At 42.8% G+C, this 461,949-nt stretch overlaps 1 protein-coding gene and 2 long non-coding RNA genes across 36 annotated transcripts; 1 reads left to right on the forward strand and 2 right to left on the reverse strand.

Moving 5' to 3' along the window:
• Positions 1 to 46,433: 46,433 nt before the first annotated feature.
• On the reverse strand, positions 46,434 to 55,058 carry LOC109676317 (uncharacterized). Of its 2 annotated transcripts, none has more exons than XR_012441806.1 (3): positions 54,924 to 55,058; positions 51,676 to 51,893; positions 46,434 to 46,559 (listed from the first exon to the last, which is right to left on the reverse strand). It is a non-coding gene; the product is annotated as an uncharacterized lncRNA (long non-coding RNA). The 2 variants fall into 2 exon arrangements; XR_002211535.2 differs by having other exon boundaries at positions 51,676 to 51,854; positions 54,924 to 55,048.
• Positions 55,059 to 137,882: 82,824 nt separating this feature from the next.
• On the forward strand, positions 137,883 to 359,094 carry Svil (supervillin). 31 transcript variants are annotated; one of them, XM_074056174.1, is made up of 43 exons: positions 137,883 to 138,222; positions 173,148 to 173,241; positions 195,734 to 195,900; positions 200,701 to 200,801; positions 261,939 to 261,996; positions 264,622 to 264,713; positions 272,220 to 272,277; positions 272,394 to 272,545; positions 274,983 to 275,649; positions 287,667 to 287,747; positions 290,119 to 290,955; positions 291,298 to 291,468; positions 292,110 to 292,144; positions 292,897 to 292,958; positions 293,662 to 293,801; positions 295,358 to 295,453; positions 297,690 to 297,933; positions 298,340 to 298,913; positions 300,192 to 300,417; positions 308,914 to 309,043; positions 313,450 to 313,497; positions 314,503 to 314,580; positions 319,123 to 319,270; positions 322,770 to 322,859; positions 322,947 to 323,033; positions 324,439 to 324,616; positions 326,677 to 326,849; positions 329,691 to 329,846; positions 331,022 to 331,158; positions 332,293 to 332,440; positions 332,552 to 332,697; positions 334,153 to 334,328; positions 337,020 to 337,164; positions 337,568 to 337,844; positions 343,667 to 343,818; positions 345,697 to 345,802; positions 346,521 to 346,728; positions 348,766 to 348,899; positions 352,421 to 352,576; positions 354,350 to 354,493; positions 355,713 to 355,837; positions 357,889 to 358,044; positions 358,138 to 359,094. In XM_074056174.1, the coding sequence occupies exons 7-43, from the start codon at positions 272,270 to 272,272 to the stop codon at positions 358,222 to 358,224; spliced, it is 6,678 nt and encodes a 2,225-aa protein (XP_073912275.1). In that variant the 5' UTR covers positions 137,883 to 138,222; positions 173,148 to 173,241; positions 195,734 to 195,900; positions 200,701 to 200,801; positions 261,939 to 261,996; positions 264,622 to 264,713; positions 272,220 to 272,269; the 3' UTR covers positions 358,225 to 359,094. The 31 variants fall into 31 exon arrangements, with proteins under 31 accessions (XP_073912275.1, XP_073912273.1, XP_073912271.1 ...); XM_074056172.1 differs by lacking the exon at positions 195,734 to 195,900 and adding an exon at positions 262,752 to 262,840; XM_074056175.1 differs by lacking the exon at positions 137,883 to 138,222 and adding an exon at positions 138,942 to 139,174.
• A 7,319-nt stretch (positions 359,095 to 366,413) lies between these two features.
• On the reverse strand, positions 366,414 to 385,892 carry LOC141417455 (uncharacterized). Of its 3 annotated transcripts, none has more exons than XR_012442017.1 (5): positions 385,765 to 385,892; positions 385,478 to 385,619; positions 374,558 to 383,578; positions 372,301 to 372,397; positions 366,414 to 370,959 (listed from the first exon to the last, which is right to left on the reverse strand). It is a non-coding gene; the product is annotated as an uncharacterized lncRNA (long non-coding RNA). The 3 variants fall into 3 exon arrangements; XR_012442018.1 differs by having other exon boundaries at positions 374,558 to 383,433; positions 383,579 to 385,619; XR_012442016.1 differs by having other exon boundaries at positions 374,558 to 385,619.
• Positions 385,893 to 461,949: the final 76,057 nt, after the last annotated feature.

Here is a 461,949-nt window from a genome sequence, read left to right on the forward strand (position 1 = left end):
CTCTTTGCTCCCTACCTAATCGAATCCTGCTGGCTTGTTAGTGAATCAAAGCTTCCCATCGCACTTCTCTGTGTCGAGAATCCCCAGGGCACCATGACCTAGCTGGACGCTGCCCCAGCCAGCACTAATGACATGCTGTGTTCTTTGTGTTTTGCTATTCCAAGTATGTCCAGGAACCACTGCGTCAGCACCCCCGGGGAGCTTGTTAAAAATGCTGAATCCCAGCCACATCCTCAAATCTGTACTTTTTTTGGGAGGTGGGGAGTGTTACTACAGATTGAATTCAGGGTCTCATGCCTGCCAAGCAAATGCTCTACTCCTTGAGCCATGTCCCCGCCCTTTGGCTTTTTAGTTTGCTTTTCAGACAGGGTCTCACACTTTTTCCTGGGCTTTCCTCAAACCTTGATTATTTTACCCCAGCCTCCTGCATAGCTAGGAGCACAGGGCAGGAACCACCACATCCAGCCCCCCAATCTGCACTTTCAACAAGATCCTCAGGAGACTGGTGTCAAAGTTGTATAAACGTTCCTCATATTTCTCCAGTTGGTTAAAGAGTTAGACTTGTTCTGAGCCACTATACTTCATTCTCACTGCCATGTAGTTGGTTTTAGCTGCTCTGCAGCTCTAATCATTCAGTTTTGTGAATGGATTTTTAAATAAACTGCACTTAGTTTTGCTAAAAAAAAAATAATAAAAAAAATAAAGAGTTAGACTTGTTTCCCTTAACAAGAAGCTAAACATCCTCACAAAATGATTCTTCACATTAGGCACATAGTGGGTACTCAAACTCCCGAGTATTTGGATGGCACTAGAGAACCTGGCTGTGCATGGGATAGTAATTACACTGTCCTCTTTCTTCTCTCAGTTTCTATACCAGTTTCCCTTTTTGGTCTGATTATAGTTGGCCTCTTCTGATCTCCTCTCCTTGAGCTCATCTCATAGCTCTTGTAGGAGTCAACAGACCAGAAAAGAATCCAGGCACACAAAGCCAGGCAGCAGTACTATGGTAACAGGTGAAGGAGAGTGTAGACATGTGTCATTCTTCCTAGCAACTTTTTGTATCTGAGCCCCTTCTCACATGAGGTGGGAAGACCAACAATTCCAGATTCACACTTTCCTTCATGGTCCCTCCTTTGAGTAGTAAGACTGTAGTGAACAGCATGTCTATAACCAAACCTTTGGTGGATGCAAAGTCAATAAACATACCAGGAGATAAAGAATAAGAGAGGTTTATTACATGTACAACCAAAGAGAGTGCTGGGGACAACTCCCAAAGCAGTGTCTGTCCCCAAACAGGGAGGCAAGAGAATTTTATCAGGGAAGATTAGCATATTCATATTGGAAAGACTGGGCATCACAAGTAGAGGCAGACTCATTCCTGAGCAAGGTCAGTTTGATATCATGCTTCTTAAGACATCACTTGTTCAAAAATTGTGGAGAGGAACATCTCCTGGGTGAAGTTAGCATTAAAATGAAATCGTGATGACAAAAATTCACTCTAGAGAGTGACTCAGCCACTTTGACTGATTCCTTGTGTTTTCTCTGGAGGGCCCCATCTGAAACAAAACAACAACTTAAAGGAATGTTAACAGTAATTTAAATGGGCAGCAACCTTTTTCTGTACAAATATGGGAGTTGATGCTAAAAGATCCTGCCTCACAACTGACGTGTCCTCAAGTATAACTCAGTGTGGGCATTGACCTTGTCTTCACCCTTCAGAGGTCAAGCTGAGTTTTGAAAACAGAGTTGATTGTGTAGAGAGTCAGGAGCCTAGCCAACCATTTTTGCTGGTGGTGGGCACAGGTGAGCAGGAACCCAGAAGCAGAGGGCAGCAATGCTAGCATGGTGGGCACAGGAAGGTGTAGACTTCACACCAGCAAGAGAAGGTGACCCCTCCCTGGGCTAGTCCATGACAAATTGCTTTTATGTGACAATAACTTCTTTGAGTCTGGTTCTCAGGTTTCCCAATTCCAGCAAATTCCATTCATGCTTCAGTGGCTTCTTTAAGAACACTGACTTATAGAAGGATGTAGGTGTCCATGTGTGAAGACAAGGACTTTCCTTTCTAGACAAAGAGCACTACGGATATCAGGAAGACAGTGTTCAAGAATCTAACTGAAGACATTATGTTTTCTAGATTTCTACCATATTTTCTAAGTGTGGACCAACCCAAGCTTTGATTGAACTGGAAGATCCTCAGACAAGTCTCCAGGACCTATAGAATAATGTACACATTGTACTTTTTAACACAGACAAAGAAAAGAGCCACAATGTTTTTTCACTTTGGAAACTAATCTGGCACAATAGGATCAGTCAATACATCAAAAATGATTCATTGAACATCTACCATATGTAGACTAGACTTGGCTAAAACTTTGTCCAGTCTGCTTGGTGGAGAACATCCAAGTCTAGACTCACTTCACCCCACAACTGGAATCCATTAGAGATTGATTTGTAGTCTGCTTTAGAAAATTTTGAAAAATTAAATGTCTTAGAACACCTTCCATTCACCCTGCAGTTCTTTTTCTTTTCTGTTGGGTGATGTTGGGGAAGAGAAAGAAGGAAATAGTGTCTACCAAAAGGCTTATTCATTGTGAGAAGAGCTTCATTGTTCAAAACAAAACAAAAGCACAAAGAGAGAGAAAAGAAACAATCTTCTCTTATCCCGGAATCTGCTGGTTAGCTTTTTTCCAGTGAAAACCTGACTCTCCTGGCTAGAAACATCACAGTTGTAAAATCCACAATAGAAGGAATTCCCTCTGGGGTAAGGAGGCGACGGCGATGGAGTTGTTCCTGGGTTTGGCTGTTCCAGTCTTGAGCCCACTAGGAAAATCTCATAGAAAGAGAAATCGCTAGTCCATGGAACAGATTCCGTAGTGGAGATGTAGCAAGGGTCTGTGCCTAGTGTTTGCTCCATAGCAGAGCCAAAGGACAGCTGGACATGTGACAGCAAGATGTGCCTGCTTTGTTCATTTTAGTTCATCTTAGTGGTCCATTTCTGACTCCAATCTCTACATCCAGTTGAAGGCAGCCATAAACAAAATAAGTAACAAGTCTCTGTCTTTTCACACCAGGAGTTGGCAGTTCAAGGGGTTTATGTCTTGGTGTACTGAGATACTAGTTACTGATAGGATGATAAAATTTGGTCTATTAAAAACAGGTTTAAAAAAAACTATTAGAAATAAGGCAAACTAGAATTAGGGAAAGATCAGGACTCATAGAAAATATATGACTTAATATTGTATTTCAGATTGAACATTCCTCTTTTTCTGAGCCTTCTATTCAGTTGCAAATATGTGTGTAGCTTGCCCATGCCCTGGCTCAGGGACAGCTCAGACGTCCTCTTCTGGCCCAAGGACCACCTGTACCCCTCCCCACTCATTGATTATTGGCTGGGAATCACCAGATTCTTCCCTTCCTTTCAGCATAAGTTTTAAAAGCACCTGGAAAAAAGAAGGCCACTCTCCCTGCTTCCTGGCTTCCACCTGGCCCCACTATGCCCTCTTTGTATTTCTCTTCCCTAACATTTGATAAACTCCATTTACACTCACATGTCCTTCCATGGATTCTTCCACATGGGACACAAAGAATTTGGAAATCTGATCAGAGGCTGCACTATTGCCATTAATAGAAAGACAGAAGCAATGAATAATTTGAAAAGATTTATTCAATTTTAAATTTAGCTATTGTTGAATAGCATCCAATACTTTTTTGTAATAACCCTTGAAATACTATCAATTCGGTGTTTTTTCTGCTTCTTGTGTGGAGATGTTGCTGTAATGACTGCAGCTCTAGCAGCCATCTTATGCCCCTGAGGAAAGGAACAATGTGCCAAGGATCGTGGAGCACAAAGGCAGGGGATGGTGTCCCTGGTGACATCGCAGAGCTGTCCACATCTGGAGCTTCTTTACAGAAGAGAATACTTAAATCCTATGTGTTTAAATCCCTATAACCAAGGCATTATTTAAGTGCAATTCTTAAAATGATGGTTGTTCATGATAGCATCATGGTTCAGAAAGGACAAAAGAGAAGCTGCTTAAATATTCAGCAATAAAGGACTGATAAAATAAATGGTAGGAATTCTGCTTACTTATCCATTCTACCTGCTAGTCTACAGAGTTGACTTGCAGGTGGCTTTTTCCTCAACAGTCACTCATTCATGTGTAAGTTCTTACTAAGTTCCTACTGTGTGCCTGGCCAGGCTAGTCTTTAGGGATACAGTGGCCAACAAGCAAATATGGTCCCTGCCCTTGGGGAGCTGTGGGATGTGTGATGCACAGAAAGATGTCCTGCATAGGCCATGATCATGTCAGATTGCACTTCCAAGGCTGGTCCTTCTGATGGGACAATGGGAATGGCCAACCCAGACCACCCATCATAGCGATGTCCAGTATTACGCCTCCTGCATCTTTTCTGAATCTCATTAAAATTCAGCTTTGATGACATCCCACAGCACCTGTGGAAGTACAGCCAGTGCCATGTCTCTTCAAGCATGCCTGTTATGGATGAGCCTCACACTAGTTGAGCTGCCTGAACACTGTACCCTTCTAGAACAGCTTTGTTGCTTCCATTGGTGGTTTTGTGTGTGTGTGTGCGTGTGTGTGTGTGTGTGTGTGTGTGTGTATGTGTGTTTTTGGTGGTACTGGGGTTTGAACTCAGGACTTCATGCTTGCTAGGTAGGTGCTTTACCACTCTACCTCTTGAATGACACCTCCGGTCCTTTTTTCACTGTAGCTACTTTGCAAATATAGTCTCATGCTTTTGTCCATGGCCAGCCTCAGACCACAATCCTGCTACTTACATCTCCCAGATAGTTAGGATTATAGTCATACAGCACCATGCTCAACTGGTTTGTTGAAATAGGGTCTCACTAACCCTTTGCCCAGGTTGGCTTTGAACCACAATCCTCCCAATCTCTGCCTCCCAAGTAACTGTGATTACAGCTGTGACCCACTGCCCCTGGCTCCATTGGTGTTTAGAATTATAAAGAGAGGCCAGGTGCCAGTGGCTCATGCCTGAAATCCTAGAAACTCAGGAGGTGGAGAGTGGGAGGATCACAGTTTAAGGTCAGCCCAGACAAAAAGTTTGAGAGACCTTCATCTCAACAGAAAAAGCTGAGCAGGGTGGCATGCACCTGTCATCCCAGCTACTGCAGGAAGAATAAATAGGAGGATTGTGGTCCAGGCTGGCCAGGACAAAAAGCAAGACCCCATCTCCAAAACAACCAGAGCAAAAAGGGCTGAAGGCATGACTTGAGCAGTAGGGCTCCTGCCTAGCAAGTGCCAAGCTCTGAGTTAAAACCCCAGTATCACCAAAAAAAAAATTATAAGGGGAAGAGAGGCTAAAAGGAAGTAAATAAAAATATTAATAATTATTATGGATTCTACAGTTCAGATGATCTTCATGTTTCCCCATTTAGTCCCCACTTATTTATATCTTCTAAGATTCATAACTGGGCATTCCCTCTTAAAATTTCATGGCAGCATAACATACAGGCATTTGTCACAGACATACAGCATACTGAGCTTTCACATCGGTAAACAGAGCAGTAACAATTCCCAGAGACCCTTGCACTTGTTCCTAGTCACTCCCCACTCCCAGGGAAATTCCTGTCCCCACTTCTATCAGGCAAATACTAATTTTGCCATTTTTTGCACTTTACATAATAGAGCCATATTATCTTTTGTCTGGTCTTTTTTGTTCAATATTGGTGAGTGAGATTTGCTGGTGCTGTTGAATGGCTTTCCAGATCACTCATAGTCATTTAATCACTATTGGGTGATTAAATCACAACTTACAAATCCACTCTTTCCCCTCAGGCTATTACAGATAGGGTTGCTGAGAGCACTCTTAGCATGTCTTTTAGTGAGCATATCTATGAGTGGTATCCTGTTGGGCATACCACTAGGAATGAAATAGCTACACCATAGGACAAACAGACATTCAGCTTCATTCAGTAGGACTAACAGCTTCCCAAAAAGCAGTTGTAACAGGTATTACTTCTGAAATAAGAAAAAAACAATGTAAGAAGCATCCTGGCTTTGAGTGTAATGACACACACCTGAAATTCTAGCACACAGGAGGTGTAGACAAGAGGATGATGAGGTCGAGGCCAGTATGGGCTACATAGTGAGTTCATGGACAGCCTGGGCTACATAGAGAGATCCTGTCACAAACAAAAGAAAAGCAAAAAAGAACATCACAACACAATGTTCACAATGAACTCTATTTACAAGTCTTCCCTCCACCCCCAATGAATCATTATTGCAATCCAATTTCTTGGTCACTATAGAAGGGAAAATACACTCCATATAGAGTTCTAACCATCCAAGAGCTACCAATCTAGTAGGGAGAAGTGAGACTGCAGGCAATGATTCCTATGTCCAGCATGACAGGTGTGCTGGCTGTCTTCTCACAACTGTAACAAAGATCTGAGATGATCCACTTATAAAGAGAAAAGGTTGATTTTTGACTCACAATATGAGAGGTTTCAATCCAGAATCAATTGGCCTTATTGCTTTGGGCCTGTGGCAAGGCAGAGCATCATGGTGGGAGCATGTAAAAGAGAAGCAAAGGAAGGAGTTGGGGTTCTACTATCATGAGAATGCCCTCCTAAAGTTTCCACCACCTCCCAATAGTGCTAAATGGGAGACCAAACCTCTAGCACATGACCTTTAGAGGACACAAGCTCTAAACCATAGTACTAGGTGACCCACTTGAGGAACAAAGAGTGATGCAAGGGGACAGAAGGGGAGAAATGACTAATGTGGGTCAGAAGAAATCAAGAAAGTCTTCATTAAGTAATGATGTTTGATGTAAGCACTAGGGGGTAAGGTTTTGACTGGAGAGGCAAAAGGTTAGGGAAAGTAGAGGCATGGAGGTAGAGAGTCTCAGAGAATGTGACCAGTCCAATTCAGTTCAAGTATAGAGTGTATTATACTCTGGCTGGGCGAGCAGTCAGGAAAGACAGATTAGGATCAAAGGTCCTTCAATACTGTGTTAAAGGGTTTGAATTTGAGTCTCAGGCTGATGCAGTATCTCTAAAGCCTGTGGGAGACTGTGTATCAGTCAGGATGAGCCAAGCTATGCTGCTATAATAAACAACCACAAAATGCCAATGGCCTAAAACCACAAGCTTCACTAGAAGTATATGTGACACTCACAGCTCAGCTGCAGGATGTACTTTATTATATCCTCACTCAGGACTCAGGGTGATGGGACTACCACCATCTGGTGCATACTGGTCCCTAAGGAAGAAAGAAAATTGAGAGTTCTGGAAAGTCTTGTCCCAGCAATGAAGTGTCTGGTCCAGAAGTGACAGACACAGGACACTTCTGACAATTTCAACAGCCAGAAGGGTTACTTGTCCATGTCACTAAAAGACTGGAGTGCTTTGGGAATGGCACTCAAAGTCTCTGAGGGTGAAGAAGGACCAGTGCTGGAGAGCTGAATGGTGTCTGTGCCACAGCGTGTAGGATGGAATGGATCTGAAGGGCAATAGGGATCCAGCTCCCATCTAGAAGGATACTGAAATCATGGAGGTGAAAAATCATTACCTGATACAGTGGAAGTGGGAATGAAGAGAGGGGGACAAATATACCAAATGTTACAGAAAAGGGATCTGGAGAGTAAGTAGGCGGTAAGATAAAGAGGGATTTAAAGAAAGCTCCAGAACTCCAGCCTAAGGACTCAGGGGATGGTGGGTGCCAGGAGTTGGAACAGGAGATGGGCAGGGTGGAGCATTTCTGTAGGATGAAAGTGAATTATGGTGGAGCAAGAAAGGTTCTTTCACATTTTTTGTTGTACAAAGCAAATCCCAACAAAAATGGATTCAGCTGGCAAGCTCCTCTGAGCCTATGAGCACCTGCTCTGAGCTCAGTGTGGTGCATCCTATAACTTCATTATCAAACACTGCAGGGAAGAAAGTTTTCTCCACTCCCTCTCCACAAGCCACAGGTCTGGGGGTTTTCATAGAGAAGCTTGGCTCATTTTAATGATTTTGGATGGAAATTTTCCAAGCTGTATTTTAGCCTACCTAACATGGTGCAACTCTGTTTAAAACAAGTGTTGTGCTCATCTGCATAAGCCTGCCTCTTTCATACTGCTTTGAATATGGAAGGTGCTCAGGCAGAATGGAGGAATTTCACCTTTTTTGTACCAACTCAGGGCCACTCTGTGCACATCTGCTGGGTGCCTGTGCTTTCAGACGTGGTCACGTGCACACAGTCTACTTAGACAGGCATCTGCTTTATCAGGACCCTCACAGTCATTTATGATCTCTGGAGACCTCCTGGGATAAAACCCAAATCTCTACTTTGGGATGACAGAGCCAAACAAGCAAAGTGATTAAAAAGCTCCTATTATACTGAGTCAGTAGACTCAGTAGGAAAATAAGCAGTTGTCTTTTGAGGAAAGCTTCATACTTCAGAGATGGTGACTTCTTTTGTGGGCCAGGCCAGCACTGAGTGTCCGCACAAGGCACTTGGCATCCCATAGGGTCCCTGCTATGATGCTGTCTTTGCACAAGAGGAAATGGGGGTTCAGTGAGATGCCATAGTTAATGAGTGACAGATCAAAAGTCAAACCTAGGTGAAGTCCAAAGGGCATCCTTTGTAATAGAGTTACAATGACTTGCAAAGGCCCTATTGCTCTACCTCTTTTCTGTGCCCTACACCACTTCTTATTTGGACACTTAGTTCTATTCCAAAGATGAAGGTCAGCATAAACCCAACCTTTGGGTAAGTTATTTTTGTGTTTTTATGTTTACCCTCATGGAGTTAAAACTTTTGTTGAGAACTTGGGCATGAGATGCAGTGTGAGAACAATAGATGATAATTTATCATCAGTGATAAACTGGATTTGGTGATGCGTTCCACCACCACCTGCTTTTGTTCTCCTGGACCATCTCTTTCCATGGTCTCTCAGTTCCCATGCTTGCTCTGTTCTCTCCCACAGTGCCCTTCCCTCCCCACTCTACCTCTCCTGAACTACATTTAGTCTTCCAAACACATTTGACCTGGAAAACAATATGGAGGTTCTTCAAAAATTAAAAATAGGACTGCCAACTGATCCAGCAATCCCACTACTGGGATAATCCAAAAGAAAGGAAATAAGTATCTCAAAGAGAGGTCTGCACACCCATGTCCACTATAGCGCTATTCACAATAGCCACGCTGGAAATCAAATTGTCAGTTGAGGAATAAATGGATAAACAGAATGTGATGCTGAGTGGGGGGTGCTGGCCTGTCCTCCTAGCATCCACACTCGGGAGGCCAAGGTAGGAGGATTATGAGTTTGAAGCTAGCCTGTCTCACCCCTTCCCCCCTCACCCCCAAGAATAAAAAGGAAAGAAAATGTAGCACATGTGCACACACACACACGAGTATTATTTAGCCATTAAAAAAGAAGGAAATCCTTATTTACAACAATATGGATGAAACTGGAGGACATTATGGTAAATGAAATAAGACAGAGAAAGACAAATACTGAATGATTTCACAGATACCTGGAAAAAACAAACAAGCAAAAAACAAGAACAAAAGTGGTCAAATTCATAAAAGCAGAGTGTAGAACAATGGTTGATAGGGACTGGGGGTGAAAGGAATGGAGAGATACTAGTCAAAATGAACAAACTTTCAGTTATAAGATGAGTAAGTTCTGATGGTCTAATATACAGCATGGTACACATAGTTAGTAATATATTGTCCAATTGAAATTTTCTAAAGACACTACCATGTTAAGTATGAGAGAGAGAGAGAGAGAGAGAGAGAGAGAGAGAGAGAGAGAGAGAGAGAGAGATGAAGAAATAAAGAGAAAGAAAAAGAGATAGGGAAAGAGAAAGGAAAAGACAGGAGAAAGACAGAGGAAGAGAGGAGGAGAAAGGAACTGTGTAAGGTGATGGATGTGTTAATGAAGTTGATTGTGGTAGTCATTTCACAAGTTTACACATATGGAAGCACCACATTGAACATCTTAATTGTACAATTTTATTCATCAATTACACTCAAAAAAGCTGGAACAAAAAAGACACAATTTGGGTGTCTTTCTCCATGACACTTTCCCCGTGGGGCCTTCTGAAGGTCCAGCTTCACTTAGCAGCATCCTTCTCTGTGCTACTTGTCTACTCGATTGGGACTCTCCAGAGAGACTTTTTCCTGGTCCTCTTCTTTAGAGTTTATGATGCGGTTTCTTTCCTGCTCTGTCATGTATGCGTGGAGGAACAAGTTCCTAAGCCTTTGTTGAGTCCTTTACTCCAGTGCTCCAGTTGCTGTCTGGTGGCTGAAATTTTTCAGATAGGAAGAGACTATGTCTCTTGGAAAAATTATGCATTATATCCAACACCAATGATGTAGCATCAGGGACTCTGAACTGACAATGTTACTACCAGGAGAAAAAGGCTTCTAATCCCATAAATGTTGGCCTAACAGGTACTTAAGATGCTTTTGCTGAAAAGCACTGACTCCTTACTTAAGCCCATGAATTAACTGAAAGGGAGATTAAAGCTAGGTATTCCAGCCTCCATTTTATATCTGTGTCTTTGCTCTGAGCCATTCTCTCCTACAGTCACTTTACAGTCATCTTGGAGTCCAGGAAGGACAGGACTGCAGACAAAGACCACCTGGCAGGCAGTGATGACTCCCACTTGACCAAATCCTGAGACAGACCACCCATGACCACCTCTGGCCATCAGAGCACATCTGAGACTGGACCATTTAATAACTGTACATCCCTTTCCTGCCCCCAAGTCTTCTTCCTATTTAAACATAAAGCAAACCTTTCCTCTTCCTGCAGCGGCTGTCATAACCACACAATAAACCTCCTTTCTCTGCCCTTCACTATTCCTTGTCTTTTTTTATGTGATGTGTTGGGGCAAGTGATTTGAGCTGACCTCTGAAACTCAGGAGCTTGGGCCCAGGGACTGAAACACCCAGTTGGGATGTGCTAAGTTAAATTGATTATTTTTGTGTTTTCCATGCTAAAACATGGTGTGACATTTTGATTTTCTCAATAGGCTCAAGAGATCTTAAAATTTAAATTAATAAGCCTTCAAACATCATTTTACATGGACTTTATTAAGTGTGCCTGAATCTAATAAAATAGTCAATGTAAATGATTTTTAGCTTATGCTCTTGGGAACACAGTCTGCACCAAAAATTATAAGAAAGGTCAGCAAGATAAATCAGTGGTTGTCCTTAAACACTTGTGGGACACTGACCACAGTAATGGTGACAATATTCTTATGGCTGCCCAATCAGTATAATAAAGGTCAATGTGTGTATCTTACATAATTTGCACTGAAAGTAATCATCATTTATTCCCTTTCACAAATAACTAGGTCCTATTCAATAATATGGACTGAAAACATATGTCAATAAAAACTTTCAAAAGTTTGGTGGGTGCTATTTATTTAACCAATTTGAAAAATATTTATTGTGTGCCTACCATGTGCTGGATATAATTCTATGCACTTGAAGTATAGTAGTGTATAAAATAGACACAAATTCCTGCCCTTGGGAAACCATGCTAGTTATGGTCACATTCCTATGAGATACATTTTATTGTCCTCATTATTGGTGAGAAACTAAAGCTCAGAAAGAACAGGCAACTTGATCAGAACCAAACAGTTCTCTGGTTGCAAGTCTTGCTCTATAATCCTGCATCTCCCAAACTCATGCTCTGTGAATACTTTTCTGGAAGGTAGATGTTTCATGATATGTAATATTCCATAACCCCATATGTCTGGGAACTACTCTCTCACAGGTTGAGTTTTTCTAGAAGCAGATACAGGGTGTTGCTTTGCACAGATTATTGGACCATGCTGTTGAGACTGAGATCTGGGAAAGGGAGGAGAAGGAAGTGGGATGAGAAAGAGAACTTAAGCTGAAATGTAGTGTTAGGGGAAGCCTCAGCTGTGGGGTTTCTGAAATGGGTGGAGTGACCCTTCCAAACTGCTCTGAGTTGGAGCAAGATGGCCCTCTTTATATTCTCATGTCAATTGGTTGTTGGATATGGTCCATCTCTAGAAAGGAGCATGACCTTGGGCAAGGTAGCTCTATTCAGCTGAACCAATACCCAAAGGGGATTGAAAGCTGAGGGGTGCTCTCAGGGCCACTGCCAGTAGCCAGTCCTAAAGTGGTGTTGGGGGTACCTTCCAGACTCTACCAGACAACTACCAGTCTGTTTACAGTATTTGTAAGTGCTAGACTAAATGAAATGAAACTGGTTTCTCTACTGTTACCGACTTAGAGCTTTTCACGGACAACTGCATGCTGTGAATTTTCCAGAGAGGAATTTAGTCTGCAGACTTTCACAAATTAATTAAGTGCTTTTTTTTGGTGTGTGTGAAGGGGTTCCACTATTTATTAGAATCCTCTGAAAAAATATCCTTAGGGATTCATGTGAGCTAGAAATCATAGCACAATTGGACAAGTGCAAAAAGAAGGAGATGCAAAAACCCAGAACTCAAAATGGACCACCACCCTAAAGCTATCAAACTCTTAGAAGAAAGCATAGGTGTAAGTCTTTGTGATCTTAGATTAGGCAATGGTTTCTTAGGTTTAACACAAGGAACACACATGACAAAAGAAAAACAGGTAAGTATGATATCAGCAAAATTAAAAACTCTCATGCTTCCAGGAACACAACTTAAAAAGTTTAGTTTTTTAAAATCCTTCAAAATAGGAAAACAAATGAAAAGTATAAATCTGATAAGAGATATACACTATAACTCTAAAGTAAAAAGACAACTCAACTAAAAGACAGGAAATAATTAAAATTGAAGGCAGGCACTGGTGTCTCTCACTGTAATCCTAGCTACTCTGGAAGCAGAGATCAGGAGAATCATGGTTAAAAGTCAGCCTGGGCAAACATTTTGGAGACCCTATCTTGAAAATACCCAACACAAAACAGTGCTAGCAAAGTGGCTCACTTGTGAGAGTGCCTGCATAGCAAGCAGGAGGCCCTAAGTTCAAACTCCAGTACCACAAAAAAAAAAAAAAAAAAAAAAGAATTGAAATTAAAATTTCTCCAAAATGGACTTACATATGACCAATAAGCATAAGTGATATGTAAAAGAAACCCACAGTGAGGTTCCACTTCACATCACTAGGATGGCTTAATAAGAAAAAAGGCAGATAATAACAAGTGTTGACAAGGATGTGGAAAAATTGGGACCTTGGTATATTACTGGAAAGGTAATATACTTTGAAAGCCACTTTGGAAAGGAGTCGGGAAGTTCCTCAAAAGGTTGAACAATTATCATGTGACCTATCAATTCCACTCCTATAATGCCAAAGAGAACTGAAAACATAGGTCGACACAAAAACTTGTACACAAATATTCTTAGCAGCAATATTCAAAATAGCCTGAAAGTAGAAACAACCAAATGTCCACCAACTGACAGAAAACAAATGTGGAATAATATTTGACCTTAAAAAGTATTGATAAAATGATTCCTAGAACTTGGGCGAATGTTAAAAACATCAGCTAAATGAAAGAAACCAGGCACGCAAAGACCACACATACGATTCCACTTGAGTGGAATATCCAGAATGGGCAAATCCATGGAAGCCTACAGGTTAGTAGTTAGCAGGGGAGGTAATGAGGAATGACTGCTATCAAGTTGCTTTGGGGGAGCGATGGGGAGCGATGAGAATGTTCTAACATTGGATGACTGTAATTTCATGCATGCACTAGAAACCAGTGCCTCACACGTAGAAGGGGGAGTAGATGGCAAATCAATAAGGTCTCAATAAGCGATGGAGCATAATAATAGGGCCACCAGTTTTGCCTCGGAACACTAGGGAAGCTCGCCCGAGATCTGCTTCTTACAAGTGGAGAAAATTTTTAGCGAGTGGAAGGAGGATTTATTGGCTAACATAACTGGGTAATTAAGAGGTACAGTTTATTTCTGGCTTTCACTAGAGGAGACAAAATGGCACCCAGCAATCACAGACTCCCCCCTTCGTGCTTAGCAAATCCAGCTGCTAAGAATGATTAAAGGGAAGAATGTGATTGGGACACAGACACCTTCCTGAATGATCACTGGGTACAAGAAGACTGGGGAATTCTAATAGACTGTCCTAGTCCGTGTGCCCATCTCTGTGAGAACAGCATTCGAAAGAAACCTTAATAATTTAAAGTTTCCCAAAGCATCTAGGATGCAAGCTGGATCTAAAGCTAAGAAGGAGTTTGCATGTGAAAAGAAAGTAGAAAAAAATGCCAAGAAATGGAATTGGTAGAAGGATTACAGCCTCTCTTCCTTCCCTGTGATTTTCAATGTCACCTCCTCCTACCATCAGGGCTCCTTTGTAGGGGATTAATAGCAAAGAACTGGTACTACTCTAACAGTGCCACAGTAGTTTTATGTTCCCCAGTGAAGATTTAGCAATTATTTCCTAACAGGCTGCTGTTGGTAAAAAAAATGATAATAGACTCCAGTTTAGACTTAAACCTTACCCAGAATTCCCTCCTTTCTGGATATTTTGGTTCAACTAGCCTGCTCACTCCACACAAGATCTTTCTGCTACCTTGATTCACCTAGCCCCACTCTTTGACCATCAAAGAAAAGGGCACCTTGACCCTACAAATCTACTTTTCCTTGTTTCGGAGGATAGAATTAAATTTCTCCAAATTGCCTGAGCCAAGAAGTTGAAATCACCTTTAATTTCCCCCTGTATCTCCAACCTCAACATCTGATGTATTTATCAATTCCTAGAAATTTTTCCTTTTGGTTTTCTTGAACACTGATCTGTCTTGTCCATTCTCAATGTCAAGGCAATATTTCACTTCTTCTTGGTTTCTTGGTCGGATTACTGTAAATCTCTTATGGCCTCCAACCTCCATCCTTTTAATCTATACTCACACTAGCCACAGTGAACTTGGAGAATTTAAATGGTGCATTCACCATCGGGAATGGTGGCTTCATGCAGACTTAAAGTTCTTCCCTCTAGATATAACACAGTATCAATCTCCTTGGGAATATGTTTCCAAATCTTCTGGATTAATGACCTTTGGAATATAAATAAAAATGTCTCAAGCCCTCATCACACAGTGATGGAAAGCCAGTGTCTCAAAGTTTAGGTCATGAAGGAGGGTTATGTTACTGGAAGCAATTGACTTCAGACTAGATTTGAAGCATGTCTGCACCTGCAACTCTTCCATTCCCACTATTGGGAGCCAGGTTTTCCCTACTTGTCTCTCCTTGGCCCCCAGCTTCTCACCATTTTATTGCAACTCTTTCCCTTTCCACTAGCATATGGCTTCCAATAACAAAATCACTGTGTGTCTTGTGTGTCATCCCCTTCCTGCAATACTTTAGGCCTAGCTTTAGGCCTAACACATTTAGAATGCCGTCGCTGACTTCAAGACTCCACCTTTTACTGGCACAGGACACTGAGAGGAGGCTTGAAATTAACAGCCTTTCCCATATGTGGATCAAGTTCTTAGACACAATCCTCCCTCTACCACAAACATTTTATCTGCTGCCCTGTAGGAGATGTGTGACCCCAACAGAAGTGGCAGTCATTGGGTCTTTCCTTATAGTTGGTGTGAATAGCAATTTTTTCTTCCCTAGTAAAATATAAAGCACACGTGGCTTGTAGACTCTTTCTCCAAGATGCTGGCCCTTCTCGGTCCCCACATACTTTCTGTGTGCTGGTCACTCAATCCTGTGTGCCTCCCTGAACATGTGATGTTCTTTCCAGGATGTTAATAGCTGTTTGGTTGCTTTTGTGTTTTGTATGTTTGTTTGTGAATCTCATTTCTTCTTTCTGGAAGTTTCTTTACTTGAGTAAGGATTCCTTCCTTTCTGCACCAGGCTAAGGAATGCTTATATGTTATGACTCAGCTTTCTTCAAAGAATTCCCTTTCGATCCATGTGATGAGTTTGGACATCACTGTAACCAGCATGCTTTTGTAATCCACAGTCTTCCTGCCTGGCTCTTCCAGTTCTTCTAGCAGCTGGAGAAAAGTTGGAGGTTTTAGTCACCTGTGGACTCAGACATTCCTCTGGATGAAATATGGATGGATGTTTCAATGAGTGGATTGCCTTGTGGGTTGCATTGTTCACGTGGAGCAGCTTCTCAGAAAATAATCTCCCTTCTCCCTTGGTGCCTTTCAGCCTACACCTCTAGATTTTCCAAAGGGTTCCAACAAGCTCTGATTTTTAACTCCAGACATCTTTCTCCTTGTTTCCTTCTGTACACCTCCCATTCTTCTCATTTCTCTTATTCATCTTAGAAACATGAATCAAACCTGGAGTCAATCTTTCATTACTTTATCTTTGTTCTATTTGGTTCAAATGCCTTCAGCCTGATTGTACAGCATGTTAAATTGGAACTTTTAAGGGAAGTGCCAAGATACAAATAAATACTTTCCAAGTGAAATAAACAATTTTTAGGACTTGCAAAAAATAATTAAACAAGCTGACTACAGGACTCGTAAGTCTCTTTGTCACATTGAGGCCATAAAATAAGTAAGAAACAATGGATTTAAAGAGAAAAAAATTGTGAGAACAATTCTTTAGCAGAAACCTATAGGTTTCACACTGTAGGATTCACACTCTCCAAAACAAGGAAGGTGGGGGATATGTCTCCCAGACCTCAGGTTAAAAAAAAAAAAGTGGTCCTAGGCAATGCTGAGGTACTTTCATATATGTCCTTGAATTTGGGGGTGCTGGACACAGTAAACTAGACTAGTATCTGACTCTACCTGGAAATTTCACTGGGACTGGCTGGCTGGCTATTGCTGGCAGATCAGAACAGAGGCAGAGTGTCTTGGGTTGACCTGAATGTTTAAAGCTTGTTGGGACCAATGAAATGGGGGAATTTGTGTGGACATGAGTGACCATGAGCCATTCATGTCTTCTAGGACTGGTTAGTATGGCAGCCTAGAGAGGGGATGCAGAAGGAGTAAATGATCAGTTAAAGAGGAAATAAACATTTGGCCAGGCAAGAAACTTCTGGAACGGAGAGAGTAGAAATGAGGAGTCCAAATTCTGAAGCCAGAAAGCCATATTAGAACAGTGTGAGCTCAGTAACAACTTTCTTATTCCTGTGACCTGTTCTCTACACTTCCACCCTAACCCTACACACTAGCCCCACAGTGACAAAAACCAGAGTTAGCAAGTCTGGGGTAAAAAGACAGAAGAAACCGTTCCTTAAAAGTCAGGCAATCAGCAGGTCCTACCTTGGGGGAAGAAAGTCACAACTCTTAGCTGTAACTTTGGATAAAGTTAGAAGGTTTTTATAATTTCCTGGAGTGGGACATCTAGATTAAAGATCATATTTTACAATGTAGGAATTTTGTGATTTAAGAATAATTTTTAAAATGTCATGGGAGAGTTCAAGTTTAATCTACCAATAGGATAACATCTTCCCAAACTGAATAAATCTTCAAATTGTATAGTGGTAGGGATGGGGGGTGGGGCTCAGTGGTAGAGTACTCGCCTAGCATATGTGAGGCCATGGGTTCCACCCCACCATTGCAAAAAGATAATTATTTTCATAGGACCCGTCAGCATCTCCTGTGTCCTGTGGGATTAATAAATGTTTTTCTGCTGAAGATCAAAGAGGAAATATTTTGAGCTTTTAATCATATAATCTCTGTTGCAATGGTTCAAGTCTGCTGTTTTAGTACCAATATAGCCATAGATAGTACTTCAACAAATGGTATAGCTGTGTTCTAATAAAACTTTATTTACAAAAGCAGGTAGAAGACTGGCTTCCACACACAGGCCACAGCTTGTGGATTCCTGCCCTAGATTGCAAGCTTCTTGTTTGGCTTATCATTGATCTGAGATGCTCCAGACACTGTTGATAAAAATAATGGGATGAAATAGAGCAACTTCCCTGTCACCAGTCTGGCAGATTCACTTGATCTCAATGAATCCCTTTTTTTCTTGGTTTTTCATAAAGTGCCAACAGAAAAGAGCTGATATCCTTAGGGGCAAGAGCAGAAACCAAGAGACAGATTGCAATTCTAAGTGGGGGAGCCATGGGGCAGAGGTAGCAGTTCATACCACATAAGGACATATTCAAGCACATTAAATTCTGTGCCCATGCTTTGTGTCTAGGTCATTAAAATGTGACCTTCAATTTGATATGGCTTCCCTTTTTTATCTGTGTGTGTGTCTGAGTGCACGAGTGTGCATGTGAGTCTCACTACACACCCTAGACTGTCCTCCAACTCATGGTACTCCTGCCTCTGCCTCCCCAGTGCTGGGATTACAGATGTGTTACCACCATTCCCAGTCCTTCTTTATCTTCTTAAGATTGACCTGGCATGATATCCGGGAATAAAGAAATATTTTCTAGATAAAGGAAGGGTGATTCTTTTCAGAAGACAGCCAAAAGGATACTCAAACATGCACATGTGATCAAAGACATATCTTCCTCAGAAGGCTCAGTTAATTAGAAGGCATGGTAGGGGAACAAGGAGTACAGACGTTGGGATGACCTAGTAGAAGGATGATACCTGTGGCCCATGAAGCCATTTTATCATCTGAAGTTTTATAGTCTGTTTATTTTAGTCCCGATGTGACAGTGTGACCTTTTGTAAATGATGTGCTTTCTGTTGAGTTTGTTGACTGACTAAGTTACTTGCACAGATATGACTGGCATTGAACTAAGGCTTCAGGCTTATACAGAAATGCTAAGTTTATGCTTGAAGTGTTTGGCTCCCAAGAAAACTAACTGAATGCCTACTATGTGCCAAACATCATGTCAAATGCTTTCACATGCATTATCTGGGCAGGGAATACATCACAGTGACTCAGAACACAAGTCACTGAAACCACACTGTCCAGAAGTGACCCATAGCTCCATCGCTTTTCTGTGAGACCTTGAGCCAGTAACTCAACTGCTCTTTGCCTCAGTCACCTTATCCATTAGATGGTGAAGAAATAGAGTTCCTGCCTCAGAGGTTGTCATGAGAACAAAATAATAAAATACGTGTTAAGTCCTCAACACAACGAGAGCCTGGTTAATGTCAAGCTCTCTAAAAATATTAGCTATATTGTCATTCTATTTAGTTTGGCACAACTTCATCTTATCAGTGAGGAAGCTGAAGGAGAAGGGGTAACTTTCCAGGGTCACCCAGGAGCCAAGCCCCAGTCCTTAGCCAGGCCTCAGACTCCTGGAGTCTTCCTCCTCAGGCTGGGGGCAGGAGGCCTTCCTACATACAATCCATCTTAGGCTCCAAATTCGCTTTAGAAAACAATCCAATCCTTACATTTACCATGCCCACCTTCCTCCAGAAGTTAAAATTATTCTCATGAGAACCTTCAAGTAGAGTTTGCATAAAAGTATTACATTTTTTTCCATTATTTTTCAAAAATAACTTTGCTTTGTTAGGAAGTATAATAATAGTTGTCTTTTTTTGTGTTGTGTCCCTGGCTACTTTTCAAAATCCAAGCCCACTATCCTTTCATTGTTTTTGTTTTTGTTTTGTTTTTAATCAGGAAAGACCTAAATGTTGGCTCTGAAAATTTCCTTAATTTGTAAGACGAAATAATCCCCTGGAAATCCAGTCGTTATGGCCAGGGAAAAACAAGAAGTAACTTGAAATGACTAGCATTGAAAGCACGGGGTTTTCAGAATTAGATGGTTACATCTTTTCCTGGCCATTCTCTAGATCTAGCTGCCAAAATGAACAAAAATTGTTGCTGCAGGCAAAGATCTTCATAGGTAGTGACACTGATGGATACCTCCACTTGCAGAGCCTGGGGGAAGCATCTGGCCAGAGCTTGAAGGCAGGGTTGTAATGACTTAATGCCCCAGGGAGGGAGATTTCTTTAAAGCCATTTGAGGCAGAAGAATAGTCACCTGCTGACCTCTGAACAGCTTTCCCTGGCAATTTCCAAGATATTTGCTTCCAGAAACATTTCTTTCTTTGTTTCATTCCCATCAAGAGACAACTCATAGCACAGTGATCCACCTGCAGCCACATTAAAGACGCAGGGGAAAACCATACCTGTGGTGTCTATAGCCTTGGAAATTCATAAGTTAAGATGCAGGCATGTTAGAAAGATACATAGGCAGAAAGATGCATTACAGGCAGACAGTAAGTTACAATGTTTCTATCATGTTGATCTGACCACTGATCTCTGTCAGCCTCAGTTTCCTCTTTATAACTGAAAGGAGAGGGGAGTCCAGGAAGTGACAATGTTCTGTGAGTTGAAGATGAGTGATTTGGAAATGGTACAAACCACAGAGATGGAAAGTTCTCTGTCCAGGTAAATAAAGGAAATCTTTACCATCCCTGGCTTCCAGAAGAGATAATTTTGTCCACACTGGCACCAGGGTGGGAGGAGAGATGGCTTAAATTTTTCAAAATTTTAAAACAGAAACCTATCGCAGCTTTAGTTAGCACATAAATTAGGAAACCAACATGACAATAAAAGCTAGTTCAGAGACTACTTGAGAAGTAGTATTTACAGAATGAAAGGAAGAATTTTGGAATAAAATGATTAATTTAGGTTCAAAAAAATGGTCATGGCAAATTATGACATGCGGCCTGGCGCCCATGGCTCCTGCCTATAATCCTAGCTACTTGGGAGGCTGAAATCAGGAAGGCAGCAGCAGTTCAAGGCCAGCCAAGCCAAATACTTCACAAGACTCCATCCCCAAAATAACCAGAGCAAAATGGACTGGAGGCATGAGAGCACCTGCCTTGTAAGCAAGAAGCCCTGAGTTTAAACCCCAGTCTCACCAAAAAGCTAAAAATTATGATATCTGAGCTTATTTTTTCAACCACACAGAAATAACTTACATTTCTATCTGGCAAAAATCAATCGGTTAACAAGTGACTTCAGAGAGTTTGGTTCCATATCAGTAGTAAATAACCCAATGCAGGGGATCCCATAGGAAATGAAATAATCTTTGAGTGGTATTAGCCTATTTGGGATGTTATAACAAATGCTATGGGGTAGGTGACATATAACAATAGAATATTATTTCTCACTGCTCTGGAGGTTGGGAAGTTCAAGTTAAGTTGCCAGCAGATTCAGTGTCTGGTGAGGGCTGCTTCCTGAAGTACAGACAGGCTCCTCACGGTGTCATCACCTGGTGGAAGAGGCAAGGAGTGCCACAGAACCTGTTTTATGAAGCCACTAACCTGTCATGACTAAGCCAACCCCTAAAGCCCCCACCTCCTCATGCCATCACTTTCGGATGAGGTTTCAGGACCTGAACTCTGAGGGGATCTAAAAATTCCGTATGCTACGGGTGGTCCTGATAGACCTACTCCAAGAAGCATGTGTAGTCCTTCTTTGCCTGTTCTCAGGTTTTACATAGAGCTGGTGTCACAGGATAATTTTTGATCATGCATAAAAAGGGAAACTTCTCCCTCTGTGTTTTGGCTTGGTTAATTTACATAAAACTTGTGAAGAGAAGTCAGCAAATCAACTTATGTCTGAAAACTCTACAATGAGGCCAGGATTGCATTTTGAATAGTTTCTGTTACTCCAAAGATTTGATTTTTGTTTTTGTTGTTGTTGTTCCTACAGGCTCCTCTATTACAAGTCAGGAAACCAAACACAAGTTCATTCCCACGAGTTCACATGCAATACCTAGACATTTGGGTAAATTCCTCTTACTTTAGACACCCAAGTCTACTAAGATTCCTGACTGCCAGGAAACAGAAAGTAAGTTTCATATCCTTTTTCCTTTATTTTTTTATTCTTGAGACAGAATCTCTCTATGTAGTCCAGGCTGGCCTCAAATTCTCAGTGCTCTTGCTTCCACCTTCATGGTTCTGACATTGCAGTAGGGCACCGTCCCAGTTGGAAATGATTTCTTTATAAGTAAGGATCGTGCAAGCTATGGAGCAGATACCAGACACACTCATGTCTAGAAAGGTTTTGTGGGCATTAGTCTCACATAGGAAACATAACTCTATTTTTTAATGTTGAGTTTGATGTACCTGACTAAATAAAATTTATTTTTAAAGATGACATTCTAGAAACAATCTTAATTGTATAGTTATTTTGTCTAATTATGTCCAGTAAAAACAGATGTCAGATTTCTTATTGAACCAAAGAAGACAACTTCATTATTATGAAAAAAAAAGGTGCAGCTGGGAGTGAGTGGTGGTGAATATCTATAATCCCAGCACTCTGGGGGCTAAGGCAGGAGGTTCACAAGATCCAGGCCAGGCGGGCCCATGTAGTGATGTCAGCACAAGGCATAAAAGGTTATTCTTAAGAGATGGTATCTCTGTTACTTGGGAAAATTCTGAGGTAAAGGGAAATCTACGACTGCTTGCTAATTATTAGTACACTAAATATCCTATAGCTAATAGTCTCTTGACAGAAAGGAAATCAAATTCAACTTTTATATCAATGTTACCAAAAAAGGAATAACAAAGATTTTATTAAAATTATTTCAGTAAACCTTTAGAACCAAGTAAATTTAACATAGTTTCTCAACTTTTTGGAATTCACTATTTCTAGGTATTATGATCCGCAATTTCCCCTCCCCACCTGCCACAGCGTGCTACTCCTACCCAAGACGTGTTCTTCAGCCAACTCTGTCGGACTCTAGGCTCACCTGACATCGTGGTATAAAACCATTCTCTTTATTTTTCTTAGAAAACAAAACATATTTCACTACCTTGCATATAGTTTATTTGCTATTATTATTCCTGATTCAGTCTTATATTAATATATTAGATTGATCACATATTTATGCAAATTATGAATTTTACTAGACAGAGAGAAAATTTAAGGCTCAGTAATCGAAAGCTTTGTAATATACAAATATTTTAGTAAATTAACAAATCATGTAAACATAAGTAATAACTTCCCCTACATCTACATACATTTCTTCTACACTTTTGTAAGTATTAGAAAATTATCATGTCTGATAACAAAATCCAAAAGGAGCAGCTTTTCTCTAATGTCAATAATAAGTAAAGTTATGTACACACACGTGTGCATACATGTGTGTTTATTCATGTACACACATGCACACATACACATATAGATCCAGCTTGATAATTTGCAGGGGTTGATAAAAAATGAAAATGTGAGCTCCTTGCTTAAAAATTACATATCTGATTAAATAAAATTTATTTGTATGATTATTTTATTTTTTGTAATTATAGCCTGGTAAAGAGGAGCTCACATATTGGTTAGAACAATGTTTCTACAGTCTATTTTATCTAACCTTTTCAGTGTCCCAAAATTGCCCATTAATTACTGTGATTTTGTTTGAGTATAAGGTTTTAAGTTAACTAATGATTTTGGTTATCATATTTAGGCTGGTACACTGGAGAATATTATTACTATTGATGTAAAAAATGATCAGGACTATAATTCAAACTAATGGAACAACACAACTTTACATCTTCTTAATTTTAACACTGCATAGAAGTAATGTCATTTTATTTCATTGGTAAGCCAACAAAAAAAGGCTTAGAATATTTACATTGAGTCTCTTCAAGAGAAAACAAATCCAAATGTTCAAATACAGTAAAATGTATGCTTGTATTACATTCCAAACTTATGAAATCAGGACAGAGACTTGTAGCTGTTTTTAACCACAATTACTAAGCAGGCTTGATTGGTGAAAAATTTTCCTTGCCTATGTGAACTTGAATTTTTAATTAAAAGACTTGTGAACTAGCAGTTTCTATGAGAAGTCCTTTTATGTCTTCTTAAAGGACAAGCACATTTAAAGTACTGAAAGTTCAGTGGCCTTATTTTTTAGAGTTTCAGGGAATAGTAGTATACACATTTTTCAATCCTATAAATTCATCAGAATAGAACTTCTTTTAGAGAATTTACAATCTAATTTATTAAATCTTTCAGAAGTTGGACTATATTTCACATGGGCACAGGAGAGAAAAAAGCTGATCTCAATTATAGACTCACAGAACCACCCAAACTTAAAGTTGTAATCTGCAGTCTGGGCTGCAGGTCAAAAGCAAACACATAAATGATAAAGTTCACCCAACCAGATTTCAAAGAGCTGTCTTCCTTCTAGTGGGCAGGAAATATTTTCTTAATCGGTTTGACTTCAAATAGACAAACAACAAAAAAGTCAACAAAACCAGGTACCCCCACATCCACTCAACCTAACACACACCACGTGTTTACACCATAAAGCCAGGGGTATTCATCCGCCTGCTGGACACACCCAGACCCCCACAGACATAAGGTGCTTTGACTTGTGCAGCTGAGGTCAGCGTCACTGCACACTTGTTAGTCCTGAACATAGTTGGCCCAACCAGGAGGTCCTGATGCACAGAGTAGATCTCACCTTCCAGTCAAGACTGGCTGTGATCTAAGTTAAGAAACACATCCTCCAGTCCTCCAAACCAGCTGTGAAAAGCTACTGCAAGTTAGACAGACTAATGAACTTGGCCAAGAACCAGAAACAAAAGCAAAAACCATAGAATCAGAATTTGAAACAAACCAAATCAGAATTTCTCAACAAAGCCGCAGAGAAAGTCAGGAAGGAGAGCATTCTGTTGCTTTGGAGATTTATTTGGGGAAGGAAAGGGTAAGTGTGGCCGTGTCCAGCTCATGAACATCTTTCTCTGGAACATAGTTTAATTGGCTCCCAGAAGTGAGCACATTGAGAACTTTTTGTGGGACAATTTCCAAAACCATCAATTTTTCAAAATTTCAAAAACATGAATGCATAAAAAACAGATTAAATGTCTATCGAAATTTATTTATCATTAATGAAGGAACAGTAGAAAAAGCTGGTAGCATGAGTATTTGCATCCATTGAAAAAAAAAATTTGGAAGAGGGTAGCCACTAGGTTCTAAGTTAAAAACTGGCTGATGCTTACCATCACCATATTTTTGGAGTTACTTCTCTCAGACAGAAATAATTTACCCCATTATCCATCCTGCACAAATTTGCAGTAGCTTCAGTGAGTCTAGGTTCTGATCAATAGTAAATAGTGAGCCAAACAGAGGCACTGCATTATATCCACTAATCCCTTTTTGGGGCCTTTTAGGTCAATCTCCAGCATGACACTGAAAAGATACATTTCTTTTCACCTTATTTTCATGTTTTGGGTAATTTTTCTTAGCAAGACAGGCAGTTGACCTTGTTATAAGAAGCAAGATGGAACAGAGTTCACACTGAGAAGGGAAGTTGCAAGGTCAAGGGCAATAGGGGTTTCTTGACAGGGAGTTGATCAGTCAGGAGTTGATGAAGACAGGGTTGTCAGTGACAGGCACGGAGTTCCTCAGTCCTAGTACCCTGAACTGCTTGTGGAGTTTTCTACTCCAACCTCTTCTTTGGCACAAGCATTTGGCACAGGTCTGTGGCAAATAGACTATATCTGTGATCTTGTCAAAGTGTTCACAACATGTCACTCCATCACTCATGGTGAAGGGAATCCAAACCCTCGTCCACTTGGTGATGATCCCATAAGCCTCCCTGTCCTGACAAGTCCTAACCCCACAACTCCACCGTGGCTTACTGAGCTCACATCCTGATTCCTTTCTATGTCTCTACCTTCATCACAGTACCCAGCACCATACTAGGTTACTATGCTCTGTAGTTCAAAATCATCAGTACTGTGCCCAAGAGGCAGCTCCCCTCTGCCCACCCACCCCAGCTCAGATCCCCCCGCCATGCCATCTGCCTACTTATCTAATACTGACTGTCTTGTCTCAGTTCACAGCTCCTTGCTCTGTTGGTCCCTTTCTGACAATGTTAGTCCATTTCTTCCTCTTTAGATCAAAGTCAGTTGCATCCCCTCCCCATGCGCCAGTCATCTCTTGGCTATTGATACCTCCTTTTCTAGTTAGCTCCCTACTCGGTGTAACCCACCTCATCTCTTCTTAGTGACACACCCTCTGTCCTGAAGACTGATTCCTGCCTGTGTTCCAAGTCTTCCTTGGCTCTAAGCCTCAAGGCCTGTCACTCTACTGCTTTGTGACCATTATCCACTTGCTGAGAGCATCCACACACCGACCACGTGGCCTGAGAATTAGACCTGCTGTTCTCTGGGGCGATCCAGAACTTTGGACCAAATCCAAACCATCTTTACAGCTATAGCTTCCCCAGACTGGCTTGGAGATCTTCCCATGACCCGAGGCTGCAGTGGGGTCAGTTGTAGAATATTCCCTCTGTCTCCTTCAGCACCTCGGGGCCTGGGGAAGATCCCTGGAATCAGCTTTCTCCCAGAGATCTTAGACTCCCAGCACAACCTGACAGGAACCACATAACAGCTTTAAGATGGTCCAGATTTCTTCAATTTACCTTTCCCGTTTTTGGAAGAGCCTGTGATATAATTAGAGGTTATCAGAGGAATGTTGGGCTGTGCCTATCCTGCGCATCTTTAGAGAAATCCATACAGGCCAGAACTCTCTTGGCTGCTTCTACTGGGCTAGCAAAAGCCAGAGGTAAATTTGTAAGATGATGCCCTCTGGTGCCTTCCCTCTCACCCTTCCAGCCACGCCAGCTCTGAGGGCCTCTAGGAGAACCCGCTCAGGATATGAAATCTCACCAGCCATGTTTTCTCAGGCTTTAGGCAGCATGGTAGGCCCAAGATCTCATTAATAGCCCATTGCCTTTCCTCTTATCCTTACCTAAAGCATCCTGAGATCCTGACTCTCTCCTTCTAGTCTTTGTCAAAGAAGGGAGCCATAGAGCTACAAACCCTTCCAGGGTTTGAGTCTTGAGTCCCTTCCCCGCTAGTGGTACAAATTTGAGCAAGTCACTCTTGTTATCTCACCCGGAGTGTGAATAATGAATTGGCCATCTGTCTCACAAAGATGGAAAGAGATCTAAACACTGTCACAACAGAACATCAGATGAACATGAGGATCCATTCACAATAATAGCATGGTGAACAGTAATGGTAAAATTTTCGGTGTATCATTAATTCACCTAATCATGATAATATGGTCATAATACACTATCATGATAACATGACTGACTTTTCCTAACCTCACAGAGCAGGCCATTATGTTTCATGCTTCCTTTGTCCAAGAAAGATGTACATTTCTATCAGGATTTTTCCTCTCCCTCCCCATCTCCTCACATCTCCTCCACAGACTCCTGCCTTGATCTGCAGGGCAGTCACGTACACCAGAGGCCCACTTCCTCCTTGCCCCCTCTTTCCATCCAGTAAGAGAGTATACTAAGTCATCCTCCAGCTCAGGAAGTTCCTTCCTATTCCAGCTGAGCACTGACTATCCCACATCCCCTGTGATGTATCCGGTGAGACACAGAACATGGCTCTGTGACCAAGTACCTTTGGGATATGCAGGGCAAAGTTAAAATTATCTTGGTTTGCTTTTTCAAGAGTGAGCCTTTTCAGACTTTGGTGTTTCAGACTTTGAAACACCAGGGTACATTATGGTACATCCCTCCAGGGTACATCTTTCCAAGCGAAGGATGTAGCATGTTGTTTTCCAAATCTACTTGGCTGTGGAACCCTTTCTTCCTGCACAGTATCTCCTTAGGTCAGTGTCTTGTTGGAACACATGGTCTTTATCTGGCATTTGGAATCATCACATAAAGGTTCCCTTCAAGGTGTCCCAGACCCCGGTGTAAGAAATTAACCCTTCTAGAAGCTTCTATTGTTGACAGTTACTTCACTGCTATCTTAATGTTTCTCCCCCTCTGTCAAAACCCTTTCTCTTCTATCAGACAAAATTTCATCTGAGAGAGAGATTTTCTTCCACACACCCACCTCCTGGGCCCTAGTGTTCTACACTAAGTCATGGTCCCTCCTCTCTCTATTCCTCCATGGAAAATAAGAGTGAAGAATCAGCAGAGAGAGGTCCCCTTGACCAGTCTCAGCAAAAAACCCAAGGTAATATGACTTACATTCATCAAATGAATGTAAGCAGGATTAAGTCTATAAGTACTTTCAATACCAATGTCTCTGCAAAGAAAGAGTCCAGTGTGTAGAAGTCCAGGCTGAGGGTCTGGCAGTGGCCCTGGAGAATGCACCGGGGAGCCCCTATCCATTGACAAATAAGGACAGGCATACCACTGCAATACAGGCCATACAAGAATTTACCGGTCTCCTAGGTGTGAGAAGGGAATTCTCCCCTTGGTTTTGAGCCAGTTTGAGACTATCAGATTCCCCTAGGAATCTGTTCCTTGTTGCTGTTGTTGTTTTTCAATTTAATTCTACACTTCGGCATGCATTCAACCACTTACTGGCTGTGTGCCAACATCTCTGCTAGAACCTGGGGGAGACAAGAATAAATGTCCCCTGGGTTGGGGGACCGAGTGCATGTTGTTGGTGATATGGGACACACGCCTTCTTTGTTTTGCCCTCTGTAGGTGTTAGGAGAACTAACGCTTTCTCAGGCGACCAAGAGCCAATGTTCCTGCCTGAAGTGGGCTGTGCTCCTGTTCCCAAAGGATAAGCTTGCTGGGAATAGCCTGGCTGCCTTCTCCTGCTAACCCGCAGTGGGACGGAATCACTTACCCTAGTGAAGTTAGCAGAGCATGAGTTTCAGAGACTCTGTCCGGAAGGTGCCTCCTAACACTCTGTCCTTGACTTCGAATTTGTAATTCAGTATTCTTTTCCTGATTCCCAAACTGACTAAGCTGCGGGCTCACAAATCTTTGATCCACCTTTGGTGGGTGAGGAGCACATGCCTCTGTGATTAGATCACATTCCGTAGAAATTTACTGAACCAAAATTTGTCCTGAATTGGAGGTACCATGATAGAAATCCCTGTGACCAGCTTGTAACTTTGATGCATTTGAGAGAAAATGGCTCCCTGGAGAGGCGCTGGAGTTTATGTCACTGAATCACTCAATGCCCTTGGACAGCTGCTGCCCTGGCTTGACAGTGCTCAGAGCCCACCTGGGCAGTGGGCCAAGCCAGGGGGCTCCTACCTACTCTAATTTTCAGGAAAAGCTTCATTTGTTAAAATCGGTGTTAATTTCTATCTCACCCCTGCATACACACACACACGTGCACACACTTTATTAATTTTTTTCTGAAAATTACTGCTGTTCATGATGGAGTTATCCCATTATGGCAAGCAGCACATGAAGATGTTAATAATGACCAGTAATCCCGATGACAGGAGATGCCAAGCAATTACAATTGTGTCTGACCAGCTTAAAGGCTCAGACATTCCTATCAGAAGACTCTGATGGGAATCTGACCTCTTTGTGTTCTGAAACTTCAAAGCAAAAGGCTTCTTTTTCATCAGAAAGTCAGAACTCAGGACTCCTTTTAATGTTCCCTAAAATCCTGTTCCCCAACTTATTGATTCAAAGATGAAAAAAAGAGCACTTCATCCTTTTACTTGCAAAGCATGTTGAACAAGAAAGTCCGACTGAAGACTTCATGGCTGTGATTTATTTGTACCTTTCCCACTCCCTTGGGACCAACAGCAAATACAGCTTCTGCAAGAGGGAGATGTGCTTATGAAACTATACCCAGGAGACAGACTGCTCACAGATAAGCTATGCTAGCCCTCTATAAAGTAGGGGGGAGCCCCAATAAAAAAGTGGGCTTGGAGAAGAAACCCTGAGGCCAACCCTGTGTGGTGGGAAACAGATGTGCCTGTGACCACAAGAGATTTGTGGGTCTGTCTCTGCCCTGGCAGGCCTGAGCACCAGGCTGGCCACTCACACCAGGAACCCAGCGTGGAGGAGCCAGACTGCTGTGGGCTTGAGTTGATCATTTCAGTATTTAGTCATTGCTGGGTTGATTGGAAATTTCCTGCTCTGTGACACTAATAAAAATTCTCCCAGTTAAAACAAAACAAAACAAAAAAACTAAACAGGGAACACGGAAGGGTCCACAGATGCAGTAATTTAAAGAAACATTTAGGTTGAAGTGTCTAAAAGTGTCCTTTGAATCAACTGCGCTAACACTTGACAGTGCCTTGCAAAGACCTACACACTATATACTCCTCTTGCTTTCTTGCCTCCATATTGGGAAGTCACTGCACTACAAGAGAAGCCTCTCTCCACTCTGAAGACCTGCTGGGTGAGTCTGGGCCTCCACTTGTAGCCTGGGGAGGGGCAAATTCTTGCCCTGCCAGAGATAGACCAATGACTTTATGAAAAATCCATCCTGTGATTTTACAGTATAAGCATTAAAAGCCCATAAATCCTTGAAAAATATAAACTAAATATGTCCTTTGGAAGAAAAGGAGTTGATAACTTTCTCTTGGCCCATTCAAGTCCCTAGAATAGTCAGAGGGTCTTATGTAGAACTTCTTCCCACACTGATGTGTCTCCTGTCTGTGCTATAACTAAACAGTGGGTCACACTTGTCCCTTATCTCATCCATACAGCTGAGAGATATAGGGTACTTACTAGTCCAGTAGGCTGGAGGCCACTGCACATGCTTGCCAGTGTTTGTCACTCCTTACAGTTGTATCCACACTGGAAAAGCATAATGATGGTTCATGGTGTCTTTATGACAGGTTATATTTCGGTAAGGATGTTGTCATTCTCTTGATTATCTCCTAGTATTTCGTTGCTGAGGTGGAAGGTGGGTTCCCATCCTATCCACCCCCCCCCCAGTCTACTAGACAACTAGCTGTATGCTGATTCCATTGAAGCTTGACTGCTATGTAGTTCTGGTTAGTCCAGCTCAACTTCTCTTTTTTCCCTTATCTACGTTGACCTTTCTTGTTCTCTAGATTAATCTATGTGAGTGTTCACACTGAGCTAGTCACTATATTAAGGATTTCAAGTGCATTGAAATGTTCACCTCCACCAGGAAAGGAGGCTCTCTTAGTTCAGAGAAGGTCCAGTCTGGCTGCTAACCCAAGTTTTTCCCAAGCCAGAGGCAAAGCAGGAGGCACTCTGCAGTTACTCAGAGAATCCCCCTCCTCCAAGCACCCAGAAGGGAAAGGAGTTTTCTGGGGAGTATCATGAAGTGTGAGTTCTGGATAAGACCACAGACTCTTCACTTGAGGAAGTGTCCAATTGGCTAGTCCATGGTCAGCCAAATCACTAACTGAAGACAGGAAAATAATGTGGAAATCAGGCATTGGTACAATTTCCTGATGGTTCTGTGCAAAGATTTTATGAGGAAAATGTTGGAAAGCTTGACTGAATTTTGGGGCAGGAAAGAATATATGGATGGAAGATTTTCATGCTTCCTTGTTACAAAATGGTAGAAAACTGGACAGATGACTAAGTGAGAGCACTCACTGATTACAGAGGGAATAATCATGGAGTGAGGGTAAAGAGCAAAGTGTCCTGCAGTGAAGGCGAGTGGGAGATCTTCCTGGATTGAAAGAGAGTGGAGGCATGTTTTGTGTGGTGATTGTGAGTATGGGGGTGGGGGGGATGGCTGCTATCTTAGCCCAGTGCCTTTTCCATGTTTTCTTCTTTGGCTCTCCATATGTAGGTGACAGTAGTCCCTTTTCACCTTGAGGTTCATGTGCTTGCTCATAATATCTGACCTCCTCATGGATGTCTTTGTTAACCCAGACCATGAATAAGTATGGCCACAGATGAAAAGTATATAGTAGGCCAAGATGAGCCTGAATCCTTTCTGTGCATCTTTAGTGGCATCCTCTGATGGGGCACCCATGTCTCCATTGTGCGCTCCTACAGTGAAGTGCCACTCTCTCTGCTCCCAGAAGAAGCACGTGGAGTCACCGTGGTAAGCCTGTGTGTGGTGCCTGGGTGTGAGTCCAGCCTCCTCTCCTCTTGGCTGGCCTGGGGCAGATTGTTCCTCCAGATCTAGCTCATAGCCTTCCCATCAGCCCTGTTGGCCCCTTGCTGATAAGCCAGCCAGTTCACATTGACCAGATCTGCCCTCCCACCTCCTCTGACACTTTCCCCATGGGTTGCTCTGGCCTTTAGACTGAGCTAGCTGAGGACATTATCTGCTACTAATTGCTTTATTTTATTTTTTGCAGCTTCCATCTAAATTTGGAGCTCCCTGAGGACCTGGGCCAGGCACACCTAATACCTGGCAAGCCATATACCTGGCTTAGCTGAGAAATATCCTGGGGACAATTTGTGGATGACAAAAAGCAATCCGTGCCATGGTTCCAGTGTGTTGAAAGAGGAAGCCAGTGAAACAGGTTTATAAAGTATCTATCTGTCATGAGGACATTGGTGCTTGCTGAGCAAAGAAAGGTTTTGACAGGTAATGTGGCATCAGTGCAAAGTGCCATGCCTTGATGACTGTGCTGTTTGGGAGCTGGTGAGTTAGGGGCAGAGTGAAGTGAGGAACAGGGAGCCCTTTTATTTCTACTTTAACTGCAGGTTGTAAGATGACTGTTGTCACTCTTGCCCCTGGTTAGAAGTGCATTTATAGACTTCAGGGCCTGTTCCTAACGGCCTCCAGTAGAATGATTTTCTCTGTTCTTCTGAGAAATCAAGCTTACTGCTCAAGTCTATGGGGGAAGGGCTTTTGTTCCTTTCCAAAACAGTGCAGTGAATCTCAATCCTGCTGACATTTGTGAAGAAGATATTTCATAAAAAGTCTTACTTGAGAAGAAATGTTAGCTGGATGGAAGCCACTTCTGCACAAAACCTCTGTGTGCTCCCATCCTGTGACCTAAAAAGATGTCACCAGGCTAGGCTGAGGATGGTGAGGCCAAAAAGTGGGCAGCTCTCAGGTGGCTTCTAGCCTTGGAGTCTGGAAGTGACAGAATTTGGGCTGTTCTAAGTGTACTAGATGAAAATTATTTGGGCTTATAGTGTGCATTGAGCCCAGCACTATGTTAGGTGACACTTGCAACTATAAAAACACTGCCTGGATGAGGATTTAAGTGATACGTCTCTTTGAAGCATTCACGTGGGGAGAGACAGAACCAAACATGGGCACAAAAGCCAGGGTGGCAGAGACTCTGTGAATTCTATTAGGGTTTTTAGCTAGTGCAGTGGGAGGAAGGCAGGACACCCAGGGCCAGGCGTGGTATGAAATGCACAGGAGGAAACATGCACTATGTTTAGGAACTTGAGCCCTGTATGAAGGCCTTGCTGTCTGTGGCAGATGTGATATGATAGCAGATAGGATTAGAAAGTTTGTCATTCTGTAGAGCCTTGAATTTCATGTGCCAAGCAAATGAATTTTGTTTTATCTGATAACCAAGAGAGAACAAGAAGACTCTTTGGCTTGTGGAATGGAATAGCAAGACTAGAATTTTGGAGAGCTGGCCCTAATGGAGGACGGGACAGAGTCTAAAGACAGAGAGTTAGATGGCTGCCACCTTGGTTCAGGAAGAATGTCAGGAGTGACAAGCCATGCTGATAGCTGAGAGAATTCTCTGCAGGGGACAAAGTAGGTAGAATCAGCCACATATTGGCCCAGAGTTTTTCAGTGCTGGTGATTGAGAGATGAGATGCTAGTGCCATTGGGAGAAAAGTCAGGAGAGGGAGTGGACTTGGAAGATGGAGGTTTAGAAGATGACTTTGGCAGGTGATCTGCTGAGCTTCAGGTGCCAAAGGGAGGCAAATCAACAAACAAAACAGTTCAGAAGATGATGGAAATACTGGCTAGGAGATCAGAGAGGTAGTTGTGGTAGATGGAGACTTGAGAGTTACATAAACAATGTTGACAGCAGAAGATAGGAGAATAAGCCAAGATTAATATGGAGACAATGAAATCTATAGACAAGAGCCAAGCCTTGGAGAACACTCCAGAGGATGGACACCTCTTGTGAAAAGAGGCAGCCAACAGGGATTGAAGACAAGGTTGAAGGAAATGAGAGGTGCTAGCAGTGCCAGAAATCTCAGGAGGGCCACAGAAAAGAACACTGGAGAAGTTTAATCAGTAAATCTACAGGAAGTTGCTGTGATTTCAAAGAACACAGTTTCAATGGAGGGGTGAAGATAAATAACAGATTATAGGAGACTTAGGAAGCCTCACATTGAAATTTGGCACAAAAAGATAGTAGTTAATGGGATAAAATACTAAACAAAATCAGTTTTAGTGATTATGTGCCCTGGCCCAAATATAAATACATCTAACTATGACAGTCCTTGATTTAAAATAGAACTATTTAAAGCTAAGCCAACAAAAATGGGGCCTGTGGAGTTGATCTACCAGAGTCCCAAATGCTGGGGGTCTCTGCTTTCTACTTCCTGTTTGACTTAGTTTAGTTCAGCAGATTCTTTCTTCTTTTTATAACCAAAAATTTTTAAATGAAAGAAACAATCTTAGCTAATCCCCTAAATGTATTTTTCCTTGGGGAAACATTTACATTCTTATGACCCCAAATGCTAAGCCAATAAAAGCAGCAGCAGAAACCATAATTCATTGTTATCAGAAAAAAAAAAAAAAAAGCCAGAGAGAGTGAAAGCCGCAAAGAATTTTGACATTTTGGGGGTAGAAAAATAACTTTTTTTGTCTTTGTATTTTAATTCTCTCTGCCACCATAATTTAGGTAGACAGAGAAAAGTCCTGGCAATCAGACTAGAATCCATAATGCCAAATAGCTGATTTCCCAGAAGGCTTGAAGGGAGACCATCCAGGGTGTCTTTGCAAAAGTGGGACAGGGAAGATTAAGTGGGAAGTGGAGATCAAAAGGCTGGGTGTTATTTGCTGAAAGAAATTGCTAAATTCAACACCAGAATGTGTTAATTTAGGACTAACAAAGATACAGGCTTCCTAGAATACGCATTGCATACTGACTCTTACTCCAATTCAAGCCCAGACACTAAAATAGAGAGCAAATCGGAAAGAGTGAAATAGAGAAAGGTTCAAGGCATAACCTCTCTAAGGAGAAGTTCTGCCCACTGAGGTCATTTTGGTTTGAAAAAGAAGAAACAGAGAAACAGTAAAGAACACATGAGTGACTATTGACTCTGTTAAGAACAAAACAAGAAGAAATGGTTTAAACTCACACACAAAGACTTTAGTTTGAGAATAGGGCAGAATTTCAGACCAACTGGTTTGTAAAACCTGGGTCCTGACCTGCTACTTGGATCTTGACCTAACTCCCCATCCTGCTTCAGGACATTTCCCCAGTAGATTTTCCCTTCCCTGAGCCAGATGGTGACCAGTTTCTGGAGCTATTTCCTTCAAAGCATTCACTATTCCTACTTCTCAGTTACTCCAAGGACCGTGGGTTATGGACCTAGGGTGCTGGGGTGTCAGGCAGAAATAAAAATCATACTTGCCCACAAGTGTATTATGATCTTCGTTGATCAGATAAATAAGTAAATACAGTCTTTTCAACATTCTTTGGGTGATTTTGGTCATTGATTTACAACTAAAGCAAGCACAAACAAAAACACCCACTATTGGAACTCAACTCTTATACAAAAATTAAACCCAAATCATTTAAACCTCTGAAAATTATCTCACTTCATATCTCTACCCTGGTTCTCCTCTTCCACTTTCTGTGAAAAAGAAACAAACAACCAGAACAACTCCTGATTTATGTATCCTATACTATACTCATCTTTTCTGTGCCTAAATGGTTTCATCAATAAATAAAAATATAATAATAATAATAGCAACCATTTGTTATGTTATGTGCCAAGGACTGTTTTAAGCACTTTATATTAATTCATTTTTACCTTCACAATAATATTGTGAAGTACATGCCATCATGCTCTGCAATTTACAGATGAAGACTGAGGACTTAGCTTAGTGGTAGCATACTTGCTGGTAAGGCCTTTGGTGCAGTCCCCACCCAAACAAAATTTAAAAGGACAGGGCACAGAGGATTTGAATAATTTTCCCAAGGCTATGCAGCTGGTAAGTGAAAGGGCTAGTGTTTAATCCATTATGGACTGAAGGTATACACTTACCTGTTAACTCAATGCTGGCTGGCTGACTTGATGGTGTTGGATGAATGGATGGTGAATGGGTAGATGATACGTGGATAGATAGATGGATGAATGGGTGAATAGATGGGTACTAGATGGTTGATAGATGGATGGGTGGTGTATGGACGGTTGATGAATGAGTGATGGATGGTCAGATGAAGAGCACTGATTCCAGCAATTGCTCAGATAACTCTCTGGGGTGTACATGGCCCTAACATTTAAAGTTCATGCTCTTGACATGAATTGTGGTTCTTGAGGTTCTTCAAAATGAAGCAGAAGACTTTTTCATTAGGAGGATAACAGACTCTGAACCTCTGACACTCATTTAAATCTTTGTAAAATGGAAGCAAGGAACTTATGCCTCTCTAAAATGAATTAATCTAAGAAGAATTCTTTGAGAATGTTGGATAAAAATTCCTCTTTTAGAGCCAAAAGTAACACATATCTTACCTAAAAGTAAAAAGAATGTTTCTAACTGCCATCAAAGAAATAGATTGCTGTATCCAATCAATAAGAGCTTATCTTAAACTCCAAAGAATTAGATGAATTCTCCTTAAACTTTACCCTTTAATAATGAGGCCAGTTTGAGATCAGCCAGATCTGTGGCTTTGACGTAGAGTCACATACCCCTGCAAAGGCCTGTTTTGTATCTCTACAATATTAACCTTTGGCCACCAAACATCTTCTTTGATAAAAGCATTTTTGTTCCTTACTCTTAGCAGATACCTAAAGGCTCCTTAGATAAGAAAGGAGGTAAACCCCATGCATGTAGAAAATTTGGCATGACTGAGAGCTTACTCTAAGACAAATGGCTCACATATTACCACAGGGGACCATTTATCAGTTAAGAACTAACCCTTGGTAAGATTTTCATATAGACCTGTGGGGTTTTTTTTTTTCTGATTTGTTTAGAAGACAAGTTTTATTTTCTTTTTAATTATCTAATTGATAGATATAATTAATGACATTAGTATTTTCCATTTGGTCTGGAGTTCAAATGTGTTGATGTGAGTTTAATTCTCATGCCTCTGTGTGGCCTAGTTCAATTTCTGAAGAATTATGCAAGGTGAACAGCACTGAACCAAAGATTGATGTGTTATTTGGGTTCTACTATTCTGAATCATGGAACCCTACGCAAGACATTGAACTCTTGGGGATAATCTGCTCTGTATTCATTTAGCATGGCAACGAATACATGTTACTGAAGCTAATAGCAAGGCATGGCATCAACATAACTGAGTTAAAAAGAAGAAAAGGTATCATTTTAAGTGAAAAAAACATGATAAAGTAGTATCTGTGTTATTATATTAATGCAGATTTGAAACTCCAAAGTCAGTTTGTAATCAAGTTTCAGGTACTTAACTCTTCTGAACACATCAGTGAGATAAAAAAGCAAACAATTTACCATCATATAAAATTAATATTAAATCTGAGTTTCTATTACTGGTACTCTTTGGTAGCCTTCTTGCCATGCACTTGGGTCTTTGAGGTTGAATATTAAAACACTAAGCCCTTATTCTTATAGATGGCATGTGTCAAGGCACCATGGTAATATTTGAAGGACTGAATGACTCTTGGTGCCATTAGTGGGCTTTTCTCAATTTGAGTTCTTTACAAAATGTTGGGGAAAAGAAATTGAGGTGAAGGGAGTAGGAATTGTGGTTGTTGTCTCCATGAGAATTTAGAGTGTCATAGTAACTTTATCCATCCTTTCTGTAAATCATATTCTTCTCAGAGATGACTGCGTGAGCTGCCAGGGGACAAGTATGCTCTTAGAGTGATTAGATTTGTTTCCTGGGTACTTTTTTAGACATGGTAGGCTGGCCTCTTAAAGACTAACCTGAGTGTCCGAAGCTCTATTTAGGGGCTCAAATACCAGCCAGATTATCCCTGACCCCCGAGACCTCTTAGACTCTAAAGACTCTTTGTCAGCATCCTAATGGTCAAAGGAGCTACCCCAACCCCTCCTTCACAGGCTCTTGTCACTTAAGTGTGTGTTTATTGATAGTAGCTCTCCCAGTAAGCCCCAAGCGCCTCCAGCCCGTTAATTTCCACTTTTTCTTGCTCCAGCTAAGATAGTGAAGGGTTTAAATATCACACACATACACGTGAGAGAAGGCAAGAAAGTCTAGTGGGGGCAAGATTTCTGATTTCAGAGACAAGGGCATTCTTATAAAAGACAAACTAGGTTTATTATTCATGATTTATTATTAGCAATTAGATTAGTATTCATGAAATCAAAGAACATCACTGAAATCGAAGATTGGAAGTTATGTTGGAGGGAGATTCCTGACTGAGTATTGGGAAAAATGGTCTGTTATAGAACCAGAATTGTCTGCCTTTGTGAGGGTGAAAATTCCGCAGCACTCAAAGTGTGCCAACAGAGGTGCCCTGACCACTTATAAAGCAGAGATCTTGCTTTGGATAAAGGGTTGGTCTGAGAGGTGCACTCAAAGAACTTGGAGGCCCTTTCTGATGGGGACACAAGGATTCCAGTTCATTAATAAGTTTTCTCAGTTCTGGAGATTTTCTGTCATTTCTCAGGACCACAACCCTTTGGTTTTTGCAGAAAGCCTGAAGTAAAAATGTTTCACATTCCCTAGATATCATTCTCCCTATCCAGTTGAAAAGGTGAACATGACAGATCTCAACCAGAGAAACTAGATTCTTTCTGCTGCCCTTCAGGGAAAAAGTATATAAAGCCAGAAAAGCCTGAGTTCACATTCCTTTGTTTTCTCAGAAGCCACCATTCTTACACAGCCTCCTTTCATCTCTTAGCCATGTCACGGTACCTCACTGTTGGCTTGTTCTGAGGGTGAGATTTTATAATGAGTGTAATGCAGAGTGTCTGCTTCATATGTAGAGCTTAATAAGTGCTAGCTCTCTTTATTGCTGTGATTAGAATGTTTAATAATTATAATTAGCTTGAACATTGTGATCTGAGAGATGCTGAAAATTTGAATAGGACTTCTGTCTCATTCCTCCTTATATTACATTGCAACATATCATATCATCTGGGATGCACTTCTTTCTTTTTACCTATCATGTCACAAAATGCCACATCATATAATGTCAACTGGGATCAGCAAACCATTGCATGCTGACTTTAAGGAAGGAAAACCAAGTCTTCTGTTGGCAAAGGAAAACATTTTCTTGCTTCAGAGAGTTAAGTTCCTGACCATTGGGGAATAGTACTCATTGCTTTGGCAATTATAGAATCCCCTGTGAAATTATAGATGCTGGAATTCCAGAGGTAAATGAGTCTGGGGCATCAAAGGGGTCCACAGAATAGTGAGAAAATCTTATACTGTTGTCCCACAGCATCAGTAGAGGATTGCTTTCTCGACTCCCATCAGCACCAAAAATCAACAGCTGTTCCAGTCCCCTATGTATAGTGGCCTAGTGTTTGCATCGAACCCACACACTCCTCTTGTGTACTTTAGCCATCTCTAGATTGTTTATAACACCAAATATAATGTGAATGCTGTTTAAATAGTTATTATTCTATATTGTTTAGGGAATAATGACAGGAAAAATTATTTTTTGTAGATGTAATTTTTTTCTCAATATTTCCTACCCATCTGTTGAATCCACAGACGCAGAGTGCTGACGGTGTGGTGATCACTTACTAGAAAATGTCATAAAAGAATGAGGCCATGATTTAAGTTTGTAAAAGTACTTCCCAGTGGTTGAGAGACTTTGTAAACACATACTGTTTAAAATCTTGTCAGTTTAAGCTGTACATCCATCAATCACTCCAGATGGGGCTGTCCCCCTGCAATTTTCTCCCTTCTAGTCAGAGCTGCTATGGACGCCATTTCTGTCCAACCCTGAGTGAGGAGGAAGGTAGGAACATGGGAAAGACAGGTGACTTCCCCAATGAGAAATCTGCATTTTTGAGTCTGTGCTAATGTTTTTCCTTTGTCTTTATGGATCTAGCAAAGAGCCTTTTCTCTGTTGTGCAGTGAAACTCTGAAAGTTCTCTGCTAGGTGGGTGGCCAAGGGAATAATTAAAGATAGTGCAGGGCCAAATGATTTTATATCATTTTATTTAAAAAATACAAAGACTCAAAGATATTCTGTTAACTTCCAGTAGCCACAAATGATTCAGTTGCTAAGTGGAAGGACAGGCCTATTATCCAAGCGCTAATTACCATGAAACCAAGTGCCCTGGTGAGTCAAACTCTAAAATTACCCAGTCAAACTAATGAATATAAGCACAGATGAAAACCCTTGGTGAAAGCTGCAGGACAATGTCAGTGCCTTGTTAGTAAGCTATAAATCAAGCCCCTTAAAAATAGACAAAAACAAAAAACAAAAAAACCAGGCAAACACCTTTCTAAGGTGACCGACTCCACCCATCTCCTGTATCATCACTAGGTGATAATCTTACCCTACATCACAGTAGTCCTTTCCTTATGACTTCAAGATGGCACACTGACAGCAGAGAGCAGAAAAGGCTTCTAGAAAAGTACGCCGTGTTCTTCTTATTCTTCAAATAGAGAAAATTGGAAGTCTGAATATAAGTAATTTACTTCTTTTCAGACCCTGTTACATAATTAAAGCCACATCCCAGGTAAATCCTGCAGTCACCTTTTGTGAAGAACAAGTAGTCACAACATATGGTTTTTTAGAAAATGGAAGTTGTCTTTTTTTAATCTGAAGTTTCCAGAGTGCTTCTCAAAATAACTGCTTCCATGTTCACCACCACCACCATCGACATGAATGGGAGCATTTAATCTAAATTCTATGGCAGAGTCCATTGCCATTGTTAAAACTGGACATTGCATTTTATATGTGAGTTCAGTGACTGGTTATCATCAAAATCACATAAGAGAAAATTCTAACAGCTATCTAATAAGTAATTGTTAATTAAAATGACCCTTAGGCTAAACTCTTATTTGGGATTTGTTTGATGACTAATGGTCACTACCACCAATTTGGAGACACTACAGCAAAACATTGCTGCTGACAAAAATATTAACTATAATGGATGAAGAATTTTCAGCTGGGACCAGAGGAACATCTGGAGGCCATTAAACTGGAGAATTTTCCCTCTAAATCCTTATTGCCAAAGTTTGAATCAACCACCCAGAAACTGTGGCCCTCATGCAAACTCAATATTTATGTTTCATTCAAAATGATCCCAAGGATTTACATCTCATTCTATATGGCCCGGTTCCCATGCTTACGACATTTAATCTTGCTGGGCATGTCCTGGAGTGCAGGAATATAGCTTGCTCACCTCTCAAATTTAAAAAAAGGGGATCTTGAAGAATAATTCCAGGTTCCTTTTTCATTTCTACAGCCTCATCAAGAATCTGTAGGCCATGCCATCCTGACAGAAATGAAGAGAAGAAAACTAAGACATAAGATTCAACAGTAAAAATATTAAAATTAAAATACTGTGTTAGCATTTGCTTTTGAATATCTAATAAATCACTACTTCATGAAAATGACTAGTTGAAAGTTATATAATTTTGGCATGTATTAGCTTCCTATTTCTAACATAAAGAATCATTACAAACTTATGGGGTTAAAATAACACAAGTTTATTATACATCGTTCTGTAAGTTAGATGTGCACCATGGGCTAAAATCAAGGTGTCAATAGAGCTGCCTTCATTTATGTGGAACCTTAGAAAAGGACATTTCTTCTACCCTGGGAACTGTGGATTTGTTCATGGTTTTTCACATCCAGGAGGTCATCTCAGAATCCTGTTCAAAATGGGATATGCATATTATAAGCACTTTTGTAAATGCCACAATCTAACCCCAGCCCAACTGACTGATAAGTCAGTATCCAGATATGGCTTGATGGCTCCCTTTCTCTCTTTCAGGATGTGACAGGAACATGTCTTATTTCCTTGTGTTTTCCAGCTTCTAAAAGCTGCCCACATTCCTTGGTTTATGGTCTCTTCCTCCATTTCAACGCCACCAAGGACACACCACTCTGACTCTTCCATAGTCACATCTCCCTAGCCACAGCTGGGTCTCTTATTTGAAAGACCCATGTGATTCGTTTGGGCCCACGTAGATAATCCATCTGTGTGGATATCTCTCCATCTCAAGATCCTTAACAACATCTGTAAAGAGCCTTATTTGGACAACACAGTTCCATATAAAGGATTCAAGGCATATTGAGTACTTTGGATTCAGGTATTCATGGGCTCAGGGCATAGAGACATGGTTATTGCTGGGGGGAGAAGCATATTCTGCCTATCACAAGCTGTTTCCAGAATCCAAGTAATAAAGATCTTTGAAACTCAAAAGGTCGTTGATTGCTTCTCTCATTATCTTTCCTTTTAGCATTGAATTTTGCCTGCAGAAATAAGAGAAGTTTTCAATACATAAAGTTGCAAACATGGGACAATGTCACAATTTCCCCAAATCTAGCATGAATGTCTTGGATGAATTTTTTTTAATTTCAATGCCATTGGTAAACATGAAATCTATCCAGCTTTACTGCTGTGTATTTATATGAGACATTAAACAATGGGTCTTTTGAAATAGCAAAATGTTCATGGAAAGCACAAACTGTCATTTTCCAGGATGTGTAGAAGGGTAGAAGGGTAGAAGTGGCTGGTATTACGTGTTCCTAAACCCAGCTTTCCCCCGAGTTCGCTCATGATGTGTGTTTATATGCACTGCAGGGCAGAGAGCAGCCTTGGCCGGGGCCGGGCAGGCTTTCACAAGTGTGCAATTGATTTCTGAAGACAGCAGTGCCTACCCATGCCTGGCAAATCCTTTAGCTGAAGTCGGAAGTCAAAGATGCGTAAGTGCTTACTGCTGCTTTCCAAAACTCACCACAATTTGGGCTGATCCTCAGCAAAGGACATGTCCTCTACCCCGGGAACTGTGGATTTGTTCATGTGGTTTTTACAACCTGGAGCCCAACTCGAGTTACAATCTGGATCCCTATTCAAAATGGACTACAATATCAGTTGGTGTTCAGAAATGTCTTGGTGGCTCTTTTTCTGTCTTATTGGCAGGAATATGCTTCATTGGGCATATTTCTCTTCAAGCCAATGACTCTTTCAAGAGGTACATACAGTATCAAGGGCTACTCTGTGACATGCCAATTTTTACCATGGGATGACTTAACAAAGAACCAGAGTTTATTGAGTTTATCTACACTCCAAGCCTGTGCTAAGAGTTTAAGGGCATTATCTTATTTAACTTTAGAAAACCCTATAAAACAGACTCCATTAGTCACTCTGCTTATAGATGATAGAGGCAAAACTTAAAGAGACTTGCCCAACCATACAAAGCTGGTAAGTGACTGGGCTGTGCTAAGTTGCAACTGGGCACGGCCAGTGAGCACTCAACCTGGATACAAAATGTGTAAGGGAGCCAATGTTTTTAAAAATCAAAATTAATGAAAAAACTCCATAATGCACTATATATCTCAATTTTAAATAAAGACAGGCTCTGGCTTGTACTTGTAGGACTCAGGCTCATGAATCTGACCCTAAGCCCTGCCCTGCTGTATCCTATGCCTGCCGCGACTGGGATTTGAACTCAAGTTTGTCTGAGACCAGAGCCCATGTGCTTACCCATTTCTCGGTGGTACTCAGTTGCCTATTCTGTTAGCAGCACCTGAATGTACTTCAGTGATGTTTCAACAGTGCTGACTAACGGAGCTGATTCGCCACTCTTCTTATCGTTGTGAATAGCATACCCCTGCTGGATGGAGAGGGACAGCTGTGGTGGTGAGAAATCACGTAAAGTGGCCTCTGAACTTTGCCATTGGCCAAAGAAACTCTTGATAGAGGGCATCCTGGCCTGAGCAAATCAAGCAGATTTGCTTTAGTGGAAATGCAGCAACTCAGTGCAGATGAACCACAGGTCCCCCAGCAGCTGACCTATTCCTAGATGATTTAGTGGTGCCCTTCCCTGCCAGCCCCACCTCTACAAGTGGCACTGTGGACTAAGGGCCTTTGCTTCTCTGGAAATAGAAATTCCCTCACATAGGGCATTGGAAAGCCAGCCTCCTCCTTAACTTCCTGTCTTCTGCAGTTGAAGCAGCTGTCCTATAACGTCCACAGTTCCTTCCAGCCTGGCCCTGGTTGCTGCCCACATGGCTAGGACAGGCAAACAGCTTCTATGGCTACAAATGGGACACATGAGTCTCATTTCTGCCATGGAGGGTATCATGAACATACTCCATGAGATGGTCGTTCCTCCTGTCTCCTTTTCCTTTCCCAGCCAAACATAAGCTGGGAAAGGAAATCAATTCTTAAAGCATCTCCTTGTAAACTTTAGGCTGTCACTCCAGTAGCAAAGCTTTTTTGAATACCATCATGAACCTTCAGGATACTTTGCTGTGATATGGAGCTGCCCTTTTCCTGGAATCTAGTGGTGTGTGTCCACCCTCTGGCACTCAATGAATTATAGCCAAAATATGGCACTTTTTAAGGCTGGAAAATGAATTAACAGGTAGTCATACTGTCAAGGCCCCTGTTTGTAAAGGGAGATGATTGTCAGAGGCAAGAAGTGTGCACTTACTGTACTCAACATTTTAACACTCAATATGTGTAGTTTAGTAACACCATGTATCAAATGTGAAGCCCATGTCACCCACCCAGCCGGCCTTTCCTAAACCAAAGAGGCTGTCAGTTCAGTGAAGAACCTCCTTAGGGGCTAAGAATTTGATATCTGGAAGAAACTGCCAAAGACTACCTTTTTATCCAAACTTTGTTGTTTTGGATCAGAATCACCATAAAACTTTATTGCAATAGACAAGTACAGTGTGTTCCATAAAGCACAAGTGTATGTGTGTGTGTGTGGTGTGTTTAAATACAAAAGAATATAATATTTCTGGGAATATAAATATAAAATAGTTGAGTTAATCCTAGGAAGAAAATGATCAACTCAACATGGTACTTTTCAAATTTACTGCATCTTGTAAAATAGTTTTTGGATCAAATTTTTTAGGAAGTCATCAAAAGACAGAAACTCCAGATGACCATCCTTGTCAATAATTAAATGTAAATGATTGTTTGCTTCTAGTCGTGGTGTTAAGTGAGGAGGAATCTTGTCCTAATGACTTGGAGAAGACCCTAGATGGGGATACAGGAAGGGTGGGGTGGGTTCCCTTTCTCTGGCCTCAAACTCTCAAACTTTTCATTTTCTTGGTAAAGCTGTGGTATCTTTCTTCAAATGAAATGGAACAATGAGCTCAATAGATAAAAAGCAAAAGAGGGAAACTCACCTTGGAAACAGGATGACAATTCTGTTCCCCCATCCTCTTCTTCTATAGGGACACATAGGTGGGTGCCCCTTATATCCTGTGTTCTGGTCTCTACATCACCTCTTAATCCCTGAGAACCTGTGGAGTCCAGTTTTAAAAGCCTAGTTATCAAGCACTGCACATAAATACAAATTGCAGGCTTAAAGGAATCTCATGGTACTGCTATAGTTTGGATCTTAAGTGTCCCCAAAGATCCCTATGTTAAGACTTGGTCTCCAGTGTCATTCCATTGGGAGGCAAAGAAACATGTAACAGATGGGGCACAGTGAGAGGTCTTTAAGACATTGGGGGTGTTCCTTCAACCCCCTTTCTCCTCCTCTCATTTTGCTTCCTTGCCATGAAGTAAGCAGTTTTGTTCCACCACAAACTCCCACCACAATATGTTGCCTTTGCAGACTCAAAGCAATGGGCCAATTGATCATAGATTGGGACTTTCACAATAAGCCTTTTCTCCTCATCAGTTGATTCTCTCAGGTATTTGCTGTTGTGACAGAAAGCTGACTAACATAAGTACAAACTTACAGTCACAGGCATGTGGAGTGAGATTTTTACAAAAACTTATTTAAAATTGCGAATGATCAAAGACTAGAGAGGCACCATCTCATAGAACTTTTTGCAATGCTCTATTTCTGTGTTGCCCAATACATTACAACTAGCCACGCTGGCTAATAGGACTAGAAACTGAATTATGAATTTTACAGAATCTGAATTAATTTGAATGTAAATTTACCAAAATGTGTCCATTGGTTACTATATGAGGCAGTGAAGTTCTAGAACATTTCATTTGCTTTGCTTTGTTTTGTTTTGTCTTTATTATTATTGTACTGTAAGTACGTTGTGACATTTACAAAAGTTCTTACAATATATCATACTTGAATTTACTTCCTCCATTACTCTCCTTTTTCCCCTTGCTCCCATTTCTGGAATGGTTTCAACAGGTCTCATTTTTCCATCTTCATACATGAGTCCATAATATCTCCACCATGTTCACCCTCCTACACTCTCTTATGTCCTCGCCCTCGCACTCTCACTAACCCCCCCATACAGTATCTGTTTTGCCTTCCTGTTCTCCATTTTTGTAAAAATATGACATTTTTGTTTGTTTAAGATAGCTATACAGGGTGTTTCATTGTGACATTTCCATGTATATTGTATTTTAACCTGAATTGGTTCATCTTCCCTATTTTTCTCCTTTCTACCTTAGTCCCTTTCTTATCATGATTTCAACAGGTTTAAAAATTCTATATTCATTCTTGTATAGGAAGTATATCAACCACATATTCACCCTTAGCATGACCTTTTTTTCATAACATTGTTTGTATTTGTATTGGGTCTATATTCCACATTAGAACATTTCCTTTCTGCAAATAAAAAACACAAGTATGGAACCTTCAACAAACTACATGTTCACCTGTGTTATCCAGCTTTCCATTATTATAAGAAAAACACCAGAGATAATCAACTTATGAACAGAAAAGATTTATTTGGGATTATGTTCTCTGATTTTTACTCCATGGTCCATTGGCCTTCTTGCCCCAAGGGGCCAATGGTGAATTAGTACATCAAAATGGAAGCATGTGGTAGAAGAAGTTGCTCACCTCCTGGTAGCTGGGAAGCAAAAGAGAGAGAGAGCTGGGGTCCCAATATCTTCTTCAAGAGCACACCTCCAATGACCTAACTTCCTTCCACTAGTCCCCACCTCCAGAAAGTTCCACCCCCTCCCAACACCACCACTCTAGGCATCAAGCCTTTAACATATGGGCCTTTGGGGGACACCTGAACTATAGCATCACACTCCTTGTGGAAACAGCTAAGGAAGAAGCTTATCTTCTCTCCTACTCTTCCCCCTGTTCCACCAAAATGGAGTTTCAAATAAGAACACCTTTTTATGAGTTTCCTGTTGTTGTAATAACAAATTACCACAGACTTCATGGCTTAACACGATGCAAATGTACTTCGTTATATTTCTGTTGCTCAAATGTCCAGAATAGGTCATTTGGGCTGTGTTCTTTCTTCAGACTCTATGGGGAGAATCTGTTTTCTTGGGTTTTTCAACTTTTAGATGTTGACTGCACTCCTTTGTTCATGGTTCCTTTTTTCATTTTAAAAATCATTAGTGTAACATCATCTTCAAACTTCTATCTACTTGCACCATGACATACCTTTTTTGATTATTTCTCTCTCTCTCTCTCTCTCTCTCTTACAAGGAGCCCTGTGAGTTCATTGGTCCTATAAATCCAAAATAACCTCCAGCTCAAGATCCTTACCTTAATCCCATCTACAAAACTTTTTTGCATGTAACGTGACATATTCATGGTTTCAGGGATTAGGACATGGCCATCTTTAGTAGGCCATTATTCTGTCTACTGCACCTTTGCTGTGGATTAACTTAAAGTAAGGTCATTCCTTTAAATAGATTCATTAAAACTCAGCTTCTACAAGGTAGCCCTGGTTGGTGAGCCTTTGTATCTGTACTTACAAGTAGGTTGAGGTTTTCTCAGTGATTTCTAGTCTAAAGTGTTGGTTCTCCAGCCTTAGCCATCATCAAAACTATCTCAGGGTCATGTGAAAACAGGTCAATGGAATCAAACTCAAAGTATCTGATTCAGGATGTCTGCAGTAGGGCCCAAAGGTTTGTATGTCTTGACTAGATGTAATATTTTAAAAATATATTCACAAATTCTTTGACATTCCATCCTTCCAAAGGTAAAGGCTTATTATCCTCTCCTTGCCTGTGGGCTACATTTAGTGACTCATTTCTAACTATAGCTAATGGAAGTGATAGCATGTGACTTCAAGACAAGGAGCTAAAAGGCATGGAAATTCCTGTGCTCTATTCCTTAGTTCATGTTCTTTGGGGAAGGCCATCCATCATATCTAGGGAAAATGAGGCTTCCTGCCAACTCCCAGCACAAATTTGACAGCTTGAGGATGAGCTACCCTGGAAGATGATCTTCCAACCCCAGTTGAGCCTTCAGATTACTATAACCCTTGGTGACATCTTGACTGCAGCCTTATGAGTCCTTAGTCATGATCTCCAAGTTAAGTTGTTCTCACATTCCTGACTCATAGAAACTGTGAAAAATGATGAATGTTGGTTGATATCTGAAGTCACTGAGTTGGGGGTAACTTGTTACACAGCAATAATAACTAAAGCACTAATACTAATGCCTTTGAGAACTGCTGCTCTGCCCGCACACTGTAGAAGATCCAGAATTTCTGCCTGCCTTCTTGATCTAGAGAACTAGAGCGGGGTGAGGTGGCTGTTCTCAGGCTTATGTGTACTCCATATTCATTTTCTCTTTTCTACAGACGTATTCAGTTACTGCCAGTTGCTCTTTGGTGAAAGTGTTTTTACTGGGAAGAATAACGACAATATGTCAAATAATAGCTGGACTCCAGAAGCCTGTTCCTGTCAAGTCAGTAATAAAAAATATTCTGCACATGGATGAAGAACCAGACAGGTTCAGGGAGGAAAGGAAATGATTAAGAGATGAGTCTGTCATTCTCTCTCACACTCTTTTAAATCTGGAGGTGAACAAGATGAAGAAAGAAAGCAAAACTTTTGGCAAGAAGGGGCAAGAATAGCACTGTGGGGTGGGGCAAGAGAACGTGAGGATGTCCAGCTGTGAGATAATGAGAACCTGAAGCTGCCCTCATTGTGTCAGAGAGGCCAGTCCTGAGCCAGCTGGAGAGGAAATGGGGAGTTTACATTCTCTGGGATGTCAGTACGAACCAAATGGACACACTTCCTGTCTGGTTCTCCCCAAAGATTAGCAGACTCCTTGGCAAAGATGCTTTTCCAGGGGTTCCAATTTTTGCTCAGCTTCCCAACTGGCAGATGTATGCCAAGAAAGGAAATAGAACTCCAAGAGTGGGAGAAGGAAAATGGTAGTGAAAACAGAATGCCACAAAGAGAGCGTGAGATCATGAGAAATGGAGTATCAAGACGCTGAGTCTGCAAGATGGGCTGTCTTCAATCTGGACAGTGCCAAGAAAAGCTGGCCAAGCAAACCTATACTCGTGATCCCCATTCTGGTGGATGGGGTTTCTCTGGCTTTTCCATTTATTTTATAGAAACTGAAAATATGACACATGACTCCATTTATATGAAATTCTCAAATACACAAAGCTAATCTAGAGAGACAGAACAGAAAAGTAGTGGCCTCAGGCCAGTACTGTTGGCAGAGGTGACTGCAGAGACATGGGGGAATTCAGAGATGATGGAACTATTCCATATTTTGATTGTGACAATGGTTATATGTATATGTGCATTTGAACCATACATTCAGAATGGGTACCTTTCATTGTATATAAGTTATACCTTAATACTTTTGATCTTAAAATAATATAACATCTGAGAAGCACTCAGGGTTTCAGTGTCGGTCTGGCAAAAATAAGAGTTATCTAATAGAAGAGAGATTGAATTTATTTATTACAGCACAAGGAATAAACTAGAATAAATGCATACACACTGTAGGAAGCAGATATACTTTACATATTTTTTATGAACAGAGTCCTCTGTCTGGAGTCTGTTTTAGAACTGTTATCTGAGTTGTTTTTCCTGCTCTCTTGGTAACTTCTCAAATGTGCAAACCTTGGCCTGATAGGAGCAAAAGCTCTGGGTCCATCTGAGCCCTAAACAGGTGAACTATAAAATCTCAAATTGTTGGAAGAGGAAAATGATCTCACTCTGACAGTTTACCAATGAGGAGTCAAAGGTTAAAAGGTTGACAGTTTAAGTCTTCTCAAAGGGTAGATGCAGCATATCAGATATCAGATGCTTTAGGTCAGAAGTAGAGGACATTCTAACTCAAAAATAGCTTAGAAAATAAAAGGAGTATATCAGATCTTATAAATAAAAGTACAAAGGGAAAAAGTGTTTCAAGTCTGGACTGATCTGTGTTATGGCTCTATTTTTATGCAATTTGCTGATTGGCTTAGCCCTTAGACTTCTGACTTAGGAATGATTGCAATTAATGTAGGCCTCTTATCAATGCACTTGTCACACCACACAGAAGGATAACTTTTTTTCCCCTTATTCAAGCCATGCTTTTTACCCTGAGCCAATTTGTAAGATTATTCTTACTGGCTTTAGATCAATAAGGCCCATTTTGGAGCATAGATGGGGTCAATCCATTAAAAAAAATGTGACTCTACCCAGCAAATGAACATTTGCCAAAGTGGGTAGAGCATCCAACATTCCTACTATCTCTCAACAGAAGGAGTCAATGCTCCTTCTAGATGGATATTTCTTCCTCTAAGTGTTCATGAATATTTTTACTATTGTAAGGATGTTTACATGAAAATCTCATACTCACACAGTATTTATTATTGTGATTAAAAAAAAACTACCAATCCAGCTGGGCACTGGTAGCTCACACCTGTAATCCTAGCTACTCAGGAGGCAGAGATCAGGAGGTTTATGGCTCAAAGCCAGCCCAGGAAAATAATTCTTAAGACCCTATCTCAAAAAAATGCATCACTAAAAAAGGGCTGGTGGAATGGCTCAAGGTGCAGGTCCTGAGTTCAAACCCCAGTACCAAAAAAGAAATTTCCTGATCCAATAGCTTGTGATCCTTTACAGATTAATTTCCTCTCGTGTATGGTACAGAACAATGGAGACCAAGGTCTTTGGGTTGTTTATGATTATGTTTTTTAGTGACTTTAAATTTTTCCCCTAAGAATAAACATCTTGCTGAAGTTGTCCTTAAGAAGAAATAATAGCTGTAGGTAACAAAATTAAACCAGTGGAGAAACTGAAGCTCAAAAAAATGAACAGATTCACTGATGATGTTAGTAGAAGTAATTGCATCAAAATTGAAGTCTCTTTATTTCCCATCCTGGTCCTCTTTTCAGAAAGCACATATTACCCTTTTGGCAAAATCATAGAAACCTGTTTTATGATGCTGTGATACTTAACATAAGGTGTCATTTGGCAGAGCCATGGTACACTCTTCTGAATGTTTCCGTGAGGACTTTTTTTTCTGTGGCACTGGGATATGAACTCAGAGCCTCATGCTGCTAGGCAGGCACTCTACCACTTGAGCTACTCCACCAGCTCTGTTTTGTGATGGTTTTTTTGAGATGGGGGTCTATTTGTCCAGAGCTAGATTTGAACCATGATCTTCCTGATCTCTGCCTCCTGAGTAGCTAGGATTATAGGCACTTGGCTCTGTGATGGTGTTTTGGATGACAGTCACATTTAAGTCAGTGGATTTGGGTAAAGCAGATTGCCTTACACAATGTGGCTGGGCTTCATCCAATCCACTGATTGCCTGAATAAAACAAAAAGTTGACCTTCCCTAACCAAGAATTTCCCAGTGGACTGCCTTCAGAGTTCATCTGCAACATTGGCTCTTTCTGATTGGCTAGCAGACCACCCTTGGACTTAACTTCAACTCTCCTGAGTGTCAAACCTGCTGACCTCCCCCATCAAATTTTGAACTCAAAAGCTTTCCACAATCATATAAGCCAATTAAATAAAATTTGTCTGTCTGTGTAACCTATTGTTTCTTTTTCTCTGTAGATTCTGACTAAAACAATGGTGGTTCACTCAAGAGTCCCTTTAAAAGATGAAGGCCAGTCCTTACAACTGGGCTGTCTCATAGTGAGCTACACCAAGGTTTATGACTTGAAACAACAGTTCTGTTGTTATTTCTCATGATTCATCAGCCAGGGTTGGGCTCAGTGGAATAGTTCTGCTGATCCTTCTAGAGCTCACCTGTGTGGGTGCTTTCAGCTGGACCATCCATTGGTGCTGGGCTCAATTGGCAAGGTAGGATGGTTGGAGTTCTCTTTCTCTGTGTAGTCTCAGAGTCTCTTCTTTCCATATGACCTTCCTTTACCTCTAATTGACTCTCTATGTGGTCTTGGTGGGTAGTCCAACTTCTTTCAGAGAATCTGGAGTACCCAAAAGTGCAAGCACAGCAGCTGAAAGGCCTTTGTAAAGCAGAGAATTGGAACAGGGTAATTCCAAAATCATAGTTTATTGATTAAAACAAATGAAGATCAGATCCAAGTAGAAGGAACTTAAATACTGGAAGTCCTGTTTTATTGAAGACTGACCTTATTTCATCAACACCATAGCTGAATGTGCCATTATGCAAATGTATCCTTCAATTCTATCACCACAGAAGAGAAGCTGAGGTTCACCGATTTAAAAACAATGACAGATCGTGGCTAATTAAAAAAAAAAACGTGATGAGATGGATTTCCTTTCTGGTTCACAGACTGAGTCTTATTAGATCCTAGTGGCATTTGTTCTCTCTATTTTCTCATTAGCCTTCATTAGCTTCTATCATCTCTAAACTTATCATTGTACTCTTGCTGCCCAGATTAATCTGGTGACTCTTATTGCATGATTGATTATAGCCAGATCACTATAAATAGGGAATGGAAAAGTAATTAGCCTGACCCTTCAGACAGGCCATTTCCTATATTAGGTATTAACGCTTTCATTTTGTCACTCCAGCAATCAGATGGAAGCTGGAGCTTTGGACAGTTTATCCTAAGATAGCCTTACCTCTCTGGTTGGCTTTTTACCCAGGCTCCCCTACCTGGTGCTGTCAGTAGAGCCCTGTGCAGTGTGCAATTCTCAAGTAAGCCATCTGATGATGTAAAAACAAACCTCCCCTGTGGAAGGTCATCAGGAGCCTCTGGGGGTTGCCGATGGCCGAGAGAACACAGGAAAGATTGGCTGGGGAGTGCATAGTGTAGAGGATTATGAATCAGCCTACAGGATCATGTGGGGCCAACACTCCAGGTAGCCAGAATGGCAGAGCAAGCAATGTAAGCAACCAGAACGCTCTCAGGTCTCTGCACCAAAAGCTGCCCCTGACTTAGTTACTGGGCTGGACCTTTGAGGGGTCAAGAAAGAAAGTCAAGCATTGAGGAATAAAAGACAGAAATAGCCCATTATCCAAGGCGGAGGTGCTCCAAGATTCCCAAGTTCCTGCCTAAGATTGAAAGTGCTACCAAATTCTATACTTTCTGGAGCAGCACATTGCTGTTAATTGGAACATGTTCTCTTTCTTTCTTTCTTTCTTTCTTTCTCTTGTTCTTTCTTTCTTCTTTTCATGGTACTGGGGTTTGAACTCAGGGCCTCACACTGGCTAGGCAGGTGCTCTATAACTTGACCCACACTGCAAGCCAATTCCCAGAACACGTTTCCTTTTCATGTCTTCCATCCACAAATGTGATGCCTTTTCCATCTTGCTTCCTTGCAGTACTAAGTATCAAACCCAGGGACTTGTGCATGCTAGGCAAGTGCTCTGCCACTAAGTCGCATCCTCAGCCCTTGCCTTTCCATCTTAACTAAGTACTTATCAAGCACCACATCTGTAACTTTTTCAGTGTGAGGTGAGACAGCAAAACTGGTAAGATTTTTTTTCCTTCTTCACAATTATCATAGCTCTTAGCAACCTCTTCATATGATATTTTTCTTTCCTTAATGATTCCTTTTTAAACAGTTTTTACCTTTTCACTTAAAGGGAACACAGTTTGGTTTCTTTTTAGCATATCTGAATTACAGCATCACTGCCTTGCACTTTGGAGTCATTACAAAGTAAAATAAGAGTTACCTGAATGCCATGGGATACTGCAATGGTTAGCCTAATAGTCAAGGCAACTGCCAAGTGAGTCACAGGCAGGTAGCATATACAGTGTGTATACTATAGACAAAGGGAAGATTCACCTGCTGGCTGTGCTGGGACGGGACTCAGAACAGCATGGACTTTAAAACTTATGTACTCTTAACTCCTGGAATTTTCTATTTAATGTTTTCAAACGGTGGTTGACCAAGGACAACTGAAACCTTGGAAAGCAAAACCACAGATAAGAGGGGACTACTGTGTATTTCAAACTTATTTCATGGCTCCTAGCAGAAAGAAAGTCTAGGTTTTGATCTCTGAGCCACAGGGAATAACACTTTACATGACATGAAGTGAGCGGCCTTCAACTCCTGGCCTTCACCCACATGGGAACAAACACATATGAGTTCTTCTTACCTGCTGAGCTCCATGGAGAGTAAAGGAGAGGTGACAACAAAGAATCAAGTGGGCCCTGCCCTGAGAATCTTTCAGACCAAGAGCTGTGGATGCTTCATACACTACCAGTGTTCAGCCTATCTTTGAGACTCAGTGTGCTAACTCATCATGCTGGGATGAAGTCTAGAAGATGATACTGAAAGAGGTGAGAGTTAGGCTATGTCTGAATGTTTGCGTACCCCCAGATTCACACACTGAAATCTAATCCATGACATGATAGTATTAGGCGGGAACATTGGTCGCTATTGGGTTTTGAGGGTAGAGTCCTCATTGAATGAGATTAGTGTCCTTATAAAAGAGCCCCCAAACAGCTCCCTTACCCCTTCTACCATGTGAGGACACAGCAAGAAAACACTGTCTGTGAGCCTAGAAACACCTCTCATGACATCAAATCCTCCAGCACCTTGATCTTGGATTTTTCTGCCTCCAGAATGATGAGAAATAAATTCCTGCTTTTTATAAACTACCTAGTTTATGGCATTTTGTTATAGCAGCCCAAATGGACTAAGTTGGATAGGATCAGATGTGTTTGGCAGATAAAAATTTGGTTAGATTACAGCCAGGCTATGTGGCTTGAATGAGGGAACCAAGTGCTATGCCTTATATTTACATATTCCTCCGCCTTCCTTGCCTCACCCAACCCTCACAGCATCCCTCAGCAATGAGCATTGTTATCTCCATTATACTGATGAAGAATCTGAGACGCAGAGAAGTTAAGCCATCAGCCCTGGGTCACACATCAATCAGGCTGCAAAGAGCCTGAAACAGAGGGAGCCTAGGAGGGAGGGTGCAGCATGAGTCTTTTCACCCAGAACAGTCTTCCAGCCACGTCCAAAAAGCAAAAGGGCCCTGAGTGGGTCCACCTGAAGAGGAAGACAGCTCCTTGAGAAAGTAGCCAAGAATGGCCAAGACCTTCACCACTGACCTGGGGGCAGCTGGCCATTTCCTTCCCCAAAGGGTGGCATCTGCTCAGCAGGGCAGCAGGCGAAGGAAGTGCAAATATCTCACAGCACCACATCCTAGGAAGGCGATCACAAGCACAGCTCCATGGCAACCAAACAGAGGACAAACTGCACCACTGCAGGACAAAGGCAGAGAACTAACAGCACAGGGCTGCCCACTTGCTGTGGCAGGCACGGCACTAAGTGCTCCAGTGTGACCTCCGTCAACCCTCCAGATACCAGGAGGGGTACTATTACTGTCCCCTTTAACAAAGGGAAAATGGACATGGGTGAGGTGAAAGAACTGCCTATGGAGAGAGGTGAAGGCTCTGGCACAGGATCTCACACCCATGCCTGAGTTACGACCTCCACACTGTAACTTCCCAAATGCTCATGCAACACACCCCTCAGGACAGCAGGGACCCTGAGCAAGGGACAAGCATACTGTACCACAGAATATAAGCTCCCCCAAGGCAGTCATTTTCATCTGTGCTGCTCACTGATGTAACTCAAGCTTCAAAAATAGTACCAGGCACATGGTGGACATGTAATAAATATTTGTTGAGTGAAGTAAAGAACCATAAAGCCACCATGAGATGAAAATGAGGAGCTGGCTAAGTAACTTGCTCCCACACTTTGGTCTTGTTGTCTAAAATTCAGTTTTCTTTACTAAAGTTTTCTAGTACAGTCTCTCAATAATGTCATTTTAAGTATAATGTGATTGGCTAAGAAGCCCCATCTTGGCCTTGTCTGTTTCACACAGAAGGTGAGGAAAAATGACATATTTATTGGTCCTAGAAAGCTGCTGAGAGAGAGCCTGAGAGAGACTTAGTCCAGCTGGCTGGTCTCTGTACCTTTCCTTCAACCAGCTGCATAGGCTCACCCTGGTCATCTCACTTAACCTCCAACAATGCAGCCTTTCCTTTCATGAGGGTGGATTCTTACTTACATCATGGTGGGATTTCCATCTCACCATATGTCACAGACCTTGTTTCCTGGTAAAGTTTAATATAAATATTGCATCCATTGAGGACAAAGTCCAGTGACTCTCAGTTGCTTTCTGGGACCCTGCTCACCACCCTATAGGTCAGCTCTGGTCTCACCTTGTCTCATGGTCCCAGTGAACATGCAGATAGAATCAACTTGGAATAATAAATATCCATGGGCAGTAGGGAGGGGTCCTCCCACCTCCGTGATCTGCCAAGCAAGTTTGTTTTGCTCTCAAGATAAATGAGGAGCCATGGGGTGTTTTTCTAACTGTGAATTCTTGACATTTTTCTTTAGGTGCCTAAATAAGCAAAGCTAACATTGCCTGTCTTCTCTGGCACTGCCCAGGACTGTTTAATGAATAATAGAATCACAGATCATAGTGCTAAGATGGGCCTCAGAAGTTACCTGAGGCATGTGTTTTCAAATTTTTTAGACAGTTGGGACCCTTCTTTCCTATATGAGCTTACCCTGGAGTCCACCATATTACAGTGTGGTTATCTTAATTATAGTTCAGTAGAGTACTCAACATATTCTATGAGAAAAGCTGTCCATACTGTGAATGAAGCCAGGTGGCAACCGGGCCCCTTCCTCTGCACCCTTCTTTACTTTCCTTCCACTGTGGGCCCAGACTTCACTGGGATATCTTGGGCCCCAACCAGCAGAGTTCCACAAACCCTTTTCTAGCCAGCCCACTCATTGCACTGATTGTAAGCAAAAGCCCTGGGAGGGAAAGGAACTTACCAAGGTCACAGAATGAGTTAGTGACCAAGCTGAGGCCCTCATCATCCTGACTCAGGGGTCCCATTCTCTGTCATCCACCACCAGCCCCCACCACAGTGCTAAAAAAATTACACCTGCCAGGGACAAGCATGTGGAAAGAATGCTCCTCTCTGGCTTTTTTAAAGAATGCTTCTCCCTTGACTCAGAGGGCTCCAGGCAGGTATTAGGCAAGTGTATACATGCTAATGAGCACACCTGTGTTACTAACTAAAGACAACTTTAATATAAAGTTTCAACTCCAGGATTGGGTATTGGGGTCCTAGCTTAGACACAAGACGTGATAACCAACAAAGCTGTTACTACCTTTACCTCCCACCTCTCAAGGAACCTTTAGTCTTCAAAATATGCTCTTCAATACCACAGAAAAAAATTAAACAAAAAAGCCCTTCTGTTTCAGTCTTCAATTTAGAGGAAACGGATTAGCAACACAGTTCAAAAATGACACCCTAGAAGTCAAGCTTCGACAGGCCAGAGGTCTGGGTTCACCCTGCAAGCTACTTTTCCAGGCCCCAACCACCTCAGCTGTAAAGAAGAATGTGTGTGCAATGAGCTAGAAGCTTCCTTCTAGCTCCAGCATGCCAAAAGCCTAAAAGAAAACAGTGTCCCTTCACCCTATTACCTCTGAAGAGGCAGGGAAAGAAGTGTGAACCATGCCCTGCGGTCAGTCCATCAGCCCCTGCAAAAATAAATGCTTTCACAATACAAAAACACTATAGAAATGCCTCTGATACCCAAATATCCTCACTTCAGTTGTCTTTTATTTTTCTCTACCTTCTCAGTTACCTTTCTCCTTTGCTTTAACTGCTTTAGAAATGCTGGCCATATAAAGCTGGAGCCCAAACAATTTTTCTTATTACTTCCCCACCCCCCTCCGTCTGCCTTGTTTCAGCTGGCTGATAGGCTGGTGCCAGAGACTGAAATGGGAAACTCATTCCCTGCACCACCCTCCTTCTCCTTCCTCCTCCTTGTATCCTCTTCTCCCCTTTCCCCCTCCCTCTCCTTCCCTGGCCCTCCCTCTTCACCCTCTCCCAACAGACACCTCTCCCCCCATGCTCAAAGGAAGGTCACATGGAGCCTTTGGCTGGAACACTCAGCTGTGCTCAGAAATCCTAAACACTTGTGGGCTCTGCAGCACTTGCCAGGCAGAACAGGGAGTCCTCTCTCAGGCCAGGCTCCGAGCAGGCAAGATGGAAGATGCCTTATTAGGTCATCCAGCCTGAGAAGCGGGTCAGCCTCTTTTTTCAGCTCACTGGCCCCTGAGAATGAGACTCCTGATCTGACTGTCTTCATCGCCTTTAGCTCCTAACTCTCCCCTTGTCCCCTTAAAGTAGCCAGGGTACCTCATTCCCCTCCAAACCTGGAGAGGTAGCCCAGGGAGCAACTTCTCCCCCAGCTGAATCTATTTGTCTCCATCTTCTTGATCTCCTGACCCTTGCTTTTTCCCATTGTTTCAACATTCTGTATGTTTTCCGTGTTTGTTGGGTTCCTTGTTTGTCTGGGTCCTGCACTAAAACGCAAACTCTTGTGGGAAGGCATTGAATGCATTTGGCCCATGTACATATCTCAAGTGCAGTTTCAATAAATATTTAGCAAATGACCTCCTTACACGCTAAGATACCCCTGGAGTCCATGAGCTTACTCTATGTCTCACGCTTCTTCTTTCTAGCCAGTTCTACAGATAGAGCAACTTCTACTTATGCAGAGAGGAAGAGAGGCAGCCTTGTCATTTCCTTAGCCCAGTCTACCTGTCAGGCAGTAATCTCACCACCATCTTGGGACAAGTGGACTGTTTGGAGTAAATCCTTCACTCAACTTCCTCCTGCTATGAGAAGGCAGGTTTCCAAAGTCTATGAATGATTGTCACAACTAAAGCACACTCAGAACACATCAGCAAGCCAGCCATAAACACTAGAGCCCAACTCTGAAAACCCCCATTGCAGCCTGGCCTTGGCCTACCAGCTCTGCACCAGCTTCTTCTAACTCTCACCTCTCACCTGCTAAAATCGTTCCCTAAGAGGAATCTTACAAACTCTGCCAAGCTAAGGCACAAAGGCTTAATAAGGCTTGACATATTTCCTTTCCAGGAGCAGTTATATTTTCAACAAGCAAGGTCAAGTCCAAGGCATGGATACCTGTTGGTAAATGCTCACATCTATAAGGGGGTTGGGTACTGACCAGCCAGACAGCCTGGATGCTTAATCTGAGAATCCACAGGACTCTAGCACTAGACCTTCTTTTTCAAAATATTAATTTATGTTTTCCTATAGAAATAATACATGTGTGCAAAAGTGTTATTATGAAATTACATTTTAAAAATCAAAGCATATAAAGAATCTGCCACTGTCCTCTACACATTGTATAAATTTTCTTTTTCTCTCTTTGGCATAATCATTATCATTTTTCTTACTTTCTCCTTTAGGAAAAAAATTTCAGCCCATTTTTTCCATTGAGGTAGCTCAGAGCTAATTCCTGAGTTCCTACAGAAGCATGAAAGAGCTTGTTTAGATGTAAGATCATGAGTTCCTGAGAACAGGGTCTGTGTGTGACTTTCCATGGCACAGAATAGACACTAATCAGTGCTGTGCACTGAGCGTACTTCAAGGCCTGGTTATGTCAAATGCAGCACCATAGCCAGCTATGTGTGATTTCAGGGTTCCAAAAAGGACAGTCTTTTTGAATCAGAACTCCTCCTCCATCCTTTAGCTAATACCTACTATCCCATTGTAGGACTATAGTCTTGAGTCCAAACTCTATCTACAGGTAAAAGGGCTGAAATTTCAGAAAGATCAAGTGACTACGCAATGTGTGCAGGGGCATTTAGAAGGGAAGTACTCGGCATCACAAGCAATAACTGCCCACCAATTACAATTCCTGGGAGTGACTAAAGAGCACCAGGAAGGGGAGGATTTCGAAGCACAGAGTAGGATACAAGTGGGGACTAATCAAGGAAGTAAATAAGGAAGAGAGACACCAAAAACTAACTTCATGGTTTTTTCTTCCTGGATTATTTGTATAGGTTAAGCATTCCTAATCTGAAACCCCAAATTCTCCAAAACCTGAAACTTTTTGAGAGCTGACATGATGTCACAGTGGAAAATTCCACACCTGACCTCATGTGATGGAGTGCAGCCAAAATTCAGGTACACTAAAATATTGGACAAAGTTACCTTTGGACTACATGTATAAGGTATATATGAAACTTAAGTGAATTTGATCTTGATGTTTGGGTCCATTCCAGAGATAGCTCATTATATATATGCAAATATTCAAATTCCAGCCAAAAGTGTCTTCAATTTGAAATACTTCTGGTCCCAGGCATTTTGGGTAAGCTATACTTGAGCTGTATTTAAAAAGAACATATCTAAGGATTCCACCTCAAATTCTGGTCCTTGTTAGCTGAGTGAGCAGACTAGACTGGGTTCAGTGGTCTTTGATCTTAACTTACATCATAATTACCAGTGTAGCTTAGAGAATATAGATGTGTGGAACTTACCTCCATAAATTCATATTTTAGTGGTCTTGTTAACAGCCCAGGCAATGGTAGGATTTTTTGTTTTTTAGGTTTTTTCAATGGTCCCCAACAGATTTCAGCTTGCAGCAAGATTATTTGAGTCTCTTTTTTGGTTCTAAGTTCAGACTTCACATAATTTGGGAGCCAAGAAGCTTTGTATTTGGCCAACGTTTACTCCTAGGATAGCTGCCCAGTCCACCTGCACATACCTCTGGCTTTCAGAGATACACACGTACACGCACACATCTGCATATGCCTAAGCTGTGCTCACAGAGAGCTGGATATTTCTATGATGCCATGTCATAGCTTCCAATGGTATTGCAATGTCATCATTGTTCTCTCTGTCCTTCACCTAAGAGTTTAACGAAAACATTGGGAGCAAAGATGTCCATCATGGGATAGATTTTTGACTGACCTTTTGAGAAGATGGAGTACATTTTCTGATTAGGCCCCACCAACAGCTCATCCATTAGGTAAAACTCTATGCATGTTACCGGTGAGATTGTTTTCTCCTCAGACTACTAGGGATTGTTCAAACATTGAAAAATCATTTTAAATTCAGTAAAAAGAGTGGGGGAGGTAAAAGTAAATGCAATCATAATTTCTCAGAGTGCAAAGTACTATAAGCTTCATTTTGATGAACTACTAACAGCTACAAAGACAGCAGGAATTGTTGTCTTCTGAGGCTGGAAAAGAATCAGCAGGAGCATCCTCTACTGCCTTTTCTGATCACCTCTGAGAATCTGCTACCGAACGTGTCCACCTGAGCCATGTTGGCACAAAAATATACACAGGGAAAATGAGTCACATTCCCAGAAAAGCCAGCTTTGTATTTGGGGATTGTTTTTATCCATCCCTGCAGGCCCCAAAATGCTCAAGCACTTTCTTAAGTTTATGCAAATTTAAAAATTCTCATGTTGCTCCAGAAAGTGTCCATTTCACAATATTTAGTGAAGACATGTGCTTGTATTGTGATTCTCCCATTCTTTAAGTACAAAACCATTGGCACACCACCATATATGACCTCAAAGTCCATCTGATTCTCATCAAATGTACTCTTTATAGTGAAGGGAAAAGCCAAGGCAAACTTTTACAAGGTCAGCACAGATATATCTTTGCAGGTGTCACATTGTGCTTATGAAAAATAATAGAGGTACGATTTCTAGAAAATAGCCAGTTTTTAAAGCTGCTGTGAGTTTTATGGAGGAATGAGTATAAGAAGTCAGCCCCTAGGCTATCTCAACATCTCAGCTATAACTAGGGGGCCTTGAACAGTGCAGATGTTTGAAACATACGAAGAATCACAATCCAAGAAAAGTGAATAAGGACATGGTCTGTCTCCTCACCTGGCCATATGGAAAGTGAGTTCATTTTATTCCAATTGCATTACAGTCAAATGAGAGCCTGTTGTTGCCAATGTGAAGTGCCAGAGCCTCAGTCCAGACATCAACAAAGCTATTGATTTATTACAGACCTTCAAAGCTAAAGGGAGAAGTAATCTGAGCCTGGGACTAGAGCCATCCCTTAGTTACTGTCTGGGCAGTAGACAGCTGCCTTCATGATTTAATTTGATGAGTATTGCAGCCTGACATGGTGCCTAAAATTTCCACCATTAGGGATCCCCCATTGTATTCAGATATTGTATCCCTATGGATTCTAAAAACTTTCTCTACAATATCCTTGAGTGATCATTTCTGGAGATTAGAAGCTACCTACTATATGAGGCATTCGTTTTGGAAAATTCTGCCCTGCACTAGGTTGAAGCCCTTCCTGTAATTTCCACTTGCCCCACCATGGAGTACTCTAAAATAAATTCCTCATAATGGCCTCCACATTGTAGACAACAGCTGGCAAGTCTCCTCTAAGCCACTTTTCAGACTTAAGACCTTCCCGAGCGTCTTCAGCCAACCCAAAATGACACAATTTCCAGAGTCCTCATCATTGATGGGTCTGATGGTTAAAATACAAAGGTGAACAGTCCTCCAGAAGTGGTCTTTCCAGCAAGGAAGAACTTGCTTACTTGGATGTGGTTTGTCCTGCAAAGGAACATGTGTTGGAAACTTACTCCCCAGTGCAATGATAATGAAATGTGGTGGGACCTTTAAGAGGTGAAGCCTAGAGAGAAGCGGTTAGGTCACAACTTTCCTTATGATTTCCCAGAATGGGTTATGCCTCACAGGAGTGGATTAGTCCTCATGAACTGGGCTGGCAGCTCACTCCTACAATCCTAGCTACTTGAGAGGTTTGAGATGGGGGGGCAGGGAGAATCTTTGCTTGATGCTAACCCAGGCAAATAGTTCATAAGACCCCATTTCCAAAATAACCAGATCAAAATGGACTGGAGGTGTGGCTCAAGCAGTAGAAAGCCTGATTTGCAAGCACACAGTACTGAGTTCAGTCCTCAGTCTGAGGGAGGGAGAGAGAGAGAGAGAGAGAACGGAGCCTCCCCACTTTCTCTTGCATTCCAGGCAAATCCTTAACAAATCCTTCACCATTGTATTTGTACTTTAAAGCTACCACAATTTTTCCATTACCTAGCAGCAGGCATTCTGTAACAGCAGTGCAAAACAGAGAAAAGTACAACTGCTACTGTCTTCATGGACTTATTCATTTTACTTTTCTCAGTGTATCCAAAGTCCGTTGACTTTATGATATCCTACAGACCTTACAATTAATTAACTAAAAGCCCCTGAGTTTTCATCATACAAATTCCTAATGAGCCAGGTCTCTCCTCTCCATCTACACTATTCCATCAGAGGTGGCTTTGGGGTGGAGAGCAATCCATTTTGAGCACAGAGATTATAACTAAATATGAATCTTCCTGCTGACCCTCATCTGGGCACCATTTCCCTGTATTATTCCCAAAAGATAAGATGGATTTTTTTTCTTCAAATTCTAATGGGCTGCAAATATTGGACCTTCCCTCCATTACTAGCTTCTTGCCTCTTTGGGTGTAATCTTCTTATAGTTTTGTTGCTTCTCTAGCTGGATGCGTGACTAGATTCCCTTCCTTCAGAGAACTTTCTGGAATGGGAGAGCTTATCTGCCACATCATACCTTTGCTTTTTGCCTTTTTGTTTAGACCATGACTAATGAGGCCACCTGGGCTGGCAGTTTTCACAAGCCTCAGCTCATCCTAGACTATTCCAATGGCCCATTTTTTGCATGACTTCTTGGACTGGGCAGCTCCTTCCATCTTCTTCACCATTTTACATGCAAGCTTCTTAGAGAGATAACTATGAGTCATATCTCTCTCTTTGCTGCATTGTTCCTTCTGGGACTATGCTACTCATTGAGATAATTTCTGACCAGTCCTACCCTAGATTTAGGCAGGAAGGACCCAATTGCAGGCCACTGGGTACTCAAGAATTAGCCCTACTTAAGGAGAGGCATGGCCTTTTCCCTGGGCCCCTGGGAGGTGATCTCTAGGCCTAATAAGAGGGTGTCTATTTGCCTGGGAGCTTTAGCCACTACACGGTCTAACAATGTGATTTATGATGAGGGCTGTAGGACATAGCACATCAGTTCTAACCTTCAGAGATCCCATCTCACATCTTTACAAGAGGCTAGAGGCTTAAGTTATCTGCAATAAGGACAATTCTGTGGGACTGTTCCCTGACTTTGCAGTTTGCCCAACTGCACTGCAGGCCCATAGTTTAGAGGGATAAATGTTGGTCCTTGCCCAGTTTTATCTCATCTGAAGCAGGAAATTCCCAGAGCTTAAGGTGATATGCCTGCCTCTCTACTAGATGGCACTCCTGTGGGGCGGGTGAGTGGAACTTGGTGTGTGTTCTAGGATGTCCCCACGAGTATGACTGAGGCCCTCCAGCAGTGTGCAATGACAAATGGGCAAGCTATGGAACAAAGGCCAGCATCCAGGGCCAGCTCTGTCAACATCACCTTATTCCAGCATGGAATTCCAAAGGGCTGAGAATTCTATATTTGAACCTGGCGTTTAAGGCCATAATGAAGGTATACTTTTTTCAAACCAGAAAGATAGAACATATTTTATTTTATTTAAAAGTCATTAGATTAATTTATAGTCTGTAAGAATCTAGACTTATGGTGTGTGTGTCTGTACTTGTACCCTTGGCTCAAGGCCCCAAAATGTCAGGTGTCTGTCCATTGCCTATTGTAAGTATTTGTTTTAGAGGCTTCTGCCTAGTGATGGTATCTTTCAAGACAGTCTGCCAAGGGTTAACAAAGCACCTTATCTACATGTTCTCAGAATAGCATAAAATGAGTGTAGTTGGATGTTAAAATGGGATTGCATTTGTCTTACTTTCTGCTGAGGTTCCAAAAGGCTAAGAGTAAGAGTACAAGTTTGTTAACTGTTCTCATATTCTAAATTCAACTGTTAGACCACAGTTTCAGGTTACCCTCAGCTGCACAATAAGACAGTCTAAAATTTAGCAGCAGAAAACGTTCTTTGGCTTAGATATTGGTGTAGAGTACAGAGGAAATGGCTTGTTTCCAACACTGATGTCTGGTTCTTCTTTTTGTGCCCTTTTCACGTAGCTAGCTTGGGCTTCCTCACAGTATGGTGGTCTGGGTTGTCAGTCTTTCTACATGACTGAGAGAGAGGTACAAATGCCAGAGTGTTTGAGGTTGAGGTCTGGTTCCACCGTGTCTGCTTGGTCAAGGTGAACCACAGGGCCAGTGTAGTTTCAATGAGCCAGGGCTGGAATAGCCCTCACTTCTCCATGAGTGGAGCAAGAGGCATTTTCAGGGAGAGAAGGAAATAATGGTGACTACCTCTGGAAATGACTGACAACTACCTGTTCAGAATTTGCACTGATGGAAGACTTTTGCAACCCATAATTCTAAACCAACAAAAGATTTAAGAGGTGTTATGCTAGAAATAAGAGTCTTTGGAAAAAGTTGTCAGAGTGCTGAGGCCCTTCTTCCATGCTTCTCTTTCACCTGAAGCCTCCTAAGAGGGGCTTTGAGGAGGCATCATGATTTGGTCCATTTTCTCAGCTTTGACTTTGACACTCCTCTAAAACATAGCTTGTGGCATTTGTCCCCAGCTGCACACACCAGGCCTAAGAAAAGCCACCTTTTGAACACCCATGTTCACAGCTGTACTACTCACAATAACTAAAGAGTGAAAGCAACCCAAGTGTCCATTGATGGATGAATGGGTAAACAAGATGTGATGAGCTGAGTGCAGAGAGTTACCCACCCAATCGGAGGAATCAGAGCTGTGTGCTTGGAGCCTTCAGTACTATGGTGCAACATAAATTTTCTGCAGGGCTTCAGTTCTATATCCGTGTTTTTATTTCTTGTTGCACAATTGGGCCTATGGGAAATGCCAGAGCAATAGGCCAAGCCATGCCTTTCATGAGAATCCAGCTCATCCTCTGAAGGAAGTTGCAAAGAGCCAGGAGTTGACTCTAGGGACAGTCATGGACTGACAGCACCCTATGCTCTCCAGAAGGGAGAAAGCCCTGAGAGATGGCCAGTTCTATTTGGCTTCAAGGGATCCTTCTGCAAGGGGTTGGGGTGAACATGCAGTGACTATATGCTTCTCTGTGTTCTGTGGAGCCTTCTTTGGTGACAGTAATCTGTCCCACTTTTTAACCCAACCAACTCTCTGGAATTTCATTCTTGGGAGAAGAGGTTTTAGTTATTATTATTATTTATGTAGTGGGGTTTGAATTCAGGGCTTTGCACTTGCTGGGCAGGCGCTCTACCACTTCAGCCACAAACCCAGCCCAACGATCTTTTTAAAGCTGGAATTAACCATCTCTTCCCACAATTTTCAATACTCTTTACTTTTCTGTTTAAAGTGACATGTGAACATGACCCCAATGGTCAGGCAAGATGGAAGTGCAGTCACAGTGGACACTTAGTGCTTAGTGCTGGGATGCTCCTGCATGTGAACAGGCTCTCCTGCATGCCCACAGGTTCCTGCACACGACAGGTTCCTAAATACAGAGAGGCAGCAGTAGTCGTGTCCCTGCTCAGTGCCTGCCCTTCCAGATGGAAGACTATGCACCACCAAACCCCACTCACAAGAGCACACTCATTCAGGGACTGCTTAGCCAATGACAGGATGTATATTAAGGCTGTACACATTGAGTGACAGGGACTGCAGGCTACCAAGGCAGTAAAATCAGTAGCCTGGAGGACACTGGGATTCCAAGTTCCAGGCTGCTTCTGTGAGAACACCATGCGATCAGAGTCAGACAGCAATGAGGAGTGGGGGAGATCAAGGATAAAGCCAATGAAGGCTGGCCTTTCCCAGTCTTGGCCTGGGCCCACCCCCATCTGCCTCCCTCACTACAGAGGCTCTCTTCAGCATTGGAAAGCACAGGCTGGCATCCGTTGTGGGGTCTTGTGATCCTTATCAAGTTGGGCAAGCTATGGCTGACCAGACAGTTGCATTCTGCCATGACAGGCCAAGGATTCTTATTTGGAAGGCAATATTTGGAGCGCAGATGAGGGTACCTTCCCCTTCTGGAGCTGCCAGGAGATGAAAGAGATGGAGAACAATGGCTTCCTTCTACATAATAGTGGATTTAATAATAGATCACAGAATAGTGGATCATAGAGAAGCATTCTGTATGTGAATGCTTATAATGACCAAATTCCAACTTCTTTAAGATTTTCCTCCTGCCTTCACCCATAATTCTCCCAGAAACTTATTCACTATGGAGATTTTAAATGAGACCCCAAATTCCTTGATACTGCTCCTTTGAGATGGGGACTTCATCCTTCTTTTTGATCTGGGCCAACGCGTGATTATGCTTGCCAAAAACGTATAGTGGAAGTGAGACAAGGTGCCTGTAGCCCCAGATTCTGAAACGCTGGTGCTCTTTCCAGCTGACAGTCAAGTGTGGCCCTCCAGCTTTCCCTGCACTTGCTAGACATACAATAATCAACTGTGTGTAAAAATGAGCCATCCTGGACAGCATCCTCCTGCTCCAGATGTTTCAGCCCCAGCCCTTGGAGTTACCCACCACTGTGGAGCAGGAACAAGTCACCCATGGCCAGCCCAAGTTCCCCTCTAACCACCCCAGGTCATAAGATGGCAGGGCCATTTCCAGGTTCTTCTATACACAGAGTCAAAAACTAGGACACTTCCTCAAATTAGAATTAATACCGAGTGTTTCTTTGGTTAAATAAGTGGTAAGGGACAGGAGAAAGCGCTTGCCTTAGCCAAGAGCCAAGTACATCAGAGGGGCTGGAGGGAGGCGCTGCAGCTCCAGGCTGGATGAAGCCCAGTTCCAAGGTAGCCTCTCACTTCCCTAGTCTGCACAGAGCTTCCCGGAAGGCAGCCTGGCCCTGGAAAACCTCCCGAGCCAGACTCAGAAGCAGGCAGTGGCATCAGATTCCCTTTCTTTGTGTTGCATCTTGGATCTCCCTGGAGATGAAAGAGATGGGGAACAAGGGCCTTCCCGCTACTAAAATGGACCACAGCATGTGTTTTCTCAGAGGCATGGGGAAGGGCAGGGAAGGAGAGCCACATATGAGGAAGTTTACAGGGCAACCTAGGGGTTCCCTCAGAATTCCTCCATAGGAAGGAGGGACAATATTACTACTGATTGCTTGTTTTTTTTCCAATGGGAGGCAGAATATACACAACATAGGAGCTGGTGGTGGCAGCCAGCATTCATTTTGCAGTTGGCTTTGATTCTATGTGCAATATACATCTTTGAGGAGATTTGGGAATGGTGTGAAGTATGGAAACTCCATCAGGGTCTTTCCAGATTGGGGGTTTCACATTTGTCAGTTTATGTGATGGACTCCATAGAACAGTTGTGGTAGATGTGTTATAATTATGGTTGAGTTGTTCAAGACCACACAGTTATGTAGCAGTCCCAGGGTTTAGACTTCAAGTTCCTTGATGGCAAGCAATACACACAGATTCTAGTTCTGTTATTGAGAAAGTCAGTTAACCATAAAGGGAATTCATGGGCAGAGTTTGCAGGAACACATGGAATTTAAAACTAGGCTTATAGAGGACAGGAAGAGAGAACTTTCTTGGGGGTTTTAGAGCTTGCTGCTAGGCTTATCCAAGTACCACCACTTGAATGAAATGAATAAACTCCTGCATCTGTCTTTTCCTCACTCACTTCCTTGTCTCCCCACACACAAGGAGAGATTGTGATTCAAATGCAGAAAGGAGCCTGGATTAGGAAGAGCTCACAAAGGGTGGCTTAGTAAAATGGATATCCCTTAGTTAGAAAGAGGTGTGGTACTTAGACTAACAGTCTCATAGACAGGAGCTATTCCACCCTTTTTCCTTCAAATCAGAATACTATTACCCAAGAAAGTAGGATGGCTCCTGGAAGCACGCGAACAACAAATGGTCACTTTATCAGCACTACTCAATGCCAAGATCAGATCCTTCCTTCTGCCTTAGCTCCACAGGGGACGCTAGGTGTCAACGTGATTTGTCCCCCAAAGGCTCATGTGTTGGACATTTGGCCCCCAGTGTGATAATGTTAGGAGAAGGTGGGACATTTGCCAGATGCTGGTGGCTCAAGCCTATAATCCTAGCTACTCAGGAGGCAGAAATCAAGAGGATCACAGCTCAAAGCCAGTCCTGGACAAACAGTTTGCGAGACCATATCTCAAAAATACCCCACACAAAAAAGGACTGGTGGAATGGCTCAAACGGTAGAGCACCTGCCTAGCAAGCATAAGGTTCTAAGTTCAAAACCCCAGTACTGACAAAAAAAGGTGTGTGGGAGGGAGATGGCAAGACATTTACGAGGGGGCCTAGTGGTAAGTATGCAGGTCAATGTCAGAGCCTCCCTCAGAAGGAATTGATATAGTTTGCATAGGACTTTGCAAGAGGGTTTCTATAAAAAGAGCTGTCCCCTTCCCTCTCTTTGGTTTCCTTTCTCACCATGTGATCTCTCCCATGCTCCCACCTTTGTGATTTTATCCACCATGAGGTCTTCACCAGAGCCAAGTAGAAGCCAGCACCATGCTCTTGAACCTTCAGGACTGTGAACTGCATAAACCTCTTTTTTTTTATAAAGTATCCAGCCTCAGATACTTCATCATAGCAACGGAAAGCAAACTAACATAAGGGACTTCATACTCCTTCAATGCTCTGTGTCTATGACAATATTACCACTCTTCATGGTAGATGTTTCTACCAACAGGGAAGAATTTCTAAGGAATTCCACAGGGGACTTCTCCTCTGAGCCAGGAGTGGCCACAGATGGAAAAAACATCAAGCCCAAAGCAGATTGGAATTTCATGTTATTTACTACCTTCTGCATTGCTCTCTGTAAGACATTTTTGCCAAAGCCAGAGGCTTGATAACGAATGCAATAAATGTAGGGCAAAGACTGATTTAATGTAACAATGTGGGATGATGATGTAATGTATGCAGTAAACAAGAGAAACTATTGAATTATAAATAATCTTTTTATGGCAATCTTGAATAGGTCTGATACCAGATGTATAGTAAACACACTTAATGGAAATTCCTTTCCTTTGAAAAGCTGGGAAGTGATCTATAATATAGTTACATGTGTGCTGCTCATGTGGGCTTTATGTGACTTATTTAACTCTTCTTTGGTCACCTAAATAGAATAGACCTAGTTAAGCCTTCTCTGGTTCAGTGCTACAGAAAATTTGAATCACTTCGCTACATGGAGTTCAGAGATTGGCCGACTGTTCTGTGAATCTAAATTTCACTGACACAGAATGAAGCATCACAACCAAAGAAGTACAGAGTCCTTTCTTCAATCTGTGATTTTGAAGAAATCTAGAAATTTCCCTCACTTGGGAGATAAGTCTTTTGGAGAGAACTTCAGAGAATTTGGAGGGCAAAATTTTTAATAGACTGGTTCATGACACCTTCTAAAAAGGCCAACCTAGACTACTTTCTCTGTCTCTGTGATCCAACCTTATCCCATTTCCTTACCTTTCCCACATAAGGTAACCACCATCCTGGAGCTCATGTTCAACATTTTCTTGCTTTCTTTTTTATACATTATCTCATCCATATGTCTCCTAGGAAAATATTTTTATGTTTATATTTATCATTTCAACCTCTGTCAGCCATCTTACCTGAGATAATCAACTTATAAAGAGAAAAGTTTTCTTCTGACTTAGTTTTGGAGATTCCAGTCCATGGTTAGCTGGTTCCACTGCTTTGAGAATGTGGAGAGGCAGTACACCTTGGCAGGAATGTGTGGCAAAGAGAAACTTCTTACCTCATAGCCAAGGAGCAGTAGAGAGCAGAAAGAAGGGGCAAGAGTCCCATAATGTTCTTTAAGGACAAATGCCCAATAACATAAAGACCTCCCACACAAGGTTCCACCTGCTGCAGCCTCCAACGACACTAGTACCACCTCCTAACAGCACCCCTCTGGGTGCGGACCAAGCCTTTAACACATGGACCTTTGGGAGATATTCAAGATCCAAACCACAGCAAGCCAAAATTAAACTAGCTCACAGGTAGAGGGGCATATTCATTATATTATGATTTATTCATTCTTGAGTGTCTTAAATCGTTGATACGTTTTTAAGATGATGAAGTTGGATTTTCAGGTTTCTGAAAAATTATTTCTAAAAATTTCTCTGAACATTTTTATAAACTGTGGAAGAGGAATGGTGGTTTTAAAAATTAATGTTCAGGCATATCTGTAAACAGATGTTTTTCAAAATAACATCATGTGGGAAAAATTTGGCTCCTTAAACTGCGATTTCTACAGAGTTCATTTTAAAAATCTTTACAAAATAAGGAGCTAGATGTGGTGGTACACACTCGTCATCCCTGCTGCAATAGGAGGCAGAGGAAGGTAGGAGGATCACGATCCAAGGCTGGCCTTGGGCAAACTGCAAGACCCTATCTGAAAAATAACCATATCTGAAAAATAACTAAAGCAATAAAGGACATATGGTATGACTCAAGTGGTAGAGCACCTACCTAGCAAGCATGAGGCCCTGAGTTCAAATCGCAGTTCTGACAAATATATTTGTCTTTGTATACACATTTATACATTTGTATATGTATATATGTATTTGTATTTATAAATACACATATATACATATATATTTATACATATACACATGCCAATGTGGGAAGAGATTCCACTATAAAAGCATCAGGCTTATCATCCAACAAACAAAAGTTTTAAACTCAGAGAGAGAGCCCATGCCAGTATTTTAATGCTTGTCCTCCCTCTCTGCTTGCTTTCTCTTCCTCCCTGCCCCCCCCCCTCCCCCACTCAGGCTTCTCCAGAAGCCAAATCACTTCTAGAGTCCAGAAAAGCACGTCCCAAACATGCATCCATTCTGTGGTGCTGTATGCTCAGCTTGCTGCTCCTCCAGGGAGAACTCACCCTTCTGAAAAAGACTTGTTCCCATCGTGGAGGATAGTGCTAGCTGCCATAATTTTCAAAGACCTGGAAGGGGAAGGGAGGGAATCAGACATGATTACCTGAGTTGAGAAATCTGGGAAGTTGAGAGGATACAGTTAAGTAGGTTTCTGTTTTAAAAGTCATTGTGATAAAATTCAGGTGTTTATCCCCAGCCACCCCTTCCTCTCTTGTACATCTCTATGGAGAACGTCAATAAAGAGAACTCATCTTTTCTGGGACCAACAGTACGGCAGGCACAAAATTAGGTATTGTATGATGTTTTCTTATTTAGACCACAAACTTTTACAGTAGGCAAGATGTTACACTATGGATGTGGAGAGTCCCCAAAATCCCATGTGTTGAAGACTTGGCCACCAGTCTATGGTGTTTTCCGGAAGTGGTGGAACCTTTAGGAGATTGGGTTTAGTGGGAGGAAGTTAGGTCATTGGGGGGTGCTCTTAAAGGGGATATTGGGACTTTGGCTACTTCTCTCTCTCTTTCCCCTCCCAGGTCCCATGAAGTTAAAAGGCCTCTTTCCACCAGGTGCTCCCACCATGATGTGCTCTATCACTACAGGCCCGAAGCCACAAGTGACCATAGGCTGAAACAACTGAAAGAATGAGCCAAACTAAACCTTTATTCCTTTTAAGTTGATTCTGTCAGGTATTTTTCTCACAGTAATGGAAAGCTGTCTAGCCTACATAGTTATTCCCATTTTACAGTTAAAGAAGCAGAGACTTGAAAAGAACATCTTCCATGCAAGATCTCACAGTTTGTCATTTCGGAGTTAGAATGCTCACTCATCTGTCTCTGACTCCCATGTCTCTCCCTGAACACTTGCTTTCCTGAAAGAGTTACCTCTTTCTCTTTGCCCAGAGAAGATAAGGAAAACACTTTGCTTCCTGATTTCTAAAGTAAAGAGAAAGAATACTTACTGCTTCTGACCAGAATTGCCTTCTCAACAGTGAGGGGCAGAATAACCTTGGCTTTGCTCCTTAGAGAGCTACTGAATTCAGTTTTCCCCAAGTATCAAGGCTCTACCAGAAGACAAGCGAATGACAAACCACAAACTGCATTACTAGTAACTCACTTCGATAGCTACTGGGCCTCATGGGTCCATCTTGGTTCGGACTGGACTGATGTTCGTAGGACCCTCTGTTGAACAAAGCAACTAGAATTTGCATATGATATATACAATGTACTTCTGAACCTCCAGGAACTTTTCCCATGCTGCAATAGGATTTTACCTCTTTATCATATTCCAACTTTATCCCACAACCTTGGATAGGATTAAAATGGGATTCTATTATCTGTTATTCCAGACAGACTGGAGCAGTCTATCAGTCAATTCCATATGGTGGGAAGACTGTCTTTTTGGAGCCTTATCCTGACAGCACTGTCTATCCCAGTCACTAAGTTTTGCTGCAGCTAGACAGAATACTCAGCTGTGTTTCAGACTAAAGAGTGAGAGGGTGATAGGAGAAGAGGGGTGAGCTGGAGGAGGAGAGACAAAGGTGAACTGAACTACTTCCAGAGTTCCTCAACTGACAATGACAGTGTTCCTGTGGTTCATTGTGGACCTGTCCTTTAGCCAGAGCAGCTGGGGTGCTGCCCCAAGCAAACGCTGCCCTGGCCCCTGCTAGGAGGGTTGGGAGTCCTGGTTCAGAATTATCTTAGGACAGCATGTATCAATGCTCTGCTAGAAACAGCAAGAGGCTCACAACCATGAGTCCAGCTTGGAATCAAGACCTGTTTTCCATTCCTGCCTGCCAGGGCCCCTCAGTCATAATCCTGGACAGCCCTGCAGAGGCCGCCCTGGCCCATCCATGAAGAGCTGGCTTGTGGGGGCCGAACTCATGAGGCTTTAGTAGCTTGGGCCAGCAGGGAGGACAGCCAGACTGCAGCCTTTTTTGTCCCTGGCAGCTGAACTAGGCTCTGAGCTACTTCCCAGATGGACACCTCCTCTCCCCTCCCCCAGGTGGCTTCTATGGCCACCCAGCCTTGCTTCAGGCTCAAGCTGTGGATGGAGAACAGCCAGCAGGCTGAACTTACCCAAAAGAGGACTTCTTGCCTTACTCCTGACCATGCAAAATTTTTTTTAATCCCTCTGAAAAATCTCTCCTGGCAAAAGTGTGCAGATGTCCAGGGCCTCCTCTCTGGTCCATTCTCAAGCAACACCTTGAAAAGCATTAAACCCAGATGGTACACAGACAAACAACAAAAAACTAGGGAGTCAAATACTTTCTTTCCTTGTGAAGCATGTCTTTCAGATTTTAACGCACGTAGGAGTGACAGTGGTCCTGTGCCAATGCAGATCTGACTCTGCATTTCTGGTGAGCTCCCAGTAATGTCCAGGCTGCTTCTGGACCACACCTTAGGTAGCAAGGGTCTAATCCATGACAGTTTTCAATGTAGGCTGTTTCACCAACCACAAATATCTTGTAAGCTATATTGACGTTTATTCCTTTGTTCATTTACTTATCATTCCAAGATGTGTTGACAATGTACTGTGTGGCTTCTGTGCTCAGCCCCAGGCACTTGGACACCCCAGCTACAGACCTGAAGTGCCCAGCTTTCTCCTATGAGTCCTTCAACAAACCTCCCTCCTGCAGTGAGCTGTCTACCCAAGTGAGGCAGGCACAGAACAAGTAGTTTTAATCAGAGCATGTATCTTCAGTTTAAAATAATTCAGATCATGACACATAGAAAATAAAGAGAAAGCGTCCCAAATTCCATACACCAACAAACAGTAGCAGTTTTGTGTATGTTATCCTATACTTTTATAATACTCAAGCCTGTCTATGTGTTCATATTATGAAGATAAATCTATTACGGTCTACCTACTGAATAAACTTCCTTTAAATAAAATACAGACATATTATAGATAATTTTGCATTAATTTCTTTCTATCTTAGTATGTTTGTGCTGCTATAACAAAATACCCAAGCTGGGTAATTTGTAAATGATAAAAATTTATTTCTTGTAGATCTGGATCCTGTTAAGTGTTCCTTTTTCTTATTGATTCTTAGGAGCTTTTACTATTCAATCTACATTCAACCTTTCAAAATTGACAAATGTATTGTAAATGACTCTTTCTGATTAGAGGAAGCAGTATAACTTACTTTAAAAGATGAGCTTTCTATATCAATAACATGGTACCACTGGGAGAATGAAAATAATACACATAAAATTTTTATTACAGGACCTGGACTTAGTGCTTTTAAAAGTTACTTCTAGTAAGAGTCTGCTTGCAATAGCCTTTACAATACTTTCTGGGGTGAAATACTATGTGAGAGTATTTAGTTAAATAGTCATCTTGATACTTTGTCATGTTGGGATTGAGCTAATAAAGGTCATATTTGCAAAAAGGTTATCATTATATTTTTGATTATCATCATACTCTCCTATGCTTACTGGATCTCTCTCTTTTCCTCCCTCTCTCTCTCTTCACATTCTCCTCCCCCTCCCAAGCTCTCCTGTGGCCTCTGTGATAATCATGATCCTCCATAGCCCCTCCAGTTCCCGCCTTCTCTCCCTAGTGCAGCCCTCTACCTGCTCCACCCCGCCACTCACACAGCCGCAAGCGGTCCCCTCACACTACAAACTCCCTCCCTAATCTTAACTTACAACCTGGCTCTGCAGGTGGCCAGCCATGAAGAGCCCACGTGTCAGTGTCTATGCACCTGCTATGAACATGCTGCACTCATGATTTGGATGACACGCACCACTTCTCTCCTCCCAGGCTTCTCGCACCTGTGATTCCCCTTTGTCCTGAGGGGTCAACCGCTCCCTCACTCCCGCAACATTCCCATATAAAGAATGCAGTGTCTTTAAAGATTACCTGTTTGTAAAGAACCCACATAGACCTACCTCTCCTTTCCTCTATCCTTCTTGCTATGAAAATTCCTCAAATGGGTTCTCCTGTTTTCCTTCTCTCTCCCTAGCCACTCTGCTCAACCTTCCTCTCCCTTGCCAGTATCCTGCACCCCAGTACCTCCATCAAGTTTGCATCACTCTGGCTCTCAGTGACAGCAACAATCCATTTCTACCGTGTAGAAAATGTGCTTCCTTTCCAGGTTACCTTCCTATCTTCCCAACAGCTCTTTCTGGGTCTCTGTTGCAGTTTGCTCCTTTTCCTAGCTGCTAAGTCATGAGGCATCCCAAGATGAAGTCCCTTTGCCTTCTTCACCCACAGGTCCTAAGGCCTCCATCCAAACGCCTGCTTTGAAATACTGTACCTTAGTAACTCTTATAAGCCTAGCTCTCATCCTAATTTTTCTCTGAAGTTCACACCCACTTATTCAGTTCTCTGATTAACATCTCCACTTGGGTTGCCTAACGAGTATCTCAGATTTAATGTGGCCCAGAGCAGGGTCACTGTATACTGTTGTCCAAATGTGCACTGCCTAAAGGCAGCTGGCCAATGGGACAAGCGGGACTGAAATCCACCCCGTGTTAGTTTAGCCAAGCCATGAGCTCTGGGGTGGGGCTTCATCCACCCTTCATCGTGGAAATAGCACCTTTTTCTATAGGGAGTGTCTTTTCCTAATTTTCATAAAATGTGGTCATAGGTCTGCTGTGGCCCTGGCAAAAATACAATATTGATTTTTCCTTACCCTAAAGCTACTACTGTCAGTATATGGCACCATTCATTTGAAAAGGAAGAGGACAAAGATGAAGAGGAGTATGAGGAAAGGCAAGTGGGGGTAGAAGGGAAGAAGGAAGGAAGGAGGGAAGAGAGGAAAGGAAAGAGAAAGAAGGGAGAAGTCTAGTTTTCTTGTCTCTTTGTCTTATCCAACGTAATTCCCAAGTGCATCCTGAATCTGTCCACTTATCTCCTTCTGCTACACTGAGCCCCTATCACCTCTGGTCCCCTGCAAAGCCTCCAACTCATCTCCTGAGTGTCTCTCCTACCCTCTGCTCTGCTTCCTCCACTGCACACACAGGTGCTTTTTAAGACACATAATATCTCACTACTCACCTACATAAGATCTTCCAAATTCTTCCAACTCAACCAGAATCACATCCAAACTTTTGCCTACAGATTAGAACTTTTCTTATTTATTTTCTACCACTATTCACTAAGTTTGCTGAACTCCAGTCACACTGGCCTCCTTCCTGTCTCAGGACCTTTGCACTTGCCATACCTTCTAAATCTTTGAACAGCCACTTCCTTCCCAACAGTCAAGTCTAGTATATATGTTACTTTTTCAGAAAAAAATCTGGTCAAAACCATATCACTTTCTGTCTCATTTCTCCATTTTATTTTCTTTATTGCCCCCTAAACTTCCTGATAAACTATCTATGCTTCCTTATTGGCAATCTGTCCCAACATCTCACCCCATCAGTTCTGGAGGTCTCAGATCTCTTTGCCCTGTTCATGTTCTGTCCCCCAAGGTCAGTGGCAGTGCCTGGTACAAGGCAGGTGCTCGGTGAGTTGACTAATCAAGTGGCCTGGAAAGTAAAGGCTGAAAAGATTGCAGGTAGACAGAGGAATGGAGAAAATATCAAGAATCAAGAGAAGGAGAAACCAAGGAGGCAGGAAATGAACACAGAAGCTCCTGGGTTGGGGGGGGATAGACCCCACAGAAGAAATAAATTTGGAACTGGGCACCACAGGGCACCATCCTCTGAGTGCAGACCCTGCCTTCCACATTACCAGGCTTGGTGTTCTCAGCCCCACCATGAGGAGCTACAGATTTGCAGCTGTGGGATGAAAGTCATCAGATGGACTGATGCCTGCTGGTTCTTACTCTGCTCCTGCCCATATGAGGGACCACAAGATCAGTGAGGTTAGAAGAAAACAAGGCATTAAGAGCTACATTCATGCCAGGCTCCGTGTCCTTCTCACCCAACACTCCAGGTGTCTGCTTCTTTACACGTGCTGAGTAGGACGAGGAGCTTTGAAAAGAGAGTTCAGTGCTGTTCGGTCATTTGCAATGAAGCCAAATGGGGGCCTCCTGCAGTTAGACAAAGAAAGGCCAAGACCTCTAGCCCTGGATGAGTCCTAACAGCTGTTCTCTTACTACTTTTTCCTTGCTTTCTCTCAGTTGAGGAGTATAGCTCTTTGACCAGCTGCATGTACATATTTTGCTTTTACCAGAAAGATCCAGTATCTTCGAAAGTAACATATACCTGATGAGATAGAAGAGGTGACAGGACTCCTTCCCTACAGAGATCCCACCAAACAGGAGACCTGTGTTGGCAGCAGTTGCTACTTCAACCTTGCTATTCAGCCAATAAGTGACCTACTCCATATCATCAATGATCAAATGTGAGGATTATTGAGATGGGAGGAAGGACCAAGAAGGGAAGAAGAGAGATAGATACAGGTGGTAGAAACAAAAATATTTCAAATTCATCACCCTTTTACCCACTGATAAATCAGCTCACTCTGAACATGCTTATCTCAAAAGCCATCTGAGACCTGTTTCTGTGCCCTCAGGAGATAGATTGTTGTGGCAGGCATAAGCTGACATCACCAGGCCAGAGGGGCTCTTTGCCAACTTCCTGTCTGCTTGATTTATCAGGGTTTTGCCTGAGCACGGGTCTTGGGAGCAAAGTATGTTGTAAAGCACACCTGCATAAACTCTCACAGAAAACCTGGAGAATCTGCCCTGCCCCCGTCAGGATTTTCCATATCAAGCATAGGTTTTATTTCTTCACATTTCTTTCCTAGGTTTCCTTCGAATTGCGTGTGAAATCTTGCAGGGCTGAATTAGTTGAACCTTGCAAAGAAGTCGACACAAACCCTAACCTTGTATGGTCTTAAGCAAGGGAAATGACTTGCAGAACACGGAACAGTGACTGCCCAGATAAAAAATTATTTGGATGGCAGGGACTTAAACAGACTGTGCTGCAGACCACATGGTTTACAAAGGAGAGACTTGCTAATTGAACAGCATTGCTCAGCGATGGACCAGAGCCCAGGGAATAAATTTAGCTAGAATCTTAGTCCTTACCCTGTGCTAATACCTAGCACACAAGACAGGGCTCTTTCTATCCCAGTGCAAAGGTGAAATGCAGAAAAGATCAATGTTGCATTTCTCTGAAATGCACACTTGGCACCTGTGCCAAGTGAAGGCCTGAAGGCTAAAAATCAAACCTTTGTCTTGTCTTACCCATTGTTACGGATCAAGTCAGAAATTCCCCCCCTCCCCAAAAGCACATTTATTAGAAGGCATGGTGGCCAACTAATAGGGCTTTTGGGAAGTGATTGGATCACAGAGCGCTAGCTCATCAGCGGATTAATACAGTGACAATAATCTGATAGTGTTATTGGGGCCTAGTTGGAGGAAGTAAGACATCGAGGGTGTGCCTTTGAAGGGTGTGTCTTCTCCCTCTCTCTCTCTCTCTCTCACTTTCCCAGCTGCCGTGAGGTGAACATCTCTGCTCCATCGGCCTCCACAACACCCTCATCACTGTGATGCTCTGCCCCATCAAAAGCCCATGCAACAGGACCAGCCAACTCTGGAATGAGATGTTTTAAACTATGAGCCGAAATTAGACTTTCCTCCTTTAAATTGTTTTTCTCAGTATTTTGTCACAACAACAACAGCAATAAAAAAAGTATGTGCCCAGTATTTCAAGAACTCAATCGGCAATCAATTTACTAATATTTATAACTTGCACAAATTTCCCCTTGCACAAGTTCAAGGGAACTTGGCATGAACATTTCCTTGCTCATTCACCAAACCAGCTCATGTGTCATTCCAAAATGTATGACTCTCCGAGTTACAGACATGAGGGAATCTGTGCTGGCTGTCCCCTCACTGATAGTTTGGGTGTCCTCAGCTGATCTTAGGCATCCCCTTCCTCACTCTCTGCTGCCTAAGAATATTTCTTGAAGCTGTGTTCTTCTCTCAAGAGCCGACATTCTCAGGAAAAGGGGACAGCCCTTCAGGGTGACATGTGTTCAGGGCTGGAACAACTGCCACCATATTTTGATCTCACTGCCCCCCTCATCTCAGCTCCCTGTCACTTGTGCTCTCACATCACTTGGCTTACATCTCACTGTGTCTAGCACTTCTCAGAGTCGCAGAATAAATTCATTTACACATTTGGAATGCAGGAAGCTTTTAAGGAGCCCACAGCACATCATATATTCCAGGACTTTCTAATACACACAGCCACTATGTGGGAGGCTTTGGGGGTGGGGCACTCAAATAGATGTTGTCTTTCCTATCCAGGTTGATGGACATAAAAAGACATGTATTTTTGTGCTTTAAAGTCAAATCTGTAGACCCTGGATGGAAGCATGGATATCTAGAGAAATTGCTATTTTCAAGTCTAGGGCAGGAAATCAAAAGAGGTTCTGAGACACTCCAAAGCAAGGAAGCCATCAAAGACTAAGGATCATGTGAAAAAGACACTGGATCCAACATGAAAGGACTTCCACAGGTCCAAAATGGAACCAGGGAAGCATAAAAAGGATCAGTTGAGTGCAATTGAAACACATTGCCTATATTAAAACTTGAAAGTTCATCACTGCCACCATCACTTCAGAGTCTTTTTCTCCACCAAAAAACAAACACTTGAATCTAAATCAAATCAAGCCTCTCTATCTAAGCACACAAGAAGGATGGGGCCTAAAACAAGAAGGTGAATGATGCCATGAGGAAGGAGACAGACCAATCCAGAAAGTGCGACGTTTTTCAAGATAAGTTATCCAGTCTCAGACATCAATCAGAGGCATAAGGGAGCAACAAAGGCATCTCTAGTTTAAAAGAGAATTAAGAGACACAACAACCTGAAGCAAATTGTAGACCGTATTTTGCTTCTACTTCGAACAATCCAACTTCAAACAGATGTTTAACAGTTGAGCCAATTTCATCAAACTGGGTTTAAGATGATAACAGGTCCAAAAATATATATTTTTGAAAGCAACAATCACAGAGCTGGGCACTGGTGACTCATGCCTATAATCCTAGCTACTTGGGAGTCAGAGATCTGCAGGATCACAGTTTGAGGCCAGCTTGGACAAAAAATTTCACTAGACTCCAAATCAACAGAAAAAGCTGGGCGTGGAAGTATGCACTTGTCATGCCAGCTACTTCAGGAAACACAAATAGAAGGATTGCTGTCCAGACAGGTCTTGGCAAAAAGTGAGACCCTATCTCAAAACCGACCAAAGTAAAAAGGGTTGGAGGCATGGCTCAGACTGTACAGCACCTACTAAGCGAATAAGAAGCCCTGAGTTCAAACCCCAGTACCACCAAATAACAACACCACAATCACACAGCTAGTTAGTGACAGAGCTGGGATTCCAACCCAGGCAGTCTGAGTTTGAACCTCAGCTTTGACCTCTGCTACCTTCTTTCTCCTCTTGGCTGGAAAAAAAAAAAAAAAAAACCCAAGAAGAATAATAGTAGTTACATAACAGGGCTGCTGTAAGGACTAAATCGTTGTTATTGGTCCCCTGGGATAGAGAGATCATTTTCTGACCAATGAACCAGTGAAGAGAGTAAATTTTGCAAATTAAGTTCCAGGCATGACTCTCAAACTGGAACAACCATTTGCATTTATTTAAATAAATCCAAAGTGAGGTAGCACAGCACCATTGTAAAGCATTTCTCAGGAAGAAGCTCTCTTAATGTGTTTATATTCAATGGAAGCCAAGAAGGGCCACTCTGACTTCATTTCCACAACTGATATCTAAGTAGTGTCTAAAGGTTCCTAGCAAAGCTTCCTGAGTCCTAGGAGCTTACAAAATAGGCTTATGTACTTGAAAGAGTGTGCACCCTGCTCCAAACGCCCTTTGCCCTACTTGAGTGTTAGCAAACAGAGCCTTGTGGCTATTTGTCCACTAAGGCATGCTGACCCCTCAAAGGCATGAGCTATTTCAACTCTGTAGGCTCCATACTGAGAGATCTAGTAGAATCCATTGTCTGCAGTGAGGGTGTCTTTAAAACAACATCAAGAAAATTGAAGCTGCTGGAATTGCTGCAGTGGGGTTCTGATATCTCGTATTATAGAAATTGATGCTGCTCAAATAAATGTTACATTGAAAAAAGATGATGAATTTTTTGACAGTACTGGAGAGTGAAACCCAGGGCCTCGTGCATGCTGGCCAGGTGTTCTACCACTGAGCTACATCCTTAGTCCCTGATGGCAAGAATCATTAAGTGTGACAAAGTCCTCGTGGTTAAGTAAGAAAATGTCTCTGTTTTTTAGAAATACATACAAGAGAATGCAGTGATGAAATGATACCAAGTCTTCATATCAAGGGGTTTCACTACATCATCATTTCTTCTTTTACGTATGTTTAACATTTTCATAATATCAGAAATGCATAAACTGATGAGGCGAGGTGATACACACCTATAATCCCAGCTACTCAGGAGGTGGAGAATGGTGGATGGAGGACCGAGGCCAGCCCAGGCAACAGTGTGAGATCCTATCTGAAAAAAAAACTAAAACTAAAAAGACTGGGAGTATGACTCAAGTGGTAGAGCACGTGCCTAGCAAGTGTGAAGCTCTGGGTTCCAAGCCCAGTATCTTAAAAAAGAAATTTAAAAACTGAAAGCATTTAAGATGAATCTTTCCAGAATTAAAAATGATAGTGAGAACTAATTATTATAGTACCTAACTTTGCATTTTGCTTTAAATGTTAAGTTAGAAATTGTTGGCCAAGGCCAAGAATAGTGGTGAACAGCTGTAATCCCAGGTAGTAGGGAGAGAGAGGTAGGAGAATCATGGTTCAAGGTCAGACCTGAAAAGATGCAAAACCCTACTTGAAAAACAAACTAAAAGCAATAAAAGAGCTTGAGGCGTGGTCCAAAATGTAGAGCACTTGCCTAGCAAGCACAAGACCCTGAGTTCAAATCCCAGTACCACCCCCAAAAAACGTTGGTCAAGTTCATTCTTTCTCTTTTATGAGTTCTAATAGGGAAGGTCACATAGCAGTCAGAAGTATAGTAAAGCTGTGTGCCAGTGGCTCACACCTGTAATCCTAGGTACTAAGGAGACAAAGATCAGGAGGATTTCAGTTCAAAGCCAGCCTGGGCAAATAGTTCGTGAGACCCTATCTTGAAAATACCCATTACAAAAAGGGCTGGAGGAGCGGGTCAAGAGGAAGGCCCTGAGTTCAAGCTCCAGTAACTGCAAAAAAACAAACAAACAAAACAAAAAGAAGCACAGTAAAAATATAGAATTCATGAATGTCATTACATGCACCACCCATTAAGCAGACTATAGAGCCATTTTTAATGTTTTGTAGTCACTGGTGACTATTGGAAAGTTCTTGCAGGGTCCTGAAGCCGCCGGGCAAGACAGGAAATAAGAGCCCCCAGAGAGAATCATTTGTAGAGACTATGCCTTCTAAAGGGGCAGACTCATGTCTGAGTGGCAAAAATTTCTGGGAGAGCCCCAAAGGGAAATGGGGACGTAATTCTGGGACTGTGCCAGTTACTGCTATGACCCAAGAATTTCAAACTCCTGAAGATTCACACAGCCACGTGCCTAATCCTGTCTGGGGAAACAGGAACCAACATGTTGCCCTGATGTGTTTCTCCATCTCCCATTCCTTCTCCTGGTATGCAGCTCCAAGAGAGAACCCTGCCCACCCATCAGTGTGTACTAAGACATGGAGAATAGGGGAAAATCAATCAATCCATCAATCTCGCTTTCTCATAAGCCACTGAGATTTAGAGGGTTTTGTTACTGCAGCATAGGCTACCTGATAACTTACTAACACAATGTTCAAATGGTGTGAGCATTACATTTATGGGGTTTTTTCTTTTCATTTCTTACATTTGTTTTACTTGGTAGTCTCTCTCTCTCTCTCTCTCTCTCTCTCACTATATATATATATATATATATATATATATAATAACTATAATAATAACACTATAATAACATTATTTCTTAATGATGATTTAATGACTTTATACATGTTTTCCCAGTCAAATCTTAGAACAAGCTATGAGATTCTATTATGATGATCTCTACTTCCTATTTGAGAGTTTTCATAGCTCAGTCAAGATCACACAGCTGGTATAAGGCATGCAAGGACCAGAACCCAAGTGGATGGACCCTAGCTGTGCTATCTTTTTACTAAATGAGACTCACTTCTTATGTTTGTAAGGGCTCTGTTCCCACTCCAATTGATTTATTGAATATTGTTTAAAAATAAAATTTGCTCTAGAGAGACATTTCATAAAACAGTAATTTTGAGGCTAAGCCCGCAAGGTTTGCAAATTGGACTCCTCGATCCAGGACGTGTGTCCTTGCTCGCTTCTCTGTAGCATCCTTAACAGCATTGTTTGCCCCAAAATAAAACCTCTTCACAAATTGCTCTGTTCCTGAGAGCAAAACTTGTCTAGGGATCACTTCTAATTGGATAAACAGTCACACCAGAGCTTCAGAGAGGTCCTCGAGCAGTTTCTGTTTGAAGCTTAATGCCTGAGCAGCTCTTGGAACACAGCCAGCTCCATGTGTGAGAGGAGCTGGTCACAACTTCTTCCTGCTTGTCTCCTTCACAGAACCACATCTCCTGCTCATGCTGCTATCCAGGTGCTTTTCTAAGATATTCACATGTGTGTCATTTCTGATGGGAGCCTTATGAAATAAGTACTTATTTAACAGATGAGGAAACAGAGGCACAGGGCAGATAAATAGCTTTCTTCTCCCTAGGCTGAATCTGGGATTCCTGAGGAAGTTTCCCAGCATGAGGAACTCAGAGTAGAGGTAGGCTGCAGAGGTTTCAGATGCTACACTGGATGTCTGCAGGTCAGGCAGCAACCAGAGAGGATGTTCCTCAGATGATACCTTGGGAGAGACATCTCAGGGCTCACCCAGCACACATCTCAGGCTATGACCCTTCCTGAGAGTTCCCACACATTTCTTTGTCATTATGGTCACTTTATGGTCAGAATTGAGAAGGGCTGTGGTAAACTCTGCTTTTCTGAATGTCTTTATCCAGCAAGGCCCTTCTAAGGGAGGGTGATCCAAGGCCTGTGGCTATTGACAGCAGAGTGATTTTTTTCTTGCTCCTCAAATACTAGTACACCGTGGAACTCTGATTAAACTTAACATCAAGGACAATCTTGATGGAAAAAGTATGTTATTAAAAGCCAGCCTTGGGACGGTGAGGTGGTTGATGTGACTTGCCTTCTAGATCCCCCATGTTGCTCCACTGCTGTGGTGCTGGTGGCCAAGCACCAGCTCTTTGTCCCCCTAGTGATCACCTCAGCTAAATAAAGCAGCATCACCCCAACTTGCACCCTACCCTCAGAGGCAGTCCATATCCAATGGCTGACCCATGAGGGGTTACATCCTGCTCAGTTTTTTGTTTATTTGTTTGGTTAGTTGGTTGGTTGGTTGGTTGGTTTTAAGGTGCTGGGGTTGTTGCTATACCCTCAGCCCCAGCCTGACCCCATTTGGTCCAACTCTGGAGGCCCGTTTTCACTCCAGAGCTTCAGAGTCCTTGAGGTTGGCCAAGGCTGTTACTGTACTTCACCCAACTTGACTCCCACTCTTCCCTTTCCTGTTTCCTCCCTTCCCTACCACAAGGTTGAAGTCAAATGCACTCCTCATAAACCTTCTCCACACAGAGCTCTATCTGTGACAGGTGTGACAGGTAGGAACATGCGAAGCAAGTGAGCCAAGGTGCTCGCTGTGTGTGGCTTGTACAAGGACACTCAGCTGGAGGAAGCGGCAGTCCAGGGCCCACTGTTCAAGTGCTAAACCCTGCGTGGCAGCCACACTGCTCCTTACTATCATGAGTGGACCTGTATGGCATGTTTTGGAAGAGCCCCTTCCATCTTGCTTTGGACAAAGTGGTTAGAAGTTTAGTGGAGTGGATTTCCCCAGATCTCTGTATCTCCCTTTCTTTTTTTTTTTAAATTGCAAATATTTTATTTTTATTTTTGTAATTAACATGAACATACAGAAGACTTTATTATTGTTATTAACTTTTAAGGAAATTTTCATACCTATTTTTGAATCTAATAATCCTTACCTACATAAACCATTTATAAACCAATTAAAATGTGAAACAAAATTTACAGCACTTAACGAAAGATTTTGTGATATTTTCTCTCTCTTTCCCTCTTTTGTGGGTCTTTTAAGCCCCAATCCCATGGAGCTAAATTGTTATGCCCCATGAGTCACAGAATTCAAGCAGGATTTTCCCACTGGCAATAAGGACAGTTATGGACAAACATTGAGCACCATGGTGTATATCACATGGAGCTTCCTGCATCTTCCTTTGAATTCAGGTCATTCCTAACCTTTTGTGTGTCCATGAAGTTATTCTAGGCACCAACCAGAGGCCCTGAAAGCCTGTTTCAGTCATCACTAATGAGTACAGAGGAGGGTTAAGTGCAGAGCATCATGAGGTTCTTTCTGTAATTATGTATGTAGACCTAACTTCTGTTTCCATTGGTAAGAAATTCTCACCAGCCGCTGCCACAGTAATAGGGAAGAAATTATGCATTTCCTTTGTCAACAAAAACTTCCTGTGTTCACCCAGTCTATTGTGACATCTGGCAATCTCTCCCACCAGACCCCAAGAAGCAGTTGACTGGAGAGAAACTCCATGAGTCTGAAACTGGGTTTCCATATGTCCAGGTGAGATGCATCATACCTCATAGATAGATGCCTGACTCCTTTGATGACCATGTAGAGCCTCCATATCAGCCCTGACTTGCCTACTTCCAGATTACCGTTAGTGGGTAAAAATAAATCTTGGGATTGCTTAAATCACTGATGCTTGAGATCGTCCATTATGTGTAGCCATGTCTAATTCTAAATTTTTATATTTCAAATCTTTGTCTATAACTGTACTCTTATTAGCTACCTATTTGACATTTCTACTTTAATGTTGAATAGGCATCTTAAACTGAACAAGACCCAAACAGAGCTCTTGATCTTTTTCTTGCCCTCCTTCCCCTAACTTGGTCCTTCTAGAGTCTTCTTTGTCTTAAGGAAATGGTACCATCACATGACTTCTCAGGATGAGTAACCAAGAAATCATCATTCTCGATTTCTGTTTTACCTCCCTACTCCAAATTAGCAAGTCTAGTGAGTTTTACCTCCACAGCATACCTGATGGTTATCTACTTTCTGTACCACCACCTCCTGGATCTGGCTATGAAAGTGACAATTATCTTTCACCTGGAGAATCATAGCATCTCCCAACTGCCGGATTCCACTCTTTTCCCTGTAGTCCATCCTCCCAGAAGAGTGACCTTTAGATTATGTCACTCATTTGTTTAGATCATCCAGTAGCTTCTGCTGAGTAGAGAATAAAACCCAAACCCTGTGCTACAGCCAACAGAACTCTGAGTGATCCGGTCCCCACCTACCTGTTGCTCCACTTTTTCCATGAGCTAGACTTTTTGTCCCTCTTGCCTTTCCCATCCTGACATCCTTAATCCCTTCAGCTAACACTCTGGGCAACGTTTCCTGGTAACTTCAGCAGATTGTGCCCAGTGGAAAAGTAGTGACGTTGTAATCTTTGACATTCAAGGGCCATATGCAGAAGCTATGGTCCAAGTGTAAACTTTCTCGTATTTTATAATTTCAAGGGAAGTTTTCATTTGGCTTTATAATATGTCAAAATACCATAATATTGAACCATGAAGATCTAGTTCCGCATACCTGTAGCACATTGCTGTGTGTTGTCACATCACACAGTCATGATGCACATGCCAGAGGATCCTCTCCTGCTTTATTCTGACATCTAGCATGTTTACCAAGTTCATTACTTCCTTATACCTGAAATATGCAGAAATCTCTCTTGGGGGTCAACTCCAAGAATCATTGCTTGGCAAGGAAATGTAAAATGCTTCCACAGCCTTACAGGAAAAAACAGATGTTTATGGCTATTAAAAATGTGATAGAAGAGTCAAAAGTAAATTAAGTTAGGTAAGTAAAGGAAATTTTTGAGTATTTTGTAGCTGTATAGAAGCTATAAAGATAGAAAGCTATAAAGACAGAAAGGTGTAATAAAAAGAATGATTTGCAGGCTGGTGCTTGTGACTCACCCTGTAATCCTAATTACTTGGGAGGCTGAGATTGAGAGGAATGTGGTTAGCAGCTGGCCCGGCAAAAGGTTGTGAGACCCCCCCATCTCCAAAAAATAGAGCAAAATGGACTAGAGGTGTGGCTCAAGTGGTAGAGTTCCTGCTTTTCAAGCACAAAGGCCTGAATTCAAACCCTAGTCTCATCAAAAAATAACAACCTGCAGTCTGGTAGGGGACAGGTACTTCCTATGCACACGTGTGCTCTTCAGACTGCTCCAGCAATGTGTCCACTCTGACCTTCTGCGGCTGGCCCTGCTCCTAGCACCTTCTTCTCTCTCCTTTGGGTCCTGTACCCAAGGACTGTACTTGGGAGTTTTTGCCATTGTTGTTTTGTTTTGGTGTGGCTGGGGTTTGAACTCAGGGCTCCACACATGCAAAGCAGGTGCTCTACTACTTAAGCCATACCTCCAGTCCACTTTGTTCTGGTTATTTTGGAGATGGAGTCTTGCAAACTATTTGCCCAAACTGATTACAGGTGTGAACCACTGGTGCCCTGCTTATTCTTGAGTTCTGATGAAAAGAAAGGATTACCAAACTACTAGTCATTCAAATTATGATTCTCTCTCTCTCGCTCTCTCTCTCTCTCTCTCTCTCTCGCTCTCTCTCTCTCTCTCTCTCTCGCTCTCTCTCTCTCTCTCTCTCTGGAACTCAGGGCCTCATGCATGCTAGATAAGCTAAGTTCTCTACTCCAGCTCTGATTCTCTTGTTTAGTTAATTTTTTAAATGAAAAAAATACATATGATGAATTAAAAAATTCAGATAGTTTAACAGACTGTCCAATGAAAAGTGAATAAAAGTAAACTCTACAGTATAATGATCAACAACATAGACAAAAGTCAAAGTACTTAGGTTTAAACTCATCCTAGTGAGCATAAGCAAGTCATTTAAACTCTATTTGCCAAAATGTTTTTGCCTGTAAAGTGGAGAGCATAATATCTGCCTTAGAGAATTATTGTGGGGGGTGAAATTTGTTAATTTCAATAAAGGAGAGACTAATGCCAGTACACATAATCTCACTAGAAATATTAGATGATACTATTATCATCATCATTATTTCCTTCCACCATAGACGCTGAGGTTCCCAGAGATAACAGAGACAATAATGTCTGGGAATTATTTACGCATGCAAAGGGTGTCCCTATGTTTTCCATGCGAGGTAACATATTGTGTACACTCTTCTGATGAGGGACTCGCGCTATTTCCACCTCGTTTTTTTCACACAAATATTCTTTATTTTACCACTCGCCTATAGTTAGGCATTTAGGCTATTTCCACTATTTTGTAATTACAAATAATACAGCAATACATCCTTATGCAGGTTGAGAATCCTTTATTCAAAATACTTGGTGATCAAAAGTGTTTTAGATTTCAGATTATGGAATATTTGCCTTTGCATAATAAGGTCTCTTAGGAATGGGAACCAAATTTAAAAATGAAATTCCAGCTGGGGCTGTAGCTCAGTGGAAGAGTTCTTGCCTAGCATGCACAAGGCCCTGAATTCAATCCCCAGTACCAAAAAATATATAAAATTCATTTATGTTTTAAATAAACCTTAAACACATAGCCTTCAGAGAATTTTATACAATATTTTAAATAATTTTATACATGAAACAAAGGTTATGGTGTGGAAATTTACACTGGTGGGTTCATATCAGTATGCAAAAAGTTTTGGATTTTGGAACACGTTAGACTTTTGATTTTCAGAGTAGGTCTGTTCATCCAGTAGGCATGTGGATTTAGTGCATACTTGTGAATATATCTGTTGAATAAACACTTTGGAATTGAAGCGTTGCATGGAGGCTGTGTGCATTGTACACTTTGATAAATATGATTGCAACACTCTACAGTGCATTTTCCACTGGGTCACCCCCAGGACAGCTGAGATGGGTCACCTAGTGACACAGACAAGGACTTTCCATGCAGGAGATTGTTCAGCCCTTATCAAGCAGCTACATCAGAGAGTCCCAAATGTAACACGCCTGGTACATGAAGCTTCTCATCTCTGCCTTATCCTGCCTTCAGCAGATGTCTTACCTTTTTCATCCAGTTGTGAATTAGTAATTTCTAAACCTTTTATCTCTTATATTGGCATGAAAGATTTAAACCTATCCTATCAGATCTAGTACAAACATTCATTATGTAATTTATGACTATTTCCAAATTTCTATCATTCCCTACTGACTTCGTGATGTATTTCTTTGGTCAGATTTGTATGAATTATTAGACTAGGAGAGCCTATCATGTTTTTATTGATGGGTAGCTTTTCTCTCTTTTTTAAAAATATGGCTTGAGTTAATGTATTAGTCAACTTTGGGTTACTATAACAAAATACCTGGAATAATGGATGTGTAGAGAGAAAGGGGTGATTTTGGCTTACAGTTGAGGCTTACAGTCCAGGATTTGGTGGCTCGTGGCCTTGGGTTTCTGGTGAGGGTAAGACATCATAGTGGGAGCACATGGCAGAGCAAAACTATTTACTTCATGAGCCAGGAAGCCAGGGAAGGTAAAGGGAAGCTGGGTGTGATGGCACATACCTGTAATTCCAGCATGTGGGAGGCTAAGGCAGGAGGTTCATGAGTTTGAGGCCATCCTGGTCTACATAGCAAGACCCTGTCTCATAAACCAAAACAAAAAAGAGAAGAAGACCATCTTCCTTGAGGGAACACCTCCAATGACTTGAAGACCTTCCCCAAAAGACTCCTCCTCCTAAAGGTTCCACCACCTTCCAGTAGCACCACACTGGGCACCAAGCCATTGATACATGTAGGACATTCATACAAACCATAGCATTTAGTGTTCCAAAAAGTCCCTGTAGAGGTCAGGTGCAGTGCTTCATGCTTATAATCCCAGCCACTCAGCAGGCAAAGATCAGGAGGATGGCAGTTCCAGGCAATCAGGGCAAAAAGTGAGCAAGATCCCCTCTTAGTCAATAAGCTTGGGGCAGTGGTGTGTGCCTGTGATCTACCTATAAGGAAGGCATAGGCAGAAGGATCACAGTCCAGGCTGGCTACAGGCAAAAATGCGAGGCCCTATCTGAAAAATAACTAAACCAAAAAGGGCTGGAGGCGTGGCTCAAGTAGTAGAGTGCCTGCTTAGCCAGCACAAGGCCCTGAGTTCAAGACCCAGTACCAAAAAAAAAAAAAAGCCCCTGTAAAAGTCCTTTCAACTCGAGTACTTTCCATTACTGGCCTCACTTCTGCACCATTCACCCTCCATTTCCTGCATTGAACAGGGCACACTCTTGTAAAGTTAGGATTATTTTTTTTTATATGAGATCTTTTTTTTTAAACAAAGAATGCTCCCTAGGGGTTTTCCTAAATCAGCAATTTCCTTCAGAGTCAAGTTTAATAAGCAGTGCTTTTGTGCCGTGCAGGGATTGTACACAGGCCCACTGGACTGGGCATCGGGAAGCTTGGATTGGGGTGTCACTCAGCGTCTGGGAGCTCCTCCCAAAGGTCCTTAAAAGGCCTATTTTCTTCATCTGAAAAAGTCGAACCAGGCCATCAACCGCTGTCAGGACTAAACTTCTGTCATTTTTATACATGTTTCCAGATGGCCTCTGTCTGCCAATAATGTTTGTGACTTTTCCTTCTCAAAAAATGTCCCTCTCTTCAGAAAGACATACAGAAACAATTAAGAAAATGGTTAAAACACACACTGGATTTGCTCATCTACACCTCTCAGCATTGTGTCTTCTGAAGTAAATGGGAGAAAACAGCAACAGCAAGCCCCACCCAAATTTTGACACCATTTTCAGGGGGTGAGGTGTCTTTTAAGGAGGGGTGAGATTAAGTTGAAGCTTATGTAAGAAAATTTCACTCTCAGCCTTTTTTTTTTTTTGGTGGTGGCACTGGGATTTGAACTCGGGGCCTCATGCTTGCTAGGCAGACACTCTACTACTTGAACTACTGTGCCAGCCCTTATCAACTCCTCCTTTAAATGACATAATGACATTAAGTAGGATATTTTAAGTTCTTTTTTAAGAGAGAGACAGAGAGCAAGAGAAGGGGTTCCGTCATTGTTTAAATATTTCCTATGTGGTTTGTCCTAACTTTCCAAGATGCATATCTGTAGATTGTGAAAATTTCTTTCTCATAGTCAGAAATCTCCTCACCTTTCATTCAGCAGAATTCCAAAGCTCTTTGCAAATTGCCTGCAGACAAAGAGAAAATAAAGAAATAACAAACAAAATGAGTTTGTCTTTTGGGACTGTTGGAACCAGTCTCTTTCTTGGCATGTGGTAGAAAAATTAGTCAAGGCACTAATGCATTAAAGTGGTTTTATTTTCTGGTTAACAGTACAACCTCAAGAGGAAAATGAATTTTGGAGACAGATTTTCATTGAACAAAATATCAGCTAATTCTATATTGACAAGACCTCTCTTTTTCTTTTTTAATTTTATTTTTATTAGCATAAGTTGGTTGTACAAAGGGATTTCATCATGATATTTAAACAAACATACAAACATATCATGTTCTAATCTAAAGAGCTACACTCCTTACTCAACAATTTGTTTTGTTTTGTTTGGTGGTACTGGGCTTTGAACTCAGAGCTCTATGTTTACCAGACAGATGCTCTACAGCCTGAGCCACACCTCCTGCCCTTTTTGCTCTGGTTATTTTAGAAATAGGCTCTCACTTTTTACCCAGGCCAGTCTGGACCCTGATCCTTCTATTTTACACCTCCTTCCATAGTTGGGATGACAGGCATGTACAACCATGCCCAACTTTTCTCCTGGTTGAGATGGGTTTTGCAAACTTTTTTTTTTTAATCTGGGCTGATCTAGAGCCCAAACCTCCCGATCTCAGCCTCCTGTATCACTGGTTGAGATGGGGGTCATGTGAACTTTTACTGGAACTGGCCTCCTGATCAGTCTCCCAAGTAGCTATGATTACAGGTGTGAGCCTCTGGTACCAGCTCTTAGTTGACTTTTGAGTTGCTGCTCTTCATGTCTGAAATGTCTTCATTTCTTACTGCCTACCATTTCATCTTCATTGGTTATCTCTGTGAATACTTGTGTTAGTCAGTTTTCCAATTATTGTAACAAATACCTGAGATAATCAATTTTAAAAAAGGAAAGATTTATTTGACTTACAGTTTTGGAAAGTTTCAGTCCATGGTCAGCTAACCACATTGCTTTTGGACTTGTGTCAGAGCAGTACATCATGGCAGGAGCACGTGGTAGAGCAAGCTGCTTACCCCAGGGAGCCAGGAAGTGAAAGAGACAGAGCAAGAGACCAGAGTGCCACAATCCCTTTCCAGGGCATGCCCCTGATGACCTAAGACCTCACTTTAGGAAATTTCACCTCTTAAAGGTTCATCACTTCCCAGTAGCATCAAGGGCTGAAGACAAAACCTTTGGGGGACATTCTGCATCAAAGCTGTAACACTTCCCACAAAGTTGAATGTTTTTTCTGACCACTGGATCAAGATTTCATTTTAATAGATTTCATGTCAAAGCTTTCTCAGACAATACTTGTTCATTTATGTAATCAGCTAAGAAATACTTATCTCCAACCACACTCCCAATGCTTGGACATTTGCTACAGAGGGGAGGTCATTTTTGTCTCCTAATCATTTCTGATCTAAACTTTGCCCTGAGAAAAAAATGTGTAAGTCCAAAATTAAGTAGTAACATAATTTAATCCAGCAGACATTTATTGAACACTCACTATGTGTGCTCAATGGGAATACAAAAATAAGTTACAGTGGAACCACTGGCCCAGAGGGGAAATAGACATGAAAAATAGGCAGTTCTGCCCCTATGAACTCAGACCCATGGTAGAGAAATAGCCAAGTTGCTGAGAGAATGTGGAGGAACGTGGAAGGACAGACATGCTTCATTCTGCCTAGAGGAGTCAGAAAGTCTACCTGGTGCAGTCTACCCTATGCCAGACTTGAAGACTGAGAAGGAACTTTCCAGATGTATATACATGGAGACCAGGCAGGGAAGATGGTCTAATCGCAGAAAACAGATGACTCCTTACATCCGAAAATGCAGTTTGACAGTGGAGCAAAGTGATACCAGCCAGGGGGTCAGGGACAGATCCAATAGGGCTGGATGCTCTTTGCCCAGGGAATTGGTTTTCTTTTTTGACATACAGCCATTTAAGCAGTTGAAACAAGGGATCATATAAGACAATAAAAGGTAATAAAAGATTATAATATACAATGTAGTATATAGGAGGTGGAGAAGGAACAGTATTGACAGCAATTGCCTATTGGGATTCAAATTGCAGCCTTATGGCTTCCTAGCTACGATACCGTCCAACCCAAGTGACCCAAGCGTTTTGTGCTTTGACTTCCTCATCTGCAAAAGTAAAGACAAAGGTTGTAGAGGATAAGTGAGTTAACACATGTGCAGTGCTTAGAAAGGGCTTCAGCACACACTAGGTGTTCAGTAAGTATACTTAGTAGTAGAAGTAATATCATCATCATTGTAGTTTAGTAATGTCACTCCAAGGTGACATAATAATGCAAGTGGGATTGGAGCAGGAGCTCATACCATGAAAGACAAGCCTGTCTTTTTCATCTGGGCTTGTAGGCAGCAGTCAAGTCTAAAGTCAAGTGGAGCCTTGAGCTCTGACAGAATCCACTGGTTTTTGTCATGTTTCAAGACTCTGCTTTTCCCTAATTTAACAGCAGCCAGATGTGGACGTTGAGCAGCATTCTCAGAGGAGCAGCACCTTTCTTTTGCGGTGCTGGGTCTTCACCACGAACAGACTCCTAAGTGTGGGTCTAAAAACGACCCTAGACATTGCTGAATACAACTCCCTCTTTTTACAGGTGGGAAAACAAGAGCCTCAGAGTCCTCAAAGGACTTCTGTGGTCACACCACCAGTTTATCCCAAATGTGCAAGTGGAGCTCAGGGGTCTTGATGCTCATGTCAGGTTTCTTTGTACCACTTGGGCTGACCAGATCACAGAGCTATTTCATCTTGATTCGTGTTTGTTTCCTTCTGGGTGATCTCCCACCTGGACTAGTGGATGGATGCTTTTTTTCTGACTTGGAATTTGAAAAGGATTTTTTCCCCAAAGTCCTCCTAAATCATTTGTCTCTTTAATGGAGAAGAAAACCAAGCTAGTTCTTGACCAGAAATTTTGGCAGGCTGGGGGCAAGGTTGAAGTGGTTGAATGACCTGCCTCGCAAGTACAAACCTCATGATACAAAAAAAAAAAATTTACACTGATAGAGTCTCTGTCAAATGCTTCCAGGAGCTTCTGAGGAAGGCATTCCCTACCATCCCCTGTCTGCAGGAGATCCTTCCTAGGACATATCTCTTTGCTCTTTCTCTTTCTGTCCCTGACCATGTCTTACCTCTCTTGCTCAACTGAGATCACCCTGAGATTTGTTCCTTGAGAGTTTGTCAAAGTCCATCACCAGAGTTCTGCCTCTGCTAGGAGAGCACAAGCCTGGAGCGTCTATTCCATTCCCGTTGACTTGGTGAACCCCTTACGACTGGATGCTGGAAGGGAAGGGATGGATCTGTGCTCTTGCACAACCCCAGGTTTTCACATGTGTCAACAATGACTTGGGACTTTTCTTTCCCCTCTGGAAAGATCTTTGACGGCAGCACTCCTATATATTGCCAGCAGGCTCGGCCCTAGTTTTATTGTCAAGCTGGGCTGTTTGTATGAGAGTGCATTCCATTCTCAATTTAGTTTGGGACAAACCAGAGTGGGAATGCACCTCAAACATAATAAAATCCCATTCTACAAAGAAAAGAGGCTTGGTTCCAGGCCTCTGGCCAAATTAAACCCTTTCTCCTGCTACTGCCACCTTCAGATTATGCCTCACTCATTAACTATTTATCTTTTGCTTGAAAATGGCCCAAATTGGCCAACAATGAAAGTGCCCTGTGACTTTAGACAACATTTTCAATGACTGTTGAGTTCACTGTGTTTGGCTGGGAAAGATTTGAGCCAGAACTGTTACCACAAGCCTAACCTTTTTTGTACAATGGTTAGAAAGAGAAATGAATGATTAAATAGTAGGTAAACATCATTATCACTAAACATATAAATAGATGTTTGTCTTGCTGTCAGGCATTCCATGCTTGGAGAACTGGAATTGCAGTGTGTGGGGAATTCTGTCTGAGAATGTGGACGGCCTTATTAGGAAAAGGTAGTAGAAGGACAATTTCAAAGGAACAAAGGACTCTCTCTCTCTCTTTCTCTCTCTCTCTCTCTCTCATACACACACACACACAGCAAAAAGGATATTGTTTAGTGAACTGTTTCTTACACACAGTGTGGGAGTTCAGGACACCATCTATTCTGTAATTTCTACACTGGGCCCTTGGTTTGAAATAAGAGAATCTGCAGATTATTTCAGAACAAGCTGATGACTTCCACAGTGGTACACTGTTTTCCTGTCTGCCTGCTCAGTTAAAATGCTGAGTCCATCCTTTGAAGACAGTGCCTCTGGCTTAGAGCAGCACTGTGCTACCTCTGATAGGGATCCATTTGTAAAGTAGACTCTTTCCCAGGCCAGGTGGGCCCAGGGGGTGGGCATGGACACAGCTCTTTTCATGCTGTCTAATGGATAAACAGTACTTTTAAATATTAAAATCTGAAGTAATATCAAATGTACAGAAAAGTCACAAGTACAATGCAATGACTCAATACCCTGCCACCCCTGAACAAGGACAAGGACATTTGCCTACGAACTACTCTACAATGATCCAAATCAGGAAATCAATAGTGGCTCACTACTACCGCTAATCCATAGACCCATTAAAATGTCACTAGTCATCTCGATTTTTTTTTAATATACGAAAACCAGTTCAGAATCTCACATGGCTTTTGTACCAAGTCTATTATCCTTCGGTCTGGAATGTTTCTCAGTCTTTCCTTTCTTAGTGACCTTGACATCTATGAAGATGTCAGGCCAGGCAGTCTATAGAACCCCTCAGGCTGGGTTTTTTCGATGTTCTTTTGTGATTAAATTATGGTATGCATCTTTGTAAGGACTGTCACAGAAGTGATGCTGGGTTCTTTTCATAGCTTCTGACAGCGGCCCATAATTTCCATTTGTCCCTTTACTTTTTCTTAGTATGATCATTTGCTAAAGGTGATACCTGTCAAATGATCAGGAAGTTTTTATAAGGGCAGTTACTTTGAAATTAAACACATACTGGCTTTATACATAACAAAAAATTTGTATTTTAATCAGGCCAATACTTTGGAGATTCAAGTTCCAGATATGGTGAAAAAAAAAAAAAAAGAAGCAAAATAATCTCCCAACAGCACAGTCCCAATGAAGAAGAACTGGAAGAAGCACTTGAGTGGTATGTCACCAAGAAGCTCCTAAAAGTGGCAAATTGTTATGTCTCTTCATGTACAGAGTTCAAGGTTTTTGTAGAGGGATGGAATCATTGAAAACCTCATTGTCATTTTTGCATCTTTATTTTCCACCTGGACTTCTGACAGAAGATGTGAAACTTTGTGACATCATAGTATGACTTTTTGTTATGACTCACCTTGCTCTGAACTCACAGTTGCCTTCCAGAAGTCAGATTGAACTTGAAGAACTTCAAGGATGTATGTCTGAAACTACAGGGATAAAAAATTTGAGTTTCTTAGCTAAGAATGACAGAAATGAGCCTTGTGGGGGACAGTGGTTTACTAGATGTTGGCTAAAGTAGAATATCCTGACATGAAAGCAAGAGGTACAGTTTTCAATGCCTTACCTTATCTGAAATCTGATATTGATAATGTCATTTTCAATTCAGAAATAACGTCCATGGATGTTGACTGAATAGCTGTCAGCCATAGAGACAAAGCCTGAGGTCATGTTTCCTGACTTCCAGAGCTTCACCCACCACACCTCCACCTCCTCTGGATGGAACACCCCCTTGGTGCCCACCGGCACTCTCTGAAGTCACTCCCATGTCCACAATTTCCATAATCCCCTGGAAGTAGAATTTCCTACCTTATTACTAAATATGTCATATATAATGTTACTAAGTCCCATGAATGACCTTTAGAAAAATATGTTGTCTAGGGCCAAAAAAATTTCTTAAATACTAAGCCATTTTCTTTAATAAAATGCATTTAGAAACCAGAACTTGATTCCCTATAATTTATTTTGAGGATTTGGTTAGTTATTCTCCCATATGAACACCTTTTGCCTTGAATATCAATATATGTATGTCTAAAATATCCCAAGGGATCTAGAAAGATACCAACAACATCTGATACAGGTTGTAATGTCCATACAACCAAACATTCATGGGAAACCATGATTTCAAGGATCACACTTTCTTGCCAAATCCAGTTTTCCCCTCCATATAAGAAGAATGAAGTACACATGTGATTCCCCTTGTGATGGAGTGCTCCATTAGAAGAAGAATTACAAAGAAAACTAGGAGAAGCAGGGACCAATGGACAAGATTGTCAGCCATGAAGAAATGATATAGTGGCTGACAAGCCAAAACAGGAAAGATGAGGAATGTGGGGTCATGTGGTATGGAGAAGGAAGGTGTCCTCAGAAATAGTCCAGTTCAGAAACAGGTGCCAGAAAATCAAAGCTAGGAAGGCTGAAGTTGCAAAGAGAATAACAATAGTCAGCCAAGGAGTCCACATGGAATTCAGCAGGACCCCTATCAGATAGTTTTGTTGACTTTTATTTACTCTCCCCTGTTTTTCTGTCACCTTGCCTCACTATCTCTCTCTCTCTCTCTCTCTCACACACACACACACACACACACACACATGCACACACACACACACTTTAAAAACATATTTTCAAAAATAAAGCAACCTGGGTATAGGACAAGAGGAGAATAGCGTGTTTCTTTTAGACTAAGCAATAAGAACAACCAAACTACAGTCTCAAGAGAGATAAAAACCACAGAGCCATTTCAGAGTTGTGGGCAATTATCTCTCTGAACAGCCATCATTCTGAAAGGGGGTGAATCATGGGAATTACACAGTTCAAGCAAAGTGGAAGAAACTGGTCATAGTCAGCTCCTCAGTCAAAAGCACATCTGTTTTATAGCCTGAGTGCAGTTGTTACTAAAGGCGATCAAGTTCAGCTATGAGAGAGGGGGACATTAGGATGTGTCTGCTAGAACGGTACAGCTCCTCTTTAGCAGCTTTCGAGAAGCATAATGCCATCAGCCTTGCCTAAAGCCTGTGGAGGGAGCATGAGTTTCCTTAGTTCAGGTTAATAACCACTTTTTAAGCAGACCACCTATTAAACACTAGGCATTGTCTTTTTATTTTTTTTATTCATATGTGCATACAATGTTTGGGTCATTTCTTCCTCCTTCCCCCTGCCCTCTCCCTTTCCCCCGCCCCCTCCCTCTCCCTCCCCACCCCCTGGCAACCAGGCAGAAACTATTTTGCCCTTGTCTCTAATTTTGTTGAAGAAAGAGTATAAGCTGTAATAGGAAGGACCAAGGGGCTTTGCTAGTTGAGATAAGGATAGCTATACAGGAAGTTGACTTGCATTGCTTTCCTGTACATGTGTGTTACCTTCTAAATTAACTCTTCTCGAGCTAGGCATTGTCTTGAGTGAATGGATCCTTAAACTTGATCATGCATCAGAATCACCTGGAGGGCAAGAACTGCCATGTCAAGAATCCCAATTCTGTAGGCCAGGGTAGAAAAATATCAATGTGTCTTCACCTGACGCTAAAGCTGTGGTCTGGGGAATCTCCCAATCTCTACTTCCAGGACTGTTAACATGTGGAAGTGTGGGTTAGACCACTGGATGTCAGCCATGGCTGCATGTCAGAGTCATGTGAGAGGCTTTTAAGATGGCACTGGTGGGGAATAAGTCAAAACATGCACATGGAAGCAATCAGGCAAGTTCTATAAACAAATGACCTGATTTCTTCCACAAATGAATGGAAAAGTAAAATGAAGAACTGTTACAGATGAAAAGAGTCTTAAGAGGGCTTTTTCTCAAGTACAATGTGTTCATCTTGTTTGGGTACTTATTCAAAACCAATCAGTTCATCAATCCAATTGCAAAGAGACATTTCCTGAACTTGTCAGGAACATTTGAAAATGCAGTTGAATAATTACTTAATATGTTGATTTTGCTGGTGTAATAACAGAATGGCATGTGTGTATATACACATAAGCATAGTATGTTGAATATGTCAGAAATACATACTAAAGTGCTTGTCAAAATTATATCCTGCGTGGGAGGGACTTGCTTCAAAATATTACTAACACTAACAACCAGAAAAGGTGGAAGTGGCAATAAATGTAACAGGTTTGGGGAAATTATAATTAGTGAGCTTGAATGACAGCTACAGGGAGGCTCATTACACATTTCTCTACTAATGCGTATTTTTGAAATTTGATTTGAAATGATCTCCAATATACAGATACCTGAGCTCCACAGCATAGTAAATAAATTAATATTGTCACTGTGGGACTTCTGGGTGTGGATTGTGACCTGCTAAATTTTTACATGATATCTTTGATTCTACCATAATAATTAATAAATGATAAATATGGTGTCCATATATCTTCTCCTGGACATTGAAAAGGATTACCTGCCTATAGAAGGGAACAGACCATTTGAACCACCTCCCAACTTCCCATGAGGTTTTCCTCTTGAAAAAAATATAGGAAATTTGTTATTTTGATATGATTTTAGATCCTCAGAGAGATTTGCCATAATCTTTGCCCAGTTCCCCCAATGGTAGTATCTTGCCAAACCACAATACAATATTGTGATACTGGCCAATATTGACAGAACATTTTCATCATCACAAGAAAACCTCATGTCCACCTCCACAGCCATTTCCCTTCCCCTGCTGCCCCCTCATTAACCTCTGGCAATCACTAATGTGTTCTTTAGCTCTATCATTTTGTGATGTTTCAGGAATATTATATAAATGGAATGATAAAAGGATGTAACCTTTTGAGACTTTTTTTATGGTACTGAGGTTTGAACTCAGGGTCTACACCTTGAGACATTCCATCAGCCCTTTTTTGTGTGATGGGATTTTTTAAGATAGAGTCTCTTGAACTATTTGCCCAGGCTGGCCTCAAACCATGATCTTCCTGATCTCTGCCTCCTGAGTACCTAGGGTCACAGGCATGAGACACCAGCACCAAGCTTGAGACTTATTTTTTTTTCCATTACCTATTGATGTACAGATGCTTATTTTGGGTTTTTTTTTTTTGCTAGTTTCTTAACATAGGAGCATAGATTATTGCTTTGAGACACTTCTTTTTAAGATCAAGTTTAGTTCTAAAATGCTTTCTTTCAATGCTTGCTTTAGTGTGTCTCAAACATTTTGACATGTTGTACTTTCATTTTCATCCAGTTGAAGTCTTTAAATTTTTCCTTCAGATTTCCTCTTCAACCCATGCATTATTTGGAAGTATGTTATTTGAATTCCAAATTTTTTGAGATTTTCCTGTTATCTTTCAGTTATTGATTTCAAGTTTCATTCCATTGGAGTTAAAGAACACTCTGAATGACTTCGTCCTTTTAATTTATTAAGGTTTATTTTATGGCCCAGGATATGGCCTTTCTTTGAATATGTTCCATGGTCACCTGAAAAGAACATATATTGTGGTTCTGTTGGGTGAAGAAGTCTGTTAGATACTATTGGTGGTGTTGAGTTCTCCCTGGTTGATTTTCCTCCAGTTGTTCAGTCAATTGTTTAGGAAGGGTATTGAAACTCCCAACTGTTATTATGGATTTGTGCATGTTCATTTCAGTTCTATCAGATCTTGTTCACATTTTTTGCAGCTGTTTTGTCTTGCATCTACAGGTAGGATTGCTATGTCCTCTTTGCTTAGAAGTCACTTCTGATATTAATATAATCACTTCTCCTTCTCCTTCATCTCTCTCTCTCTCTCTCTCTCTCTCTCTGCCACCCCCCCTCTGGTCTTGCTATGTAGTCTGGGATTACTTTGAACTCTTGATTCTCCTGCTTCAGCCTCTGGAGTGCTGGGATTATATTATGTGCACCATCAAGCCTGTTTCTGCTTTCTCTTAAGTTGATTTAATTAATTTTTAAACTTTAATTTAATATATCTTTTTGAATTTGTCTATATCATTATATTTGAACTGAGTTTCTTATAGATAGTATAAAGTCAGATCATGCTTTTTAATTCACTCTGCCAATCTCTGATTTTAAATTATGGTATTTAAAACAATTAGCATTTAATGAATTATTGACATATTAAATTCTGCAATTTTATTTTTTGCTGTTTGCTTTTCCTGTTTTTTCTTTTCATCCTATGCGTACTTTAACATTTTTAAGAATTCTGTTTTGGTTTTTATTTATGCATAATGTTTTTAGGTATATCCCTTTCTATACCTTTCTTAGTAGTTCCTCTAGGTATCACATTATACTATATTTATATTTACATAAAATAAATTATCAGTCTATTCAAGTCATCATTTTACCAGCTCCACCAGTTTGAGTGAAACAGAGGAACTTCATTTCTCTTACTCTCCTCATTTATAACAGTCTTAAGTATTTCCTCTCTGTACATTTAGACCCACCTCAGTGAAATCTCCTATAATGGTAAATATACAATAGTGAGTTAGTGAGCTTCTTCTGGTCAATGAGCACTAAGTTACAGTTGACAGGAGTAAGAAGTTCTAGTGTGCTGTTGCAAGGTACAGTAACTACACATAACAATACATTTCCATATATTTAAAAGGGCTAGAAGAAAGGAGTTTGGATAGTTTCATCATAAAGAAATATTAAATTTTGTTTGTACATTTTTGGCTTTTTGAGATAGAATCTCACTATATAACCCAGGCTGGCCTTGAAGTCAAGAACCTCCCAAGTTCTAAGATTACAGGTATGCACCACCACACCCAGCACAAATGATAAATGTTTAAGGAGCTAAGTATGCTTAACCTCATCCAAACATTACACAATGTGCACATGTATCAGAACATCAAATGGTATGATATTAATATGCAAATGTTTATGTATTAGTTAAAAAATAAATTTAAGTTAAAAGACAGCAGTGAGTTGGATTTTTTTTTCCTAGGGAAAAGCATACTACTCAATCTTAAACTAACCCTCATCAGCTGACAATTTAGTTTGGTCTCCTGGGACTCTGAAGTGTCCTTGCCAGTGACATGTCTGAATCTTGACCCCATGACCTAGTTAGCACCATGCAGTTGTTTGTTGTTATTTAAAAGCCACCTTTCCTCTGTAGTGGTGTTTCCTGCCTTGCTGCCACACATCAACATTGTCGACATCAGGAGGGATACAGCCTTGCAGCTGGAAGTCTGCAGGGTTGATGACTCAGGACACCTAAAATAAACCCCTCAGAGCAGGCTATTCTGACCCACTGTCCCCTATCCTGAGCTTGCCTTCCTTTTGTCCTTTTCTGGAAGCTTCCACACTCTTGTGTAGTGTGATATATCTCCTGCCTCATTTTCTGCTGTTTTAATGAACATCAGCTGACTGAGAGAAGCCTCCTCACAGCTGTCTTGCTCAAAGAGAGCCAGGTACACAGAGGAAGGAGCACACAAACAGACCAGGGGACAGCATCTGATAATTCATTGAAGCAGTTCCTTGGGGGATCTTCTCTAGAAGGGCTATGAGAAGCCCATGGATCTTCTTTCTCCTCTTCTAGACATTCTCCCCTTCCCTTAGTAGAGGTCCACCAGGCTTCTGGGAAGAGAAGGTACACAGGATATGGACTTCCCACTATTATTAACCAGCCAAGAGTCTCTGATGTCTAGAGAACATTACATGTAGCCATTCCCTGTCTCACAGGCCCTGTTGGCCTGGTCCATCCCTCTGAGGACCTCACGGTGCTCCAGCATGCAGCTGGCCTGAGAGAGGCTGAGCAGCAGGGCCTGTGTCTTCTGTCTACAACACACTACTTGAGTTGATTCTGGGAACAGATCTGAATGAGGCTGACAAAGAACAAAGTGTTGCAGCTGCAATATCCTACCTGCTGAGAAGCACACCAGCTGGCTGCTGCCTCTGAGGCTCGGTGACTTTATACCCTACTTGTCTTTCTCCAGCAGCATCAGTGGGAATCACACTGGGCTTTGTGTGCACCGATCCCAACTCTGGGGCAGTGCCTGCCCTTACAGCCATGTGACCTTGAGCACACCACTTTTGTCTTTGAGCCTCAGTTTTCTTGTGGGTTAAAAAACTGGAGTAATGATATCCAGTGCACTATTAAATGAGTGGAGTGTTGTTGGGTGTGGCAATGGGATCGTGGAAGTCACATGCCATTTGGGATTTGCTCTAGAATGTTCTAGCAAAGAGGAAAACAGGAAAGGAGAGAGAGAAGACAAGTGACGCAGGATTGGTACGATGGTGGTATCAGATAGAGGAGATGCGGGGCTTGGGTATCTATTAGAGACATTTTCTACTTGTTTTTTGTATGTGTTTGAAATTTTCCTTAATTAAAAAAAAAAAAGGACTAGGGATGGTGCTCAATATGCTGGAGAGCTTGGCTAGCACCCACAAGGACCTGGGTCCCATCCCAGTGATGCCCATTTTATGTTCCAATAGGATCAGTAAGGTAATGGACTGAAACACCTTGGAAAACTGTCTTTTTTACTGGAGATTATTGCCACAGTGGTCCCATAATTAAATGTGCCAGGCTGCACGTCATTCCCTGATTGAACTTGGCCATTGGACCCAGGCCAACCCATGGAGAAACCTACCCTCATGGCCCATCACCAGATCACCAAGTGGGGAGAAAATTAGGAGTCACTCATGGGCCAGAAGATGGAGTTTTGTGACTGCCCCAACAAGTTAATTGTCTGCCCTTCTTTCTTGTGTAGCAATTTCTCTGCCACATGTTCATGGCTGCCTCCACTTCCTCTGGGTTCCCTTGCTTCCTCTGCCTGCAGAATTTCCAATTTCTTCCTCTCCTGGATTCTCTTCGCTTTTTTCCTCAGACTGTCAGCCTCAAGAGAGAGAGTGAAGGTAGATGAGAAAGAGACTAGGACACAAAGAGCTGAGTCTGGCCAAAGGCTAAGGTGAAGGTCACCTATCTGTGCAGGGATGAGGCCCCTGGGCTGCTACTGACTGTTGTTGAACTGTCAGAGGGCACCTTGCTGAGTGCTGGTTTTGCAAAGATGACATAGACATCCCCTGTCTCAAGGAACCTCATGTCCTGTGGTCAAGAAAGACAAACAGACAGTTATGAAATAAAAAATTTCCAGGGAAAGAAAGACATATGTAGAGAAAATTAACAGGATCTCAGGACCTAACCTTGCCTCTGGGTATTTAAACAGTGGAAGGAGGGGTGCTGTGCAATGGTCAGAGAGAGTGGGTCCTAAACTCATTGTTCAAAGAGTAGGTGGCATGAAATCAGAATTGCAACAAGCCTATGTCACCATACAGACAGATGGGGGGGTGGCTGACAGGCCACTCTTCTTCCTCTTCTCTTTATAGCTCTCTTCTTGGGAGATAATCAAGTCACAAATCCCCAGTTGGACAGCAACAGAACTAACTTGCTTCCCCAGACAAAACTACTTTTTAAACTAGTGTATATTAATTACACAAAACAATGGGTTTCATTGTGACATTCTCATACATTCATATCACATGTTTTGATCATATTCATTCCCCTCATTTCCCTCTCTTGCCCACAGACCTCTCTTACTGGTCCCTTTCCTCTTCCCAAATAGTCCTAGGAAACATTTAACTGGAGATTGTTAACAAGTGACAAATCATTGTAGAACTGATACTGAGCAGGGATTTGGTGGCTAACCTACATGGAAGTCAATATTATGGCACCAGTTTTTGCAAAAAGAAAGAACTTTGTTGTAGGTAGACCATAAGGTGAAAGGAGAGAAACACAACTCTGTCTCCCCAGTGGGCCAGTAGGAAAGGGATTTAAGAGACCTAGGCACAGAGAAATACAGGGCTGAACCAGAAGTTCTCTTGGAACAGTAGGAGTCCTGTACACAGGTTCAACTATGGATATTTTGTCATTGGGAAGTGTCTCCATTATTCTCGTTCCTCCTGCAAGTGTTGACAGCACCCCTATTTGTAATCTAGGCCCTCCAGAACCTATTCTTCTTCATGTTCCACTCCTCATGGTACACTTTGTTTCCACCAAAGTCAAAGTCATTGTAGTCTAGTTTCAGGAAAACTATTTCTTGAAAAACACTTTTTAGAAGTGATGAAGTCGCCATTTTATGGCCTTGTTCAAAACCACCAAAGGACTCAGGTAGGTTTACAGAAAGAGGAAACAATGAATTTTTCCCACACTGATCAGCAAAGAATCCAAAATGCCCTCAGATGGTATCCTGGCAATCATCCAGGTTGAAGGATGTTTTCAAATGTTTAGAAGTTCTGTTTTTCATTCTCTTTCACTAACAGGAAACCCTGCTTGTTTCCTAGGTCCAATTTAGTGTCCATCACCCTGTTTCCTGTGCTTATTTTGAATGGCTGAGGCTCATTTTTCCCTTAAAGTGATCTATTTTGTACTGTGGAGTCTATTTTGTCCACATTAGTGATGTTGGCTTATCTTGTACACACTTTATAAAAGACAAAGAGTACAAACTCATTACAAGTATTAACATTTAATATCCAAAGAGAGCCCCTCTTTAAAGAATCATAGGCATTTCGAGCTAGCTTTTTATCATGCAGAAGAACACAATGTGCTCATGCTAGATGTCTTCACTTCCTGTTCCCCAGAGGTCTACCCTTGGGCTTCCCTTCTTCTGTCTAGGCTCCACCAGGGTGGTCTCATACCCTCTTCTGTCTTCATGTTTTTGGTATCTCTCAATGACAGTCCTCAGCTTTTACCTCTCTTCTGAGCAGATGTAATTTAACAATTGGTATTGGATATCTCCCTTGCAATATTCTCTGAAATTCCAAACCTACATTTGCCATCTCCAACTTGCTCCATTTCTTATATTTTCCAGAACCAGGTACCCAGTCCACATATAAGATGCCTTACAACTTCATCAATCCACCAGACTGCTTCTTGGCAACTTCTCTTTTTCCCTCTCCCAATCAGCTTTCCATCACTATGACAAATACCTTAGATAGATTAACTTAAAAGGAGGAAAGGGTTTGTTCTGGTTCACAGTTTTAATCCATGGTCTTTTGGTCCTGTTGCTTTGGCCTGTGGTGAGGCAGAAAATTATGGCAGGGAGTAGACGCTGGATGAAGCTGCTTACATCATGATGGCCAGGAAAGAGAGAGAGAGAGAGAGAGAGAGAAAGGGGCAAAGGGCTGGAGTCCCAATAGTCCCTTCAAGGCATGATCCCAATGTTCTAATTTTCATCTACTGGGTCCCATATCCTGAAAGTTCCACATATCCAAGTATTGTCATAGACTTGGGACCAAGCCTTCAACACATGGGTCTTTGCCCAGTAGCACAGTCCCCCACCAGTGCAATTCATGGGTTTCAGAGTTGAGTGGCTTTCCCTTGAGCTCTTGTCTCTCACTTGTCTTTCTGCTACTTGTCTCTTACCTCTTGAATCAATTACTGCTGCTGTTTTTAAACTATTCCTTTACAATTTTGCATCATTTCTTTAAACTCATTGGCTTTTCACCAGTTTGAGATAAACCCAAATTAATTACCAATCTTCAAAGTCTGTTATGCTTGGATTCCAGTCCATTTCCCGGCTCATACCCCTGTTTCCCTTTGGGCCATAATCCAAGCAGCTCTGGGATTTCTGACTCTGCTTCTACACAGCTTTATTTATTTATGTTTATTTATTTTGGTTGGACTCAGGTTTAAACTCAGGGCTTCATGCCTGCAAAGCAGGTGCTGTATCACTTGAGCCACACCTCCAGTCCGTTTTCATTTGGTTTTTTGGAGATGGGGTCTTTCGAACTATTTGCCCAAGCTGACCTTGAATAGCAGTCCTCCCAGTCTCAGCTTCCCACGTAACTAGGATTACAGGCATGAGCCACCAGGGTCAGACTTGCACATCTCTATTTATTCCTAACCCTGGCACACCTTTATCCTTCCTCTCAGTTTTGTCCCTTATAAAAAGAAAAATTATATTAGACAATCACCATAACTTTTTACTGTTTTATTTTTTTTTTCATTTGCTCCTGAATTTAGCAGTTATTTACCAAGCATCTATTACATGCTAGGCATCATTCCAGGCAGCAGAGATAATCCTTCACCAGGACAAAATCCCTGTCCTCATGGGGCTTACATTCTAATGGAGGGAGAGACAACAGGTGAAAATTAATGTGTTCTGTTGCGATGATGATGAGTGCTAGATAGAAAAATAAAGCAGTGTCAAGGGGAAGGAACTGAGCAATTTTCCCCTTTCCAAACAGTGGGAACAGATTGCATTTTCAGCTCTGTGTTCATTTTCCTGGGGTTGCCAGAACAAAATGCCACAAATTGGGTGGCTTTAAAAAACAGAAATTCATTCTCTTACAGTTCTGGAAGGTCGAAGTCCCAAATCAAGAAGTCATCATGACCATGTTCCCTCTGAAGTCTCCAAGGAAAGTTCTTTGCTTGCTAATTCCAGTTTCTGATGGCTGCAGTTGTCCCTCCACTTGTTGCTTCCATCTTGACATCACCTCCTTCTTTCTGTAACTCTCTTTGTCCTCTCTTCTTCTTATAAGGGTACCAGGGATGGTCCTGAATCCAGGATAATTTCATCTCAGGATCCTCAATCAATTATAGCTGTAAGGACTTTCTTTCCAAATTAGGGCACATTGTGAGGTTCCACGTGAACACAAACCTGGGTGGCACAATTCAACCCACAATACTGTCTCAGCTACAAGCAGATAGTGGCTCGCTCTTACCGCTACAAGTGACATGTTAATTTTAAAACTCTATAAAGTAAAACTCTCTCTGTCTCTGTAGACTTTTTTCTTTTGGTTCATGTTATGGTTAGGATATGAAGTGTCCTCCCCAAAATGCTCAGGTGTTGGAGGCTTGACTCCAGGCTGATGGATCCAAGCATTGAAAGGTAGTTAAGTCAGGAGAGCTCTGACCTATCCAATGGATCAATCCACTGATGGATTCATAGTCTGATGATATTATTGGGAGGAGGTGGAAAATAGGAGGCAGGGCCTAGTTGAAGGAAGGAGGTCACTGGAGGTGTCTTCAAAAGATGTGCCTTTTCCCTGGTCCCCTTTCTGTCACTGTCTCTGCTTCCTGGCAATAGTGAGATGAGTAATGATGCTCCTTCTTGCACTCCCACCGTGATGTTCTACTTTACCAGGGCACAGAAACAATGAAGCCAGACAGCCATGGATAGAAAACCCCTGGAACTGTAAACCAAAGTAAGTCTTTTCTCCTTTAAGTTGATTTTCTAGGTATTTGTCACAGTGACAAACAGTCTGTCTAACACAGTTCCTAAGTATCTCCATCAGCCATCATTGCAGAGCTCTGGGGCTGTCCAAGATCATCCAGTCAGATGCTCCATCTCCAGAGAAGGGGCTGGTTACTCTTTCCTCAGCTATTTTTTTTTTTTTTACATCTAGAAGGCAAAGGAGAAAAGTGAATCAGCCCAAAACAAGAGTGGCTGTGTCACATCTGCACATGGCTCTGGAAAGGCTTTGAGCTCTCCAGTTCCTTGGGTATCACCAGAACAGTCACACCATCTGTTACAACGTTAGCCCAAGCAGAGCAGTTAGAGGGGTGTAGTGTCAGCAGGTTTTTTTTTATTCCAAATAGGAATAAAAGTATGACAATAGGTAATAGATTGAGCCCAATAATTGACTAAGTACTAAGTGTTCACATGCAGCATATTAATGAATCCTCAGTTTGTCCTGAGGTAATTAATAGGTAAATACTATTAATATTCCTGCTTTGTGATGGAAAAAATACTGAAGCTCAAATAAGATTCCATGTGATCATTCTCACCAGTGAATGAAAGCACAAGCATCCAGAGACCATGGTGGCCATTAATTTACAGGCCCAAAACATATGCGTAGTGATTTTTGTGCGGAATTGCATACATTTCAAGGCATTTATTTACTTCATCTTCTTAATATTGAGCTCAGAATTCCTACAAAACCTATTTTCAATCAAATAAGGCTCATAAACATGTTTGTAAGCATTGTACTTGTTTCTGGGCACTTATTTGCTTACTTGGCAACTTTTACACAGTTTTTGAGCATTTGCTTGCTTAAAAATTTGAAAGCATTTTTATAAATATAACCATGATTAAGTGATGTGTGAGACTCTGAAGAACAGTATAGGAAACACCCATGAACTAGTAGAGAAGCACCAAATAGAGAGCCAAACCAACAGAGGACACTGAAGAATGAAAAGACAGATCAGTAATGAAACAAGAAAAACCAAATGATGTGAAAGTTGTCACCAAGCTCCAGTCAAGAGCAACCAATAAGCATTCATCAGTCAGGATGAATATGACTTCTGAGGATGAGAGCATATGCGATACAGTAAGAACAGGACTTATGTATGGGGCAGACACTCACCAGGGGCTGTCCTGATGGAAGGGCTTATCTAACCCCAGCTTGAGAAACCCATGAGAATTTTCTAAGCACCAAGCCACCAAACCACAGCAGTATGCTGGTGAGTCTACTAGTACTGGCTGTTAAATTAACATCAGGTACCACACTTTTGGTCCCTGAATTCTTTCAGTATTTTATTTAGAAAAATATGAGTTTTTGGTGCTTGCAATAAAACAAATGAAGGGGCATTGATACTTTATTAATACATGCTTGACTGTCCTATGTGAATGCAATGTGGCTAAGAGTTTCCGCCCACCCTTGACCGGGATGCTCTAAAATTTTGGGTAACAATCCTCTGCCACCGTGCCTATTTTTTGTAAGACTGTGAAGTCTATTATCTTTCTTGGTTAAGTTTAGTCAGGCCTGACTGAGTAATTGCCTGCCTCCACAATTCAAATAACTGAGAAGATTTAGTTAACTCCTGAAAGTATTTCAGTTTTTTGTAGAAATGTCCTGTTACAGGAACAAAAAAAAATTCACAAATCTTCCACTATCAGAGTATTCGGCTCTCAGCTACCTTCACACTAATCTATTTTTTTAGTTTAACTTTGCAAAGAGGAAAGCAACCTACTTGATAGGATGTATTAAGAGGCAGCCAAAGGATTCTAAAATAAAGCATCTACTAACTTCACAAAGATAGGACCACTGGACCAGGCACAGTGGCTCCCACCTGTGATCCTAGCTACTCAGGAGGCAGAGATTAGGAGGATCTTGGGTTCAAGGCCATTCTAGGCAAAAGGTTCATGAGACCACATCTCAACCACTGGCTGGACACAGTGGCATATGCCAGCTATGCAGGGAAGCACAAATAGGAGTATTGCAGTCCAGGTTGGCCTGAGCATAAAGTGAAACCCTATCCTAAAATTAACCAACACAAAAAAGGCTGGTGGAGTGGCTCAGGCAATAGAACACGAGCTTAGCAAGTGCAAGGCCCTGAGTTCAAGTCCCAACACTACAAGAAAGGAAGGAAGGAGGAAAGGAAGGAAGGAAGGAAGGAAGGAAGGAGGGAAGGAAGGAAGGAGGGAAGGAAGGAAGGAAGGAAGGAAGGAAGGAAGGAAGGAAGGAAGGAAGGAAGGAAGGAAGGAAGGAAGACTGGGATAGCTGTATCAAATGTTCTGCAAAATTTTAAGCCACTATACTATCTGAGGGAGGCTTCTGGATCAGCTCATCCTGAAGGGAGATATGGCAAGACAAGGTGCACGTGGTCTGCCATGTCATTGTCCTGCCCCACCTCTGATTACCACCCTCTGCATCTCTTTTCTGACAGCCTTCCTGAACCCACAAAGCAGGATGGACGTTCTGAAGCCTTTATAATCCCTGATGCCAGGTCTCAACCAGCCACCACCAGGAACTGGGGTAAAAGTACCCCAGCTCTCTACCCCTTGCCTGCAATTACTCAGAAGTGTGTCTCACCCTGGCTCCCAGGGTCTGTCTACAGCAGTATTTTGTCCATCCAGCAGCTCACAGAGATAACTCGCCCAGTGACACACCCATTCTCACCTTCTCCCACTCCTCATCTCTTTTGATCTCTTCTCCTCAAACATAAAATACCTATGCTCAAGTCCTTGTCTTACGGTCTGCTTCTGGAGGAACCTAAACCATGACAAGATAACGGTTGATGACGATTTGTACTTAAGCTTGAACATGAACATTTCTAGTTTTTATGGATGTGGACTGCAAACTGAACATATTTCCAGTATCTTTGATCTTTGGTAAAATACTTTACTTGGTCACTCCCACTCTTATTGAAATTCAACTGTACTTGTGACAGGCTTACACTTCTCCATGTTCTCTACTGACTAGCTCTTCAGTAAGTGTCTTCTGCACTCCACATTAGCATCGCCTTTCCAGACCTCCTCACTAGTGTAGTGCCAATCAACAGGATAAAAACCCACTCTGATTATCAGAAAATGGCTTAGAGTTACCAGGAAGCAATCACCCCTGTTCTTCCAGGGAGCCCCTGGTGCCCAGTGAACTGCTCCCAAGCCACCTGCCATGTCCTGAGAGCTTGTTGCAAGTCAGTTGCACCATGCATCACGTCCCTTTACCCTGGATCTTTCCTATGCTTTTGTCCTCCTTAAGTATGTGTGAAAATCCTCACCTTACCGCCAGGTCTGCCTTCTCCAGGATTTAAATGCTGGGATGATGACCCAATCCCTTAGCACAATGTTTTCCACATCTTTTTAAGGCATGTTTTTCTCCAGAATTAACTCACACTGTGCCCACTTTTTGCTTCTGGAATATTTTATTTGTAACCTTTCTTTATTTGGTTAGAAAGAATTTTAGACACTTTAGACACTTGGAGAAGGTTTGTAGCAGTGCTGGTTTTTAAGGTCTGGATTCCTTTGATCTGGTGTCACCAAGGAGGCTCAGATCTGGGCAATTTGCTAGATGAATCTACTGACAAATGTTGAGATTTTTGCTGATTCAACAGAACTCAACTGAGAGCTTCAGTTTCCAGGGTGAAGTGAGAAATAAGATAATCAAATTTACTATGACAACCTCATTTTTGCACTTGAAAGTAGTTTATTGGACTAGGGCTGAAGCTCAGTGGTAGACCACTTGCCTAGTGAGTAAAAGGCTCTGGGTTCAATGCCCAGCATTAAACCAAAAAGAAAGAAAGTTATTAAAGAACACCTTTAAAAGCAAAAAGTGATTCATATACTCACACAGGGTTGCTATTAACTGTGTGAAATATGTGCGCAATTCCTTTCTATTGTAGAGTAAATCTTTAATATTTTATTATTAAGTCTTCAGCAACCTAAGAAGATGCCAGAAAAGTTGGTACCAGTAGCTAATCTTCCCCTTTGGTCCCTTACACTCATTTTTATCCTGCTCTTTTGATACCATTCTAATTGCAAGACTAATACTTAATTCCTTGGGCACACCTAGGCACCCTATGGTCTAGTGCCCTTTGTCTGTTGGCCCAGGCATTTCTGTATTTCTGTACCCATTCATGTCCTTATTATTTGTTTGGAGTTAAAGTGTGCTTTATTTCGTGAGATGGTAATAATTGCACATGGTAAGCTTTCTCTCTCTCTCTCTCTCTCTTTCATATGTATTAAAAGCTACCAATCCTACTCAGTCTTCCCTTTTCTCCCCCTTTAAAAAATTATGCCTTACATGCACATCCATGTTTATTGCAGCACTATTCACAATATTCACAATAGCCAAGTTATGGAAACAGCCAAGATGTCCCACCACTGACGAATGGATCAAGAAAATGTGGTATATTTATACACAGTGGAATCTTATGCAGCCATGAAGAAGAACAAAATGTTATCATTCGCAAGTAAATGGATGGAACTGGAGATCATCATTCTGAGTGAGGTTAGCCTGACCCAAAAGACCAAAAATCATTTGTTCTCCCTCATATGTGGACATTAGATCAAGGGCAAACACAATAAGGGTATTGGACTTCGATCACATGATAAAGCGAGAGCACACTTGGGAGGTATGAGGATAGGTAAGACCCAAAAAACTAGATAGCGTTTGTTGCCCGCAACACAGAGAAACTAAAGCAGATACTTTAAAGCAACTGAGGCCAATAGGAGAAGGGACCCAAGAACTAGAGAAAAGGTTAGATCAAGAAGAATTAACCTAGAAGGTAACACACACGCACAGGAAATCAATGTGAGTCAATGGAGTGATGTCATGATTTTCTATACAATGTGGAATAAAGTCAAGTAACCCTCCATCACCTCCCACATTTGACATCTTCTGTGATGAGAGCCTCTGAGATCCACCCTCCAGCAAGACTGAAGCATGCACTACTAAATTATTAGCTATATTTACTATGCTGTGCACAAGATCTCAAGACCTTTAACTGGGGCTCTGTAACCTTTGATTGTTAAAACTCCCCCTCCATGTACACTCTAGTTACCATGCTCTGCTTAGGAGGTAGATTGTTTTCGACTCAACAGCAAGCGAGTATTTGTCGCTCTATGCCTGGCTTACTTCACTTAGCACAGTGTCCTCCAATTCCCTCCACCTCACAAATGACAGATTTTCTTCCTTTTTAAAGTCTGAATAATATTCCATTATATACACATACCACTTTTTAAACGTTCTTTTATCTCAGAGGCCTTTCCCTTCCTAGGGAAGAAACTTGTTCATGCTTAAGGTGTCTTGTCACACAAGAGCCACTAAAGATTTGAACCCTATTCCTGAATCCACAAACTCTCCTTTTCCCTACTTTTTATTTTGTTAAATTTAAAACTTAAAATATGAAAAAAAAGTACTGTGATGAACATGTATCCTTTATCTTGACTCAACTCAGATTAATTTTGATACATTCTCTCTCTTTCTCTCTCTCTCCTTCCCTCTCTCTCTCTCTCTTTCTTTGTCTCTCTCTCTCTCAGAAAATTAAAAATCACACAACACAAGGCTTTACTTCTAATTACTTGAGCAGACATCCCATGGTGGGGGGAGGGAGCAAACACTCTCCTGGTTCCACACTGGCATTACCATGCCTCAAAAGTCAACGATAATTCTTAAACTGGCTTGGTGGTGCATGTCTATAATGCTGGCACTCAGGAGGCTGAGGCAGGAGGATCTCAAGTCCCAGACCAGTGTGGGCTACATAGCGAGATCCTGTCTCAAAGCTGAGACCCTATCCTGAAAATACCCAACACAAAAACAGGGCTGGTGGAATGACTCAAGCAGTAGAGGCCCTGAGTTCAAACTCCAGTACCACCAAAAAAAAATATGTAACAATGGTTCCCTTGCCTCACCTAGGAATCAGTCTATATTTCACTATTTTCAGTTGTCCCCAAGTGTCCTTTGTGGCTGTGTCTCCTTCACCCTTTGAACAAGGATCTGGCCCAAGTTCACACCTTGCTCTTGGGTGTCTTTCCATCTAGGATAGTCTTCCATTTGCTCCTGTTCGAGGAACCCACACTTGTTCTTTTGCAGAACAGTTCACCTCCAGGAGCTATGGTGTGAATTTAATCTCTGGGTCATTTAACTTCTCCATGCACTCTGCTTCCTGTCAACTGTGGCATGCGCTCTCCTTAACCTTCAATGGTATTGAACTTGCTCTCTCTGTAGCCCAGTCTCCTGCAGTCACATTCCCAGATTACATAACTCTTTTGAATTTATGGCTTGTTACTTAACCAGCATGTGCATTGCCTTTGTCCTGGTCTGCTTGGGGAGTGGATTAATGGCACCGGATGGAAGGCATCTCGTTAGACATAAACTTTCCCGCTGAGGAATACAGTGGGAATCATTGGAATGTATTGTTGATCTCTGCCTCTGAGACAAAGAGGAATATTAGATCCCAAAGAAGAATCTCCCTGACTCTTTCTCTCTTTTAGTCCGATTCTACCCACATTCAGTTCTCACATCTAAACACCAGCAACTCTAGGCTCCTCCATGAGTGCAGCTATCCTGAGTCCCCAGCCACAGGTGGTGGGTGATTTAGGAGAACCAGAGCAGTGTGTGTATTGGACAGCTTTACAGTACTGCTACCCTGAGCCTGAGTGTCTTCCCTGCTAAATCCTGCTAAAAAGGGGTGGGTCTTCATGTGAATTACAAGTGAGGGAATAAACCAGATAAAGTAGGTCAAGCAAGGTTAAAAAAAGGATTCTTTTTTTTTTTCTTTTTAGCAATAATAGGGATTGAATTTAGGGCCTTGCACTTGCACTTGCACTAGTCAAGTGCTCTACCACTTGAACCACACCACAGTCTTTTTGCTTTTATTGTATTTTTCAGGTGGGGTCACCCATGTTGCCTAGGATTGGTCTTAGACTACAATCTTCAAACCTCCACCTCCCAAGTAGCTGGGATACATGAGCCGTCACTCCCAGTCTTAAAGAAAGAAGATTCTGATAATTCCTGGAGCTACTAGGTCACAGTCACTCAGCTCTGAAAATGGAAAATGGATTTTCCATATCAGGATAGCTAGGTTCTCACATATACCAGTTGTAATAATGTCAGCCAGCATTTGAGGCACAGAAAGATTATGCAGTTTCTGTAGACACGCAGAAATTAGACAGGCTGAGATTCAAACCCCAGTAGCAGACGCATGAGCCTGAACTCAGCCACCGACATGTTACACAACTTTTCCATGAGGCCCACGTGGAGCCATCAGGGAGGAGTGAGGCTGCCACACACAGAGCTGCTCTGGGTCCAGGACCTGTGCAGGAAACCCAGTATGCCTGTGGTTTGGTGGCCTGATGGTCTTTGACCCCCACCTTTAAGCTTCCCAGATAGAGCTGGAGGCAAGGGAGTGAGCCAGTCAGTTGCCTGCTTTATGAGCCTCTAACAGCTGTGAGCCTCACCAGCCCAACAAAGTGAAAGCCAAAGGCTGCCATAAGAGTATATGCATGGCAGAGGTGAGGACTGGCTTTGCTCAGGTCCTGGTGTCAGGTCTTTGAGGGGACCATGGTGCTCCTGTTGCCTGCAGCATCTGAGCAATCCATACCCTGGAGGATGGGGTGAGCAAGAGTGGCAGAGTCTGACTGGTGCCTGGACATTGACATCAGAGTCAAGGACTCTCATTTATACAAGAACCATCTCTTACTCTACCTTGTTGGATTTGCTCCAAAGCCACCTTGTTCATGAAATGATTAGGTCAAGGGACACTTTGATGTACAAAGTATGGCTAAGCCAAGCCCTCTTTCTGCAGTTTCAGGTAACGCTGTACAATGTGTTTGTTTTTTTTTTTTTTCTAAATATTTGGGAAAAAGGAACACTTCTAGAAGGAAAGCAAATTGAAACAAACAAAAAAAAAAACCATTTGTTTTAAGTCCCAATTGGCAAGACTGAAAAATTGGCTAAAAATCAGGATGAAGATATGGGGAAATGAAGAGTACCTTTCATAGTTTGTTAGTCAAATGTAAGAGCCCTACAGAAAGCATTTGGTAATATCCGTATAATTTTTTAATGCACACCTTTTGACTTGGCGACTCCACTTCTAGGAATTAATACTATAGCTATATTTGCACAAGTGTGCAAAAATATATGAATAAATAAATTCCACTGAAATGCTGTAATTTTAAAAAAATCTGAATATAAATTGAATGTCTATCAAGAAAGCAATGATACTTAAAGTACATTGGTGCAATGAATACTATGCAGCTGTGAAATGAAACATGCAAGATATATAATATTATCAAATTTGTAATGATAAGCATTAAAAGTAAGTTTAAGAATGGTGTTCAACATATATAAAATATGCTAAAATATGTATTTTCAATGTTTGTAAGCATGGAAAATTCTAGAAGGATGCGTGAGAAACTTCATAATAGTTATCTTTTGGTAGTGGAGTAGCATAAGGAAAAAATTTATTTTTCATCTTGTATATTTTCTCTTTCATTTGAACTTTTCGAGAGGGCATGTATCACACTTATAATTTATTTTTTGAGATGGAGTTTCACTAAGGAGCCCAGGCTGGTCTCAAACTCATGAGCTTCCTGCCTCAGCCTCCTGAGTTACTGATATTCCATGTGTGTACCACCATGCCCAGTTTACATCTGTAATTTTTAAAACTGACTTCAATATTTTTAGAAACAGTAACTCTGAAAATTCCTCAGAATTCCCACACTCCTCTTTTCTACAGAATGCACAAACCACAAAGGCCTCCCACGGCTGAAGAAACCAGTTGCAAAAACAAGAGACAAACATCAAACACGTTATCCACAAAGGCCTGACTTCCTGCTATCTTTTCTATTCATTGCAGAGTTTTATATGCATTTATCATTGCTGGGTTTCCTTGGAATTCTTCACACATCAAGGGCATCTGACCTTGAGTTCAGTGGGGCAATGACCTTAGCTGGGCTCCAGACAACAGCAGTAACTGGTGGTGGAGGCCCATGCTGCTGGTCTCCCCACATTTTTCCTTTTGAAAGGTTGAGGGACTCCGGCACTCAGGAAAGAAGGCTTGCGAGTCTCCAAGTGGCCCACCTGGCTCCCTGGAGTCCTGTTTGCAGTGGGGCAGAGGAAAACAAGTTCATAGCCGAATTTATGTGAGCACAGTAGCGAGTGGTGTGGCACGCTGGAACGTCTCTCTTGGTTTTCTCTTTGTGAGTTAGTCATCACCAGTTGCGTGACCAGGATGCCACAGCTTTGTTCAGAATGTGACTGTGGGGCTGTGACCTCATCTAAAACAACTCCAGCAGGAGAAAACATCTTTACATTAACTTTTGACTTTCAAGAATGTTCTTGGTTGTCAATGAGATTATTATACTTCTGAGAGAAATATAATGTTATATTTAATGTAATAATATTTGAGCACTTAATATTTGCCTTTTCATAGGACTTAAAATGATACACTATGATAAGAGGTACTACCTAGTACTATAAGTAATGAATGACCTAGACATTTTCCAGTTTAAGAGAAGGACCAGCAGGGTAAATTGAGAGTGAGCCCAGTGATCCTCAACTAGGAAAATGGAACCTAGTGTTCTTTGATCCCAGGTCCAGCACCATTCTTCTTACCTACTTCCCCTTCTCACTTGCTCACACATTCACCCATGGTGAGTTGGTAGGGGGGCATCAGAACTCAGGTGGGTGGGAGAGGTGAGTTTTAAAAGCTCTTTAGATCATTATCCAGGAATTCCTTCTCCTCCAGAGCCCTCAGCCCTCAGAGGAAAACCACCAACATAAAGGAAGCCAACACCAGTCCCCATGGGGGTCCTTATGTTGGTGGTTTCCTCTGAGATATAGTCTGGGCTCTCTGTGTCTGGGGGAAAGGGCTCCCTATCTCCCTCTCTCTCCATTCTTCACTTGGTTTACAACATACATATCCCTAGCCCTGTCCTCACCCTAGAAATCCAGGCTCCTATAGCCAACCATCTACTCTACAATCCCACTTGGGAATCTAGAAAACATCCCACATATGCACACACACACCACAACCACAAAATCCAGCCTTCTGCATCTCAGAAGGCTCCTCCATCCATTTTAATGTTCCAGCCCAAAATCTAGATTCTTTCTGCTGCAGGGAGAATATTCTATTTCACCAAATTCTAGTTCATTGTTCAATTTGTGGACATAAGACTAGGTTATATTTTCTAGCCTCCACTGAGATCAAGTAGGGGTCATGTCATATGGTGGAACCTGCATTCAATGCCCTGCTTCTCTTGCCCTGGCTCAGAGGTTACAGGGACAGTATGTCTCCATGGTATGGCTACAAGATGGAGTGCTACCTACCTGGGTCCTTCAGTGTGTGGAGTGTCCCTCCACCACTTACCAACCAAGATTTGGAGACATGACATGAGCTAGAAATAAATTTGTCCTGTGATAAACCACAGAGATTTGGGGGTGTTACCACATGCTAACCCAGCATTAGTCATCCTAATGTATTGCTTTTTTCTTACCACAAATTTCCAATTAAAGCAGCTCTAAACATAGCCTGAGTTTTCCCAACCTCTTTGAGACCCACTATCACCACCACACCATGCCAGGGGCTCTCTGTGCTCCATCCACCAACAATGATAGTGTCATTATTGTGTCTCATTGTCCTAGCTGGTGAGATACCTATTTCCAAAATCCCATTTTTTTTTCTTTTTCTTTTCTTATTCATATGTGCATACAAGGCTTGGTTCATTTCTCCCCCCTGCCCCCACCCCCTCCCTTACCACCCACTCCGCCCTCTCCCTCTCCCCCCCCCAATACCCAGCAGAAACTATTTTGCCCTTATTTCTAATTTTGTTGTAGAGCGAGTATAAGCAATAACAGGAAGGAACAGGGTTTTTGCTGGTTGAGATAAGGATGGCTATACAGGGCATTGACTCACATTGATTTCTTATGCGTGGGTGTTACCTTCTAGGTTAATTCTTCTTGATCTAACCTTTTCTCTAGTTCCTGGTCCCCTTTTCCTATTGGCTTCAGTTGCTTTTAAGGTATCTGCTTTAGTTTCTCTGCGTTAAGGGCAACAAATGCTAGCTAGTTTTTTAGGTGTCTTACCTATCCTCACCCCTCCCTTGTGTGCTCTCGCTTTTATCATGTGCTCATAGTCTAATCCCATTGTTGTGTTTGCCCTTGATCTAATGTCCGCATATGAGGGAGAACATACGATTTTTGGTCTTTTGGGCCAGGCTAACCTCACTCAGAATGATGTTCTCCAATTCCATCCATTTACCAGCGAATGATAACATTTCGTTCTTCTTCATGGCTGCATAAAATTCCATTGTGTATAGATACCACATTTTCTGAATCCATTCATCAGTGGTGGGGCATCTTGGCTGTTTCCATAGCTTGGCTATTGTGAATAGTGCCGCAATAAACATGGGTGTGCAGGTGCCTCTGGAGTAACCTGTGTCACAGTCTTTTGGGTATATTCCCAAGAGTGGTATTGCTGGATCAAATGGTAGATCAATGTCTAGCTTTTTAAGTAGCCTCCAAATTTTTTTCCAGAGTGGTTGTACTAGTCTACATTCCCACCAACAGTGTAAGAGGGTTCCTTTTTCCCCGCATCTTCGCCAACACCTGTTGTTGGTGGTGTTGCTGATGATGGCTATCCTAACACAAAATCCTATTTTTTTAAGTCTGTTTTCTGGAACACCTCTGGTACTAATATTCAGAAACCAAACTCCTTGGGAAGCAAACTATAAGGTGGAAGCAAGCAGCCAGAAAGTTTACTGGGGAGTATCTGCTATAAGAAGATATACTGGGTAGTTTATAAAGAACACAAATTTATTTCTTCACTGAGAATTCCAAGATCAAGGCACCAGCAGGCTCAGTGTGTAGTGAGGACCCATCAGCCCTGCTTCCAAGATGGCGCCTCTGACTGCATCCTCCTGAGGGGATAGACCTTATGTCCTCACATGTGGGTAAACAAAGGGGCCTAAGCTAGCTCTCTTTTACCAGGCACTGAGCCAACAGAGCCTTATCACATAATCACTTCCCAAGAGGCTCATCTCTTACCACCACTACAGTGGGGATGAAATTTCAACACATGAATTTGGGAACCAATCACACCAGAGCAGGGAGTAACCTCGGTCTCATACTTGGGCATGAAGAGGATGAGGCAGGACTGTGCTCTAAGGTAGTAGCAGTGTTGTTTAAGCCCAGTGATGAGTATGAGGGTGTTAATATTAATAGTCTCTAGTCTCGGCATTTACTTTGCACACACTATTTTAAATAAATGATGTAGCTCACAATTTTTAGAAGGTTTTTAGTCTTAAGAGTGGTGGATCATAGCAGTAGTCTGAAAAAATCTGAATTCCTGGTAAATTACTTTGGCTAATGCTGTAAGCGCCACCTACCAATTTCTTCATATATAAAATGGGAATTTTAATATCAACTTCATATAGTTGTGGTAGTATTGAACGAGATTATGCAAGCATAGTAGGTCAAGCAGTGTCCTCCCAAAATCCGTGTCCTTGGAGCCTCAGAATATTTCCTTACTTAGGACTATAGACTTGGCAGATAAAATCAATTAAAATTTGGTCATACTAAATTGGGGTGTGCCCTAAGCTCGGTGACTGGTGTTCTTTTAGAAGAGGAGAGCACAGCCAGAGGTAAAACCCAAAATAAAAGAGCATGTCGTGAAGTTGGCAGAGTGGCACAGCTACAAGTCAAAGAATGTCAAGGACGGAGGACAGCCACCAGAAGCTGGAATAGACAAGGACAGATTCTTCCCTGAGGCTTCAACACTCTGATTTTGGGGTTCTGGCCTCTGGAACCGTGAGAGAACAATTTTCAGCTATTGTAAGGCAACCAATTTGTGTTACATTGTTACAGCAGCCACAAGAATTTAATACAGCAGGTAAGTGCTTAGTCTGGTTCTTAGCATAAAGAAAATATTCACTAATCATTAGCAATTATTGTTAAGTAAATTCAAACTTCTGCACCAAGTTTTCTAACTTGAAGCTTTCTTCCTTGCTATCCTGGTCGTGCCCAACATTGAATCCAGCAACCTATAGTCCATTTTACCTTGCACTACAGTTTATGCAAATGCTTAGCTCCCCTCTTACCTGTAAAATAAAAACTAAGCTCTATTCAGTGTCTGTGGCAGCCCTGAGCACCATAACAATAGATAGTTGAGTGCTTACAAGGGGTTGGGAGCAGCGCTAGACCTGGGGGTTATAAATGTTGACTCTGATGCTGTCGGCGTCTTGTTTGAGGGGAAGGAGGCAGACAGAAGAGTCACTGTGGGCCTCCCTGGTAGGTGCTGTAACTGAGCTGGGAAGGAGAGCCAGCTCACCCTCACATGGGAGCTCAGGACAGACTTTGCCCAGGAGGTCACCTTTTAGCTGACGCTAAAGCAGAGTTCCTGGGAGGGGACAATTAGAGGCGAGGTTTGCAGACACATGCAAAGACCAGATTGTACCCAGTACTTGAGAGGCTAAGGCAGAAGGATCTTGAGTTTGAGACCAGTCTGGATTACATAGAAAGATCCTGTCACAAAACATCAAAAAAGAAAAAAAGACCAAATTATAATGATCTTGTGAACAAGGCTAAAGAATTTGAACTGTATTCTGTAGAAATAAGAAGAAACCAAAAGTGAAATCATGTTTAGATAGGTTATTTCAGGGCACAAGGCCACCTGTCATTTCCTGAAGGAAGCTTCTACTGAAAAGCCTCAATACCCAGGCATTGCCCTGGTGGCTGCAGGCTGGTTTGACTTGTCCCATCTTTCCTGAGTCACTAGGCTATTTGAAATCAAAGGGAAACTCCCAAGTTTTCTCAGTGCTATGCTACAGTGATGTAGGAATGTAGGATCAGGGGATGGGTGCTAAGAACTGAGTGAGCAAAAGAGTTCTAGGAAAGTCCAGCAGAAATGGGACTTGATTTTGGGACCTGGACAAAAAGAGCAAAGAGGAGAAGAGAAAGAGGGCAAAAGAATATGAAAGTAGTTATGTTTCCTTTCTCTGGGAACTTTGAAAAGTCTCAGGCTTTGGGTGAAATGTTGGCTGGGCAAGCACAAGCTCCTCCACACCCTGGCCATGCCAGGAAGGTGAGGGGAGAAGAAACGAGACGGCAGCCTAAGAAATTTGGCAGCTGGACCAGAGCTGAGAAGAGGAGGGGAAAGTCCCTCAACCAAGAGCAGCACAGAATTTGTAACTCGTCCCATGACTCAGCACAAACAATTGAGCCTCGAGATGTCAAAAAGAAATGGCACCAAGTCCTTGCTAAGTCCTTGGGCAACTCCAAAGACTCAAGTTCACTGTACAGGTTTGCATGTCATGAGGACTGAGGTTTCCCTGAAACTGTTACACCCTCTGTGTAGTCTACTCACAACTTGATATTTTTATAGTATACTATTTTCTACTCATTTAGTTTTTAAAACACAACTTCGAATATGATTTGAATTAATAAAATGCCCCTATTTAAAAATGTACATTGTGATGAGTTCTGACAAGTCCATACACTCAACTAAGCCACCACTGTAATCAAGATTCAGAACATTCCCTTCACCCCAGAAAATTCCCTTGGGTTTCTTCCCAGTCAACCATCCTCCCACTCCTGCCAGCTCCAAGCAGCCACTGATCTGCTTTCTGTCAATATAGATTAGCTGCGTCTTTTCTGCAGTTTCATATAAGTGAAATCATACAGTACATACTCTTTGGTGTGTCCGGCTTCTTTTATTCAGCATAATGCTTTTGGGATCCACCCATGCCATTGTGAATATCAGTAGTTCATCTTGTTTTTATGGTTGAGGAGGAATTCATTGTATGAACATACCTCAATTTGTTTTTTCACCTGTTAGCAGGATTAGGATTGGTTTCACATTTGGGCTATTGTGAATCAAGTTTCTTTGAACATATGCCTGCATGTCTTTCTGAGAACATATGTTTTCATTTCTCTTGAATAAATATTAAGAGTAGGATTTTTGGGTGTATCCTTTAAAATGTATCCTTAAGTCTATAAGAGACCATCAAATCATTTTCCACAGTGGTTGTACAATTTTTCTTTTCCATCAGCTATGGATAAAAGGCCCATTGCTTTACATTCTTGCCAATACTGGCTTTGACTTCAGTGTGTCTTTTTAATTTTGGACATTCTAATGAGTGTGTAGTGGTTTCTCTCAAGCTTTTAATTTGCATTTTCTTAATAACTAGTAATATTGAACTTCTTTTCATGTGCTAGTCAGATAGTCATATAACATTTTTTCTCTTTTTTATTTTTGTACTAGAAATAAGTACATTATGACATTTAAATTTTACACAAGTTCTTACAGTATATCATAGTTGAATTCACCCCCTCCATCATTCTTCTTTATCCCTCCCCCCCATTCCCTCATAGAACATTTTGGATTTTGCTCAATTTTTTAGATGGTTTCCTACTATCAGATTTTAAGGGTGCTTAAGTATTCTGGACACAAGTACTTTGTCATCTTTATTGTGAATACCTCTATCTGGTCAATGTCATAAAAAGACTAGCATTGTTTTGGATTACTTTGGCATCTTTATCAAATTCAATTGTCTATAGATGTGTGTTTTATTTTTGGACTCTTGTTTCTTTGATATGTGCATCTACTTATCCACTAATATCACAAGTCTTGGTGTCTATAACTTTATTGTAAGTCTTGAAATTAGATGTTAGGGCATATAAATCCTTCACCTTTGCTCTTTTCCCCCAATGTAATTTTGTAGTTTTCATTGTTCAGGTATTGCACTTATTAAATTTGGCCCTAAGTATTTTGCTTTCCATGCTATGGTAAATCGTACTACTTATTGTCATTTCAGTTGCCAAGTTCTTATTAAGAGTTCATCGAATCTTTTAACATGACTTTGTCCTATTTCATTAGTCATTAACAAAATTGCTGAGCAAAGAATATGTATTACCCAAAACTTCTCTTGAAACTTCCTGGAGAAACTCAGAAAAAATAGTAGATGGAAATGATACCTAAGAAATGGCTTCCCCTAGGAGGAAATCCTAACAGATCTTGGCCAAGATCAGAAGAAACCCAGGAAGAAAATTTCATTGAGTTTAGAGACCCAAATTCAGTTAGTCTAGATCTGTAGGCAGAGGAGTTAAGGGTCTTTGAAGAATTGTTCTTAAAGTTAGGGAGAGAGGGAAGAAAGAAGTCTTGCCTTTAAGCCTCTCAAAATCCTTTAGGCACCCCATTCCTGCTTTAATAGCAAGTCTGATCTAGAGCCAATCTATTGATGGGAAGACAGAGTGTCTCCCAGCCTGTGGGGTGGAAGACAGTTCTGAATGACACGGAGTCACTTGGACGAAGGCCCTTGAAGAAATGTCCTGCCACAAAGGTACTCTTCTATAATCTGAACTGGTTAGGGCAGGAATACTTTAATCTCTCACAAAAATTGAACATAGTGGAATCTACAGTTATGCCTAGGGGTGGTACCTTAAATGTTATAAGTTACTTAATGTTAGCCAACCAGAAATATTTGGGGAACCTTAGAAACAGTCTCTAGTGCCCTATGGATATGGTTTGGGGACTTTTGATGGGAGAGGCTGTGAAGAAGAGGAGAATGAAGTAAACTCTGGATTATTTGTACACCAATGATCAAGTTCAGAAAACACCCAATAAGGGAAAGAAGTAAAGCAAAACCAGCTAGAGAACTGAAAACATTCTGCTTCCTTTCCACTCTTGGTTATGTTCATGCTAGTCTAGGATGACTCAGAGCCCAGAGGGTTAGTTAAGAGCCACTACTACCTCTGAGCTGGACCTGTAGGGCTGGATCTGCCTATCAACTAATGAAACACAGGAAAAGCCATGCAGATAGTCCCCACCCATGTAACTGACTCTTGTCCATCCTTCTGTGCTCATCTCAAATAGCACTTCCTCTGTGGGACCCATTCTCAGTCACCAATGTTCATAGCTACTCCACCCTGCTTACATGGAACTTTATTCATATCTTAATTTTTTCGTACTTTCTAGGCTAAACCATAACCATTTTGTTTACATGTTCCCCTGTCACCCCCTATTCTATGGGCAATTTTCTTCAATTACCTGTTTTCCTGTCTACCTCCTACTTTGCCTCTGAACTTCATTCTCCTAAAGTCCACCTGCATTTTCTGACATTATTGCTTGCACCTATCAAAAGGACCTCAAATTCAAACTATCCAATGCTGAGTTCAGAACATCACTTCCTTCTCAGTGTCTACTATTTCTATCTCAGTGAATAGATTTTCTGTTTCTCTAGTTGGACAAGCCAGAAATGTACAGTCATCCTTTACACCCACATCCCTGTCATTTTCCACACCCACATCATCCAATGACTTCACTTCTTAAATATCTGTGGGCTCCACCATGTTCATCCATTTTTACTATCATCCTTGTGGACCAAGCTTGTAGCACCTTGTCTCCTCCAGGCTTGTGATACCCCTCTCTGACCTCTCCATATGCATTCTAACTTGTACCTAATCTGCCTCCCACCCACACTGCAGCCAGCAGGGGCCTGGCCTGCCCAGAATCCTTTTGTCTTCCTTTACTCTTTGAACAAAGACCTAAATTCCTTAAGTCCTCTCAAGCATCTTTGCGGTCTCAAGCTGCCCACCTCACTCTTCCCCTCATTTTTTACAATCCAGCTCTACCATCCTCTTTTCTTTTTCCCTCCTTTTCAAAACTTTGTATTTTGAAATAATTTTAGATATACCAAAAAGTTGCACAAATAGTGCAAAGATTTCCTGTATACCCTTCACCCAACTTCCCCAAATGTGAACATTATACATAACCATAGGGCGATGATCAAATTCAGGAAGTTGACATTAATATGCAATACTATTAATTAACCTACACTCCTCTTTGAATCTTGCTCGTTGTCTCGGGATCCAGTGATGGCTCCTTATTGCATGTGACCGTCATGATCCTTTGTCTTCTCCATGTACTGTTCATGACCTTGACAATCTTGGTGAACACGGGAAGTTGTCTAGCAACATGGTTTGTCTGACGTTTTCTCATGTCGAAATTCAGGTTATATGTGTTTTGGCAATAATATCACAGAAGTTCTAGTGCCTCCTATCAGGACACACATGATTTTAACGTGTTCTTTACTGGTGATATTAACCTTGAACCCTTAGCTGAGATGGTGCCTTTAATGTTCTTCCCTGTAAAGTCATTCTTTTTTGGTGGGAGAGAGAAAGTCTGAATCTGGATTATTCTATTTCTCATCATATTTTTATGCGCTAATTTTATTATCAATTCATTCTCATATGCAGTAATTACTACTGTGATACTGGCCAAATGTTGGTTTTTCTGTTTCTATTGGTTGGAACTCTACTGCAGTGAATAACTTTTCTATTTCTATCATTGCATATTTTGTTGCTCTATTTGTCTAAAATTTTGGTCTTGCCCTTATTCATTATCCTAAAATCAATCTGCACAAGGCTTTTGAGCATGCTGTTCTCTGAGCCTGGAATAATTTTTTAACATCACCTCCTCTTTGTTCCATCCCCAACTTCTTTGTGCAATGAATCCCTTTACAGCTTTGAGATTTCAGCTCCAATGTGAAATCTTCAGGGAAGAGCTCAGCCTCCCAGAAATGGTTATGGCATCTATTGTAAGTATTATTTGTCCTTTCTACATAGCACTGAACATATTTTGAAATTAAACCTTCCTTAAACCATTTTTAAGAGAAGGGGCTGTATCTGTTGTAGACTAGCACTTCAGTAAGAACTTAATAAGTTACTCAGATTGGATTAATGAATAAATGAACTCTACATCTAAAAGAAGATCAGTGGCAGTCTTTGCAGACCAATACTGTACTGCTTGCTGACGAATTTTTCTCATTCAGCCTATCTCACGGATTCAAATAAGTTATAGTTGACAGACAATTTAACATGGTGAAGATTCATTTTAAAAAATTCATTGAGTTCTCATTCAGTGGCTTGGACTAGTCTAACAGTTATTTCCAGATGGCCTCAATTCCACATGGGTCATATAGTTTGGGCTTTGATTCTTGTAAACCATGTCTGTATTTGTATCCACATCTCATATGTAACCTCTCATGACTCCATAGTGTCATATAAGAAAGAGTCAAACTTTTTTCTTCTGGTGGTGCCAGAGTTTGAACTCGGGACCTTATACTTGCTAAGCAGCTTCTGTACCACTTAAGTCACACCCCAAGTTTGGAAGAGTTAATTTTTTTTTTTTTTGGTCATACTAGGGCTTGAACTCAGGTCCTTACACGTGCTAGGCAGGTGCTCTATAACTGGAGCAGTCTGGGTACAAAGAGTTCCACAAACTCCATTGTCCTCTGAGTCCTGATTGCAAATGTTTTCTTTACTCAGAATACCACGAGTGACATATTTAGAAGTGAAAGTTTATACTCAACCCTTAGAATCAACTACATACTCTGTTCAAATAGGATTCTTGCTGAGTAGATTTCATTTTCAATTTGGAAACTTTGAGTGCCAAGGTTTTCTAATATTGGAAGACAGAAAGCAGAGACAAACCTCCCTTCAGGTAGCTTGAAAATGATGCTCTTGCATAGCATTCTGGTTATCTTCTCAAGCCAGTGACTCAAATTTTTGGGTGGATGTGAATATCCCAGAGAATATTCTTATAGGTGAGATCAACTGAGCATCCCAGCACAGAGGCCATGTTTAATCTTGGGGTTTTCATTCATCTGAATGGGGAGTAGTTAAGTAAGAGATATAAGGAATATTAATTGAACAAAGAAGGATTTCTCTTGGCAAAGGTCTAAGATAAGCAAGCATGCTCTCTCTCTCCCTCTCTCTCTCTCTCTCTCTCCCTCTCAACAGTACTGAGATTTGAACTCAGGGTCTTGTGCTTCTGGGCACTCTACCACTTGAGCCATGCCTCCAGCCCTTTTTGCTCTGATTATTTTGGACCGGCAGTCCTATTTTTACACTTCCCTCCTGTAGTTGGGATGACAGGCCTACAACACCAAACCCAGCTTTTTTCAGTTGAGATGTGGTCTTGCAAACTTTTTTTTCCCCGTGTTGGCCTGGAACTACCTTCCTCCCAACCTCAACCTCCCAAGTAGCGAGAATTACAGTTAGGAGCCACCAACACATAGCTGTCTTTAAATTTTACTTGGAATGTTACCTGTCCATAAATAGCCACATGTGTCAGAAGTTATGAAGAGTCTGAAATTTTACTCTACTTGCAAGCCCAAGTGAGCCCACTGCAGGTGATGAGAGTTACACGCCAGGAGGTTGCATTACCAGAGAGGAATGCTGTGCTTAATTCGGAACCCCAATCTTTTCCAAAGGGCACTAAGCTGCCTGCTCTGCTCTGGAAGAGGACATTATGTTTGTCATGCTGACTGTCTTTGTGTCAGAGAGAGATATTCCCACCTTCCAAAGTGGTAGGCACACCTGCTGTATTGTTTGGAGACACTTTCATCCTCCAAGCCTAATCTGCTATGTAAATACCTTGAAAAAGACAGCCTATAATAAAATGAAGTTGGTGAATTGATCACAAGGTATGCAGAAACACAAGAGAACCACGGGAAACTGTACTACTGCAGGTCATTCTCCCTTTCTTTCCTTATCAAAGTCCCACTGTGTTTACCTGAAAGTTCCTTATCACTTTCTGATACACACAAACACACAGCAAAAAACTCATTTGGCCTGTATTCAAAACCCATGGAACATTTATCTGTTGTGCAAGGGCAATTTGCACTAAGTACATCCTTAGGCAAGGCCAATTGGTACAAATGCCTAGGATGAGGTCACTGGGGGCTGTGGGTAAATGGGTGGAGCCTCCACTGCTTCTGATTTCTCATTCTCCTAGGGACTAGCAATCAGGTGTTACCGCATACCTGGAACACAGTGAGCACTTCAATAGATAGGAACTATGGTGTGGTCAAAATATACCAGCCTTTTGCTACAGTAACAAATTATCTCTAGTGTTTTTGTTTTTTCTTTGCCCTGCTGCTTGCCCATTGCAAGCTGCCTGGAGGCTCTATTCTGCACTGTGGTCCCTTCAAGGCCCTGGCCGGCAAGGCAGACATCATCTGGTGCGTTGCTGGACCTTGTGTTAGAGGAAGAGAACTCTGCAGAAGCTCATACAAGCAATTAAGTGTTCCAGAAGTCAAACACATCACTTCTCCTCACTGTCCATTGGCCACATCCAGTGACATGGCCCCTCAAGGGAGTCAAGAAGTACCATGTTACCGTGTGTGCCCAGTAGGTGGAGAGACAGAAGATGTGGAGAACGGCATAATGACTACCATAGCTTTTATTATGATTATTAAAAATTATCATAAAAGCGTCTCCTGTAGCAGGGGCCATCACATTTCTTCCTCTGCATCCTTTCTTTGTCCTGTCCTCCTCTTTTCTCTTCTTATTTTGGCCACAGAACCTCAACTGTGTTCAGTTCCTTCCCTTTCTCACACAGTCATGCATCCTGGGGACATGCCCATTACTCTTAGATCCTTGGGTGGGCCTGATTGATTGGTCCAGGGGCCCCGCCAGCTCTCACTGGTGACTGAGTTAGGGATACGCACATGTAATTCAGGTCAGTGGCACTCATAAAAGGTGCTTCAAGTTCCTGGGGCATTAAGGGAAATTTGTCTGTCTCCCTAAAAGGCTTGCAGAAATGACTTTTTCTTTCTTCTTGTGGATCTTGTCCAGTACAGACATGAGGCCTACAACCAGACACAGTGTTCTTGCCACTTGAGAAAAGCACTCTCAGGGGATTGGACATAGAGCCACTAGACCAAGGAAATCTTAAAACTCTCTGGGTGTCTCTTTGTGCACCCTCATAGTTTGAACTCAGGGCCTTGGCATTTGCTAAGCATGCACTCTACCACTTGAGCTATACCCCCAGAACTTTTTGTTTTAATTACTTTTTTTTGAATAGGGTCTTGCACGTATGCCTGGGGGGTCTGGACCATGCTTTCCACATAGCTAGGATAACAGTTGTGCACCACTTCTCCCTGCTTCCCTACTGGTTGAGATGGGGTTTCATGAATGTTTTGCCCAGGCTGATTCTGAACTGTGATCCTCCTGATCTTTGCCTCCCCAATATCTAGGATTACAGGCATGAGCCATAGCTCCTGACTGACCCTCACTCTTAAAGTCAGAATGAAGAGGATTGTTACTTTTAGCTAAAAGCAACCTAACTAATACTACTATCTTCTTGTTGACTTTGGAAAAGGAGGGCAGTGTGGAGTATGGGAAGGACAGTAGGGTTCGGGACAACTGTGTCCTGACAAGAACCCAGCAGTCAAGACAATCAGCAAGTGCAGGAAGCCTAAAGTCCATCATCAAATCTGTCTACCACTCCCGGAAAACTGAGTCTCAATGCCCACCCATAACGTGGGCATTTTGCTGGCCTGCTCTAGTGCTGCAACCTAATCGCTTAGAAAGAGCTACTGCACTGTCTGGAAGAAAGTACTTTCTTAAGACCTATGATTAACCCCAGGTTTTGATCTTCAGCACAGATTTCCTGCTGGTTCTGTTTGAGTCCTCTGGAGGATATGCCTGCAGGGTTTAACTGCAATGTCAAGGACAAGGTCACGAGGTTTTCCTGTAACTTTACTGCAAACTCCCTGCCCACAGGCCAAGTCCACAAACACGACAGGTGAGTTCTTGTGATGTCTACAGCCTCCAGCCAGTTGACCCCAGGGATGCATTCTGATATATCCTGACTAAGGAAGCCTGCTGGCTTTAACTGGCTGGAGTTGGGTTTATTTAATTGTTTTTTTACACCATCTACTGCAAGGCCTATCAGGTGAGCATCAGAAGGAGAGTCTTAGATCAGTATCCCAGTGTGAGAAAGTTCGACAGACCTCTATGTGTACCTCCTGGGTTGTTCTAGTTTATACCAAAAGGACAATCTCTCCTGCTGTAAACCTGCCACATTAAATAAAATCCTGGCTTATAGTTAGGGGAGTTTTTCTAACAGCTAAAAGGGCTGTTTTTAATAAGCAACGTGGACTGATAAGAAAAGTTTTCTGTCTGCTGAACCTCAGGGATTCAAAAAAGGCACAAAGACCTTCAGCCACGGGAAGGATTATTACCACAAACAGCTGTCTACTGTCTTGCCTGGGAATAGAATGGGAGGAAACAGGCTTCAATTGGGACATCTGGGCTTTGGCTTAGATTTGGCTTCAAAGACGTTCAGGAAACTTCTAAAGCAGCGTGGATTGTTGTCTGCTCACAGCGAGTGCCTCCGTGGGGGAGCGGACTCCGCAGGGCTCACCAGGAGGAGGTAAGACTGGCTGCCTTCTGTTCTGGGCAAGCAGGAATAGTCCTACCAGGCCATGCCATCACAAGTAGGGGTGTCATTGTCATGATCACTTGGGCACATTTAAGCTGACATAAAAATGAACATCTATGTTCTGAAGTAAATAACTAATGGACCAAGACTCTTGAAGTACCAGAAGAATCTCTTCCAGGGAATGTTCTTTCTGCCTTTCTACCCTTCTTTACTGACTAACTCACTTGTGACACTAGAGCCCTTGTAGGTGCTCCCTGTGTGAGCGCTGGCTTGAGGTTATGGAGATCGGCTCTGAGGGGCACCCCTGACGGCAGGTGGCAGAATTCAAGCTAAGCAATTTGGGGATTCTGAGCATTGATTAGAAAGAAAGCCCAAGGCAGAGGGCTAATGGTCTCTTGGGAAAGCTACATATACCTATGGTGCAGACTTCCTCAGACTCCACCTGTTACTACACATAATGTCTCTTTCCGGCCTCCATCTCACAAGGGCCTTAGGAGTTCAGTAAGAACTTATTTATTACAGCCTAGAAGAAGTGAAGTACATAGGGTGACACATGACAGACAAGGCCATCCCAGAATCTACACATTGGTGATGGCATTGGAAAGAAACCTCAAGTGGCTTTTTAGGTGATTTATTAAGGGAATGATGGCTGAAGTTTTAATTTATAGTGACTAAGAATATAGCTAATATTTAGTATCAACTTGCTGTGTTTGAGGTAGAGCCTGTGCTGAAGTAGTATCCTTACTAAGTTCTTTATAACTCCCTTGAGAGAAGGGTACTATTAGAACAGAGAGGTTGTATAACTGGAGGAACTCAACCCAGCTTAGAATACAAGGAAGCTGGTTTTGCAACCTTCAGAAGATGGTGAAGCAGATAAACTATGGTGCTGAATAAACAGAGGCTCAGTCAACGGGAGACTGGAAGGAGAAAGTGACAGGAGAGACGGAAGGTAGGTAAGACACTGGTATGGCACCCAGGAAGGCCACTTGTTGATGAAGCCTCTACATGGTTGGGCTCACTGCCAAATCCTTTATCAGAGGCTCTTTGGCCATTTCTCATGACCAGGACTTAAAGAGCCTTTTGTGACCTGTGGTATGCTTTTTACAGCCCCTTTGACCAAAACTGGCATGCTTCCATAATTCAGTAGGCTTTGGTCCACATTCTACCATTTTCCTCAGAGGACAAAGGCATTCTACCAATTTAAATAGCCAGATGAAATTTGGCAGCAACCAAAGAGGCAGCTGCATATAAGCAATAGCTCCACGGGCTCCTGTGAGGAGGATGAGCTTCTGCTAAGTATATTCTGCCACCTACATCTTCAACTTCCATTAAAGCCTTTGGTTAAATCCAAGCACAGTGGCATCAACCTGTAATCGCAGCTACTCTGGAAGCAGAGGCAAGAGTATAAGGCCAACCTGTGCCGCATAGCAAGAAATTCTCTTTTAAAGCAAACAATAAAAAATTGGTTATATATTCCTCTTAATATACTACTTTTAATTATTCATCCTACTAATTTTCAAAGTATGAAAGAAGGGTTTATTAATAATAAGGTTAGATTGAACAAGGGGTGGATGTAGACGATAAAATATAATGAAGAATCTTTGTATTTAGGGGAAAAATTCAATAGACACCCATTTATCTAGCTTAGTTTCAGTGGTTGAGACATGGCTAGTGTTATAAATCATATAAAAAAATGTTTCAGTTCCCAGGAATTTTTCAAAAGTACATTTCTCTCTTTCTCTCTCTCTCTCTCTTTCTACCCAACCCATCTTGACATCCCACCCCCCAAGAAAAAGAATAATGTGGAACCAATTTTTATGTTTTATTAAACTCATATGTAGGGCTGGTGGAGTGGCTCAAGTGGTAGATTGCCTGACGAGCAAGCACGAAGCCCTGAGTTCAAATCCCAGTGCTGACAAAAACAAAGCAAAACAAAACTCATGCTTGCCCCACCTTGATTTCTTTCAGATTCTGCTCATTTTCCAAATGCCAAATGTAATTCTGCAATAATATCCACATCCAAGTGTATTTCTTTTTAGAATTAGGAGAATAAAGAAATTGTCTTTTAAAATCTTTTTCATTATAATTTTAACTGTTTCTGGTCCACCCTATTTTGTCTTCCTTTAAAAAATCTCATCCATGTTCTCTGGGCCCTAAATTCCAATTCTTCTGACCTGTTCAAACAAAAATAATTAAATCAATGAAAAAAAATAGCCATAATGTGTTTCCTTCATTTACATGGTAACCTTCTTTATCAGAGTCTAAACCTTAGGCCAGGGAGAGAGCATTGGCTTCTGAATGTTTGGGGGCTGGGTCTTGGCTCCTTACATAAAGGTACGCAATGTAGCTGGAAATACTTGACATAACTGTCAAGGTTAAAGTTTCCTAAGGGCCACTTGCTGCTCTCTCTTGTACAATCCTGTCTCATTTCTGCCCCTATCAATGGCTTTCCTGCCTTGTGCTCCATCAGGGCTCAGAAACTGAACACAGTGCTTGAACGCTGCAGATGGCTCTGGGTTTCTCACCTCTCCAACTCCAACACAGAGCAAGTGCTGATTTTAGTTCAGCAAAGCCTAACTCAATAGTTCTTTTAGCCCGGAAACATTCACAATGGAAAAGGGGTGAGGAAGTCCCATGTCACTGGACCTCTTGCTCGTGTTTGGGAACCTCAGGGAACACCAGCTCTGCCTGGCAGCAAACCAGGCCTCCTTCCCCTTCTCTTACCACTGATCTTATCTCTTCTCACTCCCTGACAAGCTCTGGGCAAAAGGACTCCCCATGTCCATCTTGCACACTTTCGCCCATCGCCAGTCCTTAGAAGCATTTACAAGGCACCGACTGTTTGCACAGGGAGCACTGTATTTTACCTTCTGACTGCCAATTTCTTGATTAAAAGACTGGTTTCCAGAAGATCTCTTTCCTGAAATGCTCTTTGCTTAACTGCACCCCTCTTCTGTCTGCAAATCTGTGCTCTCTGGTGAGCACAGCTCTGCCTCCCTAAGGCAGTATCACTCTGGCTTTTTAACCATGACCTTCAGGAAGCAATACATTTGACAACAGAACCCTGCATGAGTGTGTTACACACACTCACACACACACTCACAAATATAGAGAATTATACTTCAAAAACAATACTCTTACTACACAGAGTCTGTATATAGACTTTTTGTTTCTAATTCTATTTCATCAAAAAAGATTTAACCAGGACCAGCAGTTTGAAAAACTGCCTAAGGAACATGGCATATTTAGGAGGCAATAGAAGATAATTAGGAATTCTAAAAGATTCATCCAGGAGGTGACTAAGGGGAGAATATTTACAAGATACTATCAGAGACATTGATTGCTACAAAGAAGGTATTTTCAAGCAAACAGTAAGTTTGAACAAATCCTCTGAATTTCTAAGATTCATTCATTCCTTAAGGCAAGTGTATGTGTATGTGTGTATATAATACTAGAAATGTTTTGGATATCAAGTCCAATCTAGACTTTAGGCTTACAAAAATAGATGAGGTCCTTGTTCTCCTGGAGTTCACAATGTACTGGAAGACACAGAAAAGTGACCAGTGACTACAGCTGATGTTCTAAGAGCTATGACAAAGCTGCAGGAGCTGGGCCCAGGCTTTTATTCCAAAAAGGGATGCACAGGCCTTCTGGAGCTAGTAACTCCTGGAGGAGGCTGCAAGTGGCTGATCCTTTTTCTCAAGACCAAGAAAGTTGCAAGTATGCCTGCTGTAAGCATGCTTGCTTCAGTGCCTGGGGGCATGGATCCCTTGGAGCTGCAGGGCATCATGTGTGAGGGATCTCTGTGGCTGGAAAGAAGGGCACAGACAGGACAACAGCCAGATAGGCTAGAGAGCTGCATATTCTCCTGAAACACCAAAGGGATCCACTGGGATGTTTTGAGAAGGGCAGAAGGATCACCAGGTGTCTGTAACATCACCAAAGATATTAATGTAGGATGCTTGCTGGCTGATAAGCCAGACTGGAGTGGAAAACCAGAGGATAAACAGCACAAAGGGCTTGGCTCCAGGCAATGGTGGTGGGAGCAGAGAAAAGAGGCTTCTGAGAGGCATCCAGTATGAGGTGCAGGTGGATGGAAGCTAGTGGAATGCCAAGGGAGAAGTGGAAGGTCATGCCTGGGATGACTTCCAGGCTCCCAGCAGGCAATATTAGGATGAGTTTGTGCCTCCACTCAGCTGGGGGAAGAGTTCAACTGGGAACATACTGAGTCTGGGGTACCCATTAGATCCACCAGCCCTTTGATGTAGAGTTTGGGAGAGGCCTTGTTTGCTCTTTGAGGAAGTCAAGAGTTGGATGAAGTCACAAAGAAGATATGAAGTGGGACCAGGAGAGTATAGGGCAGAGGGCCTTGGGAAGGCCTCAAATTAAGGGAAATTACTGATTTGCTGAAGATCAGTCTTTCAGTTGCCTTTCATTGGCATGACATGGGCACACACAGCTATGTCCTCCTGTCCTTCCTGCCTAACCAGATGTAAATGCCTGCAGAACCCTCACCGATCACAGGAGGCATGAAGTCTTTACTGGACTTAACATAGCCCCTCCTTTCAGAGCCTGCAGGAGATGGCTCTGCCAGACAGAGGGCCCAGCTGCAGCAAAGGTAAGGGGTGACTCTGGACATAGCCACTAACAAAGTGAAAAAGGTCAGTTCTGAAATGTTTGTTGGGTAGGCAGCCCAGATTCCTGAGAGATTCCCAAGTTCTTCTCACACAAGGACCACAAGCTGAGTCAGCCTACTTAGAGGGGACAAGGATGGGCAAATGCTCCATGTCTGCTCTAGCGTCTTAGGAACTGTAAGGCTCACAGCCACTGGCTGAAATGTGTCCCTTCTTCCCCATGTGTTGAGGCACTAACCCTCAGTACCTAAGAATGTGACAGTATTAGGAGACAGGGTCTTTAAAGAGGTAATTAAGTAAGAATGAGGTCACTTGGTTACACCCTGATTCAATATGACTGGTGTCCCTTTAAGAAGGGGATATTGGATATTGACAGATGCAAAGGAAAACCAGAGTGAGAAGAACCAGCAAGAAGATTGGCCATCTACAGGCCAAGGAGCAAGGTCTAAGGAGAAACTAACCCTGCCCACACCTTGATCTTGGACTTCCAGCCCCCAGAACTGTAAGAAGATGAATTTTTATGGAGGTCACTCAGTCTGTGTTTTCTTGCTTATAGCAGTCCTAGAAAACGAATACATTCACTTTTCTTTTTTCTGATGCAGGGCTGCTCTGCAAATGCTTGGTGCATACTCAGGAGGAAAAAATAAGACAGTCTAACACTTGGAGGAAATGAAGCAGAGGTTGGAGGGAAATTAAATTCGAACACTATCTGCTGAAACAGAAAAGTAACATATTTTCCATGTTTAAATTTATCCACCGCTTTGCCGATCACCAAGCATTTTCACAAACCTTAACACCTGGGAACTTGTGAGAAATGCAAATTCCCTGGCCCCAGGAAGACTTGGAGAGCCAGACTGCAATCTTGTGTTAGCCAATTTGGGAACATTTTGATATAGCTAAGTGCAAGAACCACTGAGGTGGGGTATGACCACCCTGGAGACAGGAGGTGACTTTTCACAATCTTGAGTGGCCCAGCAAGGATCATCTCCTTGGTAACTAACTGGCCAGGAGCGCTGCAGGCTGCAACATTCGCTCATGTTGCTAGCCAGGTCCTACCCCTAGATCGGCTGGAAGCAGAGTATCCGCTCTGAGTTTCTAAGGTGAGCGGCTCCCATCTGGCCTCCGGGGCAGCCGAGGAGCCCGGGAGACGCCGGGCGCGTGCTCGGGGCGCGTCCCCGGGCCGGGCAAGGACGGGAGCGCGCCCAGGGGGTGGGTCGCGCCGGCCCCGCCGGCCTGGCGCGCCATCCGAGCCACTCAGAGCGCCCGGCGGCCGACACTCGGGGGCCCTACAATTAATACCCGGCGCCCGCCCGCCGAGCCGGGACTTGCGCGCCGGCTCTCGGGGAAGGAGGCGCCAGGTTAGCCCTGAGCAGCTCGAAGCTAGCTGTGCTAGGGCAGCTGCGACGACTGGGTGGGGGGACGTATTTACTCTCCTGAGCCGATCCCAGAGGTTGGAGCCGGGGGTCGTGTCGCCACCACCGAGGGCACGCGCGAGTGTGCGCCCCCGGCCAGCGGGGAACTTGGGCCAGCAGGTGGACCAGGGCGGCCCGGCTGGGAAGAAGAGTGAGAAGGTGAGTTGGGGGAAGTTGGGGGCCCAGGAAGACCCGGGTCCTTGCGCCCGGGTCCTGTCCTTGTCCATCCGGTCCCCCTCCAAAGTTTTATTAGGGTCTACGAGAAGCTGAGAGGCGAACCTGTTGGAAGTGTGTTTACTCCCGCGAAAGAGCGACTCACTTGCCCCCCCCCCCCAACTCGGTGAGCGACAGACTGCCTGGTCTTCAGTCCCCACATGCGACAGAGAGCACCTGCAGCCCCGGGGCTGCTGCCGCACCTGGAGCTCGCCCCCAAGTCTCTTCCTAGCTAGCCCTAGGACCCAGGGGCGTGACAAGCCATCGCTCTCCCCTCCATCCCTTTAATTCTGGTAGGGACAGGTACCGAGACGCAGGGAACAAGCTTCACAGTAAACACTGCCTCTCCAGTGCTTTAAAATAGAACGTGCATAAGCCGATTCCACGCGGTTTCCTCAGAACACCTCGCGGGGACAGGGCTGGACCAGCTCACCCTGGAGGGGGGCTACTCTGGGTGTGCTTTCGTGTCCTGGGGCTCGGGCCCAGTTTTGGTCCCCTCCGCCCGGAAAGTCTGCCCCAGGACTGTCTCTGATCACTGGCCTCTGCTTGGGAAGGGGTGACCCGCGGTGGGGAGGCACGGGTGTCCCTGCGCTCGGCCCTGCTTCACAGTCTCCACCTTCACTGGTTGGCCCTTTATTGCGTCCCGAGGGACACCGCCTGGTGGCCCGGCAGAGGGCGCTAGCTCCTGATCGCTGTGCGGGCCGGCAGAGGGGAGGGGACTTGTGTGAGTCTCCAGGTAAGGAGTGAAGTGAATCATCCCGAGGGGGGACCCGATCGTTGCTCGGCAGAGAAGAGGCGCAGAGTGGCTGTAGCGCTGTAAGCAGTCGGGGCTGTTGAGTTTCCGTCCTGCGGGAAGCGGCGATTCTGCCATCTGAAGGTGTGGGCAACGCTCAGGAAGGTGAGGAATGTCCCTCCGCGCCATGGCCTAGGGGTAAGAAAGGCAGCATGGGGCTAAGGGCGGCGGACACTAGGACGCGCCGCTGTGCGACCCTCTCGAGGCCTGAGGTGGGTCAGTTTTACGGGGGCTGCTGGCGGTCACGTTGTGGGTGGAGGCGGGAACCTGGATGGCGCTGGCAAGAGGGGTGGAGTGGGGATCCCCGGATAGCAGCCAAAGGGTGCTGCCGGCGGCCCACGGGGTCCCCGAGTTATAACAAAGGCGCCGCGCGGCCGTCCTTCCACCCACTTCCGTCCCCGGCGCGCCCGGGCGCGCGCAGCGGGGAGAGCGGGCCGGGTTAGGATTGCTCTCCGCAGAGTTTCGGGAAGTTCGCGCAGCTGCCCGTTAGGCAGGGAGGAGGGGCGCGGAAGAGGGAGGCCCGGGGAGTGGCGCGCGGGTGTTTAGAAGTGCGACATAGACATAGCCTGTTTCCTCTCTGTTACGGGTGAGCACTGCAGCGAGACCCGAGCTCCCTCACTGTGTCCCGGGCCCGCGCCACCGCAGGACCTGCGCGATTTGAACTAGGCGCTCGGCGCACCCTGCCGCCGCGCCCACCTCGTCCCTCCCCGCGGTGTCTGCGCGTGTGCCGGCTCCCCGAAGGGAGTGGTTTAGTACCCAGGTGACAGCCAGCAGCCCAGGCACCTTGAGTGGAGCTCCAGAAGGCGGTAATTGCATTACTGTGAGTGAGAGGCGGGGAGGCTCCAGTGCTGGCTGCAAACTGGGTCAGGTGCGGGGTTAAGCGCCTGGGGCGTAGGCATTACAGATCTGTTGAAGTCTGACAGTTTATGCAGTGGCAAGTTCGCGGAAGGGGAGGGCCCAGCTGGGGAAATTAAAGGAGCTCCTTGTCCACCACCCCACCTCCATCCCCAGGCGATGATCACTTTATGCACACCCTAGTACACAAGCACAAATATTGTCATGGAAATACCAGAGGTAGCATCTCTCCTGGCTCCAGACGTTTCTCAGGACATGGACAAGACAGGAAGAAAGGCCGCCGAAGAGAAAGACAGGTTCTCTGTGCTGGTGTGAGTCCAAAGCCCCCAGAAGTCAAAGCATAAAATTCACCTTTTCGTATCTTACCTGCCTCTCCCACTTCTTCCCTTGTGAAGAAAGGGCAGAACTGGCTTTGATGGCGCCAGCGATGCAGGAGGGAATTTTACGCACTGTGCAAGGGTCCTCACGTTCCTCCTCTCAACCTCACAGCCTACTCCCTGGTCGACGTTTCTGTTTTACAGTTAAGAAAGGGGAGGCCTAAAGAGGTTAGCAGGTCAATGAGATGGTTCTGCTCCAAAGGGAACTGTTTACTTGCCTCTGTTTCTTCCGCAGAAGCTGTTACTGAAGAGGTGTGTTTTGTTTGTGTGTATGTGTGTGTGTTTTAATGCATTTTAGGGTGTCTGCTGTAACCCCACTTTTGATTATGCTAGGCATTTGGGTTTGATGGACTGGCCACGTGTTGCTGGCTTCTGGTAGTGTCAGCACTTCATCTAACTCTTATTTAAAGATTAAGGCATGTGAAAAGAACCAAGCCTTCTTCTAAAAACCTTTAGAGTTACAGGACAATTTCGAAGAGGGCCAGGAATAGCTGCCTCCTGCTTTATGTCTCATTAGGCAGGTGGGTTGGCATCGGAAATTCTACACAGAGCTCTGCCTTCTTTGTGGCAAGGAGCCACAGTTCTTACCCTGTTTAAGCTGTGTGTGGCATGGCCACTGTACTGAATGTGTGGGTAAAGTTAAGGGTGGTCTGCTTTTGGAAAGAACAGCTAACTTTCTTAAAGTAAATTATCTCCTCCCCCCAACTTCTCATAGGAACCTAAGAATATGGCTTTATGCACATAGTTCTATGCAACACTGAGCTCTAATTTGAAATGTGAGACTTTTGGTATTATCCTGAGTGCTACTTAAAATCTATTGCCTTAAAGAAGAAGGTTTGAAAGGCTGGACTGACAGTCTGGGACTCAGAATGTCCTACTGCCCTGCCAGGCGTGACGAATAAGGACAAACCTCTGAAGTCAGAATGGCTGGGTTCACGCGCCTCCTCCTCCACTTATTGCTGGGTAACCTTAGACAATTGCTCAACCTCTCTGAGCTTCATTTTCTTTCTGTAAAACAGGAATGATAGTAGTGCCTCTTGATTTCAAGCTGTGAGGATAAAATTAGATAATCCACATAAGGTGCTTAACAGAGTGCCTAGCACATAGTAGACACTCAGCAAATGTTGACTAGTGACAAAGGTGTTTAAGAACAGCACCTGCTTTCTCCCCTTCTACCCCACATCTAGAGAAGTAAAATAATTGATAGCTTTGTTAGCTCACTGTTCTTCATCAATACTGTAATGTTGAGCACTTACAGATTTCCCCCTCTCGGCCCCCCCCCCACCCCCCAGCAATTTGAGGGTAGGGGAAAGTTAGTAGTGAAGGAAAACGTCCAGTTGCCCAGGGAGTTTACAAGGGACTCTAGAGCTGTAGTGCTTTCTTCCTGGTTTTGCCACTGTATAATTTTGTGGCTGGCCCTTCTGCCATTTCTCTTTCCTTTAAATTTAAAGCCAGCATCCAAACTGCCAAGATGACAAGACTAGAAAAAAAGCCAACTCAAAACCAAACAAACTGAAGAAAAGGAGCATCTATTCTCTTTTCTGATTCATTGGCCATCTATAGTGCTAAAGAAAAAAAAATTAAAGATCTGCTCCTGTGAACATTGTACTGGCCCAATCGAAAAAAAAGGACCATTTCCTTGGAAAACAGAATGTTTCCTGAGACTGTTTAAAGGTGAGCCACCAAGTTGACAGAGAAGGAAGGAAAGTTTAACACCTAACATTTCAAAAGTATTTGTTCAAATATGGTAAACTGTATACAAAAATTGCTAACTTAACTTTTAGAAGGTGAAAGAGGGAGGCACAGGTCAGTTAAGCTGAACATCTAGGATAGCTATTTCATACGTGAAAACACTTGAAAGTGTCTCAATTTAGCAAATCCAAGTGGAGGAATAGTTTTCTTTTTTTGGCTATTTTCTAGTCCTGGATTTGGGGCTTTTAATCTGTAACAGGCTAGAGCTCTAGAAGCTGTATGATGTCATGGAGTAGTTTTGGTAAGCTGTCTTTCTATATACAGTGTAGATTGGAGTAAGAGAGTGTTTGTTATCATGTAGTTTTACATTTGAATATGAAATGCAGGTTTCTTCCACCCTGGAAAATGAGCTGCATATGTGACCAACTGACAGCACATAAAGAGTAAGGAGCCAGATCCCCCCTCTTGTGCATCTCACTCCATTTGTAGCCACTTGTTGCATTCCCACTGCAAGACAGAAGCAGCTGCTGGGCATGCGCCAGACCTGCGCTGGGCTGTCGCTGTCTTTGTCGGGAAGATGAACGGGCCACATTATTTTGGATCACATAGCAGCAGCTTGTTCAAAAGCATCTTGCATTTCCCAGCTGTTCCCCAACTTCTTTGCACATGGAAGAGAACTTGCCAGCTGCTGGGGGCAACTGTATTTCCATTTGCTGCTTTTGTTCAGCAGCTAAGGAAGGTAAAAATCTAGGAGCCTTTGTTAAACTGTAGCCATTGTAAATAGTCTTGTTTGTTTCTGTTAAGTCAGTGTTACTCCAGATAGACTCTTGTCAGGAAATGGTCAGAATTAACATTTTTTCAAATGATTTTTTTTTTAAAGAATAACCAGCATGTCCAGTTTTTCCATATTTAAAACTCAGGCTGCTTCTATATCTCATTCGTTAACAAAGAAATGGATCTATTATTAAAATTAAGAGTCTTTCTTTAAAGTTGCTATATGAATATTACATTGTCTTATTGCATGGAGTACATAAAAGTTGTGGTGTGTCTCTAGACGATGCTGTTATATTTCCAGAACATTTTGCACTCGTTATTTGTATTGTATTGTTTGTTACTTGTATTTCCAGAATATTTTGCATTTGTTAGAGCTGCAAAGCACTTTGGCCACACTTCTTTCTCTCTCTCTTTCTCTTTTTTAAATAAGAAAGTTGAATATTCAAGAAGTTGTTACTTATCTAAGATGATTTGGCTATTTGGTTTAATTCAGTGAGGCTAGTGTTGAGTGTTCACAAGGTGACAGGCCAGGGGACCTGAAAGGATGAACAAGGTTTGGGCCCCGCCCCTGTGGACTCACAGTTCAGGAAAAGCATGCATAAACACATCCAGGCACTGTGAAGGCTGGAGCAGATGCAGCACCTTGCCATTATTGCACTGCTTTGTTTGCAGGGCGCTATTGTAATCATGTTAGCTCAATTAACGCTGAGTATCTCAAGTTCAAAATCAAGGAGGAGAGTCTTGGTACTGCAAGATAAAAGCACCATTATGTAGTTTATCAAAATTTGGGAAAACCTGTACTTATAAGAGGAGGTCTTGTGTTCGGGGAGAGACACCTGCCTCCCCTCTTCCGCGCACACACACTGCATTTGCCTGCCTCATTAGGGCCCTCTAGTTGCTGCAGCATAAATCACAGCCCTTTGCTGGGATTCAGTCAACCTCAATTGCCTTTGTTCTGCAAGAGGTTATAAAATAAATGCAATCGCTTGGACGTGTGTAAAACCCTCCAACTCAGAATTGCATCTAACTCTTGGAGTTCCATGTTCTGTTGCCTCCAGCCTCCCCAGTGACTCACTTCTAAGCCCTTTCATCCATTCTTGGATCCTTTTCACATTCATGTATCTTGTACTTCATCCCACTTGCACAATAAGGATAGATTTTCACAGTGCTTCCATTTTCAGATGGTTTTACTACCATTTCCATTTCGGACTTTTAAGGACCCTGCTAGATCCTTAGGGCCAATGATCAGGCTGAAGAAACTAAGGTTCCAAACTTCAGTTGAGTGAGGACTCAAGATTCAACATTCTTCCTGTATGGGACTTGGAAGGACCAAAGTGTACAAAAGAAGACTGTCATAGGTCACTGGCTCTGAGGTTTCTTGTGGTTGTCCCTCTACAGCTGGTCCTTCCTGGTCTTCCTCTGGGCACTTTCCCTGTGATCAGTCTGTCTTATTACACTGCTCTGCACATAATAGTTGTTCTCTTTCTCACCCTCTCCCACTCACTCTCTCTCTCTGGCAGCACTGGGGATGAACTCAGGGCCTCGTTGCTTGCAAGTGCTCTCCTACTGGAGCCATTCCCTTAGCCCTTTTGCTTTTAGTTTGTTTTGGGCCAGGCTGACCTGGTACCCCGAACCTCCTGCCTTCATCTCCTGAGCAGCTAGGATTAGAGACTCATGACATCACACCCAACTTGGGTTTTGTTGTTTGTTGTTGTTGTAACTGGGGTGATTCTCAGGTGCCACTTGAGCACATGTCCACCCCTCTTTGCTTTAGTTATTTTTCAGAGAGGATCTCAAGTTTTTGTCCTGGGCCGGCCTCAGGCTGCAATCCTCCCACTTCTGCCTCCCTAATTGCTAGGATAACAGAAGCGCGCCTCCATACCCAGCTTATTGATTGGGATTGCCTGGGCCAGTCTTAAACCTTGATCCTTTAGTCTCTAGCACCTGAGAAACTGGGGTTAAGAATCATTTCCTTAGCATGTTATGTTTCTAAGTCTTGTCAAATGCACAATCACCATCTTTCTAACACATGCATGTTTCGTTTTGTTATGCACACTCGTGCTCACACCCACATACACACAGAGAGCCAGTGTGGCTGTTGGATCCATTAATTATCCTTTCTCAACTAGCGCAGTGCTTTTCAGAGATGATGTCATATTTACAGCGTCAAACAGTTTACTTCTATTTTGTGGTTTGGGCTGTTACATAATTCCTGATAGTGTCAGATATAGATGGAAAGTCAAGGTTACCCTGTCTCATCCTTTCTACAGAAGGATGGTGGGAAAATGAGCCCTTTCCCCCTTGAGGGTGCCATGTTGTCCTCTCAGCATCATACTTCTTAGAGGTTAGACACAACAGCCCTTATTGCCTGCAGGAAGAAGCCAGTGTTGGGTTTTGGGGGTGCAACCAGAGAGCCCCCCTCAGGATTTCCCTAGTATTCCTTGTGCAGCCCTGGTCTCACTCCCTGCACACAGCTTTCTCCTTACCCTAGGACCTTTGTGCTCTCCTTGACATTCTGCCCCTCCTGCTCCTGGTCCCATGCTGCTGCCTGGCCACCTCCTGCAGCCCAGGGTTTCAAGTGTCTTAGGGACTCATTGCCTTGGATGCCCTTATCTCCATCTGTCATTGGTGTTTAATTGCTTCACCCCACTATCCAGCCTGCTCTTGACTTGGGGTAAGTTGCTGTCCTTTCTGCTACTCTGCCAGCTTTTCCTCAGGCTGCTTCGGCTGTCCAGTTTTTCTCTCCACATGCTAGCTGACCCTTTGTGTTTACAGTTTGCCAGGGTTTCCAATGCTTGGCTTCATTTATTTCCAGGCTGTTCTGCTTGCTTTCATCCTTCCCCTGTTTGACAGTGCTTCTTAATAGGTATGTTCTTTTCTCTTTATTTTTTCAACAATTTGTAAACCCCTCTGCCATTATCCTGAGTCATTTCTACTTGGCTGTCACCTTGGTTTAGTATAATAATGACATTAAATTCTCCATCAAAGTTTTTCATTTCGAGGGAACTTTTGCTTTTAAAAATAGTTCGTTGGAATTGAACTTGGAAACACCAGTTTTGAAATTGGTCAGGTGAGATCATTTAAAGGCCTGAACTTTAGGGAAGATTGTTTGACATTTATTTTGGCTTTCCTTTCTCATGGCAGTACCTGAAAGTAACTGAATTGTAAGCTTATTTTGGATAACTTTTCCTTCTCAAATGGAAATTTTACATGCACAGGGAAGAATTAATGTTTGCTGTTTTTTTTTTTCCCCTTCTTCAAATTATATTTCTGAATCATATTGGAAAGGAGTTTGTACCTTGTGACCACCCTGGGTATGCATAAATCATGAACGATTGGTCATAGTAAGACTGAACTGGGTTCTTTGTCGGGGTATTTCCTAACTGTAGTCCTGTGTCCATGATCATATTCTGGAGAGTAAGTCTTAGGAACTCCTTGTCACATCAACCCTGATTATGGAACCTATGTTTTCCCCCATACTGTGAACAGAGAGGGTGAACCAGGATCAGGAATGGAGTCTCTCTGGCTGGTGGCTGTTCTCACCATGCCCTGTGGCAAAAGCCACAGGGAAGAGGGCAGTGGTGGCTGAGGGCTTGTCCAGGGTCCTGTGTTCTGGAGCCATCCCACCTGGTACTAACTCACTGCTCCTGAACTGCTCTTTCTGATATTTTGTGCATGCCTGTACACACACACACACACACACACACAATTGAATTTGTGTTTATCTTTGTTGTACTATTTTTCAAGTCCCCAAAAAAGTGAAAGGACTTACCTATGCTCAAATTGGGTGTGATTCCACAATTACTCCATTCAAATGGAGCACAGTGTCCTTGCCCTAGAAGTGGGACACTGTTTATGACTCTGGGACAGGAGCTAATGTTTTCACATAAGCTGCAACACGCCCAGATGAAGAAATCTTTGTTTCAGGAGTGCTCTTTAATTGGTGTTGCTGGACACTGAATCTTTAGTTTTTTTGGCGGTACTGGGGATTGAATTTACAGCTTTTGCTTGCTAGACAGGCACTCTACCACTTGCATGCCCACAGCCCTTTTTTGCTTTAGTTATTTTTCAAATAGGGTTTTTCTTTATGCCTGGATCCTCTTATTTGTGTGTCCTCATGTAGCTGGGGTAACAGCTTTTTCTGTTGAGATGGGGGCTTGTAAACTTTTCGCCTGGGGTGGCCTTGAACTGCAGTTCTCTGGCCTGTTGAAGAGCTGAGATTACAGGCTAGAGACGCCATGTCTAGCCAGACATGGAATCTTGATGTGGCCATCAGGTTCAGTTAACCCAGTCACATTACCTCTCTGTCACAGCATCTGGAGAGGAATTCATAAAATTGGAATTACAGAGAAGCAAGAATTAAAGGCCTTGAAGCCTTTAATTCTTTAATTCTTTAATGAGACTGTTCACTCATTCATTTATTTCAGCTAACACTTGTCAGCCACACCATACATATGTGTGTGTATGTGTGCCTGTGCACCTGCATGCATTCTGGGCATTGAGAACACAGCATAGATGGAATCCTCCCTCACAGAGCTTACAGGTGGAGGACATATTTGTAGACGAACCAGCATAGTTGCTGCAAGAGAAGCACATTCCAGATGTGATGGAGGTGCTAGAGGGTGCTGTGGTGGGGGTGCTGCTGTGGCAGCCACACCGGTGCCGAGGTCTTGGCACACTGTACCTCTTCATTAGCACTGTCTTCCGGGCAGAACTCTTGATAGGTTAAGTGCCTCAGAAGAGGCCTACTTTTGAACTCAAGTCCAAGGTCATGAACCCTTGGCAATAAATTGCAGAATGTGTCATTGTATTCCTGGGTGGTCTTGTCTGTCTCCGACCATCCCTCTGGCTGTATGTGATGAAGGAAGAAGGAAGTCCGGGGCCATTTTTTATGAATTAGGTACTGTCGCAGTGTGCAAGGTCTATATCATGGAGATCTGCTCTAAACAGTTCCTGGGTCTGCAGCTAAGCAGTTCCTGAGTTCTGTGTTCGGTATTCTGCCAACTGTGTTTCTAAAGAGACTTTATTTTCCCTCTGTTGAGCAGTCCAGAAATTGGCTTCCAGCCTGATTGTCACCCAGCACAGACCATAGCCCACAGCTCTCTGCCTTTTTTCTGGGTGCTGTGCATCACAGCTTAGAGCCTCTAGTTTGAGTCCTCCACTGAGCCAGGTAAGGAGGGTGGTTCCACCAGGCGGGTTGAAGGGCAGAGTAGCTTCCTCATTAGGGTCTGCTCTTCATGCAGGTCCTTCGCTAGACAGAAGCATGCCTCAGGACACATCCATGCATACTAGGGCAGGCTCTTGGCCATCTCATCCTCGCCTTGCAGGATGGCCAGGCTGTGTTGTGGATAACACCCAGTGACGCTGTAAAGAACATTGGGCAGGCAGCTTGGAGGAAACCTATCTCTCTTTGGAGCAAAGCTGCATTCTGCCTTCTCATAGAAAGACCCATGAGGACATGGGCCACTTCTCCAGGATGAGTCACGCTGGGGCTCTTGAAGAAACTGCAAAGCAAGTGTCTGACCCATTTCAGATTGGCTCTTGATAGGCATGCAGGGAGAACAAGACACCTCTGTCCCTGATCTTTTTGTCCTAATTAGGAAATTCCACAGTTGAAAGTTGAAGTGAACATGCTTTTATTTAAAGACCACATTTTTTTTTTCTCTTAGTCCATTAGATTTTGAGTCCCAAAGCTCTGAGAATAAGTCTATGAGCTTACATTCCTGGAAAAAGTGATGGACCACAAGTTCAAGTTTAGAAAGAACTTCTGAGACTGTTTCTATCAAATTCCTAAAAATGAATTTGATATAATTCTCTTAAATTGAATATATACACACACACACACACTATATATATATATATATAGTGTGTGTGTGTGTGTGTGTGTGTGTATATTTCATTCTGGCCCCATAATTATTTAATTATATTTTGAAAAATAGTCACCACAATATACTAATGAATTTGATATAATTCTCTTAAATTGAATATATACACACACACTATATATATATTTCATTCTGGCCCCATAATTATTTAATTATAGTTTGAAAAATAGTGACCACAATATACTTATGACATTGAATTTCCAGGAAAAAGTAAAGTATATTATAGACTTGACAAGAAAATTGTATGGTTGCAAAATGTTTTGACTGATTAGTTATGTAAACCCAACATCTTTGTGTTAAGAAAAATAACAAAACTTCCTCATCATTTAAAAAAAAAACTAAAAGCTTTCTTCATGTGGCATGTTTTTCTATACTTAGTTCTCACAGCATTGGCAGAAAACGCAAGTTATTAACAGTGATAAGAGCACTTCATTTTTTTTTTCCATGTGACAATTGGTTCCATTTTTTGTATCTAGGATTCTAAAAGTGAAAACAAACCCCCTTCCCAGGAAGAACCTTAAAGAAAACTGCAAATTTACTAAGGGAAACATCTCCCTTTTGCTTTGAGCACAGATCCTGGCCTTAGGTAAGGAGATGCATCCTGCATCTGATGGAGAGATTCCACCATGTGTAATGCACCCAGACTTCTCTCCTGCACACGCATGGCCTCCAGGACCCTGTGGCTTCCCCACTCCAATCTCAGCACAAGTGCCTTGGCCCAGTTAAGTGCTGTGTTTGCATAATCTTCACCCAAGGCCTTTCTTTTCCAAATTTTTTATCCTCTATGGTTGCCAAATTTACTTATAGTTTATCCAACAATAGCTTTTCTGCTTCATCTTTTCATATTTTTCAAATGGTTTTCCCATTGTTTTGGATTCTAAGGAGGACTGGGAAGAGTTAATGAGCCATGGAAATAGGCACAGTGTCTCCATTATGTTTAGGGCTGCCCAATTTGTTACCATCGCCAAAGATAGGTGAATATGAAGATGTGTATGGATTTAGTAGTTTTGAATTTGAGCAAAGATAAGAGAATCAAGACAATTTAAAAGATGAAAAGAGGCTGGTAGAGTGCCTGCATAGCAAATGTGAGGTCCTGAGTTCAAACCCCAGTACACACTTTAGAGATTCTTATTCAACTCTATGAATATTTATTGGCCACTTTTGTGCAGGGCACTCTGTAGGCACTTTCACATATCTAATGGCATTTATTCACAATTACCACATGGGATAGGGGTGGTATTCCCATTTCACAGATGAGCAATATCAAGGCCCACAGAGGTAACATGTCTGGTCACAATCGTGTATGCAGTGGGTGACAGGGTAGAGAGTTGAATCTAGGTCTTTCTACTTTAAGGTCACCTTCACCTCTCAGTACATTAAGCCAACGAATAAATGATAGTGACATGACCTTCATGCTTTTAGTGACTAAGTTGAGTTCGAAGGCTGCTATTCAAGTTATCTGCCTGCCTTTAGCTAAAGACATTTGTTGTCCTAGATTGGAGTCTAATTCATAGTAAAAACATGTATGTTTGTGTGTGTTTTGATGTGTACATTCTCCAAAGGATTCTAGTTTATAAAGCCTGGAAAATGATCACTATCCTTCCTTCCCCTCCTTCCCTGCCTTTTTCTTCCTTCCCCCTCCTTCCTCCCTCCCTCCCTACCTCTCTCCTTATAGAGCATAATATTGTCACATTTTTCTTAACCTTCTAGCTAGGTGGGTTTTTTTTTTAATGGTGGTACTGGGGTTTGAACTCAGGGCCTAGACCTTGAGCCACTCCACCAGCCCTTTTTTTGGTGATTTTTTTTTTTCAAGATAGGGTCTTGCAAATTACCTGCCCAAGCTGGCTTCAAACCATGATCCTCCCAGTCTCTGTTGAACTCTAGCTAAGCTTTTGGGGAAAGTTTGGGTCAGTGTTAACCCACAATTTCTGAACTTCCAGGGTTCTGTGAAATGATCTTGGACAAATCACTCAAACTTCTTGATGCTACACTTCTTCATAACTTGCAGAAAACCCTTTTAGGTAGTAATTTGGGAAGTCTTTACATTTTAAAAACTGGTGTTTGCTGACACAGTATGGAGTGAATAAATCTAAAACGGAACGTTAACTCAACAATTTAAATTCCCTCCAACAACCTCTGATATTCTACATTAATATGAGGAGCCAATGACCGTAGTCACTCTGAATAATACTACCTTGCTCTTAAGTGTGCCTTATGGTTTCCCGTACATCTCATTTTGCTTTTTTCATGTCTTGTAAGATGAACACTGCATGCCTGCTTATCTTTTATGGATGAAGGAATTAAAGCTCACAAAGGAAAGTGCTCTATTCAAGATTATCATTCAAGCAGGTGCCAGAAGCCAGCCTGCACCCCAGGTCTTTTGACTCCAAGTCCTGCTTTGCCCACTCTTGACCTGATTGAGCCAATAGTAAGTGATAGACACTTTCCAGTGTGCTTAAAACAACACCTTAAAATAGTTGTCGTTATTTTTGATACTCTATTTACTGCCATTTAAAACTCTACTGGAAAGCTGGCCAGCTTCTTCTCTGTGTTAATCCCTTGTGAAGGACAAGGCAACAGCTGCTGGAAGAGTTTAAGTTGCCACCATAAATAGAGTAAAACTCTTCATTGAGGCTAGAGGGAGACTTCCAGCTCAGTTGCAAGGTGCCTCAGGACTCCCAGTGGTCAGGTGGGGAGACTGGTGTGCTTTGTCACTGAGGGTGTTGACCTCCTTCGTCCTTACTGGGATATTCAAGCAGGAGTGCTGGAGGGCTGACCTGTGCTTCAGCAATGTTACTAAACTGGATACCCTGTAGGAGGGGAACTGACGTTTACTGATGTGCTATGTTATGGTCTAGGCCTGTCTATGCTTTATTTTAGGATAGGCTCAGATGAGTGCATTAAATATGAAGTAGTTTTATTCTAAGCGGTGAGGTTAGTCTTTCTTCCAGGTCTGTAAGAATAAGTCCAAGTTCTTTCAAACTAACTGCCATCTCTATGTTCTATACTTTTAAAAAGTTATTTAAAAATAATCCTAGCTACTCAGGAGGCAGAGATCAGGAGGATCGTGGTTCAAAGCCTCCGGCACAAATAGTTCAGGAGACCCTATCTCAAAAAACCCTTCACAAAAATAGAGCTGGTGGGAGTAGCTCAAGGTGCAGGCCCTGAGTTCAAGCCCCTGAGGACTGAAATCAGGCTTCAGTGCTGACACTGTGACTTGAGCCATGCCCCAGTCATTTTGCTTGTAGTTTGTTTTGTTTTGTTTTGTTTCATGTTCCCAGATAGGGTCTCATGCTTTTGCTCAGGCTGGCCTTGGATGGTGATCTTCCTACTTCTATCTCCCTGATATCTGGGCTTGTAGCCGTTTACCACTACATCTGGCACCCCGTGACTTACTTTTCAAGACTGGCTTTCTTAAAAATAACTCTCTGGTAACTCTAGGTTAGCCTAGGAACCAGATAAAAACCACTAATTAAGATGATACCAGTAAGATGCCAAAAGAAAAATCTGCCAGAAGATGAGCTGGATGTAGATTGTGCAGCTGTTGTTGCCAGGGTAGAACAGGGCTTCTCAGCCTTTAATGAGCATGCCAGTCACCCAGGATCTTGTTTACATCATGCGCATGTGTGTGTGTGTGCGTGTGTGGTATATATATGCTAATTATGTCTGCCTGTTCTACATGTCGAGAAAAGAGTATGGGTGTAGAAGAAATACGGGACAAATTGTGAATTTGTCTCTTTCTCCTTGCAGTTCTATCAAGTTTTGCTTCACATTCAGACATTCCCTAACTTATGATGGTTCAACTTAGGTTTTTTTTGGTTTTTTTTGACTGCAGGATGGTGCTCAAGCTGTGTATGTTCAGTATAAGCCACACTTCAGACTTTGAATTTTGATCTTTTGCCTGGCTAGCAATATACTTCCAATCCCTCTGATAATGCTGGACAGCACAGCATTCGCCGGGGGAAACAAAGAAAACACTACAGTGTATTGTGTTGCCAGGGTTTCTGGAGGTTGTGTATTGTGAGTTCACAACCCATCCTACCCCATCCATTCTACCCCATCCCTTCCCATCCCATCCCATCTCATCCCACCCACCCCACCCCACCCCACCCCACCCCACCCCACCCCATCCCACCCCATCCCACCCCACCCCATCCCACCCCATCCCACCCCACCCCACCCCACCTCACCCCACCCCACCCCACCCCACCCCACCCCACCCCACCCCACCCCACCCCATCCCACCCCATCCCACCCCACCCCATCCCATCCCACCCACCTCACCCCACCCCACCTCACCCCACCCCACCCCACCCCATCCCACACCACCCCACCCCACCCCATCCCATCTCATCCCACCCATCCCACCCAATCCCATCCCATCCCATCATGTCTACGAAAACCTCTATCTCTGTGTGTGCATTAGCTGTCAAACACTTTTGATTAAAGTAGGCTTTGTGTTTGATAATTTTAAGTAAGGCTAAGCTAAACCTTAAAGTTTTGTAGGAAAGATGTATTAAGTGCATTCTTACTTTTGTTATTTTCAGCTTATGATAGGTTTATCAGGATGTAACCCATCGAAAGTGGAGGAGTATCTGTATTTTGGTGCATAGTTATTAAGGTGAATTAGTATTTAGTATTTTTATGTCCTCCTGATGAACTGGCTAGTTTGTCATTATGAAACTGCCTTCTTTTTATCAGTTGCTATTCTTTGTTCTAAAACCTACTTTGATACTAATAAAGACACTTCAACTCTCTTTGAATTAGTGTCAGCATGACATTTCTTTTTCCATCCTTTTAATTTTAACCTATTTGTGCTTTATATTAAAGTTTATTTCTTGCAGGCAGTATACATTTGGATCTTTTCCCCTCACTGTGAAAAACCAGTCTTTTAATTAGAGTTTTTAGACTACTTACATTTAATGAAATTCAATTGCTATACTTAATTTTGGGTCTATTGTTTTGCTATTTGTTTTCTTTATATCCTATTCTTTATTCCCTTTTCCTGTCTTCTGCCTTCTCTTGGATTATCTGAGTATTTTTTAGGATTTCTTCCCTTTTTTTCCTCCTTTGTTGGCTTATTATTTGTATCTCTTTGTGTGGCTATTTTAGTTAGTGCTTTAGAAATTAAATATACATCTTTAACTTATAATCATGATCTAGCATTAAAAGGTATTATAGCATTTAATGGTTGTAAGAACCTTAAAATAGGATGCTTTCATTTTTGTCATCTATATAACTCACCTTTACATATGTGATAAGCTCCTCTTAAGTTATTTTTTGGGTTTCAGAAGTTGCTTCTCTTTTAAAATGATTTAAATAATAAGGAAACACTTTCTATATTTCCTCAGGCAGTTGCTATGCCCAGTGTCCTATATCGCTTTGTGTATATCTGTATTTTTACCTGATATAATGTCTGATAAAAAAGTCTTCTTTTTCTTGTAGGACTATGGATGATGAGTTCTTTTAACTTTTATATGTCTGATAAGGTCCTTACTTTGCTTTTATTTTCAAATGATATTTTTGCTAGATATATAAATTGTGGATTGTTCTTTTCCCTCTGATTGCTTTATTCTTATTTATTTATTTATTTTTGCTTATCTGATTTTCTGCAATTTTTAATGTGCCTTAATGCATTTTTTTGCACTTGGAGTTATTTGATAGTCTTGCATCTGTGAATTTATTCTTTACTAGGCTAGGAATATTTTCAGCTGTTACTCCTCCAAGTGTTCTGTTCTGTCCCTCCCTCCCTTGGCAAACACTCCAGCTGCACACAGAGAGGGTTGCTTGAAGTTGTTTCTACAGCTCATTCATATTCTGTTCATTTAAAAAAGCTTTTTTCTGATTTTCATTTTCAGTGCTTCTATTGCTGTCTTCGAGTTCACTAATATAGCCTCTCATACATTCTAGATTTCCTTTCTAAAAAATTAATTTTTGTTTTTATCTGTTCATATTTGCTACCTAAAATTTTGGCTCTCTATCCTTGTCTGCTAATTTAATATCTGTTTTAATTCCTGGCCAGTTTCAGATGATTGACATTTGTCTTCATTGTGTGTTACAGTTTTTCCTGCATCTTTGTATGCCTGCTAATTTTTTTGAGCAGAAGGAGGTTGTGTGTTAGGCATCAGAGCCTCCCATGTGCTGGAAAAGTGCTCTACCACTGAGCTACACCTCCAGCCCAACTTGGTAATTTTTGATTGGACACTAAACATTGTGATGGAAATACTCTTTAGTGTTGTTTTGGGACATTTCTTGGAGAAAGTTGATTCTTTGGTGTCCTGTTTTTAACATTTGTTAGGAGACTTTTGCAATAAAATGTAGAGCTAGTTACTCTCTACCCACGGGGGCAACATTTTTCTGAGTGTCCTGTAGACGAGAATTGTTTTTCTAGTCTGTCTGGCGGAAACAGGCACCGTTTTCAGCCCTGCATAGACACCAGTCAGGGTCATCACTCATCTTTCCTGGTGTTTTCCCCCAAGCCACAGGAAGTTAGCTCACACACCTGTGCTGAATGCTCAAGGACCCAGAGCTCTAGAGTTTTCTTTCTGTGCATTTCACTCCTTTCTGGTGCCTGGTCCTGCAAGTTCTACCTGCCTTGTCTCCAGAAATTCTCAGCTCAGTGTCCTCAGCTCAGGGTGGCTGCTGGCTCTTCCCTTGCTCTCCATCCCTCTGTTGCTACCAAGAAATCTCTCGAGGGGACGAGCTGGCGCAATCTTAGGCTCCCTGCATCTGCTTCCTGATGCTAGGTATCCTATAAACCTTTATGTCATAGGAATTTCTGGTCTCTTCCTTACGCCTCCTCCTAATTGTCTCAGGCAAAGAGCTAAATGTGTTTCCTGTCATTTCATCTTGACCAAACCTGGGATTTTTGTTAAAATTCAGATTCTATTAGTGGTTTTTAGCTTGGGCTTGAGATTCTACATTTCTAAGAAACTTTCAGAAAAGACTACTTTGAGTAGCCAGAATCTCCAACTATTCAACAAATATGTAATGTAAGACATGTATGTATGTATGTATGTTATTTAAATTTGTCTAGTTGCCACATTTTAAAAATTGAAAAATAAGCAAAATTCATTTCAATAACATTTTTTACCTAAAATGTTATCATTACACAAATTTGCGATCAAGTTAATATTATGTTTCATTCAGAAAACTAAATAAAAATTAATTTCAAATCAGATGTAGTGGTGGTGCACTCCTGTAATTCCAGCACTTAGGAGGCTGAGTCAGGAGGATGGGGAAGACTAGCCTGGGCTATATACTGAGACCCTGTCTCAGAAAAAGAAAGTTAATGTCATATGGTAGAACAAAACTAGTCTCGTGTTAAAAACTTGATTCAGTCTGATTTATGTTTTTTTTTTAATAGTACTGGGGCTTGAACTCAGGGCCAGTCACTCTTATCACTTGAGCCATTCCACCAGCACTGTTTTCTGTTGGGTATTTTTGAGATAGGGTCTCGTGAACTATTTGCCCAGACTTGCTGCAAACCGTGATCCTCCTGATGCCTGCTTCCTGAGTTGCTGGGATTACAGGCATGAGCCACCGGTACCCTACAAGTCTGGATATTTGACCCCATATTGCTGAGTGCACTTTGACATGATAGAAGCTTTTTGTTTACGAATCTCACCAAAACTCTTCTTAACAGATGCAAAAGATTCAAAAGTATGCGTACCATGAATTTAGTTTTTTTTTTTAAAGACTGTGAGTTGACAACATTTCTTCATAAGTTTGAAGTCTTTTGAGATAAAAACATACCCAAAGTATTGAGCAGTGTCTTTTATATTAGAAAACTCATTTAAAGCTAAAGAAAATTACTTGTGGTTTTAACAAACATGGAATCAATCTTCCACATTATCAGAAATGTCTTTTATTCTGTGGGCGGTCATTTAGCTACTTAATTAAAAATCCTTCGCTTTTTGTACTGTATCTTTTTTATCATCTCACAAATTTTCTGACAAAATTTCCATAACCAAATAGTCATTTTCCAACCTTGTCCCTATCAAAAATGATTTTCCTTTCTTTTATTTATTTATTTTTTTGCTGTACTGGGGCTTTCGCCTTGAGCCACTTCACCAGCCTCCCTACTTTTTTTTGGTGAAGGTTTTTTTTGAGTTGGGTCTTGTGAACTATTTGCCTGGGCTGGCTTTGAACCACAATCCTCCTCCTACTGATCTCTGCCTCTGGAGTAGCTAGGATTACAAGGGTGATTTTCCTTTTTGTTCAAGGATCTAAGATGTTTTATAGTTGACCAAAGTTAGAAGATCAGAGGTTAAAAATCATGAAAGCTTTTTATGGCTGTTCAATTCTGATTTCATGTGACTAATTTTATTGATCTTTTGGGGAAACAGCCTCACACTCACTGTGTCTTTTGTTATAATACTGCCTGCTTTATTATCTTTGAAGTTTTTTTTTTTTTTGATGCAGCAATAGCTTTTTCATTTTGCTCTACCACAGCTATTCATAACTGCCATTGTGGGTGTGTTTTTTACATAACTTCTTCCATCTCGTTACTGTTCTGATTGTGCCATCAGCTTCTGTATCTCAATTTGATTTTTTTTTTTTTTTGGTGGTATTGGGGTTTGAACTCAGAACCTCATGTTAAATAAGCTTGTTGGACAGGTACACTACCACTTGAGCCACTCCACCAGTCCCTCCATTTGATTTTGTATCAGCACTGTGACTTTGTTTTAAGTTTGAAAATACGGCCATATAGAGAAATGATTTCATTATATTTTATTTTAAACAGTTTTTCTCATTTAATTACTAATTATGCTTTACATAATTACCACTGTAACTTGTGTTGCCTGTGTAAAATTCAGACGAACCCATTGCTGTATAACAACATTGTATAGAAACAAATCATTTCCACCAAGCCCCTCACCTGCATCCAACCCTCACACACTGCTCTACACCAGTAATATCTTAAGCAGTGTAGCATTTAAAGTAAAATGCAGTCCCACCAAACCAGTGCATTTGTATTTAATAGAAAAACATGTTCCACTGCTTACATTTTAATTTTAAATAAAATCAATTACAATTAATTAAAAGTTAACATTCAGTGCCATGTTTCAACTGTGATGACCCTGTGTGGTCCTCAGTTATTGTTCTGGATTGATCAGGCCAAGAGCTATTTGCATTTAAACAGAGGGAGCTCCTGTCAGTCCCAGCTGGTTGGTCCCTGCCCTTGGTCTGCAGCTGTGATTTCATTATGTAGTCCTACAGCATTCAGGAATTTGGGGAGTGTGTCAAGGGAAGTGAGTGCTCCCTGGAGGATCTCATGGTCATGTCTCAAGGCTTGGATAACTTCCCACTGTGCTAGACCATTAGGACAAGTCTCAGGGCAGGAGTTCTGACCTCAGGGACAGTCTGTGGGTTCTAATATGGGTTAGGGTGGAACAAGGCCACAGCAGGATTTGTAGGTCAACTGCAGCTGCTCTTGCTCTTCCTATGGGCTGCCGTGGATGACCTCTAGAGCAGTGTAACTGGGACTTAGATGGAATTCTGTCAGTAGGGGAAGCATTTCTTTTGTCCAGAGCAAAGCAGCTTCTGTTTTCATGAAGGTGTGAGGTGAAAGCTATCCCTTAGCTAAATTGACTATGGGTGTGTTCAAAATTTCACCTCTATTGTAAAATTTTATAGACTAGGAAAATGCACTTAAAGAGTGGAGGAAATGGAATGGCTGATTTGTGTGCTAAAAAGAAAGTGAATAAAAGCTAGAATTAAGAAACCTCCTTATCCTCCAGCCTATGATTTCCAGCATGGGTATACCTGATTCTGCTTACTCCCATCTGGCCTGGACCTGGGTTAAACCTGCATTTCCCCTACCCCTCTCCCTTTCTAAAACATTCAGGTCATATCCTGACCGTTTCTGTAGTATCTTCTGAGAAATTGGGGATGTCGACTTAGCTCTTAGATTTCTCCAAGCCCTTTCTTTTGTCCCTGATCCTCTTCGACATTCTTTTGTCTCCCAAATACGTGCTCTGATTTGTACGTTGCTCTATGTTCATCTCAGCCGAACATCAGTAGCTCTCTTTACCTATCTAGTAGCACTGAAGGATATGCTCTAGAATCCTGGAAAAGTTGAGAAGAGATTTTTTTTCTTCCCTTTAGTTTCTATTTTTCTATTCCCCTATTCCTGAATTAGGAAGCAGACTCACATCAAATGTGTACAATCAACTCACCTCACCTCACAAAGAAAATACAACCAAAACCCCACAGACTTAACTTTTTTTGAAGTTTAATACAGCTTCACCCATGTAGTTACATCATTTTGAAGTGTGTCTTGTGTGTGCCACTCATCACAGTGGTGACTCAGGATAGTTTTGCACTGGTTGGTTACAAGGGCTAAATGGGCAACCCTCTGAAATGCAGCAAGAATGAGGGGCTGTCTGGCTTCTAGTTCCACTTCCGATACCATCTGGCTGAGTAGCCTTGGATGACTAACTTACCTCTCTCTGAAGCTTATTTATTTGTCAAGGTAGGAATAACACTGTTTGTTTCTAATCTGTTCCATTGAACACTAGTGGTGCTTGAAATGTGACTAAGTGTGGTTCTGCAGTGCATTCAAGCAAACTGGAGAACAGTTCCTACTTCTCCAATGGATACTCAAAAGCTTGTAAGCATATTAGAGACCCAAGAGGCTAAGAAGTACAGAAATCTGCTCAGCACTGTTAAGTCTAGCTTTTTCTAAACTCTTTGTATATGAAGCTCTCTCTCTTTTAGAGAAAGCCCTTAAATATATTGGAATATCCTGTAGAGCCTAGTCTGGGAATTGCTGGACTAGGCCAAGGGTCAGCAGATGACAGCAGGGAAAATCCAGCTTGCCACCAGTTTGTGTAAATAAAGTTTTATTAGAACATGGCCACAGCCACTGATTTATGAATTGTCTGTTGAGGCTACAGTGGCAGAGCTGTAAAGCCACCGCAGAAACCCATATGGCCTCTAGTGTCTGAAATACTTACCATCTGGCTACTTGCAAAGTGTGTTGACCCCCAAGTTAGATGGCCATTTTTTAATGTGATTCGTGAACACAACTGAAAAAAAAATCAGATGGCAGAGAAGTGCTGATTGTGAGAAGCAATAACCTAATTCCATTTTTAATATATTCTTTTAGTGATTTTCCTCCTATAACCCAAGCAATATTCTTACTCAACCACATGCCTGTGGTCCCAGCTACTTGGCAGGCAGAGGTAGGAGGATTGCAGCCCAAGGCCAGCCACAGGCAAAAGTGCAAGACCCTAACTGAAAAAACAAACTAAAAATAATAAGGATTGGGATGTGGCTCAAATGGTAGAGCACTTGCTAGGCCCTGAGTTCAATCCCCTAGTGCTGTAGGAAAAAAGCCAAAAAAATACAGTCTTAACTACTATGATTTATAAATATGCTACTTTATCTTCAACTGATCATAATCCATTTAACTATTATTAAAACAACACTTCTAATAGTAAAATGCTGTTCCTGTAGTTTCTTTTACTTCTACTATGCTGCTGTCATTATTATTACCACCCCTGCCACAGATAACTCAAGCAAGAAGATGTAGGAACTAGCAGAAGTTTAGTTTAAGGGAAAACTAATAGCATGAAATCTAGGGACATTAAATTTTTCCCCCTTGGATTTTTTCTTGCAACTTTTGAAATTTTGAAAATATTTAAAGCTACAGAAAAGTGGGATGACCAGTCCATAGACAGTCTCCCTTTGCCTCCCTCCGTAAGGACACTGGTGACCACTTTGGGCCCATCATGACAATCCAGGGTCATTTTCCCTTCACAGGTCCCCATCACCTTATCTCATATGCAAAGTATTTGCCAATAGGTAGCATCCACGACTTCAGTGATGGGGTGTGGCTTTCTCCGGGGGTCTGATATTGGGCCATCTATGTGTACCTTTTCCTTTTGACTGAATATTTATGCAGCCTACCTTAATTTTGACTGTACTAAATTTTTTCTTGGGAAAGGTGCAAATTGAAGGGAAAAAAAAGTCCCCTTAAATTTTGCCTTTATTTACCAATATCCAAGGATAGAGAATTTCTAATAGTTTATGGTTAAGGGTATATGTACTCAAAAAATTACAAAGTTCACATTCCTGGGCTCACCATATTTCAATAATATTTTAAAAGTTGGTACCAAATTTTCATGGTTTAAACAGATCCATTGCAAGCATCTCAATCCAGTGCTTATACAGGGGTTATTTTTTGAAAACTCCTTTTCAAATGTATTGAAAATCATCGTAGCCCCTCTCCTTCCCAGGACTCCTCAGAGGTATGTGTGCTTGACTTTTGGATTGAGAGGTTAAACCTTGAGATCCCCCAGCTTATCCTTGCTGATGGAAGGAGAAACAGTAGAGCAGTGAAACTAGACAGGTCGCTAAATGTCAGGCACAGGGTTAAGTGTGGCCGTAACCCGGTGGTTCCTTGTCAGCTGCACAGGAGCCTGCAGTTCAGCTCGTGTCGTCCCTCACTCCTTTCCACCTGCCTCTCCCTGACCAGGTCCCACCACCACTCTCATTGGAGGCTCACACTGTGCTCAGTTAGATTGTGCTCAATTTTATAGTGTGTGTGTGTGTGTGTGTATGTGAGAGAGAGAGAGAGAGAGAGAAGCTGGCAGCCTAGGAAGAGAAGCAGAAGTGGCAGAGCGGCAGGCCTTGCTCTGCACTGGGTACTGGTCCTGGTGCCGGGTGCTCCGACAACAACCCTGTACCCATTTCTGAAAGTAAAATCAGGAAGAAGAGTGAGCCACTCAGGTGTGGCCCTCTGGCCCTGTGGGAGAGGGCCTCTGCTCCATGAATTTCCTCTGTGGTTTAGCACAGCTTTTCTGACCTTCTCCACCTTTGGCCATGGCAGTGGGCTTGGCCGTGCTGGCATTTGTGCTCTCAGGGTGTTTCTTTGCTCATGCACACAGTCCTCTGGGAAGGCACTGTACAAGGTACTGGGGATGCAAAGATCATACTTGCTGCTCTCATGGAGCTTGTAGTCTAGGAAAGGAGACAGAAATGAATGAGGAACCAAGAAACATGGTGACAAATGCTTTGTGTGCTCTGAAGAGTGCTTTGTGCAGTAGTGGTCATGAGGTCAATTGGGTGGTTAGGAAGGGCTTCTTAGAGGAGGTGTCATGAATTTGAAGTCTGAAGTTTGAGGAGAACTGGGCCTATCAGCAGCATCACCAGCAGGCAGCACCAGCGGTATGTGCAAGCACCCATGGGTGTCTACATTCACAGCAGCCCACACCTGAATTCCACGCACCTTCCCTCTGCTTCCTGCAGCTTCTTCAGGGGTTTGTGAACAAATAATCAAAGCCTCATGGTAATGTTATTAAGTTTTTGCATTTGTGATCAAGATCTTCTTATTAAAGAGATTATGTCTTGTCATGAACCTTTTCCTATCTTTCCTCAAATAAAAGGCAACAATATTTAATATACCGTTTTACCAGTGATTTTTTTGGGTGGCGGATGAAGAGAGAAATTGGAGGAAAGGGTCAGTAAGTTGACAAATTAAATTTTAAGTGGACTGGTGAAAAATACTTGAGACTTGCTCCCTGAGGACATATGGTAGATGCTTAGGGAAGAGACACGGCTGGGCTGTACTTTGGTGACAGAGCACTTGCCTGACATGCATGAGACCTGGCTTCTGTCCCCAGCACAGCAAAAATGAGTTAATATTAGTGTGAGAAAACAATCTCTCCTGACAAGGAACATGGCACAAACGTTTCAGAAGTACTATAAAACAGCATCTTTTATTAAAAATATTTTTAATAATGGACGTGTAATAACCACGTGTATTTGTGGTGATATTCCAGTACATATCTACAAGGTGCAATCAGCCAGTCAGGACAATGGGCATATCTGTCACCATAAGTACTTGTCATTTATGAAAATGGCGTATTTTATGTCATAATTGCTTGGCTACTGGTGAACACAGATACACATACACACCTCTATAACATGGTGTGGGATTAGGGGATGCCACAAGCCCTACAAACTTGGGAAAACCCTAATGGGAAATCACAGGTTTGGCTGAGAGAGGCAGGGCTGCCATTACGAGTGTGGCAGGCTGGGAGCTTGGCCCACAGGAACAGGAATTGCAATAAACTTCAACTTCAATAAACAGGAGGATCAGGAGCTCCCGACAGCTGCCTCAGGGGACAGTCTTTGCTTTTACTCCTGACTTTACACTGGGCCATTTCTCACAGCCACTGAGGACTCAGGATCGGATGGGAACACCCATGGCCAGGGTAGGGGTAGCTATGGCCGACCCAGGGATTGGTTCCCCAGTGAATCTTCCTTCCTCCTCTTTGAGGCCACTAAGGCCTGGACCCTTCCCATAGCAGAGGTCACCCACTGCCCCATGTTGAGCTCTCTGGGCAGGGCCGGGAGCCCCTGTGGCTGCTGAAGTGTGTGTGAAGGGCAACAGAGAGGCCTGTGTTCTCCCTCCGCCTTCTCCCTGCCTCTCTTGTCATCAGTGACCAGAACATGAGTGGAGAGGATGAATGCACTTGGGGTGAAAGATGCAGTTTTCAAGAGGTGGTTGTCATGGCCAGACGGCTGCCATCTCCCCAAGGGCACAGCCAGCCTGGTGAGGGGGACATCTATGTGCCCAGGATCTGGCATTTGACCCCGAGATGTCCCAAGGTAGCCTCAAATACAGCAATAAGAGAGAGGGAACATTAAATAACAGAACACAGAGAATTTTATAAATACCAACAAGAACTGTAAAAATGGGGGATTAATCTTTAATGTTTCAAAGTAAGATTTTTTTTTTTTTACATTTTTAAGCAAAAAGTAGGCTTTCTCTTTTTCTTGTATAAAAAAATAAATACTTAGATTGTTTCACATCTACTTAGGCCTAATAATAAGACCCCTTCATGTTTTTGAAGTGTCTTCATTGAGATCCAAGTTTTTTTTTTAAAACAATAAAGTGAAAAGAAACAAGATTTATGAATATTTGTCGGGCTACTATCAAGTTCCATTAAAAGCTAGGCCAGGTAGTGAAATCTGCCCCTCCTCTGAACGTTGAAGTCTGTGTGCACGAGGCCTCAGGGGTGACCCTGTGTTGGATCTGTACCGGGAACAGAAGCCTCTCAGAGAACAGCACCATGGGGAGCGACTATCCACAGATGCAGCCAGGTCATCCAAGGTCAAAAGCTAGATGCTGTTTGCTTAGGGTTTCCTTTTCAGTGTCACCATAAGAAGTTTTGAAGTGATGGCTGGCAGGGTTGCCAGCAAACAAAACTTGGCCTTAGTTCTGAAAGGGCGTTATCCACAGCAAAGCTGGTGGGAGACTAATGACACACCACTCGGCTTCGTGACCTCCAAAATTAGAGACTCCCAAAGTCAACGAAAAGCAAGAGACAACTAAAAGCAGTTGAAGCTGGAGGATTTACACAGTTTTTTTCCCTTGGTTTCACTTTGACCAAATAAAGAAAGGAGAGAGACCCTCTTCGTTCTACTGCTGGGAAGTAGAGTCACTTTGGCCTGCATTATGTGCCTGCTCCTGGGGCAGACAAGAGGAGTGCCACGCATGGCTCACCCCTGCAGCAAAGGGTGGTGGGGCATGGTGTTGGGGAGAGAAGGAAGAATTCCCAAATGAAAAGGCACAAAAGCAGTCAAAACCCACATGTGCCCTGTGGCACACAAATGTGGTGCACACATCCAAGTGTACTCCAGCCCCGCATCTGGCATCCGGGCAAATGGGAGGCTGCAGGGCTGGTGGGAAGAGAAGGGGAAGGGCCAAGCCAGCACTGTATTGTCTCTTTCTTCCTGCTAGCGATCTGGTGAGACTTGAACCTGTAGTTCTGCTTCTCAGACTTTAAAGAATGAACTTGCAATTTGGGGTGGGAGGACGATCAGCTAAATCCTGTCACATGTAAAGAAGGGAATAAGTAAGAATGTCTTCATTGCTTTTTGAGTTGTGGGGGGTGGAATTCACTGAGGGGGATATAGAATTCTTCCTGGGACTTCCTGAGTGGATTTTGCAAGTGAATTTTCTTGGTGAGATGAGATTCCTTGGTAGCTTAGAGGGTGTGCACAGACACACAGCCATGTTCCACATCACAACAGTCCACATAGCTGATGGGGGTCCCATGAGATTGTGTCACCCAGAGATGCTGTAGCCATCCTAGTTTGCCTAAGCACTCTGTGATACTCGTACAAGGACAAAATTGCCCAATGTCACATTTCTTAGAGTAAATTCCATCACTGAACAGCAGGACTGTTCTTATCGTAGAGCTTTTTAGGGGTGGGTGTGGTAGCTCACATCTGTAATCCCACTACTGAGAAAGTGGAGACGGGAGGATTAAGGTTTGAAGCCAGCCCAGATAAAAAGTTATTGAGGCCCCCATTTCAAAATAAGCTAGGTGTGTTGGAGTGTCTGTAATACTTGCTATTGGGGAAGATCTCTGCTTGAGGTCGGTCCCAGGCAAAAGTTTAAAACCGTATCTGAAAAACAAGCTATAGCTGGAAAAAAAAAAAAAGACTAGGGGCATGACTCAAGTGGTAGAGCACATGAGTTAATCTTGATTTTTTTTCCAGCAAATCTTGCTTAAAAAAAAAGAATCTGTTTCCAGTAAGTTTGGCTGTAGCACATCCTAAGCTATCATTAAAAGTACAAGTGACCTGCTCAGCAAGTCATTCATTTATTAAAACCCATTCTTTCACTCAGCTTTAGATAAAGAAAAGGCTGGGTCAGATCAGCTAGTTCATGCGTTCGAAACACATTGAAGTACGTACATTTTCATGTCAATTGATGCTAGTGCTTTTTCAGCGGGCCTGTCTCATTCTTACCCAAAACAGGTGCAGCCACAGAGCGTCACTGTGTTGTCACCTGCTATGGCAGTTTTTCTGAAAAGTCCCTTGAAGGAAAGTTAAAGCAATTTTCAATTTGTTGGTGTAAGTGTCATTTCCCATTGTGTATACCTAACCACCTAGACTTCTTTTCAAATAGAAAATGAGATTTTTGTTTTGTTTTGTTTTAATTTGCCTTTCCTTTATTTCTTTTAGAGGAAGATGATTTGTGTCACAGTTTTCACATAGAGACATTAAGGATAGTCAGCCTTCAGTCAGTTCTTAATAAGCAGTTTGTTGTTTTGAGACAGGACCTTGAAATGACTTTGTAGCCCAGGCTGGTCTTGAACTCAAGATCTTCCTACCTCCACCTCCCAAATATTGGGTTTACAGGCATTCACCATCATGCCTGGCCCCATTGTCTATGTCTTAGTGTGGCTGTTGCCTCAGGTTGCTGAAGCCCTAATTTGCAGAGCCATATCTTCACTCCTAGTGTGTCGTCATTGCTGTTGTTCCCAGGAGGTCTCTCTTGACCTTTAACAAAAATTGTCCACCAGAGAATCCTAACTTCTGCTCTCACCAGTGCCCTGAGTTGTAGTGCGTGAGGAGAGGCTGACTCTGCAAGGTGCCTCAGTGCTCTCCCTCACCAGAGCCATGTGATCTCTGGAATTCACAGCGGGTTCTTTATAATTCTGTCCATAATTTGCTTGGTTCCAATTTGTTAGAGACTGGGTATCAATCTCTCACCCCAAGCTTTCCCACTGGCTTCAAATCACCCTTACCTCTCCTTTTCCCCTTGGGTTATTACAAAACATGAAGTTGTGCTTGGGCACTGTTCAGGAAGCATCGGTGCTCACAGTACCAATGTCAAGTTTTGGTATTCCCATCTTTGCTTAAATCTTCTTATTGGGTGGTCATCACCCATCATGATTCTGAGAGGTCTGTCTGTGGCACAGGAGGACAGGCACTGTGGTCTTCCAGGAACCTCACTGGACTTCTTAGTCCTCATAGCTTCTAGAAGCTGAAATTTTTGTATGTATGTATATTTTCATGTTCTCTCTCTCTCCCTCTCAACCCACCCATCCTCCCATCTATTCAGCTTCCCTACCTTTCTATCTATCTATCTATCTATCTATCTATCTATCTATCTATCTATCGATCTATCTATCTATCCTCCCATCTGCCCATTTACCCATCCATCTATCTTTCCTTCCTTTCTTCCATCCATCCATCCATCCATCCATCCATCTATCCATCTCAGTTGCTCTGGCTTGGCACAGAGCACCCCATCTCTTAGGCTTGCCTCTAAAACGGAGATCCTTATGTACTGATAAATGAAAATTTGGTTAATGGTGAGAGAAGACTTTTGTAGGCCACACACATGTATTTCCACCATGTCTTAGTAGTGCCACCTGTATCCCACCCAGTAGCTCATACACTGCACAGCGTCAATATTAGGAATGCTTTAGGGAGTGGGAAAGGGCTAGGATTCACAGGTATCTCGTGTTTGTGAAGTTGTGATCCACACAGTGGCTTGGCTCTGGATTGCAGCCGAGTGTGACCCAACACCTTGAGACAGCAACAGCTCAGCCAGCTTCATCTCCTTGCTTCTGTGTGATCCTACTCTCCTATTTCTCCAGGTATCTCTATGAATGTACTGCCCTTTAAGTAAGAAATGTAAAATTTATATTTGAATAATCAGACAATAAGAAAATACTTGGTGACTGTGTTAGCTTTCCATCACTATGACAAAATACCTGAGCTAAACAACTTTTAAAGAGGAAAGGTTTATTTTGGCTTAGGGTTTCAAAGATCTCAGTCCATGGTTGGTTGGGCACACTTTGGGGCTGTGATAGCATCTCGGTGGGAGCCTGTGGTGGAGGAGGCTGTTCACCTCATCGTTGCCAGGAAACAAAAAGAGAGAATGGAGAGGATGGGGTCCCAATATGCCCTTTACAGTTATGCTCCCAATGACCTAATTTCCTCCCACTAGGCCCCACCTCCTAAAGATTTCACCCACCCCTAATAGTGCCACAGGTGGGGAACCAAGCCTTTAACAAAAGGACCTTTGGGGGTCACTTAAGATCAAATGATAGCAGTGATGTGTTCACAACTGAACTATTGTTTGCTGTGTGTGCGCTGGGGAGGGGTAGCTCTCTGAGACTATTTTTAACTTCTTTACCTTTCTTCCTCTCCCCATCGCCCACATAAATAAATAAATACCCAGAACAGAGGCCCCATGGTGTCATTCTTGCGAGTACAGACTCTGGAACCACCCTGCCTGGCTTGAGTCCTGGCTTGGATTTGATACCCTGGCAAGGTGCTTAACTATCCATGCCTCTGCTTCCAGATCTGAAAAATGGGCCTGAAGACCATTCCTGCATTATAGGCCTTAGAGGATTATGAAGAGGGTTCCAGGAGTTTTCCTACAGCAAGCACTTGGAGTGCTGGGCACATCGTGAGCTCCTCCTAGTGATCATAGAACCCAACCTGTATGCCTCACTTCCATTCTGTGTGCTTGTGAGGGAAAAGATGTTAGGTATGGCATTCTGGAGTATATATATTACCACATTTTTCTCTATTTTCATAGTAATACAAATGAATTCTAATTTGAAGGAACATCTACTGTCCCTTCCTCAAGGTTCAGGCTCCTTATAATGGTGAGAACCTCCTGAACGTTGGCCGTCTCATCTCAGGCTATTAAGAATCTTAGGAATTTGTTCCTACCCCCATTTTGCAGAAGGGTAGTGGGGTTTGGAGAGGTCTGGGAAGTCGTTCCAAGAAGGAAGAGGCTGAAGGCATCCTGTGGCTTCCTGAGCGTGTTGCTAATATGCTGTGGCCTGCTCTGCTTCCCTCATGGCTCGCAGCCTCTGCCGCACAGAACTGGGGAGTTAGCCTGCTTCGTCAAGGTATAACATCGCCTGTGGTTGTCTCTCTCCCTTCTCACTGTCTCTGTCTCTTTCTCTCTCTTTCTCTAGCTGTATTAGGGTTTGAACTCAGACCCTCACACTTGCTGGGCAGGCATTCTACTACTTGAGCCACACCTCCAGTCCTTTCTCCTGTAGTAATTTTTCAGATGGGGTCTTGCACTTTCTTTTTTGCCTCGCTCAACATTGAACCGTGATCCTCTTACCTATGTCTCCCATATGACTGGGATTGCAGGCACGTACTGCCATGCCTGGTTTGTTTCTTGAGATGGGATCTCACTAACTTTTTGCCTGGACTGACCTCAAATTGAGGTTCTTCTGATCTCTGCCTCTTGAGTATCAGGGATAGTAATATTGTCAAATGTCTACTTGTAATTTGGTTTGCCAAAATCAGGAGCCAAATTCATGATTTTTTTCTGTTTCCTATGGTTTATGAAGCTATCTGGGCTGGAACCTTTTATACTTGTAAAACAACTGAGGTTTTTTGTTTGTTCATTTGTTTATTTGATTGTTTGTCACAGAGACTTGCTATACAGGCCAGGCTGGCTTGAAACTGGCGATCCTTCTGCCTCAGCTTCCTGGATGCAGGGATTACAGGCATGCACCAGACACTCACTTCTAACTGGGCTTTTTAACTGAGTTTGCTGGTGACTTAAGTGAGTGAGCCAAGCAGGACACAGTGGTCCTCTAGTTTCCAGTTGCTTATTGACTGACATCTTGCCTGCTTCTTGCTAATTTGTTTCCAGAAAGGGGAGCAGAGAAGACCAGCTCACCTGTGCTGCTTACCATAAATCTCAAGGATTTGCAGGGGTGGCTTTGAGCTAATTTTTTACATGTTCTTAGACGGCAGTCCTGAGATAATTGAAGTATGAACCTACAATCAAGCATGGCAGATATCCCAGAATCTTTGCTCTCCACCTCTGCCGGCCCTGGGGAGATGGGAGCTCTGTGGCCCTTGGAAACCTGCGAGGAGTTACCAGTCATGTCTTAATCCTGAGCTGTAAATTTATACTCAGTTGAGAGATAAGCAAGTTTGACAGAAAGACTGAGTCATTAAGATTAAGATTGGTCTTGACCTCTGAGACAGAATTAGTAAACAAATTGGTTATAAATTGTTTATTATTTTGGTCACAGGAGCTGGAGAGTCTATGTCAAATAGATCTTTAAAAATTTTTGTTATCTCACAATATTTTAAACTGTTTGTCTTTGATTATTTAGGGTCCTAATATTGCTGCAGATCAAAAAGTAAAAGGAAATATCTTTCTGTTCCGTGTTGTTGAAATTTTCTTTTAGCTTTCTAGAAGAAAATGTTCTACTGAATAATTGATGTTTCTAAAACAAAGCCTTACATTTTTGTTACTAGAAGAGCTTTCACTGTCTTAAGGGAATTCAAGATAGCCCCAAATATTAACTATTTCCAGATAATGAACATTTTGAGTGTGGAAAACTCAGCCTACTTGATTGTTCTCAGGTGAAGTTTAGATCTGTAGAAACCACAGATAACGCACATAATATGAGACTAATCACAAGATGCAAATCGGCAGCTACTTTTACACTCTTTAAAAGAACTGAGACAAATAGTCATTTGTGGTGTTGTAGACTTCACTTTTGTTTTTATAAACTAACATATAAAATGCGCTATTTTTATGACAGAGGGACAGAATAAAACAGGGCATTCTCTGGTACTTATTGCAGATTCTGGGTCAGAAGTTCCTGCTTCTAAGATGTGTGCTTGGCTCAAAATGACTTAAATATGCTCCATATCACTGATTTATACTTGGAAAAATTCTTTCCAGAAATCCTACAGCAGTCCTTGTTATCTGAGGGCAATTAGACCCAGAAACAGCCTGCTTAAAGTGATTGAGATCCACTCAGATGGAGACTAAGATTTCACAGTATCATGGAAAAAAAAAAAAAGCCTTGGAACATTATCTTGAAAAAAGTAAAACTGAAAACCGAGAAAATAGGTTTATTTAGCTTATATTGAATAAAATTTAGGTTATCACTGTGACCATCGCTTACAATGAACCGTGCAAATATCAAGTATTGATTAGTTTGAGAGGAGTGAACTTTTTTGAACGTCAATGGATAGAGAATATAAAGAAATGGGTTTGAATTCACCATAGGAGAATTTCTGAAACATTGTCAAAAATTTTATATATACAAATATATATATGTATATACCCCCAATTTTGTTAAGAAAGATCAAAATGAGTTTAATTATGGTTTCCTTTGACTATAAACCCAATCATTACATTGTAGTACTTTTTATACCACATTTGACATTTCTGTCACATCATAATGATGGCTGGGGTGACAAAAATATTCAAGGTCTTAGTCATTTTTCTTTGGAGCCTTTTAGATTCTTTAATATTAAAATTATTCATTAAAAAAGAGGTGCACAAATGGGGAAACCCCAGGTCTAGTCTTACTTCTACCAGTTAGTCTCTGCTCTGATCACAGATGAGTCACTTACTTTCTTTCGGCATGTATTTACTTATCTGTAAATTGAAAAATTTCAAGTCACAATGTTCTGTGATTCTAAATTGTTGGATGGCTCAAGCCCGTCAGGAGCTACATCATTCTGTTTTCATAGAGTCCTAGCAGACATGAACCAACTCCTTTTTTTAGTTTATTTGCATACGGTTACATGTATTTTGTAATTTCAGCAGCTTCATCCGTGTGTGATCATGATTTGGCAAGTTGTAATCAGTACTTCCGTACAATTTAAACTTGGCTCTTCACTGATGCTATCTCTCAGGTGTTTGCACATACATATATGCAGTCTCGATATCTTTGGCTTCATACTTAACTTTCCTAATGGCCCATTGGGTGGATGTATTTTAATATTTTTAATTTAAATATATATTGCCCATTAGCCAACCGGGCATCTTAAACTTTTAAGGGTTTTTTTTAAATGGGGTCAGGGGTAGGGGGCGTTGACCACATTTCCATAGACATCTTTGTTGATAGACAATTATTTAAAAAAAGAGCTTCTCAGGCCGGGTGTGGTGGTTCAAGCCTGTAATCATAGCTACTCAGGGGACTGAGATCGGGAGGATCATAGTTCGAGGCCTGCCTGGACAAAATGTTTGCAAGCTCCCACAGCAGCCAAGGCCGGGCATGGTGGCATGTGCCTGTCGTTACCAGCTACACAGGGAAGCACAGATACCCCTATCGTGGTCCAGGCTAGGTGGGGTATGAAGTGAGACTCTGTCTCACAGGTAACCAACACAGAGAGGGCTGGCGTAGCGACGTGGAAGGCCAGACATGCAGCGGAGTCCTGGCTCATTTCAGTACTTAAATGCCTTGTGTTGCTGCTGTAAACAGGAAGAAACAAACGAAGGCAAGCCCTGGCTAAGTGAAGCAAAGGGAGGAACAAAGGAAAATTGCAAGAGCATTGCCTTGTGATGCTGCCAAGCAGAGCAAATTGAGGTCCTGGGGAGTTGAGAAGGGTCCAGAACAATCCAGAAACCCAGGCGGGCTCGGAATGGCATCATCAGGCTGCCACTGCCACACTCCACCTAGCAAACCTGGGTCCCACCTAGGGAGGTTGGAATCCTCAGCTCCTGCAATTGCACCGTTCCGAGCAGCAGCCCTGTCCAGAGAACAAAGCAATCTGTCATCCTGAGCGGGGAGAAGTCCCCGGGAGCAGATGGGCTCACAGTGATAAAGCAACCACAAACTGAATTAGCTCATGCTACATTATTAAAAAATGCAGCACTTTTCATTTTTATTCGAGATCTTGGAAATTTTCAGTGCACCCTTGAGGGACAGTAGTTTGTTCATCTGTTCTAATTAGGTGACTCTTTCTTGTCTGGCTAAAGGAAGGGTGATTGACACTTTGCCTTCTTACTGGGTTGTAATACCCATTTTGGTGACTGCTGGCACTGTCCCATCTGCATGTGTGGATGACCGGTATGCAACGCTTGTTGCACACAGCTTGCCACAATACTGAGGTGGATATGGGGCAAGAGAGGGAAATATGCATTGCACAAATTGAGGGTGACTTGGCTGTTTGCAGGAGCTGATTACAAATGTTTCAAGGGAAGTCAGATGAAAGTGGAGTCAACCCAGACAATTGTAGTCATGAGTTAAAATACAGAGTAGGGGCTGATGGGTGGGGTAGCTTGGTGATAGAACACTAAGCACTCCAGGTCCCAGTTTCAATTTCCAGCACCAAAAGCTCAAAAAAAGATACAAATTATCAAATAGGGGGAAAAAGCTAAAGAATTCTAGAACTTGTATGTCAATTTCAAATTCCAGTGTTCTGGGTCAAAGGCCAATAAGGGGCATTGATAGAGTAGGAGGTGGTCCATTATTTTCAGAGGTTAACTGAAGCTTACACCTATTCATGCCATATCACAAGTGTGTGTATTTCAGCTTCTTTGGAAGTTACATCCTATATATTTTTTTTTTGACAGTACTTTGGGGTTTGAACTCAGGCTTTGTACATTTGAGGCAGGCATTCTACTGCTGGAGTTACACCTCCAGCCATTTTTGCTCTGCTTATTTTGGACATAAGGTCTTGTGGGTTTTTTGCCCAGGCTGGCCTGGACTGCAGCCCTCCTATTTTAGGCTTCCTGCCTAGCTGGAATGACAGGCGTGTGCCACTATATCCAGTTTTCTTCCATCGGTATGGGGTCTCACAAGACTTTTTGCCCAGGCTGGCCTGGATCCATGGGCCTCCTGATCTCAGCCTCCCACCCAGCTTGGGATGACAGGTGAACAGCACTGGTGCCTGGCTACATCTTATAATTTTTAACCACCACCTCCTTTTTTTTCCCCTCTCTAGATTCTAGCTATACTGAAGACTGGTTGTTTTCTAAAATTAGAGAAGCCCACGAAGATTCGGTGAATTCTCTGACTTTCAACTAACAGGATAAAAGGTAATTATTGATGATTTCAGAATGTGTTTGCAATACTTTGGAGAGGACAACCGTAATTGAGTAGCAATTACACATAAGACAGAAGGTTCTGGACATTGTCTTTCACAGAAATTAACTGGTACTGTTGTGATTTAGCTATGTACCTGAGGACTAAGGTGATCCCTATCTAAGCAGTTGAATCCTTTTCTTTCTTCCATTTTTCTGGTGCTGGGGGATGGAACCCAGGGCACTGACCACTGACCTCCACCACCAGCCCCTAGCTCCTTTTCTTATACCACATCCCTGAGCCTGTCTCCCCTGCCTGATCTGTGTGTCACCCCACATTAGGGAGAGGGTGGGAGAATGCCTAGTTATAGAATGACAAAGTGTTAGGGACCCATTTTAATCACAACTAATTTTTTTCTTTCTCCCCTTCATTTTTCTTTCTCACGGTTCTAGGATGGAACCCAGGGCCCTGGACACACTAGGCAGACACTCTACCACTGAGCTACATTGGCGACCCTTACCTTCACACAGATTTGACAGAACTTAACAGCCAGCCACTCTCCTCCTGCCCCCAGTCCCAGCTCATTTAAGTCCCAAGACAGCTGTTGGTGTCACCTTCACATGACCAGTTCTTTCTCTTTCTGGGCTCTCGGAGCTTTTGCCACCTGCCCCCTCCCCTCAGGACACACCCCCCTGCCCAGCCACCTACAAAGGTCGATGTCCTTTCCAGGCCACAGTTCTGCACCTGGACACCCTCAGGTCCTGTGCTTTCCAGAACTCCTATCCGAGGGCTGAAGGTCTCACCATTGGCTCGCTTCTTGTGGCCCTAGGTTGTCTTTTCAGTTGGTTCATAATATTCCATTCTTAGGGACTCTCACAGTTCCTACTCTCCGGTTCTCAGAGTATCAGTTATTTACCCCCTCTTCTTCCAATGGCTCTGCCTAATTACTTACACAGGTTTCTACTAAAGAAACGCATATTTAAATTCATGTTGGTCCTAAGGTTGAGGATGTAAAGAGACATTTGAATTCAGCATATAGAGAATTTTTTATGAAGCATCGGACAGTGGAATGAACAGGTTGCCTGGCTGGGAGGAAGAGCCGCGTGGATGGGGGTGTTTCTGTCTGACAACCATGCTGCAGCAGAGGGGCCTGGGTGAATTGGGAGATAGTCAAACTAAATGTTTTCTTAGTTCGTTCCAACCAAAAAGGAATTCTACAGTTTCTTAATTGGTAACCCAAAGAAAGCAATTTTTTGTTGTTTTCACATATTTACAAAATTACACAAAAAAGTTCAACTCAACTATTGCACTTGTAATGTCCAGTGTCTCATGCTTTGGGATTGGCTCTTCTTTTATGCCATAACTGAGATTTGAACTTGGATCATCGTGCTTGCTGGGCAGATACTGTACTACTTGTGCTATGAACCCAGCCCTTTTTGCTTTAGTAATTTTTCGGATGGGTCTCTCACTTTTTTGCCCAGGCCGGCCTCAGACCTCAGTCCTCCTGTCTTTGCCTCCTGTGTAGCATGCCACCACACCCAGCTTGCTTGTTGAGATGGGGTCTTGCTAACCTTTTCCTGGGCTGGTCTCAAATTTGATCCTCCTCATCTCTGCCTTTGAAGTGCTTGGGATTACAGGTGTGAGCCACTGCGCCCAGTCTAGCGACAACTTTCTTTAAATCTTCCTTCTCAGGCATCTTTTCTGAATGGTTCTCTTTTAGCCCTCAGGAAGACAGAGGATGGCTCTGTGCACCTGCAGTCCCTACATTGTAGAGTGTACCTCAGAGAGTTCCTAGGACTATCACCATTTCTGTTCTTCAGTCCTTTTCCTGGCAGCAGGGGCCTGGTGTGCCTGGAGAGCTGGGGCCTGTCACAGGGGAAGAGATGTTGTGTTTGGCTCCCAGGGAAGGCCTTAGTGTGGGTGAACCAGGGTGGGATTCTGAGAGTAGAAAGAGATGCATGTCTGTCTGAAGTGAGCGTGCATTTGCTAGCGTGGGACACTTCTAGTGTGAGTTGATCATAAACCTGTTAGGTGGATCATAACATGACCTTTGACCCTCACCCTGCTACCCTTGAACCTTGGTGTCTGCCTCTCATGGTCAAGCCTGCCGCATACCATTCTGTGGGGATGGCAGAATAGTTATTAAACCTGAGATGATGTCTGAGTGTGGTGTTTTGTCATTGGTTTGGTTCCTTTGAGACCCAGAAGTTTATCTCCTCGTGGCTCTGGCATCTAAGTTCCAGGAGACAAAGGTTCCTTCTGTTTCGTTTGTACCTTATTTCAGGCACTAGAACAGTGTCTGGTACCAGGCTGAGGCAGGTGCTCAGTAAACATTTACTTAATGAGCTAATTAAGGCAGTTCACTAACCAAACCGCAAGTTGCCTGGGGACAGGGCCAGTCGTGACTCCCTCCTTGTGCTGAGACAGCAGCTGTTCTTTCCACTGGCCACAGTCTATGGGGTGTGACACCTACATGGGGCTCCTCTTGGAAGAGCCTAAGAGGGGCCTTGTGTTGTCACTGTTGGTGACTGCATAAGAGATTCTTCCCAGGTTCTCAAAGGTCAGCTGTGGAAGGGAAGCAGAAGTTGAGAGCCAGCACTTGGGTCCATGTCCCTTTCTACAGGCTGTGCTGTGCTATGCTCACCAGCCCCTCCCAGGAAAAGGTCTGCTGGGCTGCCATGGGGGAGGGGTGTGCACAGGAAGGGCGTGCTCTGGTGTCACTCAGCCTTTGCCCAGGGTCAGGTCTGAGCTGAAGTGTGTGCTGAGTCACGTGGATGCATAGGATCCTTCGTAGGATGTCTGTCCTGAAAGAGGGCCAAGGCTGCTCTCCGCTTCTGTAAGAAGCCTGTCTAAGAAGCCAGCCATGCCTCTGACGCAATGCAGGACAGAGACGGGACCCACAGCTTTACTGCAGTGTGCGTGATGTGATTTGTGACGGACAGAAGTCTGGCTGATGGAGGAGACCCGTCTAATTCTTATGATCTAATGACATCTGAGCAGGTGCCCTGAGGGGGGAAGCTTCAGTTTCTTGCTTCCCTTCCCAGGTGACTGGAAGGAGGGAGGAGGCAGGCAAACTTTTGTCTAACCTCCGTGAAGTCTATCTGGAATGGAAATATTAGGTAGAATACTTGAACTTCAGGGCGTGTTAATAGTTAGTTGCCTTCTTGTAGGCTGGTCAATAATTTTGAGACAGGAGGATTAGTTGAACTATGAACTTCTGCTCCTTGCCTGCCCCTCTTCCTTATCTTCCTCCTCCTTTTTTTCTCTCTCTCTTCCCTCGCTCTGTTTCTCTCTCTCTCTCTCTCTCTCTCTCTCACACACACACACACACACACACACACACACACACACACACCACTCCATCTTTAGAAGCTGCCAGACTTTGCATGCTATTACTTTGTCTGAAGGACTTCAGGTCCCTCACCGTCACTCTCATCCTGTGTCACACAATGGCGCCGGCCTCTCTTCCCTTCTCTGCTGCACATTTCTGAGCCTTACTTTTCAGCCCCTTGTCCTCTTTTGCTCACGGTAGTCCTCCATCTTAATCCCCCTTCCCAGTCTTACCAACTTCAATCTCTGTCCCTGTGATGCCAGCTGCAAGGGCAGCATCAGGACAGCTCTCCTGCCTCTTCAAGGGGAGGCCCAGGGCTCCCTCCCCTGCAGTGTGCTGTGCTTCTCACAGCCTCACCTTCTATCACTGTGAGGCCAGCCTGACAGGTAGTGCCCATGCATGCTGGCCATCTCGCAGTTCCTCTACCATTTGCCACTCCCCTAGCCCTCTTTGCTTTAGATATTATTCAGGCAGAGTCTCTTGTTTTTGCCTGGACTGGCATGGACTACTACTTACACCTCTGGCCTAGCTGGGATCACAGGCACATACCATCACACCCAGCTTGTTGGTTGAAATGAGGTCTCACAAACTCTTTGCCTGGGCTGGCTTCAAACCGTGAATCTCCCAGTCTCCTCCTCCTGAGTAGCTGGGATTGCAGACTTGGGACACCGCACCTGGCCTTCCTGGCTATTCTTGCACTGAACTCCATCACCCTTCTTAATGTATGGTGCACTTTTTGCACTGTAAATTTTTGTGTCTAGCCCTGGCTTTCCTCTTGCAGGCTATCTTCCCCTACTGCCCCTGGTGCCATGTTCTAGACATGTGTGAGTATACCAGCTTTCTGAAAATACCAGGTTCAGTCTCAACCTTATGGCCTCCAGTCTGCTCTCTACTACCTGGAATACCTTTCCCTGCCCTTAATCCAGCTGATCACTAACAGTGTCATTCAAGTACCTCTTCCAGGAAGCCAGTTGGATCACCTACACTTGCAGCAGAGGTGGGGAGGGTGGACAAAACTCCTGTCAGAGCACTATGCTAGATGTTTTAGATGCTGGTGTCAGCCAAAGGGATCCCCTTTGTAAAAGTGGCACTGGATACCAGCCTCAAGCATCACAACCCAGTGCATGGGTATGGAGAAACTGGGTGGCTTTCTCATCATTCATCTTTAGATCTTTCAATCTGTGCTCAATGCTTTTTTGTTTTAGGTTATTGTCTTGCTAACACAATATTAAATAAAGAAATTGTATCTGCTGTAGAGGGGAATTGAGCCTGCAGATGGAAGCTACCACTGTTTCTTAAACCATGGCTTCCATGGCGATATCAGTTTCTGCTTCTATGCTCATAAGAAGATGGCCTCATACTTCCTACCATCTTGGAGAATTTTTGAGGTTAGTGGAGCAGGTTGCTTACAAACAGCTCTAAACCCATGTGTTTTAAATTTTACATATGAACTGCCACAGGCTGCTAGGAAGTGGCCATTTAATCAGCCTAGATCATGCTAGAACGAGGAGAGCCCTAGTAGAGGCAAAGCACTGGGGTTTCAACATCTCTAGGTCTCTCTAGGCTTCTGCTGCATTTTGTTACTTCTTTTTGTACAGATAGTTTTTCTTTATGCTCAAGATTAGTTTCTATATCCTGTAGATTGTCCAGGGGACAATCTCTAGACTTCAACAAACAGTGTCATTCACAGACTCAGGGCTTTAGAGGGATTTTAGACCCTTGGTTCTGCAGACGAGGCAGTCCCTATCCTCTCTGTGGGCATCTGTCTCAGGAAGGGGGTAAATGACTTCCTTGTGGTGTCAACCTTTTACACAGGTGTGTCTTCACCTTAGATTGATGGCACCTGGGCAGAATGAGCTCAGGATGCTTGAGCATTTTGAGTTCTCTGAGCTAAAGGTAGAGCACGTGGTGACTGTGGAGGGGGCACCAAATATGAGAGAGCATCGATGTACTTTGCTGATCATGCGAATCACAGGATTCCCCCGGAAAAGACCCTGCCATCCCTCTCCCTCTTTTCCTGTACAGCTGGGAGGCTGGCGATGAGTGACTGATGAAACTATCCCAGGTGTCACTCTGAGTGGTACTGGCACGCATTCAGGGCTGGGCCAGCCCTGAATTTATTCTTTGGCTTTATATTGCTAATGCCTGACAGAAAGGAAGGAGCAGAGAAATGGAAGTCTTTGGCATGTGTCACCTCTTCTGCCTGGAAGCATCACCTTGGGTAAAAAATGGATGGCCCATCTTTGTGGCATCTGAGTTCCAAGGTGGGAGTGGCAGCCAAGCTGAGGACCACCCTGAAGAAGGAGAATGTGTGGGAAATCATTGAGCATTTGGGATTCCCACATGGGGAGAAATTCAATGTGATTAAGCCCTGTACTTGTTTTACTTTCCTTAAGCTTGCATTTTTATGGGCCAGGCATGGTGGTGGGTACCTGTAAGCCCAGCTACATGGGAGGTGGAGGTAGGAGGATTATGGTCTGAGGCTGGTCTTGGGCTAAAACACAAGAAACTATCTGAAAAATAACTAAAAGTAAAAAGGTCCAGGGCATGGCTCAAGGGGAAGAATGCCTGCCTAGCTAGTGTGAGGCCCCGGGTCAAACCCCAGTATTGCAAAAAGAAAAAAAAGAATACATTAAAAAGTTTACCTCTTTCTAATTTGAAATTCTAATATGAACACAGTTAAAAGGCATCAGACACTCAAGTGATCAAGGTACTTTGTTCACCACTGAGATGTTCCTAAGGTGAATGATCTCTGGTCTGGTGGACAGCAGGGTTCCAGTGACATGGGAGGAACTCTTGTGTTGCTGAGCCTAGCAGTCAAGCCCAAGGGTTGCACAAGTGTGTGCCAGTAGGATCAAAGAGCTGGAAAATCCTCTGCATATGGCCAAATGGGCATTATATCCTAGGCCAGTGCCAGCTGAAACACCACCCGCTGTGTGGCCAAAGGCTGTTGTCAAAAACAGAAGAGCTGGCTGTAATTGCCTCCAAAGGAAAGTCCAGCTCAATACTCTAAGAACTAGCTGATCATGCCCACTTGCTAAGGTGATATCTCAGGTCCAGCGTGACCTCCACTGCCCCTCCAGGGCCAGCCCTGTGGTTCTCCCCACTTACCTTTGACCAGAGGAAACCTCTTTAAACTCTGTGTCCAGTCCCAGTGACATTCCTTGCTTTATATAACATCACGGTGGAAGACTGCTTCTTGAGCTTGCCACATTGGGGACAAGATGACTGGCAGTTACCACATATCTGTGTTGAGCATGTTAAATCGTTTTTGTTCTCAGGCCTTGGGTTACATCCCAGCACCAAAAGGAAATAATCTTTACTCTCGAGTTTATGTTTCTTTCACACAAGTGTGTGCATATGGATGGGTGTGTGTGTAGTCCCCAGCCTTTGAACTTAAAATGGAAGAATGAACAGACATGTATATGTTCATGTAACACAGAGGTAACAACAGGACATAGATGAAAGCATATCTACTATAATTAAAAAATCTTTCTTGTGTAACAGTTGGATAAGGGGGCTCTGTCCCTCACTAGAATAAGAGAATGGAGGAAAAGGACTAAGTTTTCCACTTGGAAGGTAATGTCCTTACAACTTAGGACAGTAGAGTGGGTGGGATAACATGACCTGATGAGCAGGAATTGATGACTTGTTCTTTTGGGACTGGAGGATAAGCAAAGTCATGTGTCCCATGAGGTGCTGGGGGACTACTGTGGATATGAGCAACGACCAGCAGATGGGAGCACTGCTGTCTGGGGATTCCAGTGTTCCAAGTTTTGCACAGGGGTCATACTTTTGACCTGGGCTCATTGACCTTATTGCTCCAAATAGTGGTGTGATTGGGAGAATCACTCCTCCCATTCCCAAAATGTCCATCTACTAATCCACAAAACCTGAATATGTTAGGTTACATAAAAAGTAGGAATTAGGGTTTGCTAATCAGTTGTCCTTGAGAAAGGACAGAGCGCCCTGCATCTTCCACATGGGACTGACATCATCACAAGACTCCTCTGGAGTGAAGAAAGGAGTCAAGGGAGCCAGTGTGATGCCCTGTGTTGGTCTCTGTGGTGACTGCTGTCTAGAAGAAAGGCGGAGGAATGCAGAGGCCTCTGGAAACTGGAAAAGTCAAGGAAGTGGTTCTTCTCCTAGAGATCCGAGAGGAATATGGCCTTGCCAACATCTTCCTTTTTAGCCCAGTGAGACCCATTTCAGACTTCTAATTACTAGAAGTATAAAATCAGAAATATGTGTTGCTTTAAGCCAACAATTGTGTAGTAATTTGTTACAGAAAGCCATAATAAACAATTCAGTATGGCAGCCTGTCTCTATTTTGGAAACATGAAACCTTCTTAGTTATTTATATAATATGGAAAATTTATGTAATATAAATAACTCAAGGAAGAATCTTGTCAAAATTAATTCTAAGAAGTTTTTTAAGCTAATTTACTTTCCTAGAGTTGGGACATAGACTTTGTCTCTTTCCTCTTGCATCCTCACTGCCTAGATTAGTGCCTGACTTACTCATTTTAGAATGAGTGAGTCTCTTAATGAAATCCACAAAAAACAAAAGTAACTGTCTTTTCAACAAAATTGTTTTATACTAAAGTGATTCAGTGTTATTAGAAATGTTGAATTCAGGCACTCATTGTAGAATAAGAATATCACACTTTGCATTTCTATACAAAGATGAAAAGACTCAAGTGAGGTTGAAGCAAAAGCCATTATTACAGATTGAGCAACCCAAATCTAAAAACTAAGATTCCTGGAGCTCCAAAATCTGAAGCTTTTATAATGCCAATATGTGATCACAAGTCAAAAATTACCCACCTGACCTTATATGACATGTCATAGTCAAGACACAGGCATACTAAAAAATATTGTGTCAAACTCCCTTCAGGCCTTGTGGGTAAATATGGAACATAAATGAATTTTGTGTTTAGATTTCTGGGTCCTGCTTCCAATATTTATCATTGTGTATATGCAAACATTCCAAAATCCAAAAGAATCCCAAATCTAAAATAATTCCAAGCATTTTAGATAAGGGATATCAATGTGTACTTCCGTATGGTCTAAGAACTTCTCATAGCCACACATAGTTGAAGTGAGAATCTGACCATTGTCTGCTGTACTAGAAAGACAAGTATAGTAAGCGTAGTAAGTTAGAACCTTAAATCAATTACACAAACACAAAAAAGTATTCATCACTTGTGAAACTCAATTTGGAAAAGCCCTGACATTATTTACCAATATATTATTAACGATTGCATGGTATCTTTTAGAGATAAGACTGTTTCTAGTGTTAGTTTGTTTCTCCACTCCCTCATTCACTGAAGCAGGCCCTGTGGAGACAAAGGGAAAGGTGTGGCACTTACCTGAGAGAAGCCCACATTCCAGATGGGAAGACAGACAGAGAGCAGTAACGAGATGTGGAACGGCCAGTGTTAGAAAAGTCTCAGGTGCCAAGAGGAGGAACTGCCAACTCTGCAGGAAAAATGCAGGGGAGAAGAGGGGAGATTTGCCCCAAGTATTTAAGGATCAAGGGAGGCCGATGAATAGAAAAAGGGGACCAGTATTAACCACCTACTGAATATCAAGCACTGAGCCAAGCGTTTTTGTGAATAATTTTTTTATTTAAGTTTTACCCTGTGGATATTCTAGTTAAGTAACTTTCCATAGCTCCACAGGGTGGAATTTATAATCCTGTCTTAGATGTCATTTTTAGAGCTCTAGAGCAGAAGTTGGCCAACTTTTTCCATAAAGGGCCAGATAGTAAATGTTTCAGACTTTGGAGGCTGTAAAGGCTCTGTCACCCTTATTCAGCTCTGCCATGGCAGCGTGAAAATAGCCTTAAATAATATGGAAATAAGTGAGCATGGCTGTATTCCAATAAAACTTTATTGACAAAGTCAGCAGTGAGTTGGATGTGGTTGTTGGGTGGCAGCTGGCTGACTTTTTGCTATTCTAGAGTAGCAATTACAGGTACCATTTTTTTTTAAGAAATTTTCTCACCAGGGGCCTCTCAGTTTCACTAGCTGCTCAAATGACCCAGCAACTGCTGAGAACTTCGGTCAGTGACAGTTTCAGAACTTTACAGAGAAATGACAGCAGGCCAGGTTAATAATGGAGATTCCTACTGACTCCATTTCCCATCATGGTTAATATTTAACAGACCTCTAAGAACTTAGATATAATACATCTTCAGGTTATTTTAGTGGAGTCCAAACAGAAAACCACACTAATCCAGAATTGGCAGAGGTACTGTTCAAGGGTATGTGTTTTAACTCTGAGGTTTTTGAAAAATAGGAGTAGAGATGATTTGTCTGCAGCCATTGGGAAGAAATAAGCTAAACATTTGAACAGATGACCTAGGACAAGTCTGGAGTGTAAAACTTGGATCCTGCTGTCTTCTGGAAAAGCTAGGAATGGCTGGTTAGTGTAAAGATGAAAGGAAGTCCGGAGTGTAGATCAGAAAAAGAAATATATCTTGACATCTTAAAGCAACAAGCCAGGGAAAATCTGTCTTTAATCGCTGATACTGTGGGAAAACTCACTAAATTCAGAGATTTGAGTAAGGAATTATTTAGAGCAAAACAGTACATTTTTAAAAGACAGATCATTTCAAGAGAATATCCTAAGAGATACAGTGTGGTAGGAAAACTAGAAAACCATTAACAGATTTCAAAAATGTCACTAAAAAGAAGCACTGGGAAGCCACTCCAGTCACCTATGCTGGCCTTGTGTGACTAAAAGGAGATTTCGCTCTTGTCTGAAAATGGAGATGAGAATGAATGAGATTGGTTTGGAAAACTAATTTTTTTTTCTTGAGTAAAACTTTTCAAACATGAAAGGCAGTTTGTAAGATGTTTTCAAGTTTGGATGGTCCTGACTGAATTGTCTGCACCATAAACACATGCAAAGTGATCTGGGGTCTGGTGTCCCTGTGCCTGGTGTTGTAAAGTGTATTTTGATCCAGTTCCCTATCAGACTCTGTGCTGTTGCTCTTAGGGTTGAACTGAGGGAAAGGAGGAGGGAGAGATGGAAAATGTGGGAGTTGAGAGCTGTCTGGAAGAAGTCCACATTAGCAGGCCACAGTTAGTTATTCCAGTCCAAACAACTTAAACTTTTCCTTGTGTTTTGAATCTGGGCACAGATCTGGGTGTGGATCTTGTCTTGGATGCAACAGATGTGACTTTGGGATGTGCCCAGCATCTCATCATGTGGAAGCTGAGCCTGGCTGGCTCCTGCCACTGCACCTCACTCTTAGAGAAATTAGACTTGGTCACTTGTGCTTTTGTATATTGTTTCTGGCCTCTTTCTAGGTTAGCTACAGCTTCACCAATCTTGGAATGAGCTCTCTCAATGTCTAAATCTTGGGCCTCCTGAAGAAAAGAATCTGTAAAGCAGATAAATGCTTTGACATTTATATCAAAGAGTGTTTTCCTAAAAGACAGTAACATATAAAACAATGAAAGATTCTTATAATTTGGCTTGCTTTTCCACTGGACAAAGCTTCTTTATGATGGAAATATAGTAAGAACATCTATACTCTTCTATCTTGTTGATATTATTTTCTTTCAGCAAGAGTTAAATAAAGTGGATCTTCAGCACATTCAGCACTCATTGTTGATGTGTTTTACAAAGCCTTGCTGCTTTTATGAACTTTGATGGAAATCTTTGTTTTCTGAAAAGTTCACTAATGGAGTGTATCAGTCAGCTTTGCATTACTATAACACATACATGAGATAACTCACTTATATAGAGAAAAGGTTTATTTGGGCTGACAGTTTTGGAAGTTTCAGTCCATAAGTAGTTAGTCTTGGTGCTTTGGGTGTTGGAGGCACATCATGGTGGGAGCACATGGTGGAGTAAAACCACTTACTTCATGGGCAGAAGCAAAAGAGAGGAAGAGAATGAAGACCCAAGTTCCCTTTGAGGGCATGCCCTAATGACCTGAAGAATCCCACAAGGCTCCACCTCTTAAAGGTTTCATGATCTTCTAGTAGCAGCATAGGCAGGGAACCAAGCTTCTAACACACATACCTTTCGGGGGCACTTATCCGTACTGTGGAGCACATAGTTTCTCCTAGGAATGTGTTTCTTAGCTATATATAGTCAAGGATCTAGTCAGTGAGGATGCTGTTACAGGACTAAGTTAATATCTAAAAAGATCTTCCCATTTTAAAACTTTTAAAGTCTTCAGCATAATGTCATTTGAGTCATTTTAAAGTCTTCAGTGTAATGTCATCTGAGTCAAATTAACCTGTTCTTTATCTTAAATCATTAACTCCTTGATAGGAATGTAGTTTGGATGATGCTAAATATATAACTAACCTGCTGTTCCCGCATCTTCCAGCTCAGTCATTAGCACCCTCACTCACCACTTCTCACCACCACCATCACCACCCATTCAGGGGCCCTTGTTTCCACCAGAGTGGCGATGGCACTGTCAAGCTCCGTGCTTCCTTTTACCCACTTCTCTCCTTTCCCACCCCCACCCCAAAATCTATGCTCCTCAGAACAACTAGAGTTTTTAAAACTAAATCAAGACTATGTCCTTCCTAGCTTCCATCCATTTTTAGCATAAAATCCAGTCCTTCTCTGGCCCACAGCCCATGTTATCTGCACTCAGCTGCCTCTGGTCAGCTGGTTCCGCTGGCTTCCGGGCTTCCTTCCATCCTCTCAATCTGCTCCAGCCAGACTGGCCACCATGCTAGTCCCTGGGACACTCCTGTCACACTTCCATCTCAAGAGCTGAGAGTCAGCCCGTGTTCTTTCCCTTACCTGAATGTGCTTCCTGTAGCTGAGCATCAGTGTCCTCTAAAGAGGACAGGTCTCGGTTGCAGGGGTGCCCCCTCAGAGCCGCCTGAGCACTTTACCTGAAATAGATACTCCCCCCCCTCAATTCTCTTAATCTGTTTTTCCCCCTTCATTCTTACTTGCTGGAATTCCCTACTCACTGACATGCAGGCTGTCTTGTATCAACCAGTTCATTTGTCCACTGACTTCTTTATAGTTGGCAGTTACTCCCAGGAGAATGTGAGCTATATAACATACAGTGTGGGTAGATCCTTGTATCTTTGGTGCCTGGACCATTACTCAACACACGTAGGCCACCAGGACTGCTGGGCATTGAATCAAGGAAAGAGCCAGAATTGTCTACACTGTTTTTGATTTGGCCTGCACATCACAACACACTGCAGTTTTCTAATAATAACTGATTTTAAAATGTTTTCCACTCCACTAAAGGTTTACCATTCAATAGTCAAGATTTTTCTTGGGTTTACTCCTTGCCTAAAGGTTTGGTTTATTGGCAACGTAGTTCACCATTTGGATGGCAATATCTGAATGTGCCAGTGACTTAGTAATTTTTAAATGATGGCCTTTGCAAACAGACAATACTATTGGATCTTGTTTGCCTCCACTCATTGGTTAACAGCATATGTGTAGCATGAGGATAAAGAGCTACATACTCTTCTATTTTTAATACAGTGGTCCTACCTTGTCTGTGGGGGATATGTCCTAAGACCCCTAGTAGACTCCTGAAACTTTGAATATCACCAAACCCTGCATAACACTGTATTTTTTCCTATATATACATACCTATGATAAAGTTTAATTTATAGATTAGGTGGTAAGAGATTCAAAACTATTACAATAACACAGACCAACTATTATAGTACATTATTATTTGAATATGGTCCTTACAGACAATATCTTTCTGTATTTTTGTCTTTTCATTTTAAGGAAGCACTGTATAACTTCACTTTGACATTTCCAAATTTTCAGCATAGCTACTCTTGTGCTTTGGGTCCATTATTAAGTAAAACAAGGATTGCTGGAACACAAGCACTGTGCTACCTCAACAGTTGATCTAATAACTGAGGTGGTTACCTGGTGACTAACATGTGGGTAGTGTATACAGCACAGTTACAAGAGATGATTTGCATCCCTTGCAGGAGTGAGCTGGGTGATGTGAGCTTTCATCACTACACAGAATGGTGTGTAAAACTTACAAATTATTTATTTTTAGAATTATGCATTTATTATTTTCAGAAAGTGTAACTGCAGATAAGAGAAGGGTCAAAGTACAAGAGAGTTCTCATAACTAAACAGTGAGGGCACTTTAAATGACTAAAGGAGGTTTTTTTGTGTGTATGTGGTATTGGAGTTTGAACTCAGGGCCTATACCTTGAGCCACTCCCAAGCCCTTTTTTGTGATGGGTATTTTCAAGATAGAGTCTCATGAACTATTTGCCTAGGCTTACTTCAAACCATGATCCTCTTGATCTCTGCCTCCTGAGGAGCTACAGGTTTGAGCCACCAGCGCTGCACCTTAAAGGAGATTTTATTCCCTACAAAGAAGCAACCAAATGTGTGTAAAGAAAATGAGAGTGGGACTGAAGTAAAGGAAGTTAGTTCTACAGTTTATAGACTCTTATAGAAGATAACAATAGCTCTGTCCTAGGAGATAATTTAGTTTACATGGTTACTGAATTGCTTTTAAAAAGTCACAACACAGTGGTAGTGAGAAATTTAACATCCCTCTGTCACCAGTTGATAGGTCATCCAAACAAAAAATCAATAGAGAAATCCTAGAACTAAATGACACTATAGATCAAATGGACCTAACTGATGTTTACAGAATATTTCATCCAACAACAGCACAAGATACATTCTTCTCAGCAGCCCATGGAACTTTCTCCAAAATAGATCATACCTTATGGCACAAAGCAAGCCTCAGCAATTATAAGAAAATAGAAATAACTCCCTGCATTCTATCTGGTCACAATGCAATACAACTAGAACTCGATAACAAAAACAACCACAGAGAGCACGCAAGTAATTGGAGGTTGAATAGCACATTGCTCAATGATCAGTGGGTCATAGAAGAAATAAGAGGAAATCAAAATGTTCCTAGAAGTTAATGAAAATGAAAACACCACCTTCCAGAACCTAGGGGACACAGCAAAGGCAGTCCTAAGAGGAAAGTTTATAGCTATGAATGCATATATTAAAAGGACAGAAAGATCTTAAATAAATGACCTAATGCTACATCTCAAACCCCTAGGAAAACAAGAACAAGCAAAACCCAAAAACAAGCAGAAAGAGAGAAATAATAAAAATAAGGGCTGAAATTGTCCAAAAAAAAAAAAAAAAAAAAAAAACATGTGAAACAAAAAGCTGATTCTTTGGAAAATAAACAAGATTGACAAGCCCTTGGCAAAGCTGACTAAAATGAGGAGGGAAAAGACCCAAATTAGTAAAATCAATACTGAAAAATGAGAGATAACAACAAACACCAAGGAAATCCAGGGAGAGACTACTTTGGGAACCTATATTCCAATAAATTGCAAAATCTTGAAGAAATGGACAAATTTCTAGATAATTATGAAATGGACAAATTTCTAGATAATTATGACCATCCAAAACTGAACCAAGAGGATATTGTTCACCAAAACAGATCTATTACATGTAATGAAATTGAAGCAGCAATAAAGACTCTCCCAAAAAACAAAAATACAGGACCTGATGAATTCTCAGCTGAATTCTACCAGACCTTCAAAGAAGAACTAATATCAACACTCCTTAAACTTTTTCATGAACAGAAAAGGGAAGGAACACTTCCTCACCCATTCAATGAAGCCAGTATTATACTCATCCCAAAACCAGACAAGGACACATCCAAAAAGGAGAACTACAGGTCAGTCTCCTTAATGAACATTGAGGCAAAAATCCTCAATAAGTTAATGGCAAACTGAATCCAACAACATATCAGAAAAATAATTCACCATGACCAAGTCGGCTTCATCCCAGGGATGCAGGGGTGGTTCATAAATATAATATAGCACATTAATAGAAGCGAAGACAAAAAACCACTTGATCATCTCAATAAACGCAGAAAAAGCCTTTGATAAGATTCAACACCACTTCATGATAAAAGCTCTAAGAAAACTAAGAATATAAGGAATGTACCTCAACATTATAAAGGCTATATATTACAAACCTATGGCCAACATCATACTTAATGGGAAAAAACTAAAACCATTTCCCCTAAAGTCAGGAATGTAAAAAGGGTGCTCACTCTTCCCACTCCTAATCAACATAGTCCTGGAATTCCTAGCCAGAGCCATAAGGCAAGAAGAAGAAATAGAAGGAATACAAATAGGTAAAAAAGTAGTCAAAGTATGATCCTGTAGCTAAAAGACCCAAAAAAAAAAAAAAAAACCTCCATCCCAAAAGTCCTAGACACCATAAATAGCTTTAGCAGTGTAGCAGGATACAAAATCAACTTACAAAAATCAGTACCTTTACTATATACAAACAATGAACAAATTGAGAAAGAATGCAGGAAAACAATTCCATTTACAATAGCCTCAAAAAAAAAAATCAAATACCTAGGAGTAAATTTAACAAAGAATGTAAATGACCTCTACAAAGAGAACTACAAACCACTGAAAAAAAACAGATCAAGGAAGACAGAAAGATCTCCCATGCTCATGGATTAGCAGAATCAACTTAGTAAGAATGACTATACTCCCAAAAGTAATCTACATGTTCAATGCAATTCACATCAAAATCCCAATGACATTCACCACAGAGATTGAAAAATCTACCCTAAAGTTCATTTGGAAACACAAAAGACCACAGATAGCCAAGGCAATACTGAGCAAAAAGAACAATGCTGGAGGTATCACAATACATGACTTCAAACTCTACTACAGAGCCATAGCAATAAAAACAGCATGGTACTGGCACAAAAAACAGACATGAAGACCAGTGGAACAGAATAGGGGACTCAGATATGAATCCACACAGTTATGCCCACCTAATTTTTGATAAAGGCACCCAAAAAATGCAATGAAGAAAAGACAGCCTCTTCAACAAATGTTGCTGGGAAAAGTGGTTATCTGCCTGCAGAAAACTGAAGCTAGATCCATGTCTGTCACCCTGTACTAGTATCAAACTCAAAGTGGATTAAAGACCTTAACATCAGACCCAAAACCCTGCAGTTAGCACACCAAAGACCAGGGAATACTCTGGAAGCAATACATATAGGCAAGGACTTCCTCAGTAGAACTCCAGCAGCCCAGCAACTAAGAGAAAGGATGGACAAATGGGACCATATGAAATTAAAAAGCTTCTGCACAACAAAAGAAATGGTTTCTAAACTGAAGAGACCACCCACAGAATGGGAGAAAATACTTCCTAGCCATACATCAGACAAAGGACTGATAACCAGAATATATAGGGAGCTCAAAAACCTAAACTCTTCCAAAATCAATGAACCAATAAAGAAGTGGGCAACTGAACTAAATAGAACTTTTTCAAAGGAAGAAATCCAAATGGCCAAGAAACACATGAAAAAATGGTCACCTATCCCTGGTCATAAAGGAAATGCAAATCAAAACCACACTAAGATTCCACCTCACTCCTGTTAGAATAGCTATCATCAAGAACACCACCACCAACAAATGTTGACGAAGATGCAGGGAAAAAGGAACCCTCGTACACTGCTGGTGGGAATGTAAAGTAGTGCAACCACTTTGGAAAACAGTATGGAGGGTTCGTAAAAACCTAAATATAGATCTGCCATATAATCCAGCAATACAATTCATAGGGGTATTACCGAAGGAATGTGACCAAGGTTATTGCAAAGGCACCTACACGTCCATGTTTATAGCAGCACTATTTACAATAGCTAAGGTATGAAAACAGCCAAGATACCCTGCTACTGATGAATGGATTAAGAAAATGTGGTATTTATAAACAATGGAACTTCCCTCAGCCACAAAGAAGAATGAAATTTTGTCATTTGCAAGTAAATGGATGGAACTGGAGAACATCATCTTAAGCAAAGTTAGCCAGACTCAGAAGGCCAAAAATCTCATGCTCTCCCTCATATGCGGCTTATAGAGCTAAAACAAATGCAGTAATATTATTGGACTTGAGTCACACACTAAGGGGAGAACATGCACTGGAGGAATAGGAAAATAGAAGGAAATCTAAAACTTGAATGTGGTTGATGTGCTCACTGTAGAGGAGCGAATATAGTAATCTTAAACTGGCAGAGGCCACTATGGGAAGAGGATTAGGAAGTATTAAAGAGGTCTGGCAGAGATGAACCAATGTGGGTTAATACACATATGCATGAAAGCAATGCTAGGAATCTCTCTGTATGGCTATCTTTACCTCAAACTTCCAAAAATGCTGGGTCTTTCTTATTATCTCCTATGTTTTCTCATCAACAAAATTGGAGAACAAGAAGGCAGTATGGTTCTGCCTAGCAGGAGGAGAGGTGGCCCAAACAATGTATACATAAGTAAGTAAATGTAAAAATGATAAAATAAAAGAAAGAAAAAAAAGTCAGACTTATTGATGCATGGTTTACATATAGCAATACTCAGCCTTTTAAATTTTAGCTACATTTGATAAATGTATACAATTGTGTAACCATCACCAAAACCCAGATATGAATGTCTGTCTCTCTTAAAGGTCTTTGCGTCCCTAGTAACCAGTCCCAGCAGTCAGTCCAACTCCTGGCAACCACTGCCCTGTTCTCTACCTTCTGGTTTTGCCTTTTCCAGGATGTTATATAAATGGAACCATACAGTATGCAGCTTTTTTAGTTTGGCTTCTCTCACTTAGTATGGTGCATGTGAGGTTCATCTGTTTGGTTTTGTGTTAATATGTTCATTCCTCTCATCATGTGTAGTGTTCTGTTGTATGGATGTAGAGGTTGTATGTCTATTCACCCCATAAAGGGCTTTTGGGATGCTTCTGGTTTTTTTGTGATTATAAATAAAAGAGAATACTTATGCATAGTTTTTTTAAAATTTTTGTTTTGCAGTGTAGGGGACCTCACACATGCCCCATTTCTAGGCAAGTACTCTACAACTGAGCTACCATCCTCCACCACTTATGTGAAGTTTTTTTTATGGAAACATAAGTTTTTCATTTTTTTCTTTGGTGAATTTCTAGGAGTGAGATATGAAAAGTATATGCTTAACTTTATTTAAAAAAAAAAACTGCCAAACTGTTTTTCAAAGTGGCAGTACTATGTTGCATTTCAACCAGAGTGTGAGGGTTGTGTGAGCTGCATTTTGATCCTCAAGTTCTAATGCCCAGTGTGGTTTTCCTTCTGGAAGAAAAACCTCAGAGTAAGTCATCTTCTTTTCTCAGTTTTGTGTTTCTATCTCTTGTACTTGCATCTTTGAATTAGTTTTATTTAAAAGACTTGCATCCTTCACTGTTTCCTGAATTTCTTTCCCCTTCTCTGCACAGAATGCAGTGCCTTGTTCTCAGTAGATGCTAAGTGCACATTTGTTTGACTTGAATTTAGTAAATTAAATTAAACTGAGCTCAAGGCTAACAACTGGACTTAGTGGGTCTTTGAGACGAGTGCACGAGGCTCACAGACCATGTGCACACTGTTATGAAGCCATACCCCAAATATCTATATCTATATCTATATCTATATCTATATCTATCTATCTATATCAGTACTAGGATTTGAACTCAGAGCTTTGAGCTTGCTAGGCAAGTGCTCTATCACTTGAGCCATTCTGCCAACCCTTTTTTGTGTTAGGTATTTTCAAGATAAGGTCTCGAGAACTATTTGTCCAGGCCAGCTTCAAACCGTGATCCTCCTGATCTCTGCCTCTTGAGTAATTTGAATTATAGGCCTGAGCCACTGGTGCCTAACAGGGGAGATTCTTATTACTTCTCCCCAGTCAGAAAGGTACCACCAGTTGTGGAAATAAAGCATGTTTGGACTTTTACAAAGGGTCCAATTTATTCCAGGAACAGAGGCAGAAACAAAGTGCTGTGGTTATTAAAGATAAATAGGCTCATCTTGTTGATCCTATGAAGTACGTAGATTTTTTAAAATCTCTTTTAAGGCTTTTACTAATTTTTGGTAGGGGGAGTGATGAGGATTGAAGCAGGGCCTCATACATGTTAGGCAAGCACTCTACCACTGAGCTACACTCCCAGTTCCTTTTGTTGCTTTTTGCTTTTTTTTTTTTCTGGCAGCACTGGGGTTTGAACTCAGGGCCTCACACTTGCTAGGCAGGTGCTGTTACCCCCTGTGCCACTCTGCCAACCCTTTCATTGTTTTTAACCACTAAGGAAGCATAGCATTGTGGTTGAGAATAAGAATTCTGGAACCAAATTCTGCTACTAATCACCTGTTAGTCCTTTGGCAACTTTTTAATGCCTTAGTTCCCTCTTCTGTAGAGTGGGGTAACAATTGTAGCTAGTGATGATGGGAAGCTGTTCATGTGTAGAGCGTGCTCTGAACAGTGCCTGGCAAACGTTACATACTACATGAGCATTTCTTGCTGCAATTATTCTTATTAACTCAGTTTTATCCACAATATTTCCAAAATTTGTTTTTCATGAGTTTGTCACACTCTCACAGCTTCCATGTACTAGAAACCTATTCAAGAAGAATGATTCAAATCAAGTTGACAGTGAGAGCCGGTTTTATGACAGTACCTAGATTAATGTCCAGAACTGGCTATCCTCAGAAGAATCCACTTGTATCCCCAGGTGTTGTCTCAGGTCACATGCTTTTCAGTGACGTTAGGGCTCTAGTGTAGGGTGCTTATTTTTTTGGCTTGTGGAGGTTGTGATTTCTGAGGTACACCATCTTCCTCCCTCAGTTCTCTTTCCTTCCTTAGTCAGGTTGATGCCACCATAGTTTGGTAACTACATCATGGCTGGAGATTTTGGCATGAGGTTTTCCATCTATCTGTCTGTCTCTTTTCGTCGCTGCACACACACCTCCCCCCACTTTCTGCCACCCTCCCTTTCTGAATTTCTTTGTTGCTATTTCCATCCAAACATTGTTTCTTTTAGCACTGCTTGTCAACTTTTTTTCTGGCATTTTTTCAAAAAGCAGTCCCCTCTGGTTCACAGTTTTGCTTTCCATGGTTTCAGTTATGCACAGCCAAGGAGGTCAAAAAATATGAAATAGAAATTTCCAGAAATAAAAACTCATGCTTTAAATTGCATGCCACACTGAGGTACAAAAGTCTCACACCATCCTGCTGCATCCTACACAGGTCATGAATCACCCTTTTGTCCACCATATCCACATTGTATATGTTACCCTCCTATTAGTCACTTCATAGACATCTAGGCTATCTGATATATAGAGTTTGGTACTATCTGCAATTTTGAGCATCCACTGGGGATCCTGGAATGTATCCCCTGTGGATAAGGAGGGACTCATGCAGTGGCCATTTGTCAAGGAAAAGACTTGGCTTTGTCTGTGGGAGTTCAATCAAGATTTAGAGCCTTTGCCTCAGGTCTTGTGCTCAGGGTTCTAGGGAGCAGTGAGCATGCACACAGCTAACAAGCAAGGTCTGTCTGTGCCCACTCCAGGACAGGAGAAGGCTGGCCCTGCTGCACCGAGTCTGCCTGTGTGTGCACACTGGTTTCATGTAGCCTGGCATCACTCCTGCATTTCACGGTTAGGATTTGCATTGTTCTAAGTATTGTGCACAGGCTAAATAATGTCTCACAAATGCACAGTTACTTTGAATGTCTTAAATACTCTTTCTTATCAAATGTAAACTTGTGAGATGTATTACTGAATTCATGGTATGAATTCACATCATGAACGTCTTTAATAAAAGTGCAGCTCCTGGCATGGGGGGGTGGGGGTGTCTAAGAAAGTTTTCACATAAAATAGGCTCATATTTCATGCTCTTGAGGTCCACCTTGGTAACATGTACCCAGAAGAAGTTACTTAAATGATGAGAGAAGGGAGGTGAAGGTCATCAGGAATCAGTCTGGACCCACCACCTTCTTACCTCTTAGGAAAATTGATGGACAGAATATATGTAAGAATGAACTTGAGTACACTTTTTGTATTAAACTTAGTTTACATAGCAACAAGCTTTTAAAGTTGGTATTTGGTGTCCATTTAGACAAAAAAAAGAACAAAGACATGGCATAATAAACATGCACACATGAAGCCATTAGAGAAGAGAAAATACTTGCTCACCAGTGCTGAGTTGCATAAATTCACTGTAAGGGTCTCTGGAGTTCAAAGAGGGGTGAAGATGATTTCAGACCCTGTGGGGGTTGCTTCAAGCCCATTGTGATCCTCTGGGGAGACTACCATTTGCCTTCTGATGGTTTTCTTTTAGCCATGGTTTGAAGCCCCTGGGATTGTCTGTAAAAACCTAGTCACATGGTTTATAGACGTTCTTGGGTTTGAGGACCCTGGGAGAAGTCATGAAGTTCTTAGAGCAGACTGTGAAATGTTGAAATGTTATATTGTGTTTATCAACTTAGCACATTATATGTACAGTGTGTGTGTTTAATTCTAGGTATAAAGTATACTTATGATTATTAATTATTACAGTCACAATTATTAAATTACAAAAATAAAGTTGTTCTCACCTACATTGTGATGTAATAGATAGTAAAAAATCACATCATAAGCACATGCATCTATCACACAGCAAGCTAAATTATTTTTCCATGTTTGCTACTTTTTCATTGATTTTGTTGTTGCTTTGAGGCAAGTAGTTGGAGCCACCAAAGTTTTTTTTGTTTGTGCATTTGCAGTGCTGAGGATTGAATCCAGGACCTTGTGAGTGGTAGGCAAATACTCTACCATTTAGCTATACCTCCAGCCCTCACCAAAGATTTTGAGAAAAAAAACTCACTCTCTCTCTCTCTCCCTGTCTACCTTCCTACCTGCTCACCTACCCACCCATCCATCCATCTACCTACCTATCCATCCATACATCTGTACATCCATACATCCATCAATATGTACATAAGAGAACTTAAAATTGAAAGTTCTGCACATTGTTAGATTTTCCACTGTGATTTTGGATGATACCCATATCCTTTAACTGTGGAATCATAGCCTCTCCCAGGGTTTTGCAGAAGTGCATTTACAAATATCTGAAACTTGCCATTTCCTTTATGAACCTGTGCTGTCATAGGTTATATGGGAAAGCCACCCATTAGCAGCAGAAAACCCACAAAGTGAGGAACATGTCCCTGTAGGAAGCTATCCCAAGGACAGAGGGGTAGGGGAGTTCCTGGGTCTCACCAGAGGCCTGTGGAGGACTGTGGTGCTATTTTAGCTCCCTCTCCTTCACATGTCCTCTGCGTCAGTTGCTATTTTGACTGTGAGCATCTTCTTGCAGCTCGTGGCATGCTGGGGCTGGAAGCCTCATAGGGAGGATGAGCTGCCCACTGGTTCCTGGTAGTGTCTATTGAGCACTGGACTCGTGCCTGTGAAGCACTAAATCATACAATATGGAGAAGACACTGCTTATAAAACCACCAGTTGAATACTCATATGATTAGAGAGGTAATGTGCATAAAAGAGGTGGGTAGACAGTCAGATTGAATGTATCTTTCTTAGTAAAATCAGTGGACTTAGTGAACAATCCAATGTGTAGGAAAACATTGACTGTTCTGATAAATGACATGGGCCAGTGGTTAGTACTCTTCAAATAGTCTATTATTCAAATAGTCTCTCTCTCTCTCTCTCTCTCTCTCACACACCCCTCATTAAGATGAAGCCCAGTACCCCCATGTGTCATTGAGAACTTTCCTCACTTTCCAAAGGCATCACACTGGGCCTGATGATGTTTGACAGTTAGATGGTATTCTTTCCTCTCCATGTCCCTGCTGCCTCTCTTCCAATGGCACCTTTCTACTGTTGTCATTGCTCCTTGCTTCTGACCTTAACTCTTTCATGTGACAATCCAGTCACTTACTAATGGTTTTTCTGTCAACTGATTTGGCACTAGAACTAATGCTAGCAGGACAACAAAGCTGAAACATCAATATAGTAAGTATATATGTGAGGAGTGATAAGGTGGGGTGTCCCCACTTTGTTATGCAATGTGTGTTAGGTGATGTCCACAGGGCATTAGGTGGTTCCAAGCAATGCAGAGCTTCTAATAGGTACATGGTTTTGCTAATTTGGAGACAAATTGTTTATCGTTTACAAATGCTCAAATGATAACGAGTATGCTGTTCCTGCTGTTGTTATTGCTGTGCTAATCCAACCCAGGAGGGCTGAGAATAGCAGTCAGCCCCCTGAATCCGTGGGTTCCACATCCTTGAATTGAACCACCTGCAGATTGAAAATATTCAGAAAAAAGAAATTTTTGTCTGTATTGAGCATGTAGAGACTTTTTTCTTGTCATTTTTCTGCAAATAACTCTTTATATAGTACTTACCTTGTATTAGGTATTGTAAGTAATCCAGAGGCAATTCAAAGTGTTCAGCAGGATGTATGTAGGTTATATACAAAGATTCTGCTATTTTATATTGGAACTTGAGCTCCACAGATTTCAGTATCCATGGGGGAACCTAGAACCTATCACCTGAAGACAAGGGCCAACTGCAACAGTAGTGTTCTTTTCTAGTCAGGTATTTGGCATGAATTCAGGAGTGAGAGTAAGAGGCAAGACTGTCACAGGAGGTCTCCAGGAAACTGGAGACATCTGAGTGTCATCCTGAAAGCCTTCTTGAGATTTGCAGGAGAACAGGGAGGATGTGCCCAGAACTCTGCGAAAGATATCTGAAGGATGTTTTATTTTCTTACTCTGGGCATCTAGGAAGAGGATGGAAATAGCTAGAGTAGAAGTCAGGTCTCTCAGCAGCGTCATCCCTGAACTCTATAAATGGGGGACCATGACACCTCTGGTTGAGGCTCTGCTCAATGCTCCACACTACAGTAGTTCAATAGTAATGAATAAAACTCACTAGAGGCATCCATCCACTGTGGACAACTCCAGTGGCGCCTTCTGTCAGCCTCTAAAAGTCTTTTGAAGTGTTAACCTCAAAGTATGTTTTCTCCAGCAGGGTTCCCCTCCAGAAGCACTTGGTCTAGGCTTGCTCACTAAGTCTTAGCAGAGCTTTTGCTTGGTGATTGAGAATCATGTGAAAGTTTGTTTTGCTAGGAGGAAATACCTTGGGAAGGAAGGAAGGAAAGAAGGAAGAAAGGAAGGAAAGGAGGGAGGGAGGAAGTGAGGGAGGGAGGGAGAGAGGGAGGGAGGGAGGGAGGGAGGGAGGGAGAGCGAGCGGGCGAGCTCCAGAGGGGGCAAGACGGAACCTTTCCTCTGGCCTTTCACTTCCTTCACCTCTTCTTTTGCATTCACCACATTGGTCACTCATTCCCCAATGCCTCATTTTCCTCTGGATTTTTTTTTTTCTGTTTTTATACTTATTTAATTCATTTATTCAGTTTCAACATGTCAGTAAATTTGAACTCTTTCCTGATTGTATTCTTCTTCTTCCCAAATTATTCTGATTGCATTAAAGCTGATTCATTGTTCTTTTCTTGTCCATGTACTGTTCTCTGAAGTTTTATTATCTAGTGACCTGTCCCATCCCCTTGCCTTTCCCCCACCCTCTGCCCCATGGTGCTTGGAGGTTGAACTCAGGGCCTCACTTTTGCTAGGCAGGAGTTCTACCATTTTAGTCACCCCACCCTACACCAGCCCTTTTTTGCTTTAGTTATTTTTCAGATAGGGTCTGATGCTTTTGCCTGGGTCTGACCTCAGATAGTGATCTTCTTGATCTCTGCCTCCTAAATAGCTTTAATTACAGGTGTGTGCCACCACATCCGGTCATTCCTTTGTCTTTGAGCAAACCAAATTCCTACAAATAAAGTGTTTCATGTCCAGCTTCAAAACTTCTTTCTGGTCCATGAGCTCATGGTCTCCACTGTGGAATTTCTTCTCTCTCAATCTGCAGTTGTAGAGACCCAAGGTGACTCTTCTGCTCTGGGGACTCTGGAGGGATATGGGGCAGACTCAGAAGTGACATCTGGGTAGAGAGTGGCACCCTTTAAGAAGAGGAAAGGATGAGAACTCCTCTTCTGCCTGTGGCCCCTCTCTTCCCCCTTTCTCTTGGCTTCTTGTGGTTCTCTTGGCGTTTTCCCTCTATGAATAATTTCATTTTGCTTTCCTTTGTGGCTGGCACAGTAAGAGGGTCTCCTCTCCAAAGTAGGCAAATTCCTTGCTCACTTAGAAAACTGAGGCGCCCCAGGGGAAAGGACAGGCTTAAATTGGTCTAGCCCCATTCCAAAAGCTCTAAAGCTTTTTAGTAATAAACAAACTTCTGAGGAAAAAGAAAAAAAATGAGTTTTTATTTTTGGCATAAAGAATAGTCTACTTAAACCCAATAGTCTGTCTGTGTGTAGTGCAACCATCTTTGTGGCTTCAAGTATTGAGTTAATGGCTGTCTGAATTTCACCATGTGGTGGTGATAAGTTTTTGCCTTGTGGGAACTTCCCAAGGACCACCCTTTTGCCTGCCACAAGATGACTCCTTTTTACATTGCTTCTGGGCCTCATTCTGGAGATATGCCCTGATCTCTTGATACAAGAGATAGTAGGCTTTTCACAACAAGCCTCTTGTGCATTTGTTTCTTTCGTTCTTTTTTTTTTTTTTTTGACAGTACTAGGCTTTGAACTCAGGGCTTCACAATTGCTAGGCAGGAGCTCTATCATGTAAGCCATACCTCCAGCCCTTTTCACTCAGTCATGTTAGAGATAGTGTCTCACTTTTTGCCCAGGCTGTCCCGGACCCCAATCCTATTTTATGCTTCCCACTGTAACTGGCATGATTAGTGCACACCACCACACTCAGTTTTTTTCCCTTGAGAGAGAGTCTCAATGGCCTGGAATTGCACTCCTCTTGATCTCCAATCTCAGCATCTGTGTAGCTTGAGCTGACATGTGCATGTCACCGTGTTCAGCTACTGACTGAGGTGAGGTGTAGCAAACTTTTTGCCTAGGCTGGCCTCAAACCACTGTCCTCCTGATCTCAGCCTCCCAAGTAGCTAGGATTACAGAGCTGCTGGTGCCCAGCTACTCTCATGTATTTGTAGAAACAGAACCAAGCTGTGCCAGCCCTGTTCCTTCATCCTGCTGCTGTGTCTATGGCACTGTCCTCTGCAGGGCCTTCTGTACTTACGTGTATTCTTTTCTGGCTTTTCTAAAGGTGATATAAGGAAATGCTGGAGAGACATGGGGAGGACATAGTAGGAAGTATCTCTGAAGCTGAGAACAAAAGATGTTCTGACAGCCACCACTGTCTAAACTCCCAGCCACTGAATGAACCCAGGGTCTTTCCCCTTTTAGTCTGGTGCTTGGGACTGAGCTTTTGCTATGTTCAGTAACTCTCCCTGCTGAGTTATCAAAATGCCACACAGGCAAGTAGCCATTTTGAATGTGAAGAATGATTGTTTTTCCACTTCTTTCTTTCTTTCTTTTTTGGCCCTGGGGTTTGAATTCAGGGCCTCATGCTTGCTGGGCAGGCACTTTATTGAGGCACTGCATCAGTACCAAAGAATGACTGTTGCCAGGCAAGTCATCTTCATACCACTGACACTTCATGAGGCAAATCACAAGGGTTGGGGAGGGGGGCATGTTGGCATTCATTCTACCCTGATACATTCTAGTAGAGGTGTGATTTTTTCCCTTACTTACAAGCCTTTGAGCAAAATAAATGTTGAAGATATCCTCTGCCTGGAACCAATGGCACAGACCAACTTCTAGCCAAATTGCTCACTCTGAATGCTTAGAGGGGTAACTTCAGTCTCCTTACTTCTGTCCAGCATCTCTCTGGATTCAAAACAATTGAACCTTTATTAGTTTCCTCTGGTTGTGCACATCCAACTCCCAGATGAGTTCCAACCCATTTTTTCTTTTCAGTCTCCATATGTTCCAAGGCTCCTCCCAAGGCCTCTTATTTTATCTGATATAAATTTGAATTTAGAAAGTATTCATATTTACTGAAGATAATTCTTTCCTTACAATCAGATACATAAAATTTCAGTTAACACAGAAAAAGAAGAGCTTTGGAGAACCATTCTATAGAAATGTCTTTATTCACCAAGTTTAAGGTGAAGGGAGGAAAATAATTCTTTTTTTAAGCATTTTGTACACCAGGTTTACAAAAATACTCCTCCCATTGCCTATAATTTGTAGTTACTGAGGTGGTGAATAATTTGTAGAGAACCGGCTCTTTGGAAGCAGCAAATGGATCAGCTCCGAACATCCTGAATGCACACATGTGGTTGTCTTACATTGTTTCCAGTTTTCTTTCTTGGATTTCAAAGTAGGGATTTTTCTTTCTCTTTTTTTTAGAGTTCAAGTAGATAAGCTTGAAGATGCAGAAATCTGAGATGAGATAGTTCTGAAGTTAACCCACATCTGAAGCCATGATTTAAAAAAACATCAGCATTGAGGTATGTCTTTGGGAAGGAAATAAGAGTTTTGTGGTTTACACATTGTTGCTTTTGCCTGCATTCTGAGGACAGGTTAAGGCACATCATGAAGGGTGACTCTGTCAGAATCACATTCAATGAACCAGAACTCTAGGAAAGTTTAAGTTCTATGATGGGCCATGTGCCCACAAACATACCAGGAGTGGAGCCATTATGATAATTAGAAAACTCTTCATATTTCTTCAGTGGTCCTGTGTCTTGATGGACCCATTAGGAACTCTGGGAAAGAAAAGGAAAACTTAAAAATGTGAGTTTTCTTTTTGAACTGAGCTATGGCCCTGAAAATGCTTCCAGGAACTCAAAGTTAGACTTTTCAGTGCAGAATGGGGGCAGAAGTGTACTTCCGGGACAGAGCTGTTTGACCTACCTTAATGGGTCAGTATCACAGCTTTCTAGGCCATTAATGCAGTGGGGGCAGGTGGTGGAAGATGGGTTTATACCCAAGTGAATTTGGGAAACAAGTCTTTCTCAAAACTAATGAGCTATGGGACTCTCCATGGATGTGTGTTCAGTAGTGCTCACCATAGTCCTATGGAACTCTTTTCTTTTTGTTCATTAGTTTTTGTATACCAGCTGTGAATTGTTAGATGCTAGGAATACAACATAAATGAGATTAGCAGTGCTTGTGTATACAGAACAATATGTTAACAGTAAATAAAAATAGTTATTGAGAGGCTTGGTGGCAAGTGCTTAAGAGAATGGTCTCTGGAGCAGTGTGGCCTGGTTTTAATCCTGGGTCTGACATAAACTTCATGGCCAAGGGCAAGACACAAAGTCTCTCTATCTTCAGTCTTACCTCTGAAACACTGATAATAGTATCTCCTTTTTAGACACTGCTGTTGTAAGTGCTGGCAAATACTAGATTGTATACAAGTGTCATCAGAATTTGTGCAATAATGCTCACATATGGTCATATAATGATCTCATTCATACTATAATGAAGACTACATGATTGACTCACTGGGGAGGATATGGTGATGGGAGGGGATGTCTGAACAAGACAATCCAGGAATGCACTGAAGGAGACCTTGTAAAAGTGAAAAATGGAAAGCTCTACAGATGGTATGAGAAAAGCACCCAGAGGAAAAAGCAAGTGCAGAGGAAGCATGTGACAAACTCCAGCACCTATCATGTTTGGAAAAAGAAAATACGCTAAACAAACTAGGGCTAGAAGCAGACTTCTTCACCCTGAAAAGGACACTATGAAAAAACTACAACTGTGTCATACTGAATAGTAGAAGGCTAAAAGCTTTTCTGCTACAATCGTGGACAAGACAAGGGTGGCCACTCACATCACTGATATTCAATATTTGCAATGGTTAATTTTAGAAGTCAGCTTGACTAGATTAAGGATACCTGAATACCTGGTAAAACATTACTTCTGGAGGGTTTTTCTTGAGGAGATTGGCCTCTGAGTCAGTGGACTGTGTAGGGAAGATCTGCCCTTTTTTGGGTGGCACTAGTCAATCAACTGGGGACTCTGATAGAACAAATGGGCAGAGGAACGACTAATTTCTTCTGTACTAGAGCTGGGACAACCTTATTTTTCTGTCTTTGGACATTAAAATTTCAGGTTCTCTGGCCTTTGGACTCTAGGACTTGTATCAGTGATCCCTGAGTTCTCAGACCTTTTTGCCTAACTTGGACTGAGAATTATACCACTCCTTCCCTGGTTTTGAGGCCCCTGGATTTGGACTGAACCATGCTACAGGCATCCCTGGATTTCTGGCTTGCAGATGGCCTGTTGTGTAACTTAACCCCATTATCAGTATCATGAGAACCAATGCCTCTGATAAATCACCTTTCATCTATCTATCTATCTATCTATCTATCTATCTATCTAGCCAGCCATCCACCCTCCCACCCATCATATCATCCATCTTACTGGTTCCACTCTCTGGAGTGCTCCTCAAAATTAATGAGATTAGAAAAGTAATACAGTATTATTCTGGAAGTTCTAGCTAGAGTAGTTATGTAAGAAAATGAAATAAGAGGCTTCCAGATTAGAAAGGAAAAATGTAAAATTTTTTCAGATGGCATTATCTTGTGTATAGAATGCCTTTAGGGATCCACTAACCTATCAGAATTGATAAGCAAGTTCAGCAGGGTTTCAGGATATAAAATCAATAAGCAAAAATCAACTATTGCTATATACTTGTAATAATGTAAAATTAGATTAAGAAAATTATTTTTATGGTAGCATAAAAAATACTTAGGGATAAATTTTTGAAAAGGAAGCAAGTATAAAATGAGTATTTTTAAAAACTATAAAATATTGTTGAAAATTAGAAAAAAATCCCATAACATCAAAAGCACAAGCAACAAAAGAAATACAGATAAATCGAACTTCATCAAAATTTAAAACCTTTGTTCACCAAAGAACAGCATCAAGAAAGTGAAAGGAAAACCCACAAATCATATATGTGATAAGAGGCTATATCCAGAACACATAAGGAGTTAGTATGACTTAATAATAAGAAGACATCCCAATTCAGAAGGATCTGCACAGTGTTTCTCCAGAGAAGATGCTAATGACCGTTAAGTACACGAGGAGATTTTCAGCACTGGTAGCCATGAGGAAGATGCAGCACACCACAGTCGGATACCGTTTTATAATTTTATACCCCTGTGGATGGATGATGACAAGTAATGCTGAGGATGCGGAGAAACTGAAACTCTTTTATACTGCAGATGGGAATGAAGAGTATTTTCAGAGTGATTGTTTTGGAAAACTGAGTGGTATTTCCTCAAATAGTTAAGCATAGAGTTAACTTTTGTTTTGTTGCAATGCTGGGGATTGAAACCATGATCTGATGCATGCTAGTCAAGTGCTCTACCACTGAGCTACATCCCCAGCCCACATAGGATAGCCTTCATAAGCTAGCATATGCATTCCAAGATATATACTCGAGAAAATAAAAGCATATGTTTATACAAAAATACTAATATTTGTGGTGTACTATGATTTATAATACCCAAAGAATGGACATAACCCAAAATGTCAACTGGGGAAAAGACAAATAAAATATCAAATATCCATACAGTAAAACATTTGGCTATGAATAGGAATGGAGCACTAATGTGTACTACCATGGGCAAACCTCGAAAATATGAAGTGAAAGAAGCTAGTCAGAAAAGAACATGTAGTCTATGATTCTGTTTATATGAAATTTCCAGGACATGCAAGTCTTATACAGGCAGAAAGTAGATAAACGGGTGCCTACAAGTAGGGTATATGGTTGGAAATTAGGAGGATCTGTGATTTCTTCTTGAAATGATGAAAATGTTTAAAATTGATTTAGCAATTGTCATACAACTCTGAGTACTCTAGAAACCATTGCATCATATACTTTAAATCAACGAATATATATGTGAATTATCTATCAATGAAATTATTATATTGATATATGTCTTAGAGATTTAATCATCAGTATTTGGTGATAGATTAGATTTAGTAAGTAGGGACAAAGTAGGAATTAAGAATGAAATCAAAATCATGCTCTTGGGCAACTTCTGAGAATGAGAGGAAAAGGGATTTGTTTGTTTCATTTTGTTTTGTGGCAAGGTGAGCTTTGAGAATCTGTTTAGATATATATTAAGCTTGAAGTGCCTGTTAAATATTCAAACAGAGACATTAGACAGACAGGTAAAGGTGAGTCTGGAACTCTGAGGAGCAATCAAGACTGGAGGTACAATTTAGATTACAGGTAAATCCATTGGAAAAGATGAACACACACACACACACACACACACACACACACACACCATATGCACACACAGGCACACAGTGTATGCTTTCCAGAAACCTCAGAAGTATACTGACCACCTACATTAGTGCATTCTTTCCTCAGGATTCTTTACTAATTTAGATGGTGTGAAAACAATTTTTTAAGATAAACATTCCTTCAAGTAGCATCCTAATTTTTCCATTCTCTTGTGAAAATACTACTTGGGAAAGGACAACTCAGTAAGCTATAAAGCCCATTTGAAATGTTTTGAGCAAACCTTGTGGTTTGAGCATGTGACCAAAGACTACTACTCATTCTGGATGAGTCTAAGCAGTGTTTGTTTCTTCTGTTACAAGATGTGTGCTCATACACACACACACACACACACACACACACATATATTTTGGTGAGTCAGATGTTAAAGTTAGAGCTGACTGTTGTTAACTAAAATTTCTCTTACATGGGATATTGATATCTATCATAAAACAATATTTTTTTAAATCCTTTCTTTTCTCTGATTGGTCTGGCATGAAAATAAGGAATGTCCTTATTTCGCTAACTTTGGTTAAAGGCTTCATGGTATAAGAGGGTTTTTTTGTGTGTGTGAGTGTGTGTGTTTAAATGTATGAACTTACAGTTGTTTGGTTATGTTTTATTATATATGTTGGAGGCATATGTTGGGGGTTTTGAGAAAAAAATTTTCAATATTACTTTCTCTAAAACATTCTTTTTGTGGAATAAGCATCTTTATTTGTTCTAGAATCCAGATCCACAGGGTTCCATAGGGTTCCATAGGGTTTAAACCTTTATTATTGTAAGAAAGTGATTTTAGTAGTGTGGATTACTTGATTGGAGGTTAGATTATCACCCATGAAGAAAACACTCTTTCAAAAAAAGCCTGATTTTTTTAGAATCCTTCTTTTTTTAGTTGTCCTGTGCCCAAGGTTTAGGACCTAAGCTAACCTCTTGCAACTTCCAGTCACAGGAGAATAAGAGTGGTTATCTGGGAAGAATCATTTGAACTTCAACCTGTTATCTTTGCTGCAGGGCTATACTAAAGGGCACTTTTGACTGCTTTATTTTAGAAGAGTAAGTTGCAAAGGGAAAGGGCTCAGGAGGCTCTGCTCAGGACTCATGGCTACTGGAGAGCAGCCTACAACCGGCCTTGTCATGGCGGGAGTCTGGTCAGGTCAGTTTGCTTGTCTTCTAATTGTTTTCAGAACCGGACTCGATGAAGCAGGTGCTCCTGACAACACTACAGGTCATTTAATAGAGAAGTACTAGTTCTACTCTTCCTGCTAAGGGTGGATCGGTGCAAATTGCTTTGTTTCTCAAAACATCTTATTTGTCTTGGGCAGTAGCCAGGCCTGTAATGTGGGTGGTGTGTGCTGTGTCGCAAACCTCAGGCCCCAAAGCTTGAGCGTTACTTTGTTTGACAGATCAAATGAGTGTGTACAAAACAGGCGGAAAGCCTTCGGGAGACTACAGGGGGCAAACATCAAGGGATGTGTGTGAGCCTGTGTAGACAGCCCCAGGCAGATGTCTGAGGTGCCAGCAATGGTGCCATGAAGAGAACCAAGTGGGAAGGTAAGGGACTTGGGATTTTCTAAAGTAGCTCCATTTGGTTGCATTTTGGAAACCAGTTAGTATTTAATGGGTTGATGGGAAGCTTATTTGGTCATCATCCCCTTTTTATTTCCTGGCAATGATTTTTGGACGTTGATCATGAAATTAGCTTAGAGCAGTTCAATTAAAAATGTCACTAATTAACTTTTTAAGTAAAAAGATGTTTTGTTTGTTTGTTCTTTACTGCTGTCAACCACCAAAAAGGTCAAGTGTATCCAACTCTTTAAGTAGAAAAAACTAACCAGCATTAAACATCCTAAGGGAATTTCTTTGCTTCAGATCTTTTATTAAATCCGATTTCATCTGAGACCTAACTTAAAATTTACCACAGAACAGGAAGCAGAAACCACGGAAGTCTCTAAATATACCTTTGTACTTCTCTGCTCCTCACCTGCTCTCTCTCCCTTGCCACTTGTGTACACGCACATACGCATGCGCATATATCCCTATCTGTATTTGCATGAAAAATAGGTACGGGCAATAAATGTAAAGTGCAATACAATAAAGTGAGTGGTTGAATATCAGTTGGAATGAGGCTTAATTTTTTTATTTCACTTTCATATGGATAGTTTTACTAATTCTCTTTTCTGGGCTTAAGATTTTTCATTCTTTGGCCCTGGGAGGGAGTTGTATAACCATAAAACTTGAGAATCCTGGCCCTGGAATAAATGTTCCTTTTAAAACCCCAAGGACAGAAAATTGAATACAGCTGTGCAAAAAAAAAAGGAAAGAAAAGAAAGAAGAAGTTGAGAGATGGTTCAGGGTTGCAGGCTCTCTGACCAGCTTTCCCAGTGCAATTGGGCTGTGGTTTCTTGGAGATGAAAGGCAGGGAGCTTCGGTGTTCTTTGTGAAGGGTTCACAGGAAAGCCAAGACTTCCTTTAGAACTGTGTGTCTCTGGAATATGGATAAGAGAGCTTTCTCACTGGTATAGCTGTCTGTCATCTTGTTTGTCCTCTACAGATTCTATAGTTTTTCCTGCAGAGAATTGGGGTTACTAGGCAATCTTCTGAGATGTCATGATTCCATAAACCTTGAAGTTCTCACTAACAAGGAAGCTTCAGAGCTTAAACCCTTTATAGCAGAGTCAGAATACAGAACAGAACCAAGATCTTTGAGAGTCAAATTTCCACTCTTTGGCTCCCACAGTCATGGAATTTTCCTCGGTACAAAACAACTGTAAAGTGTGGTCCTGAGAACATGGCACTGTTCCTTGCTCCTCCTCCCTGGGGATGGAAACCAGGATGCTGGCTTCTCTGATGTTTGCCTGGTGGGTCCTGCTGTTTGGTTTGCAGCTGGTGGGGAGGCATCCTCGTGGACCCTAACCTCTGTGCGGCCTGGCATTAATCACTTTCCTCTCTGTCAGACCATGTAATGATGATTCATACTTCTTCCTCTACAAGATTAGATTACTGTAATTTTCATATCCTGCAATGCCCACTGGGGATTTGAATTAATACATGTTGGTACAGAAAGCAGGATTGTGTTTCTGGGGAGAAAGGAGTGAACTTGCCCACTTGGCCATCGTCTGAAAACTTTAGGGAGGGCCTCTCTGAAAAGCAATCCTGCCTTGAGGGCTTACCACGTCAATCAGTTTTGCATGCAGCCTCTCTGTGCATATGGTCCCTGGGCACTGGATTTGCATAGGGGATGCCAAGCCTACAAGATCTGCATGCCAGGAGGGTTTCACAAGAGAGCCCCATATTGAAATCAGACACTGCTTAATGAGGAAAATCTTCCCCAGAGAGGTATTTGGGACGCAGGCAAAGCAATTCAGGCGTGTGGAACCATCTGCTCAAAGCCAGCAAGGATTACGACCACAGGATGGGGAGCAGGGGAACCATGAGGAGCAAAGTAGCCTTTAAAAAAGTCTTAAGTTTGGTACTTTCCCTAGAGATCATATGTTGCTCATTTTGTTCTTTTAGCAAATATGTATCCAGCACTTACTGTATCATACTAGGCACTGTTCCAGGCTCTGGAGATAGACAGCAGTCCACAGGCAGACAGAAATATCTATCCTCAACATAGTCACAGTTGAGGGTAGGAGTCACTGTGTCACTGAGGGTAGGAGTGTGTTTTATAAAGCTAAACTTATTCAATTGGTTTCCATCTCTCTCTGTTCTTGAACTTTTGTTATCACAAAGGTGTGTTCCAGGTGCCTAACTGGAGCCACAGAAACATGTGGAGGTGTAACATGCAACCATCCGGTGTTGCAGAATTGTCTGTTCCATGGTTCTACTTTATTACAAGCTATCAGGCTTTTGTGGGCTGGCCAAGGATGCAACCATCACTTTTGTTTCTGGCTGAGGGTGAGAAAAGAACCCTCATGGGGCTGGTGATCACTGGCCAGCTGCAGTATATGGGGTTGCTGGTCTATGGGGACTGAGAGAGCATGCTCCTAGAAGGTCATCTTGCTTCATGTGTCTGGTGTGGACGATGCTTTTCTATCCTTGAGAAGAACCATAGGTACTTCACGTTTTTCATTCAGGAATAAGAATGATCCATTCTCTGGCTGGGCATGGTGGCATATGACTATAATCCCAGCAACTCAAGAAGTAGGACAATTGTGATCTAAGACAGGTCAGGGTAAAAGTGCAAGATCCTATTAGAAAAAAAAAAAACTAAAAAAAGGAAAAGGGGCTGGGGCATGGCTCAAGTGGTAGAGCACTTGCCTAGCAAGTGTGAGCCCTGAGTTCAAATCCCAGTACTGCCAAAGAAAGGCTCATTTCCCCCTTGGCAATTGGGACCAGCAAAAGAAATCTCTTGTGGTGCTAAGCGTTGTGATTTCAACAAAAAAGAAGGCCGGAGGTCTTCTCTGGTGTAGGGAATCCTTGCTCCATAGACAGCGGCATCATCCTCAGCTCACAGCCCACTTGAGTGGAACCCCTAGGGTTCTGCCATGTGACTACTTGCTGCTTGAGAGCAGACAGAAACCCCATATTTTTAGATACATAACAGCCTAACTGGAGCATGTCACACTTTGTATATCTCCGATTACTTGCAAGACTCTGAGCCTGGTGTCCAGGAATGCGTTCTGGAGCAGTCAAATGGGAGGGTGCATCTCTGGAGCAGGGACAGGGCTCACCCCTGGCATACTCACATTTCATTTGACCATGAGGCCAGCAGTCCCGTCTGTGCTAAGCTTTGCTGCATACCCATTGCTCTGGACTGCTGCCTGGGAAGAGATGATTGGCTTGAGAATCAGTGGTTCTAGTCAATGACTTACAGTTGACCTTGGAGCTCAGAGATCATCCTCTAAAGCCAGGGAAGCTTCCCATAAGCTTTCAAAAAAAGAGAGAGCAGACAGACAGACTCCACTGATGATTGATTGATTGATTACTATTATCTGAGAGAGGGAGCTTAGGGGGTGAATTCAAGTATGATGTATTGGATACATTGAAAGAACCTTTGTAAATGCTACAATGTACCCACACCCAGCATAATAATAAAAAATATTGCTAAATGAAACTAATATTCCCTTTTGTTGTTAAAAAAATCTACTCACAAACAAAATTACTTGGTTTTGGTGCAAATGGCCACCTGTTAGACTCAGACTGGTGTATCAGAGGTTAGGAGACAACGCATATCCTTTCTTCTCACATACATGTCAAAACCCTAAGTTTATTGAGAAAATGAAATGATCTCAAGTCTCGTCCTGAACTTAAGACAGAATCCAGGTCCTATTTGCCTAGCCTTTTCATCCCCTAGAAATGAACAGCTTATAAAAGACTTCCAATGATCGCTCAAGTTCATTGGCATTAGAAAGCAGAGCTCTGTGGAAGGCAGAAGCAATTAGAGCTTTGTTGTCTTGTTTCCCTGTACTGACAGCTCTGGTCAGGGCTCTGATGTCATTGTTACTTCAGAAACAGAAGGGGAAAAACAAATTCAAAACCACGTGAACCAGCCACACCTGTTTCACTTTCTGCTTCTGAATTGTGGAGTGAACCTAGCCTTGTCTCCAGCTCCAGGGATTATGTGTTGATTAATGAAACCTGAAAATCTGGAGACTGTTGTAGCTGAATTGAAATGAGAAAAAGAAATCTGACCACAAGATATTCAGATCTTAGTTTTCAGTCTCCATATCATAAACGTTTATTACATTTATGGAGTGGTGGATATTGCCAGGTTCCATGAATACAGAGATAATGGAGTCTCCCTGCCTTTTCAAGGTCAGGGAAGGGCAAATAGGAGGGTTTAAAATCAACTGAGTCTCGAAGGATGATAGGGCTTTTCTAAGTGGCAAGAGCAAAGAGACATTCTCGGCAGACAGAACAGCCTGGCCGTAGTAGGTTGATTCACGTGGCTTCTCATGATTGGGTGCAGGTGACCTGCTGGGGGGTGGATGGGGTGACATACCACCAAGGAGGTGGGAAGTGGCCAGCTCAGAGAAGGTAAGGACTTCGGAATTTATTCAGCAGACCTGCCATCTCTGCCTCTGTGCTTTGGTTGGTTTTCCACTAGATTTATCTAAGTGTGAGGTTGGTAACAAAGCAAGTTGTCACAGTTCCATGTAATCTTCCCAACACTGAACAACATAACCATTAGTATACATCACTGCAGTTCAGGTGGATATGAGATAATCTCTAGGTTAAGTGTAATTTCCAAAGTAGTAATAACTGGGGAAATTTTTCCTCCTATGGATGAATATTTATATGCAAAGTGACAATGAATTTTGTGTGTGTGTGTGTGTGTGTGTGATTCTAGGAGTTGAACTCAGGGTCTCTTGCATATGAGGCAGATGCTCTACCACTTGAGCCACATCTCAGTACTTTTGCTTTTAGTTTGTTTTTCTAATAGGGTCTCATGCTTTTTCTTCAAACCAAGATCCTCCAACCTCCATCTCCCGAGTGGGATTATAGATCTGTACCACCACACAACTGGACCAACAGAGATTCTTTTACAAGGATGTACTTCTATTTGTTCTTCAAAAAAATTAATTTAGAAAGTTTGTCAAGGACTGGAGGTATGTAGTGTTTGCCTAGCAAGCTCAGGTCCTGAGTTCAGTTCCCAGTATTGAAAAAAAAATTTGTCTCCATTAGTGAGAAGTAACTGCTATCCACCAGCCCATGGTGGGAGATGCTAGAGGAGGGAAGAAGAATTTGGACTTCATGACTCCATGATTCATGGGTACTACTTGAGTCAGTAGTCCTGGCTCCAGCCCATGAGAGCCTCAGCAGGGAGTGAAAGTAGACAAGAAGACTAAAGTTCAAGCAGCCAGTCTTGATGACTGCTGAGATTTGAGTGACAATTCTGGGTTGGGTGGCCAAATAGTGGTGGTGAGGTTGTGTTCAGTCAGGAAAACAGGATCAATTTTCATGGTTAATGAGGAGTGCGGCATCATTTGTCTTGAATTTCATGTTCCCGTGAGGTGACCTGGTATTCTCAACTCCACGGTATCGGTACCACCCACTGCCTGAGTTCCAAATCCTGGGACTTATGTAGACATTTGAGGGAGTGGTCAGACAGAGAGGAAGTGAAGCAACTGGGGAAGACACAAGGAGGGCTGCAGAAAGTAACATCAAAGACTTTTACTAAGAGGACAGTTCTTAAAGGCGGAAGTGGTCAGACAGCGTCTGATGTCCCAGAGTGGCCAAGTGCAGATGAGGCATCGGGAGAGTCAGTGTTGGTGAGAGCCCTTTCTAGGGTGTATAGGAAACTGGGGCCAAATGCAGAACTGATGAGAATCATCTGGGGACTGGGAAGAGGAGGCGGGACTTGTGGAAGACTAGTGGTGATGAAACAGAATAAGGCAGGCCAGAGCTTGAAGAGCAAGGCAAAGCAGAAGGACTTTTAAGGCACAGGAGATGAGAGGCACAGAGCATATTCCTGAGCTTGTACTGCCCTCTTCAATGAACTCTTAGGAAGCCTCATCCTTCCCATGCATTGCAGAGCATTTCCCAGTGCTCATCACTCCTAAAACAAAAGTCTTGCATAAATCCATTTGGCCCAATGTTGGATATAGGCCTCATGCTATGGACTCTGAAGGGCACTGAAGCACTCTGACCATCTGTCCAGTCTACTGTTTGGAAGGCTTGACTATCATAGTGCAATTTTAGCTTCAAGAATAAGACTTCGAAGACTATAAAACTAAACTTGTTTTCTTTGATATTTATAGTAACATTAAAATTTGAGATGATCCAGTGTCCTCTCTTTTGAAGGAGTTGTTTTCTTGGTAATTCTCAAGTGAAGGTCAGATTTTGTGAATTTATAATCTTAGACAATGAACTGAACTTTGAAAAATGTGGATATCCTATTTTGTTATTGGATAGGCCCTAGGTCTTGCAGGTGCTCTTTTGAACTGGCCATATAATCTGCTATAATAGTCATTTTTTTGTTACTATAATGAAATACCTGAGGCAACTGACTCATAAAGGTTCCAGTCCTAGACCAAGTAGACCCATGTTTTAGGACTGTGGCAAGGGCAGCTCATCATGGTGGGAGTGCATGGCAGGATTCCAGTCACAAAAAGCAAAAAGAGAAAGAGGATGGGCAGGGTCCACAATCCTTTTCAAGAGTATACCCTCAATGACCTCAGGATCTCCCATAAGGCCCCACCTCCTAGAGGGTCACAGCATCTTCCAATAGTACCACCCTGGGAACCAAATCTTTCACACATGGACCTTTGGAGGTCATTCAGTATCCAAACTGTAACACCTGCCAAATTAATATATTCAGTTGGAAGGCAATACTTCAAATTTCTTATTCTTTACCAAATATTTTACTTTGGATCAGACTTCCATTCTTGAAGGGTAAAGGAAATACTTCCATTTTGAAGTCATTTTGTTTTTCGTAGTACTGAGGATTGAACCCAGAGCCAACCTGAAGTTCTTAAAATGACATTGATAGTAGGTAAATCCATGTAGATTTATGTGAAGCACATTATAGTGAGTAGCCTATTTACAAATGAATTGTACTTGGAAGTTTTACTTAAAGTAGGATTGTTTTGGGGGTTGAGCATCTTTGAGAAAACATTCTGTTAAATTTTTAATTTTGACGTAATTGTAGGTTCAAATGCAGTTGTAAGAAATAATACAGAGATCCTGTGTACCTTTACCCAGTTTCCCCCAGTAAGACCATCTTGCAAAACTATAGAACACTCTCACAACCAGGACATTGACACTGACACAGTCAATAGAAAAGTAGAAGAGTTCCATAGCAAGGATCCCTCATGTTGCCCTATTATAGCCACCTTCCCCTCATCTCTAACCTCTGATCAACCCTATGTCTTCTCTTTTTCTGCAATGTTATCTTCTGGTGAATGTTATAGAAATGGAATCATACTACAGCTAACATTTTGGAAGTGACTTTCTTTCATATAATTATTTCTTTCAGCATAATTTTCTGGCTGTTTAGCTAGGCCATTGCTTAGGCTACTGTATGAATAGTTTGTTCTTTTATACTGTTGAGGACTGTTCCATGATATATCCATACCACGGTAAAGATTAAATTATTTTTTTTTCTGTCTTTGGATGTACAACTCTTCCAGCACTATTTGTTGAAAGGCAGGGAAATAAGTTGAGCATATTCATGTGAGGCTATCTTTCTGTTCTTTATTCTGTAGCATTGATCTGTATGTGTCTTTCCCTTCATCAATGGCCACACTAGATAGTAGTCCTTCATATGGGGTGGGATGATTCACTTAGTATTTTTTTTAAAGATTATTTTGACTAATCTAGGGCCTGTACCTTTAGAATAAGCTTGTCTGTAGCTGCCAAAAATTCTTGCAGGGTTTTGATAAGAATTGCATGAAACTTATAGATCAATTTGGACAGAATTGATGTCTTTACCATATTGACTCTTCTGAACCATGAACATGGTATATGGCTGCTTATTTATTAAGATCATCTTGGATTCTTTTCATCAGCATTTGTAATTTTAGCATATAGATGCTTCATATGTTTAGTGGAATTTCTCAATATTTTGTTTTCTTTGGGATGATTGTAAATTGTATTATATTTTTAATTTGGTTTTTCACGTGTTCATTGTTGGTGTAAAATAGGTGTCATGGAAATGTGAATGCAGCTTTTCTTAGAAACTATATCATGAATATTCATGGTTCCTAGATTAGCCTACAGCACTCAGATTAGAATTCATAATGAAATTGATATTACAGTTACTGGAAAGAATAGGAGACTGCAATATTGTTATGATACTAATATTAAATAATGAGAGATGAGCAAGTTACTTATCAAATATCTTGGTACAAATCTTGTTCCGACTTCAAATTATAACTCATCATATATGACTTTTCCATCTTATGTCATTTTATGGAAAGAAGTAACTGTAATGGGAGTTTTCCCAGTTAGTAAGAAAATTGAGGAAATGTTTAAGCACATTGCATGGTTAGAATTAACTGGGATTCAGACCCTGGGTTCAAACCCCAATACCCCGAGAGAGACAGACAGAGAGAGAGAGAGAGAATTAACTGGAATTCAAATAATGAAAGACAAAAAGGATATATAAAGAAATAACTAAGAAGAATTATTTTATTTGACTCCAGCTCACATTATTCCAGCACTGTTTGGTTGGTACAGGGAAGCAATGAGCAACAATTGAAGAGGCAAAAGTGCAATGTTTATTCTGTGGCAATGAATCTTTTTTAGGTAAAGAAAACTGCATTTTGTGGTAATAGTGATTCACTTTCCTCCTCCTGCCTTTTCCCAGATAGTCGACTGTTGTTATGTACATTGTTACTTATTTTCTACCCTGCTTGTCTGCTCATATAAGTACATAAAATAAAATAAACTTAAAAATGAGGGAAAGGCCAAAACTGGTCAAAAGGAAAATAAGATGAGAGCCAAGAATGTTATTAGGATGCAAAAGTCCTGCTGTGAAGTTTTGTTTGTTTGTCATCTGGAAGTGGGTAAAAATTTTGGCTTGGACAAATTGTTTTTAACCCTTGCAAAAACAGTCATGCAGCCAATGTCTATCACGCCTGTCCAGGGTATCTGCCGTCTTTTATTTTTTGTTAATTGGCACATAATTGTACATGTTTATGGGGCTAAGGTTTAATGTTTTGATATACATAGACATTGTGTAATGATCAAATCAGAATATTTAGCTTATTCATTACTACAAACATTTATCATTTCCTAGTGATGAGAACATTCAAATTGCTGGCTCCTAGAATTGTGAAATATACCATAGAGCCATGCCATTTTTTCACATGGCCACAAGTTTGTCCAGTTAGGGTTTAGGCATTGTCCTTCAGGGTTCATTAGTAACAGGAATTCAGACCATGCTTTGGGAGGCCTCCCTCCACCAACAGATGCAGCTGGTGGTCTGGGATCACTGACGCTCAGAGGCATACCACCGGGAGGCCCTGTGAGGCACAGCTTTTCTCCAGCCCAGGACGTACGAGCTTTGTGATTTCCATTGAAGGGAACACAATTAAGACTGTTCCTCTTGGTGACAACAGGGACCCTTACCATTGTAAGTATTTTTGTAAATGCAATTGTAATGTCTAGTTTTAATGTTTATAAAACATAGATGGCCTTTGAAGAAGTGGTTGTAATTGTTGGATTTTTTTCTTTAGTTAAGGCCATCTGGTTTTTAAGTGACATGAATAACCTGAGAGCCATCGGGATATAGGTCTCAGCAGGTCAGAGGAATGACTTTGATTTTAAGCAAAATATTTGCGCTGATTTAGAGCAAGTACTTCCTGCATGATTATTTCTTCTAATGATTAATTTTTCTAGAAAGATAGGAAAAGGTAAGCAATCCATAGAGAGCTACAGAATTGTAAGTGTGCAAAGAGACATTTGTCGTGATGGCATGCTGTTTAATACACAAGTGGCTATCCATCCTTCTGCTTACTTTGGGGTTGTTCATTCAGTGTGTCACATTGATGTTGTGTCCATCATCAGTGCTGATGTGTTCTTTCTCCTGATCTAAAAGCAAGAGTTAGAGACATGTTTGACCATCCAATTCTGTATTGCTGTAGCCTGTTCAGTCAACTGCTGTCATGTTTTTAATTTATCTATAAAAACCAAAAGAAAGACAATGTGGACAGTTGAGTTGCCTTTTAAGTGGCTGCAGGCCAGCCTGTGGCAACAGCTGATGGGCTCCTCTGAGTTTCAGGAGCTATTTCTGGTAGATTAGCTGGTATCAAGGCTCTCAAGTTCAGGCCATAAAAGGCCGGTCCCATGTGGAGTTGCCACATTGCCTCTGACCACGTCCTCCAGACTAAAGTGTCCTCAGGTTTCACGTGGATTTATCCCATAATGGATGGCTCCGCCAAGGCCAGATTGGGAAAGCGCAGCCTTGAGGACACCAGGGGACTGAAAACTCCTAAGAGGAGACGCTTTTTGTTCGTGTTTTGGTGTTCTTTTTGCAAAGAAACTTTGGGGATGTAGCCTTCACCTATTTCCTGAGTCTGGCATCCTCACTTGCCTTTTGGAAAGCACCGTTCTAAATTTATCCCGCTCTGAATCATCGCTTCTGATAGAGACGGCTGCCTTGTGTGCATTGTGGTAGCTGCTGATTTCCTACCGTGTCACTCGGGCTAACAGGATATTTTACTTTTTTGTTTAGAATTTGAAAGTAACATTCATTGAAGAGACTCAGTGAAAATACTCAAGGACATCCTTGAGTCCTAGGGGATATAGCCTGTTTTATTTTTTTAAGTAGAAAAATAAGGAATTGCAGTGTGATTTTTCCTTTGCCCTTTCACTTAGAGGAGCAAGGATTATACAGACATTTAAAGTAAGTGAAAAATCTTTCTATAACTCTAGGTGCATTTTTAAGTGCCACTTGTCTGAGCATGCTTCCTAAGGATTTGTTCACTTCAAGTATTGGAATGTTTCTGCCAGCATTTGCTAGTTTTATTGGAATCACTCTGGCAGGTATCCTTGGGCATATTTTTGAGGTCTGGAAGGATTGGGTTTTTTTTTTTTTTTTCTCTTAAAAACCAGAGAACTGACTTTATAACATAGAGAGGTTTATTACTAACCTTTTGATTAATATAACTTAGAAAATACATTTTGTCTAAAAATTAGGACTTAAAGTCTTCGAATTCAAGTATATTCCCACTACAAAGTACTTCAATCATTTCCCAAGTGATGGGGTGGAATTCTGAAGTGCAAGTTGTATTTTACTCCTGGTACTGTTATTATCAATTTAATTATTATTGTCGTGCTGGCGATCAAACCCAGGGCCTCAGGCATGCTGAGTTTGCACCCCACCACAGGGCTACACCCCCAGCCCTCACTCTTTTTATTAACTCACATGGAAATATAAATCACTACTTATCCTTTTGTCTGATCTTTGTTTTGAGGGGTTTTGTAAGAAAATCTCACTTGAGGTTCTAGATTTTGAGCTGTAATTCATTTTTAAATTCTCTTGGTGGGGGTTGAAATGCTGTAAGGGCCTTCTTTCATCCTTAGCGATAGCTCTGGTCTCTGTAATTTAGTTTAATTTGCTGCTGAAAGATAGGACATTTAAGGCTGATTCGACAACATGCTCCTTTAGGGAAAAAAAAGTATTTCTTTATACCATATCAGATGAACAAAGATGAGCAGCAATTATTTTTATCAGGTAGAAAAACAAAATATTTATAAGAAAAGCATCATTGGTGAACACTGCTATAGTTCCCCGGAAGTAGCACCATCCCCCTAGGGGGTGTGGGGAAACCCTGGGAGGTAGATTTCCCTGTAACTACTACTGACCCCTGGAGGAATTCTTTTCGAAATTGTAAATCGCAATTTACATGCTGTCTGTAAATACGTAGACTATTACCCTGGCCCAAGTATTGGGGGTGTCCTTAGTGGAGAAGCAGTAAAGGTTTTGAATCATGCCCTCTCCTCCAGCAAGAAGCAGCACAGTGCCTGGCCTACTGGGGCTTCCTTTTCTTGCCAAGCCAGGTGAACTCTTGAGGAGGCAAGTGGTGATTGTTCTGCCAGCAGTAGGTCACCCACGTCGCTCTTCTGAGGAGGAGTGGAGGAGACATTGGGCAGAAAGAGGCTGTTGGTTTTGGACTTGCTCCTTTCTGTTAGGGCATGGTAATGCTTGTCAGCTGGCCCTCAGGGAAAAGCTTTTTAGAGATTATTCAGGCTGGTCCCAACAGCATAGTCATCCAAGTATGGTGGACATCTGTTTCTCATCCAACCAACAGTCACTTATCTTTGCTTGTATTCTTGGTAGCCAGGCCTCTGGAAGGCTTCGAACATCAATCCAGCATGCACATCTTTTGCCACACCTGGAGCCACTTAATATTCTACAGTCCAGGACTTGCGTGCAAAAGAAGGGCCTTTGAACTTGACAGGCATGGTGGGTGAGCTGCGGCATGCCGGCATCAGAGGCACGAAGCAGTGAGGGAGTGTGAGCACCACCAGTCTCCTTTTATGGGTGGAAACTGGTTTGGTTCAGAGGAAGTCATGTTCCCATGTTAGGTGCCTGAGCCATTAGGGCTGTCCTTGCAACTTTATTTTAAAGATGGTCTCAGGAAGTCTTCATCTAGACCAAGTCTCTCTCCCAGTGTGGAGCTTTCGAGAAGTTTTGGGCTTCAGTTTTGTGACTGAACCAGAAACCTTGTCACCATTGACATCCCTCGCTAGAGATTCTCAAGGCCTCTGTGTCTGTCTCTGACAGGACGGTCTTGATCCACCGCCTCCTCTCCCACCTCACTGCATCTTTCCTGGGACATTGCCCTTCATGGGTCTTTTTGCTGACTTCTCCTCTTGTCTAGTCTATGTTCACAACAATCTTCCTAGACAAACACCTGACCTTGTCACTCTAAATGCTGGTGTTCATGGCTCCTCACTGCTCCAGCTAAAGTTCTGAGTCCCTGATCTCACCTTCAGGGTCCTTCATACCAGTGTGATTTGCTGGCAACCTGCCCTGAAATGCTGTGCCTTCCCTTGCCTGCTGGAGAAATGACAGCACATGAGATGTGCCCAAAGCATCCTTTGACTGTCTGTCTTTGGCTCCAGAGCTTTGAATTTCAGCCTGCACTACAGGGCCACTGGTATGACATCCCGTGCTCCTTTCCTCTGGTGGGGGGGAGGGGAGTGCCCAGCAAAGCACCTGGGGCACAGACTTCTTGCCACCCTACCCAGTAAGCATGCCTCATAGGGAGTTGACTCAATTGAGTTGAATCCTAATGACATGTGGTTTCTTCAGACCAGAATTTTGCTGTGTTCCTTTGAACCCTTACGTTGTTTGTTAGTATTCATTGGAGAGAAATGGTTCTGTGTTAGAAATGCTCCTTTATTTCTCCTTCTATCTAATAATGCAAGCAGAAAGATTTGTTTCCTGGTAACAAGCCTGGTGGGGTTTCTGTACACACGCTTTGGCAGCGCAGGAAATTGAGGTGCAATGGGTGAAATCAGCCACTTCATTACTGGAGCCTTGCCTGAAATGAGCAAACTCGCCAGGTCCTTGACTTAGGCTCTTTTCCCAAGCCCTAGGCTTCATCTTAGGTAACACATCTTGGGAGTTACTTGCACTGTTGGCCTCAGGACAGCACCTTGATATACTTCAGAAAGATCACTATCCCCTGAGAACACTCCCTAGTGGTGGAGGTTTTGAAGAGACACGGATTTTGCCTCATTATTTGCATATTCTCTTCTTAAAGTCAATCCTTTAATCCCAAACAAGTTCATAACCTATGTCTGACTGGTTTTGTGTAAATAGAATAAAAAGCCACAGTTCTGAAATTTGCCTTGGGAGCACTGACTCGTGTTACAGCTTTGGATTTGTTCATTTCACTACCTATTTCGTGACTATTTCACCTTCACAGAGCTCTGGGATGGGAGGCATGGGATGTGGAAGACTGAGAGTGCTCCCTGTCCTTTGTCCTTCATTCTCTAGAGGAGCTCACACAGAGACATAGTGAAGCTCCTGTGCCCATCGGGCTGGAAGTGCTGCACAGTAATTATGGTAATTACCATAATGACACAATAACCACATGCCATCCTTTGTTACTGTGTGCCAGACTCCATGCCAGGTTCATACCTATGCTATAGCACTTAGTTTCTATCATAGTTCCTGGGAAATGTTAGCATTGTGCCCATTCTACTGAGGAATGAACACACTGAGACTCAAAGAGGCTTGCCCAAGGACACACACCTCAGAACTGGGGAGAACTTGATTTGAACCAGATCTCTCTGACTTCACCACCCACATTCATAACCTCTGCTGTAAACCAGTGTGGCCCAAATTGTAATAGCAATTGCCTGCAGTCTAAGTCTAATTTTGTGAGACTGGGTAATTTGTAATAAAAAGAAATGTATTTCTTACAGTTCTAGCAGCTGGGAAGTACACACCTCAGGGCTGTGTCAGGTGGGGCCTTCTTGCATCAGAGTTCCAGGGCAATAACAATGACAAAGCCATTCTTGAGGTAACCCAACCAATCTATCAATCCATACTGGGCTAGAGTACAAAGCTCTACTGATCCAATTGCCTACCAAAGGTCCCAACTCCAAATACCATTAACTTAGGACCTTGGGGATTCAGTTTCCCATCCATGAAGTTTGGGAGACAAATTCAAGCCATAGCACCTGCCATCTTGATACTAGCTCTGTAGATCTGGGGTGGGACAGAGACAAATCCAGATGCTGCTGCTGGGGGTTGTAGCTCGGGGTAGAATGCTTGCCTTGCATGTGCGAGGACCTGGGTTCCATCCCCAGCACTGCAAAAAAAAAAGAAAAATTTTAAAAAGCTCAGTTTTCGGGTGCTGCTGATGTGTCTGGTTTGAGGGCCAGCTGTTCTGCCATCAGATAAGAAGTTCTGCCTTAAATTACTTCCTTGCAGAGCCACAGAGATGGAAGCTACCAGGTGTGTGAGGAGAGGTGGGGGGCTTTGGAAAGGTGTCCTGGGGCAGAGGTGGGCTTCCCAGGTTAGCCTCAGTGCTCATCATGCCAGCTCTTACCCATTTCCCTGATTTTCTCCTGGCTCTGTCTCTGCATGCTGAAAACATACTCAGATTTCTCCCATTAAGATGGCCTCCAGCCCTTACCCCTCTTCTCCCCACCTGGTCACTCCTCAGTGCCCACTCGAGATGTTCTGTTCTCTCCCCTCAGACCTCTGTGGTCACCCAGTGCTCTGACCTCCCCAAGGCTGACCTTGGAGCACCTCTTTGTAAGGATCCCATCTTAGGCCTAGGAGAGTGACAGACTGGCCTCTCCAGTCCATGTGCATACTGCTGTGTTCTCAAGTTCCTCTCTGGGCCTTATTTTATATTTATTGTGTGTTTTCATTGGTTTTGTTTTTATATTTTACACATATTAATTCAACATTTGAATGGTATTCAGTGTGATATTTGATCAGCATCATTGTGTGCTGATCAAATCCAACCACCCTGTCCTGCACCCCCTCCCATTCCCAGTTTTTGATTATCACTATTCTCCTTTTGGGTCCTTATTTTTAAAATCATTTTCTGTCTCTTTACTTGCTCAACTATCCTCTCTTGAGGTCCACTGAGGATAAAAATTCACATGCTTCTCTTTATAAGATGAATTCTATGACCTGTCCACTCTAGTGATAATGTATCCATTTGGTCTTTGAGCTTATTTTGTCTTTGTAATTAAAAGTTCTCTTTTCATTAGCTGTGTAAAGATTTGTGTTCTTTATATCTATGCAGAAAAAATGAACAATTGTGTTCTCAATATCGACCCAAAGGGTTTTATAAATAATGCACATACAATTTGTGAGTTGTGTTTTCATTAACCGCAGGCCCCTTGTTTCTTTCTGGATATCCATTACATTCTAAGCATGCAAAGTTGCCAGATAACTTAGGCTCAGCCACTAAACAGAAAAACCGTATGCACATTTTTAGATTTTTAAGATTTCATATCCTTTGAATATTTCAGGATTTTAAGTAAATGCTACTCTTTTATACATCCTGAAACTTGTACCTAATTTTACCCATATTTAACCAAGTTTTTAAAATATATACATGTTGTAATTGCACATGTGTTACACACTCAAAAAAACAAAGCACTCTAGCCATGCACAAATAGAAAAGCAGTTGATCTCAATACTTAAGCTATATATTGAATTCAAAAGTAGTTTATGAAGGCTACAATAACCTTTGAAAATTTTAGTACTGCATTTTCTTAGGATTGTGTTGTTGTTGAATTAACCTGATATTTCAGAATGAGCAGTGTTAGGATGGTCACAGAGTTCAAGTGCATTCATTTATTTTACATCTAGCTCATAACTTGCTATTAGTAGTTACCATTATGAAAACCAAAGACAAGTGGGATTTTGATACCCATGATTTGTTTGCAAATATTGCTTCAGATCCCTAACCCAGTTAACTGCTTTATGGGTTTGAGCCAGGTTATGAAAGAAGGATTGAGAGGTTGAGCATGGTGGCTTATTCTTATAATCCCAGCTACTCTGGAGGTGGAGGTAGGAAGATCTCCATCTGAGGCCAGCCCACGTGAAGCTAGCCTGAGACCCATTCTGAAAAAAATAAGCTGAAAGCAAAAAGACCTGGAGGCTTGCAGGTGGTAGAACACTTGCTGGGCAACTGCAAGACTCTGACTCATTCCCCAGTACTGCAAAAAATAAAAACAAAACAAAACAAAAAAAAACGGAAGGAAAAAGAAAGGACTGAGGGGCTTGGGGTGTAGCTTAGAGGTAGAGCCCATGCCTAGCCATACACATGGCCTGGGGTTCCATCCTTAGCACTGAAAAGAATAAATAAATAGGTAAATAGATAAAAATAAAAGTTAAAGACTTGGATATGCCAGTAAGAAGTAGATCACTCCCTAAGTTACACTTCTAGTCTTAATTTCCACCAGATGTTCATTTTAGCCAAACAAACAACATAGTCATTGGCCTTATGATTTCATACATTTTTTATTAAAAGTGTCGAGTATTTAAAATCTTTTGACTAGATAAGAAGTATGTGGTGCCAGGAGGAGAGTGACTAACCCTGTGCAATGCATGTCACGACACAGGAGACCCCCATTTCAGATGAAATTTATCTCTTCTCTCCCAGGCTTCCAGGAGCCTTCAAACAGCTAACCATTCTTTTTTCCTTTCTTTTTCCAACAGTACTGGAGTTTGAATTTAGGACTTTGTGCTTGTTAGGCAGGTATTCTCCCACTGAGTCATGTCTCCAGCCCTTTTTGCTCTGGTTATTTTGGAGTTTAGGGTCTTGCTTTTTGCCCAGGCCAGCCTGGACTAAGATCCTCCTATTTTAAGCTTCCCCCCCATCACTGGGATGACCAACATTCACCACGCCCAACTCCTTTCCATTGAGATGGGGTCTTGTGAACCATTTGCTGGCCTGGCCTTGAACCATGATCCTCCTAATCTCAGTCTCCTAAATAGGTAGGATTACAGGTGTGAGCCACTGTGAGTGGTTTAGCTAACAGTTCTTAAGGATGCTTCAGTGAGAAGATGAATTGGAGAACAAATGGAAACAAAGTAACATGAAGGTGAATAACAGTAAGCAAGCTTTGTGCTGTGCCCACCCCACCCTAGCTCTCCCAGACTCCCAAGAAGTACTTGTGTTCCCTGCTCTCAGTGGAGGAAGTAAATTTCATTTGGAAAGTGAAGGTGTTTGACCCTGAAGACTGCTTAGGGCAATGGCTAGAAAAAGAAGGGGCAGCACTGGTCTTAAGTAACTGCTGTGTGACCTTGTGACACTCTATGTCTCATTCATTCAAATGGAGGTTGGACTGGAACTTTCCAGGGTCCCTAGAAATGTAATGTGAAGATTCAGAGCTTGAAAAACACTTGGTCTTCCTTGGTAAGGAGGCCCTGTGTCAGAAAGGTAGTGGTCAAGGTAGGGGTGCGAGAAGTTAGAAATGACTGCGTGTGGAGATTTTTAAGTGTCTTCTCAATGTCCCTGCTTATTTCTGTTTAAATGTGCAGACTGTTTCTTCCTTCTCTGTTGACTCATCATTATTCTTTGTCTTCAATCTTTTATTTTGGAAATTTTCTTCCATCTCTCAGATCTTTAAGCCCTTCTAGTTTTTTTCTTTTTTTAAATACTTAAATGTTCTTTAGCCTGATTTATTCTTATTTTTAGGGCTTTGTGTTTTTGTTTTTCTTCTGATGTGAAACCCCAAAGTGGGACATACTAACAAATTCCCTCGGGTCTGAGATAGCAGAACTTTCCTCTTCTGGACACCACAGGGAGACTTGGGGGCTCAACTGTTTTTGCCCATTAAATTGATCGGCTCAGTGCCAGGCATTCATTCGCCACTGTTAGCAGTTATTTCCTGAGCACTTACAGTGTGCCAGGGGTTGGCATAAGTGTTAGGGAAAGAGCATTGAAAACCAAAATCCCTACCCTCATTGAGCACATGTCCTAGTGGAATGGTGTTCACCCACCCCAGTGATGCTCTTGACCTTCAACCCTATATAGGCTGTCAAGTGCTTCCTTAAGTGATGGGACTTAATTTACCTGCCATGGTCTCTCTTAGTTGCTTTGGGTATGTGTTTTGGGGTGAGGGAGGTGCTAAGAAAATTTATGTTCTACTCGCTTAGTAAATGACAAGTATATGATGTTGTGATGTACTTTTTTTTTTGGTGGTACTGGGGCTTGAACTTAGGGCCTCATGCTTGCTAGGCAGGTGCTTTACCACTTGAGCCACTCCACCAGCCCTAAATGACAAGTATATGAGCCAGTAATATTAACTACAGTCACCTTGCTGTCTGTTAGTTTCTGAAAACTGATTCACCTCATCACTACATGTTTCTACCATCTCCAACATCCCCCTACTTCCCCCAGCCCAGTAACCACCCTTTTCTTTCTGTTTCCATGAGCTTGACTTTTGTATCAAAACACCACGTTGCACACCTTGAGTATTTTATTTGTCAATTATACCTCAGAGATGCTGGTTGGAAAATCTGCCTAAGTAGGTGCTTGTTACATTTCGTATCTACCTAGTTGCCTGTTCTACCTTCTGAGATTTCCTTATAACTTACACTAATTGTGTTCTTAGGCTTTTTCTTAATCTGCTCAGTTTAGGTGGCAACAAATCAACTCCCTCTCTCTGCAATATATTTTTAATCTGTGTTCTCTCCACATCCCATAAAATGTTGATTCATGACTAAGGCAAAAGTTGATGTTGATCTCATTTAGCTAGGATGTGACAGATATAAATCACTGAATTAATGTCTTCCTTACTTTTAGTCTTTTTCTCAAAACATTATTATACTTACCAAAACTAAAACTAAAAGTAATCTTGTCTGAAGACTGAAGTGATTTTAGAACTGCTTTAGTAACTTAGACTGCTGTGCAGTGTAGACAATGTATCTTACAGCTGAAACTTTGGAGTCTGTCATAGTTCTTCCTGCATTTTTTAAAAAGATCATTCTTCCAGTCAGCTCTAGCAGCAGAAGAAGCCTGTTTGATACAAGCTATCATGTCCACTGCCTTCTTCCCATGTACTGCTTTTCATTTGAATTTTGCACAAGTTGAAAGAGCCTGCTTGGTTCATAGGGCTAGCGACATTTCAACATTTGTCCTTCACCAGATAATTATTTCATTAAAAGTAAATTACAATTTAGTCAAGTGCTCCAGATGAATGTGATAAGCAGCTGGTAAATGGATGCTCTAAGAGCTGAGGAAACAAATTTCCTTGGTGGTTTAGTGGTTTTAGTGGCTGAGCTAATTTTTGTACATGCATGGAGCATCTCTCCGGCTAACGTGAGAGCTGCTGCTGATGTCTCCAATGAATGAACTCAGACTTTGAAACAAAGTAAAAGATTTACAGGTGAGTTAGGGCAGAGGAAGCCACACGTGTGTGGTAGGAGGTTATGTGGCAGATGACCATTGTGAAAGGCAATTTTGTTCGGTTTTAAACTGAGGTCCAGGAATGGGCTTTGGAAGGTTGGAATAGCTCCCAAAAACAATATGAAAATGTTCCTTTTTCTGAAAGCTCATTTAATGAGCAGTGGATTATTGGTTTCATCACTTTTCTTAAAGGGGCTGTGACTCATGAGCAGCTGAAGTCACATTCTTCTGATTATCTGTATAGAAGCGAGGGGCTCACACAGCTGCACCTCCCCCTCATAGCTGTTTTGGTTGGGGGCATCTACTTACTGAGTCAAGGTCCGGACCCCACAGGGCCAGATCACTTTGTCCATAAGAACTAAGCATAGAAATGATTTAACTGGTGCTGTTGTGTAGGGTGGCTCCCAGCCACAGGTAGCTGTTAAGTGTTTAAAAGTACAGCAATTGTAGCCAGAGTATAGAGGCACACATCGGTATTATATCTCTAATTTGTCCATAACAGATGCACTGGCTGCCTTATTGTGCCTTTCTAGTTTTGTGTTTGGGCTTAAGGTCATGGAGTTCGGTGAAAAATTAGTTGAAATTGTCTTTTGTTTGCTTTCACTTTTAACTTTTTACGACTTTGTGGATATAAACTAGTGATGTCCTTGGGAAATCAGGATGTGATGTGTTTAATTAAGACACTTTCCTGTGATGATGGCTAGGATAAGATCTTGTATTTACCAAGTGAGCCATGTGAAACACTCATCATTAGTTCTTTCATTTATTATTTTTGAATACTTACAGTGGTCACTCAAAATACCATGTATTGGACTGGGCATGGATGTCACTTAAGTGGTAGAGCACTCACTAGCATGCTTGAGGCCCTGAGTTCTACCCCTAGCACTGCAAAAAAATATATCTACAACTCATGAGCCTCTGACAGTTTCACTGTGTACAGACTCAGGACTCCTGATGGGAAGAAGAGACTTTGCCCACATGAACCCATGCAAGTCACTTAATCTCTCCAGAGTTTGCACATCTAGAAAATGACTTGTTGGCCTATACCAGCTCTAAGCTTCTTGGCTTTTACTTATAACCTTTATTATTAAAAATGAACCTACCACAGAGGAGGATAGGACGTATTGTGCAGTATAGGTCCAGAAGGGACTAGGCTGGGACCAGTAGCCAGGTGTCCCAGGTTGTGGTCTCCACCCTTGTCCCTGGGCTTGCAACCTGGGGTTGCTGAGATATCCTTTGGAGGCCTGGCGAACATGGAATCTGATTTCTAGGCATCCTACTATTTGTGCGGTTCATCTGTGAGAGTGAATTGGAAACCTTTTGTGTCTTTATGTGTGTGCTCATGCCAGTAATCACTCCCTTTGCAACCTGGGCTGAGACCTTAGTGGCCACCCAGGGGTTTCTTTGTGCTATTGGCCTTCCTGTCTGTCTTTTTTTCTAAATAGTACTTGGGAAGGACCCTAGGGTGTCACACATGCTAAGCAAGTGCCGTACCTCAACTGTGCCCGCAACCCCCCTTTCAGCCTTTCCATGTTCTACTCAGTCTAGAATGCCCCTCCCAACCAACCCACTCAGTTTTTCCTCTGGTTACCTACTGCCTTGCTGGGAAATTCTTCCTGGGCTGAACCCCCACCCTCTTCCAGCTCTGACAGTGCTTTGCTGGGTTTTAACTGGCAACATGGGCAAAGTACCCGTGCCCTTGTATGTAGAATAGTGTGTAGGATAACAGGACGGGTAAGATGGTGCTCCATTGTACTTTTTCCACTGAAATGAGATTCTTTAAAGCATGTTTTTCAGAAGTGTAAGATTTACCTGTTTCTTTATGCAGTAACCTTTTGTTAAATACATAACTACAAAAGCAGGAATAACTCCTACGTCCCTCTCTTTAACCCTTGCATGGAGAGGAGATGAATAAATGGGTTTAAATGGATTAGTGACTGAGTATCAAAAACACTTCAGCTCAGCTGTTGAGCTGAATGGGCTTTTTAAAATAACCAACCCAGTTGACTATCCCAGATGCCACCTGGCCTTATTTGGTGTGTCAGAAGGGTGGTGAATATTTAGGGACAATATAAGGAGAGTCCTCCTGTTGTTTTTCCTCCTCTTTCCTATTTCTCTCTTCCCCTCCTCCTTCCTCTTCCTCTCCTCTCCTTTCCCTTTCTTTTCTTCTCCTTCTTTCTTTCTCTTTTCTTCTCCTCTTTCCTTTTCCTCCCTTCTTGTTTTTCTTCTATTTTCTCACATTCTCTTTTCTTTTGTTCCCTCTCTTCTTCCATCTGCAAGTAATAAGTCAAGACATAACAGCGTAACAATGGACATCTGTAAGTTCTACTGGATTTAATGGGTGCCGTGATAATTTTTAAAACACAGATAAGTCTAATCTCCCTTTACACAGTTCTGGTAACTTTTATAATGATGTTGATACTAAAACTGATCTTTTAAAGTTCTTCTATTCTGAAACATGAAATTTGATTTTTAAGAATCATTATACTTTTGTAGAAATAGACTTGTTATTTCTTCTGAGAGTGATTTGGTAATCTTATCTCTGTTATCTTTATTTATATATGTTTATATACATGTATGTGCATATGTGGCTGAATAATAACCCTGAAATATTTACATACTTTTTAAAATGTAGTTTGCCACTGGTAAAATGGAGAAAATGCAAACATAATATTCAAGTTTAATTTTAGTAGAGCAAATTAAAAATCAAGCCTCACCTCCTTTGGTGTTTGTTAACTCAAACTTAAAATTAGAAACATGGTAATTATTTGGCAGTTCGAACTTTGTAAGGGAAAACATATCATATTGTATGTGTGTGTGTGTATGTGTGTGTGTGTGTATGTGCTGGTCTTTAAAAATAGATATATCAGGCTGGCAGAGTGGCTCAAGTGGTAGAATACCTGCCTTGCAAGCATGAGGGCCCTGAGTTCAAACCCCAGTACCACCAAAAAAAAAAAAAAAAAGGATATTACCACGGAAAGACATTGTCCATATTCCTGACTGATTTCCATGAAGACAAAATGGTGGGGTTTGGAAACGGTGGCCAAGAGTTAGTTTACAACTCTTCCAGGGAGTGCTCAATACTAGCTTTGACTGCATTCAGTTCATCTTTGGTCAGAGCTCTTTTGTTTTAAAAGCTAACTGCTGAAGAGTAAACACTCTTGACCCTCACCATAAATATTTGTCAGACATCTGGTTAGCTTTAGTTTTAACTGAATAAAATCATTTTGGCAGAAGAGTCATTAAAATTTGACAGCCCAACAAATTACACAAAACCCTGAAATTCACATCCCTCATTTTTTCTCACACAGGCACCAACTGTAACTCTGGCTTCATATGGAAACATTTCTACTGAGGTGCTGAAAATCTCCTCAAACATGTGCCCTTAAGCAAATGAAGTATATAATAGAATATAAACATGGGTGACCGAAAAAATTAACTGAAGTGTGTGTGCATAGTGTTTTCTATGCATAGTGTCTTTCTTGGTCCTCAGAGAAATTTAAAGGCTGTCACTCATTTTAAGAATTTTTAGTTTAAATTCTATCACCTCAGGGTATGACCATTGTCTGTCCTCTGTTGAATTGTCCATCCATGGTAGGTAACACAGCAAAACTGCCACTTCCAGCATAAAATGCCCTCCTGCATGCTTCTGGAGCATTAGAGCCTATGGTGATCTTTTTGTGTCTGCATTAAAATATCTGTTGGATGAAAGAGCCATTTGTGGGCTGAGCATGTAGTTCCATGGTGGAGGCTTGCATAGCATGCCTAAGGCCCCAGGATGGGAAAGGGGGACCTCCTTTGTAGCCTGGAAGGAATGGAGCAGCAGAGGGCTTGGGGCAGAGCCTAGTGTTTATAAAAAGGCCCAGTAGTTCTCTGGAGTCTGCCTGGGCCATTGTATCTGGATGTCACACATGAGTAACCTGAAGGCATTTGGGCTTTGCTACAGAGGAGTCTGGCATTGTGAGTGTGTGTGAGAAGCAGAGCTGAGGAGGGCTTGGGTCTGACCCTGCTTTGACTTTTGTTTTGTGCAGTTACTAATCCAGAAAAATCCTGCCTGAGGCCCTGGAGGCTGCATCTTTTCAGCCAGGTTTTGTTTTGTCAGGGAGCTGAAAACAGCCTGTTGTAGTCAGAAAAGACCATGTTTCCTTTCTACAGCTTTATGACAAAGTAAAACTTGAGTGTGACCAACTATGTAATAAACCCCTTTCCCCAAGCATTGTGAGTTGAGGTCTTGATTTCTAATCTGAACCATGTGCAGCTGTTGGTGTTTGGCTCCTTGTAGAGTTTTGAGGAAAATCAATGTCTTAAACATTCTCCCAGCCTGAAGAGGCCAGGATTAGCCAGCCTCCCATGGGGACATTCCTCGCCACCTTGTCTGAGCAGCCTGATGTCCCTACACACGTCTTGCAGAAGTGCATCTGTGACCATCTTATCACTGATTAGAGGTCAGCAGGACATCTTTGTGTGGCCCATGATAATGATGCTGGGATTTTAGGACTTGCAAACCTCTTAATGTCTTGGCCAGATTGTAGAATATTCTAGCAGGCACCAGTGTCTAAAACAAATATCCCTATTTTCTAGCAAATTGGGCCTGCTTTGGCTAGCTTTGTTCTTTCCCTTGTTGTGTAGACTCATACACAGAACTGAATTTGAGAAGAATCTAATCCCTATTGAAAATATAGAGCCCACCAGCAATAGGTAGGCAGTATGCTTTGCAGGGAGGGTATCCAGAAATCTCTTGATCACGGTCACCTAGTAGGATTCCCTTCAAGGAATCTCCAAAAATAGTTTACCATCTCCTTCTTTATGGCCATTTTCTAATTTAGAGGGCAGAATTTTTTAATACGAACTTGATTATTCACTAGTTGGCTTAGGTTTAAATAGTCAGACTCATGGAGAATACCATGGATGCTCACATATATACACCTGTTGAGGACCTTAGCACATGAGAGAATATTCTAGAACCAGCCAATGACTGCCTCTGTGTGGACCTCACCCCAGGAAGGAAAATAGCATTGTTTGAGTATACTCTGTATTCTGTTATTTTAGGATTAGGCAAAAGAATTGAGTAACATTTTAGTTCAAATTTAAAGCAAAACTTGTGCTATTTTTTTTTTTTTCGGTACTAGGGTTTGAACTCAGGGACTTCACCTGAGCCACTCCCTCCACCAGTCTTATTTTGGTGATAGCCACGGACTATTTCCCCTGGCTGGCTTTGAACCACTATCCTCCTGATCCCTGCCTCCTGAGTAGCTAGGATTATAGGCATGAGCCACCTGCGCCCGGCTAACCTGTTGCTCTGAAGTGAAATGTATGACCCGCCATGACTTGTCAGGGAGGGAAAACTCTTTCTTTACCTTCTTAAATTAAAAGACTGGGGGCTTGCAAATTTAACTGACACAAGTCAGATTAACAAGAGAAAAAAATTAGGATTTTTAAAAAATATCTTACATGTGTGGAAGTTTATAGAAAAGCAGTAAAACTTGTAGAAGAGGTTAGATTTGAAAGTTTATATGCTCTTCTTAATAAAGGAAAGAGGGTTTGGGCTTCAAGGAATGGTAAGTTACAGGGATATGACCAGGGGCTAGATGGGCAAAACTACTGACAGATAAAGAATTATCTTAGCTAATATTTGTCCATGCAGATGTATCTCAGGCCACCTATATCTCTGATCATGAGTTGTTCCCTTCCCTTTACTGGAGAGGGCGACACTTTCGCAATGAGAAGTTGATATTCTGTTTTTAGACAGAAAAGTGAAGTTCAGGTGCTCTTCCTGTATCTGAATCTCAGTTGATTTCAGCTCAAAATAACCCTTTTGCCAAAATGACATATCTTGAGTATATATTAGTCAGCTGTCAGTTACCATAACAAGTATAAATACCTGAAATAACCAACTAATGAGGAGAAAAAGTATATGGTTCTGGTTTCAGAAGTTTCAGTACATGGTCCTTTGGCTGCATTGCTTTTGAGCCTGTGGAAAGACACCACATCGTGGTGGAGAAAGAGGAAGAGACTAGAGTCCCACAGTCACCTCTGAGAGCAGCATCCTCCCTGTACCCACCCTCCCAAAAACCCAAAGATCTCCCACTAGATCACACCTTAAAGGTCCTACCACCTTCCAGTAGCACCACTCTGGGGAACAAGTCTTTAACACATGGGGTCTTGGGGACATTTAAGGTTGACACTATAGCAGGGTGGCATACTCAGGATCCTTTATCGCTTTACATAAAGAATATTAATGCAGTATAGAAAATCCTAAAGTGACATTATCAAGTTTTCAAAATGAGATTTTATTTATTTGGAATCTACATTGTATGTCAATTTATTGTATATTATATTTGATTTTGGGAAAATTAACACAGTTGATTAATCCTTAATGTTACAGAGGAGGTTTATTCATTTGTATTACAAATATAAAGATATAATTTTCTCAAGTAAGTAAAATTTTGATAAACCACCTACTTCTATGCAGAAATGACTTTGAGTTGATAAAGGTTTAAGGAGAAACAAACTTTGGGGTTCTTTGGAAGCATATTGTTTAGATGGCACGTTAGGTGGTGTCGTTAGAAGTTGTGTAGGAAGAGCGTTGATTTCAGATTCAGCTTACTGGGCTAGGATGAATGTGAGAAAGTCAGGGTGGAAGTCTGAAGTGTGGTGAACTATCAACTTTTCTGCAAATAGGATGTTTCAAATAGACTGCTGTCTTGAAATTTAGAAGGTGTTATATGCATTTGATGTTATGTCTGATCTAATGGAATGCTGTTACTCCCAAAGCTTGGTGCACAGCGAGTGCTCAATAGATGTGGAATGAAAAAATTAATGAATGGTACGGACACACACACACACACACACACACGCACGCACGCACACACACAAATGAGCTGGAAGAGTTGGCGGTACAAAACCAAAAGAAGCCAGTTTGATTTCTTCATCTGCCAAGGTCCCTGGTAAAAATTTGCTTCTGATTCATTCAGACCTTCCCTAGAAGGAAAGTAATTAAGTATTTTTGTTCTAAGAAGTTCTATTATTACACTACAGATGCCACAAGGAACAACCACCTTTTGCTTTTTACCAAAAGCAGTGGTTAAACACAGAAGTTTCTTCCAATAAAATTGAAACCAAATCCATCACTTATCCAGAGTTGTATTGCATTTGCTTTGTGAATTGGGTGTGGGGGGAAGGCTAAATAATCTACCATTGAATCTTAAGAAATTCCTGGGAGAATTAGGAAAATTAAGACATGACAGATATCTAGAAATTGCTTGATTATGCTAACACAGAGGCAATGAGATCAGTCTTTAGATGGTAAGGTGACAGGTTGGTTTTTTGTTTGTTGGCTTTCTTTGCTTGCTTTTTGTCTGTACTGTGGTTGAACTCAGGGTCTCGAGCTTGCTAGGCAGGGGCTCTTGTCATTGACCCACACTCCAGCCCTTTTTTTGCTTTAGTTATTTTTTCAGATAAGGTCTCTCATTTCTTTCCCTGGGCCAGCCTTGGACTGTGATCCTCCTACCCCTACCTCCCTAACAGCTGGCATCACAAGTGCATGCTACCATGCCTGGCTTGGTTTTTGAAATGCAGTCTTGCTGATTTTTCTGCCACAGCTGGGCTAGAACTATGATCTTCCTATCTCTGCCTCTCATGTAACTAGGATTACAGACCTGGACCTGTAATTGCTATTTAAAAATAGCAATTGATTAGTCTGTTTCTTAAATAAATGCTGTTGTAACCTTGCAAAGTTGACTAACCTGATCTCTGACTACAGGATTTTCCTGAAGCCCCTATGTGTTGGTTCTAATTTCAACACTGTTTATATTAGCATTGACCAGTAATTTGGCCTCTGCCTCACTTTTCTCACCTGTAAAATGAGACTGATAACTGTGTACAGCATGTATGGTTGTTATGAGGATCAAATGGGGTGATGCATGCAGGGCACTTAAAGTGCCACCCACCTACATGACCTTGTTAATTGAGTAACAATCTTCATTTAAGGCAAAGGAGATTTGTATGTTTGATTCTTGGCTTTAAGCTACATGCACTTTTGTAACTAACTTTTTATTGGCATTACTGAAGTTTGAACTCAGGACTTCACACTTGCTAGGCAGGTGTTCTATTACTTGAGCCACTCCTCCAGCCATTTTTGCTCTGGTTATTTTGGAGAAAGGGTCCCACTTTTTGCCAAGGCTGGCCTGGATCATGATTCTTCTATTCTAAGCTTCCCACCATAGCTGGGATGACAGGCAAGAACTACTGTTTTCCTTTGAGATGAGTCTGGCAAACTTTTTTGACCTGGCTGACCTGCAACCTCCATCCTCCCAATCTCAGCCTCCCATAACTGGGGATGACAGACATGCACCAACTATGCCCAGCTGTTGGTTGAGATGAGGTCTGGAGAGCTTTCTGCCTGGGCTGGCCTCCAGCTGCAGTCCTCCTGATCTCAGCCTTCCAAGTAGCTAGGGTTATAAGTGTGACCCACCAGCGCCTATAGCTTCTCACTCCTTTCTGTTCATAATTATTGTATTCGTGTGGATGTGTAACTTTGGTGTTAAAAGCAGATGTTTGATTTGACCCTATGACTTCCATAAAATATAGGGAAATGATTTAATAGGCTTTATTTTAAAAAACTGATTTTAAAATGTTTTATCTTGACATTGATACCAGTAGTATAAAGTTCCCACATCTGATGCCTGAGTGACAATTCTAAAGCCAGTTTCCTGAGGAGGGTGAACTCCAGACCTTGGATGTAACCTGCTTTCTGCAGGGAAAGCCTTGGTCACACTGCCTTGTAGATTCTGTGGGGGGAAAGGAAAACCTTCCTCCTGCCATGAGTTGGTGGGGATTTTGGCACTCATATGTGAGATGATCATCTGGCTTTTAGCACCCTTAGGTGGGTCCTATAAAAATAAGATGAACGAAGAGAATATTCTTTTGGTGGAAACCTCAAATTATAGATGAATATTTACATATTTATTCATCTCTGGAAAAGTCTAGATTAATTGCAGTAAACTAAAGTCATATTGCATGGGTTTGGAGGAGACCATCCTTCTTCAAGATCATTGTTTGTTTTTCAAAACTGAGTGATTATTAAAATTCCTTGATCAAGCTCTTGAAATTTTGTTGGGCCTCACACTGGCATGTGCATACAGCTATTACATCAGGACTCTAACTCCACCGCACCATTTCCAGTCACAGCAGGGGCAAGCCCAGCATAGGTCCCCATCCTTCCTTCTACGAGTCATGATCCAATGTCACCCACCATCCTGCCTGCATGATCCCAGCAGCCCTGAGGCTTTGGGGGCATCCTTCCAATCAGCCCATGCAGACAGGATGTTTGTGACTAGGAAAGCCCCTTCCTAAGGAGCTGAGTACATTCTGAAAAGTTGTTTCCTTTGCTGTTTTTTTTTAACTGCATAAAATAAATCTAGAAAATCATCCGCAAATCCAAGAGAACTCACGGTGTCCTCTTCTTACTGAGCCCAAAGCTCAGTCATTCTCTTTCTTGACTGATGTCATTTGGCAACATGTGAGAAGCTGGAGGAGGGATCAAAGGAGAGAAGAAAACTCCCAAATACTTTCCCTGAGAATAAGTAGAGCAAGGGGTTTGCATCTCTGTTGCCCCTTGAGCGGCCCAATCTCTGTTTCTGTCTGTGCTCTGAGTCCTGTGCTCTCTGATGGCCTCACCACCTGGCAGGAACACACATGCCACCCCATATCAAAGCAGATTCTCTTTTTGTAAGATAGAGGGCTGAGAATTGATTTTTTTTCTGACATAGCTGAGGTGAATCCTGCCAACATCTGGGCTGCCCCATAAGGCAGATTATTTCTAGAGAAAGATGAGTCATCATATTCTTGACAGGTTTCACACCATTCCATACCCCACCCCTCTTACTAGGCCATTTGTTATCTCTTGTAGCTTAATATCTATGGGATGAGAGATTCACCCGTTCTGCTGGCATAACCCCTTTCTCTTACAATAGCCATATGTAACCTTGACTGTCTTGGTTGTCCCAAGTGGAGGGCTCCCAGAGAGCCAGCTGGCTCCAGTCACCTAGAACAGATTCACCAAGTTCCAACTAGTTGAGAGCAAAACTTCTCTAAAGAGTCACTTTGCTTCTGATATGCCTCTTCATTATCTACCAGGTATAATGGAAGTGAGTGCTGCCTACCTTTAACCACTTCTAACAGTAATCACCCCATCTTCCATTATCTGTTGAGTTCAGACCTCTCTGCCTGTAACATTGTGTTCATTTGCATCCTATTCCACTCCAAAATATTCCACAATGTTATAAAATGTCCAGTATATTTTTACCTTAAACAAAGGGAGAGGCATTGGAACCATCCTAGTTCATAGGGACATGCCTGCCAGAACTGAAATGAGACGCTTCCAGCACCATGAACTGGCTTGGTGATGAGTGACCACTTGGCACATTCTAGCAGATCTCTCCCTTCAGTCTTGAGATGAGAAGAGCCGTGGCCACCCGGTATGAGTCAGCACATTTGAGATGGCTCGAGCCTCTACAGAGTGGGCCTGTTAAGTGCTTTTAGACCTTCATAGAAGGTAAAGGACAGGGTCCTGACGATAGCAGATGAGCTGCCTCTCACCAAGGAAAAGTGGACAGGAATTCAGCCACAGGGAGGTAGTGAGACATGAGTAGAGAGTGGGATTGGGGGCCTCACACTCACCACTGAGAATGCTTGACTGAAGAAGCTTAAAGGAACCTTCCTTTTAGGCACTTCATGTGACATCATGTTCCTGATTATTATCCAAAAAGGCAAAAAGAAATCAGATTGTTCATCTGCAAAGAGCAGAATGAGGTGGAGAGCTGGAAATGTGGTCACATGAGTGACATGTGACCTAAAATGAGGAGGCAAAGTAACACAGAGCAGGTGCAAGGTAGGAGGCAGAATCTGGGCTCAGGTTGGCTTCCAAATCCAGAGTGGTCCATGCACCCACTGCCCAGGGCTTTTTTTGGTCTTTCTTGAGAGTTCAGAAGAATCATCCAGCTGAATTAGAATCCAAAAGCCACGAAGGAAAAGATGGATTAAAATCAGCCTTTTTAAAAAAAAAAGCCACTTTTGCACTGGGGGAAAAAAACCACGAAAACTATTTGTGACTCATTTTACAGATAAGTGGCTAATATACTAATATAGAAACTTCTAGAAATCATTAAAAAGGGGCAAAGGATATGAACAAACAGCTCATAAAAGACAACAGGAATTCAAATGTGCTAAAACATGAAAGCATACTCAACCTCACTTATAGTAAGAAAAAAGAAAGTGCAATGGTTAGGAACCCTCAAAATAGAAAAATCTAGCAGTTGACCAGACACTGGGAACTATGGGGAAACCAGCACCAGTGCTGGTGCCAATAGGAATGTAAAAAAAAAAATGGTACAATGCCAGTGGAAGAGCAGTTTGGCAGTTTCTGCCACAGTTCTTTCAGATACACTTACATTCAAGCCTATACCCTGTAAAAAAAAAAAAAAACAGGCACCTTGATGCCCACCAATAAGGGAATCACTAAGTAAGTTATGGCACCTGTGCACAATGAAATACTATGCAGCCATAAAAAATGAAGAAGCTGCTTTTGTGCCTATTCAGGAAGATTTCAAGTACATCATTGAGTGCACTTTGCATACCACTACTTGTGCATAAAAGAGGAAATCAGTATTTATTTGTGTTTCTTGCATAAAGAAACTATGTAAGGTCAAATGAGAAACTAATAACCAGCAAGCAGGAAGTGAGAGAGGACTGGAATATTTCATTGTGAACCTTCTGTTACTCCTTAACTTTATTCGCATCACATGAATCAAGAAATTACAAACATAAATTAGATTTAAAAAAACTATGCCGTGAGCTCATTACACAGAACCACCTCTGCAGATCAGGACCTGGCTTTATGTGTGACATTTATTAGTGGTCTAACTTTATATGAAATTGAATAAAACTCCAAAAATAACAGTTAGATCATTTGAAAACATATATGCCTTAGGTACCCGTGAAGAGCTCTCCTCAATATACGTTTTGTTCCGAATGTGATCCTGCCAGCCCTCAGTGGGTCCTTCGATTAAGTCAGATATTGTGACTGCTTTAAGAAAGAAGGCTCCCCCTGCTCATTCCTGTGTCATTTCATCACCTCCCTCCTGATCCAGCCAGCTGCTCTATTAAATATGAACACCAAGTATGCTGGAAGTCCACTGGTGAAGAAATTAGATGAACTGTCTGGCCATAAATTATATCATGGTTCTTGGGAGAGTTTTGTAGTCTAGAGCCAGAGCTGTTTCACATGTCAGGCTTTATAAGCATCTGCCTGCTCAATGCTTTTCCATTTTGGTTTAAATATTCTACTTACTTCACACCGTGCCCCACAGAGCTCGTACTTGGAAATAGATTTAGTCTTTTAGGAAACAAAATTACTAACTTCTCCTCCTAGCTACCTACCTACCTACCCCTTTTCTCTTCTTCATAAAGGTTAGAAATGTTTCCTGCATTTTCATGGTGTGTGTTAGACAAGGGGAAGAGAGGAGGGCAAGTTTTGTGGGCTCTTTCCTCTGGGTGAATACTGTCATTTCCACAACCGTGTGTAGCTCGTGCTCCCTTTTATTTATTTACCTCCAAAGCTGTGCACTCCAAGGAAGAAAGGAGAGCGCAGAGCTTCCAAATGTCCTAATGGTAAGAAGCCCTGCAAATCTTCACAGATTTGAAATCATCATACATCTCTCTTCATCCGATTCATTTTCTCCCTTCATTCTTTTAAAATTACATTTAATCTTCTTCTAGAGTTGACCGTGTGCATTTTCATCATTTGTATTAACCGTTATGTAGCAAAGCCACTTGAAGCCCACAGTTTCCAAATGCACAGTTTGGAAACTCATACCTGGAAACATTCATATTTTCTTTCTTCCCAAAATCAGCCTGGTGGTGAGCACATCATATCTGCCCAGCCCTTTTGGAAGAGTGTAGTCCCTCTGGGCCTTGTGCTGGGAAGCTGGGCGGCACCACAGCAGGGCAGGTGAAACACAGCAGGCCAAGTAGGCGTTGGCAGGCATGCCATGTGCAGGGGACATTTATGAAGCATCCAAAATGGTTCTGCTCAAAATAACCCAACACTTTTGGCATGGACAGTGTCTCCATCATATGTGCTTAGAATTGCTAATCGATCCAATAATTTGTGAAAGAGAAACAACGGATTAAATATAACCTAATAACCCCCAGGACCCCAGGTTTTGAAAGAACACGGCCAAATCTATCACAGAAACACCAAACACTGTTCCCCAATCTGGCTAAATTGAGTTTATAGTAATTACAATAAACAATGAAATGGTAAAAAGATAAAGAATGGATAATGGTCAGGTGGGCACATGTATGGAGGTAAATTGGAAAGCTGTTGGTGTCCGTGTGTGCCCAGGAAGAAGCATGGCAAGGGAGAGAAGAAAGTAGAGGGAAAGAAAGAGGCAATAGTGCAGAGCTGCAGGTGGTGCAGGCCGCCTGCCACAGTCTACAGCAGTGTCATCCGTCCTTAGAGGGGATAACTAGCCTCCAAATGACCTGGCTAGAATTTCTACAGCTGAGAATTGAACTCACATCTATCTTAAGAGTTCAGGCTCTTAACCTCTGGACTGTTCTTTGCATTAAGTCTCACCTATAACAAGTCATCAGTTGGCTGTATCAACATCAGAACTGAGTATCACTGGTTCAGTCCTGAACTGGGCCTCTTGCAAGAACCGGGTCGTATAATTTCAGATTGTGCTATAAACTTAAAATTCTCTCACAATTGGGACCATCGACCCACTGAGGCCAATTGAAAAGTAAAACGATGTGTACAGCTCAGCTCAAGCTCTTTTCCACTTTCACACCAGTGCTTCAGAATGCAATAGTGCACTCAGCAGTGGCTTGAAGCATCCTCATCACACCTAACCAACAACGCATTCTCATCTTATAACTATTAGCTCTAGCTTTGAGGTTTGGTAAATCTGATGTGTGTGTTGGTTTTAGATTAAAACATGGCCTGTGATATTTTGGAAAGTGAAGTGAAGAAATGGAACTCCAGGAGGGGTTTTGTTTTTCTGCCTTTGCTCAAGGAACTTATTGACGCTGGTATTGTTAGCTGTTTTCCTTGGATGACAAACTTGTATGATTGTCATAACATGTTTCTGAGATGCAGAGGATTAAAACCACAAGGAAACACAAACCTTTCAAGTTAGCACATGAGTGATGTGTATTAATGACTATGAGAAGTGAAGCCAGGAAAAACGATTTTAAAGAAAGAACCACAAATACGTCAGGAGTGTCTGTGTGAGTGGCCACATTAGAGCTGAGCTCTACAAGTGAATTGCTTACTGTCTGCATGTTGGAAATAAAGTGTAACTTCAGAGTCAGTTGCACCAGCTGTGATGGGGTGAGAGTGTTCTAACTCAATTTCCCACAAAGGTAACCCCAGAGCATAGGGCTGTGGGAGGGGGTTCTGCAGTTGCCACAGTGGGATTTCAGTCAGGATGGTCTGTTGTCTTACCGCTTCCTTCCCCTGGTCCACCTGGATGTGCTTGGTTGTGTATTTATAATAATTCCATTTCTTAGTTTTTGCAGAGGCTTCTTTTCCCCCTCAACATTTCATGTTCTAAGACTGATAAAATTTTGATCCCTTATTCTTTAATATTTGTTTAACCTGCATCACTACAGACTTGACAAAATATATGCAAATGATGCTGATGTTGAAAAGGAAACAGTTCTTACAGTCTGTGCTTGCAGCACCTTTGCCAACCTGTGTGTCTCTAATAAGCATGGAGGTGCAACACCTGAGTTGCCCATTGAAGCACCTAGGGTCCCACCCAGATATTCTGCCGCCATGGGTCTGGGTGTGGTGGGGCACAGGCTGATTGAGGCTTCTCAGTAGAGCCTCAAGATCAGCCACAGTAAGAATCATGAAGCTGGGCATTTCTAAAGCTCCTTCTAACCCCAAATTTAATTCCACCAAAAATCCCAGAGAAATTTGTCCCTTTCTGGTTTCTAATGGGGTCATACATAACTAGTGTCCCGAATTCAGAGTAATTGTTTTCTGTGCTGGGGATCAAACCAAGGGCCTCATGCATGCTCTGCAAGCACTGTACCATCAGGTTACATTATATGCATTATATGCAACCTGATGGGGTAAAAATTCTTAAGGAATCCCATAAAACTCCCATCCAGCCCCAAACACTAAATTATGGACAACTGCTATGCAACATACAATGTATTTTATTACTTCGTTCATGTTTACCATATTTCTAACTCCACTTCTGCCATTGCAATAGCAAACATTCAGAAGAGCCAGTCAAACACAAGAAGGCTCTCCTTAGTAATCATCTCATTTAACATATAATTGACAAGTGCTTTTCACTTTTACTGTATAGTGCATTGATTGATCTGCTGGGTCTCCCCAATCTTATCTATCTGATCTTTGGGAAATTGGTTAGAGGACCACAAAAAGTTTTGAAATAAAAAAAAACTGAAAAGCAATAACAAAAATAAATAAATAGAGAGAGAAAAATCAGAGAAAAGAAGTTCTTGTGGGCTAGGGATGGAGTCAGTCGTAGAGACTTGCCTAGTATACATGAGACCATGGATTTTGAATCTAGAATCACCAAAAGGAAAAAAAAAATAGTGTCGTGAGTTAGGAGTTGTTCCAAATTTTCCAGGCTGTAAAGCATAAGGGGCTGTCTTCTGTGAGTGTGTGAAGGTCAAGGCCAGGCAGAGGAGCTGAGTGCTGGGCTGGTGTCAGGCAGGGGACCCTCACTGCATCTGAGTCTGTCTTCTGTCTACACTTCACCCCGTACCGTACATTCTCAGGCTAGTCACCACAGGGATGAAGTATTCCTGCTCTAGAAAACTTTCTTCTTTGCCAAATCAGCATGATCAAATATTTCTAAAGCTAAACAAAATGACATATTGGCTTGAGAGGATTATCCACACCCTCACATCAATTTAAAAAAAAAAAAAAGAAACCAAAAAAACCCCACTGAGATGCTGCTGGGAACCGTGGGGAGAGGCTACTTTCTAAAGATGCTCCAGGCGGCTGCAGATAGCATTGTTTTTGTTAAACTTTGGCTGGACTGGTGTGTGCATTAGCTCATGTTCCAAATCTGTCACCAGAAGAATGTGGTGAGAATCTTGTTTGGATCTTCTTTTCTTTCTCATCTGATCCTCCTTCAGCCAGAGTCCTGCAGCTCAGCAGCCACCATGGCCAAGGCTGGAAAACAGCAGTTTAGAATAAAACCAAGCAGATTTTTTACATGACATGGAGGTACTCACTCTGCCAGTCCCCAGCATGTGTTTCCAGGCCCTGTTGCCCAGCGGTAGCCATTGCTGCTGTTTTAGTACACATGGGGCCACCCTTGCCCAAATGTTCAGGGTTCTCCAAGGAAACTGGGAACCACCAAGAAATGTGGGACGACCCCAGTGGTGTTTGCAGCTCAAACTGGTTGCTTCTGCCTATTGAAGCACCCACAGGCATCCAGGGACCTTGTGCAGCTCTCAGGGACCACATAGCTCTTCCTCAGTCCCCAACCACTGAGATAGCGTCCAGCGTTAACCAACCCCCTTTCGGGGGCAGTCCTGATATTGAACTCAGGACCTAGTGCTTGACCACTGGAGCTACACATCCAGCCCTCTGCTTGAGTTTGTTTTTCAGAGTCATGCTTTTGCCCAGCAGGCCTTGGATCATGATTCACCTCTTTCCACCTGGGAGTAGCTAGGACCACAGGTGTGTGCCACCACACTTTGATCCACCATTACACGAAAAATTTTGGGGCTTCCTTGGCTCTCATTAGCCCAGGGAATTTTGTTTCCAATTTTTTTTTAACATTGTGGTAAAATACACCAGACATAACTTACCATCTTAACCATTTCAAATGTTATTAAATGCATTCCCTAATATTGTTCCACCACCCTCCCCATCCATCTCCAGAACTCTTCATCTCTCAAAATGGAAGCTCTGTAAGGTTTAACAGTAACCCCTAGTTCAGCTCCGTGCCCCCTGGAAACACTCTTTCTACCTCTGTCCCTATGACTCTGACTATGCTACGTCTCTTAGGTAAGGATATCGTGAAGTCTTTGCCTTTTCACAACTGCCTTATTACACTTATCATGATGTCATGAAGTTTCATACATGTTGTAACATATATCAGAATTTCCTTGCTCTTTAGGGCTGAATAATATTCAATTGAATGTATGTAGATTAGCATTCTGTTTGTCCATTCCATGCATGGACACTAGGGTTGCTTCTGTGATGTAGCTGTTGTGAATAATGCTGCCACAAACCTGCTGTACAGACACCTCTTCAGGACCCTGCTTTCACCCATCTTGTCACCCGCTCTGTGGTTTAGCCTTCTGGGGTTTGGTTTCCTCATCTGTGAAAGAGCAGTGACTCCAAACTTTGTGCCTTCAGGATTACACGAAGCCATATTGACTAAAACACTTTGTGAATTATCAAACACTTATGATGTCCATTTGTGGAACAAAACTTAAATGACATATTGTAATCATTTGTATGCAGTCCAATACTATCTAAGTGGAAAGTGACTGTGTTATTAATTGACACCTATCATGGCGAGAATTCTGTACATGGCACAGGGTGAGAACTTGGGTTCCATGTAGGAAAAGGTAGGATAGAGACGGTGCAGGAAGAGTTGGCCAGGCCTCCTCTGCCTGGGTGCCCAGTAGGCATTGCATTATCCCCTACCCAACTGGGGTTCCCCATTCTTAAACCACTGACTGTACCACATGGCTTACTGATAGGTTCTCCCAGGATCTCTAGTGCAGAGGGAAAGGAATTTTAGAAAGACAAGCCACAGATGGGCACATAGCCGTAGCCACCTGGCATGGAGCAGCTCACTGAAAAAGAAAGAAAAAGGAAGGGGCATGTGGCATGTCCAGTCTTCTCAGACATGACACCCGATCACATGTGCTCAGGCTGGCCTTCATCACACATGATCATACAGACATTGGTTTCCACTGCAGAAAAGGAAATCTGGGGGCTCAGCCCCTGAGCACATCCTGTAGGAACAAAGAGTCCAGAGCAAGGATTCTACCAGGCAGCAGGGCCAAGGGCAGGAAGGGTAACTGTGGTTCCCTAAGGGCTGCAGACCACACTCCAGGGCAAAGGAAAACAAAGCAGTGTGTGTGAAATGCCCTCAGGAAGAAGTCTCTACAAATGGGTCACTTCTTCCCATTTCATGACTGGTGCCCTGGCACCCTTGCGCCGGGGTGAGGAACACAGAAGGTAAGGGAGTATGATCGTTGAGTACTACCTACATTCTTTGTAGGGAAGTATGGAGCGCAGTCCTTGGGCTGGAAATGGAAGCACTCATTTACTGATTTTCCCCACTGCAATATGTATTTTCCTCTTCAAAGATGAGTTTAAAAGGTTCACCTGGTCTCATATTATTTGTTGTGGTTGTACATTTTTCATTATTCTTCCAGTGTCTTGAAACTAGTTAGTAAGAGGGATGGAAGTGGTCCTCTGGGCTACTCACCTGAGGATGGATTGGTCTTTGTATATGGTGTTGTCATTGTGGGGCTTTTTCACTGAACATGGGACTGATATCCCAACAGTATTTCTGCACTGTAGATGGATATACAGGTGTGTGCACCTCCACGCCTCCCCATCCCCACCCAGCGATCCCTATCCCAGCAAAGCCAAGCTGGTCCTGAGGGTGCCTGGATGGGTCTCAGTTCTAATTCTACCCAACTCCCAAGGACGCCATCCTGCCTGGCCTGCTCCAATCTAAGCCCCGCTTCTGTGCTCCCTGAGGCTGCTGCCCAGGCATCTGTCTTCAGTCCCCAGAACACAGGTGGCTGCTGCCAAAGTAGAGGAGCTTGGACTTGGGTTCCTGATTTAGTAGGATTGGGGTAGCAGAGGCAGAAAAAAGAGTCCTCTGTCACTGGATCAGCACCTCTCCTACCTCCCCTTCCTGTGCCCATCATCTTCCAGAGATTTTCAACATATGAAACACAGCAAGGGTCTGGGAAATCATTCAGATGTTGTGTATGTGTGTGTGTATGTGTATATGTGTGTATGTGTGTGTGTATGCTTTTTAAAATAATGTATTTTTAGAGCAGTTTTAGGTCTACATCAAAACCGAGGGTGTACAGAGATGTCCGTACACCCCTGCACACACACACAACATCCCTTGTTATCAATGTTTCCCAGTCAAGGGGTACACTTGTTCCAATCTGTGACATATCATTAGTGCCCAACGTTCACATTTTGTGTTGTACCTTCTGCGGGTTTAGACAAACGTGCAATGAGAAGTGTCCGTCATTGTAGAACCATCCAGAATGTTTTCACTGCCCTAAAAAATCCTGTACTCATACTCATCCTCCTTCTCCTCCCTGATCTTTTCACTGCCTGCATAATTTTCCACAGCTTTTTAGAACTGGGTGTAAATTAAGAATAAAAGTGGGTTTTTATTACCTCATTTAACAGCATTATCATCTTTTTTGAAAAATTATACGATGTGTTTATTGGACATTTCTTAATATGTCTATAGTGTCAAATATTTTTAAATGAGATTTGTCACATTTTCCAAAACACTATACTGCCGATTAGGGAAATTCCATAATGACTCGTTCTTTTTCCTTAGAAGATTGGAGCTATAGATAAGTCACGACAGGGAATTCCCGTGGATGATAAAGGCAGGGAAGGAAGTTGGAGTGGCAGTCACGGACACGTGGACAGATCTGAATTTTGATAACCACCCTGGTCTGTTTTAGTGAAGACAACCTGGTTTCTGAGGACCTGAATCTGATGGACAGGAAACCAAGGCCCTCATGTGTGGTCCTACCTGGACCTATGATTTTCAGGTGGACAGATGGGGGATGAGAATTGAAACCTGTTTCTACCAGTTATAGTATTTGGGGAGAACTTGAGTGCAACAGCCTGGATCTACCACATGAGCTGCAGGACAACTTTCAGGCACTTAGTGGTTGGTATCAGACTGGCTCCAGTAACAGCTAGCAGAGGACCAGGGGAGAGCTTGTGCCTTGTTTGCACTTTTTAAGTAGCGTTAAAAAATTTTAAATAAAATATCACATTAGAAAAGTTTTAGTATAAAATTATACAACCTGTCTTTATTCCTCTAACTACACAAGTATCAACACAGCTGCTATGAAGAGACACTGTAAGCATAGAGTAGCACGGAGAGTCAGGCCACAAACTTTCGGGTAATGTTTAAGCTTGGATACCAGGTCCCCAGATCTGATAACTTTGAATGTGACCTTCAACATGCAAAGTCCTGCTTCTGTTTAAAACTCGAGTTCAGTCATCAGTAAATTAGAAATTTGGAGGGTTTTTCCCCTGAAATTTGGAAACTGAGTTGAATCTTCCATATTTATTTATGTATGGCAGTACTTGGAATTGAACTCAGAGCCTCATGCTTGCTAGGCAGGTGCTCTACCACTTGAGCCCCATCCCCTAGCCCTCTACCCCTCTATCCTTAAAGAATGAAGTAGAATATAAGTCGGTAGAATGGATGTTAATTAGATTTGGTCTTAAAGGAACTTGTTAGATAAATTATTTGAATGTTGTTGAGACTAACAGTGTAATACTTGTACAGGCTTTGCTGGAACATCACCTGAGCTTCCTCCCCTCCCCCCAGCAAAGCTCACTTTTCATATTTTAACATTGGTGTCTATACTTACCATTGGCTTGGGTCACATAATAGGTCCTTCAAAGTGCTTCCCTCTTTCTGCATCCCTATGAAAGACCCCATAACTATGGACCCCTTGATGACTAAAACCCCTATTACCTGTTAGGATCTCAGCAGCAAGAAACTGAATCATACCTGGGCTATTTAAAACAGAAATGAGAACCTACATGTCTTCAGCTTTTGTGAAATGTTATGCTCTTAGGAAACTCTCTTGCCCCTTTTCTTGTCAAATATCCAAGTGGATATTTGGAGATGGATAATACATTGATAAATAGAATGTGTATGTTACACTTACACACCTAAAGACAGTAGCGCCATTTCTGCGAAACTTCTTCACTGTGCCATGAGCATACAGGCAACACCAATGGCTGGTCTAGAGTACCTGCGGGAGTCAGCATCCGTCCAGAGCCCTGGGTACCCCAGGTATGGTAAGAGCCCCACTCAGCGTGTGGTGTCAGGCAGCCAAGGCCACTGCTTCAGGTGGCATAATTCTCCTGTCTGCAGTCCTGGTGTTCCCTATGACACCTAACACAGGAACTCACAGATTTACACACATTGTTAGTTCTGATACTTCTGGGGTTTTTTAAAAACAAGGTTCTAAGAGAAGAGTAGCAGATGGGTGTCCTTCAGTTGGGAGTTAATTACTGTTTGTCAGATGTGAGAGTCTGAATAACATGTTCACACAATTGTAATGTTTGCATACAAGACTTTTATTATGGTACATTGTTACATCAATTTTTATAGAGAGCTATTACTTTTTTTATGAGGCTGCTTCACTTTTATAACTATAAATAGTGTAGTTTATAATATGGACAATTGAAAATAGCCACAGCCCTCTTATTTGAATGATAGTAAAGACTCTGAGTTTGGATCCCTGGGGATTTGGTTCTTTGACATGCATTCATTTTATTCAACAGGTATTTACTGAGGGCATGGGGTGGAGAGTTCTGGGCTTGAGTGGAGAAGAGGGAGATGAAGAAGGCAAGAATGACAGACAAGGAGATGAAGAGAGAAGCCAGAGATACAAAATCACTGGAATCTCCAGACTATCCGATAGTCTAAGAGCATAAAATGCATTACACACAGGACAGTGGAAGGCCAGTGGACGTGTGAGACATTGTGTTATACTTTTGATCTACTTGTTTCCAAGAACAGAAGTCCAGTGTGGTCAGGGAATTTATCTCACTATATCCTTAGCCCCAGAACTAGAGGATGTTCAATAAATACTTCTTGAATAAGTAGACAAAGTAATTTCCTAATTTTTAACTTCTTACATGTCTTGGAGCTAGTCATGCTGTTTTAAACAAAAGTGTCCTCACCTCAGTTTCTGATAGTATTTGTCAAACTGATTTAGAAAGTGCACTAATTTCTTTCTGCCACTAGGGGACAACATAGTGCAGTTAAGGAATCAAGGTTTTATTCTCTTTCAAGGTGAAGTTAATACTTACAGCTGGTATTCTTACATGTGGATAATGTGACTAAGTTAAGTCAGCCCTGTAGTAGAAGGTTTGGAGCTCCACCAGCATGGTTTAAACTTAACACAGGGTAAGCACGTGTCCGAGTTAAAAATAGCCTGATAATGTGTTTAAAAATAAAGTGTTATGTAAATAGGTAGCAAATGATGACTTATTTGGGGGGTTTTGGGAGCCCTGATCACTACCGACCACTCAAACGAATAGCATATGTGATCTAAAATCAGGAGTAATGTGCATGTGTGAGCAGGCACCCATCCTCCTTTTCAGAACAGAGAGATCCGATAAAGTCCATCATTGTCTGGGTAGTTGGCATGTTCTAATGTAGGGGGAATGCATGGCCTGCTTCTACGTGGATAGGTACTAAATCTGCCCCTTTAAACACTGAGTATCAGTTGCTGGCTGGATGAATAGTTGTCTTGTGCTGAAAACCTGTTGGACAGCCTAGCTTAACATGGAAATTCCATGGAGGGTAAATCCAGTAACCTTATTGTTAGAGTGAGAGTCTTTGTCTTTTCTCTCCCCCTACCCCCACTTATTTTTTTTCAGAGGAGATTGGGCACTTCAGGATGCTATGGCTGTAGACCTGTTTTTGTTTTTTCCTTTTTTCAGTTCTGGGGATTGAACTCTGAACTCAGGGCCTCACAAGTGCTCTACCACTTGAGCCACACCCTTAGTGCAAGGCGGGGTTCCTTTTAGAGCATTCTGTTTCATTAGAATCAACTCAGTAGTATTTCCATAGATGTTGCTGATGACTTGGAAAGTTGATTCATTCTTGCATTACTGCCTTCAGTGTGCAGTTCCTGAGGTGCTGAGGCTTGGCCAGCCTTGGCCAGCCTTGGCCATCACTCTGCAACTCCAGCCCAGGTGAAGGGGTCATGGTTGCCAGAGCCTGCTGGCAAGAATACCCAATAGGTAAATTGTCTCACCTCCTTTTCTTCTTGTTGGCTGGCCTCTGGTGGAAGGGTGGATTAGGAATCCATGCAAAACAGCCATGAAAAAGAAGAAAAGGAGAACATAGTGTTTCCCTTAAATAAAGGAAAATTGGCTGTTTGTGATCCACATAAGCAGAAAAATTTAGCCCCAGAACTTCTGGAGTTTCTGGGTGTTGCAGTGGACCTTGAATGACACTATGCCCTCAGATTTAGGTGCACCATTTGGCCAGCTGTGGTTATTCCCTGCTTTGCCTCATTTAGGGGAAAGCAAGCTGATTACTTCAGTATCAAGATTGTGGGAAAAGTGTATTGGGATGATATGAGAGTGGTGTAACTCCCCCACTGCTTCCCCTGAAGTATAGGGGATTGAACTCAGGCCTCACCTTGCTAGGCAAATGCTGTACCACTTGAGCCACTCCCCCTAAATCCTTTTGCTTTGGTTTGTTTTTCAGATAGGATCTCCATGCTTTGCCTTTGCCTAGGCTGGCCTCAAACCTCAATCCTCCTACTTCTGCCTCCTGATTAGCTGAGATTAGAGGTATTCCTCACTATGTCTGGCCTTCATGTAACTTTTTAAAACTCTCCTTTCCAAGGCCACTTTCTGCAAAGCCATAAGACAAGCTTTTAGCTTGAATGCCCCATATCTCTTGATCTTCCCCTTTTCCTTAAATAAATCTAGGCAGAAATGTCCAATAACCTCATTACAGATTCCCTAGGGACTATTTTAACTAGGTAAACCCTGGATTAGTAGAAACCAAAGTCCATCTAATATTTCCATCCCCGACACATGAGCCTCTAATAGGCATCCTGTTTTATAACTCTTGCTTCAAGTTCCCCAAACTCCATTCGGCAGAGAAGCAAAGACTGAGTCCTTCATGTTAACTGTTGGGTCACTGGGAAATTATTTTAAAAAATGTTATGCTTACAAAAAAAGTTAATGTGGGACACAAAGCTGCCAGGTTCATTTTTGCTTGACAGTATCACACATTCAGGCTGCAGGTTTGATTTCCCACAGGACTGTGAACTAGTGGTTGGGTGAGATTTGTGCTCTAAGATTCCTCATTTTGCTTCAGTTCAGCATCCTGAGTCTCTGTTGAAACTTGAAATGCTGGTAGAATTTAAGACCCCTTGGGACATATTGACTAGTGGGTGGGTTGCTTGCTGAATGGACAACACATGGTCAAAGCTAAATGAAGAATGTGCTCGCTTCTTTTCCTTATATAGAAGTGTAAGGGACCTGGGTCGGGGGGGAGAGTCTCTGAGCTCTAACCTTAAAAGAATAAGAATAATGAGTGTTTGTATTCAAGCATGGTTGAATACACTCAACTCAGCCTTAATAGTCAAAAATACAGAAATTGATTCGGGGCTGGCACTGGCTTATTGTCTGAAAGACTGCAGCTTGTTCCTGCACCTGACCCAGTGAAATCACTTGTAAGCATCCAAGACTTGCAATCTTTGTGCAGACAGTAGGTTGCTATTTTCAAGTCCCCACTCAGAGAGTCAGATGCATGCTAAATAAGTTCCTGGGAAGATTGGCTTTTTGTGAGTTCTCTGATGAAGTCAGGGAGGAGGCTGGGAGAAGTCAAAGAGAAAAAGTTTCCCCATAACAGCCCCAGGCCACTGCTGAAGGGATGCTTTCTTTAACCCAGTAAACTGGACCCCATTGCTGGAGTCTGGCCTGCTACATGGACACATTTCTATTATTATGTAAATGGTAGCAGTGCAGCCCTTTAAGGGTTTTTGGCAAAGAGTAACCCTTTGTCTGCCAAAAGGTAGGCTCTGGCTTTGCTTGCCAGCCCAGTTTGCACGGTAAACAGTGGGTGACCTATAAGCCAGCCAGTCAACTTGCAGATGGCCTTATTAGGCAGGCCCTGGAGGCTGTCCTCTGGGAACAGGCTGGAGGCTGGCGGTGCCTGCTGCAGTGGGCTTGTGTTTTGTGTGGACCTGGAGAGCCTGAACCCTGGAGACGTAACCTAGTACTGTTCAATTAATTCTAGATCTCCGAGATGGCCGAATATGCCCTCTCCTTAAACAGGTCTTCAGGGGGAGGTGACTTTTCAAAGGACAGAGTGGTGTTTCATTTTCCTGGGGCTCCTTCTGCTATGTGGCTTATACTGTCAAGTCTCATACCAGAACTTCACATAGGGAATAAGGACTTTGTCAGAAATGTTAATGGGTTTCCTTTTCTTTTCTTTTTTTTTTTTTTTTTTTTTTTTTTTTGTAATGCTGAGATCAAACCCAGGACTTTGAGCATGCAGGGCAAACATTCTCTGTATATAACTGTAATGATGAATGAGAGATGATTTGATTTTGAGGGATAACCACTTTTTTTTGGTATAGTTAGATATATTTTGCCTTTTTTGGTTGTGTCTTGTGTTTGGTGCTGCGGATGGAACCCAGGGACTCCTTCATATTAAGCAAGCTCTCTACCAGTGAGCCATACCCCAAGCTCCATATTTTGCCTTTTTAAAAGGAGGAAAAACCACTTTATCAGTAACTCAAATGGGTTATACAGTTATGTTTAATTATTCCTTAATTACTATAATAGATGAGCACCTACAATAGGTCAGTGACAAATATTTCACTCCAAATGAGTCTCAGTGTAAAAAGAATGTGACCCTTTGTGTTTGTGTAGGACACAACGGCTTCCACACTTGTTTTACCTGCACTGTCACAGCTGAAACGGTCATCTCAAGTACAAGAAAACACCCAGTTTCTCTCTAGGAAGCAAGACCTCACCACAACCCTACGGCAGTGTTCATTTCACTCGGGCTCTTTGTGGTTCTAAAATCTAGCAACCTGTCTCTAGTGATACCTAGGGAGAATTTCTCAAGTATGAGGGACAAATACAGGTACTTGATTACAGCACAAGAGGAAATAAGGCTTCAAAAGCACCACTAAATTAAAAGGTGGCAAAGGGCCTTGGCACTTAAGTACAAAAATGTGTCCTTCACTTCGTAGGCAATGTCCTTGTCTACACTGGGAACTCACTGAGGAAGGAGCTGGCTTTACATCCTGATCACCCTCAGGTCTGACTGACCTCTGGTAGTTGCTCAGTTAATTCTGTGCAAGAAAAACAGATGGGCTCTGGAGGTGGAGTGACTACAGTCATTCCTGGTATCCATGGGAGATTAGTTCCAGGACCCAGTGCAGATACCAAAATTTACAGCTTATGTGAAATGGCTTAGTGTTTGCTTATAACTTATGTGCATCCTATATCTACTTTAAATCATTTGTATGTAAGTAGTTTTTATAGCGTGTAGTTTAGAGAACAATGACAAGGAAAAAAGTGTGCTCGTGTTCAGTACAGACACAACTATCACAGACCTCCCTACTCTTTTGATGAATAATGAATAATGGAGGAAAGAGCAAATGTGTGCAGGAGTAAAATCTTTAATGTTTGTTAGATGTATTGAACTGGAAAGGTTATGCAGATAATAGAAAATATCAGCCTCCAGTCAGCACTAGTTTCAGATGGCCAGTGACATGACTTCTATCAGGTCACATGTGGTTATGGGCCAGGTTGTGACCAGTAGAGGGAATCACAATGGAGTCTCTGTGTGTGTGTGTGTGTGTGTGTGTGTGTGCATGCGTGCACGTGCATATAGATAGATAGATAGATAGATAGATAGATAGATAGATAGATGGATGGATAGTAGATAGGTAGGTAGATAGAAAGACAATGTGTGTATATTGCTTGTATATGCTTTTCCATTTCACCATCTAGCCGCCCAGTTCAGATATTGAAATGATAAGAGGCATCCCGGCCACAGATGAGGAGATGGCTGGGTTAGAACATCAGCATTGCTGAGCAGGTACTGTTTCCCTGCCTACCCACCCTGCAGCATGACTTGGCATCCGCTTGGTGTCAGGGCGTGATGAGAACGGCATTTGTTTTTCCTCCTTGACCTTCAGGGATGTGCTGATGTGTCTTCCCAGACTCTCCATTGCCTCCCTCCTTCCCACCTCCCAATGGCCCTGTTGGGACCCCAGAGAGATGGATCCGTTTAAGCTCACACCTCCTTAAGGCACCATTCCCATTTCAGCTTTCATGCTTGTTTCAATTCTTCTGGGCATGTCCAGCTCCTCTCCACTCACCTACCACCGCTGCTCTCTTCACAACGAAGCTGGCCAGTCACCTCCTCCAAGAAGTCTTCCCTGGTCACGCTAATCCCATTCAACTATCCTGTTCTGCCGCCTCTCAGGATTTCACATCATTACTGCTTTGTGTTCCATCAATTTCAATTTTGTATCCTATCACAAGTCCTCTTGTGTCAAGGGACCTTTGTGTTTAATAAACACCCATTGTGACTTTGAGGGTCACAATGTACAAGTTTAATATTATTTGCCTTATATCAGGTATTAGACTTACTAGTGTAAACACATTTTTAGTCATTTATTTCAACACAGTAAAGAATCTCTTTGATTTTTTTGTTTTTTGTTTTCTGTCATTAATCTTCCCATGTCACGCTCTCTGTGAACACAGGACCTACTTTCCTGGTGAGACACATAAACAGACTCACTATGACTGTGTGACTTCTCACTGGTACTTCCCTACCCTCATCAGTCAGTAAACATTCTGGAAACATGTCCTGAGGACCTTGGGTACAGCTAATGTCAGCTGTGGAAACTGGCAACCTTAGGGAGGCAGGCTGCTGAGCATTTCTTGGCATTTCATTCTCATTATTGTTGCAGTTTTCATTTTTTGTTTGTTTGTTTGTTTTGTCTTTTAAGATGCCCTTCTGCAGTTGAAGCCAAGAAATTATACAAAGCTCTCTCTTTTAAATCCTTCAAGTATAGCCCCAGAGGAGCTATGACCTATCAGATATCATTTTATATATTTACTTGTCTGCCATCTGGACTTGCAGACTCATTAAAAAAAAAAAAAAGCCTCTCCTATCTGATGACTCAGTGTTTCCTTGCATTCCTTTCATGTGAAAACCATCAAACAGTGAATATTTAATGACAGAGTTGGCAAAAGCATGCTTCAGCCTCCTGGGGTAATTGTGATGGTGTGGCTGTCTTTCCCTCTGCACAAGGTGTCTGTGTCACTGGGAAGAGAGCCCCGGGCCCCTATAGCTCTGAGGACCCAGAGTTTTGCACCTTACGTGTTCCAGGAGACAGCTGCAGGTTTCATGAGGTAAACATCTGGGTTTCATCCATCAAATCTTTGCTTAAGAACCTTTTGTGAGTCACTGCTTTGCACAGGTCACACAGGTCCTTGGTGCTGTTCCCCGGATGTTCAGGATGTGCCTGTACTCTGTGTCAGTTTGTGATTTCGTGATTTTTCTTCTTTTTTGGGGGAGCAGTACTGGGATTTGAACTCAGGGCTTCATGCTTGCTAGGCAGGTTCTCTACCAGTTAAGCCACACCACCAAACCTTTTTTGTTAGGTATTATTGAGACAGGGTCTTACAAACTACTTGCCCAGGCTGGCTTCAAACTGCGATCCTCCTGATTTCTGCCTCCTGAGTATGTACTTTTCTTATTATGGAAAAACATACATAAAATTTACTATCTAACCTTTTTTTGTGATAATGAAGTTTGAACTCAGGGTCTTGTGCTTGCTGGGCAGCTGTCCTCTTGTAAGGGGAGCAATGACAGACATATCTCCATTTTGGATGAGAGAGGCACTTTAAAAGCAGACATCTGAAGGGTATGGGAAACAACAGGCTTCTCAGAGAAATAACAAATCTCTTCCCAAAATAACAAAAGGCAGCTGTGAAATGTGGGTAGTGAGCCCCCAGGCCAGGATGAGTTGAGCAGACTTTCAAGGCCAGGACAAACTGACCAGGCCTTCTAGGAATGTGCAGTTCGTTAAGGAGACAGATGGACAGGTGGCTGAGTTCAGCGAGAAACTGACTTGGTGCCAACCAATCACAAATGTGGTTTCAAGGTAGAATAGTCGGATCTAAGCCAGTTAGTGCCCTATGTCATCTCCTAGACTTCAGCCTTTCTTTGGCTTGGTCCTTTCACTAAGTCCCACCCATCAGGGTACTTTGCTATCTTTTCAATAAACTTTGTGCTTGCTTTACTCTTAACTCCTGGTCCTGCGTCTTCAGTCATTGACTATGCCAGGACATGAACTTGGGATCAGTAATCTAATATCACCACCACCTGAGCAACATCTCCAGCCCTTTTTGTTTTACTTATTTTTCAGATAGGATCTCGTGTTTGTGCCTGGGCTGGTCTGGACCAACCACAGTCTTCCTAGTTAGGCTTCTCTGTGTAGATGGGATGACAGGTATGCACCACCAGGTACGCACCACCATCCCCAACTATTGGTTGAGATGGAGTCTCGAGAACTTTTTGACTGGGCTGATCTTAAAATGTGACCCTCCCCATCTCTGCCTTCTGAACAGCTAAGATCACAAGTGTGAGCACCGCTCCTGACTTCATGATTTTTAAGTGCACAGTTTAGTGGTATTAAGTCCATTCTCAGTGTTGTGCAGCCATCACCACCATCCATCTCCAGAATGTTTTCATTATCCCAAACTGAAACTCCATCCCCATTAAACATCAGCTCCTCATTCCATACTCTTCCCAGGCCCTGGCAGCACTGCTCTACTTTGTAAATCTATGAATTAAATTTACAGATACCTTACCTAAGATACCTTACCTAAGATACCTTGCCTAAGATTCTAGATACCTTACCTAAGTGGGATCCTATGCTATTTGACTGGTTTATTTCACTTAGCCTAATATCCTTAACTTCATTCATGTTGTAACACGTGTCAGAATACCTTTCCTTTTTTAAGGCTAAATAATATTCTATTGCATACAATACATATATATTGGGTGTATGTTTTATCTATCTATCTCTTTATTCATTTTTGCAGTGCTGGAGGAGATCAAACCTCCGGCCCTGTGTTTGTAAGCAAGCACTGTACCACTAAGTTACACCCCCAGCTCTCACGGTACATTTTAAACATAGAACAAATATTTGTCTTTTATTCTCACTCTGAGTGTCTCTTGAGCATTCTCTCAGATATCTGTATTTTTCTTCCAGAAGAATAATTAGTTACAGGTTCAAAATCCACCCCAAGTCAAAATGATTGGAGATACTGTTCACTTCAAATGTAATGTTACTTATTTGAACATTTATTTCAAAGACATTCATAAGTCGTTTAGAGGATTACAGTAAGCTTTGGCTTCAGAAAAGAAGTCTTAATTACAGAAAGGTTGGCATGGTTTTCTTTCAACACATCTGATAAAGAAATAGCCGTGAGTTGTAATATATCTTCCTGTTGAAAGTACTTCTGCCCTTTCATCCCTACATACGTGGCCTGTTTCAAATTACCTTACATAGTGATGTAATGCAAAATTTTATTTGCAGGCTTGTCCAAATTATTACCACTAACCAAAATTTGCAAAGCATTTCTCAGTGGGAACAGGAAAAGAATTGGGTAAAATAAGGAATCTGAAAGGCATGAGTGGCCAGTGTATGAAAAGAGAGAAATGAAAAGGACCAAGTGAGCGTCCCTCTATGGAATTACCTCATGTTAGGCAGCCCTGCCCCAGATTAAGAGTCTAGGCATGTAAATAAAATTCACCCAGGAAAATGAGAGTACCATTTATGGCTGTTTCTGGTGAACAGAATACTCCTTTAATAGGCTATAAAATATATATCTTTAACCTTGGAATTTCAGTCCAGCTGTCTTTCATAGCTTATAGGAGATTTCATTAAACTCATTTCCGTGTACTCAAACAACTGTTAGTCACAGTTTCACACTCTTGTGTGTGTTTCCCATTTAAAGTTCAGCTCATTTTCCAGCAGACTGGGGTGGCTTTGTTTTTATTCAGGGATCACACTGAGGGAATGCAAAATAGCATCGCACAGGTGTTGTCAGGAGTCTTCTCATCATGGAACTCCACCCTAGATCTCCACCCTAGATTCAACGATGTGCTCCAGGGTTCAGAAAGACTCCACAGCCATTCTCACTTCCTACTTCCCTCTCTGGTTTTATTTTGCCTAGCCAGAGTATGCTTTTAGAAATATAGTTTTAGACTTGGGAAGCACAAAAGATTAGGAGGATTGAGGTTCGAAGCCAACCAGTACCAAAAAAAAATTCACGAGATCCCATCTCAACCAGTGGCTGGCCATGGTTCTGTTGTGTAGGGAAGCACAGATGGGAGGATCAAGGTCCAGGCCAGCTCAGACATAAAGCAAGAATCTCTCTCAAAAACAACCAATGCAAAAAAAGGGCTGGAGACATGGCTCAAGTGGTAGAGTTCAACCCCCAGTATCATCAAAAAAAAAGTAACATACATTTTTAGTAGTCTGTTTCTGCTTGGCTACTTATCCTAGATTATATCTTGTCTCAGTTTTCTCACCTGCAAATGTGGGGCTAACAGGGTCTCCTAGCTTTGAGAGGACAAAATGAGTCCCATGCCTGAGCACTTGGCATGATGATGAGGGAGAAAAGGTCCCTGGTCCCATTCTTTCCCTCATCTCACCTGGGTGGTAGGAAGTGACCACTTACCAGTTGTGGTACTCAACAGTGTCCCATCTCATTGACTTGGCTTCAGTTTTTCTCCTTTGTGAGAATGACCTTCAAGACAGCTGTCACTTGTGTTGCAGGGGTGTTTGAGTGTCTTCAGCACAACACCTGCCCGAGGACTGTCTCCTTGGATGGTCCCCTGTGAGCCGAGCTGCAGCTGGGAACCATACTGCACAGTCCCATCTAACAGTTTGCAAAATGAAGCCCTCTAGCCCCAATCATGCCAGCTCATCTCAGGCAGGAGCCATGGTGCCTGGCTGCTTTTATGTCTTTTTAATTTAAAGATTAAAACTTTAAAAGTAACCAGTAAAATATATTGCTTCCATAAGCCACTGCTTCTGAATATTGAAGACTACAGTGCTTTGAAAATGGAAAGAATAGTTTTCTTAAGTGAACTCAGTGCGGTTGAGTGATGTGTGGGGGAGGTACCACCATCACTCTTTGGTTACCATGTATCCTTGAAATTTAGGAAAGTCACAACCACATCTTAGAATATTCTCTACAAATAAATAAACTATATTAACCTACAGAATAGTAGAAGGAAATGCTTGTCTATTTTGTAGCTCCTTTGTGTGGGCTAACCTAAAACAGTAATTATCACTGTAACAATAATAATATTATCACAGAGTAAATGGAAACATTTCATGATACTTTTTTTTCCTTTTCTTTAGATACTTTCTATTGATGTAAAATGCAAGTTTCTTCCTAGCGTAACTTGGTTTCCTGTGGATAGGATATTTAAATGGTTAGGCTCAGTTTTTTATCCATAGTTTCATAAAGAATTTTGTGCCTTTTTCTTTCAACAATGAAGTGATATTTAAATCAGTTTGATTCGTATTGCACTTATAGGTAAGGCAGTTAATTCTAGTAGGGTATTCTAATACCAACTTCAGGAGACTACCTGGGGGGAGGGTGAAGGAAGGAGATTGAGGTGAGGGAATATGGTTGATGGACTTCATATACTTGCACAAAATAAAACAAAGAAACTTCTTGCAGTAGTTTTAGGTGGGGCAGGGAGGGGGTGAAGGGGTAGAGACAGTGGGGGTGATCTAATCACTGGACAGTATAAGCCCATTTGGAATTGTCCCAATGAATATCCCTGTATAACGAACATATTCTAATAAAAAAAAATGGAAAAAAAAAAGAGAATGCCCCAATGTGTTTACATTGGATAGTGGAATTTTATTTTGAAAATTTAGAATAAACTTAGTCCTTAATAACAATTAAGAAGAAATATTTAGAGTCTTTAGGGTTAGTTATGTCTGAGTGTTCTATGGAAGAGGAACATAAACAGCGATGAGCAAATGATGCTGTGTTTTATAAACTCAGTCCTTGTAGAGAATTGTCTATCTACATAGATATTACTTCAGCTTATCTATTTATCTCCAGAATCACTGCTTCTACAAATTCCTCTGTGTTCCCTACTCTTTCCAGTACTTGCTATCTTATTTTGTCCCTGGTTATCTATGACCTTCATTCAGCAACTCTCCACAGTACTTGTTCTGTTGGTTTGAGATCTTTAACTCTGCTGTAGAATACTCACCATGTTTCTTCCCAGTTTTGTGAGGTAGTCAGAAGTACAGAAAAAAATACTACTGAGCTTGCAGTAACCAGTGTTGATCTACCTTAGGTTTACACTTTGGTATATTTTTCTTCCTTCTCAACTTAAGTGTATTTGTATTTTAGAACTTGTTCTAAGTTGATCTGGTTTGAGTGCAGGGTATGAAACCCACACAATGATTTCAGAAATCTCTAGCATTCAGAAAAGATTGGCCTCTGATTTCATAAGGTCATTCTGTAAACATTTACACAGACCTACTGTGTGACAGGTATGAGTTCAGGACTAAACATACAGACAAACTCAGGGTCCCTGTCTCAGGGCAGAAGTAGAGTGAAAGTCAACCTCCCCAAATCCTGTGGTTCCATCGCTAACCAGTTGTCTCCCCATGAGCAAGTTACCTCTCTGGCCCTATTTTCCTTATCATATATTTGAGCCTATTTCCCTTGGTTCTCTTTAATGTCCCCCTTAGCTGAGAAGTTGTCAGTCTCTAATTATTGTAAATTATTCCTATTGCCTTGTCACAGCTTGAGCCCACCAGCTCCATATTATTTAAAGATAAACAAGGGTCAGTCTTACTGGCAAGGCTTAACAGCTTCTGCCTTAAATTAAAATTTTTAAACCTCTAGTAATATCTGCCCTTTCTTTTCCCACAGTTTCACTCATATGTTGTTCATAAATCTTAAGTATGAATTTTTGGCTCCCTGTTAGGTAAAATAATTCATTTAACTTAGCCAAAGTCAAATATGGAACAGCCTGGGAATAGTTAGTCGGCTTCCCTGCTTCCTAAAACACCAAGACCCTTTGCAGGTTTTCCTCTTTTTGCTTTATTTGTTTGATTTTAGGGGGAGGAGGAGTTATTTTTGACACACACACGCACCCTCCATGGTTGGATTGCAGCCTTGTCTACTTAGCAAAGCGTGTTCTGCGATTTGGCCCTGGCTTTGTGGTGACACTGTCAAAAATGTCCTATCCCTGGAACCCAGTCTGTTGTAGCATCTCTAGGTCTAATCTGATTAAGGGGTTCATTTGTTCCAGCCTGCAGCCTTTTGCTCAAGGACATATACTCAAGGACACCAGTGTCTGGTCTCTCTAGTCCTGAACTCCGAAAAATCTCAACCCAATTTTGCTTTGACCAGCCCAAGGCCATTGCTGGTTGAGAATTAGCTGGAGAAGCTGCTACCCAAGCTTCTGTGTGCAACCATGCTCAGAAGCCCAGGGGTTTCCAGCTATTTGGGAGCTTTCAAATTCCCTGAGAAACAAGGTAAGGCAAGAGAAATATTAAATGCACTTATGTATTTATTTTGTAACAGTTTTGCCTTGCAATCTCCTCTGTCAGGTTAGTTCTGCAGTTTTCTCAAAGGATGCTAAAATATCTAATTGACTTCCTACAATGAGCTTACCTTGTAATTGCTAAAAATGTACATTTTCTTTCTATTGGCAAGTTAAAGATGTTCCTAAACCACTAAAGACTTTATGGGAAAAATTACAAATTAAATTGGAATGCCCAGATTTTGGATCCGATTATGGATCTGCTGCACTTTAACTAAAATATTTTTTTCTAAAGCAAATGCTGTATAGATTAAATTATTTTCCAGTAGACAGTGGTGAGTGGAGCTCTTTTTTATTAACTCTTTATGTGAGATAGGTTGGAACAAAATATTGTCTTTTCAGTGGCTTCTTTTCCTGTACAGAACAAGATACATGCTTTCAGTTTGCTGAAGTGGTGTCATACTCGGGGCAGTGTCAGAACAAAAATGAAATGCTGGGCTTATTTAGAATCTTTCCAGATTTGAAGCTCAGCCATTATATACCCAAAATATCTTACAGCACAAGTGCACTATTAAGAAATGACGAACCATTCGGCCTTGGATTCAGGAATTTTCTTCTTCAAATGTTTGAAAATTTTTTGAAGTGAATTCTCTTTATTTAAGTAGTTAACAAGATGCTAGTATACTTGCAAGAAAATCCTAGGTGTTTAATTAGCATTATACCTTTCCCTAGTTGGCCAGAATTTCCACATTCCAGGATTAAGGATGTTATTTTGATTCATAGTGTCAGCATCCGGTATGTTTTGCACTTCTTTTTCCTGGAGCTTGTGCATCTAAATATTGAACAATAAAAGGTACTTCCTTAGGGGAAGGGTTTCTATAAGTAGTCTGCTTGTGGTCTTCTGGGTGGACAGATGGTCACTATGTCAAAAGCTGTAAACCAGATTACTTGCCATTAGACTGGTTATCAATTTTGTCTAGGCCTGGTTTTGATTAACCCGTTCGCTTGGGGTGTGTGGTTTCCTGAACTGAATTATTACCAGCTGTCTTTGCACACCAGATATCTCATCTTCCAAAATAAATTAGTGGTTGTTTTCGTGTGTTGTTACTGTTTAGATTTTAGTGAAAGCAATGAAGATGTAACTGAGGTACCTCTTGCCCTTCAGCATCCCTGATTGTCCTGGGGTGCTGACCCTCCTTCCCCCATAACTTTCATATTTCTGGTTACCTTGACCAAAATTGCTTAATTATTCTCTCCTTTTTTTTTTTCTGAATAGATAGCTGTGTTAATTTGGTATTTACTTATTTTGAATTATTTGTATTGTCATAACAAATTTAAATGATAGAACTGAACTCTGTCAGACTATTCTTTTAACCCATGAAATATGCTGGCTACTTTTCAGGAGAGAAGCAAACAAATAAAAAATAAAAAACCTGTCTATGTAAAAAATATGGGTGTGGAATTTGAATCTTAGAAGGTGTTTGTTTTTGTGTTTTTATTTCTTGTCTGATTGACGGTTCCCTTTTCTCTTAAATTGTAAATTCAAAGGGAGATTGAGGAGTGTTTCTCATTGGATTTTTTAATTAACTGTGTAAGTATTTCAATGTTACATTGTTTCTTTTCCCTTAGATTTCAACAAGAAAAACTTAAGCTTCATTGGATTCCCACATCAAAGAAAAGTTACAAGGTAAAGTGGTCTTTGTTCAAAGAATCTTAAATTTTGGAGATTTGTAGCAGCTTTTAAAATGGTTCTCTTAAATTCCTTCTTTTCCCCCCTGCTGTGCTGGGGCTTAACCTCAGGGTCTTGAAGATGCTAGGCACACTTTCCTACTGAGCTGTGCCAACCACTTATTCTCTTAAACTCCTAATTCATGAGTTTAAATGTTTGGCATTACATTTTCTCTTCAGAGTTTATTCATAGTGGTACAGGGGCTTAACTATTGCACACAGGCCCTGGGTTCAATCCCCAGCTCTGCAAAAAACTACACACACACACACATACACACATATATGCATTATATATGTTACATACATTATATATTTACATATACATGTGTGTGTATATATATATATATATATATATATATACATAAAGCAAGCTGACTTAACAGTGTGCTCAGGCAGCAAAGGTTCTTTTGTACTTAGTGCTGCTTCTGGGAATATATGAGGACTAGAATGTTCATGTTGCTTATAATTAATTGTAAGTATAGAAAAGGCTATTCACTTTTCTTTCTCACACTTACCTCTAAGCTTGGGATATCCTTTTGTTATCTGTCCATCAAGCAAGGGAGCTTTTTTTTTTTTTTAGAAAGGGTTTAGCCTTGTCCCTGTCTTGTCTGTCTCTCTCTCTTTCTTCTTCTGTCTCTGTCTCTCCCACTGTCTCTCCTCATTTCTTCATCCCAGCCATACCTTTCTTTCTCTTCCTTCCTCCCACCCATATAGCCACCTGTCCATGTGAGCTCTCCCAGCTGGATCTTTACCATCTCTCTCCACTCTGCACTTCTGGTTTCTTTGGCTGCAGGATATCGTAGGTACTGATTTGAGTTGCTAATGTGCTAAGACTTGATGGTATGTCACCATAGATGTAGGACAGTGTGAAAGTGCAAGTGAGGTCCACACAGGTAGTTGAACCTCAGGTGCTTGGTTATAAGGCCCTGGTCATTAATTAAAACACTTGATCTTTTCAATTGGAGGCACAAGGTCCCCCTTATGCATTCAGGCATGGGTCTTGACTTGTATCTCATGGTGCTAGGAGGAGCCAACCTCTGAGTCTCCCATTCCCCCACCCCCATCCTCTTGCTCCTAATGTACTGTGGCACTGTTACCTCACTAAAAAGGGCTTGCATCCCTTAGCACTAGACTAAACTTGTGTCTGACTCCTGTGGCCGTCATCAGACAGAGCCTGGCTCTGCATTTGAGAACTGAAGAGTTAATCCTATCAACACACTAGATAGGACAAATCCTTGGTGTGTTTCATGCACCTGTAAACATGAAGCAAATTAGAGTGGTGATGACTCAGGGTCATCAGTGACGTTTTCTTACCTGACCGATGGAGTCATGAATATGGTGCCCAATGCATCCATGTACCTGTCTCTAGCAGGTTTTAACAGAACTCGAGATTTATTTCTCAACATGCCCTTAGCAGATTGCCTGAATTGTAAGAGCTAGTAAGTGTAAGTGATTAAGAAAAGGAAGAAAAAGAAAGGGAGACAAGAAGGCATTGCTTAGTCAAGAACCAGAAAATCATGAAATATGCAAGTACACACTTTGGTAGACAGCGACAGCCCCAAAATCGTGGCTTCTATTTCATGAAAACCTATTAAAATGATGGCCTACTTGGCGTGCTAGCAAGGATAAAATGTGCTGGAGGTGTAGAGCCTGTCTCCTTGCAAGAAATCCAGTCCACCAGAGAGCTGAAAATATGAGGCAATGGGGCTTTGAATCCCTCACCTTGTAATGTATACCTCTGTGGCAGAGGGAAGAGGTTTGGGGGAGACTTACACAGCATGGGTGCTAGAGAGGTATTGTAATGATATTTTACACTGTAAAAAAAATTAATGTTAGCACCAGAGTATCCTTCTCCCCTTTAAATACCTCCCCCTCGCACCCCCTGTTGCTCTCTAGGTATTTAATTAGGTTAATGGGACACATTAAAAAAATCCATCATGGAAGCAGAGGGCAAGGTTTCTCAGATGATAGAAAGTAAGAAGGAAGGTAAAGAGGTGGAAAACAAGTCATAAAGAATGAGTGCTATGTCAGAGACAGTAAAGACAATTGGATAAAGATACAAATGCTAGAACATTTTAAAATTATAATTGCAAAAATTAAGTCTGTAGCATGTACTTTAGTTCTAAATGCACAGATGGCTCCATCCTGAAATACTGTCTTGTAACTTTTGGTTGAGAGGTGGTGGCAGGCACAGGACTGCAGCATCACCCTCCAGAGCAATGACCGGAGGACAGCAGGTTCTGTTGTCCAACAAGGCTGTGGCGTTGCCAGTCCTGTGGCCTGGGCATGAGGTTGTCCCTCTGAACAAAGGAATACTTTTCCCCAGTCCAGCAATGTTTTCTCCACCTTACACACCACACAACGGCACACACACAAAAATCGTAATATTCACATAAATGTAAATAACAGAAAAACATTGCCAGAATACAGCACCAAATAAAACTGTTTTGCTTGTGATCTATATGCACATACTTAACTATGTGTGACCAGTAACATGACTTTCAGCTTCTGTTTTTTTCACCTAACATTCTGCCTCTTGTTTTAAACTGACCTCTGGCACTTTATTAATGGAAATGATGTTCAGCTTTCAGAAGGAGCTCACACCTGATGACAAAGAACAGCTTGCTAACCACAAAAGGGGACTTGATGCCAAGTTTTTAGTTGCACTTCCTAAAGGTAAGAGGTTTTCTTTTTCTTTTTTTCTTTTTTTTGAATTCAACTATAATATATTGTAAGAACTTTTGTAAATGTCACAATGTACCCCCAGTACAACAATAATAATTAAAAAAAGAAAAAGAAATAAAAATTTGAATAATATTAAAAAAATTTCCAAAAACTTGTTTTAAAACTAATTAAAAAAAAAAAAAGACTTACATATATGCCTCAGGCTGAGAAAGAATTTACAATTATAAATTTTCTAAAGAATATGCTCTAAGAAAAGAGAGATTGAGAGTGAGTCTCTGGCATAGAGGAAGGTTTTTGTTTTTTTCGTTTATATGTTTGTTTTTATTTTGGTTTATTTATTCATTTATTCATATGTGCATACATTGTTTGGGACATCTCTGCCCCCTACCACCCCTTCCCTCTCCTCCCCACACCCCTCACTTCCAGGCAGAACCTGTTCTGCCCTTTTCTCCAATTTTGTTGAAGAGAAGACATAAGCAATAATAAGAAAGACATAGCATTTTTGCTAGTTGAACTAAGGATAGCTATACAGAGATTCCTAGCATTGCTTCCATGCACAAGTGTATTACAACCCGAATTGATTCATCTCTACCTGACCTGGTAAGAGGTTTTCTAAATGCTAACCAGTGTCAGGGTGGGAAAGGCTGCCTTACCTGAGTCGCCTTGAGGGATTCTCCTGCTAACACCCAACTTGCAGTCTTGAGTCTGTGTCCCTCCCTGCCTCATCCAAGAATTAGCTCCAATGAATGTGTCTCTCTTCTTGTATTTCAAATCCTCACCTTTCTGCTCGTTCTTTCCTTTTCATTATAGGTGTCCTCCAGTTTTTCCTGGAGGCTGGGTGAAGAGGGAAAGAGGGTATGGAGTCAGCATCCCCTCTTCTTTCTCTTGCCTTTAACCTTCTCCAAGGGCAGTGGGCTCCCCCAGACCCCATCCTTCTCCACCCACCCCTCCTGCTCCCTCTAGGGGCTGTTCCCATGCCATTAGGTACTTCCCAATGCTAGGGCTTCTACATTCAGTATCTTGTAGCTCCCACCTGGGCTACAGACAGCTGGTGCACACTCTCACACCTTCTTCTCCAAGTAAGTACACATGCAGGCTCGGTGACTTACTGTTTCCCTTGGTAAGAGGCACACATGTAGTAAAATATTTGCCCTGCTGGGAACTGACTCCCTCTACTTTTCCTCTGAACTGGTGAAACATTAGTTGATCTTTTTTCCACAAACTGCAACACTAGCATAAGGAATAATCATTTAATACCAACGCTCAAGAAGTCTTCATCCCAAATTAACTGTGTAACCCTTCCTTTAGAAGAAACTGGTGATGGACAGGCAGATGTTTTTCCCTACTTTGAGAGGAAAAAGTATCAAACTCAAAAGGAATTAGATCAGAAGAAATATTTTTATTAGAAACTAAATCCATATTAGAAGGCACACTGACAAATTGGAGTATATCCTGAGGGGCTGAATGGATGATAATGTGCAGACATGGTCTGATGAAGATGGAGATTTGAAAGACACCAAGGATTTGGGGTAGTAGAAAAAAAAAACCAAACAGGGATGTGTTGTCATTTTTAATTACTTATAAAACTGTTATCTGAAATATAGGCTTATTCTATATTGCTCCAGAGGACAAGAAATAAGAGTAATGTGCAGAATTGAAAGGAAATATGTAAGATTTCATATGAGAAAGAAGTCTCTAAAATTCACCCTTACCTATGGAGGATACTTTCCAAGACACCCCACAGATGCTGAAACTGTGGATGAACTAAATCCTACACACACTGTGTTCTTTCTTATACAGAGATACCTATGAGAAAAAGAAGTTAGCACCAATAACTAATACTAGTATAACAATATACTGTAATAAAGTCAAGACAAATATTAATATTTTGAAAACACAGTTGACCACAGGTAACAGAAACCACAGGTTCAAGTGGAGATTAAGCAGGATCACTGTCATCAGCAAGGAAGTGCACTCCACTGTGATGTCAAGCTCTTCTCCTGATGGAGGCAATGACCATGTGTTCAGGGTGAGACCGATGCTGTGGAGGGTTTCCATGCAGGTGGGCGTGTGGACCAGGTGTGAAATGAAATGGTCCTTTTAATTTTAAGATTATTTATGAAAGGCAAAGAAACCCAATTTTATTATATTTCATTTTTTGCTTTTTATTAATGTATGTATATTAATTGTAGAAAATAATGGGAAGAAACCCAATTTAATCTGAACCAAATAAAATCTATGAATATAACTAAAGCAAAATATAAAAATGAGTAGGTAAGGCTGGACATGGTGGCACCCTCCAGGATGCTAGCTACTTGGGAGGTGGAGGTAGGAGGTTGGTGGTCCCAGGCAAAAGCACTTGGACCTATCTGATAGACAAACTGAAGCAAAAATGACTAGAGGTGTGGCTCATGCAGTAGAGCACGTGAGTTCCTGATTTCAGTCCTCACTACCAGAGAGAGAGAAGAAATAAATTTTAGCCATAGCCAAGAATTTTATTTTATTTAGGATTCTTTCTCTTCATTTAGTGAAGGTTTCATGCTCCTGTGAAGCTATACATTAAAATATTCATTCCTTTTTCTCTCTAGTGACTTCCCTTAACTGTGTACCCACAAACAAGAAATCAAGGGATTAAAATGCTTAACTAAAGGCTGCTATGTTAATAAATTTTCCATTTCAGAATTAAGAAATGGATCACAGTCATTATTTTCTTTACCAGCTTTCTTAAAATACAATACACACCAAACAATTCATCCATTTAAAGTATACAACTCATTGACTTTTGTGTATTTTCAGAATTGTACATACATCCCTACCGTCAATTTAATAACATTTTCATTATTCAAAAAAAAAAAAAAAACCATTCCGTTCAGGCTTGGTCCCCCTCCTTAGTCCTCTAGTTTTGTGATTTCTTATTTTATAAGCTGCTTGTCTTTACATTAGTGGCCACCATCGAAGTGTGATGTTTGAAGTACATTGCTCCTGAGGGAAAGGAGACCAGTGTTGGGAATATCACAGGTCTGGCCTGTGCCCCCCAGGATGTTGAGCAATGGGAGTGACAGAGCACACTTGGCTGTGCTCTATTGCTTATGTTTCTTTAGAAGATGCTACTGTACTAAAGTTTGGAAGACCGAACTCAACAATGTCCTTATCAGAAATCCAGCTTCTCACAACTGGCTGAGGATATTGTGTTTCCCAAGTAAAGCACCCAGCAGACCAAATTATCCTGAAGATTGGTATTATATAGTCCTATTTCAAAGAATCTTTGGTAAATGACTTTATGGATTATTATAGTCCTGCTGTCCAATTCACTTGAATGGCCTAACTTGAAAACTGACCAGCTCCTGTCAGGGTTGACTAAAGAAATAGACTTGTGAACTTCATATTACTACAGAAGCACCATTCAAATGAGAACAAATGGCAGGTGTACAGGAAAGATTTAGTGTGCATTAAAGTCATAATGTATTTGAAAACTGAACATTTCTTATTGCAATGGAAATTAGACCATCTATGCTTATTTATGACTAGATTATGTGACTGTTTATCAATAAACATTCGTGAATTCTAAGTATGATGCAGTACACAGTCAAATGAATTATGGCCTTTGAATCTAATTGTAAGAAACATTTTTATTGCTTATTTTTAGGAAATACTGAAGAATTTAAGATAAAGAAACCTCATGCTGCAATATACTCTTGAATAATTTGGAAAAAATGTTATGTAAATACCTATAAATAGAGAAAAAAGGATAAAATACATCAACTGTAGTAAAGTGTTAATGTCCTCTGAAGGGTATCTTTAAAATTTTCTCTCAGTCTGAAACTACATAAAAATCGTTAAAAGTTTTGAAAGGAAAGAAACCTTGAAGATTATCAGCTAGAAGCTGGGGGTGTGGCTCGTGGTAGAGTGCTTACTTAACATGCATGAACCCCTGGGTTCCATCCCCAGTACTGTTAAAAAAAAAGAGAGAGAGAGAGAGAGAGAGAGAGAAAGAAAATGAAAATTATCAATCAGAAGATAGATAGAACTGTCTGCAGCATCTATACAAGTGAAGTTACAGCATAGATTTTCATAGTGTGTTAGTCAAATGTTTCACTGCTGTGGCAAATAACTAGGGTAGTGCCACTTACATTGACAGTGGGTGCTCCCTTAATCCTCTCTGGAAATGCCCACAGAGACACACCAGAGATATGCATTAGTAATCTCAATCTAGTCAAATTGACAATCCAGATTAACCATCAAACAAAGCTGACATCAGGCTATGATTTTTTTTTAAGTATTGTTTTCAATGTTCTATTATAAATCTGATAGAAAATTCAACTGGAATTTTATTTCAGCCTATTTTAGACCTAATAAGGACTACAAGAGCCCAGATAAGGCCTGGAAGTATGGCTCAAGGGATAAAGTGCCTAATTTGCATGCATGAAGTCCTGAGTTCAAACCCAGGTCCCACCAAGAAAACAAAACAAACAAAAACAAACAAAATCCTTTCCTGGAAAAGATTGAGAAAAAGTAGATACATTTCATTAATTCAAATAAAACATCATTCTTAATTAAAGTGCTTTCCCACGAGAGAGACAAAAATAATTATGTTACCTATTTGTTTTGTTAATTTTATTTGAAAGTTACTAAATTTTAGTCATTTAAATATGTATTTCATAGAAAGAAAGGTAAAGTTGGCTTGGGGAATTTTTTTAATTTTCCTATGAAATTCACTATAGATTTCCATTAATAATTAATAAGCTCACCAGTCTGTTTCAAATAGTTTAACTTGTGACTTCCTTTCATTCATTCCTCAGTGAAATGATCAGAGAGGACTATGAGATGTCACTTCAGCATCTCCTCTGTTGGTGGATGAATACTAGCTTCTGGAAGCAATAGTACAGGGTTTGAATCCATTGTGTCCGAGAAGACCGTGTTGATGGGCTAGTGGTGTCTGTCTTGGTCTTGGGGTGTGGGAGTTGGGAGAATCACCTGTCTATTTGAGATCTTTGTATTTGGACCAATGGTTCTCAATCCAGGACAGTCCCTAGGGGGCTCTGGAAACATGGGGACATTTTTGAGTCACAGAAACCCGGAGCAATTTATCATTTCATAGCAGTGCCAGGGATACTGAGCTTGCTGCAGTTCTGGGCTCCTACTTTCCACTTCACAAGCCACCATTGCCCCTGACCATGTGTGACTCATTCCAGAGCCAGCCCTCTGAGTCTGTGTGTTCCTGAAGAGGTACATCTGCATGTCTGTCAAATGCTGTCTTGAAACTCCTTGCCATGTGGAGAAGTGAAAGGGGAAGAGGCCCATCGAGGATAACTGAACCTGTCCCCGTCCCTCTGTACTGTCACTTCTCAGGCTGAGATTCATTCAGTTTTGGCGATGAGCAGTGATTCTAACCATTGCCTGCTCCCTGCTCATCTGATCTCAGTCTTTATAGATCAGTGATGTGGTGGTAATGACAGTGGGAAAGGTAGAGCTTTGCTGTGGGTGGGAAGTGGTGCCTCCATGAGTTCTTTCCTTCAAGAAAAGGAGAAATGAAGAATGGCCAGAATATTTTTTATGTATAGCCTAGAATCTTTCATAAAAATGTCTGTAGAAATTTGTATAGAAAAATATAAAATCAAAAATGTAATGAAATGAAAGTGGTTTTAAACAATCATTTCTTGGATGGACTTATGGAAAATATGGTTTAATTCTCCTCATTGGGGTTAAATAATTAAGTATATCTCTTTAATATATATCAGCTTTGAAAATATTTTCAAAATATGTACTGCCAGCCATTAAAGTTTTACCAGCATAAGTTCACAGAGCTAATTTGTTAACTGGGAAGTGGTTTAGAAACCAGGGGCCTCATGGAAGGCTGGAAGGCAGATGCACCATTACTACACTGTTGTCCTCCCGATGGGGCATAAATACCATTGCCACAGCTCGCCTCTGCCTCCAGCTGCTCTGGTTCTTGGGGAAGCAACTGGGAGACATTTTTAAAGCCAGAAAGGCTTTTTATTTTTTGAAGCTAATTATGTTAACTAAAGCCAGTTCAACTCAAGTTTCAAAGGCAGCTGTCCCTTAAAAATAAAGAGAAACAAGGCTTATATCTCTGAACATCACGTGTATGTCTGTGTGGTCTTGCTTCACTGCTAAAAATGGCTACTTAAGAAAGAACAGAGTTGGAGCAGTTGAACATTAAAATCAAGTTGGGCCTGTGGCTCCGTGGTTGAATGCTGCCACAGCAGGTGCAAGGCCCTGGGTTCAGTTCTCAGATTGGCAACAGTAACAACAATAAATAGTAACAGTAATAATGATTAATTAAATTCTATGTATTCAGACCCCTTCCTTTGCATTTCTCCTATGACTCAAGATTTCCAAGCTATGTTGCCCTGGGCTATGTAGCCACCTCCTCCCTCTGCGGGTCCCTTCCTGAATTGGTGCAGTGAAGGAGACAAGAAAGGAGACCTTGATTCTGAATCATCCTTGGCCCTTTTTCTAAAGAAACACTTGTCTGACATCTCAGCTTTATTCCTGTAGTCAGTGTCACAGGAAATGTCCCAACATGGGAGACTGTTTTTGTTGGTCCTCCAGTGTTGCCAGAAGGATCACACCATCCATTACAGCAGGGAAACAGAGTTAGCATTTCCTTTCAATGAAAGCCTACAAGGGGAGGCCAAGGACCCATGTTGATCTAAGCTGTCATTATGGAGGTGTGCCCTGTTGGGTGCTCTTGGAACCACAATCGTGTAGTTACAGATGTTCACAGATTCAATAATGGAGTGAAGTTGGATTGCTGTGAGTTCACCATCGTAGCTTGCACATGGCCCTGTGGGTAGCACTAGTCTCTGCTTTTGTGTTTTCCAGAATAAAAGCTTAAAGTAAGGGCCAGACATGGTGGTTCACACTTGTGATCCTAGCTACTTGGGAGGTGTAGATGAGAAGATCACAGTTAGAGGCCTCTGGGCAAAAGTGCAGGACCCTGTCTGAAAAATAACTAAAGCAAAAAGGTCTGGAGTTTAGCTCAAGTGGTAGAGCACTTACCTAGCAAGTGCAAGGCCCTGAGTTCAAACCCCAGTACTGCCAGAAAAAAGAAATAAAAAAAGTTTAAATTACTTTGTTAAATGTAACAAAAGTTTAAAACAGGTCGATACTGGCATTGCTTCTGATAAAGAGAAAGGAAAAAAAAAACCCATCTTACTAGAGAGAGCTTGCAAATCATGACACCTTTGACTCTCCTGGGTGCCGTAGTCTCCCTTAGCCTACATGAGGTTACATATTAGCTAATATGTGACCAATGTGTTGTGTGTGTTGAGGGTGGCGGGAGGACAACTTGGAATCTACTTTCCCTATTGGAAAACAAAACTCCAAGACACAGAAAGTTGGTCATTGTTGTGGGTCACCACTGCCTGGGAGCCAAACACAGAAATTTGAGCTCCATAAATATGAATGAATAAAATGAATTCATGACTCCTAACCATGGGACTTCCCTTCTTGTTCTTTTTTGTTTTATTTTAGTTGCAGAATTAAGAAAACTCTTTGAACCAAAGAGGAAAGAATTTTTAGAAATGAAGAGGTAAGGTATTTATGGTGTGTGACTAAGGACTAAGAGGAGTCTGGCAAACTGGTATTTAGCTGTCCCTCAGCAGTGATTTCCATGTCTCACTGTTACTTTTTTGGTGTATTGCACAGGAAAGAAAGAATTGCCAGGCGTTTGGAAGGAATCGAAAATGACACCCAGCCCATCCTCTTGCAGAGCTGCACAGGACTGGTGACTCATCGCCTGCTGGAGGAAGACACGCCCAGATACATGCGAGCCACCGACCCTGCCAGCCCCCACACTGGTGAGCATGTGCTGCCTGGCATCCCGCACACTGCCTTTCTAGTCTAGTGGGACTGGAACATGAACTCTCCAACCACAGTGAATTGTGTGTATCTACTTTTTATTTAATGTGTTTGTTAAAAACACCAACATGTCAGCAGCCCACTCTGCCTCATGGATGTGGTCCTCTAATATCAGAGCAGTAAGAAATGTCTCCCCTGTGCACATTGTTGGGTAACTTCCCTGGATGGGGATACTCAAAGGAAGGCATGTGTCCATCTCGCCAACCCGCAGGGCTTGGCACAGGACCTGCTGTCAGAAATGCTCAATGAATGTTTTGGGTTTTTGTTTTGTTTTCTGTTTTTTTGTATTTTTGATAAAGGAACTTCCTTAGAGTTCTCCTAGTGGGTTGAAACTAAATGCCTATATGCACAGCAAAGGGCAATGCCGCTCTCACTAGGGAGACTTAAAGGCAAGCTGGACTATGAATAATTACAGGTCTTGCTCAAAGTGTGTATGCAGCAAAACATTCTACTTGTTTGCATGGATGCAGGTGCATTGCATGTGGATTTCGTATTAAACCATATGTCAAGCGTGGTGACTTAGCTTTTCCTTGGTTATGCAGAGTCACTGTTACAGTCTTCGGGTGTCCAGCTTGACCTTGGCAGAGGCTGAGGCCATCAGGGTTGATACGCCTGTCCCCAGTCCCTGGCTTGGAGGCGCTATAAAAAGCCACTGCTTTTTATAGCTAGTGTTTTCTAGTTTCTTCTTCAGAGAGAACTGTTGATCTTACATCATGATGTTATAATTTTGCTGGGGTCTATGATTTCTAATTTTTTGTGGCCTGAACATTAGAGAACTAAGATTGTTTTGAAATGATGTATGTGAAGAACCCAGAATAGATAAGAAGGTTGGTGAAGTGGCTCAAGCAGTAAGAGCACTTGCCTAGCAAGTTTGAGGTCCCGAGTTCAAACCCCAGTGCTTCCAAAAAAAGAAAACAAACATAAAAGAATTTGCAGAAGAGATAAAAATTTCAAAATTTATAGACAGAAACAAATCCTACTGTATATAAATGCTCAGCTATGTAGCATATAACTTAAGCATCACATCCTAGTGAGAAAAGAAAGATTTGTTTTGTCTATTTGTTTGTTTTAGAGATGGGGGTCTCACCATATAGTCTAGGCTGGTCTTGAACTCCCTATCCTCCTGCTGCCTCAGCCTCCTAAGTGCTGAGATTACAGACATGTTCCACCAGGAAAGAATTATTTCATAAAATGGCATTGGGAAAATGAGCTAGTGAAGGCGAAGGAAAGAACATACTCCTCTTTGCATTCATACTAAACCCAAAAATATGTTTTAGTTAAATGCATGATTAATTTAAAGAAAATAATTGGAGAGCTGGAAACATGGCTCAAGCAGTGTGGCACTTGCCTGGCAAGCACAAAGCCCTGTACTTTTTTTTCCCAGTACTGAAAAAAAAGAAGGGAAGACAATACTTGGAAACATGAAAACATAGGTGTATTTTATTCAAATACAGTGGAAAAGGATTTCAAAACACAGAAACAGTAGAAGAAACTACCCAATAATTAGGTCAGCTGACCTGACTATTTGACAGTTGACATCTATATGTCAAAAAAAAAAAAATTCCTGGGCTTGCAGAATGGCTCAAGCGATAGAGTGCCTGCCTAGCAGGCACTGAGTTCAAACCCCAGTGCTGCCAAAAAAAAAAAAAAAAACCCAAAATCTCATAAGCCCACATAGCTATTGAAACAAAATTAAACCACAAATGAGTTTGAAAATACTCCCAAAGAAGACAGATGCCTAATATTCCCATAAAATTTCATGGAAACCAATAAAAATGACATTACATAGAGCAATAATCTTGAGCAGGCATTCCCTGGAAGAAAAAGATAATGTGGTAGCTAATAAACATGAGACACAAAACAGATACCTGCTTTTTCTTAAATGACCAAAGGCAGTTTTTAAAAAAGAACTCCATATTTGGGCAAAAGCATATGTTACAAATATAAGTGCAGATTGGTGCAGATTTCACAGAAATTCTCATTATTATTATTGCATTATTATTTTTCAGTATTGGAATGGAACCAGGGCATTGCCCGTGTTAGGCAATCACTCTACCACTGAGCTACACCTCCAACTCTCTAGAAATAAATAGGATAGTTTAGAAAAGTGCCTTCAAATTTCTTGAGTGTTTGCTAAACTAATTCTTCTTTTATGAGTCTGTCTACTGTGATGATAATCACAAAATAAGACTAATTAAAAGTTGGAAGCATGCCGAGAGATAATTAACAAGGGTTAATTATGGAATGCCTGTTGAATAGAATATTATGAAGCCTTAAAAAATGATGAAGATCTGCAGAGTGTCCTTATGTGTGTAAATACTGTGACTCTGCATCTTTTGGATTCTGTATATTATCCATCATGTAATCTGCTTGCAGGCCGATCAAATGAAGAGGATGAAACTTCTGATTCTTCTTTAGAAAAGCAAACTCAATTGAAATACTGCCCAGACACCTCGGGGGTCCATGGTAGTTCATCCCGTAGTTCAGGTTCCATGGACACCCACAGTCTTGAGTCCAAAGCCGAAAGAATTGCAAGGTACAAAGCAGAAAGGAGAAGGCAGCTGGCAGAAAAATACGGGCTGACTCTAGATCCAGAGGCAGAATCTGAATATTTGTCTCGCTACACCAAGTCCAGGAAGGACCCCGATGCTGTTGAGAAATGGGGAGGGAAAAGTGAGAAGCAAGAAGAGTCAAGCAAAGAGTCAAGTTCTCTGTATACCAGGTCCGAGACCATGGGGCTCAGGACCTGTGCAGTGGACTCCAAGGGCTATGCCTTCTACGGCAGTGACACTGCTGACCGGGAGGTGCTGCTAAATGTAGAAAACCAAAGACGAGGTCAAGAGCTGAGTGCCACCCAGCAGGCCCACAACCTGCCCCCAGCAGGCGAGACTTCCTCATCCTTCTCCTTCTCTGGGCGAGGCGCCTCCTTCACCGAAGTGCCAAGGTCCCCAAAACAAGTGCCCAGCTCCCCACTTCAGCAGCAGTCGGCCTCCCCGAGCCACTCTCTGGGTGACCAGCCATTGCCACCTGAGACTCGACCCAGGTAAGCTTAGGGCCCTGTGCTACCCCATCAAAGGCAGGAAAACTCCAGGGCCTTCTTTCTCTTTGCCTTGCTGAGTGGCAGGGTTGGAAAACTGTTGGCATTGTGTGCATATCTTTGCTAGCTGGAAAAAATAATACATTTTTTCCTATAATTTCCACAAAACAGGTTCTACCTAAGCAAGAAGCCCCACATCCTTCTTGTGTTTTTATGTCCCTTTTGAAAATAATTACAAACTAAACAGGTGCCATGGGGACATTTTCATGAACAGTTCATTGCAGGACCTTTCTTTTCACTGTGTTTCATAATTTGTGCTTCAGTTCAATTTTTCTGTAATGGTACCATAGACTTAGGATTTGAGGGGATTGTTTTGGTAGCTGATGTTTACAGTTCCAAACAAAGTAAGTGCCCAGCTCCCCACTTCAGCAGCAGTCCAGTCAGCCTCCCTGAGCCACTCCTTGGGTGGCCAGCCATTGCCACCTGAGGAGCAGGGTCTTAAGTTGGGGACAGACACTGACTGCAGCGTGCACTGATTATAACCGTAAAGTGTGATTACATAAGTATGTCAGCACACCAGGGGACAGCTGTGTATGAGGACACCTCAATGAAAAGGTCAGCCAGGAACAGAAACCACAGTGGAAAAGATCCTTCAAAGCCAAGAACAACTCAAGATACAAAATCAGAATGTCAAATAATAGGGGAGAATGTGGGTTTGTATCTAAACTGCAATTGAACAAGTGTGCTGGCCATAATGAAAGTGCAGCTTAATTAACCATCCTGCTCAGAGATTTAGGCTAATTGTGCAGGTAGATTCCTGAGTGAATTTTTCAATTGAAACAAGCAATAGCTTCACAGGTGAATTGAGAAGGGACCGAATCTCAAATGAATTCATCCTGAGAAAAAAATTATACATGTACATGCATATGTATGTATAAGCCTCTATTAGATATACACATCTATGTACACACATATGTTGGGAAATACTCCTGTTTGTTTCGATTGGAGTAGAGTGCTAAGTACCTGGTCATCTTGAAGTGGCCATAAAACACCTGAAGCAGACCAGTTTGGTTACTGAGGCTTGTTAAGCCAAAGACCTGCTTAAACGTACTTGCTCATCCAAAATCCTTGGAGATACCAGCTTCCATGTGAATTGCATCCTGTAACTCCCAACAATGCATTTTGAATGTGCTTTGTACAGCATTGGGACTTTACTTGAAACTGAGAAATTGAGGGACTGTGACCTGTTGTCTCATATTTTGACAGGGGATCCTTAGGGAAATTTGAACTTCACAGTAGAAACTGTTCCTATTTTGTACTCAATTGAAGGAGATCCCTCATATGTGTTTTGTGAGTAGGACAAAGTAACCTAACAGATTGCGATTTAGAAAGACTATTAGAGAAAGAAGCAGGCGTGGTGGCATACACCTATAGTCCCAGTACTCGGGAGGCTGAGGCAAGGGGATTGAGAGTTTGAGGCCAAACTGGGCTACATACAGACCCTGCTTCCCCCCACACTCAAAAAAGAATATTAGAGATATGCATCTAATTTCAGTGACAACTGAACATACAGTGACATACAGTGACAACTGTTTGTTATCAAGATATCTAAAGTCACTTAATCTCGGTAAGATTTTGAATCAGTTGTAATAGTAGTTAGAACTTTGTTGACTATTGCAAAGAAAAGATAGCATACTTGATCATTTTATGTGCATTTAAATCCTTTTTTAAATTTTTTTTATTTATTTATTTTTTATTATTCATATGTGCATACAATGCTTGGGTCATTTCTTCCCCCTCTCCCCACCCTCGTGCATTTAGATCTTCATATTTAAAAGTGCATAACACTGAAAGTCTTCTGTGCTAGGAAAAGCGTTGCTACATGACCGTGCTAGTAACAACACAGAAACACTTATGTTATTTTGAAGAGCCCAGTCTCAGCTCCACAGAGCCTTCCTTTCGAGAAGAAAAGCTAAAATGATTTTAGAACTTATAAAGCAATTGGAAGACACACTTGCTTTATTTTTGAAACCATTCAAAGTGTACAATCCTATGATTGAGAGGCAGAGACACAAAACGTTTCATGTGTAGCAGGAGAATACCTGAGGTACATTCACACCAAGAGATGGAAATAATGCATGGCGAGTATGAGATTTTCACAAATTAAAATGTCTTTTTGCAATGATTGTTGATTCAGCTTGTACAGAGGGATTTAAAGTAGATTAACATTCTGCTTAGATGTCAGGAAATTCAAGTTTCAGAAAGTTGTTCTTGTCTGATTTCCATTTGAGGGGAAGGAAAACAAATAAGACTACTTTGAAACCTCAAACAATAACAAAAAACCCTGGTGGTCTGAATAAATATAAAGGAAAATAATGGTCATCTGATACGGAAATAAGTAGCAGAAAAGTTGGATTAAGAAGTGAAAGGGAAACATAGTCACAAATAACAAAACAATTTGAAGTTTTTTCATGGATCTGTCCTATCCTCAAATGGAACATTCTTCTTGCTGCTCTTCTTTCTCATCACTCAGCTCGCCAAGGTTTTGGGGGATTTTTGCTGTTAAATCATTGAATTAAGTTACTTCCAGTTATTGGGGCTCATTAACAAAAGGCTGTCATCTCTCACTAATTAAATAGGAATATACCATTCATAAATATACAATCCAAAGATTATCTATAGTGTCCTAAAAGTTCCAATGTGAGCCACGTATCCCACGCACAGAGTGCCCCATGGACGCCAATATCTGCACACACCTGTGCCTGTGTACAGAACTATCTCTGACTTTATTGAACTCAGGGCCTGGAGTTTAAGTGGTGCTCTTTACCACTGGAGCCACACCCCCAGTCTTGTGGCTTTTAGTTTGTTTTTCAGATAGAGTCTCATGCTAACTTTGCTGGAGGCCAGCCTGGAACCATGATCCTCCTAACTCTATCTTCTGAATAGCTGAGATTATATAAATGTGCAACCATGCCAAGCCACAGTCACTGACTCTTATATATCATTGTGCTGTTAAGCATAAGCTAAATAACAAATGTTATGGTAATATTTGCCTGAGTAATAAAATTTATTTTGGAATTCTTTAGTATTATTAAAATATGATTAACGAAGGTTTGTAAAATTATTAATATATTGAAAGATGAATAGATGTTTTAGGGTCTTTAGCTAGAAATCTTAATTGCCCAGGAATTCAGATGGACCGTTATGCTGAAGAAGAATATACACAGTAAGGTCACAGCAGGGTAAGATCAGCCCCAGCCCTGTCCTTCCACCCTCCCAACCCCTGTGACTTCAGAACTTCATAGATTGTGTTCTAGGAGAGGTAGTGTTTCTAAGGTGTACTGTTCTTTGTGGATTTGGCCACTATGAATTTTAGAATAATAATGTTACTTTTATTTATATATCTAATAACATATTTATAATTTATATTTAAAAATATGAACTCCTGTTATCACCTAAAAGCCTGAATCTTAAACTTTTATTGATTTTGATACTTTGTAGAGCTTCTGTTTAAGAGGCAGAGAGAGAAGAGAGAGAAAGAAATGCACTATATTCATGACTTCAGTGAGGGCTGAAACTCACCCTTTGGGTCCCCAGCTGCCATTTTTCTGAGCATCACTGTCACTCCCCTCTCTGGCAAAGAGGAGAATGACAGGGAATTTATGTCTTATTTTCCAGTGGCAATCCACTCTAGAAAGCCCTTGTTTGTGGTTCATTGTCATTATTCTACTGTGACCCCCTCACCAGCCACTCCTTCTCCCAGCTAGCAAACAGCATCATTAGTGGCCAGAACTTGATTGTGGGATTTTCTGGAGACTGGACACTCACATTTGACCTTGGGAGAGTTGCCTTTGGTGGATGATGCCCTGTGCAGGGCTTCCCTTGGATGCTCAAGAAGGTGTAAATCCCATGTTCTCTTAACTAACGTGATGATACAAAGTTTGTTTTTGCGGTATTGGGCTTTAAACTCAGGGCCTCAAACTTGCTAGACAGGCACTCTGTCACTTAGTTACTCCCCAGCCCTTTCTACTCTAAGTTGTTTTTCAGATAGGGTCTCACACTTTTGCCCACGCCTGTAAGCTGGGATTAAAGGCATCCGTCATCACAGCCAGCTGTGATGCAAGGTTTTCAATAGGCAGGATGATGCCTTATTCACCTTTTTATTTCTCAGCGCTTATTTAGCCCAGTATTATGCACATAGCAGGAGCTTAGAAAATAGGTGTCAAATGAAACTGAATTAGTACCTGTATTTGTCATATTGGTTGCATTGCTGGTGATAAAAGAAAAATGCGAATCTTCCCTAGAGGATGGAACAGGTTACCCTCTAGGACTAGCTTTTCTGCAACACAGTTAACATGCAGACTGAGCCTAAGAAGTAATGGGGCTTATTTCTGGTTGCATTTGCTCATCATCCTGATGAGAGCCTAGAGGCCTCATGGTTCTGGTTGAACTTGACTATGCCCATGCATCCATAGAGCTGTCTAAAGAAGAGCAGAAGACCATCAGTCTCCTGCCTCATCTCCATCTGCTCTGGCCACAGGTGCTCTAACAGGATCACCAAGAGTCATGGAAAACAAATTCCCAGGTTCGTTCTCTAATGAGGAGACCTCAAGTGCTCCTCACAGATTTGTTCTGTTATTGTAGTGGAATTGTTTTCGCCTTTCACCCCCTGTACCCCCAAACATCTGCACTCCCCACCTTGCTGTACCAGCATTTGACTGCTAATATTTGATTAAACTCGTTCTTATTTTTTTTTCATTTAATTCTCTTCTCTCACTGGCAAGTAGCAATTCCTGCTTATTGAATTAAATATGAATATCTCCCAAAGTACCAGCCTGCACTATGCAGCAGCTGAAAATTCAAATGTGTGGCAGACCCCAAATGTAAACTTGTGCCTGGAAGCATGTGCCCCTTGTACACACATGCACCTATGCATGTATACCAAGCAGCAATTTTTGCAAGCAGGCAACTCAAATCAAATATAAATTTTCATGAGGTACAGAAGTTAATAGCCTTTCTTCTTAAGTTGAATAATGGGTTATAATTAGAAGCTTTTACATAATTAGAACTGGACACCCACATGGTGAAGCTAATCTTACTGTGCTAGATATAACTTTGCAGTGTTGGCAAGAAACACTTTCTTTTTCTTTAATAAATTTTTCATTAGGATATATTCATTATGCAGGGGGGAATTTGTAGTGACAATTCTGACTAGACTTATATTGTACATTATTTACATTGTTCCCCTCAACCCCCTCCCCTCTCACCTTAAAGCAATTGCAAGAGGTCTCTTAATTCTGTTTCATATAGGTATATGAAGTCCATCTGCCATATACTGTCACCTTAATCTCCTTCCTTCATCTTCCCCCTTTCATTAGTTCCCCCCAACACACACACTGCACATATTTTACAGTCCTGGTTTTCATTATTCATATTTAAGTTAATGTTCAAAGGGGTGCCTCAATGTATGCCCACTGTGGGTGTGCTTTGCTTTACCTTGGTCTGTTCAACTCCTTCCATTACTCTCCCTTACCCCTTTACCTACCATCCCCGTTTTTCAACAGTTCTCAATACACATCCTTATATCCTCTACCTTCACATCTTATGTTATGTGATATTACTGATGCTCTATCATTCTCTTTTCCTCTTTCCCCGAGTTTCACAGAACAGTTCCACTGTTACAAACATGTTCTACATCTGATTTTTTATATGACCATGGTTGTTTTTGTGTATATGTTTATCTTTGGATCGATCTTCCATGTATGAGACAAAACATGCGGCTTTTGTGTTTTGATCATGGCTTATTTCACTTAACATGATGTCCTCCAATTGTATCCATTTACTTTCAAACCCCATGTCACTGTTCCATATGGCTGATTAATACTCCATTGTGTATATATACCACAATTTCTTGACTCTTTCATCAGTTGTAGGGCACATGGGTTGTTTTCAAAGCTTGGCTATTGTGAACAGTGCTGCGATGAACATCGGTGCACAGATTTCTCTACTGTAGTCTGTCTTACATTCCTTTGGGTAGATGTCCAGGACCAGTATCACCGGATCATATGGCAGTTCTATCTCTAGTTTTTTGAGGAATCTCCATACTATTTTCCATAGGGGTTGTACTAATTTACATTCACACCAGCAGTGTATAAGGGTTCCTGTTTCTCCATATCCTCACCAGTATGTGTTGTTATTCCCTTGATTATGGCTATTCTAACTGGGATGAGATGAAATCTAAGTGTTGTTTTGATTTGCATCTCTTTTATAACCAGGGAAGTTCAGTACTTCAAGTATTTACTGGCCATTTGCACCCCTTCCTTTGAGAATTCCCTGTTTAATTCATGTGCCCATTTTTTCAGGGGTGTTGATTCTTTGGGGGCTGAGTTTGTTGAGTTCCCTGTAGATTCTGGATATTAGTCCCTTATCAGATGATAACAGTCTGGTGACTGTTTCCTTTGCTGTGCAGAAGCTCTTTAGTTTGGTGTAGTCTCATTTGTTCGTTGCCTCTCTTAGAGGCTGAGTCTTGAGTTTGTTTAGGAAGTTGTTCCCTATACCAATATGTTCAATGTATTTCCTACTGTTTCCTGGAGTTGTTTCACAGTTTCAGGCCTTATAGTAAGGTCTTTGATCCACTTTGAGTTGATTTTGGGGCAGGGTGAACGACAGGGATCTAGTTTCAGTCTTCTGCATGTGGATATCCAGTTTTCCCAGCATTTGTTGAAGAGACTGTGTTTTCTCTATCATGTGCTTTGGGCTCCTTTGTTGAAGATTAATTGGCTGTAGATGTGTGGGTTTATGTCTGGATCTTCTGTTTTAATCCATTGGTCTTCTGTCTGTTTTTGTGCCAGTACCATGCTGTTTTTATTGCTATGGCTCTGTAGTATAGTGTGAAGATGGGAATTGTGATACCTTCAGCATTGGACTTTTTGCTCAGAATTTCTTTGGCTATTTGAGGCTTTTGTGTTTCCATATGTATTTCACGATTGCTTTTTTATTTCTGTGCAGAATGTCACTAAAATTTTGATAGGGATTCTGTTGAACATGTAGATTGCTTTTGATAGTATGGCCATTTTCACGATACTGATTCTACCAATCCATCAGCATGGAAGATCTTTCCATCTTCTGATGTCTTCTTCAATTTCTCTCTTCAGGGTTTATAGTTTTCGTTTAAAAGGTCCTTGGTTTCTTTTGTTAGATTTATTACAAGGTACTTTATTGTTTTTGAGGGTATTGTAAATGGGATTGCTTCCCTGATTTCCTTCTCAATCTGCATTGTTGGTATATAGAAAAGCTACTGGGGTTTTTTTTTTTGTTGTTGAGGTCTAGATTTATTCCATTGTGATTTGATATAATGCAGAGGGTTATTTCAGTTTTCTTGAATTTGTTGAGACTTGCTTTGTCCTAAAGTATGATCTATTTTGGAGAAAGTTCTATGAGCTGTAGAAAAGAATGTGTATTACCTGGTTGTTGGGTGAAATACTCTGTAGATATGAACCATGTCTTTTTGGTCTAATGTGTGGAGTAGCTCTGAGGTTTCTTTGTTGATCTTTTGTCTGTATGACCTATCTATTGGTGACAGTGGGGTATTCAGGTCTCCCACTATCACTGTGCATTTAGGGCTATTAGGGTTTTTTTTAATGTAGGTAGGTGCCCCTGTGTTTGGTGCATATATGTTAAGGATTGATATTTCCTCTTGAAGAGCTGGTCATTTAATTAATATGAAGTGACCTTCATTGTCTCTTCTCATTGATTTTAGTCTGAAGTCTACTTTGTCAGACATGAGTATAGCTTCTCCTGCCTGTTTATGGGGTCCATTTGCTTGGAACACTTTTTTCCACCCTTTGACTCTAAGCCAGTGTTTATTTTTTTCAATGCAATGAGTGTCTTGTAAGGAACATATGTTTGGGTCTTGTTTTTTAACCCAGTTTGCTATTCTATGTCATTTGATTGGGGCATTGAAGCCATTTACATTCAGTGTTAATATTGAGAAATGCCTGTTGTTTTTAGTCATTTAGTTATACCTATTCCTTGTTTACTGGTCTGCTTGCTCAAAAGGGTTTATTCTTTCTTGAGTCTTCCTGAGTGCTGGGATTACAGACTTATATCACCTTGCCTGGCTCAAGAAACACTTTTTGTCTGTTGACTCTTAGGAGTTATATATCATCATGTACTTTATAAGCTAAGAGCAACTAACCACTGACTTCTATGAAAACTTAGGATGAGTTTTTACTTCCTGATAATATAATTCTCTGCCAGTCGGTTAACACATCAAAAACTGTATTGTTTCATCTGAATTCACTGCCTCTTTGTTCAGTGACTCTGTAATACTTTCCCAGTTAAAGTAACCTCTGCCCTATGGGGAACTGGCTTACCTCAAGACCCCAGAAGAATTTTCTGTTAAAGACTTTGTACTTGTGGAACCAGAAATTGCCTTAGATATTAGTTAAAGATCTATTTTATACAGAGAAGAAGCTAAAGATCTAAAAAGCAATTTGATTGTGACTTAGATATACTTTAATAAAATTGAGACTAACTGGCTGGGCATGGTGGTACGTACCTTTAATCCCAGGTAATTAGGAGGCAGAGGTAGAATTATGGTTGGAGGCCAGCTTGGGCGAAAGTTAACATAAGACCCTATCTGAAAAACAAAGTAAAAGCAAAAAGACTGGGGGTGTGGCTCAAGTGATAGAATACCTGCCTAGCAAGTGTGAGACCCTGAGTTCAATCCCCAGTATTGCAAAACAGACAAATAAACAAAAAACAAAACAACTGAGACCATTATCCGTTCATTCATTCAAGCTCTCTGAATCTGAGTTATTTCCACTACACTCTGCTTTTTCTCTATGCTAGTGCTACTTTCCATCACTGGAAAGCAAGAATTTGCTGGCTTGCCTTTGAAGGTTAGAGATTTCAAGAAAGAGCATATCAGAAGCTTATATAAATAATTTTGTGGGATTTACACAGGTAATTACAAGCTTTATCCTGATAACCAAACTGGAAGCTTGTAGTCTGGAATAATTCAGTTCATTAGACATCTGTCCATCTGTCCATACCTCATTAGTGTTGGTTTGAGTTAATTTCAGCTCTGAGGCCTTTCAGTTGATCTTGCAAGAATGTGGTATTTACCTTCCCTGTGTGCCAATCATTGTGCTCCTAGCTGTGGAAAGTAACCATACACATGTGATAGTTATGGTTCTAGAGGTCAGGGTTGGGTGGCACAGATGGGCTATTAATCTTACCTTGCAGAAGAAGTCATAGTTGGACGAAAGCCACAAGGGTGTGGTGAGTTGCCAGATGTGGAAGGGAGGCTGCAAGTAAAGAGGAGGTGCTGGCGGTGCTGCAGACTTGGCAGGATGGGGATGGGATGAGGCTGCAGAGTCAGTTGAATGTCAGTCATGGAGCACCTTGGGTGCCACGATGAGGCATCTGGTTTTTCCTTGTGAACAATAGGAAGTGCATGAAGGGCTTTAAAGCAAGGGTGGTAGATTGTGTATTGTAGCAATATCATATTAGAGGAATGTGGAAAATTGGTGTGAAGGAAGAATTGGTGTGAAAGCTCTGGTTCCAGGCTGGGCTTTGTTATTTACCTAGTCCTTTTGGCATTTCATTAGGTAATCTGAATACATTTGTGATAGGGTGATCAGATTTTTATTTGTAAATAAGTTTGATGACAGAAAGAATAAGAGAAATGGAGGGGGGAGAGGAATTAGAGGGATAAGGGAGAAGGAAGAGAGGGGAGCATTGGTACAAGAGAACAAGTCATGGACCTGGAACAATGGCAGGTATATTAGTCACCTTTCCATTCCTGTAATGAAATACCTGAATCAATTAACTTACAAATAGAAAAGGTTATTAGCTCATGGTTCTGGAGTTTCCAGTCCAAGATCAGACAGCCCCATCACTTTGGCCTCATGGTGGAGCAAACTGCTTATACCATCAACACAGAGAGCGCCTGAGAGGCTTAGGTCTCGCAGTCCCCTTCAAGGGCCCAACAACCTCCCATTAGTCCCCACCTCTCAAGGTCCCTCCATCTCCCAACAGCACCTTCCTAGGGACCACACCGCTAACATGTGGACCTTTGAAAGACACTCACACAGACCATAGTAGTTGGGAATTAGCAAAATGAAATGTAATAAAGTACTATTTTTACTGGCAAAAGAAAACAACAAAACAAAATCACTCCTGCTTTAAATTCACTTAAAACAAAATGCAAGCCCTCCTAGTGAGACTGCACCCATTCTCCTTAAAATTGTGTGACTTCTGAGTAAGATTTCTGCATGCACCATCTCAGTAAAACTCATGAACTTGCAGTTCTCTGTTGTCTATGAAGGAGAGGCGAGCAGCCTTTATAAGCGTTTAACATGTTCTATGCATGACACCTTCGCATCCATTTATTTATTGCTTTTTAGTTACATACATTTTTGTGTTTATTACATAAGAAGTGTCCAACTTTGAGACTTCACATTCCAGTTATAATGAATAAATGGAGCCCAGCCATTTCCTCTGTCTATGACTTTCATTTTATAAATGCTGATCTAACCTATTCTTGAGCAAGCCTCTGATCATTTTTTTATGATGAAGCTGGCCAAGTGTTTTACTTGCCCATGAAGGTCACATTCAAAAAAGTTGGGTAGTGACTCACAGTTCACAAAGCACTCTATTGTATAAAAATTCATTTGAGCCTTAAAATAACAGCTTTGCTGTAGTGTTCCCTTTTCTCTACATACATACTGTCCTAAGTTGTATTAGGACTTTCACAGCTGCAGATATTATGTTGGACTATTTCTATATCCAAACGAATGTTGAAAAATTGGACTTTTTGTAGTCCAATTGGAAAATGAAATGATTTTCCAAACATCTTCTTTATTTGCTATGGGTAAAATTGCTGTAATGGTGGCAACTGGGAGATGGGGTAACAGATTTGGGTGTAGAAAGACTGGAGAATTTTACTGGAGAAATGTATAAGTTCAAACATAGACAGAGCAAGAGTACAGGAGCAGTGACAGGCAGCTTGAACTAAAATAATTTTAGAAAATAATTCAATTGTAATTCCCATTCTACACTTTTGGAAATCACTTGGAGGTACAGTGTGTTTCAGGTCTGGCACTGAAACTTTGTAGATAGTTTTGTAAGTATTGAGCTGATAGACATATAAGTCACATGCAGAATTTCCAATTTTTTCTATCCATGTCATAAGAGAATGATACAGTCCTGTGACTTATTTTACATTGTTAGCACAAGGTTGTCCTTGCCTGCTGTTTTTCTCAACAATGTCATCAGCCTGGCATAATAACATTGTCCGCCTCTACTTTGCATTATGTTTGAGTGAATATTGAGGAATGAATATGTAAATCACATGTTATCTTAACATGATGCAAAGTTTTCCCAGGCTGGATGAAGCCTTTTTCACCTTTGTTACTTCTCAGAGCTTATTTAATTCAGTGTTTTGTACATAGTAGGACATCGGTACACGTTTATCTAACTAACCTGAATTAGCATCTGTAACTGTGGTATTGGTTGCATTATTCAGAGAAAAAAGGAAAATGTATAATAGCAGCTAAAGATATGATCTCACTGAATTTCTTTTTATTTATTTCCTTCCTTCTGTAGGTATTGTTTTTGCATGGACACTAGTTTTATATTTGACTATTTACCAATATGTCTCAATGAAACTTACGGAAACGATCTCACAAGATAATTATATGGCATTTGTGAGCAGAGTGTGACTATGATAGTCTCCTTTCTAGTAATTTAAACAACTTGAAAAACACATTCTCTGGCTGCTTTACATATATTTATTTCTATCTCTTAATTTTTAGAGCCAGCCAGAAGTCCTAGAAATTCCGTGAAGCAAATATAAACCCCAAGGCAAAATGTGCTTTTATATTTTCAAAAGCCAGGATTATAATTTACTTAACAAAGAACAACATTTAGATTTCAGTTATAATAAAGTCTGTGTATATGCTGACATTTCAGTAGAAATTACCTGAAGTTTTGTTCTGTTTTTTTGTACATGATAGTACAGGGAAGCCCAAACATGAGTGGTTTCTCCAGAAAGATTCCGAAGGGGACACACCTTCGCTTATCAACTGGCCTTCCAGGTACCTCCGTGGCATGCATCCAATGGGTGCCTTTCTGTCTTTCCTCTGGCTTGCCTTGGGCTTCCACATACTGGCTGATGCTGACGCTCTTATTTCCTTCTTTTTAATAATAGCAGTGCATTTGAGAATCATGTGTCCAAAAAGCAGTTACTTTCTAGTCACTTTATTTTCTCCTCTCATTGCCTTAATCTGCTCCTTCCTCCTTTTCCCCTCTCTGATAATCTTAACCACACTTCTTGCTCCTCTCCTTTCTCACCATCTCACATAGAACTGGCCAGAAGGGGGCAGTGGTGAGTGCCTAACAAGACCTTGGCTGTTCTCTTGAGTCACCCCACCTAGCCAGTGCCCTCTCTGCCCAGACTTCCGCCTCCTTGTTTTCTTGTCTCTAAACCAGCAGTTAATTTTCAACAGTTAAAGTCAGGACATGTGGTTTGAAAAGCAGACAAAAACCCCAATCATTTCATTTTTAAGATTGGGGGCAGGAAGAGGCGGAAGAAGTAAGAATGACCAAGTCATTGAAGGACAATGCACCCATGGATTGAGTTTCTAACAGCGACTTTGTCCCCAACCGAGGACAACACTGAGATTGTCTCTGATTAGAAGCACACATTCCACAGAAGAACTTAACTACTTTTCAATCTTTTGATCAACAAGGGTTATAAATATAAAAACCTCCAACACTGGCTAGTCTTGGGAAAAATAGCTACTCAGAGTGCTTTTTTCCCACGAAGTGTTCATAGTTACTACCTTTATGTGTGTCTTTGATTTTTCTGTAATGAAATATCCTGATACCCTGTTTGAAAACAGAGGAGTTTTTATCAAGCTTAGGGCACGCTTGTCCTTAAAGGGACAAGCTTTGCTATGAAGCAAATATAGTAATTACTTCTGCTAACTCTGAAAATGAAAGCTCTGCATTTCCCCCAAGAGATCACCTCCCTACTCCACAAGCCTTCTTTACTTTTTCAAAGTTATACCTAATCAGTAATCCATTATTGGTTGAAATGGGTTCCCTTCTGCACTCGTGATGCAAAGTAAGAAGTAGCTAACACTATGAAATGTGTATTCTTTGACTCTTTGCTAAGCAGCAAGTCATGCACTCTGCAAACATCACATTACCTTTTGGCACTACTGTTTCCTCTGGGGAGGGGGGATGAAACCCAGGGCCTCTTGCAAGCTAGCCAAGTGCTGTGTCACTGAGCCACATCCCCCAGCCCTCTATCCCACTCTATTTCCATTTAGAAGGTAAAGCACCTGAGACTTAAGGAAGGCAGGTGAGTGCTGGCAGAGTGGCTCAGGCGGTAGAGTGCCTACCTAGCAAATAGAAGGCCCTGAGTTCAAGCCCCAGTACTGCCAAAAAGAAAGGAAGAAAGAAATTTAGCCAAGTGCCAGTGGCTCACGCCTGTAATCCTAGCTACTCAGGAGGCAGAGATCAGTAGAATCACTATACAAATCCAAGTAGTTCTCAAGACCCTATCTTGAAGAAACCCATCACAAAACAGGGCTGGTGGAGCGGCTCAAGGTGTAGGCCCTAAGTTCAAGCCCCTGTACCACCAAAAAAAAAAAAAAAAACAGGTAAGTTCCCCAGGCTCTGTGGCTTTTTGAAATGGATTTCAGTTTTGTTCTCAGCTATATGACTAACTAGAAACAACAAAAAAACCTCTTTTTGGATTGTTTTTTAATTAACGACAATAGTTCTGGTGGAGTTCTCTCAACCAGTACTTTTTTCTTCTCTAATCTTCTTTTGTTGCTTCGGTTGTTAGTAATCATGTCCAAACTGCTACATGTCTTACAAGCAGATGAATGTAGTCTGCATTGCATGAAGAGGCTTGGAGATGTTTTGCCACATGCTTCAAAAGAGGGGTGATAATCATGTCTTAGCTCAATAGAAAGCGGCAATAATCGCAAGTGCTCTTACACTTCCAGGAGTCAATGAAATTACAACATTTGGGCAATAGGTGTAAGTTTCCCTGGAATGGCCCACCAGCATCACCCACAGGCCGTATTCTGGGCCGGTACTTCAGAAAGCTGTGACTCAAGTCACCCATCTCAGTGCACAATAATGCATACCAGTGGTGCATATTAATGATTTTTTTCCTGTAGTTTCTAGGTAACCCATTCTCCCCCAAGAAAGCACCTGACAGCTTTGTGGGGATGTGGTTAGTTTTGCAACTACTTTGGTAAATCTGAAAACTTAACTTCAAATCATTGATCTTGCAAGTATGGTGTGTCTATATTAAACCTCCAGAGGCCTTTCATAAGTTGTTCTCTCTGAGTTGATTTCCGTTTGCTGGTAATCAGTGATCTGCGCATGCTTACTTCTCCTTTAGCAGTTACTGCACGCGGCAACTTAAACCCTTTTTCTTTCTTAAAGAGTTAAAGTTAGAGAAAAACTGGTGAAAGAGGAGAGTGCTCGCGGCAGCCCTGAACTTGCCTCAGAGTCCTTAACTCAGAGGAGACATCAGCCAGTGCCCGTCCATTTCCTGTCCTTTCAGTCAGAAAATTCGGCCTTTGATAGGGTCACAAGCAAAACAATGAGCTCTGTGCGACAGCTGAACCGTGGCTGTGTCCAACCAGAAAATCCCATTCACACTGTCAAGCTGGCAACCACGGAAGCTCCAGATCACGTATCTGAGTGCAGCTGGGTAGGCTCAGCCACCCCAAATGTCCCAAAGCCTCCCACCCTTCATATCTGTGAGTCAAAAGCAGACGAAGATGTGCTCTTTTCTGAAGCTCTGGAGAAGAACCATAAAACACACTTGACTTTGGAGAATGATGGGCTTTCCACAAGCCACCAAGACGCCTCTGTGAATGAAGACTTAGGTAAGCCTGCTGTTAGCACTGTCACCCTCGAACCTCACCAGGACCCACAAGCTCAACACCAGCCTGCTGAGAAAACAGGCCGGAGTGAAATGGTTTTGTATGTTCAGAGCGAGCCTGTGTCCCAAGACACCACATTGACCAGTCACCAAAAGGAAGCATCTCCAAAGAAACACAAGGTCCTCACCCGCTCCCTGTCTGATTACACCGGTCCCCCTCAGCTCCAGGCCTTACGACGTAAAGACCCGGCTTCAAAGAGAGAGCTGGAGCCTCAGACTTCCAGGGCTGAAGGGCCCTGTGCAGAGGCAGGCATGCTGGACACGAAGGTCTCTGTCGCCCAGCTCCGAAATGTGTTTCTGGAGTCTGCCAGAGCGAGCAAGAAACCCGAACTGTAGGTGATGTTTCAGCCTTCCTCCTGATGTGTCACTTGCACGTCCTTGACAGAACGATTCACTCCTCAACTTGTGCTGTGTCCTGCATTGAATCATAAGCTTAGCTCACACGTGTGAAGGGCAGACTTACAGGAAATGGCTCAACACCTACCATTCTGCTTCTGCCTACTAATGGGGAGCTGGTGGAGTGGGTTTCTGGAATGTTCCACCTCCATGCATGCATGGTAGAGGCATGCAGAGGGATCTATGCCTTGACTCACTGAGATGCATAAACCTTTGCTTTATTCTCTTTCTCTGTCCTTCCCTTTCCCTGCTGTATACTCTTCCATCTGATCTAAAAGCCAATCACATGTTGAGAGATCAACCGAAGGAGTTGGCTTGCCCACCAGTATGGAACAGCAGAGAGGGTCTCGGAAACCAAGGCGATATTTTTCTCCAGGCGAAAATAGAAAAACTTCTGAGAGATTTAGAACTCAACCTATAACCTCAGCAGAACGAAAGGAGTCCGATAGGTAGGCATGGGTACATGTAGTTCCATAGTCTAGGAGCATAAAAGAAATAAGACGAGATTATCACCACCCCCTGATGGTCCTCATGAGGTTGGTGACCTCATAATTCTTCCATCTAATGTGGAAGGGATATTTATTTGGCTTATTGAAGGGTGTTTTTAAAGAATGTTGACCTTTCCAACAGCATCACAGTACAGTTTTAAATCACATTCAGATGGAAGGAAGGAACATTATTTTTCTTCATTAATTTTTATTTTTACCTTCTTGTTAAATTAGCATCTGAATTGAATATCCACCAGACTTTCAGTGAAAATAAGAAAAGGATTTTATATTTGTTTTATAATGAATGGGTACTTCCTGTATTTAAGTTTTTATATTATATTATCACATTCTATTGCATAGAAATGTTAATCCAAAATGTATCATCAGTCCTGCTCAGTAACTCCTCCTTGATCCTGGTTTTTCTCCACGAGGTGTGCACTTGGCTGGGATTGTGTGCACACACTTCACAGTGTGGTATTCACAGCTAGAACTTCTACCAAGATGGTATTCTTTAAGAGTTCAATTGCGCCTTTATTTCAATATGATATTTTGTGTCTTCCTCCACCACTAATTTCATTATTATTTGCTAATGTCTTTCCTAGGTATACTTCAAGTTCAGAAATGCCAACTGTAGAGGGCAAGTATCCATTTCCTTATTCTTTTTCATCTCTTCTTGATTAGATTTAAATGCTGAGATTTTTGGCTTTGTGAGAGAATAAGATTATGGAGCCTATCAACTTCTTCCTTTTCTGAAAGTTTTCCTCTCTGTGAATACAACCTTGTTAAAACTTTCAGCTGAACTTTCTCTTATTTTCGATAAAAGTTAAGAGAATTGTTAAGGGGCTGGAGGCATGGCTAAGTGGTACAGCATCTGCCTAGCAGGCACAAGGTTCTGAGTTCAAGCCCCAGTATCACCATATACAGGGCATGATGCTCATGCCTGTAGTCTTATGAGGAGGTGGAGATCATAAGGAATGCAGTTTGAGGCCAGCCCATGCCTCCCTCACCAGAAACAGAGAGCATCATTAAGTAAACAATATGAAAAAACTAATTTGAACCAAAGAAACAGATTTTTCTTATTATTGCTGTTGTTCAACAGTAACCACATTTCTTATATAAAATCTGTTCTTAAAGCCCTACTGGTCAAATATGGTAACAGAAGATCACCAGCTGGATACATTTCCTTTGGTCTGTCTGTGTTTGAATTGTAATGGAAATTCGGACCTTTCCACTGCGTAAAAGAATGGCCTCGTGCCAAGAAGAAAACATTCTCCCTTTGTTATTTCAGGTCACCCGTTTTTGTATTCTAGGTTTCCCACGTCTTGGAAAGCATTTCAGAGACGTGACATATACTTCCTAATGGTGTTGAGTTTTTATGTCTTTTTACAGATGAAGAAAAGGTAGATGAACGAGCCAAACTGAGTGTTGCTGCCAAGAGGCTGCTTTTCCGGGTACGGTGTCCAGAAAGACTTGGTTAGAACTGATAACCCTCCTGGAGGGAGACTGCCAGAGCTCTGGGACTTACTTCACACACTTCTGGGAGCTCTAAGGCCCTCCTCATCTGACTCACTTGTTATTCTTTTCCTGTGCTGAGTTAGTCAGTGTTCTGTTACTCTAACAAAATGCTTGAGGTAGTCAACTTAGAAACAGGAAAGATTTATTTCGTCTCACAGTTTGAGAGGTTCCAGTCTATGAGCAATTGGCCCCGTTGCTTTGGGCCTGTGGCAGGCAGTACACTGTGGAAGGAGCATATAATAGAGGAAATTGTGTTGTGTGAGTACCTCATGGTGGCCAGGAACGAGAGAGGGGAAGAGACAGGAGTTCCACAATTCTCTTTAAAGCCACACCCCCAGTAACCTGAAGACCTCCCCCTAGGCCCTACCTCTTAAAGGTTCCATCACCTCCCAGTAGTACAAGCTAGGGACTAAGCCATTAATACATGGGCCTGTGGGGAACATTTCAGATCCTATCCATAGCATTTGCTTCAACTGGTTCTGACCACCCAGCTGTGCCCCACCCTGAAATGTTAATGACACACTGATGTCTTTGGTGTCCCCTCCTGAGGGCCCCACAGGAGAAGTGAGTAGAAACACATTGCTGTCCCAATTTCTTTTCTTTGAATTTATGATGATTCTGCAATGCTTTTAATCTCAGGAAATGGAGAAATCATTTGATGAGCAAAACGTCCCAAAGAGACGCTCAAGAAATGCGGCTGTGGAGCAAAGACTGCGCCGTCTGCAGGACAGATCCCACACCCAGCCCATCACCACAGAGGAAGTGGTTATCGCAGCCACGTAAGTCTGCCTTGGGTTTTCTTGGCCTTGCCTGTGATGCCTTCCTTTTCAAAAAAGATTTTTAAATTTTTAAATAAAAACAAGGTGATAGGGAGATGGTTAACAAGAAGCCACAGAAAACTTGGTGTTTCAGGATTTTCTTAACTGCTGTCTCTGTAAGCTTTTTAATGGAATGTTACCCATTGTAACTTGTAGAAAAACATTGAAGGATATCTTTTATTGTTTTTGTCTGCGCATTCTGGTTTTTTATCTCTTTTATAATAAACAATGTTAAACACAAAAGTAAATGAAATATAATGAACTCTCAGCTTTAGGACCCCCCAGCTCTTGGTCAGTCCTTCTCCCGTCCACTTCACCTCTCTTCCTACCTTATTTTCAAGCAAACCCAGATATTTCATCCAGAAGTATTTTAGTACATGGCTCTAAAAGATGAGGCTTCATTATGTTTGTAAATAATCACCAAAAATGTTTAAAAATTTATTAACATTAGAATGATTTAACAGGACATCAGTTTTGAGCAATATGGTCAGACACGTTCCAAGTTTCCCAAAGTAATTCATTCAGAGATAATGGCTTTGATCAAGTGAAAATTTTTATTAGTTTTTAAAAAATGTTTTGGTGGGGCATTGACATCTCACCTTATTTCTACAACCTGCTGCGATGTCACTTGCCTTCACTTTCCTCCCCAATTGTTTAATTTTTTTGTTGTTGTTTTTGGCAATCCTGGGGATTGAACCCAGGCCTTTGTGAGTGCAAGGCAAATGCTCTGCAGCTGAGCTGTGTCCTCAGTCCCATGCCCTCATTTCTCCATGTGTTTGTAGACATGCACATTCTTGGAGTTATTAGGAATGCTTAGCAAATCAGTTTGCTTAAAAATTTTTTGTGTAGCTGACATAAAATAAGAAACAAAACAGTAAATACAGGGGAAAATTGACCCCTTTTAAGTCTCAATAAATCTACTTGATGTGCATATAGTTTATATGAGTGTGGTGGCACATGCCTGGTACCATCCCAGCGATGGTGGGAAGCCTAAAATAGGAGGATCTGGGTCCAGGTTGGGCAAAAGCAAGACCCTATCTCCAAAGTAACCAGAGCAAAAGGGCTGGCAGTGTGGCTCAAGTAGTAGACTGCCTGCCTAGCAAGTGCAAAGCCCTGAGTTCAAACCCAGTACCACCAAAATAATAATAGCAGTAATACTCTTAATAGTAATAAATTGAGCACAACATTCTACAACATGGATGTAATCTACTGATTTGCTAACGGCCAGTATTAGCTTTGTAAAATTCCTCTGTTAAGTAAGGACATTCATTCTAAAGTTAAGAGTAAATCTTTCTCAGGCCCTGCACCTGTGCTTGTTTCATTTACTTTGGACAGCCTCTGTCTCTTATTTCCTAAGCTTGTAATTACTTTGTGATTTTTTTTCCCCAAAGTGATTAACAAATATTTTTGGTAAAATATTTGATTTAACATATCTGGATTTAAAACCATGCTTTCTTTAATGCTTCTTTTCTTCTCTCTCCTTATGGATGTTCCTTCTTTGGCAATTGCTTTTAAAGTGAACCTATCCCCGCTTCGTGTTCTGGGGTCACCCACCCTGTAAAGACGAGACTTCCTAGTCCCACTGTAGCTAGGAGCGCTGTGCAGCCTGCCAGGTACCGGACAGAAATAGCTGCATGTCACTCCCAGTGCAGAGACGCTGGGCAGCAGATCCATCTGAAAGCCTTGAATGCCTTTCCTTTGTCTGACAAACAAGTCAGTGCAGAGAGTGTCCGGGATGTGTGGCATTTTGTTTTGTCCTAGTGCAAGGTACTGATAACTTCATGTCGGCCTGCATGAGCAAACATGACATCCATCTGCTCACATTGTGTATTGGCACCAGTCACACTAACTTACTTATCCATTTGTTTCTGTTTTTCATAATAATGTCAGTCCTCCAACCTTTCATTTTTCATCTTTAAAACACTAGCATTAAACTGTTTAAAAAAATTGAAATGTAAATGGAAAAATGGGGCATTAACCAGAATGCTGAAGTTCTGATGAGACTCAGTTTCTTTAAAAGCACATGGAGACACAAATACATGTTTAAAATAATTCTCCATTTCTAATTTGTAGAGAGACAATGCTGTTATATTTCAGAATTCTAGATGTTTTATGGCTGGGTTTTAAATTGTGGTACTTTAGAATTATGTTCTTAAACCATGTAAACATTCCTGTTTAAAGGCTAAAAATAAGATTCAAAGAAATAAATAAAAGGACAGTGCAGAATGAGTGGTGTAACCCAGAAGAGGGATACCCAGGAAAGTAGTCTGTATCACTGGACTCGATAAAGTTTCCCAGGCTCCAATGACCTTCCTTGCCATTCTCATTCTATCCCTAGACCCAGAGACTGCTTGCTGGTCGGGGATGGCCTGTGGTTAATTGGAGTGAAAGTAGAATATGCTTTTTACTAGATTTGAGAGTGGGATTTGCCACTGTAAGAAGGAATATTGTTGGAGATTGTTCAAGATTCATAGTGACCCTCATGCCCGTAATTGTAGCTACTTGGGAGGCTGAGATCAGAAAGATCAGGGTTGGAAGCCAGCCTGGGCAAAAAGCTCATGAGACCCCCGCTCCCATCCCAGCCAACATCTGAGCTCGTGGTATGCACTTGCCATTCCAGCTACGTAGAAGGCTGAGATCTGGAGGATCATGGTTCAAGGCTGGTCTGGGGAAAAAATGTTCAAGAGACCCCATCTCAACAGAAAAAAGTAGGCTATGGTGGTATGCAGCTGTCGTCCCAACTATGGTAGGAAACCTAAAATAGGAGGATCACAATCCAGGACAGCCCGGACAAAAAGCAAGACCCTATCTCAAAAACAACCAGAGGAAAGAGGCTCAAATGGTAGAACGCCTGAATTTAAACCCCAGTACCACCAAAAAAAAAAAGATTTACAGTGACCATGTAAGGTGAAGACCTTTCTTCTCTTCTGGCTGGAGGTTGGAGGGTTTATTACTAGTATTATTATTAATACTAATTTTCTTTGTGTGGTTTTGGGATCAAATCTACAGCCTTAGTTATGCTAGGCAAGCAGTCTGCCACTGAGCTACATCCCCAGCCCTAGTTGAAGGGATTTATATTTACTTGGAATTTTTGTCACTTTTCAAGGTACTGCAAATTAGATTTAAGTACTTTTTAAAAACTGGTAGAAACCTATGAGACTCCAGGTACTTGCTGACGGCTCACACCTGCAGTCCTCAGGAGGCAGAGATCAGGATTGCTGTGTGAAACCAGCCCCAGGCAATCGGTTCTTGAAACCCTGTCTTGAAAATACCCAATACAGAAAAGGGCTGGCAGAGTGGCTAAAATGGTAGAGCTCCTGCCTAGCAAGCATGAGACCTATGAGAGAAAAATGCTACATAAAGGAATGAAAGCATCTTTAAGATGCTTTGTATTTGGCAGGTGTGAATCAAAATTCTGTATTGCAGATTATGTTGTTGGCAAATGTTCTTTAAAATGGAAAGATGACCTTTTGAAACTCACCTTTAAGACTGTGTAACTACACCCTAAGCAATGCCTAAAGATCTATTGATTATGCCGCTAACCATGCTGTCTCTCTGAGATAAGGTACATCCAAGCCGACTTTGGTTCCTTAAACAGGACATCCCTTTATAGAAATAATTCAGAACTAAAAATCTGTTGTTGTGGAATGGATGATACTAGTGTCCCCAGCCTAATCTGCTAGTTACTGTCTTTAACGGCTAAGCAATTGCCTGCTCCTGTCCTAAATTTATGTAGGGAGAAAAAAAAGTGACACCTTAAAGAAAGGCAATATATAAAAGTAGTGCGGGGGGGGGGCTTCTGTTTTGTTTTTCATCTGTGTCCCTGACATTTTGTTCCTCTCCTTTCAGGTTACAGGCATCTGCTCACCAAAAGACTTTAGCCAGGGACCAGGCAAATGAGGGCAAAGACTTCACTGACCCAGGAGAACCTGATTCCTCCACTCTGAGCCTAGCAGAGAAGTTGGCCTTGTTTAACAAATTGTCCCAGCCGGTCTCAAAAGCTATTTCTACCCGTAACAGACTGGATGTGAGACAGAGGAGAATGAATGCTCGCTATCAGACTCAGCCGGTCACACTTGGAGAGGTGGAACAGGTACGTGTGTTCTTAAAATAGAGCAGTACCGTGTTGATCGTAGATGAATGATAGAATTAAGATGATCTCCTGGCAAACTGGTATTGATTGGCAATTTGTTAATAATTTCCTCCTCAAGAAAGATAGCCATGCCAAGTATACTTTTCTTTTGTTTTCATAATTTGCTTGTGAACTCATTCCAATGAGTTCACCTTGGAGAGAAAAAAAAATTATAGGTACAACCTGCTTTTCCCCAGAAGGTTTTGTTTTTGCTGTGTTCTAGAACTGGGTGGCAGGATGCTTTTCCACTAAGATAAACCAGGAAATGGCACCCAGTGGAGTTTTTCAATCTGTGCCAATCCCAGCCATAGGATTTAGATTGACAGTGTTTTTCAGTCAGTTTTAGTTTATCCCTGTGTCCTCCCAGGTGCAGAGTGGGAAGCTCATCTCCTTCTCCCCGACTGTGAGCACATCTTTGTCCACCACGGCTCCCACCGCTGCTCCCACATATGCAGGGGATCTTCGGACAAAGCCATCTGTGGACAACAGTACAAGTGCCACTGACTATAAGTTTTCTTCTCCCACGGAAAACTCAGACTCTCCCATTAGAAGCATTCTGAAGTCACAGGCCTGGCAGCCTTTGGCAGAGGGGAGTGGGGGCAGAGGAATGCAGAGGGAATTTGGAGAGGCAGAAAGTAAGACTGTGACTGGCGAGGAGAGTGGGGTGAAGACATGTGGGTCCTTTGAGGAAGTGGAACCATTCTTCCCCAGCCTTAGCAGAGTCAGGGAAGGGGACAGCCAAAAGGACCCTAAATATGCCCCTCTGAGGAAAGGAAGCTTGGAACTGGTTAATCCGCCCATTGCCCATCTTGGTGATGAACTGAAGGAATTTTCCAGTGCTAAAATTAGCATACAAGGAAACGTGGACTTGAAGGACGGCCAGCCCTTTGAAGACAAAGAGGATGTGGAGAATGTCTCAAAAAGGAAGCTGTCACTCAAAGGTAAATTTCTACTTTTGCAACAGCTTTCAAAAACAATGGGGTTTTCAGTTTTTGATCAATCAGTTGTGTATGTTTGTGATTCCTTTTTAAGTAAAATTTTTTTAATGAAAAAACTTATTTATTTGTTTATTTTATTTATTTATTTATTTTTTGCAGTACTGGGGCTTGAACGCAAGGCCTTCACCTTGAGCCATGGCACCAGCCCTGTTTTTATGAAGGTTTTTTCTTCTGAGATAGGGTCTCACAGAACTATTTGCCTGGGCTGGCTTTGAACCATAATCCTCCTGATCTCTGCCTCCTGAATAGCTAGGATTACAGGCGTGAGCCACCAGCACCCAGTCTTTTTAAGTAAATTTAAAGGCCGTTTACAGTTAGTGTGGATCAAAAGTCCAGTGTGAATTTAATTTTCCCCCAAATCTCTCTTCCCCTTGAACCTGACATGCTCAGTGCACTGACTGTGTTTTCAGCAGTAAATAGAGCTGACCCTTTACCACAGTTTGATAAGGGTTTCAGGTGACATTAACTCACACAACAGCCTTCTGCGCTCGTAAGTTCTGTTGACCCCTTTGATAAATTGATGGCCCAAAAGGTCCAGGCTGGCTAAGCACAGGGAATAAAGGACTTGAACCAGTCTGATTTCTAGGCCCTGTCTACAGTCCTGATGCAGACTAGTAAGCTATCTGCACGGATTCAAATCCCCTTTCTACATTTCCATCCGGTGCTACTGTGGGAGTTTTAGTAGAGGATGGGCTTATGAATACAGCACACTGGAAGCGCACATGAATTGTTTTGGAGAAGTAGAAACATTCTGTGGTGGGCAGGGCATGGTAACACATGTCTGTAGTCCCAGGGAGATCAGGAGGACCCCAGTTTTCAGCCAGCCTGGCCAAAAATTAGCAAGACCCCATCTCAACAAATAAGCTAGGCATGGTGACACACCTGCTACTCTAGAAGCGTAGACAGATCCGAGGCAAAAATGCAAGACCCTATCCCAAATATAAATAGAGCAAAAAAGGTTGGGAGCATTGCTCAAGTAAGTGGTAGAGCACCTGCATGAGCCCCTGTCAAACCCATTCCATGGTGAACAGTGAAAGCTGTTGTTTGGGGAGTCCACTGGGAATTCAGGTTTTCTCAAGAGAACAGCGTGATAAAGATTTGCAGTGGCCTGGGTGACCCGCCATGTACCCACGTGTTGCACTCTGCTCCACTTTGGGAGGTCAATACTGGGAGAATGTGTGCTGGGGGAATAATATGCCACATCTCTCCTTTTCTTCCCAGCAGCAGAGTTTGGGGAGCCAGTGTCTGAGCAGACAGGGACAGGGGCAGGCAAAGCCATTGCTCAGATGGCAACCCCAGTCTCCTGGAGGCAGCAGGACCCTTCAGAACTGCCACAGGAGAAGCACTACAAGAGTGCATGCGCCATGCCTGCTGCTGGGGAGATCAGAGCACCGGTGGGAGAGGGCATCCTCGATTCACCCAGCAAGACCATGTCGATTAAAGAAAGGTAAGATCTAACGAGTGGAACGGAACTCTCACAGCTTAGCCTTAGCAAAAGATCAAGGTGGTGGAGCAAGAGATGAATTCACGGATTGAACTCCATTTGGGGATGTGTTGTGATGCCAGAATAATTCATGGAAGCTGAGATATTTGGGCATGACTGCATCACCCAACAGCTGGTGTAGCGCAGACTCCATGAGGATGCAAACAGAAAGCATCAGTTAAGCCAGTCGTGGTGGTGAACACCTGTAATCCCAGCACTCCAGAGGCTGAGGCAGGAAGATTGAGGAAGGCAGGAGGGGAGGAAGGGAGGAAGGAAGGGAGAGAGGAAGGATTCACTTGTTTATGGTCCTCATTTCTTATTTTATGTTTAATTCTTTGATTAAACATAGCTCCCTAATGATGGGAGCTGAGATGTGACTTTTCTCTTTCAGAGACATGTGGTTCAAACTGAATTCATAAACTAGTTGTGCCTGACTGTGAAAATGAAGAAAATTCATATATAAGCTCTACATCTTTGAGATTAGAATCTAAGTTTTGTTTATTTTACAGAAGGTGAGATGATGACTCTTCTGAAGTGCATTTAGAAATTTTCTTTTTGTGTGTGTGGTGCTGGGGATCTGACTCAGGGCTTTGCACCATGCTAGCCAAGCCGTTGATCACTGAGCTACACCCCCAGCCCTAGAAGTTTTCTTCCAGGTAATAGCTGTCCATGGTTACATTTGACTGTCTAGCAATGGAGCCTCATTTCATTCACCAGAATGACATGGGGGTTGAGAGGATGGGTTTAAATGGGGCAGGTACAGAAAGAAGCAAGTAAATGATTGTTGGATGTGTTTCCCGTTAGCCACAGTTGGGTGAACCTGCAGAAGATACAGCAGTGATAGGAACACTGGAGGAAGAAAAGTCACAGCAGCATCCCAGGATAATTAGAATTGTTTCTACGCTCTGTTCCCACGGTTCTGCCAGCCTTCACCCTTGCTTGGCATCTCCCATGGAATGGAAGTTCTCTTGCTTTCTCCAACACTTGTCACTCTTATTTTTCTGGATTACAAAAGCTTCTCTACACCATATGTCAATTCTATTTTTCTTTTTTTTTTTTTCTGGTGATTCTGGGTTTGAACTCAGGCCCTTGTGCATGGGCAGGCAGGTGCTCTTCCACTTGAACCATGCTCTCAGCCTTTTTGTGCTTTAATTAGTTTTCAGACATATCTCACTCATATTTTTAGTGGGCCCAGCCTCAGACCATGATCCTCCTACCTTTCCTCCTGGCTAGCTGAGATTACAGGCATGAGCCACTATGCCTGGCTGAAAATTCTATTTCTCAAGGCAAAGTTATTGAATATTATTCATAAAATATCAAATAGAGCCTTTTCAACTGATAAATTATTAAAATAGTTAAATCTTAATTTCACTTTTACTTATTTAAAATACACATTAAGTTAGACCTGCCAGGCTTTAGGGGCCATAGGGAAAGATACCAAAGGGGTTCATAGAATGGGAAAAGTGGTGTCTTGGATCCAGGAAGTACTTTGGCCTGTCGTGGCATGAGGTCCTCCTCTACAAAAACCAAGCTCACAGACTGATCTCCGAGATCCAAGTACTAGTTATACATGAATTTGGATGCTGCATATATCAGAAAATTTTCCTATAGTAAAATTCTAGTGAGAAATACTAATGTTACACCCTCTTCTTTCAAAGGCTTTTAAAGGGGACACCCAATCTTTGGGAATGTTCTCTCTATAGGAATTTAGGATTTTTATTTTTAATTTTTATTTATTTGCTTGTTTATTTATTGACAGTATTGGGGTTTGAACTCAGGCCTTTGTGCTTGCCAAGCAAGTGCTTGAGCCACACCTCCAGCCCTTTTTGCTCTGGGTATTTTGGAGGTAGGGTCTCACTTTTTGCCTCGACTGGCCTGGACTATAATTCTCCTATTTTATGCTTCCCACTGTAGCTGGGATGATGGGTGCTCACGACCATGCCCAACTTTTTCTGTTGAAGTGGGGGCCTGAAAATGTTTTTGCCCAGGCTGGTCTGAAACCACAATCTTCCCAATCTCAGTCTCCCAAGTAGCTAGGATTACAGGTGTGTACCACTGGCACGTAGCTGGGACTTGGGGCCTTTATAAAGAAGTTCTGTATCCACTGTGCAGTACTCCTTGATTTACTTGCCTTGTTTTAGTAACTTTGATTTGATTTATTTCTTTCTGAAAGAAGTTTTAACCCTGTGATAAAGCTCTTATTTTTAAAGCTGTGAAATACTATAAAGGTTCAGCTTTAAACCCTGGCTTTGTGGACATCAGAGACGTTCAGAGCTGACCATAAGTGTTCTGTGAACTGCATGGAAGTGATTCCATCAGTGTGCACCTGATGCTAGTGGGAGCCAGAACTATAAGAGGCTCCCAACCTGAGTCTGTCCACAGATCAAGAGTTAGGCATGCCTGTTAAGTGTTCAGCTATTCCGTTTAATTATTAAAATATACTTTTAAGCAATCCACACACATATAGAAACTCTTACTATGTTTCTCAGGCTGGTCTCAAGTTCCTGTGCTCAACGCATCCTCCCACTTCAGCCTCCTGAATAGCTGGGACTACAGGAGAGCATTTACCATCCCTAGTTCAACTCACATATTCTTTACTTGGCTTGCTTCAAATTACTTTTTCCTGTTGAAACTTGAGATTCTAACAAATGGAACCTTGAATTCACGAATTTCCTTTATCAAGTCTTCTAAATAGGTGTACACTAAAACACATAGCTCTATTTTTCTAAACCCCATGGCATTGGCCTTTCTCCTACTGGGGACTTTAGTGTACGGAGTTTTCCACACTGAGTGCCACCAGTGTCCCATGCTGCCTTGGCATTTTGTGTGGAGTATCTCATTTAGTGCTAAGGCAGATTTATCTCCATTTTGAAGATAAAAAGTATAGAAACCAGGTGTGGCACATACCTGTACTTCCAACTACTCAGGAGGCTGAAACGAGTAGATCGTTTGAGCCCAGGAGATCCAGGCCAGGCTGAACTACATAGCAAGACCCCATCTCAAAATAAGTAAGTAGGCAAATGAATAAACAAACAAATAGGTAGGTAGGTGCTGTAGAAACTAAGAAATTATAGGAATTCTTCTGTTCAGCTCTTTTTAAGAGTATGTTTGATTCTTCTAAAAGTTCTTTCTCTTTCTTCATCTTTTTTGATATCTAGAATGTCAAGTCTGAACCATAGCCAGCATAAACCTTAGGATGCAATCTACTTTTCCACTGGATCAATAAAACCATTGTTTTATAACTAAATGATTTAAGCTCAGATCATCCCTGTTTGGAGACTTACTTGAAAAGCATTATGAACCAAATAGTTCTCTTGTTCTTTAAGAATCAAACCTTTAGTACATCTGTAAAAGCACATAGGACTTTAGAAATCTCACTTCCACGATTGCTGAAGGTACTTTGAACTTCACACTCAGGGGAGAAGGTGATCCAAAAGGGAGAAAGAACCATCCCTTCACTTTGGGAAACTGGTGATGTGTAAAGACATAATGGAACTCCCCAGAATACTGAAGAATCTGCCCCATGCCTCTCACCATAGAGAGCTCTGCCTGAGAGGAGCCAATGGAGCGCCTCCTATCGCTCCTGCAGGACCCTCCAGCTCTGCCTGCTTCCTCACTGCCCAGACTATATCCATGTCTCCCCAACAAACTCTCTGGGCTGGCCTTGCATCTGGCAGACTTCAGCCACTGGAAAGCCTCAGCTTTGTGGGAGAATGGGGACAGATGAGGGATGATTCCCTGTGCCCTCTCTCTCTCATCTTTTAGTTGTCCCTGTCTTAGTCCATTTTTTGTTGCTGCAACAGAATACCCAAGACTGGGTAGTTTATAAGTAAAGAGGTTTGTTTTGGCTCACTGTCCTGGGCCTCCTGCTGCTTATAACATGGCAGAAGTCAGAAGGGAAAACAAACCTGTGCAAAGAGGCAGAACACCAGGGGCAGCCTTGCTTTTTAGCAGCCTGTCAAACAATAACTAATCTAGTCCTGAGCAAGCAAGATCTTACTCCCGAGAGAAAGACATTGATTCTTCTTAATAATTTGATCACTTCTTAAAGGTTCTACCTCCCAATCCTTCCACAATGACAATCAAATTTAATATGCGTTTCAGAGGGGATATGCCATATTGAAACCATAGCAGTCTTCCATTTAAAAATCGTATTGCGGCTGGTGGTGTGACCCAATGGTAGAGTTCATGCTTAGCATATGTGAAGTCTTGGTTCAATCCCTAGCACCAAATAAACACACAAATAAATAAAAATAAAAATAATGACATATTATTAGTCAACTCCTCCAGCCTGTACACTAGCCAATACCAAGATCGAAGATAAGAACTAACCAGTGCTGTTTGCCTCCATCTGAAATTTGAGAAACTGTATTTCTCAGAAACGAGGGAAATTTCTAAAGAGAAACAAAAACACCTTATTTGATAGTAGAGGCAAATGGTTTGCCTGTCCCGTATTTGACCCAGCTGTGACTATTATGAGCTTGAAAAAATTGTTTCAACCAAGCAGGGCTCTCAGGCCAGAATTCCTTCTAAAAAGCGTGGGCTGTGGCAAGAGCAGACATTTCCCTGGGCGGCCTGGGAACCACATGGTGTGCTGGACCCTGGCCAGGCTGTGGGGTTAATAGGCTAATACACTGCCACTCACCGGGCACGTAGCCTCAGACTAAGCAGATGCCCAGGCTCTCAACATCACAAATAGCACTTGGACTTGGCAGATGTTAAAAGCATAGACAGCTGTTAGCATTGCACAGGAGGAATTTATGTCATATGTCAGCCCAGACCTTTAGCCCTGGCCAGTGTGTGGCGGGCTGTGGTGAGATTGCAGAAGAGAAAAAAAGTCTGGAAACTTCTGCCCTCCTCAGCTTGTTGGATACCAAGTAGGAAACCTAAAAGGACAGGAACACTCCATTTAAATTTTACCATATGTTCTTTTGATGTTATTCATCATTTGTATTCTGGAGGCCAGTGCTGAGCTCAAGTACCATGTGGGATGGATTGAATCACGTCTGCTTCCTTACTGCTTTGGTTCCTATGAAGTCTTTGGAAGTCCCCAATTATGCCACTGCCAGACATTGAGAAGCAAAATTTCAGAGCTTCGTGTGAGCAATGCTTTGAGGGCCATCCTGGGAGGGTTGGGAGAACCTGAGAAGAAAGCCAGAATATGATACTTCTGAAAGAGGAAGGCACAGATGTGTCTGCCCATCTAATGTGCTAATGGAGGGAGACATGCTGTGTGTTGGGCGACAGAGTTTGGACTCACTCCTTCCTTCCCCACCAGCATGCAGTGGGACCTCAATCAGGGAAACACCTGGTCTGGGCAGATGTGCATACCTCGTCTGTCATGGTGGGAATAATGACATACAGTTTCTTAGTGATGACTGTGCAGATCTGCAGAGTGTAAGACAGACTGGAAAGCAATTCCAGACTTCACGATTTGTGTTTTCAGAATTGGTTTTCGATTCTTCAAAGCAGCCACTGAGGAAACCACACACTTATTTATGTCGTCTTCTCATTGCTCCAAACTCTGAGAAGCTTCTCAGACTGCAGCTCAGTATTTTTAACAACCCCCGACTCATGAGGATGAAGGTGATTATTGAAATCGCTTGGAATCGAATCTGGTGAAGATGGTGGATGGTCAAGTTGAATAGCTTCTGGTCCAAGTCAAAGGCAAAGTGTGAAAGACAAGCTGGTTCTGAGACAGTTTGCAAAGAGAATATTAATGAGATGAATGCTTCCATCACAAGATGAGGAGTTGAAAGTACTTCTTCATTTAGGGGTTGAAATACTGATATGCTTACTTTTTTTCAATACTGGGATTTGAACTCAGGGCTTCGGGCTTGCAAGGTGGGAGCTCTACTGCTTGAGCCATGCCTCCAGCCCTGTTTGCTCTGATTTTTTTTTTTATGAGTTTCACTTTTTGCCTGACCAGCCCAGACCATGATTCGCTTATTTTTACTTCCCACTATAGCTGGGGTATCAGGTGCACACCACCACAAAAAGTCTGTTGGTTGAGATGGGGTCTCCTACTTTTTGCCTTGAATCATGATCCCACTCATTGCAGGCTTCCAAGCAGCTAGGATTGCAGGCACGAGCCACTGGTGCCCGGCCATGCTGTGCTTACTTTTTGAAAGTCTCATTTATTGGTGTTTTGAGATCTTTGAAAACTCTAATACAAAATGCAAATACTAATAATTTCTTTTAATGAATTGATTTTGTGAGATTCATTTTTCTTGTTAGAATAAAACTGACTCATTCAAAATAATTGGATAAGAAGTAAATATCAGCCATTATCTGGTATGAAATGCAGATTAGAACATTTCAAGGAACTTAGATTTTGGTTCAAGTACATGAACTAGCCCTTGCAGCATGCAATGTGCTGGTAAACCTTGCAGAATTATGGAATTTTTTTCTTTTTTGGTGCTGGGGATTGAACCCAGGGCCTCGCATTTGCCGGGCAAGTGCTCTACCACTTGAGCTAAACCCCCCAGTCCTTTGCTTTTAGTTTATTTTTAGATAAGGTTTTGTACTTTTGCCCTGGGCCAAGCCTCAGATCACTATTTGCTCATCCTGTCACTGCCTCATGAGTAGCTAGGATTACAGGTATTCACCACCACACTCGTCAGAATTACATACGTTGAAACTAAATGGCATTTTGAGTGATGTAGACCTGCCTTAGATAGATAAGGCAACTGTGCCAGTTTACAGAATGGACACTTGAGGACTTACGTACTTCCACAGAGCAGAAAGAAACAGGCAAAAAGGAAAAAAAAGGGAGAGACTGAGGAAGGGTTCAGAGTTCAAAGCCCCTAGTTCCTTTTGGGGGTTCTTTTCTTCATGTCCACTTTTCCTTGTTTGATAGAATGAATCAAAAATACAGGCTATGATTATATATAAATTTGTAGATGTAAATAGATTCTTGTATAAGTAATACAAAATTTGTTTTCTTATCTGCTTAACAAAACTGGTATCACATGGTGTGGGGAAATATAGCTTAGTAGGAGAGAACTTGCCTGGCGTGTGTGAAGCTCTGGGTTCCATCCCCAGAACCACAAAAAATAGGTAAATAAACTTTTATCACATGATATAGGTCATTCATCTGCAGATCAGATAGTGACTGGAATCTTAGCAGACGGGCCATCAAACCTGCTCTGGTTCAGTTCCTGATGTAACAGGCAAAGAAAGGAGAACCACAGTACTGGAGTGGAGATGATAATGGCCAAACCTGGACCGAAACTAGTGTGCTGCTTAACAGTACAGCACTGTGTCTGGGCCACACCTCCACCATGGAAAAGACACAGACAGAGGAAAGGGGTCGGATCTGATTTTTTTACCTCCTCTTTAAGTTGGTTGAGCATCAGCTCCAATGACTCTAACAAACACCATTATTTTTGCCTTTTACCTTTCCCATGCTTGCCCCAGTTAAATGCCTAAGACTTCCTCATTCATTTGAATCCAGGTAGCTGAAATAGCCCGGCATTCATGAGAATAGCTTTCCATGATGACAAAATCCAAGCAGGTTTGTACCAGGTCATGTGGTGGTTGAACTAAACCTAAAGGAGGTTAGATAACAATTGCAGTTAATTAGATTCTTTTTTTATATACATCTTTTTCCCTGAGGAAAGTTGAAGTAGTCATTTTTAATTGGTTTGTGGAAAATACTTTTTGTATTAAGATGTGTCAGAAAGATCAAGTTCATTTGGAGGAAAAAAGTGGTTTAGAAGGCAAGAAGAGAAGAGAAACATAGCTCACCTTTAATTGAAATGTATGATTTTAAGATTTTTAGGGGGGTGGGTGTTGAACTCAGAGCTTCACAGTTGCTACACAGCACCCTACCATTTTGAGCCACACTTTGAGCCTTTTTTGGAGATGGGGTTCCACTTTTTGCCCAGGCCAGCATGGACCACGATCCTCCTATTCTATGCTTCCTACTGTTGCTTGGGATGACAGGTAAATGTCACCACCCCATCTTTTTTCCCTTGAGATATGGAGTCTCATGAACTTTTTGGCCTGGGCTGGCCTCAAACTGCGATCCTCCTGATCTCATCCTTCCAAATAGCTAGGATTTATAGGAGTGAGCCACCAACACCCAGCTTAGTCTCCTATATATGTGTGTTTTTAAATACTTGTCTACAGTGTTTTCTGCAGAAACTGCACAGCTTTTATCATTGAATGTTATTTCAGCAAGTGACCAGCAGGGGCCCCTGAAGACATTTTTCTCTGGAGAATGGTTACTTTCATGTCTTCTTGCTCTCAGCCCAAGGGCATGAAAAAAAAAAAAAAAAAGAAATTATATAGTCCTTTGATGGAATGATGGGGCTTCTTTCATCTGGAAATTCAGATTTCAGTTTTGCTTTTCAATCAACTGCTGTAAAGTCTTTGGAACCCTCTTTAAAAGAAGGGACTCTTCTAAGTTCTCAGAGTTTGACGCTGAATTCCTTTTTTGGCACATTTTCCATCTAGATTGGCACTGTTGAAGAAGAGTGGCGAGGAAGACTGGAAGAACAGACTTAACCGGAAGCAGGAATACGGCAAAGCATCTGTTACCAGCAGCCTGCACATCCAAGAAATGGAACAGTCACTTAAGAAGAAGGTAACGGTTTCCATGTTAGGAAAGAGCTTTCTAACATCACGCTTGCGAGGTGTCACATGGGCAAGCATGTGTAGCTTAACTCAGTTCTACTCCATAGAACATTGGGACTTTCTTGCCCAAAGAGTTCTCACTTAATCAGTCACAAAGCTGCTAAAATCGATCACAAGATCAAGTCTTGAGATGTGGAAGAGTTGTCACAGCACTACACATAATGCCACCCACCCACGATACCCAGCAAGCAAGCGCCTGCTTCCAAATGAGCACATAGCTGAAACCCGTCTTCAATGAAGTCTGCCTCTAAGTCTGATTAAAGCCTGTCAAATGAGAAACTTTAACTCACCACTAACAGCTCTAAGTTGCATGTAAAATATGGACTTGAATTTCCTGTGCAGAGATTTAAGACACAAAGTCAGGACACAATTGTGGTCTGAGTGCTTTCTGCATAATTTTCATGCTTAGGAGGTATGTGCCTTTTGTTAAGGAAGTACAGCAATATATGTATGAGTTTAAATAAAGTTAAGTCATATGTGGCGCAGGCATCTCAGATGCAAGAGTATTGATGAGTTGTTAAGTTACAAATGTCATGCTGACCAGTCTTTGACCAGTTACTACCTGTTTTCAAAACTACTGGCTGGCCATACAATTGCAAAAGTGCTTGCTGGCTGGAGCCAAATGATGCCTCTGAGGCACACCCACCAGTCAATTTCTAAGACTCAATGTCTTCAAATGGAAAAGGAAAAAGAGATGTTCCAATTACTTGATCACTTGGACCCCTTTTAGTTTTGGGTTGTTTTTTGTGGGTTTTTTTGGTTTTTTGGTGGTACTAGGATTTGAACTCAGGGCCTCACACTTGCTGGGCAGGCACTCTACTACTTGAGCCACTCCACCAATCTTGTTTTTTGTGTTTTTTGAGATAGGGTCTCACAACTTATTTACCCAGGCTGGCTTCAAACTGTGATCCCACTCCTTATCTTTATCTCCTGAGTAGCTAGGATTACAGACGTGAGCCACCAGTGCCCAGCCCCTTTTAGTTCTAAAATAGCCATATGATGCCCACACATATGGTGGTATGTGTCTGTAGTTCCAGCTACTCTGGAGGCTGAGGCGGGAGGCTCACTTGGGCCCAGAAGTTCAAGACAAGCCTGTGCAACATAGTGAGAGCCTGTCTTAAAAATGAAATGGGAGAGAGAAATTATGAATGTGACCTTTACACATTAACTTACATAAAACTGAGATGTGTTCACAGAATGGTAAGTCAGGAGTCCTGACAATATTTTATGTGGTACTTCTATGTCTACATAGGTGACATTGGAATGGCAATTTGAATTCTTTTTTTTGGAGATATACATGGTATTAAAGCTAATGACTAAAGATATTTAATTTCTTGGCCATGTGTAAATCCTCAAGTATAACTGGTTACTAAAAAGTATTTGAATTCTCTAGTTTGTGGCACATATGGTGAAAAGATAATAACTCGATACATTTAATTCTCAACCATTTGTAACGTTCTCAACTGTTAGTAGATATTTTAAGAGTAGACATGTGGAATTGAGATTTCAACATAAAAGGAAATTGAAGTCCCTTGAGTAATTTATCCCCATGGCCCACAAACTTTCTTTAAAAGAACCTTGGGACCAAGGATGCAGCTCAGTAGTAGTGCAGTTGCCTAGCAACACATAAGGTTGCAAGGCCCTCGATTCAATACCCAGCACAGTGATTCTTGAAATCACTGGTTCAAAACTAACTTTTTTTGTTGTTTTAATGGTATTGTGGTTTGAACTCAGAGCCTTGCATTTGTTATGTTCTATCATTTGAGCCATGCCCCCAGCCAAAAAAAAGTAACTTTTAACACATATCTTATTAGCAAGACTGTCACCTAATATGGGATGGCACCAACCAGCACCAGCTGTCTTGCTGCTCATTTTGAAAGATGCACAGACTCCAGACTTCGGGAGCTGACTGTCCCTGTAGCCAGGTGAAAATTCAAATGAAGCTAACAAGCACAAAGTGGGATGCATTCCCACAGATCGTGGCATAAGTGGACTACCCACTGAGAAGAATGAAAGAACACCTTAGTCAATAAACACTGGAAGGCTGGGGTGGAGGCTGAGTCTGACCTGCCTAGAATTATGGCTAAGGTTTTTAAAAGACAAGAGATGCCAGGTTACCTTGACGTTTGCCTTAGGGTAGGAAATCCAGGGATGTGGTCCAAGCACTGGGGCTCCAAGAACAACTTGAGCTTTCCTTGTGCGAAATGCTGTCCAGGACTCATGTATCTCCTTGGTTCTGCAGCCACAGGGAGCTCACGCTCCCTACTCCTCCTCAGTGGCCTAGTTCACTTTGAGTTAAGACAATAAGCTCTTTGAGGTTAAAATAAGTCAATCTATTTTAGGTTTTTGTCTCTCACACTGGGAAATCTCAAGTTTATTGAACTCAAGTGTTTTCCAGATGGCCTCTGTTAACCACTTGGTTTATTCCTTCCTGGGGGCCAGCAGTGTGTCCCAGGCATACCTCTCTGTGCTTAGATATGGCAAGAAAGGTCTGTCTTGAAACAACCCCCACCCAGCCTAGGAGTGCTTGAGAAATGACCACTGGCCTGTCCGAATGCTGTCCTAGAGAAGAGAAGACATTCATGACAGACATATGCAGGTAGGGCTTGCTGGTGGGGTGGGTCTAAAATTGCCCATGGAGAAACTGCTCAGGAAAGCAGGTTCCAGAACCTTCCTTCTTTACCAGCCAGGGTAGAAGAAAGCTGTTTTTATGATCAGGTCATCACTCACTGCCCAGTTCTGAATTCATTCACAACACATATCTGTGGTCACCGACCATTTCACAGCTTGTTTCCCCTTCCGTGTGCAGCTGTGGGATGTTGAAGAGGAAGGACATAGCCTGAGGGCTCTGTAAGTCACCTCTGTTGCTCCCGAGAGAATTCATGCCGTACAGTGGTCAGCACTGTCCTTTAATGATGTTACGGGGAATTTATATGTACCTATATCCACATTAAAAAAGAATATAACTGGATGCCTTGAAGATGGGTAATCATTTTGTTTGTCAAAGGGGTTGTCTCAAAGGAGAAGAAATTGAGGTACTGTCACTGGCATCACATTTGGGGTCCCGTGTGGTAATAGGGTCCTATATCAGCCCATGAACAGCTTTTGAAGAACTAAGAGTTCCTCTGTGTTACGTCTCATGAAGTGTGGAACTTAGGTAGAAGCAGTTTTTGCCTTCCAGGAAAACAAAGGTTGACAATTTGGAGTTTAAAAACTCTGATTATTTATCTAGCTGGTTATTATTTCCTATGTGAAATCATTTAGGCTCTTTCTTTCTCCTCCTCTCTCCCTTGCCCACCCTTCTTATCTTTCTCCTATAGTTGGTCTACTCTAAGTCAGGCTAATCTGACATAAGCACCTCTTTGCTTCTTGTAGCATATGTAATTAGTTCTAAGGATTACAAAGCCATTCAATTCATAGAGTTGGCCTGGTCACACTGTGTGGAGTGTGTGCACTTTTGCATGACTTGTGTCCATCTTCTTCGAGAGTAACTCATTCCATCAGAGAGAGAAAGAATGAGACAAGACAAAGTCTTAAAGAAGTAACTTGGTAGATTGAGTGTAGTGCCTCACACCTGTAATCCCAGCTATGCAAGGGGCATAAGTAGGAGGATGAAAGTCCAAGGTTAGCCCAGGCACAAACACAAAACCTTATCTGAAAAATAAACTGAAAAAAATGGGCTGGAGGTGTGACTTAAGTGGTAGAGTGCTTGCTAGGCAAGAACAAGGCTCTGAGTTCAAACCCCAGTACTGCCAAAAAAAAAGAATTGCTTTGACAGGAATCTCTTTGCTATGACCTAATTGCAGTTATTTTCACCAAATAATTATTTAAATTTCAACCCTCTTTTGGTGTATTCAACAATACAGCATACAGTGACTCCTGTGTCACTGTTCGGATAATCATCCAAGTATATCAGACTTCTTCCAGGACTTTTTCTATATGTAAAAAAAAAACTTTATAGAATTGGCTTGTATAAACTGGCATCTATTTCTGCCTCCTATAGGAGGATGGGATGTCCTGTGCTCAGTCCTTATGAGGGATCTGTGCATCTCCAACACAAGCTCCTGAAAATTCAAATTCCATGTCTGTATTGTAACTGCTGCCATGGAAATTCCAAACCCCCACAGAGGAGAATGAAGTCAATCCAAAGAGGGAGGTGGGGAGGGAGAGTAAGGCTGCTGGATGGCCTCTCATTAAAGGCTCTCATCCTGCCTCAGGGAATGAGCTTACTTGGTTCATGCTACTGGGTTGTAAGCACGTGCATGCTTCCAATGGAACCTGAAAATGATGGTGCGACCCTAACTAGACTCTCCTGTTCCATCCTCTGCAATGTCTCCTGTTTGTTTTAACCTGTAGGAAGAAGGAGGATTTACAGATGATAATGCCATGTCTAATCTGCTTTGGGTAAGCCTGACTCTAACACAGGTGTTCTTTTGTAATGGACCACAGTGGGTCCTCCCCTAGGTGAGTGCCAAGCTCTTAAGCACAAGCAGAAATTAAAAGAGGAAAGCAAGAGTACTAACTTACAGAAATTAAGAAGTGCACTGAAGACAATGCTCAGAGTTGGGCCTCTGTGGACAAAGAAAGCAAGGAAGGGGCTTTTATTGGGGAAACTCATATATATATATTTGTATAGGAAAGATGCCTCAGCACATGGAGAGGTAGGCAATTTCCTGAGCATGCTCAGTTCAATATCATCCTACGTTAAAAAAAAAAAAAGGTGGGGGTGGACTGGATACCTCTGAGCAGAGGATTAGTATTAAGAGTGAGTCAGAGGGAATCACAGACTAGGGCTGTTTCCCTGTAAATTTCTCTGGATAAAAATAAGTTGAAGGAACACAGCACTAATAGTCACTTAAATGGACAGCTGTTCCTCTTCCCTCAAGCACAGGTGATCGGACCTGCATAGCACCTGGCACTTCCTCAAGATGGTGGCCACAGCTAATTCTGACAGTTTTCCCTGGGCCCTCCCTGTTTGGTTTGTATATCCCTACACAAGATACAGCCTTTATCCAGCATGGAGAGCTGCCCCTGTGTTCTGAAATTATTTTTTTATCCACATAATGAAAATACCTCGTGGAAGATGTTATGCTAAATGTTAAAATCATTGGTGAAAGATGTGGTTCCCCTCTCTGTAATAGAAGATCTTATACGAATGGCAGTAATCTTCCCATTAACTCACTTGGTTCACACAAAACAGACTCAGGTACATACCCAGCACTTGTGTGGATTCTGCTCAGCATCAGCATTCAAGGACAGACCCTCTTTAAAAGTGAACTGAAATTGCAATGAGTAAATTAACTTCCTATTGGAAGTTTCATTTTTTTTGTCTCTCCCTTCAAATCTTGCCCTATCCCCCTCCTGGAAATCTCCTCTTTTTACCTCTAACCCTCTTGCTTTGCTCTGTAGGAACCTGTATATGCTTCTACTTACTCTCCTGCTATACCTGCTGCCCATAAATACCTGTCTTTTGTAACTATTAACCAGGTGAGGAAAAGCACACAAATTAAGCCACATTGCAAATTCTGAGCAGTAAAGAAGGACTTTGCTTTTGTTTGGGGAATTAACTCTTGCTGAATTTCACTCTGTGGGTGTGGGTGTGAGAGACAGAGAGAATCTGTGTGGCTGTATGTGTGTCTGTGTTTGTATGTCTGTTAGTGTATGTGTGCATATATGTGTGAGTGTGTGTTTAACAGTTCATATATTCAGTATCAGTCAACACACACTACATCCTTGACTCTGACTTTTAGGAAGACATGATGTTATGAATTTACCTCATAGTCATGACTATGCTTAAGTGTTTTCCAAAGTGGCCAGACCATTTTGCATTGCACCAGCAATGAATGAGAGCTCCTATTGCTCCATATCTTTGCACCATTTGATGCTGTCAGTTTCTATAAATACAGATTGGTTTTTGAGATGTGGTCCCCCTATGTAACCCACACTTGCCTTGAATTCACATTCCTCTTGGGATTGCAGGTATGCATACCACACCCATCTCTCTCTCTCTCTCTCTCTCTCTCTCTCTCTCTCTCCATATATATATATATATATATATGTAATGGATTAAAGAAAAATAACATTTACCAAAGGCAATTTATGTCTTACTACTTCAAAAATTAAAATTTTAGAACCAGACATGGTGACACACAACTGCAATCCCAGCACTAAGGGCTCAGGAGGTGGACTCCTAAGTTCAAGGCCAGCCTAGCCTACATAGTGAGACCCTGTCTCAAAAACAAAATGTTTTAATAGTATATTTTTACTTCTTAACAGTTTCCCAGAAAAATATAAATATTTTATATGCCTGTCATGTGGCACTAGCAAATCAGTGTTCTCATAGGTCAGATCACTCCTTTCTTCAGCAGTACTGGTATCTAATGTTTAATGATACAGAAGTCCAGAGAAGAAGGTTGAGTTTGAGCAGTACACCAGCTCTGTGCAAATGGAGTACTTGTGTCAAGCATCGACGTGCATTCTCTCCTTCCTCACTTGCCTCAAGACTGAGCCAGAACAGGATTTTGCCTTATTCCCATTCTTTCATTTTAAGAACTGCCACGTGATGACAAGACCAGATTGTGGTCACCTTGAGGTCAGAGCATAGGCCTGTGATCGGTGATGTCACGTAAGGCTGTGTGCACAGATGGTGGACTACCATCTATCTGTCTCTTTTATGGTTAAGCAAAGACAAATTTCTTTAACATTGCTCAGAGTTTTCTCATTTGACCTATTTCTGTTGCTTCACATTGTACTCTTACAATTTCTCCCCATAATTGAGCTTAACTAGATTTAAAATTAAAATTTTAAAGCTTTCCATTTGTGAAAGAGTTTTACCCTTCCATCTGCCCTGATAATACAGGTTAATTCCACCATCTTGTTGAGTTACATCCTGGTTTGAAATCTTAAGTGAGATTTGCTATGATTTTTCAGGAAGTGTAAGAGAGAAGGAAACCTATCAGCAACGATGTGGGAACCTAAAAACATTCTTCCTGATTGATCCTTTGCACGCTTTCTAGCTATGTCCTTCCAAGTCTCCTTGTCTATCCCTAAGACCTCCTTTCTTCCAAACCATTTTTCAGTTACACACACACATGCACACACACACACACACACACACACACACACTCATACACACACACTCATCCCCTCCCCATCCATCCCTCACCCCCTCTCACTCTCTACCTCTCCTCACCACATTGATGCAATCTGTGCTTGATAGAATGAAGGACAGATGGAGTAGGCTCCTGTCTATATTCTACCTCCATTCTCTCTTAATTTTCCAGGGAATGCTAAGCATCTATCAGCTAACCCTAGGATATGGCACAGTTCTTTTAACCATGCCTATTATGTAAACAAGAAGGAAAACTTTAGTAGAGAAAAATAAGATAATAATAAAGTTTAAAGCTTAAAAACTAAAAAGCAAAAGGACAAAGATATCCCATCTTATTTTTTCACATCTTGGATTTTCAAATTTAATAGCAACTTGTGACAAAATTTACTAGGTCCTTCAGTGAATACACACACTACAAACTGCATATTCCTTACCCCTCCCTAACGAAGTGATGTCAAATTAACTAATTCCTATTGGGGGCCCTAAGCCAAGTTAAACAGAAACTTCTTCAGAAATAAAAAAAATTTATGTTTAATACTATCATTTAGAAAGGAGTAAAAAAAATATTCCTTGTTGACCTAGATCTGTTGAAAGAATGGAGGCTTTAAATTCAGCAATGGTTGCATCATCCCTGGGCTCATAGAGTTCATGTTCATGAAGGAATTCTGGACAAATCCAAGTGCTTAGGGGAATCAAACTGTTGGTTCAAGATAACATTTTTCTGAGTCACTAACCACACCCCACTACTTCACCCTGGACTTTGGAGATGTGTTTGTGAGCTCATAGCAGAACTGGTGATGTCTGGGCTTTTGAAAGAGCCAACTTTCTTGACATTTTGTATGTTTTTTGGAAATATTTTAAGCCAAGTGCTGTATTGATTTGACTAAACTTCACTCTTGAAACTTCATTTTCAAAGAAAACATATTCAAGAACTTTCTGAGAACTTCTTGACAAGTCAACCTGACAGTTTGTTTAATACTGTGTTCCTTGCAATTAGGGTCTTTTTTGTCAGTCATGAGTGGGAAAGTTAAAGATTTATCTTTTTATCTGTCTGTCTCTCTATTTGTTTTGGTAACTTTTATATTGGTAAAATTGGTAAAAGTTAAAACTTCTAGAAAATTTTCCATAATAGGCAGGGCTTGCCTATTACTGACTTTTGCTCCCTCCCATATCTTCCATCTATGTTGCGTGTGTGTGTGTGTGTGTGTGTGTTTGTGTGTGTGTGTATCTAGACATGCTTCTTTAAATATTTCTGTGTATATTTCTTAATGTCAAAAGCATTTTCCCCTATAACCACAATATCATTCAGTGATCAAGATGAGGAAGAGGAATCTAATGTTGCTATAATGTTTATCTAATCCCCATCTGTACTCAAGTTGCATCAATTTCACCTCCAGCCATGCCTTTTTTAGCTCCGTCTTATTTATGATCCAAGCCAGGCTCTTGCATTTTATTTAGTTGTCATATTTCTTTTGGAAAAGGTTTTCAACCTGATTTAAATTACCAAGGATCTCAAAAAATCACTTCTGGCTATGATGTCTGGTGAAAGATCCTATGAAAGAAAGATTCATGAATTAGATGGTGAGGAAGACCATGTTCATGGGTAAAGCCAGATTTTACCAGTGCAGACCAGATTCAATGCTGCTAGAAAGATGAAAAGGCCCCTTTCCTTTCTTCCAAGGGTGACATCATAGCGGGGCACTAAGAAAACAGAATGTACCAGTCTCTGTTCTCTTCCTGTCCTTCATGGATCTGAAAGTTTGTTCCTGTTGGTCTCTTATGAGATGCTAATTTGCCATCCTGGGATGGAGGAAGAGACTCACTGAGCCCCTGGGATGCATTTCTCCTGAGGACTCTCCTGGTCCTTCACTTGACTGAAAAAGGTCTTGTGATCACTTTGATCTCTGGTGACTTCTTATCCAAGGAAAATTCTTTGGGAAGGAAAAGAAGCTGGGGAAACGGGCAGAGGAAATTAGCTCAGCTACAGCTTGAAGCAGATGCCCCAGCAGAAATGGCACTCACAAAGTCCAAGAAGATGCTGAGATGAAGGCAATGGGCCAGCACCACTGTCAAAGCCCTCTGCTAGGACTGACTTCCAGGTGGTCAGCCAGGGGAGCCTTTCCTGATCCTTGAAGGATGCATTTCCTCTCCCTCTGCTTCTTGCCATGTCCTGTACCTTGCTACAGAGAGGGGGTTTTGTAGCACAGAGAGGAAAGGCCTGAAAGAAGAGAGAAAAACACTCTCCTCCAAACACTTAGGGACCTCCCACCCTAATATCACTCATTCCCGTCATCCACTCTTCCTCCCCATCTACTGCCTCCCTCCTAGCTGGCTTTGATTGCCCTTGAGCCTCCCACCTCAGCCTCATCCCCCATTATAGTCCAGTCCTGAGCTCCTTCTCGGAGTCCCCTCCCCTTGACTCTCCCATGTCCCCAGTCACAGACCAACTGACCACCATACATGGCTTAGATATTGAAGAGGAGTCAAGTTTTTCTAAAATCCCCACTAGAAACTTTTAACAGCACCTTTAAGTTATCTTTGTAGGTTATGGCTACAACACAATGTATCCTCAGTGTTAGATATGTTGTGACCTAAAGCCACTTCCATTGGCTGACATGGCTACCTTACTGCCCATGTGACACCATTGCTGGAGGGAAGATGTCCTGAGTCCGGGAAACTTTTATAGCACACCTCTTCCTAACCAGCTTTCCCACATAGATAAACTTTTCTAGACCACATTCTTTGTGAGCACATATGGATAAAACTCTCTTCACTCATCCAAGGTTAACCCAATAGATAAAACAAAGCAACTTCATTAATTTTTTGCCTACTTTTTCATGCAGGAAATGCTACAGGCATTTTGTACCTCTACCATTCCATTCTTTCTTATTTTCTCTTTTGTACATTTCTGTAAACAGCGGGTCACAGAAAGTCGAGAGAGCCAAATGACAATTGAGGAGAGAAAGCACCTGATCACTGTGAGGGAGGAAGCATGGAAGACGAAGGGCAGAGGAGCTGCCAACGACTCCACCCAGTTCACCGTGGCAGGCAGAATGGTGAAGAAAGGTCAGAGCAAGTGTGTATGTGTGAGTGAGTAGCTGTGTACACACGCGTGGGCCTGCTCACCATGGAGGTGACAGCTCAGTTAAAAATGTGAATATTTAACCATCCTGATATTACTGTGTGAGTGGTTTTTGGATAGGTTTTGTGGGCTATTCCTACTAAATACATCATAGTCATTTTGTCTCATCATCAATGTAAGAAGCATAATTTAATTTGTCACTACTTCAAAACTTAGTCATTTGGAAATTAATACAACTGTAGATTTTAAAACAATTGCAAATCTGCTGACAATTCTTTAACAAATTCTTTCCCAGGATTTCTTTTAAATCACTGCCATTTTCTTGTGACCCAGCCTCTAGCTACCCCAAGCAAACATTTAACAATGAAGGAGTTTATCTCCTGTACCTTGTGCATTAATTCCTATATCCCTTTCCATCAAAGAGACTCTGACATACAAAGGTCAGTTTGCATATATGTTTTGATAGCTGTCTAAAAGATGTACTCAATTCCAAGGAAGGGGACTAAGAAGCATTGGAACTGCTTTGAAGCCTGTATGCAGAGACGGGAAATTGAGTGGCAGGTCACCTGGTTAGTAGAGATGTTAGAGAGCTTTGAGGCTCCAAGGAGTGTTTGGGGTTTGTTTCATATCATGTAGAGCATGGTTCGCTTTTGGGGTCCCATCGCCACGTGTGTGTGCTCACCTTCATTTTCCAAGCTCTTATTTAAAAGCCGATTTCCTAAGTTAATGGTAAAAGTTTTCACATTCTCTTAGTCTTAACATATTGTCATCAACCTCATAGGCTTAGCTGCTCCTTTTCTCAAAACTTTTAGGAATCCTCACTCTGATGAATAGACCCTAATTCACTGTAGGCACACAATAAATGTTTACAGAAGGAAGGGAGAGAGGGAGGGTAGGGAGACCCTGAATTGTGTTCAACTTGAATCTTAGTAGAAGCATCCTTTCTAACAAAGGTATTCTCACTTCATCTTGAATTGTCAGAAGACAGAAGATAATTTACTACCACAGAGTGAGGTAGTATTGGACTGTTTTCTTCATTGAGTCTCAGAACTATATAATCCTGTTTAAATGACTTTACCATCCCTCCGTTACAAAGAGCAGACCCTTGGGCCCAGATCGATTAAATGCAACTGAAGCTGAGAACTTAAACCAGAGCTCAGGTATTCCAACCCTAACTTCAACTTTTGCCCTAACGACATCTTACTTTGGTTCCTTTTTTCCTCTCCCATCTTAAGAATAGTATTTTATTTATAAGTAGATTCTTTCTACCGAGTAACCTGGTGCCTGTGCCCTTGGCCACTCTGGCATCAGAGGAAGTAGATGCAGGTTTAAATACTGAATATTCGCTTTCCTTTTTTCTTGAATAAATCACAAATGCTTGTTTAACAGACTTGCTTGAGAAATAATTTTCTTATGCTTTTAATCTAATGAAAAAAACTGTACCCTATTTTTCTAATATATGTTACCACCTACCAGGTTTTAATGTTTCACTTGAACCATTAGCTCTTTTTGATTTGCAATAATATGGCATCTAATTTACATTCACTGCAGAATAAATAGTCCCTACACGACAGTCACAAAGACTTCTCATCTCACAAGTTCATAGCACCACTGAGCCACCAACCGGGAGTTAGCTTTCATCAGCAAGTTGCCAGGAGGCACTCTGAACCTTGGTTTTTATTCTCTCTCCCCAGAAAGCCCCATGCTCCCCTAATTTCCTTAGAACTTTTTCCTTTTTGATATTCCAAGTTTCTATGTAACAACTAGCATTCTGTAAGATTTCTAGAGTTCTAGGATTGTTCTGGAAGAAAGGTACTGAAAGTATGCTTTTGAATAAAAAAGATGTGAAATAATTCCGAAAAGAGTAATCCATTGCATTCATTGAAAAGAGATATGGGAGAGAGCTTTGATTTAGCATTTTGTAACTTAAATCTATATGTCCTGGAATTATGGAAAAACCATCTCTCACTGAGAAAGCAATACCCTACCTCCTGAGCTTTTTCTGTGCACTACTAGAATGGACAGTAGGGGGCGCCATGGAAACAGTGCCTACATTGTAGAAGGGAGATTTTCTGGTTGCTTGGAATTCAGCCTCTAGGTCAGTCCTGTTTATTAGTTTCAGAGGTAGCAACTTCTGTGCTAATGAACTCATCTGATATCTTTTAAACATCTTTCTAGTAGGTAATGACTTACTGTCCCATTCTGTGACACCAAATTTTACTTTTATTATCTTTCAAGAACGCATACTTACTCACTGAAACAACCTTTTGCAGGTCTCCTAATTGAAACAAATTATACATATCTATGTGTATAATATATATACACATATATATTTGCAAATATATAGATGAAAATATATGTATGCTTTGAGAAGTATTTGCAACATATTATCTAAAATGTATGGGTCATTTTTTTTTTAATTTTTAATGCTATAATACCTCTCCAACTCACAGGAGGAAAAAGCAGAGTAATTCACTCATTTACTTTTTTCCTTAAATATGATAGTGATTTACATATTCCCTGGCTGTTCTTTGAGGGATGCTTAAAAAGGTGATGTCATATAAAGATTTCACATTTATGGTCTGGGGTGTGACTCACATGGTAGACCACCTGCCTAGCCAGTGCAAGGTCCTGAGTTCAAACCCCAGTACCACCAAAAAAAGATTCATATTTATTACAAAGGAATACAAATAACATTAGTTTCACATTTTGTTTTGTAAATGCACTAATTACTTCACTTTCCTATCCCTTCCACTAAGGTTAAGAAAAAGTACTTATCTTTCCCTTTATTAAGTCTTCTTGTTCCAATACCTCCTCCATGCCAAAATTCCATTCTCTCCCCTTCATATATCCCTTAACCCTTGGCCTGTAAAGATTACCCAGCGTGCTTCTCAGTAAATACATGAGAAAGTACATCACTAGTTTCCAGCCATACCCGAACATGGTATGACCCTCCAACAATCCCAAATCAATGTAATACACACTGTCCCATCTTCCTACTGAAAAGTCAGCACTCTTTGGGTTATTGTCTATGTCATGCTAGATTGTTCCTACCTCCCCACAGGGCCCGGGGCCACTTGCTGGCTTGTGACACAGCTTATTCTTAACTTCCTCTGTAGGAGGTAGTGACACCCAGAAAAGGCCTTCAGACTTAATAGCTGCATTTACTCAAATATGTTCTGATTGCTCTTATTCCATTCATATATCGTGCACTTGTTTTTCTGAGTTTTCATTGTTCATTTTGGAATATCAGCTCACCAGGTACATTGTTCTTAGAAACAATAAAATCCTGTGTACAGTTGCAGTTGTCCTTTGTAGACATGGTAGCCATCAAATGCATGCATGTATGTGTGCACATGCACGTGTGGCATAAATTCTTCTGAATTGTACAATCTACACTGGAACTCCTGGAGTTGCATCAAGTCCTGAGAACTTCCAGAAGGAACTTTCAGATGTTAAATCATTCCATCATTTGTTTTGCAGGCTTGGCATCACCTACTGCCATAACTCCAGTGATGTCCCCTCTGTGCAATAAGTCAAGAGGCACTACGCCAGTTTCCAAACCCCTAGAAGGTAAGTCACTGGGGTGCCCAATGCTCCATAAGTTCCTGATCGTAGTCCTCAGTGGCGCTGCCTCACTGATGGTCTCTATTTCCTTAGATATTGAAGCCAGACCAGATATGCATTTGGAATCAGACCTGAAGTTGGACAGGCTGGAAACCTTTCTAAGAAGGCTGAATAACAAAGGTATGTACCAGAATCCAGAGGCAAGCTTTGGTTTATGTTCTTATAACACACTGTGGTTTGCATTGTCAATGAATTGCTAAGAAAGCCTAAAACAAAAGCTTCTCTCTCAAAATCTCCAAATGCTAATCCTGATGAATTTTCATCCTCAGCTAAATTGTCTTCTTTCTAGGATAGTTTTACTAATTCCTATTGTACTCATTATCTTTGTTGCTATCTTTAAAAAAATGAAGCTTTGGTCAAGATTGCTTAGATTATCAAGCTCTGATTCACTTAATGACGTATTAAATTGGACACTCCCTGTACCACACTCGTTCTGAATCTAAGCCCTTGAGATGTCATCCAATCAGAATTGTGAACTCTGAAAGCAGATTATTATACATCATATGCAAAATCAGCATGATCTTGGGTGAACTTTAAATTGTGTATATAATTTCTGCTTTGTGTGTGTGTATGTGGCACTGGAGTTTGAACTCAGGGCCTGCATTTGCTAGGCAGGCGCTCTACCACTGGAGCCAGTCCACCAGTCCAAAATTGTGTATGTAAGTTTTAATATGGTAAAGCTAATATTCTTTCTTAAAATTCATAGATGATTTCTAAAAGGAAATTCTAATAAATAGATACTGAAATAAGTATTTCAATACAAAAGTCAATGAGGTCCACAAAAGCATAATATGCAGAAATAGACTTATCTCTTAATAAAAATATCCAGTACTTGAAACATGAAATAGCAGACACCAGAAGCTCCTGCTATTGATAGTGACTTCTAAAAGTTGAAAATAACACAAAGAACCACTGTCATCCTGAAATACAAGTATAATACAATAACTAAACAGGCTAGGCAAAGTTTATTATGTACACAATAACAGTGCTCAAACCCATTGGTCAACAAACATTGACCATGGTTAAAGCCAACTCTCCACCTGTTCTTGTAAATAAAATTTTATTGGAGCACAGCTGTCTATTTGTGAACCTATTGTCAGAAGTTACTTTTGCACTGTAACACAGAACTGAGTTGCTGCAACACAAGCCATATAGCTCCCATGCAAAATCTAAAGTATTTATTACCTGGTCCTTTGCAGGAGGATTTTACTGAGCCCTAATATGGAAGGAGTCTGGGCTTTGTTGTCCCTCCAGCATTAACAGGTCAGGTTCCGAAATGCTCAGTGAGAACGTGTGCAGCAAGGTCATCTCCCCTCCTACCATTTCACTGTGTGAGGTTTGTTCAAGTAGTACATCCTTATGTGACAAGTCAAGCAAAGGCCTGGCAGGCAGCCCTGGTACCCTGCACATCGCTGTCATATTTTCTCCACTCCTACAACTCATTTGGGAGAGACGATTTTGAAAATAGTACAAGTAGCTTTTTATAAAAACTCTTAATGCTGTTTATTTGCTTGTTTATTGATAGTTGGTGGGATGCAAGAAACGGTACTCACTGTCACTGGGAAATCTGTTAAGGAGGTGATGAAGTTGGATGACGATGAGACTTTTGCCAAGTTCTACCGCAGTGTGGACTATACTATACCAAGAAGCCCTGTGGAGCTGGACGAGGACTTTGATGCTCTTTTTGACCCTTATGCACCCAAGTGAGTTATTTCAGTCTTCACCTTTCTTCCTCTGAGAATGGCCGCTGGCACCATGTTTTCTCCTCAGCAGAACTCACTATATTTATATTATTCTTCTATAGCCAGATAAACAGTGTTGAAAGGCAGATAAAACCCATGGGCTCTCAACTGTGCCACAGATGTGTGACCTATTCCTTAGAAGAGTGTCACTGGATTTTTCACATAATTTGAAAATTGTTTCACTTTTTTGAAATTTCACTTTTTTTTCATTTTTATGAAGATATATTTATTGTACAGGAGGGATTCATTACGACAGTTTCAAATAGGCTACATTGTACATTGATTAGATAGCTCCCACTTACTTTTTTTTTTTTAGATTTACCTCACTTAACAGAGATTTCTACACCTGTTCCATTTGGCATATTTCATTCTTATTTGTAACTGAGTGATGAATATTTGGGTGATATGAACTCAGATTACAACTAATTAGAAAATCAGGAAAAAGGTTACTTAGCTTGCAATAATGTATAAAATCAGCAGATTTGAGGGTTTTCTCAGCAATACCCAAGGGTGTCTCCTCATGTAAGAACATGTCCAACCCACCTAAGAAATTATTGTGGTATTAGGATCCTGTCAGTTATAAATGCCAGAAAAATACCCAAGCTGAACTGATGTTAGCAAAAGAAAGGGGTGGGGGAGTTTATGGGTTCACGTTCTAAAAAGTGCAGGTGGGACCTCAGCTTCCAGAGACTTGTCTGGCATGGCCTCTCTCTGGTTGTTTTCCCTTGAACTGGCTTCACTCTTGGTCACACTGTAACAGTGGGGTGGAAGGTGGCCACCCTTAGCTCCAGATTTACAGGCCACCCTCTTGGCCTACCTAGCACCATCACCTTCCCTTCCCAGTAGATCAATAGAAATTCTAGGTTTGGTTTTCATTGCTCCAGCTTGAGTTCTAATCCATCCCTAAATCATCCATTGTGACAAAGGGACAGAAGATACTGGTTGGCCCAAGCCAGGTTCTAGATCCCCCACACAGCACCATAGAGGGATGCAATGAGGTGGTTTCCCCAAATGTCATTACCAGACATACACAGAGGTGCATGTGCTGGACAGACTACACCCATGGCCACCCAGCATGTGTTTCTTTTCTTTCCTGCATAATTAGCAGAGTGACCATCTCTTCCAGGAGTACGTTTAGTTAATATAAATTTTCCATAAGTTGCTCCTGGTACATTGTTTGCATACTTTAATTTGTTCAAATTGTTTCAATTTGTGTGTTTCCATTGCCTATCTTCCAAAAATGAACAGTTTGCCTTTTTCCACCTTAAAATAACGTTTGAAGTATTTGCATACGTGGTTATTTAACCGTTTCTCAACCTCACTCAAATGTCATTGTTTAAATTGTTAAACACACACACAGAGGCGGTGTTATGCATAAGATTTTCATTCACAGAGACCCGAATGAGCACTTGGAAGTTGAACATAGATCAGGAATCTGATGGAGTCACCTCCCCAGCCTGCTCTTTTGCCCACAGACTTGTGAAAGTGTCAGGGAGTCAGAGATGGTTTTGCAGGTCTATTTTATTTCACTGTATTCTTCAAAATTGTGGTTATTTTTGTCAGGGGGCCACTAGTTGAGTGGAAGTGAGCCAAGAGGGATGGCGAAGGAACAGAAAAGCTATTGCACAGAGGGAAGGTTTAGTCTGGAGCAAAGAGGATGAAACCAAGGGGCAGGGCAATGGCTACCTATATATTCTCAGAGGCTTGGTGAGAGCAGCAGTAGACATCAGTGTGCTCTTCTAAAGAGCAAAGTAGGGATGGCACGGCATGAGCAGGCTCCCCAACTTTTAGAGCTAGCAGTGGAATGAGCTACCCCGTGAAGCACTGACTGCCCTCCATGGGCTTTCCCTGCAAGATTTCATGACTCCTCCTCAGGTGAATGGGGGGTAGGAGGAGCTGTACAATTCATAATGAAATCAGGAAATAATATTGTAGAATGCAATGCTCTGATTGCAAGTACCACAAGTAAATCAGATTTGGCTGGAGCTGCAGCCTGAACCTGGCTCTGCTTGGTCCCGCAGGTTGACATCTTCTGTGGCTGAGCACAAGCGTGCAGTTAGACCCAAGCGCCGGGTCCAGGCTTCCAAAAACCCTCTGAAAATGCTGGCAGCCAGAGAGGACCTCCTTCAGGAGTACACTGAGCAGAGGCTGAATGTGGCCTTCATGGAGTCCAAGCGGATGAAAGTAGAGAAGAGTGAGTATTTGAAGCCGCCCTCTGCTTCTTCTGTGTGTGAACTCTGGTCATCCCATTGTTGTAACTATGGTTTATTTTTCTGCCTTAAAGAGTCAGGTAATGGAGTTCAAAGACACTAGTTAAATAAAAATAAAGAAATTTTCACACACATGTGCACACCTGCCTAGAATTTAAAGGTTTTTTCCCACAGAAATTCTTAAAGTGAGGATCATTTGTTCCCTTGGGAAATTAAAATTATCCTGTTTTGCTGAGTTTTGTTAAAGAGATTGGAGATGAGGGATGTTTCTGGATCTTGTGATTCAACCCATTTTCTGTAGAACCCAATGCAGTAATTCTCAGTTAATCTCATTCAGGAGCAAATCATGTAATCTCTTATGGCAAAACATCTCAGATCACTGCTTTTCCTAATCCTTGAGTTTTAAACTAGCACTTTCAAATCAATCTCTCTCTTTTTTTCTCTCTCTCTGGGGTTTGAACTCAGAGCTTCACACTTGCTAGGCAGGTGTCCTACCTCTTGAGCCACACCTCCAGCCCTTTTTGCTCTGGTTATTTTAGAGATAGGGTCTCTCTTTTTGTCTAGGCTGTCCTGGACTGCGGTCCTCCTGTTTTAAGCTTCCTGTCCTAGCTAGGGTGACAGGCTCACTTCACCATGCCCAGATTTTTTCCTGTTGAGATGGGGTCTTGCAAACATTTTTGCACAGCTAGTCTCAAATCACAATCCTCCTGATATCAACTTCTCAAGTAGCTAGGGTTACAGGTGTGAGCCACCACCCCAGCTTCAAATCATTCTTTTTAAAAAAATTTTTTATTAGCATATAATAGTTGTGCAGAGAGATCCATTGTGATCTTTATATATGTACTTAGAGTATATCTTAGATTTACCCCCTCCACCATTCTCCCACTTCCCCTTCCCCCATTTTTAGAACAATTTCAACAGATTTCATTCTTCTACTTTCAGATATGGATGCAAAATACATTCGCCATAATCACTATATGCTCCCCCCCCACCTCCTACTGGTCCCCACCACTGGAAAAGGCATACTCAAATCATTCTTGATAGAGGCCCCTGGGGCTGCTGGACTTGGGATGGGGGTTGGGTGGAGTGGGAGGAGCTAGGATGGGGTCCTGAATGAAGAGTGAGGAGAGGGGCTCCTGGCTGTCTGCTCCCACTTTGGGCCAAGCATCTCTGCTTCTGTCTGCCTGATAACATGGGGTCCCATTGTTCTAAAACGGTGTTTTCCGTGGAGGAGATAATGGCCTGCATGTTTTTATGTTTTGTTTCTGATGGTACTGGGGTTTGAACTCAGGCCCTTACGTTTGCTAGGCAGGCGCTCTACCACTTGAGTCACTTTGCCAGCCCTGTTATTTTTGTTTCTCCCAGCTGGCTTCAAACCATGATCTTCCTGATCTCTGCCTCCCGAGTATCTAGGATTACAGGCATGAGCCACCAGCACCTGGCCAGCCTGCATAGTCTTAATATTTGAATATTCTTACTATAATTTGTTTTTTTCTATAGCACTCATAAACCAGTATTTCCTAAAGTTTTTTAGAAATACAGAATTTAGATGAAGTGGTTGTGTCTTTTCTTCTCCTGTCTCTTTATTAGCATATATGAGCTGTGCAAAAGGTTTCATTGTGACTTTCCCATACATGTATATACATAATGTACTTTGATCAAATTTGCCTCTCTGTCACTCTTTCTTCTCCCCCTCTCCCTTTTAAGACATTATTCATTATTCTCTTTTCATATGAAGTATTTCGATCATACTCACCCCACCCTCTCCTTTCACATTCCTGTCTTCTGCTCATTCCCAGCCTCAAGTAGTCCCACCCCCCTCATTTTACACTCTGTCATTCATTTTTTAGGTCTATATGAGAGAAAACAGGCAATATTTTTCTTGCTCCATCTGGCTTATTTCGCTTAACATAATGATTTCCATTTCTACCCATTTTCCTGCAAATAACATAACTTCATTCCTCTTTGTGGCTGTATATGCTCCATTCTGTTTATATACCACATTTTCCTTATCTATTCATCAGATAATGGGCACCTACGCTGATTCCATAGTTTGAATCTTTTCGTTATAACAAGCATACTAAGTATTTTTCACAATCATTATACCATATGAAGTCTCAAGTAGTAGTATATTTTTTCAGTGTTAGAATCTGATCCCAGTGAAGTAAATTTCTGAATTTTGCTCTAACATATGTAGTTTTTTAAACAAAGGAGAAATAAAGGTTTACTGACACAAATTTGGCATACTTTTCCATTACCCCCACTCTGTGGGTTTCAGGGGTAGATTTGTGACGATCAGTTGATCTGTGGGTATATGTTGGTCCGCTCTGGAAATTCAGCATCTTGTAATTATGGTGTTAGCCTTGAAAGCAGAGGACCTCAGGACATTAGCTAGTAAGTCATTTTGCCTCAAACTTTTCTCCATATAAAGACTTTTAGTGAAAATGCCCGGCAGTCTTCCTTGAGAACATCCCGACATTTACAAATTGTGAAGGGTTCTAACTGCTTTTAGTAGAATTGGACCAAATAATTCAGCACCTGGTTTTGGACTAAAGTAGTTGGTCCACATTGTCACTCTGCGTGGTGAGGTCTGACACTTGCCAACAAGCAGTTTATGTGTTCCGTGCTGTATTTAATTCTTTCCCTGGTGATTAAGCAATGGATGGCATAGGTAATCAAGTGTGAAAGTGCCCCCCCACTACCCCAGATCAACTTTCAAAGACCAAGGTCATGAGTCAGTCAGGAATAATTTCTGATTGTAGATCTTGTCATTTCTACTGAACATCTTGCTTCCTTCTGTGTTCTTCCTTCTTCAACTTACCCAGTGTCCACCAACTCCAACTTCTCAGAAGTCACTCTGGCAGGCTTAGCCAGCAAGGAAAACTTCAGCAACGTCAGCCTGCGGAGTGTCAATCTGACAGAGCAGAGCTCTAACAACAGTGCCGTGCCCTACAAGAAGCTGATGTTGTTACAGATTAAAGGTATTGTGGTGGCAGAGGAATTGCATGTTGACCAGTGGTTGCTGTCTGATCCCAGTAGGAGTCCTACATGCACCCTTTATTGCCTATCAGGGGAGGGTGTATGTGCTTTCAGAGAACCTACCATAGGTGCTATACTTTCCCCGTCACTTAAACCTCATGGAGCCCCATGAGGCAGGAAATTTTCTGTCCATTGGGGCTCTGAGAGGTCATTCATGTTGCCACCACAACTGCTTAGTGGCAGAGCAGGAGGTGAATCCAGGCCTCTCCCCTTCCAGAATCCAAGCTGTTCTCCCAGTCCAACTACTTCCTCATTGGCCCCATGGCCTGTGTCCTAAAACTAGCATGCAGTCACCACATGTGCCCTGAGTCCTCAAAGCAGGTCTCTGCTACCCACTTGGTACTTCTTACTAAGATGAACAAGGATCTGTGCTGGCCAGAGGGAGAAGGGCACATTCCTGGGGACAGAATCAAGGGAAAGCAAAAGGAAATGAAGTCAATGGTTGACAACACTTCCTGTACACAGCAAGTGAGAAGCAGAGAAGCCCTGGGCTGTCAGGAGGGAGGGTCTACTGCCCCTCTGGTGGTGGCCCTGGTCTGGATGGTCATGGAGAGGAAAATGCATGCAATGTCCCCGCTGCCTGTGTGGGTTTCTGGAGTATTTCTGCAAAACCAATGTCCTTTTTAGTGTATTTAAAAGACTAGTGACAAGCTCAAGTAGCCAGTCTCTGTTCCCCTGATCTAATCATTAAATCATTTAGGAAGAAGGCGCTAACAGACACACAAGGCAGGGAAAGTTCCCGAGGAAGAGAGCCTGTGGGAAGCTTGCCTTTCCCTGCAGCATGGCAGGAGGTGGGCTGGCTGGAAAGAGGGACTAGAAGAAGGAGGGAGGGAAAGGAGCATGCTTGCTAATTTCCCCAGAGGAGGGGACCTTAATGCATCCATATTCATGCCATACAGTGACATTGTTCAGGGTCCTGAAAGTGTGGTGACCGCCACAAGCACAAAGCAGGGAAAGTACTTGCTAATGCTGTTGTGTGGCCCATGCCATACGGGGTCACAGGAACTTATCCTAGTAGACAAGAGTGTGAGACTCTGTAGCAGGGATGCTTCCACTATGGGTACCTCCTAGTTCCAGTCCTGTACAGGAAAACAGTGACTCTGAGCTTCGTGTTTAGGAAGAAGACACGTGCAGACAAGGCTGGTGGAACCTCGCGCCTCCTCGCTCAACAGTGGTGACTGCTTCCTTCTGCTGTCTCCCCAGTTCTGCTTCCTGTGGGTAGGAGAGTTCGCAAATGTCATCGAAAAGGCAAAAGTGGGTATCTGAACAATAAAGTACTTTAGTTGGGCTGGGCACAGTGGGTCACACCTGCAACCCCAGCTACTCAGAAGGCAGAGCTAGGAGGACTGAGGTCTGAGGCCAGCTCCAGACAAAAAGCCTAAGACCCCATCTGAAAAATAACTAAAGTAAAAAGGCCTGGGGACATGAGTCAAATGATAGAGCACTTCCCAGCAAGCATGAGGCTCTGAGTTCAAAACACCAGTATGACCAAAATAATGAAAAAATACTAGTTATGGCCTCTATTATTACACACCAGTGGAATGTTCTCCCAGCTGTCAGGTGTTTGCAGAGCTTCCCAAATGCTCAAGCTAGAAAGAGCAGGTGGCATGTCTTTTCCTGAAGGTCTCTCAGAGAACCATTCATGAGGTGCTAGAGTGGGGTGCTTTAGTCCAAGGCTTATTCCTACCCTGTATAAAAAAGGAACCGACACATAGTCAAAGACCTTTATCCTAGGCCCCTTGAAGTTCTGCCACAGACTCAAATGAAAATTTTGTGGGGAAAACCCAAGACATGAGTAGTTGTTGAAAGCTTCACATTTGATCTGCTGAATATTGAAGACTGAGAACTATTTTCTCTAAAGAATTAATACCCCTCGTGGCGTGTACCTGTCATCCCAACTACTTGGGAGGCTGAGATTGTGAAGGTCAAATTTCTAGGCCACCCCAGTAAAAAAATTCAAGAGACTCCATCTCAACAAATAAAAGCTGGGCTTGCAGGTGTGCACCTGTCATCCCAGCTATTGTGGAAAGCATAAATAGGAGGATCAAGGTACAGGCTGGCCTGGGCAAAAAGCGAGACCCTAGCTCCAAAATAACCAGAGCAAAAAGGGCTGGAAGCATGGCTCAGGTAGTAGCACTCTTGCCTACAAGATGTGAAGCTCTGGATTCAAACCCCTTTCCTGCCAAAGAATTATTGATAGCCCTTGGTCTCCAACGGTTACATTTTCCTGACTTTATTGGAAATACCAAACGACCAGCATCTTCCTACCCGTGCTGTGTTCACAGGGTTTTCCTGTCAGACACAATCCATTTCTCTTCTGATTGCAACATGTGCCACTTTGAGCAGGTCACCTTTTCTGCACAGATAATTGTGTTCCTCTTTTTTCAGGCCTCAGAACTTGCAACTTTAATTCAGACAAAAAGGGAACTTGGGTGTAGAGCTACTTACATCCAAACCATCGAGGAAGGAATTAATACACACACTCATGCAGCGAAAGACTTCTGGAAGCTCCTGGGTGGGCAAACCAGTTACCAATGTAAGAGTTTACTGTACTTGAGATGCTAATGAGACTTGAACCTCCTTTCTTCTCCCTTGGTTCATTCTTCCATGTAAAATGTGATATTCTCCTGTTGTTCTTACTCCAAAGACGCTGGAGACCCAAAGGAAGATGAGCTGTATGAGACAGCCATCATAGAGACAAACTGTATTTACCGTTTGATGGATGACAAGCTTGTACCTGATGATGACTACTGGGGGAAGATTCCAAAGTGCTCTCTGCTGCAACCCAAAGAGGTACAGACAACACTAGCAGGACAGACAGCGAGAGTAGTCTGCCCAGGCCTACCCAGAAGAGTAGAGAGTTAGTGCCCAATGACGTTAGCCAGCTTTCCTTCTGAGGGTGGAACACTGTAGCTCTTTAAAGGATGATTATTTGAGATTTCATACCATTACTGCCACCTAAAATACTAATATAAAATTCTTGGGTCATTGAAAGTATTTGGGTTTTAGACCAAATATAAGTATTACTTTTCCCTATCTCTTGAATTGTGCATGAAGATTAAATTTTTTTCAGTCCTTAAATTTCAGGAATAATAGATGCATGTATGTGTAGTTTATGGATTTTTCAAGTTATGTGGTTTTTTTCACTCACACCAGTAGTATTTATTAATTATGTATATTTTCAAGGCCAAAAAGCATTCTTAAGTATTGAGGAAAGAAAATGAAAGGTACACAGTTAGGAATGGTGGTTCACACCTGTAATGGCAGCACTCAGGAGACTGAGGCAGGAAGATTGCCAGCCAGTTTGAGGCCAGCCTGGACTACATAGCAAGACCCTATCTCAAAAAGAACCCCCCAAAAAAGAAAAAGGAGAGGGCAGAAGATGCAAAAGGGATCTTAAATTACATGGGGGAGTGATAAGAAAAAGTAATAAGTGGGGTGAACATGTTCAAAATCCATGGTACATATGTATGGAAATGTCATAATGAAACTCCTCAGGTGTGCAATTAATATATGCTGATGAAAATAAATAAGTAAGTGCCACATGCATACATACATAATTCACTGGGGAGACGCATATCAGAAAGGATGTAACACAAAATTAGATTCAGTGCATGATATGTACAGGTGTTTAAACAGGAAAAATGAAGGTCACAGGAAAAGAAACCATGAAGAATAATTTTTAAACAAGATTTAAATGAGCTTAATTTAGAGTTAAGTAGAATTTGGATTGCTGGAAATGAATGTAGAATTATTCCAAGAAAAAAGAGCAGAAGAAACCAGAAGCATGGAAGTAAGATATAGCATTACATTCAGATATACTTAACAATAAGCCACTTCTGTAAGACTAATATCATGATCTCTGCCCTATGGCTCTTGGAATTGTGCCCAGGTCAGAAGACATCATTGGAGCCTCACACATGTGGTCACCTGTGTATGTTAAGTGAATGAATGCATGACGAATGCTGGAGGGAGAAGCAAGGAAAGAGGGGAGGGAGGATAAGAAGATGTATTTAAATAACTTTTATTAATCAAAGCTTTAAGTGGTTTGAGAGCTCAGAAGAGAAACCTTTAGTGCAAGAGAGCTTGGCAGGGTGGTGCCAGCTGGTGGGACCTTGTGACCCTTTTGTGTTTGTATGGGTTGCCCTATTGGGATTTGTATCATGACCCATTTGACTGTCAGCAGAGGCCCGATTCCACCGGAGCATGTCCTCAAAGTTAATAAATTCTTCTGTGCCGCTTCCCCAGGTCCTGGTGTTTGATTTTGGCAGTGAAGTTTACGTGTGGCATGGGAAAGAAGTCACATTGGCCCAACGAAAAATAGCATTTCAGCTGGCAAAGCACTTGTGGAATGGGACCTTTGACTATGAGAACTGTGACATCAACCCTCTGGATCCCGGGGAATGTAACCCGCTCATCCCCAGGTACCCTGGGGCCGTGTGCAGAATCCCTTTGTGGACCCAGGTCTTCCCAGCTAGCTGCTGCTGCTCTTTTGTACAAATGGTGCAGTTTCATAAATGGCTGTGTGCTATGGACCGGGAATATTCACAAAGAAAATAAACTTCTTTAGCTTTTACCTCACTATTAAAGAATAAATGTAGGATGATGTAGTCCTTGGGAAGACACTTGTATTACATTTAAGTTTTGCTTTTTTATAACATTTTTATTTTATTTTAGATTTTGAGACAGAGTCTCACTATATAGCCCAGATTAGCCTTGGAACTCCCCATCCTCCTGCCTCATCTTCCCCAGAGTGCTGAAATTGCAGGTGTGCGCCACTACACCCAGCTTATATTTAATTTTTGGAGCAAATAATTCCCCCTTTGCAGCATTCAAGGTGCTGTCGCAACAGATGAGTAGCAGTGTTTAAACAAATTCCATGCTGATCTGAAAAGCTTCCAGGTTCTGCCAGTGCAAAAGTGGTCCATTTCCTTCTAATCTCCTCTCTTCCCAGCATAGCCTTAAGTCCAGGATTTGTTTGCCAGTAGAAGATGTTTACACCTACTTATCCTTCGGGGGCAGAGGTGGTAAGGAAGAGGCATGGTTTTGAAATGACAACTGTAATTTTAACATTCCCTGCTGAGTAACTAGACTTCTTAAAGTTGTTTTGGAACAACTTTTTGGAAGATACACAAACTCTAAGAAACATGATCATGAAGAAAGGAATTCTGACATACAAAGGATTGTTGTTTTTTATGCCACAAGATTCTGCCAAAAAATGATCTAAAACTGTTTGTGCCATATGATCAATTAAAAATGGATATAGCACCAAACAGCACAGAATAACACACAAATTTCAATGTTCCTACCTAGTTTCTTGCTTTAAAAATCCAATCATTGATTTTATTATTAATTTTTACAATGATTAAAAAAACAAAAATTATGTCAATGTGATGAAAACATCTGAAATCCTTCTTAAGCAAATACTGGTTAATAATGTCACTGTCAGGATTTTCAGGACTCAGACAAAGGCTAGATTACTTTATTTGGTATAGTGAAAGGCAGAATAATACAGAGCACATAATCTATATGATGGCCAGATTTTATTTAAATGTGGCATGACCACAGATCTGAAAGCAGGCGAATGAGCACCTTGCCTGCTAGTTTCAAACATCTCTGCAACAGAATCCCTGGAGTGGGCTTTGAAAAGAAATGCATCTGCCAGCCCCAACTCCAGCCCCAGTAGTGTGTTTCAGCTCCTTTGGGTTGTGGCTCATGTGTCAATGTGTCTTAAAAACTCCCTAGAACTTTAAGATACAGCCAAGATTACACACCTAACCGTCCTTAACAACAAGGAGGCTGAAACCACCAAAAGGGAAGGGCTCAGCCCCAGACAGGCATGAAGCCAGGGAAGGAGGTGGCCAGCCCACGGTCCCCGCTCCCATGATCACACCCTGCACACTGCAGTCTGCTGTGTCTCTTGCTCACTCCACTTCACAGTTTCTAAAGTGGAGGCCAAGTTCCCTTTTATAATCATCTTAGCAAGTCTGCAGAGTAGGATTTGTAGAAAAGACAGTCATCCAGATATTCAGGGCAATTGTGAATTTTCCGTAATAGCCAATATGTGGTTGCTGAAGCCTGCAGAGAGAGCACGGGTAGAGGTATTTGTATACTATGCTACCCCTCTCAGTTCCCTTAGAAACAAGCAGCCTCCTGGGTGTGCTTCAGCTAACGTCAGAGCTGACATCAGAAACTGTGGTCTTGACCTAATATAATGTGACTGAACATAGGGCACAGCAGGACACAGGAAGGGCAGCTGATTTATCCCATGGGACAATAGCATCCTAGTCATAATTCACAGCCAAAGGTCAATTTGGAGGAGCAGCAGTTAGTTGCCCTTATCCTCAAGGCCATACACTCCGAGTCTTTCTGAATTACCTGTGTTGGGTGCAGCTGGGGTGTAGCTCATTGGTAGAGTGCTCACGTAGGCATGTGTAAGGCCCTGGGTTCTACCCTTAGCATCTGAAACAATTAAAAATTACCTGTGTTCTTGGATGTGGTGTTAAATTCTAAATCCCTAGGACCACTCGAAGCCTCCAGGTTAGCCGTGCTGTTTCCTCTCCTGTGTCACTGGGCCTTCCCTGTCTGCTGCACAGCACTAGACACATCTAGTCCTAGAAATATTTGTGTAAAAATTCACTTATGATCAATCATTTTAGGAGCATGCCCTATCCTGAAGAGCCTTATTGTCACATAACACAAAATATAGAACTTGAGGGGGCTCCATCTTCTTTCTCTCTATAGACTCATTTCAGGGAACCTTGGTGACCTATAGGTCACTGTGGGCTTCATAAAGTGAGCGAGATATAGGTGTGGCTCTGCCTTTGCTATGCTTCTGATCTAGTGCCATCCCCAGGGAATCTCTAAGACAAGAGCTTGCAAGAATACACAAGAAGTCCATTCCTGGCATGGTTGCATTCAGGCACATTGGCTTCACAGGCTAAAAACACAATACCCCCTCTTTGGTAAAATAAGTAAAAAAATAAACTGTTCATTGTATATACCACTCAATATGTAGCAGTTATTTTTTTCAATAGCCATGTTCGTTTTAAGTACTTTCCTTTGCTTAGCATGGCTGAATCTGATTTCTCTTCTCATCCACTGCGACTCTGCAGGAAAGGACAAGGACGGCCCGACTGGGCAATATTTGGGAGACTTACTGAACACAATGAGACTATTTTGTTCAAAGAGAAATTTCTCGATTGGACTGAATTGAAGAGACCTACAGAGAAGAATGCTGGGGATCTTGTCCAGCAGAAGGTATTCCAGTGATCAAGTCTCACACTTGTGGCTTTGTTTGGGTCCCATCTATGGTGTTAAAAGACTTTCCAGAGTACATGAATAAAACAGCCAAGTATTTCCAGTTACATCATTCTAGCATTCACTGTTGTAGCCATGGGAATTCAGCCTTCCATACTCTCTCCTAAATACAGCCTTCTCCCAAAAGCTGTAGGATTCCCCAAGACAAGATATGAAAGTATACATCCATCAACAGTTGAAATGGGACTGAGGATGTAGCTCAGGGGTAGAGGGCTTGCCTGTGCCTAGTATTCACGAGACCTTGAGTTCCATCCCCAACAACACTGAAAGAAAAGCAAAGCATTGAATAGAAGAAACAGCTGTAGGCTCAGAGGCAACTGAACATTTTTATGTTCCCTTGTAGGAAGATCTGAAAGCAGATATCAGACCCTGTGATGTGACGCGGATGGTGGCAGTGCCCCAAGTGACAGCCAGCACTGTCCTGGATGGGGTGAACATTGGCCGTGGCTATGGCCTGGTGGAAGGGGAGGACAGGAGACAGTTTGAGATTGCCAGCGTCTCTGTGGATGTCTGGCATATCCTAGAATTTGACTACAGCCGGCTGCCCAGACAGAGCATCGGGCAGTTCCATGAGGGGGATGCCTATGTGGTCAAGTGGAAGTACATGGTGAGCACCGCAGGTTAGTGAGCACTGACACCGACATCTTCTTTGAACAGAGAGGCTGGGAATCGCAGCTCAGTGCAGTGGGATTGAGTCCCTGCCAGCATCCTGGTATCCTCAGCTTCTGAAGTGCAGTGTGACCATCTAGCCTTGCGTTGCTAAGGACCACTTAGTAAGCCATGTGGATGTGAAGAAGGAAGGCAGAATTCCTGGCAACCCAGCCTTGCTAACATCACTGAGGTTCACATCCAGAAAGCAAACTTGCATATTAAGACACCTCTGCTACCTCACTCCCTGCTCCACCACCCCAAAGGTTTGCTAGGAAAGGGATGATTTGCCTCAAATGATATTTACCATGTGGCCATGACTTTAAATAAGTCATTAAATATAGGTTATCAGGATGATCTAAACTGAAATCCACTGGTAGTATGACACTGAAGTGAATGCATACATACAGAAGACTTAATTTTGAAAAGAGTGGGGACACTGGGGTATAGCTCAGTGGAAGAGCCCTTGCCTAGCATGTGCAAGGTCTTGGTTTGGGCCCTCAGTACTGCCAAAAAACTGAAAATAAAAGTTAGAAATAACAAGCTCTTTTCTCTGAGGTTGGGAGGACTAACGGTGCTCTGTGGGTCTGGAATAAGAAATACAGTCAAATCTTTTTTTGAGACAGGGTCTTCACTGAGTATAGCCCAGACTGACCTTGAACTCTCAATCCTCCTGCCTCAACCTCTGAGTGCTGGGATTACAGGTGTGAACCACCACACCCAGCCATAGTCAGAACTCCTCCTGGTCCCATCAGTGAAATACTCTATAGCACCCACCTGGATGCTTTGCACTAGAGTCCATGACGGGAGGTGGACCCCCAACTGGAGACTTAATCCTTCTCCTTGCCAAGAAGTAGCCATGGTCCACAATGCTCCTTATCCATCCCCAAGCAGGAGGACACCTATGTCACAACCCTGCAATTTCAAGAGTCATTTCCCGAGAGAGTTGACTGACCTCCTTCTAGTCCCCTTGTGTTGCAGGTGTCTGATGTGCAGACTGAGAACCTTTGATTTATGCTGTCCTTTGGGAAAGCATTTTCTGAGCGCCTACTCTGTGAAAGGCACCATGTGAGGGACTAATTAAATACCTTATACCCTGCAGGAAGCAGATGGCATAAATGACAATAAAGCAAGTGCAGGATGAGGAACAGGACATTATGGCATATAAGGAGGCAATTCCCTTGACCTTGAATCTGCCAGCAGTGGAGAAGCCCCGTAAACCAAAACCTGGGCAACCAGCAGATGGGCACCACTGGGCCGGTGGTAGTGAGGGGACAGGCTGGGATGTGTGATAGGCAGAGCCGGCCTGTGGACCTGGAGCTCCCTGCTTGCCCCAGGCACTGTGCTGGGGCTCTCCCCTGCACCTCATAGCAGCTCTGCCATTCCACTTTCTCAGATGAAGAAACAACAGCAAGATTAAATAACCCCCCCGCAGAGTCCCACAGACTGTAGGGAGCAGACGCAAAAATCCAGGCTGTTCTTTCAAAGCCAAGAGTGGTATGGCCCTGCTGTGCAGTTCACCCTGCAGGAGGGAGTCAGATCTGGGGCCTGGCACTGGGTGTTGGGAGGAAGGAGTTTGGCCATAAGGAGGAATCAATAGGCCCAGTCACCAGATCTGTAGAGAGGGGCAGGATTGGACCAGAGCTGCTGACTCAGGCATGGGCTACTGAGCTCATGAACTTCTGGGGTTTTCTAAACAGCCTGAGTAAAATTGGGGTCTTACAGGGATGGACAGCTCTGGGATCTACTTCCAAGCTTAGCTGGGTGTCCAATAAGGACCCCAGTGACATGGATGTTTCTCACCTACTCCTGCGCCTGTCCCCTTCCTGAGGAGACTGACTCACCGGAGGGGAGGCCATGGGTGCCAGAAGCATGCAGCCTGAAGCTGAGGCCCCAGCTCTGCATGCTGGGTAGAGTTCATGAACCTGTCTGAGCCTCGGTTTTCTCACCTGGAAAGTGGGTTCAGTAGTTGGTTCACAGCACATTATACTCTGGTGCATGGCGCCTGGCACATGTTCATATTGTAGTGCACATGTGCATCCCCAACACGCTCAACAGAAACACACAAACACTATTCAACTTGAAGAAGAGTAGTGTAGATCTACCCAAAATAGTACAGTTCCCAAAGAGCCACTCAAGTGGACTCAAGCTCCATGATGGGCATCAAGGTGGCCAGCTGAATGCTAATCTGCACTGCTGGCTGGCAGTGAAGACAAAGGTGGGAGTTTAGTGTGGGCTGAGGGGCAGGGTGGGGCCAATCAACCCACAGACCATAGATCTGGGGCCTCTTAAGGTCCCAAAATGCAAAAGGAGAACTGCACATCTGATAAAATGAGACAAAGGGACAACACGACATGATAGGTACTCATTTTCTTACCTTAGCTGATAGTTACAAGACAGAGATCAACGTAAGTGAATGAACAAATAAACTATATTAATGTGGATTAGTTAAAAACAAATAAATCTAAGATTTCCTGGACCTTCATAGACTATTTACTTGGAGGCCCCTGAGAAATAATGGTTGAGCTGGGCAATCCCTGTCTGTATTTCTTCCCAGTGAAGTCACTGATACCCACAGTCTGCTCCAACTGCGGAGAGTGAAGTTAGAGCAGGGGATGGTTAGATTCCAGATCGTCCCTCTGAGAACAGAGAGACCCAACACCATGGCGATTACAGTCACTCTCTAGCCATCACAGAAGCACTGGCTCTGCTAGTCCAGGTCCCCTCACTCATGCTTCACCCTCCAAGTCTGCACCCGTAGACAACACTGAACTTGGAACTTGGGTGGTCTTCCAGGGCAGGGGGGACAGCAAACAGCAACTGTACACTCAATACCACCTTCTTCTTAGAGAACAGGGCCAGCCTGCTTGGGTCAGTGTCCTGCCCCAGTGACTGCCCCAGCTGAGGGCCAGGAGACCTTTTGCAGGAGCCCAGAGTTCAGGGTCAGTCTGCTTTGGAGAGTGGTATAGTCAGGTTCCTATAAATAGGTGGCCAGTAAACAGATTCTGGTCCAAGACTGATCAGCCATGAGCAATTCTTAATTTTCTGTGGCTCCTAAAACTGTGTGTAGGTCTAAATTTGGGTATGTCAAAGAAAATTAATGAAATATCTTTACCTGGAGGTGTGGCAAACCTGAGTTCAGCCCCCAGTACTGCCAAAAATCTTTAAAGAAATATAATTCTTTTTTAGGTAGAGATACACATCTATTTTATAATGTTAGGATATGATGCTAGTTATTTAAGTGTGAATATACATTTACATAATATATTCAGTATATGTTTACATAACATATTTGAGTGCTACATCCAGGAGATACATAAACTATTGTGATCTCTTTTATAAACCTGTCTTTCCCCAGTAATCTCGTTAACACAATGGCCTTCATTATTTTGAAGAAAGATATTGCTTATTAAAGGCAAACTTTTGTTGCTATCTAAATTAGTAGAATTTTCAGCTGAGTGGCTTTCAAACTAATTGTGGGTATTTATGAGCTTTTAATTGATGGTTCTCGTTTCACTTTGTCCACTCAAAACTATGCATACTTGACCACAACGGATACCATAAAGGCTTTGTTCAGTCACAAATAAACTTTAATAAACTATGAGAAACCATTTATGAAAACTGTTATAGATACTTTTAAATAAAGAACCAAAAATCAAATATGAACTTGACACCTTAACAATTTAAATGAGCTTTCTTCTTACATTTAAATCTCAAAAAAAAAAACCCTGTGATTTTGTGAATGGGATTGGAGCTGAGAAGAATTGAGATAATTTAGACACAGAGAATCCCTCCCTCTTCTTTTGTTTTGTTTGTTTTTTGTTTCTTGAGACAGGGTGTTGGCAACCTTGAGCCCACAATCCTCCTGCCTCTGCCTCCCAAGCACGTAGGACAGGCCAGCACCACCATGCCCAGCTGAGAATTCCCTTGTCATTAATTCTTGATGTGCTTGGATGGTACCACCACCTTCATTGTTCCATTGCTGACTTCTTTTCAGTTAGCTTTCTGTTGCTGTAATAAAACACCTGAGATAGAAACTTTAAAGTGACAGAGACCAGTAGGAGAAAGGGACTAGGAACTAGAGAAAAGGTTCGTTCGAGAAGAATTAATTTAGAATGTAACACATGTGCACAGGAAAACAATGCAAGTAAACTCCCCGTACAGCTATCCTTATCTCAACCAGCAAAAACCCTTGTTCCTTCCTATTATTGCTTATACTCTCTCTTCAACAAAATTAGAGATAAGGGCAAAATAGTTTCTGCCTGGTAGCAAGGGGGTGGGGGGAGAAGGAGGGGGCGCAGGAAAAGGAGGGGGAGGGGGGGAGGGGGGAGAAATGATCCAAACATTGTATGCACATATGAATAAAAGAAATAAAAAGTAAAACACCTGAGATAAACAACTTATGAAGAGAAAGGGTCTATTTCGAGCTCACAGTTTTGAAAGTCCTGGACCATAATCAGTCAGTCCTATTGCTTTTGGACCTGAGGCAAGGCAATACATCATGGCAGGGAGCATGTGGTAAGCAAAGCTGCCCAGCTATGAGCTGAGAGAGAGAGAGAGAGGTGGGGTTCCAGCACTCCCACTGAGGGCACTCACCTACTAACTAGAAGACCTCCTACTAGGTCCCCACCTCTTAAAGGTTCCACCACCTTCTAATAGTGTCAAGACAGGGACCAAGCTTTTAACACATGGATCTTTGGGGGACATTCCAGATCCAACTACATCATCCCCCATTTATTGAGACCACCCAAGCATATGAGTCAAGAACTTGGTCACCTGACCTCCCTCTGTCTAGAAAGTCCTATGTCCCTATAGCCCCCACTTACCCACCTTCTCAAAAAAAGACCTTCCTCCCACAGCAATCCCATTACCCTCTCCCTGCCAGGCATCATGTCCTTGTGACCATCCTTATAACATTTATCACTGTCTACAATTGTCTTGCTCATTTACTTGCTTTTTAGAATGAAAGCAGGAAAGTGTTTGGCTCATCATTTTAGCCCCAGTGTCAGTAGATACCAACTAGAATGTGTTCCTGAAGGTGGAGACTTGCCATCTGAAATGCAATTTGAAGTAACCATGTGACCGTTAACCCCACAACTGCCCCTCAGGGCAGGCAGTCGCACCTGCCTTCTTGCTTCCCTGGTTCTGCAAGGGATAGTCAACATCTCTTCCTGGCCAAGCCCAGGTGACAGACACAAAGTCCCCCTGGTTAATTTAAGAAAGTGATTGATCAGGAATGTAATGTATCTCTTCCATTTCTGACACAACTTGGACACTTCAAAGTAGTCTTTTTAAAACTAGAATAGTTTTAACAGTCTTACTTTATTTACGTATTTATTTATTTTTGCTTTTCCATATAAACTGGTCCAGCTGTTGTTTTTCAGTATGACTTCTTCTCCAGCTAATTCTTGGCCAAAGAGTAGCGTCATGTGGAAGACGTGTGTGTGTCCATCTGTGTGAGGCATTGGTCCTGCTCTGGCAGTCAGCATCTCTCTGTGTCACACACTTGGAGAGATATATGTCCTCTGTCTAAGATGACACGTGTTTCTCTTTTGGTGTCCAGAGGGCTGGCTGCCCAAGCATTTTTCTTGGAGGCTGTAGCCAGGTAGCTAAGAGAAAGATAGCTTCCCTCTTTTGAGGTATGATTGACCTGCTGTTCAATTGTGAGCCATTTCTCTTTAGCCCTGGGCTCTTTACCTGGTGTCCTAGCAGACCGTGGGGAGCAAGCGAGGTATTTGTTCCTCCTTTGGTATCTCAGCTGCTCACCGCACCCTCTGCCATTCTGTGTTTGCAGTGGGAAGCCGACAGAAGGGAGAGCATTCAGTCAGAGTTGCTGGCAAAGAGAAATGTGTCTATTTCTTCTGGCAAGGCCGGCACTCGACTGTAAGTGAGAAGGGCACATCAGCTCTGATGACAGTGGAGCTGGATGAGGAAAGGGGGGCACAGGTAAGTCTGGGTAGCTGCTGCAGGGGGCTCCCAACAGCACATGGCCTGGTCCCTAAGGACTGATTCTAACACAGAAAGACAACATCTTCCAGAGCCTGGCTTCTGCAGCTGTCAGGCTCTGCCTCACATCTCATCTCCCCATCCATTGTATATGATCTGAGACAAAATGTTGTGTCTCCAAGTGGTAAATCCACAAAGCAAGTGCAAGTCACAAGTGTTTCTGAAAGCTTCCATGGAACTGGCAATCAAGGAATTCCACAATCTAAAATTATAGTCATTTTGTTCACTTATTACCCGTGGTCCCCACTGACCAAGAAAGAGACCATGTCTCTCCTGGTCTTCTAGCCCCCAGGCTTGTGTGATGCCTTGCAAGTTACTACATACAGTCCAAAGCCAAGGTCTTATGAACATTTCTTTTTAATGTTTAGATGATCTGTGCCACATGTCTCAGTACTGGCATTTTTGGAAAACATAGCACTGTATGCACATATTTTTCTCATCTTGGGTGAGGGTTAACAGCAGCACAAGGGAAGAAAGCAGACATTTCTTCTCCAGAAACAGAGTCATACTCACTCAGCCTTCCACAGTCCTTAGAATCAATCATCTCCCCTTTAAAAAAATCATAATGCATATTTTCTAGTATGGGTCATATTTTAGAAATAGTTGTTAACAATAGCTACATTTTAATTTATTCCTACTATTGGGTAATTTCAACTGTCTTTTTTTTTTTTAAGGGTGTGAATGTATGTGCTTTAATCACGCCTTCCAAAGCATTGTTAGAGCCTTAAGTGTTAATGACTCTAGTTTAAGCATTTCATTTTTTGTCAATCCAATGAATGGAAAATCATTGTAGACATAAGAAAGACTGCCATAAAATGGCACTCAGTTGGGCAGAACAGGCCCCAAGGTTGAAGAGTTGACCCATGGAGAGAAACACTTCCTACCTTTCAGTGTTCCCAGTCGTCAGCTCAACAAAACTTCTCTTTAAGGGAAAATGTCCTGCAGAGTGAAAGTGAGTTGACTTCACCTTAGCCTTATTTATGGTACAGTCTTCACTTGAGGAGAGAGAAGCATGAACAGGCAGGGAAGGCTCTGAAAGCAGACTGCTGGATGGTGTCATGGTAGTCAGTCTTCTGTTACTGTAGCAAAAACTGAGTCAACTAACTTAAAAAGAGAAAAGGTTTGTTTTGGTTTCAGAGATTTCATCCACAATTATTTGGCGTTACAGCTTTTAGGCAGCCATAGTGGGAGCACATGGAGGACTCACCTCATAGACAGGAAATGAAAGAAAGGAAGAGGAAGGGGCTGGAGTCTGATAATCCCTTTCAAGTACCCCTCTCCCCCCGCCAGTGACCTAAAGACTTCCTGCTAGGCCCTCCCTCTTTAAGCTTCTACAACTTCTTAATTGCACCATGTTGGAGACCAAACTCCAAAACACAAACCTTTACAAAACATTTAAAATTCAAACCTACAGCCAGTGATTGCAAAGGACACATCCCCCCCAAATTACTAAGGCAGTGATTTGTCATTCCCATTGCTGACGTGCACTCTACAAAACTATATTTAATCAGTCATGTCTTACCTATACCCCAGAATGCATTAAAAGATCAAATCCATGTTCCAAAAGAATATTTAATGGCAGAAAAGTAGTAAGTAAGGAGAATAAAAGTGTAAGATAACAGAAAATAACACGCCTGTTTTCATTTAGTAGAAAATATGTGCCTGGAAAAAGTGAAAGAAGGGCACACACTAGAATTTTAATCGTGCTTAGCTTTAGATCACAGGATTGTCACTGTGTCTATTGCTTGACGTTTTTCAGGTTTTCATGACCTTGAAGACCCTTCCCTGTAACCTGTGTTTCTGTCCTTAAATTCATAGGTCCAGGTTCTGCAGGGAAAGGAGCCCCCCTGTTTCTTGCAATGTTTCCAGGGGGGGATGGTGGTACACTCTGGGCGACGGGAAGAAGAAGAGGAAAATACACAGAGTAAGTCACTTTTGTTTTGTTTTTGCTTTTTTGTTTTGTTTTGTTTGCAGTGTTGAGGATCAAACCTGGGGGCTTGTACATGCTATATAAGTGCTCTACCACTGAGCTACTTACTACTGGAGTTCTATTTTTGTTTTCTTCTGGAAGGTGTTTTTATAGGTAAGGGGGCTTAAAGTAAGTCTGTCTTCCTATACCTATGGTTTTACCGCTGAAAGCCTCCTAATGTTTGCCTGATAAGTCAGCTTTATGTGGCGCTCATAACCCTCCCTAACGCCCATGGAATTTCCTTCCTGACCTCTTTGTGTGCTGTAGGCTAGAGGATTTCCTGTCTGGATTCTCATGGGGACGCTGCCTATGATTTTTAGAAAAATACAAGAAATCAATGGATCTTCTATCAAAAATTATAATCTTTTTTTGGCCAGCATCCAAAAACATTTAATGTTAGAACCTTATGTCTTATTTTATAAATGTTGGGAAAATGGCGTTTCTGCATTGTGAACTTTTGGTGACCTGCTTCTAACTCTAAAAGGGTTTGCTTTCTGGGAACAGCAGGTGCTGTCATTGCTCAGCTTGACTTTGGGCTGCAGCTCCCCTGTCTCCCCAGGCCTCTGAAGTCCCTACAGTGTTGTGGCTGCCTGTGACTGCACAGCCAGGACCCAAAGGCAGCTCTTCCTGTCCCTGGCTTGGGTGCTAACTGTGCTGCTGATGTACCCTGCAGGCGAGTGGAGGCTGTACTGTGTGCGAGGAGAAGTGCCCATGGAAGGGAATTTGCTGGAGGTGGCCTGTCACTGCAGCAGTCTGAGGTCCCGGACTTCCATGGTGGTTCTTAACGTAAACAAGGCCCTCATTTACCTGTGGCACGGATGCAAAGCTCAAGCCCACACGAAGGAGGTTGGAAGAACCGCAGCAAATAAAATCAAAGAACAGTGAGTGCTGTGTCTGTGAGGTGCTGTCTATAAGAAGGGCTGCCAGAGGGGTGCGAGCAGGCTAGGACAGGAAGGGACCCCAACAGTGAGTGCTGTGTCTGTGAGGTGCTGTCTATAAGAAGGGCTGCCAGAGGGGTGCGAGCAGGCTAGGACAGGAAGGGACCCCCTTGAGTGCCCTGTGTGCTTAAGGTGATATCAACGAGGGTTGATTTTGAATGTGGTCCAGAACCTCTTACATTCCAAGGAGACAGAACACATCTTAGCCAAGGCCTCCAATTCGAGGACCTCCCCATTTTCTGAGGATTGACCTGCCTCAATAAAAGTAGCATTGAGCCAGGTATAATGATGCATTCTTGAAGTCCTAGCTACTCAGGAGTCTGAGGCAGGAGGATAGCTTGAGCCTAGGAGTTAAAGGTCAGCCTGGACAACACTGTGAGAGACACTAATCTCAAAATTTAAAAAAAAAAAAGCAAGTGGGGTGTGCTGGCTCATGCCTCTATTCCCAGCTAATCAGGAGGTAGCAATCTGGAAAATCACAGTTCAAGGCCAGCCCAGGCCAAAAAAAAAAAAAAAAAGTTAGCAATACCCTATCTCAAAGAACAAGACAGAAATGTTGGTATGTGCCTGTAATCCCAACTATGGGGGAGGTAGAGGTAGGAGTCTCACAGTCTGATGCTAGCCTGGGAAAAAGCACATGATCCTATCTGAAGAAATAACTAAAGCAAAAAGGGCTAAGGGCGTAGCTCAAATGGTAGAGAGCTTGCCTAGCAAGTGTAAAGCCCTGAGTTCAAACCCCAGTACCATCAAAAAATAAAAATAGGAAGGAGGAGAAGGGTCAGAAATAGTAGGAGGCAACCTTAGGAGCAAGGGAGGTGACCCGAGCATGCGTGTTAGCTTCTTACTCAGAGGTGCCCCTCAGCATTTGGATTAGAAGCCTGGAATCCTTTCACATTTAGAGAGCAAATGCCAAGTATCTTTGAGGAATTCCAAGTTTTGGCTTTGTGTGAGTGTCAGAGTGGGCAAAGCAAAGGTGGATTTGGGGAAGGCTAGATCATGTCTCCATTCTCGTGGCAGCCAACAGCAAATTCCTGCACTCGGTGCCAGGTCTGCTTCCTCTTTCAGTCACAGCCACTCAGAGGTCACTGCACTATGGTAGACCGTTGAGAGATGACCTTGGAAGAAGTAACATGGGAGTGGGGTGAGGGAGAGAGGACTGGGGACTTGGTCCCCTGCCTGAGGGAGCTGCACTGCGGCTCTGCAGTGCTGGCAGTCACGCACACAGGCATTGAAAGCAGCCGTGGATCTCCCTGCGAGGACCACAGGGCCTCCCGACAACAGAAACTGAGTTTCCAAGGCTTCCACATGCCACCAACATGCAATTTGGGCTAGCACATCCTTTAGGCACCAAAAGTGGGCGATGGGACCCACTTTCCTCCTGACTGCACTGTGGAAAGGGCAGAGAGAGAAGGGAGGCAAGTGACCTTCCACAGGCAACAGATGGAGACAATCTCAGAACAGTGTTGTGTGGGCTGCAAAGCAGGGCCCTAAAGGATGCTCAGTGCAGTGTCCTAGGCCATCCGTGCCACTGGGGTTTTCACAAAGAGCAAAGCAAATAGAGCATCCATTCACTTATTCATTCGACAAGCGCGTTTACTGAGCACCAATTTGGCACCAAGCACAGATTTAGGGCCTGGGGACTTGGCAATGAATAAACCAAGTCTTTGTCCTCATGAAGTTTGTGTTCTATTTGGAGAAAAGAACAAGAAGTAGTAAAAATGTTGTGTTATATATAAAAACGTGCACTGTTTCACCACACAGAATGTAATTGTTCACCACTCCCGAGGGACAAGCCAACTCCTCTTCTTTCAACACAAAGCTTCCTAAACTATAAAATATGTTTTCATTCCTTAATGAGAATTACTTTTAGCTAGAAAGGAAGGAGAGATGGAGAAGTGGCGTGGAGATTTAGTCTTGAATAATTTTGCTCTGCCGACCGTTCCCGGGCTTGTAAAACACGACTGGTGTTGTCCCCCTCAGGTGTCCTCTGGAAGCAGGATTACACAGCAGCAGCAATGTGACGATACACGAGTGTGACGAGGGATCCGAGCCTCTGGGGTTCTGGGATGCGTTAGGAAGGAGAGACAGGAAAGCCTACGACTGCATGCTCCAAGGTAATGCGACACTCCCACTCTGTAACCTTCCATTGTTGTCTTAAAAATCCACTCACTAATTTATCTAGTAAAGATTTATTCAGCATGTCACACAGTGAACAAAACCTAAGATAGGTCTTCCCAAGACTCCATCCCAATGAGGACGCCAAGTACTGTCCGGTGTATGACTACTTATTATACAAAATAAAAGTTATGAGTCATAAAAGGAATAGAGGAGAAAGTCAGGTGTGGTGGTATACGCCTGTAATCCCAGCACTCAGAAGGCTGAGGGAGGACGATTAAGAATTCAAAGCCAGCTGGGCTATATGGTGAGAGCCTGTCTCAAAAAAAAAAAAAGGGGGGGAAGAGAGAAAGATACAGGGTGAGGACATTGAACATGGAAAAGGATTTCTTCCACACACACCTCTTTAGAAATGATAATTACATAGGGCCTTGGAGGTTGGTATGACTTGAAAAGGACAGGAGAAAATTCTGGAAAACTGGATGAGTAACAACACAATGTGAACCCCTGGAGCAAGGTGCTGCTCGGTTTGACTAGCAGCCAGGGCACAGGGAAGTAGTGGGTGTCCTAGGGAGAGGACGGGTCCAAGCCAGATCAGGAAGGGTCTGGAACTCAAGGCCAGAAGTCCTGGACCAGAGTCTGAACTTGCCATTCACAGGAGTCAGAGGTGGAAGGGCATGTGGGGCAGTGGTGACACCCAGTGCATACTTAGGAGATTCCTAAGGAGTAGCTGGACATGTGAAAATTGCCTGCCACCTGTTGTTAGGTGACTTTTAGGGCCTAAAATTGACAGATAGAGATGGTCACTGAGTGACATGCCATGAGCCTGCCATAAGGGGGCATGTGGGAGGAGGAAGTTCGGGAACCCAGTGCTTCAGGCTGGTAGTTCTTAACCTTCCAGGGATTGGCAGATCTCAGGGTGAAAGCCAGGGGCACGATTCTCAGAAAAAAACAGAGTGAAATACACATGTACTATATCGGTTGTGGTTTCAGGGATTTTACATTCCGGATGCTAAAACTCACCATTTAAGAGGCAGTGGTCAAAGACAGAATATGTGGGATATGGAAGAACAAGGTCAATGAAATGTCACAGATACATCAGAAAAAGGGGACAGTCACCCTGCCAATGGCACAGATCTCAGGGACTAGGATGACAAAAAATAGCCTTTCTTGCTGGTGAGTCGTTTATCAGAGACCTTCACCAGCCAGTGGCAAGAGGTGAGACTGTGGGGTGAGGTGAGGAGGAAGCCAGTGTAGAGAGGGAGAGATTGAATAGTGAGAGGAAGGAAAACACTGCACAGCTTGACTGTGCACAGCATTTTCCTCTTGGAAATGCTTGGGTCTGGAAGTATTTGGGATATGAAGGTGTGTTTTTGGAATTTTGAAATACTTACATATACACAATGAGCTATCTTGGGGAATGGGACTCAAGTCTAAACACGAAATATATTCGTTTATATGCACCTCGTCTACATAGCTGGAAAGTAATTATATGCAATATTTTTAGTATGTCTGCATTTTGACTGAGACCCATCACCTGAGGTTAAGTGTGAAATTTTCCACTTACAGTACCATGTATCAGACAGTATCAGAAAGTTATGGAATTTGAAGTGCTTTGATTAGGTACACTCAGCCTTAAGTAGGAGGGGATCAAAGCCAAGAGGAAGGCATTCAGGCCCTAGATAACGTAATGTATTGCCTATCATTGATGCCTTGATGCTTGGATGGAGCAGAAGAACCTAACTGAGAAGAGGGATTGAGATGCAGACATGGAGGTTTAAAGGGGGAAGTTCCACGAGGGGTGGAGATCAAGGGCACAGGAGAAACCTTGGAGAGAGGATCACGTCTGTGTTGTTTATCAACTACCTCCTATGTGCTCAACTATATGTTGGATGTTGCAAACTGAGCCTGTGACAATGTCCACTGTCAGCTAGAGATAACAAATGCATCCCGTGGATTGAGAGGGGGAGCTGCTCCCAGTGCCCCCTTCATTATTTTCTGTCCCCAGTCAATCAAAGCTTTCCTTACCCCCGAAGTACTTAAATCTAACATGTTTTTCCTTGGTTCTGTATGTCATATTTTATCTTAATTTTTCAGTCCATCTGGAGTTTAACTTGATGAGTGATGCATCCAACTGATGGACCAGTTTTCTCATCGCGGTGAAAGTAGGGTCACCAAAATTCAGGTTCCCACTGATAATTCAGCTCACAGGCCCTTGTGGGGAGAGACCTTCTCCCAGGATTTTAGGGACTCCACTTGACTGAGATCACCATTTTATTATCTTCCCTGAGAAAGGAGCAGTCCTCTGAGGTTGGGGAAGAAGTCTGGGAAGGCAGCAGATCCCTCTCATCCCCTATCCAGAGCCCTTCCTAGTCATTGCCCCGGTTTGGAAAGATGGTGGCCACTACGGTATAGAATAGCCATCCCTATTCAGTTAGGTGTGTAAGTGTGTGACTTAGATTATCAACATGAGGAGCAAAGCAAACTTGTATTAAGCAGCTTTCATGACCCAGACACATTTAAACACATACACACACATATATACATGTAACTATATGTATATATGAACACACATATGTGTGTGAATATATATGTGCATATATATAATACAGTCCACCCAACACTACCGTTTTTACAAATGAGGAAACTGAGGCATAGAAAAGCCAATCATTGTGCCAAGTTTGGACAGCAATGGCCTGTCCTCTCAGCCTGTCCATTATCCTCCGCCTCTCACTCTTTATCAACTTTCACCTACCTCTTTATACATGCTGCCTAAGGATGGCAGAAACTATTTGAAATCACAGAGGCTATTAACGAATCACTGTACTATAAACAGTTTCCATTTTGGTATTGCGTTCTCATTATTAAAAATATTTTTGTACTGTAGCCATATACCAACAGCTCACACCTGTAATCCTAGCTTCATAGAAGGCTGAGATTGGGAGGATTGTGGTGTGAGGCCAGTCCAAGCAAAAAGTTAGCCAACCTCCATCTCAATCAATAGCTATGCACAGTGACACACACCTACCATCCCAGCGATGGTGGCGGGAAGCCTAAAATAGGAGGATCTCATTCCAGGCTGGCCTGGACAAAAAAGCAAGACCCCATCTCCAAAATAACCAGTGCAAAGAGGGCTGGAGGAGGCACGGCTCTAGTGCTAGAGCCCCTGGCTCGCAAGTGTGAAGCTCTGAGTTCACACACCAGTACCACCAAAAAATATTGACAGTTTTTCATTTTTGTATAATTAATGCACAAGCCTCTTCCCTTTTTCCAGCTGCAGTTATAAAGGCGTTCTCCAGGCTGGAGATACAGCTCAGCGGTAGAGCGCTAGCCTAGCATGCATAAGGCCTGGGGTTCCATCCCCAGCACACAAAAGAGGAAGAGGGGCTTCCTCACCTTCAAGCCAGATAAATCTGACCCTTGAGCCTCTGATTCTCTGTATTATTTCCTGCTTTACCTTCGGTCCTTCTGGGATTTGGTCCATGTGGTGTCTTTAGCTTTGTTCTCTTTTCTTTCCAAGATCCCGGCAGTTTTAACTTCGCACCCCGCCTGTTCATCCTGAGCAGCTCTTCTGGAGACTTCTCAGCCACGGAGTTCGTGTATCCCGCCCGCGCCCCCTCGGTGGTCAGCTCCATGCCCTTCCTGCAGGAGGACCTATACAGCGCTCCGCAGCCAGGTGAGGCCAGCACGTTCCACAAAGCCTTTCTACTTTATGTCAGCCCACTGCCAGAACCCTTGCTTCTGTTTCCTTATTAATCCTCCACTTACCCCAAAAGGAAAGGGAGTGAAGTCAACACCATGTAGAGTCAGGCACTGAAGCTCAGTTACTTCATGTGCCCAGAGACTCCAGTTACTGCAGCGTCAGGTGGTCTCTGCTGTTCTCGTGGGCTTCCTTTTAGACTTTCTGCTTCTTGGTCCCCAGCTGACTCCAATTATCATGTTTGCATTCAAAACAGAAAGAATGGAGAGGGGGAGAAAGGGTGGTGTTAGTCATGACTCCTCCTTTTATCAGATAAAGAAAAGCTTTCCCAGAAGTCCCGCCACCCCTGGCAGACCTCTGCTTACATCCCATTTGCCAGACCTTGTCATATGGCTACCCCATCTGCAAGGGACCCTGAGAAGACCAGTATTTAAGGAGAAGGTCGTGGAACAATATTTTTTATTCTAAGGCTCACAGCAAAGCCAAGACTGCAGCTCAGGACTTCTGATTCCAATGTTAGGGCTATCTCCAACAGCCTGTCACCTTATGATAGAAACCTTTGTGCTGTCGCTCTGGTTGGATGAATCACAGGAAACCATCCCATCCTCCTACCAGTCAAGTCCAAGGCCAGCTGCTTCTGTCCTAGCTTGTCCTTTCTCATGTTTCAAGAGCCTGAAGCTTGCAGCCAGGCACCTCACCTTACAGGGGAACTGAGGTCACCAACTCAGAGTTTGGCCATTGATCACATTATGCCAAGTACCCTAAAGGGCAGCTGCTTTCCGACCTCTTCTGCAGGAACTTGGGATGGGTTTTCAACCTCCACTGCTTTCAAAGTGTACGTTTTCCCCAGAATTCCAGAACACATGCCAGGAAAGAACTTGGGCAAGCTGAGCTAGCAAGGTGGACAAAAGATGGAGAGAAGATGCCAAACAATTTTAGGCTTTTGTGTGTGTGTGTGTGTGTTGGATGGGGTACATTGTGGCATTTACAAAAGTTCTTACAGTATATCAAATACATCATACTTGAATTGAGCCCCTCCATCCCTCTACCATTCTCCTTTATCCTCCCCTCCCCCCATTCCTGGAATAGTTTCAAGGTCTCATTTTTCCATTTACATACACGTGTACCCAGTAATTGCACTGTATTCCTCCTACGCCCTTTCCCTACGTCCTCCCTCCTCCCACTGGTACCAACCCCTCCCACCCCTACCCAGGCAGGACCTGTTCCACACTCCTGTTCTCTGATTTTGTAAAAGAAAAAAAAATGACATTTTTGTTTGTTTACGATAGCTACACAGGGAGTTTCTAAGGCTCATTTCTCTGTTAGAGATGTGACCTTCCATCATTGCTGAGCAGTGAGACGTGTACAGAGCAGGCGAAGCGCTGCTCTAGCTCTTACTGTGCTCTCTGGAGATCAGTGATGGCTGACTGCCCCTTGGCTTTTACCACAGCCCCAGCGGTGTCCAAATGGCCATGGGCAGCCTAGGGGTGAGCCAGGGGAAGGGAGGGGGACTTGGAGGAGAAAGAAAAGAGGTCCCATCATCATACCTCGTCTCTCTGGCTAGGGGCTTTTCCAAAAGGGCTGAGGCATTCTGGGGATCCTCCATGTGCCCCTTTGTCCTGAGCCTCAGGGAGATGTCCCCATCAGACAAGGCTGTGGGGGTGGGGGCATCCCTTATGTTTGGGGCAGAGTGAGGTGAAGACATCCCTGGAGGAGCTCCTGATGGTCCGGCTCTGTGTTCCCTCACAGCACTTTTCCTCGTTGACAATCACCATGAGGTGTACCTCTGGCAGGGCTGGTGGCCCATGGAGAACAAGATCACTGGCTCCGCCCGCATCCGCTGGGCCTCGGACCGGAAGAGTGCCATGGAGACGGTCCTACAGTACTGCCGAGGTGAGGGCAGGGCAGACAGCTGGAGGGACCAGGGATTCCACCAGAGGCCAAGATCCATCCTTTCCCCCATGCATGCCCACCTTGGTGGTATAGCCTAGCAGATAGCGATGGGGCCGATCTCCACTTTCACCGTTGGAGGCTTATTTTAAGATCAGTACCTTCTCTGCTGTCGGCACAAATGAGAATTTTTCTCTTTCATATTATGAGGCCATCTAACTTGTTACCTAAGGTGTATGGAACACCCCAGACTGACTAAAACCCTGTTGCACTTGGGGCTCATCATGCTGTGAGTCACGTGAGCCTCACCATGGTGCCTCTCCATCAGAGAACGGCCCCACAAACTGGCCGAAAAGCTACTATCAACCTTTTCAGCATTCATTATTGTTTTAAGTATTATTTCAAAAAAGATCCATAGTAAGCTGGGCATAGTGGTACATACCTGTAATTCCAGCTACTCTAGGTAAGGATAGGAGGATTGCAGTTCCAGGTCAGCCCAGGCAAAATTATTGAGACCTTGTGTCAGACGCAAGCCAAGCATAATGGTACACACCTGTAATCTCAGCCACTTGGGAGGCAGAGAATCGAGGTCTGATGCCAGTAAGGCAAAAGCAGGAGAACCTATCTGAAAAACAAATAAAAGGCAAAAGGGACAGGTCAAGCACTTGAAGCCCTGAGCTCAGTCCCCAGCACCACCCAAACAGAAAAACTGAACCATAGAAAGTTCGTGTTTCCTTAGCTTACCATCCACCTGCAATGTGGTCTTTTATATAAAATTAAGATTCCAGTAACTCATGTCCTATTTGAATGTTTATGCTTTATTGATTGGCTTAATATCACTGAGTGTGCACAGTCAGTTCTCTTCTTGCAAGGCTCTTTTGTAGTAAATAGCTTTTTAAGCTTTCTACCAAATGCTACCGCTACAGAGCATGGGTCAGACACTGCTATTCTCTGCCCCTGCCTTAAGAAGTCCACGGAAAACCTGCGCAGTGAGTAAGAGGGCGGGATCATCCCTCCCAGAGCCACAGCTGGGCTCAGGGCCATTTCATTCCCTCGTTACAGTCACAGGCGTGACTCATATTTTACATAGACGCCATCCGTGCGTTGTTATGAGCCACTCATCTGCACTTTAAACATGAAATTGGAGGAAGGATTTCAAGGGAAACCAGGCAGAGACAGGGTCTTTGGGCCTAGTGACATTTGCCTCTGTGTGTAACTGCAGGAAAGAACCTCAAGAAGCCGCCCCCCAAGTCTTACCTTATCCACGCTGGTCTGGAGCCCCTGACATTCACCAACATGTTTCCCAGCTGGGAGCACAGAGAGGACATTGCTGAGATCACAGAAATGGTGAGTGGACACCTGCCTTCTGGACTGTGGGAGGACGTCTCCTGGGAGAGAGGCATCCACTTTCAAGGTGGGGACACACTGCCAGGAGTGGTGGTTCATGCCTGTAATCCTAGCACTCAGGAGGATCAAGAGTTTAAGGCCAGCTTTAGCTACGTAGAAAGACTCTGTCTCAAAAAAAAAAAAGGCAGGAATATACTTTTTTTTTCTTTGCAACAGATGAACAAGTGTACATAGAATTAGCTTAGGAAGGACTGAGAATGGCGGGTCTCTCCTATAAAACCAGCTACTCAGGAGGTGGAGATGGGAGGATTTCCATTTGAGGCCAGCCCTGGGAAAAACAGTTAGAGACTCTATTTCAAAAAACAAGCTGAGGACCAGGGTGCATGGCACAAGCGGTAGAGTGAAGAGTGACTGCCTAGCAAGTGTGAGGCCTTTAGTTTGGGCATTGTGGAATTACACTCGTAATCCCAGCCACACAGGAAACAAGAGGTAGGAGGATCTCACTCAGCCTGAGGCCAGCAAAAGCATGAGACCCTATCTGAAAGTGGTAGAGAACCTGCCTGGCAAGGACAAAGCCCTCAGTTCAAACTCCAGTACCACCAACCAAAAAAAACAGAAAAAGAAAGAAAAAAACTCAGGAAGAAGGGAAGCCTTGTGGGAAGTCAGTTGGGCTATTTTGGTAATTCCCTGCACATTGAACTCAGATTTTAAATACTTACTCGCCAAAGTGAATTTAATTACTTTGAGACTATCTACACATGCAAGCTGCTTTCTCTTCCTTCTGTTAGCCAAAGTCGTACTGCTTCTCACGGTGCATGGACGCACCAGCAAACCTTCACGTTCCAGATGTTAACCTTGCGCTAACACTCCTGACGCAGGACTGAGTCCCTTAACTAAGGGAATGAGTGCGAGTGACCCGCTCGTGGGGGGGTATTGCTTAAACTCAGAATTCTGTCTTGTATGTGACTTCAGGGTATTAATGAGGCATTCATCATAACTTCTACCTGCCAAAATATTGAGATCCAGAATTTGATTTTTTGGTTTTTGAGGGGCATTTTTGGCAGTACTGGGGTTTGAACTCAGGGCCAGGCACTTGCTAGGCAGGCACTCCTACCACTTGAGCTACACCCCCAGCTCCTCCAGACTTTTATTTACCAACAACACAGATGCTTAGTATAGCTGTGTAGAATTTATTAATTTAGGAGGAAATTTTGTAAGCAATAAAAATTCAAAGGGTTTTCTTTTTGGTTTGGTGGGAGATCAGGTTTTTTTCTAGTTTTATTTTGTGACTATGTAGGAGAAAGCTGTTTTTCTGAGAGAAATGACCTCAGTATATTTTATAGGGGGTGGCTCTTAAACATTCATTCCTCATCAGTCACCCAAAAGGAGGGCAGCCCATGTGGGAGCCAGATTCAGTAGAAGAAGATAATTTACCCAGATTAAATGCATGCAGTGGTGGTTTTACAAAAAGGAGGGAAGGAGAGAGAGAGGAAGGGAAGGAAGGAATGGAGGAAGAGAGGAAGGGAGGAAGGGACTTGATTTGTCACTAAACTGTTCTGAATGTATTTTCTTACGTGTGTGTGTGTGTGTGTGTGTGTGTGTGTGTGTGTTCCTTTAAGGTTAATTATTTTAAAATATGTTCAAATAGGCCAGGCACAGTGGAGCATACCTATAATCCCAGTTAAGCATGAAGCAGAAGTGGATCTTGGTTTGAGTCTAGTCTAAGCAAATCATGAGACCCTATCTGAAAAATAGACTAAAAGCAAAAGGGCTGAAGGCATGACTCAAGCAGTGGAGCTCTCGGCTAGCAAATGTGAGGACCTGAGTTCAATCCCCAGTACCAAAAAAAAGTTCAAATATATTTCATTATTTAGAAGTTGCTAGTGGTATTTCCTCTACATTCTCAGCCCTGTTCCCTCCCCAGTGATGAAGCTGTGAGCCCCTTCCCAGGCTGTGGTTCAGGTGGGTCAGGGCTGCGTGCTTTTAAGCCCTTGATCAAACGTTCTCAAATGTGGCCACACCAAGTTCTCCTGCTCCCTCCTCCTCTCTAGGACACAGAGGTTTCCAATCAGATCATCCTTGTGGAAGATGTGTTGGCCAAGCTCTGCAAAACCATCTATCCCCTGTCCGACCTCCTGGCCAGGCCACTCCCGGAAGGAGTTGACCCGCTAAAGCTTGAGATTTATCTGACTGACGAAGACTTTGAGGTGAGTGGTCTTGGGGTAGGTGGTAATTAAAACGCACCCCTAGTCCAAGCATCCTTTTACACAGCCACTGGGTGTTTCCTGCACTTCCTACAGTTTGCACTGGACATGACAAGGGATGAATACAGTGTACTACCCGCCTGGAAGCAAGTGAACCTGAAGAAGGCAAAGGGCCTGTTCTGAGTGCGAGAGATGCTGCAGGAACCAAAGTGGTCACTTTCAATACCACTGGACCAGAAAAGTGGATAATTTTTTGGACTGGTATTTAAAAAAAAAAGTATTTTTAAATCAGAGTTTTTCGAAATCTGACCTTATTAACTATACTGCTTATCCCTGAGTTGTGTATTTTGTAAAGGTTTAAGAGAACTCGTTGGAAACTTTCTTTCCACAATTCAGCAAAAGTATCTCTCTGTGCAGCCACCACACTACTGCCCTCTTGTTCCAGCTACCCAATGCCTTTTTTTTTTTGGAAGCAATTCTCTTGATAAAGTGTTATTTTGATAGTTTGTGGATTCTAAAATATATATATATATATATATATATTTATATAGACACCATATAAATCAAATATGTATTTAACAAAGCAATATGTATTCATTCACTTTTACTTTTTCTTCTTTGGTGTCAAAATAATATTGCAAGGCAGATGGAGTTGCTTCTGTTAAATTAGGCCTGCCACAAGCTGTCTCTTTCACACCGTTCAGAAGCACTCCCATCAGTGTTCTGTCTGATTCGTTCTGAGCATTGCTTCCGGTGCTAAAATGAACAAAGAATTTGTACTTAACAACATGGACTCTGAAGAAGCTGTGCAAATCAACCTTCCCACCTTAATAATGTCCCCGGAAATGTATAGTGCCTTGTTTTTATGTACAGTTTATATACAGTAAAGTTTGTGCTGTGTTTTTTGATGATGGTTTGGAATATTCTCTACAGCTTTACTCTCAAATAGTAGAAATAAAGACATCTCAATTTCTAATACCCATTGTAAACATCACACCTGTCACTTTTGTGACATAGAACCTCAAAATAAAAGCTTTAGAATAATCACAACAATTAATTGACTGGTTTGCATTGAGTTCCAGCCATGTTTGTTTGTGGGAAAAGAATTTTTTATCATCATGAATCAAGTACCAATAATTAAATATTAACTGCTATAACTTTGGACTTCGTTTAGGGTAAGGTTTCATGCAAGGTCATCAAATAAATAGACAAATATGTGACCCATAAAATTAGTTCTGAGTACTATAGCAAAGACATAAATTTACAGGTCATCATTCATCAAAAGCTGTAGTTGTTACCTACATTTAATTTCCAGATCACAGTGCCTTTTTAAAAAATGAATGTATAAGGCATATAGAAAAGTTAAAATGCATTGGAAAATTCTTTATAAGCTTATATGTTCTTAAAATACCAAATCCAGGGCTGGCGATGTGATTCAGTAGTAGAGTGCTTGCCTACCATGAGTGAGGCCCTGGGTTCCATCCCCAGCACTGCCACAAAAAACAAAAACAAAAACACCCCATAGTTTTCAACATATTCTACAGATGTTCTATGAGTTGTTGCCACCCTTTCTCTTCTCTTTAGTCTAAGTTTGACATGTCTACCTGCAGAGTGTTAAGGAGAGACAGGATTGCCAGCATCTCCAGCAGTCTCAGGAAACCAGCTGGATTCTGACACACAAAGAATACATACTAGGGTTGTCCAGGAGAGTGGGTGGAAGGATAGGTAAATAGATGGATGGGTAAATGGATGGATGGATGGATGGATGGATGGATGGATGGATGGATAATGGGTGGGTGGGCAGGCAGATGAATGGATGGATTGGTAAGAAGATGGATGGATGGATGGATGGATGGGTGGGTGGATGAGTGGGTGGATGCATGTATGGGTGGGTGGATGCATGTATGGGTGGATGGATGGATGGACAGATAGACAGATGGATGGATGGATAAATGAAAGGAAATTTATTAGGGGCTCAAGGGATTAGAGAGCTGAGAAGCCTTTCTGGCAGCTGGAGACCTAGAGAAACTGGCACATGACCAGCCAGGACCAGAGGCTTCAGAAACAGGGAAGTGTGGTACAACTCAGTCAGAGGTTGCAGACTGAGAACCTGGGAACCAGCGGTGCAGATCCTAGAGCGTAGAGGCCAAGGACCTGGGAACCAGGAGCTTCACTGACCGTACAACACGAGAATGTGTCCCTGCTCCAGGAGAAGCAGACCAACCCACCTTTCTCTGCTTTTGGTTTGTTTTTTTGTTTTGTTTTTTTCCACCATTTTTTAAAAATTGTTCTTAGCAAGTAGTAGTTGCTCAGGGCTCTGGTTTTAACTGGAGCCCCAGCAGACTGGATAATCCCTTGCACACTGAGGCAGCTTTCCCAGTCAGCCCATTGACTCACACACCAGTCTCTCTGGAAATGCCTTCACTGACACACCCATAAATAGTGTTTGGTTGTCTAGTTCTCCCTTGTCCTGTCAGGTTGACATCTAAACTTAACCGTCATAGAAAGTAATTAGGTGTTATGGGACGCTCGAAGGGAGACTCTGCTGTAATTAATAAATAAGACAGACATCATGAGAAATATTCATCAAAGCCACATTATCCAGAACTGCTTTAAAATCATGTCTCCACTTGTATTAAACACTGTCCCCCAACAATGAACTGTGAGTCTGTTTCGTGCCTCTGTGTGAAGAAGACGCAGTGTCCTGCATCGCCATCTGGCTTTTTGCCTCCTTCCTGCATCTCTTTCCTCTTCCAGAGAGAAAGCCTTTCTCCCAGGGCATTTTGGATCATTGTCCTTTTAGGATCTTTGCTTTATACTTTCAATCATCAAGGTGACTTAAAATACCTAATGCCATGTGACTGCTATGTAAATAGTTCTTACACTGTATCGTTTAGGGAATAGTGACCCAAAAAGTCTGTACACATCCAGTTCAGATGCAATTCTCTCTGAATATTTTCCCTCTGTGGTTTGGTTGAGTCTATGGATGTGAAATTTGTGGGTACCAAGAGCCAACTCTATATGGTTATGGCATTTGGCTGCAACACATACTTCCTACTTCTGAAAAATAAATGGATTGCATTGCACACACTTGCTCTTTCCCATTAGAGGAAGGAGATGAGGGCTGCTTCCGATCACCTCCAATCAATATGCCCCCAGGATTAGGTCAGAAAGATGGATGAAAACTGCCCTGGGCTTTCTGTTCCTGTGATCAGTACTATGACGTGCTGTGTGTGCTGAGTACGGAAGCATCCCACAGCATATAGTGCCGGTCCTTGATGGTTAAGGGAGAAGAACGGTAACAGAGCAGCTTCCCCAGTGTCTAGTAATGAACTGCTCCCCTCCTTAGCTTTTGCTAGCACACTGCTAAGATTGAAACCAGAGCTGTAGGACCTGAAATGAGTGCAATCATCAGTCATGAAAGGCAGCGTCCAAGACTCCTCAGCCTTGACAGTCCCTCACAGTCACATCAGTGTTGGGAAACACTCTTGACATCGGATGCCATGCATTTCTAGAAGTCTCTTAAGGGCTATCTTGGAACTGGCTAGTATTATCTAGAAATTGGCATAAATTGTTATTCAAGCTCACAGAATGGCTGAATCTGACTTTATTTATCTGTTATTTTAGCAACTGGCTAAAATAGTTGCAATTGGCTATGCTAGCTCCACGAAAGTAACAGCCACTGGACACGGTGCTTCATGCTTGTATAGAAGCAAAGAAAAATGAGATGGGGCAGGGGTGAGAGACAATGACTAGTACTTTTTAATGAGTGTGTTCTGTGTATGGAAAAAAGCAGTTGCATATGGAAAAAAATGTATTTGGGAGCTCTAAAACTTGGCTGGTGTTAGAGCCCAAACTAGGAGGCGATGCTAAAATAGGTCCCTTCCCTCTCCATTCTCCCCTTCAGTGATTCCTTCCCGAAGGTAGCCATTCTAATTTTTAAGTCAGGAATCACGAAGAGCTAACATGGAACATGGTTTGCCAAGGATGACATTGAAGGTCCCAGTGGAAAAGGCTTTGTCCTGGTTTGGGGTAGGGTCTCTCCAAGGTTCAAGTTCAACCACTATGGCAGCCACACCATCTGCTGAAGTGTATTTCTAGTACCATGTGACACATTTCAGACCTGTCATGCTTTTCAGGGACTCATCCATGAGTCCATGTATATACTACTTGTTTGTCCAAGCATTTATCAGGTATGTGCTAAAGGTAAGACACAGAATACAAACATGGTTTCTACCTAGGCCAGACCCTAGATTCCCCCAAGGAACCTGTATTGCAGGGGAGAAGAAAATAATAATTCAACAAGAAGAATAAAAATACAATGACTTGTGCCCCTCCCTCCCCAAATGTTGGTGTCCTAACCCCCCCAGAACTTCACTTCATTTGGAGATCCTTTGATAATAACATGAGGTCATTACAGTGGGATTGATCCAAATAGGACAGTGTCCTTACATGAAGGAGAAATTTGGACACTGAGAGGCACACATAGAACAAAGTCCTATGTGGAGACACAGAGAGAAGGCTGCCATCTGGAAGGCAAGAGAGGCCTCAGAAGAAACCAACTCCACCAACACCTTGACTTTGGACTTCTGACCTCCCAAAACGTGAGGTGAAGTCTTAGCCTTTCTGTTGCTAAGACTTCCAGTTGGGGTACTTTGTTACAACAGCTCTAGGAAACCAATACAGCATCCAAAGGTAGGACTCGTGGCTGGAGGTGGTGGGGTGGGGGGCAGGAAGGAAACAGAGCAACTTCATCTGAATAGGCCTTGAAGAGATGGTGGGATTTCTTACTGCAGCTCAGGCATCAGCCCCACAGAGAGACCTGGAGGGGTGTAGGGGAAGACCGGGTGTGGAGGGTGCATGCCAAGTCTCCCAGATGTAGCAGGTAGAAGAAGGCCTCGTGGCCGAAGGGAAGGAACCAAAAAGGAGAATGGAGTTGGAAATAAACAGACCAGTTGGGCAGCCACAGATCTCTTCAAATACGAGGTTGATCTGGCAAAGCATCAGGCCTAGGATTCATTAGGCCAGGTAGGCAAGCATCCCTTTCTCACGGTGTAGCCAGGGCTCCTGGTGTCCTGTCACAAGCTTGTCTTACACCCTGAGCTAGTGTTTTATATTCGAATCATTAACAGAGTCAACACCATAAAACCTCTTTACTCTAGTATCCATAAGGATATCTTCAGAAATTTATTTCTGAAATCTCCTGCAAACAACACACCATAGTACCATTTTTATAGACATCCTGTGAAGACAAGAGCTGACCTTGAGGGCACATACCTGTATTCTGTTATAGCCTTGTGAGATACGTGAGGCCAAAGCAGGAGAATCACAAGTTTGAGGCCAGCTTGGGCTACATAATGGCTTCCAGGCCAGCCTGGGCTGCAAAATGACACCTGTCTCAAAAACAAAAACAAAAACATAAAAACAAAAAAGTAAATGAACAAAATATAAGAAATTATTCTGTTACATCGAAAATGTGAAGAATTTCTGAACCTTGTGCGTATATTTTTATTATTTAAAATAACAAATTTAAAATTTTTTGAAAATTTGGCCCCTCAAAAAAATTAAGCTAGATTGGACATGTTATTAAAAGACCAAGGCATACAAAATTTAAAGGACTCAGCTAAGACAACAGACCTAGGTGTGGCAGAGGCAGTCAAAGAGTTACACCCAGGCTTGGCGGTCCGCTCTCCATCTGTATCTGATTATTAGTGAATGATAGAGACACATCAAAGCCCATTATCATCTCTTCCTAATCTCAGGGAGGGACCAGAGGAAGAGAGATCCTCTCATTTCGCAAACCCTTGCAAGCTGACTGTGGATGTGGTTTATCCTTCTCAGGCTCATGAACCGGAAGCATGATTCCCAGTGTGGCTGTGTTGAGGAGGTGGGCCCTTTAAGAGGTGGAGCCTAGTGGAAGGTAATTAGGTCATGCGGTTTCACCCTCATGAATGGATTAAAGCTGTCTCCTGGGAGTGAATCCAGTCTGGTAGGAGAATGAACTGGCTTCTCTCCACTAGCTTCCTTCCTTGCTTGTGCTTGTGGATGGTTCACAGCAAGGTGCCCTTGCAGCCTCCAGCAGCAGCCTTCTGAATCATGAGCCAAATCAACCTCCTTTCTTAATATACTCTCCAACATCCCGTATTCTGTTATAGCCTTGCGAGATACGTGTTATCCCAGTTACATATGTGGCTGAAGTCCCATAGCTGGCTGACTTTAACTTCCCTCCCACAGGACTCACCTGTGTCCTGCTCCCTCTACCCAGGAAGCAGACACTAATTTTCAATCAGTGACCTGAAGCCTGACTCTCCAGTCTTAGAGAGTATCCCAGTTTTCCCACCTATCTCCTACCCCCATTGTCATTTGTGCTGGAGGCCAGACAAGTGGAGGAGCTGCCGTCACTGCAAACACTGGACCAGGGAGGGAATATGTTGCAGGGAAAAGAGGACAGGCTCTGGAGTCTCCATGGCTTCCACTGCCTACTCCTGCCCTGTCGGGTTTGAGCAAGTTATTTAACTTTCTGTGCTTCGGCTTCATTCCCACCTGTAAAATGGGTTGATAATACCAGTGCCTACACCACATGAGGTTGTGTGTTCAGATAATGTGTGCAAAGCCTTGTGTAGTTGTTCAATAGTACAGGGAGGGTATGGTCTTGGAAATCCTTTGCCCACTTAAGCCAGACATTTAGGTTTCCTAAAGGCTCAAGCTGGGGACCAGGACTCCACCAGCAGGTATTGTGGAACAATTGTCTAGACAGGAACTCAGCGGCTTTATGCTTCTCAGCTGATGTCTACCACTGGTCTCATTTGCAGGACTCAGCCCCCAACATTATTTTGAAATCTAAATCTATAGCCTCAGTTCCATCTACAGGATGGTTTTACCTTGTGTAAGGTGGAGGGAGACCAGACCACTGGGTGGGTCCTCACGTTCCTGGTGGAACTCTCTGCAGCAGCCCCAGATAGCTATCTGGAGAATTGACATACAATCTAAATGCGTCCCCTACTATCCACCCAAACCAGTGGATACTACTTCCCACTAGTATAGGTAAGACCTCATTTTCCTGGTAACTCAGTCAAGTTTTAGATTTCTTCATTAACACCAATTTAATCTGGAGGTGATAGGGTTAAGGTGAGGTGTTTGCTGTTGATATCTAAATGACCCACTGACTGACAGATTTATAGCATTTTTGAAATCAGCTGTATTCTTGCAGCTGCAGAAGCCAGGACTCAGTGTTGGAATTGCCCAAGGAAGGAAGTAAGGAATGGCAAGAAAAATGTTGGCATTAGCCTGGTGGCTGCGGCACTGAAGATGTACGGCCAGCAGGTGGCGCTGTGTTCCATCGGCGGACGCGGAGGCGTTGGGCTCCAGGCATTTCCCTGGAGTCACCATTTCCAAAGGAGACGTCAGCTTTTAAGCAATGAGGTGTGAAACGAGGCCATCTTCGGGAGACCCTCGTCATGGACCCGGCACCTCTCCTTAATCTGTTTCCAGCACAGACAACTTGAATCCCGCGATGGGCTGACTGTGGCAGAGTTGAACCACCCTGCTGCCTCCCCTTGCACCCCACCCCATAAGAGGCCAGCATCGCCTTGACAGAGACCAAGACAAGCCGAGCAATTAAATGAAACTGCCCAGGGCCCTGGCGATCTCCGGCCGCAGCTCTGCTTTAGGGATTCTCTATCCTACAAGCACACACATTTTTTTTTAACGCCTTCCCTTTGCGGGTTTTGCCACCTATAGAATGAAGGTGATGCTTTTGTTAGGGTGGATTAGTTAATGTCAGGCAAGCTCTCTGCAGATGAAAAGTGCTAAATTCTATTTATCAAATATTTAATTAGTCACACTGGGAATGATTCATAATCATCTATTCAACTCATTGAATAACCAAGCAGAGAAAATGACATGATCAGAAACATAATCTTAAATACAGGTTTTCATAGATTATGGACCTGTCAAGACCAACAGCACATTTCTGACTTAGCATTCTGATTCCTCCCTTGTGGACCAGTTGGTTCTGCCCCTTTCTGCCCTGGCAGTGAGGGGAAATTAGGTCATGTGAGAGACACAGGTATTTTCAAGACATTCACCAATCAGAATTCAACCTGACTCCAGTTGTTTCCAAACACAGTCAGCCAACATGCCTCCATTTACCATCAGATCAGAGCTCCAAACCCACCAAGACCTCAGTATTATATGTGCACACAAGGCCAAATGGGATTTTTTTTCTCATTCATCTACTCATTCTGCAGATTATCTGTTGAGCACCTCCTGTTGGTATAAATGCTATGTTACATATGCATGTTAAACTGGTACAGATGGACTGTCTTTGACATTTGAGCAAAGTATAATACTCAAAAAGTAGAAAAGCAAAGTTGTCTTGCAGTTAGATATGTGAGAGGGTATGTTGTTTTGGGTCCTCCAGGAAGCAGGCACAAAGAAAGGGCTAGACACGCAGGACACGACTTGGGAGGAACATTTGTTGGGGGAAGAAGAAGGAAGAAGAAGAAAGAGCCTGAGGAGGCACAGAGAGGCTTCAGAGGAAGATGCCAATCTGACCCCTGGGAAAGAAGCAGGAGGAGGAAGGATGAGGAAAGAAGAGCCAGCTGACAAAGGGGCAGTTCTGAGATAGTCTTGGTCAGCCTGCAGGGAGCCCCAGAGCAGAAATCGCCTCCTAAGGGAAAGGGGGAGAAATAGCCAGGCTCCAGTACCTGGCCAGCTCTGTCAGTGATGAGGCCTGAGGTTGGCAGGAAAGCTCTAGAAAGTACAGAAGGCTCTGTCCCCACAGAGCCTCTCTCCTGAAGGATACTGATGAGTGTCTTCCACGGCCACGACATGCCAATAGCTCATTTCGATCATGGAATTGCTGATGATGCAATGAATCATCAGGATGGAAACGTTAGTTCCAAAGAGGGTGAGAGAAGAAAATCTATCAGTCTATCAGTCTGCTTCCGCTCCCACATCTGTCTCCCTAGTCCAAGTCTCACCTAAATGCAAGATCTCCTCCCCATTTCCATGGCATTTTCAGTCTCACCCTGGGCATTTGTCATTGTTGCCATGGACAGTGGACATATCTCTGGTCCTGCAGCCTATGTCAATGGTAGGCTCCCAAACTTGGCACCCCCCCAAATTATAATTTGGTCCTTGACTGTCTCCAAAAGGCCCACAGGTACAATCCTTAGGGTGGTGCCGTTGGGAGGTAGTGGAAACTTCAAGAGGTGTTGCCTAATTGGAGGTCATTAGGGGTGTGCCCTTGAAAGAGATTATGGGACCCCAGCTCCTTCCTCTACTCTCTGTTGCTTCCCTGGCCAGGAAATGAGTGTTTTTGCTCTACCACTGTGATGTGCTACCCACCACGAACCCAAAGCAACAGGGCCAACCAGTCATGGACTGGAACCTCCAAAACTGTGAGGCAAAATAAACCTTTTCTCTTTACACATTGACTGTCTCCGGTATTTTGTGATAGTGATAGAAAGCTGACTAACCCTCCAAATCAACTTCCTTCATCCCCACTTGGAATGTCCCACCATTCCTTCAACACCTTCCATCCTGTGGGTCTCCTTGTACTTCTGCTTGGGGTCCCCTCCTGCCACCTGTGCTGACTAAACTTTTTACCCTTTAGGGAGTTTATATGCCACCTCCTCAATATAGCCCTCCAGCCAGCTGCCCCAAGGCCCAAAGGACTTCAGTTTTAATCTGCCCAATGACCTTCACCATAGTCCACCTCCTAAAACAGTCATTTGTGGATTTAACTTCACTTCTAGTTTGAAAGCTATTGAGGGAAAGAATGTTTATCTGATCTCCAAATCTCCCACAGAGAGCTTGATCCATGACAAATTCTTCAACTATATGAGGATTAGAATGTGTTAAGCACAGAAGATGGCTGCTGGCTGGTTTTGCTGACAGTCCTGGTCAGTTTACCCACTGACTTCACCATGCCCTCAAGTAGGAAGACCCTCCTGGTTTTCCCACTCAAAGGGGAAACTGTTCTCCAGGAGTGGATAGAGTAGCCCAGGCCTGGCCCTCAGTTACCTGTGACATCCAGACCTGGTGGTGAGTGTCCAGGTACAGAGTCAGACTCTTTCATTTTGTACTCTCTTCACTTACTAGATGTGCACTTTTCACAGTTCACTTTACCTCTCTGTGTCTCAGGTTTCTCATCAGCAAAGGAAAGACAATAATAAGACCGGCCCAGAGACGCTGGGAAGGTTAAGTGCAGCGTGCATAGGAAACTCTATGAATTTGCCATTTAGGAAATTACAACTGGAGATGTTGATGACTTTGATCATTTTATTAAATATTTTTAAATCTTTAATGATGACAGTTAAACTGGAGAGTGTGGGGAGGAGCAGGTGCTATTGGTAGACATGCAAAAAGATTCCATTCATCTGAAGAGCAAGTGGACAACACTTGCCACAAGCCTTTGAAATGCTCACATCATGTGCCCCAGTAATTCTACTTCTGGGAGTCTATGTTATAAAGGTTCACAAAATACATAAAAAGCTTTATTGCCAAAATGTTAATTCTAGCAAGAAGTTAGAGTTAGCCAGCTAAGGAAATATTTAGGAAAAGTTTGGTTTGATAGAAACAAAATATATGTCATTATGTGGAAATGCAAATTTGTAAAGATCTCTTAATGAATGTCAGGTATGATGAGTCATACCTTTAGTGTAATCCTGGATACTCAGGAGGCAGAGATCAGGAGGATCAGGGTTTGAGGCTAGCCCACAAAAAAAAGTTAACAAGATCTCATCTCAACCAACAATCCTGGTGTGATGGTGCACATCTGTAATTCCAACCATGTGGGATGATCAAGGTCTGAGGCTGGTCCCAGGCAAAAACATGAAAACTTTCTGAAAAATAACTAAAGCGTAAAAGGGCAGTGGTGGGGGGGATGGCTCAAGTGGTAGAGCACCTGCCTAGCAAGTGCAGTTTAAACCCCAATACTATCAAAAAAAAAAAAAATAAACTCTTTACAACTAGAGGATCTTATAGTGTTAAGTGAGGAAAGTAGGCTACAAAAATTTTTATGTAGATGACCATAATTGTATAAAAAGTATACACAGAAGATCGTGTGATAAACCAAAGTGTTTATCCTGGTGAGAGATAATTTTTCTTTTCCTTCCTTGTTATTCTTTCTGCAGCCTCTTAACTCCTGTATAAAATGAGAACGTACTATTTTCCTAAGCAGAAGCAAAAATGGCGCTGCGTCATAAGGTGGTTGATAATTGTGGCTTGTTTTTGCAGCTTACCTCAGGGTGGGGTTCACTGACCCAGCAGGCACTTCTGAGATATGTTACCTTGAGCACATCACTGAGATGTTGGTTCTCCTCTCTGGACCTCAGTGGCCTCACCTGTGACATGGGAACAGTAGTCTGCACCTGTCTGAAGGCAGGTGGTCAAACCAGATGCTGTATGAACAGTTTTCCAGTCCTGGCCCTTAGGTCTCCTTTGTGGGGCCACTGTCTCAGAGTATAGGAGTCTGTGATCAGGACAGAGCTGACTCAGAAAGGAGGAGGGCAGAGGCCGGGTGCCTTTCCACTGCAGGTGCTGAGCAGGTGACAACAGAAGACCAATTCAGCCTCTGCAGCTGCCCTGAGCCCGCCAGGCCTGCTGGAGCCAGCTCTCTCAGCAGGAGTTTCGGAAAGAGAAGGGCCCAGAGCTCTGTCCTTTCTTCCCAGGCTGTCACCCTGCCAGCTTTCGTCATCACAGGGCCATTTGACACTGTACCTCAAAGCTTCTTTGGCAGTGGGCACATCTGCTGTTCTCTTCCACTGAAAATACTTGGAGTGCAGGGGCCCCACAAGCAGAATCCTGTGTCCTTCCTGCCTCCCCTCTACTTCCCTGGGCCTGAGGCACAGAAAGACCACATCTTCTGTTCTCAGGTCTCAAGATTCCACCTGGGGTGCCACTTGGAGCCTGGTAAGGCAGGCAGGGTGTCCTAGGCCAACATAGGGCTCAAGAGCAAACAGGTGCAGGCAGCCGAAGGTGTGGTCTTCTATTGGAATTAGCAATTCAGGCTACGGAGGAACTTTTATTTGTGTGACCCTGGATGGGGCTCATCTTCATCTTCGGGAACATTCTTACCAAGCTGCATTCAGAAAAGGCTGCCTAGCCTCGTTGTGGGGCAAGCCAGGAGCCCACCTGTGCTGAGCTCCATGAGATGGACCAAGCAGGTGTGTGTGAGGTCAGCCATGTGATCGCATGACATCCCACCTTTTATGGTTCTGGGAGAATCATCCAGATACTTAAAGTGCCAGGTTCCCTACTTATAAAATGAGAATCATTGTAGCACCAACCACGCAGGCGTGCTGTGTGATTAAATGACTTAATACGTGGAACGTGCTTATCCTCATGGCTGGCACAGGAAGAGTTTAGTAAATGGCTCCAAAAGTGACACATAGAGCTGCAAGCCATATAGAAACTTACAACTGGAGATGCTGATGACTTTGATCACTTTTTTAAGCATTTTGAAATCTTTAATGACCGCTCTTCTGTGGGCTCAGCTCTCTTGTGGGCAGTGAGGAGTATGACAAAGATTCAACCACATCCCCAGCTGTGACGAGGCAGGACTATGTTCAGGAAACAGTTAAACAGCAAAGCAGCTGGTGATTAAACGTAAAAGCGACCGACCGGGAGGAGGCAGCAATGTTATTTATAATAGCAACGTGTTGGAAGGAACCCAAATGCCCAGCGATCCTGAAATGACTAAGCAAACCCTGAGTAACTCACACACCAGATCACTGCAGAGCCGTTGGAAAAGGCGGGTGTCCCGCTGAAGTCCATACATGGCCATGGGACTCGGAAATGCACATTTTTAGATGGTGATCACGAACGGTACAGAACACTATTCCCCAAGATGTGTAAATATATGTGAAGTCTCTCACAAAGGCCAACAAAGAACTTGGAACCTGGAAGTAGCTGAAAATCCAATGCACATCTGGTTATTCTTTCCCTGACAGTTGCTTAAGTACCTAGTGTTTAGAAAAGATAATGGTGCACCCAGGAAGTCTTAAGACAAGTTGGAGAAGGGAATGGGGTGTGGGGTAGGGGGCTGAGGAGGGCGTCACAGGGATGATGGTGTTTGAGCAAACATGGAAGCATCTGTGGATCTGAATACAGGAACAGAGCTGTACCAGTGAGACCATTTGGGTTCCCCTCCCCTACCAGACTCTGCAGCTAAGGGCAGTAAGCAGGCATGGTGGGGGACACAGGGGCTGGGGGTGAGCTCAGTGGTAGAGCATGTGTGTAGCATGGATAAGGCCCTGGATTCCATCCCCAGCACTGCAACCAGAGGAAGAAGGAAACCTCTGTGACTAATGACTAAGTTTTTAATCGATCCTGCCTACCTGGAATAAGTGACACTGTTCAGAGATAAGTGATGCTCTGGGTTGGCCACATGGCCATGTGCCAGGAGGGCGGTGCATGCCTGCTCCATGGGAACAGAAGTTCCTTCTGAGCTTCACCCCATGTTCCTCTTTATCTGGCTGTTCATCTCTATCATTGATGATTAATCCATAAATGTCCCTAAAGTTGTGCCTGAGTCCTGTGAGCTCTTCTAACAAATTGTCCTGATTTACCACTAGCCATTTGGAAGGTTGGGTGGTTTGGGTCTTGGGACTGGTGTCTGTGGAGGTGGGGGAACAGTCTCATTGGACTGAGCCCTTTAACCTATGGGGTCTGGGCCAACACCAGATGGAGTTGCTTTGTTGAACACGCAGTTGGTTTCCAGAGACTCAGAGACTGGTAGCTAATGTTGGAAAACACCCCACTGCCTGCACATTCAAAGTGACCAGGAGGCAACCCCAGAAACTGAGGGAGACACCAAAACATGAAAGGCCCCAGGCAAGGCACAAATATGATGAGGGCCAGGTCCTCCGAGAACCTTGCTGCAGACCGATGCACGCCTCCACCTCCTGTTAGGAGAGCTAGGTTCCATCTTTCCTACCAGGCCTGGTAATTAAGGCACTTCAGGGAGTCCCGATGAGTCAGATGCTTCAAAACATGGTTCTCTCTGTTTTTAAAACATTTGTTTCTTTGTTCATTTTTTGAAACTTTATCTCACTATATTGCCAAGTCATCTTCCTGCCTCAACCTCCCAAGTAGTTTTGACTTCAGGTATGTGCCATTATGCCAGCTTAAAAATTTAATTCTTAGTTCATCACTAACGTTCATTAAAAGACCCTTGACTACCCACAAGTAAGGCTATCATATCAGGTTTCAAAATGATGCAACATTACCCCAACCCTATTTTTCATATACCTTTAAACAGTTTTAACTCTTTCCTCTTCTCCAATCACAGTGGGACTCTCTTGCTGCTTGTCAAAGTGAGTGGCCATCCAGTGTCTGGTAGAACCTTCTAGAAAAGGAAAACATGGCAGACACAAATGTCCTTGAAGCCTGACAAGTCAAATATTGCAATATCTTCTCCGGTCTCCTTCCAATGTCCACCCTTCTCCCCACCAAGACTCGACTTCTCAAAATGTCTCAAAGACCCTTCAAATCCAAATTGTCTAAAAGCAAATGCCGGGTCTCCCCCAGCCCTCACTGTCAGTCCCATAGGACACCACTTTGGGGGCTTCACATCAGTGAGTAGCATCAATGTCCATCTTTGAGGTCACCCAAGCAAGAGAATCATCCCTATCATCTCGTACACAAATCAACCCCTCTCCAAGCACCAGCCACATTGCCTTCCAAAGAGTTTTTGGCAGCACTGGGGGTTGAACCCAGGACCTCGTGCTTGCTAGACAGGCACTCTAATCACTTGAACCACTCCACAGGCCCTTTTCACATTGGTTATTTTTAAAATAGGGTTTCACTTTATGCCCTGGCCTACTTGGAAAGCAATCTCCTATTTGTGCTTCCCCACATAGCTGGAATGACAGGTGTGCGCCACTTTGCCCAGCCATTGGTTGAGATAAGGTATCACAAACGTTTTGCCTTTGCTAGCTTCAAACTTAAATCTTCCCAGTATCTGGCTAGGATTACAGTCTTAAGCCACCGTGCGGCCTAAAGCAGTCTTTAATTCACCCACTGCTCACTACCATCTCAGTTTAGATTGCCCTTGCAGCTCATCTGGACAATTGTGGTGGCCTCCTCTTTGGATCCAGTTGAATTCTCTTCCAATCTGGTTCTCACACTGCATCTATAATAATCTTTCCAAAATGTATATCTGATCTTAATACCCCTGTTTAAAGCCTCCAAGGGCTTCCTATTGCTCTTAGAATAAACACTAATTCTCTAAAAAGCCCACAAGGCCCCTATTCAAATGCCCCTTGTTCTCTGTGTTCTGCACACTGGCTTCTTTCATTTCCTCCCATGGCCTCAAAGCTCTCTCACACAGGCCTTTGCACACGCTGTTCCTTCCATCTAGAATGATCAAATGCCACCACAACCACCCCTTCATCGAGGCATCAATGCTCAAGCATCATTTCAGTAAAAGCTTCTCTAACTGCTCGGTCTAGACGATCCTTCATAGCAAATTCTCCTGACACCCGTTCTTTTCCTCTCCTTAGTACGTGCATCCCACTTTGCAATCATGTATTATTTATGTGATTGCTTGGTTGATTTCTCTGCTCATTATTATATCCCAGCATCTAACACACTGCCTAATTAGCAGTACTTTCTTAACAAACATTGATTTCATGAATGAATGAATAAATGAATGAATTAAAAATATCAGGGTCTTGACTCATCTTTTGATATTCTAAGATTTAGGTCATCATAAAATTGATCAAGGCTACAAATTCCAAATATCCACTAGGATAAGTTATTAGAAGGATAAGTGTTGTACAGCTAAGACTAACAAATAAGAACACCATCCTGCAAATGTGTGGGCCTGCAAAGCCACACTCACAGGTGCCAACTTGCAGGAGAGGATGTAGGTTGAGAGAGGAGTTGGGTCAAAAGGCTTTGAGAGTCAGTCCGGTTCTGTTTGGATGCTGAATGTCAGCAGGTCATGTCAGCATGACTCTTGTAGTGGCTTTGGAAGAATGGTATGGGACGTTTTGGCTAATTCCAGGGTCAAAAAGAATCCTCCTGGTATTCATTTGGGGGTCCATGGAAACAGGAAGTGCTTCAATATTGGAGGCAATCCCATGCAATGAAAACTGTCCTTGCTCTCCAATAATTAATGTAATTTTTCCTGCAACAAAAACTGTCCCACAATTCTGTTGAGAGTTTGTGCAGGGGAAGGCATGATTCAATTATATGCCCCTCTAAACAATTACCAGAATTCTAAGGAATTCACTAGGCATCATCAAAAGAGGAATCAGCTAATACATAAAACCACCACCAGGATGGTAGAGATCACCAATTCCAGATCCCCAGACTGGACTCCCCCCTTATTGGTTTTTCATGCATACGCCCCACTCTGCAAGAAGTGGGGCGGAGTTGCTATTGGCTTCCCCACTGTATGGACATATGACCTAACTAACCAACTAACAAATTCAAAGCTATTTTATGGGCTGAGTTCACTATTTCCCCTCTAATTTATGGTGAATTCCAAACCAGAACATACCCAGTACACCTCTTACATCTTCTTCTCAAGGTGAGATACTCATATGATGTTTTTTAGAAAATTAATGAACCCATGTTTTCTTTTCCTGGATCCTCCAAGATAACCTGGTCACAGAGAGAAATGCTGATGCTCCCAGCTATGCAAACATAAGAGAATAATGATGCTTAAACTGTCAGATAAATTCTTGTAGTCATTATAAGAATTCTGAAAACTTCGCTGCTAAATTCCTCAACGATCACAGTTTCTTTCTCTCTGATAACAAACATCATATTCACATGATTAGGATAGAATATTCAGAAAAGTACAAACAAGAAAATTGAAAATCACTCCCTATCTCACCTTCTAGAGAGTCACTGTTAAGGTTTCATTATGCTTTTCCCTTAAGCATATATAATATATCATTTTTTACATGAAATTGAGATAGTGTGATGAATTTTGCATTTTAAGTTACTTTTTTGCATTGAGCACTGGGTCCATATGATACCCCCATACATAGCATGACTTTATAGCTGTGTATCATTACATTTCATGGGCGCCTCAACACTTTCATGGACTCCCCAACACTTAGCAAATCCCCTTACGCTGGGCATGTATGTGTGCACAATTTTTGATAACATAAGTACATTGTGCCAGCAACTCCCCACTAAATTTTTTCCTTAGGATAAATTCCTAGAAGTGAAATAGCTGAATCAAAGGATAGGGGTTTGCTAGTTACTGCCAAATTGTCACTCCCAAGTGATGTGGCTTGAATGTCCTCTTAGAAACTCATGTTGAAATTTAATTGCCATTTATCAATATTGAGATGTGTGGCCTTGAAGAGGTGGTAGCTCACATGGGTAGAGCTTCAAGCCTTTGTTGCCTTTACTGTAGGGGTGGGTTAGTTATCACAAGACTGGATTCTTGGCAAAATGGCTCAGTTCAGCCTGGTCTCTTCTGTCTGTCTCACACATGCTCGCTTTGCACCTTTTTACATGAAGCAGTAAGGCCCTTACCAGGTGAAGGCCAGGCTGTTGGACATCTTAGCCTCCAGAGTCATGAGCCAAATAAAAGCATGTTGTTTATAAATCATGCAGCCAAATGTATTCTGTTAGAGCAGCAGAAAATAGACTGAGACACTAAGTTTCGCTAAAAGCGTGTCCCTCCACAAGCAGCGTGACTCTGTATATTTCCCAGGACTTACCATCAGTGCATGGTGGTTTCTTCTCTTGGCTCTTTAATTTTAAATTCATGGTATATGTTGAGTATAGTGAAATCCATCTTCAGAATCTATCACCATCTTAAAGAGCCCCGGATCCACAAAGGACAGTATTTCTGAAATGACTAAGGAAGTAAGTGAATGTATTTCAATGCAAACTGAATACTGAAATAGATTTTGCAAACTAAATGATAGAACAAAACTGCCTTTGAAGTTTTTTTTTTTTAATGGTGGATTAAAATGTCTACCGTGGTCCTGCTCACATCTTTAAAATAAGTACTTTTCAGGGACAATATTCCCAGCACTTATCACACAATTTCCAATGGCATAGACTTCGTACTGTAGAGTCACTTTTTCAAATATTTCTCTGAACTATATTCTCCCACTGTCTCGTGTCCCCTCATTCTCATCTAAGGTCCTATAGACTTGCATCTTCCTATGACTCCCCTGAGCTGGGCAGGCAGAAAGGGGTGCCCACCCAAGACCTTCAGAAGGAAACAGTGCTCACACCCAAGGTGAAGGGTGAATCCACTGCCACATTGGTGACACTGACTCAGGGGTGGGAAACAGCCACGGTATTTGGATGCTGGAAAATATCAATGACTCATCCTCTCCTGGATGGCCAGGCAAGACTGTGACTCTCTCACTCTCTCTCAAGGTGAAGGTGCCTCATTTGAAATTCATTACCTCTCCCCCTCCCCCGCCATGTCTCCAACACTTCCGTCTGGAAAATCACATGGGATTCGTCACACTTGGCTATTCACATTTGGCCATGGCAAGGTCCAGCTCTACAATTTAATCAACACATTGAACTAATTTCAAAATTGGACTTGCAATCAGGACCAATTTATAGGAATATTAATTGTTAGAAGTTTGCAGCCAGAAAACACACGACAGCCTAGATTTTATGGCTTCTTCTAGATAATGGTGACACATTACTGAGAAATGCATCTGCTTCCTAACTCCATAAATTGAATGTTGTTTATAATAATGCACCTAGAGCAGTAACACTTTATCATAAGAGCTGCTGTCCTCAGGAAAGTCATTATTCAGTGTGCACTTGATAAATTGGTCATGATTCACAGGCAGAATTTACAGGGAACAGGCAATATGTTATCCTCTTATTTGGACTGATGTTTTTTCCTGCCAGGCATTTGCTACCAGAAGGATTCTATAGCTTCCAGCACCTCACTCAGGGGATTATGTAAAAGTGATTAGTCTTAAAACTGTAACTAAGCCCAGGGTTTAAGAATCCCCCTTCCTAGGTCCAGAATGATTTTCAGAATAAAACCTAGAAAACAGATTTCTCTTTAGATACAATTTCATCTCTTGCTTCCCAGATGAAAAAACAAAGAGGAAATGATAAACAGCTATGAGTAACTGTGTTCTCCACAGCTTATCTGGTCAAGATAAGCCAGCTTTGATGGTTTCATCTTGAATAGAGAAAGACAATGGCAACAGTGGCAGATGGAGTACAGGGGAGCCAGGGCCTTCCATCCTCATGGACCTGGGGCCCAGTAGGGGACTTACTGACCTCTCCACGGAGGGGAGCATCCTTCTCCCAGAGACTGGTAGCATCTCTGCAGGGGACAGAGTCATGTTGTGGACATCTCACTCCTGAAAGATCCTGCCTTCCTCCACTCACCTTAGGTGTGAGCACTCCTGCCCATTCAGCTGCTGCCATCAAAAGGAAAGTGTTCCCAGCTTCTGATGTCATTTGTCAGCCGCCTGGATGTGTGCAAGATGTGTTTGTAGTGCACACAGGGGCTGTGTGTCTTTGGAAAATGGTGGTCAAGTTGGTTGTATGTTGCATATTGCCCTTTCTTACAAGATCCCAGGCTCCTCTGTGGCCACCAAGGCTCTTTCCAGCTTCCAGCACTTTCCAAGCATTAGATTCTGATGCTTTGACTTCCAGGCTAATGACCTTCAATTTTTCAGCTTCTCTTGACTCCACATATTGATTCACATTTACCTAATCTGCAGGACATTATTGAGTCTCAAAAGCACACCCATGCTGACCCAAGAAGGGCCACAGACATGGAATTGCTGTCACATTTGTACAGCACTTCATCGTTTTTACAAACACTATCCCAAGGTGATGCAACCAGTGATTCAAGAGTGAGCTAAAAGACTGGTTGTGGTATGGTCCACACGTGTAATTACAGCTACTCTGGAGGCAGAGGAAAGAAGATATTGGTCCAAGGCAAGCAGAAAGAAACCCTATCAGAAAAAGAGAGGAGAGAGGAAGGAGGAAGGGAGTGAGGGAGGGATGAAGGGAGGGAGGGAAAGAGAGAGAAAGAGAAGCTAAGCCGCCCTAGATCCACCCCTAGTGTCCTGGGCTGCTTCCTCCATGGCCGAAGCTCAGTTCCTATTTGAAAGGTTAGGCCAGCTGGTGCCGACGCAGTTAGGTTGGACATCTCTGAGGCTAGAAGGGATGACCAAGCCTCATTCAACACTCCCGTTGTCCTCATGCCAGCCCCACTTTGAAGAAGTAGGGTAAGCAGATTGCAGAGAGTGGAAGGACAATAACAATATAAACAGCCTCCACACACACAGCACCTACTTTTCATCTGCTTTCACACATTTTCTCCCACTTGAGTTTTTCACACTGTGCTCTATGCAGGTGAGGAGATTTGCTCAGGACACAGGATAGGGTTCTCATGATTCACATTGGGGGCTGGAAAGCCTTTGTTGGGGGACTATCCTGTGTATTGCAGATGTTCAGTCAGTGGCCTTCCCTGGCCTCTGAGGCCAGTAGCACTCTCCCATTTGTGACAACCAAAAAAGTCTCTGATCCCCTAAGGGACAAACTGCCCTCCAATTAAGAATCACTGAGATGGGGTACTTTATTCCTGGGCTTAAGAAGAGTAGGAGACTTGTCCCCTACCACCAAAGGATTTATCACAGGCTTTCAGAGGCAAAACTTCTAGAAAGTTCTTCTTGATACATAAATGCCTTAAGAGTTCAGAAAGGGGGCACTTGTCATGAGCTTCTGGCTGGACCAGGACAGTTGAATGAAGGGTAGGGAATGTGGCCTGCGTGCAACAGGCTAAAGCAAGGACTGGAGGAAAGGAAAATTGTGTGAGGTACAGATGCTAAGGCCCAGAGGAGAACTTTGTGGGCTGTGATGAGAACAGTGAGGTCCACTGTGGGGAGGCAGGAAATGAAGCTGGACAGGGGTGGGAGAAAGGTCACAGGCCTGAGGGAGCCGCTAGGGGTGTTTGAATCTGACACAGGAAGAATGGGGCTCTGAGGGCCCGGCAGGGCTGGGCCTTACCAGCAGGGTGATAAAGGCCTGCCTGGTGGGAGTGGGCAGTCAGCCTGGAGTGAGGAACTTCCTGACCAGAAGGAGGGGCCTTGCTTGACTGTCACAAGTACTTCTGATAACTGGTCTGTCCAGAGCTGACACAGCAAGTCTGACAATGCTCCAGACACAAAGCTGTGTGGGCTGAAGGGTGCAGAGGAGCAGCTGCAGGTCCGTCACCAACCTGGCCCATCTCAGAGGCTCTGAGTCTCCTGCTCAGCTCAGCAGTTGTGGGCAATAATTGCCCCTGAAGGCCACTAATTACCACAGAGGGCATTGTTCTCGCCCCACCAGCCTTCCCAAGACAACAAGCAAAAGGGCTTTGCTGAATTCCTTTCCCTTCCTCTGAGGACAAAGGTACAGAGGCCACAGCTACAGCCACACCTAAGAGAGTCAGGCAAGTGGTAAATGCCCAGGGCTTTCCCACTCCCACACCTCAGGAAATCCACATGAGAGACAGCCAGGAAAGAAAAAAGCGGCATGCTGGACATGAGTCTATTTGTATTCCACACCCTGTGACTTTGTGCCTCCCCCACTGCCCACTTGTGAAAACTTTAACACAACATGTAGGAAGGTTTGCTTAGCATTTCTGCTTGGAAGCTCTGGTGGGCTGTAAGTTTACACGGGCCAGACCTTGGTGGTAGGCAGACCTGGTGCATGAGAACCAGGTTGGACAATTTTGGAGTGTAATTAGTGATATCCAGAGGGCTGTAAAATAACCCCCTCTTTGTTTTGCAATATTTCAGTACACCGGATCTTTCTCTCACGTGGCTGCAAACTGCTCACTGAGTTGTTTACACATTTGCTCAGAAACATTGAACAGTTGCTGTGTGCCAAGCTCTGTGTTCCACACTGGATCTCAGAAAGAGCTCAGAGTGAAAGAAAGGAACAGAAAACCTCCTTAAAAACTCCCAAAGCCTATTAGAGTATCCTGGGAAGTGGAAGTATGTATAAAGCAGAGCAGAGGCAGTGGCCTTTTCTTGCTAAGGAATCATCTGAACTGTGTAGGTAGAAGAGGTGCCCAGCCAGGTATGGTAGTACACACCTCTAATCCCTGTTACTTTGGAAGTACAAGTAGGAGGACTGAGGTTCGAGCCAGACCAGGCAAAAGCACAAGACCCTACTTCAAAACAAACTAAAAGCAAAAGTACTGGAACTTGGCCCAAGAGGTAGAACACTTGCCTAGCAAGCATGAGGCCCTGAGTTCAATCTCCAGTACCACCAAAAAAAAAAAGAGATGCCCAAACCCAGGCTGCTAGAATGTTCAAAGTTTAACTTGGGAGATCAGGGGTTACCACGTTAAGTAGGACCAGCTGGAAAAATCCTCTGTAATTATTTCCCATCGTCATTTATTTTAGCATGCCAAGAAAAACACTTTTGAGTCTTTGAGTCCTAAAAACAGAGATGCCAAAGGACCCTGGGCCTGGCCTAGCACTGCTGCAGTGGAGGCGGGGTGCCAGTAGAGGGCACCTCAGGCTCAGCCAGGAAGTCAGGACCACTGGCTAGGGAAGGAAGGCCTGTTTGAGAGAGCCAGGCTCCAGCACCCTGGGGGATGAAGTTGATCAGAAAACTATTTGGCTGATCACCACTTACCGAACTGATGAGCCTCCTGTCTAAGATGAAGTCACAGATGATGGAAAGTGTCTGGCAATGAACAGAGATGACAAAACCAGAGGGAAAAAAGTCAGGCCGGAGGTGGAGGGGGAAGGGGCTGGGGACCAGGGAACCCTGCTTCCCCTTAGGGCTGGCATCCCAGAAATGCCAGGCCCCAGGAGTTTGTGCTGACCCTTTGACACCCCACCTGGATCTTTTCTTCCTATTAAGTTGCTCCTTGGCAATTCTTGAAGGTGACATTGTATAGTGAGGAAAGCAGGGTGGGGTCCCCAGAACCATCCTTTCTCTGACCTCACTTGGCAAGTGAACAGCTCCATCCAGGACTGGAGCCATTTTGTCACACTGCTCTGAGACTGTGAAGGGAGGGCTGAGGTCTCCAACAGGAAGCAGAGACTTCGAAAGCTGAGGGCCTATGAGATGTGACAGAAGAAGAAAATTAAGTGTGACTGTGGCACTGAGCCTGTGTTATCTGACAAGGGTCCCCTCCAATGGATAGCAGGAAGAGAATATGCTGTGACAGGCACCCATTTAGAAGGGTACCTACCTATCCAGTTATCAAACAGTAAAGGCCAAGGCTCACTTAAAGAAGGCCCAGCCTGGACCTCAGGCAGCCCTAGCAACAGATTGGATGCCTGCTAGGAAGAGTGCCTGCCTTCTACAGCAGAAATAGGTGATTCCTTGGGACAAACCAATGCATTTTGGTTCCTCTTCTCACAATGGGCTGGGGCCTGTTCCTGGGCACAGCCCCTCTCCGATGGCTGGGGCTAGCTGGTGACCATTATAAACCACACAGGGAAGCATTTGGCCCTTGCCCCTCATTTCCCACTTCCAAACCCAGCCTGCCCTGACCAGACCCTGGCTGTCTGCACTCACAACCATTCCAGGTTTGACTTTGCCAGCCCTGGACTCACCATGGAGCACAAAATGGCTGCTATGCCCCTCCAGGTCCCACTTCCCACCCACCGTAGGACGAGCTAGGCTTACTGTAGGTTGAGTATTTATTTATTTATTTATGCCAAAGTAGTATTATGTAGATAGTAATCATTTATTTGCCAGTTACAAAAATGATTGGAGGCCTGGGAGGAATCTGAGCTGGGCTAAGGAGCAATGGGCCTAACCAGAAACTCAGTAGTCTCTTTTTTTTTCTATTAAGGATCAGAGCAGTTCTCAGAGCAGCACAGCATCAAGTTCATAGGCTTTACCTGCCACCTGGTGCTGAGCCTGGTAATGGGGGCATGGGTCTTTGGCACCGGGTGCAGGTGTGACTGACTTCTGCTTCCTGGTGTCTCCTCGTGGTCTCCAACAGCCCAGTGGGACTTGGGCTTCCTCCATCTCACTCATTTACAAGACTGTTGGGCTGCTGTTTCTCCAGCTGTCTCTCCCCTTTATTATACAGCATCCTGCTTTTCTCCATAAACCTGGGTTGTCCTTAGGGTACTTACAGGTAATTGAAAGACACATCTGAATGCAAAAGTAATCGCTTTTCTTGCTTCATTCTCTTTTGTCTGTTTTGAAGTCTGCTTTTCCATTCGCTGTCTGGACTGCACAGAGCATCAAGGTAAACAAGATGCAATATGGCAGCAGCCTGGGCACTCTTGTCTTAGAGGGAAATGACCTATAAACTCATTGGCCATGACAGGATGCTCTTCCTGGGGTCTGTGCACTTCCCAGAAAGAGGCAACCCAGCCTGGCACGAATTGTATTGTGCCTGAAATGCAAAGCAGCAATGAGCCGTGGGTCATTCCCTGGGTCCCTTAGGTCAGCATTTGACACAACTAGGAGCCCTCCCATGAGCAGTGGGACTATGACCAATGCCCAGTTACTTTCCCTCTGACTTCTTTTCTTTGTCTCTCCTCTCTCATCCCAGTTTTCAGGCACAAGATGGGGGACCTCTTACTATCACCACATTCCTTATCTCCAGACAGCTGCCTTTTCACACACAGGGCCCTGACACCCTAAGGTCCCATATAAAAGTTCCAGAACTACTCCTCAACCCTTCTGAATGACAGAGCCAGGATCATAGCCTCTGTCATTTTCTCTCCAATCCTGGGCACCTCGCCCTCCTCCCTGGGCCTTGGAGGGACATTCAGAGCATCTTATGAGCAAACACATCCCGCTTACTGCAAGCAGCTTGTCCAGCTCCTGGCCTGTGATGGGGACCCACAAAAAGAGAGGTAGGGTGGGGAAGAAAGATGCAGCATAGGTAAAGGAGGACAACATGCAGAGCTTGACCTTCTAAGTCCTGAATATTTGCAACTCATTGGAAAATACCAGCAGCAGTTACTCATCAGCTGGACCAGGGACCATGTGGGTGAGCCTTGAGCCATCTTCTGTGGGAAGGTTCTGGTGGAGGTGCAGAGCACCAGTGGTGGGCAGTGGGTGCTGCCATGACAACGCATAATCCATGTGCTCCACCCTGGATTAGAAGTTTCCCGCATGTGCTGGCACTTAGCCCTTACCATAGCCCTGTGAGCTCAGGACACCATAGCTGTTCCCCAAAGCTAGGAACAGATTAACTGGTTTGGGTGGCAATTCATCTTCCAGGGTGTGAGCTCCCAGCGGCTCTCTGAAGACGGGACAAGAGAAATATTGAGGCAGTGCTGAAATAGTTAAGAGGTTTACTGCTGTGTTCTGCCTCTTTGGACATCTCCACACTTGAGCTCCACCCCAGCCTGTGCACCACTGTCCCTGTTCCATCAGCCCAGGCCTGTGTTGGCTCGGCTGCACAGAGAGCTTTGTTCTCCAGACTGGCCAGTGCCTCTCCTGGAAAACAGAGAATTTCATCTTCAGGCCAAGGTTTCCTTGTATTTCATCTGTTCAAGGAGGGTCAAGGTGATTCAGAATTTTGTTTTCCAAGGCTGGAGGCAGAGGTACCACATTAGACAGGAACACAGAGTCCGGGACCTACCTGTTGGGAATAGCAAACAAGAAGGTCCCCCTAATCGTGCCGTCCTTTCTCTCTGAACTTCTAAATTCACTGCATCAAGCAAATATAGAAGCAGCGTGCTGTTATCAAGTCAGCCTCTGCCCACACACATTCCCTGCTTCCTTAAATGGCAGAAAGGAAATGTTAAAAAAAAAAAAAAAGGAAAAACTAGTGCTTTGGGTTCAGGAAATCCCAACTCCTGGAACCAATGGGTTAATGTAGGACCCGGGTATAAATTCCAGCTGTGTGTGCAACGTGGTGTGTGCTGCACATTCCAGCTGCAGGCCGCATGATCGGTGTTGGATTGGGCAAGAGGGATAATATCTCAAGCCGTTTAATATTTCTTCTGCTTCCCCATGGGCCTCTGCTAAAATTTCAACTCCTTGCCTCAGCGTGGATGGACCAGTATAAAGTTACTTTCCCAAGAAGCCCAGAGAACATTTCGTGTAAAGAAGGTGTGGGGCAGATGGAGTTGGCTCACATTTGACACAGAACGAGTTTCCACTTAGGGTTGGGCCTGCCGGCCCCAGGCTCACACGGAATGAATCCCAGCTGTGCAGCCTGTGGCCCACAGACGGCCTCCCACCCACTCGGGGAGAAGAACTGCTCCCTCCTTCGTGTCAGGGCACTGGGGAAGCAAGCACAGAGAACAGGTGCGCATGGCCAGATGCAAAGCTGACTGCACGCCAAGAGGGCCCAATCGAGTCTTGGAGAGCCTCGTGGGGCGCTGCCCTCAGAAGGGAGTGGCCTTAGCATGTTCTGGAGGAGAGTAGTTGGCAAAGCAAACAGCAAGTTAAAAGAAAAGAAAGCAAGAGACAGTTAGAAGATGACCTGTGCTGCCCATGCTTCAGGCTCCAAGGACGCTGTTCATATGGATGATTCCTCTGTTCCCTGGGCCAGACCAACACCACATATTCTAGAATTCTAAGAGATAGATCTGCGTTCTATTTAGGCCTTTACCTAACATCATGCTTTCTCCTGGCATCAGTTCCCTCTTAAATTAAGATGTTGGAATGGATGACCGCTAAGATCCCTGTTTGGTCAGCTTTTTCTAAGACTCTTCAAATTTGTGATCCTTTTGACCAATTCACTTTTCTACACACACACATAGTAACTTCCTCTGGGTAGTGCAGTGACTCACTCTTCCTTCCAAAATGAAAGACTTGGACGCCAACAAAATGTACTCCAGTTCAGCCCATTTTGCTGCAAATGACTGGGTTCCATTCTTTATGACTAAATAATTCCCCATTGTGTATACACACCATATTTTCTTATCCGTTTATCTGGGTTTATTCCATATCTTAGCTGGTGTGAATAGTTACGCAATAAACGTAGGTGAGAAGGTATTACTTTGACATTCCAGTGACAAACAAATGAGAATTACGTGTGTTGTTGGCACACAGAGAAAGAAACGGGCATTCAGAGTGGATGGAATTCTGCTTGGACAGTTTGTAGGCAATACCTTATAAGCACGCAATAAAACACCCAAGAAAGCACTCACATCCACCATTTAGATACGGAAATTTCTAAGCAATGCCCTCAAATAACTGTTATTACACACACTCTCAAACACGAATCTCTAGGAAGTCTCAGTCAGTCATGCAGAGGCCCTAACTTAGCACGAAGGTCTAGAAGTTTCCCCCTGAATGCACAAACTCACACCATTCCTAAATCCACTGCACTGAGGCCTATAGGCAGGAGGCCTTCAACCTGGCTACCAAGTTAGTTCAGGTGGGTCCCGGTAATCAAACCCACCCCTTACTAGGAACAGATTAACTGGTTTGGGTGGCAATTCATCTTCCAGGGTGTGAGCTCCCAGCGGCTCTCTGAAGACGGGACAAGAGAATATTGAGGCAGTGCTGAAATAGTTAAGAGGTTTACCTGCTGTGTTCTGCCTCTTTGGACATCTCCACACTTGAGCTCCACCCCAGCCTGTGCACCACTGTCCCTGTTCCATCAGCCCAGGCCTGTGTTGGCTCGGCTGCACAGAGAGCTTTGTTCTCCAGACTGGCCAGTGCCTCTCCTGGAAAACAGAGAATTTCATCTTCAGGCCAAGGTTTCCTTGTATTTCATCTGTTCAAGGAGGGTCAAGGTGATTCAGAATTTTGTTTTCCAAGGCTGGAGGCAGAGGTACCACATTAGACAGGAACACAGAGTCCGGGACCTACCTGTTGGGAATAGCAAACAAGAAGGTCCCCCTAATCGTGCCGTCCTTTCTCTCTGAACTTCTAAATTCACTGCATCAAGCAAATATAGAAGCAGCGTGCTGTTAATCAAGTCAGCCTCTGCCCACACACATTCCCTGCTTCCTTAAATGGCAGAAAGGAAATGTTAAAAAAAAAAAAAGGAAAAACTAGTGCTTTGGGTTCAGGAAATCCCAACTCCTGGAACCAATGGGTTATAATCAGGGATAGTTATTCTCTCTAGATTTTAAGAGAGAACCAAAGGGCCATGCATAGTGGCTCACATCTGTAATCTCAGCTACGTGGGGAGGTAGAGATAGGAGGATTGAGTTTCAAGTCTAGCCTGGGCAAAAGCAAGAAACGCTATCTGAAAAACAAAGTAAAAAGAGTTGGGGGTTTGACTCAAGGGGTAAAGTGGTTGCCTATCAAGTATAAGGCCCTGAGTTCAAACCCCAGTACCAGTACCACTAGAGAGAGAGAGAGAGAGAGAGAAGGCAAGTGAGAGCAAGAGAGAGCTAGAGAGGGAGAGAGAGAGAGACAGAGAGGGAGAGTGAGAGCAAGAGAGAGATAGAAAAGGAGAGAGAGAGACAGAGAGAGAGAGAAAGAGAGAACCAAGGGTTCTTTCCACTTAGGATGATTCTGCTGAATGTTGGCTATGCATGGAAGATTTTAGAATTTCAGTAACTATTCCTAAGCATAGCTTTGTACTAGAGTACTGTTGAAAGCATTCATTCATTTATTCAACACATTTATTAAATACTTACTGCTTGTCTGACAATGGTCTAGTCAATGACTCTGCTGATGAACAAAGCTAGCTCCTCCTCCTGAAGTCTCCAATCTAGCCAGGGAGATTCTGCTTGCTATGAGTGGATTGACAGTAACCAACTCCAGTTGGTTAGATTGGGGTATGGGGGACACTAGATTCTTGTCTGGCTGAGAAAAGAAAAATCCCATTGCTCATGGAGGGAATTCAGAACCATCAAGGAGAAGCATCTGGCTTATCTGGATGCTTCATTGTCATCTGAAATGAAGTGCTCCCTGAGAACAGGGCTGGGAGTGGGGAGGAGCTGGGCTGGGTCTGCCATAGAATGGGGTGTAGGGCATGAAGCATTCCAGGATTATAGGGAGAGCTGGCTGGCTGTAATGGAACTGGAGAGATTACATGAGAGGCAGGACAACTCAAATCACTAACTTTGGTTCTCAAGGATTGGCCCCAAACCCCAGGGCCAAGGTCGCTGAGACAGCTGTGTAAGGGCTGGGCTGATAGAGGTTTTGTGACTCCAGGGTGGCAATGGCAAGGGCCTGCTGGTGGAAAACCAGTAGTAGCAATGGGACCGAGGCTTTTCAGGGTGACCTTGCTACCCAATCCCTTCTTTTCGCCCGGTTTTTGTTTGGGTCTCAATTGTTCCCCATAGATTCTGTGAGCTTCCTCATATCTTTCCAGGAAATTCCTGCTCTGTGAAAACTAACCAGAGTTAGTTTTTGCACTTCAAATCCAGATTCCCTAACTGGTACAGAAATTGGATATTCCATTAAATGTTACAAACTTGTTAAGAGACATTTTAAAAGAGGCAGTAACAACTGGCTCCAACATGGGAACAAGTAATGTTCCCATGGGCAACTTCTAGCGCCAAGGCTGGGCTAGAAGCAGGCCAAGGGTTGGGTTAAAAACCTTCTATGGGTGCAAACCTTGGTACTGTTTGCTTGTTGGTGGAAAAAAAGCATTGCTGAGAAAACCTCTCTCCAAACAAGTAGCGTATTCTGCAGGGAGTACATGCAATTTACACGTAGGAAACTAAGGAAAAATGCATCTCTACATAAATGAAATACAAGGTGCCAGAGCATGGATGACGGTTTTTTTTGTTTTGTTTTGTTTTGTTTTGTTTTTAGATTGAGGACTATAGTACTCAGGATGGTTGCTTTCTGTGTACATTTTTACGCAGAAGAGATCTCTTATGCATCAACTCTTAGGTTCTTGGATCTGGGAGGAGCTAGAATTCATTTAGTCAGAAAATAATTCATGTCACCTGGCTGTGTTTTCTGTATCTTATGAATCACTTTAAATGTTCTCTAGATGAAGGTGAATGTAAATGAATTAAAAAAAAAAAAGTAAATGATCCAGTGGGAATTTGTTCCTTACTTTCAGAGTGCAGAGGACAGTAGTGGTCTTATTTAATTGGGGTGGGGGTGCAGAGTGTGGCAAAGATGAGCAGGGCATGATGGTCTTATAGAAAGATAAGGTATAGTCCCCAAACTCTGCAAGTTCCCATGAGAAAAATGTCCCATGGATACTGCTGTGGTCTGAATGCTTATGTCCTTCCAGAATTCATATGTTAAATTCTAACCCCCAATGTGGCGGTATTAGGAGGTGGCACCTTTGAGAGGTGTGTACTGTGGATCTTGAGTGTCCCCCAAGTTCCATTTGTTAAAGGCTTGTCCCCAATGCAGTGCTATTGGGAGTTGATTGGAGCCTCTAGGACCGGGGGGCCTTCGTATTATTCAGGGCCTCCCACAAAAGGACTCTGAGGCCTCAGCCCTTCCTGTCTCTTAGTTTTCTTCCTCACCACAAGGTAAGAAGTTTTCCCCTACCACATGTTCCATGCTGCCTCACCACAAGAAATTGGGCAAACCAATCAGGGACTGGAACCTCTAAAACCAGGAGCCACCATAAATCTGTGTGCCTTGTAAGTTGATTATGATCACAGCAGTTATTTGTTGTAGTAAAGGAAAACTGCCTAACACAGAAGTGATTAAGATACCTCCCAAAGGTGGGATTAGCACTCTTGTAAGAGAGACCCCAGTGAACTTTCTTATCCTTCCCACCAGGTGAGCACACAGCTACAAGATAGCATCCATCTATGATCCAGGGAGTGAGCCCTCACCAGACACTAAATCTGCCAGTACTGGATCTGGACTTCCCAAGCTTCAGAACTTTGAGAAATCAATTTCTCTTGCTTACTGTAGCATTTTATTATAGCAGCCCAAATAGACTAAGACAAGTAGTTATGACAACAAATAAAGCAAAACTTAGAAGACTCCAGTGGTGAGGAGGAGGGGGCCAACATGATGTCATAGATACTGAAATGGAATGCAGAAGGGACCATATACAGGTCTCTTACCTGCCTAAGAGGCAGATGCTGATGTTGGATGATCCTTATGGACCCCAAGGTCCTCCATTAGTGCATTCAACTAAAATAGAAGTGCTCTCTTCAGCCACCTGCCACCTTCTCAGGGTCCCACTGAGGGCCATGCATCTGTGTTGATGTAGAAAAACAGAAGACAGGAATTCTGGTAAGATGGACTGTCTCTGAGCGCTCAGGGGTCACACAGAGCCCAGTGTCTGGAGATTTTTGAAGCCACAATCATCCTCCCATCTCAAGGTCTTCTCACACATGCCCAGAAAGCTGAAGAGATAGACTGAGTCAGTCTCCACGACCCTGTAGTTCTGTAGGCATCCTGCAGGCATTGGGACACAAACCCCAGAAGACTGTGGGTATCCGTGGTGGTCACTGATGAATGTCACTGCCAACAAAGTGGCAGTTTTCCTACCCTCGACAAAAACAACCTTGGTAAAAAAAATTTTCCCTTGTTTTTAAGAGGCTTCCACTCAAGAGAGCATGGTGCTCACCCAGGTCTGCAGGACATTCATCAGGAACAGAATCGTCCCCACAACCACACTAATTTCCCCAGAAGTGGGGCTACAATTGGAAACTGCCTCCTAAGTACTTTGCCTTCAAAGCCCGAGGTGGTGGCTTTGGGTCATATGTGACCCTTGTATTAAGACACTTCAAACGTTTCATTTTTTTGCTTTTCCTTCTTTGTAATTAGAGTGAGCAGGAGAATTTCATTTCCAGAATGGTGTAGCTCCGTTTCATGCCATGGGCCAGGTCTCCCTGTGCCTCCTGCCCACACAAACCCAATCTGGTTTGGTTTATTTTGCTGACTGCCCAGGGATGGCTCACGGCATCTTGGGGAACTGGTGTGCACCCAGACACACCCCAGGAAATAAAGAGTTGTGGAAAAGTGGTTTCCAACTCAGCTCAAAACTCTTCTCAGATTCAGTGATCCTCAGCAGAGTGATTTTTCCAGAAGCCCCAAAAAACTCACAGGAGGTTTTACTTTGTTTTTAACAATTACCAAGGAAAAGAAAAATAAATCAACCTGAGTGAAAGCAGAAACCCCAGATCCCTGACACGACACACAAACTGCATAGTGAAGTGAACGTGTATTTTCTAAGAGGCAGGATGTACCCACCCTAGAGCTGTGAGACAGACAGAGCTGGTGTGACCAGCCTGGTGGACATTTTCTTCCTCTTGCTCAAGTCCTCATGCCTGCTCCTCATTGAATAAACTTTCTCATGAATGATGATCTTGAAATTAAATATATAGATCCCAACAGGCAGCTTTCGAATTCACAGTAGTTATGCAACTACTGGTTTTCAACAGCCCACGCCGAGGCTGCTCAACACCAACCCGGTGTTATTATTACGGTCTGGGGCTATAAATGGTGGGGTACACCCCGGACGCCTTTAACTCCTGACTCAGTTCCCTCCCCGACCCCTGATCGCTTTTAATGGCCATTGCTTATAATCCCGACACAGCATGGGAACTGGCCTCATTAAAATCTCTCTAAAGACTTCTTTATTAAACTATTAGTATAAAAGTTCATAATGTTTGTGTGTGTGTGTGTGTGTGTGTGTGTGTGTTTAAAGTTTGAAGATTTCCTAACTAACTCTCCAGCAATGAATTTCTATTCCAAGTTGTACTTGTAAAATCACTTTTCATGGAAAACAGCAATTTTATAAAATATGTTAAATGTCACTGGAGAAGTTCTAAAAAGATTAGGAAGTGCCAATGATATTCAGGTACTGATACGCAGGTACTGAATACCAGAGGTAAGCTGGGATCCAGAAGTGAGGATCAGAAGAACATGGTGGATGAAGGGAATTACCTCAAGGGGGTAGCCTGGGATGAGACTCCAGCAGCCAAGGACAGAGTTTGGCTCTGTACTCAATTGGCATGGACAGAGGGGCCACCTGAATGGACTGCTAGGCTTCTAAGGAAGTACTGGCTTTAAGTTGAAAATGAATCTGTTACTTGCTAGATTTATTGTTAAGTAAAAGGCATGAGAAAGATGAGATTTAAAATTTTTCTAACATATTTTCTAACATAATTTATTAATAAATTAAATACCCCTTCAAAAATAGAATCCAGCTGAGTCATGGGTTGCTGTGTGGCCCTGCCTTGCTCAACAGGAGTCAGGTCCTAGATCAGGCCTGAACTGATGCCAAATCCAGGGGGCCCAGTAGAAGATCTGTTCTAGAGGCCAAGTGCAGTGGCTCACTCCTGTAACCCCAGCTATGCCAGAGGTGGAGATGGGAGGACATGTTAAATGAGCTTTGCCTAGGCAAAAACTCAAGAACCTATCTGAAAAATAAAAGCAAACAGGGCCAGGGATATGGCTCAGGTGGTAGAGGTGCATGGCAAACAAGCTGGAGACCCTGAGTTCAAATCCCAGTACTGAAAAAAAAATTCTAGACTCTCACATTCCAAGAGCTGTAGAATAAGAGCTCATTAGAGAACAGTTAGGAGTGTAGGAAGAGAGCTACACAGAGTTGATGGCTGTGTACGGGATTGCTAGTCCAGTCTGTGCCCACCTTCTTCACTTTCTGGTCTCCTCCCTGGAGCTGATTAGCAGGACATTAGAACATCTCAGAGACAGGAAGGGCAGAGAAGCAGTGGGCATAGGCAAAAAAGAGTCTCCATTGTCACCATATGAAGGCAGCTCTTAGGAAAAATGAGGGCTTGGGGTTCTTTCTTTTTTAGAAGCCAGGGAAGGCCAAACTGCAGTCTTTTTATTGACAGACAAAGTCTGTGGCTGCTTTTGAACTCCCACCTCTACAATTAGGAGAGAGGCAACAGTTCTTCCTGAAACTAGAGCTTCAGTATGGCCCTTGCTCTAGGCAGGACTCACCTTTTGCCTGCTGCTCCACACAGGGACCAAGAAGCCAGCAGGGAACCAGGTTCTAGCACCCACAGGAGGTCCGGGGGCAGAGCCCCTCGCTCTGATCCAGTCCCTGGTGGTGAGCCCCTCAGCTAGGCTGTCTGAGACCAGAAGCCCAGAAAAAGTGGTCCCAGGTCCCTGGGAGACCAGCACGAGAAGAGCCACCTGTGCTCCAACTCCAGGGGCTCTGGTAGCCATCAGAATTGTCTGATTCCCTCTTATTGTGGAAGTTCACCCACACCTCACTTTGAGTGAAAATAAGTGTTTCCAATTTAGAGCCTGTCTTTCCTGGCCTCCTCATTAACCGTGATGGTTTTTACGAGGAAAGGATGAGCTGTGTCGTCCTGTGACTGTGCCAGCTCCCACCCTGTCCCCTCACTAGTTCCAGCTGCCACCTGCACCTTTAATGACATCAGAAAGGTCGTAAAGGCCGACATCTGCCCCTGAAGGCTGGTTTAAGCGCTTTCTCAGGAACACGGATTGCCTGTCTCTACCTGGAATGTCATTTGGAAAATGCTTGACATTGCTATAACAAGGCATTTGCTCATTTAGGAAAAAATTATGGAGAGAAAATAAGGGCTAGACACTGGGCCAGCTCTTACGTACCTGCTGCCCACCTCCACACTCTCCCTCTGTCATCGAATTCTCCCTGTCATCGTGTCTTGACTAGTGACCAGATATTTGACAGCTGTAGCTTTTGTCCCCAAAGAAAACTTGAGTTCCCAGCTCTTCAATCAGCTCACTCACTTTATTTTCTTTATAAGCACTAAACTGCACAAGGGCAGGAAAGCTTTTTTATTGTTTAACTCGAGGCAATTCTGATTGTGCCAACATAATCCATTTTGTTTCATTACTTAAAGGAAGAGTCGAAAGAACAAATACGGAGTGGCTAGCAGCTAGAGAGAGGGCCAGGGAACTTTTGGAGGGCAGTTAGGAACTCTCTCCACATATGCTTGTCCTGCCCTTCAGTGGAATTCACATAGGCCTTGACCTTGGATCTTGGTTTAACAGTCGTTTCTACACTACTCTGTGAAGACAGAGGTCAATGACCAGCAGATAAGACCAGATGCAGTCAGAGAGCTACGAGAAAAACAACAAACCAATGGGAGTTGTCCTACGGGGGTTGTGGCAGTGCCTCCCTCTCCATCCTTGAGGTCACCTTCACGTGGTACCTCCTTCTGCCATAGACATGTGGTTCCCTGGAGAGAAGCCCCTGTGATCTAGAAACCCCACTTTTCCTAAGCCATTCTTGCTACTTATCCCCAGAGCCACATCCAGCTACACGCTCTGGTTCTCTGTTGTCACTATATAGTTCTTCAGCCCCTGCCAGTGAACTCTCATGTGTTCCCTTCCTCAAGGGTCACAGTGAGGTCCATGACATCATGTCACACTCCCCACTGAGGGGCAACTACTGTAAGTCCCAATAGAAAACTGAAATGGACTTGCGCAGACTAGGGGCCTTGTCACTCTCCCTCCCATGCAAAGTTGCTGATTTGTTGTCAATGTGAGGCCAGCTTGGGTTTTCCAGGCCTGAAGTGCTGAAAGATTGTCCATAGTCCCCAAGGTTAACCTATAATGCTTTCGCTTGCATATAAACAGGGATATAAAGTGGCCTCAAATGAAGAACACCCTTAAGTCGAGCTAGTTTGTGATCAGCACAGTGGGTGAGTGATAAGAAACTTGCTCTATTTAATCCAGCACAGAGCACCCTCTGTCACAAAATATTCACCTGATACCCACATATGAAATACAAAGAGCACCCCTATGGGAGGTAAAAGGCTAAGAGAGAGCAATGGAAGGAGTTGAATGGGCCAAAGTAAAGTAGACTCACAGTGTGAGTCTCACAGGTGACACATTGAGAAACCCCTTTGAACATTGACTTAAATATTAATAAGGAAAAACAGAATTGTAAAATAGGTACAGTGGCAGAGGATACTTGGGGGTGAGCATGAATGAAGGAGATTAAGGTGAAGGTATATGGTGGATGGACTTTATATACTTATGAGATAAAAGAAAGAAACCTCTTACAATTGCTTTAAGTGGGGCTGAAAGGGGGAAAAGGGGAGAGACAGTGGCGGTGATCTAATCAATGTACAATATAAACCTATTTGAACTTGTCACAATGAATCCCCAGTACAATGAACATATCCTAATAATGATAATAATAATAATAATAACAATAACAATAAAAGAGCATCCCCAACAAAGTGTCTTCCTCTCCCAGATTCAAGGTCAGGCTCAAGGGCTCATGTCCTACAACAGGTCAGTCTGTTTCTATATAGGTTCCTCCAGGAGCCACTTTCTAGGGGTCTGGCTCCTCTGGTGCTGAAGATCTATGAACCAGCAAAATGGTGGCTGGCTCACATCCAGCCAAGAGAAACATCGGGGCAGGAAAACTCCAATTAACCCTTTCCATTAAAGGGGAGGGGAGAGGAGCCATTAGCAATGATTGGTCCATAGCAATTTGAAAATCCAGTCAAGTACATGTCTCCAAGTGTCACAGGAAAGCAAAGTCCTGCCCTCTGGAATGACTCCCGGGGAGCTCTTGACCATTTCTTCAAAAGAAATGGGCATGATCTCAGACTATTTCCTGCTCTGGAAGGTCAAGGTCCAAAGGCGTCTTCATTGTGTACTGTATTTGTCCAAACTGATACAATTCCGTGAAAAACTTTGTGGGTTACATATGAGCCCACGGAGGATCAATTCCATCAGACAAAGGTATTGTGGGCAGTGCCTTTAAAATTATTAAAAGCTTTATTGTCTAGCTGAGGGATGCTGTTAAGACTCATAGAAACCATGTGGGTATATATTTAAATTTTTTGGAACTGAAAAAAAAAAAGTCCTCCAATCATACCCATGAGATCTTTCCTGGGGCCACACTGTACATAAAGTTGGTCTTTGTGTGACACATTTCTTAGTGTGACACTTCTGCTGAAGAATGGGAATGAGAAACAGGTTAATTGTCATAGCCTTTGTATTTCCTCTGAGCTCTGCTGTGCACTCTATTAGTTCCTTCTCAAGATCATCTCTCCTCACAACTTAGCAAGGGAAGCTGAGAAAAGCCAGTGGTACCTTCTTTCTTCTTCTTGGGATGTCCTCAGACGGATCCATGTGTTCACTGGGTATCTTGCTAGTTCCTGTAGCTCCCACAGGGTGGGGAGGGGAACACGGCTAAAATTTCTGTCCAGCCTCCCGAACCTTTCTCCCCCACCCTCCAAGCTCTCATCAACAATATCTTTGGGGTCCTTCCAGGTTTTACTGCCAGTCCTGTCCAGGTCCTCCCAGCTGTTGTCTAGTGCCTCATAAAAAAGCCAAGGCTACACTTGAGGGTCTTTTATTTCTTTCACAATGGCAGCAACCCACCTCCAACTTTCAAATTCTGCTATGGTTACCTGTTGCAGCAAAACACTTAAGGTCTAAAGTTCCAAGATGTACTGCTCTGAAATGACAATTTTTTTTTTTTTTTTTGCTTTTCCCTGTGGTGTGGATCAAAACCTTGGAGAGAGCTCTATGGGACTTTTCCTCGTGGAGGCCACCTGTGATATTCAGGTGGTGGACGGGCTGATCCTCAGGGTCCTCAGTGGCTTCCTCCACATACTTGGCACTTTGGTGGGGATGACAGGAAAGCTGGGCTCTACTGATACTGTCACCCAGTCATACAGGTGGCCTCTTCAGCACAGCAGAGTGGTCAGGAGCCTCCCACGACAGCCCAAGACTTTCAGAGAGAATGTTCCTGAAGAGTATGGAAGCTGCCATTTCCTTAAGACTTGGGTCTAGAAACTGGCATATTATTTTTACCATCTTCCAATGGACAAGTAGTCACAGATTCAAAGGAAGGGGACAGAAACCACACTTCTCAGTGGAAGAACCCATAACCATCTTTAACTTTCATACTCCCTCTTCATCTCTTCCTCCTTCCTGCTGCTTGGCATGACTACATGAAGACAGGAAATGTAGCAGCCATCTTGAACCATGAGCTATTTGGCATAAAAGGCGTGTACCTCAGATGAACAGGTTAAAAGTAATCTGGATTTCCAATACCACCAAATCATGAAATTTTAGAATGTGAGAGAAAACAAGTATTTTTAAAGTCACTGTTATTTGGGGCTCTTTGGTCACTTGTAGGCTAATATCTTCTAGGAGCGTTTGGTGGTACATTGTGTCTTCCAGAAGCTCAGAATTGCAAGTTGAGGGAGCTGTTCTGCACTCCACAACCCATAGCCAGAGTTTCCCAAAGCAGCACACGAAGGGGCTGGCCAAAGTTCCCCTGGAGGTTTCCATGGTAAGAGTCCTTCTCACAATCAGCTCATGGCTGTCTTCAAAACAATCTTTCTGTCAGATTAAAGGCAAGCCTTTGCGGTCCTCTGTCGTGTGGCCCTGACCTGCTTCTCCACCTCTCCACACACAGGTGTACCCCCAGTCCTAACATGCCTGTGGGCATGTATGCCCCAACCCCACCCGTACACACTCACACCTTCTTCCAAATTCTACCATGTTTTATAGGACAGAGCTTGAATCTTATTTCCTCTGTGAAGAATCCCAGGTTCATAGAGTAAGGACTTTTTGTCTAAAACCCTCATGGGACATCCCATCTCACTCTAGGTGGGGAGTGAGTGATATGTTTAGTCCCCCCACGCGCACACATCCTATTCTCTGACTAGACCAGCAGGAATCAAAGGGCAGAGGCCTGGGTCTCCAGTGTCCATCTAAGTCATGGCCAGCTTCTTCCCAAAGACCACATATTGGACCCAAGCAGAGCCATCACAGGCCATGGTAGAGGTTGGGGAAGGAAAGAGCAGGTGTTCCTGGCCCTTGCACACCTCCATTGAAGTGCTTTTCTCCATTCAAGCCCTCAGTCTCTCACTTCATAGTCATTGGCTAGTGCGAGTCCTCCTTCACAGAATCCCATAAACTTCCAGAGGACAGCAAGGTCCCCAGCCTACTGGGCCCACCACAGCCGCTAAGTAACTTCAGGACCACTTTATCCATGGACTGACGCTGAGGGATAGGACAATGTCTGGTTGCTTCATTTTTGTCCACATCTGCATATTATTCAACAATCAGGAACAAAAATAAGAGTGAACATGAGACTTTCTCAGATTTCCTTCTGTTCCCAGAGAGAAAAATACATGATACCCTCTACCCGGCAAAAGCCCCCTAGGATCGCAGCCTGGCAGGACACTGCTGGGACAGCCAGTGACCGTGGAATCCGAATAACCAGTCCCAAATCATCTAGATTCTGGCTGGGAACTTTGACCAAACTTAGTGTTGCTTTTCATGAGTGCTGAGAACCTGACACTGAGCAGTACTGACACCAGGGAGATGTCATTGAATTAGTTATTTGGCAAAGGCTATTTTTAAAATTAATTCTCAATCACTTCTAATTATTTTTAAATGGCAGTTATTAATCCACAAGGCTTGAGGACTGCTTGTGCTGCGGAATGTCCCCTCAGCTGCATTCAGACCCAGACTGGGTGGTGATGGGCCCTGACCGATGCTGGCTGGCACTTAGCAAGAGACAAAGAAGGAGGCCTTGCGGCTGCTGCCTGTGGAGATGCCCTGTTCCAGGTGGGCAGCTCCAATGCCTGTGTGTCTTCAAGTGTGGTGAGCAGGGACCAGAAGGGGTGGAGCCAAAAATAAACCCAGGCCCAGGACCAAACCCCACATCGCCCCTCAGGCCCAGCATTAACCCTACGTCTCACCAATAATTTAGCCTCACTTAACCTAATAAACCTGAAACTCTAAGACTCCCAATTCACACTTCACCTGTGCAGAGGTGTGCCTGGTCAGTCCTCCACACAACCAGCTAGGTGCTCCAGAAGGAAGAGTGGCGACTGCAGTGGGGATTTGACCGCCTGCCAGAGCACACCTGTTCGAGCACACCTGCCTGGACAGCAGAACTCAAGCAGTGACCCTCTGGAAATTCTCTGGCTTGCAAATATTTAAGGTAGTGCTAGGAGAATAGGCAGGCATGCACACAAAGGAACTTGATCAAATATCAGTGTAACAGGAACCCAAGCAAGATACTCCCCCTGTCCCCATACTTACCTGAGTGGTTCAGAAGACCAACTTTCCCAGCCTTTGCTTAGCTTAGTTAAGTTGCTTTCTCTGCCTGAGATCTCCTCCTCCTTTTCCCTCTTCTCCTCCTCTTCCTTCTTTCCTTCTCCTTCTATTTCTCCTCTTTCTTCATGGAATTGAAGGCTTTGCACTTGCTAGGCAGGCACTCTACCACTTGAGCCAACCGCCAGGCCTTTTTGCTCTGGTTGTGTTAGGGATATGTTCTTGCTTTTTTGCCTAGGCTGGCTAGACCAAAATCTTCTTATTTAATACTTCCCACCATAGCTGGCACTACAGGTGCATGCCACCCCACCCAACTATTGGTTTAGATGGGGTCTCAGTAACTTTTTGCCCAGGCTGGTCTCGAACCAAATCTTCCCAATCTCAATCTCCCAAGTAGTTAGGATTACAGGCAGAGCCACCAGCACCCTTCTCTGTGTTATAAAACACAGCATTTCGACCTTTATGGGAATTTTCTGATACCCTGTGGTTCTACCAGGATCATGGCTTACCTCCCGGTTATTGTGGCCCCAACACTGAACAGCATGCATGGCACATCGCAGATGCTCAATACCTGTTGGGCTCCCAGCCCTGCCTGCTGTGAGTCTCAGCATCACATACTACAGTGTTTCCAGCCCCCAGCCCCAGGTCTACCTTACTCTGGGACCATCATCACTGAGAAGAAGGAGAGAAGAGAATCTGTCCTTGTGCACGTGTCCATTGTGTCTTTACTTGTCCCCACCTGCTTTTTGGGTTGTGATTCTCTCTTTCTGGAAATTTCACATTGGCATTTTTAGCAAAGGTTCAGCTTCCAAGCCCTAAGGGGGTGCTCCTTGCTGGATGACTTTAAAGACTCATGAGGGAAGGGAAGAGAGAGAATAGTGGAGGGAATGAACCAAACCAGGGTACATTGTATGTATATATGGAAATGTTACAACAAAACACCTTATAGCCATTATATACTAATAAAAACTTTTTTTTAAAAGACACATGGAGAGTTAGGGTATAAACTAGGATTGAACAAATATCAAAATGAGTCAGACGCTGCTGCCTCAGTGTGAGTGAATAAAGCAGGATTTGTGCTTCCCTGGTGACCTTGGTCTGGTGCAGCCAAGGCTTGCTCCTCCTTACCATCAGTTCTGATCTCTTTAGGAATGACAGAATGTCATCGAAAGTAGGCTTGATGCAAGTGAAATGTTGACAACAGCCTTCACAAAAGGAAGCTTCTACCCAGAGTTGGGAACAGCCTAGGGTTAGGATTATCTCTCAAGGCTAGAGGCGGTTCTCTAAGTGGTACCAGAGACTATGGGAGACAATTATGGTGTTCCAGGTTGGAAAGCAGCATTGACTCCTTGTCAGCATGAGAATAGGTGCAAGGTAGCCTTTCTTGGGGAGCAAGGAGGCCATCCTTGACTCAGATGCTCCCTGGTCTAGATGGTCCTTGGAAGGTGTCTGCCCTGCCCCCAGCATTCAGAGCAGCCCACATTTTGATTCCCACGTGGCCTCAACCTGACTTGGCATGAGCTAGACAGGTCCAAGCAAGACCTGGAATCTTAGACATTTTACAGCAGTTTGGAGGTCCCCAGACTCTTACTTCCTAGGGACAAATGGCCTTGGAGTTTATCTGGTCTATAACCATGCCTTACGCCATCTTCCCACATCTTTCCATATCAGAGGGTCGAGGAACCTTTTAACTCAAGACCTCAGGGCACTAATTACTCCACACACAATGACTGACCCTTAAAAGATGGGCACAATCATGGAAGGACTAATGGGAAGTAGATGTTGGTGTCAACATCAGGAGGTCCGAGGTCCCATTCTAACCGCTTCTACCCGGCAATGTGAGCTTGGACAGTCATGTCATTTCTTTTGTCCTGGTTTTCATATCTGCAAAATGTGGAGTAGGCTGGGCCCATTTGTTAGCTCTTATCCAGTCCAAGGTCACTCTGATACATCTCCCTGGCTTGAACACCCCCTCCTGGTAGGTATGTGAACCAGCAATGGCTGGTATTGAGGAAAACAGCTTCTTGTCTACAAAGGGTTCTTGTTCTGGCAGAAATGAGAGCTGGGCATTCTGGAAAGATGGTATCAAGTTGGGAGCTATACTTTCTAAACTTGGCTGTGGCCAGCTCTCAACAGCTGACGCTGGGCACATGTATCCTGAGCGGCTTTTAGATCAGCCCGTTCAGTTAAATCTTTAGAGATATTTGACAGATGAAGTGCCAGACTGGCTCAGAGCTGGGAAACCACAAACTGGGGAGTTAGGGTCTAGCACACAGCTCTGTATGTCCATCTCCGAGCGCAAACTGGCCATTTGGCACAGAGATTTGGGCCTGGGGCTTGCCCACACTCGGCCTCTCGGTCATGGTGTGCTGTGAACGTAAGCACTGCACATGGGAAGGGAGGGTCTGCGCTCCTCCTGAGCATTCCCCCACTTCCCTGCAAACGGCCTCTATGGCTCTCGTTATCACCACTTCCAGCTCAGCTCTCACGCCTCACGTCTCAGAGATGGTGTTTATTGATACTAACCAGCGCTCCAGCCACTGCGCAGAAAGAACATCTGGGCAGCAGCTGCTAGGCCCCAGCGGAGATTTTTGTAATAGTTTGGGGATGATTTGCTAGAGAACATACAGTACATGTTCTGCTAGTCAAGAGGATTTGGGATAATCAGAAATTTCAGGGTTTTTAAGGCTGTTGTTGGGGATGTGGCTCTAGGAGGGAAGTTTTGCTTGTTGGGGGCATATAAGGATCAACTGGAAACATTCGTAAATATCACAAAGAAGAACTTTGCATAGACTCATTCTCCTGCTACCCCCACAAAATCACCTAAAGATTGTTCTAGAAATAATTCTTAAATTGAGAATTGGACAATTCTCTGACTCTGTCACCGCTATAGCCCTGGGGAAGGTTTGAGGTAGAAAGGCAGCCACAATTCCTGGGACAATGAGGTGGGGAGAATGTATGAGATTCTGTCCCTTACAGAATCCATACCATTTTCACACATCTTTCTTTTTCCCCTATAGATAGCAGAAAAAGAAATAAGATTTTTCCTAATTTGTTGCTAGAGACACAAGCGCAGAGAGATTCAGGGAGTTGCCCAAGACCATAGAGCAGAGTACTCATCTTGGTCTGTTTGGACTGCTATCACAAAATACCTCAGACTGGGGAATTTGTAAGCAACGGAAATGTACGCTCCCAGTAATGGAGGGAAGGAAGTCCGAGATCAAGGTGTCCGCAGATTCAATGGCTTGTGAAGCCTATCTTTTTGCTGCATTCTCACATAGCAAAAGGGACAAGGTGGCCCCATGCAACCTCACTTCTTAGTGCTAACACATTGGGTCTGAGTTTTTCACATGAATTTGTGAGGGGACCCAACTTTCAGGCCATAGCAGTACTGGAAAGTTCTAGAACCAAGTCTGCTAATAACTAAGTAAGCAACATTTGTAAGTGGGGAGGAGGAAACATAGGAGAGTGAAACAATGATAAGGGCTGTGCCAGACTGAGAAAGTATGCTATGGAAGTGGTGGGGATGCTTTAGAGTGGAGGGTACAGAGCAGGCTTGCTGCCATTTGGACTGAGATCTGAACTGCAAGAGGCAGTCAGCCTTCGCTGGACAGGTCGGTAAGTGTTCTGGTCAGTTGGAAAAGCCCTAACACTGGGAGAAGCTTGGCTTGTTTGAGGACCTGGAGGTTGGGGGGAAGATGAGTGCAATAACGTGTGCAGAGCTCGGGGAGCCAGGGTATATTAATGACCCCAAGTGTAAGGACAGCCTATAGGTGAAATGGCCGCCATGGGGTGTACTGTTCTGTTCTCTCTTCAGGAGAGAACCTACTAGAAGTCAAGCAGTTGGCCAGCAGCCTCCAGTTCCAGTGCTATGGAGCTCCACTCATAGTATTTGATTGAAAGCCATATTCTGCTTAAGACTACAAGAGCTGGGACCCCACTGTGGCGGTCTCGCTAGGCTGGCCAGGCTCTCTCAGGATGCACTTTGGGTCCAAGGCCCTTTGTTTGACACTTTCCTTCCTCTAACTCTCCTCAAGTGGGTGTCACTCCTGCCTTTTCCCGTTCCTTCCCCCTTCATCCTTCAGGTTCCCTAGTAATCTTTCACTGCTAACTCCATTGGCCTTCTGCTTCCCAAAAAACCTGGCCTGGCAGTGTGGGTTGTTAAGCAGAAGAGCAGCATGTCTGACTTCCAGGCTGCAGGGTGAGGCAGATCAGTCCACAGGAGCTGCTGTCTGAAGAGAGGAAGGAGGCAAGAACTGGCAGCAGCCCAGGAGAGATGATGACCAGCAGATGGACAACACTGCTGCTGGTAAAAGGTTGGTAAAAGAAAGAACAAAAAATGACTTCCAACTTTTGGCTATACAACACAGTAGATGGTGGAGGTATTTATGGAGTCTGGGGAAGTTGTAGTAAGACACAGTAGGAAGCAAATCAGGGGACAGATTCTCAAGTCTTGGTCAGGCTCTGTTTGAAGAGTCTGTTGGATACCTGGATGAGGCCCTAATAATCCTCTGACCCATGGAAACGCTGCCTTTCCGTGAGACCATCTGGGATGTGCCTGCCATGGTTTATAATGGCTGCCATGTAGTATGCACACCTCACATGCCAGGCAGGAGCTTAGCTTACCTACATCTAAACTTTCAGACTCAAGTTCGCTGTGCAATATTAACAGCCAAGGTGTAGAGCAGTGGCGTGCACGCTACCACACAACAGGGTGGCCCTTTTCCCGATTATTTTATATCCACTCAGTTTTCCTATTTAAACTCTTTTCTACCAGAAGCCACTTCTTGCCCATCTCTAAACTCTCCAGTGTCCACAATGGAGACTTTGCACATGGAAGTGGCCAGGAAGTATGGGACTTCCCAGGAGCTAGGAACAGTTCCCCTTTTCAGCAGTAGGCAGCAGGGAACCCCCAGCCCTCCTGCTGCCTGGGACAGTGAGGTAGCTTTCAGAGCAGAGCTCCCACTAGCCTCTTTGTGGTCATCTAACTTCTGCTCAGCCTTCCTCTTTGACCTCAGGACAAATGTACCTTGGTGGGAGGCTACTGATGCCTAGCAGAGCCAGGAACCACCAGGATCTTGGATAGCAGCCACCCACAGGTCTCATCCTCTCCAATTTGGGGAGGGGAAAGAACCCATGAGGCACCATGGAGCTTTCTGCAAAAACAACTTCCCTTCTTCCTGTGCCATGGGCACAGAATTGAAGAGCAGCCGAAGCCCACTGGCCAGGAAGTCACGGGGAAGCTTGCGACAAGAGCTGAAGCCCTTCTGCGCTATCCTCCCCAGAAGAAAGCTCCCTTGTTCCAGGCACACAAAGGCTGGGCGCTGGGTGGGCGACAGGCCATGAATGCTAATGGCCCGAGTGCTTGGAGGCCCCAGCTGCCGGAGGCGAGGAGAGTGGCCTGACGCCCCCGGACCCACGTCATGGGCTGCTCCTGGCCCTGCACCACTTTGCGCACAGCGGCCATGCTCCCCCTTTCCAGGGCCTGGATCCCCCAGTGGCCTGGGGCCCGCCGGTCACGTGGGAGCACCGGGAACCAGGGTGAGCATCTGTCGCAAGCAGCATAAATGTCTAAACATCCGTGCAAACTTGGACCAACAGGTCCTGACGGAATGTGCTAACCATCTGCTTTTCCTTAGCCGTTTTTTGAGCAAATTATGTTTATTATGTTAATTTATTTTACTGTCAACAACACCAAATGACACAGTTGCCGCTAAACAACATCATTATATATCTCATTCTGGCATATTTCCCGCACGGCTTTTTTTTTTTTCCCTTTCTTTCTTTCTGTGAATGCAGCAGGAATACCTATTGAAATGTGGATGTATGCAAAATTGAGCACCCGGGTCCCCTGGGTGCTCGCCCTCCCATGAAGTCTCTCTTTAAGAGAGGGAGCGGCCATCTGGGCGAATCCCCAGACATCTGCCTGCCCGGGTCCCAAGGGGCAGTTGGGCCAGTAGCGTGGGCTGTCAGATGCTTGTGGAGCTGGGAGGGAGCGAGGCTCCGGGGCAGCGAGTTTTTCTCAAAACTCCCCCTCCCTTAGAAAATCCTCCGATTTTCCAGATGGTCCAGCCAGGGGGACCCTGGAAGTACAGAGCAGAGAAATAGTATGCTCACTCATGACCAAAAAATGGGCCGAATCATACAATAATCAAGTTTGTGACCACTTCCCCTCGCCCCGCCCCCAGAGACCAATAAACTCCATAATTTGCAGAGAGAAAAGGGGGAAGAAAAAAGAGGACTGTTGGCTGGAAGGATGAAAGGGAGGTGATGCTTCTTGGAACGCATCTCGTGGTCGCATGAGGCAAAGAACACGCCACTCTCCACAACCTCCTCACACCTGAGCTAAGCGCCCAGCTCAGAAAGCTCCAAGGAGCTTCCCAGCGACTGAAATAGTTCAAGCAAACGCAGTGTCCTGGGAGGAGAACAGGGCCCCAGACAGAGAACAGAGCCTCCCGCGGAAAGGAACAGTTTCTTTCATTCAATTTAGGGGCCCAACTGAGATTTCGTCTGTGTGCCCCAACTGGGGGCCTTGCATGCTTGCGACAGCTGAAGCAGCCAGCGGGTGCCCCTGCGTAATGGAAGGGACCTTTGCCTGCTGACCCTTCGAAGCCGAGAAAAAAACCCCAGGTCGAGTTTTCACAGCACAGATGACTGACGCTTGATGAAGATTTGGTAGCCAGGTGGCTGCGGGGCATCCTTGCAAATATTTGGTTTCAGAGCATGGATCGTGTTACAAGGTTTAATATTTGGAGTCCGAAGGAGCTGTGGCAATAAGCCTTCATTCCCACCGCCCCCCCCCCACCGCCCCCCATTTGCCTGCAGCCGCCAGTAGACAGCCCATAAAACGCGGGCTCATGTTCACACAGATGGCTGCCGTTTTTATGGGCTGGGGGAGAAGGGCGGAAGAAGATGGTCATGGTGACCTGAGAGAAGCAGCAAAATGGGTCTCAGCTGCTGGGGACACAGCGACCATCAAAGTCCGCTGGGTCCTAGAGGCCCAACAAGGACTGGACAATCTGTGAGGGCCGTGAGGGCTGCTCCCTAGCCCTGAAACTACCACCTCCCAGAGCCACCACCCACCACCTCCTAATGCCACGGAAGGAATGAAGCCCGGTCCTCGAAGGATCCCACAGTCTTGTTCCTGCGCTTCTGGGATCTCTTTGTTCTTTCTCTTCTCAGAGCCCACTTATCCTTGGGAAAGATAATGAACTGGTTCACCCTAAAATAGTGCCTGAATTATATCTCTACAAGAGCCTTTGTCATTTCTTTGGGAGCCAAGCCTTAAATCAAAGGAATGGATCTGTAATTGTGAAATGGCTTAGTAGAGGACATGAAAGGAGAGACACGGGTCCCCTGTGTTTTCAGCTCATTCCAGGAACAAGAAGAAAGGGGATGAGGGCCATTCTAGCCCCTGCCTGGCGCTCCTGTGACATGCCAAGGCCAGCAGACTGCACAACTGAACTTTAAAATCAGTCTGCATCCGCCCAACAGCGTATCCCCAAAAGGATAGGAGCTGCTGCTTCGAGACCGAAATTGACCACAAGGTGGCGCTGTTGCCCAGAGAGGACTCGTGGGCTTTAGATGGGGTGGAGGGTGGGAAGAAGCTGGGTTCACCCCAGCGAGAGCGAGAGAGAGCGAGAGAGAGCGAGAGAGAGAAGAGAGAGGAGAGGAGAGGAGAGAGAGAGAGAAAGAGAGAGAGAGAGAGAGAACCAGACAGTGACCTTGTGGGGTGCTTCTAGTCGGTGGCAGCTTGAAGGCACTGATTAAAAACAAATCGTAAATTCTTCTACATCATTCTCAATCTGCTATACAGGCTTGCGGTTTCTAAGATGATTTCTGGTGATGGGCTGGGGCTAGGTTAAGGAGGACTTAAGAGTGTGATTCCTGGGGCAGAATGGGTGGCGACATTTGCTATTTTCAGATTTTTAAGCAGCGATCCTAATAGGTTAACTTGGTTTTTTCTCCAGGAGAGTGTAAACCGAACTCCAAAGGAGGCCTGGTTCGCGCTTAATCTTGGTTTGGTATCTCAGCCTCTGTCCCCTCGGTGCCTTTGGAAATCGTCCCCTCCCAGGAGCGAAGCTGAGCGCGCCCCTGGCCGCCCCCGCCCCTCTCCCTCCGCTCGCCGTCGGGCTCTGAAAACAGCAAAAGTATCTCAGAACGCTGGGCTGGCTTCACAGAAAGTGATTACCACGTGTCAAAAATAAACTGCCGCTTTGCTTGTAATCACAGCCCACTTTGGAGAACAGTGACTTGGGATCAAAAAGGAAAGCTCTTTCAAAAACAAAATCATGTAAACTAGTCCTTTTTCCTTTATTTTTTATTTTTTATTTTTTTGGAAAAGGGGAGGATTTACAAAACAAACAAAAAAAGTAAGACAGTATCTTCTCACAACTGCAGCTGATTTCCTGTGTAAACGAAAACCATGTGATATTCCATAAATGCTTCCAGCTCTAAATTACAGGAAATGAAAACCATCATGGAAAAGGAAAGGTCCAGAACCAATTCCCAGTGCAGATACCATTACAGCGACATTTCAGTGGGACGAACGGCGGGGCCGCCTGCACATACCTGTAGGTAATTAGGGCCACTGCTCCTGGGCGGCCTGGTTGCCGCGGAGAGTGGCCCTGGTCACAGTCCCCTGGGCGCACAGAACCAGGGCGGCGGCGCGATCACACCCACCGCGCTGCGTCTGACAACTCAGCCTTTCAATTAGGAGCCGAGCTGAGAAAAGTCGTCTTTTCTTTATGCACGCCTCGCCGAGGTCAGGTTATGACCTCTCAACCGTATTAAATCGGCGGTGGCATCCATATTCATGAAGGCTAATTAACTCTGAAAGGCCCGGCGGGGCGTGCTCCCCACTGGCTGCACAGCGCCACTCTCCCCCCTCTCCCCTCCCAGGCGCAGGGGCGGGTGGGGACACCGAGCCCATGGAGCCCTGCAGCGTCTCTCAGGGCGGCCCAGGCCTCGGCAGCTGCTTCTGGGACCGGCCCCGAGAGTATGCACGTGTGCGCCAAGACCATGGCGGCCCTGGGGCGCAGGGACCAGCGGAGCGAGCAGAATTAGCCGCGTCATTTGTCGCCAGCCTAGCAACACGTGCTTACTTATCCCGATCGCGCCCGCCTGGCCTCTGTGCCCCGGGCGGAATGTGGGAAAGGGTTGCTAATTCCCAACGAGACTCCGGACTTGCAGCTGGGGGTTTGGGATCCCAGCCCCACAGATTGTGGGATCCTGGGGAAGTCACTCCACCTCTCTGGGCTCTCTGTTTGCTCTGATGTGATGTTAGCAGACAAATCCGGAGAGATCTCTTCAGCTACCATATTTTCCCTAGCTTTGTTTGAATACTCTGGGTTTCCCAGTTCTAATGAACCCACAGGTGCTGAGGAACTGGCAAAGTATGAGGTAGTGTTTCCTACTTCTTCCTGAGTCCCTTCAGGTTAGTGAAGTTAGACTTGGCTAACTTGAACTAGCTTAAGCAGAGGAGAGAACATGTGCCTTATGGACAGAGGGCTTGCTTGTGGACCATGGGCTAGGTGGGATTCAACCAGGCTTTCTCCTCTTCCTCATCTCTTCTCTCTGTTCCTGTCTCTTTATTTTATTTGGAGACTGGCTTCCTCTAGGCCTCAGTAGACAGCACAGAAGGTGGCTACAAGATGGTCCTGCCCACCATCGATGAGTTTGCATCTACCCATTCCACAGGAGAGCAGAGCCTAAAAATGCACTTTCAGAATTCACCAGATTTGCCCAGTTTGGTTCACATGCCCAACCCTGGTCCAATCAACTAAGACCAGAGGGCCAGCCATGATACAAACTGGCTGCCATAGCCCTGTCCTTGTAGGTAGGGGCTACTTAAGAGGCCAGCTGGCCAGACAGGCTTTAAGGATTTCAACTAGGTACAAAAAATGTCCTTTGGAGAAGCTTTCTGGGCTCCTGATCCAAAGCTGGCTTCAGATTATAAGAAAGAGCTGGGAGCAGGAGTCCCTCTGTAGAGTTCAGAGGCACTAAGAGAACAGGTCTGACTTCCTTACGTGAAGTCAGAGGACCCTGTGCCCAGAGAGCAGAGAAGCAGTAGAGAACTGACTGTCCCTCAGACTTCAGTGGCCTGGGCCGGAGGAAGGATGGTATTACCCAGCCAAGATGCTGGCTCTCTCCTTGCATCCTGTATCACAAGGAGAGGTCTAAGTTGAGTCAGTGTCTTTGTCTCTGAGACCACCAGGACTATCTGCAGATATGCTCCAAAGTCTGTCTCCTCTCTCCACCTGCTATAAGTCAAACCCAGTCATGCGGCCACATATAAGAGCAACCAAGTCAGGGAAAGGTAGTTTAGCTGTGAGTGTGCCAAAGGAGGGAGAGAAGATGAGACTGGTGAGCATGGTCTGAAAGTTCACAGAATAGGGCAGACAGGGCTTGAGTTAAGAGTACCTTCCAGGAGCCTTCCCAAACTTCGCCACAGAATTTGAGGAAGCTGTAGTGGCCTCTCATTTGTAGCCACTAGATGCCACAAACCTGCTTGGTGGCAAATGCCACCTCTTCAAGAATTGATAATACTTCCATTCCCAGAACCTGACCTTGCAATGTCTGAGAAACAGCAACCATGGCCTCCTCTGAAAGCCAATATCACTGTCATCATCTAAAACAGGAATTATTAATGCACCAGGAGGGTCCCTCCCCCTACCTCCCCCCTCCCTCGCAAGGAAGGCTGAGAATTTGAGTTCTGACTTTTGTTCTGATAGGGCAGGGTTCACACTGTGAGCTTTTCCTATATAAGGAGATCGAAGACAGGCATGATGATGACAAATATCTGCTGTGGGAGGTGAACAGGGAAGGAAACCCTTGGCAAAGACAGATCTGGCTGGGCCTAGGTAAAATGGTGTTGAGGATAACTTGTAAATTACAGTCAGGCAACTCCAAAAGTTGAAAGGCCAATTGACAAAAGCATAGGTTCTTCAAGTTGGGAGAAAGTTGGAGGTTTTCAGTCCAGTCTCAAACTTAACACAGAAATTCCTTCCGTCAAAACTGCCCGACGGGCTGGGAAGTGGTCAGTGGTAGAGCTCTTGCCTAGCATGCACGAGGCCCTGGGTCTCATTCTCAGCACTGGAACAAAACAAAAACCCAACACAGCCCCCCGAAAAACTCACAGGAATAAGTGATCTAGTACTGCCTTAAGAGGCAGCCTTTCAGATCACTTTTTGTTCTTTTTATGTAAAGCAGAAACCTGGTTTTCTCTTGCCAGGGACCCAAACTCTACCCTGGGAAGCCACATGGAACAAATCTGTCCTTCATGCATTTGATAGTTGTCATGTTCCACCAGTTTGTCCTCATTTTTGTCTTCTCTAGGCTGAATATCCCTGTTTCTTTCCACTCTGTTCCTCATATGGTGATCTGCAGGCAGAAGGGTAGAGGATGTGTCCTGTGTTAGTCAGTTTTCTGCTACTGTAAGAAAATACCTGATGCAACCAACTTAAAAACAGGAAAGGCTTATTTTGGCCAAGGTTCCAGTCTATGACCCACTGGTCTTGTTGCTTTGGGCAGGGGGCAAGGTAGCATAATCATGGCAGGGAGTGTGTGGTGGATCATGGTGGCTGGAAATGAAGAGGGAAAGACAGAGTCAGAGGTCTCGATATCCCTTTCAAGGGCACATCCCCAATGACCTAACTTCCTCCCACTCGGCCCACTTCTTAAAGCTTCCACCACCTCCCAGTAACACCAACCTGGGGAACAAGCCTTTAATACATGGGCCTTTTGGGTACATTCAGCATATCCCCAAATGGTAGTGCTATAAGTTTCGTTAGTCCTTAAAAATGCCTCAGAGAGATGCACCCAACTGGACAGATAGGAAAACAGGCACTCAGAGATCAAGGCGATAGAGGAAATCCAGGGTCCAGACCAAAGAGTTGGAACCACCTGAGTTCTTGTGGATGCTACTTCCTTTGGGTCAAACCCTGGGTCCATCCCATTTGTGTGCCAGTTCTAGGGCCACCTAATTTCTAATCCCAGAAATCTCTGGCATAGTTGCTGTCTTATGGCCACCCTTGAACTGTTGCTCCAAACAGTAAAAGATGCCGTTGGAGGGACATAGAAATAAGCCTCCTACATGATCCTCCAAGATACTTCCCTGAATGTGGGAGAGTGATGGCTTAGGAAGAAGAAAAGACTTAGTTTCCCTGAATTTTTCTTTTAAGGAAAAGGAGGGGAAATGTATGTTATTTTTCTGGGAAAAGAAAAAAAAAACATGTCATCTTGGCTGCACTCAGCCTAATAGGTTCCCTTGAGAAGGGAAGGGAGCCATTATTCAACAGATCACTGGCAGTTGTGCAGAGCCTGTCTGGAAACAATGACTATTATAGATCTACGTGGTGGCCAAGTTCAATGTGGGTACTTCACAGGGCGCTGCAGCCATTTAGACCCTCGACTCAAATCATGCTTCATTCTAAAAAGTCCGGGATCCTCTACTGTCTCTATCTATCTTATTTACTGTTTTCATAAATGTAAAGGAAATGGATGGTTATTTTAAATATCTGGAAAATACACAAAGAAAAAAAAATAAAGGCGGCCAGGACTAACTACTGCTAACAATTTAGTGTCTCTCATCTGGATTTTTACACAGGTATTTATGTATAAGAACAGTAACGTCATGCTGCACGTTAGGTTGCAGACGTTTTTCTCATTTACCATGTTGTGAGCACTTTGCCATGTGGGTTCTTAGAGAATACGGCTGAAGAGTAAACCACATCCCTCCATTGCCATGCACATTTCTCAGTCAGGGACCTCATGTGCATCAGGCCCACTCCTAGGCTTACAGGATACAACAGCAAACAGGGCAGTGGGTGTCCCAGCCCTGATAGGACTTAGAACCTGGTGGGAGAGGAAGAAGCGGGGCACAGTCTTTACAATGATGATGACACTCACAAACCACAGAGGATCCCTACTCATGATGGAGAGGGTGGACAGGAGTGCAAGTCCTCACCAAGAAAGTCATGCCTAAGCAGAGCCCTGAGGGATAAATGCAGATTCCCGAAGAGGAGGTGGAAACACAGAGCTTGGCTGTTAACCAGGTGTCAGGGAGGAACAAAGGATGACTTCATGGTAACCAGGAGGATGGCCTATACGCAAGCTCCTGGTGTGGCAGCTTCAGGTGTTTCCTTTTTTTGTTGCTATTAATAAAGCCTCACTGAATATCCATCAACATGAATCCAGACCACCTCTTGCTTATGTCCTCAGGAAAAAAAGGAATTACTGGGTCATTTGGCATGACAAATTTATTTTAAGGACTTTATTACAAATATGTTACCTGATTACCTTCCAGAGAGACAACCCCACCAGCAGTGTGGTAGAGGGCTCATTCAGTAGCACCTTCCATTGCAATGGCGACAGTAGTGCCCATAGTGACAGCACAAGGCAGTACTCAGTTGTGCCTAAGTGTAGGCACCCGGCTAAGTACTTTACCTATTTTTCACCCACTGAATTCCCACATGAGCCTCTAGAAAGTAGGCATTCTCATTCCCTATTACAGGTGGGCAAAGGGAGGCACAGCAAGGTGAACCAGCGCACCCACTGTCACCAACTAGTAAGCAGCAGGCTGAGTTTTGCAGCCCTGGTTGTCCAACTCCAACACCTGGGCTTTCAACCACTCTTCTTTGCCAGAGTCCTGTTTTGTTTAATGTGACCAATTTCACATTTTGCTTTGAATTTGCATTTCTTTGAACACTAAAAAATCTGAATACTTTTTATCTTTTTTCTTTTCTGTCATGTTTTGGGATATGCATATTTGTGTGGAGTGCTCAGTGTGGTGTGTCCTGTGGGGGTGTGCAGAGTGTGTATGTGGGTGTGTGGTGTGCATAGTGTAGCTATGTACATGTGTGAGTGGTATTTGTAGGTGTGCATATGTCTGCGAGAATTATATGTATGTGTACTTGTGAGGAGTAGATATGCATACATGTGTGGAGTTTAGTATGTGTACAGTGTGGAGTTTGTGTTTGTGTGTGTGGGTGTGGGTGTGCATGCATGTGTGTGTGTGTGCATTGCCCATTTATGTCCACAAAGTCACATTACAGCCACACTCTCTGGGCTCACACGGATTAGTAGAAACAAGCAAATAACTTTCTGTTTCAGATTTTTTCTTCTTCCATAAGCAGGGAACATGGGAATGCCTCAGGTTTTGGTTTGGGTTCCAAACATATGAGTGACATGTGCCCAGAGTCCATCCAGGGAGGCCTGTTGTCTGTGCTGGTCCCTGATTACAGCTCCCACAATCTTCTTGGGTGTCTGGTGTCCACTGTGCAGCTTCCTACCTACACAGTGACACTTGAAAGACAGCCCAAGGCCTGGCTTGGGAGCTCACTTTGCTTTTCCAGCTCCTTTTGTGGGTGAAGAAGGGAGTGTGCTCACCCATTCAGGGGCCTCACCTAAAGTCCCTCGTGAACTACAGGATCCTTTGTTCCATCTCTGCCCTGTGAGCTAGCAGCTCTCTCTGTGAGCTTTGAAGGGGCTCTTTTCTCCTGGCAGTGCTCTTCCTCCTTGTGCATAGTCTTCTGGAAACACTTGTAGGCAAGAGGCCTCCCTCATTGAAGACTGTATCTCCTTAGCACCAGCCAACATGGCAAAGCGTAGAAAGTAGCAGGTAGAAACCACACAGACTCAGAGCACACATTCTCAAGACGCATCATTGCGTCATGGGAGATATCTCAGCACCAAAGCCTGAGGGGTCCTGTAATGCTGGGGAGGGAGGCCCTCTGACCAGTTTGGGCTCTTGGAGTGTTCCCTTCTGGATAGTGAGTCCCAGAGTGCCCAGGAAGGGGCCACCTCAGCTGGCCCTCTGGACACCACTCTGTATGGAAGAAGCTTTCTGTAAAGGGATTCTGTCCTTTCTACCGCAGCTGGAAAGGGTTTCAGGGGTGGGGTGGGGGGAAGGAGAGAAGCTTAGCCCTAGAAAAGAAGTACAATTGTAAGTGGAGTGAATCTTTTTATTTTATCAGAACCAGATGTATCAAAGTACCAGGGAAGAAGGAAGCCAAAGGTTAAAAAAACAGACTACCGCCATCAGGAACAGTGAAGTTTTATTGCCATGCTTGTCAATGGTGTGGAGTTTACAAGTTAAAATGCTGTGGGAGAAACTCAAGGACATGGGAGGGCAGAGATGCCTCCTGCTGGGGACAGGAATCCATAGAAAGAGCAAGAGATTCCACGTGTGAGTCCAACACTGGGGACAGCCCCAACTTCCCTGGCTGTCCAACTGGGCACCTGCATTCCTCCACATGGACTATCTCTATAGTTTCAAAGTTCAGCTGTACCTTGGTTTCTCTACCATCAGACCTGTCTCAGCTTTGACCAAAGTCCCATCGTCAGTTGTCTAAGGGCTTGACAATGACATGCTTAGCTGCTGCATCTGCCAGATTTCAATCCTGCAGAGCATCAGACAGAGCTATGATGGAGTGGGTGGGTTCACACTGATACGAACATCATCATCTCTGCCTCTGCTCAAAACCCTCAGTGGTCTCCTGCTTCCCTTGCTCCTGGTAAAAGCAAAGGCATTCTTATGGCTCTCAGGTGCTGCATGGTGTGGTCCCTGCCAGCATCCTGGCTTATTCTCCTGCTCCACTCCAGTCACTAGCCACCTATCCCCCAGACACCATATGTCCACCCAAGGCTTTTGTGCTTTCTCTTCCTTCCTGCCTGAAAGGCCATCTCCAGGTATTTCTGCCCTTCAAGTCTCTTCCGGAACATCACCTTCTCAGGGGACCTTCCCTTAGCATCATATTTTAAATGGTACTGCCTCCAACCTGAATTCTCTGACCTCTTACTGCCTCAGTATTTCTCCACAGCACTTCTCACTCTCTTTTTCTACCTGATATACTTACTTGAATTTTCTATTGTCTCCACTCTCCACAATTCAAGAGATTTTAAAAATTTTGATCACTGCTATAATCTTGGTGCCTATCACAGTGCTTATGTGTTGAATGAATAAATCATGTATGGCTTTTCTGTGCAGAGCATTTAAAAAAGAAGATCAACTTCCTTTCTACCCCCTCTTTGGCTGTCATCTTGTGTTCAGGGAATAAAATCTCATTTAATATGAATCTGAGCCAAACAGAATTTAAAAGGCAGAGGTTACAGAAAAGAAAAATGGTAAATATGGCCCCCAATCCAACATAATATGTTGCTTGCAATGATCTGTTCATCCATTTGCATGCCAGTTATAAGACATCCCTTGTGTATCACTTCCAATTCTCTGCCCCCACCCTCACCCTCACTGTTCTACAATTCTATGCAGAAATTGTGCATCTTGAAAGTGTGGGAAGCTTAACGCCTGTGGGTCCATCCTCAACCAATGACAGGATAAAAGACTTCTTCCTTTTGTTCCTGGGTAGTGTCATAATTCCTCAGATGGTTAACCATGGTGGATTGGGATGAAGTGCAGGTGGCAGGTGAAGTATTACATTATGTGGTGTTCATAGCATATGACAAATGTAGAGACAATGGTAACTGTAAGGATTATGGGGTTGGCCAGGTGTTGTTACCAGATAGATTCACCTCAGTCAATTATGAACTCAATGCAGTGTGGAAGTCAAAGGGCCTCTGTTGCAGCATTTAAGGAGACAGTTATCACTTGCAGGCTGCAAGGCAGAGCATGCTGAAAATTAGACACATGATCTAATTGTGAGATTAGCCAAACCATGAAGAATATTGAATGCATAGTTTCAACAGGCATTCCACATGAAATTTAGAGTGCTGATGGGAAAAGAGTAGGATCCTGAGGTCTGAAATGAAGACATTTGTGTAGATAAGTCCCAAAATCTTGAACCCAAACTCCCCCAAATGTTCCAAGCTTCCATTCGTGAGAGGAAAGCAGATTCTGCTTGCCTGCAGACCTTGCAAAGACCTTACCCAACATGACGTTTATATTGCCTTTTCAAGATCACCATCTTTCTCCTTCAGGATGAAAATTATGGTTAGGTCTTAGCCTCTCCCAACTGGGAAAACAGTCTGAGGACTGAAGAAATTCAAAATCTGGCAGGAACTGGGAGAATAGGAATGGCTGGAACTTTTAATGATGTTGAACTGAGTGTGCTGGAAATTATAAATGTCTAAAGGGGGGCAAATTTATTGAAGTAAAGGTATCATTTATGACTTGAGGTTCAATTCCTGGTAAGGACACCTGGAGCCAATCATCGTACCGCCAGGAAAGCTTCTTAAAATTTGGGCATAGTGGTCAACTGTAGTAACTGAGGCAGAGATGCTGAAGTTGCCCTTGAATGATATTGAGAAAGATGCTGGAAGACTCAGGAATGTAGGAATACTAGAATGGATTTATTAGGTAAATAATAGTTAATTCTTCACCTGCTTGTGCGCTCTGGGAAGGCCAAAGGACTCTTCCTTCATAAAAGGATTTGTGATGGGATGGAAGTATATTACCTCTTTATCTTTCTGAGAGGCCAGAGGGATCTTGACTATCTTGACAATCCACAGAACTGATCCTGCTTCTTTACCATACTGATGGCATTCTGCTAATTGGGCCTAGTGAGCAGTAAGTAACAAGCACTCTAAATGCACTGGCAAGCCACATGTGTGCTACAGGGGTCCAGATAAAGAAATATCCAGGATACTGTCACATTGGTGAGGTTGTTATAGTCCATTGGTCTGGGATATCCCAGAACATTTTCTGTAAGATGGTCGCCAAGTTCAAGTACATTATACCTTTTAGCACTAAGAAGGGAAAATCATCATCAACTTAGGATTGGGTAAAGACAATGTGGTATAATATACATAATGGAGTATTATTCAGCCTTAAAGTAGAATGAAATTATGTCATTTGCAGAAAAATAGATGAAACTGGAGATCATCATGTTAAGTGAAACAAGCCAGACTCAGAAAGACAAATATTGTCTGTTTTCTCTCATATGCAGAATTTACCTCTAATATGTATATGTCTGGCTATATATTAGATTTCATATATAAATGCATACATACATACATACATAAATACATATAAATTCATATATAAATACACACATATATGTACACATGTGTCTAAAAAGAGAACTGTTTGAGGAAAGGAAGCAGCAGGAGGAGGAAAAGAGCAGGTAATGGGAGGTGAACATGATCGAAGTACATTACATGCATGTATGAAAATTGCATAATGAAATCTATTAAAATTGTACAAAAAAGGAGAAGAGGTAGGAGGGGGATAAGAGAGTGACAGAAGGGTGAATATGACTGAGATATATTATATGCATGTGTGGAAATATCACAATGAAACCCGTTTGTACAATTACATGCTTATAAAAAGGGAGCACTGTGCTTGGAGAACCAGCTGGAGAGCTTCTTTGGATTCTCGTGGCAACTCCACCAGGATCCATTGTGGGTATCTTAGAAGGCTTCCAGGTCAGATCGGGAATTCCAGAAGGCTCATCAGGGGTCTAGGTTTCATTATGAGTGTCCCCTGACCCTTGAGGATTTGGACCAGCAGATCTGCTGTGTGGTGTTTAGAGCCCCAGATGAAACCTAATAGGAAAATCACAGCAAGACCCCTAAGACCAGACTCCACCTATTTTCACCTATCTTTATTTCATTCCAGGACCCACTATCCATGCTCTCCCACCCCTCCAGCACACCATTCCAGTCCTGTCTCTAGCTACAGGGCCGCCTTCTTAGTGAAGCCACTGTCATATCTATCCCTTGCTCTCCTGTCCACAGGGCAGGCCCAAGTCCTGCAGAGATCCAGCATGCTTAGTGTCCCTGATATGACTCCGGAGACTAGAGGTACAATTCAGTGCTCACAGCTGACTGGGTAGTTTATAATGGCAGGGGATATAAGGCAACGCAGCAAGGGCCCTTCTGGAACTTCATCTAAAGACATCAAAATACCCTCCTTGAGTCCTGGGTACAAGAGTATAGCAAAACCTCATGTGCCCAGCAGGATGGAGGAGAGCAGGTCCTGATGGATCATTTTGGTGAAAGCTCTGGAAAGCATGTGCCACTCTGGCCAGTGGACTCAAAACAATGCCACAGAATCCAGGGAGGGTGGAGCAGTTGGGAAGAGTGAGGCTGGTGGACGCAGTGTGCACAGTGAGCTCTGATTCATCAGGCTCAGAGAGACAGGGGTGGCAGCTGGCAGGTGATCAGCCCGGAGAGGCAGCACCCATCACCTCCCACTCATCCCCACATAGAACTTGACTCTTCATTTACTTTTATTTTATTATTATTTTGGTGGTACTGGGATTTGAACTCAGGGCTTTACACTTGCTAGGGAGGTGCTCTTCCACTTGAGCCACATCCCAGCCCTTGTTTAACTCTAGTTATTTTTTAAACTAGGATCTTACATTTATGCTGTGGCCAGCCTGGACCATGATTCTTCTTTTCATGCTTCCTGTGTAGCTGGGATAACAGGCAATTGCCACCAAAACCAGCATTTATTGGTGGAAATGGGGTATTGCTAACTTTTTGCCAGGACTGGCCTCAAACCCCAATCCTCCCAATCTCTGCCTCCTGAGTAGCTAGGGTTATAGGCATGAGCCACTGCACCCAGCTTTTTATTGGCTGCTTTTATGTTACAGATTCCATGTTAGCTATAGAGGGTCTCCTTTAAATGATATATGGCTTACATTTTGCTAAGGTCTTTTTTTTTTCTTTTTTCGGTATAGAGATTAAGCCCAGGGCCTAGCACATGCTCTGTAAGCACTCTACCACTGAGCCACATCTCCAGCCCTTTTGTTTTGACTTTTATTTATTTGTTGTTACTTTTGATTTTGAGACAGGGTCTGGCTATCTTTCTGCCTGGGCTGGCCTCAAACCCACAGCCCTCCTGCCGCCGCTTCTCAAGTAGCTGGGCTTATGCAGTTTTGTATCATCACATCTAGCTAAATAGAAAAATAAAACCCATTGAAAATTATAAAAAGGGGGGTTAATAAGAAAGAGTGATAAAGGGAGTGAATTTGATCAAAGCACATATGCATGTACATATATATATGTGCAGATATGGAAATACCACAATGAAACCCCTTTGCACAAAATATACGTACAAATAAGAAAATTCATACACAAAATAATAAAGCCAAGCAGGACTGTTATCAGTTTTTCTTATCTAAGAATTTGCAGCCCATCTTGACACCTGGCTGGCCTTGCTCTCCTGGGTCTAACAGAGGCCCAGCTGCTGCTGGGTGATATCTCTACAGGGCTCACGTACAGACACTGTAGACCCTGATTCAGGCCTGCTGGGCAGAGAGAGGCTGGATGAGTCACACCTACTATGTACAAGGTTGGTTGGGCGAGACACACGCAGGATGGGGACCCAGCAGGACTGGACCCTTGTTGCCTTCTCCCAGCCAAGCAGCACACTCAGGACAGTAAGCCACACCTAGTCCTGCTTCCCTCAACCCGACTGGTCAAGATCAACATCGGGTCCCATCCAAAACCTGAGATGGAGCTGGAGATGAGTGCAGCTCATATAATGTATTGATAAGGGACCGAGGCCAGATGTGCTGACTGTACATGCTCTCATAACTCAGAGGGGAAAATCCATATTGCAAATCACCCTACTTAGGGGGCTTTCCAAGAATTATTTATTCCATGAGGAACACAGCGTGTTCATCATCTTCATTCACCACAAAACAGTACGAGACAGCACACAGGTGAATTAGGGAATTTTTCACGCTTCTAGCCAGGAAAGGAGGATAGAGGAGAACATGTGGATGCCATAGTCCTGTTAAACTAATTGATTCAAGCACAGCTCTGGTCATGATGCCTGAATACTGTGCACATTTGGTGACATTAAGCAGTGGTCCCCCTCCCTGGGACAAGGGAGAAGAGAGTCATCTGTCACCTGGCTGGTAGAAGTTCTAGTACATCCTCAGAGTGCTCAGGACTTTGCTGGAATCTGAGGGACATGGAGAAGTCAGAAGAGGAAGAGTCAATAATGCCAGGGAGTATAGATGCCATGCCAGGTCATTGATTAGCTGTCTCTTAGAAATAAGAAGAGGGCATACACACTGCTTGCCTGTCTCTTTGTGCCTGGCACTGTCCACATCCTATTGCGACTGCCCCTTTGCAAAGGAAGAGGGAGACAGAGCAATGAAGGGCATTTAGGGAAAAGGTCTCTGGGGACTGGGTGGAAGGAGAACTAAAGAAATATGTAAGGACTAGGTGTGATGGTGTCCGCATATAATCCCAGCTACTTGGGAGGATAAGGGGGATGGCTGCCTGAGGTCAGCCGTGCAAAAGGGTGAGACCGTATAACTAAACAAATAAAGGGCTAAAGGTGTGGCTCAAGTGATAGAGCACTTGCCTAGCAAGCATGAAGCCCTGAATTCAAACCACAAACACGCAAGAAAGAAGAATGAAAGAAACCCAAAGAAGTTGATAAAAATACATTTTTCTGGACCTAGGGATATTCTAGAGTATTATTCATTGGAGGCCAAGGCTGGGCCACATGTGCCCTTCCTTGTTTAAAGTTCATAATTCACAACTCAGTCATTTCGATCACCTGTCCCAAAAAACCAGGATTGTTCTTTGAAGTCTAAACATGAAAAAGTCTTCATTAAATTTTGATTATGCCTGAAAACAGTATTTCTCTGAATGTTAGGGACTGTGTTGTAGTAACAGAGCATGTTCAGTCATTCCATTAGAAAACCACGTAAACCACTTGCCTTTTCTCTTAATAAGGCAATATGTTTTATCAGACGGCCATGACTCAACTGAATGACTCTTTTTCTTGAATGTGGAGAAAATTAACCTAACAGGATAACTTGTATCAGGCTGGCTTTGGTTTTTCTCATAAATTTCATCTGTCTCATGGAGAAAAGCTCTTTATATTTTAGAGAGACAACTCTGCCCTTTTTCTTTTCTTTTTTTTTTTTCTTGATACTAGGATTTGAACTTGTGACTTTGTGCTTCCTAGACAGGTGCTCTGGGTGAGCCACACCTCCAGCATTTTTGGAGATAGGCCAGCCTGGACCACCATCCTATTTTATGTTTCCTGCCATTGCTGGAAGGACAGGAATGCACCACCATGCCCTTTTTTCCCATTGAGATGGAATCTTGAAAACTTTTTTTGACTAGACTGACCTGGAGCCATGATCCTCCCAATCTTGGCCTCCTGCCTTTTGGGGTGACAGGTGCACACTACTGCCCCCGCTATTGGTTGAGATGGGATTGTGCAAACTCCCTATCCAGGCTGGCCTCAAGCTACATCCTCCCAATCTCAGCCTCCCAAATAGCTTGGATTACAAGTGTGAGCCACCGGTACTGGGCAATTCTGCCCTCTTATATCATCCCTGCAAAGGCAGTCCAAGATACTGTGCAAAATGACTCTGAGACAACAAGGAGTCTCACTCTCCCCTGGGCTGAGCCTCCCACAGGAACATCTGGATGGCGCTTATAAGCACCATGTCAGGAGGCACTAAAGATCATGGGTTGTAAATCCACATTGGGCCTACCTGGTTCTTCCCATGTGAAATGCAAGGTGTAGTGAGCTGAGAAGCAGTATTGCTGGAGGTCACTGTCTTCTCCTCCTCAGAGGAGCAGGATGTAAAGTGTATGTAAAGGGATGGGGTGGCAGTAATCAAGCTTTGGATGTCACAGAGCTGACATTGACATCGACTTTGAAGCAAATCAATACTTTTTCTCTTTTCCTATCCTTCCTTTCACACAGCTGCCATCACCATCTTCTCACACACAGGTCAAAGCAGAATGCTTTCCCCTGCTCTTTTTGTTATTAAGAGCCTTGTACCCTCCAAGACTCTCAGCATTGGGCGGCAGGTTCTGTGCCCTTTCCCAAACACAGCAGGCATTTTCATGCCATGTGCTATGTTTTTGCTCATCCCTAGGTCTAGATTGTCTTCCTTTCTGGTTTAAAAAATCACACACAAGACCTAAATAACATTAACCCTCTGACATGGTTAACCAAGTTTTCAAGTAATTACATTTTCCTTGTCACCCACCTTTTGTGTGGTGCCTCCATTTTGGCATTTCTTTCATTGTGATTTTCTGGTATTTGTCCTTATTCCTTTTACTAAAATATATGCCTCTAATGATTGAAGTGGCTTCTCTACATCCTTTGGATATTTATTGAGGTTTTTCCACACGAGTCCCAGAACTCAATATTGTGGGAGATGCTCATTTAATAAGGCTTAGATCCTTACTTTAAGAAGTTTGAGAGATAGATTCCAAGATGGCGGCTAGAGGGAGGAAGCAGAAAGCGAGCCTCCTATAGTGAAATCTTGGAGAGACGCTGGAGAAACGCTTTGCAGGCATAATCACTGAGAAGAGGCATAACTTTGACCCCTCCACACCTCCAGCCAGCACAGAGAATCTCCACTTCACGTTAAACGGAGAAACCAGGAGGGCCCCCAGGCCGCCAGTCGCCCGCGCCCAGACAGCTTGGGAAGATGCGGACCAGGTGAGCTTCATGGTACCGCAGTACTCCCACAGACAAGCCTGGGCCAGAGCAGCATAGCCCCCTGGACAGACTGACCTCCACCTGGGGGAAAAAGAGAAACTGACTAATAAGCAATAAGAACAATAAAGACATGTGGGAAAGAGGGTGGGGCACACTGAGCGCCAAAGATTGGGGGAAGGGAATCCTTTCCGGGACTGTAAATAAACAAGCCGGGCGGGCCGGAGAGGCTCTGGAGGGAGCAGGGGCGCGCCCAGCAACCAGGAGTGGGAAAGCTTGTGAGAGTGGTGGAGGGAGGAAAACTCCACAGGAGAGGGGGGAAGACTCACCTCCCACATGAACTGTAAATGAACACACAGGCCTGAGAATGCGGGTGCAGTGTCACCTTTCCCAGTGTGCTTGGAAAGGGGAAAGCTTGTAGCAGAGGCTCCAGCACAGGAGAACTCTGAGCAAACAAAGCCTGCGGGGCCAGGTGAGTGCTAAGCTCACCCCAGAGATCTGCATAAATAATGCTGCCAGCTACAGCAGGCTGACAGCAGCAGGCAGGCAAGCCAAAGCTGCAGATATCATTCTCAGAACTGTCTCCAGACTCTTTTTTTTTTCTTTTTCTCCCTACCTTTGATGAGAGAACAACCGAATTACACCTGCATGCTGAAAAACTTACTAAAACCGTATTGCATTTGAACTTGGGACACTTGGTGGGGTTTTGTGTGTGTGTGTGTGTGTGTGTGTGTGTGTGTGTGTGTGTGTGCGTGTGCGTGTGTGTGTGTGTAGATTTGTCCTACTTTATGCGTCCCCTTTGATGAGACAACTACAGAACAACATCTGAGGCACCATCTCCAGGATTGGAGACGGAGACGGACACCCAAATTATTAAGACTGAAACTTCATTGCATTTGAACTTGGAGGTTTTAAATTTTCTATTTTTCATTTTATTTTAATTCAATTTTATATATAGATATTTCTTTCATTTACTTATTTTTTATTTTTATTCTTATCTTTTTTTTATTTTTGATTTTCAATCCTCTCTCTGTCTCTCTAATGTCTGTTCAGCTTACTGTCAACTAGAACACTAACGCTCCCTGTTTACACCTTTGAAACTTTCTTGTCTGATACCTTGTTCTGTTTTCTCCTTCTTGTCTGTGTATTTGTTTTTCCCTTTTCTTTAACTTCTTGCTTTCCATCTCAGCTCACCCTTCCATTCTAAATATTACCATTGTTATTATTACAAGCTAGAAAATACTTAATTGCACACAGTACAGGGACAGTAACAACACCAAAGACAATGATGGGAAGACAGAAAAAACAGGGAAACCAGTTTCCCCACAGCAAAAAATTAGTACAGGAACCAGAGGGGAATGAAGAAAACAGATACTCAGATCCAGACTCCAACAAAATAAAGATAAACTATGCCAAAGGACCCAATGAGCCCACAAGAATAATTTAAAAGAAGACATACTACAGGTACTCAATGAAAATTTTATAGAGATGACACTGGATAGGGTCAACCAAAATGTACAGGAGACACTCAAAAAATTCCAAGACAACAAAAATAGAGAATTTGAAAAAGCAAAAGAAGAAATAAAGGAAACCATAGAAGCACTGTATAAACACCAAAGTGAAACAGAGAACACAATGAATAAACAGATAAATGAACTCAGGACAAAAACAGACAACATTAAAGAGGAAACCCAGGATATGGAGAACCTCAGAAAAAAAGAACGAAACAGAACTGCAAAACAAAACAGAAGGCCAATCCAGCAGAATAGAACAAACTGAAGACAGAATCTCAGAACTTGTAGATGAAATGGTAATTAAAGGAAAAACCGAAGAACTATTAATTAAACAACTCAAGACCTGTGAAAAGAAAATGCAAGAACTCACCGACTCCATCAAAAGACAAAACTTGAGAATGATGGACATCGAAGAAGGAGAAGAGGTACAAGTGAAGGGAATGCGTAATATATTCAACAAAATAATAACAGAAAATTTCCCAAATCTAGAGAAAGATATTCCCATACAGATGCAAGAGGCCTCCAGGACACCAAACAGACCAGATCAAAATAGAACTATCCCACAACATATCATCATTAAAACAACAAGTTCTGAAACTAAGGAAAGAATATTGAAGGCTGTAAGAGAGAAAAAACAAGTAACATACAAAGGTAAACCCATCAAAATCACAGCAGACTTCTCAACGGAAACATTAAAAGCAAGAAGAGCGTGGGGTGAGATCTTCCGGGCACTGAATGAAAATAACTTCAACCCCAGGATACTCTACCCAGCAAAGCTATCATTCAAAATAGATGGAGCAATAAAAGTCTTCCATGATAAGCAGAAACTAAAACAATATGTGACCACAAAGCCACCACTACAAAAGATTCTTCAAGGGATTCTGCACACAGAAAGTGAAACCCAACTTAGCCATGAAAAGACAGGCAGCACCAAACCACAGGAAAAGAAAAAGCAAGAAAGTAGAGAGTAACCTCAACTTAGGTACACACAAGCAAACCTTAAAACAACTAAGACAACTAAATGACAGGAATCACCACATACCTATCAGTACTAACGCTTAATGTTAACGGACTTAACTCACCCATCAAAAGGCACCGCTTGACAAAATGGATTAAAAAGAAAGATCCAACAATTTGTTGCTTACAGGAGACCCATCTCAGCGAAAGAAATAAGCATAGGCTTAGGATGAAAGGCTGGAAGAAGATTTACCAAGCCAATGGTCCCCGAAAACAGGCAGGAGCAGCAATACTTATCTCTGACAAAGTAGACTTCAAACCTACATTGATCAAATGAGATAAAGGACATTCCATACTAATAAAAGGGGAAATAGACCAAAAGGAAATAATAATTATCAACCTGTATGCACCCAATGTCAATGCACCCAATTTCATCAAACATACACTGAAAGATCTAAAAGCATATATAAACGACAACACAGTGGTTGTGGGAGACTTTAACACCCCATTATCATCAATAGATAGGTCATCCAAACAAAAAATCAATAAAGAAATCTAAGATCTAAAATATGCAATAGATCAAATGGACCTACTTGATGTCTATAGAACATTTCATCCAACTTCTACACAATATATATTCTTCTCAGCAGCCCATGGAACCTTCTCCAAAATAGATCATATCCTAGGGCAAAAAGCAAGTCTCAGCAAATGTAAGAAAATAGAAATTATACCATACATACTATCTGATCACAATGCAGTAAAAGTAGAACTCAACAACAAAAGTAAAAACAAAAAACATGCAAACAGCTGGAAACTAAATAACTCATTACTTAATGAAGACTGGATCATCGATGAAATAAAAGAGGAAATTAAAAAGTTCCTGGAAGTCAATGAAAATGAAAACACAACCTACCGGAACCTATGGAACACAGCTAAGGCAGTCTTGAGAGGAAAGTTTATAGCCATGAGCGCATATATTAAAAAGACTGAAAGATATCAAATCAATGACCTAATGATACATCTCAAACTCCTAGAAAAACAAGAACAAGCAAATCCCAAAACAAATAGAAGGAGAGAAATAATAAAAATAAGAGCTGAAATCAATGAAATAGAAACCAAAAAAACCATACAAAGAATTAGTGAAATAAAAAGTTGGTTCTTTGAAAAAATAAACAAGCTTGATAGACCCCTGGCAAACCTGACTAAAATGAGGAGAGAAAAAACCCAAATTAGTAAAATCAGGAATGCAAAAGGGGAGATAACAACAAACACCATGGAAGTTCAGGAAATCATCAGAGACTACTTTGAGAACCTATATTCAAATAAATTTGAAAATCTTAAAGAAATGGACAGATTTCTAGATACATATGATCATCCAAAACTGAACCAAGAGGAAATTAATCACCTGAATAGATCTATCACACAAAATGAAATTGAAGTAGCAATCAAGAGTCTCCCCAAAAAGAAAAGTCCAGGACCTGATGGATTCTCTGCTGAATTCTATCAGACCTTTAAAGAAGAACTGATACCAACCCTCCTTAAACTGTTCCATGAAATAGAAAGGGAAGGAACACTGCCTAACACATTTTATGAAGCCAGTATTACACTTATCCCAAAACCAGGCAAAGACACCTCCAAAAAGGAGAACTATAGGCCAATCTCATTAATGAACATTGACACAAAAATCCTCAACAAAATAATGGCAAACCGAATTCAACAAGACATCAAAAAGATTATTCACCACGACCAAGTAGGCTTCATCCCAGGGATGCAGGGGTGGTTCAACATACGAAAATCAATAAACATAATAGTCCACATTAACAGAAGCAAAGACAAAAACCACTTGATCATCTCAATAGATGCAGAAAACAGCTTTTGATAAGATTCAACAGCATTTCATGATAAAAGCTCTAAGAAAACTAGGAATAGAAGGAAAGTACCTCAACATTATAAAAGCTATATATGACAAACCTATAGCCAGCATTATACTTAATGGAGAAAAACTGAAACCATTCCCTCTAAAATCAGGAATGAGACAAGGATGCCCACTATGTCCACTCCTATTCAACATAGTACTGGAATTCCTAGCCAGAGCAATTAGGTAAGAAGAAGGAATAAAAGGAATACAAATAGGTAAAGAAACTATCAAAATATCCCTATTTGCAGACGACATGATCCTATACCTTAAAGACCCAAAAAACTCTACTCAGAAGCTTCTAGACATCATCAATAGCTATAGCAAGGTAACAGGATATAAAATCAACATAGAAAAATCATTAGCATTTCTATACACTAATAATGAGCAAACTGAAAAAGAATACATGAAAATAATTCCATTTACAATAGCCTCAAAAAAAATCAAATACCTAGGTGTAAACCTAACAAAAGATGTGAAAGACCTCTACAAGGAAAACTATACACTTCTGAAGAAAGAGATTGAGGAAGAGTATAGAAAGTGGAGAGATCTCCCATGCTCATGGATTGGTAGAATCAACATAGTAAAAATGTCGATACTCCCCAAAGTAATCTACATGTTTAATGCAATTCCCATCAAAATTCCAATGACATTCATTAAAGAGATTGAAAAATCTACCGTTAAATTTATATGGAAACACAAGAGGCCACGAATAGCCAAGGCAATACTCAGTCAAAAGAACAATGCAGGAGGTATCACAATACCTGACTTCAAACTATATTACAAAGCAATAACAATAAAAACAGCATGGTACTGGCACAAAGACAGACATGAAGACCAGTGGAACACAATAGAGGACCCAGATATGAAGCCACACAACTACAACTAACTTGTATTTGACAAAGGAGCTAAAAATATATGATGGAGAAAAAGCAGCCTCTTCAACAAAAACTGCTGGGAAAACTGGTTAGCAGTCTGCAAAAAACTGAAACTAGATCCATGTATATCACCCTATACCAATATTAACTCAAAATGGATCAAGGATCTTAATATCAGACCACAAACTCTAAAGTTGATACAGGAAAGAGTAGGAAATACTCTGGAGTTAGTAGGTATAGGTAAGAACTTTCTCAATGGAACCCCAGCAGCACAGCAACTAAGAGATAGCATAGATAAATGGGACCTCATAAAAGTAAAAAGCTTCTGTTCATCAAAAGAAATGGTCTCTAAACTGAAGAGAACACCCACAGAGTGGGAGAAAATATTTGCCAGCTACACATCAGACAAAGGACTAATAACCAGAATATATAGGGAACTTAAAAAACTAAATTATCCCAAAACTAATGAGCCAGTAAAGAAATGAGCAAGTGAACTAAACAGAACTTTCTCAAAAGAAGAAATTCAAATGGCCAAAAAACACATGAAAAAATGCTCACCATCTCTAGCAATAAAGGAAATGCAAATTAAAACCACGCTAAGATTCCACCTCACCCCTGTTAGAATAGCCATCATCAGCAACACCACCAATAGGTGTTGGCGAGGATGCGGGGAAAAAGGAACCCTCTTACACTGTTGGTGGGAATATAAACTAGTACAACCACTCTGGAAAAAAATTTGGTGGCTACTTAAAAAGCTAGACATTGATCTACCATTTGATCCAGCAATACCACTCTTGGGGATATACCCAAAAGACTGTTACTCCAGAGGCACCTGCACATCCATGTTTATTGCAGCACTATTCACAATAGCCAAGTTATGGAAACAGCCAAGATGCCCCAGCACTGACGAATGGATTAAGAAAATGTGGTATCTATACACAATGGAATTTTATGCAGCCATGAAGAAGAATGAAATGTTATCATTCGCTGGTAAATGGATGGAACTGGAGAACATCATTCTGAGTGAGGTTAGCCTGGCCCAAAAGACCAAAAATCGTATGTTCTCCCTCATATGTGGACATTAGATCAAGGGCAAACACAACAAGGGGATTGGACTTTGAGCACATGATAAAAGCGAGAGCACACAAGGGAGGGGTGAGGATAGGTAAGACACCTAAAAAACTAGCTAGCATTTGTTGCCCTTAACGCAACTGAGGCCAATAGGAAAAGGGGACCAGGAACTAGAGAAAAGGTGAGATCAAAAAGAATTAACCTAGAAGGTAACACACACGCACAGGAAATTAATGTGAATCAACTCCCTGTATAGCTATCCTTATCTCAACCAGCAAAAACCCTTGTTCCTTCCTATTATGGTTTATACTCTCTCTACAACAAAATTAGAAATAAGGGCAAAATAGTTTCTGCTGGGTATTGAGGGGGTGGGGGGGAGAGGGAGGGGGCAAGGTGGTAAGGGAGGGGGTGGGGGCAGGAGGGGAGAAATGACCCAAGCCTTGTATGCACATATGAATAATAAAATAAAAAGAAGTTTGAAATACCAATTTTTAATATAGATGATAAAAAAATTTCAATACCCTAAGTATGACAAGAGCTTTTACGAATCAATAAGAACAGAGCATACATCCCTACAGAAAACAAAGGTGCTGCTGGTGAGAGTACTCATGGTCACCACTTTTCTGAAGGAAGTTTGATACTAAAACATGCTGTTGTCTTCCATTCAGTAATTCTACACCCAGGAGCATCACCTAAGAAAACAATCAGAGGTGTGCATGAAGACCAATTACAATTATGGTAGGGACAGGGTGATCTGTAGTGACAAATGGAAATGTCACACCCATAGATCAGAATCTTTTGCAAAAATAAAAATAAAAACGTAATCAAAGACACAGAAACATATCTAGGATAAAGTACAGAAAATGCAGAAATCTGCTTCACTTCCAAAATGCATAACTGAGAAGTGGTATTTTAGGTTACTTTAATTTTATTTCTTATTTTTTTTAAATTTTGATTGCATATTTATTTTAAAATCAGAGAAAACTTCAAGGGGTGTAGCACAGTGGAATACCAGAAGCTTAATATGCACAAGGCCCTGCATTTGATCCCCAGTAGTGCAAAAGAAGAGGAAGAAGAAAGGAGAAGGAGGAGAAGAAGCAGGAGGAGAAGGAAGAAGATGAGGGAGGAGGAGGAGGAGAAGCAGGAGGAGGAGGAGCAGGAAGAGGAGGAGGAGGAGGAGGTGGAGGAAGAGAAGAAGAAGAAGAAGAAGAAGAAGAAGAAGAAGAAGAAGAAGAAGGAGGAGGAGGAGGAGGAGGAGGAGGAGGAGGAGGAGGAGGAGGAGGAGGAGGAGGAGGAGGAGGAGGAGGAGGAAGAAGAAGAAGAAGAAGAAGAAGAAGAAGAAGAAGAAGAAGAAGAAGAAATAACTAAGATGAGAAAAAAAGATTTTTTTTGGAAGAATGTAAAATCTAAAAGAAAAGCAAAGTCAAGTACAAAAGGACCAAGATTGAGCCAGGACACACCTGTGTACTCCAGTATATCCCAGTGCAGACAACAAATGGCCACTTGATGGCTTGGGGCCCTGGCATATTGGTCAATAAATATATTTAATATCACCCATGCAAATAGCTAAAGTCAAAAGCAGAGAATGACAAATTTCTTAAAGTGTTTGCTTGGAGACTGGTAGCAAAGTAAATGAAACAGACCAATGTACTTTAAAGAAGCAAATCTTCAAGATCAGAGTGCCACAAGTAAAGAAAATGAGACCCTGAAGTTTTGAGCCACTCACCTACTTAGACCTTGGTCTAAGATGAAAGTGGTGTTATGGGTTGAATTGTGTCCTTCATAATTCATGTGTTGAAGGCCTCAGGCCAGTTCCTCAGAACATGGTCTCATTTGGAAATAGTAGTTGTAGGTGTAATTAGTTCAGCTGAAGTCATTAGGATGGGCCCTAATCCAATCGATTGGCTGAATATGATTGGTGTCATTATAAGAAGGGAAAACTGGGTGCACACACATGCGCACAGGGACAGACCCATGTGAAGATGAAAACAGAGACCTGGATGATGTATCTGCAAGCTAAGGAATGCAGAAGCCAGCAACCTCCAGAAGCTAGGAGAACAGTATGGACAGATTCTTCCTTTCAGCACGAAGAAAGAACCAGTCCTGCTGACACCTTGATTTGGACCTGTGGTATCCAGCACTTTGAGACAACAAATCTGTTGATGAAGACTCTGGCCCATGGTACTTTGTCACAGCTGCACTAGTCAATGACTACAGGTGCAAAGCAGAGCTGAATGTCAGGTGTGCTAACTTCCAACCCCACACAGAGGCCCAGGTGACTTGGGGAGGTTTCGGGTGAATGACCCCTTGGACCTTCTCTGGATAGAGATTTTTGTGATTTTCATGTTCAAGACTGAACTGATCTCCCTCCATCTCTAGGTAACAGATGTGGGTGGAGAGGGGGTGCTAAAACCCCTCTTACCTGAGCATGATTCCATTAGGGAGGCAGAATCTGAGACCTAAGCACCGCAGGCTTCAAAGATCCAATTTTCTAGTGAAGACTATAAAATGACAAGTTGGGGACCACACCTTCATCCCAGGCGCTTGGCCACTCTTCTTATACTCCTCTTCCGGGCTCAGATGTCTGGGACAGGAATGCTGGGTCCTGGACTTTTAATTCACTCCAGATGGTGTACTGAGTCCTCTTAGTATTTAGGGCAAAGAGGGATGGCGTGCGGCTTGATAAAGCTTGCCTTCTGTGTGTGATGCAAGACATCCACCAGGAAGGATAAGCAGCAGCCATGCAGCCATCTGTGGGAATCTCACCTCCCATGAAACAGAGAGAGGAGGAAACATCTAGAAGGGTGAGGTGTTGGCGCCATCAACAGAAAACTGAGGCCTCCTGCTCCTATCTGTCCCCATGGCACAATTACCTTTTAAGACCTGGAGGTCAGAGTGGTTTATGAGGTTACTTTGAAGGGCAATGTTGGGATGGTAACTCTAGGATGAGGCCAAACCAAACTCTAGGACTCATTCCTTTAACTTGAAGTCAGGGAGGTAGATGAAGAGAGTGCACAGAACTAGAACTGTGTGGCTTTCAGGCTCTGGGCTGTCCCTAGCATGACCCTGTTCCCACCCTTGCAGCCTTTTCTCTGTGGAGAGGAGTTCTGCACAGAAGGTCCCTTGGAACACATTGTCCAGAGTCGCCACTGGGACCCAGCCAGGACTCGGGCTGCCTGCTTTAAGACCCAGAGAACCTTCAATAGAGTATTTCTACAAAGTAGCTCTCAATGCAAACAAAAGACTCTTCTGGAAGCCACTGCCTCCAGCTGTATGAAGCCAAAAAAAGGAACAGCCCTCAAATTAAAGTCCATACTACATTTTGTACATAGTTTGCGGTTTTATAATCACTTTAATCTCTGTTTCTCCTGTACTCCTCCAAAGATTCGGGGATCAACCGAGCCAACACACAGTTGCACTTCTAAGCAAGAAACTTGTAAAACCAGGCTCTGGACCTTGTCTATCCCAGTTTTGTAACATCTCCAAGAGCAAAGGGTGACACGATAGATTGAAACAAATCCAAGTAACCATTACAATGTTTCGTGTCAAGGAGCTGCTTTATTAAAGTCTTACAACTATAAATCAGGCCAGCCGAAGGTCGTGGTTTCCTTGTCCCAGGTTGACACAATCCATTCCAAGGGTCCCAGAGGCTGCTTTGTATCTGCCCAGCCTTTTGCCTGCAGCTTAGCATTGGCCCAGACTACAGCAGGCAGCTCTTTTGCAAAGAGTAGCTGTGAGGAGAGAGACCAGCCTGAGCAGCCCATAGCAGCCTGCAGCACAGCATGTACGCTTCCTGACACCAACATTTTCCAGACTTGTCCTACCTCCCCCGAAGCTGACCTGAGACTGATAGGAAAGTTTTGGGATTTTTTTTTTTTTTCTTCCCAAAGCCTCCATTTCAAACATAAAGGAGAATCATGATTCCTGGCCTGTCTTGTCACCTCTCTTTTCTGAGGGAAAACGGGGACCCTGGGCCAGGTCAAGGAAAAATTACCTGGCATCAGAGTCTAATGGAACATTGCTCACATTTCAGTGGATGTTAAGACACAAGCTTTCTTTGTGTTCATTTATACCATGGTGAGAGAGCGGGGCCTTTGGGTCACACGGCCTGGTTGAGGCCAGACTCTCAGGTGGGCAAGTCATCTCATCATCCTCAAGCAGGGCTCACTGTGAGCTGAGCAGCAGTAAGCAGAGTGTGTGGGAAGCAGGGTCACTGTAGAGTACTGTGGAAATTTCTGCCTCAGGTTTACAATCAGCACAGCTAACCTTGCTGAGTTGGATTTCTGTGTGTATCCTACCCAAAAGGCCCACAACCTGGGTTATGCCCTTTCTACCCCTCTGAGCAAAAACAGACCCATGGGTGGATCTGAGTCCCCATTTCTGAAACCGCTGCTACTCTGGGAACTGTTTTGAAAAAGGGACCTTCCTCCCCCAGAAGGTTCTTAGAGCAGACCTTAACTGGGGTAGCCCACAGTTCCCCAGGTGGTGGGTGGGGGGATGGGACACTGAGCACCTGGGGCAGGGGGGACACTGGGCACAAGGCAGGCAAAAGTCCTGTCCCCAAGCTCAGATGGTAGAAGGAGCCTGGGCAAAGGGAGGGCCCCCAGTCCAGGGAAGGTGGTGGCTGTAGAGCAGGGCTCTCCTCTGACCACCTTCTTTCCCCCAGACAGATAGAAATCCTCACCTGAGAGTTACCAAGCTGCTTCCCAGAAAGGTCCTCTATTAAAACACAAATGAGTGCAGTGGAAGGTATCAGTACTGCAAGACTCCTGAGGACCTTAGAGCAGGTAGGTTTGCTGGAAGAGAATGGAAGTTGGAAAGGAGTCAGCCCCGGGAAGACCTCCACAGGGCCCAGCCACACCCTGAGAGCTTGGCTTTTACAGTCCCTGTGACCTGCTGACTACCCATCTGAAGCCTTCGGCTGCTGCTTTAGACACTGTGAACAGGAAGCCTGCCTCCCAAAGGCAGCCTTGCCAGAAGGGACCGTCCTGGGGACAGAAGCCAGCAGTCAGGACCCAGAACACTGATAGTCTCTATGCCCAATGCAGACCACAGTGACCAACTCCAGAATCAACTGGCTGAGACTCTGGGGACCCACAGATACTTGCCTCTGGCCAAACCTGTCCACCTGATATGGGTAATGTCCAAGGACAATGCGAGATCATGAGTCTGGAGATACTCAGGTCTAGAAATGACTACTTGGCTCTGAGCGCCTGGCTCACAAGCAATGCATGTGACAGGGAAAGAGGGAGTAATTCCAGACGTGGGCAAAAAGGAGGAAGAATCTGGAAGGTAGGGTAACAGTGATAAAAGCCAAGAGAAATGGTTTTCTAGAAGGGAGGCGAGTTGGAGCTGCAGAAACAGAAGTGGATCAGGAAGTGCTGATATAAAGGGCATAGGCCACACTGTAGTGACCTGAGCAGAGACGAAAGACTAGGAGGATAAGGCAGAACAGCTTTCCCACCATCAGTAGCAGAGAGTAGGCTTTGAGGGACCTGAAATACCTAGTGAGAAAGAGCTCCTCCCCAATTCTCTTCCAGTCCCTTAGTGACATCAGAAGTTCTCTGTGTCAGGCTAGTGTGTCTCCAACATGCCTTCCTCACTGGCTAACCATCCTGGTGGCCAGCAGAGAGCAGACACAAAGCAAGAGGCTTCAGCAGGCAACAGGATATTTAAATGACCATATTTTGTCTTCATTGCATTTTTTTCCAGTGCTGGAGATAGAAGGTAGGGCTTTGTGCATCCAGACCAGAGCTCTGCCACCACAGCTACTTCATTGCAGTTTTTAAGGCTTTACTGAGACATAATTGATACGCAAAATGCTGCATGTATATATCGTGTATGGTTTGATGAGCTTGGACCCATCAAACACCGTCACCGTGATCAAGGTAATAAATATTCATCAATTCCAAATAATGTTTCATTTCACCCTTCTTTTTTTAAATTGCTGTGATATATATTTAAGGTGTAGACATGATGTTTTGTTATACATATATTTAGTGAAATTGTTTCTATAGCCAAGTCAATGAACATATCGATCCTATGGTCTCCCATAGTTACGCTGTGTGTGTGTGTGTCTGTGAAAAGCATCTAAAATCTATGATCATAGCAGATGTTCAGTGTACAATAAAATATTATTAACTATAGTCTTTCACACCTGATTGCTAGATTTATTTGAATGTTGGGTTTCTTTTGTTTGGGCTTTTAAATTTTTTGGTTTTGTGGTAAGAAAACTTACCATGAGATATACCCTCTTGACAACTATATGTGCACAATACAGTGTTAATTATGGATGCTACTGTACTGCAGAGCACTGTAACTTATCTCTCTTATCCTTTTTATGGTCCAACAAATTATGTGACTTTCCCCATTCAGTGTAGTAATAGAAAATTTCCTTATAAACTAATTTATTTAAGTAAAATGTGAGTCAATTTAAAGATAAAATGATTGAGTGTGTAACAGGATACAGGTAGTATTGGTTATGGAGAAAATGATTAAGACAGTGTGTGGTGATGTGAGAGTGTGGCACACATCATGATCCAGATGAGTGAAGTTTGGCAAAGGCTCAGTAGGGGGAGGGAGAGTGGAGATGCCTGGCCTGGAGGCACAGGACCTGGTGAGGCTCCTTTCTAAAGGCCACAGTAGGAGGCCTGACTTCTCTGGCCCTTGAAACTTGTTATGAGAACAAAACAGAAGGGTGGCCTTTGCAAAATCACTTAGCAGACTGACCAGTAGGGCCAAGTACTCAATCCAAGCCACTAAAATCTGAATTCATATTAGTTATTGGGGGGAGGGTGGCAGCTGCTTATTGATAATAGGATAATCTTGAAGTGGAGCAATACAAACATTTTGTCCTGGTCCCTTGGTCCAGGATGTCTATCTGGATGGCTACCTTCTAGCTGGAAACTTCAACTCCTGGCATTCACGTGGACATCTTGGTTTAGGGAGAATTTCTCTTCCAGGGCTCAGGCTGGTGAAATGAACAACAGATAAGAAATACAAATCCTTACTGTTAAAGCACATATATAAATGAGCACCAAAAACCGAATCCATGCTCCTCCCTGGTGTGGAGAAGCAAAGTGAGGGAGATAATGATTTAATCAAAGAAAACAAGCCGACAGTAACACTGTGCAGACACAAACAGAACGAGGGGCATGTCTGTCTTCTTTGTTCTTTCTTCACCACCTAAAGAAAATAAAACACACACAGGGGAAATCTAAGCTAGCCTGCCAAGTAGTTTGCATTCAAATTAAGGATGAAATCAAATGCATTTTGAGTCTGGTACTGAGAGATGTCTGATGTTCTGACGAAGAGCTGTTTATCATTCATTTTATGCCTCATTTTCCCAGGGAGAATTCTGAGCAGTGGGCGTTGCTTGCCGCTCCCCATTGCACAGCCCATGTTTCCACCAGAGAAGACGAACACTTGGTTGAAACAACAGGTGGCCTGTGGGATTTGCCGTTAATTAAATATTCTGGGATCAGGAATTATCTTGCAATTAGACCAAAGCTGAAGCTCTGGTTTAGCTGAATTCACATCATGCCGTTCCTCTTTTATTAGCCTTCTCTTGGTTTCTGCTTTCTTCTCTTCTTACGCCCTTCCTTTTAACTCTCAGTTTTAGAGTGATTTCTCTCAAAAACCTTAGGAAAATGAATGCTAGCAAATATGTGATTGCTTCTGGAACATTCTCTAAGCCTGGTCCCAGAGAGTCCTGGCCAGTCCTGAGTCCCCCTCAGTCCCCTCCAGGACCATGAGCTCTAGGAAGGCCACAATCGGGCAGGACCTACTCTGCCACCTTGGCATGCCAGGAGAGGACCATCAGTTGCTATATGGGCTGGAACTTATCAAACTGAACACTTTAAGTGTGTGTAGCTTACTGTGTGATTAATTATATAATTATACTTTAATGTAAAGCTGAGGAGGAGAAGGAGGAACAAGAAGAGTGGGGAGGGTAAGGTGTCCCCATTCCATTTCAGTTGGCCAGCAGTGGACTGCCACACCACTCTCTTCCTCCAGTGTGACTTGGACTAATGCCACCCACTGAATGGGCAAATTGCACAGCCCAGAGGAGCTGAAGTGTTAGAATGGCATGCCCTTTGAAGTCAGTCTGAATTTGATTTGTAATTCATTCACTTACTTTCATCACACTCCCTTACTCAGAAGATCTTTAATACACCTTCACTCACGCACCGCCATGGAGCACAGAGGCCTGGCTGGCAGCATTGTCCTTCGTTGCCTCATACTCTGGAAGGGAAAGGACTGATGGATGTCCGGATCAGATACTGAGGGTTTCCCGATGTTCCAGAAACAAGAGGGGTCTGTAAATGCAGAGGAGTATGTCGTGTCATGTGCACAGTTCCAGAGAGGCCATGTTTATCTGGGGGAGGGAATGCTTTGCTGTGGCATCTGCATTCTGTCAGGATTCCTGCCACATTCACAGATGAGGTGAAGAGGACTTGGTGAGGTCGGTAACTTCACTAGGTCACGCAGCTGATGAAGATGGAGGTCAGACCTGCTGGTGAATGGCACAGGAGGGATGTGCTAGATGCAGGAAGTGGTCCTCTTGCAGAGCCTGCTCTGGGGACTTGGTGTGTAAGCCAAATAGATAAGGAAAGAAGGAAGTTTTTCTTAGAGATAAGAGACTGGATAGAGGTTTCTTGCCCAGAAAATGGGGACAAGACTGTATTCATGTTGCGTGCCCTCAGAAGAAACAGAATCCTGTGGGCACTTCAAGAATGACTGAAGAAATGTCACTGTGACCAAGATATGGGGGATTTTCATATCTTGAGCTATGCAAATGAGACCCGCTGGGGAGTAAGGGTGTACCAGGGGAGAGTCACATAGGGACTGGAGTGTCCTGCCATTGTCACTCTAATCTTGTGGTCCTATCTGAAGTCTAACCAAGTCTAATGATAGTTCTGAAGAGAGGACTTTTGCAGGACTTGCTTACTGTGGTTCTGGCTGGCAGCTGGCACAGGCAGCCACAACAGAGCTGCTCACCACCTCTGGGATGAGGCAGAAGACAGAGGCAGAGCAGAAAGTGGCACGTCCCATGTTTCCTCTACGTACATCTGAGTATTGTTTCCACAGCACATTTCACAGCCAGCCCACAGCATAGTATGACCCTACCTTGCCCCAAGCAAAGTGGACTGTGAAGCAGTTCTGCGTTCCAAGTCCAGCTCCATCTTGGAGCAGCCATGTGGCGCTAGGTCTTATCTTTCCCTTCATGTACATAGCAGCAGGAGAAGGAAGGGTCTGTAAGAGACTGGAGAACCAAGTGCTTAAAGCAAAGCATCCCTAGGGTTGAGCCCCTCTGGGCGACCTTGCACAGACTGACTGAGGACTCTGTGCCCGTCCATCCCCAAGGGTCTGCAGGGATGGGGTGATAATGGTAATAAGAGCACCACTGGGCCAGGTGTGGTGGCACATGTTTATAAGGCCAGCTACTCGGGAGGTGGAATTAAGAGGATCACAGACTGAGGCCAGTCCAGTTCAAGACCCTATTTCAAATAAAATCAAAAGGGCTGGGGTATGGCTCAAGTGGTAGAGTGCTTGCCTAGCAAGCTGGAGGCTCAGGGTTCAATCCCTAAGCAGAGGCACTGAGAATGGCCCAGGTCCTTGGGAAGGGATGTATTCCTGCCTCAGTAGGAGCTAGCTCCACACAGGAGCTCACTTTTAGGAATGGACAAAGGAAAATCTGGGTCTGTCAAGCAGACAAAATAGAAGGAACCTAGGAGTAGCCATAGGCTCCTTTCAAATAGTCCCATGTATTTAGTCAGAGAAGGAAGGGATATAACTGAAACTTTGACTTATATGTTACTTTTTTTAGACTTAGATTCAGAAAAATCTGTTTCTGTTCAGGCTGCTCCACTTACTAGCTCAGTGATCTTGGGCAAGGCCCGTCTAGCATTTGACTCATTTTCCTACTCCTTCTGCAGGGTGGTGGTAGTAATCTCCCCATCTGGCTCGCAGGAGTCCTGGGGGCAGGAGAGGAAGACTGGGCATGAGAGGCCTGCTGTGGACTCACATCAGAGGCAGACGGAGAGGTGGCCCTTCCCCAACCTCTGGCCTCTGATTCATCTTTCACAGAACTGGTAAATGAGAATACACAGGGGTCCTCCTGCCCCTCGGTGTCTGCTGCAGCAAGAAACAAAGAGCTCACAAGAGAAGAGTGCTTTGTTGAGCACAGTGGGACCAAGAAATCTTTTTCTGTCACTGTTACCCAGGACACCTTCTCTTTAGTCTACAGAGCACCAAAGTGAAGTCACCTGAGTCCCCCCTCCCATACACATCCAAGATGGTGACCCTCTCTCACACACTGCCAGGCCAGGCCTCAGAGGGGGTGAGGGGTCTCTGAGCATGAGAACTGCTGAACCTGAGTACATGCGGGGGCTGCCTGGGGCTGACCCCAAGGACCACATGTCCCTGCTCCAAGGGCTGCCCCCTTGGCAGTGGGGTGCTGGCCGCCAGGAAACTTTTATCCATGGTGCTGTGAGCCTCTGCAGTTTCTCTGGTTTCTTGGCACCAGGAATTGCTTGAACTCAGCCCAATTTGCTCTTATAAACAAGAGGGAAAAAAAATAGCAAAGTTGTAAAAAGCAGATACTGGGAATTGGGTCACTCTGAAATTCTAAAACATCAGCAAACTCTTATTTAACACGATTAATTCTGTAACCTCTGGCCCCAGCCAGGACTTGACTGTGGAGGCAGAGTCAAGATGGAATCCAGCAAATGGAAGAAGGTAAAGGATGGCAGCTGGGGAAGCTCAAGTGCTGCATTGACAGGTGGGAAGCCTGGGCCTCTGCAGGGCCTGCTGGGATGCTGGGATGCCCTGGATATTCTGTGGGGTCTGGGAGGCTTTCATCCTCATGTAGTAACTGAGTAGTATGTTGGACTCCTTAAATCCACAGCTAGTTTTCCGAATGACTTGCAGAACACTGAGGCAAGATGTTTGAATGGGAAGTCACCCCTCCCCCACCTCTGCAAGCTTTGTCATTGGACTTCCATTTCCTTGATCCTGATGCCAATGCTATTTACTGGGACAGAGCGGTTTCAAGATTTGTCCTGAAAAAATAAGGCTACTGACAGAGGCTAGACTTCTACTCTGAGGCACCCTTCACACTACTTGGAAGATCATTTTTACTCTCAATGAGTCTTCTGCAGGCGATCATGGTGGGGGGGGCACATTGACACCTTGGAGCAATGTATTTAATTGGGTCATAAGAGTTGGGACAGGAGGAAAAACAAAAAGCTTGCTCTGTACTGAATTTTTTTGTTGCTTCTGCTCAGGACCCTGGGAGACGATGGGGCTGTGCATTGGTCCTTAGTGGGGCAGGAGAGGCTTACATGGGGTGGCTGGATTTAATTGAGAGGGAAACGAAGAATTGTGATGTTGTGGGATGATCACTAGTCTTGAGATTAGCTTTGAGGTAAGTTATTCAGCCTTTCAATGTCCACATCCATAAAATGGGAGTAATGATATTTATCTACTAATATGATAAAATATGAGCAAAGATGGGACATCTTTTACATTCATACACTGCAGTCACAGTGCCACATAACAATGCTTTGGTCAACAGTGGATGGCATTTGTGGTGGTCCATAAAATGATTATGCCTAGTGATGTATGTCCCAGCATAACACATTCCTCACTGTTTGTGGTGACCCAGGTGTAAGCAAACGTACCTGGCCAATTATCCTATAAAAGTATGGTGCCTACAATTATGGACATATGACTGTGTATACAATACTACTATCTACATAATACTAGCTGATAATTAATGACTGTTACTGATCTGTGCATTTACTATACTGTATCTTTTATCATTATTCTAGAGTGCACCTCTTCTATTATAAAAATAGTTTACAGTGTGCTGTGGTACACTGGCAGCAACCTCACATTTCTCATGTCTTGATTGCATGTGCCAGGCACAGTGCCTTACATCTGTAATCCCAGATACTTGGGAGGCAGAGTTCAGGAAGATCACAGTTCAAGGCCAGCCCATGCATAACAGTTAGCAAGACCCTTTATCTCAATCAATAAAAACTGAGCATGGTGGCATACCCCTGTCATCCCAGCTGTATGAGAAGCATAAATAGGAAGACTGCATTCCAGGCTGGCCAGGGCGTAAACCTGAGACCCTCTCCCCAAAATAACTAAAAGCAAAAAGGCTGAGGATATGTTTCAAGAGGTAGAGCACCCACCTAGCAAGTACAAGGCTCTGAGTTCAACTCTAGTACTGCTCCCCCGCCCCAGAAAAAAACCCCAAAACAGGTATTTAGAATGTGCCCAAGAGAAGGGAACACTCAGGAGTTAATCCCCCTTAGTCCTGCCTCTCAAATTTTAATCTGACCCAAGTCCCTGGAGATAGCTTGGAAGTTCAGGTTCAGACTCGGCAGCTTTGAAATTCTGCATTTCCAATGAGCTCCAGAGTGATGCAGGAGTGCCTGTTCTGGGGCTTGCACTTTGACTAGCAGGCCTCAGACACAGCTTTCCAGACTAAATAGGTTTCTAGAGTTTTCTTGAAGATGCCTAAGGCTGTGAGAGGGGTTTTTTTTTTGCCTTAAAAAAAAAAGGCTTTTTTTTTCTGATGCTTTGAAAAAAGTTTGAAAACCACAGCCCTAAATAAAACATTCCATACATTTGGAGATGCTTACTTGCATGTGTGGTAAGAAATTTCTGTCCCCAAAGGAGAAATTCTTCTATATACTTTGCTGACTCAGGGGATTTGACAGCCATATTTGGACAGCTGGCCTCCCATTGACCTCCCTGCTGCTACCTAATGGAAAATGTAGAAGGTACTCTACTTAGAAATAATTATATTTACATAGCCTCTGTTTTCTCTCTCTCTCTCTCTCTCTCTCTCTCTCTCTCTCTCTCTCTCTCTCTCTCTCTCTCTCTCCTCCTTCTTCCTCTCTCTCTCTTTCTCCTCTCTCTCCTCTCCTCTCCTCTCCTCTCTCTTTCTCCCACCCCACCCCCCACAGCTGTTTGTAGGAGAGAAAAGGATACTTCTTCTGGCATTCATCATCTCCAGCTGTTCACTTCCATTTGAGGCCAGAAACATACTTTTCCTCTGTGGGAGTGAGGGAAGAAGACTTCTAAGATTGCAATCATGAAGTTGTTACCTTCATGGAGAATCCATCTAGTTGTCCCAAACGTTGAGTAAGAGTTCACCAGTAGACCAGAAGAAACAAGATATTGTGGTATTCGATTGGAAGGACCTGAATATATTTAACCTAGTGATCTGGAAGGAAGGAATTCTGTGACCCAACATGTTAGGGACATGCTGCATTAAACAAATCTTTCTCCAGAGGAGTTTCTTAGTCTATTAAAAGATATTATGGCTATAACTCCCCAAAAGGCAATATAGTAGTGCTCCCCAAACTTTCTTGAGGTCATGGAGACCTGCTTTTCAACATTTCAGGGAACACTACAATTCCATGAAATCTAACCTCTGGGAGCAACAGATAAAAGCACCAACTCTAGAGCAACTAATTCAATCACTAAACTTGAGAAAGTACCATCCCTTATGGGCTGTTTCCCCTAAAAGATCGGATACCAATATCTTGCATCTCTAGAAAGTTCCAGAAAATTCCAAAACATTCCAGGCTAAGACTCTGGGCCAGTCCCCAGGAGTTTGGTGCAGAGACTGAGCTAGAGGGCCACCCTGAAGGCAAAGTGCTGCAGAATCTTTCCCTGTTTTGCACATAAAGGGCTGGGACTGGGTTTCACTCCCCTTGTCTCCGCAGAGGACCATCTGCAAATGTGGGTTTGGCTGAATGTGTGTGTGTGTGTGTGTGTGTGTGTGTGTGTGTGTGTGTGTGTGTGTGTGTAGTGTTGGGGGGGCGGTTAGCAAAGAGGAGGTGTTCCAGTTGGAGACTGTGAGGAGCTCCCCAGGAGGTCAGGGAGAGGCTGAGTAAGTTCTCTGATTAGTGTAAGAAACCAAGGAAAGACAGAGGGCTTTCTGGGAAGGGCAATGAGTATATGTTCCATTCAGACGGGGCAAGACCTAGTTTTGCCTCTAGTTCTGTTATGTTTCCTGGAGCCTCAGTTTACTCATTTCCCAAACAAGGTAGCAGTTTGGTGGTTCCCAGGCCCTTTTGGGTGTGGCAGTCAAAGCCTCCAACATGGCTGGGCCTAAGTGTGAGACTGAGGCATTAGAGGTGAGATGGGGGAGTCCAGGTGGCACACAGACACATGCTTTCTATTTTAACTGTTATGTATCTGCCTGACCACTTACTAGAAAAATACCAAATTAGCACCTCAGTCCCTGCTTTCCCAGATGTTCTTGCCTTGATAGAGGCTGAGTCAACCTGCTAGGTACACCCTGGTACTCTTGCATGTGCCCAGCTCCTGGACTGTCCACAGGTGGGGCAGACATGACAAGAGGTGAGCAAGTAAAGGAGGCCTGACACACAAACTCACAGGGACATTCTGACTTCTTAGAAAGTTTGCCTCTGGCTGCAAGATGGAGCTGGCCTCCAACTGGGAAGGTATAGCTGACTGTCCTCCATAGTGACAAATTTGGGGACATGATCAGAAAGTCTAAGGAGGAAAAGCAACTGAGAGAATGTGTGCACTTTTCCTGTTCATCAAGCTTCCTTCCTATCTGCCTCTGTCCACTCAGATTTTAAGAATTGGTTTTAATTCACTGGATAAGATTATCCTAATTCCTACTGCTGTGATGGACACTTTTGGAAGATACTGTATTTAGACTAAAATGTAGGGGACAGCACCTTCCCTTAACTCAAAATAGGTCTGTTTGACCCTTCAATGTTGCAGATCAATGTGACACAGGTCTCTTCATATGCAAGTGACTGGGCTTAAATAATGTAAAATGTTCTATTTTCTGACTATGGCTCCAACCTGGCTCAGGCGAGAGGATTCTGCCCATTTATCATTGCCCTACATGGAATAATAATAGTACCCAGATTTAGTGAGCACTCATTATGTGTCAAGGACTAGTCTAAGAACTTGACATTTTTTAACTCACTGGACCCTGGGAGCCGGGAACTGTTCTTATGCCTAGTTTACAGATGAGAAAAGTGAGGCACAAAGCATTAAATAACATTCAAGGTCACAGAGCCATTAAATTGCAGAGCTTGGATCCAAACCCTTCACCATTACACTGACTCCCCAGAGAAAAAGTTCAGGACAAATGTCCTTTCTGGCTGTATGCTGAAAAAGAAAACACTGGATGTGTGGATTTCCAGTCAATAATTTTCAGAACAGATCAAAGTGACCAAATAGTGTCCTAGAATAATGTGGGAATCTGGAGGCCTCTCCAGGGGATGGAGTTTAAATAATTAATGACTGCATGCATTGGGGGAGAGGGTAATGGGCAGGTGAGAAGCCCTTCCAGGCCCTTTGTCCCAGGGTGAGATACAGGAAAGAGAGGGTAAGTCTAGAGCCTGCCAGGGAGTTCCTGGGGCTCTCCAAGAGTGGGAAGTAGGGGAGTTGGGAAGCTGGGTAATGTGTTGGGATCTCCTCACATCTCGCTGCAATCCATAGCCATCCAGGGGCTGAGGGGCACTCCTGACTCAGACCCTATGAGGCTGGGCTCACGGCAAAGGCCCCTGGCCACCTCACCTGTTGCTTGAGTCTCATTCCCCACTGTGTCTAGGCTCAGCACACTCCCACCTCAGTGTTTTTGTTCCTGCCTGGGAATGTGACCTCCCCTGTGGCCTCCCCTGGGTGTCTCAATGGCTTGCTTCCTGGCCTCCACATTTCAGTTCTAGTTGAGGCCTTTCTAGGTCACTCTTTAAAATGATGGTCCCACCCCATAACGTTGTCTTTTCCTCTTTCCTGATCATTCTTTTTTCCCAACAATTCTCAAACAGAAGACTTTCATGTACTGGCCCCATATTTCCCATGCCCAGGGGATGGGACACCCCGTGGGGAGGGACACAGTCCCGCTGTGCAGGTCTCTGAATGAAGGGGAGAAGGGTGGTCAGGTGGTTAGGTGCCCTCTGAGCTACGAACAGAGGAGCTGCTGTCTCCTCTTGCTGGGATCTTAGGACCCCTGAAGCAAAATGGGGCTCTTTACCCCTGCAAAAGAAGGGCAGTTGGGAATCTCCAATCTCAAATGGGCAGGTAGAAAGTTATGGAGACAGGGAAGAAGGGCAGGTGAGAAGCATGTTCACCAACCCCAGAGCTCAGAGCAGACACACATGCTGCGCCCATGTCCTTGGACCTCTCTACCCTTCTGTGAGCTCCTCCAAGGCAGGGGCTAGGCTTGGTCCCCCTCTCCTCTGCCATTGCCTTGCCTACAGCCTGGCATGCAGTGACATTCCAGTCATTCAATGCTTGCTGGGCTGAGCTGGGCCACAGCCTCTGGGCATACTTTCAGCACTGGAGCAAAGAACTGCAGGCGTGCCTGTGTGGAAGTTGTGGGTCCTCCAAATTTTGCCTTCTAGTTGGTTCCTTGGGATCTGCCAATTCTGTTTGAGGGAAGGCAGCTGCCACAAGAATATTCTGCCTGGCCTGACTGCTCCACCCCTGGGAAGCCCACAGGGCACACCCTGGAAACCAGAAAAACAGTAGAACTTGGCCTATTCCTGAAAGAATGAGGAACCCAGAAACTCAGGTTGAACAGAGCCACCCTTGGCCGGCTCAGGGAGCATCATGAAAAGGCTGACTTCTCTCAGCTCTCCACACTCACCCCTCACAGAGGTTCCCTCTCCTCTCCCTCCCTAGGGAACCCCTTCTCTTCCCTACTAGGGTGACTGGCCTGTCTCCCTTTTCCTACTGGCTTCGAGCAGCAGGAATCCAATTTTGAGGCTTGAAACTTGGGCCATTTTTCCACTAGGGTGCTTGGTTTGGTGCCTTTGCTGCTGACCAAAACTGTATCCTCTGGGGTCATGTGAAGGGCACACAGGCTCTTCCTAGCCCTGAGAACCCCCTCCTGGTCTGTCTGCCAGGTTTCCTGTCCTCTGGCTCTCAGGCCCTGTAAACTCCCTCTTCTCACAAAGGAGACAAACACACCAGGAGAACTGCCCCCAACTTGGAATCCCAGAGACCCCCAGCGAAGACTAGGGGTTCATTTTTATGCCAGCTAGTTAATTAGCTTGTGGACCACTGGAAAAGCCAGCTACATTTTGAGTAAGGAGGTTGGAAAGAATGTTGGTCCTCCCTGGGATTTAAGATGACAGGTTTCTGGCTCTCTGAACTTGAATAAGAGTAACTCTTCACTCTTAAGGAAAGAAAGGAAAGAAAGAAAGAAAAGAAAGAAGGAAAGGAAAGGAAAGGAAAGGAAAGGAAAAAGGAAAGGAAAAAGGAAAGGAAAAAAGAAAGGAAAAAGGAAAGGAAAGGAAAGGAAAGGAAGAAAGAAAAAACCCAACTCTCTGAAATAGCAGATTAGTAGAAAAATGTGCAACTTTGAAAGTGTAGCAGGCAGTCCAATGGACACGTTCCCTCCTTCCAGGACTGCATATTTTCTGTGTCTGATAATATGTTTGTTACACCTCACCTTTGCCAGGGACATATACCGTAAATGTCTTCTCCCACCGTGTAATCTCTTAACCATAAGGCTCCAACATCTGCTGACCAGTTGTTGCATGGTTGGATCATTAACAAGCCTTCTAATTTTAGTCTTTGAATTTAACATCAAAAGTTTTAATGACTATATGTAATTCATACTTACAAACTTCAGAGAGTCCTGAAAGAGAAACCTATGCTTTTATAACCCAAGCCTCCAAAGTAAACGGTTTTATTTTTGGATCTCATTTCCTCTCCCATTCCTCTTTCACAAATGCATTACAGCACAGACTTCATACCCCTTTCCAGAAAATGCAAGGCAAGGTTTGACTCAGTTTTGGTGGAGAGCCCTCTCTTCCCCAGTCTTTGGGCTCATGTACTCATTCTTCATTTTGAGATCTGACAGGTGTCGTGAGCCCCTTGTCTACCCATCTATGAAAACTAATTGGAAAATGGCCGGTCAGAGCTAATCATGAGTCATGTCAGCAGAATATCGGTTTCAAACTTGCATTCAGTTACTCCCTATCCCTTTTGCTGAAGTGAGATGGATTTAATAATGGTTTGTCCCCACTAGCTTTGTTCATTTTTCCCACTTGGCCTTTCCTTGGACATGCTGTCAGGCCCCACAGGGACTTCATTTGATCTAAAGCAATTTGGGGTTGACCTCTTAATTCAGAGACATGCCTCTAGAAATATATCGCAGGATACTTTTTTAGGAACCATCACCAACAAGCCAGAGATGAAATGTTCAATTCAATAACATATGTGACTAATAAAGCAGCCCCTTTGCCCTTCCTTGCCATAGCTTTGTTTATACCAAATCCTGGAGCATTTCAAAGAGAATCTTCTCTTAGTCTTCACCTCCTCTTTGGGACCTTCGCCAGTAAAAGTGTGACAATGCTTTAAAAGTAAAAGGCAGAACTAACTTTGTTAGTGTGGTTTATTGACTTCTGCTTGAAATTCTGTCCATATTTTCTGCACACTTATCCCTTTCTGCCAAGTGCTTCTTACCTGCCCTCACCTGGAGAATTGGGCCAGTGATGCCCATGACGAGGTACCAGCAAACTCCTTTTCCTGGTGATGGGAAATTAAGGGGACACTTTCCATTTGAGTTTCCCAGTTCAGGCAAGTTCAGAATCAGGATCACAGCATATCATTTTATATGAAGAGCTATGTCTCCAATGTGTGGCCAAAGATAAGGCAAGGTTGATGAAGTTGACTACAGTTAAGATAAGCTTCCTCTATTGTGTTAGTCAGCTTTCTGTTACTGTGACAAAATACCTTGAGGCAATCAACCTTTGAAGATCTATTTTGGTTCACAGTTTTGGAGGTGTAAGTCCATGGTTGGGAGGATTAATTGCTTTGGGGCCTGTGGTGAGACAGCACATCATAGTAGAGAGTGTGAAGCAGAGCAAAAATCATTCACTTTATGACCAGAATAAAAGGGAGATAGAAGAAGAGACTGGGTCCCACAATCCACTTCAAGGGCATACTCCACTTCTTAAATGTTCCTCCCCTTTCAATAGTGCCCAAGCTGGGCACCAAGCTTTTTCTGTATTTATTTTGGTGGTGGTGCTGGGAATGGAACTGAGGGCCTTGTGGATGCTAGGTACATGCTTTACCACCTCCAGCCTGACAATTCACAGTCAACTGCACTCATATTTGACGTGGCTGTGTCCCAGGTTGTAACTGAAGTCCTGAATGTAGGTTGATGAGCCATGTCCTGTCTCTCCTCTGAGTGGTGGCAGAGGCAAGCCCTTGTGCAGGAAGGTAGATGGTGGGTGACTGACTAACTGTGACAAAGGGGTGAACCCAGTCTAGAATTGCCAAGGTCAGGTGACAGTGGGAGAGAAGGAAAAGAAACAGCCTCCAGGGGCAAGAACAGAGTAATGGAATGTCCTGGACAAGGTGGCCTTTTTGGGACCCTAGCTGCGTGGAGACCATAATTTTGAGAACACCTGCAGTGAGTAGGTGGCTTCAGGAGAGAGGGTGTCTTTATTACTGAGATTGATTGCATCAGGCACATCTGAATGACAAGCTCTTGGGTTTGAACCCTGAACCGAATACTCGACAGCAAGTTAATTCACCTTTCACTACCTCAGCTTTCTTGTCTATAAAGTGGACGTAATAAAACCCCTGGGAGCTACTGCATATACAGTGTTCGCATATATGAGGCACTGGACACATTCTCCATGATCACCTTTGTAGCTCTGTTGGGCCACGCAGAGACATGACTGCTCCCTTCTAATATGGTGGGCAAGATGTGGCCATCCACTGAAAGCAAGAGAGACTTCACGTGGACTGTGACAGCCACTCTGGACACTGGCCAAAGTGGGTGATTTCCTTAGCATTTCTGAGAAGACAGTGAAATACCAATAGCAAATGGTTAAACAAACCCAGATTGTTGTTGGGGATTTTGATGGGGAAAGGACTAACTCCCTTCCAAGTGCTTGGCTTTAAACCAACCTTATTTACTTAGCTGAGAACAGCCTTTCAACACCAGCTCAGTGAGCAAGACCAGGCTGAGCCCTAGGAAGGTGTGATATGGAAAGTGGAGAGTGGGGGAAGGGAAGCATTACAAAGACACTGGTTCTGTTCTTAGTGTTTCTTAGCCCCGTAACTGAGGTAGAGAGTGACTGGGGGTTCACATTTGGGCTTAAGAAAGGAGTACACAGGCAGGTTTATAGTCGGCAATGGAGTTTGTATGAAGTAGCAGTAGCTTTCACTTGCTCACTTTTCCCAAATAGCAGTGATCACTATGATTTAAATACTTTGCTGGGTCCCCAACAATTTAAGTGCAAATGTGTTAAGAAGCATTCTGGTGCCAGACCCCTGAGTTTCTAAAGAAGCTTTTCCTATGTGAAGCCAAGCCGTAGGGAGCTGGATGATCAGCAAGTGATGTGTGTGACCTTTGTCTGGGAGCCATTACCATGGGACAGGCTCTTGCACAGGTGCATAGGTAGCCCTGGTATGCCACAGGCCTGCAGAGAGCCTGGACAGTGCAGCCTCTACAGCACTGAAGAGCACCATGCGTTCAATTCAGTTCATTTACTCACTAGACCAGAAAGTGTAGACGTCCATGTCGTCTTTCCTTTCAGCTTTTAAGAAGTGACAATCAGATATGAAGCTTCTATTTTTTCTTTTTAGGGGAGATATAGGAGCCACTGTAAAAAATGAAATAGCTTAGAAATATTACCAGTGTTCACTGAGGACCTTCTGTGGGCTTGAATGGTGTCAAGATCTAGAGCCCAAAGGTGAAATAGCTTTAGTTCTTTGCCTGAAAAGAGCTGGTAGTCTGTGATGCCAGTAAGTAGTCGTCGGCCAGAATGAAGAAAGCTGGAATGAGGAAAGAAAGGCCACAAGTGCAGAGCACCTGCCTAGGGACTGGGCTTCCCTCATCCCCCTCATCCTCTTCCCTACACTCCTCACATGGAAGCAAAGTTGTCTCCATCCCATGACTGAGGAAATGGAGCTCAGGAAGGCGAATCCACTCCTGGTTTGCACTGACAGCTGGAGGCAGAGCCACAATTCAAGCCCAAAGCCTGTGTCTCCTGGGTCATTATTCTTCCATGGGGCCATTCAGGGTTGTGCAGGTAATAGGGTTCCCAGAGCAAGGGGAGATGGACTCTGTCTGGGGCAGCTGGGGAAAGCCAAAGAAAGAGGGTAATATTTGAACTGCAAAGTGAACCAACACTTCCTGTTCCAAGTTTCTTTCCCTTCTCCTAGGGTCCTGGTGCACTGGTCACCCAAAGGGAAAAGGCACAGGTTCAAGGGGGGCTTTTCCTCCTTCCTGTACCATAGCACATGCCAATGTCATGGTGTTGGCTAGGGAGGGACACTGCTGGACAGGTGAGGTGCAAGAGAGCTCTGTAAGTAATCCTTTCTCCAATCCAGAAAGAAAGGGAAGGCCATGAAGTCAAGGGGGGCAATCCTTGAAGGGGGAGTGATGACTGGGCTACTGGACAAGGGGACATGGACATGATAGTGCATTTCTGCGCACTGGGACAATGTCACTTCCAGTGACTCTAAATAATCAACCAATCAAACAAAGGGAGAAAGGTGCTTTGCAGCTTTGACAAATAACCCTTGAGGAATGTGGCTCTAACCACAATAAATTCCACACATCCGATTCATGTCTTGGAGCTGCTATCATCCTGGCCAATAACATCTCTAGTTAGGAAGCTAAAATGTGCGGGGTGCTTTTAATGGGCTCTTGACTGTGTTTTCCAGGTTCCGGGCCATGGGGAGCACTTAGCTAATTGGTTGTCTGGACCCCTCAATTAGAAAAGTGCATTTTCTGTCCAGGAGCTGTGAGCACGGAGGGGGATGGCACACCCAGAAGATCAGAGGGTGACTGCCGAGAGCATCCTGCAGGAGGGACCACATGGCTGCTCCCCTGGTAGACAAATGGCACCCAGGATGCAAGCAACGGTACAGATTGGGTGACACATGGGGAGAAATAGGCAAAGAAGCAGCCCCAAGAAGATGACATAGGCAGTCACTATCCTGGGCTTTGATTTAGTCTCTCTGAAATGTCAACCCAAAATAACAATAATACACAGCAAAAATCTACCAGCATCTGACTATTAAGTATGACTCACCTTTACAATGAAATCAAGAAAACCCTGGAGCTTGTTTCATTGAAAGGCTCCAGTGAAATCTGGGGCATCAACAGAACATCTGGCCTGGTGTTTGACGTGGAGGGTCCAGACTGGAAAAGTATTTAGATCTTTGCTTCAGATTTCACAGGGGAAAGCCCTCCTCGAAAGGTCTTCTTTGGTATTATCTGTGAAATGACCCAGTGGTGTATTTCTAGCAGTTTTCACCTTCAGTATTAACATCAGTACCATTCTGATCTGAAATGTCTTTTATAATTGTGTAATTACACACCTCATTTATCCAATTGTTAAGCCAAGAGACTGATTAAATATTAACAACTGCTTGGTTCTCTTGGTGTCATTAGTTGGAACACAACCCTGTAATCTCAGGTAACACACGATGGTAATTATCCTTCCCATTCACACGTAGCTGAAAACCCAGAGCAGTCAATCCAGATAAGGTGCCCTATAGAAAATGCATTGCCTTTAAATCCTGTTTTATCTCCTCAGTCTGGACTAAGGTGCATTTCAGATCAGTTCAGGGTTCTGAAGAGTAAACCTGCTGTTGCTGGCTAATGGTGGGGGGAGTGAGGCAGGGCTGGCATAACAAACAGCTCAATTCCCACATACGCAGCCCTCTCCTGCAATAAATCCAATGACTTCATAAGTTATAATGGGATTTTTTTCCTGAAGCACCGAGATGGAGAATCTGGTTTAGGGCAAGCATTGCTCATTGGAAAACAGTGCTGAGGCTAGCAGAGTTGTCTTCTGCATGCTTCCTGGGCTGGGAGTGGTGAGGGATTACATTCACAGGCCAGGTGGCCTTGGGCTTGGTAATGGGGCCCCTGTCTGTACAGCTCCTCATGGGGAGCCATTACCAGGCTTGTGAAGGTCCTTTCTTCCTTCTGACCTGTCTTTTCCTTTTAGGCTATCCAGACTCCCATCTCATCTTCCTTGCTCAGATTTCTTTCTCCTGCGTATCCATTAGACTCTCACCTGCCCTTGGTGCTCTGCACACTTTCATTCCTTCCTGTTTGTGCTCTTTGGCCTCAAGGCCTTTGCCCAGGTGCTGCTTTGCTGGGGACACATTACCAGTAGCTGGCAAATGTGGAGCAGACTGGAGCTGGTTTTAAAAGAGCTTCAGGTCTTGGGTCAGCCTGGGCACTCCAGGTTGTAAGAGGCCTGAGCCAGTCGGTGTTTTGAGATGCTGTGGTTTGGAAATGCTAAGCTAGAGCAAGGCCAAGGGCCTCCCAAGCATCCAGGGCAGTGCTGTAGGCCTGGCTCCTCTAATTCCAGGCTCCAGCTCTGAACACTTGCCCTCTTGATTGACCCCGTAATCAATCATCTGTCTTTCATCCGCCGCAGGCTGCAGGTGCTATTTCAGGCTCTATTCAGACATCTGGCCATGAGGGGACCACATTGCTGGGGCTGATGGATACTCTGGAAACCTCCTACCACTACAGACATGGTAGGAGGATGGATTGCTAGGCCTGTCCAAACCCCAGGCTGGCCAGCATCTGGAGGCACTCTGGGTCCCCATGAACGGTGTCCAAACATGGTGCTGGTGACATCTGGAAGATGGTTACCATGAGAAGGAGCATAATATAAAAGGTAACATCCCTTTGTAGATGTTCTGCTGTGCTCTGCTTGGCTACTGATGAGACAGCATTAATGAGAAAAAGTTATCTATTATTGCTCAAATAAAAATTTAAAGACTCACTATTTGCTGAACATTGGGGAAATGGCTATAAGGAGTTGGACTCATCTTAAAAATTTACTAATTCGTGGACAAAGGTTGATGTGAGGGACAAAAGGAAGAAGCAAAGAGCAATAGACTCTGGTAAACAAACCTCTTAGCAGGGTGGGGGGCCCGGATATCAGAGAACCAGTGGAGAATTAGCAGTCTCCTTAAGACTTCATTACAATGGCTTTTGACACCACAAACCTATGTCTGATTGCTTTATAAATGAAGGATGATAAAAGATCTTGGCCTCTATATTACATGTCAAAGACCTCCTATTTTAGGCTGAAGAGGAAAATGAGAAAAAAAAATCTCTTCAGTGAAAACCACATCTGTGTAGCAAATTTGGGGTTTGCATTTATTGCTCAGCAGGGAACAGCTGTTTAAATCCTCCAAAGCAAACAGACTGGCACCAAGCCTCCTGGGAAGAACAGGCAGTTTTCTTTTGACAACTCATTTGCTAGATCCTAATTATACTGTAGGCTTGGGTTGTTGTCGTGGTCGTTTGTTTATTTAATACCAAAGTCAGGGAAAAAGTGGATGGAGCAGAATTACACAACACTCAACTCCCTGGAGGTTAGGAGGTCAGGATATTCCAGTCGTTTGTATTCACCACCATCTGGGGAATTATTAAAACTACCTTTATAAATAAAGAGCCTTGATCATTGGCCCCTGCTTGCTAATTTCTGATTTGACAGCTTATCTAACGTTTTGCTTCTGCATTTAATCAGCCCAGAGGCAAATTTTGTTTGGGGTTTTCTCCTCTCCTGATACTTACAAATCCAGAGGTTTCCCTGCTCTGCTTCTGTGCTTCACAACTTTTCTGCTGTCCAAGGGAGTATGAGAGTCCTGACTCCAGGACTTCCTGACCAGTCCAGGCTTCTGGGTGCTGAGTAATACCCAAACCCAGAATCTCTCACCCAGGCCCTGCCTCTGCCGTTTTATCCTTTTCCTTCCCCATCACCTAGAGAATGCTTTCCACAGCTGGCAGTAGGCATGCAGTGTCCAGAGGCACCGAGCCCCAGACCTGACAATCCTGCTTGAGCCCTGCTTGAAAAATGTGGCTCATCTTTGTGCTGCAGTGGGGGAACCGGCAGACTTTAATTGGTTCTGACTTCAGCATTCAGATCATCATTTTCCCTGGAGGTGTGCATCGCAGGAAACAATATTACTGAAGCCAGGTCCTTTCTAAACAGCAGAAATTAATCAAGTTCCATGATCATTTGTAATGGAAAAAGGGAAGGGAGCATTTGAACATTTAATTACAATATTTTGTAATTGTTAAATCACCAGTGACATTACAAAATGCTCTTGGTGAGCAGGTGCATGATGCATTTCTGTGTGAGAAGGCAGATATGCTCAGCAAAAAAGGGAAGCAATGGTAGGCACCTCACTCCTTTATCTTCCCCCAAAGGGGCCAATTCAAATCTGGATTGTTTTTTAATTACATTGTAAACATTTCAAAAAAAAATCTGGGATAAAGGTGAACACAAGTCAGTTGGTAATAAAAATGCAGGTTCCAATTCTTCTTGGATGACAGATGAAATGAGTTTAATATATTCTTGCTGTGTGCAAACAGAAATGTTTAAAAAGGAAAACAACTGAATTCAATTAGCAGACCTTGTTCAAAAGGACTTGGAGGACCGCAGGGCAAGGAACTCATGTTCCCCACCCATCCAAGGGCTGGAGAAGGCAAGGTGAATGGGAAAGATGGTGGTTTACAGCCGAGACAACTCGGTGGAGGAACAGTGTGAAATTAGTTCCTGTGCGTTCCCATCCAGCCCTTCTCTGGCAAGCAGATCCTCAGAGAGATTCAGCTGCTAATGTTTTCAATCCTTCACCTTACATAAGCTCTTAATTCATCAGAAAGATATAAAAGTGGAGAAAATACATACAGTGTTGAAAGATGGACTACTAACTGCTTTGATTTCAAATGCAAGTAAATCCCAACAGTAAAGTTCAATTCCAAATTGTCCCCCAACCCCTGCTAATAAATCATAGGCAGCAATTGTTGGTATATCCTGTGTGCTGCTCCCCAATAGGGAGAGTTAGTCCCCATGAGACACCTTGCCAGGGCTAACTTCTGAGTTGGTGATGATTTCAACTTTGGGGAAGGGGTTATGCTTGTTTTACAGATGAGGCCTTTGCTGTGGTGTTCAGGGAAGTGTTTCCTGGACCTCAGCAAGGCCATGACTTTTATAGCCCTGGAAAGAGCGTAAACAGTGTGGCTCACAGTTTAATTGGTTTCATCTGTTTGACAGGAAGCGCAGGAAACTGACCCAAGCAGCAACTGAGTTGTCACTTGAGCTGCCCGCTGGTCCTCCCTTTGTGTTCTGTGAAGGAAACGGTGCAAGGTGGCCCTTGGGACTGAGGAGCACACCTTAGAAAATCACAACCCTTAGTGAAGTTTCTTAAATTTGACAGTGGAAAACATTCAGTGGGTGCATGGTGCCTGCATTTAATTTGTGAGACTCAAGCTATGTCTGCTGGAAGAGTGAGTGGGCAAGCCAGCAGGAGCTTTCACATGTAACTGACATCAGCCATGACCCCATCCTGTCTTCTTCAATGGAACATGCCAGGATGGAACAAAGGGGAGGCCCGCCCACCTTTCATTCATTAGGTTCAATGCTTTCTTTTTAAAATTTTGTTGTTGAGCTGTGGTCTTGATGTGTTGTTGCCCAAGCTGGTCTTAACTCCTGGGCTAAGTGATCTTCCAAGCTCAACTTCCCCAGTAGCTGGGACTACAGATATATACCATTGAGCCTAGCTTAGTTTCCTCTCTCAGTAAAAAGTTCTGCAAGCTGTCAAGTGGGTGTGTTTTGCTCGTCCGACATGTGACTATGTATTTTGTAGCTATTACTCTAGCAGGACAAAATCAAGAGTTACTCTGGTGAATAAGAGCAGGCTTGGGAGGAAAACTTGACAGCTGCAGGAGATGATAGCCCCTGGACTGTAGATGCACAAAGCTCACCTCAAGTGGTCCAGGTTGGGCATGATGCTTGCAGGCTTCTGGTAGGAATGATTCTGCCTGGCACCATGTTGTGTGGTTCATAGTGTCTTCCCACTGAGCTCCGGCCCCCCCCTCCCTTTTATCATATTTTGTCTTCTAGAAGAATTGCCCATGGAAGACATTTTCCCAAAGATGTTGATGGATATGACAAAAATCCTTCAGATGACTTAAGAACTTACTGTGGGTTGTGCTGGCACCAACATGAGATTACACTTAGTAGGAAATTGGCAGGTATCACTGAATGGTTGGAACTGATTTAGACTGCAGTGCTAAGGAGTGTGAAAAGTCCATTCCAAACTGCATGACGTGGCAGAGCCCACTTATTTTCCCAAGATGAGTGAGGTCCTTGCAGGTCACACCTCATAACTGTTATGTGTACAAAGAGAGTGGTCAGTCTGCTCCCCAGGAACATGGCCAGGCATTTTCACATCACACTGGCTCTTTCATCTACCCCTCTATCAGCTTTGCCACCAACTGAAATTCTATGGTTTCTTTCCTAAAAGACTGTTAATGCTTAGCATCTTGCTGGACACATTTTAAGTTCCTTGTAATACTAGAAGATATTTTGCCATTTCTGAATGAGTTTTCTGTGACTCTGACAGCCTGAAGTCCAATACATTCTCTTTATCTCCAGAAGAGAACAAATTTTGGGTTCCAACTGCACGATTTCCTATCTACCATCTCAACTCAAGCAAACTGCTCAGTTTCGGTCCTGGGCTTTCTCTTCTGGGACTGTCAGCAAAGAGGCCAATTAGTGTCCATTAGCGAAATGGACTTGTAATGTGAAATTTTCCCAATTGTAACTGGACTGAAATTTCCAGTTAATCCCACAGGACCCAGAAAAACATTTGAGTCCTCTGTGATAACTGCATAAACTTGTCCTCTTCCACAAGAAACACCTTCATAGTTGTAACAATTATTAGTGTTGTAATTATTATTTCCCACACAAGATGATGAAATTGAGATAGTATGTCTGTACATGGATGGAAATCAAAGCAAAACGAAAATATTCAATTGTTGGCTAACACCTGCTAATTTCCCCCACCCCTCTAGTGCCTTTTATTATTGCAAGAAGTAAGTCTATTCTCCCATCCTGGTCAAATGGAAAAGTACAGCTTGGTAGCAGCCATTCCCAGGTAAACCTGCTAGGCTAGAAATCTAGACCTTTCCCAGGCCAGGCTGCTGTGTGCTAGTTGGGCTCTCCAGGCTGGTGACCCCAACGGGGCACACTGGAGGTGTGGTCCTCCCTGTGTGAACACTCTGAGAGCTATGTGTGGACTTGGGACAATCCTAGGGGACCTTTGTGTAGCTCTACAAATACTTTCTTGGCAACTTGGGAGAGACTTAAACTGCTATAAAAAGGGAAACCAGACCTATTTACTTTAAGCCAACACACTAAACTGAAAAAGAGGGACCTCTGAGGAATACACACAGGAGCATATGAATTAACTAGGTGTTACCTTGGCATGGCTGGGGCCAAGTGACAGCTGAATGAAGAGTTTTCTCTACCTTGTGGTAGTGGGCATCTCTCACACAAAGAGGCTGCAGCATTTGGTGGCCTCAGTGACTAAGACTCGGTCTAACTTCAGAATCCCTTCCGGGACAGGTGATGAGATAATCCCTGGAAGTCTAAGAGGCCTCTTCTTTGTCCATGTTCTCTATGATCCCCTCAGGCTTTTTTGGCAAATGGCAGGACACTGAGCAGGAAAGCCAGGCTGAGAGTAGACAGAAGGGGCCAGACCTGCCCACTTAGATTTCACTAGAAGGAGGCTAATTCTTAGCAAGGGGGGTTGGGAATTAAGAGATGGTGAAGGGAAGGAGAAAGCTGTGGGGTCAAATACTGCCAGTTGTTGAATCTTCTATGGATGACTTCAGTTCTGTCTCATTGTTTTGAGTTAGAATGAGACTTTTTTTTTGGTGGTACAGGGGATTGAACTCAGGGCCTTGTGCTTGCCTTGCACAAGTTGAGTCATGCCACAGTCCTTTTGCTTTTAGTTTGTTTTTTTAGATTGGTTCTTGTACTTCTGCCTGGGCCAGCCTCAGACCAAGATCCTTCTACCTTTGCCTCCTGAGTAGCTGGGATTATAGGCATGAGTCAACATGCCCAGTGAGAGACAATTTCAAACCCAACCCAAACAGAGCTGGCAAATAGGTCTAGTGAAACTTTGAAGAAGAGTTTCAAAACCCGGGGGCTTACTGAGTTGAGCCCCCACATGGGCAGCACTGTATCTTGGTCCCCAAGTGATGGCTTTGCAAGTATACAAAGGGTGTTAAAGAGCAGAGGCACCACGGGCCTGCCTGTTAACCACAGAGGTGTGACATTCCCAACATTAGTTATCCCTTGGCTTGAGTACACACTTCAAAAGGCCTAACATGCAAATCTGTGGGGAAATAGGAGTCACTCATCAAGACCCTGATAGCAGGGACCTGAGGGACTGGGAGACGTTATAGAAAGGCCATGATGTAGTAGGGGTCTGGGGTCAGAAAGTTGAAAGTCTACAGCCTTCTATTTCTAATTGTAGTTGTTCTTAAGTGGGTCATGAATCAATTCAGCACAAGGTAGCCAGCCTTTGAGAAATGAATTAGTACAGGTTAAACAATACACATTATGCACACTGTATTATTTGGGTAAAGGCATACTTTTGTCTCACTTGCAGGGATCTATTTGTATATGGATGGATGTGCATATGGGTTGAAAATACATCTTTCTTCTTGTGGGTTGTTGTCTTTGTGGGACCGTTAAGACAGCAGGGGCTCAGGCGAGATGTACAGGGCACCAAAACCCAGGGGCTTCCTCGTCCCATACAACTTTGTTGAGGCCTGCCCTAATGATAATAGTAAGCTATCCCTTAATCTGGTAAGGTTATTTTTTTCAATTGAAAAAATAAAATGAAGCAAATACCTCCTCCCCATCTCCTAGGACACCTTTCCTTAAATCACCTTCCATAAATTTTGTCAATACAAGCAAACATATATCCCTTCTTGCCCTCCCTTTCTTCCTCCTTTTTAAAAAGCAAGCAGGAGCGTGCTATAGGTTGTACTTGCTTCCTTCACACAACACATATTTCAGCATATAACATGCTACTTCAGTGTCTTATGCTGCATTTCGGCATTCCATCGTGCAGTATACTCACTGTCTGTCACCAGTTCTGATGACACTTGTGCCTAATCCTTTGTTTATCATAAACAATGTACAGTGAGCAACCTTGCTTATCTATCTATGCATTTGTGCAGTAACATCTACAGGACAAATTCTTAGAAGTGGAGCTCCTGGGTCATAATGTCTGTGCATGTCAGATTTTGATACTGTTCAATTTCTCTCCATTGAGGATGTACCAAAATAGTCATGACATTTTGCTGTCCAGATACTGGACTACTTTGCTTCTAGTACCCACATGGGCTTTTCATTGTCAAAAAGCACTTCAGGTCACATCATGACATAGCACTCCTGTCCTTTTGCTCCCTTCCCTCAATCCTTTACTTCAAGAAAGAATGAACATTCTTGAATGTAAATGTGGTGGTACCCACCTGTAATCCCAGCTACTCAGGAGATGGAGGTAGGGGGATTGTGGTCTAAGGCTGGACCAGGCAAAAGCTTAAGACCTGATCTGAAAAACAAACTAAACCCAGCTGGGATGTGGCTGAAGTGGTAGAGTACTTGCCTAGCAAGTGTGAGGATCCGGGTTCCATTCCTAGCATTGAAAAATAAATACCCTTTTAAAGACAGTGTTCTTGGACATTTTGACATAACTTTTCTTGGGTATAATCATTATCAAAAAGGCTGTTTGATGAATGTGTTATGAGAAATGTAACTGTGCTTTAGATGGATTAGAGTGGGGAAAATTAATGAGTTTTCTAAGAACACACCTGACATATTCCTTCATAGCCAGAGCTTGGGTGGTTATGCAGCACATGTGTTTGGGTCACCTGAATGTCCTTCATGGCCCAGTGTCTGTGTGAGATCTACATTACCACTCCACAGTGATCAGACCATGTTCACTGTTCTGACTCTGCCAAGGCCTATAGAACATCTGGTGGTTCTTCCAAGTCCTAGGTGAGGATTAAATTCGTATTCAATGAAAGAAGGAAAAATCTTTTTTGTTTAGTGGTACTGAGTGAATACTTGGTTTATCAAAAACATGACCCATTCAAATGCTAATAAATTGCAATTTTGTGTTTAGAACATATTTAAAAAGGCAAGTATTGCCATTCCATTATAAGTGAATTCTTGGCTGCTAAGACAACAGGGAGTAGGACAATTTTAAGTAGGAGAGCAAACTTAGTTTAAAAAAAACAACAAAAACCTGTTGAGCTTCAAATCAAAATTAGAACAAGTAATCTTCACATCACTTTCAGTCGTCACACTTGATTTTCTTCAACCAATAGAATTTTTCCTAGGATTAAACACATTGGAATATTTTTACCATTTCAGAGTATGGAAAATTTGATGTCCTCCTAAGCCAACATCTGCATACTATACTCAACTTTACAATATACCTGAGGGATGGTGTTTATAGTTTTATTATGGGGACAGCCATGACCATAGCCAAATTCAAGATACAATGAACATTTCACACCTCCCAAACTAACATTCCTGAGGAGGTGGAAATAGTTTAAAATACACCCCCCGCCACATGTTTAGGTAAGTTGCTGACCGTCCGTCAGCACAGTCAGTATAAAGCTGAAGCTAAAATCTACTCTACTAGACCCTAGTTCATCCTTACCAAGGCTCTTTTTCTTAGAAGCTCTATAAAAAGGGGAGACTTTATAAAATATGTACCTAACAAAGCATGTCAGCAGCTTGAATGAAGCAAGCCAGTCCAGATCCGAGAATTCTAATAAATAAATGAGTTGAGCATTTATTGCCAACAATCATGTCACTGGGGCCACAGAAAACTGGAGCCGTGCAGCTGGGGAGGGAGGAGTCTGTGGCCAGAGAAGGCAATGGAACGCGCCCAGGTTTAATTATTTACGGTGTGCTGATGAAGAGCCAGCTTTCCATATGAGGAACAGCTTAACAGAGGAATAGTCAGACTAAACTAGGAAGAGGTCCAGAGAGAGTGTGTAACAAAAAGGGACATGAATAAAAATGACAGGTAATAAAACAATACAAATTTAAAATGCTGTAACTTTCAGAAATAATTTAAGGCTGAAAGAAAAGGAAAAAAAAATAAAAACCAACCCTAGTGTTTCTGGCTTTGGGACAATTTTCCAAGAAGCAAAAGACATAAAGCAAAAGAAAAGTACTGAACTGAAGACCAAATTTGTCTCAATGCCTTCCTGGCTACAAGTTTGGTTGCTTCTAATGCTGGTTTATTCATAAAATGCCAAGAGGTAATTGTGCATTTAGCTGACGCATCCATGTTTTGCCCCCATCGAATGTCTACTGTGCAGTATTCCATGTGAGGGATTGATTGGCTCCTCCAGGTTATGTTCTGAACAAAGGTACAGTCTCTGCCCTCAAAAGGCTTGTGGTCTAGTGTGGAAGAAAGCCCACTGTCAGCATCTGGACAGGGTCTGAGTGCTATGACAACCGTTAGACCAGGATGTAGTGGGAGGGCAGTCACAGGGAAGAACTGCTACCCTGGGACCTTAGGAATGCAAGTCCCAGAGTGAAGCCTGGAACAAAAATCATACTGATTTAATGATACCTAACAAACCTCCAGGCACTCTAAACCACAGCTTTGCTTATTTAAAAATGGAAATGTACTTTTTAACACAAAAAAGATTCAAATTTCTGTGATTATCAGTAGAGTTTTCTTCCTTGCAAACTGTACTTAAGGTCTACTGAGCCATTTTTAATTATCTGTATATGGTATAACCACATCTTCTTCCAAATCTGGCTAAAAGCCTAATAAATACCAGCATGCTACATATTTTATTTGTGTCTCACAGACTTTTCACAACAATGCCTTCTCATCTTGTAGGGGGAATGGAGCCCTACAAAGGGCATGGGGAAGAAGTATGAGAGCACTGTAGCCTACCCCGCATGGCTTTTGGGTTAAGTATACAGGTTGGGACTGTGCCAATAGCACTTCTACACCCAAAGAAGGTTCTGAGTACCCCAGTTACCTTAACTAGATTACTCCCGCTTATTTTCTTGCTCCTCCCTCCCCCCCAAAAGAACTCCTCTTCCTACCACTCTCACTGAGGCAGTACTGATGTTAAGGGCCAAAACCCACTTATGTTGGGTGGGGCTGTTCCCACCGTCACACAGAAGAATGTTTCTAAACATTAAGAACTGTAACAAACACAGTAATCCAAATAAACCTATGCACACAGGCATCCAGTGAAGACCTCTGCACTCTAAGTCTTCTTTCCTAAAAAGAGTTTTAAGGTGATCATTGACCCTCCATACTTTCCTTTCCTATCCCTCACACCACAAGTCAGTACCTTACTACTTGACTACATAGTTAGGTCCACTGCTCTGAAATGCATTCTAGAAGGGGATCCAGCCAGAGCACTTTATCACGAACTAGCTGTATCTTCTGCTTTCGCTCTTTCCCCATTCCCAAGTCACCATTTTTTTTCAGAGACTATCTATGCTCTTGATCTATGAATACGTGGTTAAACCCACAGGTTGTCTCCACAACCCATAGGATGTCAGACTTTCCATTACCTGCTGGGTGGATACATCCTGTCCCCACACCTTGGCCTCCCTACATACCAGCTTCACTTCTCTCTCCTTGGTCAACTGGTCAGTAGTTCTGTAATACTACTTCATACCTGAGGACAAGCAGTCTATGAATTATTTTATAGTCTGAATTTAAGTTTTGTGATCTGAATTCAAAGAAGTATTCTTGGTAGACATAATTTTATAATGTCTTTTAAGAATAATCTTTCAAAAAACAAACTAGCAACTGCACTGAGTGGTACACTATTTCGTTATTAACCCAAAGTATCTAAAAATACCAACTGATATGATCTCTTTGAAGCTGTAAAGTATGTGATTGATAAACCATGGCAAAAATCCTTCAGAGAATTCCAAACCAACCCTCTTTTTCTTAAATTTAGAAAACTATATGCAAGAAAGGCAAAGATTGAATTTTTTTCTTTCTGCACTATTTCAGCCACATTGTGCCTATGCACACTTGCTTTTTAAGTAGACATTAAAAAAGATGACCTAGGACCCACTACCTTAATCATGAACTAATCACATCTTTTTGCCTGCCCACCCCCAAGTCTCTATTCCTTTAGTTTTTCCTGTGTTGGGTAACTTGCTTCAGCACAGACAAATGTTAGGCAAACAGGGCCTGCTGCATGTAAGTGCTCTCATCTAAAGGCAGCGATTTTAAGGGGATGTGTGCTCAAACTCCCTCCACCACAAGAAAAATGATTTTGCAGCCAGGATAGCCAGAAACTTCAAATGGCAACTTTTCTGATTCAAGCTAATTTCCCAGGAATTTAAGAGGCAATCATTTACTCCTGACTTTCAAAGAGAACCTGGGCTTGAAAGGCGTAGTTGTATCTAAAATTGATCAGCTAGCGACAGCCCTCTGAAGTTACTTGGGAGTGAGAGAGAGAAGTTGAGCCTCTTACACATCTGGACTAGACCAGGT

The sequence above is a fragment of the Castor canadensis genome, chromosome 15 (assembly GCF_047511655.1).
Source record: "Castor canadensis chromosome 15, mCasCan1.hap1v2, whole genome shotgun sequence".
Taxonomy (NCBI): Eukaryota; Metazoa; Chordata; class Mammalia; order Rodentia; family Castoridae; genus Castor; species Castor canadensis.

Coding starts and splice junctions, on each gene's coding strand:
- Svil (XM_074056160.1), top strand. CDS start 260,241: ATGCTCAGAAGCCCAGGGGTTTCCAGCTATTTGGGAGCTTTCAAATTC. Junction 275,650..287,666: donor CCACCTGAGACTCGACCCAG/GTAAGCTTAGGG, acceptor TGTACATGATAG/TACAGGGAAGCCCAAACATG. Junction 290,956..291,297: donor GCGAGCAAGAAACCCGAACT/GTAGGTGATGTT, acceptor CTGATCTAAAAG/CCAATCACATGTTGAGAGAT.